The sequence below is a fragment of the Podarcis bocagei genome, assembly GCF_964188305.1.
Source record: "Podarcis bocagei genome assembly, chromosome: 5".
NCBI classification, from domain to species: Eukaryota; Metazoa; Chordata; class Lepidosauria; order Squamata; family Lacertidae; genus Podarcis; species Podarcis bocagei.
In genome coordinates this window covers 91,347,265-91,907,871 of record NC_138129.1, presented here as the reverse complement: position 1 = coordinate 91,907,871, position 560,607 = coordinate 91,347,265, and the positions used below count along the sequence as shown (strand labels likewise).

At 45.6% G+C, this 560,607-nt stretch overlaps 2 protein-coding genes and 2 long non-coding RNA genes across 8 annotated transcripts; 2 read left to right on the top strand and 2 right to left on the bottom strand.

Moving 5' to 3' along the window:
* Window positions 1–3,497: 3,497 nt before the first annotated feature.
* On the bottom strand, window positions 3,498–33,832 carry IVNS1ABP (influenza virus NS1A binding protein). Its single transcript, XM_081194408.1, has 15 exons — window positions 33,450–33,832; window positions 23,409–23,613; window positions 21,578–21,705; window positions 20,826–20,995; window positions 20,653–20,728; window positions 19,682–19,855; window positions 15,780–15,905; window positions 14,328–14,435; window positions 10,847–10,973; window positions 9,968–10,192; window positions 8,097–8,218; window positions 6,906–7,032; window positions 6,673–6,804; window positions 5,580–5,753; window positions 3,498–4,726 (listed from the first exon to the last, which is right to left on the bottom strand). The coding sequence occupies exons 3-15, from the start codon at window positions 21,686–21,688 to the stop codon at window positions 4,473–4,475; spliced, it is 1,926 nt and encodes a 641-aa protein (XP_081050534.1). The 5' UTR covers window positions 21,689–21,705; window positions 23,409–23,613; window positions 33,450–33,832; the 3' UTR covers window positions 3,498–4,472.
* A 51,765-nt stretch (window positions 33,833–85,597) lies between these two features.
* Window positions 85,598–107,204, top strand: LOC308587195. The gene is made up of 2 exons (XR_014008286.1): window positions 85,598–85,676; window positions 106,294–107,204. It is a non-coding gene; the product is annotated as an uncharacterized lncRNA (long non-coding RNA).
* A 53,025-nt stretch (window positions 107,205–160,229) lies between these two features.
* LOC308587882 lies at window positions 160,230–161,766 on the bottom strand. Of its 2 annotated transcripts, none has more exons than XR_014008553.1 (4): window positions 161,683–161,766; window positions 160,998–161,185; window positions 160,535–160,737; window positions 160,230–160,304 (listed from the first exon to the last, which is right to left on the bottom strand). It is a non-coding gene; the product is annotated as an uncharacterized lncRNA (long non-coding RNA). The 2 variants fall into 2 exon arrangements; XR_014008554.1 differs by having other exon boundaries at window positions 161,589–161,700.
* A 43,130-nt stretch (window positions 161,767–204,896) lies between these two features.
* Window positions 204,897–534,290, top strand: HMCN1 (hemicentin 1). Of its 4 annotated transcripts, XM_081194242.1 has the most exons (107): window positions 204,897–205,608; window positions 252,863–252,933; window positions 257,047–257,205; window positions 261,283–261,405; window positions 285,088–285,259; window positions 287,174–287,280; window positions 296,105–296,225; window positions 297,886–298,149; window positions 298,525–298,669; window positions 303,212–303,333; window positions 307,146–307,421; window positions 315,332–315,473; window positions 317,359–317,486; window positions 319,035–319,148; window positions 320,118–320,276; window positions 321,469–321,663; window positions 325,152–325,250; window positions 327,445–327,572; window positions 334,090–334,234; window positions 338,603–338,715; window positions 341,241–341,400; window positions 342,647–342,821; window positions 347,597–347,724; window positions 349,463–349,735; window positions 351,478–351,573; window positions 352,324–352,518; window positions 353,941–354,071; window positions 357,176–357,323; window positions 358,621–358,747; window positions 363,523–363,677; window positions 368,414–368,692; window positions 376,479–376,760; window positions 378,797–378,905; window positions 383,155–383,324; window positions 384,005–384,159; window positions 386,890–387,013; window positions 389,028–389,129; window positions 392,726–392,902; window positions 395,119–395,270; window positions 397,893–398,016; window positions 399,971–400,146; window positions 403,779–403,875; window positions 406,361–406,483; window positions 407,993–408,154; window positions 409,439–409,720; window positions 413,719–413,886; window positions 415,350–415,463; window positions 417,708–417,794; window positions 420,867–421,058; window positions 423,781–423,954; window positions 425,296–425,409; window positions 427,985–428,130; window positions 430,305–430,455; window positions 430,688–430,888; window positions 432,239–432,352; window positions 434,685–434,872; window positions 436,085–436,181; window positions 438,903–439,064; window positions 440,838–440,951; window positions 441,763–441,965; window positions 443,647–443,728; window positions 449,427–449,558; window positions 450,602–450,751; window positions 451,785–451,944; window positions 455,076–455,200; window positions 459,496–459,679; window positions 460,729–460,826; window positions 463,920–464,198; window positions 464,979–465,175; window positions 465,570–465,651; window positions 467,552–467,688; window positions 469,466–469,607; window positions 470,738–470,882; window positions 471,844–471,971; window positions 472,778–472,934; window positions 475,292–475,413; window positions 477,337–477,501; window positions 479,551–479,658; window positions 482,347–482,484; window positions 483,387–483,521; window positions 484,967–485,236; window positions 486,506–486,696; window positions 488,637–488,850; window positions 490,782–490,916; window positions 491,337–491,527; window positions 495,478–495,559; window positions 497,663–497,932; window positions 498,691–498,861; window positions 500,221–500,391; window positions 501,703–501,873; window positions 503,035–503,205; window positions 505,114–505,284; window positions 506,425–506,595; window positions 511,902–512,051; window positions 512,879–513,016; window positions 513,403–513,524; window positions 514,464–514,701; window positions 515,739–515,801; window positions 517,660–517,779; window positions 518,305–518,439; window positions 519,880–519,993; window positions 522,110–522,235; window positions 523,819–523,947; window positions 527,337–527,687; window positions 529,347–529,466; window positions 529,961–530,087; window positions 531,917–534,290. In XM_081194242.1, exons 1-107 carry the CDS (start codon window positions 205,260–205,262, stop codon window positions 532,281–532,283), a joined length of 17,004 nt encoding a protein of 5,667 aa, XP_081050368.1. In that variant the 5' UTR covers window positions 204,897–205,259; the 3' UTR covers window positions 532,284–534,290. The 4 variants fall into 4 exon arrangements, 3 of the variants coding, with proteins under 3 accessions (XP_081050368.1, XP_081050369.1, XP_081050370.1); XM_081194243.1 differs by lacking the exon at window positions 527,337–527,687; XM_081194244.1 differs by lacking the exons at window positions 204,897–205,608; window positions 252,863–252,933 and adding an exon at window positions 258,970–259,037 and having other exon boundaries at window positions 257,159–257,205.
* Window positions 534,291–560,607: the final 26,317 nt, after the last annotated feature.

The window sequence follows — 560,607 nt, the reverse complement described above, 5'->3', positions numbered from 1 at the left end:
ACACACGGTGTGCTTCTAATTCCTCCGAGGAATATGATGGGGACTCCCCATCCCCCAGGACTTTGCTACAGAAAAGTTCCAGATAGGATGTCTTTCCTTCTCTCAAAGAAAGAAGATGAGAAGTGGAGAGACGCCATTTGCAGTAAGTAATGAATACTCACATTTTTTCTGCTTTACGCTGGCCTAGTCATGGCAACACGGGACTTGTGAACTGTTAAAAGTGTATTGTGAGTTCCCTATGCTGGCACAGTATGGAACTACCTTGACAAACTTGACTTTTCACCCAGTCAATTTAACTCAAGGCTACGATTGCAATCCTATGCATATTTGTTTGGGAGTTAAGTCCACTTTTGAGTGAAGGAGCCTAGGATTGCATTGGGCAGCTTCATTTGTTTAGAAGGATACTACACAAGCATTTTTGCGTCGCTATTTCGGAAGGCTTGCCTTGAGGAATTTGCTCAAATAATTTCTGCAAGCAGCTGTTTTGATAAACAAAAGGCGGCACAAGGTGTGTTCAGTCTTTCTCCATCGTGGCACATGGAGGAGGGAGCAGGACTACAACCCCAATGTGATTGTGCAAATGTGTGCAAATGCAATTTTGTGAGTGCAGCGATGGGCAAAAGATTCCTGCCTTGCAAGGGGTTGGACTAGATGACCCTCGTGGTCCCTTCCATCTCTACAATTCTATGATTCCAAGTCGATTATGGCGAGATGCAAACAGTAAAAGGCTAATTTTAGGGCTGATATCTCTGACTTTGAGGGGCCAGGAACAAGCAGCAGACCAGAGACCTAGAGAAGTCTCACTAAACTTAAAGGGATTTCACTAATTGTATAAAGATACTGACTGTGGCTATGCATATTTTGGGGTTCAGAAGAATATAGTGTTATATTCAATGACACATGGAACCACTGCTTTTGTTTTGCTTCTAATTGATTATGGATAAGCAATGTCTCAGCTGCAGTCACTGTATGCAAGCTACTGCAGAGGAGAGTTTTTTTTTAATTTATTGTCAATAAATACTGTATTTTGTCTTATCTACCTGTGCTGGTCACATGGTTAGTTTCTGCTGAATGTTGGCAAATGAAAACAGGGACTTTGGGGGGGGGAATGGAATAGGTCTTGAAGTGAGAGCCAAAATTAGTTGTCTTATATCATGTCCAAAGCTCATATAAATTAGCAATACTCTCACATACCTAAAGCATATTTTTTTCAGCCCAGTTTATAGCTGTTACCTAAACAGCAGCCAACTTTTCATTGTATTAACATGTACTGAAGTAAAATTTGGTATTATTTTTATTCTGATATTCTTTTTAAAAATTGTTAAGATCTTAATAATTTGAGCTATTCTTTTATTAAATTGCAGTTCTCTGCTGAATTGTCTTCTCTTTGTTACCTGTACGTTTGTCGGTCAACTAAACCGGGGGTTGCAAAGCTTTTTGGACAGCTTGAATTTTGAGGGAGTACTGGGGTCACTAAATGGCTGCCATAGGACATGGCATAATTCAGAATTAGAGAAAGTACAATCATGCTGAAGTTTTTCCCATAATTGGTATTTCCAAGCTAGGAAAGGCTTCAGCCTGAATTTTTGCCTGCCATAGAGCTGTTAAGAGCATATGAAGCCTTCTCTCAAGCAAAGTCTGCCATCCTGTACCCCTTTTACCTGGGAGTAAGCCCTATTAAAGAGGGACACGGGTGGCGCTGTGGGTTAAACCACCGAGCCTAGGACTTGCCGATCAGAAGGTCGGCGGTTCGAATCCCTGCGACGGAGCGAGCTCCTGTTGTTCGGTCCCTGCTTCTGCCAACCTAGCAGTTCGAAAGCACATCAAAGTGCAAGTAGATAAATAGGTACCGCTCTGGCAGGAAGGTAAACGGCATTTCTGTGCGCTGCTCTGGTTCGCCAGAAGCGGCTTAGTCATGCTGGCCACATGACCCGGAAGCTGTCTGCAGACAAACGCCAGCTCCCTCGGCCTATAGAGCAAGATGAGCGCCGCAACCCCAGAGTCGTCCATGACTGGACCTAATGGTCAGGGGTTCCTTTACTTTTTAAGCCCTATTAAGCATAATGAGACTTAACTTACATGCTACATGTCTATTCAGATGCGGCTATGCAGTGAATTCTTAATGAGTTTCTGGTCTTTAGCTCTGGCATACCAGGGAACATGGCTAAAGCCTCTTAAAAGTTTTCAGGTTTGCATTTTTTGGGGAAGAGGGGATTCTTTAACATAACTTACTAGGAACTACCCGATCTCAGACACATATACTGGAAGATAGATGCATTCTGGTTGCAAGGGGGAAAAGGAAGGGCAAGCTTCCATGGACTAGGAAATAAGGACAGGAGCAAGAGTACACTATAATGGAATTAGGGGGAGAAACAGCTCTTTAAAACCCCAAGACTTTCGATTGCTTGGTACTCAAACAACCCCCTTTTCACTCACAGGTCCGACTTCACTCATTGGCTAAAAACACTGCAATAAAACATACTTGACCCTATAGGTAGCAATTGTTTTTCATAATTGTTTTCACAAAATGTAAACGGCCCTGTCTCAAACCATAATACGTGAATGTGACAGAAATAAGGAAATGGCTTTGTCACTTAATGTAAAGCGATCTGTTATAGTATGTAGGAAACATGTTAAACTTAGGAAGTGAGACTCTGTTTACAACTTCAGTTTCAATCTTTGGTTGACTATAAAGTAAGTTGCTCAAATTCCTTTTAATATGTGTATAAACAAAATCCTTTTTAAAAACAAAAAAACCCAACTCAGTCTTTGGTTTCTACACCCTAAAAAGTGTTCTGCTTCTTTCATAAAGTCCAGGGAAAGCCCAACTTGCTTTTTAGTGTATTTTCCTAATTGTGTTAATTTTCTAAAAGATGGGAGTATAAATCCATAGAATAATCTTGAGTGGCTTATGTATTCTTAGATGTTTATTTTTTATATTTAGCCAGGAGGAGCTTAATTTTTGGCATTGCTAGCATTGGAGAAGTGTAATAATCTAGGAACAACATAAATCAATAATCCTGCAAAGTTAAATATGTACAGGCACCAAACAGAAAGAATCTCATTTTTCTTTTCCTGGTGAAGCTGACAACCAGTTTTCTCCTGCAAAATGAACTAAAGTTAGACACGTCCTGGTTTGATTCTTGTCCCAACGAGGGGGGAACTACATGCATATATTTAAAATAAAAAAATTCCTTCCAGTAGCACCTTAAAGACCAACTAAGTTAGTTCTTGGTATGAGCTTTCGTGTGCATGTGTATCTGAAGAAGTGTGCATGCACACGAAAGCTCATACCAAGAACTAACTTAGTTGGTCTTTAAGGTGCTACTGGAAGGAATTTTTTTATTTTGACTATGGCAGACCAACACGGCTACCTATCTGTAACTGGATGCATATATTTGTTAAGCTGAAAAATGATGATAGGGATGTCCCTATCAAGAGCACTGGGCAAACTAGACCATTAGGAGAAAACACGATGCAAGGATAGTAAACAGCCATTGTTAAACAAATGAAGCACAGTTTTTAATTATAGCATGTTTTTTTAGGTTGCAGTAGAAAGATACAAACTTATACAATAATTTTCAGATAGGTAACTTTGCTAACACACCACACAATTTTAGCGTTTTGCAGCTTTGCATGTTTATTACAACTGCTTAACCTAACAACCATACAGAAAAAGCACCCCCTCTAAATCAGCTGAATTTCAGAACCAGATTCCCCGCCCCCCCTTCCTTACACTATGGCCACGTTCAGAAACTCCACTCAAAGGCAATGAAAATCAATATTGCATACTTGGATTTCATACAATGTAGCAGGAAAACAAAAATGAAAGGCTCTCACACATGAAGAAATGACATGTTTCACTTCAGTTTATGAACTTTTGAGATTTTACTCAGTTTTTTGTTTCAACATATTATTTCATGTCACTTCAGAATATAACAACTGGCTATGACTATATTTATATATAAAAAGTTATAAAAGGCAGTCAAATTGGCAGGTGTGTCAGCTTTCTTTTATATAAAGCCAAAATCTATTTAAATAAGGCTTATTAGATTTCCCCAGTTAAGATTAAACAAAAAACCCGAACAAGGCCTAAAAAGCATTGCTCACATTGAAGACTCGCTATATTTCCTGCTTGTACCAGAAACAAATTCTAAGATTAAAGTATTTGTGTGTGCAAATTGGCAAAACAAACATTGGGGGAAGCTCTTGAAATGATATGCCATCAGCTTTCATTCTAATTCTCTCAGAATTATCAACTTCCAGCCTAAAGTAACAAATCCTAAAACAAAGAACACCCTGCACGTCTTCTAAAATAAAAATATGTACAGCATATTAATAGTATGCAATATGCAAAAAGCTTTTGTGTTGCTGATGGCAACTTAACACCCCCCGCCCCCTATTCACATGTGTACCTCTACTGACAATTACATCACTAAGCCTGTTAGTTTTAAAGACACTCCTCCTGTCCATCAGAATTTGTAGATCTTTGTGTATGGGCTCCACTCATTTGACTCTGGGTTGTAGACTTCGACTGTGTTCAGAAATTCATTGCCATCAAAGCCGCCCACTGCATAGATGGTGTTGGCCACGGCTGCAAAACCGGCATTGCTTCTTGGGATGGTCATGCTGCCCATCATCTTCCACTCGTTCTTGGCAGGGTCATACATCTCCACGCAGCTGACAGCACGTGAACCATCGAAGCCGCCACCAACGAAGAGTTTTCCTGTAGAGTGGATAGCAGTCAATCTTCAGTAAAGTGTAGAGGGAAAAACCATGTTCCGGGCACAAAAGCTATACCTGAAAGGTTAACTGCGTACCGAGCAAGGTTAAACATAATGCTTGAGCTTTCAAAAAATTAATGAATTATGATCATAGAATCATAGAGTTGGAAAAGACCACAAGGGCCATCGAGTCCAACCCCTTGCCAAGCAATAAAATTCTACTTCAACTTTCCAGCTCTTCTGAATACAGCGGTACCTCCGGTTACGAAAACTTTGGGATGCGTAAGCGGCAAACGCGGAAGTATTTTTCCGGGTTTTTGCCGTGCGCACATGCGCAGAAGCACTCTACTGCTGCATGCGCAGAAGCAGTCTCTCCGGTTGCAAAAACCTTGGGATCTGGCCAGACCTCCGGAACAGATTCCGTCCGCAACCAGAGGTGGCACTGTACCTTCGTAACGCTCAGCCGGGTTTTTTGTACATACTGGACTTGGTGGTGAACCGGAAAGTTACATTTTTATTATATTCTGTCCCGATGTTGATTTTGACATTATGAAAAGTGGTATCTAATTTTTGAGAAGTAGTTCTAGTAAATAACTTTGCAATTGTTACTATACGGCCTATTACGTTTTGGATTTGCGTAATATAGGCATTCTGGTGGTTTATGGTTCACAATCAGTCTCTAGACATCTTCAGCCAGTATAATTGAGCTTGCAAACATCGAGAGAGCCATTACCCCTCTTGCTCTGTCATGTATTCTGATTTGCTGTGCCCCATTTCTTGGCCACAAGGTCTATATCCTCCCCCCACCAAAAGGGGGTTACTCTGAATTGCGGAGCTCCACTCACACAAACTTACCATCAAGTACGGCAACACCTGCACCACGCCTAGCCACGTTCATAGGTGCAATCAGGGTCCAGGTATTGTTTTCTGGGTTGTAACGCTCCACGCTGTTAAGGCAGTTCCAAGATTCAGCTCCTCCGATGATGTACAAATGTCCGCCGAGCTCACATACAGCAGACTGGTGTCTTCCTATAAACGAAAAGCCAACAGAAGCTTGCAAATCGGGGGAGGGGGTTTTAAGCTGCTCTCTAATGGCAGCAGCATCACAAAAAACTGTAGGGGACATTTTTCACGCCAGCCAGGAGTCAACTGCCAATAAGTCAGTCCAAAAGGTCCCAGAAAGTGATTCCACTTGTTGCCACTCTCGCTAATGCAGTCTGCGAAAAACATCAACCCTCAATACTAAATACTGCTGCAGCAAAGGATGCCACTTCTCTCTCAAAATCATAGAATTATAGAGATAGAAGGGACCACAAGGGCCATCTAGTCCCAACCCCTTGCAATGCAGGAATCTTTTGCCCAACGTGGGGCTCTAACCCACAACCCTGAGATTAATGAGTCTCATGCTCTACCAACTGTCAGGGGGTTGATTCTCACCAAATTTCATTTAAAAACTAGCAGTAGCAGACCTCTAACAGTGGCACACTGCAGCTGAAGCTGCCCTAAGAAATTTTTGTCTCCTAAAAAGCTTGAATTCTTAAAGCCATCCCAACCTCTAAAGGTTAAAGGGAAAGGGAAAGGACCCCTGGACCGTTAAGTCCAGTCAAAGGCGACTATGGGGTTGCGGCGCTCATCTTGCTTTCAGGCTGAGGGAGCCAGCATTTGTCCACAGACAGCTTTCCGGGTCGTGTGGCCAGCAGGACTAAGCTGCTTCTGGCACAATGGGACACCATGACAGAAACCAGAGCGCAAGGAAGTGCAGTTTACCTTCCCGCCACAGTGGTACCTATTTATCTACTTGCGCTGGTGTGTTTTCAAACTTGCTAGGTTGGCAGGATCTGGGACAGAGCAACAGGAGCTCACCCCGCCTTGCAGATTTGAACTGCCGACCTGTTATTTAGACCGCAGCGCCACCCTTCCAACTTGAAAAATCAAAGCACGGACTTACGGATGTTAAGTGAAGCACAGCTTGTCCAGGATTTTGCTATGGGATCGAAGACATCACAGTTTTTCAATCCTTTCTGACCGTAAGGATCCGAGCCGCCAACAATATACAGCTTTCCATTCAGGGCACAAACACCTGTTAATCCATGGTGGGGAGATAGAAAGGAACGAAACAACTTAATTGCCTGAATGCTTAAAAAGAAATCATAACCTTCATAGGGCATTGTAGACTCTTACCTGCGTTGCAACGGTTGGTTCGCAGCTCTGGAACGGGAGTCCAATCATCAATCTCCGGGTCATACATTTCTCCGCAGCTCAAGTCATCTGAATGGCCATTCGACCCACCAACAACATACAGCTGCCCCTAAGTTGAAGAAGCAATAAATATTACAGCAAAGATCCATTACATTGTTTTGGTTAAACATGCATGCCTGGGCCTGGTGTGTTAGTAGCAAATAGTTTCTAAATCAGACAAGGAAAGCCTCCAAGAAAAGGAATTGTCACGTCATTACAGGCAACTATGAACCTAGGTGTGTCCTTTCAGAAAGTGCAGAGGAACAAATGACCATCACCTTTGTGCTGAACTGCTACAAATTTTAAATCGGGGAAATCAGATTCTTGGGTTGCTCTGTACGATGAGCTCTTCTGGCAGGAACAGGAAGTGTGTGGTCCTGTTGATTCTCCGTGATCACTTGGCAGCTTTTGACATCCTCGGCCATGGTATCAGGGATTGGGCGTCTCTGTTTTGCAATGGTTCTGATCCTACTTGGGAGGACTGTCATCAAGAGAGTGGCACTATGGGGGTGCTGTTTGGCCTTGCACAAACTTCAAGGTGAAGTTCCATGGGGTCAATTTTTTCTCGTGTGTGCCTCACCTGCGCTCTGCAGGGAAACTCACTGGAATCGTCACAGTCCATGTTATCAGGTGCCAAAAATACATTTTTATTTATCCTTGCTTTGGGCATTTAAGTTTTTGAGATCATACGGCAGCATTACAGTGGAGGGTAACATCAGACTCATCTATTAGTGTTTGCGTGTGTAGGATTTCTTTTTATTACAGTGGTACCTCGGGTTACATACGCTTCAGGTTACAGACTCCGCTAACAGAAATAGTACTCGGGTTAAGAACTTTGCTTCAGGATGAGAACAGAAATTGTGCTCCAGCAGCGCTGCAGCACCGGGAGGCCCCATTAGCTAAAGTGGTGCTTCAGGTTAAGAACAGTTTCAGGTTAAGAATGGACCTCCGGAACGAATTAAGTACTTAACCCGAGGTACCACTGTATATTGTTGGATGAGCACTTTGGCAAATGTTGAACTTTCCGCACTCTTCTTCTTTTAAAAATCTGGTTTTTAACCAAATTTACTTGAATTTGGCATGTAATCAAGAGCTTCTGGTGCCAGAGGGCATGGCTGTTCACCACACACATACCATTAAAACTGCCATCTGGAACCGGGCTCTTGGTGTCCTCATCGGTGCAACGAAAGTCCAGCAATCCTTTCGGGGGTCGTAACATTCTACGGTGCGCAAACATTCTTCTCTGTTATAGCCACCTAGCAGGAATGCAAAGTACGCAAGAGGTATTTAAGATAACAGAATCTCCTCGTGAAACCAATTTTAGCAAGCAATTACTCCGCAAAACACTTCACATGGCAGTTTGCCCAAGTATGAGAAAATGCAGAGGCCCACATTGCTTGAAGCGCTAGTACAGTGGTGCCTCGCAAGACGAAATTAATTCGTTCCGCAAGTCTCTTCGTCTTGCGGTTTTTTCGTCTTGCGATGCACGGTTTCCCATAGGAATGCATTGAAAATCAATTAATGCGTTCCTAGGGAAACCGCCTTCCGACCAGGTCCGGGGACAGTCTGTCCCCGGACCTCTTCTGAAGGCTGGGGGGGGGGGGTGACAAGGGCTTTTCTTCTCACCCCCAGCATTTTAAAAAACCCTGGGACAGCGGAGGACTTCTCCGCTGTCCGGGCGATCTTAAAATGCTGGCGGGCGGCATTTTAAAATCGCCCCGGACAGCGGAGGACTTCTCCGCTGTCCGGGGCGATTTAAAAGCCCCTGGGAAGGCAGGCAGGGGGGACAAAGACTTTTGCCCCCCGCCCGCCTTCAGAAGGTGTTCCCACCCCCCCCGCCCAGCTTCGCAGCAGCGCTACGAAGCCCGGCGGCTGGGGCAGGTGCTCCCGCCCCCCCACCCCGCTTCGGAGCAGCGTTCCGAAGCGGGGTGCCTGGGGCAGGTGTTCCCACCCCCCCGCCTTCGCAGCAGCGCTACGAAGCCCGGCGGCTGGGGCAGGTGCTCCTGCCCCCCCCACCCCGCTTCGGAGCAGCGTTCCGAAGCGGGGTGGCTGGGGCAGGTGTTCCCACCCCCCCGCCCGGCTTCGGAGCACGGGGAGATCGCTTCTCCCCACCGCCCCTTGCTTCAAAAGAGGTCCGGGGGCAGCGGGAAGCGCTCCCGCTGCCCCCGGACCTCTTTTGAAGCAAGGGGCGGTGGGGAGAAGCGATCTCCCCGCAGCCGCTTGCTTCAAAAGAGGTCCGGGACCTCTTTTGAAGCAAGCGGCTGCGGGGAGAAGCGCAGCCGCTTGCTTCAAAAGAGGTCCGGGGGCAGCGGGAGCGCTTCCCGCTGCCCCCGGACCTCTTTTGAAGCAAGGGGCTGTGGGGAGAAGCGATCTCCCGGCCGCCCCTTGCTTCAAAAGAGAAGACCCGCTGTCCCCGGGGCAAGCTTCGTTTTGCGAAGCAAGCCCATAGGGAAATTCGTCTTGCGAGGCAACTCGAAAACGAAAAAACCTTTCGTTTTGCGAGTTTTTCGTCTCGCGAGGCGTTCGTCTTGCGGGGTACCACTGTAGTACGTTTCCCAGTACGTTTCCAAGCACAATTCAAAGTATTGGTGCTGACCTTTAAAGCCCTAAATGGCCTCGGTCCTGTATACTTGAAGGAGCGTCTCCACCCCCATCGTTCTACCCGGACACTGAGGTCCAGCTCCGAGGGCCTTCTGGCAGTTCCCTCACTGCGAGAAGCAAAGCTACAGGGAACCAGGCAAAGGGCCTTCTTGGTGGTGGCGCCCTCCCTGTGGAACGCCCTCCCACCAGATGTCAAAGAGAACAACAACTACCAGACTTTTAGAAGACATCTGAAGGCAGCCCTCTTCAGGGAAGCTTTTAATGTTTGATATATTAGAGTATTTTAATATTTTGGGGGGGAAGCCGCCCAGAGTGGCTGGGGAAGCCCAGCCAGATGGGCGGGGTACAAATAATAAATTATTATTATTATTGTTGTTGTTGTTGTTGTTGTAGGCTTTCCTTACCTGCGGCTATGAGCTTGTTGCCAAGCTCTGCCGTTCCCAATCCAGATCTAGCATATTGCATTGGAGACATGGGCTTTTCAATAAGGTCGCCTGGCTGGATCTCGAAACTCAAGCTTTTCATCAACCGTGGAGTGCTGGTCGGAGAGCTCTGGGGACTGTTACGCCCGTGAAGGAAAATCACACAAAACACGCCATCCAGAACAGCGAGACACAGGTAGGTATTATCTGGGGGGGGGGGCAAGGGGAGGGAAAGAGTACATTTAATTCCAAAATATGAACACATTTTCTTCCACTAAAGCTGGCTTCTTCAACCTCGGCCCTCCAGATGTTTTGAGACTACGGTTCCCAGCATCCCTGACCACTGGTCCTGCTAGCTAGGGATCATGGGAGTTGTAGGCCAAAAGCACCTGTGGGGCCGAGGTTCAGGAAGCCTGCACTAAAGCCATACCGTTACCCTCTAGGTAGGCTGGAATTTCAGCTTTCCCCCAATATTTGAAGGCGAGAAAAGAAGACTGCATTTAGAAGAAGAAGAGTTTGGATTTGATATCTCGCCTTTCACTCCCTTTAAGGAGTCTCAAAGCGGCTAACAATCTCCTTTCCCTTCCTCCCCCACAACAAACACTCTGTGAGGTGAGTGGGGCTGAGAGACTTCAGAGAAGTGTGACTGGCCCAAGGTCATCCAGCAGCTGCATGTGGAGGAGCAGGGAATCAAACCCGGTTCCCCAGATTACGAGTCCACCGCTCTTAACCGCTACAGCACACTGGCTCTCATTATTTACGTAATTGCAAAAAATGGCACTGCCTCCCGCAACCTCTATATTTAAGCATGGGTGCACAGTGGTTTAAAAATAACATCCCCAGGAACAAAGTTATGCTTACTTGAGGTCTTTTCTGAAGCAACAATTTTCCACTCGTGTTTAGGACTCTGCACTGCTGCGTTTGGAGAAAGACTTCCAGAGGAACTGCTATTTATCTGCTTGAGATCATTCTCACGGGGGGTCTTTTTCTGCAAAATCAAAAGCCAGCTACAGAAACCCGGCCACAGAGCGTACCCTGATCTGCCTTTGTTTCAGAACTATTTTCTATTTTTACCTCTGTGCAGCCTCATTTATAAGAACATCTGCACAGCCAACTTGACGAATCAAAATCTCAGCAACGTGATGGAGCACGTAATGCCCCGCTTACTCGCAAAAACCATTTCATCCCAATACTCAACTCACAGTCCTTAGCTTCTGAATCAAATGAATGACCTAGCTTCACGTAAGCTATGCTTTCTAATGGGACAATCTTCACTTTGTTTCAAAGTACCTATTATCCATGGGACGCGGGTGGCGCTGTGGGTAAAACCTCAGCGCCTAGGGCTTGCCGATCGCATGGTCGGCGGTTCGAATCCCCGCGGCGGGGTGAGCTCCCGTCGTTCGGTCCCAGCTCCTGCCCACCTAGCAGTTCGAAAGCACCCCTAAGTGCAAGTAGATAAATAGGTACCGCTTTATAGCGGGAAGGTAAAACGGCGTTTCCGTGTGCTGCGCTGGTGCCGGCTCGCCGGAGCAGCTTCGTCACGCTGGCCACATGACCCGGAAGTGTCTCCGGACAGCGCTGGCCCCCAGCCTCTTAAGTGAGATGGGCGCACAACCTTAGTCGGACACGACTGGCCCGTAAGGGGTACCTTTACCTATTATTACTACGCAAGTTTCAAGGGTGCATAGCCTACACAGCAAAACTCTGAAGACTTATTGTATAAATCCAAGGTATTACATAAGGTTTTCTACCAAATCACATATACGTTGTCTACTTTTTTCAGCACCATTTTTCCTATCTGTACCAAACCATCATCTTTAATTTGCAGGTGCCTTATGGTTTAAGGAGTGGGGTGGATGCAATTCAAGCTTGCTGGAGCTATTTGTTTTTACTAGAACCCCAAAATCTACATATGGCTAGTTGTTTTTTTAAAAAAGAAATTGTGCCTGGTCTTGAGGACATTCCGAGCCTAGAAATTAGTAAACAAAGCCGTATCCTTTCACGCAAAAATCCACTTCCGCTTAAGCTTTCTTCATTTGAACTTCCTTGAAATTGGAAGGGTTTTGTTATTGCTATTGTTAAAACAATTAAAGACAGAAAGCTCTGCCAATCTCCTGCAGATCACCCAGAGATCTACGAGAAGATCCCAATCTACCTTCTGCCCACCTCGGGTCTATGAAACCCATCTCTGTTGTTTCAGAATAATTACACGTTTCCTCTATTGAAGCCATTTCCCCTTTTGTCTAAGATACTTCATTTCCACTCTCCTCTCTCTCCCAAATGGGCTTTAGACACCTCCCTTGGTGTCCCTGCTCCTCTGAATGTTTTTATTTTAATTCATTTGTTTCCTTTGGGAGTTAAGACTCCGCCATCTTTTCTTCTTTTTCTTCTCAGAATGTTTCTGGATCCCACACGGTCTCAGAGGCATTCTCAGAGAAGGAAAGCATAACTACTTTGCAGTTGGCGTTTTTGCTTTCCAGTGAACCCAGTCGAAACTGCCTGCTGCTTCTTTAAACAAAAATGGGGAGAGAAAAGAAGACTGATTGCTGCCTTATAAGCTTGTAGGGTTTTGGGGGAAGGCAGTGAGTTACATCTGAAAAAGGATCCCCATGTTTTCAGGATGTGGTTTTGTCATTTTTTAAGTGAGGTGCAAGTTCTGTCTGCAACACATGCTTTGGGGGTGTTCCTTCTGGGAAATGGGCATTTTGCAGTTATTTAGGAATCAAGTATGGGGTTTGACATTTGGGCTTAGGCTCAGCCTCTGCCTTGCACTTAAGCAACCTACTTGTCTACTGTAACTAGCCAGACCCCCCCCCCCAATGGCTGCCATTTGAACACTTTGGGTTTAAAGGGACAAATCATTTAATTGAAGTCTGAGAATTCTTGCTCACCCCTGAAAGTCTGATTTGCGTCTAGGTTCTACCAACACCTGTACAGACTTTTTTTTAAACAGCTCCCAAGTATTAGGAGATTTAAACTTCTTCAAATCTCAACTCCTGCTAAGAAACCTATTAAATGAGCAGCTGAGAGAAGGCTAATATTACCACCTCTCTGTTTTTTGCAACTCCAGATGCCACCACCTAATTACAATTAAGTTGCAAAATGAACTGAACTCTGCTTCATCACAGATTCGTTTCTAGTTCAAATATCTTGACTCATTTAGGCTGCTGAAACTCAAATCTCCCATTTGAAAATGTGCTTTGAAATTGAATTATGGCAACAGTGGCAGTTATCACATCCAGAAAGTGAGTAAAATTTTCACCAAGTTACTAATGCAGTGCGCTACAGTATTCAAAATGTTCCCGCGGTTTGCAGGCTACCTGAAGTATGCCATTATTCTTGCAAAGACAAATTGGTTCTGCTCAGTTCAGACCTGTGCCCTGTATGGCAGGTTTCCCAAAGGAAATCTCCAGGGCTACTTCATGACGTGCTACTCCTAGTCACGTGCTGGATAACCTGCTGCGACTGAACGCCTGCACTTCTATGCTACGAAGCTCTTGCTTCCAGAAACTTATTCAGCGCTCCTTGTTTGCCTCGGATCGCTTAAGCTCTATCTGCAAGCTCCTGCAATCTTTAGCACTCCCTTCTCAACATTCTAGAAGCTTTAAGATGAAATTCCATTAACTGCTCTTGTTCATTAGGCCGTGCTTTCAGTACTAAAACATATTTACAGTCGTACTTTGGAGGTCGAACGGAATCTGTCCGACTTCCAAAACTTTCAGAAACCAAAGCGTGTCTTTCAATTTGCTGCAGGAGTGTTTGGCTTCCGAAAACCGTTCAAAAACCGAAACACTCACTTCCAGTTACAGATAGGTAGCCGTGTTGGTCTGTCATAGTCAAAATAAAAAAAATCCTTCCAGTAGCACCTTAAAGACCAACTAAGTTAGTTCTTGGTATGAGCTTTCGTGTGCATGCACACTGAGTGTAACTGAAGAAGTATGCATGCACACGAAAGCTCATACCAAGAACTAACTTAGTTGGTCTTTAAGGTGCTACTGGAAGGAACTCACTTCCAGGTTTTGATCGTTTGGGAGCCGATTTGTTGGGGAGCCAAGGTACGACTGTATTACGTTACAGCTTGAAGGAACTAAATTGGGGGTGGCTAACCTGTGACCCTACAGATGTTGCTGCGCTATAACTCCCACCGTCCCTGCCCACTGCCCACGCTAGCATGGGCTGGGGGCAGCTGCATTTGGCAACATCTGGAAGGCCATGTTTGCCACTCGTGAACTAGACCACACGAGCCATCTAAGGCAGCTACTGTTCTGAGACTGTTATTTCTTCCTTTTACTACTCTAACCAGTTTTACCTGAGGTTACCTCAGACCATGTGCAATTTGTACCTGCACAAACTGAATGTGGTCATCATCACTGCCATACACCTCAGCCTGTCCTTCTAGCAGGTTTCCATCAAGCAGCTTGTGATCGGCTGAGTAGTACAACGTTTGAACCTGAAAAACAACAGAACAGCCATGTGGCTACAGTCTCCATTGCCTAATTCAACTATTGGTACATAGAACACAAGACTCCGCAAGGGCTCCACGTCTCGGTCAGGTTCTCTTCTTTCCATCTAGCAGAATGGCAAAAAAAATAAAAAATAAAAAAGAAGTTGCTCTCATGATGACAGATCTTCCAGCATGACGGATCCCCGCTTCCACAGCTCAAAAGAAATCTTCAGCTGCCTTGGCTTCCCTGCGCCGTAACATTAACATGTGTGACGGTGGACATTATCTTGCAGAATAAACTGTACAGGTTGACAATCTCAAACACACACAAAAGCTGTTGCTGCAACCCACATTTTTCTTATTTGCAAAATACAAACATTTTCTCCTTGTCCAGTTATGTGAATAAAGCATGTAAACCAAGCACAATTGGATTATATAAGAGTTCATCCTAAAGATGAGCTGTATCCGGCTAAGTTGTACTTTTGAGTAGCCCAGCTCACAATGTCACCTAGCTGGGTACGACCCAGTGAGGCTGATTTTCCATTTAGGAAAGTCTACTGCCCATTACTAAATACGAGAACTTTAAGGGGAATCTAAGACTCTTTGACTGGGCTTCTAAGGAAGGGCAGAATAAAGCAAACATAACCATTCTCAAAGGTTGCTCGTTTGATGGCAAGCTAGGTTATATTTTTGCAAACAATTCAAAATTTATATTATCTCCAGCAGCGATTCTCAAGACGCTGGTATTTCTGATTGAGACTACACTGACTGCTGGGTATGTGAGAAAGGCTATTTAATTACACAAGTTTTGTCAAAAGTTAAGATATCCTGTAAAGAAGTAAACACCATTAATCATCATCATCGTTTTTTGCCCACAGCGGATTTTCTTAGGAGAACTGGGGCACGACTGCTGCTTCTTTACACTTGAAGTTTCTTCTATGTTTCTTCAGCGCTGAGTATCCTAGTTTTGTTAATAAACCTATGGGGAGATAAATCAATGGGGAGGAACAACCATTAGAAGCTTTTACCTACTGTCTCTCTTTAAGCAAAAACCCTGCAAAAAGGAGCACATTAAGGACATACAGTGAGCCTTAAAACCACCTCCCCGTTTCCACCAGAGTGAAGTTGTTAAAAGAGTAAAAAACAGAAACAGAAAAACCAGATCAAACAGTTTATGCAGCTCACCTGGAAACCCCCCTAAGTTTCTCAGCTTAGGGACACCTACAGTAAGATTTAAATTTTTCAAATAGGTTTTTTTTTAAAGAAAAAAAGAAAAGAAAAAGGATCATCCTTAATTTCAGAAAAGCTTAATTGTTAAAGGCTGCCGAAGCTCGTTTTTAAAAGACTAACCTCTTCCATCAGATCTCCCAGACTGTCTCCGTTCTCCCAGATGCTTCGCTGCACCCAGTTGATTACCTTTGTGTATAATTTGCCATTGCTGGGCAAGCTAACATTGTCTTCAAGCATGACCTCCAGCTGGAATAAAAAACAAAAGGGTTTAGCGGCTAAGAGAGATAAAAGACCTAAAAGGCTTGCCTACACAAGATTAAATAAAATCTCAAACATCATTATACCAACATAGAACTTTCCAGAGGTATAATTAATGCAAACTGCTTTGACAGTTTGTTTTGGCTTTATGAATGACATTAATAATAATAACAACAATATATAACAACAACAAATCCAGAATGGAGGATGTAAAATATCAAGGTGTAACAAACAAACAGAATCTCCTGCTTGGGGCTACGCAGACAGGAGCAGTCTCGACTGCCAGTGGTTCCCATTAAGTTCTATGGCAGTATTTCTCAAACCGTGGGTTCACCAGAGGGCCTTGTGACACTTCCAGGTGCATCTCAGTGCCACAACCTGCCCAGTACCTCCTCCTCATCCTCTAGCTCAGGCATAGGCAAACTCCGGCCCTCCGGATGTCTGGGACTACAATTCCCATCATTCCTAGCTAACAGGACCAGTGGTCAGGGATGATGGGAATTGTAGTCTCAAAAACAAACAAACAAACAAAAAACATCCAGAGGGCCGGAGTTTGCCTATGCATGCTCTAGCTGCCCATGGCATTTTGGCTGAACCCATGCCAGGACCAGCAACTCCATTCGTGTTAAGCGAAAGTGGCCAGGAGACAGAGGTCTGGCGGGGCGAGCGCAGGCAAGGTCAAAGGGCCAGAGGTGGTATTGAAGGAAACCAGAAAGCGAGATAAAAGGTTCATGGTAATTCATTGGGAACAGAAAGGGAGAGAGAGGAAAGCTACTATAGGAGGGGGGAAAGAGCGTAAAACTAAGGTGGAGGGATGGAAAAAAGTGGGGTAGGGTAAGTTTAGGGGTAGGGAATATCTTCTCCTTCTTTGACGATCACTTGTAGCAGAATAAGATTGTCTCCCGTGAACATGGTTTCAACCATGAGTCCATAAGTGATTGTGGAAGACAATTCTGGATCCACATGTCCTTCCACAGTGGGGACATAGATTTCCGGGCAGGAGTTGATCACGGTGAGGGTTTGCCAAACGTGCCTTCCTCTTAGCACATTTCTCCCTTTCGTCCTGAGTTTGTGCTTCTTCGAAGTCCACGACATCTTTGGTAAAGGCTGTCTTCAACTGGAGCACTCACGGGCCAGTGTTTCCCTGTTATCAGTGATTATATGACATTTCTAAAAGATTTGCCTTGGGAGCGTCTCTAAACCTCTTTTGTTGACCACCAGTATTTCGCTTTCCATTCTTAAACTGGGAATAGAGAAGTTGCTTTGGAAGACGATCATCAGGCATCCGAACAACATGACCAGTCCAACGAAGTTGATGTTGAAGAATCACTGCTTCGACACTGGGGATCTTTGCTTCTTCCAGTACACTGGCATTAGTACACCTGTCTTCCCAAATGATGCGTAAAAATTTTCGGAGACACCGTTGATGGAATCTCTCAAGGATTTGGATATAGTTTATAAGTGGCCCATGTTTCACAAGCGTTCTGTAAAGTTGGTAGTATAATAGCTTTGTAAACGAAGATTTTGCTTTCCCTGTGAATCTCCTAGTCCTCAAACTCTTGGCACTTCAGTTGGGAGAAAGCAGCACTTGCAGAGCTCAAGCGATGCTGGATTTTCAGAAGATAGTCCACAGGGCAGTGTCAAAGACCTCAGGTCAATAAACACCATACACAGGGTTTGGTTTTGCTCTCTGCATTTTTCTTAAAGTTGTTGAGCAGTCAAAATCATATCCACTGTCCCCTAGAAAGTCGAAAATACTTTTGGGATTCAGGAAGGATATCCTCTGATATAATTAGGAGAAGGTTTGCTAAAATCCTTGCAAGAATTTTGCCGGCCACAGCTAATAAAGAGATGTCTCGATAATTTCTGCAGTCCGTTCTATCACCATTTTAAAAAAAAGGGGGGGGGGATTGATGATTTTGGCATCCCTGAAGTCTGCTGGAATCTCCTATCTCTCCCAGATTTTTTTGTCAAGCTTGTGACATTGTTGTGTATGTTCAATTCTGCCCACTTGGAAGACTTCAGCAGGTATCCCATCAGGTCCGCTGGTTTGTTTTTTTGTTTGGTCACAAGGATCACAGGAATGTGCAGGCCCACTCACCACAAGGTGATGATCCGGCAAATGAGGGTAGGGAATATGGTACAAGCTGAGGGTGGAAGAATGGGAGGTGGGAAGGGGGAAATGTTACAGAAAAAAGCCTTCTCCACTTTTAAGAGCTGCCAGGTCAACTAATTCTGTCACAGGACCTCCAGAGCAAACATCTACACCAGGGGTAGGCAACCTAAGGCCCGGGGGCCTGATGCGGCCCGATTGCCTTCTCAATCCGGTCCGCGGACAGTCCGGGAATCAGCGTGTTTTTACATGAGTAGAATGTGTCCTTTTATTTAAAATAACCTCTGGGTTATTTGTGGGGCCTGCCTGGTGTTTTTACATGAGTAGAATGTGTGCTTTTACAGTGGTACCTTGGGTTAAGTACTTAATTCGTTCCAGAGGTCTGTTCTTAACCTGAAACTGTTCTTAACGTGAAGCACCACTTTAGCTAATGGGGCCTCCTGCTGCTGCCGCACCGCCGGAGCACGATTTCTGTTCTCATCCTGAAGCAAAGTTCTTAACCTGAAGCACTATTTCTGGGTTAGCTGAGGCAGTAACTTGAAGCATATTTAACCTGAAGCGTATGTAACCAGAGGTACCACTGTATTTGAAATGCATCTCTGGGTGATTTGTGGGGCATAGGAATTCATTCACCCACACCCCCAATACAGTCCGGCCCACCACATGGTCTGAGGGACGGTGGACCGACCCCTGGCTGAAAAAAGGTTGCTGACCCCTGGTCTACACTTTGCTTTGGGAAAGCTGAGCTAAGGAACTCCTTGCCACAAGGAAAACGCTGTGGTAAAAGAACGCAGCAATTCCCCAAGATTGATTAGGTATCTCTAGAAGATGTCAGTGCTTGCCAGCTGACTGCAACAAACACTGCCTCCACCCACTGCCATTTTTTGACTGATGGGCTTTGATAATTTTCAGCCATCTCAAGTGGGTGCTGGGAGTAGAAAACTTGAGAATCCCTCCTCTATGGAACGAAGTAAAAGGGCTGCAATTCTGGACACAACTGAGAGGGGGCTTGGAATGGGGCGAGGGGAGGAATTACCGTATTTTTCGCTCTATAGGAAGCACTTTCCCCCCTCCAAAAATTAAGGGGAAATGTGTGTGTGTCCTATAGAGCGAATGCAGGCTAAGCCCAAAGCCAGAACAGGGAGACGGAGCGCTGCGCAGCACTCTGTCTCGCTGTTCTAGCTTGGGAATGGCTGCGCAAAGCCTCCGCAGGGCAGCGGGGTGCCTTCACCCCACTGCTCTGCGGAGGCTTCAAAGGCTGCGCTCCCGGGGCTTCAGGCAACTATCTGCAAGCCTTCGGAGTGCAGTAGACATTCCCGCTGCGCTTGGAAGGCTTGCGGATAGCTGCCTGTTCTGGGGGCTGGGGGAAGCTCGGGCTTCCCCTGCCCCAGCCTCGCAGCTAAAAACGTAGCCAAGACAGCAAGCGGGATCCATTCTGCCAAAGCCGCGCACAGCCTCTCCCGGCTGGAGAGGCTGCGCGCGGCTAAAGAGGAAGCCAAGACAATCAGCAGGATGGAAGATTTTTTTTCTTGATTTCCCCCCCTAAAAACTAGGTGCGCCCTATGGAGCAAAAAATACAGTAAATTAAAAATGTGACAGGACTAACTTCAATTTTTTACTGTGAAACAGAAAGGAGCATAAGATTGCTCACCTTTAAACGTGGCAGTTTGAGAAATTCCTCCTGGTCAGAGATCTGTAACAAGTGCTCCTGAAGGTAACTATCAATCTTGCTCAGTAAACGCGAATCGCCCATGGTGCTTGCAAAGTTCCGATAGGAGATGCAGCTTTCGACGCTCATTCTGGAGAGCAAATAATCTCCACAAACCTTTTAGAAAGGCATACAATTATGTTATTTTTTTAAAAAAGAGGTTCAGTACACTTCTGGGGCACTTTCTGTTTCTCACTTCTTATACCCCACCAACCTGCCATGGCACCCATTTCAGCAAATCAATTTTACATCTTCTCTTGCCTTTAACGTATTGCTGCTCTTAATTTAAGACAAACGGCATTACTGTTAATCAGACTTTTCTCAAATGCCTTTGCTGGTACTATCCAGCAGCGATAATGCTAAACTGAGCTGCAGAAATGGGAGTGGCGCTGCCTGTTTTTTCTTCTAGGAAAACGGGACCAAATATAATCAGCCTTTTATTTTATATTTTGCTGTAAATATTTTAAATAAGCCAGGATATGCATTATCTGCAAGCATCACGGCTTTGCTGCCGTTTATGCAAAAGCAGCACGCCGTCACTGTCTGCTACAATTAAAGGAACTGAGGCCATCTATATTTGATTGCTCGCTTCACACATTAATCTGTGCAAGTGCACTGCCAGAACTGCCGACATCAGCAAACAAATGTATTTTACGAAACTGTCCCCAAATCCATATAGCGGACCAACAATTAATCAAATGAAATCCTTAGGCTCTATTTCATCATCATCATTGATCCTAATCAATAAATGAAATGTTTTCAAGATGAACATGGCTTTTTTGTGGTAAAAATGCAGGCGTATTAATCAATATGCCTATTCAAATCCTTGAGTTGCTCATTAAGATTAACGATAGAGCTCTTCCTCCAACTAGGGTCACAGAAACTTTGGTTTCTTAAGTGTCCAAAATTTATACCTGCTTGACTCTCTCCATCTTCAGTTTCTTGGCTGCAGAGTAGACATCTTTGACCAGTTCTTTATCAGCTTTCAATCTATTAAAGTTATATGGTTATTTTAGAATTTGTTCTTAACAGAGAGCGTAAGATAAAAATGCCTATCATCTGTAGAACAATAAACCAAGTCACTTACTGGGCAGTGTAGGCATAGTTTAACAGGACTTCAACAGCTTCTGGATGAAGATCGTCAAACTTTACATGGGAAACTCCGTGAGAGTCGCTGTCGCTATTGAAGATTTCAAACAGGTAAGGACTGCAGCAAGCTAGAACCGCTCTGTGTGCCAACATCTCATACCCACAGACCTGTATTAAAATAAGAGAAAGACTTGTGTTAAACCTAAATAGTTCAGCCTAACAGATGATATGCAATGTTACATCTTACAGAATAGAAAACCACTGAAAATCAGTGGATTTATTGCAGTGGCTCCCAATTAGCTAAGTACTTCAGACCCCGTTTTTCAAAAAACAAGCCATGGACCACCTTTTTTTTTGAAAGTTTTTGTTATGTGAATGGTGCCACAGATCCCTTGGGGGGGTCAATCAATCGGGAACCAATAATTGAATGGATTTCAGAGCTGTAATGATTAACTACAGATGGCCTCTTTTTACCAACTGCTTTTGCTCATGACCCAGTTTCTAGTCTCGTGGATTTAAATAAGGTAAGCACATTTCTACCACTGATTTCAGTTAGAATGCTTAGTTTTGGCTGGATCAGGCTCATAATTTTAAAAGGAGACTTCAAAAGAATTCCATCTAATGGTGTAATGAGTTTTCAGAATGTGTAGGGCGGAGAAATTAATTGAGAAATTAATTAACACCATCAATCCCCCTTCCCCCAATTCCAAACTCAAAACATAACACCCAGTTGTCACGCTGTTAAGTTACCTGGAGTCTAACATCACAGAACTGGCCACTTTTTCGCAAAGCATTTAGCTTGGCAACGGACGACTCGATGAAGTTTTCATCTTCGAACATCAAGTAGCCATTAGGAATCATTTTTGCTGTTTCTGTGGCTGAAGAGGAGAATTTGCAATTGTAAGTGGAACCAAGTGTAATATTACTTGATGCAAAGCCTTTTTGAGGTTGTAATCCTATACAAACAACAACCCCATGCTGCTACCCTATGCGTACTACCTGCGAGTAAGCATCTGTGAAAGCAGACACACATGCACAAGGCTGCAAATAAACTGGAGGAATTCAATGTGCTATTACGACCATCCCGTCGGTACGTCAATTCTGCCTTCCAGACGGAATCATCTCCCCAGTTGCAGCAATAGGGGTGTTCTCCAGAGACACACACCAAACCAATCCGCAGGGGACTTGGGGTTAAAGTGATAACAATTAAGTGGACCCTCTGGATACGAATTAAATTCGTTCCAGGGGTCCGTACTTAACCTGAAAGGTCTGTAACTGGAGGCGCCGCTTCTGCGCATGTGCGATAAGAGCGTTTCTGCGCATGTGGCGAAACCCGGAAGTATACACTTCCGGGTTTGCAGTGTTCGCAACCCGAAAGTTACATATCCAGAGCGCTTTGTAACTCAAGGGTTCACCGTACAGTGGTACCTCGCTTCAGGTTACAGACTCCACTAACCCAGAAATAGTGCTTCAGGTTAAGAACAGAAATTGGGCTCCGGCGGCGCGGCAGCAGCAGCAGGAGGCCCCATTAGCTAAAGCGATGCTTCAGGTTAAGAACAGTTTCAGGTTAAGAACGGACCTCCAGAACGAATAAAGTACTTAACCTGAGGTAGTAAAGGGACCCCTGACCATTAGGTCCAATCGTGACCGACTCTGGGGTTGCGGCGCTCATCTCGCTTTATTGGCCGAGGGAGCCGGCATACAGCTTCCGGGTCATGTGGCCAGCATGACTAAGCCGCTTCTGGCGAACCAGAGCAGCGCACGGAAACGCCATTTACCTTCCCGCCAGAGCGGTACCTATTTATCTACTTGCACTTTGATGTGCTTTTGAACTGCTAGGTTGGCAGGAGTAGGGACCGAGCAACGGGAGCTCACCCAATCGCGGGGATTCGAACCGCCAACCTTCTGATCAGCAAGCCCTAGGCTCTGTGGTTTAACCCACAGCACCACCCGCGTCCCTTAGTGGTACAATTAGTACCACTGTACTAATTTCACTTGCTACTGAAATGGTAAAGTTTAGTGAGAGCACCCAAGGCATTGTGCACTCTCAACCATGAGCAGTGCTGGCAGAAAGACTGCCAGAGTTATCAGCCACTGTAACACTGCAGGTCTGTAATAATAATAATAATAATTTTTATTTATTTATACCCCGCCCTTCCCGGTTTAAAAACCGGGCTCAGGGTGGCTAACAGCAAATATAAAACCTTGATTAAAATGCGACTTAAAAACAACATAAAATGCAGCATCAATAGCAATAAAATTCAAAAATTCAGGGGTCATTTTGGGGGAAAAGGGGGGGGGAAGGCAAGAGGGGAGTCACCAGTTTGTTTGAAGGCAATTTTTAATCAGTTTTCCAATTAAGCAGCTTATATCAAAAAGTGATTATGTAATTGCTATCGGGTGCCAGTTTGCATGACTCTCTGTTTTTTATTTGGGCTTACGGTATCAAAATCAGATCAAAGTCTATCGTACTGTACAGCTGACTAATCAATACACTCCACGTCACAAGAAATGACATTATATATGCGTCGACCTGAGTAAAAACGTATCAAATAAATTTATGTTGTGGTAACTAGGAGACCTTGAATAATCCGAGGTTTTCTTGTGTGTTAATATGAGAGCACGTCAATTTATATTCCTCCTAAGATTAACAGCAGCTTGGAATAATGCAGGCAGTTGCGTCTTCTAAACGGATGACTCCAAAACTACCAGGCTTTAAAACGATGTAATCAAGTCCTTAAAAGCTATAGATACGAATTTCTTCTGTGGTAGTCGTGCATCATACTCTGCAATAGAAAACAAAAAATAATCTGATTAATTTGGGATTTCTGCATGTTTAGAATCCGTTTAGGACTTGATTCTATGCCAACTGTGAACTGCCTGAAAGGCTATGAAAACAAAGGCCAACATTTTCTAAAATTAAAAGGTGTTAATGGAAGCCTGTCGCTATTAAGGAAATCAGGACAATTTTGCACGAAATATTATTTACCCCCAAATCAGTAAATGGTACATAAAGACTGCATCCTCTTTAGATCTGTTTCAATCACTCAGCTATATCCTACAGTAATTCAGTTACAGCACATTTGTATTACTGTAGTTGACCCAGCAAACAGAGATTGAGTCTGGGCAAAGTCTACATACGGCAGCTTTTATTGGATAGACCTACATCTTAAAGCAACTCTTCTTTAAAAAGTCTCAGAGCCCTTAAGTAACCTGTAACACCCACACTGTAATATAACAACCGGGGGGGGGGTATTTCTTATAAAATGTAAACCCCACTATGATTCAAGATCTATTCTATTTCCAGAACATTATCTCTTACAACTGTTTGCAAATATTCCTCACTGATGGGCTTTGAAGGTTTTTAAATATTTCGGCGTTACCGTATTTTTCTGTCCATAGGACGTCCCCATGTATTTTGGGGGACTCAGATTTAAGAAAATGGGGGGAGATGGCCCCATGTATAAGACACCCCCTAATTTTTGACATTATTTTTAAGGAAAAAACCCTAGTCTTATACATGAAAAAATGCGGTAATTACTTTTTATATAATATGTAAACATGCAACCAAGTTGTAATCCTTGGGTGGTACCACATTTTCAAAACAATCTGGGAAACTACTTATTTTCTACTCACACGGAAACAGCAGTATTCCCCCCAACGGGTATTCCTAATATACGTGAGCACGATCACAAAAGAAAGCTTCATGTGAAAGTGTCTCATCCTGTAACTACACACGTAGCAAACAAAGCAGAAGAAATAGATGTAAGATGGGAAACGACGGAATCTTTTGACTATAAAATTTGATGTAAGCAAATGCTAGGGACTTCGTATCTGTACTTGTGTAATATGGCTAAAGGGTTGGGATTAACAAAAATGGAGAGATGTGATGTCATGGGCCTAGCAGCTGGAGAGGTGAGACATGGAAGGCAGGGGTGAAAGAAGTATCTGCTAGATGTTGTTGTTGTTTAGTCGTTTAGTCGTGTCCGACTCTTCATGACCCCATGGACCAGAACACGCCAGGCACTCCTGTCTTCCACTGCCTCCTGCAGTTTGGTCAAACTCATGCTGGTAACTTCGAGAACACTGTCCAACCATCTCATCCTCTGTCGTCCCCTTCTCCTTGTGCTCTCCATCTTTCCCAACATCAGGGTCTTTTCCAGGGAGTCTTCTCTTCTCATGAGGTGGCCAAAGTATTGGAGCCTCAGCTTCAGGATCTGTCCTTCCAGTGAGCACTCAGGGCTGATTTCCTTCAGAATGGACATGTTTGAATGGACATCTTCTTGCAGTCCATGGGACTCTCAAGAGTCTCCTCCAGCACCATAATTCAAAAGCAGCAATAGATCAACCTAAATCCTTCCAGAAATGTTGTTTCCAAACTGGTTTTGGAACTAAATCTATCTTAGTTTTACGATCCTGCTCAGTAGCCAAACTGAAAACTACACAATTTGCACCAGTATTATTTAAAAGGAGAAGTTTTGATTTCAAATTTACTGTTAATTGCTTTGATTATTTTTTTTTGGGGGGGGGGAATATAATTTATTTAGGAGGCCACCCTAAGCAGATGAAAACATTAGCAGGATTTTAATAACACTTGTAGCAGTAGGAAGACAGGAGTGCCTGGCGTGCTCTGGTCCATAGGGTCATGAAGAGTCGGACACGACTAAACGACTACAACAATGCAGCAAATAATATCGATAGATTCATAAAATGGATTATGAAATACGCAGTTGAAAAGGTTGCAAGAGGACCCACGGAGGGGATGGTGCGAAGTCTCAAGATTCAGAGAAATCTCTAAATATGGATATCTATTTTGTATTGTTATAACGCTACACTTGTAAAAGCAAATAAAAATTATTTCCAAATAATAATAATTGTTTTGATTTTTCTTTGTGGAACAGCTTAATTTGCATCAATATTTAAGTGGTCTCTCCCCCAATTAGAAGACCATTTACACAAGTCATGCCTCCATAGGAGGTTTGAAGATACTTTAAGGTGTCCTGCTGTCCATAAAGTACAGTTGCTTGTTTTAACTCCAGCTTTTCAAGGGTTACTACACAAAAGGTAAAAGTCACACCTTGTTGCTCCAGGAAAGTCAAGGAGGCTGAGAGGGGCATCTTGTCTCTGGGCAGCTGAAGACCTCCATATACATTGCCCTTGCTTGCTCCCCTGGGAAGTCACTTCAGTGCTGCTAATGCAAGTGGCTTGACTTGAACCCCAGAGGCGCATACTCCATTGTCTCTCAAGACAGATGGAAAACAACAACAATTTATTATTTATACCCTGCCAATCTGGCTGGGTTTCCCCAGCCACTCTGGGCGCCTTCCAACAAAACACTAAAATACAATAACCTATTAAACATTAAGGGGGCTTGCCAATCAGAAGGTCAGCGGTTCGAATCCCCGCGATGGGGTGAGCTCCCGTTGCTCGGTCCCTGCTCCTGCCAACCTAGCAGTTCAAAAGCACATCAAAGTGCAAGTAGATAAATAGGTACCGCTCCGGCGGGAAGGTAAACGGTGGTTCCGTGCGCTGCTCTGGTTCGCCAGAAGCGGCTTAGTCCTGCTGGCCACATGACCCGGAAGCTGTACGCCGGCTCCCTCGGCTAATAAAGCGAGATGAGCGCCGCAACCCCAGAGTCGGTCACGACTGGACCTAATGGTCAGGGGTCCCTTTACCTATTAAACATTAAAAGCTTCCCTAAACACAGGGCTGCCTTCAGATGTCTTCTAAAAGTCTGGTAGTAATTTTTCTCTTTGACATCTGGTGGGAGGGCGTTCCACAGGGCGGGTGCCACTACCGAGAAGGCCCTCTGCCTGGTTCCCTGTAACTTGGCTTCTCGTGGCAACAAGAAGGACGTGGCCCCAGAAAGTTGCTCCCAAGGGAAGGCAAGCTTTAGGCAGACCTTTAAAGCCCTACGTGGCCTAGGACCCTCGTACCTACGGGACCGCTTCTCCTGGCATGCCCCGCGGAGGACCTTAAGGTCCACAAACGACAACACTTTGGAGGTCCCAAGTCGCAAGGTGGTTAGATTGGTCTCAACTAGGGCCAGGGCCTTTTCAGTACTGGCCCCGACTTGGTAGAACGCTCTGTCCCAAGAGACTAGGGCCCTGCGGGACTTGACATCTTTCCGCAGGGCCTGCAAGACAGAGCTGTTCCGCCTGGCCTTTGGTTTGGACTCAGTCTGACCCTTATGTTTCCCTCCCCTTATGGTTTTGATCTATGGGCTACTTTTAAAATGAGGCTGCATTTTAAATTGCATTTTAAATTGGGTTTCCCCCCCCTATTGTTATTATTCCCTATTTCCCTAAATAAAATTGATTATTATTATTATTAAAAGATTCTATGCACTTTATCTAAATTCTATTCAATCTCTTGCCCGAGGACAATCCACCTCCATCTAATCTCAGAGTGGCTAGATTTCACATTTTGGATTTCTTTTCTCCCCACCTTTCTAAAGAAGCTCAGCTGAAACTTCACAAAAAATGGATCTGTTTTTTCTAAACCACCTCAACAGGATTCAATACAGTGGTACCTTGGTTTAATAACAGCTTAGTTTATGAAAAACTTGGGTTAAGAACGCTGCAAACCAGGAAGTAGGTGTTTCGGTTTGTGAACTTTGCCTTGGAAGGAGAACGTGTTTTGCTTTCTGTTGAGTGTGTTCCATTTGTAAATTGAGTCCCCCGCTGCTATGGGAAAGCATGCCTTGGTTTAAGAATGGACTTCCGGAACGGATTTAGTTCATAAACCAAGGTACCACTGTACTCTGAAATTAAGCAGATATTTCTCCACAGAAATTCTCGGTAAAACTTCTGAAGGTTGGGCCACACAAGACTGAAATTAAAGGTTCCATAATACACGCATAACTTCCCTTTAAAATTATTTTTTATTGGTTTCATATGAACACACTTACACTACACTACACTACGAACACTGTTTCCAGAGACAAATGGGCACATCATTAATTAAATATCCTGCCCATCATCAGTTCATTTGGATTTCTTCCTAAATCTATTTCCACTATTTCTGACTCGGCTGAATGCTCTGCAGGTTCTGAAGATTAGCTTTGTCATCCTAGGGAGTTCTGTCACTGTTCCTCTTGTTAACAAACATGATAAAAATCAAACTACAGTAAGTACTCTGAACAAATTCGTCCTTTATAATTCCCCTTTCCCTCCTCTGTTGGTATGTTTCTCCACTAGTGCAATACTCCAATTTTGGGAGTTTTAGTGAGGTGTAGCACCATCTATATGTCGCCTTTAATATATAGGTGGTGCTAAAGTTCTGTTGGGGTTACATTCCAGGGACAGCGTGTAAAGCCAAAACACACCGTATTTTTCGCTCTATAAGACGCACCAAGCTTTTGGAGGAGGAAAACAAGGAAAAAAAAAATTCTGAATCTCAGAAGCCAGAACAGCAAGAGGGATCGCTGCGCAGTGAAAGCAGCAATCCCTCTTGCTGTTCTGGCTTCTGGGATAGCTGCACAGCCTGCATTCGCGCCATAAGACGCACACACATTTCCCCTTACTTTTTAGGAGGGAAAAAATGAGTCTTTTCACCCCAAACACCTGCCCCCGCCTTTCCAATTAAAAAAGAAAACCCAAGTGCATAAAGCTTGAATAATTGCAGGTTGCTAGTTATCTGTGGCTTCTTTAAACTGTGTGGAAACTGATTTAAGGCCAGCCATTCCCACCGCGAATGCAGGTGGCCTCTTCTATTTCTCTACCTCAATCCATTTCCCATTATTCCCTGGGACTCTCTTGTTGTACCTCTATCTAGATCTAACAACATACTGCAGGTGAGACCAAACTCCTTTCACTAAATGCATAGCTGTCCAACGAACAGCCAAGAAGCAGTTAAGGGACGTAGGGATTGCGCTGTCACCTTTTGTCTGAAAAGATAGAACATGGAGTTTTTGCATCCAGGACGGGTTAGTTCGTCACATTCCTTTTCCGTTAAGGAGCAATGCACTGTAGGCACCAGGCAAAAGCGGTCCTTTTTAACCAGGCCTTTTGGTTAACATCCAATATCCTTTTAAAATGTAGCTCTTTTTTTGGGGGGGGTACTATTGGGTTATTGCTTTTATTTTTATTTTATATACTGTGATATTTTTATGTGAACTGCCCTGAGACCTCCAGGTATAGGGCGGTATATAAATTCAATAAATAATAAATAATAATATTAATAAAGGAATTTAAGCTTAGGGTATTCCTTTCTCCAGGGAATGCGGGTGTTGCTGTGGGTAAACCACAGAGCCTAGGACTTGCTGATCAGAAGGTCAGCAGTTTGAATCCCTGCAACGGGGTGAGCTCCGGTTGCTCGGTCCCTGCTCCTGCCAACCTAGCAGTCCGAAAGCACGAAGTGCAAGTAGATAAATAGGTACCATTCCGGCGGAAGGTAAACGGTGTTTCCTTGTGCTGCTCTGGTTCACCAGAAGCGGCTTAGTCACGCTGGCCACATGACTCGGAAAAACTATCGGCTCCCTCGGCCAATAAAGCGAGATGAGCGCTGCAACCCCAGAGTCGGTCACGACTGGACCTAATGGTCAGGGGTCCATTTACCTTTTTATTCCTTTCTCCATAATACCCCCCAAATTGCAATGCCTGTCCTCTCACCCACGCTTCCACTGGCCTCCTGCCCTGAGTTCAAGTTTTCGTTCCTGCTTTTCAAAATTTTCAGCACAGACATAAACTGACTGACAAACAGATCTATAGTTGATTTGTTTTATATATGGCACTCCCATACCCAAGACCTGCTTTATTTGAGTATGGTTGCAGAGTGAGTCATTGTTTCTTCAGCGTAAGTACAAGTCTTAATTGCTTGGCCTCCTATAACTTTAAAAAAAAAATGCTTATGATGCATACCTTTCCAAGAGTGTCAGGCTAGACGTAGATTTAAAAAGCTGGAAAACCAGAAAGCTGTTGCCCCAAACCGTACTGATGTTCAAAGTGCTTGTTTTACAGCTTAAACACAAAGTCATTCTTAGTGACAGGCACATAAGAAAGAGCAATGCGGTCACCATCCGTCAAGAGGGGCAAAGAAAACCACCCTGCAAAGTTCACAGCATGAACTAAATCCAATTACATCCGGACACTGGTAAACTACAGCAATTCTCTTGCACCTTTCCTGGAACACAGCTCATCTACCTTGCCCCATACGTGAATAAAAGTTTAGCCATCATGAGCTGATAATGAATCAGACCCAAAACAATACATGACGCATGAGAGAGATTGCTCTACAACCTTTGAAGCAGATTTTGATCAAAAGCAACACTCCGGGAGGGCTGCTTACCCTCCTTTCCAACCTTGCACAATGTTTCCCAGATCTAAATAACCTCCCTGAAGCTGTTCTTAGATTGGAGGTTTGGGGGGGGGAAGAATGCAGGTGCCGTACCTTAAAAAACCGTACAGGTACTGTACCTGCATTTCCACCTTCCAAGGTGAACAGCAGAGTTGTCCGCAGACTCACATGAGATTTAAGATGGGAAAGATGGAGTCCCTTACAGCTGCTAGCTGCTTTAAAATAAGAAAAAAATGTATACAGTGGTACCTCAGGTTAAGTACTTAATTCGTTCATGAGGTCTGTTCTTACCTGAAACTGTTCTTAACCTGAAGCACCACTTTAGCTAATGGGGCCTCCTGCTGCCGCTGCACAATTTCTGTTCTCATCCTGAAGCAAAGTTCTTAACCTGAGGTAATATTTCTGGGTTAGCAGAGTCTGTAACCTGAAGCGTATGTAACCTGAAGCGTATGTAACCTGAGGTACCACTGTATAGACCTCAGAGCTCCCACATCACATCCTAGTTTGAGTCTCAGAAAAATGTTTTGCTTGTTTGTACTACTACTAACTAAACATGATACTGCTAAGCGTATCTTTTGGGGGGGGACTACACAGTGCACGCTAATCGGTGCTATAAACTTCCACGAGACACTGCAATTTTAAGTAAAACTGGCCGGGTATTTTGTCTTTCCCCGCTGGCTGCTTTCTCATTTAAGAGTCCCACAAACACAGTTCCAGATATGTAATTTACTTTTACAGACAATTCATCAGGAATCTCAAAGGGTGGAAGGAAGCAGTTGGCAGCGGCCAGGAGGATTTTGAGCATAAAAAAGGCTGATGGATTAGAAGTTAAGCTTGTTTCTCTCACTCCTACCCCTCCTCAACATAGCCTAAAGGGGCTTCTAAACACACATTTTACATGTAATGTGTAATTTGCCCCCTCCCTAGTGTGTTTACATATGATTCTGCTACTATTTTAACTTGAGCAGGTCCATTTGGAGTAGTAGATGTTATAGCAGGGGTCAGCAAACTTTTTCAACAGGGGGCCGGTCCACTGTCCTTCAGACCTTGTAGGGGGCCGGACTTTATTTTCGGGGGGGAAAATATGTATTCCTATGCCCCACAAATAACCCAGAGATGCATTTGAAATAAAAGCACACATTCTACTCATGTAAAAACACACTGATTCCCGGACCGTCCGTGGGCCGGATTTAGAAGGCGATTCGGCCGGATCTAGCCCCCAGGCCTTAGTTCGCCTACCCATGTTATTTAGAGGCTAGCTGTCCCCTTCACCACCAGCAGCCAACAACTTTATTGTATAGCACTAGAACTTCACATCCTGAAATCACAACACAAACAATTTCCCCAATATGATTTTTATATATAGCTATATGTGACCGTCCAACTGAAGGGCTGGATTAAGATAAATGCACAGTTGTCTAGAAGACATTATGGTCCTTGACATATAGCTGACTGCCTCTGTAGGCAGGCCAAGAGCAAAATCCCAGACATTTATTTAATGTGTGATGCAAAATATGGGTTTCTCCCACTGAAGCAAACGGAAAAAACAGAAACATAATCCAGAGAACTGCTCAGGCCTTGCCTAATTATAACACAGAGAAACCATATCTGCCTCTGGATTGGCCAGCGTGGCTTTTCCTCCCCACCCAATCACGCCTTCAACTGCAGCAAGCATTTTGGAACAGATGCTTTTCAGTTCCATGTGCTTGGCAACAGGACCGGGCAACGTGGAGATAGAACAAAGGCAAAGAAGGAGAAAGGAAAACCTCTCCTCAAATAACGAAAACCCTTCGAAACTTGCGGTAATCTCCTAGCTGCTTCTTAAGAGATTGTAGCAAGGTAATAGGCAAAATGCTTCCTCGCCCCAGACAAAAACAAAAAGGAACATGCACTGGCTTCCTGTCAGGTCACCCTTCTCAGAAACAGCCATCAAAATGGGGGTGGGAGGAAATGCACTATGGGGCAGATGTGCCGTAAACCTTTGAAGCGGCTGGGATTAGTTAGAACTCTCCAACCTCGCTTTCTTTTTTTCCAAAAATTTTATTAGCTTTCACAATACTATAAACAAACAAACAAACACACAAGACAAACAAACATAAATCATAGCCTTATTGAAAATTACAGTTATTAACTTTGTTAAGTGACTTCCTCACTTCCCCTTGGTTGAATTTCATTGCATGTCCTTTTAACGGTTTTCCAAATCCCAATTTTTATGAAATTTAACTTAAACATTAACATCCTTAGATCTTCACCTTATTTATGTTAAGTGATGAATTAATATGTTTAATTCCAACCTCGCTTTCAAGGCTGCCCCGCCTGGCAGACCATCCAGAATCATTTGACAAGGAGAATCTAGCTTATTTTCTTTTACACAGGTTCTCACCTTCTAAATCCCTGGTGGACTTTCCTTCCTTGGAAGAGGCTAGATGGGCCACCTGTCAGGGATTCTGTAGATGAGATTCCTGCACTGCAAGGGATTGGACTAGATAAGCCTCAGACACCTTTCCTAACTCTATTTGCTGGCACAGCGGAGCCAGCACAATAAACCACACCAAAGTGAAGGGGGTGGGCACCCCATAACCAACATGAAGCCCCCATCTACTTCCCGGTGTCGTTTACCCATGACGCCACGAAACATCGCCAGCCACTACTGCGAATAGGGTCACGCCCACCACTGCAATAACCCACCTAAAAAAATCGAGGGCAGCATGGCACAGTCACGGTTCCCTTTCTCTCTGGGGAAAAAAAGTACGCAAGCCTGCGCACACCTCAAAATAAAACAAGGTATAACCTCAATTCCAAACGCACTTGGAGGGTGCGCGAGGATCATCCGTCTGCGGAAATAACAGCAGAAATTAACAACGACGAGAGACAGGGCGCGCAAATCCTCCTTCTCCAGACATCCCTTCCGCCATTTGCGGGAAAAACCGGGTTGCTTCTAAAAGCACATTTTGCACACACTACAATGGGTCTATGGACCGCTCCTCCTACCCCAAAGTATTCCTCCTGCACCATTAAGTGACACCACCCAACGTTTCAAGTCAGCACCCCACGCGATCAAAGGAAAAGAGGTCTCGCCCCTCTTTTGACTTCCCCAGCCCTAAATCGCCTCGCCGCGCGGCAAGATCCTCCCGCCCCCGTTTACTCGGAGGTAAGCCCCACCGCGATCAAGGAATGGGACGGGCGGTTTCACAAGGTTGGGGGACAAAAAAATCCCGCGCGCGCCGTGCGCCTTTACGCACAAGGAAGCCCGATTCGAGTTCGACTGCGCCACGCGGTCCCTCGCTGGAAAGAGGCTCCGGTGGGCCTCGCAGCCCCTGCTTACCTGGTGTCTCTCGACGCAGGCGATGCCGCTCATATTGAGAACGTCCAGGCCGCTGATGGGGAGAAGGAGAAGCTTTGCGCTCCGGCTGTGCGCGCAGCGCGTCGAAGGCGGGGACGCTTGGGGAGGCGGCGGCCACCAAGGGCGCGACGACGCCAGCCGCGGCGAAGGGAAGGGAGCTTTCTGGGGGAGCTCGGCTGGCTCCGGGCCTGGGCGGAGAGAAGGAGAAAAAGGAAAAAAAAGGAGAAAAGGAGACGCTTGGCGCGCAGGCAACAATAGCCGAGAAGGGCGCCGAGTGGCACGGGGAAGACAGACGCAGAGGCCTCCACACCCTCCTCCTCCAGCGACGACTACCCGCCTTCTGCGGCTACCGCAGCTCGGGCTGGAAGGAGGCGGGTAGGGGAGGACGTTCCTGCCGCCGCCACTCCTCCTCCCTCCCCCTCGAGGGGACTCTTCGCGAACCAGTAGCCTTCCGCCTCTCTAAAACTCAGCGCGTTTGGAGAGGGGGGGAGCTGCGCGAGGAGAACGCGGATTGCTGCGCTGGCCGCGGGGGAGGGAGGGCGGAAAAGGAGTCCCGCCGCGTGCGAAGCTGCAGAAGCGCCTCTTGCGCCTCCCCCTCTATTTTTCCTTCTTCCTTGCATCTCCTCCCGCTTGCTGCAAAGTGGGTCAGGAGAAGGCGGCGGCGGCGATGGGGGGAGAAGGGAGTTGCTGTTCCTTTGCTGCTAAGGATTGTTGTTATATTTCTTGGCGTCCTTTTTTTCAGGGGGGTGGGGAAGAGAGGGCGTCGCTGCCAACCTGTTGTGCGTTTTCTTGCGCAGCAAACCGGAGGAATTCATTGCGCTGTCATTTGCAGCCGTCGTGTATTTTTTGTTCCCCTTCGGCAACGGGAAAGAGGAAAAGAAACCGATATAACCATTTATTATTATTATTATTATTATTATTATTATTATTATTATTGATCTTACTTGATTTTTCTGCAATTCCTAAACCTGCCCGGCTGCGTTCTTGTTCGGTTGCAGAGGGTGGACTGTTTATATTACTGTATTCCAAGTTGAGTGGCGAGTCTGTACGCAGCTTACTCGGGAGTAGCAAGCCCCGGTGCAAGCGGCGCAAAAACACCCGTGCATTGAGGCAGTGCGCAAAAGTGCGCTTCATTTTGCAGGGACGCAAGGTGTTTTTGCGGCGCTTATAAGCACGCTTCACCTTCAAAACAACCTTGTCAGGCTGGCGTGGCAGGCGTCCTTTGTGACTTTAGCAGTAGTTACGCGGCGATTTTTTTTTAAAAAAAACCTACATCTCCAGCTCCACAGTAAATAAACCTCCGTCCTTTTCTAGACTCTAGGCACGCCATGGCCGCCCAACGCACATTTGGGAGCGCAAGGCCAATTGGACTTGCTTAGGAATAAAAACGAACATTTAGAGAGTAACGCATTTATTCTGGCATGCACTTTCTGTCTTCTCTCTGTTACTGACCATGCCTGGTAGCCGTCGTTGAACAAAGGAGCTTAAAAGGTGAAACTGCTGAACAAGTCCAGTATTGATTGGTTTACCATGGTGCTGGGATGTCTGTTTATCAGCTCAACTAGTCTTTATTTCTTGTGAATGGCCACTGCTAAATATATTATCATCACCCCGATACTTTTCTGCGTTTTCTTTCCTCCTTTACAGTTTCTACACCTGCCCCAACCCCAACTATGTATACTGTACTGTACATGCAACTCTGGGTGTATCTGAAGAAGCAGACTGTAATCCTTTAAAGCTTGTGCCATAAGACTCTGTTGTTTTTACTACAAGAGACTAACAGAATTATGCCTCTGAAAGAGATTAGCAGTGCATACAAATTACAATCCTGTGACTTTCTGTCTTTTCTTCCCTCCCTCCCTCCCTCCAGGCAGTAGGTACCTAGTAAGTCGACTGTCAGATAGGAGCCACTAAATTGCCAGACCTCAGTATACCAGGTTTTTTTTTTTTATTCCAGTGAAATATAGGCTGTTTTATCTATTGGATCAGGAACAATTTGCTTTAGACTTATTTGCAGTCTATCTTACAACAGCTTCTCCCTGATAGACATGGAAATATGCCCATAACATTTTTTCTTTCTTTAGAAATGTCAGCCTTTATGATTGGAAACCAGAGCTATACATAAAAGGTAAAGGGACCCCTGACCATAAGTAGGTCCAGTCGTGACCGACTTTGGGGTTGCAGCGCTCATCTCACTTTACTGGCCGAGGGAGCTGGCATACAGCTTCCGGGTCATGTGGCCAGCATGACTAAGCCGCTTCTGGCAAACCAGAGCAGCGCACGGAAACGCCGTTTACCTTCCCGCCGGAGCGGGACCTATTTATCTACTTGCACTTTGACGTGCTTTTGAACTGCTAGGTTGGCAGGAGCAGGGACTGAGCAACGGGAGCTCACCCCGTCGCGGGGATTCGAACTGCCGACCTTCTGATCGGCAAGCCCTAGGCTCTGTGGTTTAACCCACAGCGCCACCCGCATCCTTATTATATACATATTGCTCAGCATTACAAGCACTATAATCCAGTTGACCAGCCAGCGTCCTTTGTCCTCAGAGCAAAAAGGTAATGATAGATGCATGAGAACTCAATATGTAACCAAATGATCTATTTATTTCTGTTTGGCCATTAGCAGAAATGGCTGACAGAAGAATCTCTGAACATTTTATAACCTGCAAAAATTAGGAGGTCGCTTAAACTATGCGATAGTTTTCGCTTTAGAGATAAAAATGTTTGCTACTAACTCTGTGGGCTTTGCACACAAGCACATGCACGGTTGTAATGAGTGATAAGAAGAGAAGAATTTGCAAAACAAAGTTGGGACTCCAGCTTTTGTCACAGGCTAGAGCACAGATCACAGTAGGCGAATTGCAGGATTTCAAAGAAGTTGCTTTTAAAATAACCACATGAATACGCCCACAACAAAGCTAGCTCCCCCTCCGGACGCTCTCAAATACCTTCCACGCTCCTTGCCAATGTTTAGATGATGCCGCCACGCCTTCGCTTCTGCAATTTTTCTCCCTTTCTCCTGCTCTGATGTTCTTTTGAAGTTTCAAATAGGTGCATCAGGCACCTTGAAATAAAACAAGAACAGACTGGGAATATCAAGATTGCAAGGGGGGCGGGAATTCTGAGTGCTAGGCGTTGGTTAGCAATTTCAAGGTGGTGCTTGCTAGACACTTTCCTCGGTTTCAGCATAGTACCTTATACTAAGGTACTAAGTTAGTTCTTGGTTGTGAGGCCAGATTCATACTTCATGGTAATCCACTTTGAGGAGCAGATGTGGGGGCCTGGCACACATTTTTCCTCTCCAAGGGGGCATCCAGTAAAACCAGTTCCCGAGGTCTTCTCCTTTTCAAAAAAATAGTTTTTATTGGCTTTTAAAAGTATAGAGTTATAACAGTACAAAGTAAAAAGGTAAAGGACCCCTGACAGTTAAGTCCAGTTGCGAAAGACTCTGGGGTTGCGGCGCTCATCTCGCTTTACTGGCTGACAGTTTGTCCGCAGACAGTTTTTCTGGGTCATGTGGCTAGCATGACTAAGCCGCTTCTGGCGAAACCAGAGCAGCGCACGGAAACGCTGCTTACCTTCCCGCTGGAGTGGTACCTATTTATCTACTTGCACTTTTTGGCGTGCTTTCGAACTGCTAGGTTGACAGGAGCAGGGACCGAGCAATGGGAGCTCACCCCGTCGCGGGGATTCAAACCGCCAACCTTCTGATCGGCAAGCCCAAGAGGCTCAGTGGTTTAACCCACAGCGCCACCCGCGTCCCTTTAAATAGTTTGCACCAATAAAACCTGTAAAAGACAGGTTGGAGTCCTGCCTGGTTACTCACAAGCAACCACCACCAGCACCTGACAGCAACCTTACAAGTTGTGACGATTTTGCTATGCAGAAGGCAAAAAACCAAATGGCACCGGCCAATCAGCCAAATGTTAAAATTCCTAGCAGGTCCCTGCCCCAAAAGCAGACAACCCCATGACAGGCATAGCAAGGTCAGCGCGAGCAAAACCTAAATAAAGGGAGGGTGGGCGGGTAATCCGATGCGTGCTCAATGCTGCACACAGGGAATAAATAGCACCCCCATCAATCAAACCATTTTGCAACATTCAAAGTGCTGGTGCTGACCTTTAAAGCCCTAAACGGCCTCGGCCCAGTATACCTGAAGGAGTGTCTCCACCCCCATCGATTTATCTGAATCTCTGGACTTCCCACCTTCCCCTCCATGGGTCCTATTGTCAACCTTGTCGACTGCCTATCAGTCCATAGTCCATATTTTATGCCATTCATTTTGTCCATAGTGTTTGCTAGATTACAAGTGTTATTGCAATCCTGTTAATGTTTTCATCTGCTTACAATGGTCTCCCAAGTAAGTTATAAATTTTCCCCATTCTTTATTGAAGATTTGGTCTTCTTGGTTCCTCAGCTTTCCAGGCAGTTTTGCCAATTCAGCATAATCCAACAGCTTAATTTGCCATTCTTCTCTGGTAGGGACTTTGTCGTTTTTCATCTCTGGGCTAGTAGCATCCATGCGGCTGTCATCGCATACATAAAAATTCTTTTCTGCTCCTTTGGAATATTGGTACCTAAAATTCCTAATAAAAAAGGTTTCTGGTTTTTTAAATAAGTTATTTTAAACTTTTTTCCAGTTCATTATATATCACTTCCCAGAATGCTTTTATTACTTTGCATGTCTTACTTTTTCTTTACATTTCCAGTAGGTATTTGTGCTTATCCTATACATTTTTTCTAACCTACCTGGAGTCAAATACCACCGGTACATCATTTTCATATAATTTTCTTTCAACGTACAACATGCTGAGAATTTCAAATCCTTTTTCCATAACCTTTCCCAGTCTGAAAATTGAATATTATGTCCCAAATTACCTTGAGGTCTACTCCTGTACCATTACTTGCTGTCATTGTTCGCTGGTCCTTTTCATCAAACCGCTTTGGGGCTTTCCAAGGTCCAGGTATATAGATTTTCTCTTGGCACTACTTTTTCATCAAAGAAAAAAACCCAGATTGGCTCAAGATGTTGCTTTGACAGCAGACTTAAGCATTCAAATTGTCAGTGGGAAAATACCCCCAGTTAGCCAGGTCTTTCAATACCCAGTAGGGAAAGCTATTTTTAATGAAAGTTATCTCACAATTCAATAGTGTTTACCTGACTAATTGCTACATCCGCTGATGCAAAACTCATACATGGGGGAAATCGCCGGTGAGGGGTGGATGTGGCAGTTCATGTTTCCAAATTTAACAGGCTGTAGGCATTGCTGTGCAAGAGGTGCTGGCATGTTTGCCCAGCTGGCAGGGAGAGGAACAACTCACATATCCCGCTTCCCCCATGAAGGAATCACCGCTGGGTGTGGAGCAAACTTCCACCCGCAGACAAAGCCACAGCTGTCTGAACATCATGCCTTCTATCTAACTTTTGGCTTTCTCAGTGGTCTGCCGTGCCCTGTCCATGACCTTTGTGTCCTTTGTCATACATTGTGCAAGGGGAAAGTGGCGCGGTGGAAACAGGTGCCAAAATAACTTTGTACCACCCCACGATTGCGTGGTTGGAAGATGTAAAGGGCACAGTCCAAAATGTATCTGACTGGTCTTGCATATAGTGCTAATAAAAAGAGCCTCAGTAGAGCTGGCTGGCAGCTTGCTTATGCACAGCTCACCTGCGTTACCAACTCCTGCCTCATGCCTCCCCATTAGCTAAAGTGGTGCTTCAGGTTAAGAACAGTTTCAGGTTAAGTACGGACCTCCGGAACGAATTAAGTACTTAACCCGAGGTACCACTGTATTATTTTAAAGCATTAGAAAACAGGTGTATAAGCATGATATTGTAACACACCTCAACACTTGTGCAGCAAATAATAACGACAAATTAAATATCCATCATCCATCTAAAGGAACTCAAGTTTTGAGTGACATATCACAATGCTATTTTTGATTTTTTTCCCTTTCTATACTTAATTTGGATAAGACAGTGTATTTGTGAGCTTTTTTCCATTTAAAAGCATAGGGAACTCACAGTATCTTCCACCATTTGGCACGGCAACAAATCATGTGATATTATCTCGTAATATTGAGTTGGTACATAAAAACTCATTTGTTAACATTAATTACTATGATTAATGTTGGTGTCCTATCCTCCTGCCCTGCCGCCCATAACCACATTATCTGTTTTCTTTTGAGTCCGGTCTGATGATACAACAAGGAAATAGATATTTATTACCATATATTGTTCAATTCTAATAATGGGACTGTGAGGTATAGATGGAGATACACTACCAGGAATTACCATATTTTTCGCTCTATAGGACACACTTTTCCCCCTCCAAAAATTAAGGGGAAATGTGTGTGCGTCCTATGGAGTGAATGCAGGCTCCTTGACTTCAGCGATAGCAACACGAAGCCTCCAAAGCGCAGAGGGATCGCTCCCTCCACGCTCCGGAGGCTACGCGTTGCTTTCGCTGAAGCCTGGAGAGCGAGAGGGGTCGCTGCACACCGACCCCTCTCACTCTCCAGGCTTCAGGTATAGCCGCCTGAAGCCTTTGGAGTGCAGTGGGAACTCGCGCTGCGCTCCAAAGGTTTCGCAACCTTGCCGCCGCTCCCGGACCTGTTCTGGGGGCTGGAGTTGGGGGAAGCTCGGGCCTCCCCCACCCCAACCCCGCGGCTAAAATTGAAGCCAAGACAGCGAGCGGGATCCATCCTGCTTGCTGTCTTGGCTTCTGCCAAAGCCGCGCGCAGCCTCTCCCGGCTGGAGAGGTTGAGCGCAGCTAAAGAGGAAGCCAAGACAGCCAGTGGGATGGATCCCGCTCACTGTCTTGGCTTCTTTGCTCTTTGGGGCTGGGGGGGGGGAGATAAGATTTTTTTCTTCTTGATTTCCCCCCCTAAAAACTAGGTGCGCCTTATGGCCTTATGGAGCGAAAAATACGGTAAATACAGACTTATGCCCCACACCTTTCTCCTCTTCAGTTGAAAGGGAAAAATGTTGCAGAAGTATAGAGAAAGGCTGTTGAACAAGCTTTTTATTGTTTTGACCACTTCACAAACGATTCATCTCTGAAATTAAATGCAAAATGCTGTACACAAGAAGTAGCATGAAGAAATCCAACCTGCCACGGTCATGAGTTTAAAAAGCAACAACAACCACCCTGTAGCAGTGCAGAAATAGGCAGCAACAGGAAGCGTATTTTGGTCATAGCTTATTACCTGCTTCCCCACCTGTCTATGGTAATATTGTAAAAGTTTCTCAATGTGCTTCGTAGGAATCACTCAAGTTTTAATCCTAATGAGTGCAAACCTAAGCATATACTTGGAGTCAGGCCACGTTGAACTTATCGACACTGACTTCCAAGTAAAAACACGAGGAGGATTAGCCTCTAAGGTATACTTTCTTTTTTTTAAGGTCACATGAGATTACTTAACAGAGCCGATTCCCAGAATTAGCAGGCCACAGCCTACAGATAACGGAGGCCTTGTTAACCTTAGATACTGGCAAGTATTTCAGTGGTAAGGAGTAGAGGAGGCCTGGTGGCCAACTGCCAAATGAAACACGAAAATCACAATGCTGGAGAAATTGCAATGTTTACAATATTCTGTTATTCGGGGCTGTTCAGCTGTGGAACTTAAAGCAGCCTCTTTGTCCGTCTAACATCTTTGCAATCCAACAGACCGTTCAGACAGTTGCAGGAACAGGCAAAATCGTGGTGCAAATAGTTTGGCCGTTTTGCAAATAGGCTGCAGTGCTCAAGGGGCAGACTTGACATGGCTTGTGGTTCTGCCTGTAGGGCTGACTCAATTTCATGACGTGTTCCGATTACCATTCCGCACAATGCACTGAAATAATGGGGTTTTTTTGGGGGGGGGGGTGTCACAGGATTGCACAGGGCTATCCCTGTTTGCCAACACCATGTACCCCACCATCTGTGTGTTGGGCTGGAATGTGAAATAGATTTACAGTGGTACCTTGGTTCTCAAACTTAATCTGTTCCGGATGTCTGTTCCAAAAGCAAAGCATTCCAAAACCAAGGCGTGCTTTCCCATAGAAAGTAATGCAAAACGGATTAATCCGTTCCAGCCTTTTAAAAACAACCTCTAAAACAGCAATTTAACATGAATTTTATCATCTAACGCAGGCAAGGCCAAACTTGGCTCTCCAGATGTTTTGGGACTACAATTCCCACCATCCCTGACCACTGGTCCTGTTACCTAGGGATGATGGGAGTTGTAGTCCCAAAACATCTGGAGGGCCAAGTTTGGCCATGCCTGATCTGATGAGACCATTGATCCATAAAATGAAAGCAATAAACAATGTACTGCAGTCACACAATCAGTAGGTGAACTGGGTTCCACACAGTCACAAAAACAAAGAAGTGCAAAATAAATAGCAAAAACAGACTGCAGCGTAACACTCAAAACAGAAGCGTAACACTCAAAACTCAGCATGTTCGGCTTCCGAAAAATATTCGCAAACCGGAACACTTCTGGGTTTGCAGTGTTTGGGTTCCAAGTTGTTTGAGTACCAAGGTGTTTGAGAACCAAGGTACCGCTGTACACACAAACCAGTGAACCAGCATGGAACTTCTTGGCATGAGGACCACATCTGTACACGGAACGTATTTACATGCATTCATCCCCTTCCTTGCATTATTCAGCAGAACTGCATGCTTAGCTACAGGGTGAGTTTCCTGTTTCGTATTTGAGCCAGGAAATGCCACTGCAGGTGTTCATGGCTAACATCATAAAACAAATACCTTTACCCCACCATTTTCCCGAGGCAACGCAATCTACAAAGCTTACAGTGATGTAGACTTTTTGTGCTGGTCCCGGGGGCTAACCGAGAGGTGAGGTCCGAGTCCAGTCCGAGGTTGATGGTGTGGTATGGAGGCTGTCCATCAAAGCTGTAGCTGGGTCCAAGGCGGGGAGTCGGGTGGGGTCAGGAACTCTGGCAGTAGAACAGGACAGGGTGCAGGCAAGAACAGGCTAGCAACAACGTTGCTCCCGCAACCTGGGACTGGGGCTGACTGGATTTTATCTGTCCCGAGGTATAGGGCGGCCCCGGTCCACAGGTGACTCGCCTCTCCTGGCCTGGAGGCAAGCGCTCCTCCTGCAGGAACTTAGTTCCCTCCGCCTCTCTGCCCTGAGCCTCTGTAGCTCCAGAGAGGCTGGAGGGTTACCGGACCCAGAGGCAACCTCAGCTTCCTCTGATGGGGCTGAGAGTGGAGCACCTGCAGGCAATGGGTCCTCCATCATCTCAGGAGCCAGAGCAGACGCAGCTGGTGCCTGCACCTGAGGATCCAGCACAGGTGAGGACCCTTCAGGCTCAAGCCCCAGCCCCGGCTCAACTGGTTCTGGAGGCGGGGACTCCTGTGCAGGCTGGGATTCCTCAGGTTCAGCCTCTGAGTCCGAATCCCAGGCCATCACACTTGTAGACAGATGCTCTGGGTAATGTGCATCAAAAGTTTGGTTAGGAAACCCGTATTGAAATCCTGTCTCTGCCTTGCAGAAACAAAACAGGTGCTTTCAACTTTGCAATCTTTTAAAAAAGCATTTCCCCCCTCACAGAATATTTATCCTGCGACATTTGTTTCTCCGAAAAACAGAAAATAGACTACACTTTCCAAATGTGAAGTCAGAGATTATTCTTGGCAGCTGTTTTCTGTTTCGCTGAATATTTTTAGCTGTCTTGTTGACCGTATCTTGAAGGTCTGAAAACAACTCGCCACCCTCTTCGTCAAAGATAACATGCATTTTATTTACTATAGGGCGACACGGTTTTTCCTTACACACTCAGTGCAGCACATAAAAGAGAGAGTTAATAGCAAACTATAAAATCCAGCTGGAACAGGGAGAACTGATAGTTCAAAGTGCTTCGTGCAGATTCTCATTAGCACGTACCACAAGGTGCTTTTTATTGCCATTTTGCAGACGTGTCGGGCCAAGCCTGCGCTATGCTTTCCCTGTTTCAAGGTCACAGTGCTGTCTTATAGCAGACACGATATTTGAAGCAGAGCTTTCCTGGGCCTCTCATACGGTACACCTACACTGCTGTTTGCACTGCACCTTCGCTTGCTTGTACATTTTATGTTTATTTCAATGTGGGTTTATATTTGCTCTCTGTCCTTTCTTGGAAGAAGAAGAAGAGCTTGGATTTGATATCCCGCTTTATCACTACCCGCAGGAGTCTCAAAGCGGCTAACATTCTCTCTCTTTTTTTTAAAAAAAAATAATATTTATTAGTTTTCCAACAAATTAAACACAACACTACAAAACACCAAAAAAGAAAAAACATACAATACAATACAATACAAAATAAAAGAAACAAACAAAACAAAACAAAACAAAAACCATTTAAAACACAATCCAATTTCAATATCTTATCTTTCTTTCCCTTATTTCCTCGACCTCCTCACACCTCCCTTTTTGTATTCCACTTCTGTTAATTGTTTCAGCAATTCCTTTCCATCTTCCTCTGTTTTCTATGCTATAATTGTCTTAACACATTCTAACCATATTTTTCCCTTTAAAGCTCTATTAATCTATTTATACTTAATTCCTTATAGCATTTCTACTAAAGCCATATAACTTCATTCCAACATTTTTCTAACATTCATTAATTTTACAGTATTTCTGTAAATAGTCTTTAAACTTTTTCCAGTCTTCTTCCACCGACTCTTCCCCCTGGTCTCGGATTCTGCCAGTCATTTCTGCCAATTCCATGTAGTCCATCAAAAAGCGGCTAACATTCTCCTTTCCCTTCCTCCCCCACAACAAACACTCTGTGAGGTGAGTGGGGCTGAGAGACTTCAGAGAAGTGTGACTAGCCCAAGGTCACCCAGCAGCTGCATGTGGAGGAGCGGAGACGCGAACCCGGTTCACCAGATTACGAGTTCACTGCTCTTAACCACTACACTACACTGGCTCCGTAACAGACTGACATTCTGTCTACAGCACATTAGAAATATCTGGGTATAATCTGAATATGAGAAACATAGGAGCTAACTCCTAGGGGCACCCAAAGTTGATGGGCATTGCCAGTCAAATGCTGTCCATGCACAGTGTCGTGATTGATTATGCAGGGCGGGACTTACCTGCCCCCCACAATATATTTTATTCAAGTTGGCACCCCTGATTAGAAATACAGTGGTACCTCGGGTTACATACGCTTCAGGTTACAGACTCTGCTAACCCAGAAATAGTGCTTCAGGTTAAGAACTTTGCTTCAGGATAAGAACAGAAATCGGGCTCCAGCGGCACAGTGGCAGTGGGAGGCCCCATTAGCTAAAGTGGTGCTTCAGGTTAAGAACAGGTTCAGGTTAAGAACGGACCTCCAGAACGAATTAAGTACTTAACCACTGTATCTGGGCATGATTCGAATATTGTCATCCTTCCAGGTCCTTTCCTTCTTTTTGTTCCTGTTTCTCATGAGTAGAGCAACATGGTTTGCATGTACAGTGGACGCTCGGGTTGCGAACGTGATCCGTGCGGGAGGCACATTCGCAACCTGCAGCGCCGCGTCTGCACACGTGCGGGTCGCGATTCGGTGCTTCTGCGCATACGCAAAGCGCGATTTAGTGCTTCTGTGCATGCGCGAGCTCCGAAACCCGGAAGTACCGGAACAGGTTTCAGCGCATCCATAACCCGAAAATGTGCAACCTGAAGCGTCTGTAACCCAAGGTATGACTGTATAAGGTCCCAGGTTCCAGTCTCCACCATTTCCAGTTACAAATCACATATGCTCCCATATTTCTCCAATGAAAATGTCCTATTCTATAATAATAACATTAGTAATTTTATTATTTATACCCCTCCCATCTGACTGGCTTGCCCCAGCCACTCTGAGCAGCTTCCAACATATATAAAAACATAATAAAACATTAAACTTTTTTTAAAGAAAAACCCTATACAGGGCTGCCTTCAGATGTCTTCTTCATCCCAGCTGTTCCTTCGCATGACCAGGTTCAGCGTTTCCCATAATGTCTCAACCAGGAAGTTGTGGTTAAGGACTCCCCTCAAACTAGGATATGACCTAATATCAAACTAGGATCTGATATTAAAATAGCTTCACTTAAGCTGAGCACACAAGGAGAGGAACACGAGCCACAGTTTCTTCCTGTGCCAGTAAACCATGTTTTATTGCAGGAATGGGGAGCCGATGGCCCTTCATATATTGCTAAGCTCCAGCTCAAGCTCTGGAGAGCTAAAAGTTCCCTAGACCAGTCCTATAATATATAGAGTGCAATAGATTCCCAGTTCCTGGTTTATCGGATCAAGAGGATCAAGTCTGACCTGCCGGGCCAGCCCAAGACATTTTAGTACCTAAGGCGAACCACAAAATGGCGCCCCCAGCCCAGCCCAGGGAAGAAGGGCTGAGCCAGGCATAGGCAAACTCCAGCCCTCCAGGTGTTTGGGACTACAATTCCCATCATCCCTGACCACTGGTCTTGTTAGCTAGGGATGATGGGAATTGTAGTCCCAAACATCTGGAGGGCCGGAGTTTGCCTATGCCTGGGCTAGGTGAATAACTACATTGGGAGCAAGGATGGGAGGAGACCAGCAGCACCTCATATTCGCCAAAAGGTCGCTGTAGAAGCTGTATTGGGGTAGAGGGTTGTTGAGGACACCCGAGATCCAGCCTCCAAGGAGCACTCTGCAGCTGTTGCAGCAGGCGCAGCAGCTGGCAATACATTCCTTGGAGGGCAGATCTGCCACTGTGGATCTTGCTGCCTGAGGCGGCCGACTCACTCTGCCTTATGGTTGGGCCAGGCCTGCTGAACTAGACCCTAGACTTGGACCAGAAACACCTGAGACTGAATTCCAGCTCAGCTGTGAAGTTCACTATACTAGATGAAACTTGGGCAAGTCTGTCTCTTGGTGTTTGTTGTTGTTGTTTAGTCGTTTAGTCGTGTCCGACTCTTCATGATCCCATGGACCAGAGCACTCCAGGCACTCCTGTCTTCCACTGCCTCCCGCAGTTTGGTAAAACTTATGCTGGTAGCTTCGAGAACACTGTCCAACCATCTCATCCTCTGTCGTCCCCTTCTCCCTGTGCCCTCCATCTTTCCCAACTTCAGGGTCTTTTCCAGGGAATCTTCTCTTCCCATGAAGTGGCCAAAGTATTGGAGCCTCAGCTTCAGGATCTGTCCTTCCAGTGAGCACTCAGGGCTGATTTCGTTCAGAATGGCTAGGTTTGATCTTCTTGCAGTCCATGGGACTCTCAAGAATCTCCTCCAGCACCATAATTCAAAAACATCAATTCTTCGGCGATCAGCCTTCTTGATGGTCCAGCTCTCACTTCCATACATCACTACTGGGAAAACCATAGCTTTAACTACACAGACCTTTGTCGGCAAGGTGATGTCTCTGCTTTTTAAGATGCTGTCTAGGTTTGTCATTGCTTTCCTCCCAAGAAGCAGGCGTCTTTTAATTTCGTGGCTGCTGTCACCATCTGCAGTGATCATGGAGCCCAAGAAAGTAAAATCTCTCACTGCCTCCATTTCTTCCCCTTCTATTTGCCAGGAGGTGATGGGACCAGTGGCCATGATCTTGGTTTTTTTGATGTTGAGCTTCAGACCATTTTTTGCGCTCTCCTCTTTCACCGTCATTAAAAAGTTCTTTAAATCCTTCTTACTTTCTGGCATCAAGGTTGTGTCATCTGCATATCTGAGGTTGTTGATATTTCTTCCAGCAATCTTAATTCCAGTTTGGGATTCATCCAGCCCAGCCTTTCGCATGATGAATTCTGCATATAAGTTAAATAAGCAGGGAGACAATATACAGCCTTGTCGTGTCTCTTGGTGTTACCTACCATTATTAGGATAATAATCGTATTTAGGAGTTCAGGGATATTTTTTTTTTTGAAAAAACAGTTTTATAATTTGTGTGTCCTTGTTTCTCAGTTTGATCCTTTAACATGGTTTTTTATGTTTTCTATGTCTTTTATGCATTGTGATTTGCTGTTATTTTTACTGATTATAGATTGGTAATTCTTTATTGTGGTTGATAAGTGTAAATTGTTTAATTATTTGCTTATGTTTAATTTTACTGTTTACTATTCGAGTCTGATGGATTGTTGAATGTTGCTTTGTTTGATGTTAAGTTCTTTATTGTAAAGTTATTGTGACTTTTTATATTAGATCAGTATTAATATTAGTACGTATTAATGTTTTATGTTTTATTATGTTTTTATATGTGTTGGAAGCCACTCAGAATGGCTAGGGCCACCCAGACGAAATGTAATGTGAAAAAAGAGACATTATTTGTAAACCAAGAAATCTATAATAAAAACATGTTTTTTTAAAAAAAAATACTGTTATTAGGATAAGTGGATAACCTTATGTGTTCTTCCATAATCTCCTAAGAAGGAAGGACAGAACAGAAACATGATAAATTAAAAAGCACAATCTTTTATAATACAATATTCACACTTTCTCCTTGTTGGGGCCTCTGTCTTGCAAGAGCCTCGGATGGGCACGCTATCAGTATTGACCAGGTTGACCTAAAAACCACCAAAACGGAGTGTTTTCTCCACCCACTCACATTTGTTCTGTAAGCGTCAACTCTTGAGAAATCCTTGCCTAGTTCATAACATTTAAGCGAAGCTGACAAAATGCTGGTTTTTGACTCTTCCCCTTGCGTTGTGCAAGGTGTTTAAGTTGAGATTGTTCAGCAGGCTAAGCGCTGGTGTAGCAGAACTAAAGCAGCATTTAGCAAGGAGTGAGAAATGAAGAAAGGAATTGGAAATCCCCATTTCAATCGGCTACTATTCCTGTGTGTGTGTTTTCTAGTCATGAGAGAAAACACCAGGGAAAACTGGTTTGAGGGAGTGGAGGGGCTGGGGCAGGAAGCACATCTCTGGGCCTGTTTCCAGTTCCTTAACTGTGCACCAGATCTCGCTCTGCGTGAGTCCCTTCCTGTGATAAGGAAAATACACATGCTTGCTTTGGAGGGCTGTTGGGATGCTTAAAATAGTTAATGTGAAGGGGTTTGAGAACTTGAAATGGGATATAAGTGCTTGGTATTTTATCTTCACTACAGTCAGGAGCTGCCATCCCAGCACCATCACTACCAGCAACAGTGATGTTGTCTCAGTTTCCTCAACATCTAAACTACAAAGCTCTCTCTCTCTCTCTCTCTCTCTCTCTCTCTCTCTCTCTCTCTCTCTCTCACACACACACACACACACACACACACACAATTTCTGGTTTACGATTTAGAATATTCATTTAAACAACCTTAAGATATCAGTGAAGGGACGCGGGCGGCGTTGTGGGTTAAACCACAGAGCCTAGGACTTTCCAATCAGAAGGTCTGCGGTTTGAATCCCCACGGCGGGGTGAGCTCCCGTTGCTCTGTCCCAGCTCCTGCCAACCTAGCAGTTCAAAAGCACGTCAAAGTGTAAGTAGATAAATAGATACTGCTCCGGCGGGAAGGTAAACGGTGTTTTCGTGCACTGCTCTGGTTCCCCAGAAGCGGCTTAGTTATGCTGGCCACATGACCCGGAAGCTGCCTGCGGACAAACGCTGGCTCCCTCGGCCAATAAAGCGAGATGAGCACTGCAACCCCAGAGTCGGTCACTACTGGACCTAATGGTCAGGGATCCCTTTACCTTTACCTTTAAGATATCAATGACTTCCCTTCTTCTCCTTTTATGGTTCATTTTGCATAACGTAAATCCCTGCATATTTTATATAAACCAAACCATTCAGTATTCCATTCTTACATCCACCAAAACTTAGTCACACTGTTGAATTTATTTGGATGCTGCCAACCTTTTCAAGAGTACACCCCCCATATATTCAATAAACATTTTCCAATCTTCTCTAAACCTATGTTCTTCTTGTTCTCTTATTCTATATGTTAGGTCCACAAGCTGTGCATATTCCATCAGTTCAAGTTGTCAATCTTCTTTAGTTGGGACCTCGCTCGTTTTCCATTTCAGAGCTAACAAAACATAGGCTGCAGTTGTTGCATACATAAATAACCTTTTTTGACACCTGGGAATTTCAGTCTGAATTATCCCCAACGAAAAGGACTCTGGTTTCTTTGGAAAAGTGCTTTTAAGCATTTCTTTCAATTCATTATACAGTGGTGCCCCGCAAGACGAATGCCTCGCAAGACGGAAAACTCGCTAGACGAAAGAGTTTTCCGTTTTGGAGGTGCTTCGCAAAACGAATTTCCTATGGGCTTGCTTCGCAAGACGACAATGTCTTGCGAGTTCCTGCTGGTTTCCCCCCCTCCCCCCTTTTTTCTAAGCCACTAAGCCGCTTATCAGCTGATCCGATCAGCAGATAAGCCGCTAAAAGCCGCTAATAGCGCTAATAGCGCTAATCCTTCAATGGGCTTGCTTCGCAAGACGAAAAAACCTCTAGACAAAGAGAATCACAGAACGGATTCTTTTCGTCTTGCGAGGCACCACTGTAAATTATTTCCCAATACTCTTTTACCCTTTTACAGGTCCACCACATATGAAAGAATGTGCCCACGACCTCATTGCATCTCCAGCACTTGTCTGATTCAGTCTTATACATCTTAGCAAGCCTACGTGGAGTTAGGTACCATCTGTAAATCATTTTCAAGTAGCTGAGCTACAACTCTTGATCCCCGATTCTTCTCTGTAGCTTTATATCCCACAAATCTAAGCTGCTGCCTGGGGACTCCCATTTGCCTCCATCTGACGAGACATGCAGTTGCTGAGAGCAGTGCAGGGACTAGGACCCTTGGTGGGCTGGCAGGATTGGAACACCTGCTCCCCAGCTAGGTTTGCACCAGCTAATGGGGCAGCTCTATCAAGGCTGCCTGGCCTGGGGGTGAGGCTGCCTATGGCAGGATGACACCCTTTGGGGGTAGAACAGGGGCTTGGGCCAGCCGCCACCCCCATGGTAAGAAGTGTGCATGCACACGAAAGCTCATACCTTAGGTGTGCTGTTCCCAGGGGGTTACTGTGTGGCGTGGTCCAAGTCTAGTCCAAGGTCGATGGTGAGGTATGGAGGCTGTCCATCAAGACTGAAGCAGGGTCCAAGGCAAGGAGTCGGGTGAGATCAGGAACTCTGGCAGAAGAGCAGGACAGGGTGCCGGCAGGAACAGGTTACCAATACTGTTCCTCCCGCAACCTGGGACTGGGGTCGGCTGACTTTTATCTGCCCCGAGGCATAGGGCAGTCCCGGTCCACAGGTGACTCGCCTCTCCTGGCCTGGAGGCAAGCACTCCTCCTGTGAGAACTTAGTTCCCTCCGCCTTTCTGCCCTGAGCCTCTGTAGCTCAGGAGAGGCTGGAGGGTTACCGGACCCAGAGGCAACCTCAGCTTCCCCTGATGGGGCTGAGAGTGGAGCACCTGCAGGCAAGATTCAGCTGGTGCCTGTACCTGAGGATCCAGCACAGGTGAGGACCCTTCAGGTTCAAGCCCCAGCCCCAGCTCAGCTGGTCCTGGAGGCAGGGACTCCTGTGCAGGCTGGGATTCCTCAGGTTCAGCCTCTGAATCTGATTCCCAGGCCATCACATTAGGTTACAGACACTTCAAGTTGTGCGTTTTCAGGTTGCGCACCATGCCGAACCCGGAAGTACTGGAATGGGTTATTTCCGGGTTTCGGCGCTTGTGCATGTGCACAAGCACTAAATCGCTCTTTGCGCATGCGCAGAAGCGCCGAATCGCGACCCGCGTGTGTGCGGACGCGGCGCTGCAGGTTGCGAACGTGCCTCCCACACGGATCACGTTCGCAACCCTAGCATCCACTGTACAGTGGTACCTCAGGTTAAGAACTTAATGTGTTCTGGAGGTCCGTTCTTAACCTGAAATTGCTCTTAACCTGAGGTACCACTTTAGCTAGTGGGGCCACCCGCTGCTGCCGTGAGATTTCTGTTCTCATCCTGAAGCAAAGTTCTTAACCTGAGGTACTATTTCAGGGTTAGCGGAGTCTGTAACCTGAAGTGTTTGTAACCTGAAGCATCTGTAACCTGAGATACCACTGTACCCAGAACAAACTTAGTTGGTCTCTAAGGTGCTACTGGGCAATTTTTTTAATTTTTTAATTTATTTCAACTGCGTCAGACCAACACGGCTACCTACCTGAATCTAGACTCTAAGATGACCTGCTAAACTTAAGACCTGAGCTGAGATTTTAGTGCACGTTCTCCTAGTTTGAGCCCAAGGCTCTATCTGCTGTATCAAACGGCTCTTTCGGGTAACTTTTGCAACAGTTCACATGAATACATTAATAGGCCTTTTCGGTGAGCAGCCTTGTTGCTTAGCAACCAGCATTCCCACAGCCCCCAAATTGTCCCTATGGCACCGGCAGGCAGATGCCACACTGAGACCCTTTGTGAACAAGTTGCTGGAAAGACTCAAAGGTCAACGTCAACTAACTCCCTACCCTTAAACTGGACTCTCCTACACATCATATCCATGCATATTAGCCCATATAATCCAGTTGATGTTGAGCTACAAGCAGACGATGGATGTAAGTCTCTCTCCAGCATCCTCTCAGCTGGTAAAAAAATTTCCATGGGAGCAGGCCACAGGAAATAAATACTGACTCACAGGAAATCCTAAGCCACCGTGGAAAAAACAATAAGAAAAGCAACGTCTCCGGAATATATGAAAATGAATCCATTCATGTAACCAGCTAGCATTTTGAAACGAGACTGCTTCCTTTTCTCTACAGAAAGTAGCCCTAGCGCTGAGCGCGAACGAATGTTTTTAAAGACTTTTTTTTTAATAATTTGGATCCTGCCACGAACTGGGATGCTGAAACGATAACAAAGTTTCAGGTCTACTTAAGATGAAAACAGCATGAGGCAGCGCTGAAAAGCACCTAGGGACATAAGCTCTGCGTGGTTTATTTGTTTGTTAGGTTTGGGGTTTTTTTTGTTTTGTTTTGCACCTGTCCATCAGCTTACAGAGGCAACCTGCAACAAATAGGTTTAAAACAATAGAGAAACATAACGTGGGGCAAAAGGTGCCTCTCTCGTGGTCCTTTCCAACTTTATAATTCTATGATTCTATGTAATGTATTGATTGGAAATGCTATTTTAGAAGACATCGGAAGGCAGCTCTGTTTAGGGCAGTTTTTAATGTTTGATGTTTTATCGTCCAGCGTGGCTGGGGAAACTCAGCCAGATGGGTGAGGTATAAATAAATTGTTGTTGTTGTTGTTGTTGTTGTTGTTGTTGTTGTTGTTGTTGTTGTTGTTGTTGTTGTTGTTAGACCAGGGCCCTGCAGGATCTGATTTCTTTCCGCAGGGCCTGTAAGACAGAGTTGTTCCGCCTGGCCTTTGGCTTGGAGCCAATTTGATTCCCTCCCTCTCTTTCTTTTTTCTTTTCCTTCTCCTCCTGCGATGAGGCTACGTTTTTAATATTTTAATGGTTCAATATTTTAATGTTGTATTTTAATGTTGTTTTTAAGTTGTAATCATTCAACTTGTTTTTATTATTGCTTGTAAGCCGCCCTGAGCCCGGCCTTGGCTAGGGAGGGCGGGGTATAAATAAAAAAATATTATTATTATTATTATTATTATTATTATTATTATTATTATTATTATTATTATTATTATTCCAGGCAGCAAGTGGGGGAATCAAATGTTTCAAAGCTTCCCCACAGTAGATGAGTTATTGCTTTATCGGAGCAAAGGCACTGTGGCCAATATTATGCCTGAAGGCCAGTGATTCGCCAAATCCCACCACCACCATTTGAAATTTGCTGATGATGATCTTGGTGGAGAACTGTTCTAGAAGCTATAGGATTTTTTAAAATTGCATTTTTAATTGCTTGTTTCATTTCTGATATTGCATTTTATTGCATTACAGTTTGCATTCCGTACATCATTTACAACACACCCCAACAAGGCAGGCAAATGTTTTCATCCTCATGTTGCAAATGGGAGCTGAGGCTGAAATAATAGTGTCTGGGTTTGGAGGGACGCGAGTGGCGCTGTGGTCTAAACCATTGAACCTCTTGGGCTTGCTGATCGGAAGGTCGGCGGTTCGAATCCCGGCAACGGAGTGAGCTCCCGTTGCTCTGTCCCAGCTCCTGCCAACCTAGCAGTTTGAAAGCACACCAGTGCAAGTAGATAAATAGGTACCACTGTGGCGGGAAAGGTAAATGGTGTTTTCGTGCGCTCTGGTTTCCGTCACGGTGTCCCGTTGCACCAGAAACGGTTTAGTCCTGCTGGCCACATGACCCGGAAAATTGTCTGTGGACAAACGCCGGCTCCCTTGTCCTGAAAGCGAGATGAGCGCAGCAACCCCGTAGTCACCTTTGACTGGACTTAACCATTTTTTTTTACCTTTTTAGTGTCTGGGTTTAGATCACCCAGTGAGGTCACGGCTAAAGCAATGAACTGTGGATGTCCCAGCCATTAATTTCCTCCAGCTTTCACCAGCAACGTTGTTCCTCAGACTTTCCTCAAGTCTTGCAGTCTCCCCAGAAAGCATCCTTTTACCCCGCCCCAATTTAGAGGACCTGTCTTCAGATATAACCTTGCTAAGGAGCATTAACCGCCCTGAGAAACCAACATTAGCCTAAACTGACATGCCATTTCATTTTCCTTGCATTTATTTTTAGTGAAGGATTATTAAGCTGCACAGGCTTAACGGTTTGGCATCAGCAGCTGTCTTTGCATAAGCTGATGTTGCCATGTTTGCTAAGCCTTGGAAAACTCTGGGAGAAGAAATGGCCCCATGGAAAAGGAATGGCAGCACTTTGCCATTGGGGCTCTGAACTTACTTTCACAGCGCAATCCCAACCCTGTCTACTCAGAAGTAAGTGCTATTGAATTCAGTGGGGCTTGCTTCCAGGGAAGTAGGGTTGCAGACTCCATTTTTTAAATGTGGGCAATGCATAGGGCTGTCTAGGGGAGAAATAATTGCACGGAATCCAAGAGCATTTGCAAGTTTCTGAGGAAACTTAGGCTTGAATGCTGGTGCTTAGGAGAAGAAAGCTTTCAAGCTGTTATGTACTGAGTTGAATAGGATCCAAAAGGCAGCAGTCTGATTGGTCCTATAACAATAGGATCCAAAATGCAGCAGTCTGACTGGTCCTAGAACAATAGGATCCAAAATGCAGCAGTCTGACTGGTCCTAGAACAATAGGATTCAGAATGCCGCAGTCTGATTGGTCCTAGAACAATGCAGCAGTCTGATTGGTCCGTAGGAGCCACCCAATCCAGCTCCAGGTGGAAGTGAATCCACAACCTGATTGGCCTACAGGAGAATCCCGGAATTAGCCAATCACGTGCGGCCCATTGTGTAAATAATGTATATAAAGCAGATATTTTGGGGAAGCTTTCATTCCTCGCTACTATGAGTTGAATAAAGAGCATGAAATCCACACTCGACTCCGAGTATATTTTACAAGCTAAGGGTGTAGACTTGTCTACCATCATCTTCAGTACCCTTTATAGTGCCATCAATATGCATGATACAGAAAAGCATTAACCGAAATGGAAAAGCTTAAACAAAAAGACAGACCCCTGCCCCAAGGATCTTACAATCTAAACAAAATGTTGACAGTGGAAAGACAAGCAGAGGAGAGCGAAGCAAGGGTAACAAGGCATCACAGCTCACATTAATCCCTTGTCATTCCTCTTTTTTCCCCCATGTGCAGATTTGTTCCAGCCACCGAATCCCTATAAAAGTGGGATGATAATAATAATAATAATAATAATAATAATAATAATAATAATAATAATAATTTTTATTTATACCCCGCCCTCCCCAGCCAAGGCCAGGCTCAGGGCGGCTAACAAGCAATAATAAAAACAAGTTGAATGAATACAACTTAAAAACAAGATTAAAATACAACATTAAAATATTAAAATGCAGCCTCATCACAGGAGGAGAAAGGAAAATGAAATGGGGTGCTATTTCAAGCCCTTCATGAGTTTGAGAGCAGAGCCTAATCTTTGGTGCTCCTCCCAGAACCAGCATTTCAGCTCTTTTCATTCCTCTGGGAGAAAAAGATGGATTGAGGTGGAAAAGCACAAGGGAGGGAAGGCTTCCGTTCGTACCTGCCCATCCTGCACTTTAAACGAATCCCAGCCCACTTTATGGGGAATCTGTGGAGCAGGAGCAGGGTTGGGTCAAGCATGCCATGTCACATCCAGTTACGCCCTGATATGTTGTTTCAGTTGGGAATGGATTTAAGGCAGTGGTTTTCAAACCGGTGCGCAGCCTGGGAGTCATTTTGGACTCACAGCTGTCCATGGAGGCACAGGTCAATTCTGTGTCCAGGGCAGCTGTTTATCAGCTCCATATGGTACGCAGGCTGAGACCCTACCTGCCCGCGGACTGTCTCGCCAGAGTGGTGCATGCTCCAGTTATCTTCCGCTTGGATTACTGCAATGCGCTCTATGTGGGGCTACCTTTGAAGGTGACCCGGAAACTACAGCTAATCCAGAATGCGGCAGCTAGACTAGTGACTGGGAGTGGTCCTGAAAGATCTTCATTCGCTCCCAGTATGTTTCTAAGCACAATTCAAAGTGTTGGTGCTGACCTTTAAAGCCCTAAACGGCCTCGGTCCTGTATAGCTGAAGGAGCGTCTCCACCCCCATTGTTCAGCCCAGACACTGAGGTCCAGCGCCGAGGGCCTTCTGGCGGTTCCCTCCCAGCGAGAAATGAGCTTACAGGGAACCAGGCAGAGGGCCTTCTTGGTAGTGGTGCCTGCCCTGTGGAATGCCCTCCGAGCAGATGACAAGGCAATAAGCAACTATTTTGCTTTTAAAAGACAACTGAAGGTGGCCCTGTTTAGGGAAATTTTTAATGTTTGATGCTGTATTGTTTTTAATATTCAGTTGGAAGCTGCCCAGAGTGGCTGGGAAAACCCAGCCAGATGGGCGGGGTATAAATAATAAATTTATTATTATTATTATTATTATTATTATTATTATTATTTAACCAGTGTGCCGTGGCACCCTGGGGTGCCTTGAATGATGGTCAGGGGTGTCGGCAGGCAACACTGGACTCTGTCCCTCTTTCTTTCCTTCCCTCCCTCCTCAGATGCTCGGAGTCGAGTGTGGATTTCATGCTCTTTATTCAGCTCATAGTAGCGAGGAATGAAAGTTCCCCCAAAGTATCTGCTTTATATACATTCTTTACACAATGGGCCCCACGTAATTCCGGGATTCTTCTGTAGGCCAATCAGGTTGCGGATTCACTTCCACCTGGAGCTGGATTGGGTGGCTCCTGTGGACCAATCATACTGCTGCATTGTTCTAGGGCCAATCAGACTGCTGCATTCTGGATCCTATTGTTCTAGGACCAATCAGACTGCTGCATTTTTGATCTTATTGTTCTAGGACCAATCAGACTGCTGCATTTTGGATCCTATTCAACTCAGTACATAACAGATGCCCTCTCACATCTCTGCCTCCCAAAGGCTTGCACAGCTGTTTGTTGCAGCAGCCCTGGCTACAAGCTCCTCAGGCGAATGGAGCCTCTGGGACACACCTCTCTTTGGGGCAGTGAGGGGCAGCTCAGAGACCAGGGATGGCAGCAGCTGCTGCCCATAGGACTCCCAAGGAGAGGGGAGAGGAGAGAAGGCTGAGGGAACACCCCACAAGGGATGGTGTTTGAAAAAAGGGCGAGAGGCTTCCAGCTCTGCAGGCAAGGGGGGACATAACTGGGCTCCTGAGCCCCACAGGGGTGCCGCAGAAAGAATGGAGTTGGTCAAGGGAGCCGTGGACTCAAAAAGGTTGAAAACCCCTGGTTTAAAGAGTTAAGCCACTGAAGTGTGCTTTGAAAGAGAGGTGATAGGATGTGGATGTTCTGAAAGGAAGGAGCTTCTGGCAAAGGAGAAAGGGCGGCGTCTTTTAAGAGAGCTGGAGAACTTTGAACCACTGGGGATGATAGTGCAATTGCGTATGTTGTCCATGGGATTAAAAATGCTATAGGAAGTTAGACAGTTTGCATAATAAGAGGCTGAGAGCTCAGAAGGCAGGTTTCGCTGACATAACATTTACTTATTTGGGGCACAGTATGAATACATAATCAGCGGGGCTGTTTTTCCGACTAAAAATGTCCTTGATTCTCCCGCTCGAGACATGTCATGTTGTGTATTGAGTCCCTATCCCTACATATTCAAGTATAGGAATGCAGCTTTGCATGACTAAAGCACTGTGCCTTGTAATGGACTGGGAGAACAAAGCAAGTCCTGTCCCACATTGTTGTAGCAATGCCAGTAAATAGCACCAAGCAACTGTGGGCTTTTGTAAATGGGTAGAAAAGTCCAGAACAAGCAGGGCAACACAATGTTGTGCTCATATGCAGAAGACACTGAGTTAACAAGCACAACCATTACATAATGTGCTTCAATGGGGGAGCCAGTGTGGTGTAGTGGTTAAGAGCGGTGGACTCATAATCTGGTGAACTGCGTTCGATTCCCCGCTCCTCCACATGCAGCTGCTGGGTGACCTTGGGCTAGTCATACTTCTTTGAAGTCTCTCAGCCCCACTCACCTCACAGAGTGTTTGTTGTGGGGGAGGAAGGGAAAGGAGATTGTTAGCCGCTTTGAGACTCCGTAGGGTAGTGATAAAGCGGGATATCAAATCCAAACTACTACTACTACTCCTCCTCCTCTTCTTCTTCTTCTTCTTCTTCTTCTTCTTCTTCTTCTTCTTCTTCTTCTTCTTCTTCTTCTTCTTCACAGTGCAGTCACATATGAGCAAGAAATGGGGGCCAGTTTCCAGCAATCACTCAGATGAACCTTTTTTTCTGGGCTACACCATTTTTTGGCTAGAGGAAGAGTGGGGAAGAATCGGAATCTTGTGCAGTGTAGCATCAGTGGCAAACATGAGTTTGCTACCCTATGCAATCGGTAATCCATTAACCCCCTCCCCACAATATTTGCAGATGGGCTGCTGCTTTGACATTCCTCAATAGGCCAATGTGGACCATCATATATTTAAAAACTTGACTTTTGGCAGTTCTGTGTAAGCAGCCTGCTGCAAGCCAGAAATGCCATGGTTTGTAACTTTGATATTTGGTAACTTTAACTCTTATCTTTATCTACTTGTGTGAAAGGTTTCTCTGCTCCGCTCCCAGCAATTTAACATTAGGCTGCTACTTGCATGGAATTCAGTGACTCGACACAACAATGCATTAAAATTGGTATTAAGAATTTAGTTTTTTCAAGTAGTGCTTTCTGTTCGTGACAGAACATATTCCCAGCATGAACCACAGTATTTTGCCACTGGGAAAACGCAATTAACACATTTATTCCTGCTGCAAATATTGCTTTGAATATGGTTGAATTAATGTGTCAGTACTGCCCAGCAAACGAGACTACAGTTCTCAGCAAAACTGCACCCCAAGGGAGGATGGGGTATGGGCCTAGATCAGGGGTCAGCAAACTTTTTCAGCAGGGGGCCAGTCCCCTGTCCCTCAGACATTGTAGGGGGCCAGACTATATTTTTGAGGGGAGGGGGAGAAAAAAAGAACGAATTCCTATGCTCCACAAATAACCCAGAGATGCATTTTAAATAAAAGCACACATTCTAATCATGTAAAAACACCAGGCAGGCCCCACAAATAACCCAGAGGTGCATTTTAAATAAAAGGACACATTCTACTCATGTAAAAACACGCTGATTCCCGGACCGTCCGTGGGCTGGATTGAGAAGGCAATTGGATCGCATCCGGCCCACGGGCCTTAGGTTGCTTACCCCTGGTGTGGACGTTTGCCCTGGAGGTCCTGTGACAGAATTAGTTGACCTGGCAGCTCTTAAAAGTGGAGAAGGCTTTTTTCTGTTACATTTCCCCCTTCCCACCTCCCATTCTTCCACCCTCAGCTTGTACCATATTCCCTACCCTCGTTTGGTGGGTCATCACCTTGTTGTGGTGAGTGGGCTTGCACGTTCCTGTGATCCTTGTGACCAAACAAAAAAACAAACCAGCGGACCTGATGGGATACCTGCTGAAGTCTTCCAAGTGGGCAGAATTGAACATACACAACGACGTCACAAGCACAAAAAATTCTGGGAGAGGTAGGATTTCCCAGCAGTCTTCAGGGATGCTAAAATTAGTTTGTCTACCCATGGCCTATATTCTCCAGCTGGGTCTGGTCTGATTTTAGGAAATCTGTACCTAAACTTAGAACAGAATGGTCAATCTGGAGGCACATTCATTCAGAAACCATGTCCAAATTGTGGCATTTGTTCACAGGAGACTGCAGGAGGGATGGAAGAAGAAGAAGAAGAGAAGAAGAAGAGGAGTTTGGATTTGATATCCCGCTTTATCACTACCCTAAGGAGTCTCAAAGCGGCTAACACTCTCCTTTCCCTTCCTCCCGCATAACAAACACTCTGTGAGGTGAGTGAGGCTGAGAGACTTCAGAGAAGTGTGACTGGCCCAAGGTCACCCAGCAGTTGCATGTGGAGGAGCGGAGACGTGAACCCGGTTCCCCAGATTACGAGTCCACCACTCTTAACCACTACACCACACTGGCAGGCAAAGAATGGCAGGCAAAGAAAGAGATTAGGGAGCCGTGTAGATAAAGCCACAGTCTGCCTGTTGCATAAGCAATGATCCAAGAGTGACCTGGAAATACTTACAACTTGTCCTTGTCAGGGAGATGCAACAGGCTGATTGAAGGTGGAGTCACACTGATGTCTAGGAAGGATAATTCTTTCTTTCTATTGTGCAGCCTTGAATGACTCATTAGAGTGAACTGGAGGGCACAAACTGAAGGAATGTAGTTCAAGTTGTAGCAAATCCTGACATAATATCGTAATATCAATGGGCCTATGGACCATTTCTACTGACATACACACTAACTCCTCTCGTTGTGGCTACAGTGGTACCTCAGGTTAAGTACTTAATTCGTTCTGGAGGTCCGTACTTAACCTGAAACTGTTCTCAACCTGAAGCGCCACTTTAGCTAATGGGGCCTCCTGTTGCTGCTGCGCCGCGGGAGCACGATTTCTGTTCTCATCCTGAAGCAAAGTTCTTAACCTGAAGCACTATTTCTGGGTTAGCGGAGTCTGTAACCTGAAGCGTATGTAACCTGAAGCATATGTAACCCGAGGTACCACTGTATTTCCACACCATGCTTGCAGCCTTTTAACATACTTAAAAAATAAAATAAAATAGTTTTGCTGCATGAAGATATATGTGCTTTCATCTTTCTCCCACCTCCCATGACATTTGAACTTGACCACCTTCCAAAACAATGCGGTCTCATCTCACTAATTAAGCTTTATTTCCTTTTCTCCTTTACTCCCTTGTCTTCTTACCCAGACTGCACAACATGGATACTCATCTATTTCAGACTATATTGTTTTGCTATAGTCTGGGGTGGCTATTATCCCACTCATACGACAGCGTCCGAAGCCAGACAACTTCAATTATGTAGCGATGCCTGTAAATCTAGACAGAGCGGAAAACTTTAGAGACCAAGGGAGAAAAGGCCCTCGCAGCAGAAATTCTTAAGCCACAATCCTGTGGTACACATAATGACTGCAACTGGCAAGTGTTGAAATGACTGAAGGGAGAACATTATGTAAGTGGGATAATTAAATATTCCATCAAAACAAACTAGGATAGTCTGAAAGTCATTAGAAGTTGACTCCCAAGTAAAGAGACAAGACAGTCCAACTCTATGCACTTTTATCCAGAATTTTTACAGGAATGCAACCTTATTTTAAAAACCATCAAAAGGTAAAGGACCCCTGGATGGTTAAGTCCAGTCAAAGTCGACTATGGGGTTGTGGTGCTCATCTCGCTTTCAGGCCAAGGGAGCCAGCGTTTGTCCACAGACAGCTTTCCGGGTCATGTGCCCAGCAGAACTAAACCGCTTCTGGCGGAAGCACTGTTTACCTTCCCGCCGCAGCGGTACCTATTTATCTACTTGCACTGGTGTGCTTTCAAACTGCTAGGTTGGCAGGAGCTGGGACAGAGCAACGGGAGCTCACTCCGTTGCCGGGATTCGAACTGCCGACCTTCCGATCAGCAAGCCCAAGAGGCCCAGTGGTTTAGACCACAGCACCACACACATCTCATATCTTAAACACCTATGGCAAAGGAACCAATGCAATAAGAAGAAATGCATAAAAGCAGCCATTTTTATGCCACTTACTGTGCATACAGCCAAAACTGTGTGCACATTCAAGTTTACTCTGGTTATAGTATAATGGTGTTTGAAGATGACTACGCATGATGTTAGCCACAATCCACATGCATCGTTTAGTTTCGTAATACTGCTTTTGCATGCATTTTCCCTCAAACCAGCTTCCATTTTATTCCATTTTATTTGAAAATGTAAGTAGCGGTTGAGCTGAGGTGTGTATATTTCACACATCTGTTTCATATGCACAGATGACAACTTAATTGAATAGGACTTGGGGAGGCTGCAGGGACAGGCAAACAGATCAGGTAATGCGCAGGAAAGTAAATCAGGGTAATGGTGTGTACAGCAACATAAAACGTCACTTGCAACGGGGCAAAAGGGTCTCGCTGCATTTTCAGCTGCTAATGCGTACATGCCTCAAGGCCTTTCAATTTAGGTTGAAGCTGGTGGGGGAGGCACATTAAAATAAAATAAAAATAGGATATGCATGGATTGTGGCCCATGCTGTGGGAACACTTCTTCGCAAACTGGTGGTGGGATCACGGCGCATACAGAGTAAACAGGAGTGTGTACACAGCCAGATGTTCAGCGGGAAATTCCTTGCACATCATTTTACCAAGTTTTCTACTCTAATAAAACTAAAACAGACATAAAATCAAAAGAACAACAGAGTTTGAGGAATAAATAGCCATGCTAATACTGGCAGGAAGGGACGCGGGTGGCGCTGTAGGTTAAACCACAGAGCCTAGGATTTGCCGATCAGAAGGTCGGCGGTTCTAATCTCCGCGACGGGGTGAGCTCCCGTTGCTCGGTCCCTGCTCCTGCCAACCTAGCAGTTCGAAAGCATGTCAAAGTGCAAGTAGATAAATAGGTACCACTCCAGTGGAAAGGTAAACGCCGTTTCCGCGTGCGCTGCTCTGGTTCGCCAAAAGCGGCTCAATCATGCTGGCCACATGACCCGGAAGCTGTACCCCAGCTCCATCGGCCAATAAAGCGAGATGAGCACCGCAACCCCAGGGTTGGTCACGACTGGACCTAACGGTCAGGGGTCCCTTTACCTTTACCTTTAATAGTGGCAGGAAATACATATGGCATTGGTGTTCAGCTCTCGTTTGTTAATAGCAGTGCATGCCTCCCAAATTCCAAAAAAACGGATGTTGACATTCCATTTCTGTCTCTGATTCAGCCATGCTCAACCTTTGGAAATAACTTGATTTCGCTTACAAGTTAAACTACAGATCAACATCTTTGATTGCAATTTGATTAGCTAGTTGGTGTGTCGGATGCCAGCTGGCTGCCCCTGATGCCGAATTATCCCTTTAAAGAGATGCATGAAAGAAACCCAAAGGCACAGTGTATTCTGGAGGGGGCACCTGCCATGCTTCAAGGCTCATAACTGTTCGTCACCCGTATCCTTCCATTTACTCACCCAAACAAGGCTCACAAAATATTTATCCAGCAATACTGTTAAATATATTCCCGGAGACTTCTGGGGTGGCGCCATCGGCAATGGTGGACTCCCTCTGAACCGGAGGGACCAGCTCCGCGCGAAACGGGTCTTTTCCGCTGCGGCGAAGCGGGGACCCTTTTAGAAATCACAGGCGGATGAAGCCTGTGACCGTGGGACTCGGCGGGCACCCTTAGCGCCCCCCCAACCCGGAAAGGAACCCACTAACGGGCTCCGAAGCGAAGAGGGGGAAGTGGCGCGGTGCTGTGAGTCAATTGCTTTTTCCGTGGAGCGAAGCCGCATAGCTGTTGCCGGAGAGCGCTGCCTTTTTCCTGGGACAATTTGGCATCTAAAATAATCACCCGTGAGTACTTAAACATTGAACAATTGGACTTCAAATAAGAACTGGTGATTAGAAAGGAATTGGACTTAAAAATTCACCTTAATTTGGTACTGAAACGGGAAGGTCTAAACAGGAAGTCAGCCTTCCGTTTCTTTGTAGTCAGAAGAAAGCAAAGACAACGTAAACTAGAGCTTAGAAAATCACTTTCAAAGGATTGGTTTTCACCATTTAAAATCGTTGAACCCCCCTTCGGTAGCAGGAGAAGAAGGGGGACCTTTTTTTTGGACTGTTTAAACCTGCAGAAGTGAGATTAAAGTAAAGTAACTTTCCACCGTCCCGATCCTGGAGCGGGGTGTCAGAATTGACGTTTGAGCTCATTGACCAGAGACAAATGTTTTTGACAGACAGTTAAAAGAAGAGCAACATTGTGATTCCACTGTTTCCTTTCACATTTTAAAGGAACAAATATTGACAAAATATCTTAAAAAAGAAACTTTGTTGATATTGTCCTTAAAAGAAAGAACAACCAGAAGTTTTCCCCCTAGAGGGGGACTGTGAAACTGTAACTAATTCTAGGAAGCTTGCAGCTGCCAGATTACAACTGTGGGAAAGGACTTGTGACCTTGCAGGACAATGTTTTCAGAAGCACTGTTGGGTGCTTTCTGTAAAATAAATGCCCTATTGGATCAGTTAAGTCAGAAGACGGATTTGATGACTAATGCGGCCAGAAAATTTGAACAGGTAGTGGGAAACTATATGGAGCCCACCCAGGAACTCAAACAGGAGTGTGCCATGACAGAACAGTTGAGAGAAGAGGATGTTGCTGAATATTGGGTGCCAGAAGGGGAGGAACTTTTGGCCCTGCAGGAAAATGAGCCTTTGGATTTGACAAATGAACTTGGAAAAAAACAGATTTGGAAAGATAAAGTTTGGATTGATTTGGAAATGGGGGGTTGGACTGACCCCCCCTATGCAGAGACATTTGGACTTTCCGAGTCTGGCAATGGGCCGTCAGATGTTTGGAGCTGTGGGGGCTCCTAATTTTGGAGGGAATTTGAAACATGTCTTAAAATACCACATGGAGTCTAGTCTGGACTATGGGAAAGGGGCTGATTTGTTGAAAAGGGTCAAAAACACTATCAAGCTGGAGTTCCCACGAGTGAAAGGAAAATATGAAGAAGAGCTACGGAAGGGACATGGAAGAGACTTGAAGGCCTCGGATATAAGATCACCAGGTTAATGTGCCAGACTAATGGGATAAAAAGGACTGACAAACCCGGGACCAGGAGGAAGGGACGCTGGAAGAAGATTGGATTGTTCTTATTTTTTTTATCATTAGGAATGTTTTATAAAATTGATGAATGTTAGAAAAATGTTGAAATGAAATTATTTGGCTCTTGTAAAAATGCTTAAAGAATTAGGTAAAAAGGTAATGGTTACGAGAAGTTGGTAAAAATAAGATTTAAGTTTTAAGCTTTAAGGTTTTTTTATAAGATAAGATGAAAATAGAGTAAGGTAATGTAATGACATAATACTATGAATTATGGAAAGGATTTGCTGTGACAACTATTAATCAAGATACAAGAAAAGGGAGGAGGAGGAGGTCATAGAAAGAAGGTAATGAAAGTGGAGAATTTGAATGAAAGATTGAATTGTTTTTAACTCTTTTTATTTTGTATTTTTCTTTTTTCTTTTTCTTTTTTGTAATACTTTGAAAACTTTAATAAATATCTTTAAATATATCCCCGTAACATGCTGTCAAAGCCTTCTGCCGGATAAAAAGAAACAGAGATCAGGCGGAAAGTCAGCCGCTTAGTAGGTTTGAAAACACCCACAATCTTGTATGCGCAAACCACACAGTGCAGCCTCAAAACAAAATAAAAGTGCAACGTACGAATGAATGCCCCGCTTCATTCTTTATCCTACAAACATGTTTTCAAAGGTGGGTACATCTTGCACTTTTATGGATGGCCGAAGTTCAGGCTGAGACAGGTTTTGAACTGTCTCGAAACAATCATTTACCACAGACAGCTTGAAAATTAACCACCGATATATATGGAATTAATTTTGTGTTGCTTTCAGAAGGGAAAGCTCAAGCCCAAACTAATTTCATAGTTTGAGAGTTTAATAATAAATGATACTAGTCTGGCCTGCAGCAAAATGTGGCTGTATTCCACCCTCCTAATAGCAGGCTAAAGGGACGCGGGTGGCGCTGAGGTCTAAACCACAGAGCCTAGGACTTGCCGATCAGAAGGTCGGCAGTTCGAATCCCTGTGACGGGGTGAGCTCCCGTTGCTCATCGAAAGCAGGTCAAAGTGCAAGTAGATAAATAGGTACCGCTCTGGCGGGAAGGTAAACGGCGTTTCCGTGCGCTGCTCTGGTTCGCCAGAAGCAGCTTAGTCATGCTGGCCACATGACCCGGAAGCTGTACGCCGGCTCCCTCGGCCAGTAAAGCGAGATGAGCGCCGCAACCCCAGAGTCGGCCATGACTGGACCTAACTGTCAGGGGTCCCTTTACCTTTAATAGCAGGCTTAGGATTCCAGCCAACTGTGTTTCCCAAGTACAGCATTCTGCACACTTTGTTTTCCAACTGATACTCAATATACGGTAGCTACATAGCAAGTCACATCCCCTCCCCTTCTTGGAGAGTATTGTTCTATTTAAGGTGTTGGTGGGGAGCTACAGGTTTGAATACTGTCTCATGAAAATGAAATTTAAAAAATTCATTGCTGGAAAAATAAAAATAGCATATCTGGGAAAAGGCTTAGAGGAACTCAACCCCCATGAAATGTTATTTTTTTACATACAGATGAATCTTTTTTTCCACAGAAGTGGAAGCTTTTCCACAGAGGAATCTCCAAGCATCCAATTCTCCATGTTCAGCCTGAACAAAATGAAACAAGCAACCAGTTTGCTTGTGAACTGGATCCTGCCTGAAAGCATTTAAACTAGTGCTGTTGTATTTGCCCTTCCCATATGTATAACCATCTCTCTCTCTCTCTCTCTCTCTCTCTCTCTCTCTCTCTCTCTCTCTCTCATTTCCTGTAAACTAAAGTCGGTTTACATACTGGTAACCAATGCATGATAAACATCTTCACACAAAACTGGCTTTTTCTTCAAGCCAAACACTTTTGAAACATGTTTGAATCAGTCCATTTCAGCAGAGGGGAAAAGTAATGGCCAGGATATCAATAATGGCATCAGAACATACACCAAAGGCAAGTGCCTCAGGATAGTGTATGGTCTATCCAGTGTCTCTGGCACATGTTCTTCTAGCTAACTCCAAGACTGGTTACATTCCTAAACGTGCCTCTCCCTCACATCTTGCTGAACTGGTTCAGTTCAAGCATAGGTGCTCTGGATAGCTCAGTTGGTTAGAGCATGGTGCTGATGACACCAAGGTTGCAGGTTCAGTCCCCATCTGGGACATCTTACTATCCCTGCATTGCAGAGGGGTGAACTTAGATGATCCTCAGGGTCCCTTTCAACTCTATGATTCTATCTCTCAGTGTTTGGCTAGAAGAAAACACCGGTTGTAGTAAGGGATGGATAACCATTCAGCATGTAAGTAGACATTAAAAAGGTAAAGGGACCCCTGACCATTAGGTCCAGTCGTGGCCGACTCTGGGGTTGCGGTGCTCATCTCGCTTTATTGGCCAAGGGAGCCGACGTACAGCTTCCGGGTCATGTGGCCAGCATGACTAAGCCGCTTCTGGCGAACCAGAGCAGCACACAGAAACACCATTTACCTTTCCGCCGGAGTGGTGCCTATTTATCTACTTGCACTTTGACGTGCTTTCGAACTGCTAGGTTGGCAGGAGCTGGGACTGAGCAACAGGAGCTCACCCCGTCGTGGGGATTCGAACTGCCGACCTTCTGATCGGCAAGTCCTAGGCTCTGTGGTTTAACCCACAGCGCCACCCGCGTCCCTGCGCCACCCGCGCAGGTAGACATTAGTTTACAGCAAATGTTTAAAAACAGAGAAGTATGCATCAAGAAAAGGAAAGTACTGCAACGTCACAGCAAGAGGAATTGTGGTTCGATTATGCTATCAGAAGCCTTTTTTGCTCAAAGCCAATGGAATTACCTTCTGCACGCTGTTCAGAAATACCTTGCCTTAAATTTGTCTTGTCTGTTCTTGTCTTGCTGGGATGCGCCTCTCCTTTTGTTCTTTGGCCTTGCCATTTCTGTTTCCTCCTCTGCCCTGCCCTGCCCGCTCAGCTCGCTTTCTTGGAACTGACCTTGGCTTGGCTTCCTGATTATACTTCCATCTTTCAACCCTGACTTAGATGCCTCACTTTGGCTCCTTCTTTTGGAAAGGTTCACACAGCCAGTGCCGCCTACCCTACCACCTCATTTCATAGGCCAGTATTTATAGATTTGCTTCATCAGATTTCCTTCCACATACAGTGGTACCTCGGGTTACATACGCTTCAGGTTACATACACTTCAGGTTACATACGCTTCAGGTTACAGACTCCGCTAACCCAGAAATAGTACCTCGGGTTAAGAACTTTGCTTCAGGATGAGAACAGAAATCGTGCTCCGGCGGTGCGGCGGCAGCAGGAGGCCCCATTAGCTAAAGTGGTGCTTCAGGTTAAGAACAGTTTGAGGTTAAGTACGGACCTCCGGAACGAATTAAGTACTTAACCTGAGGTACCACTGTAGTTAGAAATCCTCTTTCTAGAATAAAAATTCCCTTCAGATGCGCATTACATACGATTATTTGGAAGTATCTTTTTATTTCTTCTTATTTTTTTAAAGAAACTTTGCTTTCTTTTCCCCCATTCTCCTTTATGTTCATTCCTCACCCTTAGCAGAAAATCCCAAGCCAAAAATCTAGGCCATCTTGCTCAAGGGAAAATTAAATACCCTGTGGCTATAAGTCATAAAGGTAAAAAAAGGTAAAGGACCCCTGGACTGTTAAATCCAGTCAAAGGTGACTATGGGGTTGCGGCGCTCATCAAGTTTTCAGGCCGAGGGAGACGGTGTTTGTCCACAGACAGCTTTCCGGGTCATGTGGCCAGCATGACTAAACCACTTGTGGTGCAACAGAACACCGTGACAGAAACCAGAGTGCACAGAAACACTTCCTGTCACATTGATACCTTTTTATCTACTTGCACTGGCATGCTTTCGAACTGCTAGGTTGGCAGGAGCTGGGACAGAGCAACCGGAGCTCACCCCATCGCAGGGATTTGAACCACCGACCTTCCGATCGGCAAGCCCAAGAGGCTCGGTGGTTTAGACCACAGCGCCACACGCGTCCCATACATCATAAAAAATATGTGGAGATGCAACATTATATGGCACTAGAAAAATGCCCATCTAAAGCTATGAAACTGCTGTGCTAATTTCTTTCTATGCCCACGTACAGCCTATATTGACCATTTGTTTCCAGATCTGTTAAGCATAGCAGTCTTTGCTCCTTACTGTGGCACAAGGTGTGCTGTCGCTAAGCAGCTAACCAGTTCTGTAATAAGTCTAATTGGGATTGGAGTAATTGCTGCTGAGGTCCTGATGTTTTCCTGAGGGGGGAAACATTGCTCTTTCACTTGGAAGTTCCCAGCAACTCATAGGGGGACATATCAGGGTGTGTGTGTGTGGGGGGTCTGCCTCTCATCCCAAGCTCCCAGAGTAGAATCCCTTTTCCACTCATTAAAGCATATTACCCCCCCCCCAAAAAAAAAATCCTGGGAACTGTAGCTTTGTGAGGGTGGGAAGCCATGAGATTTAAATGTATGGTGTGTTCGTAGCCCCCGACTCACTGTCGTCATGATACAAGATTCCATTTTTCAACATAGTACTAGATATGAGGAAAATAGGGACAAAGGTCCGTATAGTTAAAGCTATGGTTTTCCCACTAGTGATGTATGGAAGTGAGAGCTGGACCATAAAGAAGGCTGATCGCCGAAGAATTGATGCTTTTGAATTATGGTGCTGGAGGAGACTCTTGAGAGTTCCATGGACTGCAAGAAGATCAAACTTCTCCATTCTGAAGGAAATCAGCCTTGAGTGCTCACTGGAAGGACAGATCCTGAAGCTGAGGCTCCAATACTTTGGCTACCTCATGAGAAGAGAAGACTCCCTGGAAAAGACCCTGATGTTGGGTAAGATTGAGGGCACAAGGAGAAGGGGACGACAGAGAATGAGATGGTTGGATAGTGTTCTCGAAGCTACCAGCATGAGTTTGACCAAACTGCGGGAGGCAGTGGAAGACAGGAGTGCCTGGCGTGCTCTGGTCCAGGGGGTCACAAAGAGTCGGACACGACTAAACGACTAAACAACAACAACATGAGGGAAATATAGGGAAGAGAGCAATAGAGAAACCCACAGCCTTCTGAAAGGAGAAAGGCTTTCATTTCTGAATCTCTTCTTCCGGGAGTTTTGCCTAAAGCAAGTTGGCACTTTGCCATACCCTCCGCCAGTTAACTGGCCCCAGTAGTCAGTGCCACTGGCTAAAGTTTCTAGGTAAAGAAGAACTTGCTTGCGGATCAAAGAACTTGTGCCTATATTCACTTTCTATACCACGGCTGAATGATTCACCAGCTTATTCAAATAAATACCGGTCAGAACTGGAATACTGTGTGTGTTACATAACCGGACAAGTACTGTAAATCAAAAGGACATACGGGGCAACCATATGTCGTCATGTTACCTAGCAATCGCAGCAGCAATAATGTGACACCACACCTAGGTGGTTTTCTTAGTACGGACACGGCATATTACCACACAAATTATGCCAGTGCTATGGGATGTGCACTGGAAGTACATTAACAGAAGGAGAAGAAGGATTATTATCTGCATTCTGACTGTAAGCTGAAAAACAAAATTAAGTCAGTACCTAACATGGCACTTAAACTTTAACTTCTATCAAATGAAAATGCAAGGATATTAATAATATAATTATTATTTATACCAGTTTCCCGAGCCACTCTGGGTGGCTCCCAGCAGAATATTAATATTATTAATAATAAAAACGATAAAACATCAAACCTTAAAAACTTCCCTAAGCAGGGCTGCCTTCAGATGTCTTCTAAAAGTCAGGTAGTTGTTTATTTTCTTGACATCTGATGGGAGGGAATTCCACAGGGCATGCGCCATTACCGAGAAGGCCCTCTGCCTGGTTCCCTGTAACTTCACTTCTCACAGTGAAGGAACTGCCAGAAGGCCCTTGGAGCTGGACCTCGGTGTCCGGGCAGAACGATGGGGGTGGAGATGCTCCTTCAGGTATACAGTGATACCTCAGGTTAAGAACTTAATTCATTCTAGTGGTCCGTTCTTAACCTGAAACTGTTCTTAACCTGAGGTACCACTTTAGCTAATGGGGCCTCCCGCTGCTGCCGCACGATTTTTGTTCTCATCCTGAAGCAAAGTTCTTAACCCGAGGTACTATTTCAGGGTTAGCGGAGTCTGTGACCTGAAGCATCTGTAAGCGGAGGTACCACTGTACTAGATAGGATAGGATGAAGAACTCAAGTCCTGAGCAATTTTAGGCACTCTGGCACTGAACTAATTCTTGTCCCAGTCTGGAAACCTTAAGAACATCTAATTCCACATACGAGCCCCAGGATGGGTCTGTTTTTTTTGGGAAGAAGAGATTTAACCCTTTATTGCAAAGCTGTCCACGTGAGTAATGTGTGAAAGACTTCTCTCTCTCTCTACTAGCAGTCTGCTGCTATTCCTGGCATTTCCCGTACAAATACACATTCTCTATTCTAGAGAATCTAAGCTCGTACCTCACTGTTCAGAATATTGCTTGTTTTGATATAACACTGCTTCTGGCTAGTCCCAGGAAATCTCACAGGAACTCATGAACAGAACCTGTGAACCTCAGAACTTCAGCCTTCAATCTTCCTCATGGAAATGGATTTGGAGCCCTGACTAGGCTGCCTTGTTCCTCCATGTACAGTAAAGGTAAAAAGGTAAAGGACCCCTGGACCGTTAAGTCCAGTCAAAGGCGACTATGGGGTTGCGGCGCTCATCTTGCTTTCAGGCCGAGGGAGCTGGCGTTTGTCCACAGACAGCTTTCCAGGTCATGTGGCCAGCAGGACTAAACCGCTTCTGGCGCAACGGAACATCGTGACGGACACCAGAGCACATGGAAAAGCCATTTACCTTCCCGCCGCAGTGGTACCTATTTATCTACTTGCACTGACATGCTTTTGAACTGCTTTTTTGAAATCATTTTTCTTCATTTTATAAATGCAAAGTACAAATAAACAAAGTATAGAAAAAATATATATAAAGAGATTCTCCAAATCTTGGGACTTCCCCCCATCCCCTCCATGGGGTCTCATTTTAAACATCTACTACTGCATATTCATCCATACTCCAATTTTTATATCAAACCATATTATGCATGGTAATTTTTACACTACAAGTGAAATCAAAATCCTGCTTTTGTTTCCATCTACTTACAGTGGTCTCCCAAGTAACATAAATTTTCCCATTCTTTTATCGTTTTTATCCTCTTGGTTTCTGAGTTTTCCAGTCAGTTTTGCCAACTCAGCAGAGTCTATCAGCTTGATTTGCCATTCTTCTCTGGTAGGGACTCTCCATCCCATATTTTTCACTAACCCATGTTCCCCATGATTTTTAAGTCACAAGTGTTATTGAGTTTTTGCGTAGCTACCTTCAGGCACCAGGCCTGTCGGCAGGCCAACTCTCTTAGAAAGATGTCTGAAACGGTAAACGTCACATGAAGGCTGGCAACATCAACCCCACCATGTGGGAATCCCTTGGTAGTGCCTGGAGAAAATCAGGTTGTGCATCTATAGCAGCGACCAGAGAAGGAATGACCACTAGGAGGAGTGCAAAGATGGATAGATGCCTTCATCTGCCCCGGCTGCAACAAAACATGTATTTCCTGTGTCAGTCTCTACAGCCACACCACCCACTGCAATCTTCCAACAGTTTGAGTTTTGACTTCACCCCCAAAGGCACACTCTTCCATCGTCTCCCGAGGCAGATGGGTCCCAACAACCGTTTGCGTGGATTACATTTTGTACTTGTGCAATCCTGGGTTAGTTGTACTTTACTGGATCAAGAAGCAATTTCATCAGTTTTAAATTTTGTGATAAGCAATTTCATTAGATAACTGACAAGCCACAGGGTGAGGAACAGCCATGTTATCTATATTTTGTTACCGATAATTTTATTAAGTCAATTTGTTTCTAAAGTCTGTTGATTTTGTCAGTATAGTCTTAGGTATTTTATAGCACTTTATGCAAGCTGCTTTGAGGGTGTGTGCATGTGTATGTTTACTAAGCAGTCTACACATTTTTATAAATAAAACAAGCTTATGCCGTCATTTAATTCCAAAAGGTGATTTTTAGAATTGGAATTTGACACTTTTGAGGACGAGGCCAGCAACAGCTCCAACCCCAAGAGGAAAGCAAAGCTATTTGAGGATGACAGCAGTACAAGAACAAAAAACAAAGGACGTGTATTGCAACATGTTTGTTGGATAAATACATTTGTTTCCCCTTTATATTCTTGCTTCAGAGCTGTACAGCATTCCCATTAGAACTGCTCAAATCTGGCTTATACTCACACATTTATTTCGTGTAGAACCACACATCAGAAAGGGAAAAAAGTAAAAACAGGCCTGAGTAAGGCAGCATTTATGGGCTTAATTGAGGAACTTCATCCTTGTTTCAGTGCCTTATTTAGACCTTCCTCTTTTTCCAGATGTTTTGTGGATTTTGATGGGTTACATGCTGCTGCTTTGCTGCTGGTGTCACTGAAGTGATTCTTGAGCTTGTTGCTTTGTTAGTGACCTGATAACTGTTGTTTTTAACTCTGCATTGTTATTCTAAGTTTGTAAGGAGCTGCCGGGGAGGCCCTGCCTGCGGACAGGTGTTTTATTGCGGGCATATTCTGCAATATTTTCTTAACGCAGTAATAGCGCAACAGTGGTGGATTTATTCTGCAATCCTTCCCCAGTGCTATTCACACTGGCTGCAGTGGAAGAAGAGAAAAGAGTTTGGATTTGATATCACTACCCAAAGGAGTCTCAAAGCGGCTAACATCCTCCTTTCCCTTCCTCCCCCACAACAAACACTCTGTGAGGTGAGTGGGGCTGAGAGACTTCAGAGAAGTGTGACTGGCCCAAGGTCACCCAGCAGCTGCATGTGGAGGAGCGGGGAATCGAACCCAGTTCACCAGATTATGAGTCCACCGCTCTTAACCATTACACCACACTGGCTCAGTGTGGTGTAACACTCACAAATAAACGTGAGTGTTTGTGTTATAAAAATTTATGGGGTTACAGGAAGAAGTTACAGGACATGCACTGGTTGGTCACAGCAGTGTGACAGCCCCAAAACCTTTGCAGGCGCAAGCAGTAATGAACATGCAATTAAAAAAAGATGTCTGGGGGGGCCATGCAGATTACTTTTGTATTAAAGGTTAAGGGACCCCTGACCATTAGGTCCAGTTGTGGCCAACTCTGGGGTTGTGGCACTCATCTCACTTTATTGGCCAAGGGAGCCGGTGTACAACTTCCGTGTCATGTGGCCAGCATGACTAAGCTGCTTCTGGCAAACCAGAGGAGCGCATGGAAATGCCGTTTACCTTCCCGCCAGTGCGGTACCTATTTATCTACTTACACTTTGACGTGCTTTCAAACTGCTAGGTTGGCAGGAGCAGGGACCGAGCAACGGGAGCTCACCACGTCGCGGGGATTCGAACCGCCGACCTTCTGTTTTTGTTTTAAAATATTTATTGCAAATTTTAAACAAAAGAGAAGCCGACAAACATGTACAATACCATCACCATACAACAAAACAAAGAAAGACAGAAGAAGTTTAGAAAGTAAACATAGAATGAAAGGAAAGAAAAAAGTACATAAAAATCAATTTATCCATAAATCATATTTCCGTAATCTTTGGACTTCCTCACATCACCCTTTCCTGCGTTCTCGAACCGCCGACCTTCTGATCACAAGTCCTAGGCTCTGTGGTTTAACCCACAGCGCCACCCGCGTCCCTTGCAATCAACCCTGTAACGGGTGCTATTTTTTCTAGAAAAAGAGGGGCCGGAGCTCACCAGGAACGCCTCCCTTGTTTTCTTACAGCTGCGATAGCGCCCATTTGAGAGGACCTGGAACCAAGTTCCAGATGGAAAAAGGAGAAGCTATGACAGGAACAACCCCTCCACATTTAGTGGCTCTGCTCTCTTTCAGCCCAGTTAAGCCCTCCGAAAGCAGCATTCCTCACAAATTCCCATCCTGGCATTAGTGCCATGATATCATTCCTAGCTAGGCTCGTATGACCTAGTTTCACCTCGCAGATTATTAAAATTAAGCTGATGAGAGCAGCAAAGTGTTTGGCGACTAAATCCAGATTTATTTTTTTACAGTCAGCCCCACCCCTCGTTGGCAGGTCACCGTTTTGATCCCTCGCGGAAGCTCCTTGCTCCGAGGAGATGGGAGAGGTAGTGGTTGTGGCGTGGTGAACCTCACCACCTTCTGGCTCCCAGTGGCAGCCAGCCCTCCATCTTCAGCATAAACAGCTGCTAGTCTTTTCCCCCCAATGAGCTGCATGCTTTTCAATGGCGCTCAACGTTTTAATGACTTCACGTAAACCACTTTGTGAGGTCACCTTAAAAAAGCAGTATGGAAAGAAGATAAAAGGCCCAGCAAGAGAAGAATGGCAGATCAAGTTGATGGATTATGCCGAAATGGCTAAAATGGCTAAAACCGGAAGAATCAGAAATCAGGAAGGCCAAAATTGTAATAAGGAATGGGGAAAATGTATAACTTATTTTAAAGACCATTGTAAACAGTTAAAACCGTTAGCAGGATTGGAGTATCACTTGTGGTTCAATGCGAATTTTGGATACAATGGAGAGATGAAAGATTTGGATTATTATAAAAGGCGCAGGGGGGAATGATTAACAATAGGACCCACAAAGGGGAGGAGGGAAGTCTGATTCCTTGGAATCTTGTTTTTATGTTGTATTTTTTAAGTTGGATAGATGCCTTCATCTGCCCCAGCTGCAACAAAAACATGTACAGTGGTACCTCGGGTTACATTCGCTTCAGGTTACATACGCTTCAGGTTACAGACTCTGCTAACCCAGAAATAGTGCTTCAGGTTAAGAACTTTGCTTCAGGATAAGAACAGAAATCGTGCTCTGGCGGCGCGGCAGCAGCAGGAGGCCCCATTAGCTAAAGTGGTGCTTCAGGTTAAGAACAGTTTCAGGTTAAGTACGGACCTCCGGAACGAATTAAGTACTTAACCCGAGGTACCACTGTATTTGCTGTTGTTTACACGGTGAGTCAGATTGGCATTGCCTAGGTGGTCAATTTTCAACAATGAAAACTGCAGTGGGTCGATTGTGTGGTTTCGAGGTTGCTAGTGTAATAATAAAATTTAAGGTCTTATATATATAATAAATGTTCATAAATGTACCAAACAAGCACATACGTAGATCAGCACAGGAAGACCGACCTGAAACCATTTTAACTCCTAAACCGACCAAATGTTTTCTCTGCAAGGAGGGAGGGCAGGAAGTGGGTAATCACCATTTCAAAGGAATGGGCAGACTACCAGGAAAGGCAATCAGATAAGGCATTATCAGATAACCTGGCAGACAGGAAAAGCAACAACATTCAAATTTCTGTTGTAGACCACCTTTTCTGTGATGTAGGTCTGATGTTGTGGGGGGTGGTCTTGGGTTACACCCCTTCTGTGATGTATGTATGATGTATGCAGGGGTTGTCCAGGGCAGGGAATTTAAAATGTCTATATAAGGGCGGGCACACCTTTGTTCGGGGTCCTCCCCCTTTCCTGTGTGTGAGGGGAGCAGCCTGTTGCAACAGATCAATAAAGATCAGGCTTACTAGCCACTTTGCTTCTCAATATTCTCTGGTTGACCTCTGTTATTTTCTCCTAACAATAGGGAACCTATGTAAGGACTCTATATGGGCTCTTGGATACCCCATAAGGGAAAAAGGGCAGATTTTGTTTACAACACTAGAATGGAGGCCGTCATTGGAGCCCATGAGCCTGGGGGCCAGAGACTCTGAGCACTAAAGAAAAAAATTAAAAATAAAACAAGTCTTTAGCCTTTCTAGAAAGCAAGTTACAATTTTTAATGTGCAGTTAAGCAATTTCTCTTTAAATCATCCCACCTGTTATGTGTTTTTAAGCCAATGAGCGAAGTCAGAGCTGTGATTGGTAAAGGCCCTCTCCTGGCTGTTCAGAGACAGCAGAAGCTGACATATGCAAACTCTGTGGGGGAAAATAAAATGCATTAATGCAAATATGGGAACAGGAAGAGAGCAGGGCCGAAAGGTCAGCAGAGTCCAGCAACGTAACCCTGGAGAGAAGAGGTTGCCTTTCTTTTGCAGATTTGCCCCACCTTCCAGGTACGTGGAGGATCATGATGCAGTTCTCTATCAGATTACACCTGCAGGAAGCAAAGGACACCCAGAGCAGAAAGAAAACTACAGAGGAGACATGAATCGCGGAGAATTTGAGCAATGCCAGGCTGCTAATGCTTAGCCAATGACAATTGTAGGGATTTGAGTCAAATCTGTTTAAGCCTTCCTTAGTTAGACTAAGCCATCTGGTGGGGGGAGGGGGAGGGGGAGAAGTGGGATAGATCACTAAGAGGAAATACCGTATTTTTTGCTCTATAAGACAGACTTTTTCCCTCCTAAAAAGTAAGGGGAAATGTGTTTTTTTTTCTTGTTTTCCTCCTCCAAAAACTAGGTGCGTCTTATGGTCTGGTGCGTCTTATAGAGCGAAAAATACGGTGCTGTCTAAAGTAGGAAAGTGGCAAAAATAAATCTCTTTCCTCTCATTTGAAGGAATTCTAACTAGATGTAGTAAGCAAATACCATTACAGTAGAATGGTGGGTTTGTGCATGCAACCAGGGGGAAAAATATATATATTTATATGTGTGTGAAAGCCAAGCTCTATTGAGGGAGATTTTGTGGGGGGTGGGGGGCGCTTGGTCATGCCGCCTCTCAAAAATGCACCTGGCCCAATGCCCCCCCCCCACTCTATACCCCTGGCTCCTGCTGTTTTGTTTTGTTTTGTTTTTTTGCTCTAAGCTTCCTGTTCTCCATGCTATCCCATTTTCGAATAATCTTTGGCCCTCGCATGCACGGCGGATACCGTTGTTGTAAACAAAAATCTGCCCTTTTCCCCCTTATGGGGTACCCAAGGGCCCATATAGAGTCCTTATGTAGGTTCCCTATCGGTAGGAGAAAATAACAGAGGCCAACCAGAGAATATTGAGACGCAAAGCAGCTAGTAAGCCTGATCTTTATTGATCTGTTGCAACAGGGTCCTCACTCACCACATCGCAGAAGGGAGGAGGAACCCAGAACAAAGGTGTGCCTGCCCTTATACAGTGCAGTGGTACCTCTGGTTACGCACTTAATTTGTTCTGGAGGTCATTCTTAACCTGAAACTGTTCTTAACCTGAAGCACCACTTTAGTTAATGGGGCCTCGCGCCACTGCCGCACGATTTCTGTTCTCATCCTGAAGCAAAGTTCTTAGCCTGAAGCACTATTTCTGGGTTAGCAGAGTCTGTAACCTGAAGCGTATGTAACCCGAGGTACCACTGTACATGTAGGGGGCTAAAGTGGCCCTCCAGACCCCTTGGGACCTTCCCCAAAGCGCACCCTCTCCCCAACTACAGTGGTACCTTGGGTTAAGTACTTAATTCGTTCCGGAGGTCCGAACTTAACCTGAAACTGTTCTTAACCTGAAGCACCACTTTAGCTAATGGGGCCTCGCGCCACCGCCGCACGATTTCTGTTCTCATCCTGAAGCAAAGTTCTTAACCCGAGGTACTGTTTCTGGGTTAGCGGAGTCTGTAACCTGAAGCGTATGTAACCAGAGGTACCACTGTATAGACATTTTAATTTCCCTGCCCTGGAGCTCAAGACCACCCCTCCATACATCATATCTACATCACAGAAGGGGTGTAACCTAAGACCACCCCCCACATACCTACATCACAGAAAAGGTGATCTACAACAGAAATTTGAATGTTGTTTTTCCTGTCTGCCAGGTTATCTGTTTAATGGTCACTTGTTTGGATTGCCTGGGGAGCCTGGCCAGTCTTTTGTAATGATAAATACTTAGTTCCTGGGCCAGGTCACAGGCTCACACCCTATTCATATCTTAAATGTGCCCTTAAGACAGGATTTGTGAAGGAAAAGACAATGGGGAGGCTTTTCCATGTTCCTTTGACCTTGCAGAGAAAACACTTGGTCAGTTTGGGAATCAAAAACGGTTTCAGGTTGGTTTTCCCGTGCTGATCTATGTACGTGCTTGGTTGGTACACTTATGAACATTTAACATATATCTAAGACCTCAAAATTCCTATCACAATATCTACCACCGAAAACAGCAGCTCCATGCCCTTATCTGGATGTGGAAAATCTGTAATGTGATTTCAGCACAGGGTTTGAGTTTCCTCAACCCCACAAGTGCCGTCAACTGATGCAAAGTAGGTTTGTAGAAAGTTGTGATGTGGTGATATCAGCCTGTGTGTTTTTGTGGCATTAGAGTATCAGGGAACAGAAGATGCCAGATTGGTCTTTTCTGCGGCAGCCTCGTGCCTCGCTTTTTTTGCCAGGCTCTTTAGTCACTCCCGGTGTTTCTGAGTGCCTTTTGGTGTTCTGTGTTGCTCCCAGCACAACAACAACAACAACAACAACAACAACAACAACAACAACAACAATAATAATTTATTATTTATACCCCGCCCATCTGGCTGGGCCTCCCCAGCCACTCTGGGCGGCTTCCATAAAAACCAAAAATACAGTAAAATATCACACGTTAAAAACTTCCCTGAACAGGGCTGCCTTAAGATGTCTTCTGAATGTCAGGTAGTTGTTTATCGCTTTGACATCTGCTGGAAGGGCGTTCCACAGGGAGGGCGCCACTACCGAGAAGGCCCTCTGCCTGGTTCCCTGTAGCTTTGCTTCTCGCAATGAGGGAACCGCCAGAAGGCCCTCGGCGCTGGACCTCAGCGTCCGGGCAGAATGATGGGGGTGGAGACGCTCCTTCAGGTATACTGGGCCAAGGCCGTTTAGGGCTTTAAAGGTCAGCACCAACACTTTGAATTGTGCTCGGAAACGTACTGGGAGCCAATGTAGGTCTTTCAAGACCGGTGTTATATGGTCTCGGCGGCCGCCCCCAGTCACCAGTCTAGCTGCCGCATTCTGGATTAGTTGTAGTTTCCGAGTCACCTTCAAAGGTAGCCCCACGTAGAGTGCATTGCAGTAGTCCAAGCGGGAGATAACCAGAGCATGCACCACTCTGGCGAGACAGTCCGCAGGCAGATAGGGTCTCAGCCTACGTACCACAAAATACACAAAATAGCGGCCAATGTTTTAGCAAGGATGTCTGGAACCTGTTACTCGCTTCTCTGCCCTCCCACTTTGAGAAGGGACCGTGAATCGCCATTCTGAGGACACATCTCGTCTAGCGAATTATCCCTGAGAGAACAGCTGGTGTCTAGCTGACAGGATGAGTAATGCCGATGACTCATAAGGTTGAGATCGTAGGTCTGCAGCAATTTTTTTTTTTTAAAGCCGTTGGAAAATGAAATAATGAAGGAATAGGAGGAAAAGAAACAAGTGATGATATTGCACTTCACCCATTCATTCATGAAGCTTCGTCGGTGCTGTAGTGAACAGTGAGGAAGCAGGGGATTAGGAGTAAAGTTATGGTAGGTCAGCGGATATCTTCTGCTGCTAAAAGGGTTTGTTCTGAAACTTAAAATGCTTATTTCACAGTTGGCAAACTAAGCAGAGAGCTTCGGTTGTTCAGCGGGAGACAACCAGGGCTGGCCCTCCTTAAGACAAAAAGGCCAGACTGCAGGCATAGGCAAACTCCAGCCCTCCAGATGTTTGGGACTACAATTCCCATCATCCCTAGCTAACAGGACCAGTGGTCAGGGATGGCACCTTAAACCTTGGTTATGGGTGCAACAATGGAATGTCTAGGCGCTTTCTTTTTTTATAACCAGAATAGGTAAAGGTAAAGGTACCCCTGCCCGTACGGGCCAGTCGTGTCCGACTCTGGGGTTGTGCGCCCATCTCGCTTAAGAGGCCGGGGGCCAGCGCTGTCTGAGGACACTTCCGGGTCACGTGGCCAGCGTGACGAAGCTGCTCTGGCAAGCCAGCACCAGCGCAGCGCACGGAAACGCCGTTCACCTTCCCGCTATAAATAGATACCTATTTATCTACTTGCACTTAAGGGTGCTTTCGAACTGCTAGGTGGGCAGGAGCTGGGACCGAACGACGGGAGCTCACCCCGCCGCGGGGATTAGAACCGCCGACCATGCGATCAGCAAGTCCTAGGCGCTGAGGTTTTACCCACAGCGCCACCCGTGCCCCAGAATAGAAAGCTGAAAATGAATGCACTGCAGCTAAAATATTATGTTCATTTTTCACATGGTCTAATCCTTAACCTGCCCACCCCCTAATATTCTTAAGAGGGTCTCTTCTCCAGTCTTCAGAGAGTAGCTGGAAGTGGGGAGGCAGAAAAGGGTCCTCTTTTCCTTCCAGCAGTGGCAGTTTTAATCTGAAATTTTCAGCGTATTACTGCACCCAGAACTCAGAAACGGCTCGTGCTAATGAAATTCCCTGTCGCAAAATGTGCCTAGAACAATGGGAGCTTTGAATACTGGCCTCAGGTGGTCAGTCGGGGGGGGCAGAATGGGGCTCCAAAGACTGTCCCCCGATGTCTCCAGACTCCCACAGAGACCCCAACCACTGTTCTGCTCATTCCCCCTTTATCTATCGTCACACTGCTATTTTTCTAGAAAAAGAGGCGCTGGAACATACCATGAACGCCACCCTTGTTCTCTTAGAATGGCAATGGCTCCCACCTGAGAGGTGCCAGAATTAAGTTCTGGTGAGTTCCGGCCAGTGTGTTTTTTTCTAGGGGAATGCAGCTGTACGCATACCCCTAAACATTTTGTCAATCTAAGTTTGGCCTCATTGAGGGGCAGTATTTCAATATGAGTAGGAAAATGAGAGTACCCCTAAACATTTTTTTAAGGTGGGAAAGCACTGGTTCTGGCTGAAAAAAGCCCTGTATACATGACCCTGCCATATTCTTCTGACTAATTTCCTTTAAGCTGTTTTTAATCTTCTATTTTTAAACTGCTGTAACCCTCCACCGGACCTTATGGTGAAGGGTGGATAAGGAATTGAAATAATAACCATAATAAATAATGGCTTCTCATCAAATGTTACTTCTAGCCAACCTGCTTTTTAAGCGTTCATCCTGAGGTGTTTGCGCCGTTTATGGGGATGGCGCTGGCTGTTTACTAAGCAATCAGTCCCTCACACTTTGCAGTGCATTGCATCACCACTTTCTTCATTGCAAAAAGTCTGTTTTTTGGGGGGAAGTGGGTTAGTTGTGCAAGAGAGCCGATTCAGTTTTCATTGTGCAACCTGGATTTGCGGGTGGTGATTCAATCCCAGAGGAAAATAGCAATTTTTTGACCTCACTGCAGCCCTGCTAAGTGATAGAGTGATTGGGCAACCTTATTTTGTTAGGGAGAATGGGTTTTCAATTGTCCAGGATGGCTAGGGGAATGTTGAGAGCTCATTTGTTTGAAAATGGCTTTGATACAGAGCTTCCTTTGGAATGCTTGGAATTTCGGCAGTCCTCAGATTCTGATGAAGATGTGTGTGTATGTAAGTGAAGAAACTGGCTATTTTGGAGATAGAGGCAGAAGGTTAGCAAAAAAAGGCTTGGAACATCTTTGGTGCATAATGTCTCTGGGGATATGTGAGAGATTGCAGGCCTCTGCTTGGATGAAGTGCATATTTTGCTGGCCTTCATCGTCACCTGTGTTGTACTAAACCAAATACAGTCGTACCTTGGAAGTCCAACGGAATCCGTTCCGGAAGTCTGTTTGACTCCAAAACGTTCAAAAACCAAAGCGTGGCTTCTGATTGGCTGCAAGAAGCTCCTGTAGCCAATTGGAAGCCCTGTCGCACGTTTGGCTTCCAAAATAATGTTTGAAAACCGGAACACTCACTTCCGGGTTTCGATCGTTCAGGAGCCAAAACGTTCGAGAACTAGGCTCTTCAAAAACCAAGGTACAACTGTATAAGAAAAACGCTATCGTATATTCAACATGATACCTATATGCAAATATATATTATGCCATGTAGTCCGTTTTTCATGTCTCTGCAGAGTGTGTCAGGGAGCATAACAACACAAAACTCCTGTTTTCCTATCTTTGTTATGCATTCTTGAGTCATGGGCTTGTCTTTTTTGCTTATGCTATAAAGTACCATTGATGTCACTGATGATATGAAAGTAAAATATTTATCAGCCTGATAGTGTAATAGGGTGACAGAGAGACGTATTCTAGCCTTCAGCAAACTGTAGCCCTGATTCAATCTGCACTATACAGTGGTGCCTCGCAAGACGAAATTAATCCGTTCCGCGAGTCTCTTCGTCTAGCGGTTTTTTCGTCTTGCGAAGCAACCCTATTAGCGGCTTAGCGGCTTAGCGCTATTAGCGGTTTAGCAGCTATTAAAGGCTTAGCGGCTTAGCGGCTTAGAAAAAGGGGCAAAAAAGCGAAAAAAATCGCAAGACTCGCAAGACTTTTTCGTTTTGCGAAGCAAGCCCATAGGGAAATTCGTCTTGCGAAGCGCATCGAAAAACAGAAAACCCTTTCGTCTAGCGGGTTTTTCGTCTTGCGAGGCATTCGTCTTGCGGGGCACCACTGTACATTTAAGGCAATACCAAATAGTCACAGCACTTTAAATCTAATTCTCCAAAGAATTTTGGAACTGTGGTTTGTTAAGGGTGTTGCAGGTTGTTTAGATACCCCCTTTCCCTTCAGAGAGCTATAATCCCTGGAGTTTGCTTCCTTAGCAAAATAAAATTCCTCAAGATTATTTGGGTGAAGCCACAACTGTTTAAAGTGTTATGACACTGCTTTAAATGTATAGTGCAGATGAGGCCCATATTAGTGTGCAAAGGAAGGGGAGCTGTAAACCTATTTTCCATGGCTCCCATCTGTTATGGAAATTACCGGGGGGCGGGGGGGGGTCACATCTTTAAAGTTGTTAACAGTTACAAATATTATGCCTGAATGTATCCTTTCGACTTGACAGCTCAGGGAATATACCTAGCTTTATGAATCATATAAAATCAACACCTTTGCCAAGTTCCTCCATTCCAACACCATTTTGCCCTTGGAAAAAGGACTTTTCCCCCTGCCACCTCCCCAAGCTTGAAGACATGTATACACTCCAGGAAATGCCCAGAGGCGACAATTGCTGGGCTCGCTGTTCTCCAAGGGAATCCAGAGCTCATCACCAGACTTGCCAAGGGGTCCAGACATGTAAAGGAAGTTCTATGCTACAGTACTTTGGGTGGTGGGACTTCAGAGGTGTTTGCCTATGCTAATCTTATACCTGGGTCTTGCCCTGACATGTCTGCTTATGCTAATCTCGTACCAAGGACTTGTCTGGACACATTTGCCAAGGTTGAACTAGCGTAACCCCTGTCTACCCCTCCCCTTTTGTGACATTTCAGTGATGTAGCAATGATGTATCAATGATGCTGTACAAACTGTGTTCTGGGATATGGTGGGAAAGTTTTAAAAGTCATTGTCACCCCATCCTCAGGGTTCAAAATTCCCCTTTGAACCTATTGCGCAATAAACTTTGATCTACAGCTATTTGCTCCGGTTGGTGGCTGGACTCCTCCCTTTATTCCGCAGCGACCCACGGGCTCTACTGGGTGACTGAGCAGCCTCACACCTAGATTTTTCCGTAACACATCTGATACACGTTTTTGCCCTTTGTGTTTCGGTAAATGTCCCATGTTCCACGTGGAGGGTTATGGTCTGTCTCCATGCGCCTGGATGGGACAGTGGGTGTGCAGAAAGCCACTAAAACACAAAACAAAATGTGACAGATATCCACTCCACTGTTAAAAAACGAACTGCATATGACGTCACTTTCCAGCCATTTTATTTGGAAAAATACTAGGAAAGCTCTTGCGAAAAGAAAGGCAATGCCACAGGTGGCAGACTCCCAGGAAGAAGAACACTGCAGTAAAATGCATGCTTACTTGGGCATGTTATGTTAACGTTGTGGGCATGGGCCATAGCTGTCAACCGTCCCTTATTTGGCGGGAAAGTCCCTTATCCCAGCACTGTGTCCTGCTGCTGTCCCTTATTGATGATGTCCCTTAAATTTCCTGGGTTTCAAAGGAAGCAGCTGCTCTCCCTCCCTGCCAGCCAGGGAGGAGGGAGGCTCCAACTGTGTTGCTTGGCTGCGTTGCTCACCCAATAAGGAGTCTAAGAACGACTGAGGGGTGGAGCTTGCATGCCTTGTGCCGATCAAATCGACCGCGTTGCCTGGGGACTCGCCTTTGCTCAGCGCTTCCCAGCAGAGAGGTAACGGTGGTTTTCCTTGCTTCATTCCCTTTGCCGGGCTGCTGCACTGTGGGAACCACCGCTTGAGGCTTCGTTTGGCTGCTGGCTGGGCTTTCTGCCTTTGGCTCGGAGGGGCTCAGATGTTGAACATACCTGTGTTCGGAAAATCCCTTATTTTTGAGGCTGCTGGTCCCTTATTTTCAAATCTGTAAGTTGACAGCTATGGCATGGGCAAATTCCCAACAAGCCAGTTGTTGAGCCGGTACAGATGTGAAGTATGCACTGAGCATGTGGACCATGGATTCATATACAAATATGTAGTATTCACTGGGCAGGATTCCTGAGGACCATGTGGTTTCTATGTCTATTATCCCAACCATTGATTGGACCCCCAAGTCTGGGTGGGGTTTACTCTTAGGAGTAAACATGCCTAGGATAAGATTGGACACCAACAGTATTTATGCTCAGAGAGACCTGGGTTACTTACCTCACCCAGAGTGGCTGAGGTAACCCAGTCAGATGGGTGGGGTACAAATAATAAAATTATTGTTATTATTACTCCTAAAGCGTGCCACCCACTGCTTTGTTCTCGAGTGCATGTTTGCTGTACTTAACAAAGAGGGTAATCTTATTTGCCTTCTTTGCTGAAATTACATAACCACCCTTACCCAAGAGCATGTCTCCTTGAGTTTTTTATGATACCTTAGTCCTAGAGGGCATAATGTCCTAGCTATAATCACTACCTTTGTCCGCTCTTCTCAGTCCACCAAATGTAATAATGCCCACAAATAATTATGTCACCACATGACTTCTGCCCTCCTCGTTATTTATATAATATTTTTGTATTATATAATACAATTGTATTATTACATAATGCAATCTTCTGTTGCAGATGCTGCTTTCACCTGAATACTGAATTCCGTGCTTCACAAGTCAGTATCAGATTGGATTGCAGAAAGCTTTGCCTTCAGGTACTTCTAACCGTTTGCGATGAAGACTAGCCTGAGAGACCAATGTAGGAAACACTCACCCCTCAGTGAGCAAGGTTATATAGGAATTTGGGACGCTCTGGTCCAAAGGAATGACACTGCAGTAGTGTCAGCCCATGGGATGCGGGTGGCTCTGTGGGTTAAACTACAGAGCCTAGGACTTGCTCATCAGAAGGTCGGCGGTTCGAATCCCCGCGATGGGGTGAGCTCCCATTTCTCGGTCCCTGCTCCTGCCAACCTAGCAGTTCAAAAGCACGTCAAAGTCCAAGTAGATAAATAGGTACCGCTCCAGCGGGAAGGTAAACGGCATTTCCGTGTGCTGCTCTGGTTCACCAGAAGCGGCTTAGTCATGCTGGCCACATGACCCGGAAGCTGTACGCCGGCTCCCTCGGCCGATAAAGCGAGATGAGCGCTGCAACCCCAGAGTCGGTCACGACTGGACCTAATGGTCAGGGGTCCCTTTACCTTTACCTTTAGTGTCAGCCCAGCACTTCATGACCTTAAAAAGTGGCTTCTTTCGGTTAGAAATATTGAAGCATTGCCCCATTAAAGTGCTACTGGTAACTTGGCAGGGTTCTTCAGCCTAACTCACCTCTTTCAGCATTTGGGCTTATCCATATTTCCTCTTGTACCACTGGTTTCCCCCAGGGAAAACTGCTCTTTAGCGCTCATTCAGAGCAAATGGCAATTCAGGTTTCCCACAGATTGCTGTTTGCACCGATTCAGAGGCAAAGACAATGTTTCCCCTGGGAAAGGAGAGCAAGGGGAAGACTGCCCAACGCTGAGATATGGAAATGATAATTTGATAATATGTGCTTAGGACGCGATTTTGCATTTCGGCTTCAACCACCTGCTCAGCCTCCACATCTGGTTTCAGAGTGGCAGGGGACAGAGGAAAAAATTCAAAACACATCACGGCGCAATCTCTCGTCTGAGACGGTGCATGTTCAGAATAATGTTCTGCCAATAACTGCCACCGGCGATGCTCCGTTCCTTTTAATGCTAAGCACTGTTTTCAAGTTGCAGGACCTATTTGTTGCACTTCACATGAACAACTGGCTGATTAAACTAATTGTATGGAAATTACTGTATTCCAGCCAGTAAGGGGCACCATGATATGGCGCTGCTGGAACTGACTTGTGGTGAATTGCAACGCTTTGCCTCATTAGCATACGAGCCCTGCCTCTCCTGAGTTTTATTGCAGCGTTTGCTCCCTGAACCACAACGGTGACTTCTCTTTGATTGCTTGGCTAAGTATTAAACCCATCGGGCAACATAAACACAGGTTTCATATCTGCGCATTTCTGCTTCGCCATTAGATTTCCATTACCCTTGAGACGCAAGGATATCTGGAAGAGTGGCAGTCATGTTTGAAATACGTATTTGCTAATGCTGGTGCAGCCCCATTACAGATAAACTGATGTGATCAAACTGCAGGTTGGTCCCCCGCCCCCCCCCCGCCTGTCCTATGTACCGTATTTTTCGCTCTATAACACGCACCTGACCATAACACGCACATAGATTTAGAGGAGGAAAACAAGGGAAAAAATATTCTAAACGAAACAGTGGATGTATGATTTTTGTGGTTCATGCTGTGGCCACAGACATGTGATCTGATGGTGAGTTTGGGGTAGCCCAATGCAAAAATCCTGAGGATCCATGTGGATCCATGCTTTGTAACCATGTTTTTGCACCACTGCGGCCCCAGGCAACAGTAGATGCGTGATTTTTTTGGTGCAAGCTGTAGCCATGGACATGCTATGTGATCTGATGGTGATTTTGGGGTGACCCAGTGCAAAAATCCTGAGGATCCATGTGGATCCGTGCTTTGTAACCAGGCTCTTTGTCCCTCTCTTTTCTCCACTCAGTGGCTCTTCTCCCGCTTTGCTGTTTCAAAGCGAGCAAAGCGAGCCACAGAGGAGGGAAGGAAGGGGAACCATGGATCCTCTGCTCACGACTGCAGCAGATCCCCCTGCCATCCGTAGGCATTCCCTCCATAACACGCACAGACATTTCCCCTTACTTTCTAGGAGGAAAAAAGTGAGTGTTATGGACCAAAAAATACGGTAATACTTTAACAAAAAGAAAGAACTGGGCTTCGAAAGCCAGGTGGATCTGAGTTCTAAAATACAGGCAAGAACTGGAGGGTGCCTCCTGACTGTCAAGACGTGGTTGGGCAGGGAATGCTCAGAGTGAGGAATTAAGTCTTTCCATTTCTTTTGAAATCATTTTTATTTGATTTTACAAGCATAAAATTATAACAATCCCAATGTGTATCCATATATAGAGATTACTCTGAATCTTGAGACTTTCCCCCACCCCCTCCATGGATCCTATTGTCAACGTTTACAACTGCATATTATTCCATAATCTGTATTTTATACCAATCCATATTTTATTTGTTACATTACAGGTGAGATTAAAATCCTGCTAATGTTTCCATCTGCTTGCAGTGGTCTCCTAAATAACTTACAATTTTTTCCCATCCTTTTAAAAAGTTTTTGTCCTCTTGGTTCCTGAGTTTTCCAGTCATCTTTGCCATTTTGGTGTAGTCCATCAGCTTAGCTTGCCATTCTTCTCTGGTAGGGACTCTTTCTTCTTCCCATCCCTGGGCTAGTAGCATCCGTGCGGCTATCGTCGCATACATAACAAGTCTCTTTTGATCCTTCGGAACGTCTGAATCTATAATTCCTAATAGAAAAGCTTCTGGTTTTTTAACAAAAGTTATTTTAAACACTTTCGTCATTTCATTATATATCATCTCCCAGAAAGCTTTTATTACCTTACATGACCACCACATGTGATAAAAGGTACCTTCGTTTTCTTTACATTTCCAGCAGGTCTTGGTACTTGTTCTATACATTTTTGCTAATTTACTAGGAGTCAAATACCACCGGTACATCATTTTCATACAATTTGCTTTCAGCGTGCAAATTTCAAATCTGTTTCCATAACCTTTCCCGGTCTGCCATCTGAATATTATGTCCCAGATCCTTTGCCCAGTGTATCATTACAGATTTGACCTGTTCATCTTTTGTATGCCAGGAATTCACTCTTGATTGTCAAAGGCACGCTTACAAGTTAGGAAAAGGCATGCCCATCATTTCCACATCTTTCAGCTACTCTTGTGTGGGCAGCTAATGGGGCTGTTTCTGCAACCGAGAGGCCCCTGACCTCAACTTTTATATCTCCCCCACCTGAGTTGTGTGGAAGCAGGCGAAGACTATGCCCACATGTACCCCTGCTTCTGCTCCTCCTGCTTCAGTCCTCTCCTGGTCCTGGGAGACAGTGGAGCAGGGGAGGTTTTGGCCGGAGGAAGAGGCAGGGAAGCCCTTGATTCCACACCAGCCTGACCCATCTCTCCCTCCTCTTGCACATGTTCTTCTCCTGCCTCTGCCTCTCGTCTCCTGGCTGTGACAAGCTCCCCCAGGTGACGGATCCCTTCTTCCAAGTCAGTCTCCAACCCTCCTCCTCCCCCCGATGTCCACTCCTCAGTAACCAGCCACCACTCTTCCGTGTCCAGCCAGTCCCTGGCACTAATCCTATGCCTCTGAATATGGTTGCGGCAGAACCCAAGGGTGCTATTGAAGAGCCACTTGGTTCATTGCTAGCCTCTTCTGTAGGGTGCTGCTAGGTATTTAAAGGACTCAGAACAAAGGCCCATGGTGCAAGTTTGCATCTACCTACCTACCTAATTGGGACGCAGGTGGTCTAAACCACAGAGCCTAGGGCTTGCCGATCGGAAGGTTGGCGGTTCGAATCCCCGCAACGGGATGAGCTCCCATTACTCAGTCCCTGCTCCTGCCAACCTAGCAGTTTGAAAGCACGTCAAAGTGCAAGTAGATAAATAGGTACCGCTCTGGCAGGAAGGTAAAACGGCATTTCCGTGCTCTGCTCTGGTTCGCCAGAAGCGGCTTAGTCATGCTGGCCACATGACCCGGAAGTTGTCTGCAGACAAACGCCGGCTCCCTTGGCCTATAGAGCGAGATGAGCGCACAACCCCAGAGTTGTCCGCGACTGGACGAGGTGGAGATGGGGGGTGGTCTTGGGCTACACCCCTTCTGTGATGTATGTATATATGTTTCTGGGGGTGGTCTTGGACTCCATGGCGGGCAATTTAAAATGTCTATATAAGGGCGGGCACACCTTGGTTCGGGGTCCTCCTCCTCCTGCATGAGAGGGGCGCACCCTGTTGCAACAGTTAATAAAGATCAGTCTTACTAGCTGCTTTGCTTCTCAATATTCTCTGGTTGGCCTCTGTTATTTTCTCCTACTGATAGAGAACCTACAAAAGGACTCTATATGGGCTCTTGGGTACCCCATAAGGGCATAGCTGTCAACTTACACATTTGAAAATAAGGGACCAGCAGCCTTGAAAATAAGGGATCAGCAGCCAAAATAAGGGATTTTCCAAACACAGATATGCTCAGCTTTTGAGCCCCTCCGAGCCAAAGGCAGAAAGCCCAGCCAGCAGCCAAATGAAGCCTCAAGCGGTGGTTCCCACAGCGCAGCAACCCAGCAAAGGGGTGCAGCAAGGGAAACCACTGTCACCTCTCCGCTGGGAAGCGCTGAGCAAAGGCAAGTCCCCAGGCAACGCGGCCGATTTGATTGGCACAAGGCATGCAAGCTCCACCCCCCAGTCGTTCTTAGACTCCTTATTGGGTGAGCAACGCAGCCAAGCAACACAGTTGGAGCCTCCCTCCTCCCTGGCCGGCAGGGAAGGAGGGAGAGGAACTGCTTCCTTTGAAACCCAGGAAATTTAAGAGACATCATCAATAAGGGACAGCAGCGGGACACAGCGCTGGGATAAGGGACTTTCCCACCAAATAAGGCACGGTTGACAGCTATGCATAAGGGGAAAGGATTAGTTTTTTTTTTTTACTTTTATCAGCTGGGCTCAGTGTTGTGGCACAGGGTGGGAGGGGAAAGCCACATAGGAAGGACTACCCAGGTATAGGTTGCTGCTAGTTTTATCAGAAGCCATGCTTATGGAGTGTTTTCAAAAAGACACATTGCAGCAATTCTTGTGCGACTTCCTGAAAGTCATTCTGCATTCAGATAACTGCTGTGGTTAATCTGTGCTCGTGCTCTTCCCCTGTCGAAATATTTTGTATGCCTCTAGAGCAAGAAGAATTCTAGCACATTTTCCGCCACCCCCACCGCCGCCCCCTGGTCACTTCTGGTTATTTTCCGTGGAAGAAACTTGTGTACCAAAGGGACTTAGCAGCAAGGATGACTTAAAACTTCCTCTCTGAGTCAATAATGTATTCATAAAATGTTCCACCTCCGGAATGTTTCTTCTTCTTTCAGTGGTTGAATTTTGTGACTTTGTAGAGGAAAGCAAAGCAAAAAATAAACAGACTGGCCTTGGTTCACGCTATTTGTTAAGAGCAGGAGTTGGCAATTTTTTTTAGCAGCAGGCTGGTCCACTGTCCCACAGACCTTGTGGTGGGCCGGAGAAGGGCTGCTTAAAATGGTGCTCAGCCAGCACAACCCAGCCCCCTTCCTCCTCTAGGCAGGGCAGGGAGAAGCTGGGAGGAGGGAGGGAGAGGCCTCGGCGTCGCGGTGTGTGAGAGGGAGGGGGGAATGGAATGGCGCAGGGGGGGAATGGCGCAGCCCGAACAAACAAAATCCCCACACCGATCCACGGACAGTCCGCGGGCCGGATCCTGAAGGCAATTGGGCCTGATCCGGCCTGCGACCCTTAGTTTGCCGACCCCTGCTTAAGAGTACAGTGGCACCTTGGGTTACAGACGCTTCAGGTTACAGACTCTGCTAACCCAGAAATAGTACCTCGAGTTAAGAACTTTGCTTCAGGATGAGAACAGAAATCGCGCAACGTCAGCGTCGCGGCAGTGGGAGACCCCATTAGCTAAAGTGGTGCTTCAGGTTAAGAACAGTTTCAGGTTAAGTATGGACCTCCGGAACGAATTAAGTTCTTAACCCGAGGTACCACTGTATCGAAAAGCACGGAGAAACAAATGTACGTAGGTGAGATTTGCTCTCTGAGATTTGCTTTATACTTCCTGAGTGAGATAGATAAGTGTTAAGAGCGGTGGCACACTTTCCACTTTCTCTGACTGCTCCTTTTCCTAAAGCGAAGCAAGTAGTTTTATTCCTGATTCCTAATCTGCTTGTTTCTTGTTGTTGCTGGAATGTGGCTCTTGCCTAAGTCCATGTGGTGAGTTATTGGGATAGGTGACATCTGAACTGCAGGGATAGCTCCTGCTCTCAGTCACAACACCACACCAGTGTGCCCTGTGAGAAACCTCTCAATGATGGTGGATCGGGGAGAACCAGCGCTATTTTTCTAGAAAAAAGAGGTGCCGGAACTTATCATGAATGCCTGTCTTGTTTTCTTATATAGTGGTGCCTCGCAAGACGAAAAAAATCCGTTCTGTGATTCTCTTTGTCTAGCGGTTTTTTCCGTCTTGCGAAGCAAGCCCATTGAAGGATTAGCGGCTTAGCGCTATTAGCGGCTTTTAGCGGCTTTTAGCGGCTTAGAAAAAGGGGGTGGAAGGGGGGGAAAACCAGCAGGAACTCGCAAGACATTGTCGTCTTGCGAAGCAAGCCCATAGGAGATTCGTTTTGTGAAGCACCTCCAAAACGGAAAACTCTTTCGTCTAGCGAGTTTTCCGTCTTGCGAGGCATTCGTCTTGCGGGGCACTACTGTAATGGTGGTGGAGCCCACCTGAGAATTGCTGGAACTGAGTTCCAGTGAGTTTATTTAATCAAAATATAAAACCACAATATAATCAAAATACAAACAACCCCCCCAAAAAAGAACCACATTTTAAAAGGGCACAGGATGCTTTGCTTTGCCAAGTTAACTGCATTGAGTTCCAGCTGGAAAAACGCACACCAGGGGGAGAACATCAATTTAGTTCACTTTTATTTTTATTTTTAACATTTTATTTATAATTTTCATTTTACAATAAACAAACACAACATTTTCCACAATGTCTTATTTTGACCTCCTTCCCCCTCGTTCCGCGGTTGCTTATGTTTACAATACTTTTACTGCTTTTCCAAGTCAAACCTAATTATTATTTATCTCCTTTAATTCAATATTTATTATGTTACTGCACGTCTTTACAGTCCTGCTAATGATTAAATCTGTTTACAATAATTCTGAAAATGTACAACATATGATTTCCACTCTGTATTAAAGACTATAGCGTCTTAATTATTTAGTTCACATTTAAAGGCCATTTGGTTTGCATTTTCCCAAACTGTATGCTAACTGAAACAAGGCCATTCTTCCAAATTTGTCCTTCCTCCGAGTTTTGCAATATAGCAGTGTGCACCAAAAAAATTTGCACATACAGTGGTACCTCGCAAGACGAATGCCTCGCAAGACAAAAAACTCGCTAGACGAAAGGTTTTTCCGTTTTCGATTTGCCTCGCAAGACGAAATTTCCCTATGGGCTTTCTTCGCAAGACGAAAACGTCTCGCGGCTTTGTTTCCTTTGTCTAAAAACAAAGACATGTTTTGTTTATAAAGTTAATTTATTTTCCCTTCAGTTTTTGAACTGCTCTTTACAGTATGTGTGACTTTAAAGAGCAGTTAATAAACAGTTGTTGTACCAAATTTGGCTTTGTTTGGACTTTTTTTGACCATAGGAACGCATTAATTGATTTTCAATGCATTCCTATGGGATTTCGTGATTCGCAAGACGAAAAATTCGCTAGACGACAAAAATTGCGGAACGAATTAATTTCGTCTTGCGGGGCACCACTGTACTGGGGCAAAGTGAAAATTAGTGAAAATAGCATAGAAAAAAACACATGCAGGAAAATTGATTTGCAATGTTCATATTAGGCAACATTACACACATAGGAGAAAATTGCACTAAAATGCAGATATTCACAAGGACTTTTGGAAAAAGTAGAATCACAAACTTATGTGGAGAACTGAGCTTCAGATTGGAAAAATGAGAAAAACCAAAATGGACAGATTCACCCACCCTGAATTCCTGTCTCCCTGGTCCTTTGCTGTGGGAGTACATAGACTTCTTTCTGGACATATAATGTGAGTTTTGCTTTCTGATTACAGTGAACGGATTGGAGCCATGAACTTGGCAAAAGTACTGTTCCTTTTATGGCTGTGGAAGTATCCTGCATGGGTAATTCCACCAGCTGGGGGTAAGTATTGGTAGCTATTGCTCTGCAGGAGGTGCGGAAAAGAGCAATTATTTGTTAGGTTGGGTTACATATGCTTCAGGTTACATACACTTCAGGTTACAGACTCCGCTAACCCAGAAATAGTGCTTCAGGTTAAGAACTTTGCTTCAGGATGAGAACAGAAATCGTGCTCCGGCGGCGCGGCGGCAGGAGGCCCCATTAGCTAAAGTGGTGCTTCAGGTTAAGAACAGTTTCAGGTTAAGTTCGGACCTCCGGAACAAATTAAGTACTTAACCCGAGGTACCACTGTAGCACCTCCTAGCATCTTAAAAAGCAGAGACATCACCTTGCCAACAAAGGACCCTATAGTTAAAGCTATGGTTTTCCCAGTAGTGATGTATGGAAGTGGGAGCTGGACCATAAAGAAGGCTGATCGCCAAAGAATTGATGCTTTTGAATTATGGTGCTGGAGGAGACTCTTGAGAGTCCCATGGACTGCAAGGAGATCAAACCTCTCCATTCTGAAGGAAATCAGCCCGGAGTGCTCACTGGAAGGACAGATCCTGAAGCTGAGGCTCCAATACTTTGGCCACCTCATGAGAAGAGAAGACTCCCTGGAAAAGACCCTGATGTTGGGAAAGATTGAGGGCAGTAGGAGAAGGGGACGACAGAGGACGAGATGGTTGGATAGTGTTCTCGAAGCTACCAGCATGAGTTTGACCAAACTGCAGGAGGCAGTGGAAGACAGGAGTGCCTGGCGTGCTCTGGTCCATGGGGTCACGAAGAGTCGGACACGAATAAATGACTAAACAACAACAAGAATGTGTGCTTTTATTTAAAATGCATCTCTGGGTTATTTGTGGGGTATAGGAATTCGTTCATTCCCCCCCCCCCAAAAAAATAGTCTGGCCCACCACATGGTCTGAGGGAGGGCCCACGGCTGAAAAAGGTTGCTTACCCCTGGCATAAAGTTTCATGGACTAGAGTCTACTTTATCGGATGCAGCATAACTTGTTGTGCGGCAGGGCTGAGATTAGGTGACTGGCCCATAGCTGTCAACCGTCCCTTATCTGGCGGGAAAGTCCCTTATCCCAGCGCCGTGTCCTGCTGCTGTCCCTTATTGATGATGTCCCTTAAATTTCCTGGGTTTCAAAGGAAGCAGCTCCTCTCCCTCCCTCCCTGCCGGCCAGGGAGGAGGGAGGCTCCAACTGTGTTGCTTGGCTGCGTTGCTCACCCAATAAGGAGTCTAAGGACGACGGGGAGGTGGAGCTTGCATGCCTTGTGCCGATCAAATTGGCCGCGTTGCCTGGGGACTCGCCTTTTCTCAGCACTTCCCAGCGGAGAGGTGACGGTGGTTTTCCTTGCTGCATCCCCTTTGCCGGGTTGCTGCGCTGTGGGAACCACCTCTTGAGGCTTTGCTTGGCTGCTGGCTGGGCTTTCTGCCTTTGGCTCGGAGGGGCTCAGAAGCTGAGCATACCTGGGTTTGGAAAATCCCTTATTTTGGCTGCTGATCCCTTATTTTCAAGGCTGCCAGTCCCTTATTTTCAAATCTGTAAATTGACAACTATGGCCTGGCCCCACATCTGGGATGGGATGTCACATGCTTGCAGTCCACGGGAATAAATCAGAGACAATTCCAGCAGAACAGGAAGAAAGCTTTTCTGTCCATGGATAAATAGAATGCCAGTTTCTTTGAAAATGCATAAACCTCCCATTGCCTATATATAGCCAGCCTCATCTGTGCCACTTGATTCTAGCAACGTAGCAAATGGAGTGGTTTCAAAGGTGCCACGTGGGAAGGAACGGATAGGGATTATTAATATCCGTTCTTTTGTAGGGCTGCCGAAGTTGGCATTGAGTGAAAGCGATCTCTGCCAACAGCAGGAGGGTGGAAGACCTCAGCCAAAGCCACTGTTCACTTCGGGTTGTAGAAACATTCATTTCCAGAAGAAAGGGCTGACTTGTTTTCACATGTGGGCTACCTGATGGCTAGCTTTGGTATGAATTAAAGCCAGAGTGTTCTTTTTTTAAAAAAAGAACAAACCAGCATTCTTGCAAAAACTACCGTATTTTTTGCTCCATAAGACACACCTGACCATAAGACGCACCTAGTTTTTAGAGGAGGAAAACAAGAAAAAAAATATTCTGAATGAAACAGTGGATGTATGATTTTTGCGGTTCATACTGTGACCACAGACATGTGATCTGATGGTGAATTTGGGGTGACCCAATGTAAAAATCCTGAGGATCCATGGGCTTTTACCTCCTGCCTCCCAGGCAGCCTCCACCAGGTCCCTTATCTCTCTTCTGATCCCACTGATCAGCTGTTTCCTTTCAACACACTCTCCCCTTTTGTTTGCCTTAGTGTGGTATCTTTTCCTTAGCTGGAACAGTTTTTTGCTCCTCATTTTCTTCTAATTTCTCTCCTTATTGCTTTAGTCTTCCTGTCCCCCCCCTTTGCAAGTTTGCTGTCTTTACCTCCCCCCTCCCAGGCAGCCTCCTTTATCTCTAGTGTCCCTTATCTCACTCCCTGATCGCAAACGATCAGCAGCTATGTTTCAACACCCACTTCCCTCTTTCAAAAAAAAAGCAAAAAAGCATGATCTTCTTTTTGCCCCTGGGCAATTCGGCTCCAGGGACCACACATTCACTCCATAAGACGCACAAGCATTTCCCCTTACTTTTTAGGAAGAAAAAAGTGCGTCTTATGGAGCGAAAAATACGGTAACTGAAATTCTATGATCTCTATAAATTATACAAACTTGCATGTTTTGTCAAAAAATTCTGCAGTTAACTCTAGTTCTGAGCTATGCAAAGCTGTTGGGGCACCATTAACACACAGGCAACGACCCTGGAAGTGGCCGGAAAAGGGAGTGGAACAGAGTGGAGCAAGGGCAGGGACATGGGTCAGAAACACAACCCACACTCAAAATGGTCATTGCTCCATGCCACCCCTATCTCCATGAGTGTTGCAAGATTCCAGGGGCTGCAGGTAAACTTACCAGGGTCTTTGTTCCTTTGGGGAACCATGAGGCACAGTGGAGACTGTGGTGTCTTTATGATATATGGTTTATTTACGCACATATATAACCTGAACCTAGATGAAGGAATTGCAGAGCGTTCACACTCCAAGCAGGCCCGGCTTCCTCCATAAACACAGCATTGGATTCAAAGGACAGCAAAAAGCCATGTTCTATGTCCCTCTTTGTTACATCTGTTCTCAGTAACGTAGCATGGGAGGGACGGGACACAGGGGACGGTCGCCCAAAGTGCAAAATTGTTAGGGGTGCAAAATTTCAACATCCGGTACTGCCTCAGTACAGCTGTGTGCTTCCGTCGCTGTGCTCCGTTGAAAACGCCTTCTCTATGCGAGCCAGGAAGTGACCTCTCCAAAAAACGCAATGGCTCTTCTTATCACTGCAGCTGTCATCTCCTGGGTGACACAGATGTCATTAGACAGTTGAATGTGCATGTGTACTCTGTTCGTTTCCCTCCCTCCCACTCCAGCCATCCATGCGGCCCCGGGCACTGGCAACCTGCGCTATGCCACTGGGTGTCCCCAGCCAGCCCACATCATGGCCTGCCCCCTATTATCTGCTTGCTAAACTGACACCTTTTTCCTGTTTGCTTATGTCATACACACACACCCTGAAATCCTACACCCCTTTGGTCTCTGTCCACGAATGCACAGCTGGAGGAGAGGCCACTCCCCTCGTCGTCTGGTTTTTGCTGTGTCTTTTTGCTGTGTTTGCTGTGTCTTTATGGTTTCTTTGATGGGCGATCAAGCAATCTTTGTGCCTTTCTTGATGGCTTACACCCAGCTAGCTCTGCTAGGCTAGCCGGGGTTGTTAACGTAAGCTTGACTTTCCTTGTTTGGCACAATTTAATCAAACCTTGATTAAATTCTTTTAAAAAAAAAATTAAGTTTTCCATTTTAAAAATCCAATCAGATCACATTAATTATTTCAAATTATACAAATACATATAATATAATCCAAATATTCTGCCAAATTATAATTTTTTTTTATTGGGGCTTCCCATGCTTCAAGTTCGGTGGGGCTCTAATAATCTTATGTCTTTAGTGCCTTGAGTTTCCAATAGTTCCTTCTTTAAATCTTCCTCTTGTTATCCTTCGTTCTTTCATGGCCTCTGAGTTAAATTCTTGATTAAATTCTAAGAATTCTAAGAATTGTGGGTGACTTGCACCCACAAACCACAGCACCCAATGATTGCTATAGACATCTTTCTTTCTTTCTTTCTTTCTTTCTTTCTTTCTTTCTTTCTTTCTTTCTTTCTTTCTTTCTCTCTCTCTCTCTCTCTCTCTCTCTCTCTCTCTCTCTCTCTCTCACAAAACTCAGAGCCAGGACTGGGACACCTCATTAGTAGTTCTGTGAACTGGTCTCATCCCTCCACTAGATACAAAACAAATGAGGAGGGGATGCTTGTACAGTGGTACCTCGCAAGACGAATGCCTCGCAAGACGAAAAACGCGCAAGACGAAAGAGTTTTCCGTTTTTTGAGTCGTTCCGCAAGACGAATTTCCCTATGGGCTTGCTTCGCAAGACGAAACGTCTTGCGAGTTCTTGCGAGTTTGTTTCCTTTTTCTTAAAGCCGCTAAGCCGTTAATAGCCGTGCTTCGCAAGACAAAAAAACCACAAGACGAAGAGACTCGCGGAACGGATTAATTTCGTCTTGCGAGGCACCACTGTATACTTCGGCTCGCTTTGAAGAGGATATTCAGAGTGCAGATTTCCAGCCAACATCTGAAGCAATGTGCTCTGACAGTAAGGAAGGGGAAAGGAATGGAAAGAAAGGAATAGAAGCATTGTAAGAATTGTTCCCACCTTATTTGTGAGCAGCTGGGAATGCTTTGCATGTTTAAAAAGCCGCAATTAAGTCGGGTGGACTCAGTTGGACCTTACAGCGAGCTGAACAAAGGCCTAATTACCACAAGCTTGTTTTGCACCCAAGGGAGAAATATTACAGTCTGGAGGAGTTGCTATGGGAGCAGCAGCAGTTGTGTTTTAAGTGCCACAGTGAGTGTGAGGCCGTTCTGTCTCTCCCCTTCTCCAAGGAAATTGTTTCTCTGTGTTTTTCCATTTGCAGAGGGGGAAAGGTATTTAGAATTGCTTTAGCAGGCCATGTTAACTGATGTTTGTAAATTGCCTCTTACCACGGGAGCCTGGAGAATTATTCTGATCTAAAGTAGATAATTTTAAACAGGCCACAAATTATTCTGGTTCCTCAATCTCAGTAGGTTTTGGGGTCAAGCAAGGGGCAGACTTCACAATTTGCAAAGCCCCCGTCCCAAGTGCACACATTGCACTCCCTCATAGATCAGTTTGAGAAGCTCATTCATAGGAGAGCAAAGTAATTTCCCCTTTTGTGGCTGCTCAGTGACCACCCACGCCTGGCAAAACCCACCTTGCTGACTGACAGGAACATGAGGACTAGTCTCCTGTTGTTCTGGAAATACTCAACAGAAGTATCCAACAGCAATAAAATATACAGTCATACCTCGGGTTAAATATGCTTCGAGTTGAGCGCGTTCGAGTTGCACTCCTCGGCAACCCGGAAGTAACAGTACTTCCGGGTATTGCCACTTGCGCATGCGCAGACGCTCAAAATGACATCACACGCATGCGCAGAAGCGGTGAAAAGTGACGCGTGTGTGCGCAGACGCCCCGTTGCTAGTTACGTTTATGTCTAGATGCGAATGGGGCTCCGGAACAGATCCCGTTCGTATCTAGAGGTACTACTGTATCCTCCAATGGTCTTTCTTTGGCAGGGAGCAACCTTGTTTTCTGTTACAGTCATACCTTGTATTGCATTCTGCTCTTGTTATGGACTTTCAGTTTATGAACATGGCAAACCCGGAAGTGTTTACTTCTGGGTTCGCTGCCCGTGCATGTGCAGAAACAATCTGCGTGCTTTGTGCATGCGCAGAAGCGATCTGCGCACTGCACATATGCAGAAGCAATCAGCATGCTTTGCGCATGCGCAGAAGTGCTCGATCGCACCGCACACATGAGCAGAAGAGGCGCTCTAGTTGCAGACATTTCGGGGTGCGAACGGCACCCCAAAATGGATTAAGTTCGCAACTAGAGGTACCACTGTATCTCAGTCTAGGAAGCCACTGTCACTGTTTGAAATCTGTTTTGCTTGTTAGGCAGATAAAGTTAGGGTCTTTTGTGGGGAAATGTGTCACCAAAAGAGAGATAGAAATTGGCATAAAAATGTGCATATGTATACGTGCAAATTTATAAATAATTATTGTGGGAGAAATTGGAATACAGTGGTACCTCAGGTTAAGTACTTAATTCGTTCTGGAGGTCTGTACTTAACCTGAAACTGTTCTTAACCTGAAGCACCACTTTAGCTAATGGGGCCTCCCGTTGCTGCCGCGTCGCCGGAGCACGATTTCTGTTCTCATCCTGAAGCAGAGCTCTTAACCCGAGGTATTATTTCTGGGTTAGCGGAGTCTGTAACCTGAAGCGTATGTAACCTGAAGTGTATGTAACCCGAGGTACCACTGTACATGCAAATTTAGAAATAATTGCTATGGGAGAAATTGGAATACAGTTCATTTCTCCACAGTGTGGGAACAGTGAGACTGCTTAGTCTGTTGCCCAGGTGCGAACTGTGGATGTGTAGCACCCTGCTTGTGGTTAACGCTTAGCTGGAATGAAATATTCAACGCAGCAATAGAGAAATTAAAATAATTATTTATTTGTCAGACAAATAAATGAGAGGCACAGTGGTATATGGTTACCAAGCTCTGGCCTGGCCTCCTGCCATTATGGCCAGCACTTATATTCCCTTAATCCAGCCCCCTTTGCTCCTCCTGTGGCTGCCTCTGTTCAATCAGCCTGGTTGAATTTCCTATTGGCTGATTGCTATAACCAATTCTAAAAGATACACCCATATCCTCCTGTCCTTATATGGAACACAAAGAGCTATATATTGTTACATCTATAAATGACAAATAAGTAGTAATATATCTTACATGTGTCTCAACAAGAAATCTTAATTACCAGCTCACCTCTTGCCCTCCTTGCCCTATTGCCTTCTAAAACAAATGGTTAATCTTAAATTTTTATCTTAAACATATGTCAAGGATCTTGAGTTTCACATCAACATTGAAAGATCTCCTTCATTTGAAGGTTTCTAAACAAATGTCTGACAACTAATATATCAGGACTGCTTGGATGGCGTCTCTTGTCTGGCAGGGGGGCTAGACTGGTGGCTGACTTAATTTCAAAATACAACTCTTACAACTATATGAAATAAGAATCTAGCATTTGTTAAATCCTTTGCATAATTACATCTATGCCAATACACTTAATACACAACACAGGTAGCCTCTTAAAAGGAATAAGGTCTTTGTAAAGTAGAAAAGGGAACTCAGTAAAAAAAAGCAGTTTCAAAAGAAGCCTCTTCCCCTGTTTACACTCCCCCCCTTCTCCAGCCAGTTGCTTTCTTTTCCATGTGCTCTTGGCCTTTTGTCCTGTGGCTCAAGTTTAACGGTTTTATTTTACTATTTACCCATTCCTAATTATGTTGGGTCTATGTAACCTTGCTCTTCAGCCTGTAATTCCAGCTTTTACGACTTTGAGAATTGTTTTCTGCTATAAATCAAGGGGCCCCCTTGTCTAGGAGGAAAACATTGCCAGTGTTTTCTTAAGCAGCTGGTCTGCCTGGCATGAAACTTTTGAAAATCTTTAAGCTCTCTCTTTAATATAGGAACCTGATCAAGATATAAGCCAATATATGCCTTGATTAAAAATGCAGTCTATATTCAGATGCCACATTCCCCCCTTTCAAGCTCAAGGACCTTGGTACCAAGTGTCCTTGATAGCTTGATCTTCATCATATTCCTGAGGTAAGGCTCTATATAGTGCCATGATATGAGGTAGAGTTTCATTCGAAATCATCTTGCTAATTGTACTTCTAAAACATGAAATGATACATGGCATCATACATAAAACCATCACTACTACTGTCAAGAAAAACAAGCAAGACAATAATATCCCTTTGAGTCCCGCAACATTGGGTAACCAATTGGTTAGCCATCCCATATCCCATCCTTCCCATGTTTGTACTGGGACATGTGCTATACTCTCCATCTTTGTGGCCAACACACGGATTGCCTCACCATTATCAGAAATGTTAAAGCAACAGGCATTCCCTGTCAAGTTCAAGACTCCACATAGGCCTCCCTGCTTGGCAAGTACATAATCCATTCCCATTTTCAGCTGCAAAATGGCGGCTCTACTTTCATCCAGCTGTTGTGCAATAAGTCTCAAACTCTGGGCCGTTGCATTGGTTACAAGTTCCACTACTGCTTGCAATCGAATTATTCTGTTTAGATTATAAATAGGATCCCGTGCCCCTTGTATGAGCTCACCAGGATTCCAGGAGGCAGGATCATAATAGGCTATAATGCGCTCTGGTGGCCAATCATCAGTACCGCTCCAACTTTGGGTACTTCCTCCTGCTATATGAGAAATATCAGCGTTTCTTCGTGTACGCTTGGCCAAATTAGTGGGCATAATCCACATTGGTGGTAATACCCATCCCAGGAAACAAGTCCCACTCCATTTGGAAGGGAGTTTCTTGTATGCCCATTCTCCACATATCCACCACAACCATCGGGTCTGAGGTTTTTGGTACGTGGAGTACAGAAGGCGAAATATCAAAAGAGGCAGAGAGTTCACAGTGCAGTATGTTAGATTGCCTTTTTCTGTCACAGTTATGTTCCATACCACTTTCCATGCATGAATAAAAGGAGGTGCACAGGGCAAGGTATTCCGAGTTCGATAGGTAGTATCGTGTGCCCAGGTATTCTTAATATTATCCCAAGTATAGTGACAATGAGAAGAGCCTATCATGGTAGAATCAGCTGCATCTGATGATTTATGTACACAGAATTCCCCTTGTACAGGTATAACTCGTAATGGTTTAGTTGAGTTCCATCCGGGGAAATTCTGTATTTCTGTTTGGTGTGGTATTTCGCTTACCATACCAATGGCATCTAATGGTATCGGTAATAAGGGCATACCTCCCTCTGAATCATCTGGCCCAAGAGAGCAAACAAGGCAATTGGTCCTATTTGCAACATTGGCTACCATTTCAGCTAAACCTACCCACATATTGTGGTCATGGCGGAATCCATATTTAGTCAATTTGGTCAGATTCAAGGACCCTTCCCCTTCCCAAGGGATCAGGATTAATAATAAAATCATGTTGATGTCTAGCATATGCATTCCTTCCACAAAAGATTACCTTATTGTGATAGCAAATAAATATTAGTCCCAATATAATTCCCCCAGTGACAGAAATGGGGAACCACCAAGACCAAAACATATATCCCAAGGATCCCCAATGTGTAATATCTCTGATAATTGTTCCACAAGGGGGCAGCACCACACAGGCCCCACCCTATTTGAGACCATGCAGACCCTTTTATTAAAGTCATAATATGTGGTGGGGTGCAAAGTGGTGAAACAGTTCTGGATTATGATACATGAAAAGCTTAAAAAGATATTTAGGAGTTCAGTCTTTAAAAAACCAGTGGCATTTTTGCTGGGTTTAGTACCGAGTGACATCCCTAAGGATAAAAGGAATGTATTCCTTTACGCAACTGCGGCAGCCAGAATCGTAGTGGCAAAAAATTGGAACACTGATAAAATACCAGAATTATTAGAATGGAGAACCAAATTTCTTGGAATTCGCGGAGATGGCAAAATCAACAGCATCAGTTAGAGGCTACTCTAATCAAAAATTAATAAAGAGTGGGAACGTGTTAAGGAATACATGAAAAAAGTCCGTGCTGGAGATTAAAAATTAATATGCAAAAGTTTAAAAGGTGCAAGGAGATAGGATAATAAAATATTAAGGATGGAATAACAAATAAAGTGACTAACGTATGGGTGGAGGGAAGTATTGGGCTGTGGGGGAGGGAGGTGAAGGGATTAATTAAAATTGTTAAAGATAGGTATAGTATTTAAGAGATTTAAATTTTCATAAAGATTCTATAAGGAAAGCAGAAATCAGCAAGAAATATCAAGTAAAGGTATCAGAGAGGAGATCAGTGTAAATCAATCATGAGACTTATGGTTTGGTTACATATGATTTTATTTTGGAGTTGTCTGTTTATTTTGGAGTTGTTTGTTGTAAAGAATGTATATTATGTGAATAAAAGAATAAAGGATTTGGATATTATTTTTTTAAAGTCATAATTTGGCCATAATTCAGGAGGAAGCGACTGGTTTATAAGCGGCAGAAGGGAAAGACTGCATTGAGCAGGTGGCAAGTGGCAGCTTGGAGGAGGGGTGTCTTGTGACCCAGAAAAGAGATGATCAGAAAACACAGATGAGCTTTTTGTCAGCACGGAGAGAGCAAGGAGGTAGATATAAAGTGGGATGCAGGAACTACTGGAGAAGTACCGTATTTTTCGCTCTATAGGACACAACGGACCATAGGACGCACCTTGTTTTAGAGGGGGAGAACAGGGGGGGGAATTCTCCCCCTCTCTGCACAGCGCCCCTTCAGCGCTTTTCTTATAATGGCAGTGGAGCCCCTTCCATTTCTCCTCCCGCTTCGCTGAAGGGGCGCTGTGCAGAGAGGGGAAACTGTGCAGCGCCTCTCCAGCGAAGCGAAGCCTGGAGAGCAAGAGGGATTGGTGTGCACTGACCCCTCTTGCTCTTCAGGCTTCAGGCGCTATCCGCAAGCCTTCCGAGCGCAGCGGGAACTCCTGCTGCGCTCCGAAGGCTTGCGGATAGCTGCCTGAAGCCCCCGGAGCGCAGCGGGAGTTCCCGCTGCGCTCCGGGGGCTTCAGGCGGCTTCAGCGAAAGCAACACGAAGCCTCTGGAGTGCGGGGGGAGCTATCCCTCTGCACTTTGGAGGCTTCGCATTGCTATCACTGAAGCCAAGGAGCCTGCATTTGCTCCATAAGACACACACACATTTCCCCTTAATTTTTGAAGGGGGAAAAGTGCTTCTCATAGAGCGAAAAATACGGTAGCTGTCTTTGCATGCTCCCTTGCTCTGTGGAACAGAGAAGCCAAAGACTCTGGAGAGGACCTGAAGCTTATGGACCTGTGGGAGACAGTTGTCTCTCCAACTATGACAGGGCTGGGGGACAGAGACAATAAGAACTGGCTTGATGGATCAGATTGGCCAACGTTTTCTTTTCAACAGCAGTCAGCCAGATGCCTTCAGAAGCCATTTAGCTTCCATGCCTAAGAGTTGTTGATAGAACAACTCTGAATGAATTTGCTTCGTTCATGTATTACAGCAGGAAGCTGAGAAACGCAGTCTTTGACATCCCAGGCAGTGGGCTACCCAGGAGGACATGACAGCGAGGCTATCAGAGGGGGGCTATCAACTGCTCCCAGTAACATCGAACAGTGGATATTTCCTAAGTGATGGCTTGTAATTTTTATGGTGTGGCAGTGGGGTGTATGGGGTGTTAGGGAAGGGATAGAACCTCTGGTGGGGGTGCTCCTTCTGGGGTACCTTGTCCATCTTTGATCCCCACCTTGCAGTCAGCTCTCACCTGTGGCTCTTAGAAGCTACAGTATACCTGTATACCTGAAGGAGCATCTCCACCCCCATCATTCAACCCTGACACTGAAGTCCAGCTCCGAGGGCCTTCTGGGAGTTCCCTCACCGCGAGAAGCGAAGTTACGAGGAACCAGGCAGAGGGCCTTCTCGGTAGTGGCACCTGCCCTGTGGCACGCCCTCCCACCAGATGTCAAAGAAATAAACAACTATCGGACGTTTAGAAGACATCTGAAGGCAGCCCTGTTTAGGGAAGTAATTAATGATTGATGTTTAAATGTCTTTTTAATCTTTTGTTGGAAGCCACCCAGAATGGCTAGGGAAACCCAGCCAGATGGGTGGGGTATAAATAATAAATTATTATTAGTATTAGTATTAGCATGCAACAGTGACATACCCCAGGAATGGCTTTGACTGGCTGGCTAAACTAAGTGAGGGTAGCTGATGGGACTCAGCGCCTCGTTGAATTAGGGACTTCCCCCTGCATGCGAAGACAGGTTCTGGCAGATTGAGCAGACGAAACCAATACAGTGGTACCTCGGGTTACAGATGCTTCAGGTTATAGACGCTTCAGGTTACAGACTCGGCTAACCCGGAGGTAGTACCTTGGGTTAAGAACTTTGCTTCAGGATGAGAACAGAAATCGTGCAGTGGTGGTGCAGCGGCAGTGGGAGGCCCCATTAGCTAAAATGGTACCTCAGGTTAAGAACAGTTTCAGGTTAAGAACGGACCTCCGGAACGAATTAAGTACTTAACCCGAGGTACCACTGGGTCCAACTCCAATGGTCAAGAAGGAGGTTTCTGCACGTGCTGTAGAGGAAAGCAAGGGGCAGATGGGGCACGTCAACCTGGGAAGGTAGCCCCTCTAGGAGAAGGAAAACTTTGATCCTAAATCTCTGTGGCCTTGCAGGATATCTTTGGGAGAAGAGAAGGCTAAGGAGTAAACCCTAAGAAGAAGAAGAAGAGTTTGGATTTGATATCCCGCCTTATCACTACCCGAAGGAGTCTCAAAGCGGCTAACATTCTCCTTTCCCTTCCTCCCCCACAACAAACACTCTGTGAGGTGAGTGGGGCTGAGAGACTTCAGAGAAGTGTGACTAGCCCAAGGTCACCCACCAGCTGCATGTGGAGGAGCGGAGACGCGAACCCGGTTCCCCAGATTACGAGTCCACCGCTCCTAACCACTACACCACACTGGCTCCCTACACAAGATGGAGTCCCTAAGACGGTTGGATGGGGCCTTGTAACTCCTGAAGCCAAGCCGGTGCCAAACATATTGCTCTGCTTTCCTTTGGACCACATCAGTGAGGCTGATGGCGGTTCTTGTCATCTGGGCATCCCAGAACCTCCATATACAAGGCCCAGACTTGCATCCCAGGGAGGTAACTTCAGTGCAATGCAGCAGTTTGACTTCACCTCTCAGGACAGATGGATGCCAACGACAAGGTGAACCCAAGCAGGGGACGCCATTTTTTGCAGCCTCCCTATGGCATGAGTAATATGTTTGTTGTTGGCCGTTGCCTCCTGGACCTAAAGGACTTGAACAGTGAGAAGCTGGGTAGATAAATAGACTTGAAAGTCATTTAGCATATTCAGTAGTTAGTCTTCTGCATTGTTTCCCATTTGAAAAGCTTTGGCTTGCTTGCTTAATGTGATTTAATTCTGAATCAGTTGTTGGCAGCAGTGTTGGAATTCACATTGACAAAGGTTAAACAGTATATTTCTGTTCTCATGCTGAACGGAGCCTATTAATAAATAAACTGAGCTGTGACCGGACTTCAAACATGCCAGAGGAAGTCAGCAATAAAGCAGTCGATAATGTGCTTTTGTCATGCTGCCCAGTATGTTATATAGGTCACATGTCTTGGGCTAGATAAGACACTGAAACTAATTGTACAAGGCAGGCTTGGAAACCTTATTGGAGCCTCTTGTACTTAGGGAGACCATAAGGGAAACTAAATTGAACTGGAGAGCAAGGAATATAAATAAGATTTGGTGGAAACGCGGGTGGCGCTGTGGGTTAAACCTCAGAGCATAGGAATCAGAAGGTTGGCGGTTCGAATCCCTGCAACGGGGTGAGCTCCCGTTGATCAGCTCCTGCTCCTGCCAACCTAGCAGTTTGAAAGCACGTCAAAGTGCAAGTAGATAAATAGGTACCGTTCCGGCGGGAAGGTAAACGGCGTTTCTGTGCGCTGCTCTGGTTCGCCAGAAGTGGCTTAGTCATGCTGGCCACATGACCCGGAAGCTGTACTCTGGCTCCCTCGGCCAGTAAAGCGAGATGAGTGCCACAACCCCAGAGTCATCCACGACTGGACCTAATGGTCAGGGGTCCCTTTAACCTTTACCTTACATATCCCAGACAGCTGAAACAGAAAGTAATTGGCCCACCTCTGTATCTCTTGCGTGTTGAGGCCCCCAGGACACCCCCAAATAAAGACACAGTTCACACAACATTTTTGTTTTGGTTTTTGGCATAATTTTGGCCACAACTTTATTGAATGACAGCATGTGAGTGGTTGCTTAGGCGACTGTCTGTTCCCACGTAGAGGTAGGAGCTTCCGGGTCATGTGGCCAGCATGACTAAGCCTCTTCTGGTGAAACCAGAGCAGCGCACGGAAATGCCGTTTACCTTCCCGCCAGAGTGGTACCTATTTATCTACTTGCACTTTGATGTGCTTTCGAACTGCTAGGTTGGCAGGAGCAGGGACCAAGCAACGGGAGCTCACCCCGTCGTGGGGATTCAAACCACTAACCTGATCAGCAAGTCCTAGGCTCTGTGGTTTAACCCACAGCGCCACCCGTGTCCCTTTAAATAGTTTGCACCAATAAAACCTGTAAAAGACAGGTCGGAGTCCTGCCTGGTTACTCACGAGCAACCACCACCAGCAACTGACAGCTACCTTATAAGTTGTGACGATTTTGCTACGCAGTAGGCAAAAAACCAAATGGCACCGGCCAATCAGCCAAATGGTAAAATTCCTAGCAGGTCCCTGCTCCGAAGTAGATGACCCCATGAGAGGCATAGCAAGGTCAGCGCGAGTAAAGCCTAAATAAAGGGAGGGTCGGCGGGTAATCCGATGCGTGCTCAACGCTACGCTCAGGGAATAAATAGCACCCCCATCAATCAAACCATTTTGCAACATTCAAAGTGCTGGTGTTGACCTTTAAAGCCCTAAACGGCCTCGGCCCAGTATACCTGAAGGAGCATCTCCACCCCCATCGTTCTGCCCGGACGCTGAGGTCCAGCTCCGAGGGCCTTCTGGCGGTTCCCTCATTGCGAGAAGCAAAGCTACAGGGAACCAGGCAGAGGGCCTTCTCAGTAGTGGCACCCGCCCTGTGGAACGCCCTCCCATCAGATGTCAAAGTGATATATAACTACCTGACATTTAGAAGACGTCTTAAGGCAGCCCTATTCAGGGAAGTTTTTAATCTGTGATATTTTACTGTATTTTTGGTTTCTATGGAAGCAGCCCAGAGTGGCTGGGGAAACCCAGCCAGATGGGCGGGGTACAAATAAAAAATTATTATTATTATTATTAAATTCTCCCCAGCAACAATTGGAGGTGCCCTTTCAAATTCGTGGCCATCCATACTAACCCGCCCAGCAACAGGGGATGCCTTGGTTGCCCCCACTGCAACACGTGCTCTCCATGAAGGAGAACCCGCTTTGTGTGAATAACCCATTTCTGGTGGAAAATGACTAAGGGGAATTGTGGCTAGCACTGAAAATCATGATGAGATGCAGGAGGCAGCTGTGTCCTGTGGGTGTCTACTTTTCTGCAAAGTAATTAAAGAAGTCTCATGGCATGCTAACGTTTTTCTCAAAGCACAGTGTTGTGCCCTGGAATTTATACAGCATGGGAATTACAGGTCCAGGATAGAAGTATGTGAAAGTGAATGAATTAAACCTTAATGTAATTGCTTTAAAACTGATTAAGATTTTTTTTAAAAAATATAATTCATCCCCCTATCACCACAAGTATTCATATTATTATTATTTTTTGTGGTGATTTGAGACTGTCTCTCAGACTTAGGGTACTTTTTAAATGAAGTACGCTGCAAATTTGAAAGATAGCAGGCCAGATATGGAACAGGTTGGTTTCATTCCTCTCTGCAGTAAAAATACTACAAATAATTGCCTCCGTGTAGGAAGTTCTTGTTGTTGTGTTTCTTTTTGTTTTGCCTCTTGTGATGTCCTTGAGGAAGGAACAAATAGTTCTAGTTCACACAGAAGCTAAATAAGATGTTTGTAACTTTATGAAGGGGGGGGGGAATAGCCCATGCATACACATTCCAAAGCTACCTATATCAACAGCAGTAAAAGCTTTCATAAAAGCAAACATTTCCTTTGTTATGCTAATGCGGATGTTTGTCAGAAGCAAAAAACAAACTTTGCTTGAACGCTGCGGCATTCTTTCTAGAATAAAGCAAGGCTCAAGGCGCCGGTGGGATTTTGAATGACATGTTTTTGCAGTTTTGGAAGAATCTGACTTGAACTTTTCCTCACATGAAAGGAGTCGGATCTGCTTGTCATAGTGGAGGCATTAGGGATGGGGAATAAATTTGGTTCTGTCGGCAAGTGAACCTACCTAATTCTCATTTCCTGGGGGCGGCGGCGGAATGCATGATCCAAAGCACAGCTATCCTTCAAAATTAAGAAAAGTACTATTCTCCAAACAAAGCACGTGAAAATGCATATGAGGGGAAGTTTTCATAAAAACACACAGGGAGGGAGCCGGCGTTTGTCCACAGACAGCTTTCCGGGTCATGTGGCCAGCAGGACTAAACCACTTCTGTTCGCAATGGAAACACCACGACGGAAACCAGAGCGTACAGAGACACTATTTAACTTCCCGCTGCAGCAATACCTATTGATATACTTGCACTGGGGTGCTTTCAAATTGCTAGGTTGGCAGGAGCTGGGACAGAGCAACACTTCTGACTAAGCCGCTTCTGGCGAACCAGAGCAGCACACGGAAATGCCATTTACCTTCCCGCCAGAGCGGTTTAGACCACAGCGCCACCTGTGTCCTTTTATGCACCATGTACAACAACTATGGGACACGGGTGGCGCTGTGGGTTAAACTACAGAGCCTAGTACTTGCTGATCAGAAGGTCGGCAGTTTGAATCCCCGTGACAGGGTGAGCTCCCGTTGCTCGGTCCCTGCTCCTGCCCACCTAGCAGTTCGAAAGCATGTCAAAGTGCAAGTAGATCAATAGGTACTGCTCCGGTGGGAATGTAAACGGTGTTTCCGTGTGCTGCTCTGGTTTGCCAGAAGCGGCTTAGTCATGCTGGCCCCATGACCCGGAAGCTGTACGCCGGCTCCCTCGGCCAATAAAGCGAGATGAGCGTTGCAACCCCAGAGTTGTCCGCAACTGGACCTAACAGTCAGGGGTCCCTTTACCTTTACCTTACAACAGCTGTGCTTGCTCCTGCCATGTCTAGCTTAGTGCTGAACAGCTTCACCGTTCATATGTTTTGTACTTGGGATTAAATGTACAACTGGGACTAATCTACTAAATGAGTGTTCTTGAAGACGCTTATCAGGACAGAAGAATTAAACTGCTGGCAGTTGGAGTCATAGGGTTTCTAGAGAGGTTGCTTCATTTTAATTACAGGCTCACGCATTCTTTCCCCTGCATTTCCACAGACCTCAACCCCCTGTTTTCAATGTTTTCTATTTACACAGCAAAGATCCTAACCATTCAGTCAGTGCAATGAAGGTCAAATAGCTACCCACAGCCCACATGGCTGAAGGATGCTGCGTAGGCCTGAAAAGGCACCACAAAAATATCTCCGTTGGCAGAGATGTCAACAGCAATTCTGCGCCACGTTTATCTCTCAGCACCACACAAGACTGAGCCTCAGAGCTGCATCAACAAAGCTTTAATTTTAAAAAATCCCATCTGTTTAGTAGCATGAGGGGGTAGTTAGTCTCAGTTGCTTTGAAGCCGGCCTCCTTCAAATATATATGATGATTTTAAACTGCTTCCCAGCCATGCTTGTTGGCTATACAAAGTGAGGCGTTTAGTTTAACCACATTTCTGTTTGTTTGTAGTTTATGGACATTGGATATAAGAGGTGAGAAAGTCATGGTGCACCTGTAACAGCGAAACCGGACGCCTTCATCTGCCCCAGCTGCAATAAAACATGTCTCTCCCATATTGGTCTCTACAGCCACAGCAGGCACTGTAACTCTCCGGTGGTTTGACTTGACAGAGTCAAATATTCCGTGCCATTTTTAACAACTTACATTGCTGTAAAGGTCGGTAAAAATGGCGTGAAAAATTTGACTTTCTTCCAATCAAATGTGATATGTTCTTCCACCAAATAGGAAGAGGTTACTCTTCAAATATGTTAATAATTCTGCCATTTTTATACTTTCATAGGAAGGGTATATTGATGGTGAATGCATTCTTCCCTTGTTAATCTCAGTACAGTGGTACCTCGGGTTAAGTACTTAATTCGTTCCAGAGGTCCGTACGTAACCTGAAACTGTTCTTAACCTGAAGCACCACTTTAGCTAAGGGAGCCTTCCACTGCTGCCGCACGATTTCTGTTCTCATCCTGAAGCAAAGTTCTTAACCTGAAGCACTATTTCTGGGTTAGCGGAGTCTGTAACCTGAAGCGTATGTAACCTGAAGTGTATGTAACCCGAGGTACCACTGTAATCTTAAATGTATTCTATTTGACATTATCGCCCTCTTCTTAGATGCCTTCTAGAGCATTAACAAGGGCAAAGTAATAGTTATTAAACTATTACACCAAGCATTAAGGGCAAATGAGGGTAGGTTGGTTTGCTTTTAATCCAGTTTGAATAACTTGACACATGCTCTTTATATTTCACAAGAATGAGATAACTGGATATATGCTACGGATATGTATCATGAGCTATATAGGACCCACCAGCCCATTGATAACTATTGTGCACTGATACCTTGGTTAGAGGGTGATCAAACAATGAATAAACAGAATGAGTAACTGATAACAGCATCTTAGTTATGTTTTAGATTTGTAGGAATAGAGAAACAACCCTATTGTTCCAGAAAAAGAAGACTCAAGCCATTTTGTTTGTTTGTTTCAAAGGGGATAATCCTTTTTTTTTGGTATATAATTTTTATTAAATTTTCTGTTTTACAATTTAAAGTAGTCATCTTTACATCCTTAAGATATCAGTGACTTCCTTTCTTCCCTTTCCGTGGCTCATTTTACATATAATAAATCCCTGCATATTTTACCAAAACTATACCGTTTAGTATTCCATTATTGTATCCATCAAAACTTACTTACACTGTTGAATTTATCTTAATGCTGCCAGCGTTTTCAGCTGTACACAATTATTTTCCATATATTCAAATAAACGTTTTCCAATCTTCTCTAAACGTACGTTCTTCTTGTTCTCTTATTCTATATGTTAAGTCTGCAAGCTGATGTTTCAAAGTACTTTCCCCCAAAAACCAGAGTCTTTTCTGTTGGGGATTAATTCAGACTGAAAGTCCCAGGTGTCAAAAAAGGTTATTTATGTATGTCACTACTGCGGCCCGTGTTTTGTTAGCCCCAAAATGGAAAACGAGTGAGGTCCCAAAGAAGAATGACAACTTAAATTGACAGAAAATGCGCCGGTTGCAGACTCAGGCCATTTTTTAATGAGTGTGCTATGTAGATGCTACAGACTAATTACAACAAACAGGGATGTATCTTGAAGACTTTCTAAAATAGGTTAATCTAATCATGGAAAGAGTTTTGCTGAACAGGTAATCCTTACTCGAACCATTCATACCGCTGACGTCAATGGAACTCTTTTCAGCAGATGGGATTATTTGTGTGACGAAAAGTTTGTGTCTGGCTGCAGCCTTTGTGCTGACCTTAATCTGTTATATCTGTGACATTCTCCGTCCTCGGTCTACCTACTTCTTCCCTGTTCTCGAACTAGGAGTTAGGTCTGTTAGTCATAAGCAACGGTCGTGATCATGCTTAGCATTTGGAAAGAGATATTATTTCATATAGCGTGCCTGCATTATCTCAGGAAACCTTCAAACTGCTGTTCTTACTTATCCTCATATTGCAAATTCCCGTCCTGCAAACTGAGACTAAAAGATAAAAGTAGCCGCTCAAGTGAGTTCATGGTTGGTGTGAGATTTATTAATTAGCTAATTAGTTTATTAGTTCATGCTCCAACCTGCCACGCTATATTTAGCTGATACGGTAAGAAGACTTGCAAAAGTGTCCCGATGTGTTTGAAAGGTAACATGAGAAATTACCCTGAATGGCTTGTTCAAAACATATCTAGCTGGAGGTTTAAAAGTATGGAAAGTCAGAGGTGATGGTCCTCATTTGTCTTTTGTTCAGAGAACAATACTGCAAACTCACAATCTGCTTCTCAAGAACCGTTCGTTCCCTAAGTCTGTGTTTCTCAAACACAAAATTGAATTGCCCCTCTTATTTACTAAACTTGCTGCACCTTCTGGGTCCCCACCAAGGGTACAGGTTCAGTTTACATTGTGAGCAAGACCTCAAGGGACTGGTGCTTGATTTGCACGAAGCTGGTCGCCATGAGCTGGGGGGAAACGTGCATTTTGAATCAAATAAATATTAATGTTGTAATAAACAAAAATCTGCCCTTATTCCCTTATGGGGGACACAAGAGCCCTTATAGAGTCCTTTGCAGGTTCACCATCGGCCGGAGAAAATAACAGAGGCCAACCAGAGAATATTGAGAAGCAAAGCAACTAGTAAGCCTGATCTTTATCAAACCGTTGCAACAGGGTGCCCCCTTCACACGCAGAAAAGGAGGAGGACCCAGAACCAAGGTGTGCCCTTATATAGACATTTTAAATTGCCCGCCCTGGAGTCCAAGACCACCCCCCAGACACATCATACCTACACCACAGAAAGGGCGGTCTACAACAGAAATCTGAGTGTGTTTACCTCCTACCTGGCAGGTTACCTGTTAATGCTCACTTGATTGGATACCCTGGGGAGCCTGGCCAGTCTTCTGTAATGATAAATACTTAGTTCCTGAGCCAGGTCACAGGCTCACCCTATTCATACACAGACATACCCTTAAGACAGGATTTGTGAATGAAAAGACAATGGGGAGGCCTTTCCATTTTCCTTGACCTTGCAAAGAAATCATTTGTTCAGTTTGGGAGTCAAAATGGTTTCAGGGCTGTTTTCCTGTGCTGCTTCAGACATGTGGTTTATATATTTATGTATGTGTTTGCTTGATACATTTATGAACATTTATTATATATATATATAAGACCTTAATTTTTTTATTTCAATGTAAATCTGTTTATTGTGGGTTGAAAAATAGTCACGGCATCTAAGTGTAAATGTGCTGCTCATCTGAAAGGCAGTTTTTTGGAAAGTTTAATCCACAGGAGGAAGGAGCCATCATTTGTTCTGAAAATGCTATCTTTAGCATTAAATTCCCAATTCTTAAATAAGGCTTGGCGCAAAGCTTAGCAGCCAAATGCAGAATCTGAAAGCTCACGTAGCTAGGAATAAAGGCCTGCAGCTCAACACTGACGGCTGAGATGGCACAGGGCTAAAACTTTGCCAAATGGATACAATGGGTTCTTATTGGTTTGGAAAACCATAAACTGCACCTGGAAATTCTGATAAAAGAGAAGATGGGCAGTTTCTAAAAACAGTCCCTTGCAAACAGACCCCTCCCAAATTGGCAAGCTGCTCTCCGGAGTGCCTCCCACTCTTTTAAAAAAGGTGTTTGGGTTCAGACAAGCTGAGATAAGGAAAGGAAGTCCATGCCAGCTGTGGGGATAGATGAGGAAGTGTTCAAGAGGTTGTCCAGGAGTTGGAAAAAGGAGAGTTGCCTAAGGGTAGGTGGGCAGCTGGAGAGTGGGCTGGGTGATATACAGTATCAGTATATCATCCCAAACCAGTTTGAAGTCCATATCATGATACTCAGTCAGTCAGTTTTATTGCACATAGCCAAAGGCTGCCGCAATGTACACAGAATCATTCAACAATGAACAGAAAATATACTAGATTGATACCAAAAACTTAAAACATTTATATTGTCAAGACATTACCTACTCTAAACAGAGCTATAAAAGTACTTTAATGTACAAGTTAAGACAAAAACAATAAAATTTATAAGCTAAAATTATCACATGGCCACTAATATATTAAAAAGCAATGTTAATTAATACAATGTGCAATTATATTTGGAGTTTGGTGATAAAGATAGAATATAGCTTGATGTAAAGGTAAAGGGACCCCTGACCATTAGGTCCAGTCGCGGACGACTCTGGGGTTGCGGCGCTCATCTCGCTTTACTGGCCGAGGGAGCTGGCGTACAGCTTCCGGGTCATGTGGCCAACATGACTAAGCCGCTTCTGGCAAACCAGAGCAGCGCACAGAAACGGCGTTTATCTTCCCTTTGGAGTGGTACCTATTTATCTACTTGCACTTTGAGGTGCTTTCGAACTGCTAGGTTGGCAGGAACATAGCTTGATGTAGATAGGGTGAAATAAATTCATCTCTTTTACAGTTGGTGGCTACCTTGCCTATATAATTTGCTCTAATTTTCCTAGCGATATCATGATACTGGTTTAATAATTTTGGACCTGGCAATATATCGCGAATCGTGATGAATTTGTGTGTGTGCTTTGCAAAAATCGCAATGTGGGGAAACCAGTGAAGCCAGCCAATGCTTCTTTCGCTTCCTGCAGCCCCTGTTAAATTTGCCGGCTGAAATGTCCCCTACCAGTTGCAGCTACCTCAAGGTTTTGGAATGTTTTTGGCCTTTTGTACAGAGAGCTCTGGTTCACCTGTTAACAAGACTCCACCTGGGGAGAGGCTTCCAGGTGACTCCAATGATTGCAGCTGCTTACTACTCCGGTTTTCCAACACTCATTGTTGCTGCTTGCCCATCTTGGCTGTGAGTCCTGGAAGACCTTCTTCTTGGCTTGCAGGCTCCCCCCGTAACCTGGCCTTGGATAGGGGGGACCTGACTGACCCCTGCACAAAAACTGAAGCTGCTCAAGAGGCTAGAGACCATATTGACAGTAAGTGCTAAAACCCTGCTCCCTGCCTTGCAAGCCTTTTCCAAAAACTGAAGCCCTTAGGCTAGGGTGCTGTTGGTGTTTTTTTTTTTTGGGGGGGTGTTGTTGCTGTTGGTCTTTTGAATATTTTAGATCTTGTGATTTATATGGAAATGGTTCAGCTTGGTTGTACATTTTTTAAACGTTTTATTTACTGCTTATGAATACTTTGGTTATGTTGTGGGGGTTTTTCATGTTACAAGCTGCGTTGAGCATGGTTTGAACGGTGGAAAGGTGGCCTGAAAATTAAATTATGTATTTAGGCATGCACATACAGTGGTACCTCGGGTTAAGTACTTAATTCGTTCCGGAGGTCCGTACTTAACCTGAAACTGTTCTCTCTTTTTTGTATAATATTTATTAATTTTCCAACAATTTAAACGCAACACTACAAAAGAAAAAACATTTAAAAAAAATAAAAAATAACAAAGCAATGCAATACAATACAAAAACACTACAAAACACTAACACATAAGACTAATAAAACAAAAACAAAACCATTTCATTGTCTTATCTTTCGTTCACTTGTTTCCACAACCTCCTCACACCTCCCTTTTTGTATTCCACTTCTGTTAATTGTTTCAGGAATTCCTTTCCATCTTCCTCTGTTTTCTATCCTATAATTATCTTAACACATTCTAACCTTATTTTTCCCTTTAATGCTCTATTAATCTATTTATACTTAATTCCTTATAACATTTCTACTAAAGCCATATAACTTCATTCCAACATTTTTCTAACATTCAATAATTTTACAGTATTTCTGTAAATAATCTTTAAACTTTTTCCAGTCTTCTTCCACCGATTCTTCTCCCTGGTCTCGGATTCTGCCAGTCATTTCCGCCAATTCCATATAGTCCATCAACTTCATCTGCCATTCTTCCCGGGTGGGTAAATCTTGTGTTTTCCAATACTTCGCAATAAGTATTCTTGCTGCTGTTGTTGCATACTAACCTGAAACTGTTCTTAACCTGAAGCACCACTTTAACTAATGGGGCCTCCTGCTGCTGCCGCGCCGCCGGAGCCAAATTTCTGTTCTTATCCTGAAGCAAAGTTCTTAACCTGAAGCATTATTTCTGGCTTAGTGGAGTGTGTAAGCTGGAGCGTATGTAACCTGAAGCATCTGTAACCCGAGGTACCACTGTACAGTGGTGCCTCGCAAGACGAAATTAATTCGTTCCGCAAGTCTCTTCGTCTTGCGGTTTTTTCGTCTTGCGATGCACGGTTTCCCATAGGAATGCATTGAAAATCAATTAATGCGTTCCTAGGGAAACCGCCTTCAGACCAGGTCCGGGGACAGTCTGTCCCCGGACCTCTTCTGAAGGCTGGGGGGGGGGACAAGGGCTTTTCTTCTCACCCCCAGCATTTTAAAAAACCTTGGGACAGCGGAGGACTTCTCCGCTGTCCGGGCGATCTTAAAATGCTGGCGGGCGGCATTTTAAAATCGCCCCGGACAGCGGAGGACTTCTCCGCTGTCCGGGGCGATTTAAAAGCCCCTGGGAAGGCAGGCGGGGGGGGGACAAAGACTTTTGCCCCCCGCCCGCCTTCAGAAGGTGTTCCCACCCCCCCGCCCGGCTTCGCAGCAGCGCTACGAAGCCCGGCGGCTGGGGCAGGTGCTCCCGCCCCCCCCGCCCCGCTTCGGAGCAGCGTTCCGAAGCGGGGTGGCTGGGGCAGGTGTTCCCACCCCCCGCCTGGCTTCGCAGCAGCGCTACGAAGCCGGGCGGCTGGGGCAGGTGCTCCCGCCCCCCCACCCCGCTTCGGAGCAGCGTTCCAAAGCGGGGTGGCTGGGGCAGGTGTTCTCACCCCCCGCCCGGCTTCGCAGCAGCGCTACGAAGCCGGGCGGCTGGGGCAGGTGCTCCCGCCCCCCCACCCCGCTTCGGAGCAGCGTTCCGAAGCGGGGTGGCTGGGGCAGGTGTTCCCACCCCCCACCCGGCTTCGCAGCAGCGCTACGAAGCCGGGCGGCTGGGGCAGGTGCTCCCGCCCCCCCCCGCTTCGGAGCAGCGTTCCGAAGCGGGGTGGCTGGGGCAGGTGTTCCCACCCCCCGCCCGGCTTCGCAGCAGTGCTACGAAGCCCGGCGGCTGGGGCAGGTGCTCCCGCCCCCCCACCCTGCTTCGGAGCAGCGTTCCGAAGCGGGGTGGCTGGGGCAGGTGTTCCCACCCACCCCCGCCCGGCTTCGGAGCACGGGGAGATCGCTTCTCCCCACCGCCCCTTGCTTCAAAAGAGGTCCAGGGGCAGCGGGCGCTCATCTCGCTTTACTGGCCGAGGGAGCTGGCGTACAGCTTCCGGGTCATGTGGCCAACATGACTAAGCCGCTTCTGGCAAACCAGAGCAGCGCACAGAAACGGCGTTTATCTTCCCTTTGGAGTGGTACCTATTTATCTACTTGCACTTTGAGGTGCTTTCGAACTGCTAGGTTGGCAGGAACATAGCTTGATGTAGATAGGGTGAAATAAATTCATCTCTTTTACAGTTGGTGGCTACCTTGCCTATATAATTTGCTCTAATTTTCCTAGCGATATCATGATACTGGTTTAATAATTTTGGACCTGGCAATATATCGCGAATCGTGATGAATTTGTGTGTGTGCTTTGCAAAAATCGCAATGTGGGGAAACCAGTGAAGCCAGCCAATGCTTCTTTCGCTTCCTGCAGCCCCTGTTAAATTTGCCGGCTGAAATGTCCCCTACCAGTTGCAGCTACCTCAAGGTTTTGGAATGTTTTTGGCCTTTTGTACAGAGAGCTCTGGTTCACCTGTTAACAAGACTCCACCTGGGGAGAGGCTTCCAGGTGACTCCAATGATTGCAGCTGCTTACTACTCCGGTTTTCCAACACTCATTGTTGCTGCTTGCCCATCTTGGCTGTGAGTCCTGGAAGACCTTCTTCTTGGCTTGCAGGCTCCCCCCGTAACCTGGCCTTGGATAGGGGGGACCTGACTGACCCCTGCACAAAAACTGAAGCTGCTCAAGAGGCTAGAGACCATATTGACAGTAAGTGCTAAAACCCTGCTCCCTGCCTTGCAAGCCTTTTCCAAAAACTGAAGCCCTTAGGCTAGGGTGCTGTTGGTGTTTTTTTTTTTGGGGGGGGGGTGTTGTTGCTGTTGGTCTTTTGAATATTTTAGATCTTGTGATTTATATGGAAATGGTTCAGCTTGGTTGTACATTTTTTAAACGTTTTATTTACTGCTTATGAATACTTTGGTTATGTTGTGGGGGTTTTTCATGTTACAAGCTGCGTTGAGCATGGTTTGAACGGTGGAAAGGTGGCCTGAAAATTAAATTATGTATTTAGGCATGCACATACAGTGGTACCTCGGGTTAAGTACTTAATTCGTTCCGGAGGTCCGTACTTAACCTGAAACTGTTCTCTTTTTTTTGTATAATATTTATTAATTTTCCAACAATTTAAACGCAACACTACAAAAGAAAAAACATTTAAAAAAATAAAAAATAACAAAGCAATGCAATACAATACAAAAACACTACAAAACACTAACACATAAGACTAATAAAACAAAAACAAAACCATTTCATTGTCTTATCTTTCGTTCACTTGTTTCCACAACCTCCTCACACCTCCCTTTTTGTATTCCACTTCTGTTAATTGTTTCAGGAATTCCTTTCCATCTTCCTCTGTTTTCTATCCTATAATTATCTTAACACATTCTAACCTTATTTTTCCCTTTAATGCTCTATTAATCTATTTATACTTAATTCCTTATAACATTTCTACTAAAGCCATATAACTTCATTCCAACATTTTTCTAACATTCAATAATTTTACAGTATTTCTGTAAATAATCTTTAAACTTTTTCCAGTCTTCTTCCACCGATTCTTCTCCCTGGTCTCGGATTCTGCCAGTCATTTCCGCCAATTCCATATAGTCCATCAACTTCATCTGCCATTCTTCCCGGGTGGGTAAATCTTGTGTTTTCCAATACTTCGCAATAAGTATTCTTGCTGCTGTTGTTGCATACTAACCTGAAACTGTTCTTAACCTGAAGCACCACTTTAACTAATGGGGCCTCCTGCTGCTGCCGCGCCGCCGGAGCCAAATTTCTGTTCTTATCCTGAAGCAAAGTTCTTAACCTGAAGCATTATTTCTGGCTTAGTGGAGTGTGTAAGCTGGAGCGTATGTAACCTGAAGCATCTGTAACCCGAGGTACCACTGTACAGTGGTGCCTCGCAAGACGAAATTAATTCGTTCCGCAAGTCTCTTCGTCTTGCGGTTTTTTCGTCTTGCGATGCACGGTTTCCCATAGGAATGCATTGAAAATCAATTAATGCGTTCCTAGGGAAACCGCCTTCAGACCAGGTCCGGGGACAGTCTGTCCCCGGACCTCTTCTGAAGGCTGGGGGGGGGGGGACAAGGGCTTTTCTTCTCACCCCCAGCATTTTAAAAAACCTTGGGACAGCGGAGGACTTCTCCGCTGTCCGGGCGATCTTAAAATGCTGGCGGGCGGCATTTTAAAATCGCCCCGGACAGCGGAGGACTTCTCCGCTGTCCGGGGCGATTTAAAAGCCCCTGGGAAGGCAGGCGGGGGGGGACACAAAGACTTTCGCCCCCCGCCCGCCTTCAGAAGGTGTTCCCACCCCCCCGCCCGGCTTCGCAGCAGCGCTACGAAGCCCGGTGGCTGGGGCAGGTGCTCCCGCCCCCCCACCCCGCTTCGGAGCAGCGTTCCGAAGCGGGGTGGCTGGGGCAGGTGTTCCCACCCCCCGCCTGGCTTCGCAGCAGCGCTACGAAGCCGGGCGGCTGGGGCAGGTGCTCCCGCCCCCCCACCCCGCTTCGGAGCAGCGTTCCGAAGCGGGGTGGCTGGGGCAGGTGTTCTCACCCCCCGCCCGGCTTCGCAGCAGCGCTACGAAGCCGGGCGGCTGGGGCAGGTGCTCCCGCCCCCCCACCCCGCTTCGGAGCAGCGTTCCGAAGCGGGGTGGCTGGGGCAGGTGTTCCCACCCCCCGCCCGGCTTCGCAGCAGCGCTACGAAGCCGGGCGGCTGGGGCAGGTGCTCCCGCCCCCCCCCGCTTCGGAGCAGCGTTCCCAAGCGGGGTGGCTGGGGCAGGTGTTCCCACCCCCCGCCCGGCTTCGCAGCAGTGCTACGAAGCCCGGCGGCTGGGGCAGGTGCTCCCGCCCCCCCACCCTGCTTCGGAGCAGCGTTCCGAAGCGGGGTGGCTGGGGCAGGTGTTCCCACCCACCCCCGCCCGGCTTCGGAGCACGGGGAGATCGCTTCTCCCCACCGCCCCTTGCTTCAAAAGAGGTCCAGGGGCAGCGGGAAGCGCTCCCGCTGCCCCCGGACCTCTTTTGAAGCAAGGGGCGGTGGGGAGAAGCGATCTCCCCGCAGCCGCTTGCTTCAAAAGAGGTCCGGGACCTCTTTTGAAGCAAGCGGCTGCGGGGAGAAGCGCAGCCGCTTGCTTCAAAAGAGGTCCGGGGGCAGCGGGAGCGCTTCCCGCTGCCCCCGGACCTCTTTTGAAGCAAGGGGCGGTGGGGAGAAGCGATCTCCCGGCCGCCCCTTGCTTCAAAAGAGAAGACCCGCTGTCCCCGGGGCAAGCTTCGTTTTGCGAAGCAAGCCCATAGGGAAATTCGTCTTGCGAGGCAACTCGAAAACGAAAAAACCTTTCATTTTGCGAGTTTTTCGTCTCGCGAGGCGTTCGTCTTGCGGGGTACCACTGTACTTGCTTGCTCACCTTTCCTCCAGCTGCATGTGTCCTCTTCTCCTCTGACTCCCCCCAAAATGCAAGGGACTTTGGGAGGGAAGGCAAGTGACTGAGTTGGAGTAGCAATAAGAGAAGGTTGGTTAAACTGCCAAAGTCACCTGGAGAAGGCTTCTCGTGTCATTTACAGGCTCCGATGCAGAGAATGCAAACTATGCATAAGAACTTTGGTGTGGAGGATGTGTAAGAGTCCGCTTGGGGGAACATAGATTCTGTAATGCTCTGATTCAACATTCCCAACAATGTGTGATTTTTGCCATGAGATCATTTACAAGTAACTGTTTAATAGGGTTTCCTGGCATTTTGTTTTTGCGATTTTTCATTATTATTTGCTATACAAGTTACTACCAGCCATGAATTTTACTGGAAAGGGGCACAATTTCTGGGCTTGCTTTTAATCCTTGTGCAGCAGCTATCTCCTGTACTACCAGTAAATAGTTCTTGCATGCATGCTTTGAGGCTGTGCTTTACGAAGACTCCTCTTGGCCTGTGTACCATTTGAAGAGTTGCCCAGAAAACGCAGAAGGAAATTCACCCTGGTAAAGTTCTGTTATTACCGTCCTAGAACATTTTCTCTTGCGCTCTGTTCTCTTTGGAGGCAGAGTCATTAGAAAATAAGAGTTCTGCATGACCAGGCAAAGGAGCCGTTGATTTATTTTTTTCATAAAATTTATATGCTGCGTGACCGTAAAAGAAAAAGGGGAAAAAACCAACAAACTCGAAGTGGTTTAGAAACAACAACAACAATAAAGAAAAAATTACAGCACTTGAGAACATAAAAAGTTAAAATACTAAAAACAGATTAAAATTCACACCAGCTTTCTATTGTTTGTCAGTGTTTGATGACTTTCCCCCATTGTCATTATTTGGAGTGGCAAGAACAGCAACAAACAAAGCAAACTGATAAATAAAACCGTATATTTTGTAAGACCGTAATTATTTCTTCTATAAACGATGCCAACACTGAAGTTCCAACCATTTCCTGGGGGCCAAGAAAACTGCAAACGTCAATTATATTTTCACTAATATGATAGGGCAGAACCAGAGTTGCTTGCAGAGGCGTATCTGGGGGAACAATTTTCAGAGGAGCATCTTAACCCTTTCTCTGCCTTCCATTTCCTCCATGATATATTGAACGCACGCCTGAGAACACCAGCTAAGGAAGAGGGGCTGCAGAAAGTGAAAGGGGAAATAAACACTCCTTAGCTGCAAACCTCAGCTACCCACACCCACTTTGAATAGTTTAGTGAGGAGAGTTCCCAGATTTCTGCATGCTGACAGTATCTAGTTTGATCCTAAACCTTCAGTCAGATTCAGTCTGCTCCACATGGTTCCATATTTACCTGAAGCTGTCTGGCATCCATCCCTATGAAATCATTGTGCATGTTCTGGAGAGATTTGCAGGGTTACTTTTTGAAAGTGCTATAACCGTCTTCTACATAAGCTGTCATCTCTCCCCTTCTACCTCCCTTTCCCATTTCTTTAGAAATTAAATCTGTGGACAGACGGGGAGTTGTATCTTGCCTCTAGTGGAGATGCGTGTCAATCTGTGCATTTGACAACTGTGGTTCCATCTTAGCATAGCTGTCAACTGTCCCTTATTTGGCGGGAAAGTCCCCTATCCCAACGCTGTGTCCCGCTGCTGTCCCTTATTGATGATGTCCCTTAAATTTCCCAGGTTTCAAAGGAAGCAGCTCCTCTCCCTTCCTCCCTCCCTGCCGGCCAGGGAGGAGGGAGGCTCCAACTGTGTTGCTTGGCTGCGTTGCTCACCCAATAAGGAGTCTAAGAATGACTGGGGGGTGGAGCTTGCATGCCTTGTGCCAATCAAATCGGCTGCATTGCCTGGGGACTCGCCTTTGCTCAGCACTTCCCAGCGGAGAGGTGACGGTGGTTTTCCTTGCTGCATCCCCTTTGCCGGGTTGCTGCACTGTGGGAACCACCGCTTGAGGCTTCGTTTGGCTGCTTGCTGGACTTTCTGCCTTTGGCTTGGAGGGGCTCAGAAGTTGAACATACCTGTGCTTGGAAAATCCCTTATTTTGGCTGCTGGTCCCTTATTTTTGAGGCTGCTGGTCCCTTATTTTCAAATCTGTAAGATGACATCTATGCGTCTTAGTGTGATGCTATTTCACATGCTGCTGCTGGTGAAGTTTATTTTCAAGTGTCAGTAACCTATTATAGCAGGTATCTTCTGTTGGTTGCAAGGGAGAAAGTAGGTATAAGAAAAAGAATTACCTGGATGCCAAGATCCCAAGTACCCCAGCAGAGATTTAAAATCACAAAATATGTAGCAAAGTATGGAAATATAGACCTTTAAAATATGCCTTTGTGAGTCCCAAAACTTCCCTCTTCCTCCAGCATAGGTGAAGGCCACACGTTTGGCAAGTTTAAAATTGGTTTATTTACAAACTCTTCAAAGGTCTGGTTCATGTGCTTTTCCATACGGTATTCAGAAAAGGTTGCACATGCAGTAGAACTTGGCTTAGTTCCAATGGTGAAAGTTCCTAAACTATTGATATACGAACTTAAGAGCCATGTGGTCTGAACTGCAACAACCAGCTCAGACCTCCTCACACTTGGAGATTATCAGGTAGACTGAAGGGGTGTGTGTGTGTGTGTGTGTGTGTGTGTGTGTGTGTGAAAAGGCTTTTAAAAAAACCATATATTTGTATGGCAGGTGGTGCTGTGGGTTAAACCACAGAGCCTAGGACTTGCCGATCAGAAGATCAGCGGTTCGAATCCCCGCGACGGGATGAGCTCCTGTTGCTCGGTCCCTGCTCCTGCCAACCTAGCAGTTCGAAAGCATGCAGTGCAAGTAGATAAATAGGTACCACTCCAGCGGGAAGGTAAATGGTGTTTCCGTGCACCTCTCTGGTTCACCAGAAGCGACTTAGTCATGCTGGCCACATGACCCAGAAGCTGTACGCCGGCTCCCTCGGCCAATAAAGCGAGATGAGCGCCGCAACCCCAGAGTCGGTCACGACTGGACCTAATGGTCAGGGGTCCCTTTACCTTTACTGCTCCTGTTGCAGCCTAGTCACCAATTGTGCACCAGTGCATTATATGATACTAGTGTATGTTGGCTGCATACTTTTAAACAGAGGACACATTCCTTTGTTGACTTTTTCTAAAGCTTAGCCTCCGGCGCAGCCCTTAGAGCTGGAGTGAACAATTGGGGTCTACGTTCTCACGGGGTCCTTGCCACGGGATCACATTCAGCCAGTGCTTTACCAGCTGCACTGGCTCCCAGTGGAGTACAGGGTCAGGTTTAAGGTGCTGGTTTTGACCTTTAAAGCCCTATGCGGCCTAGGACCCTCGTACCTACGGGACCACCTCTCCTGGTATGCCCCATGGAGGACCTTAAGGTCCACAAATGACAACACTTTGGAGGTCCCAAGCCGCAAGGTAGTTAGATTGGTCTCAACTAGGGCCAGGGTCTTTTCAGTACTGGCCCCGACTTGGTGGAATGCTCTGTCACAAGAGACTAGGGCCCTATGGGCCTTGACATCTTTCTGCAGGGCCTGCAAGACAGAGCTGTTCCGCCTGGCCTTTGGTTTGGACTCAGTCTGACCCTTATGTTTCCCTCCTCTTGTGGTTTTGATCTATCGGCTACTTTTAAAATGAGGCTGCATTTTAAATTGCATTTTAACCTGTATTTTAAATTGTTCCCTCCCTTATGTTTTTATTGTAATTTTACTGGTGTTAGTCACCCTGAGCCTGGCTGTGGCTGGGGAGGGCGGGTTATAAATAAAATTTATTATTATTATTATTTATTTATTACCTGGGGCATCAGGCTTGCAGTTGTTGGGGAGGGAATGCAGGGCTTGGGGAACATTTAATCACATACAGTGGTGCCCCGCAAGACGAATGCCTCGCAAGACGGAAAACCCGCTAGACGAAAGAGTTTTCTGTTTTGGAGGTGCTTCGCAAAACGAATTTCCTATGGGCTTGCTTCGCAAGACGAAAATGTCTTGCGAGTTCCTGCTGGTTTTTTCCCCTCCCCCCTTTTTCTAAGCCGCTAAGCCGCTTATCAGCTGATCCGATCAGCAGATAAGCCGCTAAAAGCCGCTAATAGCGCTAATCCGCTAATCCGTCAATGGGCTTGCTTCGCAAGACGAAAAAACCGCTAGACGAAGAGAATCACAGAACGGATTCTTTTCGTCTTGCGAGGCACCACTGTATATACTATATACTTCACAGCATGAAACATATATTTGGACTATATACTTCACAGCATGGAACATGCAACAACCGGTCCATTCATAGGCCCAAATACAGATTTCCAGGTCTTAGTGTGCTAATATTGATATTTGGGGAAATATCATGCATGCAGTTGTGCATCAAAGTGTAATGTGCTATCAATGCAACAAAAATTAAGGCGTGCAAATGTGGAACAAATGGATGAGGGTACTAAAAAATGTTCCTTGCTTGGGAACCTTTTGCTGTTGGACTGATTCTATTCTGAATTGTAGAATCCACTATTGACATCCTGGGTCATGGCAGATAACCCTTTTGGCACTGTCCGGCCAGCTGTCTCGCTAAATCTGGAAATAAAAGCAGGGCTGAGACCCTAACACCTCTGTTAGGGAAACCACGCTGGACTTTGACCTTTTTTGCTTTTGGAGCTGCAGACATCTGTTAAGGGCTTTTACATTCTGGACGCATTTCAAATTAATACGAGCCGGAAGGCAGATAGGAATGGCCTTTGGATCACATGCTGGATGGAATGGCATCATGTGGGATAGGAAGTCTCTTCCCTCTGTGGAATTCATAAGCCGGATTCCAGTAGAGATCAGCCCATGAGATCTGGAATGTGCTATCTAAGCAGCCTTCCAGGCAATGAATTCCCCTCCAGATTTCAATAGTTCAGCAAAACAAGGGAGGGAGAGAGTTACTGATGGAGCATTTGAAAATAGATGCGATCACCCATCCTTCAGTTGTGTGCAGTATGGTAATCCTATAAATCCCAAATCTGGCACTAGATCTATTATTGCTTAGCGCTTCAGTTGTCTTATTTCTGTGGATGGATTCAGTCAATGGGGAGTTCTTTAAATCTCCTGTTAAAATACCATTGTAAACTCAATTTACCCACTGTTTGATTCTAAACCCCCACCCCACCCCACCCCGAGATCTGTCTTACCATCCTAATTGGTCAAGGGATGTTTCTTTAGGAATCATTGTCTGAGCCTTCAGTTATTCCTGCTATTGATGCGAGGCAGTTTCTGAAACTTGGTCAGCTGCATAAATAACACTTTGGTTCAGCCACAGCATTTTCACTGCCCGAGAAAAAAGTTACTTCACTTTTGTCCCTTTGCACATGCACAACTTGTTGGTGGCTTTTCTTTTCTTTTTTTTTTAAAAAAATTGATTTTACAAATATGGAATTATAACAATCCAAATTACATATCCATATTTAGAGATTTATCCAAATCTCTGGACTTCCCACCTTCCCCTCTATGGGTCCTGTTGTACACCTTCTCAAATGCATAGTATTTCATAATCTATATTTTATATCTCTCCATATTGTCCATAATATTTGCTATTTGTTGTTAGAATCCTGCTGATGTTTTCATCTGCTTACAGTGGTCTCCTAGGTAAATTGTAATTTTTCCCCATTCTTTGTCGAAGTTTTGATCTTCTTGGTTCCTGAGCTTTCCGGTCAGTTTTGCCATTTCGACATAGTCCACCAGCTTAGTTTGACATTCCTCTCTGACAGGGACTTCGTCTCCTTTCCATCTCTGGGCTCATAGCATCCGTGCAGCTGTCATCGCATACATAAAAAGTCTTTTCTGCTCCCTTGGGATATCTGCACCTACAATTCCTAATAGAAAAGCCTCTGGGGTTTTCTTAAAATAAAAGTTAATTCATTATACAGTGGTACCTCGGTTTAAAAACAGTCCGGTTTAAGAATGATTTGGTTTACAAGCTCCACAAAACCGGAAATAGTGTCTTGGTTTGAGAACTTTATCTCAGTCTAAGAACGGAAGCCAAACGTTGGAAGGGCACCGGTGGCGGGAGGCCTCATTAGGGAAAGCACGTCTCGGTTTAAGAATGGTTTCGGTTTAAGAATGGACTTCCGGAATGGATTAAGTTAATAAACCAAGGTACCACTGTATATCATTTCCCAGAATGCTTTTACTACCTTACAAGACCACCACATATGATAAAAGAGTCCTTTTTTCTTTACATTTCCAGCAGTGCAATGGACTTCCACTTACTGGAATCTGTGCCGGTGCAAAATGATTCTGATGAAGGGCCTGGCCTGCTCATGATGTCATGCACAGTGATGTCACTTAATATGTGCATAGGGTAATAAAGGCCCTAGCAGGGTCAAGACTTAACAGTGGGGATCATGCACCCCTTGCATGACCCTGCAGGCAACAAGGAGTTCCTTAAGCCTGCTGTTCAATGCTTCGGGTGTGCTTCTGGGCATGCTTAACAACAACAACAAGAACAAGAACTTATTTATACCCTGCTCATCTGGCTGGGTTTCCCCAGCCACTCTGGGCGGCTTCCAACAGAATATTAAAATACAATAGTCTATTAAGCATTAAAAGCTTCCCTAAACAGGGCTGCCTTCAGATGTCTTCTAAAAGTCTGGTAGTTGTTTTTCTCTTTGACATTTGCTGGGAGAGCGTTCCACAGGGCAGGTGCCACTACCGAGAAGGCCCTCTGCTTGGTTCCCTGTAACTTGGCTTCTTGCAGCAAGGGAACCGCCAGAAGGCCCTCGGCGCTGGACCTCAGTGTCCAGGCAGAACGATGGGGGTGGAGACGCTCCTTCAGGTATACTGGACCAAGGCTGTTTAGGGCTTTAAAGGTCAGCACCAACACTTTGAATTGTGCTCGGAAATGTACTGTGAGCCAATGTAGGTCTTTCAAGACTGGTGTTATGTGGTTTCGGTGGCCGCTTCCAGTCACCAGTCTAGCTGCCACATTCTGGATTAGTTGTAGTTTCCGGGTCACCTTCAAAGGTACCCCCACGTAGAGCGCATTGCAGTAGTCCAAGCGAGAGATAACTAGAGCAGTGTTTCCCAACCTTGGGCCTCCAGCTGTTTTTGGACTACAACTCCCATCATCCCTAGCTAGCAAGACCAGTGGTCAGGGATGATGGGAATTGTAGTTCAAAAACAGCTGGAGGCCCAAGGTTGGGAAACACTGAACTAGAGCATGCACCACTCTGGTGAGACAGTCCATGGGCAGGTAGGGTCTCAGCCTGCGTACCAGATGAAGCTGGTAGACAGCCACCCTGGACACGGAATTGATCTGTGCCTCCATGGACAGCTGTGAGTCTAAAATGACTCCCAGGCTGCGCACCTGGTCCTTCAGGGGCACAGTTACCCCATTCAGGACCAGGGAGTCCTCCACACCTGCCCACCTCCTGTCCCCCCAAAACAGTACTTTTGTCTTGTCAGGATTCAACCTCAATCTGTTAGTCGCCATGCATCCTCCATCCGCCTCAAGACATTCACACAGGACCTTCACCGCCTTCACTGGTTCTGATTTGAAAGAGAGGTAGAGCTGGGTATCATCCGCATAGTGATGAACACCCAGCCCAAACCCCCTGAAGATCTCTCCCAGCGGCTGCATGTAGATGTTGAAAAGCATGGGGGAGAGGACAGAACCCTGAGGCACCCCACAAGTCAGAGCCCTCGGTCTGATGTTGGCATCACTGCAGATGGGAACTGTGCTCTGGTCTAAACAACAGTAATGGCGGCTGTCTCCCCCATTATGTGTTCTGGTACTATAAAGAAATCTGTGGTGGAAAAGAATGGTAGGGAAGACCCAATCCCTATTGGACATCAGAGCTTGGACTCTTTCTGGCATCCCCTCTTATTCTTGACTGATGAGTAAGTACGGTGGTGGAGGGAACCAAGGCTGCGTACTAGGAACAGGTACCAAAAAATAGGGACCATTTCTGATAAATAGGGAAAATATGAGATTTTTTTCCAAGTTCAGATGAAGATTTCCGGCTCTTGTAGGAGGCAGGATTAAAATAACTTGTGTTCTGGTTCTGAGCCAGAATCCTGAATTAGATCTTCTAAAAACAGATGCCATGATTTATTGCCTGTTTTCTCTCAAAGGGTGGTTATCTTTATTCTTTTACTTAGTACCTTGGCAAATTTAATTTTATCCACATAAGTCTTAGTAGAAATCCAACAGAGCATAGCAGAGTCCAAGTTGAACAGCCTACTTTATATGCAGAAATTTTCAAACCCACTCACTTTAGCTTTATCATCCAAAATATGTCACCTAAACTTAGATAACAAGGTATAAACAAATAAATACAATAACCAACAGCAGCTGGCTGAGGCTGCAATCCTAACCATACTTTGGCTGTATGTAGACTCCATACGTTTAAAGTATGGTATAGCAACTCAAGAGTGGCTTGTGGTTGCCATATGGTCTGAGCTGAAGTCTCTAATCTCTTTATGCACTGAGCTTCTCAGGTAGACTGGTGGTTGAACAATAGGCTTGATTTCCTATTTCTTCCCAAGGTAAGGAAAGTGGACATAGTTAAGCCTGGCAGGACAGCTTACTCTATAGTCTTAACCCCTTAGTGCATGTTAGTTATATAAGGCTGGTTATCCCACAAATCCAGGGACGCGGGTGGCACTGTGGGTTAAACCACAGAGCCTAGGACTTGCCAATCAGAAGGTCGGCGGTTCGAATCCCCACGATGGGGTGAGCTCCCGTTGCTCAGTCTCTGCTCCTCCCAACCTAGGTAAACGGCTTTTCCGTGCACTGCTCTGGTTCGCCAGAAGCGGCTTAGTCAAAGTTATTGAGCTTTTTTGGGGGGGAGGGCGATCGACCAGGATCACATGATCCACCAGGATTGACCACAGATGCCCGAGATTGACCGGTAGATTGCGAATGACCTGTTGCACTTCCCAGTTTTAGACCATTAATGCTAGAGCTGGCCTTAGTGCTAACCTTTTCTCTCTCTTTTCTTTTAAAAGTTATGCACACTTATGAACTCTTGGCTGTCGTCGTTGCTGTGCTCATGTGTATGTGCATGGTTGTTTTGTCATCTTAAAGATCTACTTATTAAATGACTAGGGAGTTATTCATGGTTGTGGGGGTGGGGCAGGTAGGAATCATGGGCTCCCAGTGTTAATTCTCTTTTTTCCCCCACATGGCTGGTGCATAGACATTTATAGCATACGATTCTGTCCCTCATGAGTCACACTCTGCTTCTTGAATCTTCATTTCTTATCAGTTCCTTAATGCAATGTAATTGATTAGCTTATCTCTGGGCAACAGCTGTAACGATGGCATCAGATTCTGAAAAAGGTGACGCCCTCATCCTGCTGGTTTAGACTGCAATTCCGACCCATTAAAATTAATGGGGCTGTTGCGAATGGTATTAAGAGAAGTATCTTCATTCAGTAGAATTCAGCCACGTTAAGGTTCATTAAGGTTCATTAATTTACGGTGAGAAAAGTGTGAACAGAAAGGGTTCTGCCAGCCCTCTCTGTGGCACTTTGGGCTAATTCACAGAGCCTAGGACTTGCTGATCAGAAGGTCGGCGGTTTGAATCCCTGCGGCGGGGTGAGCTCCCGTTGCTTGGTCCCTGCTCCTGCCAACCTAGCAGTTCGAAAGCATGCCAGTGCAAGTAGATAAATAGGTACTGCTCTGGCGGGAAGGTAAACGGCATTTCTGTGCGCTGCTCTGGTTCGCCAGAAGCGGCTTAGTCATGCTGGCCACATGACCCGGAAGCTGTACACCGGCTCCCTCAGCCAATAAAGCGAGATGAGCGCCACAACCCCAGAGTCGGCCACGACTGGACCTAATAGTCAGGGGTCCCTTTACCTATGTTAAAGGACAACATATGTTCAAGGACAGCACATTCAAAACAATTTACAACCATTTAAACGCACAGGAGAAGAAACTATACAATACCCATCATTAAAAGACCCTACTGCAACAGCCAGTTTGTGGCCAAAGGCGTGTCTAAACAAAAAAAAGTCTTTGCCTGCTGGTGAAAGCAAAGCAAAAGAGGAGGCTGGGCTAGCTTCCTGTGGAAGAGAGTTCCACAGTCACAGACCCTCCAAGTGTCCCTATTTTCCAGGGGCAATCTTGGATTTACAGAAGCCGTCCCAGTTTCTGATTTGATCCCAGAATGTCCCGCTTTTCCTTAGGACGTCCCTATTTTCATCCAAGACATATTGGAGAGTATGTAGGCATGGCCAACTTGGTCCTCCAGCTGTTTTGGGACTACAGCTCCCATCATCCCTAGCTAACAGGACCAGTGGTCTGGGATGATGGGAATTGTAGTCCCAAAACAGCTGGAGGGTGATGCCTGGATGGAGTTATCTGACCCCTTAGCCATCTGAAGGCAGCCCTGTATAGGGAAGTTTTAAAAATGTTTAATGCTTTAATATATGCTGGAAGCTGCCCAGGGTGACTAGGGAAACCCAGTCAAATGGGTGGGCTATAAATAGTAAAATAATACTAATAATAATTAACTAGGGTGTTCCTATTTTCATCAGAGAAATGTTGGAGGGTGTGCAATCAGGGATCAGTCGAGGAAGCCCTCTCTTAAATCTTCACCAAACTTGCCTGTGAGGGTGGCAAGATCTCCTCTTAAGATCTCAAAACCCAGGCCAGCTGTAGGAAACTAACACAGCTGCCACTCTGAAAACAGAAGATTCTGCAAAATACTTCTCCATCTGTCTCTTCTGGAGCTGGGTCTGTATGAACAGCTCACTTTGCAAAATGTTGCATGAGCCTAATAGCCTCCAGCAGAGCTTGCAACATCCATGGTGATGGGCTTGCAGCCCAGGTCAGACTCACTTTGGCTCTCTTAGGCCAGGGAAAACTGCCCTCTTATTCTCTACCCCACCACGTTCCGACCTTGGCTGCACACCAGTTTGTATCCTTTTACACTGTGCTTTTTTTCTTTTAAAAAAAATGTTTAGGGGTACTCTCATTTTGACTCAAGAAAATCACCATTTTGTAGATCAAATCAGGAAAAATAAAAACAGTAAATGGACAGAAGTACAAAGTGTTATGTACTGAGTTGAATAGGATTCAAAATGCAGCAGTCTGATTGGTCCTAGAACAATAGGATCCAGAATGCAGCAGTCTGGTCCTAGAACAATAGGATTCAGAATGCAGCAGTCTGATTGGTCCTAGAACAACAGGATCCAGAATGCAGCAGTCTGATTGGTCCACAGGAGCCACCCAATCCAGCTCCAGGTGGAAGTGAATCTGTAACCTGGTTGGCCTACAGGAGAATCCCAGAATTAGCCAATCACGTGGGGCCCATTAGGTAAATAATGTATATAAAGCAGACATTCTGGGGGAACTTCCATTCTTTCTCACCACTATGTGCTGAATAAAGAGCATGAAATCCACTCTCAACTCTGAGTATATTTCACAAAGATTCATAGCGTATGGTTACCCGTATGTACCCCCAGAAAAAGCACTGCTTTTACATCTACCCACACAGACTTCCTTCACCCTCTGCTCTATATTTTTGCCTTGTTTTCCCCCCACCCCATTTTCTGTTCCTTATCTCACATGCCTTCCTCTTTCTGCTCCTTTGCAGTGCTCCTTGCCTTTTCATAGTATTCAAGTCTTCTCTCTTTGTAAGTGAAATGCGGGGGGGGGGGGGGAGAGGCGAAACCCAGCGTGTTTATGCAAGTTCAGCAGAGCTTGCCAGGCCACTTCCCATATTCAGAAGCCAGCAAGTGACCGATTTCAGCAGGGGTTTTTATTTTCCCCAAGTTCTGAGAAAAGTGCGACAAAACAAATGAGTACTGAAGCATCTGGGAGGTGATGGACAGTTTGGAAAGGCAAGATCTGTACACACCATGAACTTCCTTTTATCTAGAGCAGAGGTGGGGAATCATAGATCTACAAACCAAATTTCAGACCCTCCAAGTGTTCCGATTTTTCAGGATCAGTCCCAGAATTACAGAAGCCGTCCCGCTTTCTGATTTGGTCTCAGAAGACCCTACTTTTTGATGTCCCTATTTTCACGAGAGAAATGTTGGAGGGTATGGAATAGGATGCCCCTTTTTTCACCTGAGAAATGTTGGAGGGTATGGAATGTGGACCTCCAGGCTTCTCATCAGCCCTGGCTCCCTGAGACGTTTCCCTTGCTGCATTCCCATTCCGTACACATCCAAAGTACAGTGGTACCTTGGTTCTCAAGCTTAATCTGTTCTAGAAGTCCGTTCCGAAACCAAAGCGTTCCAAAACCCAAGGCACGCTTTCCCATAGAAAGGAATGCAGAACGGATTAATCTGTTCCAGACTTTTAAAAAACAAACCCTAAAGCAGCAATTTAACATGAATTTTGCTATCTAACGAGACCATTGATCCATAAAAGGAAAGCAATAATCAATGTACAGTGGTACCTCGGGTTACATACGCTTCAGGTTACAGACTCTGCTAACCCAGAAATATTACCTCGGGTTAAGAACTTTGCTTCAGGATGAGAACAGAAATCGTGCTCTGGCGGCACAGTGGCAGCGGGAGGCCCCATTAGCTAAAGTGGTGCTTCAGGTTAAGAACAGTTTCAGGTTAAGAACGGACCTCCAGAACGAATTAAGTACATAACCAGAGGTACCATTGTACTGTACTATAATATAAGTAAGACAGTATTGTAGATGCTAAAAATTAAAATTATTCTTTTTTCTTCCCTGCACTGGTGATAGTCATTGTTTGGATGGGGGGCTTTTATCCATTCAATCAACCAGTAGCTGAACTGGGTTCCACATAGTCACAAAAACAAATTAACCGAAAAAGCCTTAAAAACAAAAACGCAAAATAAATAGCAGAAACAAAAGTGACAAACTTAATCCATTCTGAAAGTCCATTTGACTTCTGAAATGTTCAAAAACCAAGGCGCAGCTTCTGATTGGTGCAGGCACCCCGGAAACAATAGCTGACAGCCGCATCAGATGTTCAGCTTTCGAAAAACATTCAAAAACAGGTTTTTGGCTTTTGAGAACCAAGGCGTTTGAGAACCACGGTACCACTGTAAATGATACAGTCAAGTATCATGCAAGTTTGTACAATAATTGATTATAGGAACCAGAATGTTTTATTGACCCATAACTATGCCTCTTGCATCTGTGGAAGAGGGTGGAAGAGTTTTACAGGTTTCTTTCTGATTTTCCTCTGATTTCTTTCATGGCTAGAATGTAGCCTACTGCAGAATGGCAAGAATAAAATTTTTGCTCCATCCACATTTTCCTCTTGCACTGCTGGCATGTGCCCCCAGAAGATTGCCCACGAGCCAATGTGGCCCTCAGACTGAAAAAGCCTCCTCTTTCCGTGAACTGCAAAATTACTTTGGCAGGCCACAGTTTTTTAGCACATGCATACACATATATAGAATTTGTTGTTGTTGTTTAGTCGTTCAGTCGTGTCCGCCTCTTCGTGACCCCCTGGACAAGAGCACGCCAGGCACTTCTGTCTTCCACTGCCTCCCGCAGTTTGGTCAGACTCATGCTGGTAGCTTCGAGAACGCTGTCCAACCATCTCGTCCTCTGTCGTCCCCTTCTCCTTGTGCCCTCCATCTTTCCCAACATCAGGGTCTTTTCCAGCGAGTCTTCTCTTCTCATGAGGTGGCCAAAGTATTGGAGCCTCGGCTTCAGGATCTGTCCTTCCAGTGAGCACTCAGGGCTGATTTCCTTCAGAATGGAGAGGTTTGATCTTCTTGCAGTCCATGGGACTCTCAAGAGTCTCCTCCAGCACCATAATTCAAAAGCATCAATTCTTCTTTATGGTCAGCCTTCTTTATGGTCCAGGTCTCACTTCCATACATCACTACTGGGAAAACCATAGCTTTAACTATACGGACCTTTGTTGGCAAGGTGATGTCTCTGCTTTTTAAGATGCTGTCTAGGTTTGTCATTGCTTTCCTCCCAAGAAGCAGGCGTCTTTTAATTTCGTGGCTGCTGTCACCATCTGCAGTGATCATGAAGCCCAAGAAAGTAAAATCTCTCACTGCCTCCATTACTTCCCCTTCTGTTTGCCAGGGAGTGATGGGACCAGTGGCCATGATCTTTGTTTTTTTGATGTTGAGCTTCAGTCCATATTTTGCGCTCTCCTCTTTCACCCTCATTAAAAGGTTCTTTAATTCCTCCTCACTTTCTGCCATCAAGGTTGTGTCATCTGCATATCTGAGGTTGTTGATATTTGTACAAATGTTTGCGAGGGTACAGATATTAAATATGTGTCTCTTTTATACATATTTAATATTTGTCCTTGAAGCTAAGCAAACCCAGTTCCTCCTGATAATTCCTGCTTGTGACCGCCTCTGGCTGTTTTCACTGTTGTGGCAGCTTTTGGCAGTATCTACGCTGCAGGCATCTTCTGCAAAGTAAAAGGCAGCGCACAGAAGGCCAAGGAATGCTGGCTGTTGTCCACTGGAAGAACACCAGTTATTCATGCGGACCTGTAGCCTTGTCTTTTATTATCAGTGCATACTTTTCACCGCCTGCATTTCTACAGTGATGGAGACACAAAAAAGGCAAATACAGCAATAGATAAATGTAAGCAAATGCAGTTTCACGAATTTAGCACCAAACTAGATGAGGCATGAAACGTGAACTAATTCCTCTTTCTGTAGAAATAAATAGCTGTTCTGGAGAGGATTGCAATTGGGGCTGTGCTTTACAAGAAGGCTGTTGCGTGTCGAGGTCCCCAGGGCCACCCCAAATAACTCACACATCACACAGAATTTTTGTTTAAGATTTTTGGCATAATTTTGGCCACAACTTTATTAAAATAAAAATTTGTGAGTGGTTGCTTAGGCATTGGTTGCGACTATCTGCCCCCACCATGGGGGACACACTGACATTCCGCACGATGCGAAAGTCAGAATAGGGAAATACACTTGGGGGTAGAATCCTGATCACCACTCATCCATGGTTGCTATTAAAAAATATTTAAAATGTGAAATGCATGAATACATTTATTCTTTGTCTAGTGTTTCGTCCTTTGTTTCACTTGGAGACGATGACTTCTGGTGGGATGACCTACACCATGGGTAGGCAAACTAAGGCCTGGAGGCTGGATCTGGCCCAATCGCCTTCTCAATCCAGCCTGTGGATGGTCTGGGAATCAGCGTGTTTTTACATGAGTAGAATGTGTCCTTTTATTTAAACTGCATCTCTGGGTTATTTGTGGGGCATAGGAATTCGTTCATTCCCCCCCCCAAAAAAATAGTCCGGCCCCCCACAAGATCTGAGGGACAGTGCAGAAAAAGTTTGCTGACCCCTGACCTACACAATGGACCGACCCATATCTGTCCCAGCCAGCATGGATGATGAGCAGGGCAAATAGCAGCTGGTGGGGTGCAAAATTTTAATCAGGGCTGCAGCAAAGGATGTAAGCACTTAACACGAAGCAGTCCAAAATCCCAACTGCTCAGCAGTTCAGCAGCATCTGGAGGGGCCACTGATTCCCAAGGGTCCAATGCAGACTGGTTTGTTTTTGTTTCGTTATGTATTTTGTGTTCCCATTTTGCAATTTTATGTTGTGAACTGCCCTGTGATCTTCGGATGAATAGCAGTGTACAAATTAAATTAATAAATAAGCAAAGTGTGGCCAAATAAAACTGAAGCAGGGCTAAACAAAAGAGCAAAAACACGTGAGCTGCAGGCAGCGCTCGGTTTACAATACCACTTGCAGCCTTTGAAAAAGCATGTGGCCTCATTCATGCCCCCCCGACCCCCCATCTGCATGCTGAGAGCAGGTCTGAGAGCTGCTCCAACTGGGAACCAAGGAGACTTGCCCTCCATCTCCTCCTCCCCACTCTCAACTTGCTGCCATGGTAGCCGTTTGCTATAGATGCTTGCAACAGACCTGACACCCATTTGTTTGGGTTGTTTTTTGGGGGGGTTGGTTTAAGAACGAGAAAAAGAAAACCCTTTTCAGCAAGAGATTAATTGCGGCAGAGAATCGGCAGCCAGGGTAGCGGTGGTGTTGGTGGTGGAACAGAAGATACTCTCCCCTTTTCTGTCCACAGTTTCTCTCCTCCGAACTTCCTGTTCCCGAGGGCTTTTCTTTCTGCTGGGTTCCAAATGTATGCTCCCCTTCACAAAGACTTACTTGGAATTGTGTGTGTGCGACATGAAAGGTTAAACACCCCCCTCCCTACACAGATTCTCCACTCTTAACGTTTCCTCCCAAACAAACAGCCATCACCTTATTAATTGCCAAAAGAGGGGGGAAAGCTTTAGAGAAAAGAAAGCATCGAATTTCTCTAGGGATTGAACCAAGGTTTCTTGTTGACATCACCGAAAGGTAGTTATGCATAGTCAGTCACGTTCTGCTGTGAGCTTGCAGCTCCCCTTACGCACTACCCTGAGTTCAGTTCTGGAAAGGAACAGGTATGTTTGGATCAAATCCCCCGAGGGTGTTTCTAAATCAGCGTCCGTGATCTATTCACGTTTTGTTTCCCTTCTCCCATAACTGTGCATAACGGAGGATTGGAGCGCAGCCAGTGTCATGAGAACAATAGATCATAACGTGCCCTTTTTACACATGCAGGGACTTCATAACTTTTGCTAGGGCTTTGTTTTCTTCAGAGCAGGAAATAATTTCCCAGTATATATTTACACGTTGTTATTTGCAGCCTGCTAGGAACCGGAAGTGACTCTTTCACTTCCTTTTGGCAGAGTGGTGAGAACGATTGGGAAGCTGCTGTCGGTGCAGCCGGAATTGCCACTGCGTTGGAGGAATTTAGCTGCCATGGTTTGTTGCGGCCAGCCCCTCAGAAAGAGGTGCAGCAGTTACAATTCTGCAGCATTCGCTAGCATGTTGCTTGTTCATGGCCAGCCAAGACTTCTAACTCGCAGCGGCATGAGAATGAGACTACTGCTTAGACATGGGTGGCGCTGTGGTCTAAACCACTGAGCCTCTTGGGCTTGCTGATCAAAAGGTCGGCGGTTCGAATCCCCACGACCCGGTGAGCTCCCGTTGCTCTGTCTCAGCTCCTGCCAACCTAGCAGTTTGAAAGCACACCAGTGCAAGCAGATAAATAGGTACTGCTGCGGCAGGAAGGTAAACGGCGTTTCCACGTGCACTGGTTTCTGTCACGGTGTCCCGTTGCACCACAAGCGGTTTAGTCCTGCTGGCCACATGACCTGGAAAGCTGTCTGTGGACAAATGCCGGCTTCCTCAGCCTGAAAGCAAGATGAGCGCCACAACCACATAGTCGCCTTTGACTGGATTTAACCATCCAGGGTCCTGTACTGCTTAGACAGGTCTGTCCACCAATACATAAAGAATGCTACCGTAAATGCATACTGGTTTGACTGTACAAACAAGGCAATGCTTACGTTACTAGGGGGGAAACTCCTAATATGTAATTACATGAGTGCTTTAGAAGATCCTTTCATCTCGTCTCAGTTTAGCCCTGGGCCAGGGTGATGGTCTGAAAGCAACACAATTGACTAACCCTGCTGAAGCTCTGGGTTGGAGGGAGCACAGAGGGAGAGCTAGAAATATAATAATTAATAACATGTCCCGGGCTCCAGGGGTTGAACTGGGAACATCACAGCCCAAGGCTGGGACTTTGAGTTACCTGGAACAGTGTGTGTTCAAATCACAGAGCCCATTGCAAGATCAGAAGGGAACGGGAGTAGGAAGCTTCAACCCACTTATTACTGACAGGCCATATGAAGCCTTTGAATATATGGTATTTCTCTTTCTTCGGGAAACCTGAAGAAAGTTTCTTAACAGAACAGTCTGTGCAACTCAAAAGCTCCCTGCACACTTAGTCCAATAAAAGGTATAATCCCAAATACATTTCTTATCCTCCTGAAATATGCGAGTACTTTGTTCTGGGAATTTGTATGTGTAGATGAGCAAGTTCACTGTGACTCATGCTAGAGTGGCTCAGAAATAAGGTAAGATGCTTTCTGGAAAAACATAGAGTAACTTGGATTATTATTCATGAGCTGACCCAAATTCACTGAAGCCTCCATTGAATTTAATATAGACTTTTAAAGAGCCTACAACCCCGAAAACTGTTTGTTGGAAACAAGCAGTAGCCCCTACACATTCCATCCTTTCTCTCTAGTGGTATATAAGAGCACTTGGCAATTTCTAAACTTTTGTTAAGTGGAACAATTAAAAACAAGGGGTTTGCGGTACCCCTTGGGTGTGGTGCAAACTGGGAGGAGAAATCAGAATCTCAGCAACAGGGAAAAGTAAACTCCAGCTTCTTAGGTAAAGGTAAAGGTACCCCTGCCTGTCCGGGCCAGTCTTGACAGACTCTAGGGTTGTGCGCTCATCTCACTCTAGAGGCCGGGAGCCGGCGCTGTCCGCAGACACTTCCGGGTCACGTGGCCAGCGTGACAAGCTGCATCTGGCGAGCCAGCGCAGCACACACGGAACGCCGTTTACCTTCCCGCTGGTAAGCAGTCCCTATTTATCTACTTGCACCCGGGGGTGCTTTCGAACTGCTAGGTTGGCAGGCGCTGGGACCGAACGACGGGAGCGCACCCCGCCGCGGGGATTCGAACCGCCGACCATGCAATCGGCAAGTCCTTGGCGCTGGGGTTTTACCCACAGCGCCACCCGCGTCCAGCTTCTTTCATGCAAAATAAATGCCCATTACCTAACATATTATTGCAGTGCTTGTTGCAATTTTTACTGAATTTCTCCTTCTGTTTGTCAGTGCGGGTGGAGAAGCACCTACAATGGGCACTTCAGCCTTCTTTGTGGCCTCTGAGATTACAGTATAGTTTTCAAGTATGCCTTCATTCATATGTTATCTGCACCTGATCCGTGGTTCTCAGGCTCATTGAACACAATGGGACTCGCTTCTAATTAAACATGCATAGTATTGCACAGCCGGTGGTACATTTTTTTTGTGTACTTCTGTGAAATTGCAATGCAAATGTGACCTAGTTGAAAAGCACCCTTTCGACCCTTTTCCTTTGCCACCCATTACTCCCTATAAGCGCCAGATTTGTTACATTCAGATGGCTGCAAATAAGACAGCCCCCCCCCCCAAGCTGAATGTTTATGCAGCTCTGCGTCGTCTGTGACTTGGTTTGGGATTTATTCACTCCCAGAACCATTAAAAATAAAGAGAGAGTAATGAAGCCACTAGTATCTCGCAGCAGACCTGGCTTGTTTGTGTACACTTTTATGGGGCTTAGCAGCCTGTTCGCAAAGTTAATGTTTGTGTATACTAATCAGTCCCCTGGAGAAATGCAGTCTCATGAAGAAATACATGTTGCGATGCAGCCAGCTGAAGATACTGCCAGCCAAGCAGCAACCCACAAACATTGCTACCAGCCATGTCTGTTATAGCCAGTTCATGCACTGCTGTCATCAATGTGCTCTTTAATTGGCCAAAATGACATCTTGGGTCTTGCTTTATGGCTTTGACTGTGCATTAGATCATGCCTTCTAGATTAGTCCATCTCCCCAGCATGAGATAAGGGCAATATCTTTCCCCCCACTGTAGATCCCTGGTAGTATTCAGAAGCATGTTGCGTCCGATCTTGGGGGTAACATTGTGCTTTCATGATAACTAGAAGCCATTAATAGGCTTATTGAAATATACTCGGAGTAGAGAGTGGATTTCATGCTCTTTATTCAGCTCATAATGGTGAGGAGGAATGGAAGTTCCCCTAGAATGTCTGCTTTATATACATAATTTACACAATGGGCCCCACATGATTGGCTAATTCTGGGATTCTCATGTAGGCCAATCAGGTTGCGGATTCACTTCCACCTGGAGCTGGATTGGGTGGCTCCTGTGGACCAATCAGGCTGCTGCATTCTGAATTCTATTGTTCAAGGCCAATCAGACTGCTGCATTCTGAATCCTATTGTTCTAGGACCAATCAGACGACTGCATTTTGGATCCTATTGTTCTAGGACCAATCAGACTGCTGCATTCTGAATCCTATTGTTCTAGGACCAATCAGACTGCTGCATTCTGAATCCTATTCAACTCGTACATAACACTTATGCCTCATTAATTTGTCTAATTTGAGGCAACCTTGACAAGCCCAAAGGTGCTGTTATTAGGGGATTCCCATGCTTGGAAAGTGGAGAGGTAGCCAGTTCTAGATGAGACGCATCATTTGGGGTGTTCTGGATTCCGCCATTGTTGCTGGAGGCAACAGTGCTGCTTCCAACTACAGCCGGTTCACCAGCTATGTCCATTTTGGGGCTGTGATAGACTTACCACGTTGAAGCTATGGTTTTCCCAGTAGTGATGTATGGAAGTGAGAGCTGGACCAGAAAGAAGGCTGATCGCCGAAGAATTGATGCTTTTGAATTATGATGCTGGAGGAGACTGCAAGAAGATCAAACCTATTCATTCTGAAGGAAATCAGCCCTGAGTGCTCACTGGAAGGACAGATTCTGAAGCTGAGGCTCCAATACTTTGGCCACCTCATGAGAAGAGATTTAATCTGATGGTATTAAATACCATCTCCAAACTAATTTATAATAATTTTCTTTTATTCTTAAAGACAACAATTTCAACATACGTTTCTCCCATATTTCCCCCCAGCTTTGAGTATGCCCTGTTGTCTCGTTTCCCCACACCTCTTTTAACTGCTCTTCTTGAACCTCCATTTCTACTAGTATTTTATAAATTTCACTGGTTTTCCCTTTTATAACTGCATTTTCTTCTTCATCTCCCACAGGGGATATCTTGATGGTTGCAATGGCACTGTTTTGTATTACGTTGCAATTTATTGTAAGCTGTGCTGTGGTCTTTCGATGTAAGGCAAGTCTGTGAATGAGTTAAGCAAATAAAGAAAGAACCGCCTTTTCAAGCAGTGTACATGCTATGAGCTTAAAGCACAGCTCGGTTGTTTACTCAACTTGGATCAAAGCAGGTTTGGGGGTGGGGAATGCATCAAAATGCAGTATTTCATCAGAACAAAAGGAGAGATGTGGAGCATGGCTAATGTCACAAGTACACGGCTTCTCAAGCCAGTGGTGGCCAGCGCTTCATTTTGTGACAGTGAATTAGAGTTCAACGGTGCGCTATGTGAAGGTGTGGCTGGCTGGTGGCAACTCAAAGGCCACTAGAGTTTATGTCACACATCTGCATTGGGACCAGAACATAGCTGTCAGCTTACAGATTTGAAAATAAGGGACCAGCAGCCTCAAAAATAAGGGGTCAGCAGCTAAAATAAGGGATTTTCCGAACACAGATATGTTCAACTGCTGAGCCCCTCCGAGCCAAAGGCAGAAAGCCCAGCTAGCAGCCAAACGAAGCCTCAAGCCTCAAGGAAAACCACTGTCACTTCTCTGCTGGGAAGCGCTGAGCAAAGGCGAGTCCCCAGGCAACGCAGCTGATTTGATCAGCACAAGGCATGCAAGCTCCACCCCCCAGTTGTTCTTAGACTTCTTATTGGGCGAGCGACACAGCCAAGCAACACAGTTGGAGCCTCCCTCCTCCCTGGCCGGCAGGGAGGGAGGGAGAGGAGCTGCTTCCTTTGAAACCCGGGAAATTTAAGGGACATCATCAATCCGGGACAGCAGCGGGACATGGCGCTGGGATAAGGGACTGTCCTGCCAAATAAGGGACGCTTGACAGCTATGGACCAGAATTAACCATGATCCGTTTGAAGGCAGTCAAGAGAAAAGCAGCCTGAGTTTGAAGTTTGCCTGAAATAGTTGCTAGGGGGTTTTGAGGTGCAGAAATAGCTCCTAGGATTTGGGAACGAAGGTTGTTTCAGAAATAGTGCTGCTGCTTTTGACAACCATCAGCTCAACACAGCACATTTGTAAGCAAGTAGTTAATTACATAATATGCCAGAAGCCTCCAGTTCTCTTTTCTTGCAAGGAAACTGACCTTGAAGAAGAATGCCCCTGGCATTTCCTACTGCCCTGGGAACAAGAGACTGCAAAAACAATACATTTCTCCCTGACTCCCTGACCAGGCAGGCTGGATCAAGATACGAACACGAAAGAAAGCGTCTTGTAAACTCTGTGCGATAAGTGTGTTGATGTACAAAGGATTTATACGTGAGTGCATATGGGAGCAGCAGTCTTTGCAGAAACCGGAGTGAAGAAAATTCCTTCCCAAACCTGCTTGCGTTTTTCCTTGGCATCAGGTGCCATAAATATGAGCCAACAGGAAGAAATAAATACGTCAACTGGCGTGTGAGGCTCAGGCAAGCCAGAACTGTAACCTTCCTTTCTTTGTTCCCAGGCTCATGAGATGATGCTGACTTGAGAAATCTCTCTCAGATGGAGAACAAAAGGACCTTTGAGTCTATATATCTGTTATCACAATGCGCCAACACTAGCCCGTGCCGTCTAACAGATGGTGTTTTCAGATGGGGAATTAAATATTGTAAGTTATTTGTTCAGATATCGCAAAGGGGTGATTTGCAAACAGAGTGGTGGTGGTGTTTAAAAAAGCGTATCTGATTTTTTACCGGAAAAGTTTGTAAATCTGGGTTAAATAGGGGGAATATATGGCATTGTCGTGGTGGCTATAGCAGCAAAAGTGGCATGCTTGAAGCATCTGGAAACAGGCTGAGCAGGCTGTGTGAGAGAACCTTCAAATCCCTGGATCCAGCAAGTGGATCCAGACTAGCTTCCTGATGAGGTAATTGTCTGGGTCAGGGGTCAGCAACCTTTTTCAGCCGTGGGCCGGTCCACCATCTCTCAGACCATGTGGTGGGCCGGACTATATTTTGAAATATATATATAAATGAACGAATTCCTATGCCCCACAAATAACCCAGAGATGCATTTTAAATAAAAGGACACATTCTACTCATGGTAAAAGCACGCTGATTCCCGAACCGTCCATAGGCCGGATTGAGAAGGCGATTGGGCTGCACCCACGGGCCTTAGGCTGCCTACTCCTGGTCTGGGTGAGGGGCCTTTAAAGGGAACAAAGGAAAGGGGCTCTGTGCAAGATGGCAAATGGGTGCCCCCCCCAACTCATGTGTAGTAAGAGAGACAAAGCCAAATTTGGAACAGAGTTTGAAGTCTGTAAGCTAGAAGCTGGGGAAGAAGCAGGCAGAAGCCAGAAAGAGAGAGAGAGAGAGAGAGAGAGAGAGAGAGAGAGAGAGAGAGAGATCTGAGGTTGTGCCTATGGCTGATGCCAGGTCCTCCTGGAGTCGGTCTTCTTCTTCTTCTTCTTCTTCTTCTTCTTCTTCTTCTTTGTTGACCACTTGTAGCCGAGTAAAATTGTCTTCCATGACCACGGTCTTAACAGTGAGTCCGTAAGTGACTGTGGAGGCCAATTCTGGATCCACACGTCCTTCCATGGTGAAGACATAGGTTTCTGGGCGGGAGTTGATCACGGTGAGGGTTTGCCAAGCGTGCCTTCCTCTTAGCGCGTTTCTCCCTTGCATCCTGAGTTCGAGTGTCTTCCGAGCCCATGACACCTTTGGTAAAGACTGTTCTCCAACTGGAGCGCTCGCAGGCCAGTGTTTCCCAGTTGTCGGTGTTTATACTACATTTTTTTAGATTTGCCTTGAGAGAGTCTTTCAACCTCTTTTGTTGACCACCAGCATTACGCTTTCCATTTTTAAGTTCGGAATAGAATACAGTGGTACCTTGGTTTACGAACTTAATCCGTTCCGGAAGTCCGTTCTTAAACCAAAGTGTTCTTAAACGTTCTTAAAGCAGCGGGGGACTCAATTTACAAATGGAACACACTCAACAGGAAGTGAAGCATGTTCTTATTCCAAGGCAAAGTTCACAAACCAAAACACCTATTTCTGGGTTTGCAGCGTTCTTAATCCAAGTTGTTCATAAATTAAGCTGTTCTTAAACCAAGGTACCACTGTAGTTGCTTTGGAAGACGATCATCAGGCATCCGTACAACATGACCAGTCCAATGAAGTTGATGTTGAAGAATCATTGCTTCGACACTGGTGATCTTTGGTTTTTCCAGTACAGTGGTACCTCGGGTTAAGTACTTAATTCGTTCTGGAGGTCTGTTCTTAACCTGAAACTGTTCTTACCCTGAACCACGACTTTAGCTAATGGGGGCTCCTGCTGTTGCCGCGCCACAGGAGCACGATTTCTGTTCTCATCCTGAAGCAAAGTTCTTAACCCAAGGTACTATTTCTGGGTTACCGGAGTCTGTAACCTGAAGCGTCTGTAACCTGAAGCATCTGTAACCCGTGGTACCACTGTACACTGGTATTAGTTCGCCTGTCTTCCCAAGGGATGTGTAAAAATTTTCAGAGACACTGAAAAATGTTGTGCAAAGTTCCCAATCTTCCTTGAAATCACAATTGTCCTTCTCACTTTTTACAAACTACTTAAAAAACCAAAATGATTTGGACTCCTTGGCAGGTTTTGAATAAACATCCACAAATTTATTAATAGAATATATGACAGATAAGGTAATGATATGTACAACTTATAACATCCAGAGAATAATATGTGCAAACAAATCAGAGAGGGGAGCTGAGGGAAGTCTTTGGTGGGGGGGAGAGGGAGGGATTGGGAGGGGGGATAAAAAGGGGGGAAATAATGTAATTGATTATTTGGATTGATAATTTGATTTGTTGAAATAGTCTAATTAAAATATATTTTTAAAAAGGGGGAAAAAAGAAAAATGCTGTGCAGGCTCAGGTTGTGTGTATCATAAAGACACTCTTAGTCTCTGCTGTACCTCATTCCAAAGCAAACATGAACCCCCTGGGTAAGTGCCAGGTACCCCTGGAATTTGAAGTTCCAAACTTGGAAATTGGGGTGGTGTGCAACACACAAGATAATTGCAGGCAACGACAAATTTAAGGTGCATCTGAAAGATTTGTGATCACGCCAAACCTGGAAGTGACTGAAAACATCACAAAATACATCACTAAAAGGGTGCAATGGGGCAGGGCACACTTTTACACACTCCGCTGACATGCACAACGGCTGGGAACAGAACCCCCGCACAAAGTGGTTGTCAACTGTAAAACTTTCAAAAGCTACAAAAGTCACCGTTAAAAATGAGTCCTGTTGACGAATATGTAAAATAAAATAATTTTTGAGGCTTTTGAAAACATTTTGTATTTTCAGGAACCGTGGAGGCTATGAGAAAGTGGGGAATTTTGATATTATAAACCTTTTGAAAATGTCTAACCTTCTGAAAATTAGTGAAATCCTAACCATTCAAGCTTCATAAAATTGCAAAAGGTTTGCAATGTTCCTCAAACTTTTGGCAGTCTTGGGACTCAGCTGCACTGGCAAAGATAAAGCGCTTTATATGCGTTATAGGTGCATTATAACAGTGTGGCACCAGATGGTGCTGTTTTTGCCAACCCAGATTTCTCATACAGTGGTGCCTCGCAAGAAGAAATTAATTCGTTCCGCGAGTTTTTTCGTCTTGCGGTTTTTTTCGTCTTGAGAAGCATGGTGTCGGAAAAGTTTTGGAAAAGCTTCAAAAATCACCAAAGTCTTCAAAAACCTCAAAAAAGGCTACCACACCGCGTGCTATGAGTTGCTCCTCGAAGTCAAGTCGCAACTGTATTAATGGTTTTAAGAAAAAGGAAACAAACTTGCAAGATGTTTCCGTCTTGCGAAGCAAGCCCATAGGGAAAATCGTCTTGCGAAGCAACTCAAAAAACCAAAAACCCTTTCGTTTTGCGAGTTTTCCGTCTTGCGAGGCATTCGTCTTGCGAGGTACCACTGTACAATGTGTTTAACTGCAACGCTTCTTTGATGATCCAGCCTTGGTCGGATTTATTTATCTTCTTTCTCTGTTGTGGAATCCAAAGGACCCAAGTGATCTTACTGAAGGTAGCCATTTCCCACAATTTAATGGACCATTCTCTTCACCCTCCTCCATTATTTTGCATATTGCATTCTTGCTCCTGATACCACCATAGGAGCCAACTCTTAGGATCTGAGGTCCCTTCGCCCCCCCATGAAATATTTGAGGCGATTGGGACCCCCAAAGTTGATGGACATTGCCATTCAAATGGGGTGTGCGCACCGTGTCATGTCATCAATTAAGCAGGGTGGGGCGTACCTGGCCCCCCCAATATTTTTTATCAAGTTGCCCCTCCCCGGACACCACTGATACGAAGGGATTTATTTTATTTTATTTTAACTCTCAATTGTTGGGACAACAAGGTGGCAAACTTTTCATTATGATCGGTCAGGCCGCTGGCAGAATGAGTTTGATATCAAAGGCCTTAATGGCATGACAAATAATCTTGGGTGTTTCATTTCCTAATTTCCGTTGTTTTAAATTATTAAACACGGGGGAATTTGAGCAATCAGAAGCGAGGGAACTTAGCCGAGTTGACAAGTGGCACAAATTAGTGGCTGCCTCGTTAGCGCTGGCACTGAGGTTTTATCAGTCTGTTGGAATGAGAGGGAGCAAAGATGTAGCCTTCCCTAATCACCGTGTGGTATGCCAAGAATTAGAATGTTGTGTAATTTGCTTTTTGTAGCGACTAAGGTGGATTTTGTACGGAATCCAGGAGAGCTTTTATGGATTTAGCAGCCTCTGTGCGCAGTGATGTGTGGTTCAAATGGCAAAGCAGAAGAAACAAAAGAGAGATTGATAATCAGTTATTAAAGTTGGAACAATGGAACTGCACCACCTCGATTTCAGCCACGCAGCAGATTTGATATGATGGCAAACTCGAGCATTTGTAGACTCTGTGTTGCATAAGGGATGTGTTCTGGTAACTTGCACAGGGATTGCATAGCACGCTAATTATTTATACATAATATGTGGCTCCATGAATGCCCAGAGCAAAAATTGGGCTGATCTGTTGCGTTGTTTCACCCTGTTAATACTTGTGTTCCGGGGGATAAGCAGTGGGGAGGAGTTTTAACACAACAGAATTTGGAAACGTACAATGCGTGCCATGCTTTTTTGGACAGTGGTGAATGTGAGTTGAATGGCAAATGTGCATAAAGTCCAGCAACAGCGCACAGACATTGTTAAGAACGTGAACAAATGAATGGCTGGCTAGATGAGGAAAATTGGTGGGTGCCGACTGCTCAAGAGCCCTACACCCCAGGGAGGACTCGGAATAAGAAGATTTAGACCCTGGATTTCTACCATTGTAGTAATAATAATAATAATAATAATAATAATAATAATAATAATAATAATTTATTATTTATACCCCACCCATCTGGCTGAGTTTCCCCAGCCACTCTGGGTGGGTCCCAATCAAGTGTTAAAAACATACAGCATTAAATATTAAAAACTTCCCTGAACAGGGCTGCCTTCAGATGTCTTTTGAAGATAGGCTAGCTGCTTATTTTCTTCACATCTGAAGGGAGGGTGTTCCACAGGGTGGGCGCCACTACCGAGAAGGCCCTCTGTCTGGTTCCCTGTAAGCTCACTACTCGCAGTGAGGAAACCGCCAAAAGCCCTCAGCGCTGGATCTCAGTGAACGATGGGGGTGGAGACGCTCCTTCAGGTATACTGGACCAAGGCTGTTTAGGGCTTTAAAGTTCAGCACCAGCACTTTGAATTGTGCTCGGAAACGTACTGGGAGCCAATGCAGATCTCTCAGGACCGGTGTTATGTGGTCCCAGCGACCACTCCCAGTCACCAGTCTAGCTGCCGCATTCTGGATTAATTGCAGTTTCTGGGTCACCTTCAAAGGTAGCCCCACATAGAGTGCATTGCAGTAGTCCAAGCGTGAGATAACTAGAGCATGCACCACTCTGGCGAGACAGTTCGCGGGCAGGTAGGGTCTCAGCCGGCGTACCAGATGGAGCTGGTAGACAGCCGCCCTGGACACAGAATTGACCTGCGCCTCCATGGACAGCTTTGAGTCCAAACTGACTCCCAGGCTGCGCACCTGGTCCTTCAGGGGCACAGTTATCCCATTCAGGACCAGGGAATCCCTCACACCTGCCCACCTCCTGTCCCCCCAAAACAGTACTTCTGTCTTGTCAGGATTCAATCTCAATCTGTTAGCCGCCATCCATCCTCCAACCGCCTCCAGGCACTTACATAGGACCTTCACTGCCTTTGCTGGCTCTGATTTAAAGGAGAGGTAGAGCTGGGTGTCATCTGCATACTGATGAACACCCAGCCCAAACCCCCTGATGATCACTCCCAGCGGCTGCATATAGATGTTGAAAAACATGGGGGAGAGCCCAGAGGTCTGAACACTCATCCCCCATCACCACTTTCTGGACTTGTAACGGTTGTGGTTTGTGTGGCATAAGAAGTTCTGCCATACTAGTTAAAGGCACACCTCCGAGCAGACTTACAGCAGCACGCGCATAGTTTTCCATGCTTGTTTGTCAAGTTGACAGTGTAAAAACCAGAGAACCGCCAGTCCACACATTTCTCTGTGAGTTAATAAGAACAAAAAAAACAAAAAAAAAAAAAAAGAGAGAGAGAGAATTTTAGGATTAGTTTCATGGTTGCAAATTGGGTTAATTCTGTCCTTGGGAGAGCTACTAAAAATGTGCTTGGAGTGTGTGTGTAGTACAGTGGTGCCCCGCAAGACGAATGCCTCGCAAGACGGAAAACCCGCTAGACAGGTTTATTAATATTACTATTATTAAAAGTACAGTGGTGCCTCGCAAGACGAAAAGAATCCGTTCTGTGATTCTCTTCATCTAGTGGTTTTTCCGTCTTGCGAAGCAAGCCCATTGGCGGATTAGCGGATTAGCGCTATTAGCACTATTAGCGGCTTTTAGCGGCTTATCGGATCAGCTGATAAGCGGCTTAGCGGCTTAGAAAAAGGGGGGAGGGGAAAAAACCGCAGGAACTCGCAAGACATTTTCGTCTTGCGAAGCAAGCCCATAGGAGATTCGTTTTGTGAAGCACCTCCAAAACGGAAAACTCTTTCGCCTAGCGAGTTTTCCGTCTTGCGAGGCATTCGTCTTGCGGGGCACCACTGTATGTATCTGTTTGGGCAAATCAGCCGGTATGTGATCAATGGCTGGTTTTGTTCCACCCACACCCCTTTCTTTGTGATCCAAGTATATCTCAAAGGCCCTCTCTAAAGACACAGAACTCGCCCTAGGATAGTATTGTTTATGGAATAGCACTTGAGATTGCAGGTGGGGAATTGCAGAATTATAAGCTCCCCCCTAAGAAGTTCCTTGCATACATCCATAATAATAAACGATCCTGATACACACTGTTCTCTGTGCAATGGTTCTATAATATCACCTGCTCCCCAAGTAGGGAAACTTCAAACCCACAATCTGAAGTAAGCTTGGTTTTGTTCTTGTTTTCAAGATAATGATGATAAGCTAGTTGGCAAGATCTTCTTAGGATGACTTCTAGAGGTTTCAGAAACCAGAGGGTTTTTTTCCTCGTTATGAGTTATTTCTCATTAGCATTCTCCTCGCTGCAAAAGATCTTGTAGAAACATTGCCATGATTCAGAATGTAACAGACAAAATGAGCAAATAAGCACATGAACAAGGATTCAATTAAGGATTTGCTTAATTTTTTAAAGCCCATCAGCATTGCAAGGCCCTAATGCATGGCCCAGAGAGTCTTTTGAATCATTTACAGAATTTGCAACTTGTTGTGATGCCCACAACACTAGGACTATGATAAAATTCAAGGTCTAAGGTCAAATTCCTGCCTCACAGTTGCAATGGCAGCTTACATTGGAAAGGCCACTTGGGCAAGGTTTGAAAGCCATACTTGTTAAAAGTTGTGAACTCGAATCAGTTCACTGAGCAGATTAATCATCAAACTTTGCCTGATTAAACTGGTGATAATCAATTTGAGACTTCGTGCTTTAAGGCTGTTTTGGTTTTAGTGTGTTCATTTTGTAGGCAATGAAAATTACCATAGTGAAGATGTTGCTCTGATAGTGGAACCCTTCTATCATTGCACTCTGACCACAGATAGCTTCTTCGAGCTGGTGAACCACCTCACTGGTGGCTACTGCTTACATTTCGGTTTTTAGAAATGCTAAAACTTATCTGAAAACAGATAATCCACTGGCAGATCTTGAACTGGTTGTCAGATCAAATGCTTCTGTGCAAAACAAAACACAAACTTTGAAAAAAGCCAGCTCCTTCACTCGTGCCAAGAGGTAGCTCAGATTTATGTCCCTGATCTTGCATCTATTTGAGAAAGAGAGGAGAAGAAACCACATTAAGTGCCAATCAACAGTGTATTTATTGACCTATAAAATATACAGCTACAAGTATGCAAAAGCTGACTGAAGGCAGTTGCTCAAGAATATCAAAGCAAAGCAAGCCACAAAGCCTATGGAAAAATACAAGGTGCAGACAATAACTGTGCAACCATCTTGAAACAGAAGATGGGATGTTTGGGGTTTTCTTGCATTTTAAAAAGAATGTTTATTAAAGATTTTCTTGGGTTACAAAAGTGGATGGTTTTGCCATTGAGAAAATGTCTCAGGGGCAGTTGGCTCTATTTCAGCCCCAGTTTTAGATGCCGGAGGACTCTTGCGTGACATTTAGGTAAAAGGTAAAGGGACCCCTGACCATTAGGTCCAGTCGTGGCCGACTCTGGGGTTGTGGCGCTCATCTCGCTTTATTGGCCGAGGGAGCCGGCATACAGCTTCCGGGTCATGTGGCCAGCATGACTAAGCCACTTCTGGTGGACCAGAGCAGCACACGGAAACGCCATTTACCTTCCCGCCGGAGTGGTACCTATTTATCTACTTGCACTTTGACATGCTTTCGAACTGCTAGGTTGGCAGGAGCAGGGACCGAGAAATGGGAGCTCACCCCGTCGTGGGGATTTGAACCCCTGACTTTCTGATTGGCAAGTCCTAGGCTCTGTGGTTTAACCAATCCGCAACCATTTCAAATGGGGCTTCTGTTCCTGGCCCCCACAAGTGTTGTCAGAATGTGTATAAGCGCCCCGCCCTGTTATGCCCCATTAGGCCCCGCCCCCATCCCTCCCTTTTAGTGATTTGTTTAGTGACGTTTTCGGGTCATTTCTGGGCTCGTCGTGCGTACGCAACCACACATCATTTGGGCGCACGTTAATCGGTCGTTGCCTGTACATAATCACGGAGGAAAAGGTGTGTGAAGACCATAGGCGTGTTTAGTTTAGCATGTGCGCACGCTTTGAAATGCCATAATCGGGAGCAGTTTGGAAGGCGTTGCAGAGAATGCCGGTGCCGGGAATTTTAGCACCACTGCAGGGGTCAGGCTTCTCTATGTAGCTGCAAGCAGCGCTTTCGTTTCCGGGGGGACGCAGGGGGACGCATACCCCTAAATGTTTTGTGAATCGAAGTGTGGCCTCATTGAGGAGCTGTATTTCAATAAGAGCAGGAAAATGAGAGCACCCCTAAACATTTTTAGGGGGGGAAAGCACTGGCTGCAAGTGAATCAGAAGTGCAGATCTTCCACAAGATGGATTTAGAGTCCTGCTCCTTGGAATCAGTGCATCTCTTTGGAAAACCATGGGCCTTGCCAGTGGCTGAAAAGCCATAGATGGGCAGAGGGCAGCACTTTTGGTTTCCTGCAGGCGTTTGTTTGGCCACTTTGAGAACAGGATGCTGGAGTAGATGGCCTTATCCACAGGCTCTTATGTTCTGACGTAACTGTACTGGGTGTATCCTTTCCAAAATACAGTGGTACCTCGGGTTAGATACGCTTCAGGTTACATATGCTTCAGGTTACAGACTCCGCTAACTTTGCTTCAGGATGAGAACAGAAATCGTGCTCTGGCGGCGCAGCAGCAGCAGGAGGCCCCATTACCTAAAGTGGTTGTAATAGGTATGAGTTACTCGTGCGTAAACTGGTGCCTTTCTCGGTTAATTTGCCTTGTTAAACCTTTCTGACTGCACAGCCTTTCTCATCGTGGCTGCCTCAGTCACTGGCAGTATCCGTCAGTGGGCGTTTCTTGAACCTCTTCCAGCATAAAAGTTGTTTGACACCCAGTCTCCTCCTCCTCTCACTGCGCAGGAGTCTTCTGCGCAGGGAAGGCGTGGGTAGCGGAGGACCTGGGCTCTCCTCACTGATGTCCAGTGAAGAGTCCTGGAGCCCTCTCTCCAATTCCCCCGTCTGCCCCCCTTTATCCCTGGTGTTGCGCTGATTGGCTTCCCCCTCTACTGAGCTGTTTCTTCCCCTGCTGCTGGGTCCTTCGCCAGCATCATCTGGGAGCCTCCCCTTCGCCTCTCGCTCCGATGTCAGTTCCCTGACAGTGGTGCTTCTGGTTAAGAACAGTTTCAGGTTAAGAACGGACCTCTGGAACGAATTACCATATTTTTCGCTCCACAAGACGCACATTTTTCTTCCTAAAAAGTAAGGGGAAATGTCTGTGCATCTTATGGGGTGAATGCGTGGTCCCTGGAGCCAAATTGCCCAGTGGCAAAAAGCAGATCATCCTTTTTTTTTTGAAAGAGGGAAGTGGGTGTTGAAACAAAGCCGCTGATCGTTTGCCGATCGGGGAGTGAGATAAGGGCCGCTAGAGATAAAGGAGGCTGCCTGGGAGGGGGGAGGTAAAGACAGCGAACATGCAAAGGGGGGAAACAGGAAGACTAAAGCAATAAGGAGAGAAATTAGAAGAAAAGGAGCAAAAACTTTTCCAGCTAAGGAAAAGACACTAAGGCAAACAAGAGGGAAGGGAGTGTGAAAGGAAACAGCTGATTGGTGGGATCAGGAGAGAGATAAGGGACACTAGCTGAGGCTGCGGGGGGGGGGAGGTAAAAGCCCATGGATCCTCAGGATTTTTACATTGGGTCACCCCAAATTCACCATCAGATCACATAGCATGTCCATTGGCTACAGCCTGCAGCAAAAAAATCATGCACCCACTGTTGCCTGGGGCCGCAATGGTGCAAAACCGTGGTTACAAAGCACGGATCCACATGGATCCTCAGGATTTTTGCATTGGGCTACCCCAAACTCACCATCAGATCACATGTCCGTGACCACAGGATGAACCACAAAAATCATACATCCACTGTTTCGTTCAGAATATTTTTTTTCTTGTTTTCCTGCTCTAAAAACTAGGTGCGTCTTATGGTCAGGTGCGTCTTATGGAGTGAAAAATACGGTAGGTACTTAACCTGAGGTACCACCGTATGACGGGTTCCCTGCCCTTTTCTGTTCTGTTGTTGGGCATGCAAGAAACCTTGTACGCATGCTAAAGTCACGATCCATCCTGCAGCATGCGAAACCTTTTTGCCTTCTGTTAGGGGAGGAAAAGCAAAGTGGGAGGTCGACCCACTGCCGTTGCAGTGACCTTTCTGAAATGCCAGTGGCCAAAAATCAAATGGCGCCGAGAAACGGAAAACACTTCCCTGTGCTTGAAAGAGATGCATCCCGATTTCATCTGCGAGTCAGAGAATGGGGTCGTTTTGTTCAAACTTAATAGGCATGACTTACTTTTAAGCCAAGGAAATCCAGTGCTTTGGAATAAATCCGACCTCACTCCTTTCCGATGCGGAAACTGTGAAACGGCCACAGAGCCAAGATGGTCCAGCAGCTCCACATATAGGACTCCCTTTTCCTGCATTGTGGGCCGCATTTGTAATAGGAGTCGAAGGCACAGGTTTTGCACAGCAAAGTTGTCAATTAAATTAGTTTGCTATTCTCTAGTTATGCAACTTTATCAGGAGGGCGAATTAAAAATAATCCACCATGCTTGAATGAAGCAGCAACAATATGCTGCCGGGCACAAATTTGATTAATGTTTGTCCTGTTGGGAGTACAATAATCAATCCTAGTACTGCAACATGACCTCTTTTATTTAAATCTGACATTGGGGCTGAGGGGGATTTCCAGTCTACCAAAAATGTGGCTTACGTCTTTCACTTGGATAAAACACTGCTAGATGTATTTATAGTTTATATTTGTATGCTGCCATTCTTCCTGAGGGGTGTGTGGTATATTTCATCCACAAGAATCACGTGGGACTGGTGTGAGCCATGGAAGTTGGCCATTTTGTCGCCAGACGGCTTTCTCTCTCTGATTAAGCTCAGTGGAACTGGTGGGTGACCATTTCAATGACACCCCCCACCCCCAAAAAACCTATTACTTCTGATTTTGCCAACCATTAATTGATTTTCATTTTTGCTAGATTTGTAGAATCACAGAATTGTAGAAATGTAGAGTTGGAAGAGACCTCCATCGGTAGAAAAAGCACCCTCTAGGATAAAAGCATGATCAAAGACTATCATGTTTGAAAATGAACTTTATTAGAATAACAATAAAAAATATTTATCAATTTATTTTTCTAACTGGGTTTCTGCGGAAGGGGAACTGGGCAAAGGCAGGGGGTGAGCTGTATTGGAGCTGCTGGCCTCACTGCTATCGTTGCCTGGAAGAGAAAAGATTCTTAATTTTCCCATTTATTATTATGTTCATAACCCATCTTTCCTGCAAGGATCTCCAGGTGGCTTATGCTATTCTCCCTCCCTCCCTCATCCCATCCCCACAACAGCTCTGTGAGGTAGATCAAGAGGCAGTGAGTACCCAAGGCCACTCATTAAGTTCCATGGATGAGGTGGGATTTGAACCCACGTCCCCAAGTCCTAGTCCAGTGGTCTAACTTGGGTTGCCAACCCTTTGAACCCATGGGCACACCTGCAAACCTGAGAGACTGCAGCGGGCACTACACCATAATGAAAAAGCACAGAAGTAAAGAGAAATCGTTCTCTCTCTTTAAAAGGGATGTCCCTGAATTCTTCTTGAATCAGGAAGCTGCCTCCCCACCCCACCGTTATCCAGATTCTTTCTGGCCTCTCTGTTCCTGATGAACAAAGATCAACACTCACCATCCATATTGGCATCCGCGGCATCCATCCCCTGGTCCCACTGTTTTACGTAAAAAGTTCTTATCTTCATTAACTCTTCTGATCTTTCATAACATTAACTTCGTCATCCCATCGATCTTCCAATATCTCTTCCTCCTCGCAGACCAGGGGATGGATTTTGGGGGCACGACAGCAGGAGGCCAGCAGCTCGCCAGGCCTGCACAGATTTCAAAACCTAGGGAAGAAGAGGGAAAACAGATGGTCAGGAACTGGATTCAGGTTCCTTCCTTGATACTCTCTATCTCTGCGCTGAATTCAGGGCACCTAGCAGTTGAACTTGCTTTCAGAAACCCCTCATGGAGAGTGCAGCAAGCAGTTGAACCCACTGAGGAGGGCATCTTGTCCAAGGACCCTCCAAAACTGGGAGATGCCCTTCTTGTGATGATGACCACAAGGGAGAAGGCAAGCCATTTCCCTCAAAGCATCTAAGGGGGCCCTGAGGACAATCTTTAAAAATTAATCTAACCATGACCTGGTTCCCTATGTTTCTAAATCTTAAGGGATAGCAAAAGAAACAGACTGTGGAAAGAATAAGAGATCCTACCTGCAAGCGAGATGAAGAAATCTTCATTTTTTTCCAGCAAACAAAATTCACACCAACCACTACTTTTCTGCCAACCATCCTCAAATAGTTGCTCTTCCCAAAGTCCTCAGCCAAGTCACTCAGCAGGCGGACGTGTCACAATGGAGGACATGACACTGTTAACTTTAGCTCCCTTGCTTAACAATGGGCATTGTTCCCCTTAATATTCATTTTTCAAATATATCTTTCAGTGGGCTAAGTGGTTTTATTCAATTTATTTAGCAAAGATCTAGAGCTTGCTTCATCTAACATGGCTTATTTTCGGGAAGGACAGGAAATACCACACAAACACACACACTTTTCAACATGGCGGGGTCACCAAGGGAAAACACTTCTGGCCTTGACTATGGCTGCTGTTTCTCACTTAACAGTTAAAAATAACCTTTCTCAACACCCTGTAGTAATCTGTCCAGTATTATGATGGACAGGAGCAGGACTTCACCCTTAAACCTCCTCATCCCCTTGTTTATTTCAGTTTCTGCCCAGTGTCTTCAACCAAGAAGCAAACAGCTTCCCTTAGGCTGCAATGAAGTGAAATGTTATGAGTTTTTGGGTGCCAGGAATTGAGCCCTTGGATTCAGCCAATGTCTTTATTTCCAAGAGATCCAAGATTTGGGAGCAGGAGGTCATGCAAGTTCAGTTCTTTGTATACAGTATGCCCAGCAAAACATGTTGAATCTTTGAGAATATTCTGGGGTTTAATATTTAATTTCCTGGACGGAATACAAGAAAAGTAGTCTGCTAGATTACTTTCACAAAGCTGATATTGGCTGGCAAAAGCAAAGCTAATTTTAAAGCAGATAATGGTGAAAATAACAGATCTGTGCAACTGCCTCTCAGAAATTGCCTAAATGCTGTCTTATTCTGTTTTAACCTGCCCCACATTCTCATTCTCTCTCTCTCTCTCTCTCTCTCTCTCTCTCTCTCTCTCTCTCTCTCTCTCTCTCTCTCACACACACACACACACACACACACACACCACCATTATAGTCCTTGTGAAATATATCCTTATCTAGTGAGGGGAAAAATTAACTCCCTTAAGAGAGTTCCCGGATTTTCCCTTTCTCAACGTACTTCATCGTATTGTTGTGCACAATATCTCACCACATCCACCTGTAACCGTAGCAACACGTGTTAATCTACAGGGAAATGTAATTCTGCGAAGTCCTGTTTACATTTGTACAACTCCTTCATTCAGGCTCTTGCAGCGCACAACTGGCCCAATGCTACCTTCAGAAAGACAGCCTTCTAGCTAAAGCAGGTTTCTATTTTAAGGACTGTCCAGCCCAAACCCAACTGAAAGATAAAGAACTAGGAGCAGAGGCACTGAATTTGAGGATCCGCAATAAGCACAGTGGTTCTTAAGCTTCTTCCCCTGGGCGACACTTTCAAAGTGCTCAAATGTCCTGATTTCATCGGGACATCACGAATCAGCCTCTATTCCCAGAATCGACTGCCCCAATTTTGCTCCCCTGCGCTGGTTGTGCCAGAATGAGGGACCCAAAAACAGACATTGGGAGACTTGGCACTGGCTGGAGTGGCCTTCAGGCAGACCATACCAGTGGAGGGAGGGAGGGGTCAGTGGGCAGGCAAGGAAGGAGGGAGTGATGGGGTCAGTGGGGTGTGTGTGTGTGCCCCTAATTGCCCTCCCAAAATGTTGGGGTGTATGCACTTTCAGAATAAACATTTGCTTGTGCCACACCAAATTTTTAATTGATAAGAAATACTTTTGGAAAACAAAAAAAGCAACTCCTGTCAGTGCTTGATTTATAACATAGAACAAAACTGCTTGATAATGTGATCATGTGGAACCATGACTCATAGCTATCCTCATATTGTCAGCCAACTTTCTTTTTTGGAGATTTCCTTAGACCTCCTAAGGTAAAGGTAAAGGGACCCCTGACCGTTAGGTCCGGTCATGGACGACTCTGGAGTTGCGGCGCTCATCTCGCTTTATTGGCCGAGGGAGCCGGCGTACAGCTTCTGGGTCATGTGGCCAGCATGACTAAGCCGCTTCTGGCGAACCAGAGCAGCGCACGGAAACGCCGTTTACCTTCCCGCTGGAGCGGTACCTATTTATCTACTTGCACTTTGACGTGCTTTCGAACTGCTAGGTTGGTAGGAGCAGGGACCGAGCAACGGGAGCTCACCCTGTCACGGGGATTTGAACTGCCGGCCTTCTGATCGGCAAGCCCAAGGCTCTGTGGTTTAGACCACAGCGCCGCCTGCATCCCTTTTTGGACCTGCTACTGGTGTTGAATTAAACAAGTCTTCTCCAACGCTCTGTTCGAAAGGAGATTCTGGATCACAACGGGGTTGTCCTCGGTATCACTTGATGCTCTTCCTCTCATTTTGAGAAGATACCTACAAGGGTCTTTATTTCTGTAGATAATTCATATACCATTTTAGTGTGGTTCTGGAGATCTTTCCCCATTTCCATCAATGGACCATCAAGGTCCATTTTTGGCTTACCCTCCTGAAGGGAGCCCTTCCATGCGTGGTCAGGTGTCTGTATCAGATTCTTCTTCTTCTGCGAGGGCAGGCACCACGATTCCTAATCCTACATAAGGTGCCGAAACAGCAGCATGGAATCACAGAATTGTAAAGTTGGAAAAGACCCCAAGGGTCATGTAGCCCAACCCCCTGCTATACAGGAATTTCAGCGAAAGCATCCATCTAGTAGCATCCACAAAGGAAGGAGCCAAAGTGTAGACACCGGCCCACGCTCACAACTGTTGGAAAAAAGTACCCCCAAGGATTAAATCATGATCGAAGACTATCGTGTTTGAAAATGAACTTTATTAGAATAACCGTAAAAATATATATTTATTAATTTTCTGGGGAAGGGGAACTGGGCAAAGGCAGGGAGAGAGCTGTATCGGAGCTGCTGGCCTCACTGCTGTCGCTGCCTGGAAGAGAAAAGAAGAGAAATGATTCTTAATATTTACATTTATTACTATGTTGATAACCCATCTTTCCTGCAAGGATCTCTAGGTGGCTTATGCTATTCTCCCTTCCTCCCTTCTTCACCCCATCCCTGAACTCTTCTTGAATCAGGGAGCTGCCTCTCTCCCCCCCCCCCAGTGATCCAGATTCACCCTGGCCTCCCTGTTCCTCATGAACAAAGATCAGCACTCACCATCCATGTTGGTATCGGTGGCATCCAACCCCTGAACTCATGGTCTGACAAAGATTCTTCTTATTTTCACTTTCTCCACCTTCCCATTTTTTATTACGTTCACCTCTTCATCCCATTCATCCTCCTCACAGACCAGGGGATGGATCTTAGTGACACGACAGCAGGAGACCACCAGCCCACGGAGCCTTCTGAGACTTTGAAACCTAGGGAAGAAGAGGGAAAATAATCAGAAAATGGGTTCTAGATTGGGTTCTAGAAATGGGTTCTTGATACTCTCTTTATCTAACAGCTAAACTTGGTTTCAGAAACCTCTATTGGAGAGCAAATAGTTGCTCTTCCCAAAGTCCTCATCCCATCCCCGAACTCTTCTTGAATCAGGGAGCTGTCTCCCCTCCTGCCCCCCCTCAGTGACCCAGATTCTCTCTGGCCTTCCTGTTCCTGATGAACAAAGATCAGCACTCACCATTCATGTTGTCATTGGTGGCATCCACCCCCTGGTCGCATGGTCTGACAAAGATTCTTCTGATTTTCATCAATTCCACCTTTCATCACATAGACTTCCATTCATCCTCCTCACAGACCAGGGGGTGTATCTTCAGCATGAGACAGCAGGAGACCATCAGCCCATGGAGCCTTTGGAGACTTTGTAATCTAGGGAAGAAAAGGGAAACTGATAAAGAAATGGGTTCTAGATACTTTCTTGATACTCTATATCTCTGTGCTAAATTTGGGGCACCGGGCAGCTAAGCCTACTTTCAGAAACCTCTATTGGAGAACCCACTGAGGAGGGCATCTTGTCAAAGGACCCTCCAAAACTGGGAGATGCCCTTCTTGTGATGATGACCACAAGGGGGAAGGCAAGCCATTTCCCTCAAAGCAGCTAAGGGGGCCCTGAGGACACTCTTTAAAAATTAATCTAACCATGACCTGGTTCCCTATGTTTCTAAATCCTAAGGGACAGCAAAAGAAACAGACTATGGAAAGAATAAGAGATATACTTACAGGTGAGATGAAGAAATCTTCATTTTCGCTAAACACAGTTCACGCACACAACCTCTTTTCTTTGAACTATCCATAAATAGTTGCTCCTCCCAAAATCCTCAGCCAAGTGACTCAGCTGGGGGACGTGTCAAAAGATCCACAGTCACCATCCATATCAGCAGTGGTGGCCTCCATCCCCTGGTCGCTTGGTTGAACATATAGTGATCTCATCTTCACTAATGTGTCCTTCTTATTCTTCATGACCATCACTCCATCCTCCAATTTCTCCCTCTCAGCAGATAAGCCTCTAAAAGCCTCTAAAAGCCGCTAATAGCGCTAATCCGCTAATCCTTCAATGGGCTTGCTTCGCAAGACGAAAAAAAAACGCTAGACGAAGAGAATCACAGAACGGATTCTTTTCGTCTTGCGAGGCACCACTGTACTATTAAGCTATAAACACTATAAAGTTCTAAACATAACTATATAGCATAACACTTAACTCTATATTCTTTTACATCTATAGATAGGTGTTGCACTTTAAAAATTACAGGATCCAAATACATTTTAACCATTTTTAAGTTTGCATTTTAACTAATTGCATTTCAAACAATTACATCTCATCAAACAAGCATTTACACAGCATGATTGCCCCTGTACTTATCTAAGTGTTTCGTGACACGGCATCTGCAATCACATTATCCTTCCCTCTGATGTGGGAGACGTCAAAATTGTAGTCTGGCCATTGCAAACTCCACCTTATTAGTTGGCTATTGGCACCTTTCACTTGGTTTAACCATTTCAGAGGGGAATGGTCAGTACGAAGGGTAAATGTTCTCCCCCACAGTTATGGCTTTAACTTGCCAGTAGCCCACACCAGTGTTTTTCAACCACTGTTCCGCGGCACACTAGTGTGCCGCGAGATGTTGCCTGGTGTGCCGCGAGATGTTGCCTGGAGGGAGGCGGGCGAGTCGGGCGGCGAGAGGCGGGGCGGCGGCGGCGAGGAGAGGCCGCCCAGCGCGGGGCTCTCGCCGTCTGCCTGCCTGGCTGCCTGCGAGCTCGGCGGGCAGCGCCTCCGTCCGCAGCGCCCGCTTCGAGGCTCTCATTCCCTGCCCCTGCCAAAGCTCACCCAGCCAAAGCTCTCCTTCCTGCCTCGCTTTGCTGCCTCCTCCCCCCACCCCCAAAGCTTGGAGGTTCCCCGGCAAGGGGGAGGGAAAAAAATTGAAACTTACACTTTCGTGCGTCCCTCCCGGCGTGACGCTGCGCGCTGACGTCACGGGTCTGTAATGGTGGTGTGCCTCGAGATTTTTTTCATCAAACAAGTGTGCCTTTGCCCAAAAAAGGTTGGGAAACACTGGCCCACACAATGGCTAAACATTCCCGTTCAATGACAGAAAGGTGTTGTTTCTTCCCCAAGAGTTTCCTACTTAAGTATAGGACAGGGTGCAGTTGTCTCTTATCCCCTTTCTGGCAAAGAGTTGCCCCAACTCCTATATTGGAGGTGTTGTAAACAAAAATTGCCCTTTTCCCTTATGGGGTATCCAAGAGCCCATATAGAGTCCTTACATAGGTTCCCTATTGGCAGGAGAGAATAACAGAGGCCAACCAGAGAATATTGAGAAGCAAAGCAGCTTGTAAGCTTGATCTTTATTGATCTGTTGCAACAGGGTGCTTCCCTCACACGCAGGACAGGAGGAGGAACCCAGAAAAATGGCGTGCAAGGCCTTATAAAGACTTTTGAAATTGCCACCCTGTAGATCAAGACCACCCCCAGAAACATCATAGATACATCACAGGAGGGGTGTAACCTAAGACCACCCCCCAGATACATCACACCTACATCACAGAAAAGGCGGTCTTAAAACATAAATTTGAATGTTGTTTTTCTCCTGTTGTTGATCTCCTGTCTGGCAGGTTACTTGATTGGATTGCCTGGGGAGCCTGGCCAGTCTTTTGTAATGATAAATACTTAGTTCCTGGGCCAGGTAACAGGCTCACACCCTATTCATACACAGACATATCCTTAAGACAGTATTTGTGAAGGAAAAGACAATGGGGAGGCTTTTCCATTTTCCTTTGACCTTGCAGAGAAAACATTTGGTCAGTTTGGGAATCAAAATGGTTCCAGGTCGGTCTTCCTGTGCTGATCTATGTACGTGCTTGGTTGGTACACTTATGAACATTACCATATATCTAAGACCATAAAATTCCTATCACAAAGGCATCCGTGAAAAGGGTAAAGGGTTGTAGGAAAGAGGGAGCTCTCAAAATAGGCTCCGTTGTTAAGGCTGATTTTAAACGCCCAAATTCTGCTTGCCACTGGGCTGTCCACATTACCTAATCTGTGTTGTCTTTCTTTACACAGTCATGTAAAGGAGCAGCATGGGGGCTAAAATCAGGAATAAATTGGTGATAATATCCTACCACCCCCAGAAAAGCTCCCATTTGTTTTGTTTTTTTGTAGAGGGCCTAGGCCACACACTCTCTCTCTTTTAATGTGTTTTTATTAAAGATTTCTTGGTTTACAAACATATGTGCAATGTTTCTTTTTTCAAGTTACATTTTCTACAGGTCAGCTTCATTTGTTGGAGACATTAGTGTGACATTAGGGGGGGAAAGTGGGGAAGAGGTGGAAGGGGCCGTGGTGGGTGGGGTTGGGTGGCAATGTATCTGTTCTACTTAATGTACGTGTGGGGTTTTGTGTCAGCGTTGTTTGTGCGGGTTCTCTTTGCTATTTGCTTGTGTGCCTTCTCGGTAGTGGCGCCCTCCCTGTGGAATGCCCTCCCACCAGATGTCAAAGAGAACAACAACTACCAGACTTTTAGAAGACATCTGAAGGCAGCCCTGTTTAGGGAAGCTTTTAATGTTTGATGTATTACAGTATTTTAATTTTTTTTGGAAGCCGCCCAGAGTGGCTGGGGAAGCCCAGCGAGATGGGCGGGGTATAAATAATAAAATTATTATTATTATTATTATTGGTGGTGCGAGAAGTTGGGGTTGGCCTAGGGTGTGGTTGCTTGTTTGTGATTGGCTGTGGTGAACTTCGTTTTCATGTGTGAGTGGGGGTGTGTTTGTGTGTGTGTGTGTGTGTTTTTGAATCAGGTTAGCCAGATTGATTCATATGCTGTTGGCGGATTCTTGTTGTTGTCTTGTTGGGTTGTGTATGTGATAAAGGAGATCCATACTGGGGTGAAGGCATCTTCTTCTATTTGTCCCCGTGTCAGTTTCAATTTATGGGTTAATTTTTCTAGTAAGGCTGTTTCCCATACTATTTGGTACCATTGGTCCATGTTCGCTTCTGACAGGGCTAGGCCACTCTTGAATGACCTTTATTATGCTCCAATCAAGTTGTATCTTACCCACCCCCTAGGATGTGACCTAAATACTTTACCTGCTTCAAAGCAAACTGCCATTTAGAAGCTTTGACAGTTGATTTTTTCTGTTGGAACACGACGGCTATAGGTGCTGTAGATGTTCCTTCCAGGTCTGGCTGAAGATGGCTACATCATCAGTATCAGCGAGGGCAAAATCTTTTAACCCCACCAGCATCTTATCAATTAAACGCTGAAAGGTGGCTGGAGCATTCCTTAACCCAAAAGCTAAAACAGCGAACTCAAATAACCCATTTCAAGTTCTAAAAGCGGTTTTGGGTTGATTTTTAGGATCCATCACCACCTGCCAATATCCTTTGGTTAAGTCTATAGTAGAAATGAAATGGACAGCCCCAATTGTCTCTACCAACTCATCTACCCTTGTTATTGCATAGATGTCAGGCACGGTATTGGATAGATGTCATTTGGTTTAAATGCCTGTAGCCCACACAAAATTTGTGACAACAGCCACGAAATTAAAAGATGCCTGCTTCTTGGGAGAAAAGCAATGACAAACCTGGACAGCATCTTAAAAAGCAGAGACATCACCTTGCCACAAAGGTCTGTATAGTTAAAGCTATGGTTTTCCCAGTAGCGATGTATAGAAGTGAGAGCTGGACAATAAAGAAGGCTGATCGCCAAAGAATCAATGCTTTTGAATTATGGTGCTGGAGGAGACTCTTGAGAGTCCCGTGGACTGCAAGAAGATCAAACCTATCCATTCTGAAGGAAATCAGCCCTGGGTGCTCACTGGAAGGACAGATCCTGAAGCTGAGGCTCCAGTACTTTGGCCACCTCATGAGAAGAGAAGACTCCCTGGAAAAGACCCTGATGTTGGGAAAGATGGAGGGCACAAGGAGAAGGGGACAACAGAGGACGAGATGGTTGGGTAGTGTTCTCGAAGCTGCCAGCATGAGTTTGACCAAACTGCGGGAGGCAGTGGAAGACAGGAGTGCCTGGCGTGCTCTGGTCCATGGGGTCAAGAAGAGTCGGACACGACTAAACGACTAAACAACAACAGCCCACACAAAAGCGAACAGTCTGGTCTGGTTTAGGAACCAGAATAGCCGGGGAAGCCCAAGGGCTGTCTGATGGGACTATTAAACCCAGGTCCAACATCTCCCAAATCTCAGTGGAGATGATGTCAGCTTGAGGACCTGTTACCCAATATGGAGGCAAAGCTATGGGTCTAGCCTCTCTGGTCTCAATTTTGAGCAGAGCTGAAATAGTCTTCCCAGGAAAATGTGAGAAGATTTTGTGGTATTCTGTAAGAACAGCTTTAACTTGCCATTCCTGTTCTTCTGTTAAATCAGGGGACAGTATCACCTCTTGTGGGGTGCTTCCATGATTTAACCTCCCCCAGCCTGTCGAACTGACACATGGCTTTATTTCCCACACAATTTTTTGATTTTTGACGTCACCCCGGAAGGCGCACTCCACTTCTTCACGAGACAGACAAATGCCAACATCAAAAGCTATTTGAAACAATTTTATTTCATTCACAAGAGAAAATCTGACATGTGATTATGATGATTAAGGTATTCAGACAACAGGTGATACGTTTATTGATCCAATTTTGAAGTTCTTATTTGTCCACTTTAATGTTTTATTATATATACTATCTATAGCTTAGAGTAATCAATAAGGGGTGGGAAGCAACTTTGATTGTGGAACTAGTGGGTGGGTGCTGTGAATATGGATCAATTTCCACAAGTGGGATCTTGTGCTTGTGATGGAGATTTATGTTGAGAGGCTGACCTTGTTTTTCTGACAGAGGGACAGAGAGAGATGGTGGCCCTGCTACTAACCCATGACAAAAACTATCTACAAGACAAAGGGGTCACTGAGGAGCCAGTTGCCAGGGCAATGTGGGTGTGATGTCACACTGGGGAAGAAAGTTGTCCTTGAACACAGGTTTTTTGGGCAAGGTGTTATGGGAACAAGGAGGCGGAACAAGGGAGCAAGGAGGCGGAAATTAGAAGACCTCCATATGGGGGCTGAAGGGCAGAAGTACCTTGGCAGGCTGGCCAAAGGAAGGCTGGGACAAAGGCATGGAGATGTCTTGGAGCCCAGTGCTGCTTTGCTGTAGGGAGATGTAATGCCCCCCACCATCCAAGAGCCAAGCTGTATATATGTGTGAAAAAAACATACATCCAAAAGACACTGCAGTCTCTGTTGTGCCTCATTCCAAGGAAGCACAAAGCCTGGTTAAGTGCCAGGCTCCTAGAACCTCGCACCCCTCAACAGACGTTGGAGTGAGCTATCACAATATTGTCCTAGGATGTTCCTATGGGTTTCCTTTAGAATGCACAAACTAGATGGAATTTCTCCCCTGCCCTCCCCAGTCTGTGTCCTGTCTTCTTCACACATGCACATCTAGGAGCAACAACAAGGGAAAGGAGCCAAACTGTAGACTCCTGCAGTGAGACCCCAGATTCCCACCCATGCCCACCCACAACTGTTGGGCAAAGCACCCCCAAGGGTAAAAGGGTGATCAAGGACTAGCATGTTTGTAATACAATCTTTATTAGAATAAAAGAAAATTTGTTTGTCTATTTGGGTTTGTAGGGAAGGGGGAACTGGGCCTTTGGGGGAGGGGAGCTATCTTGTTATCTTGATTTCTTATATTTCCGGTAAGATTTGCCATTTCTGCATATTCCATAAGTTTTTGTATCCATTCTTTTTTTGCTGGGACTTTTTCATCTTTCCATTTTTGGACAAGAAACGTTCTTGCGGCTATAGATGCACCCATACTGTTGGGGGAAAGAACCGCCAGGGATTAAAAAATGACCAAAGGCTAGCATATTTGCAATAAAAATCTTTATTAGAATAAAAAAAATTGATTGGGGAAGGGGGAAACTGGGCCTTGCTTGTGACAGCTGCTGGCCTGACTGTTGCCGCTGCCTGGAAAGGAAAAGAACAGAAAAGATTCTTAATATTTCCATTGATTATTACTGCAAGGATCTCCAAGTGGCCCGCATTATTCTCCCTTCCTCATCCAATCCCTAAACTCTTCTTAAATCAAGGAGCTGCCTCCCCCCACCCAGCCAGCCAGATTCTCTCTGGCCTCCCTGTTCTTCGTGAACAAAGCTCAACACTCACCACTGGTGGAATCACTGCTGGCATCCATCCCCTGGTCCCTCGGTCTCACATAAATCGTATGAACTCTGATCTTCTTTCTGTTAATCTCCATGGTGTCTTCGTCCAGGGGATGGATTTTTATAGAGCGGCAACAGGAGCCCAGCAGCTCTCTCATCCTGTGCAGACAGCGGGATCTAGGGAAGAAAAGGAAGAAGGTCACGAAACAGATTCTAGTTATTTCCTCGATACTCTCTATCCCTGCACTGCAAGCCATTTCCCTCAAAGCAGCTAAGGGGCCCTGAGGACAATCTTTAAAAATTAATCTAGCCATGACCTGGTTCCCTATGTGTCTAAATCTTAAGGAATAGCTAAAGAAATAGGGGGAAGAATAAGAGATTCTACTTACAAGCGAGACGACTGAACCTTCATTATCTCCAGAAATACACTGATTAAATTCACTGATGAAATTCAAATAGTTGCTCTGCCCAAAGTTCTCAGCCAAGTCACTCAGCAGGGGGACATGTCACAATGGAGGGCATGACATCATCACTTTAGCTACCTTGCCTAACAATGGGCATCACTCCTTTTAATATTATTTTTTCAAATGTATCAAATGGGTGAAGTGGTTTTATTCAATTTATTTAGAAAAGATCTAGAGCTGGCTTCATCCAGCATGGTTCATTTCTGGGCAGGACAGGAAACACCTTGCAAACACACACACTTTTCAACATGGCGGAGTCACCAAGGGAAAACACTTCTGGCCTTGACTGTGGCTGCTGTTTCTCACTTAATAGTTATTTTTTGATATTTTTTGTGTTATTGTGTGGAAAATACTAATAAAATTCTTTTAAAAAAAAAAAAGTTAAAAATAACCCCACTCAATTTGTATTTAAGGTACAAATAATTGACAAAAACTACTTTAAATTTAGAAATATAACATTTGAAAAGTACAAAACAAGGTATGAAATAAGGTAATAATTTGCTGGTTTCTTTTTATTACAAAGAACGCAGGGTAAGGGAGATGTGAGGAAGTCCAGTTAGTTATATAAAAAAATGTTTTGAACAGTTGTGTTTTTTATTTTTTTCTTCTTTATATTGTTTGTTGGTATATTTGTATTTGTTTTTCTGTTTGTTATCCTTTTGGTGAAGGGATTTTGTGTGTTTGTTTTTTGCTTTGTGTTTGGAAACTTAATAAAATATTTTTAAAAATATAGTTATTTTTTGATATCTTTTGTGTTATTGTGTGGAAAATACTAATAAAATTCCTTTTTTTTAAAAAAAAGTTAAAAATAACCCCTCTCAACACCCTGTAGTAATCTGTCAAGTGTTACGATGAACAGGAGCAGGACTTCACCTTTAGACCTCCTCATCCCCCTGTTTCTTTCAGTTTCTGCCCAGTGTCTTCTGCCAATAAACAGCTTTCCTTAGGCTGCAAGGAAGTGAAATGTCATGAGTTTGTGGGTGCCAGGCTCCCCTTTGCCATGAGTTTCTGGGTGCCAGGCACTGAACCCCTGGACACTGAACATCTGGGGAGTTGATCTAAGCCTTGTTTAAATGTACCAGCCAAAATTATTTTTAGCTATTAAAAACTGGTTGAAGGCATTTTATTTCATTCACAAAAGAAAATCTGACGTGATTATGATAAAGGTTTATAAAATAAAGGTGACACGTTTATTGCTCCTTTTTGTAAGTTGTTATTTGTCTACTTTAATGTGTTCGTTATATATGGTAATCAGTAATGGGGTGGGGTGGGAAGCAGTTTTGAATATGAAACTGGTGGATGGCTGTCATTAATCCAGATCGTATTCATAGAATCTTAGAGTTGGAAGGGACCAGGGGTCATCTAGTCCAGTGTTTCCCAACCGGTGTTCCGCGGCACACTAGTGTGCCGCGAGACGTTGACTGGTGTGCCGTGGGAGGGAGGCGGGTGAGTCGGGCGGCGAGAGGCGGGGCGGCGGCGGCGAGCACACGCGGGGCGGCGAGCGAGCTCCCTCCCACATCCCATCGCCGCCCGCTTCGGCCGGCCTACTGGAGGAAGGCGCGAAAACCTCGCGCGTGCGCAGGCCTTCCGCCTGCGACAGCCCAGTAGGCCGGCCGAAGCGAGGGGCGATGGGATGTGGGAGGGAGGGAGCTCGCCGCCCCGCGTGTGCTCGCCGCCCGACTCGCCCGCCTCCCTCCCACGGCACACCAGCCTACCTCCCTGCTTTTTCCAATTAAGGCAACCTCCACTCTCCTGCCCCTCCGCGTTTCTCACCCCAAAGCCTTGTGGGCAGCAGGAAGTGGGGCCGTCCTGCCTCTACCCCACGCCGGGTGGCTGCTGACACGTCCCTTGGGCAGGAGAGGCATCCGGCTGGATGAAGGCAGCGACGCCGGGGGAACGAAACAGCACGGCAGGTCTGAGCTGGCGCCTGGAAGGACACAGATTGCTTCATGTCGCTGCATTCCACAGCTCCGAGGCTGGCAGGTGAATGCGTGCACTTCTCTCTCTCGTTTTATTTAATGTGCATTTTAGAAGCATGTGGAAATATCCTGCGTCATCAACCACTTTGGGGAAAGTGTGCGTGTGTGTGTTTGGGGCTAGATTTCATGCATGCCTTTTTTTTAAGTTCTCTTCCTGCTTCATCCACATTCACCCCCCAAAAGGCCATTTTCTGCGTGCTGAATAAATTCTGCAACTTACTATTTCATAATAAAGTAATTATAAAATACTTTCTTTGTGTTTATTTGATTCCTATTAAAGAGAGTTACTTTATATATAGTCAATATAGGCACAGAGTTAATTTTTTAAACATTTTCTAATGGTGGTGTGCCGCGAGATTTTTTTCATGAAACAAGTGTGCCTTTGCCCAAAAAAGGTTGGGAAACACTGATCTAGTCTAACCCTCTGCAATGGAGGAATCTCAGCGAAAGCATCCATAGCAGATGGCCATCCTAGCTCTGCTTAAAAACCTCCATGGAAGAAGAGTCCACCACCTCTCGTGGGAGTCTGTTCCACTGCCAAACAGCCCTTATGGTCAGAAAGTTTTTACGAACGTTTAGTCAGAATCTCTTTTCTTGTAACTTGAAGCCATGGGTTTGAGTCCTACCCTCCAAAGCAGGAGAAAACAAGCTTATTCCCTCTTCCATGTGACAGCCCTTAAGATATTTGAAGATGGCTATCAGATCTCCTCTCAGTCTCCTCTTTTCCAGGCTAAATGTGCCCAGCTCCTTCAAGCGTTCCTCATAAGGCTTAGTTTCCAGACCCTTGATCATCTTGGTTGCCCTCCTTTGCACATGTTCCAGCTTGTCAACATCCTTCTTAAATGGTGGTGCCCAGAACTGGACACAGGACTCCAGGTGTGGTCTGACCAAGGCAGGAGAGAGCAGGACTATGACTTCCCTTGATCAGGATCCTGTTGATGCAGCCTAGAAAAAGCGTTAGCATTTTTCTGCTGCTGCACATTCCTTGTGGCCGAGAGTCAGAGTAACACTGGGATCCTTCAGTTCATGGTGTCAACATGACTGTCATTAACTCCAAGCCTCATGGCCATGTCTCTGAAAACACAAACCATCCCAGCTTTTCAGAGCCGGCTATCATGGCTTCTTTAATCTTTGTGTATTCCTCCACCTTGTGGCTGAATCATATAAGGCACTGACTTTTATATATTTGTTTACATCTAATTGCAAGAAGGTTTCATTGACTTGGATTATAATCTTTATAAATTGGAGCTGTGGAGTAGTTCCTGGAGAGTTGTTCCTCTGACATACAACACTTCCAGGTTGGATGTCATTATTTGTTCCCTATATGTCAATGGAAGGAGGTAATCAGGTTACAGTCAGAAGCATCATTTGAGAACCTAATTCTTTTGTTGTACAGACTAAACAAACCTGTGACTAGCTAGTTGACTTCTCTGGAACAGAATATTTATTTTCTTCTACTGCCGTTTTAGTCATTTGCACTGGGAAATCAGTTTCAGTGAGTTTAACAGGCCTTAGGTACCCCTGCCCGTACGGGCCAGACGTGTCCGACTCTAGGGTTGTGCGCCCACTTAAGAGGCCAGGGGCCAGCGCTGTCTGGAGACACTTCCAGGTCACGTGGCCAGCGTGACGAAGCTGCAGCTGGCGAGCCAGCACCAGCGCAGCACACGGAAACGCCGTTTACCTTCCCGCTATAAAGCGGTACCTATTTATCTACTTGCACTTAGGGGTGCTTTCGAACTGCTAGGTGGGCAGGAGCTGGGACCGAAAGACGGGAGCTCACCCCGCTGCGGGGATTCGAACCGCCGACCATGCGATCAGCAAGTCCTAGGCGCTGAGGTTTTACCCACAGCGCCACCCGCGTCAGGTCTTACTTCCTAGTAATTCATTACTTAGGATTGCAGTGTATGCCTGCCAAACTTACATACACTTACTCAGAAGTAAGGCTCTCTGTATTCAAAGTATGGGTTAGCTGAATAATCAGCATCAAAGTAAATTTGTACAGGATTACAGTTTTTGGATGCTTCCAAAATGTCACTATTTTCAGGTGGGATTCAGGAAATTCAGGTCTCACAAAGCTGATTTGGAGGTTTTGTACTACAAGCCCACTTCCCAAAAGATCTGACTTTTTTGGGATAAAGTTACAGAAAAATGCGCCCCAAAGCATTGGTGCAACAATGGTTAATCTTTTTGCTAACAAATCAGAGTGACTGCGTGTTTAATAGCCAACATAATCTAATTTCTCTGCAAGCAAATCTAACTGAATGTTCAATAAACAAGTAATCTGTAAATTTTAACTTTTTTTTTTTAAGGGAGGGTGTATATACAGTACTGCTTTAAGGCTTAGTCATTTTTATTCCACCTGTCAGTCACAAACAATAGGCCTCCGATTTAGCTAATAACCATTTACACAAATTTCAGTTTGGTTCAACTGTCACTTAAACTGTTTGAAACAGTCAAACTTTAAAATGGTAAAGGGACCCCTGACCATTAAGTCCAGTCACGAATGACTCTGGGGTTGTGGCGCTCATCTAGCTTTACTGGCCAAGGGAGCCGGCATTTGTCCGCAGTTTTTCCAGGTCATGTGGCCAGCATGACTAAGCCGCTTCTGGCGAACCAGAGCAGCGCATGGAAACGCCGTTTACCTTCCCGCCGGAGCAATACCTATTTATCTACTTGCACTGGTGTGCTTTTGAACTGCTAGGGTGGCAGGAGCAGAGACTGAGCAACAGGAGCTCACCCTGTTGCGGGGATTTGAACCGCCAACCTTCTGATCTGCAAACCTGAAATATACTCAGAGTCGCAAAGTGATTTCATGCTCTTTATTCAGCTCATAGTGGTGAGGAGGGATGAATGAAAGTCCCCTCACAGTATCTGCTTTATATACATTATTTACACAATGGGCTGCACATGATTGGCTAATTCCGGAATTCTACTGTAAGCCAATCAGGTTGTGGATTCACTTCTATCTGGAGCAGGATTGGGTGGTTCCTGCCAACCAATCATACTGCTGCATTGTTCTAGGACCAATCAGACTGCTGCATTCTGAATCCTATTGTTCTAGGACTAATCAGACTGCTGCAATTTGGATCCTATTGTTCTAGGACCAATCAGACTGCTTCAGTTTGGATCCTATTCAACTCAGTACATAACACCCCTCCCCTCTAAGTTCCAGTCCTGCCCGGGAGGTCGCATTCATAGTCCTCGAGGTACGCCGGCGGCCTACGTGTGCGTTGCGGCCTGGGGTGTTCCCTGGTCCGGGCTCCAGGTTCTGGCTCGTGTTCCAAGGATGCTGGCTGTGATGGGGTTGTTTGGTCTGGTGCAACCGGCTCGCTCAGTCGTGGTTCTGGTTCTGGTGTCCTTTCGGCCTCACGGGTCCTCTCTGTATTTACTGATTCTGCCTCTCCTACTGGCCCCTCCTGCTCTATGGGCCTCACTGCCCCGCTGTTCCCTTGGGACTCCTCTGACCTGTCCTCCTCCTGGGTTTCTCCCGGGAATCGTCGCCGTATCTGGTCGCAGTGGCGGCGCCAGCATTGCCCCCCATCCGTTAGCACCTCGTATGACACTGGGCCAGTGACCCTGGTGACTGTGGCGGGTACCCATGCTGGGCCTGCCCCAAAATTCTTTGCGTACACTGGGTCCTGGGCCTCGAAGTTCCGGGGGTTCCTGCCTTCCCCCACCACTACCTCATCCTGAGCTCTATCGGGGTGAAGGCGGTCCAATCTGATTGCAAGGCGCCGACCCATTAGTAGTTCAGCGGGGCTCCGGCCAGTCGTTGAGCTGGGGGTGCTGTGCTGTGCTAGAAGGAATGTGGCAAGGCGGTACTCCCAGTCCCCTTGCGTCATGCGGCGAAGGGTGTCCTTGGTGGTCCGCACCATGCGTTCTGCTTGGCCATTGGTGGCAGGGTGGAACGGCGCCGAACGGATGTGGCGGATGGCGTTCTGTGCTGTGAAGGTTTGGAATTCTCCTGACGTAAATGCAGTCCCGTTGTCTGAGACGAGAGTGTCAGGGAGCCCGTGGGTTGCAAACAGCCTGCGTAATACCCGGATGGCTGCGGACGTGGAAGTGGACGGTACCAGTGCGACTTCCAGCCATTTGGTGTAGGAGTCCACCACTATGAAGAATGTTTTCCCCTGAAAGGGGCCAGCGAAATCCACATGCAGGCGTGACCATGGTGCTCGGGCGGACTCCCAGGACTGGACTGGGGCCCTTGGGGGATCTGGGCGGGATTCTTGGCAGGCCTGGCAGTGTTTGACCCAGGCCTCTATCTCTCCATCGATCCCCGGCCACCACACATAACTCCTGGCAAGGGCCTTCATTCTTACTACCCCTGGATGTGTCTCGTGTAGGGCTGTGAGGACCCTTTTGTGGAGGGGCTGGGGAACAACGACTCTGCTTCCCCATAACAGGCACCCCTTGTGGGCCGACAGTTCATGTTTGCGGGTTGTGTAGCCGGCGAATTCTGGCCCGGGGCTGCTGCTGGGCCATCCCCTCCACACCCAGTCCAGGACCCGGGAGATGATCCTATCTTTCTTGGAATGGTGTGCAACTTCTTGTGCCTGAATGGGGCGGTCGGGAAGCAGCTCCAGGCTCATAACCTCTTGTGCAGGTGCTGGGTCAGGGCCTGTTTCCGGTAGTGGTAGCCTGCTGAGGGCGTCCGCATGGCCCATCGCCTTCCCAGGTCGGTGAATCAGTGCATACTGGTAGCTGGCAAGGAAAATTGACCACCTGAGGACGCGAGGAGACAGCACTTGGGGGGTCTGCTTTTCGGGGGCAAACAAGCCAAGCAACGGCTTGTGGTCAGTCACCACGGTGAAGGGCCGCCCGTACAAGAAATCATGGAATTTTTTTACTCCCTTCACGATTGCCAGACCCTCCTTGTCAATTTGCGAGTAGTTCCGCTCGGTTGCGTTGAGTGTCTGGGAAAAGTACGCCACCGGTACCTCTCTTCCATCCGGGAGTTGGTGCCCCAGGACAGCGCCAATGCCATAGGGTGAGGCGTCGCATGCTAGCACCACCGGCAGCCTCTCGTCGAAGTGTGTCAAGACAGAGTTTGAGACAAGCAAGTCCTTGACTGCCTGGAATGCGGCCTCCTGGCGCTGGCCCCACACCCAAGGGGCCCGCTTGTCCAGGAGTCTGTGTAGGGGCTCCGCTACCGCCGCCTTGTGGGGAAGGAAGGAATGGTAAAAGTTCAATAGTCCCAAGAAGGCCTGAAGTTCAGTCTTGCTCTTGGGCGCTGGGGCATCACAAATGGCCCGTACCTTGTCCCCAGTCGGGTGGACCCCTTCTGCGTCCACCATAAATCCCAGAAAGTCCACCTGAGGCACTCCTAGTAGACATTTTTCCCGCTTCACCTTGAGACCCGCCGTCTGGAAACGGTGCAGAACGGTGCGGAGGCGGTCCTCAAACTCCTCTGGTGTGGGCCCGGCAATCAACACATCATCGAAGAAGGGGGTGACACCAGGAATCCCTTTGAGGAGAGAGTCCATTAGATTCTGGAATATGCCTGGTGCCACGCTGACCCCGAATTGCAGCCGCTTTACCCTGAACGCTCCTCTGTGCGTCACAATCGTCTGTGCCTCTGCTGTGGCCTCATCTACTGGCAGCTGTTGATATGCTTGGGCCAAGTCCAGCTTGCCAAAAATTTTCGACCCAGCCAGGGTGGCAAGGACATGGCTGACCACTGGCACTGGGTATGCGTGGGCCGTGAGGGCCTTGTTTATGGTACATTTGTAGTCCGCGCAGATGCGGACCGAACCATTAGGCTTGACGGGTGTGACGATTGGAGTTTCCCAGGGGGCATTAGGCACCGGCTCCAGCACTCCTTGCTCCACGAGTCGGTCCAATTCCTCGTCTATACGGGGTTTCAAGGCGAACGGGACCCGGCGGGCCTTGAGCCTGACCGGTCGTACTGCGGGGTCAAGCTGTAGCGCAATGGGGGGCCCCGTATACTGTCCCAATTTCCCGTCGAAAACCCCTGGAAATTCCTTGCATATGGCGTCCACGTCCACTTGTAAGGTAGTGTGGTTCACCCCGGTGACAGCTAGCCCCAGTGGTCCAAACCATGCCAATCCCAGTAAGCTAATGTAGGGGCCCTTGACCACGAGCAAGTCCAGTTGCCGCGTCCGCCCTCGGTATTGCACCCTGAAGGTCCCCACCCCCATTGTGGGGACCTTACGTTTCTGGAAGTCCCGGAGGGTGAATGGGGCCGGCCTGAGTTTGGGACCCCCAGTAGGACACAGTTTCCTTAAGGTCCTTGCCGAGATTATGGATAGAGTTGAACCCGTGTCAAGCTCCATGCGGCATGGGGCCCCCTCTATCTGTACCTCTACATAAATTTTCTCTACGTTGGGGTGGGGCAACTGGTATACCTGGCAGTCCGTGAGCTCCGTCGAGTTGCCTTGGTGCGTTGGGCCCTGGGACCTGGGGCTCTTGGGTTGGTCATCTGATGCCTGGTGTCGGGTGGGCCGAGCCCGACACACCCGGGCGATGTGTCCCAATTTTCTGCACTGCCTGCACTCTGCGTTGCGGAAACGGCAGGTCCTCCTCTCGTGACTCTCCCCGCAGCTTGCGCAGTTTCCTCCTTCTCGTCGAGGCAGCTGTGGTCTGTGCGCTGCTTGAGTGCGCTGCTGTACTCGGTGCACCTCCTCCCTGTCGGATCCTGAGTCGTCGGTGAGGTCTTCATGGTGGACCCTCGGTTGGGATGGCAGGCTCGGCCATGCCTCTTGTGTTGACCTCTCGGCAGCTTCCGTTGCCAGGGCCTCCTCTAGAGCGACCTGGAACGTTAGGTCCTTCTTGGCGTAGAGGCGTCGTTGCAGCTTCTCATCCTTCAGGCCACCGATGAGGCGGTCACGAAGCATGTTCTCCAGCTCTGAGAAGTTGCAGAGCCGGGCGGCTTGGCGGAGAGAGGTCACAAACCCAGTTATGGTTTCCCCAGGGGCTTGTCGCTTTGCGTAGAAGGCATTTCGACGAGCCACCACTGAGGGCTGCGGCGAAAAGTGCCCCTTCAGCTGTTCCATTATTGTTTTGTATGGAACAGTAGCGACGTCTTCAGGCGCAAGGAGAGCCCGGGCGATTTCAAACGTCTCCTCTCCGCAGACGCTGAAGAATATCGCCCTCTTCTTGGCGTCTTCTTCGTCGGTGACCCCTTTGGCTTCTAGGAGGAAGGTGAAACGGGAGGCGTACACTTCCCAGTCTCCAGATGCTGGGTTGAATGGCGAGAAGCTGCTGTCGGTTGCCATTCTGAGTTCCTTGTGTCCCGGAGCTGAAGCCTGGATACACGGTGCGAGGCAGCGGTGCGGCAGGTGGCGGTGCTGCGGTGCTGTGTGTGGCAGTCAGCTCAGCGGGATCCCACCTTCGTCGCCAGTGAAATATACTCAGAGTCGCAAAGTGATTTCATGCTCTTTATTCAGCTCATAGTGGTGAGGAGGGATGAATGAAAGTCCCCTCACAGTATCTGCTTTATATACAGTGGTACCCCGCAAGACGAATGCCTCGCAAGACGGAAAACCCGCAAGACGAAAGGGTTTTCTGTTTTGGAGGCGCTTCGCAAGACGAATTTCCCTATGGGCTTGCATCGCAAGACGAAAGCCCATAGGGAAATGCTGGCGGTCGGGAGCAAAGACTTTCGCCCACAGCCGGCCTTCAGAAGAGGACCTCTTCTGAAGGCCGGCGGGGGGCAAAAGTCTTTGCTCCCCCCCGCCTGCCTTCCCCCCACCTGCCCCGGGCGATCTTAAAATGCTGGCGGGCGGGAGCGAAGCGTTCGCTGCCGACCCCCAGCATTTTAAAATCTCCAAGGGACAGCAGAGAAGTCTCTGTCCCGGGGAGGTTTTAAAATGCTGGGGGTCGGGAGCGTTCGCTGCCGACCCCCAGCATTTTAAAACGATGTTCCGAAGTGGGGAGGTGGGGCGGGAACATCTACCCCAGCCGCCCCACTTCGGAACGATGTTCCGAAGGGGGGAGGGGGGGCGGGAACAGCTGCCCCATCCGCCCCACTTCGGAACGATGTTCGAAGGGGGGAGGGGGGCGGGAACAGCTGCCCCAGCCGCCCCACTTCGGAACGATGTTCCGAAGTGGGGGGGTGGGGCGGGAACAGCTGCCCCAGCCGCCCCTCTTCGGAACGATGTTCCGAAGGGGGGAGGTGGGGCGGGAACATCTGCCCCATCCGCCCCACTTCGGAACGATGTTCCGAAGGGGGAGGGGGGGCGGGAACATCTGCCCCATCCGCCCCACTTCGGAACGATGTTCCGAAGGGGGGAGGGGGGCGGGAACAGCTGCCCCAGCCGCCCCACTTCGGAACGATGTTCCGAAGGGGGGAGGTGGGGCGGGAACAGCTGCCCCATCCGCCCCACTTCGGAACGCTGTTCCGAAGTGGGGAGGTGGGGCGGGAACAGCTGCCCCAGCCGCCCCACTTCGGAACGATGTTCCGAAGGGGGGAGGTGGGGCGGGAACAGCTGCCCCATCCGCCCCACTTCGGAACGCTGTTCCGAAGGGGGGAGGTGGGGCGGGAACAGCTGCCCCATCCGCCCCACTTCGGAACGCTGTTCCGAAGTGGGGAGGTGGGGCGGGAACAGCTGCCCCAGCCGCCCCACTTCGGAATGATGTTCCGAAGTGGGGAGGTGGGGCGGGAACAGCTGCCCCAGCCGCCCCACTTCGGAACGATGTTCCGAAGGGGGGAGGTGGGGCGGGAACAGCTGCCCCAGCCGCCCCACTTCGGAATGATGTTCCGAAGGGGGGAGGTGGGGCGGGAACAGCTGCCCCAGCCGCCCCACTTCGGAATGATGTTCCGAAGGGGGGAGGTGGGGCGGGAACAGCTGCCCCAGCCGCCCCACTTCGGAACGATGTTCCGAAGGGGGAGGGGGGGCGGGAACATCTGCCCCATCCGCCCCACTTCGGAACGATGTTCCGAAGGGGGGAGGGGGGCGGGAACAGCTGCCCCAGCCGCCCCACTTCGGAACGATGTTCCGAAGGGGGGAGGTGGGGCGGGAACAGCTGCCCCATCCGCCCCACTTCCGAACTCTGTTCCGAAGTGGGGAGGTGGGGCGGGAACAGCTGCCCCAGCCGCCCCACTTCGGAACGATGTTCCGAAGGGGGGAGGGGGGTGGGAACAGCTGCCCCAGCTGCCGGGCTTCGTAGCGCTGCTGCGAAGCCGGGCGGGGGGGTGGGAACACCTTCTGAAGGCGGGCAGGGGGCGAAAGTCTTTGCTCCCCCCTGCCTGCCTTCCCAGGGGCTTTTAAATCGCCCCGGACAGCGGAGAAGTCCTCCGCTGTCCGGGGCGATTTTAAAATGCCGCCCGCCAGCATTTTAAGATCCCCCGGACAGCGGAGAAGTCCTCCGCTGTCCCAGGGTTTTTTAAAATGCTGGGGGTGGGAAGAAAAGCCCTTGTCCCCCCCCTCAGCCTTCAGAAGAGGTCCGGGGACAGACTGTCCCCGGACCTGGCCTGAAGGTGGTTTCCCTAGGAACGCATTAATTGATTTTCAATGCATTCCTATGGGAAACCGTGCATCGCAAGACGAAAAACCCGCAAGACGAAGAGAATTGCGGAACGAATTAATTTCGTCTTGCGAGGCACCACTGTACATTATTTACACAATGGGCTGCACATGATTGGCTAATTCCGGAATTCTACTGTAAGCCAATCAGGTTGTGGATTCACTTCTATCTGGAGCAGGATTGGGTGGTTCCTGCCAACCAATCATACTGCTGCATTGTTCTAGGACCAATCAGACTGCTGCATTCTGAATCCTATTGTTCTAGGACTAATCAGACTGCTGCAATTTGGATCCTATTGTTCTAGGACCAATCAGACTGCTTCAGTTTGGATCCTATTCAACTCAGTACATAACAAAACCCGTGTCCCATGGTCAAACATTAGGGCATCACTAAGATCAGCACACTAATTGCACTAACCCTGATCGATCGAACATCTTCTAAAATGAGCAGGCCTTCACTGTTTCCTAAAAGGTGCCAGAGCTTCCTGTGGGCATATATCTCACAAGGAAGTTGCTGTGAATGGAGAAAAGCACTGTAATCAACCAAAATCTGCCCTTATTCCCTTATGGGGAACACAAGAGCCCTTATAGAGTCCTTTGTAGGTTCTCTGTCAGTCGGAGGAAATAACAGAGGCCAACCAGAGAATATTGAGAAGCAAAGCAGCTAGTAAGCCTGATCTTTATTGAACTGTTGCAACAGGGTGCCCCCTTCACACACAGGAAAAGGACCCCGAACAAAGGCGTGCCCGCCCTTATATAGACATTTTAAATTGCCCGCCCTGGAGTCCAAGACCACCCCCAGAAACATCATACATACATCACAAAGGCATGTAGCTCAAGACCACCCGCCAGATACATCATACCTGCATCACAGAAAGGGCGGTCTACAACAGAAATCTGAGTGCATTGTTTGCCTCCTATCTGGCAGACCTGTTAATGGTGACTTGATTGGATAACCTGGGGAGCCTGGCCAGTCTTCTGTAATGATAAATACTTAGTTCCTGAGCCAGGTCACAGGCTCACCCTATTCATACACAGACATACCCTTAAGACAGGATTTGTGAATGAAAAGACAATGGGGAGGCTTTTCCATTTTCCTTCAACCTTGCAGAGAAATCATTTGGTCAGTTTGGGAGTCAAAATGGTTTCAGGGCTGTTTTCCTGTGCTGCTTCAGACATGTGGTTTATATATTTATGTACATGTTTGCTTGGTACATTTATGAACATTTATTATATATATAAGACCTTAATTTTTTTTATTTCAGCACCCAACGTCATTAGCTGTCACCCACAGAACTTTTCTGGGAAGAGGCGCTTTGAAGTAGGGCTCTTAAGAGCATGAGGGTGACACTTACAGGAAGTGTCATACAGAAAAAGGTGCCTTCCTTTCATCCACAAGCTCCTCTGCAACAAACTACGCATTTAGTCTTTTGTAAAGCTGATGGAAAAAACCCATAAATGATAGTGACATAGAAGCAGTGCTTTTCCCCCCTTAAAAAAAGTGTTTAGGGGTACTCTCATTTTGACTCAAAAAAATCACCATTTTATAGTTCAAACAGGGAAAAATAAAAAGAGTAAATGGAAAAAATTGCAAAGATTCACAAAATGCTTAGGGGTATGCGTACCCCTGCGTACCCCCCAGAAAAAAAAGCACTGCATAGAAGGAACCGGTTCTTCACTTGCTGTTCTGAAATTGCTTAGCATTTCCCTGCACTAATAATTGACCCAATATTATACCGTAAAGCATTGCCTCTAATTGGTTCAGCTGTGGTACAGCACGGAAGGAACAAGATTGACTAATCTGGAGCCTAGAGGATAATTTTTTTTTTAATGCTATTTGTTAGTTGAATATTGTCTCAACTACAGTGGTACCTCAGGTTACAGACGCTTCAGGTTACAGACTCCGCCAACCCAGAAATAGTACCTGGGGTTAAGATCTTTGCTTCAGGATGAGAACAGAAATCGTGCGGCGGTGGCAGTGGCAGCAGCAGGAAGCCCCATTAGCTAAAGTGGTACCTCAGGTTAAGAACAGTTTCAGGTTAAGAACGGACCTCCGGAATGAATTAAGTACTTAACCCGAGATACCACAGTATATGCAGACTTGTAACTCCACAAATGTTACTAGGTCACTAACACAACCCTGTCTGTCTGTGTCATACTTTGATTTCTCATTTGTGGCCCCTTGAAAGCCTGAAATGCAAGAAACAAGAACTACTCTCTTACAGTTTACAAAAGCTTCATTGTCATGGTCACACATGCCTATAGAAAATGCACATTGTGATCAGCTTCTTATTTTATTTAAGTGCCACAGGTTTCTTCTTGAGGAGTTTGCATCACTAAATAACAATTCTTTGGCAGAAAAAAGTCTGTAACACTAACAAATGAGTGTGTTGCAAAAGGGCTCTTTGTTGGGATGTCTGAAATGGTGTTTCTGGGAGATTATTCCAGAGTTACAGTGTTACCTGCTGAAATATACTCGGAGTCCTGTAATGATTTCATTCTCCACATGCAGCTGCTGGGTGACCTTGGGCCAGTCACACTTCTTTGAAGTCTCTCAGCCTCACTCACCTCACAGAGTGTTTGTTGTGGGGGAGGAAGGGAAAGGAGATTGTTAGCCGCTTTGAGACTCCTGAAGGGGAGTGAAAGGCGGGATATCAAATCCAAACTCTTCTTCTTCTTCTTCTCTTTATTGCAGCTTGTAAAACAGTGATTGAATTGCCCCCCAAACCTCAGGCTTTTATATACATTATTTACACAATGAGTCCCGTCTGATTGGCTGATTCTGCTTCCCTCCTTGAGCCTGATTGGTCTTTTCCTGCAGGCCAATCAGTTGTTGCATTCTACGATCCTACTTGCCTATTGTTCTAGGATCCAAGCTTAGTACATAGCATCTGCCTTTGTATTTCTGTGTAGCCTATTTGGGATTGTTGTTGTTGTTTAGTTGTTTAGTCGTGTCCGACTCTTCGTGACCCCATGAACCAGAGCACGCCAGGCACTTCTGTCTTCCACTGCCTCCCGCAGTTTGGCCAAACTCATGCTGGTAGCTTCAAGAACACTGTCCAACCATCTCGTCCTCTGTCATCCCCTTCTCCTTGTGCCCTCCATCTTTCCCAACATGCCTTTTTCCTACATTGAGCAGTAGTAAACAGTGGCAGAGTAACTGTCTGAGTTTTGTCTGGGCAGACTGTTGCACCTGGAGAAGGGGCAGGGAGTAATCCATTCTAAATGTGGGGGGAGTTTTATGTTAGCTGGTGTCAAATATGATGGCGTGCTTGGGGAAAATGTTTAGCTTCCAAAAGGATACTGTGCAATGGACTTTACACGATTGAAATCGCAAGCGAATACTGGACTCATTTTTTTTCTTGCTCTACCAGCAAAACGGAAATGTCAGATCAGGAACAAAAACATATCCATGAGAATCCATGGCAGAATATAAGCAAGGCCCCTGGGTTCTACAACCAAAATTCAGTGCCAAGAAATGTTAAACTTTATTTCAGCTAACCCACAGGTTTTACAAAAAGAGAGAGAGAGTAGATTTTGAGGAAGAATGGAAAGGAAGGAGGTGATGCTCTCTGGATATTCCGACCTAGATTCTGGACCCGCAGGAGTTGGAGCCAGGGCAATGAATCCTGATAGGGCAACAGCTTTCCCTTCTCTCCTCCCTTCGCCATGCCCTCTGTGTCCCTAAATTGGCGCTGTGAGGGATTCCAGGCTTACAGGCAGGGCTGGCCCACCCATGAGGCAACGTGAGGCGACTGCCTCAGGTGGCAAGATCCACAAAATGGCAGATCCAGCCTTCAAGGAATGCATCGCCTTCTGTTGCCGGTGGTGCCCTTGTTCCCAATGTACAACTTCGCCTCTGCTTTGTTGCTGATTTAAATCTTTCTTTTTTCCTCCCCCCTTGTTACTGATGGAGATCTTCACTCACCTCTTCTTCCCTGGGAGGAAGAGAAGGTGTCATTTTGTGGCTCACCCTAGGTGCCAAAATGTCTTGCGCCAAGCCTGCATACAGGATGGCAAGAATTTGTTTAAGAAGTGTGGTAAAGCCCAGGATGCAAGAGAGGGCAAACTTCCATTGCTTGATCCAAGTGATTTCTTGAAGCAAATAATTTACAGTGGTGCCTCGCAAGACGAAATTAATTCGTTCCGCAAGTTTTTTCTTCTTGCGAGTTTTTCGTCTTGCGAAGCACGGTTTCCCATAGGAATGCATTGAAAATCAATTAATGCGTTCCTATGGAAACCGCTTGCCAGGCTGGCGGTGTGGGGAAGGGCTTTTCTCCCCACCGCAAGCCTTCAGGACAGGTACGGGAACAGAGGGGAAGGGGCGCAGCGCTTCTCCTCTGTTCCCGGGGCTTGCGGTGGGAGGAGGGTTTTTCCTCCCCACCGCCAACATTCAGAACAGCATTCTGAATGTTGGCGGTGGGAAGGAAAACCTTCCTCCCACCGCAAGTCTTTAGGACAGCCATCCGAAGGCTGGCGTGGGGAGAAGGGCTTTCCGCCCCACCGCCAGCCTTTGGAGCAGCCTTCTGAAGGCTGGCGCGGGGAGAAGGGCTTTTCTCCCCACCGCCAGCCTTCGGAGGAGCCATCCAAAGGCTGGCGCGGGGAGAAGGGCTTTCCGCCCCACCGCCAGCCTTCGGAGGAGCCTTCCGAAGGCTGGCGCAGGGAGAAGGGCTTTCCGCCCCACCGCCAGCCTTCGGAGGAGCCATCCGAAGGCTGGCGCGGGGAGAAGGGCTTTTCTCCCGACCGCCAGCCTTCGGAGGAGCCTTCCGAAGGCTGGCGCGGGGAGAAGGGCTTTCCGCCCCACCGCCAGCCTTTGGAGGAGCCTTCCAAAGGCTGGCGCGGGGAGAAGGGCTTTCCGCCCCACCGCCAGCCTTCGGAGGAGGTCCGAGGACAGTGGGGAAGAAGCGCTGCACTTCCCCGCTGTCCCGGAGATTTCCCTATGGGCTTTCGTCTTGCGAAGGAAGCCCATAGGGAAATTCGTTTTGCGAAGTGCCTCCAAAATGGAAAACCCTTTCGTCTAGCGGGTTTTCCGTCTTGCGAGGCGTTCGTCTTGCGGGGCACCACTGTATTTATTTTTTACCTATGCAAGTTTACTTGAAAGTTAATTTATTTAAAATCAATACATTTAAAACAGCAACGTTGTACTGAAATAAATTGTTATTCCTGTTTCAGAAATATAATTTGTGGAGGGGAAGCTCCCCTTGCCCTCAGCAACACACTTTTCTTCTGTGATTCTATATTTTGTTTTGGTTGTGTGACAGAGCAGAGGATTTTGGAGAAGAAAGCAGGTTATCTGTTACACAAATCAAGAAAACTTGCACATTCTGGTTGCACAACTTACTGTGTTTCAGCAATCCAACGTTGGTGTCGTATCTCAATGTAATTGTATAAAATACATACGCTCAGACAATATTTATATCCTGCAAAGCGGATGTAGGCAATGAAATTACATAAAACACAGCAAGTACAACTTGGCAACGGCAGAATGCAATTACAAGTATAGCCAATGTTATGTACTGAGTTGAATAGGATTCAGAATGCAGCAGTCTGATTGGTCCTAGAACAATAGGGTTCAGAATGCAGCAGTCTGATTGGTCCACAGGAGCCACCCAATCCAGCTCCAGGTGGAAGTGAATCCGCAACCTGATTGGCCTACAGGAGAATCCCGGAATTAGCCAATCACGTGGGGCCCATTGTGTAAATAATGTATATAAAGCAGACATTCTGGGGAACTTCCATTCCTCCTCACTACTATGAGCTGAATAAAGAGCATGAAATCCACTCTCGACTCCGAGTATATTTCAGCCAAGGTACACCGAGGTTGTAATTTGTAGAAAAGAAGGCAAGAAGCTTGAATCTGTTGTTCATGTTAAATTGTGGGTGAACATATCAGACGACACAGCGATTCTTCAAACAGCTCTTGTTTATTCACAGGCCAGGACAGAACTGAACTGAAGGGTTCAGTCAGCCTGCTTATATAGAGCTCCAGTACAATGTAACTGTAACAATTTTCTAAAACTATCCAATCACTGAACATAACTTTCATTCCCTTATTTGCATAACTATCTACAGTATCCCCCTGATGGCCCAGGGTGAGAACTTCAGTACATAACAGTTCAGGTGAAGCGTGGAGAGATCGTTCTGGAGTTCTTCGTAATCTCTTTTTATTTCAACTCTTGCATTTGGAATACTGTGTACAGTTATGCTCACCTCACCTCCAAAAGGATATTGTAGATTTGGAAAAGGTTCAGAAAAGAGGAACCAAAATCATCAAGGCGGTGGAACAACTACCCTGTGAGGAAAGTTTGCAACACTAAGTACAATTCACACCTGTCAATATTATGCTACTATTTAAAAAAACAGTGCGAGAAATGAATGTTCGCAACCAAGATGATAAAGACTCTAGAAACCCTAAATCACCCAGGATGCTGTAGTTTGAGATTCCTGATGTATTTTCGGCAGGCTGCTTTGGGTGCAGTGGGATTTAAGTTGCGCAGGTATGCTTTGTTGAAGCTACAATAGCTTTGCGCTGTAAAATTAATGCCATTGATTTGTGTGAAATATCTGTACAGGAAGACATTGAAGTTTGGCTATCAGGATTAATGCAATGGCCTGTCACGTCCGTGTGCCAAGGGTTGTATGTGCTTGATCTCCTTGAGTCTCAAAAAGCAGAGCGGTAATTTGCAGTAACATTTCCCAGCCCCTTGCTGTGCTTATATTATGTAGCACCGCCATTTTGGTTTGCCCGTCAGATTGTTTAAAGGTCAGAATGATATTTTTTTGACCAACTGAGAGGACTAACTGAGCAGAAAACAAACTCAAAATATACCTTTACTAAAGCACCCTTTCGTGTACAGTGGTACCTCAGGTTACATACACTTCAGCTTACATACGCTTCAGGTTACCGACTCCGCTAACCCAGAAATAGTGCTTCAGGTTAAGAACTTTGCTTCAGGATGGGAACAGAAATTGTGCTCCGGCGGCACGGCAGCAGCAGGAGGCCCCATTAGCTAAAGTGGTGCTTCAGGTTAAGAACAGTTTCAGGTTAAATACTGACCTCCAGAACGAATTAAGTACTTAACCCGAGGTACCACTGTATTTCTGAATTGTTAGGTTGGATGTATTGTGAAGTGTCCTTCTTGTCAGAGGGGACTGCAGTGGACCGGAATGAGTTGACTTCCTGCTGAAATGAGTTCTTCAACATCCCGGAGAGGAAGTTCCCTGCTCCAGTCTTATAACTGATGGAGCAAGGATGAGTGAGACCAAAAGCTTATACACCAAAAGAACAGTAATAATTAGAGAAAGTCAACGAGCGCAGTAATGGAAGTGGTAATGGGAAGAGCTAACTCTTTTAGTTCAAATTACAAAAAGTTTTCCCCTGTCAGGGCCGCTCCTCCTATTGCGCAGAGCAAGGCAGTTGCGTGTTGAGGACCCCCAAGACACCCCTGAATAAAAAAACGTTCACACATAATTTTTGTTTTGGTTTTTGGCATAATTTTGGCCACAACTTCCTTGAATTACAGTATGTGAGTGGTTGCTTAGGCCAGTGTTTCCCAACCGGTGTTCCGCGGCACACTAGTGTGCCGTGAGATGTTGGCTGGTGTGCCGCGAGATGTTGCGTGGAGGGAGGCGGGCGAGGGCGTTTGCTTCCCGGAGGACTTGTGGGAAGCCGCCCCTTCCCTGGGCGACGCGCCGCCTCGCGACTCCGGAGTCAGTCCCGAGGGCTCTCGGAGGGACTCGCGAGCGACGGCGCGGCGGCTCCGGGGCGCGCTCAGCCGGGCCGCCGCGCGCCCCCGCTGCAGCTGCCCGGCGTGGAGCGCGACGCGGAGCCGGCCGGGCTTGGAGGCGCCCAGGTAGGGCCGAGCCGGGCGGGGGCGGGGAGGTCTCGGTCTGCTGCGGGCGCAGGAGGGCGAGCGGGAGAGGGAGAGCCGTCGGGTCTCCTGGAAGGAAGCGAGGCGGCGGCTGAGGGGGATGCAGCCCCGTCCCCAGCAACAGGCGCTCCTCGAAGTGAGGCCACAAGTCGGGGCTCGGACAGGGCCTGGAAGCAGCGGCTCCGGCTCTTGGGAGCGGAGAAGGGGACTTCGAAAGCGGCCTGGAGGAGAAAAGCCCCGATGCAGCGAGAGCGGGGAGCGTGCTGCCTTGTCCAGGCCTCCTCGCTTTGTGCCATCCGCTGCCGGGAGCAGGACACGGGGGCTCCTCGTTCGCATGCTTTCCCGGGTGATCGGTGAGGGTTAGGGTTAGGGTCCCTCAGTCCCTCGCTTTGCTGCCTCCTCCCCCCCCACCCCCAAAGCTTGGAGGTTCCCCGGCAAGGGGGAGGGGAAAAAATTGAAAACTTTCACTTTCGTGCGTCCCTCCCGGCGTGACGCTGCGCGCTGACGTCACGGGGCTGTAATGGTGGTGTGCCGCGAGATTTTTTTCATCAAACAAGTGTGCCTTTGCCCAAAAAAGGTTGGGAAACACTGGCTTAGGCATTGGTTAGCGACTATCTGTTCCCACTTGGAGGTAGGAACAGAACTGACAACCACATCCCTGCGGAAGTCTGAAAGGGTAAGCAATTTTGGAGAGAGAATAAACTGGGTGCCAGGCTCACATCTCTCCCCAAATGCTCCCAGGGGCTCTTGCGTGGCCCTAGTCCCTTGCCAGGGGTTCAGACAAGAGCATGGCGAGCCCCTGGATTCCTTTAACGAAATATCCTTGCAGCAGCAGCATTGGAGGGGCAGGCACAGCCAACCACATCCCCTCTACCAACCAAAAATGCCTAACCGCAACTTACAAGTTGTGACGATTTGCTACGCAGTAGGCAAAACCCAAATGGCACCAGCCAATCAGCCAAATGGAGAAATTCCTACCAGGCCCCTGCTCCAAAGCAGACAACCCCATGACAGGCATAGCAAGGTCAGCGCAAACGAACCCTAAATAAAGGGAGGGTGGGAGGGTGATCCGATGGGCGCAGCGAAAAGAAGAAGCTCAACGCTACACACAGGGAACATATATAGCACCCCCATCAATCAAATAAAATTGCAACAGTCAGTTTTCCCCAGCAACGTTGGAGCTGCCCCGTCAAATCCGTGGCCATCCAAACTAACCCACCCAGCAACAGGGGATGTCATGGTTGCTCGCACCGCAACACGTGCTCTCCATGAAGGAAAACCCGCTTTGCCACAAGCAGCTGATTTGGGGTATCCTGAAAGGACAACAAATTGTTACATTATTTATTATCAATTGAGTCTGATTCCCAGGGAGAGATGCTTGTTGGATTTTTCTGCCTCGGAAGTTAAAGTAACTTGGTCAGGTTTTGGTGCTTGATTTTGATGTGTGCGCATGCGTGAGTGGCATTTGCTGTTGCATCTCAGGTAGAACAATGTATTGGCCCTGAGCCCTGGAGAGAATTCTTACACACTAAAGGTGGCCAGGCAAGTGGATATTTGCTGGTCTGTTTTAAATTTTGTCACCAGGGGGTGGGAAGCGAAAAATCTTGAACCTCAATACTGTACTGAATAAAAAAACCTAGATCTGTTTCTTAGTCTGCATTGATCCATAAGTATCCTAGTTGAGAAGTAGTCTAAAAAGATTACAGTGGTACCTCGGGTTACATACGCTTCAGGTTACATACACTTCAGGTTACACACTCCTCTAACCCAGAATTAGTGCTTCAGGTTAAGAACTTTGCTTCAGGTTAAGAACGGAAATCGGGCTCTGGCAGCGCGGCGGCAGCGGGAGGCCCCATTAGCTAAAGTGGTGCTTCAGATTAAGAACAGTTTCAGGTTAAGTATGGACCTCCGGAATGAATTAAGTTCTTAACCCGAGGTTCCACTGTACAGAGTCAGTGCAGAAAATATTCAGAGAGACACAGTTCTGTTTTTTGTTCCTCTTCATTAAAGTTAAGAGTGCATATAGTAGAAGGGGTCTTATGTTGGTAATACAGTTTTATTTCTCCACCCAATGTGTCCTTTTTGGAAAATTAAACTGGGGCATAAAGTGCTAACTAATAGCCTCACAGAACTTCAAAGCTAACACTGAGGCTTAATGGAAAATGCATACTTTGAAAAGCCCCCTTTTCAAGAAGTCTGTAATATAAGCTCCAAACTTCTTCTTTTTTTAAAGGTAGTGAGGAACATTTTAATGTCGGTTATTTAACACTGCACCGGTGAGCAGGTTTAAATCATTTTTTTTAAAGTGGAATTTTTATTTTTATTTTAAATAGCAAAGCCAGCCAATTCCAGAGAGACTTGTAGGAGGCAGGCAAGTTCCTGTGTTCTATTTGAGAGCAGGGCTATAGGCCAAATATTTCAGAGAGACGTTCCATAGTTTCAGTAGGGGCTGCAGGAAATGGCTCCATATGACAAGGATTTGGGGAGCACAGTGTTTTGTTTTGTTTTCGTATGCTTTGGTATGAACTTTGCTGGGTCATTTTACAAGAGAGAAAGAAATATCTGGCTTGTTATCCTTTCCAAAATTAAGGGTAGCGTATTCTGCTGTGGGGGACGGGAAGAAAGGGAAGAGAAAGGCGATAGAATAGGTATGTGCTTGTGGTGCAAATTTATATAAATAGGAAAGAGTTCTTGTCTGGGAATTAGGTTTTCATGTCAACCGTAACTATAGAAAAGTTGTACCCTTATCTGAGGTTATCTGGTGGTGTCCACTGTTATTTATATAGGACTACCAGTGTCCATGGCGTTCTTCACAGTAACCCCCAAAATGGATCCCTCTCTGAAGCGATTCATAATTTCAAGGAAGATGCACAAAAACACATCACCTTGCCAACAAAGGTCCGTATAGTAAAAGCTGTGGTTTTCCCAGTAGTGATGTATGGAAGTGAGAGCTGGACCATAAAGAAGGCTGATCGCCGAAGAATTGATGCTTTTGAATTCTGGTGCTGGAGGAGACTCTTGAGAGTCCAGTGGACTACAAGAAGATCAAACCTCTCCATTCTGAAGGAAATCAGCCCTGAGTGCTCACTGGAAGGACAGATCCTGAAGCTGAGACTTCCAATCCTTTGGCCACCTCATGAGAAGAGAAGACTCCCTGGAAAAGACCCTGATGTTGGGAAAGATGGAGGGCACAAGGAGAAGGGGACGACAGAGGACGAGATGGTTGGATAGTGTTCTCGAAGCTACCAGCATGAGTTTGACCAAACTGCGGGAGGCAGTGGAAGACAGGAGTGCCTGGTGTGCTCTGGTCCATGGGGTCACGAAGAGTCGGACACGACTAAACGACTAAACAACAACAACAAATAATCACCAAGAACTGGTGCTAGATGCAGGTTTTTGTGGACTGCCCAACCAAAGTCAATCTGTGGTTCCTGAATTGCCTTCATCCAAAAGGAAAACAAACAAACCACTGGCTGAAAAAAACAACAAAAAACCAGTGCCTGCTAACTCGGCCACAGGGCAGATTGTGTGGCACACAATCTGTCCTCCATCTTGCAATTCCGCCTGGTTTTTCAGAATCTGCCGCCTGAGGTGGCCGCCTCATTCTGGCTCATGGTAGGGTTGCCCCCCGCTGCCCACCTTAACATCTCATTTTGCAATCAATGAGACTGAAAAGTTCTTAATGTTTGTCCCTGGATTGTGCCCTTTGTGTGAAGAGATTTCGTCTAATATACCAGTAGAGGGTGATAGTGGCTTTTACATCCCTTGTTAAACCTACTGGATTTTTGAAATAAAAAAATGTAGGCAAAGATTTTGAGAGGAACGTGAGAAGCTTAGCCCTCTTTTCCGTGTTAATAAATAATTCTGTAGCAACCCAGCATTAAATAACAGTACATTTTCAAAGTCAGATTAATAGTATACAGCATTTTTGTGTTGTCAGATGGCTTGGATGGATAGAATTGAAAGCTACCTTCTGGGTCATCAAAATTCCCATGCTAAGTCAGTCATTATGGATACCCTGACAATAGATCCTATATACTTGAGCTCTTGAAATAATTCTGTGCCATACGTTGAACAGATGTGCATTCTTCAGTGGCACAAATGATATTTTGAGCATCTGCAGCATAATGCTGATGTTTCAAGGCAAGGAAAAGTCTTTAGACTCTCTTCCCCCTTCCACCCAAACCAGTGTTTTCATGAGGAACTGTCACAGCAAAATACAAATTATTCCTCTTTACCAGAAACCATGCAAAGCCGAGAGTGGGGCTTTAAATCTAGTCTGTGAAGCGTTCAAAACACTTTAAAGTGTGAAGACTTGTTTGTAGAGGCTTGGGAGAAGGAAGAAACAATCCAGTCCTGAGGGCTATATATAATCGAGGACCTTTCCATCCTGTGCCTATTAGGGTTATAACTTTTTGACTTCAAAAAACAAACAAACAAAAACGATTTCCTGTATCCTAAAGGGATGAACTCTTGCTTAGAAATACTGAAAAAGGGACTACCGTAATTCTTCTCAGTTGTGAAAAATGGTCAGCCCCAAATGAAGCTGGAATCGCCATATATATAACGTTTCTACTCATAAGTATTAGCACTTTAAAAAAACCACCTTTATGGAACTGTTTAGAACTTTTTACAGCTGTCAGGAACTTCCTAAAACTGTATTGGAGAATCACTGTAAACAGGAGCCACTCCAGATACCAAGAACTGCCGGTAATCGGTGCGCAGAACGTGCATTCAAAGTGATATGGGAACTTCATGGTTCTTGCGGCAGAAACAGAGACAAACTGCAACCTTGATTTATTCTGAGCAATAAGAAGGGATGTGTGTCGTACATTGTATAAAACATTGTACAAGTATTGGAAAATTTGCAAGCTCTGTTTTTCCTGCATTATAATACATGCTATGCATATTGCATATTATACAGTTCCATATACAAAAATTGATTTATTGATTTCGGGGTGATGTCCCCCCCAAAAAAGATTTTGAAATCATGGTTCATTCCTTTGTTTTTAGCCAAAAGTTCATCTAACTACAAGCTACAGAAACATGAAGTTGTAAACAGTTATAATCCTGGCGCCTAATGTGCTGTAAACTGCTTTGAGATTTTTTCTTAAAAATATAAAGCGGTATAGAAATGAAATGAAAAATAATAATAACAGCAATAATAACCTATATACCAACAGCAAGCTCAGTATCAGAGTGCGAATGGTTATGTGGCTAAAATGGCGCCACCGCCATTTTGTTGTTGAGTTAGCGACCCATCAGTGAACCTTAGCAAAGGATCGATGGGAAACACGGCAGACAAGCTGAAGAAGGGATCGCTAACTTTTTTGGCCCCATTTGCAAACTGGAGAAACTTGTGGGTGCCACGCAGACACACTGCAACCAAGTGCACACCACAGTGCATTGTGTTTGCTACAGCAGAATGCTTCATTTCAGTATGGGAAGGGACCTTATGGATGCCAGGGAAGGCCTTTATGGGAGTTCATGGGCACCACACTGGGAACCCCTGAGCCAAGGTTATGGTTCCCCTGAGGCAGCTTCTTCTCTTCAAGCCCCATCTCACTTCAGTTCTTCTCCTCTCTTCCTTCTTCCCTCTCCCACACTCTTATTAGTCACCAGGCTCATCTCCTCTCCCTCTCCCAGCCCCTCCTCCTCCTCCTCCTCCTCCTCCTCCTCCTTCTTCTTCTAGAGCAAGTGTGGTGTAGTGGTTAAGAGCGGTAGACTCGTAATCTGGGGAACCGGGTTCGCGTCTCCGCTCCTCCACATGCAGCTGCTGGGTGACCTTGGGCCAGTCACACTTCTCTGAAGTCTCTCAGCCCCACTCACCTCACAGAGTGTTTGTTGTGGGGGAGGAAGGGAAAGGAGATTGTTAGCCACTTTGAGACTCCTTCGGGTAGTGATAAAGCAGGATATCAAATCCAAACTCCTCCTCCTCCTCCTCCTCCTCCTCCTCCTCCTCCTCCTCCTCCTCTTCTTCTTCTTCTTCTTCTTCTTCTTCTTCTTCTTCTTCTTCTTCTTCTTCTTCTTCTTCGAATTTATATACCGCCCTATACCTGGAGGTCTCAGGGCGGTTCACAGAAAAGATCAACATAAAAACCACAATATATATAATCAAAATAAAAACAACAACCCTATAACGCCCCTCTTAAAAAGAGCCACATTTTAAAAGGGTATAGGATAGGCTTCCTCAACCTCGGCCCTCCAGATTTTTTTGGCCTACAACTCCCATGATCCCTAGCTAGCAGGACCAGTGGTCAGGGATGGTGGGAATTGTAGTCCCAAAACATCTGGAGGGCCGAGGTTGAAGAAGCCTGGTATAGGATGTCAATCAGGTCAACCAAAAGCCTGGTTAAAAAGGAATGTTTTTGCCTGGCACCTAAAGGTGTATAATGAAGGTCCTCTTAGCCACCATGCTGAGTCCACATTGCTGAAGGAGTGCAAGTCTCCCTCTCGCTGCTCTGACCTTCTCGGTTGCCCGGAGCCAAACTAAAATTGGTAAAGCATGAGTCATGGGTTCGAGCAAAAAACAACAACACCCCACATTGCAGGGAGTTGGACTAGATGACCCTCATGGTCCCTTCCAACTCTCTGATTCTAAAAGTCCCTCCCAAGAATCCTGTACATTAGGGAGGACTTGGGGAAGATGGTATTTATGGAAGGCTTCTGGGAAGCTTGGGAAGCACCACAAGATGTTCACCTGTTGCTCTGGCCTTGCCAGAAGCCCAGGGCAAAGTGAGTCTTCTGGCCCTGCCATTATCTGCCCATTACGGGGGTGTGGGGGCAGGGAGACAAGATCCCTTGGGGTCCCTTCCAACTCTACCACTCTGTGTTTGTACGATCCTGGCTTCCTTGCTCAGAACTGGAGTTGCAAAAGTCTCTCTGGCTTCTTTGATGGCCCAGAGTGCTGTGACAGCATCCTGCCCCAGCCTTCATATTTTACAAATTTCAGCACCCACATTCGGAACAGAAAATAGCCCCGATGTTCTGAGACGCATCACAGATCGGCGTCCTTTTAGGTGCAAAGAATCAATTCCATCCTGGAAAACAGCAACACGCAATTAATCAAAGCCCCATGTGCTGGAAAGCTATGCGCCTATAAAAGGTGGATTGACATTCAGGATAATCTACTTTGAACAATGCGCTGCCTTTCTTTTATACCACATGCGGTTATATTTCCCAAGCTCTTCAGCTGTGAATCACAATGACACTTATATGAAATTTCTGTGGGGCAAAGAAGAGAGGAAGTGGAAAACAGTAAAAATAAATCCATGTGATTCTTGGGCCACTGCAGCATGGAATATTTTGCCACGAGAAAAGGTCTAATTTTTCTTTTTATGGCGTACTTCAGAGGATACGGTGATGGTTTTTCAAGATGGGCTTTTAGGAAGCTGTTCTGACGGAGGCTCAGCGAGTCGAGCACTATGTAGTCTTCCTACAGTACTAATGCTGTGATTGCCAAACATGTGAAGTAGTGCCGAGGCCTCTGGCTTTTTTGAACTCATAGTTCAAGCAAGCTCTAGGAAGGAATCACTGTTGTTCCAAACTGCAGGAAGGAGTGATTCAAAGCCCAGAACCACAGAATTGAAAAGCACCCTCAAGAGTCTAATAGTTCAACTTCCTTGTATTGAGGCAAAATACATTATACCTAAACCACCCCAACAGATGTTTATCGGGTCTCCGAAAAACTGCAGGAATTTCCTCGATTCCCTCCCTCCCTTTCTTTACTTTCAACATTAAATGTATGAATGCTTTGCTGAGATGTGCACCGCGCGATTAACACTCGATACTTGCCTTCAGGAATAGCAAAGGACTTGGGTACCTGGGAAAAGTAAAGGCTATTTATTTCATTGATCAATTGCTTTTGACAGCAAAGGATTTCAGAGCGGCTTGGCAATAAAATGCAGCGTACACAAACAATTTAAGAACAGGGAAATGCAAAGTGGAAATGTATATGCTTATGACATCTTTGCTGAATGAACTATCAGTGCTGATCATAAGGTTTTTAAATTAAAGCAACAGCTTTAGCTCATCACATCTTTAGTGATTAATGAAAGGGGGGGTGATTTGCATTTTTTTTTTTTAATCGACTGTTATCCTTGCATTGTGTCCCCTGAGTGGGATGATTGCTAACAACTGGTCTGAGGATACAAGATGCAGCAACTGTGCTGCAGCTAAGCTGGTATGGATCTGATCGGTACCCGGAGACTACACAGAAGCTTTAATCATCCTTGGTTGCCAAGATGCTGTTGAACTACCACTGCCACTGACTATTGGCCATGCTGGCCAGTGTTGTAAACAAAAATTGCCCCTTGCCCTTATTGGGTATCCAAGAGCCCATATAGAGTCCTTACATAGGTTCCCTATTGGTAGGAGAGAATAACAGAGGCCAACTAGAGAATATTGAGAAGGAAAGCAGCTCGTAAGCTTGATCTTTATTGATCTGTTGCAACAGGGTGCTTCCCTCACCCGCAGGAGAGGAGGAGGGACAATGAAAAATGGCATGCAAGGCCTTATAAAGACTTTTGAAATTGCCACCCTGTAGATCAAGACCACCCCCAGAAACATCATACATACATCACAGAAGGGGTGTAACCTAAGACCACCCCTCAGATACATCACACCTACATCACAGAAAAGGCGGTCTAAAACAGAACATTTGAATGTTGTTTATCTCCTGTCTGGCAGGTTACTTGATTGGATTGCCTGGGGAGCCTGGTCATTCTTTTGTAGTGATAAATACTTAGTTCCTGGGCCAGGTCACAGGCTCACACCCTATTCAAACACAGGCATACCCTTAAGACAGGATTTGTGAAGGAAAAGGCAATGGGGAGGCTTTTCCACTTTGACCATGCAAAGAAAACATTTGCTCAGTTTAGGAATCAAAATGGTTCCAGGTTGGTCTTCCTGTGCTGATCTATGTACGTGCTTGGTTGGTATACTTATGAACATTACCATATATCTAAGACCATAAAATTCCTATCACACCAGGAGTGACAGAAGTTAAGAGTCCAACAATATCCAGAGGGAAATCTGCCCTATGGAACACCGCCTTGTGTTCTGTGTTGCAAGAAGGCGGGATATAAATTTCATTGCAGAAGAAAATTAGAATTGAACCAAACGGAGGGGGATCTATTAAATTTCCACTCATTTCTGAAATGAACACAGAGTATGAATTGGGACTCTCCTTGTTTCAAGTATTGGCCTGAGGCATGGGTTCGATGAAACAAGGTCCTTTATTAAACATGTCTGCTTCAAAGTTCACACTCTGAGGGCAGATCCAGATTTAAAGAACATGGCGTCCCCCCAAAAAAGGATTATGGGAAGTGTAGTTTCCCATGCACACGGCTACAATGCCCAGCACCCATAGGAAACTACAATTCCCAGGATTTCTCAAAGGGAAACTAGGTGCTTTAAATGTATGCTGTGGATCTGCCCTAAGTGTTTCTCTGATTTATCCATGTGCTGTTTGGCCGAGTTACTTCCTGATAAACATTTTGCGCCTCCTCTGGGTTGCTCACCTTGTCTGCTGTCCTGGCTCTGCTCTTTAGTTCCATTCACTCTGAGACAATTGTATAATTTGTATAATTTTAATAGAGAGAACCACTAGACTCATTGGTTGCCCATTAGTGCCGTTTGGAGTGGCGTGGAAATTACCTTTCTTCAGCAGCAGCAGCAGCGAAGTTACCGCATTTTTCGCTCCATAAGATGCACCTTTTCCCTCCTAAAAAGTAAGGGGAAATGTGTGTGCGTCTTATGGAGCGAATGCAGGGGGGAGGCAGGCAGGAAAAGCCCCCAAGCTCCGCACAGCTCTTGCAAGCTTTTCCCCAGGAGGGAGAAGGGACTGACGCGGCCAGTCAGTCCCTTCTCCCTCCTCATAGAAAAGCCCGCAGGAGCCGCGCGCTCCTTAAAGGGTGCGCGGCTCCTGTGGGCTTTTGCGGGAGGTGGGGTATTGCCATAGCCGCCCGCAGCCCCTCCGGCCGGGAGAAGCTGCGCGCGGCTATGGCAGAAGCCAATACAGCAAGCAGGATGGATTCCGCTCACTGTCTTTGCTTCTTTGCTCTTTGGGGCTGGGGGGGGGGGACCTGGGCTTCCCCTGCATCCCCAGAAGCTCTGGGAGAAGTGGACAGGCTGCGCTAGGTGCGCCCTATGGTCTGGTGCGCCTTATGGAGTGAAAAATACGGTAATTTCTTGCAAGCCACAATTTGTGTTTTGGATATTTGCATTGTATTCTGGAACATTCTAGTAAAAAAGCAGCGAACCCCCCTCACCTCTTTCTGAAAAGGGTGCTTTATTCAATGGAAGCCCTTTCAACAAAAGGCAAAGAAACCCAAGGTTGATAGCAAAGCGGGAGAGGCAGATGGAAACATCAACATAGTAAATGGTACGATAAAAGTTTAATCTGGTTTTTTTATTTTAAAAAACGGTGTTGATATTGATCGTCCTGCTCAAGGAAGAAGGGATCGTTGAGGTGTGAGGGGAAAGCTGAGTGTTTATGAGAAGGGAAATGGTTTGAATATCTGTGGTTGCAAGTATGTGGTATACGTGCGGAGATTGCGTTACCACAACAGAAGCTTTGTGAGAAAGGAGTGTTTGGGGATGACCCCTGCTGTGCGCTAGCCCATGTCATCTGAAGGAAAGATAGCATCGCAATACTGTGCCTGCAGGGTTGTGGAAAGAAGATTTTGCATCCCAACCCCCAGCTCCTGTATACTTCCATCCGCTGTATTCCTTTAAGTGAACTCCAACTTCTGCCTGACTTTTTGTTTGGGGATTTGCTTATTCTTTTGGTTAGGCATGTTGGACCACACTGATTTCCTGGATGCTGAGTTAATTTAGGCCAGGTTTCTGGCCCACCCGATGGGTCTGTTTCAGCAAAAGAAGTGCTGGACTTGAGGAAGGAGGGGGGGGGGCTGGACATTCTGTTCTCTCTGGAACAAGGACCCTCTTGGAAGCCCTATGGCTTTATCCTGGATTCTGTTACCAACCGGGTACTCTCCAGTTCTTTAGAACGACAGATCCCATTATACCTGATCACTGGTCATGTGGTTGGGGCTGTGGGGGGGGGAGTCTAGAGTGCGCTAGGTTGGGCAATGCATCATGGGATTGGGGGTCCTACTTCTTTTTCCTGCAAAAATGCGAAGAGCCGGCATTGCTGAGGGGATGGCTTATAAATGTGTCAGCAATAAACATAACAATCTTGCAAGAAGTGTGGGCTAACATCCAGAGTCCAAAGACGTACATTCTTGATTTTAAAAAATGTATACAGAGTGGGAGCGCGGCCTTGGGGATCTTCACTCCCCAAGTTATGTGAAGGTTTCAGTGAACCTGAGCTGAATTTTCTAGCGGCAAGGATTTGTAGAGGAGGGTAGTTTTCAATGGTTTGGGGTTTTTACTGTGTACATTTTGCATGGCTCTGGTTAAATACTTGCTTCTCATGATGTCATTGGTGAAACAGGAGGAAAACAGAATGTAAACATCTGTTTTTTATAAACCAATCCCAAGCTTTATAACTTGATCAGAATAAAAGGGAGATTTCTTCATGATTAATTTTCCAGTCACAAAGTGATGAGGCTTGGAGTGCTGGAGATAATTACTTGTTTTAAGGCATGTAAAGCAGAGGACTGAAAATCAATTATAATGAATTCTTTTTCAGAAAAGGAACAAAAACAACCCCCCAACCAAAATCTCACAATGCTATCCGATGAATGTAATGCCACAGCCCTCTTGCTGCATCCATAATTTGATGGGGAAACATTTGTGCTTCCTGTCTGACTACTGAATTCAGCTTTGAAACATGAAAAATGGCTGATTTAAAAACATGAGTTTTAATTTAAAAACATGAGTTTTAATTTAAAAACATGAGTTTTAATTTAAAAACATGGGTTTTAAATCAAGCCATGGAGGACCCATGTGACCTCTGTCACATGGGTCCTTAGCTTTAAAGGAGACGAGTTCAAAGTATGAGCCAGTTCCACTCTAGGACTGACTATAGGACCCCTCCTTGTCTCTGGTCTTCTGAGTTTTGGTGCATGCAATACTCAGCACTGAAGAGTCAGGAGCTACTCTCTCTCTGGATAACCTGTGGCTCCCCCATCATCTCTGCCTGTTGGCCATGTTGTCTGGGGCTGATGGGAATTACAATCTGATGATACCTGGAGTGCCATATATTACATCTACATATGAGTAAACATCTAGAGGGCCACAGGCCCTCCACTGATTTCCAGAAGCACGTGTGAAACAGAAAATGAATATTGTTCCACACGGTTGTCTGTGCTGCTTCAACAAAAGTGGTCTCTTTTGGAATGCCTGAAAAAAAAACCTGGTCTGGGAAGCATCTTAGGGAGACACCAGCTCCCCTTTCCACTCCTTGCATCTCCTTACGGAAGAGTGCCAAGTCTGAAAACCATAGACAACAAAGTTAGGCACCTTTTACATCCATTAATTTAAGTGGGAGCTTAAACACATGCTTAAAGGTAAAGGTACCCCTGCCCGTTTGGGCCAGTCTTGCCAGACTCTAGGGTTGTGCGCTCATCTCACTCTATAGGCCGGGAGCCAGCGCTGTCCGCAGACACTTCCGGGTCACATGGCCAGCGTGACAAGCTGCATCTGGCGAGCCAGCGCAGCACACGGAACGCTGCTTACCTTCCTGCTGGTAAGCGGTCCCTATTTTTCTACTTGCACCCGGGAGTGCTTTCGAACTGCTAGGTTGGCAGGCGCTGGGACCGAGCAACGGGAGTGCACCCCGCTGCGGGGATTCGAACCGCCGACCATGAGATCGGCAAGTACTAGGCGCTGAGGTCTTACCCACAGCGCCACCCGCATCCCTAAAACACATGCTTATCCTTTTCTTATTGAAAGCATTATAAGAACAGTGTTAATGAAGTGTAGGTGGGTTCCACAAGGCAAGACACAGTGATAATAGCAAGGACTTTTATTGAACTAACTGAACTGGACAATAGGGGCAAAGCAACTGCTTATATACATTTCTGAAGGCCTGGGCCACTCCCAACGTGATTGGCTGTCTATACTTCCAAGCTGCGAATCATAACTCGGAGTTTAAGGGCCAATGGTGGAGGCCCAAATCCTGAAATGCTCTGCGATTGGCTACCATGAATCAAATCAGAACACAGGGGCTCAGAATCCAGACTCAAGCTCAGGCAAACATAAACCACTGAATACATAACAGTTAAATTTTGGGCTGTAACATGCTCCCTCGTTCTATATGGAGTCTGTACAGTACTAGTGTTTTGTCACCTGCTTTACCACGTATCTGTTGCTCATATTTTTACCGCTTGGCAAGATTAATGATGCAATGTTGCTTTATGAAATGCGTAAGCCCGATGCACACATTACCTGTGTCGAGGGCTATGCTGTGTCCATCGAGGAGCGGGCGCTTTTAGCCCTGCCCCCTGATGTCATGGTCTCTGCTTCTAGCAACCGCACATTGTGCGTGGCTCTCTGTAAGGTGATTCCCCACAGGTGAGCTTTCGCTTGCCCATGAGGGTTCTGCTCAGTTGGGACACCTGCACAGAAAGCCACACGCAACTCATGGTTGTTGCATGAGACAAATGTGACATGGAAGGTGGGCTAAAAATGTGATCTTGCTCCCCAATGCCAGTGAGCCTGGCATTGCCCATGTGTGAGTAATGGGCACAGGGTTATGCCCCTTTCCCATGCTATGTGACAATTCTTGGCCTTGCATTATCTGAGGGGGGCATGGAAGTTCTCAACTCCAGGGTTCTTGATAATATTTTGGTGAGAGAATGATTGTTTGGACAGGGTTAGACTCTGAAGTGTTGCCAAGTTCGTTATTGGATGTGGATGGGAAGGAGCCTTCCACCGAGGATGGCATGAGGGAATTGTATAATTCACGTATAATTTGGCTATAACTTTTATTTAATATATTTGAATTTCTAGCTAATCTGACATCTCTGCTTCCAAGGACTCAGGGTGGCAACCGCTACCTTGGTGTAGGCAACAACATTAGTATCCAAATTGGATCAGACCCACAAATGTAGTGCCAGGATTGTATCATCCCATTCCTGCTGAATAGCATGAAAATCTAGTTCAAATAAAGATGTCTTCTGCAATATGTTCAGCCTTGAAATCTGGCGGGCTTCCAGGGACATTCTTCAGCAGGCAAGTCTGGCACATGAGATACCTTCAGCATGGAACTCCATAGACCACAGCCACTTTGCCACCTCAGCCAGGCCTTGGCAGATGCTGGGCTGTGTCAGAATCAACTGAGTAAGCTCTGGATACTTCATCCAGCCAGCTCTTGGCCATGCTAATAATAAGAAGTTCCATCATTTATAAAAGCATAAATATGTGATGTTTCGTTTACTGCACTTGCAAACCTGACGCACGTTGGAAAAATGCTCCTCGCCACTTGGCAGATGATACAAATGACTGGCTACCCAAGCGGTTATTACATGTACACTGCGGCACGTTACCACTTTGTGGGTCCTGCACCAAACCACCAAATATCCTTAGAACAGGAGACGATAAGAACAGCATCTTTCCCCTCTGAAGTATTGGGTTCCGGTTCATATTGGGTCTAAGAATTGTCATAACTTCATGGTAAGAGGGTTAGAGGCCAGTGCTTTCTAGACCAGGGTTGAGGAGACTGTGGTAACCCAACAATGTACAGTGGTACCTCAGGTTAGAGACGCTTCAGGTTACAGACTCCGCTAACCCAGAAATAGTACCTTGGGTTAAGAACTTTGCTTCAGGATGAGAACAGAAATCGCGCAGCAGCGGCGTGGCGACAGCTGGAGGCCCCATTAGCTAAAGTGGTGCTTCAGGTTAAGAACAGTTTCAGGTTAAGAACGGACCTCCAGAACGAATTAAGTTCTTAACCTGAAGTACCACTGTACGTGGGGGAACTCCAATCCTTCCTGAGGACTGGTCATGCTGTCTGGGGCGGATGGGAAATAAAGTCCAGGAAGATCTTGACAAGTTCACCACCCATGGGGACTATACAATACTGGTCTACATGGATCATTGACTTGATGCAAGGAATATTCCTATGTTCCGCAGCAGGGGAAATGTTTAGTATGGCTGCAGAGAATAAGGAGGGAACAACGCTTGGACGCTCCCGCTTGGACTACTGCAATGCGCTCTACGTGGGGCTACCTTTGAAGGTGACTCGGAAACTACAGCTAATCCAGAATGCGGCAGCTAGACTGGTGACTGGGGGCAGCCGCCAAGACCACATAACACCGGTCTTGAAAGACCTACATTGGCTCCCAGTACGTTTCCGAGCACAATTCAAAGTGCTGGTGTTGACCTTTAAAGCCCTAAACGGCCTCGGCCCAGTATACCTGAAGGAGCGTCTCCACCCCCATCGTTCTGCCCGGACACTGAGGTCAAACGTCGAGGGTCTTCTGGCGGTTCCCTCATTGCGAGAAGCAGAACTACAGGGAACCAGGCAGAGGGCCTTTTCGGTAGTGGCGCCCGCCCTGTGGAACGCCCTCCCATCAGATGTCAAAACGATAAACAACTACCTGACATTCAGAAGACATCTTAAGGCAGTGTTTCCCAACCTTTTTTGGGCAAAGGCACACTTGTTTGATGAAAAAAATCTCGCGGCACACCACCATTACAGCCCCGTGACGTCAGCGCGCAGCGTCACGCCGGGAGGGACGCACGAAAGTGAAAGTTTTCAATTTTTTCCCCTCCGCCTTGCCGGGGAACCTCCAAGCTTTGGGGGTGGGGGGAGAGGAGGCAGCAAAGCGAGGGACTGAGGGACAGCGGCAGCTGAGGCGGCGGCGGCTGTTGTGGTGGTGGCAGCGATAGCGGGCGGAGGAGGGGGCGGCGGCGGGGCCGAGGTGGCCGGCGGCGGGGGAGGCGGCGGCGGGTGGAGCAGGAGGGCGGCCGAGGCCGGTGAGGGAGTAGGGTTGCCCGGGGCTTGAGGAGCCGTCGCCGGGAGTTGCTGCTGCTGTTGTTGTTGCTGCTGCCCGGACATGCCGGCCTCCTCCTCGTCCGCTGTCTCACGCTCCTCCCTTTTGCACGCGCTGCCCCGCCGCCGCCCCATTGGCTGGGTCCTGTCAGCTGATCCTGTGTTATTTCCTGTGTGTGTGTGTGAGGGGAGAATGGAGAGAGAAACCTCGGCACCACCACCGCGGAGCCGCCCCCGGCTCGACGCGGATCCTCGCCGCCGCCGCCTCTCACCGCCCGACTCGCCCGCCTCCCTCCCACGGCACACCAGCCAACGTCTCACGGCACACTAGTGTGCCGCGGAACACCGGTTGGGAAACACTGTCTTAAGGCAGCCCTGTTCAGGGAAGTTTTTAATGTATGATATTTTAGTGTTTTTTTGGTTTCTATGGAAGCCGCCCAGAGTGGCTGGGGAAACCCAGCCAGATGGGCGGGGTACAAATAATAAATTATTATTATTATTATTATAACGTACCTTCTGATTAAAAATCGAATTTCCAAAAATACCCCCAACCCAAAATGGATTTATAAATGCCAAATGCATTTTGCAAAGCGGAAGAAGGCTTGCGGGCTCCAAACTGCCATTTGTAGCAGCGAGTACAAATACAGTCAGTGCTCACCATGTCCTCCGATCTCAGCCAAAACTTCTCTTGCTGCGAAATATCACAATATAGGCAGCGGCAAGGGAACCCACCATATGCCTTTTGGAGTGTGATTTTCTCTACCAAAGAATCTATGCCTGGTTGAGCTCAAATTACTGGAGGCGGGAAGGGGGGGGGGACAGACTCTCTAGTGGCGAAAAGGATACCCATTGCTTTAAGTGTATTTAAACAATCTCTGATAAAAGGAAGCAGGAGAAAGGTGGCTCCTTCCCCGCCCCCCTGCAAATATTTCCTCCATAACTGAATCACAACTGTCCCTTGTGTTTTCATTACTGCATATGAAAGAGATTTGCCTTGAGTGCTTTTGCGGCACTCGTGTGACCCTAAATACCATTTTCAACAAGTCACCCTAAAAGGGGGCCTAGGAGGCAAAGGTGGGGAAGTGGGGCAGACCAATGAGAAGGCGAGCTGGGCTGAGCATCCGCTCCTTGTTGCCTCAGCAGCAGCAACAGCAGCAGCAGCAGCAGCAGCAGCAGCAGCAGCAGCAGCAGGGAGAAGCCTCAACAGCAGCCGAACTTTTGGAGAGCCTCTGCCTCTTGCCAAAGAATCCAGAGGCGGCAGCGGCAGAAGTAGCAGCAGCTGCACAGGGGACATGAATTGGACTCTCTCTCCCTTCGCTTGGCCAGAGGCTGCCAAAACTCTTGCAGACAAGTAGACTGGGGAAGGGAAGAAGAACCAGCAACTTGCTAGCAAAAAAGGAAAAAGGACTGCCTCATTCCCCTTGCCTCTTTCTCTCTCTACCTCCCTTGAGTCTGTGAAAAGTGCTTTGTGCAAGATAAAAAACCCAAGAAAAGAAAAGGAGGGAAAGGACTTTTTGACTCTGCTGCTTTGCAAAAGGAAAGACCAAATGCAACCAGACGGGATCCTTTGTGATGCTTAGTGTGGAGGAACTGAGCGCATTGCTTAGGTACCCTGGAGGAGGAGGAGGAGGAAGAAAAATGAATTCCCATCACAATGTCCCCCTGAGGGCATCACTAGCTGTTGCTCTCCTTTTTTCTCTTTGCTGCACACAAGATGTTGTGGTAGAACTGGAGCCTCAGACCACGGATGAAGAGATCCCGGAGGGAGCGTCTACCTTGGCTTTTGTGTTTGACGTGACTGGCTCGATGTATGATGACTTAGTTCAGGTGATTGAGGGAGCGTCCAAAATTCTGGAGACCTCTTTGAAGAGACCCAAGAGACCGCTTTACAACTTTGCACTGGTCCCTTTCCACGATCCAGGTAAGACGATGCTTTTGAGCCTCCTTAAATTGGGCGCTGCATGCAAACACACACACACACACACACACACACACACACACACACACACACACGTGTGTGTACATACTGAGGTGTATTCAAGTCTAAGGGGGAAATTTTCTGGGATTGCCTAGCAACTTTGACTTAAAATGGCATGAACCAATACCACATTTCCCACACCTAAATTAAAATTGTGGGTTTGGGGGACGCTTGACTTGTCTACCCAGAGAGACCGAAAAGAGCAGGGACACAAGTGGAATCGTCTGAGGATACATAATTTTGGAAGGTCTCTATCAGATGCGATTGGGGCTGCAGTCCTGTACATGCTTACTTAGGAGTGAGTCCCATTGAGCTCAGTGGACTTCTGAGTAGACATGCGTACGTTCACACTGCGGATCACTTCTAAGGTAGAGATGGTCAATGGATTGCTTGCTCTGAAACACAGGCTGATTGAAAGGAGCCTTTCTTATTTAATTAACGCATTTCTTTCAGCGCACTTGTGTTCCTAAGCACACCGCTGCTGCACACACAAATGATTGCTGTAGAGAGCAACAAACTATAAAAAATTAGTTTCTTGAATATCTGCCGCTCCATTTCCATTGAATTTTCTGCTGGAATAAAGGGCGAGTCTCATGCTGTGCCTTATTGAACCAGCCCAGTATGTGGAGGTGTTAACTGCAAGCTGTGTCTATGGAGAATGAATGGCATTCATGAACTGCTTATAAAGCATGAGGCACGTTTTTCATGAGTTTCTAAAGTTCTGATTTATCCTTGAAAACCGGATGTACATTCCTCTATACAAAAGGTAATAACCCTGGGCCCTGCAGGGGACCTATGCGCACACCCTCCCCAAACCCTGACCTTTGACCCTCCATGCTTGCTGTGTTGTTGCATTTCAAATAAAATGTTTGTAGGGTGCAATGCAGATTTTATTGCGGCATGCATGCTTCAGTTGCGCTGCTCCTCCTCCTCGTCCCCCCCCCTCTGCATTCCTCATCCTCTCTGCTGTTTATATACATATTCTTCCTGTTTCCTCTCCCACTCCGAAGCATCTGTTTTCTATCCCCTTTCTTGGGGCTTTCTCCTCTTCCATTGTCAAAAGTCTCCTGGTGACCCCACAAGGAAATAGAAACCTGGATCCCTTAGCCTGGGGCATGTGGCTATTCAAAGCACAGAGATCACTTCAAGCCAAACACTTTTTAAGTGTTTAAAAATCTGACATAGCTGCTTCTCGTTTCACCTGAGGCAACACTCCTCCTCAATGCAAACATCTGAAAATGGTTGGGGCATTGAGGAATCCAGTTGTTCCCAGCTATTATTGCTGCTTTTGTTTTTAAATCGTTAAGGAATTTTTTTATTATTAAAAAAAAAAGCCTAGGAAAATGCTTATCTGTGATTGGGGTGATCATTAACAGTCATACAATTGCAAACATTTCCTGTCCACCCCCCTTAAATAAATAAATAAACCCCCCAAACGGTTTGCAAAGCCATTCCTCGCCCATAGGGGGCATGGCACAAAAGGAGCATGGCTTGATGTGGGCACATTGTCCTTCTGTTGCTTCATGAAAGGCATCAACATATTTAAAGGCAAGAAACTGCCACTGCAGTGCCGCACATTCCATCAGAGGGTTTGAAAAGGTGGGAGACTTTGACAGCAGGATCCTAGGCACGTTTACTCAGAAGTAAGTCCCATTGTCTTCATGGGGCTTACGGTCAGGCAAGGATGCAGCCTGACACTCGAACTGTGTCAGTTTAGGTCACTGGCTATTTTAATTTTATTTGTGTCGCTGTATATTTATTAGCTTTGCCAACCAATCTCAGGATGCTTAGGTGATTAGCCACCAGACTTTTAACTAGGGTAACTAACAACAGTGAAAGTACTCTGCTTGTCGCCCAAATTTCATTGTGCCTTTTTGTGGCACCAAAGTGAGGTCATGTTCAATTTGTTAAACCAAATCCACCACTCATAGTCTGAAGTAGAGGTCATCATCGATACATTTCCACCCCCACCTCCCACCCAAATCCAAAATAGCTTAAACAATAAACATGTGTGCCTTTAATACTCAAACTGACACGAATTCGCTAGCAAGCACATGCCCAGCGCTGGCCACGATGTGTGCCCACCCAGAATTTTTGCTGGCTAGCATGAGAATGACCAATGTCGCACAACATGATTCATCAACAAGATGTTTTAATCTGCATCAATGATGTTTTCCCAGCATTTAGACTTCATTGCAATAAATTTCAAATATTAGAAAGAGTCTTGCGGCACCTTAAAAGCTAGCGATTTTTTGCGGCATAAATTTTCTGGAGGCATAAATGTGTTAACCTTTAAGATGCCACAAGACTCTTTGTGACCCCCCCTCCCTTTCTACAATACAGACACTGACATTTACTATGGGAAGAATTTGTTGTAGGCCTGTGTGTGTGTGTGGGGGTCATTTTGTCAGCTTAAATGTTTCAGTTGGGACAACCCACCCTCTCCTCCCTCTGCACACTGTTCTGTGGGTTCTCCTAGGTCCATCGGGGTCCATCTGGGGGTGGGACATGGGTGATGCATGGGCAGAGCAGTGGCGGAGCGAGCCGTCCATAGGGGCAGGGCGAGGGTGGGACACACCACAGGGCCTCCAGAGTCTGCCTGCCTCCTCCCACTCAGCCGCCCTGCAGCTGGGGGAGAGGCAGTGGGCGGATCATTTGGGCAGAGCAGAGCCTGTAGTGTGCCCAAGCCACCGCGTCTCTCCAGGAGAGAGCCAGTGTGGTGTAGTGGTTAAGAGCGGTAGTCTTGCAATCTGGGGAACCGGGTTCGCGTCTCCGCTCCTCCACATGCAGCTGCTGGGTGACCTTGGGCCAGTCACACTTCTCTGAAGTCTCTCAGCCCCACTCATCACCTCACTGAGTGTTTGTTGTGGGGGAGGAAGGGAAAGGAGAATGTTAGCCGCTTTGAGACTCCTTAGGGTAGTGATAAAGTGGGATATCAAATCCAAACTCCTCAGGGGCGCTGCAGGCCCTGCGGTGAGTGCCGCTCGGCCTTTTGTCACCCCCCTCAGTTGTGACACCTGAGACAGACCGCACTCATTCCTCCATTCCTCTGCCCCTGGGGCAGAGGAGAATGGGGGAAGCCCCACTGCACTAGTGGAAGTCCTTGCACAGTCTTCTGCTGGACAGACTTGTTGGTTGAATCTGGCCCTAGGTGCTTGCAGCGGTTTGCATTTCCGTGTAATTTGCGTAGTCTGCATGATACGATCCCCAAACAACAGCATTCTCAATGCTTTCCCCCTATAAATCTGGGTTTGCAGGATATGGGGATAATCCACCTCGCTGGGGTTAAATCGGGATCCAAACAGTGGCCTGTGGTCAGTGGACTTAGGGCGACTAGGATAGTCCACTAAATGTTCCTGGTAAATTAGATGATTGAGGTAAAGGTAAAGGACTCCTGGACGGTGAAGTCCAGTCAAAGGCAATTTTGGGGTTGCGGCGCTCATCTCGTTTTTAGGCCGAGGGAGCTGGCGTTTGTCCACAGACAGCTTTCCGGGTCGTGTGGCCAGCAGGACTAAACCGCTTCTGGCGCAACAGGACACCGTGACGGAAACCAGAGTGCACGGAAACGCCGTTTACCTTCCCGCCACAGTGGTACCTATTTATCTACTTGCACTGGTGTGTTTTTGAACTGCTAGGTTGGCAGGAGCTGGGACAGAGCAACGGGAGCTCACTCTGTCACGGGGATTTGAACTGCTGGCCTTCTGATTAGCAAGCCCAAGAGGCTCTGTGGTTTAGACCACAGCACCACCCGCATCCCACTAATATTAAAGTATTAAAGCTTGCTGCCTCCTTCCCAAAGCCCAGGAAGTTTCTGCTTGGCTGAGGGAGGTGTGATGCTCTTGTGGTTCCAAGAGTCCTTCCACAACCTTCCCAAAGCCCTCCCAGCCCAGGAAGCTTCTGCCCACCTTGGGGAGGAAGGTATGGCGTCAGGATGTCAGGACATCAGCACTCCTACAGTCACCCTTGCAAGCTGATGCCCCTAGCCCTAACTGTTCCCCTACAAAAAATTTCACTGGATCCAAACCACACCACTTGGGAGTGCAGATGGTGTGTTTGGGTGGGTGAATCAATTCTCACTTTCTGCTCCTCCCCTTTCCACACACACCCCTTCCGCAGTGCTTTCGTTTCCTTTCTAACCATGCTCATAACTATTTATGGTGTACCCCTGAACGGAGGGATACATCCCCCCCCCTTTGGATCCCTCCAATTTGCACAAAACCAGAACGCTACACAACCAGAACACTGACTTTGCGCTTTTGCACATTTCTGGGGCAGGAAGGGTGCCCGTAGCTATCAACATTTGCGACCTATTTAATCTGCATAATGGAATCAGTGAATTAGGCAGGGACAAACACAAACAGCAACGCCTACTACTGGTGTAAATGAGAAATGCCAAAGTTGTTCTCCATATACAGATTCAGATATGTGTGGGTCTGGTGTAATCTGAATATGGAAAAAGTGGGTTAACAGTTACCACTTTGGAAATGTTCAGTCTTAGGTGTGCCAGGCATTTTGAACCAGCAACCTGAGGGATTGGAACTTAGCCTAAGGACTGAAATTGAGTGAGCTTCAGAGGTCTCTTCAGAGACAAGCTGGAATATGAGTGTGCAGTAGGGCTGCCAACTCATCTCTGGATAAATGCTTTCATTCTTTTGTTTGCTTGCGGACCAAGGACATTTTCCCTTTTTTAGCTGCCCACCTGGGAATAAATGGCTTTTGTATATTGCTCCAACTGACAAAAACTGTTGGGCTCCGCTCTCAGACCTGCTCTGTATTATCCGATTTGCTTGTGCGCCAGGGCGCATGCCTGCGGACTTGAATCTTACATGTTGTATTTATAGAAATACAAATCTAGGGGGAATTAGCAATGTGGGTTCAGTAGCAGAGCACATGCGGTTCACGCAAAAGGTTCCAGGTTCAGTTGTCAGCATTCTTCAAGTAGGACCGGGAAAGATCCATATGAGGAACCCCAGAAAGCTGCTGCCAACCCGTGTAGACATTACTGAGCTACATGGAACAATGGTCTGACTCGGTGTCAGGTGGTTTCTTATGAACCTATCAACTGATCTTTACCGGAGATGGTTGCATGTCTTAGATGTTGTTACAATGGACAAAGCTGCCTACTTTACATTGGGGAATGTAGCAACACAATTGTTAGATTTAGAAAAACAACATTGTAGCTCATTGGCTCCAATTCTATGGGGCTGAGGACATCTCACCCCACTATATATTGGGATGGGCTGAGCCCCCCATATTGGGGGAGGCAGGCTTTGTTGGGCCTTGCTGCAGTGGGCCCTGTTGGGCCACACTGGGCCTCCCCATGGCTGTGGTGGACCTCCTAGCCATGTGACATCACAAGTGTGCACTGTATGCATGACATCATGTGCACATGACGGCCCTGCCCCCAGAGTTGGGCGGAACCTGGCGCCATTCTTGCAGCTTGAAGTGCTAATAAAGAAGTACGGAAGAGCAAAATCATTGTAATATATCATGCAGGTGGTTCTTCTTCTTTGGCAGTTACTTGTAGCCAAGTAAGATTGTCTTCCATGAACACAGTTTTAACAGTGAGTCCATAAGTGACTGTGGAGGCCAATTCTGGATCGACACACCCTTCCACAGTGGGGACATAGGTGTCTGGGCGGGAGTTGATCATGGTGAGGGTTTGCCAAGTGTGCCTTCTTCTTAGCACGTTTCTCCATTTCATCTTGACTTTGAGTATTTTCAAAGCCCATGGCACCTTTGGTAAAGGATGTTCTCCAGTTGGAGCACTCGCAGGCCAGTGTTTCCCAGTTGTCTGTGTTTATACTACATTTTTAAAGATTTGCTTTGAGAGCGTCTTTGAACCTCTTTTGTTGACCCACCAGCATTACGCCTTCCATTTTTAAGTTCGAAATAGAGTAGTTGCTTTGGAAGACGATAATTAGGCATCCACACAACATGACCAGTCCAACGAAGTTGATGTTGACGAATCATTACTTTGACACTGGGGATCTTCGCTTCTTCCAGTACACTGACATTAGTTCGCCTGTCTTCCCAAGTGATATGTAAAAAATTTCAGAGACACCGTTGATGGAATCTTTCAAGGAGTTGGAGATGGCATTTATAAGTGATATACGCTTCACAAGCATACAGTAAGGATGGTAGTACAATAGCTTTATAAACAAGCATTTTGGTTTCCCTGCGAATGTCCCAGTCCTTAAACACTGCACTTCAATTGGGAGAAAGCTGCACTTGTAGAGCTCAGGCGATGCTGGATTTTGGCATCAACGTTGGCCCTTGTGGAAAGATAACTGCCCAGGTAGGAGAAGTGATCAACATTTTCCAACGTTACACCACTGAGTTGAATTTGGAGAATGGCCATGTATATGAATACGAGGCAAAGTCTTGAAGACCAGTTTAGCAGTGGACAAACTGAAAGAAGCGAGAGAGTTGAAACACAAAATTACTGTCCTGCTGTTGAATGAACACAGGAGAACTGAGAAACTGTCACATGTTGGTACTTCTCTATGAATGGGTGAGAGTCTGCATCTAAGGGTCAGTTGCAATTCTTTGGGGATGTTGGGAGAGGTGAAACTCAGGGTCCCACTACCCAGAGACAGTGATTGCCTTGAACTTTTGAGAGGCTGAGGTGCTTCTTCCAGTCTCCTTTAAATCATCTTTCACTTTTAGATTTTATTTTGGGTTCTAGTGAAAGAAGCAAGGAAAACAAACACACTGGCTGGTGCCTCTCCACAGTGGAGACCTGGCTAATCGCCTCCCAAAGAAAATAACAAACATGGTGCAAAGGCTAGGGACCAAGAATCAGGATGCAACAAAGAGATCTAGGGTTAAAGAAGCTGAGCTCTTCCAACAAAGTAAAAGTGCTGGAATGCTGGAGGCATCTGCTTATAGGAATGGGTTATTGGTGGACATTGGCCTAAATTTGAAAAGGAACTTCTACTGAGGTCTGAGAAAGGGTTCAAGGGTACGTACTTAAGAGAAGGGCACAGGTAATAGATGATCATGGGTTGTTGTGGAGCCACCTCTGTTAAATTTCCCACCAGAGGAATAAGGCAAAGTCTCATGAGCATCTTGTTTTAATAAGGTGATCTGGCCCTTGCTGAAAGGGACAGGCTTAGATTTCTCAAGAAATGCAAAAGAGGGTATTTGTTTTAATCAAGGCAAGATATGCTCCCCAGAGGGAATTCATTTGCCTGCAGAAGACGATTAACGGCTGAATTGTGAGTTATGTTTTCATTAGATACGGTACTGGGTTCCAGAAATCTCAATGGGCATATGTGACCAGCTCCTTATTATGGCTGGCAACCTACTAGCATCAACAAAGGGCCCTTTCAGTGTTGGCTCCGGCACAAGGACAAACAGCACTCATGCTGATTCCTCAGAGCAGAGCCAAATTTCGCATATAGTTCTGGGCATGTACAGAGCTCCAGCTGAACCGAGCTCCTTGGTAACGTATTCCTGGTACTGATGGTATATCGCTGCAGCAACAGGAGGAGGAGATCAGTGTATGAGGGTGGTGTGGGGGTACAACAGCAATGTATGGGGCAGCAGTGACCATCTGAGGTCTGGGGATGCCTTGTGGCAGACTTGGGCATAGTGAATAGACCAGAGTGAGCTAGCTTAAAATTTACACTCATTCAGGAAGTGTGACGTTGTTTGTGTTACACTTGCTTCTTCATTCCTTTCTCTGTTACCTTCGCCATTGTCACCCTTTAGATTGCAGACTCCACAGGCAGAGATCTGCTTCATTGCTGTTCAACAACAACAACAACAACAACAACAATTGATTACTTACACCCTGCCCGTCTGGCTAGGTTTCCCCAGCCACTCTGGGTGGCTCCCAACAGAATATATAAAAAAGATAAAACATCAAACATTAAAAACTTCCCTAAACAAGGCTGCCTTCAGATGTCTTCTACAAGTCAGATAGTTGTTTATTTATTTGACATCTGATGGGAGGGCGTTCCACAGGGCAGGCTCCACTACCGAGAAGGCCCTCTGCCTGGTTCCCTGTAAATTCACTTCTTGCACTAAGGGAACCACCAGAAGGCCCTCAGAGCTGGACCTCAGTGTCCGGTCTGAACGATGGGAGTGGAGACGCTCCTTCATGTTGTGTATACTGGGCCGAGGCCGTTTAGGGCTTTAAAGGTCAGCGCCAACGCTTTGAACTGTGCTTGGAAACGTTTTACTTACATTATTCTGCAAATATATGTGTAACCTTAATTGTGGCCACAAAGTCCTCACGAATACCTGTGGCCCTCCAGATGTTGTTGTACAGAATGATGGGAGATGTAGTCTGGGAACGCCCAGAGGGCCAGAGGTGTTCTCTGCCGTAAAGTGAGAATAGCTTCCAGCTGGTGGGGACGGGTGTTACTTAAGGACAAAGATGTTCCTTGCAAGATGTTCACGTCTCGCCGAAAATTAACGAGCGCTGGCAAAGGGAAACTTTGCATCACAACAAAATTTCCAGAGATGAAAGGCTGCTGTTGCTTGGATTTTGTTTTGGTTGTGACTTTGCATTCTGACCTCCCACTAATTTAGCCAACATTTGTGTCAGTGGGAGGAAGAATTATGCAGAGGGCGTTAAAGTATCGGCAGCCCACTCTCCCAAGTTGCTGTTATGCCTGTTGCAGTGTGACTTTCTCAAGGCGGAAACCGCCTGGAAATAACGTCAGCTGCGCTGCTCAGCATCACGAAAGAAAAGCGACCGTTTCCAAACTTTGTCAGTTATTATTCTTCATTTAAAGTATTTTTTTATCGCACTCTGCAGCCACATAAAAGGCTCAGAGAGCAGCTTTTAATCACAACGCAGATAAAGTCTTTCACGATTATGCCTATATTGCAGGGAGCAGGGCAGTGAAAGGATGCGGGCTGCACCAGCCCTTTGAAGCAGCTCATTTTTTTGCGGAAGGTAGGGGGGCAGTTAGTGTGTGATAACCCTGAAGTGCCATCCATTGTTGTGAACCTCCCCTATCCTCCATGGGGAGAAGAGACGGGACGACACCAAAAGAGATTTAAAGAAATGCTATAGGGACGCGGGTGGCACTGTGGGTTAAACCACAGAGCCTAGGACTAGCCGATCAAAAGGTGGGTGGTTCGAATCCCCGTGACGGGGTGAGCTCCTGTTGCTGGGTCCCTGCTCCTGCCAACCTAGCAGTTCGAAAGCACGTCAAAGGGCAAGTAGATAAATAGGTACCGCTCCGGCGGGAAGGTAAACGGCGTTTCCGTGCGCTGCTCTGGTTCACCAGAAGCGGCTTAGTCATGCTGGCCACATGACCCGGAAGCTGTACGCCGGCTCCCTCGGCCAATAAAGTGAGATGAGCGCCGCAACCCCAGTGTCAGCTACGACTGGGCCTAACGGTCAGGGGTCCCTTTACCTTTTTATATGTGACCAGAACGGTGTTCGCACAACCCACCCATATACAGCGAATGATGTGTGCATGAGGAAGTAGGGTTGTGGCAGCAGCAACTGCCCCGTGTGTGGGTTGTGCATACTGTTGTAAACAAAATCTGCCCTTTTTCCCTTACGGGGTATCCAAGAGCCCGTATAGAGTCCTTAAGTGGATTCCCTATTGGTAGAAGAAAATAACAGAGGCCAACCAGAGTATATTGAGAAGCAAAGCAGCTAGTAAGCCTGATCTTTATTAAAGCTGTTGTAACAGGGTGCTCCTCTCACACGCAGAAGGACGGAGGAAGATACCAAACAAAGGTGTGCCTGCCCTTATATAGACATTTTAAATTCCCTGCCCTGGAGCTCAAGACCACCCCTTCATACATCATACCTACATCACAGAAAAGGTGGTCTACAACAGAAATTTGAATGTTGTTGTTTTTCCTGTCTGCCAGGTTATCTGATAATGCCTTATCTGATTGCCTTTCCTGGTAGCCTGCCCATTCCTTTGAAATGGTGATTACCCAATTCCTGCCCTCCCTCCTTGCAGAGAAAACATTTGGTCAGTTTGGGAGTCAAAATGGTTTCAGGACGGCCTTCCTGTGCTGCTCCAGACATGTGGTCCACATATCTATGTTTGTGCTTGGTTGGTGCATTTATGAACATTTATTATATATATATAATATGCTTATATTACATGCTTTTATTACAATACTAGGTCAGGGGCCAGACCCTGAAAAACCAAACTCAGTGACCACATGAGCATTATAGGGCATGTTATAGGACGCGGGTGGCACTGTGGTCTAAACCACTGAGCCTCTTGGGCTTGCCGTTCAGAAGGTTGGCAGTTTGAATCCCTGTGGTGGGGTGAGCTCCTGTTGTTCTGTCCCAGCTCCTGCCAACCTAGCAGTTTGAAAGCACGCCAGTGCAAGTAGATGAATAGGTACCTCTGTGGCAGGAAGGTATACGGTGTTTCTATGTGCTCTGGTTTCTGTCACTGTGTCCCGTTGTGCCCGAAGCAGTTTAGTCCTGCTGGCCACTCGACCCAGAAAGACAAACGCCAGCTCCCTTAGTCTGAAAGCGAGATGAGCGCCACAACCCCATAGTCACCTTTGACTGGACTTAAACGTCCCAGGGTCCTTTCCCTTTTACTATAGGGCGTGTTGAATTTTTCAACTTTCAGATTTCCCAAATGAGGGGTGCTAAATAGTTATAACAGCACCTGGGGATTCAAAAAGTATTTGGGTTAAATTAACATAATTTAGTTTTGCTTGGTAAGCAAAATGGGTGTGCAATCGCACAGAAAGAATTAAAAATGATTGCCAAGTACAGTGGTACCTCTGGTTACGAACTGAATTCATTGCAGAGGTCTGTTCTTAACCTGAAACCGTTCTTAACCTGAGGTACCACTTTAGCTAATGAGGCCTCCTGCCGCTGCTGCGCGATTTCTGTTCTCATCCTGAGGTAAAGTTCTCAACCTGAGGTACTACTTCTGGGTTAGCGGAGTCTGTAACCCGAAGTGTTTGTAACCCGAGGTGTCTGTAACCCGAGGTACCACTGTACTTACGGTTATATTATATATTATTATTAATTATTTAGCATTACCTGACATTTTTAGAAGGCAAAATTAAAATTCTTTGGTTTTCCCCAAGCATAGTTTATGTGCTTCTTCGTCAGACCTCTAGACCTGGCATGCTAAATGTTGTCCAATCGCAACAATCATGGCACATTGGAATTCCTCACACCCAAAAACATATTTTAAAGACTGGAGAAATTTGCAAAAAGTAAGTTTCACCCTCTAAAGTGACACCCCCTAGTGGGCCAGCAGACATACATTCACATGCCCACGGAGTTGTGTGCAGGCAGGGAACGTCTGTGGCTTGGGGCATACAACTTTTAACAATAAAATATACAAATATAAGCCATATAGAACAGTTGCAGCCACTGTGGCAGCAGAGAGTGAGTGAGGCACCTGGGCTTGGCTGCCAGGTTTTCTGGTTCCAGGAACTACGGAGAACATGGAAGGTTAAATCGTAACTTTGTGTGTGTGTGTCTGTTGTGTTGATGTGCCACCCGAAGAATGTCATATATGTGTGTGTGGAGACTTGCAGCCAGGGGAAGAGGAAGGGGGGGGGAAAGGAGAGCTCAGAGGTCAACTGGTATACATTTTCCAATCAAGGCTTTGGTATTGGCAAGCATGAAGTGTTTTGGTTTTGAAGGAGACGTATTCACGAGAGGAAATATTGGGAACACATGTTTATTAGAGCCCAAATGGTAAAGGCTGCAGTTGTTGAAAGAGGACTATAGTGTTACTTGAGCCTCCCCGGCATGCTTTGATAATTGGCAATATTCTCCGCGAGACTTGTGTGCAGACTGGAGCTCTGTGATTTCTCCTTTTGATTTGGTCTGACTCCTCTGCCGATTTGCCTCGCAGAAGACGATGCCTCTTATCCCTGACTTTACAATCCCGTGTAAGGTTAATTGACAGCTGGTGGTAGTGGCTGGAATTTCCTGTTTAAATTTATTGTTGTTTAATTTAGCTGATTATATAGAGGTTTTTTTTTACAAAAACAGATTTGACGTTGGCTGTCTGCTAGCGTAGTTATTCGATAACTAAGTTTGTCAGTCGCTTGTCCAAAATCTGGATTTTGTAATTGCAGAAAACTTCTATTGCTGCATCCTCCCCTCTCTCTCTTTAAATGTTCATAGGACTGTTCTCCTAAACGACTTTGAACCTTTCACACATTATGCAGCGGCAAACCTGGGTTGGAAATAGATTTGAATGGGAGCCCCGGCTAATCCCAGCTCTCAGATGTGTCTAACAAAGCCTCAATTTTATTTTTTAATCAAAAGCAGCCTTCAGAGGTTGCAATCTTCAGCCTAGCGGTAGGAGAAGGAGAGAAAAATGGATTGCTTAACTCTTTCTGCACTGGCTGTTTTCCTTCTGGTCAGTTCCCCACAAATCGCTGAAAGAACCCAAGGAATTTTTTGCCATTGCAAATTTGAGCCCTGTGAGGTTGAGGGAAGTGAGAAACATGCTTTCTTTCTTTCTTTCTTTCTTTCCTTCCTTCCTTCCTTCCTTCCTTCCTTCCTTCCTTCCTTCCTCTCAAACAAGAAGTCTCCCCCCCCCGCTGTTCTTCATTTGTTTAAAAAGCCTTGTGTGTAATGTTTTCAGGTGTTTTCAGATGTTCTTCCTATATTTAAACGCTTTAAATATAATTTCATTTCATTTTTAATTATATTGTTTTGTCTCTCGGTTGTTTGCTGCTCTGGGCTCCTTTGGGAGAAAGGGAATTAAATAAATAAATCAACAATTTACTGTGAAACAAACAAACAAACAAACAAAGTGCCATTTCCCCTCTGCCAGGGATGAGGAACCCGTGATCCTCAGAATGTTTTTCGACTCCAGCTCCCATCATGGCAGGGGTGCCATCTTGAATAAAATATTCCAGGGGCCCAGATAAGCCCTGCCCCACATAATGGATTGCAAGACACAGCGCGCACACACCCTTTGAATGGCAATGCCCATCAACTTGGTGGGACGGCCCCCTCAATTATTATTTTTTTTGGGGGGGGGGTGAGGGGACTTCAGCCCCTAAGAGTTGGCTCCTATGCCTCATGTCTGCTCTAAGTCTATGATAAGTATTCTGACAAACATAAGCTTGTCCCAACTTCTTGCTCAAATTTTGCATTTTCGGGTCTGCAATGAAATAATAATAATAATAATAATAATAATAATAATAATAATAATAATAATAATAATAATAATACTTTATTTATATGCCAACCATCTGACTGGGTTCCTCTTCACTCAGTTTGGATTTCTGCTGTTCCTTCCTACAGGATTACTGTAGGAGAAGGCATATTTAACATATTGCTGAGGTTCTGTCAAAGTTCAAGTTGGTTGAGAAAGCAGGATACTGGAAGCCAACAGCTAGCTATGTAGTTGAGTCATATCAGGGAAGTTTGGGACCAACACAACCAAAATGAAGGAGAAGGGGTGCGCCTCATGAGGACTGGGGAGACTCCTTTTCAAGAGGGCTTTTTGAACTAAATCCTGTGAGGGAAGGAGGCAAAAGCCCAGAGCTGAGCCCAAGTATTAGGGACAAAAAATGTATCTGGCAAAGGAGGAAGGTGCAGGCAGTGGATTGTCCAGTCATTAGCAGGGAAACTGGAAAGGTGACACAAGGAGTATGGGAATGGCCTTGCAATCTTAATATGGGAAGGTAAGTACGCACTGATAGATATAATTGAGACCTGATAGAATGATAGTCATGATTGGAATATAGCGATTTACAGTGGTACCTCAGGTTAAGTACTTAATTCGTTCCGGAAGTCTGTTCTTAACCTGAAACTGTTCTTAACCTGAAGTACCACTTTAGCTAATGGGGCCTCCTGCTGCTGCCGCGCTGCCGGAGCACAATTTCTGTTCTCATCCTGAAGCAAAATTCTTAACCTGAGGTAATATTTCTGGGTTAGTGGAGTCTGTAACCTGAAGCGTATGTAACCCGAGGTACCACTGTATTGGAATATTTGGGACACGCTATGGTGCTATGGTCTAAACCACTGAGCCTCTTGGGCTTGCCGATCAGAAGGTCGGCGGGTCAAATCCCCACAGTGGGATAAGCTCCCATTGCTCTGTCTCGGCTCCTGACAACCTAGCAGTTTGAAAGCATACCAGCACAAGTAGAGAAATAGGTATCACTGCGGCGGGAAGGTAAATGGCGTTTCCGTGCACTCTGGTTTCCATCACGGTGTCCCGTTGCTCCAGAAGCAGTTTAGTCCTGCTGGCCACATGACCCGGACAGCTGTCTGTGGACAAATGCCGGCTCCCTTGGCCTGAAAGCGAGATGAGCGCCACAACCCCATAGTCGCCTTTGACTGGACTCAACCGTCCAGGGGTCCTTTACCTTTACCTTTACCTTTACCCATAGCAATTTAAGTGTATACATTTTTCAAAAAGCAATAAACCCAGCAAAAAGAGAAGGGAGTAGTGTTATATGCATGCATGTGGATATTCATGAATGTGAAAGTGTTGAAAGAATCTGGGGATGAGTAGAAAGAGAGAGAAACAGCTGTGACATTGTTGTGGCAGTATACAGCATACAGGCTGCCCAGCCACTTGGAAGACAGGGATGATGCTGAGACAGATTACAAAACTGTCACAGATTTGAGCCATAGTAGGAATGGACGATTTCAACTAGAAGCCTAATTCTGCTCAGAATAGAATGATCAATGCATTCTTGCCATACTTTGCTGAAAACCTTGGATGGTGGATGGTGGAGGAACGAACAAAATCTGCTATCCTGGACTTCATCCTGACCGACTGTTTGAGTGAACCTTGGGAGAACGTGACCAGGGGTGCTTCCAGACTGTCGCTATTTTGGGGTGAGAGTCAGCCACATGCCAGCAAATTAAAGTAGTGCAATTGTAGTTGATAGGAGGTCTTGCTCAACAAACTCACTTCCCCCAAAGACCATTTTTGTGTGTGTGATAAGGAAAGTGCGCAGGGAAGTGTGGGATAACACTTGGCTTTGACACAGCATTAGATAGATAGATAGATAGATAGATAGATAGATAGATAGATAATTTATTACGGTCAGAGACCAGCTTATAAAACACACTTGGGGGTACATTCCCAGAAAGAAAACAAACAGTTAAAACAATGTACAACAATAAATTTTAAATTTATAAATGCGATAAGCATATAGAAACTTTAAGATAAGCTACCGCATAGATATGACCCAGAGTCACCCATGGAACCGAGTTTGGGGATTTTGTTCACGAACTAGTTTGAGTTGGGGGATGGTCTGCGCCTACAGATCTGTACACAGGCGCAAAGTCTCTGAGCATATGGGACTTTTTTAAAAGCTTCTTCCAGGATCAGCGAGGGCAGAGCCGAGCTTCTGGCAAGTGTAAAGGCCCTTCTAGCATTTTTGGATACGAGAAAGAAGAAATATGCTGCCTGTGCGGCTATATATCTCTCAATTTCTCCAGTTTTATAGTCGGGGCACCTTGAGCAGTCATGTTGTCTCTCGGTGTCTATGATTCTTTGCCTGACCGTAGCATTTGCCTGGCCCAACCCCGGACTTAGAAGGGCTTGAGGGGCAAAACCCAGTTTCTGAAGGGTCTTCAGGACTGCTGCCTGCCAGCCTGACTGGAACTGGTCGCAGAGGATCAGTGGGGCTATTCCTTGGGGGACCAGATTCAATGTCAGCCATTTTTAAATTGATGTTAGGCAGATATAAGCCTCCACTCTCATCATCCCCATTTCTAGTCTAACCCAATGTGTTTGAAACGCATCTGGGGACTTGTAGGAGAGCTCTAAGGAGTTTAGATTGAACTCTCGACACAGCATTATCTAACCTCCGCAGAAACAAATCAGAACAAATGCTTATTCCATAGGCAGCATGAATGGCCAGGGAAGATGGTAGTTGTAGTTCGAAACAGCTGGAAGGCACCAGGTAGGGGAAGGCTGACGTCATGTAATAAGGCAGTATGGAATCCATTTGTCATTTGATCTTTCCTTTAATGGCTTAGGTGTTGGCATTGCATTGATGGATAGTGCTTAAAACTGCCTGGTCTCCTTAAAAGTTCTTCTCTATGTCATTCTATCTTTTTAAACTGGTGCTGGCAGCATTCCAGGAAGTAGTTTGAAACCAGAGCTGAAGTCAAGGAATATGGCACTGGCACTTGAAATCCTTAGTTGTTGTTGTCATTTTAGTACATGAAACCGTTCTTTTAGGCACTAGTTTCCTACAATGGGGGAAGCATTTGGGGGAAGAGGCCTTGAGCTCTGTTTAAAATGCTTTTTCGGGCGAGAGCGTGGCAGCCATTTTGGCTGCTGTACTTTTGCGAGGGGAAAAAATGGGTTGTCCCATTTTCCCCCCAGGGCGGTTGATGGGTATGAAGTTGGGAGTTGTAGTCCACAATTTCTAGAGGGCATCATATTGGCTAGCCTTAATTTAGACGCCGAAGAATTGATGCTTCTGAATTATGGTGCTGGAGGAGACTCTTGAGAGTCCCATGGACTGCAAGAAAATAAAACCTATCCATTCTTAAGGAAATCAGCCCCGCGTGCTCACTGGAAGCACAGATCCTGAAGCTGAGGCTCCAATACTTTGGCCACCTCATGAGAAGAGAAGACTCCCTGCAAAAGAACCTGATGTTGGGAAAGATGGAGGGCACAAGGAGAAGGGGACAACAGAGGACGAGATGGTGGGACAGTGTCCTTGAAGCTACCAGCATGAGTTTGACCAAACTGTGGGAGGCAGTGGAAGATAGGAGTGCCTGGCGTGCTCTGGTCCATGGGGTCATGAAGAGTCGGACATGACTAAACTACTAAACAACAACAACAACAAATTTAGATAGTAAAGCAAAACCGTTTCCTTCTGTAGGGAAGGTTAGATTTCTTAGCCATCATGAGGAGTAGAATGTTGTTTGAAATGTGGAGGATTTTCAAGGACTAGAGAAACAAAAGGCCATTTTAATATTCTATCTATGGTATGCTGTTGTCATGGGCCAGGGGTGAGGTGGGGGCTACCACCAACTTGGATTTCTGCCATGCATACCTGTGTTAACATCTGCATATGCAAATACAGGCGTGACACATAAAAATATGGGCCATGTATCCTTTCAAAGTCCCATGGACTGCAAGGAGCTCAAACCTCTCCATTCTTAAGGAAATCAGCCCTGAGTGCTCACTGGAAGGACAGATCGTGAAGCTGAGGCTCCAATACTTTGGCCACCGCATGAGAAGAGAAGACTCCCTGGAAAAGACCCTGATGTTGGGAAAGATGGAGGGCACAAGGAGAAGGGGACGACAGAGGACGAGATGGTGGGACAGTGTTCTCGAAGCTACCAGCGTGAGTTTGACCAAACTGCGGGAGGCAGTGGAAGACAGGAGGGCCTGGTGTGCTCTGGTCCATGGGGTCACGAAGAGTCGGACACGACTAAACGACTAAACAACAACAACCCTTTAAAAAAAAGGACTGGGCAGTCTATCAATCAGTATTAGCCATGGTTGCGAAATGGGAACAGAGACAGCATACGATGTCAGATGCTTTTGATGTGTACAGTGGCTTTAAAATTGGATGGAGGCTTTAGGTATGTGGCTGACTCATTTAGTCCTGTCTTTGTGTGTGAAGGATGGCTGTAAGGAAAGCACAGCTTATGGGTAAAAGAAATGTGGAGCCCCTCACCCTTCTCTCTCTCTCTCTCTCTCTCTCTCTCTCTCTCTCTCTCTCTCTCTCTCTCTCTCTCTCTCCCCCCCCCCAACTGCACCTTTAGTTTGGCCTTCCCTGGGAGAGAAACTTCGCAACTGGAATCCTGCCATACTGTTCAAATTAGAGTCTTGGAGGGCCAGGGGGAGGGTTAAATGTAAGCAGGAAGCCCATTGTAATTTTCATGCCTCGGACATTAGTCCATTTTCATGAGCTGCAGTTTCAAAGTGTCCCTGGAGACGCTGAATATCACTGAAACATTTCCTGAGTTCTCTTAAGCCGCACAATGGTATGTCGAAAATTGTTTTTGCAAGAGAATTCTGCTCTCTTGTATAGTTTGCTAGGTTGTAATGCAGTTCACTCGGTGCGCTATTAATTGTTTTTGGAAAAGGAAGGGGGAAAGAAGTCATTTGGGGAGAGTGAACTGGTCTCTTGTTTCACAACACTCGGGCCAAACAGAGCTTAGAAGCTGCTTTATTCATTAAAAGACACATTTCTAAATAGATGGTGGCTTTTTCGCAGCCAGTTTGCACATGCAGGTTTCCCAGATCTGTTTCTCATTGTTTGATGACTTGACCTTTGAGGAGGACTCTCATGAAAAGCCTTTTGTTTTGAGAGAGATGCGAAAATCCTATAGGTGGTGTTAGGTCTGTGGCAACTCACTCACACATGCAAAAAGCTACCTGGTGCTGTCATAAAACCTTCAAGGGAGCCTGCATAGGTGAACCAGGTTGGTCACCCCAGACTAGAGGTACCGAATGAGGTGAGGAAGGCTTAGGATGGCTCTCAGGAAAAGGAGAATCGGGAGCAGAACAACTACTGTCTGTTATAAGAAAAAAATCTGCTCCTTTTCACTTATGGGGTACCCAAGAGCCCATATAGAGTCCTTTTTTAGGTTCTCTATTGGTAGGAGAAAATAACAGAGGCAAACCAGAGAATATTGAGAAGCAAAGCAGCTAGTAAGCCTGATCTTTATTGATCTGTTGCAACAGGTTACCCTCCCCCCCACGCAGGAGGCAGGAAGAGGACCCAGGACAAAGGTGTGCAAGCCCTTATATAGACTTTTGAACTGCCCACCCTGGAGCCCAAGACCGCCCCTCCATACATCATACATACATCACAGAAGGGGTGTAGCCCAAGACCACCACCCCAATACAGTGGTACCTCAGGTTAAATACTTAATTCATTCTGGAGGTCTGTTCTTAACCTGAAACTGTTCTTAACCTGAAGCACCACTTTAGCTAATGGGGCCTCCTGCCGCCGCCACGCCGCCAGAGCCCGATTTCTGTTCTCATCCTGAAGCATATCTCTCTCTCTATATATATATATGGGATGCAGATGGCGCTGTGGTCTAAACCACAGAGCCTAGGGCTTGCCAATCAGAAGCTTGGCAGATCAAATTCCTGCGACGGAGTGAGCTTCCGTTGCTCGGTCCCTGCTCCTGCCAACCTAGCAGTTTGAAAGCACATCCCTGCGACGGGGTGAGCTCCCGTTGCTCATCGAAAGCAGGTCAAAGTGCAAGTAGATAAATAGGTACCACTCCGGTGGGAAGGTAAACAGCATTTCCGTGCGCTGCTCTGGTTCGCCAGAAGCGGCTTAGTCATGCTGGCCACATGACCCGGAAGCTGTACGCCGGCTCCCTCGGCCAATAAAGTGAGCGCCGCAACCCCAGAGTCGTCTGTGACTAGACCTAACAGTTAGGAGTCCTTTTACCTTTACCTATACAGTGGTACCTTGGGTTACAGATGCTTCAGGTTACAGACTCCGCTAACCCAGAAATATTACCTCGGGTTAAGAACTTTGCTTCAGGATGAGAACAGAGATCGTGTGGCGGCAGCGGCAGCAGCGGGAGGCCCCATTAGCTAAAGCGATGTTGTCTACTGCCAGGCTATTGATAGCAAAACATGGCTGACAATAGACAAGTGTTTTGATTTTCCAAAAGTGTGTTTTTCCTTATCTTAATTTTTTAACGTAGTTTTTCATGTTTTTATATATTTTAATGTAAACTGCTGCATGAAGCTTTCCTTGAAAGCAGTGTATAAATACCTACAATAAACATATAATGAAAAAAAGGATCATAATGTGAATAGATGATTTACATCAGTGACATCTTTATGGCATGATGAAGGCAAGCCGTTGGCCCAAATGTAGAGAAAACTTGAAAACCAGAGAGCAGTGACGCCACAAATAAACCTGTGTTTTCCCATTTCTGCCCTGCGCTCTCTTACTAAAACCTCTGCCATCGCAGTTATATTACCCTATAGCACCTAGAGAACAAAGCTACACCCTGGTGCAGCTGCTTCAGGTTTAGCTGAAGTTATGAAGTTCAGTTAAACTTCATTTCTTTGGGCCTTTCTTATGTCTCGGTTTTATGTCTATTAAAAATGTGTGCATTTAAAATATGAGGTGTTTATGGTCAGGGTTATTGGCCAAATATAATTTACATTAGTCATCTTTCAAAGAAACACTCTAGCTGTAGTCGGGAACAAAAATCGCAAAGGGAATAACACCTTTGAGGCATCAAAGTTGAAGCGTTTCCTTGGAGTAAATTGCCTGAAGGAAGGGGCTATATAACTGCCACTCCCCAATAGCTGTGAGGGCCCAAGGGGTTAATGTATTTTTTCTGCTATTATCTTAGGTTTGGAGAACTAGCCTGCGTCGCAGGATGTCTTCACTAAACATGTGCAGGGAACATCTGGAATCTCACCCAAACGTGTTTTCGTAGCCACAGTGGATTTATTAGTAATATTAGTATTGGCATTAATCTAGCGCCTGGAGGCTCCAGCTACAATTAACATCTTTTCTTTTCTCTTTGGTATCGTACATACACAGTGATGAGGCAATTGCTTTTCATTGGTGAGATTTATTGGGCAAATGCACACGTTTGGATCCGAAAGTTCCTTAACAGCCCAGGCTGGGACTTAACGGCATATCAAAGAACTGAGACTCGCCGTAAATATTGGGCTTACATAATCGCGCGCAAAATTCATTTTTGAATAAAGATGGGTTTTTTGTTTTAAAAAATAATTTTAATTGGAATTTTATTTACAACATAACATAACCCCCCACCCCCCATACACAATCCACCCTCATTAAACGTGAACATAACATACAGTGAGCATAACATACAATACAAACAACGAAATAAAAGACTTCCTTTATCCTCCTCATTTACTTCTTATAAACTGTTACCTTTATGAATAATTATTAAGATTTTTCTAATTATAACTTAAATATCCATGAAGTCTCCTGCAGACATTAATTGAAACAAGTCCAGGTATGTATTTTAGGGCACTGTTTTGTGAAGTATTCTCTGCATTTCCCCCATGCTTTTTGAAACTCTTGTCTAGTGTGATCTCTAATTGCCTCTCTTAATCTAGCCAGTTCAATATACAGTGGTGCCTTGCAAGACGAAATTAATTCGTTCTGCGAGTTTTTTCGTCTTGCGAATTTTTCGTCTTGCGAAGCACGGTCAAGTCGCAACTGCACCTCTTCAAGCGGTTTTAAGAAAAAGGAAACAAACTTGCAAGACGTTTTCGTCTTGCAAAGCAAGCCCATAGGGAAATTCGTCTTGCGAAGCAACTCAAAAAACGAAAAACTCTTTTGTCTTGCGAGTTTTTCGTCTTGCGAGGCATTCGTCTTGCGAGGTACCACTGTACTCTAACAGTTTATCTCGCCATTCCTTTTTTGTTGGCACAGTTTCTTTTTTGCAATTAGCAATTAGGATTCTTGCTGCTCCTGTGGCATAGAGGAATATTTTCTGATCTTCTCGTGCTATACCTGTGTCTGTTATCCTAAAGATGGTTTTTTTATTCCATCGCTGAAAGATGCTCAGGTAACAGGGCAATTGTGCCAGATGTGATGAAGGACAGCAAGAGTGAAGAGCACATTGGCACAATGGCTGCCAAAAGGTTTTCTTACTTTTGATGTAAGCATATGGGTTAAAAGCCTCTAGATCAGTGTTTCCCAAACTTTTTTGGGCAAAGGCACACTTGTTTGATGAAAAAAATCTCGAGGCACACCACCATTACAGCCCCGTGACGTCAGCGCACAGCGTCACGCCGGGAGGGATGCACGAAAGTGTAAGTTTCAATTTTTTTCCCTCCCCCTTGCCGGGGAACCTCCAAGCTTTGGGGGTGGGGGGGGGAGGAGGCAGCAAAGCGAGGCAGGAAGGAGAGCGCGGCTTGGCTGGGTGAGCTTTGGCAGGGGCAGGGAATGAGAGCCGCGAGGCGGGCGCTGCGGACGGAGGCGCTGCCCGCCGAGCTCACAGGCAGCCAGGCAGGCAGGCCTCTCCTCGCCGCCCTGCCTCTCGCCGCCCGACTCGCCCGCCTCCCTCCAGGCAACATCTCGCGGCACACCAGGCAACATCTCGCGGCACACTAGTGTGCCGCGGAACAGTGGTTGGGAAACACTGCTCTAGATACAGGATTAGAGTTCAAGAATTTATCACAGAACAATCAGAATACAGTGGTACCTCGGGTTACATACGCTTCAGGTTACATACGCTTCAGGTTACAGACTCTGCTAACCCAGAAATAGTGCTTCAGGTTAAGAACTTTGCTTCAGGATGAGAACAGAAATTGTGCTGCGGTGGCGCGGTGGCAGCGGGAGGCCCCGTTAGCTAAAGTGGTGCTTCAGATTAAGAACAGTTTCAGGTTAAGAATGGACCTCCGGAATGAATTAAGTACTTAACCCGAGGTACCACTGTACTGGAGACTTTCACTCAATAAGAATTACTGAGAAGAGGTAAAACCAGCTTATGTTTCATTCAATTCTGTGGGAGTTACATGTTTCACTTCATACTGAAGTGTCCTTAGCTGAGGAGTAATGTCAACATACAATGGGACACTGTGATCTTAGACCCTTCCCCTGGCATCCAAGCTCATGTGGAGTTTGAGAAATATCTGCCATGTGTGCACAATCTGCCTCCTTCTCCCTGTTTTGGAGGGTTAAAATATTGCAACATTGGTTGCATGGTTGTGGGGTCTTCACGATGACACACTGCATCGACTAGCAGGTACATGAAGGTCACTCATAGGACTCAGCTGCAAATGAAACGTTTTAAATGTGTTGTAAAGTGCAATATACAAATGTGACACTAGATGGTGACAGTGAGCTATGCAAAATTCAATGTATTTTTCAAAACTTTTTTTAAGGCATTTCCACAGCATTTTTAATATGTGTGTAGATTCCACCTATGCGAGGTTATCCTTAGGCCTAGTCCAGAATTTCCAGTTGGTGCAAAATGCTGTGGCCAAATCTTGGTGGGTGACTACCACATAACTTTTGTACTTAAAAAGACAACTTCAATGCTCTTTTATTAATTTACAAGCCCCTTAACAATTTGGGTCATGCCTGACCCATGCCTGATCACTGAGGCCTTGTGGGAAGTCACTGTTAGTAGCTGTTATCTGGTAGAAGCCATACATTCAATATTGTCGGTGTTGATCTATGGCATTCCCTTTTGGCTGAGATCAGAGAGGCCCCCAACTCTGTTGAACTCCTCCTATTAGCTGGTGACGACTTTGTATTTCAGCTGGCATCGTATGTGACTTTTCCTGATTTTGAGGGTTAAATTTGGGCAGGTTTTATGCTCTTGCCCTATTGCATGGTATGGTATATAAATTAAAGGTAAAGGGACCCCTGACCATTAGGTCCAGTCATGACTGACTCTGGGGTTGCGGCGCTCATCTCTCTTTATTGGCCGAGGGAGCCGGCGTACAGCTTCCGGGTCATGTGGCCAGCATGACTAAGCCGCTTCTGGTGAACCAGAGCAGTGCACGGAAATGCCGTTTACCTTCCCGCCAGAGCGGTACCTATTTATCTACTTGCACTTTGACGTGCTTTTGAACTGCTAGGTTGGCAGGAGTAGGGACCGAGCAACGGAGCTCACCCCGTCACGGGGATTCGAACCGCCGACCTTCTGATCGGCAAGTCCTAGGCTCTGTGGTTTAACCCACAGCGCCACCCGCTGAAATTACTGAAATATAAATAAAAAACAGCAGGGCAGGTAGCCCCGAGGGCAGCATAAGCACAAGTCATGTGTGTCTCGACTTTGCCAGATGTGTTCATAGACCTACTGCTTTCAGTGGAACTAGAGTTCCTAATCCTTTCTGGATTTCACCAACACCTTAGACCATGGGTAGGCAAACTAAGGCCCAGGGACCAGATCCGGCCCTATCGACTTCTAATTCCGGCCCACGGATCGTCCGGGAATCAGCATGTTTTTACAGGAGTAGAATGTGTATTTTTATTTAAAATGCATCTCTGGGTTATTTGTGGGGCCTGCCTGGTGTTTGTACATGAGCAGAATGTGTGCTTTTATAGTCATACCTCATGTTACGTTTGCTTCATGTTACGTTCTTTCAGGTTATGTCCCATGGCGACCCGGAAGTACTGGAAAGGGTTACTTTCGGGTTTTGCCACTCGCGCATGCACAGAAGCGCCAAATCACGCTTCGTGCATGCGCATAAGCACCAAATCGCGCCGTGCACCTGCGCAGATATGGAGGTTCAGGTTACGCTCTTTTCATGTTGTGAATGGGCCTCCGGAACGGATCCTGTTCACAACCAGAGGTATCACTGTATTTAAAATGCATCTCTGGGTTATTTGTGGGGCATAGGAATTTGTTCATTGTTGTTGTTTTTTGAAAATACAGTGGTACCTCGGGTTACATACGCTTCAGGTTACAGACTCCGCTAACCCAGAAATAGTGCTTTAGGTTAAGAACTTTGCTTCAGGATGAGAACAGAAATCGTGTGGAGGCGTGGTGGCAGCAGGAGGCCCCATTAGCTAAAGTGGTGCTTCAGGTTAAAAACAGACCTCCAGAACGAATTAAGTTCTTAACCTAAGGTACCACTGTATAGTTATTTCCTACCCAGCTTTCTAGGTGATTTCTCAAGTTTTGATTTGCGCAGTGGGATGGCGTTCAGAGTATCTGAGCAATGGTTGGAGCTGAGCAGCGTTTAGACTCATAGAATCATAGAGTTGGAAGAGACCACAAGGGCCATCGAGTCCAACCCCCTGCCAAGCAGGAAACACCATCAGAGCACTCCTGACATATGGTTGCCAAGCCTCTGCTTAAAGACCTCCAAGAAGGAGACTCCACCACACTCCGTGGCAGCAAATTCCACTGTCGAACAGCTCTTACTGTCAGGAAGTTCTTCCTAATGTTTAGGTGGAATCTTCTTTCTTGTAGTTTGGATCCATTGCTCCATGTCCGCTTCTCTGGAGCAGCAGAAAACAACCTTTCTCCCTCCTCTATGTGACATCCTTTTATATATTTGAACATGGCTATCATATCACCCCTTAACCTCCTCTTCTCCAGGCTAAACATGCCCAGCTCCCTTAGCCGTTCCTCATAAGGCATCGTTTCCAGGCCTTTGACCATTTTGGTTGCCTTCCTCTGGACACGTTCCAGTTTGTCAGTGTCCTTCTTGAACTGTGGTGCCCAGAACTGGACACAGTACTCCAGGTGAGGTCTGACCAGAGCAGTTTCTCCCCTTTCTCCACCTTTCCACAAAATAATCTCAAAATAATCTGATGGTCTAGAACAGCTTCTTTCCCCCACACCTCTCCCTTCCTGAGAAGGGAAGAAGTGGAGCTTTTTAAGCAGCTGCACCTTTTTGGACTTGGTGAAGGGAAGTATGATGTCATGGAGACTCTAATGCACATCAGTTCCCTTGCTACTCTAACATAAGATTCCACACCCAGTGTCTTATGTGTTACACAATGTAATTGCTGGCCCCTATAGAGATGTGAATATTAATTATCCAAGGTTGGGAAGAATAAAGGACAACTTCCCACACACCATACGCCGTATTTTTATGGAGTGCAAGGATTCTCTGGTTGACGGAGTGAGAGCAATATTGCTTGCATACTTTCTATCTCATTGGAAAGGATTTTAATCGGAACAATATTCCAGGGCAGTTACATCGAAACATTCCATTTTCAAGATTTTAATGGCTGTGACATTTGCAAATGGGATCTCTTCATGTAAGCGATCTGGATTATCACTAAATGAAAGCCTTTCCAACGAGAGAAAGGAAAGCGAAACGCACCTTTCCCCGGGAGGGTTAGAAATTAAACTGTTAAATAACAGAAATGTTTGTTTGTTTGTATATGATTGTGCCAGGTCTCGTCTACTTTTAAGGGGAACATTTGCATGTGGCTCCTCCTTGTCAGTCTTTATTCCAGCCCAGGCACAAAATGTGGCCTGCCTAGGACAATCCCAGTTTTGTGGTTCCACATATGGAACCATTGCTAAATCAGGATATGTTCTTCCACCCATTCCCCGGTTTCCTGTAAATATACAGCTAAGTCTTTCTTTCACTTCAGTCTGGTGTTAACTGAAGCTACTCTGCCTGGATTCCACATGACATCTTCTGTTAAGAGGGTAGAGAGAGAAATGTTGATGCTGACTCAAAACTCTAGTGCCTTTTATTATACACTTCCTAGTCACCTAAGGGGGACGTGGGTGGCACTGTGGGTTAAACCACAGAGCCTAGGACTTGCCGATCAGAAGGTCGGTGGTTCGAATCCCCATGACAGGGTGAGCTCCTGTTGCTCGGTCCCTGCTCCTGCCAACCTAGCAGTTCGAAAGCACGTCAAAGTGCAAGTAGATAAATAGGTACCGCTCCGGCGGGAAGGTAAATGGCATTTCCGTGTGCTGCTCTGGTTCGCCAGAAGCGGCTTAGTCATGCTGGCCACATGACCTGGAAGCTGTACGCCGGCTCCCTCGGCCAATAAAGCGAGATGAGTGCCGCAACCCCAGAGTCGGTCACGACTGGACCTAATGGTCAGGGGTCCCTTTACCTTTAGTCACCTAAGGTACAACTTGCCGGGCTTATAATATCAGCCAGGGCAAGTATATGAAGCTAGAACTTAAACCAAACTCTTTAAAAATATCTCCTTGACTGCCATTTTCTCTGTGTTAATAAACCTAATGCCTTGTTTTTCTAGAATGTAACCAATATAGTAATTGTTTATGGTGTGTGTTTATTCCTTAGAGCAGTGGTTTTCAACCAGTGTGCCGTGGCACCCTGGGGTGCCTTGAATGATGGTCGGGGTGCTGGCCTCTGCCCCTCTTTCCTTCCCTCCTTCCTCTGTTGCCCTCTCACATCTCTGCCTCCCAAAGGCTTGCCCAGATGTTTGTTGTAGCATATGGTTACGAGATGTCCCCGTTTCCCGGGGACAGTCCCCGGATTTACAAATCTGTCCCGGGACAAAATCCGTCCCCAGGATGTCCCTGGATTTATATTTTAAGTGTTATAGATTTATTAGTAGGGAATGAATGTTACGTGATTGGTTCAATGGCACAAGACACATCATATGGGGACTTCCGGCGAGGCAAAATGGCGGGCGCCATGGCAGTGAGCAGCTCCTGAAGGCAGCCAGAGCCAACTGCACTACCAGGCTGGCTCCGGGCTGCTGAGACTGCTGCTGCCACTGCTACTGCCGAGGGGGAACCGGGGACACACGGTGCATCAACTGGGGGAACCGCTGACCCCCCCCAACCCAAATTGAGCCAGGAGCGAGAGCGCCTGGCCACCTGGCCGACGGTCCAGTGGCACTCCGGGGCCAAGAAAACCCTGGAGCCGACACAGTGAGAAGGAAGACAGGAGAAGGAGAAGGAAGAGAGTGAAAGAGGAAGGAGAAAAAAGAGGGGAGCCCTGACCTTGCTGCGCTGCCCCCGCCCCCGCTGTGGAGGAGAGGTAGGAGAGCACCAGGAGGCAAGGACAAGTGGCCGAGCCCAGGCCTGAGCCAAGCCTACTCCACGGTGGCTAGCACTCCAAGAGAGTAGGCTGGGACCCAGAGGAAGGTCACGTGACAGAGGAGACCACAGAAGAGAAGATACTACTTCTTTTTTAAAAAACTTTTTAAAAAATAACACTCCCCCCCTATTTTTAAAGTGTCCCTGGATTCTTTGAAAACAATCTGGTAACCTTATTGTAGCAGCCCCGGCTACAAGCTCCGCAGGCGAATGGTGCTTCTGGAGCTGGCCAGGGGGTTCAGGTTGCCAGGAGCTCAGGTGGCCTCGGAGTAAGCAAGCAAGCAGATGAGGGAGCCCAGCCCTTGCTGTTCGGAATGGATGGGCAAGTGAGAGGCCAGGCAACAGGCCAGGCAACAGGCCAGGCAGGCAAGGCCTGCCTGGGAGCTGAGTGCCCGGTGCTGAAGGGGAGTCTTTCCACCATGCAGGCCCAGCAGCGCCTGCCGCCGCCTCCCCAGATCAGGAGGCTGGGGGCATCCTCTTCAGGAGGCTGGGGGCATCCTCTTCCCAGGCCCATGCGGGGGCCGTGTGAGGAGGCACCTCTCTTTGGGGCAGGGGCAACTCAAAGATCAGAGGTGGCGGCAGCAGCTGCCCAGAGGACTCCCAAGGAGAGGAGAGAAGGCTGAGGGAACACTCCATGAAGGAGGGTGTTTGAAAAAAGGGTGAGAGGCTGTCAGCTCTGCAGCCAAGGGGGGACATAACTGGGCTCCTGAGCCCCACAGGGGTGCAGTTGGTCAAGGGAGCCGTGGACTCTGAAAGGTTGAAAACCTCTGCCTTAGATGAAGGCAACATGCTTAAGTGGATAGAATGATGCACCACTTTGCAGCCCAGCCCAGCTATATTTACAGTGGTTCATGCATGGTAAGAACACAGCTGAGCATTTGAATGATCATTGACTGAGATGTTTTTAGCTGGACATGCTAAGGATTAGACATGGAGTCTTTTGCAAATGAAGCCCACTCTCAACACGAAGCTATAAATTGCAGGGCCTTTTCCAGTTTGTTTGTCTCCTTTTGTGCAAAGTAAGCTTGTGTCTGTGGAGTCCCAGTTTTCTTTGTCTGCCAGCTTTCAATTTCTTCTTTTCCCAAGAACTTGTCATCTTTTCAGCCTCTTGAATTCTTGTCCAGCACAGAAACCCCTTATGCAATGGGCAAGGATATCCTACTCACCTATTACTGCATAATACTGGTTGCAGCAGGAGGGGAGGACTCCCTGGATAAGAATCTGCCTCATTTCTGTCTCCTCTTCCCTTGCCTCTGAGTCTGGACTGCTCTCTGCCATAGCCTCTTCCTGCTCACTAAAGCCGGTTGCCTCTTCAGTTTCCAACACCTCCTCCTCCCAGGCTGCTCCCTCTTCTTCCTCTCTGACCATGCGTCATCGTCCCACAACCAGTCCCCTGACTCTGAGCCTCCTCCCCTGGGGATTCCCCAGCTTGTGACTCCCACCTTTTCTTTGCATCCAGCCATTCCATGATAAGTCCCTTGTACCACGTGTTCCCCCTAACTTCAAGGAACATGTAAAGAGGGGCATGTCTCCCTTCAGTTTAACATGAAGAGGGTGGTGCTTCGAATACTGTCTGTTCTTTTTGTGTTCTGATTATCGAGAAATCCTTTATCCCGAGGTTGCGGTGGAAAAGAGGAGACGCAAGCCAACAAATATTGCCTTTATTGAACAGATATCCCTGGGAATCTTTAGGTTGGTTTCAAACTAAATGCAAAACATTAACAAAATGCTGTATTCATAATGACAGGCTCTCCCCAAACCCAGGCTCAAGAAGAACATCAAGTTTATGACACAATGAGGTGATGAATTATGGAGATCTGGGATTTATAACTTACCTTATGTTGGGTTGCTAAAGAAGCTGATTTCATCAACCGATCACTGGTAGAAACATGGAAATTTCCATGATGGAAAATGTAGTACACCCCCTTCCCGTTTGTGGTTATTTCTTTGGCAACCTTTTTATTCTTTGTATAGTTTTACGATATATACATGGTTTTACAATACAATAAACTTCTGCCTCCTGAATCTGACTTGTTCCGTCATCTAGCCCAGTACTCTGATGGTCTGCAGGCTTTGCTCCAGGGTCTCAGGCTATAATTGTTGGGCCCTCAGCAGCTGAGCATATGTGGAGCTGAAGAGTGGTTTTTGGCGCGGTTAGCTCTGGGCTTAAACAGAAAATGGGGCAGACCCACCCCATGCTTAGTCCAAAGACAAGAGTTGTGTGTAAGCCTGGTGTGAGGCAAGAAGTCTATAGGAAGGGGGGGGGGAGAAGGATTGGGATGTAGTGGGAATCAGGGCAAGCAAGCAGGGCTGGCAGAAACAGGATGAAACAGGGAAGCAGAGGAAGACCAGGCTGGAAGAGACGCCAGGGACCAAGGAGAAAGGTGTGCGGTCAAGACCAGAGCCTGGCTATTGCTCAGGCATGAAAGCATGTATAGTTTTTTGTTGTTGTTGTTTAGTCGTTTAGTCGTGTCCGACTCTTCGTGACCCCGTGGACCAGAGCACGCCAGGCACTTCTGTCTTCCACTGCTTCCCGCAGTTTGGTCAAACTCATGCTGGTAGCTTCGAGAACACTGTCCCACCATCTCGTCCTCTGTCGTCCCCTTCTCCTTGTGCCCTCCATCTTTCCCAACATCAGGGTCTTTTCCAGGGAGTCTTCTCTTCTCATGGGGTGGCCAAAGTATTGGAGTCTCAGCTTCAGGATCTGTCCTTCCAGTGAGCACTCAGGGCTGATTTCCTTCAGAATGGAGAGGTTTGATCTTCTTGCAGTCCATGGGACTGTCAAGAGTCTCCTCCAGCACCATAATTCAAAAGCATCAATTCTTTGGCGATCAGCCTTCTTTATGATCCTGCTTTCACTTCCATACATCACTACTGGGAAAACCATAGCTTTTACTATACAGACCTTTGTTGGCAAGGTGATGTCTCTATTTTTTAAGATGCTGTCTAGGTTTGTCATTGCTCTTCTCCCAAGAAGCAGGCGTCTTTTAATTTTGTGGCTGCTGTCACCATCTGCAGTGATCATGGAGCCCAAGAAAGTAAAATCTCTCACTGCCTCCATTTCTTCCCCTTCTATGTATAGTTAAGGCCCACCAAATGTAGCTAACAAGCTGGCTAAGGGATGGAGCTGTGTTGAATCCTAGAAGGGGAATATTTTCCCTTCTTCCTCAGCTTGGGAACCTTGGGTACCACAAAGTTGCCACAAGGGGCACCAGTTCACAAATAATAAAAATACAAAAGCGTATAAACATGTTCCTGCACAGATCAGGAGGGTCTTGGCTTGAGTCCCAACAGATCCTGATGCAGGCAGAAATCTTTCCTACCTTAATAACCAGCTTCTAGTATTCTGAGAAAGGGAGAAAAAGCTTTTCCCACCCACATTCTTCACGCATCATGCATAAATTTATACACTCTGTTATGCCCCCTTTACTCACCTTTTTCTAAACTAAGACACTCCAAATGTTGTAACCTTTTATCGTTGGAGTGTTGCTCCCACCTTGTAGTGGTTGGGAGTTACTCGTGCGTAAACTTTCCCGTTTGGAAGCTTGGTTGCATAGGTTAAACCGTCTTGACTGCACAGCCCATCTCAGCGTGGCTGCCTCAGTCGCTAGCAGAATCTGTCTGTGGGCGTTTCTTAAACCTTTGCCAGCATAAAAGCTGTTTGACACCCAATCGTCTCTGCCTCTCATTGCGCGGAAGTCTTCTGCGCAGGGAGGGCGTGGGTAGTGGAGGACCAGTGCTCTCCTCACTGACTTCTAAGGAAGAATCCCGGAGCCCTTCCACCTCCTCTGCCATTTGCTCTCCTGGATCCTTGGTGTTACGCTGATTTCCTTCCCCCTCTATCAAGCTACGTCTCCCCTTGTGCTGGTACCTTCCCCTGCAGAATCGGAGAGCCTCTCCTTCTCCTGTTGCTCTGATGTCAGTTCCCTGACACACCTGTTGATCATTTGGGGGGCCCCTCTGGAATGGACCCACTATTGCTTTCATCTCAATCTGCTGGAGCATGCAGGGGAAGTCCTTAACTCACCAAAGGTTTGAGACCTATTAACTACCTGCACCTGGTTTCGCCAGCTAGTCGATGCTGTTCTGAGGATTGTCAAATGCTGACAGCTTCTTCTTCTTTTTATATAATTTTTACTCAGTTTTCTGTTTTACAATTTAAAGCACTCATTTATACATCCTTAAGATATCAGTGACTTCCCTCCTTCTCTTTCCATGGTTCATTTTACATATCATAAATCCCTGCATATTTTACAGAAACTGTATACCACTCAGTATTCCATTATTACATCCATCATAACTTATTTACACTGTTGAATTTTATCTTAATGCTGCCAGCGTTTTCAGCTGTGCACAGTTATTTCCCATATATTCAATAAACCTTTTCGAATCTTCTCTGAACGTATGTTCTTCTTGTTCTCTTATTCTGTATGTTAAGTCCAAAAGCTGCGCATATTCAGTCAACTTAAGTTGCCACTCTTCTTTAGTTGGGACCTCGCTTGTTTTCCATTTTTTGGACTAACAAAAGATGGGCCACAGTAAAGGTAAAGGGACCCCTGACCATTAGGTCCAGTCGTGGATGACTCTGGGGTTGTGGCACTCATTTCGCTTTATTGGCTGAGGGAGCCGGCATACAGCTTCTGGGTCATGTGGCCAGCATGACTAAGCCGCTTCTGGTGAACCAGAGCAGCGCATGGGAATGCCGTTTACCTTCCCACCGGAACAGCACCTATTTATCTATTTGCACTTTGACATGCTTTGAGCTGCTAGCTTGGCAGGAGCTGAGACTGAACAACGGACGCTCACCCCGTTGCGGGGATTCGAACCGCTAACCTTCTGATCAGTAAGCCCTAGGTTCTGTGGTTTAACCCACAGCGCCACCTGTGTCCCTTTATGAGCCGCAGTAGTTTGTCCACCTTTGGTCCCCCACCCTGCACTCAGCTTTCACCTGTGGCTCCTAGAAGCTGTCAGACTGAAATTCCCAGGTGTCAGGAAAGGTTATAAGGTTATAAGGGTGGGGATCAAAGGTGGACAAACTACAGTACCTCAGAAGAAGCACAATGTGGTGTTGGACCCAAGAGATGTTCTGGCCACTATACTGATATTAACTTAGAGTAGTGGTGTCCACATATTTCTACCTTCAGAGACCCCTTAAGATCAACATGTCTGCTGAGGAACTCCCATATCGAATTCCTCATAGGACCCAGGACATTGCTGAGTATTCCGGTGTTGCAGAGTACAGATTCCAGGGTATACGGTTCTTGCTTGCTGGGTCTCGCAGCAGCGTTTGAGGCAGAAAGGTTGGTGGGGTCAGCGCAGCATACCTTCTCCTTCTTTTGAAATGGTCAGCACTCGTAAGATTTCAGCCTAAGCTTTTATTGTCAGAATGAAGCAAAGCTGGGGATGTGTGTTTTAGTTCTATTTGCCTTCTCTGGTGCACGCTGTTTCTCTCCTTTCTTTAAAAAATAGTATAATTAAACCCAGCTTCAGACTTGGAGCCAAAAACATCTGAATAATCATAATGTTATGTAGGAAGAAATTTAATAGCTTATGACACATTTCTAACTCTGAACCACTTGGCAGCAAGGGCCTGATCCAGGTCAATTGATGCTATTTAACCTTTAATGAGCTTTGAGCAAACTTCAGAGAAAACTACTTTTAAGAAGAGCTTCAGCATTATCTATTTTTGTTCCTTCAGTTACTGTATGGCACTTCTAAATCTCATTTGTCCTTAAAACTCTTGTGTGGTTTGTTGTTGTGGGTAAAGTTGTCTAGAGAGCCAGAAAGACACAGCCAGGGCTGGATACTTGGTACAGATCTTTGTTTTTAATGGAAAGCTCTCCCGCATATCATGGGGCTGGAGCAGTTGCTGGAGTTCCTGAAGGAATACGGATCTAGATCCATTTCAATCTGAGTTCAGGTACCATTTTGGGACTGAATCAGCCTTGTGCACCCTGATGGATGAGCCATATTGGGGGCAGGACAGGGGAAGTGTGATTCCCCTCCTGCTTCTTGATCTCTTGGTGGCTTTTGATACCATTGGCCATGGTATTCTCATGGACCAGCTCTGTGGGATGTGTATTGGGACCACTGTTATAAGATGGTTCCACTCCTACCTACAGGTCCAGATATTAGCGTTCAGAGACAGTGTTTCGACTCCATGGTCTTTGTCTTAACATTGTACCGCAGGGTGCAATCTTGTCCCCAATGCTGTTTGACATATATGAAACACTGGGTGCAGTGCTTTGGAACCTGGGGGCGAAGTGTTATCACCAATAACTCCCAGTACTGGGAGCCAATGTAGGTCTTTCAGGACCTGTGTTATATGGTCTCAGCGGCCACTCCCAGTCACCAGTCTAGCTGCCGCATTCTGGATTAGCTGTAGTTTCCAGGTCACCTTCAAAGGTGGCCCCATGTAGAGCGCATTACAGTAGTCCAAGCAGGAGATAACCAGAGCATGCACAACTCTTGTGAGACAGTCCGCGGGCAGGTAGGGTCTCAGCCTGCATACCAGATGGAGCTGGTAGACAGCTGTCCTGGACACAGAATTGACCTGCGCCTCCATGAACAGCTGTGAGTCCAAAATGACTCCCAGGCTGCGCACCTGGTCTTTCAGGGGCACAGTTACCCCATTCAGGACCAGGGAGTCCTCCACACCCGCCCTCCCCCGTCCCCCCAAAACAGTACTTCTGTCTTGTCAGGATTCAACCTCAATCTGTTAGCCGCCATCCATCCTCCAACCGCCTCCAGACACTCACACAGGACCTTCACCGCCTTCACTGCTTCCGATTTAAAAGAGAGGTAGAGCTGGGTATCATCCACATACTGATGAACACCCAGCCCAAACCTCCTGATGATCTCTCCCAGCGGCTGCATGTAGATGTTGAAAAGCATGGGGGAGAGGACAGAACCCTGAGGCACCCCACAAGTGAGAGCCCAGGTGTCTGAACACTCATCCCCCAACACCACTTTCTGGACATGGCCCAGGAGGAAGGAGTGGAACCACTGTATAACAGTGACCCCAGCTCCCAGCCACTCAGGACCTGATTACTGCAATATTCTGTGTGACAAAATATTGCCAGCACATAACTCTGGTGCTCAGAAGCTTATACTGGCTGCTCATACGCTACCCTGCCAGGTTCAATTTGTATTAATTTACAAGGCCCTTAACAACCTGGGACCAGGATACTTCATCCCTGCTCAATCACAGAGATCTTGTGGGTAGTCTCTGTAAGTAGTGCCACCTGACTCAGATGTGCTGTTCATATCCACAAAGAACCATGAGTTCAGTATACTGGATCCAATTTTGTGGAATTCCCTTCCAGTTGAGGTTAGACAAGCCCTCTCCCTGTTGAACTTTAAGTGCTTACTGAAGACCCCCCACTCCCCCAAAAAGCAGGCTTTTGAATTGAATTCAACTCATGTTGACGCATGTTTAGTCTTATTGTATTGTCTCCTATACAGTCATACCTCACCTTACGTTTGCTTCATGTTACGTTTTTTCAGGTTGCGTCCCGCGGCCACCCGGAAGTACTGGAAAGGGTTACTTCTGGGTTTCGCCACTCGCACATGTGCAGTAGCGCTAAATCACGCTTCACGCATGCTCACAAGCGCCAAATCACACCGCGCACCTGCGCAGACACGACGCTTCAGGTTGTGGGCTTTTCACGTTGCGAACGGGCCTCCGGAACGGATCCCGTTCGCAACCAGAGGTACCACTGTATAACACACAGAAATGATTATGATTAAGCCGTATAAAATGGTTGAAATGAATAACTAATAAAAAAACATTGTGCCAACAAAATGATTCTGTAGCATGTACGAATTGCAGCCATCAGTTACATTCAGATGTGCATACTTTAATTTATTATGCATTTTCAAGTTTAAAAAAAGATATGTTAAGCATTTTAAGACAGTTTCTAGGATTTGGGCATCTTGGCCAAAAAAGATTTTTTTTCAACTGACTGGTCAAATATTGTCAATAATGGCTATGACTAGTATCCAGAGTAGTGCTAAGTAATTGTCTTGCCAGTGCAAGGATTTACACTTGTGCAATGGGACTTTCCCCCTGTGTGTTGTCTCGCACCTTTTCCAAATATGTTCTTGAGGGTTGGGAAAATCCCCAGAACAGACTTAGGGGGTGCATGTGGGGGAGAGAGAGGAAAATCCTCTTGCACAAGGCCAGATCCTTACACTGATGACAGTTAGTTACTTGGTGCTACATTGGACACAAGCCTAAGTATTTTTAAGACATTAATTTCATTAGAACAACAAAACAATTAATGTTAATCAGCAACAGGTTTCTACTTAGTCAATTGCAAAAAAACCCCCAAATTAGCCAAGTGTTGCTGTGAAACAAAACAATTTTTAGGAAACAATGATGGATTACAATTATCAACAATGTTAAATAAGGTTTTTATAAATGTGAATCATTTACACAGCTGTTCTCTGCGGTTTTATTCTGGAACATCAGGACAGCCTTTAGCTTGAAGAGCTTTTAAAGGAATTTAAAGCAAATGAAGTATCAGCAGCTTTGAAAAGTTTAAATGCAGTTATAAATATTAATTCACACCTACACAGTGGATGGGTTTAAATGCTCAACCTTAGTTTAGTAGCTGCAGTAAGCAATCAGACTGGACCTCTCTCCTTAAATCATTGTTTAATTGAAGTAGCAGTTAACTATTATTTCCAAAACAGTTATGCGATTTAATGCCACTTTACTAACCAGGTGAAATGTACGAGTCATGAAGCAGGGGCTTTCCTGCTGACTTCTTTCCCTCAGCATCCCCCCTCTGTGTTCTTTCTTCCCCAGTTAGCTCCTGAGGTCTGGGAAGCCTTTAGGATGGAGTGAGGCAGTTGCAGATGGAGAAGGAGCTAGCAACTGCTCTGCCTTACGTGAAAAAGGGACTGCCTGTCTGTCTGTCTATCTATCTATCTATCTATCTATCTATCTATCTATCTATCTATCCATCTATCATCTGTCTGTCTGTCTGTCTGTCTGTCTGTCTATTTATTTCATACCCTGCCCAAGGGAGCCCAAGACGGCAAACAACAAGAGACAAAAGAGTTGTATTAGATTCCAAATTCCCTGTCTACCTCTGTACTGGAATTCCAGTACAGTGGTACCTCGGGTTACATATGCTTCAGGTTACAGATTCCCCTAACCCAGAAATAGTACCTTGGGTTAAGAACTTTGCTTCAGGATGAGAACAGAAATCGTGCAGCGGCAGCGGGAGGCCCCATTAGCTAAAGTGGTGCTTCAGGTTAAGAACAGTTTCAGGTTAAGAACAGACTTCCAGAACGAATTAAGTTCTTAACCTGAGTTACCACTGTACAGAGGTGGACAGGGAATTTAGAATCTAAACCAGGGGTCAGCAAACTTTTTCAGACAGTCCACTGTCCCTCAGACCTTGTGGGGGGCCGGACTATATTTTGAAAATACAGTGGTGCCTCGCAAGACGAAAAGAATCCATTCTGTGATTCTCTTCGTCTAGCGGTTTTTTCGTCTTGTGAAGCAAGCCCATTGACGGATTAGCGGATTAGCGCTATTAGCAGCTTTTAGCGGCTTATCTGCTGATCGGATCAGCTGATAAGCGGCTTAGCGGCTTAGAAAAAGGGGGGGGAAGGGAAAAAAAACCCGCAGGAACTCGCAAGGCATTGTCGTCTTGCGAAGCAAGCCCATAGGAAATTCGTTTTGCGAAGCACCTCCAAAACGGAAAACCCTTTCGTCTAGCGGGTTTTCCGTCTTGCGAGGCATTCGTTGTGCGGGGCACCACTGTAAAATAAAATGAACCAATTCCTATGCCCCACAAATAACCCAGAGATGCATTTTAAATAAAAGGACACATTCTACTCATGTAAAAATATGCTGATTCCTGGACCGTCTGCGGGCCGGATTCAGAAGGCGATTGGGCCGGATCCAGCCCCCGGGCTTAGTTTGCCTACCCATGATCTAAACCTTGGTAAAAATCCCCCAGTTGTGACCACCTGATGGTTGTCGCCTCAGACCAAAAAGAAAAAAAGTGGCAGCGGCTCTGAAGCCTTGGGGTGTCCTTAGGGAAGCAAAGTCAAAACGAAAAGCGTAGAAGCAGCCAGGATGGTGCGTAGTGGTTGCTAATCCCAGGAGCTGCTTGAGAGGGGAGCAGGCAAGTGAGAAGCCTTGACGAGGGAGGAGGAAATGGTGTATTTTGATATTTTGCAATGGGTGCCGAAAGGGGCGGGGCTCAGCTGCATCTCTGATAGGCGAATAACCTTCTGACACAATGCCGTGGAACTTATGGAGGAGACACGTAAGTGCAGAATGGTGACGAGGTGGTTATGCATGGTCTCCAGAGTTGCAAACCTTCGACTTTGCAAGTAGTGGCCTGGTGTTTGTGAGGGTTCTGCCGGTGAGAGGTGGACCTTGTTGGTTTTGATTCCGTTGCGTGTCGAGGTCCCCAAGCCACCCCAAATTAACTCACACGTCACACAGAAATTTTTGTTTAAGGTTTCTGGCAGAATTTTGGCCACAACTTTATTTAAATACACAAACGTGAGTGGTTGCTTAGGCATTGGTTACGACTATCTGTCCATGCCCCAGGGACAGAACTGACTTCCGGATTCCAGCGGAAGCCAGTCAGGGAAAACAATATTGGGCATCAGTGAAGCTGGGTAACAGACCCTCACCTCTCCCCGCATGCTCCCAGGGCTTGCGTGGCCCAAACCCAATGCCAGGGAATTGGACGAAGGTATGGCAAGCCCCCGGATTCCTTTAACAGAATTCCCTTGTAGCACCAGCATTGGAGGGGTAGGCACTTACCCCTCCACCAACCGATTTTTCAACCAATGCCTAACTGCAAACCTTACAAGTTGTGACGATTTGCTACGCAGTAGGCAAAACCCTCATTTCAGGGAGGGTGGGCGGGTGACCCGGTGTACGCAGCAAAAGAGAAAGTCCAAAGCTGTGTGACCTGTATTTAAAACCTTTGTGTTGTTGTAAACAAAAATTGCCCTTTTCCCTTATGGGGTATCCAAGAACCCATATAGAGTCCTTACATAGGTTCCCTGTTGGTAGGAGAGAATAACAGAGGCCAACCAGAGAATATTGAGAAGCAAAGCAGCTCGTAAGCTTGATCTTTACTGATCTGTTGCAACAGGGTGCTCCCCTCACACGCAGGAGAGAGGAGGACCCAGAAAAATGGTGTGCAAGGCCTTATAAAGACTTTTTAAATTCCCATCCTGTAGATCAAGAGCACCCCCAGAAACATCATAGATACATCACAGAAGGGGTGTAACCTAAGACCACCCCTCAGATACATCACACCTACATCACAGAAAAGGCGGTCTAAAACAGAAATTTGAATATTGTTTTCTCCTGTCGTTGTTGATCTCCTGTCTGGCAGGCTACTTGATTGGATTGCCTGGGGAGCCTGGCCATTATTTTGTAGTGATAAATACTTCGTTCCTGGGCCAGGTCACAGGCTCACACCCTATTCATACACAGACATACCCTTAAGACAGGATTTGTGAAGGAAAAGACAATGGGGAGGCTTTTCCACTTTGACCATGCAGAGAAAACATTTGCTCAGTTTAGGAATCAAAATGGCTTCAGGTCGGTCTTCCTGTGCTGTCTATGTATGTGCGGTTATGAACATAGCCATATATCTAAGACCTCAAAATTCCTATCACAGTGTCCCACCTCCAAATTGGCAACATGAAAATCTCCCCAGAAACTCAACTGCCCAATGACTGCCTGTGGCCATCCAAACAGATCCGCCCAGCAACAGTGGGGTGGCCTGCTAGATCCCACCGAGCACGTGCTCTCTATTAGGGAGAACACGCTTTAGTGTTTCTGATCTTGGTGATCTACCACTTGTGGTTTTTTTTTGTGGTGGCCCTGGTTAATTACAAACTTTTAGGAAACAGCAGAAGGGAGCCTGGACTTGCTGAGATGTTTGGGAGTGGTGTTAGAAAACCACGAGGGGGCAAAGGAGAGGTTGCAGGGGCTGAGCTGGGGTTTTCTCCCACTGAATTAGAGTTGTTATGCCTCTGCAGCTTAGTTACAATCTCTTGGGACGCTGGTGGTTTTTCATGGCATTTGCTGCAGAGCATGTTGATGATGTAATCAGCCAAAAATGTGAAGCAGAGTTTATTTCCCCCCTGAAGTGGTCTGTTAAGGAATACTGAATTCCTTGCTTTGGAACGTTAAGGTTTGCCTTATATACGCAGTAAAATCTATAAGTATTGGTAGATGTGTCGTTTTACATTTATACCAAAAGCAAGTGAGACTTGCAGCTCTGTTCTCTCCTGTAACCTCTAAAACGGAATTTCTATTCATTGTCGCAACCAACCAGTCGTGGCCTTCCCCCTGGATAATTAAAAGCGATAAGGGACTCAGTCAGGCAATTCCATTTTATTTTCCGAGTTACAATATTCCATAGCTCTTGGAAGCCACTGACAATGCCCAGTGCTCATCAAGCTGCTTTTTCTAGGATGTTTATATTAATGTTAATAATAATAATAAATTTATTATTTATACCCCGCCCCCCAACCATAGCTGTCAACCGTCCCTTATTTGGTGGGAAAGTCCCTTATCCCAGCGCCGTGTCCCGCTGCTGTCCCTTATTGATGACGTCCCTTAAATTTCCCAGGTTTCAAAGGAAGCAGCTGCTCTCCCTCCCTCCCTGCCAACCAGGGAGGAGGGAGGCTCCAACTGTGTAGCTTGGCTGTGTTGCTCACCCAATAAGAAGTCTAAGAACGACTGGGGGGGTGGAGCTTGCATGCCTTGTGCCAGTCAAATCGGCCGCGTTGTCTGGGGACTCGCCTTTGCTCAGCGCTTCCCAGTGGAGAGGTGACGGTGGTTTTCCTTGCTGCATCCCCTTTGCCGGGTTGCTGCGCTGTGGGAAACACCGCTTGAGGCTTTGTTTGGCCGCTGGCTGGGCTTTCTGCCTTTGGCTCGGAGGGGCTCAGAAGCTGAACATACCTGTGCTCTGAAAATCCCTTATTTTGGCTGCTGATCCCTTATTTTCAAATCTGTAAGTTGACAGCGATGCCCCCAACTGGCTGGGTTTCCCCAGCCACTCTGGGCGGCTCCCAAAAGAATAGTAAAAACACAATAAAACTTCAAACATCAAAAACTTCCCAAAACAGGGCTGCCTGCAGATGTCTTCTAAAAGTCATATTCTTGTTCCTCTTAAGTATATATATATTAATTGTCCTTCTGCAAACCTTGGGGTTTCTCAATCATGGGGATCCCTTCTTCTTGTTTCGCAGTGGCTCCAGTCCTGTTAACATGGGCTCCCAGTGTAAGAGGACTGACAAACTTGCAAAATGTTGTGATATATCTGTGGGTGTGCATGCATTAACAGAAGCTCTGTCTGGAAGTAGTTTAAGCGTCCCTCCCCAAATGCTAACATCTGTGATCAGAGACCATGCTGATAAGGCAAGGTTGGAGAACCTTTGGTCCTCCAGATGTTGTCGGACTCTAGTTTCCATCTCTTCAAGGCAGCATAGTAGTCAGTGGTTAAGGATGATGGGAGTTGTAGTCCAGAAACATCTGAAGAACCAAATGTTCTTTGGCTCTTCTGTAAATCATTACTTCATGCGCAAAAAGTAAAACAATAATCTCCTCTGACTAGTTCTGGAACATTTAAAGCAATTTAGAGCAGTTTCTCAGTTCGACCCCTTCCCACTGGGTTGTCATTTTCTTTCTCTCACTTCCTCAACATCCCATCTTATTGGGTGGTTATTTGGGGAGTGGGTTACTTATGATGTGTACACATCTTTAGATACTCTGTGTGTATATTTAGGGTTCTAAATGGTAAATACCATATTTTTCGCTCTATAAGACGCACCAGACCACAAGACGCACCTAGTTTTTGGAGGAGGAAAACAAGAAAAAAAATATTCTGAATCTCAGAAGCCAGAACAGCAAGAGGGATTGCTGCGCAGCGAAAGCAGTGATCCCTCTTGCTGTTCTGGCTTCTGGGATAGCTGCGCAGCCTGCATTCGCTCCATAACACACACACACACATTTCCCCTTACTTTTTAGGAGGAAAAAAGTGAGTCTTATAGAGCAAAAAATACGGTACTTCAAAATGGGGTTGTGTGTTCAGTAAGGTATGCTAAAAAAATCTAATTTGTGAATGCTTACAATATCAGATGGAATTTTATGAATGCTCAAATATGTGTGTGAGAGAGAATGTATTTGTTAACAGTGTGTTCTACTAGATGCAGTATTACTCAGAAGTAAGACTCACTGTCTTCAATGGACCTTACACCCTAGTGTGTTTAGGATTGCAGCCTAAATTTGGAAGATTCGCTGTGATGTGAATTTGGGCACCAGTTACTGATTAGGCAGGGTGGCACTGTGGGTTAAACCACTGTGCCACTTGGGCTTGCTGATCGAAAGGTTGGTGGTTCGAATCCCTGCGACGGGGTGAGCTCCCGTTGTTTGGTCCCAGCTCCTGCCAACTTAGCAGTTCGAAAGCACGTCAGAGTGCAAGTAGATAAATAGGTACCGCTCCAGCAGGAAGATAAAAGGCGTTTCCATGCGCTGCTCTGGTTTTGCCAGAAGTGGCTTAGTCATGCTGGCCACATGACCCGGAAAAAATGTCTGCGGAAGCGGACAAACGCCAGCTCTCTCGGCCTGTAAAGCGAGATGAGCGCCACAACCCCAGAATCGTCCGCGACTGGACTTAATTGTCAGGGGTCCCTTTACCTTTACTGATGGAGGCATTCACCAGGGTTAGGCTGATACCTTATTGTTATGCTTTATGCTTTAGTCTGAAGGATTTCGTGCTGAGTGACAAAGGTTGGGCTGAAATAGCTGTGTTTCTTACAAATATTCTCCACCCCCCACCCTGCTGCGAAAATGGAGCTGATCTTTTGCTGCTTAACCTTGCGTGCATGGGAGGGGATTTCTCCAAAAGGTTTGGGAGGAGGTTTCCACGCATCTTACTGGGTCTCAGCAGGAAGTGTGGCTTATGGGATACTGTGGAGAGAGCCACATACTGCTTCCTGCCGGCCCCACTTCCCGGAATGCCTTGGGAGCGATGCGATGCTTAATGATATGGTGTCACTCGCAAGGAATTTGAGGAAACACAGCCAGCAGGAAACTTCGGAGAGAGCCTTGTGCTGTTGCAAATGGTGTGGGGATTTTTAAGTTGAAAAAGCAAGTGGGAGAGGAAGGAGGAACCCTTGGCCACCTTATATGGTTAAGTATGAACCCCAAAACTTTGGATATTTTCTCCTCCTCTATGTTTTTTTGGGGGGCATGTTGTGCTTCCCACCCACCCAGCAAATGGCTCCAAAATAAAATCCACAAGGAAAAGACAGTTGGTGTATCTTCTCTTTCCACCTGCTTTGAGCTAACACTTTTCAAATGCTGCTGTTTAGGCATTGCAAGTGCCTTGAAGGGATGAACAGATGTCTCATTCCGTGTATTTGGAAAAGTTATAGTTCATTTACTTTCCAGTGAACGCAAGGCAGCTAGAAAGTCCCAACACAAAACAATATTTCAAAATATAAAATCATCATCAAGTTAAAACCCCAGAATAAACGCCAAGGAAACCACAGTCATATTGTTGTGTTAGTTCCTTAAATCTTCCACTTCATGTGAAATTTATTTTTGTTGATGTCTTGTGCATCGTTATGTTTATTAGCAAAGAGTCGTTTCCAAACACTCGCAAATGCCACAACAGCATTTGTGAGCTACATTATGAAGTCACAATTAAAAAACAAACGAAAAACAGGATAATTACTGTCAAACTGTTGTGGAAACTTTCATCTACACAAAATGTACTGAGATGCTTCAAAGTGTGCGTTATTGTTGTCAGTTTACTGAGATATAGATTTATTTATTCAGATTATTTCCTGTTTGTTTATTACGGAGGGGTGTTGGTTTCAAATTTATTTTTGGGTGGGAGGTATCAACATTCTTATGGCCTGTCAAATCTGTTGGCAGAGAGTTTTGTGTTGTAGTGTTTGGTCAGTTGCTTAGGGACCGGCCTAAACACCATCTTGGTTGTGTTAACTACAATTTTGTGGTTTTCCAGTTTAGGAAGACACGGCCTTGTTCAGTAACATGCAAGCATGGCTTAGGGAAAAAAAATCCTTTCCATATGTCATCAATTCAATGTGCTTTCAAAGTAGTTTTGAAAATTCCAGAGCTAAGTTTGATATTTGTTCTTTTGTGCTGAAACTATATAATAAGTGTGATACTTCTGACTCGTAGTTGTACCATGTTTCATGATATATTGTAATCATGTATGGAAAGAAAGGTCTTTAGTAAATTCACTGGTCACTTCAGCCTAACTTTTCATTTTATGCTGTAGGGTCTCAGAAATGTTTATCTGTAATTTAGATGTTTCTCCACAACTTCTTATGATACAGTATATGTGTCATCTATTTCATTAGTGCTTTCCAACTTTTTCTTTTTTAACCCCCCCCCGCAAGCAGAAAATTAGAAAAGGATAGGTCTAGAATATTTCTCCCTGATGCGCTAGCTTTCTACTTCAAGGGAGATTTTTTGTGGTATTTCCTGCCTGCAATCTGAAATGATAGTCAGTCCTACCACCCCTTTCTGTTGCGTTAGACTGGTGCCACAGGGACAATGTTACCACAACACTGAATATTACTCACTCCTGCTGCCCCTTTAATTCAGGGCTTGAGGTGTTTGGAAGAGACACCAGTGATGTTTTTAAAAGAAAAAGGCAGTTACCCCTAGTATATGAGATTGGGGTTTGATAGAAACTCAAGGAAGACAAACCAAACATGGCAAATGTTACCAGTGGTTCTGGTCTTTCTCGATGTATCGGTGTTCACCATATTTTGCAAAATGTTTACACATGTGGCATGCTTTTCTCTATTGCGAAATTTGCATCTCAGGACCCCTTCTTATACGGTGCTTGGGTATGTGAGTTGTATAGTTTGATATAGTTTACGTGTCGAGGTCCCCAAGCCACTCCTAAATAAATTCACACTTCACACCACAATTTTGTTTAAGATTTTTGGCATAATTTTGGCCACAACTTTATTAAAATGCAAACAATGTGAGTGGTTGCTTAGACATTGGTTGTGACTATCTGTCCCCGCCCAGGGACAGAACCGACATCCGCAAGCCTGCAAAGTCTGTAAGGGAAAACATTTTATGGGGAGTAAATGGAGCTGGGTACCAGACCCTCACCTCTCCCCAAATGCTCCCAGGGGCTCTTGCGTGGCCCTAGCCCCCTTGCCAGGGGTGCAGACAAAAGTATGGTGAGCCCCTGGATTCCTTTAATGGAATACCCTTGCAGCAGCAGCATTGGAGGGGCAGGCACAGCCAATCCATGCCCCTCCACCAACCAATTTTCTAAAACCAATGCCTAACCGCAACTTACAAGTTGTGACGATTTGCTACGCAGTAGGCAAAACCCAAATGGCACCAGCCAGTCAGTCAAATGGACAAAATTCCTACCAGGCCCCTGCCCCAAAAGCAGACGACCCCATGACAGGCATAGCAAGGTCAAACGCAAAAAACACCCTAAAATTAGTGAGGGTGGGCAGGTGATCCGATGTGCGGGGCGAAAAGAGGAGGCTCAATGCTGCACGCAGGGAATATATGCAACCAAGGCTGTCAATCAAAATTGGCAACATCAAACTCTCCCCAACAACCAAGGGAGCCCAATCACACTGTGCGCCATCCAACCAACTGCCCAGCAACAGAGGGGTGTCTGGTTAATCCCCCCACAACCCGTGCTCTCCATGAAGGAGAAGCCGGGATGTGGTGCAATAATGTTGGACTAGGAGTGGAGAGACCTAAACTGAAATCTCTGCTAACTCCTGAAACTTACTGAGTGACCTTGGTCCAACTATTATCCCTTGGCTTAATCTAACCTACCTCCTAGGGTTGTTGTGAAACTAAATATGTAGAAGGAGTGAACCATGCTGCAATATACCATATATATAAATATTGAGTCTGAATACAGTGGTGCCTCGCAAGACGAAAAGAATCCGTTCTGTGATTCTCTTCGTCTAGCGGTTTTTTCGTCTTGCGAAGCAAGCCCATTGACGGATTAGCGGATTAGCGCAATTAGCGGCTTTTAGCGGCTTATCTGCTGATCGGATCAGCTGATAAGCGGCTTAGCGGCTTAGAAAAAGGGGGGGGAGGGAAAAAACCAGCAGGAACTTGCAAGACATTGTCGTCTTGCGAAGCAAGCCCATAGGAAATTTGTTTTGCGAAGCACCTCCAAAACGGAAAACTCTTTCGTCTAGCGAGTCTTCTGTCTTGCGAGGCATTCGTCTTGCGGGGCACCACTGTAGTGAATTTGAATCCAAGTCTGCTCAGAGCAGATCCACTGAAATTACTGAACCTTTGATAGTCATGACCAGTGTTTTTTCCCCTGGGGGGACGCAGCTGTACGCATACCCCTAAACATTTTGTGAATCTAAGTTTGGCCTCCTTGAGGGGCAGTGTTTCAACATGAGTAGGAAAATGAGAGTACCCCTAAACATTTTTTAAGAAAAAAAGGACTGGTCATGATAATTAACTTCAGTGAGTCTACTCTGAGTAGGATTAGGGCCTTCTGGCGGTTCCCTCACTGCGAGAAGTGAGGTTACAGGGAACCAGGCAGAGGGCCTTCTTGGTAGTGGCACCCACCCTGTGGAACGCCCTCCCTTCAGATGTCAAGGAAATAAACAACTCTCTGACTTTTAGAAGACATCTGAAGGCAGCCCTGTTTAGGGAAGCCTTTAATGTTTGATGTTTTACCGTGTTTTTAATATTCTGTTGGGTGGCTGGGGAAACCCAGCCAGAGGGGAGGGGTATAAATAAATAATTATTATTATTATTATTATTAGCGACATCCCAAAAGCATTCAGTGTTTGAATCCTTTTCCTTATGCAGCCCAAACAAGGGGGGAATTATCAGCAGACTTAGGTGGATTGAACTGTTCAGCTTAAGAAGGACTGAGGTGGCTGTTTTCTGAAGCGCTGAATCGTATGAACCAAATCTTGTCAGGACACAAATACTAAATACAAGCCATTCATTTTTAAATACTTCTAATCACAGAAGCAGCTCTTTTCCTTACTATAGTCCTTACCACCCCGACCCCCCCATTTCCGTTGTAAATATATAAGAAAAAACCTGGTCAAAACAGGCACTTAGTGGTTCCTTATCTGAATTAATTTCCCTGGGAAACTGTATGTCTGAACCCAGAAATCCACTTACTTAACAGTAAATAGACCAATACTTGAATACTTCCTTTTAACTAGCAGAAATCGTCCAAACCCCAACAATATCATTGTTTTCTTTGTCAGAGTTAATTCAAGTCCTACTGATCCATGTTTTAACTGTAGTTTTTTGTTTTAAAAAAACTGTTTCCCACAAACCTCCATCCAAACAGAGAATTCTTGACCTTATGGGATCTTTGCCAGCTATTTCTTAGAGGGTCATGGTGTAGCCTGAGGTATCTGAGGCCGCTTCTAAGCAAAATAAGTGATTGTGGGGAACGGTGTTTTGCTTTTCAGGGATTTGGCTGGGCGAAAGGAAGTAGTGTTTGTGTGTATGTGTATGTGTGGAACGTGTGTGTGTGTGTGTGTGTGTAACTTGTAGTACTGTTTGTACATATTTTCTCACAGTTGGGGGAATGTTCTTGCAGAGCTGCCCAAAAGGAACAGCATTTCACAAAGAGAATGTTTGGCATGTTGTCATTCAAAAATCAATCAGTCAATCAATCAATCAATCAATCAATCTGTAAATGACCTTGTTTCTCATGTCAGATCCCGCAATTGCAAAGCTGTTGATTCCCTGTAAAATGCAATTCGCTTTTTTTCTTTTTTCTTTTCCCCTTTCAGAAATTGGTCCCGTAACAATTACCACGGATCCCAAGAAATTTCAATATGAACTCAGGGAGCTATACGTTCAGGTGAGTGTCTGTCTCCTTGCCACAATTGCTTTGGATGGAAAACAAAGCTAAGCCCACTCAGAATCAGTGGCGTAGCGTGGGGGGTGCAGGGGGGGCCGGCCGCACCGGGCGCAACATCTGGGGGTTAGGGTTAGGGGGCGCAAATCCACGGGTTAGGGGGCGCAAATTACTTGCCTTGCCCCGGGTGCTGACAACCCACGCTACGCCACTGCTCAGAATCATAGAATTGTAGAAGTGGAAGGGTTCAACTCTGGTTCAGTTCCCCTGCAACTCTATCCCAGCCCCAAAACAATAACTGGGGGTTTAATTACAGATTGGTCGCAATACCAGCAGGTAAATGATGTGTTTAAGGAGGTTAAAGAGAATACAGTGGTGCCCCGCAAGACGAATGCCTCGCAAGACGGAAAACTCGCTAGACGAAAGAGTTTTCCGTTTTGGAGGTGCTTCGCAAAACAAATTTCCTATGGGCTTGCTTCGCAAGACGACAATGTCTTGCGAGTTCCTGCTGGTTCCCCCCTTTTTCTAAGCCGCTAAGCCGCTTATCAGCTGATCCGATCAGCAGATAAGCCGCTAAAAGCCGCTAATAGCGCTAATCTGCTAATCCGTCAATGGGCTTGCTTCGCAAGATGAAAAAACCGCTAGACGAAGAGAATCACAGAACGGATTCTTTTCGTCTTGCGAGGCACCACTGTATGGGCTTTGAAACGAGAAGATCCAAGCTGGAGATAGAGTTGCTGGATGATAAGAGGAAAATATTATCGAAAATGTATAAATTACTATTAGAATGGCATACTAAAGTTAAAGTGGTTATGTTACAATGGGCTAAAGATTTTGGTTATAATATTCAATTAAAAACATGGGAAAGGTTATGGAATGAAGGAATTAAATTCACTGCCAGTAGTGCATTAAAAGAAAATGTGATGAAAATGATGTATAGATGGTATCTGACACCAACTAAGCTTGCTAAAATGTGTAAGACAAAAAATAAGGGATGTTGGAAATGCAAAGGAAAAGGGGGGGGATTTCTATCATATGTGGTGGACATGCAGTGAGGTAAAAGCTTTCTGGGAAATGATATATAATGAATTTAAGAAAATGTATAAAAATACATTTGTTAAAAAACCAGAAGCATTCCTATTGGGTATCGTAGGTGAGGAAATTCCAAAGAAAGACCAAAAATTGTTTATGGTATGCAACAACGGCAGCAAGGACTCTTTCAGCCCAAGCAAAGCTTGGGTATTAATTCAATGTATCTGGAAAAGTGAATTTCCACATAGCGAGCATTAGGAAAGTGGGACGTTGCATGTAATTTAATTATTGCTATTGACATTCCATTTAGCCACACTGATAAATTATAAAATGAAGCTTAAGGCGTTTTCAGTTTGTTGCTGTTTTCGGTTGGGATTCAATCACATACCAGCAAATTCAGGTTGTACAATTACAGTAGATTTTGTGCTCATACATTATACACACACACCCCGACTTTTTGCAGGAAGGGAAGTGATGGGGAAATGGACTGGAAGATGTGGGATAGCAATTACTTGAATAAATGAATGTTCAATAAACAACTGCTGTTGTCTAACTTCCTCACAAACTTTGTGCAAACAAATCACTAGGGATGAACAAGTTGTCTGCAGGCAACCTTTGAGAAGTCATGCAGATCTTTTCTCAGAGGTATGGGAAGTTGAGGTGGAAGAGAACAAAAGAAAAACATAGCTTAAAATAAAAGCACAACAGCAGAACTTTCATGGCGACGAGACAGATTTCTCCCACAGGAAAGGGGGGTGGAGTGAACATGCTTTTCATTAGCTAAAGAGAAGAAGAATTAATGCCATAATTTAATATTGTAAGAACACCGAAGCAGTGGAACAAATTTCCAAAGGCGGTTTTTGAATGATCTTTGCTGCAGAAGTCAAAGTGACTGAATTTGACAGACCTGTTGAATAGGGTCCTTTAGGGATAACACGCACTAAGAAAACATGTACTCTGTGTGTCAGGGTGGGGAGGAGAGCTGAGGAGATCATGGCAGAAATCTAGCGTTCCGAAAACCCTGTTTGAGAAAGAGAAGAATATACACAAGCCAGTTTGGGATTCCAGATGAACATGCACTGAATGGGCACACCTGCTCTATAGATGTAAGTCAGTTTGGAGTTCAGATTAGGGCATTCTCCTCTGCAGCCCCTGAAAAGCTGCTCTAGGGACATTGGGGGCAGGGACTTTCATGAGCGGAGGGGGCTGTGTTGCAAGGGACCTCAGTAGAAATTGGGCGGTGACCTTGTTAAAGCAGATCTCCTCCGCCACAAAGTTTCTTCACCAGGTTTCAAACAATTCCCCATCCTACTGCTGCCCTCATAGCAGGGGCGGAGGAAGGGGGCGGGGGCAGCCCGCCTTGAGTGTCATCAGTGAGGGGGGGTGAAATTCGCCACGTCGCCCACCCAACCTAGTACTCTGAAAACACACTAGTACTCTGAAAGCACACCAGTGCAAGTAGATAAATAGGTACCACTGCGGCGGGAAGGTAAATGGTGTTTCCGTGCGCTGCTCTGGTTTCGCCAGAAGCGGCTTAGTCATGCTTACCACATGACCCGGAAAAACTGTCTGTGGACAAACACCGGCTCCCTCGGCCTGTAAAGCGAGATGAGCACGCAACCCCAGAGTCGTTCGCGGCTGGACTTAACTGTCAGGGGTCCTTTACCTTTATCTTTTTAATTATGTGCAAGGTGCAGTTTTGCTATACTAAATAGGTCAATGTGAATAAGTTTATAACTGTTAGTCTTAAGTTCTTTTGTCTGTACTTTTTATATACCCTTTTTCGGGGTAACCAGAAAGAGGACACAGCAAAAGGAGGCTTCTCAGAAATAAAACATGATATTGTATACAACAGCCAAATTCATGGCAGCACAGTGACTTTTCCAAGGCAATGTTTACATACAGCAACAGGAGACGGATGGACAACAACGCTATTCTGATTTGTCCCCAAAGACAAACAAATACTGCCAGTTCATATGAATTACAGGTTTTGTTTTCCTTTTAAAACGCTCTTTCTTCATTTTCTTTCCATTTGATCTTTTTTCCCTGCTTGGTCAGAAGCTTCATTTTTAAAGAGACTAATTAGCAGATCAGTGCTCTCGGAACAAGTATTTTATGTTTAGCTAACAACTAGTTTTCATAGAGTGTTCAAATTTATTCCTGCTTTTCTAACTCCTCTTCAAGGCAGCTTTAAATAATATTTAAAGGACGTAAAACAAAAGAACCAACAGAAAACAAAACACAGTGGCTTTTAATCATAAATTAAAAGTGCTTTTGTAATATAACTGGCCAAAGAGTTGAGAAAACAGAATGGCATTTACCTGGTCCCTAAATCATAAAGATGTAGACACCTGGGGAATATACTTAGTTTTTTTTAATATAATTTTTTCTTAAATTTTCTGTTTTTACAATTTAGAATATTCATTTCAACAACCTTAAAATATCAACGACTTCTCTTCTACTCCTTCCATGGTTCATTTTGCATAACATAAATCCCTGAATATTTTACATAAACTAAACCATGCACTATTCCATTATTACATCCATCAAAACTTATTTACACTGTTGAACTTATCTTAATGCTGCCAACGTTTCCAAGTGTACACAATTTCCTGCCTATATATTCAATAAACATTTTCCAATCTTCTCTGAACGTATGGTCTTCTTGTTCTCTTATTCTCTATGTTAGGTCCACAAACTGTGCATATTCCATCAGCTTAAGTTGCCATTCTTTAGTTAGGACCTCGCTCGTTTTCCATTTTGGGGCTAATGAAATACGGGCTACAGTTGTTGCATACATAAATAACCTTCTTTGACACCTGGGAATTGCCATCTGAATTATCTCCAACAAAAAGGACTCTGGTTTCTTTTTATTACATTCATCAAGATTTGCTTACACCTTTGAATGGCTACTTAAGGAGATACTTCACAAAAGCAGTAACATTTTTCATGGTTGACCCCCTATAACTACAAATGGGGAGGTTAAATGAATTCAGAATTTTTGTGACTTTTTAAACTTTAGCACTGTTTTTGTTTTTTGTTTTTTAAACTTACATTATTTCCCTGTTTCCTGATTATAAACAGGGGGGCGGTGACTGTCCAGAGATGAGCATTGGCGCAATCAAGATTGCTCTAGAAATTTCTCTCCCAGGTTCATTCATCTATGTTTTTACTGATGCGCGATCCAAAGACTACAAGCTGACCCATGAGGTCTTGCAACTGATTCAGCAAAAGCAGTCACAGGTAGGAAACAAATTCCAATTCTGATTATTTCAAAACCGCCATTTTTAATTATTGTTGTTATTATTTTAAGTCTCTTTTTAAAAAAAAAATGAAATGTGTTCCTATTGATTACGGTCAAATACCATCTTGGATAAAATATGTAAATAACAGTTTGATCCCATGTGGAAGTCAGTTTTGTTAGATTCAGCGGGACTTACTTTTAGGTATGGGATGCGGGTGGCGCTGTGGTCTAAACCACTGAGCTTCTTGGGCTTGCCGATCAGAAGGTTGGTGGTTCGAATTCCCATGATGGGGTGAGCTCCCGTTGCGCTGTCCCAACTCCTGCCAACCTAGCAGTTCAAAAGCACACCAGCGCAAGTAGATAAATAGATACCACTGCAGCGGGAAGGTAAACGGCTTTTCTGTGCGTTCTGGTTTCCATCATGGTGTCCTGTTGCACCAGAAATAGTTTAGTCATGCTGGCCACATGACCTGGAAAGCTGTCTGTGGACAAACGCTGGCTCCCTTGGCCCGAAAGCAAGATGAATGTCACAACCCCATAGACACCTTTGACTGGACTTAACCGTCCCGGGGTCCTTTACCTTTACCTTTTACTTTTAGGTAATTGTGTTTAGGATTGAATTATACAAGTTGGAGGCGACCAGTTTCAACAAATAATAAGCAGGTCCATACAATATTGAGATGGGTAGAAGAAACTATCTCATCACAGGTCATACACAGTTTTATTAATGTGTATGATACTCTAGACAGGTATTAGCAAAATATCAGCTTTCCCCACTGTCAGGTGCTGATGTGGTTGCTCGGGAGCAAACAGGCAAGACTCCAACCTGTCTTTTCCAGGCTTTATTATATGTACAAACTATTTACAGTGCAGAGCGTCGCAAGTCCATGTCTGCTCAGTCGCTAGCAGAATCTGGGAGTGGGCGGTCCTTATACCTTCCCCAGCATAACAGCCGTGTGACCCCCAACCTTCTCCTCCCCTCTCTGCGCCAAAGACTACTGCGCAGAATGGGCTCTGGCAAAGGGGGACTCGCCTCCTCTCCGCTTTGCTCAGGCTCGGTGTTGAGGCTCCCCCTAGCCTCTTCTGATCCTTGCACCCCCTCCCCACTGGAGGTGTGGCTTCCCTCCTCGCCAGAGGAAGAACTACTTTGCAAGATCTTTGGAGGCTCCCTATAACACAACTGCCCTTCCACCTCTCGCCTCTGAGCTGATGGCAGTTCCCTCCGTTTCCGATGTTCAGGTGTGAATGCCAATGGTTATGTCGCCTACAGGGCATGTTCTCAACTCCTGGTGCCTTGAAACAGAACCTTATTTGAAATCCTTGAGAGCCACTGTCAATCACTGTCAATCAGGATAGACAATGCTGAACTTAATGAGCCCCTGGTCTGATTCAGATCAACGCCGGTTCCTATGTTCCTATGAGGGTCAACAGGTGCAACAGAGCACAGAAGCTTGCAGAAGGGCAGACAATCTGGTGGCAAAACCCCCCAAACTCTAAAGGGACAGGGAGGGGATCTCTGAAACAAACCTGAGGAAGACTGATCAGAAAACCACTGATAACCGGCAGTGCTGGATTTACGTATGAGCTAAACAAAAAAAACCCTGGATGTACATTTCCAAAATATAAGATAAGAAACAAATAAAATAAAACCTGCATACAGCAACGGTGTTTTGTGTTGTGTAGGCTCCTGTGATGTAAGTAATGGGCCCCGTCTACTAGCCTGCTCCCTAAAATATCACTGGTTTCCTCTTTTCTATATATAGGGTGCCTACATTATGCATGGACTGGTTGCATGGCAACATATGCAAATGGTTTTAGATACCTATTAAAGGTAAAGGGACCCCTGACCATTAGGACCAGTCGTGGCCGATTCTGGGGTTGCGGCGCTCATCTTGCTTTATTGGCCGAGGGAGCCGGCATACAGCCTCCGGGTCATGTGGCCAGCATGACTAAGCTGCTTCTGGCGAACCAGAGCAGCGCACGGAAACGCCATTTGCCTTCCCGCCAGAGCGGTACCTATTTATCTACCGTATTTTTCGCACTATAGGACGCACTTTTTCCCCTCCAAAACTGAAGGGGAAATGTGTGTGCGTCCTATGGTGCGAATGCAGGCTTTCGCTGAAGCCTGGAGAGCGAGAGGGGTCGGTGCGCACTGACCCCTCTCGCTCTCCAGGCTTCAGGAGAGCCCCACCGCCAGCCCCACAAGCTCGGGGGACAGCGGGAGAGGCGCAGCGCGCCCTTCCCGCTGTCCCCCGACTTGGTTAGAAGGCTGGCGGGGGGAGAAGCCTGCTCCTCCCCGTCGCCAGCCCCGCAAACTCGGGAGACAGCGGGAGAGGCGCAGTGCGCCCTTCCCGCTGTCCCCCGACTTGGTTAGAAGGCTGGCGGGGGGGGGGAGCCTGGTTTTGCGGGAGGCGGGGGAATCCCCCCGCCTCCCAGGAAAGCCAGGAGAAGCCGTGCAGCCCTTTTAAAAGGCGTGCGGCTTCTGCCGGTTTCGCGGGAGGTGGGGGAATCCCCCCGCCTCCCAGGAAATCCAGGAGAAGCCGTGCAGCCCTTTTAAAAGGCGCGCGGCTTCTGCCGGTTTCGCCGGGAGGTGGGGGAATCCCCCCGCCTCCCAGGAAAGCCAGGAGAAGCCGTGCAGCCCTTTTAAAAGGCGCGCGGCTTCTGCCGGTTTTGCGGGAGGCGGGGGAATCCCCCTGCCTCCCAGGAAAGCCAGGAGAAGCCGCGATCTCTTTAAAGGGTTTGCACGGCTTCTGCGGGCTTTTGGGAGAGGTGAGGGAATCCCCCCACCTCCCAGTAAAGCCAGGAAAGCCCTGTGCAGCCCCTCCGCCAAGGAGAGGCTGCACGGGGCTAAAGGGGAAGCCAAAACAGCGAGCGGGATCCATCCCGCTCGCTGCCTTGGCTTCCTCCATAGCTGCGCGCAACACCTCTGCCAAGGAGAGGCTGCATGGGGCTATGGATTCTTTAGCCCCACGCAGCCTCTCCCGGGATCCCGCTCGCTGCCTTGGCTTGATCCATAGCTGCACGCAACCCCTCCGGCAGGGAGAGGTTGTGTGCAGCCTGTACGCTGCTCTTTGGGGCTGCGGGGGGGGGGGAAGATTTTTTTTCTTGAATTCCCCCCCTAAAAACTGGGTGCACCCTATGGTCCGGTGCGCCCTATGGTGCGAAAAATACGGTACTTGCACTTTGATGTGCTTTCAAACTGCTAGGTTGGCATGAGCTGGGACCGAGGAACGGGAGCTCACCCCGTCGCGGGGATTCGAACTGCTGACCTTCTGATTGGCAAGCCCTAGGCTCTGTGGTTTAACCCACAGCGCCTAATAGATACCTATTAGGTCCATAAATTACCATATAGCATATATTCAACAGCAACAATTTGTTGACAAAGGACAGCTAGACATATAAAGGGCCCCATCACGTTCAGTAGCTTAGGGCCTCATCAAACTTAAATCTGGCTCTGATAACCGGGTTGGGTGGGGAATGTAATGGAGTATCCTGCAGGAGGCACAGCTGACTGGAATACTAAACAGGAACGCTCCGCAAGGTAAAATTTTACTGCAGGTCCCAGTTGCCCCAAAGGGCTAAAGTTCTTGCCTGGTCCCCATCAGCTTGTCCCACCAGCTGTTCCGGTTATTGAGCAGGGACAAAACTGCCACTGGAAGGCCTGCAGAACTGATGTCTGCAGTCGGGTAGGAGAGAAAAAAGCAAATAAGTAACAGCTTCCAAGTTTCTACCTCTCTATTTAACTGGAATTTGGCACGTTCAGCAGCTATTTTTGCTTTTTTGTTTTTATAAAAAAGTTATGCTACGACTAATAAAAACTTGTAATTACCCGAGGCACTAATGAATGTTATGAAATAATGTGGCCTATCATTCCTGCTTGCCAATATGGTATTGTTCTTCTGAAAGTTATTACGCTAATTACTTAAGACTGAAAATATTAAATAAAGCGTATCCCTTTAATGACATAATGTATATTTCCTTCACTAATTGATTTCTGATGCTTTCCTTTTTCCATTCTTTTGTGTACGAGGGCTATTTAAATATCCTTGTTTCTCCCCCCCCCCCAAACCATATAGGTTGTGTTTGTTCTAACAGGAGACTGTGATGATAGAGGACATATTGGTTACAAGGTCTATGAAGAAATTGCATCAACAAGTTCTGGCCAGGTTTTTCACTTGGACAAAAAGCAAGTTAATGAGGTAGGAATGAGTGGAGTTTAATTTTCATGGCAGTCCTATATGGGTATTGATAGAATGTGAACTTTTATCTAGCGGCCTTAGTTTTGAACTGAACATTTCCTGCTAAATGTTTCATCGATGAAGCTGACCCTAAAGATGAAAATTGTGGGAGAAGAAACTCAATATTTCTATTCATGTTTTCATTACATTTGTATCCTGTCCTTCCTTCAGTGAGTTTGGGTAACTTAGATGGAGCTATTCCATTTTATCTTTACAACAACACTATGAGGTAAGTTAGATGTAGAGATTTGCTCAAGGCCGTCCAGTCAGTTTCATTAGTGAGCAGAGATTTGAACTCAAGTCTTCTTGGCTCAGCTCCCAACACTCTATTTACTGGCTCACTGCAGAAATCTTTTTTTAAAAAATAATTTTTATTAACCGACCAATCAAATCAAATCAAATCACATCACATAAATTCCGAATTACAAAGCCGAATTTTAAATTTTTGTTGGGGGTAGCTATATTTCAAGTTCCGAAGGGGATTCCAATCATCTTCTTGCTGCTGCGTTAATGTCCACAAATCTGTCCAAATAATGTTCACAATTCTAACTAGTCCTGTCTTGCTGTTTCCACATCTCATCTTGTTATTTTCATATATTTTTCTTTTTTCTTTGTGATCTCTTCTGATAATCTCCTTAAGCAGGTAAACACAAATTGTAATCCTGTGTGAATTTTTCCGTTCATCCAATAACCATATCGAGATGGTTTCCATGTATCATCACTTCCATAAATAAAAGCACTCTTTCCATCATTAATCTTCATAAATCTGTCACCTTCTTTAGTCCTCTGAGGACGTTCGCCCGCTGTATGAAAACAAATGCATTCCTCCTCCCAGACATAAGTCTTTCGACAGAACTTGCCAAAATGGCGACGCTATTTTTTACTGCGTCATCCCAAAGCTCTTGTACTTTCCACGATCTCCTTAAAACATGCTTTTGGTTAGAAATTATCTCCACACAGTCTTAAATCATCCCATCCAGTTTAGGTCATTTAAGCGGCCTTTCTGACTTGTGGGTGGGGGGGATTATTGGTTAATCACATAGAAGAAAGGAAAGTCCCCCCCCCATCCAGTCCCGTTGCCGACATACCGAGCCTTGATGTGTCTTCTCATGATATATTCCTGTTTATCCGACCCATCTTCTTTCTCAGAGATTCCTTCAATTAGCAGTCTTTACTTCCCATTCTTCCTTGAAATATGTGCATTTGCTTCTTTCTAATTGTTTCTTTTGAAGTTGCTGCAGCTAGTGGCGCGAATCAGAGACAGCGTCCAGGAGAGCCGAAGTCCACACAAGGGCTTTCTGCCTAGTGCCCCCACCCCCTCTAGTTCGGGGGTGGTATATGGGCACAGCAGGCAAGGGCAGTCCCCCCCATTTCCTTGGGGGGGGGCAGGGAGGCTGCATACTCCCATCACAGCCTTTTAATTACCTCGTGTGGGTCGGAGAGATGTTATTGTCAGCCATCTTCCAATGCGCCCCTAGTGGCCCCCCTGCTCACTACAGAAATCTGGATAGATTTTTAGATACAGCTTCCTTCCAGCCACGGGCAAGCATGGCATCTGAACTAGCGTCCCATGTCACAAACGGTTGCTTAAGAAGTGTCCCTTTATTTAGTTTCTGTTCAAAGAGAGTTTGTTAGCTCTGCGAAGCCCAATGGAACAGAGACATACTGTTCTTCAAAAATACCGATGTTGCACAATGCCCAGCTATAGTATTGCTTGAGGCCAAAGTAAATGCTGCATGAATAACTCTCCAGTGACTTTAATCAAAACCTTGCAAATAGTAGCTCTGGTGGTGTGGGTAACTGGAGCTGTAGCATGGACAGAGAAGGGGTTTAATCCTCTCAGTCATACCTCGGATCTCAAATTCCTTGGCTCCTGAACAAACCGGCTCCCGAACAATTGAAACCCAGAAGTGAGTGTTCTGGTTTTCAAATGATTTTCGGAAGCAGAACATCTGGCGCAGCTTCCGATTGGCTGCAGGACACTCCTGCAGCCAATCGGAAGCTGTGCCTTGGTTTTCGAACGGTTCCAGGAGTCAGCTGGACTCCCGGAATGCATTCCGTTCGAGAACCAAGGTCAGACTGTACTTTGATTCTTAGCTTCATTATACACTGAAAATACCATTTATTTACTTATTGGATTTATATACCGCCCTATACCTGGAGGCCTCAGGGCGGTTCACACAAAAGATCAACATAAAAACTGCAATATATACATATACAGTGGTACCTCGGGTTACAGACGTTTCAGGTTACACACTCTGCTAACCCAGAAATAGTGCTTCAGGTTAAGAGCTTTGCTTCAGGATAAGAACAGAAATCGGGCTCCAGTGGCGCAGCCGCAGCAGGAGGCCCCAATAGCTAAAGTGATGCTTCAGGTTAAGAACAGTTTCAGGTTAAGAACGGACCTCCGGAACGAATTAAGTACTTAACCTGAGGTACCACGGTAATCAAACAATCCAATAACCCCCCCCCCCAAGAGCCACATTTTAAAAGGGCATAGGATGTAAATTAGATCAACCAAAGGCCTGGTGAAAAAGGAACATTTTTGCCTGGTGCCTAAAGGTGTATAATGAAGGCACCAGGCGAACTTTCTTGGGGAGTGCATTCCACAGACAGGGAGCCACTGCAGAGAAGGCCCCGTTCTCGTGTTGCCACCCTCCGGACCTCTTGAGAAGGAGGCACATGAAGGAGGGCCTCAGAAGATGATCTCGGGGTCTGGGTAGGTTCATATGGACAGAGGCAGTCCCTGATGGTTACTCAGTTCAGAAAAGTCTACATGCAGAGATGCAGTGGTCAGCCTCCAATGTGGAAGGGGTGTTTCTGGTTCACATTTAGCTAACCAGCTTCTCATGGAACTCTAGCAGTTCTTTCCTGGCACAGCAACATGCCTGAAACACCGTTTGGGGATTTCTGAATTAGCTCTGCTGATTTGCTTACTCTGAGCAATTGCATTCACAATTGGGCACCGTTCCACCACTTGGGCGGAAGACACAGTTTCATTTTGGGTTTCCTGTATCAAAGCCATGCCTAAGAAAAGCATGACAAAGGTGTTATGAAGGGACTGTAAACTTGGAACATTTTGGGGGACTTTCAGGTTCCACGTTGTCGCTGTGGACAATAGCTATTTCGCAAGCTCTCATGACTGAATTTGCTGAATCAAAAAAGTCACATGTTGTTAATTTTGGTAATCTAAATCATCTGCCCTAGTCGTAAACATTCCCTTGGACTTCCCAATATACACAGTATTCCATCAGCTGCCTTGCGGTATGACTCAGAAAAAAATATGAATATTGTGGGTTTTTTAAAATGGAATTTTGGTTTATGCAGTCAGAGTTTGACTGCTTTATTGTCCCACATATGTGAACTTTTCGGACATCTTGATCATGAGCTTTTGGATTGCTATTTGTTTTTCTAGTTGTAGATCTGGATATGTTGTACTTGGAAGCATTGTGCCTGTTACAGCAAGTTTTTGTTAAATAAATTGAAACAGGGAATTTACATGACTTGGCCTTCAAGAGGAAGCGTATCTGTATGTGGTAGGTAGGGACTTATAGAGCTTTCTTATTCTGCAGAACATTGACTTTAATATACTTCTAAAAATAGATTCTAATAAATGTTTTTCTCACACAGTGAAGCCATTACATCCCTCTCGTTAATCAAGTCACAATTGTGTTCAAACACACTGGGTGCTTTGAGGGGTTCGGCAAATCATGGATCTGGAGGTCTAGTGCCAGCTAACCACAAAAACCAAATTGTAGGTGTTATGTACTGAAGTTCTCACCCTGGGCCAGCAGGGGGATACTGTAGATAGTTTTCACTCAGGTCCGCATATGCAAATAAGGAATTGAAAGTGACGCTCAGTGATTGGATAGTTACAGAAAGTTGTTACTGTTGTGTTGTAGTTGAGCTCTATATAAGCAGGTTGGCTGAACCCTTCAGTTCAGTTCTGTTCTGGCCTGTGAATAAACAAGAGCTGTTTGAAGAATCACTGTGTCGTCTCATACGTTCACCCACAACTTAACAGTAACCTCATGATGTCCCAGCGTAAAATGGTCAACGCAACCCATCTTTATATGACATTACCGCAGCAAGAGGGAAAACTGTCTCAATGAGCAGATGAATTCACTCTGTATACAATAGATGGAATTCACGATGCTATTTAGGAGTGATTTCAGGATTCTCAGAGGGCATGCCCATTCTACACACTTAAACTGATTTAATAGTCATTTCCTCTTCCCAAGGCACCCTGGGATTGGTAGTTTGGCGTGATGGGGGTTGGTGACACTAGCTGCCATCTGTAGCATGCATTGACATGTGCTTAGGAGTTTGAATAACTTATTTACAATTACACAGCACATTTCTCGGGTGCCGGATAGCTTTGGGAACAGCACAGAGAGCAAGTCAAGCCCACGCATCATTGTTAGCTCGGTTGGAGCATTGTGCTGATAACGCTAAAGTTGTAGGTTCAATCACCACATGGGATATCTGCATATTCCTGCATTCCGGGGGGTTGGACTAGATGTTTCCTGCTTGGCAGGGGGTTGGACTTGATGGCCCTTGTGGTCTATTCCAACTCTATGATTCTATGATCCTCAGGGTCCCTTCCAACTCTGCAGTTCTATAAGTCTGTGGTTCTGTGTGTCTCTTCCCATCCCAGCTCCAAACGAGACTGGCCCCATGTCTATTGTTCTCTTACAACATCATCTCTACCTGGGGAGGCCTGTATTTGTTAGCACACCTTCAGGAAGCATTTCCAGCTAATAGTTTCCATGACAAAAAATCATCTGTACTCTTTAGTCATGTACAGAGGCAGAGGGCCTTCTCGGTAACGGTGCCCGCCCCGTGGAAAACCCTCCCATCAGATGTCAAGGAAATAAACAACTACCTGACTACTAGAAGACACCTGAAGGCAGCCCTGTTTAGGGAAGCTTTTAATGTTTGATGTTTTATCGTGTTTTTAATATTCTGTTGGGAGCCGCCCAGTGTGGCTGGTGAGACTATAAATAATAAGAATTATTATTATTATTATTATTATTATTATTATTATTATTATTATTTGACAAACTTGGCTACAGCCATTAACTAAGAGTTGTCAGTGAGGAGAGACAGTGCTGTGTACTTGACTTTCTGGCAGCGAAGTCTGGATTATTAAACTCGGAAGTATTCTTGAATAGGTTTTTATTCAGTCTGATTCTGTTCAAAATTAACAATGCAAAATTAACAATGGCGCATCATTTGTTATGTCATATCCGACGCTATGCCATATATAATGTTGGCAGCATGGCTGCTGTTCAACCTTCAAGTCCTGGCAAAGTATTAGGATTGTATATAATGTTGCATGATTACTTAGGTCCACTAGTTTTAATGGTTTCACTCTGAGTAGAACTTAGTTAGATGCACCCCTTAGGAACAACTACAGTGGTACAATGGTTATCGAACGGCTTAGTTGTCAAACAAATTGGCTCCCAAGTAAGTGCTCTGGTTTTTGAATGTTTTTTGGAAACCGAATGTCTGACGCAGCTTCCGTTTGAGTGCAGGAAGGTCTGGAAGCCAACCGGAAGCCACACTTTGGTTTTTGAATGGTTTTGGGAGTCAAACAGACTCCCGGAACAGATTAAGTTTGAGAACCAAGGCACCACTGTCATATGTAAGTTAGCTGTGTTTACTATTAATCATTTTCCAATTCTGGTTGGACACTAGCAATAGTTGCAAGGTAGTAACATGGATTGTGCAAATATCCCCCCTTTTCAAAATCTCTTCAGCTCAGTTGTTTCCCTTTGCAACATTATTTGATGATCCAGTCCAATAAAGTCATGTAGTTAATGGGATGACATCACGAGGCTGCATTTAACAGAATGGCATCGTCAGTAAATGCAGTCACAATCAATCACATTTCTTTGTGAGGAGAACGGTGGGTGAGGGCAACATAAAATAAGTAAAAATGACTTTTTGAAAAATGGGGGAAGCATTTTTTTGGCCCTGCCATTTGTTGGTGAAACAGGGTTGTTTTTTAGCTTTTAATGTGATTGAACAGAAACCATAGTAAGAGCAAAGAAAGAAAGAAAAGAGCACCAGTGGTTCTTTTACACTGACTTCAATCTTCAGATACACCAAATAAGGGCTCGTCCACACTTTCTCTCCCCCCGCTGCTTCTCCCTATGAAAAACTGCTCTTTAGTGCTCAATTGGAGCAAATGGCAACTTGGGTTTTCTCCAGATTGATGCTTGCTTTGATTTAGCACTAAAGAGTGGGTTTTCCCTGGGAAAGGAGCAGGGAAGGTGTTTTCTAGGCACTGGACAAGCAGAAGTGTGAACAAGCCTTGAGTAATGCTTATCTGGTCTATTATTGGTTCCCTACGGGTTTTCAAGCACTAGTTTATGTGATAAATAACACAGAGATGCAGGCTGAAATCCAGAGGAGTGTGTGCATGAAATTTATGCACCTGGATATTCCCCCAGAGTTTCCTTTTCAGAATGCGCTCCTCCCTAGAACTCTTTAAACCGTTCTGTAAATCTCCCTGAATCCAAAAAGCATTTTAGGAATAAGACAGAAGACTTGCATGAAAGCGGCATGGTAGTTTTCCCCCCTCGAGAAAGCTCTTGTGTGTAATTCCCAAACCCTTTTCCGATTTGAAGGAACTAAAGAGCAGCTTGGAAGTTTCTGGAGTTGGGAATGTGTAAAAAGTGCCTTTTGAAAGAAACACCTGGCTAGGGGTGGGAACATGCACACACCCCTGGATTCCAGCCATATTTTATGGTGTTGTGTCAAGACTGTCCTGCGCCGATTATTGCAAATACATTAACATTGCAGTCATTTTTGTCGTCACATTAAGGCTGCCAAGCTCTGGCCTGTAAAGTAATAAAGGCCTAATTATTCTAGTCTACTTCCTTTAGCTTGTCAAAGGGTAAAGATTGTTCCACCAGGGAAAGGAGATTTGAAAATTCCACCTAAACATTTCTTGCTTGCATTCTGAAGTTAGCATTTGTTCTGGCTAAAAGCCACTTTGTTTTATTTTGGTTAAAGCAAGCAATCCCATCAATACTAACTGAACCCAGGCCCTTGCACCTGAAATTCTGAACCGTTTTGGATAAGCACCATGCAGATACAGATAGTTTTAAATAAACACTAATTCTAAATGAGGTTCTGTAGCACTTGTAAGCCTAGGGTACAGAGGACTCCTTGCTGGGGGCACTGTACATTCTCTCAGCTATTCACAGATGTAAAAAAATAGCACATAGCATGCATGTTTCCGTGGAACTGATGAAATTTCACACCTTTGCTGAAGGCTACGCAAATATTTTGTTCATGAACTCGAGAATGCAAGCATGTTATTTGTTAAAACAGAGCGGTTTTTCCTCTGTGCCAGTCATATTCTTATATATTAACACAGGTCCAGTTATTTCCTTTTGGTCACCATGATCCCAATAACGTAGAATAATGGACTTTAGGGCTAGTTTCAAATTCCAACATATCCCCCCAAAATTGCAGGGCAAAACATCAAACATTAAAAACTTCCTTAAACAGGGTTGCCTTCAGATGTCTTCTGAAAGTCAGATAGTTGTTTATTTTTTTTTTTGAGGTCGGATGGGAGGGCGTTCCACAGAGCGGTGGCCACTACCAAGAAGGCCCTCTGCCTGGTTCCCTGTAACCTCACTTCTTGCAGAGAGGGAACCGCCAGAAGACCCTCGGAGCTGGATCTCAGTGTCCGGGCTGAACAATGGGGGTGGAGACGCTTCTTCAGGTATACTGGGTTGAGGCCATTTAGGGCTTTAAAAGTAAGCACCAACACTTTGAATTGTGCTCAAAGGTAGCCCCACATGGAGCGCATTACAGTAGTCCAAGCAGGAGATAACCAGAGCACGCACCACTCCAGCGAGACAGTCTGTGGGCAGGTAGGGTCTCAGCCTGCATACCAGATGGAGCTGGTAGACAGCTGCCCTGCAGACAGAATTAACTTGCGCCTCCATTGACAGCTGTGGGTCCAAAATGACTCCCAGGTTGCGCACCTGGTCCTGTACCTAAGTGTCTGGGCAGAACGATGGGGGTGGAGACGCTCCTTCAGGTATAGTGGACCAAGGCCATTTAGGGCTTTAAAGGTTAGTGCCAACACTTTGAATTGTGCTCGGAAATGTACTGGGAGCCAATGTAGGTCTTTCAGGACCGGTGTTCTATGGTCTTGGCAACCATGCCCAATCACCAGTCTTTCTGCCACATTCTGGATTAATTGTAGTTTCTGGGTCACCTTCAAAGGTAGCCCCACGTAGAGCACTTTGTAGTAGTCCAAGCGGGAGATAACCAGAGCATGCACCACTCCGGCAAGACAGTCTGTGGGCAGGTAGAGTTTCAGCCTGTGTACCAGATGGAGCTGAGAGACAGCTGCCCTTCAGGTACCGTATTTTTCGCCCCATAAGACGCACTTTTCCCCCTCCAAAAATGAAGGGGAAATCGGGGTGCGTCTTATGGGGCGAATGCCTGCAGGAGGTCCGACCGGGTGCGCGAGGCTTGGGGCGGCAGCCTGTCGCCCGAAGCACGGGGAGCCCTCTGGAGGGCTCCCCCTGCTTCGGGCGAGTGTCTGCAAGCCTCGCGCACCCGGCAGGAGGTCCCGCTGGGTGCGCGAGGCTTGGGGCGGCAGCGGACTGCTTGCGTGCACCGAGAAGCTTGGGGCCAGCTGAGCTCAGCACGCCCAAAGCTTCTAGGTGCGCGCAAGCAGTCCGCTGCCGCCCCAAGCCTTGCGCACCCGGCGGGACCTCCTGCCGGGTGCGGGAGGCTTGGGGCGGCAGCGGACTGCTTGCCGGCACGCAGAAGCTTGGGGCGTGCTGAGCTCAGCACGCCCCAAGCTTCTAGGTGCGCGCAAGCAGTCCGCTGCCGCCCCAAGCCTTGCGCACCCGGCGGGACCTCCTGCCGGGTGCGGGAGGCTTGGGGCGGCAGCGGACTGCTTGCCAGCATGCAGAAGCTTGGGGCGTGCTGAGCTCAGCACGCCCCAAGCTTCTAGGTGCGCGCAAGCAGTCCGCTGCCGCCCCAAGCCTTGCGCACCCAGCGGGACCTCCTGCCGGGTGCGGGAGGCTTGGGGCGGCAGCGGACTGCTTGCCGGCACGCAGAAGCTTGGGGCGCGCTGACCTCAGCTTGCCCCAAGCTTCTGGATTAGCGCAGCGCACCTGGGGGGAAAATAAATTTTTTTTCCTTTATTTCCCCCCCTAAAATCTAGGTGCGTCTTATGGGCCGGTGCGTCTTATGGGGCGAAAAATACGGTAATCTTTGGGAGGAACATCTGAAAATTAAACAATAGATCAGAATCCCATGTGAGAATTTAATGGGTGTTTAATTTGGAAAGTTGACCATTGTAAATTTCCCAGCTGGCTGCAGGGCAGGATAGCCTGCCAAAACTGAAGTTTAAAATGCCCAGTCATGGGCAGCCAATGGAGTGGAGCTTGGTCAGAGGACCTGAACAAGGAAGTTAACGTTCTCGTCCACCAACTGAGGATAAAATCCGGTTTCAGCACAGTTGGCTGAAGAGCAAATTGAGAGAGCAGATTGTCAACATTAAATAGAAGGTTATGATGAGTATGTATGTATGTATGTATGTGTAACACACATTGCCACAGGCACAAACTTGCATGAGCCTTTGGAAAATGTAAATGACATTTTCCTGCCAGATTTCTTCTTTTGCCTCTGCATTGTTTGTCTCTAGGCAGGACTGCAAACTTGCTAATTTGCCCTTTGCCTTTATAAACTGGTGTCCTGAGTAGACTACATGCTAACACAGCTGGCTTTGACTTGATAATAAAATGTGTCAAGCCAAGTTGGAGTGTTTATTTTGAAATTAAAATTCTCAAATGTGTTCTGAATTTTCGCTGTTTCTTTTTTTTTTAAGAGAACCTCTCAGCGCACAATATAAAGTGGTTTTTAGTTGATTCATACGCATTTTTATCATGTTTACAGCTGGTTAACGCCTTTTGATATCAACATTACGTAAGCTTCTAACCTTTGGCTTGAACTGATGCTGTCGATGGATCTTCCCCATGATCTAGCAAGGGAAATCTTGCCTTAAACATTATGATCTTCATCAGAGTCCCTCCTTAGGGATCCATTTTCTGAGTTAAGAAAATGTGCAAATGAAGAGAAAGCCTGTTCAGTTTGGGTGCCCTGCATGTAGATTTTTTTTTTTTTTTTTTTTAGCACCAAGCAATTACCCTATTTTCCCAGGCCTTCTAGCAAGTTACCCATCTGGTTTTCAATCTGCTAGAGGGTTTTCTAATTGTTTGCCACTTGTTTTTATTTGTTTGGCACTGTTATAAATACAACTTTAATTTTTGTTGTGTTACAGCTATTGTGAGCACTGCCCTGGGGGTTTTTGAATTGAAGAGCAGCATGGAAATGTTTCAGATAAATAAATATAGCATGCCACTCGGTTTCTTGACATACTTATTGTAATGGGATGATTAGCTGCTTGTGCGTAAAATCGTGCTCCCTCAGAGTTTGTGCGGCTCCACAAACCTCTGTGTGTGACAGAGCTCCTCAAACATGTCTGCTCTTAGTCACTCGTAGAGTCTGACAGTGGCTGTCTGCGGAAGCGCTTCCAGCAAAGAAGCTCCTTAACGGAAACGCGTCTCCTGGACTCACGGCGTGACAGTTTCCGGCGAGGTGTGGGTCTCCCTATGGGAGACTCAGATACCTCCCCACTGTTCTCGCTGGAAGCGTCTCTGAGCCCTCCCTCCTGCTCGCATTCCCTCAGAGATCCACTCCTCCCCCTGCTGGTTCCTGCTTCAGCTGTTGAGTCTCTTTCTTCCTCCCTGAGCCCCTTCACCACCTGATGCTCCGATGGCAGTTCCCTGACATCCACCTCCCCTCCAGGGCCCCCCTCACCCCCTCCCATTTCCTCTCCTCTGGGAGGTGAAGGGTTAAAACCCCGAAAAGAATCTTCTTCATCTTCAGACGTCTCGAACAATTCCCTCCATCGATCGCCGTCCTGGCTCGCTGAATCCTCCTCCTCTTCGGAATCTGTGAACCCCTCCAACTCCTCTTCTTCGTCGGTGGTGGCAAAGTATTCCCTCCGGAACCTCGCTACAGGCTGAGGTTTACGTGGGAACCTCTGATGAAAAGTTTCTATTAAAACTTCGTCATTGACATCCTCTGCCCTAACCCAGGTGTTTTCCGACTCCGGTTCCCCTTCCCACATTACCAAATACTCTACTTGATCTCCCTTCCACCTGGAATCGAGGATCTCCGCTACATGGTAGCTGTGTTCCTTCTCCTCCATTGCTGGCCCCCTAGTGACCCTCCCTTCTCTGTCCCCTTTATACGGTGACAGCAACGACCTGTGGAAAACTGGGTGCAGCTTCATGTGGTTCGGTAACCGGAGTCTGAAAGCCACTGGGTTGACCTGCTGCATGACTTCAAATGGGCCCAGCCTTTTGGGTCTTAACTTCTTACAACCCCCTTTGAATGGCAACCCTTGGGTTGACAGCCACACCTGGTCCCCCACCCTAATGCTTTCACCTTCCCTTCTGTTTTTGTCTGCCTGCCTCTTATATTCCTCCTTAGCCCTGTTTAAGTTGAGTTGGAGCTGGCGATGTATCGCTTCCATTTCTTCAACGAACTGTTCTGCAGCTGGAACGCTCCAGTTCTCCCCTTCCCCCCCTGGGAAGGCTCTGGGATGGCACCCGTGATTAGCCAAAAAGGGGCTCATTCCCGTGGACACGTTCTCTGCATTGTTGTAGGCAAATTCTGCCAACGCCAGCTTCTCCACCCAATCATTCTCTCTGTCATTCACATAACACCTCAAATATTGCTGGAGAACACCATTAGCTCTTTCCGCCTGCCCGTTGGTTTCTGGATGACGGGCCGTTGAGAAATTAACCTCTACATGCAGTAAGCTCATGAGCTTCCTCCAGAACCTGGAAGTAAATTGTTTCCCTCGGTCTGAAACCACCCTCAAGGGGGCGCCATGCAACCTAAACACATTTTCTACAAACAATTTAGCTGTTTCTTCTGCTGTGACCGCATGTGAGCAGGCTATAAAGTGGGCCATTTTAGTTAACAGGTCTACCACAACCATGATGGCTGTTTTCCCTCTAGACCTTGGCAGATCAGTCATGAAATCTATTGCCACTGCTTCCCATGGTCTTTCAGGTGTGGGTAGTGGTTCTAATAAACCTGCCGGTGCCCGCCTCTCCCCCTTGGCTCGTTGGCATTGGTCACACCCTCTCACATACTCCCGCACATCTTCCCTGACCTTGGGCCACCAAAATTCCCTGGTAACCAGCCACATGGTTTTGTGTTGCCCAAAATGCCCTGCTGTGGGGCTATCGTGCAGTTGCTTGAGTACCTTCTCCCTCAATTCCCCTTCGGGTATATATAACGCTCCCTTGTAGTACAATGCCCCGTTTCTCTCCTCAAAACCCCCGGGTTTGTCTCCCTCCCTCCTGAGACCCCTGAGTTTGTCCTGGGCGTATTCATCATGCACCGTTCCCTCTACCAATTCCCTTTGCCCCACCAATGCCGCCCCACACACCCAGCGGTCCTCTGGAATGACATGGGTCTCTTCGGGTGCTCCCTCCCCCTCCAAATATTCAGGTTTGCGTGAGAGAGCGTCCGCCCTAACGTTCTCTGGGCCTGGCACGTAACAAATCTCAAAGTTAAACTTGGAGAACTCCTGGGCCCATCTCAACTGCCGTTGGTTGAGCACTCGCGCAGTTCTCCAATACTCTAGATTCTTATGATCCGTGCACACTTGCACCTTATGTTGTGCACTAATTAGCAGGAGCCTCCATTTCCGGAAAGCCTCATGAATAGCAAGAAGTTCCCGGTCGTACACCGTGTAGTTCCTCTCGGATTTGTTCAGCTTTCGCGAAAAGAAGGCACACGGTCGCCACTCTGCCTCCTCCTTTCCCGGCTGCAGAAGAAGCACCGCCCCTATGGCTCTGTCAGATGCGTCTGTTTCGACCCTCAGCTTCCTTTGTAAATCCACATGCAGAAGTTGTTCTTCTGAGGCGAAGGCCCTTTTCAGTTCCTCAAACGCTCGCTCCGCCTCCGCCGTCCATACAAACTTCTTTTTACTGCTGAGACAGTCCGTAATGGGCGCTGTCAGGTGGGCGAAGTTTCGGATGAACTTACGATAAAAGTTTCCAAACCCTAGGAACCTCTGCACATCCTTCTTGGTTTTGGGTGTTTTCCATTCCAGCACTGCCTGCACCTTGCCGGGATCCATGGCCAATCCCTTGTCTGACAGGCGGTACCCCAGGAATTCCACCTCCTTGGTATGAAACTGACACTTCTCCAGTTTCACCCACAGCCTGTTGGCTTGCAGCCTGCTCAACACTTCTCTGACGTCTCTCACATGTTGCTCCTCATTCTCCGAATACACCAATACATCATCTAGGAAGGCCACGCAATTCTTGTAGAGCAAAGGACCCAGTACGTGGTTCATAAAAGATTGAAAGCATGCTGAGCCTGCTTGTAATCCAAAAGGCATAACGAGATATTCAAATGCCCCCAAAGGGGTAAACATGGTGGTTTTCCATTCATCCCCTTTCCTTATACGTATCAAGTTGTACGCCCCCCTTAGATCCAGCTTTGTAAAAATCTTTCCCTTCCGCACCCTGGTCAAAATATCATCAATCCTGGGCATAGGGAAAGCCACTGGTTCTGTCACTGCATTTAACCGCCTGAAATCACATACAAGTCTCGGCTTGTCCGTGTGCTTTTTATCCACAAAAAACACTGGGCTACCCCCCGCTGCTTTGGACTCTCTGATGAAGCCTCTCTTCAGGTTCTTGTCAATGAACTCTTGCAACTCCTGCATTTCTCTGTCTGACATGGCATACAACTTGCCTACAGGAAGCTGTGCTCCAGGGAGTAAATTGATCTGGCAATCAAAGGGCCTATGCGGGGGTAGTTGGTCAGCTTCCTTCTCGCTGAACACGTCGCTGAGATCTGCATACTGTGGTGGTACCTTCACCTTCTCCATTACTTCCGTCCCTGCTAGGGTGGCGTGGGCCCCTGCTGAACCCTTTTCCCCTTTGCAGTGTTCTAAGCAATGTGCTGAACCAAAGGAAACCACTCTTTGATGCCAGCCCACCAGCGGATCATGTAGCGCTAGCCAGCTCATTCCCAAAATAATGGGAGCGCCTCCCAAGGTGGCCACATTAAACGCTATCAGTTCTGTGTGCCTTGCCACCCTCATTATCATTGGGACGGTCTGCAAGCTGACTCCTCCTCCCAACAACTCCCTGCCATCGATCGTGGTCACCTGCAGGGGGTTGCTTAAAGGGGTCGTCTGTATCTGGTGTTCAGCAGCAAACTCCTTGCTCATAAAATTGCAGGAGCTGCCTGAGTCCAACAGCGCCTTTATTTTTAGGGGGTGTCCATTTTGCAGCTCTAGCGATACTTCAATCACTAGAGCAGGTTGAGGAGCGTCTGGCACGGGCACTTTCACTGCTCTTTGGCCTGGCTGCAGTGCCCCGACTGTGGCAACCAGGCGTTGGCTTTTACCTGCTCTGTTTCTCCCTGCTCTCCTCCCTCAACAGCTCCCACCATCCCTTGCCATTCCTTCCTCTGGGGGCAGACTCTGGCAAAGTGGCCTGGCTGTTGGCAGAGATAGCATTTCCGGGCGCCCTTTCCCTCCTTCTTAGCCCCCTCACTGGGTTTTGAAAATGCGCGCGCGCGCGCTGTTCCGATTTCCATCGGCTCTGCCGGCGGGAAAGCTGGCTCAGGAATGTCTGGAATGCGGAACTCCTTCCAACGTTCCCCTCTCCCTTCCCGCCTTTCCAAGGCTCTTGCCTCCTGACGCGCTCCTATGGTCAGCGCAGATTTGGTCAGCTGATCCATAGACACCACCCTGGGGCTCCGGGACAGCTCGTCTTTCACAGCCGAAGAAAGACCTTCTTCAAATAGCATCTGAATGGGTGCCGTCGATAAATCCCAACCCAATCTGTGAACCAGCATGGTAAACTCAGTCCAGTACTCACGGACAGATCGGCTTCCCTGCTTGCAAGCCATTAGCTGTCTGCGCACCACCCCTTCCTCAATATCGCTGGAAAACATGATATCCATTGCACGAAAGAACTTCATCGTGTCCTTTAGGACGTCATTGTGCGTTGCCATTAGGGGTCGAACCCAGTCCCGCGCCCCTTTCTCAAGATGCCCAATTACGAAAGCAACTCGCGATTCCTCATCAGGGAACTCATCAAACTGCACATTAATGGCATATTGCATCTCTGTCCTAAAGGCATGGTAATCCTTGGGGTCCCCCCCAAACTTCTGCACCAATCCTGGTACCTTTCTGGGGAATTGAGTGGCTCTCCCCTTCTTGTCTGCATCCTGAGCCCTTCTCTCCTCAAGCCTCGCCGTCTGCAGCGCAAGTTGGACTTCCAACGCTCGGTATCTTTCTTCCAAGCTTGGACCAGCTCCAACCCCTGCTCCTCCGGTTCCGGCTGGGTCGCTCATGATGCTTTCTCCTGCACAGGCAGCGTACAGAGACTGTCAGACTGCTGTAATGGGATGATTAGCTGCTTGTGCGTAAAATCGTGCTCCCTCAGAGTTTGTGCGGCTCCACAAACCTCTGTGTGTGACAGAGCTCCTCAAACATGTCTGCTCTTAGTCACTCGTAGAGTCTGACAGTGGCTGTCTGCGGAAGCGCTTCCAGCAAAGAAGCTCCTTAACGGAAACGCGTCTCCTGGACTCACGGCGTGACAGTTTCCGGCGAGGTGTGGGTCTCCCTATGGGAGACTCAGATACCTCCCCACTGTTCTCGCTGGAAGCGTCTCTGAGCCCTCCCTCCTGCTCGCATTCCCTCAGAGATCCACTCCTCCCCCTGCTGGTTCCTGCTTCAGCTGTTGAGTCTCTTTCTTCCTCCCTGAGCCCCTTCACCACCTGATGCTCCGATGGCAGTTCCCTGACACTTATCTATAAAATGAGCTAGTACAAAGCAATGGTCTGTGGTGGATCTACCATGTCTGAATCCTGTTTGCTCTTCATCAATAATAGCTCCATTGGTTATCCAGTCAACTAGCTTATTTTAAATATAGGACCTAGGACCTATAGGTTATTTTATTTTACCTTATTTTAAATATAGGACCTAGGACCCTCGTACCTACGGGATGCCTCTCCCGGTATGCCACATGGAGAGCCTCAAGGTCCATAAGTTGCAACACCCTAGTGATCCTGGGCCCTAAGGAAGTTAGATTGGCTTCAACCAGAGCCAGGGCCTTTTCAACATTGGCTCCAGCCTGGTGGAACGCTCTGCCTCATGAGACCAGGGCCCTGCGGGATCTGATTTCTTTCCGCAGGGCCTGTAAGACAGAGTTGTTCCGCCTGGCCTTTGGCTTGGAGCTAATTTGATTCCCTCCCCCCTCCCCCTCTTTCTTTTTTCTTTTTCCTTTCTCCTCCTGTGATGAGGCTGCATTTTAATATTTTAATGTTTCAATATTTTAATGTTGTATTTTAATCTTGTTTTTAAGTTGTATTCATTCAGCTTGTTTTTATTATTGCTTGTTAGCCGCCCTGAGCCTGGCCTTGGCTGGGGAGGGCAGGGTATAAATAAAAATTATTATTATATTTATTTATTTATTTATTTATTTAAGAGATGCTTTGCTAATTACAGATAGCAAACTGGTTGATAACTAACAAGGATTGGATGTGAGGCCCTTTTTGAATATAGGGATGACTACCGCTGTGGCCCAAACTTTAGGGAATAACCCGGATGAATCCATAAATGAGAATATTACTCCCAGCAGGGAGGCCCACCAGTCGATGTTAGATTTCAACAGTTCTGGGGGCAAATAGTGTGGGCCTGTACTTTTTAACTGCAAAACACGGTTCTTGGCCTCACTTCAGGGTACTGGAGGTCAGTCTGGTAAGCTTTCCAGAGATTCCGTTATTTGGTTGACCTCATCATCGTGACCATGATAGAGTGAATGATAATAATATTGCATCCATTCATTGGGTCCGATAGTGCACACTGGAACGTTAGGAGCATTTATCCAGCAGGCCTGATATTCTACGCCAAGAGAGGCGGATGTCCTTATCGTGAGAGGCCTTTCTTAGAATATGCCAAGCGTATTCTCGGCCTCACTGATGTGGTCTGAAGGAAAGCAGCTTGCCTGCAGGAGTTGCCAGAAGGAGGCATGCAAGGCGCCTTCAGATTCAAATGAATGGCAAGTAATAATAGCAATAATGTACCCCCCCCTGCAGCTGTTTCAAACTTTAAATGTTAATATGAGCACTTGGAATCAGGTCTGGAAATGGACTGAAAGCCAGCGCAGAAGGGAGACTGGCATAATATGCTCTTACCTACCAGTCTCCATCAGTAATGTTGCCTTTCCCAGTGGAAATTTTGGGTGGACTGTCTTCGACAGTAGCCCCTCATATAACACATCCCTGTATTCCAGCCAGGAAGCTTAAAACTTCTCCTTTTTTCCCTTTGAAATTACGCTCTTCAGCCATGTTGAAAACTGTGACGTTTTCCTTAATTGACACCGGTGCTAATTAATTCACCATTTATTGCATGGAAAGACAGCTTTGTTGGATGAAATTTGCTCCCTCGTGTAAGTCGTATAATAAATCCCTCTTTCTCCCCTGTCCTTTTTAACTCTGCAAGTTGAATGTAAATGTAGTCCATTTAGTATGGGGGCCGGGAGAAATGAGCAAAATTTGTCACAGACTCTTAAACTCAAAACATATGTCAAGTACATTTTAGATTCCATACTTCAGTATCGCATGTTTGTTTAAGTCTAGAAATAATTCGCCGCAGACCACTTCAATTTTCAGGACTTCTCATTGATTTCTAATTAAAGTTCCCTTCTCCAACTTGATGTTAACCTCATCATCTGCCTCCTTGCAGCCTCTTTGACTGTCATGGAAAATACTTTGGGTGTTTGCAAGAGAAGTGTGTGATGCACGGTTAGACTTTTGCAGTCATTATGTTCCCCTGCCCCATTCCCTCCAGTAGGATAAGGCCACTTCTGCCTTAAGGAGGAGGTGGGGTTGCGGGCGTCACAGCCCCTCTACGTGCACGGAGGGGTGGGAGGCTAACCCCGTGTGATTGGGGGATTCCCGGCTGCGTCACCCCCTAGCCGGCCAATTGGGTTGGTCCGGGGGTGTGGCCTGCCCCATAAAGGCAGGACGCAGCCGGGGATCTCCCTCTTTGTCCGCCCACCAGCTGCTCCTGTTTTCCCACCCTCCCACCCCAAGAAGGTTTTCCTTCTTGGACCTTGCTATGGACCTCGGTTGGTCGCCGTTGAGGGGCCTGGTAGGAATTTTTCCACTTGGCAAATTGGCACCAGCCACTTGGTTTTTGCCTACCTCATAGCAAATTGTCACAACTTTCTGGGTACTGGCGGTTAGGCATTAGAATAGTTCTGTAGATGGAAAGAGGGGAGGTAGCGCCATCACGTGCCCCAAATATTGAAGGGTAGTCCGTTAAAGGATTCCGGGGGGCGTGGCCCTGTCCGAAGCCTAGGGAGGTTAGGGCCTAAGGCACGCCCCCTATCAGTGATCCCGGGAGAGTTCCTAGTTGGTGTGCATCAGCAGGACTCCCCCTATTGGTGGTTAACCCTTCCCAGATGTCGAGCGGACGGGCTGAAGTCAGATATACCGTGTTTTTCACTCTATAACACGCACCCGACCATAACACGCACGTAGTTTTTAGAGGAGGAAAATCCGTATGCATGCCACCTGTGGGCATTCCCTCCATAACACGCACAGACATTCCCCCTTAATTTTTAGGAGGAAAAAAGTGAGTGTTATGGTGCAAAAAATACGGTAGTTGGTTAGGTCCAATGCCTAAGCCAATACCGCTCATCACCTGTAACCAATAAAGTTGTGGCCTTTTTTAGCCCATTAACCTTAATAATTCTGTCATGTGTCATTATTTTCCAACTGAGGGGGTCGGGAACTCACCATTAACTACTTTTCCAACTAAGGGGGTTGGGAACTCCCCCCAGAGAAGGCACTTTTCCCAGGGCCTTCTCAAACCTAGAGCCTGTTCTGTTTTACAGTAGTACCTCGGATTAATAACTTTCTTTGTTCCAGAAGTCCGTTCTTAATCTGAAACTGTTCTAAACCTGAGGTACCACTTTAGCTAATGGGGCCTCCCGCTGCCGCCGCACAATTTCTGTTCTCATCCTGAGGTAAAGTTCTTAACCTGAGGTACTATTTTTGGGTTAGCAGAGTCTGTAACCTGAAGCGTCTGTAACCCGAGGTACCGCTGTATTCATTTCAACACCACCTTCACCCGTGGCAGCAACTAATAACATCAAATTCATCTAAAGCAATGTGAGGAAGGGCTTCTCTTCTCTTTGCTTTCTATTACATGTGCTAAGACCTGTCCAAAAAAACAAAGAAACCTAAAGCCGCATGTAACATGCCAAAGTTTATGAACTTGAATTCCAGTCTATTTTTAAAGGTTTGGGGCTAGCGTGGTTTTTTTTGACTTCACATCCAGGGAGCTTGGTGGAGCTTTTTATCCTTCAAGCTTTGCATTGCGAACCCAGGGGATGTGAACCCAAACTGAAAAAACAGTTTGTACAAAGCTCTGCGCGCTGGGACCTGCCAACTTTTGCACAGACTTTTTAGCAATGAGTGCATTGGCAGCTGCAGGGAAAATATAAAACCATGAACTGGACTGTAAAAATGCTGGCTTCCTGAGCTGCGCCAAGGCTTGGATCCAGTACAGGAAGCACCAAGGCAGGTTTGGGCAAAGCATGGGAAGTCCCAAGGTGAAACTTAGAGGAATCTGATACGTTGGAGGGACAGAACCAGACAGTTTGGACCGTGGGTAGGCAAACTAAGGGCCAGGGGCTGGATCTGGCCCAATAGCCTTCTAAATCTGGCCCGTGGACGGTCCGGGAATCAGCGTGTTTTTATATGAGTAGAATGTGTGCTTTTATTTAAAATGCATCTCTGGGTTATTTGTGGTGCATAGGAATTCGTTCATTATTATTTTTTAAATAGTCCGGGCCCCCACAATGTCTGAGGGACAGTGGACTGGCCCCCTGCTGAAAAAGTTTGCTGACCCCTGGTTTGGACATATGTTTTGAGCGCTAACTGTCCAAGGTCGACTCAAGGTAGAGCTTGGAATATTCCAGAATGTATTGGCTTTTGAGGCCTTAAGTCCTCTACCCTATGCACACTTACCTGGGAGTAAGCGCCATTGACCATAGTGTAGGACATGCTTCTGAGTATGGCTACATAGGATTGCATTGCACTGGTGGTATAGGGAAGTTTTTAATGTTCAATGTTTTACAGTGGTACCTTGGGTTACATATGCTTCAGGTTACATACGCTTCGGGTTACAGACTCCGCTAACCCAGAAATAGTACCTCGGGTTAAGAATTTTGCTTCAGGATGAGAACAGAAATCATGCTTCGGTGGCGTGGTGGCAGCAGGAGGCCCCATTAGCTAAAGTGGTGCTTCAGGTTAAGAACAGTTTCAGGTTAAGTACGGACCTCTGGAACGAATTAAGTACTTAACCCGAGGTACCACTGTATTGTGTTTTTAATGTTCTGTTGGGAGCTGCCCAGAGTGGCTGGGGAAACCCAGGGGCAGATGGGCAGGGTATAAATAATAAAATAATAATAATAATAATCATTTATCAGATAGGAAATGACCGGCCAGTAGCCATAGGAGTAGATGATTGAACAGCCTGCCTCTTTGTCAATAAATACGAGGAAAGAGTTTAGCTTACAACAGCCACAAACTTCCTATGAAATTTACGGCATGTAATGCCTTGAAAGAAAACATTATGAAAATGATATACAGGTGGTACATGACCCCAGTCAAGCTTGCTAAGATATATCATCTGTCTGATAATAAATGTTGGAAATGTAAGGAGGCTGAAGGGACATTCTTTCACCTCTGGTGGACTTGTTCAAAAGTGAAGGTCTTCTGGGAAATGATCTACAATGAGTTAAAAAAGGTGTTTAAGTACACCTTCCCTAAGAAACCAGAGGCCTTCCTCCTGGGCATTGTTGGCCAGAAGGTGTTAAAGAAGGATAGAACTTTTTTTATGTACGCAACTACAGCAGCAAGAATTCTCATCGCAAAACACTGGAAGACACAAGATTTACCCACACTGGAAGAGTGGCAGACGCAATTGATGGACTATATGGAACTGGCTGAAATGACTGGCAGGATCCGAGACTTGGAAGAAGAAACAATGGAGGAGGACTGGAAAAAATTCAAAGACTACTTACAAAAATTTTATAAGTTATATGAATGTTAAGAACTCGCATGATTTGGAAAAGTTAGCTCCAGCAATAAGATTTGATGGTATGAGAAATTAAGTTAGATTAATGAAAGGACTAAGGTTTAAAATAACATTACATCTGCACTTCGAGTAAATGGATAATAAGTAATTTAAACTTAAAATATAACTATTTGAAAGAACAAAAGAATGCATGAAACAAGGTTATAATTTGCTGATGTTTTTATTGTCAAGAATGCACGGTGAGGGAGACGTGGGGAAGTCCGGTTAGTTGTGGAAAAAAGTTTTGAAAAGATGATTTTTTCTTTCTTTCTCTTTTCTTTTCTGTAATTTCTTTGTATATCCGACTTTGTAACCCTATCTGGAAAAATACAATAAAAATATTTTTTTTTAAAAAAAAAAACAACAGCCACAAACTTCCAACCTCCCCAGGAAACTGCCTTGTGCATATAAATTAATTGTTTTAATTCAAGACTTCTTGTGCTTTTAAGGGATTGATGCGATGCAGCGAATGTGTCTCTTGATTGTTTCAAATATGGCAACTCTGCGACAAAACCCGTCAAAGTGAATTTGGGTTAGGAAGATGGGTTCTGAGCACTTGCTGGGGAAATTTGGTTGTACAAATGGCAACGTACAATGAATAAATCAGTCCGAGGAACCAAGCACTGCATTTGTTCATGGGGAAGCTGCCAAGGGCCAAGGGTGGATGGCAAAAAGGCAAATGTGGGCAGAATACCAATAGTATTTGCTGGATTAATTTCCATTCTGCACAGAGTATGAATAAGTGAACATTTTTGCTCCTACTTCTGTAGGAAGTTCTTCAGCATCCCCAACCTGAGTTTGACAATTCCTGGAACAAATCATGGCGGGTGAAGGAGGTGGTGTAGAGGGGCGAGACCCTGATCTCCTCTGTCCTGCCTGCGTGGTTATTTTTGCCAGATTCCCCTCCAAGCTGACTTTTGAGAGACAATTATTTTTTTTTTGGGGGGGGGTCTAGTGCTTGCCACTTTCACTGCCTGCCAGCCCCAGAAATCCCTCCATCTGTGTGGAAGTGGTCTGTACGACCAAGTGGCCCTGCGTTCGGCTGGAAGGAAGTTACCGTATTTTTCGCCCTATTGGATGCACCGGCCCATAGGACGCACCTAGTTTTTTTGAGGGGGGGAATAAAGAAATTTTTTTATCCCCCCCCCCGAAGCGCAGGGCGCGCTCCGTGCAGCAGGCTGCTATCCGCAGCCTAGGGAGCCCTGCGGGAACTCCCGCGGGCTCCCCAGGCTTGCTGATAGCTTCCTGAAGCCTGGAGAGCGAGAGGCGCGGTGCGCACCGACCCCTCTCGCTCTCCAAGCTTCAGCGAAAGCCTGCATTCGCCCCATAGGACGCACACAGATTTCCCCTTCATTTTTGGAGGGGGGAAAGTGCGTCCTATAGGGCGAAAAATATGGTAAGTGGCTTTGAATAGGATATGGGTGGTACTTGTAATTGCTTTGAGCCTATAAGCCTATCAGTGTGTTGAGGGCTGCTGCCTGTTGGATGACTACAAAGAAGCTGTATTATGGCTTCATAGTGTTTGTTGTTGTTTAGTCGTGTCCGACTCTTCGTGACCCCATGGACCAGAGCAGGCCAGGCACTCTTGTCTTCCACTGCCTCCCGCAGTTTGGTCAAACTCATGCTGGTAGCTTCAAGAACACTGTCCAACCATCTCGTCCTCTGTCGTCCCCTTCTCCTTGTGCCCTCCATCTTTCCCAACATCAGGGTCTTTTCCAGGGAGTCTTCTCTTCTCATGAGGTGGCCAAAGTATTGGAGCCTCAGCTTCAGGATCTGTCCTTCCAGTGAACACTCAGGGCTGATTTCCTTCAGAATGGATAGGTTTGATCTTCTTGCAGTCTATGGGACTCACAAGAGTCTCCTCCAGCACCATAATTCAAAAGCATAAATTCTTCGGCGACCAGCCTTCTTTATGGTCCAGCTTTCACTTCCATATATCACTATTGGGAAAACCACAGCTTTAACTATACGGACCTTTGTTGGCAAGGTGATGTCTCTGCTTTTTAAGATGCTATCTAGGTTTGTCATTGCTTTTCTCCCAAGAAGCAGGCGTCTTTTAATTCCGTGGCTGCTGTCACCATCTGCAGTGATCATGGAGCGCAAGAAAGTAAAATCTCTCACTGCCTCCATTTCTTCCCCTTCTATTTGCCAGGAGGTGATGGGACCAGTGGCCATGATCTTCGTTTTTTTGATGTTGAGCTTCAGACCATATTTTGCGCTCTCCTCTTTCACCCTCATTAAAAGGTTCTTTAATTCCTCCTCACTTTCTGCCATCAAGGTTGTGTCATCTGCATCTCTGAGGTTGTTGATATTTCATAGTGTTACTGGTCTGCAAGGCAAGGCATGCATCCAGTGGACTATAATATGGAAGCTGTTCCTGGCATTATCTTCTCTTGCAGGTGTTGAAATGGGTCGAAGAAGCCGTGCAAGCTTCCAAAGTCCATCTCTTATCGACAGACCACCTGACTTCATCTGTAAATGCTTGGCAAATCCCTTTTGATCCTAGTCTGAAAGAGGTTACAGTGTCCCTGAGTGGTCCTTCTCCAGTTATTGAAGTCCACGATCCTTTAGGTGAGTTATTAATGTCCCACTTTCTCAAAGTGTTATGTACTGAGTTGAATAGGATCCAAACTGCAGCAGTCTGATTGGTCCTAGAACAATAGGATTCAGAATGCAGCAGTCTGATTGGTCCTAGAACAATAGGATTCAGAATGCAGCAGTCTGATTGGTCCTAGAACAATGCAGCAGTATGATTGGTTGGCAGGAACCACCCAATCCTGCTCCAGATAGAAGTGAATCCACAACCTGATTGGCTTACAGTAGAATTCCGGAATTAGCCAATCACGTGCAGCCCATTGTGTAAATAATGTATATAAAGCAGATACTGTGAGGGGACTTTCATTCATTCCTCCTCACCACTATGAAATGAATAAAGAGCATGAAATCACTTTGCGACTCTGAGTATATTTCACAAAGGAAGAGCAGTGGTGGGTCTGTATTCTCCACACTTTAACAAACTGCAATTCCCAGGATTATCCCGGGGAATAAGTGACAAGAAAACAATTCACATTTGTAGAGTAGGTAGGTCTTTAAAGTGTTTGGGGCTCGCACAGCCACTGTACAGTTCTGGCCTTTACATTGAGACACTCTAGGTGACAAACTCTTAGGAAGCAATGCATGGGGCCAGAGCACAAATGTGTTGGGATATTCTAGAAAGAAGTTGAGAATTGGTCTTGAACAGGTTGGTAGGCAACAGAAAAATCTACCCAGCAACAGGAGCCTTTATAAAGGACATGTGATCAACAAGGGTCAGTGTAAAGTGTCAGTGTGTAAATGAGCATGAGTCAGCATTAATCTCTGGCCGGGTAGCTGGAAGAGGAAAGGACTATGTTCTTTTATTTGTATTTGACCAATGTAGATTTTTGTAAATAATAAAAATCCTCAATAAAATAGGAAACTGCTGCAAGTCTATTAAAAGCCCCTCTTCAGACAGAGAGTACAAGATTTACTAACTCTAGTGTGGATTGAAATGAGGCAGCAATAGCAGAGTCCCCACCCCCTGTCCTTCTCAAACTACATGTTCCATTAACCATGTGGGAAGCAGCCATATCATTGGCATTGTGGCTTGGGTAGAGAGGTCTCTCAACCCTTGTTCACTTCAAAAACTCAGACTTAGGTCAATACAAGGGGATGTGTTCCTTTGTGGGTAGGCAACTGTTAACTGCTACACATGCAAAAAGTAAGCATTTTGAGTGAAAGTGCGTGTGAGGCGATTGCGGTTGAAAAGTTGGATAGTTGTTTATTTCCTTGACATCTGAAAGCATGAGGAAGTCCATTACAAAGGAGATATAGACAGGGTAAAGAGGTACAGAGGAGTTAGGGAACAAAGGAGGAAGGCTGCCCTAACGCGAGAAAGGCTGAGAAATCAGGAAGATAGAAAGGGAAGAAAGAGAGAAAGGTCTAGGCCAGCTATTAACCCCAGTTGCAAGCCAGGAGAAGAGAAAGGGGAAGGAAGAACTACGGATTACAGGAAGACTGTATGTTTACTTTAGAACGAGTTCCTTTGATGATACAGGGTAAGTCTGAACAAGGTCTCCAACCCAGAATTTCATGCCTGTTTTATGCAATTTTCTCTTCCTGCCTGTCATTTTTGGGAGATTCACCGATTTGTAGGAATTTAGTCTAAAGCAAGATGGTTCAATGTGAAACCTATAAGAGTTGACAGAATCAGCTTTCGTGCGATTCCGGGTTTTGCCAGAATGTTTAGAAAACTGGGGCAAAGCCAAAATAGCCAGATTGGTTTGGCTTGTGGTGTACTGAATATCTCTGCACTGATCATTGACAAGAATCTCACGCTATTAAGTACCAGGTTTTCAAGGCATGTGGATGTGGGGGGGGGGGGGGACGACGACAAGGAGTTAAGTCTGAGCATTGCTGAGATGACTTAAAAATAAAATGCTTATTCCTTCTTTGCCTGTGTTGCAGGTAAGCCCGTAAAGAAAGGATCTGGCTTGAATGAGTTGCTGAATATTGAAAATTCTGCAACAGTAGTGAACATAAAAGAACCAGCGCCCGGAACGTGGACAATTAAGGTGATTTTCCTGAAGAAAAGATGCAGTCAATTTCCTTCATGCATGATGCATTTTTTAATACAAAAGCTGTGTTAACAGGGTTCCTGCAGTAACATTTGATCACACACAATCCTTATAATTTTGGATGAGGTCCTCTTTCTTCTCTCCCACCATGGTTTGGGGCCTTATGCTAAAATTGGCTCTTTATAACTGTTGGTTTTGGGGATTCAGTGTCCCCCTAAGTCCATTATTGGTAAGAGAAAATTGAGTGGAGGCAGGATCCAGTGAAAGCAAGGAAGATCTTACCTGGCCAGTATGTCCATTCCTTTGAGATGATACATACCTTAGTTCTTGAATCCAGGTCACAGGCATACCCTATTCATACACGAAATATGCCCTTTAAGACAGGATTTGTAGGTGAAAATAACTACTGGGAAAGGTTTCTCCAAGGTATTTCCTTCTGCTGAGGAAATACTTGGGGTCATCAAGAGTCAAGATGGCTTCAGGATTGCTCTCCTGTACTATTTCAGATGTGTGGGTTTATATACTTAAGTATGTGTGCTTACCTTGTGCACTTACAAACATTTTGTTCTATATTTGAGCCCTTAGAATTTTTATACAGTGGTGTCCCGCAAGACGAATGCCTCGCAAGACGGAAAACTCGCTAGACGAAAGAGTTTTCCGTTTTGGAGGTCCTTCGCAAAACGAATTTCCTATGGGCTTGCTTCGCAAGACGACAATGTCTTGCGAGTTCCTGTTGGTTTTTTTCCCTCCCCCCCCTTTTCTAAGCTGCTAAGCCGCTTATCAGCTGATCCGATCAGCAGATAAGCCGCTAAAAGCCGCTAATAGCGCTAAAAGCCGCTAATAGCGCTAATCCGCTGATCCTTCAATGGGCTTGCTTCGCAAGACGAAAAAACCGCTAGACGAAGAGAATCACAGAATGGATTCTTTTCGTCTTGCGAGGCACCACTGTAACAGTAATGAGAGGACATTTAACCCCTCATTTTGGAAATGCTGTGACCATCGTAATGAGATGCTCTAGCATCTAGGATTGCTTTCATCTGATTTTTGAACCTTTGCACAGCTAAAGTCAAGATGGCCTGGCTCTAAAGAGTAGTAGCCAGCCCACAGTTGGCTGCTTTCTTTACAGAAAGGGGCTAAAAACCCCACAGTGGTTGGGATCAAAGCTGTCACGACACTCGCATGTCTGGCAAGGAAAACAGGAGATTAAATTTAAGGAAATGAAGCCCTAAGTTGGGAATTTTGATTCTGTGCCTTGTAGCTTCTTTGGGATGGAGGTGGAAGCGTAAGTGTGGCCTGTCACCACCCCAAGGAAGCAGAAGATATGTTGTTGATGTGCATATTAAGCAAATCCTCGTATAACTTGCAAATGTGATGTCCTCTGCTGTGTACTTCTGAACAGCAGGAAGTCCTCTCCAGACGATAATTGTGGCCAGTGCTGAGGTTCCAAAAGGGAGGTACAAGCATGACAGAATTATTCCACACGCCATGGCTGCCTTGTGCTCTTAGGATTGCACAGGTTCCCAAGCCAACTCTTCTAAGCTATAATTACTTAAAGGCTTCTGTTGGTGAGCTAGGCCTCCTAACATCCCCCTCTTCCCACATACATCAGTCTTCCTGTAGGAAACACTCCTTTAAACATCACAGCCAGCTCTGCAATACAATAAATGGTGGATCTGGAGGATCTCAAACGTTTGGGTTTCTCAGAAGGGAAGGGGGGGAATTGAGCTTCTCTGGAGTAAATGAAAATGCAGCACAGATGGGCAGCCAGGTTGATGAGGATTTGCTGTCCCCGCCGTGAATCTGGAAGACAAGTATGGGCTACATGTTTGCATATCCTGCCCTCCCACCTTAACTGTGGCCAGATGTCAGCACCAGCACTAAACACAGTTAAGTCTAACCTGGTTCCTCGTATGTAGCAGATTTAGAATCCTGGTTAAGTGAGAAATATAATTAGCTATGTTAAAGCGGTGCACATGTACCTCTAAAGTATAGATAAGGTCAGATAGCGTGATGGGTTGTAATTGACTCGCCTCCGCTGAGCATCAAGGTGAAAGTGGATCCACGCTCTTACCTGGGAGGGTTGCAAGATGGCAGTAGGGATGTGGGTGGTGCTGTGGTCTAAACCACTGAGCCTCTTGGGCTTGCCAATCGGAAGGTCAGTGGTTTGAATCCCCGCAACGGGGTGAGCTCCCCTTGCTCTGTCCCAGCTTCTGCCAACCTAGCAGTTCAAAAGGCAGTGCAAGTAGATAAATAGGTACCACTGTGGCGGGAAGGTAAATGGCATTTCCGTGCGCTCTGGCTTCTGTCACAGTGTCCCGTTGCGCCAGAAGCGGTTTAGTCCTGCTGGCCACATGACCCTGAAAGCTGTCTGTGGTCAAACGCCGGCTCCCTTGGCCTGAAAGCCAGGTAAGCGCCACAACCCTATAGTCTCCTTTGACTGGCCAGGAATCCTTTACTTAACTTTTTTAGAGGCAGGAGATAACTGTGCTGGCATCCATCTGTCTCAGGACAACAGAGGAGTGTTTCCTGGAAGGGAGAATTTGCCATGGAAATGAGAGGAATCTCATGATCTCACAACCCATTATCAGCCAGTTAATCATAGTTAGGAAGACACTGATTCTACATCGGCTCCAAAAAGAAAGAAAGAGGAGAGCAAGATAAATCAGACTTGTAATCTGTATAAAATCAGCATCAAAAGATGCTTGGCAACAGTTATTCAAAAGCTTGGGATGATTTAAGAGAGCATTGGTACCCTCTGCTAGCTGCACTCCAGCTGTTGACCTCAGGAACCCTGGGATGGAGAATAGTGAGTCTGTACAGCAGCCTCACTGTAGCTGGTGTCACTGATCCTGTAGCTGGAGTCAGTCAGCATAACGCCCTCCCAGGCCAGGTGGAAAAAGGCCTGCAAGGCAAGGAACAGGTCTTCCAGGACTCACAGCCAAGATGACAAAATTTCCAAAAGTCTGATTCCTGTGCTTCAGAAAGTCGCACAAGCAGTAAAGCTTGACTTAGTGAAATTCCTAAATTATTGGTGTAGGAACAGAAGAATGAGATGTGAGAGCCATGTAGCTAAGATGGAACCACCAATTAAAACCTTTTCGCACGCAAAGTTTGTTGCTCTAAGTTCAGACGGCATGACTCTCACAAGTCTTTACTGAGTTCCTATACCAATATTAGGAACTTTCACCACTGTAACAAAGCCAGGTTTCACTGCCTGTGCTTTCTGATTGATGTATGGAACAGCACATGAATCTGACCTTTGAAGAGTTTGTAAGTAAGCCATTTTTAACTTACCAAATGTGTGGTCTTTGGACTAAGAGAAGAAGGAAGTTTTGGAAGGAACTCACAAGGGCATATTTTAAAGGTCTATCAAACTACTTGGATGCATATTTTGTGATTTTAAATCTCTGCTGGGGTTCTTTCACCAAGGAGAGCTTGCCTGAGACCTGGATTTTGGCATCAAGGAATTATCCTTTTATATTTTTAATTTTTGCTTGCCACCAACAGGGAAAAGATGCAATTGCATATGAACTCAAAGGGCAAACAAAGCAAAACATAAAGGCCTTACTGTCTTCTTGTTGGAAGAAACCTTCAGGCCAGTCAGGTTTAAATGGACCATTTGTTTAAGGATAGAAAGAAATGGGGGGGGGGGGGAGAACTGAATCTGAAATAAACAGGAAGTATTTGCAGTTATTGGCTACAGTCCCACACATAATAATGTGGCTAAATCTCCCACTGATTTGAGTGAGAGGGATGCAGTTGTAACTGTGTGCAGGATTTCAACCATTGTGAATAATTCAGTTCTCTGCTGAATGTTGTATTTATTCAGAAGGTGACTGTGATAGTGATTCTTGCTATTCACACACAGCTTCCCAAGCAAATTTCATCCGATTAAGTGAAAAGCCATGATAATACAAGACAGAATCAACCCAGCTTAATGAGTTACACCCTTTGAAGCCTCCACGAAATATAAAGCCATCTGTAGCTATAGTAACTTATAAACAAAATATAATACTTTCTTAAAACTAAACAGCACACTAAGCCAGACTGCGGTTTCATATATTACAAAAATGCATGAAATCCAGTGTATATGAGACCTTTTAATTTAATTTTTGGAAGAATAAAATTCCTATGACTTTAATTGCTTCTTGTACATTAATTGAAAGAGTTTTTCTTTCGTTATAAGGGGTGGGTGGGTGTTGCTTATTCGTAAAAATGCTGACCAGCGTTTTTAGGCCTTGTGGATAGAAATCTGAATGGTTATAGTTTTAAACTCTCTTGTCTGTTGCAATCAAGTTCATGCTAAACCAAAATTAGCATGAGGTAAGGTAACCTAACATTGCTCACATGAGGTTTGAATAGCTCAAACCTGTATCCAGTGTTTCAACATTGCCTCAATTCCGTCACCACACAAGCCGTGGTTTAAAAAAAGCTCAACTGTGGTTTGGTGTGACATCAACAAGCCATAATTGTTGTTGTTGTTTAGTTGTTTAGTTGTGTCCGACTCTTTGTGACCCCCTGCACCAGAGCACGCCAGGCACTCCTGTCTTCCACTGCCTCCCGCAGTTTGGTCAAACTCAGACTGGTAGCTTCGAGAACACTATCCAACCATCTCGTCCTCTGTCGTCCCCTTCTCCTTGTGCCCTCCATCTTTCCCAACATCAGGGTCTTTTCCAGGGAGTCTTCTCTTCTCATGAGGGGGCCAAAGTATTGGAGTCTCAGCTTCAGGATATGTCCTTCCAGTGAGCACTCAGGGCTGATTTCCTTCAGAATGGAGAGGTTTGATCTTCTTGCAGTCCATGGGACTCTCAAGAGTCTCCTCCAACACCTGGAGCAGGAACCGGCAAGCCACTCTAGTATCCCTGCCCAAGAAAACCATGATTAGAGCTGCATTTAATATGAGGTCTCCCATTTTAGGTAGCACAGTTTCGTTTACCATCTCAAAGATTCTGCTAATTTCTATCTCCTACTGCTACCCTGTACTAGGGATGCTTAAGTTTGTAACATAGGAGTATTGGCCAGGATTCAAGCACTTGGGAATGCCTAGTGAGTTTTCAATATTGCCACTCAAACTGCCGACCATACTTCCCCTCCTCAGTTTTGTATCACAAACTGCTTTTGAGAGGACTCCCTGTATCAAAAGTGGCTTTTAGAAAATGAAGGTTAAAAGTCCCCACACACCCCACCCTACCAGGCATGTGGAAAAACTTGTGTAGTTCTTTGGGATCCCAGCAATTACACAGAGCACGTTAATTCCCCTGTTAAGTTTGCATTAAAGCTCTGAAATCAACTGATGAAGAAGAAAAGGAAATTTACTTAAAACGTTTAATCCCATTATAAATTTCCTATGCAGATGTTGTATAAAACTGCAAAAAGAGATCTGTTGTCACTGCTGCCTTTGCCCAACTAACACTTAACAGCTAATTATCACATGATAACAGGAGTCCTTTTGGCCCTCTCTTAAAAAAAAGAAAATAAAAGAAATAATGTTCTTTAATCCATTGATCTCGACAGCAGCTGGCCTATGCCAGAAAACCCTCTGGGTGGTGATTTTACAGAGGTGAAAGGCTAAGCAATAGAAATAAATATGGCCTTTCCAATAAAGACAGACTGATTTGTCAGGGTGCCTAGAGGGAGTGAATTGCCTAAGCAGTAGTTTTATGGAAAACAACTGTTTCTTTTCATATTTGCTGAGCATCGTTTTTGCTAGACAAAACAACTGAACATATTAATTTCTTTTTCTAACTTGATGTGATTTAATAATGCAGTGATCAGGGCTTCTTCCGCATGTTAGGACTAGATCGGGATTTGAGGCTTCAAAATTAATCCTAGTATAGCCAGGAGTCCTTCTCTTGCAGTTAGTGGATGGCCTGGTTTATAAGTCATGGTAAGCCAAACCATGACTTAGCATGAGTGTGCAAGTAATCCGGCTCCTTGGACAGAGATTGTGTCTGTTCTGCACCTCTCTGTTTGTTTTGCTGCTGAGCCATGCTGAGCTGAGGTGTGGCTCCGTTTCAAGTGCTGTACGAACCCAGCCTTGTGGTTCAGCTCTCTCCAGACTAGCCACACATGGTCAACCAAGCTTTGCTAAGCCAAGCCATGGTTTAGTTCAGCATAATCCCAAACCGGAATCAAGATTGCCGGAAGAAATATCAACAACCTCAGATATGCAGATGACACAACCTTGATGGCAGAAAGTGAGGAGGAATTAAAGAACCTTTTAATGAGGGTGAAAGAGGAGAGCGCAAAATATGGTCTGAAACTCAACATCAAAAAAACGAAGATCATGGCCACTGGTCCCATCACCTCCTGGCAAATAGAAGGGGAAGAAATGGAGGCAGTGAGAGATTTTACTTTCTTGGGCTCCATGATCACTGCAGATGGTGACAGCAGTCACGAAATTAAAAGACGCCTGCTCCTTGGGAGAAAGGCGATGGCAAACCTAGACAATGTCTTAAAAAGCAGAGACATCACCCTGCCAACAAAGGTCCAAATAGTAATTGCTATAGTTTTCCCATTAGTGATGTATGGAAGTGAGAGCTGGACCATAAAGAAGGCTGATCGCCGAAGAATTGATGCATTTGAATTATGGTGCTGGAGGAGACTCTTGAGAGTCCCATGGATTGCAAGAAGATCAAACCTATCCATTCTGAAGGAAATCAGCCCTGAATGCTCACTGGAAGGACAGATCCTGAAGCTGAGGCTCCAATACTTTGGCCACCTCATGAGAAGAGAAGACTCCCTGGAAAAGACCCTGATGTTGGGAAAGATGGAGGGCACAAGGAGAAGGGGACGACAGAGGACAAGATGGCTGGACAGTGTACTCGAAGCTACCAGCATGAGTCTGACCAAGCTGTGGGAGGCAGTGGAAGACAGGAGTGCCTGGCGTGTTCTGGTCCAGGGGGTCATGAAAAGTTGGACACGACTAAACAAAATTTAGCAGCAAAACAACGCGAGAGGAGTGGTTGTGATCTCCCACCTGGGAGCTTGCAATATATATGCTAAGCTCTTGTTTGCCTCAGCATGATGTGAGAGGCAGGCCAAGACGTGTGACTTTCCCCTTACTCCCTTATAGGAAGGAAGTTGAGCAGCTGGGGGAGTGGTGTAGGAAAAACAACTTACTCCTTAACTTAAAGAAAACCAAAGAGATCATTGTGGACTTTAGGAAATGTAAACTGAATATTCAGCCACTTATTATTGAGGGGAAGTGCGTGGAACAGGTCTCGGTGTTTCGATTTCTGGGAATGGAGTTGAGAGATGACCTAAATTGGGGAGAAAACAGCAAAGACCTGGTGAAGAGAGCACAGCAGAGGTTATATTTTCTGAGAATCCTCCGGAAAAACAATCTCTCAAAGGACCTGTTGATGGCATTTTACCATTGTACTGTGGAGAGTGTATTAACTTGTGGTCTGTGTGTGTGTAGTTTGGGAGCTGCATGGCCATGGAAAAAACAATGCTATCCAGGGTTGTAAAGACTGTGGAGAGAATAATTGGGTGCACTCTTCCCACCTTGGATCAAATCTATGCTTCCAGGTACCATAAGAAAGCTGCAGAGATGACATTAGGAAGAACTTCCTGACAGTAAGAGCTGTTCGACAGTGGAATTTGCTGCCAAGGAGTGTGGTGGAGTCTCCTTCTTTGGAGGTCTTTAAGCAGAGGCTTGACAACCATATGTCAGGAGTGCTCTGATGGTGTTTCCTGCTTGGCAGGGGGTTGGACTCGATGGCCCTTGTGGTCTCTTCCAACTCTATGATTCTATGATTCTATGATCTCTTTCAGCTTCTGCCTTCTGGAAGAAGGTACTGGGTTATAAAGACTAGGAGTAGCCGCCTCAGAAACAGTTTCTATCCAAATGTGATTTTGGTTTTAAACGCAGTGTAAGGAGTCTCTATGGGAGTATATTGTATTTGAAAATGGGGTATCAGAGTTTTTAGGGGGCTTACCAGGTTGGGATAGCTGGGATAGCAGGCTTGTTGGTTTTGAATGTCTTATAGATTTTTTTTCAATTTTGTTGTTCTGTATGGGACAATGACAATAAAGATTATCGTATCGTACCGTACCGTATCATGTGTGCTTAAACTTTGCCCACAAACAGGTCAGGCGCTGGCTGAAGGGACTAGGAGCTTAGCCCCTCACCAGCCCAATGCAGCCATGTCACCACTGCCCATCCTTGTCACTGAGCCCCTGGGCTGCTCCTTTTGAATGGGAACCAATCTTTGTTCCCATCCACAGTGTGAGACCACCATCTTTTTACTCAAAATGCAGTGTCCCTGGCCTGTAGATCTGAAAACAAAACAAAAAACCAAGCTATAAGCCTATGATATGTATAGAACTATAAAATCTATAGATTTCATAGATCTATAGGCTGGGGCATTGCGTTTTGGCCGTTGCAAATATAAGCTGATCTTGGGAGGGCGATAAGTGGTTTTGCTGCTGTCACTGGGCTGCAGCAGCAGAAAAACTACTTCATGGTAACAGAGCGCTCTCTCTCTCTCTCTCTCTCTCTCTGTGTGTGTGTGTGTGTGTGTGTGTGTGTTTGGTACCGTAAGTAGCATCATGTTGAGGACCTGATGGTCAGGCCCTGGTAACCAATACACTTTGAATTCCCGATAGCCTTTAGTCTTTTATTTTTCATGTATGTTTCTTGCAGTCCTGCACTCACCTTGTTAACACAGAAATTGTCTCCATTATTTCACGGAGACATTGATTGCACAGTAGGATCGCAGCCCTAACACAAAACAGATTCAACGAATACCAGCTCTTGGGGACTGAAAAACTTCGCATGCTGATCACAATGAAATGTTTTGCAATATTTTCTCAGACATCAAGTAGCGGGCGGCATTCTGTTCGTATCACCGGTCTCAGTACTATTGACTTCCGGGCTGGGTTTTCTAGAAGTCCAACATTAGATTTCAAAATGACTTCCAGCAGACCAGTGCAAGGTTAGTAGTTCACATTTGAATCCTATTTACCTTTTCGGAGTCGTCTCCTGTCTAAAGGATAATTAAACAATATCCTCCCTGCCTCTCCCCCACTTGTGTAAAACACTCAGCGCCTAAATGATGCTGACTTCTGCTAATATGTGCTTGGTCCCTGTTTTTCCCCCAAAGGTTGTTATGCTGTTTCTGATTGTAATTTGTATGTAGTCAAGGTACCGTATTTTTCGCTCTATAACACGCACCTGACCATAACACGCACATCGTTTTTAGAGGAGGAAAACAAGGGAAAAAATATTCTGAATGAAACAGTGGACGTATCATTTTTGTGCTTCATGCTGTGGCCACAGACATGTGATCTGATGGTGAATTTGGGGTGACCCAATGCAAAAATCCTGAGAATCCCTGTGGATCCATGCTTTGTAACCACGTTTTTGCACCATTGCAGCCCCAGGCAACAGTGGGTGCGTGATTTTTTTTTTGGGGGGGGGGACAGGCTGTAGCCATGGACATGCTATGTGCTCTGATGGTGAATTTTGGCTGACCCAATGCAAAGATCCTGAGGATCCATGTGGATCCATGCTTTGTAACCACGTTTTTGCACCATTGCAGCCCCAGGCAACAATGGGTGTGTGATTTTGGGGGGGCAGGCTGTAGCCATGGACATGCTGTGTGCTCTGATGGTGAATTTGGGGTGACCCAATGCAAAGATCCTGAGGATCCATGTGGATCCATGCTTTGTAACCACATTTTAAGTGGGGAGGGAAGGAAAAACACAGAAGGCTAAGAATGCAGGAGAGGGCTATAACGTGAGGAAAGGAAGGCAAAAGTTTCCCCCCATCCACCCACCCAAGCCAGCCAGCGTGCGCTCTCTCTCTCTCTCTCTCCCTCCCACCAGCATGACAGAAGAAAGCATTTTAACTGCATTAAGAACTATTTAGCAGCGAAACCTAAGCTTTGCCATCCCTTAAGAGGTACAGACACTGTAATCTTCCAGATCGCATGAATTTACAGGCAAAACACTGTTTAAGGATTTCATCCTTTTAAATGGAAGAAAGCATATTTGAATGCTGTGTGTCTCCAAAAACAAAAAGCAGGAAGTCAAATCAGAATTTTAAGCCGAACCTGTAATCTCTCTTCCCTTCACAAACATTGTTCCCTCCGGAGCAGGGAGAGGATAGAGCGACGCTCTGCTCTCCTCTCTACTTGCCTGGAGGGGAGGGGCTTTCCCTGCTCTTTGTTTGGACGCTCTGCTCTCCTCTCTACTTGCCTGGAGGGGAGGGGCTTTCCCTGCTCTTTGTTCCGTTTGAGCAAACACAGCAACGAAACAGAGCAGGGTGGGCAGTAAGACCCTGAGGCAGAATGAAGGAAAGCAGCTTCCTGTCTCACGGAGCTCCCTTCTCCCTGAAGCGCGGTTTGATTTTTGCCTCATTTTTCGGCTCCAGGGACACACATTCGCTCCATAACACGCACAGACATTTCCCCTTCCTTTTTAGGAGCAAAAATCTGCGTGTTATAGAGCGAAAAATACGGTACTTGCTCTCTAGCTGCTATATGCTGCCCTGGGATCTAGTGAAGGGCGGCCGATAAATCCCCTTCAAAAAATCAACACAACTGAGTAAATGCGAACGATATTGGAATGTTTGTATTTGCATTTTGTCCATAGGGATACCTACCTACATTCTGCTAAATACTACCGGGATCCATATTCCTGCTAGAGTGGACCGACTAGAATTGCTAAGCATCACTGGAGAACTTCTGAAGACCGTTCCGGTGAAATATTTCCCTGACAGGAAACCTTATGGAATCTGGAACATTTCTGAGTTTATTCCACCGAACGAAGCCTTTTTTCTTAAAATTACTGGTTATGACAAAGACGATTACCTTTTCCAGAGAGTCTCAAGTGTTTCGTTTTCTAACATTATTCCTGGTAATTATATATATATATTTTAAAAAGTTTTGCTCGCTATTTGAATCATCTTTCTCTATTTAGGGGATGATTTGGGTGGGGCGAGGTTGTCCAATGCCCATCCATACACCTAGTCCCCATGACACACAAAAGTGCTGTTTTAGCAGTCATTTTAGGGTGGGGTGTAGCAGTGCCCTCAACATGTGAGAGCACCTCACATTTGTGGACATAGTTGCAGGGTCACTGGTGATTACCCACAATTTCCCCAACCTCACCAGCACCTCTTTCCACCTCATCCCCATCCTTCTGCGTTCTGCCCCAACCCCCAACCCCCATGATCTGCTGTTGTCTGTTATATTTGCAAGAATTGTATTTTTTTTTTTGCTTTTGTTCTAGATGCTCCCAGAGTAAGCATGCCCAAGAAAACCCCAGGCTATTACCTGCAGCCAGGTCACATTCCTTGCCATGTAGCCAGCCTCATACCATTTACTGTGTATTTTAGCAGAAATGGGATCAAGCTGGGAATGGAACGGTTTTTCAAGTAAGTAGCCATTTCTCAATTTCGTTGTGCAACAACGGGGTTTCATCCAAATAAATTATAATAATAATAAAATATTTATATACCACTCTGTTATAAAGATATATCACAGTGGTTTTACAACAATATAAAAACATAAAACCAAACATGAAATCCTACAAGTTAAAAACAAATTAAAAGCAGAGTGAAATTAAAACCAAACATCAATAGACCACTGAGGGGGGATGTATACACTTGTTGGGGCAGAAGGATTTTCAGCAGGCATTTAAAAGTTGACACAGAGGGACCCTACAGCTAGACATTTTGAAAACCTGTGGGGTAATATATTTCTTTAAAAGCTAGTGTGTGCTTTGAGTAACAGTGATGGTGGTGATGGTGATGGTGATTGAAATTTCAATAGGGTAATGATTGAATTTCAGTAGGGACAAACATAAGATTCTATAACTTAAAAGGTAATGGGACCCCTGACCACTAGGTCCAGTCATGACCGACTCTGGGGTTGTGGCGCTCATCTGGCTTTATTGACCGAGAGAGCCAGTGTACAGCTTCCGGGTCATGTGGCCAGCATGACTAAGCCGCTTCTGGTGAACCATAGCAGTGCACGGAAACGCCGTTTACCTTACCGCTGGAGTGGTACCTATTTATCTACTTGCACTTTGACGTGCTTTCGAACTGCTAGGTTGGCAGGAGCAGGGACCGAACAACGGGAGCTCCCCCCGTCGCAGGGATTCGAACTGTCGACCTTCTGATCGGCAAGTCCTAGGCTCTGTGGTTTAACCCACAGCACCAACTTAGGCAGCAATAATAACAAGCTGCACAAACACAAGATGGGGGATGCCTTGGTTGCCAGTAGTACATGTGAAAAGGATCTAGGGGTCTTAGTAGACCACAAGCTGAATATGAGTCAACAGTGTGATGTAGCAGCAAAAAAAAGCTAATTCTATTCTAGGCTGCATCAACAGAAGATGAAGAAATGTAATAGTACCACTTGATTCTGCCTTGGTCAGACCACACCTGCAGTACTGTGTCCAGTTCTGGGCACCACAATTTAAGAAGGATATTGACAAGCTGGAACATGTGCAGAGGAGGGCAACCAAACAGAAGAATAGCAGGAATGAAAACCTGTTTGTGTAGTAGTTTTTTCTACTTCCAAAATGTAGAAAGTGTGTGGCCCACATTCTTTTGAGGGTATCATTCTGTTTGGCAAGCTGACATGCTTGTGCAGAGGGAACATTTGTAATAGTGTGACATAGAATTCCACCCTATATAATTAATCAATTAGCAGGCTGCGTTCCTGTAATGCTGTCCTGTAAACTGCTGTCAGTTTTATCACATAATCTTTTTCATGAAGTTCCATTAAGTCATTGCAAGCACATACTTCACCAGTTCAGTAATTCGGGTCTCAAACTTTAATGACCAAATTGCTTGTTTTTTCTCTTAATTTCCCCCATATCTTGTTACATGACTGTGGAACAGAGCAGAATATGTTGATGCATTCACAAAATAATCTTCAAGCCAAGGGTTACTGACTAAGAGCTGCATCTTAAGTAATGAGATTTACATTGGCTTTTTTCCTGTTGCATGGAGAGCTTGCAGTTACGTATGCGTTTTAAAAGGATTGATCAAGTTCCATAGTATACTAGTCTCCCTTGATTTAGGATGAAGGCAGACATAACATTTTAATAGTGTGGGCACAGTGAGCCCTTTACAAACTTTATAACACATATAAAATACTGCGGGCAGCGGTTAGATATACTGTAGTAACCATGTAATGTTGTGCTGGATATTAAATTTAGCATGACTGAGCTTTACTTTCGCAGTGCCCCAAAGCAGGTTTGCTTGATAATATTTAAATGATGTCTTCAAATTTTGGCAATGGCTTCTCAGCTAGCATCAATGTAGCCGTAACACTGCAGTGGTACCTCAGTTTACGAACTTAATCCTTTCCGGAAGTCTGTTCTTAAACTGAAATCATTCTTAAACCGAGACACACTTTTCCTAATGCGGCCTCCCACCGCTGGTGCCCTTCCACCGTTCGGATTCTGTTCTTAGACTGAGGTAAAGTTTGTAAACCAGGACACTAGTTCCAGTTTTGTGGAGCTTGTAAACCGAATTGTTCGTAAACCGAGGTACCACTGTAGATTGAAAACTTCAAAAAGTTTTCAGCTGGAGCAGAATAAATGCCATGCATGACAGCTAGCCAGTGTGCCAGTGTGGTGTAGTGGTTAAGAGCGGTGGACTTGTAATCTGGGGAACCGGGTTTGCGTCTCCGCTCCTCCACATGCAGCTGCTGGGTGACCTTGGGCTAGTCACACTTCTTTGAAGTCTCTCAGCCCCACTCACCTCACAGAGTGTTTGTTGTGGGGGAGGAAGGGAAAGGTGAATGTTAGCCGCTTTGAGACTCCTTCGGGTAGTGATAAAGCGGGATATCAAATCCAAACTTCTAACCAGTGTTTTAGTGCAAATGATTAGCACAGCATCAGATGATCACACTATGTATTGGTATAATTATATATTACCTGTGCTGCAAACTGAGTGCATTGTAATGCCATCATCATTTCTTTAATTTGGTTTTCCTTCTTTGCATTGTAACCCAAACTGTTTTATTCTGTGAAGGAAGCTTTGCATTTTTCTCTCTGTGCAGTTCTCATGGGTCATTTTGTGACAGGGTTTAACTGTGGGTGGAAGCTTAGGACTATGGTTCAGGGATGCCTTCAGGATTTCCTCATGTATGTGGATTGGGGACCATGCATGAGAGCGTGCATACAATTTATTGGCAGAAACTGATTATTCACACAAATTTTGGGGCATGGGCATTCAGATTTTGGCTTATATCTTTTGATGCTTTTTTTTTAAAAAAACTGGAAGCTAAGAGTTCGGGTCCCCAGCTGGCCTTGCTCCGCTTCCCAAGCCAACCTTTTCTCCCCATCAGTTGGCAACAGAGGTGCAGTGTTTCTCAAACATGGGTTCCCAGCTGTTGCTAGCCTACAGCTCCCACCATCCCCAGCTAGCAGAACCCAGTGGTCTGGGATTATGGGAGTTACAGTCCAACAACAGCTGGGAACCCAATTTGGAGAAATATTGGCAGTGTAATAATAATATTAGAATATATAATAATTTGGGAAGCGGGTGGCGCTGTGGGTTAAACCACAGAGCCTAGGACTTGCCGATCAGAAGGTCGGCAGTTTGAATCCCTGCAATGGTGTGAGCTCCCGTTTCTCGGTCCCTGCTCCTGCCAACCTAGCAGTTTGAAAGCATACCAGTGCAAGTAGATAAATAGGTACCGCTCCGGCGGGAAGGTAAACGGCGTTTCCGTGTGCTGCTTTGGTTCACCAGAAGCGGCTTAGTCATGCTGGCCACATGACCTGGAAGCTGTACGCCGGCTCCCTTGGCCTATAGAGTGAGATGAGCGCACAACCCCAGAGTCAGTCACGACTGGACCTAATGGTCAGGGGTACCTTTACCTATATAATAATTTATTATTTGTATCCCACCCATCTGGCTGGGTTTCCCCAGGCACTCTGGGCGGCTTCCAACAAAGATTAAAAATACGTCATGTAGAACTGGCAAACAGGATGGAGCCACTGGGCTGTCCTAAGCCTTGAGTATAAATACCAGGATCTGGTCTCTAGAGCAGAAACTCTACTTGTATCTGGTCTATAGAGCAGTAGCTTCTCCTGTTGTTCTCTGGCTTCAGTCTCCAGTTCCTCCTGGACTAGTTTAGGGTACAGATACCCACAGCCACAGCTCAACATTGTAACTGCAGTGGGGAAGGGATGGAGGTTTACAAACTACAGCCTAACTTCTTTATCCTTCATTGCAAATCATTTATACGGGATGGAATTCGATATCGTGCTGTGATGAACAAGAATGTCAGTTTGCCAGACAGAACCATCCCCACTGTAATGATCTCTGGCAGGCAAGCAAACCCCAATAAGAATGTCTCTCTGGCAGTTTTATGTATGTTTATTTACAAAAAAAAACACATCCAGAGCACGGCTTCTTGCCTGTTCACATTTATGATAGTTGGTCAGTCTGAATCTTCACCCTCCCGCAGCAGGAAGGATGCCAAACTCCCACCTTTCCCCTCTTGCCCTTCCATTGCCCTCTGATCTTATCTAGTCACCTAGAATGGGAACTGAGACCTCTGCTTATCTACTGATTGTCTAGCAACTCTCTGGCTGTCTTCCAACTCTTCCTCTCCTTGAGATCTAACTGAGTCTTCCCCAGAAAGGGGGGTTGAACTGTCCTTTATTGACTCTGTCAGTCAGCTCTCATCTGCAGAGTCAGTCCCTCGGTCACTTAGTTCAATTTCTGAGTCTAACTCTTCCCCTGTGCTCTGGGGGGCCACATTCTTGACACCCACTCATCTCCCTCTGTGCTGGTCTGGGATTCTCCCAACCTTGCAAAGAATATTTCAAGGGGGAGGTGAGAGGAGGAGGGGAAGTCCCATTGCCTGCGTGGAAGACCCTACACTGGGCTTCCACTGACAGGGCTTATTAGGTGAATCCCAGTGTTGTTTATTATTATTATTATTTATTACAGAGACTCTGCTAATGTGAACTGGGAGATCGCTAAGGTGTCTCTGCCGGATGAAGGTTACTACGAATGTATTGCCAGCAGCAGTGCAGGAACTGGCCGTGCACAGACATTTCTAGACGTGTCAGGTTAGTGACGTTTACTATCTCATTTCCAGAGGGATCCATTTCACTCCCAATTTGTGGAGATTTGATTCTGCAAAACAAACCTGATGACATTTTAATGAATTCCAGGTTGTGTAGCGAATATGCAACCCAACAAAAGATAAAGGACTGCTTGGACGACTGCGTAATTAACTTAATGAAATTCACTACTGCGGGATGCAGCCATGGCCACTGTCTTAGACAGCCTTTGAAAAATAGAATTAGGCGAATTATAAGAACACAAGGAGATCCCTGCTGGATCAGGCCAGGAGGCAGAACTGTGGGGGGAGGTCTCCAGCTAATTAATTCCCACCCCCTGATATAAAACTCAGCCAGTTCCTTCAGGATCCTGCTAATATATTAATATATATATACACACACACACACACACACACACACACACACACACACACACACACAGTGGTACCTTGGTTTACAAACTTAATCCGTACCGGAAGTCCGTTCTTAAACTGAAACCGTTCTTAAACCAAGGCGTGCTTTCCCCAATGAGGCTTCCTGCCGCCGGTACCCTTCCACTGTTCAGCTTCCGTTCTTAGACCGAGGTAAAGTTCGCAAACTGGGACACTACTTCTGGTTTTGCGGACTTCATAAACCGAATCGTTCATAAAGGGAGCTGTTCTTAAACCGAGGTACCACTGTACAGTGGTACCTCGGGTTACAGACGCTTCAGGTTACAGACTCCGCTAACCCAGAAATAGTAGCTCGGGTTAAGAACTTTGCTTCAGGATGAGAACAGAAATTGTGCAGCGGTGGTGTGGTGGCAGCAGGAGGCCCCATTAGCTAAAGTGGTGCTTCAGGTTAAGAACAGTTTCAGGTTAAGAACGGACCTCCAGAATGAATTAAGTTCTTAATCTGAGGTACCACTGTATTTACATTTAGCCTCTCTGCTGCAGGAGCACTATCCGTGGTCCTGAAACCCACACCTTAATCTCTCTCCAAGGTGCTGACATTTATTTATTGCCTCCCTTTGCTTGAGCAATCACCTCTCCTAGGTGGTGGGCATCTCTGCAGATCACAACATAAATTGATCGTTATGAAAACTTCACCCCCCACAGGAACTTGCAAATGCAATAGCTATTAGCTCTGTTAGCTGAACTTCCCTCCATATGTTCAGAGGCGTTATGCTTCTGAACACCGGTTGTTGAGGACCTAAGGTATACTTATTTTAGATGGCTGTTTCAGATCACATGTGATAATTCCTCCAGAGCAGCTGTTTCTTTGGCCACCTTAACCGGGATCCTTGTCTGGGATGAAGTTGAAGTCTTCATGTAAGGAGTGACATCAATGGGTGCCTGTCCTGCCACATGCATTATACTCATTGACAGGAAATAGGTTCAGAAGCCATTTCTTGGCTCACTAAAATCTGGTTCTCCTGCTCGACTTCTTTGGTATGGTAACTTCCCTGTTTGAGAACCAGAACCTGCCTGTTTGCTGGAAGGTACAGTAAGTGTTTGCAGGAATATCCACTCAGTCAACATCCAGAAGTTTAACCACTTCAGTGAACCATATATCGATGAAGGCTATTTTTTTATCCTTGCATATAATTCCAAATACATTAAATGAATATCACTATAAATAAGGATGCTGTCTAGACAGCATCTTAAAAAGCAGAGACATCACCTTGCCAACAAAGGTCCGTATAGTTAAAGCTATGGTTTTCCCAGTAGTGATGTATGGAAGTGAGAGCTGGACCATAAAGAAGGCTGATCGCCGAAGAATTGATGCTTTTGAATTATGGTGCTGGAGGAGACTCTTGAGAGTCCCATGGACTGCAAGAAGATCAAACCTATCCATTCTTAAGGAAATCAGCCCTGAGTGCTCACTGGAAGGACAGATCCTGAAGCTGAGACTCCAATACTTTGGCCCCCTCATGAGAAGAGAAGACTCCCTGGAAAAGACCCTGATGTTGGGAAAGATGGAGGGCACAAGGAGAAGGGGACAACAGAGGATGAGATGGTTGGACAGTGTTCTCGAAGCTACCAGCATGAGTTTGACCAAACTGCGGGAGGCAGTGGAAGACAGGAGTGCCTGGCGTGCTCTGGTCCATAGGGTCACGAAGAGTTGGACACGACTAAACGACTAAATAACAACAACAAATAAATAAGGAGGTGTTCTGAAAGCAACCATAGGATTGAGGCTTTCATTATATGATATACGATTTCTCAACCGACAAAGAAAATAAGTTTAACAGTTAAAAAAAACCACATTGACTCCAAATATAATAGTCAAAGAGGCAAGGTCAGCTCAATATTGTTCAACGGGAGTTTTAACATATGGTCGAAATGTCTATAAATGTCTCAGAAGAATTCAGAGTCAAAGGAACTCTGTTATGCAAAGATAAATGTGGACTTGTAAATCAGTGCTGGCATGAACATTCCTGTGTCCTTACAGGGTCTGTTTAGTTTTAGGAACTGTAAATCTTTCTAAAGGCAACTCATAAGAAAGAATGAATGTGAAATAATAAAGTTTTTACAGATTTTTTTTTGTTTTCATAACTAAAACTAGAAACCAAGAGCTAGATATATACCCTTGCCACTCTCCCAGGATAATCTTTCTTCCCAACTTACATTTTACATTTTATTAGACTCTCTGACACAGTGGATCAGAAATTATTCTTGCCCTTAATTATATGAAATGGCTGAAATCTGGTCAACATTCTTCCATGGCAGAAACAACAAACATTTGAAGCATTTATTCCCCAACCCTTGCAATATTAAAGCTGAAAATGTCATATGGCTTGTTAACTCATGTACTTTTACTACCTCAGCGTGCTCTGAGTGTGAGGAAGATTTGCCTGGAAGTAAACCAGCTGTTAGTCTTTGCTATTCATAAAAATGTAAAGGGTAGTTGAAAATGATTTCCAAATCGTGCTCTGAGGAAATATAAAACTGTGTCAAGAATGCTGGCTCTGGTCTCAAAATAATGTATGCCCATTGATAAAGCACATATTTTGTAAGGGAAATGCTGTTTTATTTGCACAGCATGTTAAGAGTTTTTCTAACATTCCTAATTTGAGGGTTGGGAATGAGAAGAATTAGTTGTTGTCTTCATCCAACCCTCCTTCCCCCAACATCAGTAGAGGAATAGGACTAAAAATCTAAGATATGAAACCTTCATCCATCATTAAATCCAGGATGTGGGGATGTGGAGCTCATATTCTGACATTTTTAAAGATGCATGGCAAGAAACATGTTTTCCCTTTCAAGGGAATAACAAATAAGAGAAACACTTGCAAAAATCCTTTTCTGCACAAGGGCTTGGTTTTTATTCCATGTGGATTACCAACAAAATGAAGATCTGTTCTCAGACAATTATACTCTCGCTGGATCCATTTGCGTGGAGCCCTGTTCCATGGCATGCTTAGTCTCCTTTGTAATCCATCCTTAAGAACTGCACCAATAATAATAATAATAATAATAATAATAGTAATAATAATAATAATTTATTACCCACCCATCTGGCTGGGTTTCCCCAGCCACATGAACATGTTGGGATGAAACATAATCCTGTTTCCCCCTGAACAAGTAATTACCGTATTTTTCTGTGTATAACACGCCCCCATGTATAAGACACCCCCTATATTGGGGGACTCAAAATTAAGAAAATGGGGGGAGATTGCCCCCGTATATAAGACTCCCCCCTTTTAACATTATTTTAAAGTAAAAAAAACCCTAATCTTATACACGGAAAAGTATGCTAATCACTGCTTTGCCTTCTCTTTCCTGGTGTATTGAACTTGTGAAAAAAATTCCCTATTCTTGTTTTACTCTCTGCAGAACCTCCACCTATCGTACAGGTTCCTAATAACGTCACCGTCACTCCTGGCAATCGAGCCGTGTTGACATGCTTAACCGTGAGCACAGTGCGCTACAATCTCACTTGGCACAGAAACAACAGAGACGTCAAGCTGTTTGAGCCCTCCAGGGTCCGAATGATGAGCAACCTCTCACTGGAAGTCAAGGCAGTCAAACTCTCGGATGCCGGCGAGTACAGTTGCTTGGCTTCCAACGAAGGTGGCTCCACTGTGGCTTCTGTCTTCCTTACAGTGCAAGGTAACAGGAAAATGTTCTCCTCTCCCCCCATTTTTGGAAAAAAAGACAACATGCTACATATTTTCCTGATTGTGGAATGCTCTCCCCAGAGAAGTTCACCTGGTGCCATCATGACATGCCTTTAGACCCCAGGCAAAAACATTCCTCTTTACCCAGGCCTATGGTTGTTAATTAGGACACGGGTGGCGCTGTGGTCTAAACCACTGAGCCTCTTGGACTTGCCGATCAGAAGGTCGGCGGTTGCCGATCAGAAGGTCGGCCTGTGAAAGTGTAGGGAAGAACGCTGTTATTAACTATTTTATTACTTGACTGTCTGTCAGTATTTGTATTTTTATTATTATGTTTTTCTTATTGATGTTTTGCAATGTGTTTCTAATGCCCTGAGATCTTTTGATAAAGAGTGGCATATAAATCAAATTAATAATAATTATTTCCCCACTTTCTTTTGATGTCTTCTTTTCTGCCTCCGCGGCACTGCGGCTTTTTGTGTGATTTGATAAGCTCAGATAGTGTTTTTCTGCATTCCTCCAACTTATATGTGCGATTTAAAAACTCTTATGTATATTCTATGTTTCTACTTTTCCCCCAAGCGATGATGGCGATATTCCTCCACATTCAGCTGCTGGGTGACCTTGGGCTAGTCACACTTCTCTGAAGTCTCTCAGCCCCACTCACCTCACAGAGTGTTTGTTGTGGGGGAGGAAGGGAAAGGAGATTGTTAGCCGCTTTGAGACTCCATAGGGTAGTGATAAAGCGGGATATCAAATCCAAACTCTTTTTCTTCTTCTTCAAAGTATAGGCATTCACAGCTTTCTCTTTTAAAAATATAAAGTAGTTGTGATTTAGATGTGATTCCTGTATGGCAGGGGGGTTGGACTAGATGATCCTATAAGTCTTTTCGAACTCTATAATTCTATGATTCTGTAAAATGGAGGCTCACATTCACTGCCTTCCATTCTCTTGAGGTGATTATGTAGGATTCATTGGGGGTAGCTTTTAAAAATATGATGGATCGTAGGACAATCTTTGTAATTCAGTTCTGTCCCCCCCCCCCATTTACCGCGCGTGCATTCTGCCCTTGCTCCAAGAAGTTGTCTGCTTTTATCAGTTTTGTTTTAACAAAATGAAAAGGCTCAGAAATCAAAATAGGACACAGCTGCCTTTTTCAGTGGGAAGCTTGAAAGGAATTTTAAAAGAATAATATTTGGCTATGAAAAGGGACGAGCTTGACAGCAGAGCCCTTCTTATTAACTGAAAGGGAGTTCGTCAGGGGAGAAGCGAATATTTTGCCAAGACTGCGTACTTTACAGCTTTTTGTTCAATACCTGCATTTTCCTTTCCTTTCGTGTTCTCCTCCTTTATAGGAACAGGAAATGCTCTCAGAGCAGCCCTTACTTATTTAAAAGCTGCTATCCTGAAATACAAACCCACTCCTAAATTAGTGGATCTACAAAGATGTCTGGAGGCCCTGTGGTTGCTAATTATTGTTCACAGCAGGCTTCAATGGTGATCATTAAGTGCCTTTTTGAAGTTTGCCTCTTCCACAGGAAATGCGGGATTGCGGAGGAAGAGGCAAAGACGAAGGGGTATTTCTAATCCTTCTAGTAAACATTCTCTTCTGGGATCAATTACTTACCTATGTGAAAGAGCAAGGAAAAAACCTAAACAAAATATATACCCACTGTTAAAACAGCTAGTTGTGGGTGTCATTTGGAGAGAGGGATGGAGGGACACCAGCCATCCTGCTATTATTTCAGGCCATACATAATTATGCTTCATGAGCACCTACATCTCTGGCCAGTTGTGTACGCTAAGTGTCTAGTGCAGATGTTTTCAACCTTTTTGAGTCCAGGGCTCCCTTGACTAACTACATTCTGTTGTAAACAAAAATCACCCTTTTCCCTTATGGGGTATCCAAGAGCCCATATAGAGTCCTTACATTAGGTTCCCTATTGGTAGGAGAAAATAACAGAGGCCAACCAGAGAATATTGAGAAGCAAAGCAGCTAGTAAGCTTGATCTTTATTGATCTGTTGCAACAGGGTGCTTCCCTCACCCACAGGAGAGGAGGAGGAACCCAGAAAAATGGCGCACAATGCCTTATAAAGACTTTTGAAATTGCCACCCTGTAGATCAAGACCACCCCCAGAAACATCATACATACATCACAGAAGGGGTGTAACGTAAGACCACCCCCCAGATACATCATACCTACATCACAGAAAGGCGGTCTAAAACAGAAATTTTGAGTGTTGTTTTTCTCCTATTGTTGTTTATCTCCTGTCTGGCAGGTTACTTGATTGGATTTCCTGGGGAGCCTGGCTAGTCTTTTGTAATGATAAATACTTAGTTCCTGGGCCAGGTCACAGGCTCACACCCAATTCATATCTTAAATGTGCCCTTAAGACAGGATTTGTGAGGAAAGAGACAATGGGAGGTTTCCCACTTTGACCTTACAGAGAAGACATTTGCTCAGTTTAGGAATGAAAATGGATCCAGGTCAGTCTTCCTGTGTTGATCTATGTACATGCTTGGTTGGTACACTTATGAACATTACCATATATCTAAGAGCAGAAAATTCCTATCACAGTTCTTTCTGCAGCACCCCTGCGGGGCTCAGGAGCCCAGTTATGTCACCCTTGCCTGCAGAGCTGGCAGCCTCTCGGCCTTTTTCAAACACCCTCCCTCCTGAAGTGTTCACTCAGCCCCCTCTTCTCTCCCCTCTCCTTGGGAGTCCTCTGGGCAGCCGTAGCTTCTGCCCCAGTTTCTGAGCTGCCACTCTGCCCCACAGAGAGGTGCCTTCTCACATTGCCCCACAGGGGCCTGGGAAGCACTCCCTGGCCAGCCCCAAAGGCACCATTCGCCTGGGGAGCCTATAGCCAGGGCTGCTGTAACAAACAGCTGTGCAGGCTCTTGGGAAGCAGAGGTGAGAGAGGGAAGGAAAGAGGGACAGAGGCCGGGAAGAAGAAGAAGAAGAGTTTGGATTTGATATCCCACTTTATCACTACCTTAAGGAGTCTCAGAGGGACGCGGGTGGCGCTGTGGGTTAAACCACAGAGCCTAGGACTTGCCGATCAGAAGGTCGGCGGTTCGAATCCCCGCGATGGGGTGAGCTCCCGATGCTCGGTCCCTGCTCCTGCCAAGCTAGCAGTTCCAAAGCACATCAAAGTGCAAGTAGATAAATAGGTACCGCTCCGGCGGGAAGGTAAACGGCGTTTCCGTGCACTGCTCTGGTTCGCCAGAAGCAGCTTAGTCATGCTGGCCACATGACCCGGAAGCTGTACGCTGGCTCCCTCGGCCAATAAAGCAAGATGAGCGCCGCAACCCCAGAGTCGGTCACGACTGGACTTAATGGTCAGGGGTCCCTTTACCTTTACCTAAGGAGTCTCAGAGCGGCTAACATTCTCCTTTCCCTTCCTCCCCCACAACAAACACTCTGTGAGGTGAGTGGGGCTGAGAGACTTCAAAGAAGCGTGCCTGGCCCAAGGTCACCCAGCAGCTGCATGTGGAGGAGCGGGGATGCGAACCCGGTTCACCAGATTATGAGTCTATCGCTCTTAAACCACACTGGCTCTCTCCTGCAGCACTCCTGACCATCATTCAAGGCACCCCAGGTTGAAAACCACTGGTCTAGTGGGATCTGTAACCAAATGGATTTCTGTGCTGCATATGCAAAATCATAAAACCCCATTACTTCATGAAGGGTACATTTTGCCTGGTGATGACATGAAAAGTGTGCAAGTTACAGGAAACCAGGCAGAGGGCCTTCTCGGTAGTGGCACCCGCCCTGTGGAACGCCCTCCCACCAGATGTCAAAGAAATAAACAACTACCAAACTTTTAGAAGACATCTGAAGGCAGGCCTGTTTAGGGAAACTTTTAATGTTTGATGCATTACTGGATTTTAATATTTTGTTGGAAGCCCCCCAGAGTGGCTGGGGAAGCCCAGCCAGAAGGGCGGGGTATAAATAATAAATTATTATTATATTATTATTATAGTTGTAAGATAGGAAATCACAACAAATGATCTTAAATAGCGGGACAAAGAGCAGGAGGGGCACAGCAGCGAGGCTGACGCAGTGCAAACACGCAGGTGGAGCCAATTTGGTGCGGCTGTCGCCTTTGCACCATGCTGACCTTGCTGCCACATCCCTCCTCTCTTTATCCCAGTGCTGACTTCACCTTTAATGGAACTTACAGTGCAATGCTATGTATTCAGAAGTGAGTCCCACTGAGTTCAGTGAGATAAGCATACATAGGATTCCAGCCCTTAGTGTGGTTAAGCATTATTAAACTGAACAGAAGTGTAACATGCAATTAGACCTCACTTGAACTCCTGACTGTAAATTCTGCTTTAACTGTACTGCGCCTGGAATCTTTCTAAATGTGTTTGCCTTGCTTCTGCTAACGAATGAAGCTTGAATATTGCAACAAAACACTTAACACTGAGCTACAGAAAATCCAGTACATATTGATGAAGTATGAACCAAGGTAATATGTGCCAGACAACGTTTTCGCGTTGGAAAATGTACTGCATGTGTTTATGTAAATACCCGTTTTTCCTAGGAATTGGTTCAACAAGGTTCCATTCCAGGAACAAAGCAGAAATAAATAAGGAGGGAATGTATTGTATCTGCCTAATTCTGCCCTTTTGGATCTCCTTCAAGCAAGCAGTGGAATTTAAAAAACCACACAAATCAAAATGAAAATTCTGTGTTGATCTTCTTGTAATTCTTGTACTATATGCAGTCCTAGTGCTAAATGTATCATGGATTTCAGTTTTAACTATCGGTTTTCAGGGAACAAAATGGATGATAAATAACTTTTACTAATCACATATCTCAAGGCCTCACAAGATATCAGAACCGTTAGTCTATGCCAAAGTTCTGCTCCAAAACAATTTCATTTTTATCAGGGTGGACCTTATGCTCCAAATGGGTACATTCCATTCTCAAGTAGTACATAGAGTGTGCTTAACCTTCATCCAAAATTGGGGAAAAAATAACACTAACATTTTTTGGGGGGTGTTTTATACCCCAACAAGATCTCAAATGTAATGGGGTGGTGGGTTTAGAATAATATACCGTATTTTTTGCACCATAACACTCACTTTTTTCCTCCTAAAAAGTAAGGGGAAATGTCTGTGAGTGTTATGGAGGGAATACCTACGGGTGGCATGCCTACGGATTTTCCTCCTCTAAAAACTACGTGCGTGTTATGGTCGGGTGCGTGTTATAGAGCGAAAAATACGGTAGATAATATTTGTGTCAGATGATATGTGCTTGACAATACCCAAGCACCCAGAGCCAGAAAACACTTATTCAGAGGAGGTAGAATTTGTGCAGAAAACATTTGCACCTGCATATTGAGTAAATGCCACAATTTATGTTCCTTTAATAAGCTATGATTTTTCCCCACAATTACAAACAACAAAAACTATCTTTTAGTCAACTTTGGGCAAATCCTTCCAAATGAGGCCTGCTCAGATGATACCAGAGGCAGGTGGCGCTGTGGTCTAAACCACTGAGCCTCTTGGGCTAGCCAATTAGGAGGTCAGCGGTTCGAATCCGGTTTGAACCTAGCAGTTGAAAAGCACGCCAGTGCAAGTAGATAAATAGGTACCGCTGCGGCGGGAAGGCAAACGGCATTCCCATGCTCTCTGGTTTCTGCCACGGTGTCCCGTTGCACCAGAAGCAGTTCAGTCCTGCTGGCCACATTTCCTGGAAAGCTGTCTGTGGACAAACTCTGGCTCGCTCGGCCTGAAAGTGAGATGAGCGCCGCAACCCCATAGTCACCTTTGACTGGACTTAACCGTCCAGGGGTCCTTTACCTTTTCTGAAAGCAGGAACTACACGGCGCTTATCCTTGTGGGAAGCACTTTCTGTGAGGCAATAGCAATGGCCATTTGAGACTGTCGATTTACCCTTTGAGAACTTTCAAATTACGACATGAGTGCTACTTCATGCAAACAGATCCCCACACCTTTCCTGTTTGCTTTTTGTTTCTGAGGTACTAAAAGCCCAAATGTCTTTTTTAAACTTTGGCAAGGCAAGTTTGCTTCAAGGGGGAAAGCACAGGGCAGCTATAACTTTGGTTCCACTATCTCCCTCTCCGGGATCATCAAGAACAAAATGGAGGCCATTTTTACTCTCTCTTTGTGTTTGTGTGTAAACCCCCCAAAATCAAAATATTTCGGGTGAAAGATTACCCCAGAGGCACGCTGGGCATTTGGGAAAAGGTGGCAATGTTGTTCGTGGAATGTGAGGCGTTTTCCACCCTTCATGAAGAAAGCAAACTTTCCATGAGAGAAAAACATCCCCATTGAGTCTTTGTCCTTGTTGTGTCACTGGCTACTGCTGGGACAGAAAACAAAGCTGGTAATTGCTGCCAGATGTCATCTTGCAGCATGCTTTGTTGACTTACCACGGGACAAACCCCTATAATGTGCAAAATGTGTTTCTTAATCCATTATTTCTGAGTACCTCCTTCACTACGTAATAGAATAACAGGGTATTGTCAGAAGTGGTGATTTTCAGGCACAGTGTGTCCTCCCATTTGAGCCAATCTCAGTTTCCTAAAGTCAACAAAAGAGTAGATCTTCTTCAAACCTGCAAAGCTTTTAAAGCATCCTCCAGTCTGTTTTGGCAACATTTAAAATGTTTTAAAAATAGCCCCGGCAGCTTTCCACATGGCAAAACATCTCAAAACAGTTCTGCCATATACATGGAATATATAAACTCTCTGGATTTGATTCCAGTCCAACTTGATTAGTCTGTCAGTTATGTCTTTCCTCTCACCATTTGTAGAGCAATTTAAAACTGCTTTGTGCTTTACACAGCATGCAAATCACGTTTACTGTAGCTTTTTAAAAACAACAACACATTTTGTTAATTTTCACAAATTTCACATAAAATTCCGATACATAATAAATTTTCCTTTCATTTTATTGACTTCCCATCCCATTTTCCATGGTGACTTTTTTATTCTACCCCCTTGCTGCACTCTTTTCTATAATAAACATAGTGAAATAATCTCTAATTCTTTCTGTTATTCACAGTTCAAATCCTGCTCACGAATCGATCATATTATAACAATTTTCTAAATAGTGCAAAAAAGACTTCCATTCTTTCCTAAACATTGTTAAATTTGCTTATTTTAGCCATTAGCTTTGCTGATTCAGCATAGCCCATCACTTCGCTTATCAGTTCTTTGCTATTTTTATGATACGCTGATGTTTCCTGCAGCAAGCACATAAAACTAGTCTATTAAAGCACCAGAAGCAAGCCTTTGCATTTATGCGCCAATGGTTTTGCAATATCGCCATACCAATGTCCTTGTTTAGAAAGAAAAGATAACAATCTGCTGAAATGTGAAAAGAAATGGTGGAAAGCTGATACTCTGAGGTCTTTATTGTATGTTCCCAATGGAAAAGCCATTTGGAATTTAGGAAGCAGAATTCTTCCCTAAAAACTTGTTTCTTTTGGCATTAGCGCCAACTAATTGTGGAGGGGACTCTCAGCTGAATCTCAAGTTGCAAAGAATAGCTCAAGAAACAAATCGCAATAATCCCATTGTGTTGTGTTTATGTGTTGGAGTTTTCAAGATGATGGTCCAGCAGATAATGCCAATGTTGCAACGCTAGAGGACATGTTTATACGTGTAAAAGCCTAGGCTCAACACCTGCAAATCATGCAGCACTGTTTGCTCTTTGGCCGATAAGGAGAATTTATTGAGTTAGCTTGACTACTGATCTGACTCAGAGCTACTAATATGATAAAGCTATTCCTGGATTTGTACCACTTCAGAATGTTGATGAGGGGGGAGTCATGTAAAAGCTCCCTGTCTACAGATGTCCGGTAGTAAGATAATGTTTGAAAAGCCATAATAATTTGTGTTTCATTTTATGTAACAGAACCACCCAAGGCTGTTGTCTCGCCCAAGAACCAGTCATTTACTGAAGGATCTGAGGTCTCCATTGGTTGTTCTGCAACTGGCTATCCAAAGCCAACAGTCGTGTGGACACACAATGATATGTTTCTCATGGGCTCCCACAGGTGTGTGCATATCTTTTTACCCATATCCTTGTCTTCAGAGGGTGTGTGTGTGTGTGTGTGTGTGTGTGTGTGTGTGTAGGGGGTGATCATGAAACATCCTTGACAGAAAATGTTGCATTGTGAAATCTGATGAACGAAGGCCCTTGTTTGATCCTGCAGCCATCTTCTGAGGCCCTTATTTGTGCGCCTCCTCCCCAGGAGTTTCAGAGGTTGCCAACATGAGTTTAGGCTTTTTCAATGGCAGCCCCCACTTACGGAATGCTCTCTCATCTTGCAACATCTTTAATTTGAAGGGTGTTATTGTGGCCTCTTTTACTGTTCAGTTGGGCTGTGCCTTTTTTAACGATTCGTTTATCATGACTACTTCTGTCATGTTGCATTTATGTGTTCTTTTCATGTTGCAAGCCACCTTGAGAGCATGGCTTAAACTGTGGAAAGGCATTGCATACAAATAAAATTATGTAGTTAGTGAGGTGGGATCTGTAAGTCCTGGCTTTTATCTTTATACCGTAGCTGTATTTTTAGGTTTATTTTATTGGGCATTCTTAATCATTCTTAAAGTGGCATTGGTACACTCTGTGAGCAATTAGCAAATATAACAAATAAATAAATTCCCCTATTTCAGATAATGCTGGCTTGCCAAAAAGCACTGAATTACAGGAAGGGTGCTACCTGAATTCCATGAAGGGTTATACCAGACGTAGGCAACCTAAGGCCCATGGGCCACACGGGGGTCGTTTAACTGGCCCACAAGCTGCCCCCGAATCGAGCCGCCCACTCAGCGTGTCCCAACGCACTGCGCTAAAGCAGCGCAGCATGGGGACTCACTTCCGCTGTGCCGGAAATTGCGTCTGCGCAGACACCGAAAATCGCCTCTGTTCAGAAGCAGACGCCGGAAATTGTGGGTGCGCACGTGATGCAATCCACAGAGTGATCTTTGCTGGAGTGAACTGGCCCAGGCGAGGTAAACCTTGCCGACTGGTGGGTTATACTGATCACCTCTCTCTCCTTGCATACTAGTGTTCCACTGGCACAAATAGAGAGTACTATGGAGATTTTCCGGGAGGGACGCGGGTGGTGCTGTGGGTTAAACCACAGAGCCTAGGACTTGCCGATCAGAAGGTTGGTGGTTTGAATCCCCGTGACGGGGTGAGCTCCCGTTGCTCAGTCCCTGCTCCTGACAACCTAGCAGTTCGAAAACACGTCAAAGTGCAAGTAGATAAATAGGTACCGCTCCGGCAACAAGGTAAATGGCGTTTCTGTGCGCTGCTCTGGTTCACCAGAAGCAGCTTGGTCATGCGGGCCACATGACCCGGAAGCTGTACGCCGGCTCCCTCGGCCAATAAAACGAGATGAGCGCCGCAACCCCAGAGTCGGTCACGGCTGGACCTAATGGTCAGGGGTCCCTTTACCTTTATGGGGATTTTCCAGAGACAGGGAAGCAGTTTAAATTATCCCCATGTTAATAGAAGTGTTATTGTTTTTCTTTTTGTCTGTGCAGTAGGCTACCAGGTGATAGAGTGCTGTTGAAATAGGTCCTGTTCTGGTTTTTCTGAGGCCTGGGCAAAAAGGATACAAGAGACAGATTCAGAGGCTCCTTGTGGAGTCAATGTCTTCTTTTGTTAGCTGTGAAATGATGGTGGTGGTAGTTAACTAAATAGCAAATACGCTTAGCTTCCCCTCCAGAATGATTTTATATTTTCTGAAGTGGCCTATTATAAAAGTAATCATATTTAGAATGAGAATATGAGGGGCACATGTTCTTTACCCATAGAACATCTGTGGAAGTCCTCTCTTGCCATGATGCCCCAATGTTTTCACTTTTGTAATATCACAGTTGTCATAGTCACTTCCCGTTTCTGTGGATGCTTTTTTACTCCTGCAGGTATAGGTTAAATCCTGAAGGCACCTTAACTATAAAAAAGGCAATCCAAAAAGACGCAGGACTGTATGGCTGTTTGGCTAGTAATGCTGCTGGAACGGCCAAGGAGACGTCTATCCTCACTTACATTGGCAAGTATCATAAGAAATAAAATGTAGCTGGCTGCTTTCTGTGGGAATGTTGAGGGTGGCAGGAGAGGATATATTGTTTATTAATATCCTTCCTAACTTGCACTGGCAAGTTTCTTCACTTAGCAGAGTACATTCCCCTTCTTACACAGCAGAAAGCTGCTTGCAAACTCGTGTGAGTTTCTTATGACAATAAGCAATTCAATCTGGTGTGTCCAGATTGAGATATATTCTAATACAGTGGTACCTCAGGTTAAGTACTTAATTCGTTACGGAGGTCCATTCTTAACCTGAAACTGTTCTTAACCTGAAGCACCACTTTAGCTAATGGGGCCTCCTGCTGCTGCCACTGCCGGAGCCCGATTTCTGTTCTTATCCTGAAGCAAAGTTCTTAACCTGAAGCATTATTTCTGGGTTAGTGGAGTGTGTAACCTGAAGCGTTATGTAACCTGAGGTACCACTGTATTCCTGATAAGACCCCTTTTGAATCCCTCCTAAAAGAAGAAAGACTCCACAGTCTTATTCATAAGTAACAAAAAGTAGTTTTATGTATGATCAGGCAGAACACAGTGTGATGCCTGAACTTTAGACTTAAAGTTACAAACATGTACAAACAGGTTTACCCTGTTTGGGAGATGACCCGGGGAACTGCTATGGCAGCCAGCGGTACAGTCCAGGTGATGCAGGAAGCAGGCAGGACGAACAGAAAGGTTGAAAGAGAGAGAGAGAGAGAGAGAGTGAGTGAGAGAGAGAGAGAGAGAGAGAAACAGTGTGACTTGGCCTTTTACCAGGTCTGGAAAGATCACACCCACCCACTAGTCACATGCAAGAAAGGATGCTTCAGGCCAGGAGGAACAGGAAGTTTCGACTGGCTGGACCAAACATTCCCTTGCATGTCCACTCTAGCAAAACAAGGAATGTTGTACTTGACTGCTCTCGGTGGATTACATCCCACACTTTCTTTAATAGTTGCTAATCACAATTAATCAGAAAGTTGAAAGTGTGTGAATGTTGAAGATAGGTTTGTGAATAATTGAACATAAAAATAAGCCTATATGGAGTCAGATTACTGGTCTCCTATTGTTCATTTTGAGCGCCAATGTCTCTTCAAGACTGAGGTCTTTCCCAGTTTGGTTACCTGAGAACTCTTTTAAACAACAGCTAGAGATGCCATGGGTCAGAACTGCAACCTCCTGTATTGTTTACTGAGCCATTGCTCCTGACCATTCATTCCTTTGTGAACACACACATATAACAATTCCATTAAACATTTTGGATTCAGGTTAGATTCTACTGCCAAATAAGTGGAATGTGTGGACAAAAAAGAAAAAGAAAAAAGGCAACTCCATCCAGTGTATAATTATTATGAAATAGTTTAGTATCATATTTGAGACAGTTGACCCTCCCTCAGTTTGATATATTGTCTAGACATTAGAACGACTTCGTTTTTGGAATAGTATTGCTAAGAATCAGGATATACCTTGCCCAGTTTGCCAAAGAAGTTGACAAATAGTTTCATATTTTAGTGTCTCTCATCTTGTTCCCTTGCAGAAGTTCCTAAACTGACGGTAGTCCAAAGTGAACTGCTTATTGCTCTTGGAGACACCACTGTAATGGAATGCAAAAGTACAGGAGTCCCACCTCCACAGGTTAAATGGTTTAAAGGTACTTCTCCCAAACTGATCTTGTTTGGCCTAGCTTCTTTAAAATAAGTATATCTGAAGGAGCATCTCCACCCCCATCACCCAGCCCAGACACTGAGGTCCGGCTCCAAGGGCCTTCTGGCGGGTCCCTCACTTCGAGAAGTGAGGTTACAGGGAACCAGGCAGAGGGCCTTCTCGGTAGTGGCGCCCACCCTGTGGAACGCCCTCACATCAGATGTCAAGCAAATAAACAACTATCTGACTTGTAGAAGACATCTGAAGGCAGCCTGATTTAGGGAAGTTTTTAATGTTTGATGTTTTATCGTGTTTTTAAAATTCTGTTGGGAGCCGCCCAGTGTGGCCGGAGAAACCCAGCCAGATGGGTGAGGTATAAATAATGAATAATAAATTCTTCTTCTTCTTCTTCTTCTTCTTCTTCTTCTTCTTCTTCTTCCTCTTCCTCTTCCTCTTCCTCTTCCTCTTCCTCTTCCTCTTCCTCTTCTTGAGTTAGGGTATTTCTGTACTTTCGCCAACCTTGTGATATTCCTATATACAGTTTTGTTATCTGATTGTGCAGCTAATTTTCCCCATGAGGTAAAACTGTAGCACTTAAGGACAGCTTGAAATGGATATCACAGACTTGCTAACATGGATAGGCCATCTTACAGTGAATGAAGTGTGTCATGAATTGAGGGCGAGAAGCGAATCTAATGAAATTGCCACTCAGCTGCTTATGGGGACAGACCCAAATTCAGAAGTTGTAAATGTTGTAGTTAACGTTAGAAAACTACAGTTGCATCAAATAGTACTCCAGTGGTACACAACTCCTTGTTCTGTTCTATGTTCTCGCCATTATATTCATCTGGATGCTTGTAGTGGAGCAGTGACATTTTGCTGTTTCAAAAAGAAATGAAAAAGCTGTTTTGACTTATTGAATAAACAAGTCTAGGTTTTTAACTTCCCGCTCTTGTTCCTTTTTGCCTGGATGTAGGCGATTTAGAGTTGAGGGCATCCGACTTTCTTATTATTGACTTCCACCAGGGAGTCCTGAAGATTCAGGAAACGCAGGACTTGGATGCTGGCGACTATATGTGTGTCGCAACCAATATTGCAGGAAGCGCATCTGGCAAGATAACCCTGGATGTTGGATGTAAGCATATTGGCTTCAGAACAGACACATGCAAACTGTGCAAGATGATCTAAAATAAACTCATGAATATTGTTGATTAGTATCATTCACATTGTTTGGGGCCCAATGAGATATGTGTGCGAGTGGAATGGGGTTTCCCAATCTTGGGTGGGTGGTGGCTTCTAGTTTCTAAGTTTATTAGTATGACATACTATCAGTTATACCAAGAGCATGGGACATTTATGGCTCCACAGGACAGATCCTAATCAGGAGCAGCTTTGTGGTCTGAATTTGACAGGTGGTTGGGGCAGTTCAGCTGCCAGTCGCCTGTCATCGCAATCACATCAGGTGCAATTTCATGCGGTACTTCAAGCATGCAAAAAGTACCGTGTTTTCCGCTCTATAGGACGCACTTTTCCCCCTCCAAAAATGAAGGGGAAATGTGTGTGCGTCCTATGGAGCGAATGCAGGCTCCTTGGCTTCAGCGATAGCAACGCAAACTTCCGAAGCGCAGAGGGAGAGCTCCTCCCGCGCTCTGGAGGCTTTGCGTTGCTTTCGCTGAAGCTGCCTGAAGCCCCTGGAGTGCAGGGAACTCCCGCTGCGCTCCGGGGACTTCAGGCAGCTATCCGCAAGCCTTCGGAGCTATCCGCAAGCCTTGCGGATGGCCGGCTGAAGCCTGGAGAGCGAGAGGGGTCGGTACACACCGATCCCTCTTGCTCTCCAGGCTTCGCTTCACTGGAGAGGCGCTGCACAGTTTTCCCTCTCTGCGCAGTGCCCCTTCAGCGAAGCGGGAGGAGAAATGGAAGGGGTTCCGTTTCTCGGGGCGCTGAGCAGAGAGGGGAAGAATCCCCCCCCCGTTCTCCCCCTCCTGTGGTCCGGTGCGTCCTATAGAGCGAAAAATACGGTACTTTAGTTAAAATGCTTGTCCTCTCTGCTGCTCTGTTGACCCTGCTAACCTATAGGGGGATTTGACCCGAGAGCTATTCAGGACTATCCAACAAGTTCATGACCAAGCATGGTTTTGAATCAGGGTCTTTCCTGTCCAGTAACATCTCATTCATAGGATCCCACTGAATGGCCCAGCTGTCGCATGTTACGAGATATCAAAGTGGACTGCTTGGGTCACTCAGCTGTCATTTCAAAATAAATATCGAAGCTATATGACCGTTACTGATTCTCTGGTGTTTATTTCCCTGTATACCCCCCTTCACAGCTCCCCCAGTTTTCACACAGGAGCCCAGTGATGAATCTGTGGATATTGGCTCAAATGTGACATTGGCTTGCTATGTTCATGGCTACCCGGAACCAAAGGTGAAGTGGCAAAGACTGGATGGCACACCGCTATTCTCAAGGCATCTTGCAGTTAGTTCCATCAGTCAACTCAGAACAGGCGGACTTTCTTTTAACAGTAGGTAGACATATACCTGTATATACATATACCTGTGTGTGTAAAAGGCAAAGAAAAAATAATGCGTAATACGTAAATTGTTATTTAAGGTAGTGTGCTTCCACGTGGCGCTTCCACACAGCAGTTTATGGTGGGCTTGGTCACAGTGTCAGCGCGATATTGTCCTCGTCAAGAATGCCATCTCATATTATTTTTCCATGTAATCTGGATTCACAGTTTCCGTGGGAAATCCAACGTTGTTTAGTCGTTTAGTCGTGTCCAACTCTTCGTGACCCCCTGGACCAGAGCACGCCAGGCACTTCTGTCTTCCACTGTCTCCCGCAGTTTGGTCAAACTCATGCTGGTAGCTTCGAGAACACTATCCAACCATCTCGTCCTCTGTCGTCCCCTTCTCCTTGTGCCCTCCATCTTTACCAACATCAGGGTCTTCTCCAGGGAGTCTTCTCTTCTCATGAGGTGGCCAAAGTATTGGAGCCTCAGCTTCAGGATCTGTCCTTCCAGTGAGCACTCAGGGCTGATTTCCTTAAGAATGGAGAGGTTTGATCTTCTTGCAGTCCATGGGACTCTCAAGAGTCTCCTCCAGCACCATAATTCAAAAGCATCAATTCTTCAGCGATCAGCCTTCTTTATGGTCCAGCTCTCACTTCCATACATCACTACTGGGAAAACCATAGCTTTAACTATACGGACCTTTGGGAAATCCAATAAGTAACACCATAAAACTCAGAAACATTGCATCTGGATTAAATTCAGAAATGAATATGGGTTAGCATATTCACCATGAAGTTGTTACAGCAAGTGCCACATTTATTATTATTATTTTTAAAAAGGTGCAGGTACTTAGTACCCTTGCGTACCTGTAGAAAGAAATACTGCCCAAGCAATGTGCAGTGGCCTTCGCTGTTTCGTGGCAACCTCCACCTCTCACTTTATGGCGTGTGGGCTTTAACTACCGTATTTTTCCGTGTATAAGACGACCCCTATTTTGGGGGACTCCAAATTAAGGAAATGGGGGGAGATTGCCCAGAGTTGTTAAGCTTTTTTGGGGGGGGGGGTTGCCCACAGTTGTTGAGTTTCGGGGGGGGGATTGTCAACAATCGCTCACACACCTGACCGCCACTGCCAATCGCATGCCTCACCAAAGTAATCAACCATCTGCCCGCTTGCCACAAGCAGCTGCCAATCACAAGCCCAATAGATGCAGTACCAGCCAATCGCCAGCAGGCCTTGCCGCAGCCACCAATCACCCGCCCAATTGCCGCTCACAGTCTCCTGCTTGCGGCTGCCACCAATTGCCCATCCCCCCTCTGCACTATCCATGTATAAGACGAACCCCAATTTTTAGCATTTACTCATAATAAAAAAGCTCATACACGGAAAAATACGGTAGTTGCTCTTTGAAGGGACTGAGTAGAATTTGGGTGGGTGGATGGAATCCCCTCGTTTCCCCACCGGGACTAATTCAATTGGCACTTGGAGGAGTGGCTGTCAGGGACTGGACTGAAGAGGAATTGTGGAGACTGTCCCCCTCCTCCAGAGCCAGTGTGGTGTAGTGGTTAAGAGCAGTGGACTCATAATCTGGTGAACCGGGTTCACTTCCCCGCTCCTCCACTTGCAGCTGCTGGGTGACCTTGGGCTAGTCACACTTCTCTGAAGTCTCTCAGCCCCACTCACCTCACAGAGTGTTTGTTGTGGGGGAGGAAGGGAAAGGAGAATGTTAGCCGCTTTGAGACTCCTTAGGGTAGTGATAAAGCGGGATATCAAATCCAAACTACTCTTCTTCTTCTGCACTTCCCATAGAAGAGGGAAACAGTATAGATTTAGAACAGTGGTTTGCAGAATGTCATATTTCAGAGGCCGCAGAGGGCAGAAGCTGGGAAATATTGGGAGGGGAGCAGGAGGAAGAAGACGCACCACCAAGGGAGAGACACCTGACTCTCTTTGGAAAGCTTACCAGACCCCCCCTCCAGGACCAGGCGTGCATTGAGAGTAGTTGAACAGAAAGCTCAGAGGCAGAAAGCACAGATCAGCTGGCGCAAGGCTGTCATAGAATAGGAAGGACGGAGGGGATGGGACTTTACTTGAAGCAACGCCATTATCTAAGAGAGACCGCATTCCTTACTCTCTCTGTGAATATTGAATAAACTACTTGGTAAGAACTCTTCTTGTTTATCTGCTTCTTGGCATCCCACCGTGGGAGGTACAGTGGTGCCCCGCAAGACGAATGCCTCGCAAGACGAAAAACTCGCTAGACGAAAGAGTTTTCCATTTTGGAGGTGCTTCGCAAAACGAATTTCCTATGGGCTTGCTTCGCAAGACGACAATGTCTTGCGAGTTCCTGCTGGTTTTTTCCCCTCCCCCCTTTTTCTAAGATGCTAAGCCGCTTATCAGCTGATCCAATCAGCAGATAAGCCGCTAAAAGCCGCTAATAGCGCTAATAGCGCTAATCCGTCAATGGGCTTGCTTCGCAAGACGAAAAAACCGCTAGACGAAGAGAATCACAGAACGGATTCTTTTCGTCTTGCGAGGCACCACTGTATAGGGTTCCCTGAAGCCTGACATTGGCTGGGATTCACTGCTTGTGGAGCATTGAGTCTGGGCAGGTGAGGAAGTGAGGGAGAAAAAACTATAGACATAATGAGGCATTATTGGGTGAAGGGCACCCTTCAGGATCTGCCAGTGCTTTGTGTGTTTTTTTGGGGGGGTGACTTGGGGGTGTCCTTTAGGCCTGGCATGCACATATTGGGTGAACAGTAGATAGTGGGGTCTCAATGCATGTGATGGATTTATACCCAAGGCTCACCTAACAAGGAGGGGGTCGTTTCTTCTTTTCCCCTTTTCTGGAGACACGCAGACTGCCCAGGGGACTGGAGGGATGGTTCCTTAACCAGAGTTAGAAAAAAAAAAACCCTCAGTTGTCTGTACTCTTGAATTTGGTTTCTTTGGTTCAGGGGTAGGCAACCTAAGGCCCAGGGGCCAGATCTGGCCCAATCGCCTTCTAAATCCGGCCCGCGGACGGTCTGGGAATCAGTGTGTTTTTACATGAGTAGAACGTGTCCTTTTTAAAAAAATGCATTTCTGGGTTATTTGTGGGGCCTGCCTTGTGTTTTTACATGAGTAGAATGTGTGCTTTTATTTAAAATGCATCTCTGGGTTATTTGTGTGGCATAGGAATTCGTTCATTTTTTCCCCTTCAACATATAGTCCTGCCCACCACATGGTCTAAGGGACAGTGGACTGGCCCACAGCTAAAAAATGTTGCTGACTCCTGTTTGGTTAGAGTTCCACCATCCTGTTACATTTTTAATAAATATAACCTTTATCCCAAAGTTTGGTCTCCTAAGTCTATATTGTGGATGTAGAGAAAATACAATACTTATGATACATTTGAACTTACTTATGTTTGTATATGACTACATTGGGTTTTTCCTGGAAAGTGAAGTGCTAATTCTGTTTTTTGTTTTTTTAAACCTTTCATATAATTCTAGATTTGTGGGTCAGTGATGAGGGGACCTACATCTGTGAAGCTGAAAACCAGTTCGGGAAGATTGTCTCACGGCCAGCTACACTTACTGTCACCGGACTTGGTAATTAACTGAAAATAGGGGATTTGTTATGGTTGGTTTACCTGACTTCAGTCCAACTCTCTTACTGTATCCAAAACAGAATAATATTTTTCTCCTGGGCCTTCTACATATAGGCTAGGTTCGCATGCAATGCTAAGCTTTGGTTAACGTAAGCCGTGGTTTAAATACCAGTCACCAATCATAGCTTGGAAGTGTGGTTTGTTTGTATGTAACAAGCCACGGTGCAGCCCCACTGGGCTGTGTTCAGACTATCAAGTAAACAATGGTTTAATAAACTGTGGTTTAACATTACATGCAAACCAGGCCATTGTGGGTTGAATGATGGCTCTGAAACAGCGCACATGCTACAATCCACATTTGTGTTAAATCCAAATCAGATTTTACTTCTTAGTGATGAGTCGTTGGGAGAGCAGAGCAAAAATAGTGTCCTGTCTAGATTTCTCTCCTGTCATCTCTCTAATGTTGAGGCACTTAACCAGAAAATTCCTGCAAATGTTTGTTTTTTTAAATAAACCCTCCCACACTTAGATTCAAGTATAGCTTAAATAAAATATCAAGATTAAACAAATAGTAATTACTCAGTCTGTTTGCAGGAAAGTTTGGTACAGATGTAGTTGAGCAATCCTTTTTGTTCTTAATAATTACACACACACACACACACACACACACACACACACACACACACACAGTGGTACCTTGGTTCCCAAACTTAATCCGTTCCAGAAGTCCGTTCCAAAACCAAAGCGTTCCAAAACCAAGGTGCATTTTCCCATAGAAAGTAATGCAGAACGGATTGATACATTCCAGACTATTAAAAACAACCTCTAAAACAGCAATTTAACATGAATTTTACTATCTAACAAAACCATTTATCCATAAAATGAAAGCAATAATCAATGTACTGTCCTATAAAATAAAAAAGACAGTATTGTAGATGATTAAAATTAAAAAAAATTCTTACCTGCATTGATGATAGTCATTGTTTGGATGGGGGGCTTTTATCCATTTCCAGTCAGACAATCAGTCAGTCAATCAGTCAATCAATCAATCAATCAATCAATTGGTAGCTGAACTGGGTTCCAGACACAAAAACAAGTCACAAAACCGAAGTCACAAGTCAGAGTCGCATAAAAGGAAGAGCAAACCACAGTCACAAAAATGAAAAAGCCACACACAAAAAAACCCACAAAAATAGCAAAAACAAAAGCACCAAATATCACCTCAGAACACTGCAATTGGAAACAGAAGGCTTCAATTACTATGAGGGGGGCGGGACACGCAAATTAGCAGTACAACAGTACAAACGGAAGGCGGGAAGGTTTAATTACAATGGAGGGATGCAAATTAGCAGCGCAACAGTAGAAATAGAAGCTCAGGAGCATGTTCGGCTTCTGAAGCAAAGTTCGCAAACCGAACACTGACTTCTGGGTTTGCCGTGTTCAATTTCCAAGTTGTTCAGGAACTGAACTGTTCAAAAACACACGCACACACACACACACGTGTGTGTGTGTGTGTGTGTGTGTGTGTGTACTATTTATGCCCTACCTCAGGGGTCTACAACCCGCGGCTCTGGAGCCACATGTGGCTCTTTTACACCTTTGCTGTGGCTCCGGGGTGGATACTAGCGAGGGGAGGAGGCGCATTGTGCGCCCTGACACTCCCCACTGTGGCGAGCGCTGTACTGGCTGTGACGTCGCATGGGGGCGGTGCGTGCGTTAGTCATGCACCGTCCCAACGTCACCTTCCCGCCCGCTGTCAGATCGGAGGGCAGCGGCGCGCATGCTTTAAATGTCGCAATGGTTTTGCGGCTCCCGGGTTGTTTTTTCTTCGGAAACGGGTCCAAGTGGCTCTTTTTGTCTTAAAGGTTGCAGACCCCTGCCCTACCTACTAACTGAGGATCGTGAGGCGTCTTACAATATGGAATAAAAATGAAAGATACCACAACACATTACTGCCAACCTTATCTTGGAATTCGTTATTCCAATATATTACGAACATAATAATAAAAGTTTCAAGTTGTTTGTGATCCAGAATAGTTCTTCTTAAAATTAACTAATTTTGAGATAAGTGCTATAGACCAGGATTCTTCTTAAAACACGGTTGGGATTCCTGCCCCATCTGCAGCAGAGCATTCTTCTTGCATTTTCATGGGAATGTGCACAATTATTGTTTCTTTTTTAAATCTTTGGTACAGTTGCACCTCTAATTGGAATGAGCCCAGCGGCAGCTAATGTTATCGAAGGCCAGCAGCTTACTCTGTCATGTGTGCTGTTGGCAGGCAACCCTATACCAGAGCGAAAGTGGATTAAAAATAGTATGGCGGTAAGAGCTTCTTTTATTACTAGTTGTTTGCTTACGGGGGCAGAGGGACCATCTCAAAAGGCATAAAATTATAGCAGATTGCGAACTACGGCAACTTCACTTCTGCAGCCAGCTAGGAAAGTCGCTGGAAGAGTTCAGATGATTTGCATCATGGTTTAACAGATGGTTAACAGCTTTGAAACAAACCAGGATATTAGGCCAAAGTCGTTCCAAGATCCATTTAACCATTCTTTCCCAGTTCAGAGGAAGGGAAAACTATAGTTCATGGAAGACTTCCTGGCTTGTTTGCTGACTCACACAAAGGGAAAAGTGAAGGAACCTGCATGCACAACCAAAAAGTCTCTTCATATTGTTACATGCCACCCCAGTCTGTGAGCGGTGCGAGATTGCAAGGGTTCCATGTGTTTGTGTTTCCTTTTGGGAATGAGTCACAGCGGAGACTGTGATGTCCTTATTAACATATTTTTCGCTCTATAGGACGTACTTTTTCCCCTCCAAAAATGAAGGGGAAATGTGTGTGCGTCCTATGGAGCGAATGCAGGCTCCTTGGCTTCAGCGATAGCAACGCGAAGCCCCCGAAGCGCAGAGGGAGCGCTCCCTCCCCGCTCCGGAGGCTTCGCGTTGCTTTTGCTGAAGCCTGCAGAACGAGAGGGGTCAGTGCGCACCAACCCCTCTCACTCTCCAGGCTTCAGGGATAGCCGCCTGAAGCCTTCGGAGTGCAGCGCGAATTCCCACTGTGCTCTGCAGGCTTCAGGTTCCTTTCGCTGAAGCCAGGAGAGCAAGACTCTCCTGGCTTCAGCAGAGAGGAGAGCTGCGCAGCGCCCCTTCAGCCAAGCGGGAGGAGAAATGGAAGGGGCTCCGTTTCTCCTGCCGCTTCGCTGAAGGGGTGCTGAGCAGAGAGGGGGAGATTTTTTCCCCCTTGTTCTCCCTCTCTAAAACAAGGTGTGTCCTATGGTCCGGTGTGTCCTATAAAGTGAAAAATACGGCATATATGGTTTATTTACACAACATTTATACAATGTTATATATATATACAATGTTGTATATATTTATTCAATATTGTATATACAACACGGGTGGCGCTGTGGTCTAAACCACTTGAGCCTCTTGGGCTTGTCGATCAGAAGGTCGGCAGTTCAAATCCTCGTGAGGGAGTGAACTCCTGCTGCTATGTCCCAGCTCCTGCCAACCTAGCAGTTCGAAAGCACACCGCTGCAAGTAGATAAATAGGTACCGCTCCGGCGGGAAGGTAAACGGCGTTTCTGTGCGCTCTGGTTTCTGTCACAGTGTCCCATTGCGCCAGAAGCAGTTTAGTCCTGCTGGCCACATGACCCGGAAAGCTGTCTGTGGACAAACGCCGGCTGCTTCGGCCTGAAAGCGAGATGAGTGCCGCAACCTCAAAGTCGCCTTTGTCTGGACTTAACCATCCAGGGGTCCTTTAGCTTTTACCTTTTTTGTGTTTCCTTTTGGGAATGAGTCACAGTGGAGACTGTGATGTCCTTATTATATATGGGTTATTTACACTTATATACAACCTGAGCCTGCGATGGAGGGACTCACAGCATCAACACCTCAAGTGGGTCTTGTTTCTCCCATAGCCACAGTCTTGGATTCAAGCAGAAATAAAACATAGCTCTCAAACACTGCTCTGATTCTCTCTCCAGCTTGCTGCTTTACCCCCTGGGTCACATCCCTGCCACTTCCAACTAAAAACCCTGGCTTTTATCCTCCTTACTATCTGCGATTTTGCCATCTCCCACATAGCCCCTTCTTCTGTTTCATTTTCTTTTTTTTGTCCTTACACTTCACCAAGATTTTAACACTTGCTGGATCCAGGGACTAGAGGAGTCTGGCACACAGCTTAACACCCAAAACTCTTAACACTGTCACTGAAATATTATCATTCGAATGTAATTGCTATGGCACAGCCCAACCCGCCCTCACAGGGCTCTTTGCAAGGATGCAATGGGATGCCTCCAGAATTGCCGCCTTGAGCAACTAGAGCAGATGTGGTCAAGGGGGAAGATGGGATTCAATTGTGATTTTCAAATGTAAAGGGGGGGGGGGAACATTTGTGGGAGGTGAGGCTCAGTTGGTACCTGTTTCCACTGTTCAGCCACTCCAGGCAGAAGTTGTTATAAGAATTTTAAGGTCTCAAATATAGAATAAATATTCATAAATGCACACATATCTAAATACCGTATTTTTCACTCCATAGGACGTACATTTCCCCCTCCAAAAATGAAGGGGGAAGTGTGTGCGTCCTATGGAGCGAATGCAGGCTTTCGCTGAAGCCTGGATAGCGAGAGGGGTCGGTGCGCACCGACCCCTCTCGTGTTCCAGGCTTCAGGAAGCTATCCGCAAGCCTGCGGAGCCCGGCGGGAGTTCCCGCCAGGCTCCGCAGGCTTGCGCACAGCTGCCTGCAGCCCGAAGCCCGGGGAGCTCGGTGCTGTGCACCCCGGGCTTCGGGCAGCTCTCTCCAAGCCTTCAGAGCCCGGGAGGATTCCCGCCAGGCTCCCAAGGCTTGCGGATAGCAGCCTGCTGTCCCCGAAGCCAAAACAGCGAGACGGGGCGCTGTGCAGCCCTCCGTCTCGCTGTTCCAGCTTCGGGATGGCTGCGCAAAGCCTTCGCAGGGCAGCGGGGTGAAGGCACCCCGCCGCCCTGCGGAGGCTACAAAGGATGTCCCCGAAGCCTCAAGCCTTTGGAGTGCAGCTGCGCTCCAAAGGCTTCAGGGATCTTTGGTGCTTCCCCCCACTGCCAGCCCCACAAGCTCGGGGGGCAGCGGCGAGGCCTGCTATTGAACGCACCTTGAACGCACCTTGTTTTTGAGGGGGAGAACAAGAAAAAACCTTTCCCCCCCATTCTCCCCCTCCTATGGTCCGGTGCGTCCAATAGAGTGAAAAATACGGTATATGAACCATGTGCCTGAAATAGTATGGGAGAGCAATCCTGAAGCCATTTTGACTCTCCCAATGACCTCAAATATTCATCTGCAGTAAGGGAGGCAAATGGGGAAAGCCTTGCCATTGCCTTTTTGCTTGCAAATCCTGTCTTAAGGGCGTGTTTGTGTATGAATAGGGTGAGCCTGTGACCTGGATTCAGGAACTAAAGTATTAACCATCACCAAAGAATGGCCAGGCTGCCCAGATAATGCAACCAGTGACCATTATCAGGTATTCTGGTAGACAGGATTTCTGCTGTAGACCGCCTCCTTCTGTGATGTATGTATGATGTTTTGGGGGGTGGTCTTGGGCTACAGGGTGGGCAATTTCAAGAATCTATAAGGACTTGTGCACCATTGTTCAGGGTTTCCCTCCCTCCTGCGTGCAGCGAGTGGAGACCCTGTTGCAACAGTTCTTGAATAAAGATAAGGCCACTTTGCTGCTTAATATACTCTGGTTGGCCTCCGTTGTTTTCTCTTACCGATAGGAAACCCACTTAAAGACTCCGAAATACCCCATAAGTGAAAGGGAGCAGGTTTTCTTATAACAAAGTAAACATGGGCAGGCTGGAAGCAGTGCAGTGAAAGACGGACATCTGCCATTCTCCACAGCTGCATAAACAGTAGAGAAGTTCAGCTAGGAGGGGTGGCAGCAAAAAGGATGGCAAAGTTGGGTTTAGTGGAGACAGCAGGAAAGATGGAGGGGAAACTTCAGGAGCTCTCCTGTAGAAAATGTCCATATTTGTCAGAGTTCTCTCTCTCTCTCTCTCTCTCTCTCTCTCTCTCTCTCTCTCTCTCACACACACACACACACACACACACACACACACTCACTCACTCACATACATACACAGACAGACACACACACACACACACACACACACACACACACACACACACGGTGAGTGGACCACAGAGATCTGGGATCAGAAAGCCCAGTGACAAGCAGGGGGGGGAAGGATAGTTGCACTGGAGAATGGCAGTCAAAATTTAGCTGTGCAGAAAGCACAGGTGAGATTAGATCAGACTAATGCAAGAATTAGCAAACTGGATTTCTTGGTTCTGCTTTAAAGAGTGTTGTAAACAAAAATTGCCCTTTTCCCTTATGGGGTATCCAAGAGCCCGTATAGAGTCCTTACATAGGTTCCCTATTGGTAGGAGAGAATAACAGAGGCCAACCAGAGAATATTGAGAAGCAAAGCAGCTAGTAAGCTTGATCTTTATTGGTCTGTTGCAACAGAGTGCTCCCCTCACACGCAGGAAAGGAGGAGGACCCAGAAAAATGGCATGCAAGGCCTTATAAAGACTTTTGAAATTCCCATCCTGTAGATCAAGACCACCCCCAGAAACATCATACATACATCACAGAAGGGGTGTAACCTAAGACCACCCCTCAGATACATCACACCTACATCACAGAAAAGGCGGTCTAAAACAGAACATTTGAATGTTGTTTATCTCCTGTCTGGCAGGCTACTTGATTGGATTGCCTGGGGATCCTGGTCATTCTTTTGTAGTGATTAATACTTAGTTCCTGGGCCATGTCACCGGCTCACACCTTATTCAAACATAGACATACCCTTAAGACAGGATTTGGGAAGGAAAAGACAATGGAGAGGCTTTTCCACTTTGACCTTGCAGAGAAAACATTTCTCAGTTTAGGAATCAAAATGGCTTCAGGTCGGTCTTCCTGTGCTGATCTATGTACGTGTGGTTATGAACATTACCATATATCTAAGACCTCAAAATTCCTATCACAAGAGCAAGAAGTCCTTCCTTCCTCTGGCGTACGAGTTAAGAAGTGTGGCTCTGGCGAATACGTTTGCTACACCGGAGGATGTACAGTGGTGCCTTGCAAGACGAAAAGAATCCGTTCTGTGATTCTCCTCGTCTAGCGGTTTTTTCGTCTTGCGAAGCAAGCCCATTGAAGGATTAGCGGATTAGCGCTATTAGCGGCTTTTAGCGGCTTATCTGCTGATCGGATCAGCTGATAAGCGGTTTAGCGGCTTAGGGAAAAGGGGGGAAAGGGGGGGGGACCGCAGGAACTCGCAAGACATTTGTTGTTAGCCGTCCTGAGCCTGGTTTTCTGAACCGGGAAGGACGGGGTATTATTATTATTAATAATAATAATAATAATAATAATTACATGTGTGTATGTAACAGGCTGGGACGCGGGTGGTGCTGTGAGTTAAACCACAGAGCCTAAGGCTTAATAATTGAATAAATGCTGTCAGACTGTGGCTTCGAATTGTTTGGGCACATCTACATAACAAATAAAGGGACGCAGGTGGTGCTGCGGGTTAAACCACAGGGCCTAGGACTTGCCGATCAGAAGGTCAGCGGTTCGAATTCCCATAACGGGGTGAGCTCCCATTGCTCGGTCCCTGCTCCTGCCAACCTAGCAGTTCAAAAGCACGTCGAAGTGCAAGTAGATCAATAGGTACCGCTCCGGCGGGAAGGTAAACGGTGTTTCCGTGTGCTGCTCTGCTTCGCCAGAAGCGGCTTAGTCCTGCTGGCCACATGACCCAGAAGCTGTACGCCGGCTCCCTTGGCCAATAAAGGAAGATGAGCGCTGCAACCTCAGAGTCGGCCATGACTGGGCCTAACGGTCAGGGGTCCCTTTACCTTTATGTAACAGGCTGTTGGTGTCCCTTGAGAGCGAAGTGCTGCAAAGAATAGCTATGTACAGGATTTTCGGCCGCTGTTGTTCTCTTTGGCATGTGTTGCTAATCTGTTTCCCATGCCCATGCCTTGCCCTAGCAGCATAGCTTCTTCCCCTCCCCTCCATGTTTCTCAGAGAGAAGTGTTAATCCCCTTGGAAGGCAGAACTTAACCTCCTCTAGTTAGTAAGTAAGTGACAAATTCTGCACTCCAAGGGAAAAGCTCACAGAGGATTCTATTTAGGTGGAATTTGAAAATGCTGGAGAGAATAAAGTCTGCTGGGGCCGACTTGCATTTCCCTCCCGCTTTGAGGTCTTGCACTGTGACTTGAGATATTCCCTATTGTCTCCATTGCAGCAAATAAAAAATATGATGCATTTTTTCCAGACCACACTCAGGGACACCATTTATGGTTGCAAGGATACGTTTGAAAGTATGGGAGGAATGCTTGGTTGAAATCTCAGAGGATAGTCAAGTAGTGGAGCTTGCCTTTGCCTCTCCCCATCACTAGCGAAATCAAAATACAGTGGTACCTCGGGTTAAGAACTTAATTCGTTCCAGAGGTCCGTTCTTAACCTGAAACGATTCTTAACCTGAGATACCGATTTAGCTAATGGGGCCTCCCACTGCCGCTGCGCCTTGCACGCGATTTCTGTTCTTATCCTGGGGCAATGTTCTTAGCCTGGAGCAACCACTTCCTGGTTAGCAGAGTTGTAACCTGAAACATCTGTAACCTGAAGAACCACTGTAATGCAAAAATCGCTGCCCGTGTCGTGGAATTCGGGATGCTTTGAGGCAGTATTTTGATTTTATTCCCATTTTTTAAACAAAACTTGGGATTTATTCCCAAGCTAAAATCTAGAAGATTTGGTCTTTTGGTCCAGAATAAAATCTGGTCTGATTTCCCCTTCCCAGGTGGTCCAGAATCCCTATATCAGTGTTCGTAGTGATGGGAGTCTTCACCTTGAAAGGGTTCGGCCGCAGGATGCTGGAGATTACACCTGTATGGCAAGCAACGTGGCTGGGACAAACAACAAAACAACTGCTGTCAGCGTCTTTGGTGAGAAAAATGTCCAGCGTTTCCCTAGGCTTTTAATGCCCTAGAAAATTTTGAGCACGCAATTGCGTTGCACATAAATACATATACGGGTCATCATAACCCACCTAGTAATTTTCTTTTTCCAAACCCATTAATGTCAAGGGGGCTTGCATGCTCTCTTCTCTAAATGCTGTGTTAGTAAGCGGCATAAAAATAGGGGCTGGGTGCCTCTTTGTTTGCAAAATCCCCCCTTTACCCAACTCTGGACTTTCGTTCCCTCAGTTGCATCTCTCTCTGCTTGCAGTTCTTCTTGTTTTCTTGCATTGTATGAAGAGACAAATTGATCTCAAAATGACAAGAGGTTTGGGAGTGAGGGAAAAGGTACCACTTTGCTTCCCTGCCCCCCCTATAAAATTGTAGCTCGCCCTTTTGTGGAAAACACTGCGTTGAAGCAAATGCTGTTTTGGGTGAAAAGCTGCCTCTGCTTCCAACACTAGGTGTTGTGGCTACATCTTACCTCAGGAGGCCTCAATACATGTCTGCGTGCATAGATCATGCTAAGATGTGTTGTACAAGGCCACCACTTTTATGCCTCTCTGTCATAATTATGGAAAAATTGCTTAATTATTAAAAAATCAACTGCATATTCTGTGTACTCTGAACACTTCCAAGTAGGTCCAATTAGTATCTCTTACATGCTCAACATTTTGTGGGTCCGTATGGCTAAGGAGGGGACGTGGGTGGCGCTGTGGGTTAAACCACAGAGCCTAGGACTTGCCGATCAGAAGGACGGCGGTTTGAATCCCCGCGACGGGGTGAGCTCCCGTTGCTCGGTCCCTGCTCCTGCCAACCTAGCAGTTCAAAAGCACGTCAAAGTGCAAGTAGATAAACAGGTACCGCTCCGGTGGGAAGGTAAACGGCATTTCCGTGCACTGCTCTGGTTCGCCAGAAGTGGCTTAATCATGCTGGCCACATGACCCGGAAGCTGTATGCCGGCTCCCTTGGCCAATAAAGCGAGATGAGCGCCGCAACCCCAGAGTCGTCCGTGACTGGACCTAATGGTCAGGGGTCCCTTTACCTTTACCTATGGCTAAGGAACCCTGCTGTAGTATTCTGAAGATAACAGCCAGATTCCAGGGGATCACAAGGGGAATAAAATTCACCATTCATGCAGATGTACATGTAGATATGTAAACCTTCATGACTCGTGCTAATAAGTCAAAGAAGCCTCCCATATACAGAAGAGACCATCTCTTGCAGTTTGCATTTTCCTATCCTAGAATCCATTGTGTGTACGTGCTTGTGCAAGGAGAGCAGCTGTTTGACCTGTGGAAGAGGATCTCTGGATCCCAGCCAAAATCTATTGGGAGATTTGAAAGACGGTCCAATTATATGTCTGGGCAACAGAACATGTGAACAAAACTGACATGCCTTTTTAAGGAACCTGTATAAAAACCATCACTACCACCGCACGGCATCCAAAAAGTATATCTTTTTTCACTGCACAAATGTTTTCAAGCAATGATGGTTTTTGCAGACTCGCTTGCTTTATGAACAAACCAGAGACGTAAGTGGGAGTTCTCCAAATGTTGTCTAAGAGGCTACATAATGGATAAAAACATGCAGTATCCAGAGGGAGCTGGCATTTGGTAGAAATTATGCATTTGGAAAAAGAACTATGTATCTCGTTTTTTAATGCTACCAAGAGGAACATGCCTGTTTGCAGAAGACAAGACAGAGGATTTGTTTTGTAAGAATCCTTCTGTGTCTCAGTGGCTTCAACTTTGTGTGAGGTCGTGGCTGTTGTATTCTTCATGAGCTGAAACTTCTTTTCCATGTGCAGTTAACAGAGAGAGGCATGCTTTAAGCTTTTATTCTGCTTTAGGAAAGAGGCCTTGTGCAAGTTAGTATTCATTATTGCATTTTGCAAGTGAAGGTTATCTCTTCAGTAGCACTTTGAGGTTTTATCACATTGTGAAGAACTAATGTTACTCATCGAGAAGAACTGAGGAAAGTAAAGGCTCTGGTAGCCACTGAAATGATCAAAGACTTACAGTGGTACCTCAGGTTACATACGCTTCAGGTTACATACGCTTCAGGTTACAGACTCCACTAACCCAGAAATAGTCCCTCGGGTTAAGAACTTTGCTTCAGGATGAGAACAGAAATCGTGAGAGTAAGTGTAACCTCAACAAAAATGTGCATCATTTTGCCTCTTAGAGGATTTTGGCAGAGATCCGTTTGCTTTCAAAGAACGTTGGCCTGTTGTGTTGCACGGACCAGGAATCCTGACTTAAAACAAGCTCTGTTAAAAAAAGCCAGTTTCATTATCCATGATCTGAAGTTGGGAGTGTTTGGAAATGTTCTGTTGTTTGCTGTAAACCAGAAATCCTGGTTGGTATGACTTGACAAACTAAGATTCATTGCAAGTCAAACTGATCTCAAAACTACCCCCTTTCTAGTGCAAGAGGCAGAGAGGATGAGAGAGCAATGGTTTTGTGTTATGTGCAAATCTGTTCTTTAGGTATGTGGTTTGGGGTCAGATTAACTGATCAAAGTTTAGTCCTATCCAGGCAGCAAGCCTTGCTCACACGGTAATGCAGACAGCGATTGATGTGCAGGCTTGGTTTTACTGTTCACTTCTGTAAAGCAGCAATGCTCTACTTTAATATTCAGATTTTTCACAGCTTATGTGGAACATTTCCCTTTTGTAAGATGATAATGGGGTGCCCAGCATGCAGCTGGTGAATTAGCGTAGATCAGGGTTTCCCTTGGAGGTCTTTTTTCTTCAGCTGTTTTTGGACTACAACTCCCATGATCCCTAGCTAGTTGGACCATAGAATCATAGAATCCTAGAGTTGGAAGAGACCACAAGGGCCATCGAGTCCAACCCCCTGCCAAGCAGGAAACACCATCAGAGCACTCCTGACATATGGTTGTCAAGCCTCTGCTTAAAGACCTCCGAAGTAGGAGACTCCACCACACTCCTTGGCAGCAAATTCCACTGTTGAACAGCTCTTACTGTCAGGAAGTTCTTCCTAATGTTTAGGTGGAATCTTCTTTCTTGTAGTTTGGATCCATTGCTCCGTGTCCGCTTCTCTGGAGCAGCAGAAAACAACCTTTCTCCCTCCTCTATGTGACATCCTTTTATATATTTGAACATGGCTAACATATCACCCCTTAACCTCCTCTTCTCCAGGCTAAACATGCCCAGCTCCCTTAGCCGTTCCTCACCAGTGGTCAGGGATGATGGGAATTGTAGTAAAAAACACACCAGCTTGAGACCCTGGTGTAGATAGGTAGGGGTTAGGAAGCCACATGTTCCAAACTCACCCCAGATGTAGATTCGCTGGGAGGAGTTGGGCAAGTGGCTTTTTTCTCACCTTCTTCATTTGCAATACAATTTTATCTACAGTTAATGCAAAAATGTTTAAGGAAAGAGCTATATGAATAATCTTGTTCTTTTTGGAGGTATCTAGCCTAGCGTATGTTTTAAAATCTGTTCACAGAACCATTTCATTATTTTTACCCATCGTACATTTTAACAAGCCCATGTTATAAAAGTATTCTGTTGATGGTAAAAGTCTGCAAAAAATAAATTACACTTTAAAAAGATTTGGAGGACCTAATTTAAAAGGATATTCCCTCCCCAAGCCTAATTGTTGGGTGGGTGGGGGCTTCATGGGTCTCAATCAGATACAGTGGTACCTCGCAAGACTAATGCCTCGCAAGACAAAAAACTCGCTAGACGAAAGGTTTTTCCGTTTTCGATTTGCCTCGCAAGACGAATTTCCCTATGGGCTTGCTTTGCAAGACGAAAACGTCTCGCGACTTTGTTTCCTTTGTCTAAAAACAAAGACATGTTTTGTTTATAAAGTTAATTTATTTTCCCTTCAATTTTTGAACTGCTCTTTACAGTATGTGTGACTTTAAAGAGCAGTTAATAAACTGTTGTTGTACCAAATTTGGCTTTGTTTGGACTTTTTTTGACCATAGGAACGCATTAATTGAATTTCAATGCATTCCTATGGGATTTCGTGATTCGCAAGACGAAAAATTCGCTAGACGACAAAACTTGCGGAACGAATTAATTTCGTCTTGCGGGGCACCACTGTACACTATCCCTCCCCAGCTGCAATCTCCACACAGGAGATTTTTTCAAAGCTTAAAACCTTCAAAGGAGCTGGCAAAGGGGGGGGGCATTGATGGAGAAGCTGCTGGATCACTACCATAATGTCTACCTCCTAAACTGTAACGTAGGAGGGGCTTAAGTATGTAATCACAAGACCTGTTCTCGATAGGTTGTAAGTTTTTATACGTGCAAAGGAAAACATGATGTTAAAAATGAGCAGTGAATTGCAAAATGCCTGTGTGTGTTTGTGTTTTCAGTTCTACCCATAATTCAGCATGGACAGCAGATATTCAGTACCATAGAAGGCATCCCAGTTACAATGCCCTGCAAATCCAGTGGAGTACCCAAGCCATCTATAGTCTGGTCCAAGGTAACTGCAAAGTCTTGAGTGGCTTATAGTGAAAAATTAGCTGGACATGTAGCAATGAATGAATCAATGAATCAGTCTTCCCTCGGTAGAAATACGGATTTGACGCAGGACATTCAACTTCTGGCTCCGCCTAAATTCAAATCCTCCTGGTCTAATATCCCTAGTGCAACAAGACTGTCACAAGAGTACCTGGTCGAAAATTGTCAACCCCAAACTTCACTCTTGTGGTTTATTCCCACAACAGCTACTCACCGTGGGTTATAGCAAAGCAAACAGTCTAATTTGCCAATGCCTAAATGATACTGAGGGGGACGCGGGTAGCGCTGTGGGTTAAACCACAGAGCCTAGGACTTGCTGATCAGAAGGTCGGCGGTTCAAATCCCCGCGACGGGGTGAGCTCCCGTTGTTCGGTCCCAGCTTCTGCCAGCCTAGCAGTTCGAAAGCACAAAGTGCAAGTAGATAAATAGGTACCGCTCCAGCAGGAAGGTAAACAGCGTTTCCGTGTGCTGCTCTGGTTTGCCAGAAGCGGCTTAGTCATGCTGGCCACATGACCCGGAAGCTGTACGCCAGCTCCCTTGGCCAATAAAGCGAGATGAGCGCTGCAACCCCAGAGTCGGTCACGACTGGACCTAATGGTCAGGGGTCCCTTTACCTTTACTAAATGATACTGAGCATCAGAGCAACTTGGCCACAATAAGGAAATTTTGCCCGTGGTATGACCATTTTCCATCCTTCCAATTTGACTCTCTGGCACCCTATTTATATAACCTAGCAATTCCAAAATATAGACGCGCCTTCACCCTCGCAAGACTGAATGTACTGCCCTCAGCTGTTCTTGAGGGACTATTCCAACAGATTCCATACGAAAAATGCTTATGTCCCTGTGGAGATGGTAGCACCAAATCAGTGGCACACGCCCTCCTTGCGTGCACTTTTTACAAAGACCTGAGGAACGAGATTATTACGCCTCTTTTATTGACCATTCTGGGTCGCACAACCACTGCCACAGTGTCGTTTCTCCTGTCAGGTAAAGAGGAGCAGATGACTGCAAAGGTTGCAAGGTTTCTAGCTGGGGCAGTCAGAATAAGGTCCACTATTTGACTGCTGATTCAGGACCCTAAACAGTGTTTTATATAACCGACTTTTATTTTGTTCAGTGTATATTGCAATGCTTTTTGTTGCTATGGCCAACGGCTGATGCAAATAAAGTTTCATTCATTCATTCAGTATGCATATTACCAAAATCTCGAGAGCGTTCATTGCTAGAAGGAAATGCCATCTTAAAAAAATAAATAAATAAATCCTAGAATAATAGCAAGCCAACATCAAGCCAGCCTAAGAAATAAGCAAGGTTTGCCTTTCTTTTCCCTCACCCTTACTCATTCACGTTGTCCCCATTAACTAGTCTACCAAAACTACCAAGTAACGCTTGGCAATCCTCATGGCTTCAATAAATACATAGGTTTAGTTACTTAAAATATTTATATCCTGCCTTCCAGTCTTAGTTCCCAAGGTGTATTGCCACAAGTCCATAGAATAAATAAAAGCGACGTAGCTAAAACAGCAGTGAAATAAATCAATAAAAGCATCTTCGTAGACATCTTCAAAGGCATGCATCAAAAGCTTAACTATAAATAAGAACATGTCTGCAAGGTAATGGAGTAAACAGTACTGTTTTTAATTGATGCCTACGGAGCATAAAGCACTGAGTGAATGGATGAGGTGTGTGTGTTGGTGTGTGTGTGTGTGTTTCACAATCAGAGCCCCACAGCCAACAAAGCCCTACCTTTTGGTAGAATTTTGAGCAGGGCCTCCAATGAAGACCTTTGAAGTTGGGTGAGCTTGTATGGCAGGCACAGGCAAACTCGGCCCTCCAGATGTTTTGGGACTACAGTTCCCATCATCCCTGACCACTGGTCCTGTTGGCTAGGGATGATGGGAGTTGTAGTCCCAAAACACCTGGAGGGCCAAGTTTGCCTATCCCTGTTGCATGGGAATATGTGGTTCTTTAGTTACCGATCCATCTTGAAACAGACTCAGCTGCTTGAAGTAGAACCTCAGGGGCCAGTCCATATGGAACGGATATTGATGATCCTACCCGCTTATGAATGTCCCTTTGTAGGTCCCCCCCCCATTAAAAATATTTATGTCCTAACTAAACGGCCCTAAACGGCCTTGGTCCAGTGTACCTGAAGGAGTGTCTCCACCTCCATCGTTCTGCCCGGACACTGAGGTCCAGCGCCGAGGGCCTTCTGGTGGTTCCCTCACTACGAGAAGCCAAGTTACAGGGAACCAGGCAGAGGGCCTTCTCAGTAGTGGCACCCACCCTGTGGAATGCCCTCCCACCAGATGTCAAAGCGATAAACAACTACCTGACATTCAGAAGACATCTTAAGGCAGCCCTGTTCAGGGAAGTTTTTAATGTGTGACATTTTAGTGTATTTTTGGTCTCTGTGGAAGCCGCCCAGAGTGGCTGGGTACAAATAATAAATTATTATTATTATTATTTTCTCTGTCTTCCCCAGAAAGGAGAGGTTATTTCTCCCAGCAATCTGAAATTTTCTGTGGGGTCTGATGGGAGTCTCTACGTAGTTTCTCCAGGAGGCGAGGAGTCTGGGGAATACATCTGCACTGCAACCAATGCGGCAGGCTATGCAACACGCAAAGTTCAGCTGACTGTCTATGGTAAGTAAAGCCTTTAGCAAGCCTGCGTATTCAGATCATGTTTACAGTGGAACCTCGGGTTGTGGATGTGATTCGTGCGGGAGGCATGTTCAAAACCACAGTCACTTATGGACTCAGTTTTAAAACCATGTTTATGGGAGGCAATCTTACTTGGCTACGAGTGATTGCCAAGGAAAGGAAAGGAGAAAGGGAAGGGAAGGAGAAAGGAAAGGAAAGGTCCACCCCACTATGTGGTTCACTACTGCATTTATCAAGATGTAACTGACACCTGAATATTCATGCCTGGTAAGATAGCCCACATGGGGTGCTTGAGAAGTCCAGAGGATAGACTGTTGGATGACCTGAATTGAAATCCAGCCTTGGGTTAGGATTCAGCAGGGAGCGGGATAGTGATTATCCCTTTGCCTCTATCCTCCAGTTCCAGTGTTTTGACTATAAGCATTTTTGGCAGTTGTGAATGGAGCATGCAGCAGATCCAGAATGCAGCACACATTAAACCATAGCTGTCAACCGTCCCTTATTTGGTGGGAAAGTCCCTTATCCCAGCGCTGTGTTCTGCTGCTGTCCCTTATTGATGATGTCCCTTAAATTTCCCGGGTTTCAAAGGAAGCAGCTTCTCTGCCTGCCTGCCTGCCTGCTGGCCAGGGAGGAGGGAGGCTCCAACTGTGTTGCTTGGCTGCGTTGCTCACCCAATAAGGAGTCTAAGCACAACTGGGTGGTGGAGCTTGCATGCCTTGTGCTGATCAAATCGGCTGCGTTGCCTGGGGACTCGCCTTTGCTCAGCGCTTCCCAGCAAAGAGGTGACGGTGGTTTTCCTTGCTGCATCCCCTTTGCCGGGTTGCTGCGCTGTGGGAACCACCACTTGAGGCTTCGTTTGGCTGCTGGCTGGGCTTTCTGCCTTTGGCTTGGAGGGGCTCAGAAGTTGAACATAGCTGTGTTTGGAAAATCCCTTATTTTGGCTGCTGATCCCTTATTTTCGAGGCTTCTGGTCCCTTATTTTCAAATCTGTAAGTTGACAGCTGTGCATTAAACTGAAGTGAAATGCTTTTGTATATAATAAGCTTTGGTGCCTGGGTGAGTGCGTGTGCAATAACAGCAACAGCAATAGCAAAACAGAACCAAATATAATAACAGATGCCAAATAAAACAAAATCGGAATGAAAGGGTAAAAGGGGATTTCCCAGGGTGAAACATATAAGAACAGAATACCTAGATATGCTTTGATTATATGAATATTCTATTGCAGTGAAACCTAGAGTGTCCAGACCTGGAGATCTGCAAGGATTTTCGCGGGACAATCCAATAGAGATTTCAGTGACCGCAGGGGAAGAGGTCACACTTCCCTGTGAGGTGAAAAGTTTGCCGCCACCTATAATAACCTGGGCTAAAGAAATGCAGCTTATCTCTCCATACTCTCCAAGGTAAGAGTTCTATTTGTCACCTGTAGAGCATACTCAAAATAAAAACATCCAGGGCTTGCTAGATACTCTCTTGTGTTTATAAAGATCTACAAAGTTATATTTAAGGTATCCAGAAGTAGTGTTTCACCCTACTTTTTTATTTCCGTTCACCAGGAACGGGAGTTCTGTAGTGCAATGTGCCTTTTTTCTTGTTTTTAATTAATTTCCTTTTTATAGGGAATCCAAGGAAATGTAGTTCTGTGGGGGAGGAGGCAGGCGATCTTTCTCAGCAACCTCACCAATTTATAAGTAGTAGGGTTCTCTGAGGGGAAGCCATGGTGTTAAATGATATAAAACTCATAAATAAGTTTGTGGCACAGATAAGCTCTGCCTGAGGTTCACCGTTGTGAATTTGCCTTGTTGATTGTTCGCATATTTGCATGGCTGCCTGATTTTTCATTCAGTAAAACGCACAAATGTACCAAAAAAAAAAAAATATCTTTCTGGTGTGGTCTTTTAATACAGTTTCCTGGGCCGTGCCAGAAATGTTAGCTTTATCTCAGTTCTCTAGGGTCCAAAATTTTGATTCCAGTTTCTCTGGTCTGTTTGCTGAAATCCTTAAGTTGACCCTGGAGGGTTTGCATCAGAATCAACGAATTCTTCCAAATCCCACTGTGCTTTTTGTGGTTTTCCACGCTGAGTACAAGGCAGTATTGTGAATTTGTATTGCAAAATACACTTTGTTCAAATTAGACAATCTAATAGGATTTTACAATGCAGTTTCCACACTTTCTGGCCGCTCGTATTGCTGATGTATTAGTACTGTAATGCTATGTGCCCTCCTCTAATATGTGGTTACAAGAACAAAACAAGTTTCAAACTTTCTGAAATGCTTCATTTTTTCAGGCCAGGGGTAGCTTTACAGAACATTGTTTGACATAAGAATAGCAACAAGAAAATGCCAACTCATCCATATAGCCTTGAAACGTTTCCGAGCAGAAAAGTCTTGTGAAATTAATCCACCCACCCCCAATAACTGAAGCATGGAAGCCACATTGCAAGAACTCAATGCTGAGTCTCAAACTCATACAGTGGTGCCTCACAAGACGAAAAGAATCCGTTCTGTGATTCTCTTCGTCTAGCGGTTTTTTTTGTCTTGCAAAGCAAGCCCATTGAAGGATTAGCGGATTAGCGCTATTAGCGGCTTTTAGAGGCTTTTAGTGGCTTATCTGCTGATCGGATCAGCTGGGCTTTTAGCGGCTTATCTGCTGATCGGATCAGCTGATAAGCGGCTTAGCGCTATTAGCGCTATTAGTGGCTTTTAGCGGCTTATCTGCTGATCGGATCAGCTGATAAGCGGCTTAGCGGCTTAGAAAAAGGGGGGAAGGGAAAAAAAAACAGCAGGAACTCGCAAGACATTGTCATCTTGCGAAGCAAGCCCATAGGAAATTCGTTTTGCGAAGCACCTCCAAAACAGAAAACTCTTTCGTCTAGCGAGTTTTCCGTCTTGCGAGGCATTCGTCTTGCGGGGCACCACTGTATTGGGCCGCAGTAAGACAACATATTGTAGACGTATCAGTGCCGTACCTTTGACTATCAGATTCCCAATATGGGCCTGATTCCAATAGCGCTGCTGCTTAGCTGTGTGCTGCTCTTGTGCATTGGATCGGGGCCATCATGTATAGACAGCGTTGTCTGCGACGACACAGTAGTTTGCAGAATAAATTGCAACGTTGTAGTCTCTCCATTTTAAGAGATCCACACCTTTTGGTTTTGAACCCAGAGTAAAAACACGTGTTCAAAGCAGTCAGGTGGTGTAGGCTTACCATTTCAGATGGCATGTGGGGAGTTATATTTTTGAATGTTCCCCACCCCCAGATGATATAAGAAGAGTAAGTCTATAGGGGGATCTGTCTAGGTTTTGGCTGGAACAGAGGCGCAAAAATACCACATTTTTTTTTTTAAAATACATTGAGTAAAGTTTTCTTTTTGTTTCAGAATAATTCCAATTGGTTTTAGGATGGTAGATAAAAAGCAAGGTATTAGCTTGCTCAGAAGCTTTTTAATATGATTATTAGTTTTCCAATTTTTTACAAATCAAATTAAGAGACGGCTGCACCTTCAAGCCCTCTGTTCCTTTGCTGGTGCAGTTTGATTTCAAACCACAAAGGTGAACACTTAGCTTCATGTCAGATGGTTCTCAGGTGGTGGGTGGGGGTCTCGTTGGCCTGCAGGGGCTGGGAGTGGTCAGGATCTGGCCCATGGGGCAGATCCAGTTTCCCATTCCTGGCTGAGAACTTTCTTCATGAAATGCTATTATTGGTTTTTTTAAAAAAAAACAAACGTGGGGCTGCCTTGATGTACAGTTGGAAGTGGGTATTTTGCAGCAATGGATATCATGCGCAGTTGCTGATTGCGTAGTGTCGTTCTTGGTCTTGCGTCAGGTTCTGCTCCTGTCTCCCAGCTTTTTCTTGTTTCCAAATCTCATTCCTATCATGGCTTTGTCTATCTGCTGTTTAGCTTGGCTTCACTGTCTCCCTGCCCCTCATTTTCCGTTCCTCACCTGACTGGGATTACATGGCTCAGACATAGCGTCAGAATATACACTTGGGAACGAAATCATAGCTCTGTTTTGAGCTGCACTTCATTTTGGCATGGATACCTATTTCTTTTTCTTCTTTAAAAATAAATTTTATCAATACTAGGTTGTGACGGTGTGGGATGAAAGCCATTATACATTGAGCTGCTTTGCTTCTCAAGAAGTGCAAGAAGAAAAAAAGACAAGAAAATAAATAAATGAAAAATAGGAAAAACAAACAACCATAGCAACAAGGAAATGACATATGAAGAGGGGAGAGAGACAATATAACCAAAACTCTATAATACCATGAATAAATTAAAGGGGGAAATATAATCATTTATTTCATCATTCCAGAAATGGAAAAACAAGACCCACCTTTCAATTCGTTTGTTTCCTTGATTATTAAGTATTGTGTTTTTCCTCACATGTATGTTTTATCACTAATATAGTTTGCCATGTTTTTCTTAATCAAGTTATGGTAGGAAGATTTCTGTTTTTCCATTTTTTCCCTGCAGTGCACTGCTTTGCTGTTAGTAGCAGTATAGTAATTTGTTGTAAATCAGCATTAATGACTTTAGGATGAAGTAGAAGCATGGAGACTATTACTAACACAGAGAATCCCTCCTTTTCAAATAATACATTGAATATATGGTCTGTCACTTCTTCTGACCAGGGATGGGGGAGAAATTTGGTTCAGTTTACATTTTAACGTGAGCCTATGTAATTTGCGGGTGGCACTGTGGTCTAAACCACAGAGCCTAGGGCTTGCTGATCGGAAGGTTGGCAGTTTGAATCCCCACGACGGAGTGAGCTCCTGTTGTTTGGTCCCAGCTCCTGCCAACCTAGCAGTTCAAAAGCATGCCAGTGCAAGTAGATAAATAGGTACCGCTCCGGCGGGAACGTAAACAGCGTTTCTGTGCACTGCTCTGACTAAGAAGCGGCTTAGTCATGCTGGCTACATGACCCGGAAAAACTGTCTGTGGACAAAACGTTGGCTCCCTTGGCTAGTAAAGCGAGATGAGCCTCAACCCCAGAGTTGTTTACGACTGGACTTAACTGTCAGGGGTCCTTTACCTTTACCTTTATGTAATTTGTGTTTCCCAAAACAATACGTGAGCCAAAATACAGATATTGTTAGAAATGTGCTTTTCTCCAAAGATTTTATAGGTCTTGTGCATGCTTGTTGTGCACTCAGCAGTAATATCAAACTACTCTTGGAAAGGTTATACAGTTCCCTTCAGCTGCCCACAAACAGGAGTGGGGAACATTGGGGTTTTTATGGTCAGTGGGGCCCTGTGCCCAGCCATTTTGGTACACCTCCTTCAGTGGCTAACACCCAAAGGGACCTGTTTCTGGACTGGTAAAGTTTTACTTCCGATGGAGGTCCCTCAATTCCTGTTTTCTTTTTTTTAAAAAAAAAGATATTTATTAAAGTTTTTTTAAAATATAACAATGAAAATGAAAAATAAAAAAAACAAAATACAACATAAAAACAGTTAAAAAACAAATAATTTTCCCTAACATATATTCCATACACTTATTTCCCCAGACCTCCTCAAACCTCCCTTCTTTGTATTCCACTTCAATTTGTTAGTTCAGCAAATCCTTACCATTAAGCTTTTACCCATTTGTAAACCTTTCCCCCCCCCCCCGTATCTCCTAGAGCATTACAGCTGGAAACCCCTTAGTTTCTATCCAACATCCTTCTAGCATTCATTAATTTTACAATATTTCTGTAAATAGTCTTTAAATTTCTTCCAGTCTTCTTTCACCATCTCTTCTCCCTGGTCTCGGATTCTGCCAGTCATTTCTGCCAATTCCATGTAGTCAATCACCTTCATCTCCTCAATTCCTGTTTTCAGTGAACACGCCATGCGATGATATATGGGCTGGGCTGGGGGACACTTCCTCAAGTGTAGAAGCACGATAGAAAAATCCACTAATTTCTCCATAGATTGGATGGCATGGCATATTTAAAAGGGGAATTTTTTGGGGGGGTTGTTCTCAGTCTCTTACTTCATTCGCGAGATATGTAGAAGGAAGACGTAAGACACATCACAAGCACAGTTAGATGAAAACCAAGCCAATCTGAGCAAAAAATAATACTGAACAGATGCCGTTTAGCGTGTGGTATTCATTACTAATATCTCAGCAACGTGCATTCCCCCTCATGGTAAATATTTATATAGTCATATCTGTTTCCTGCTTTTTCCAGGCACACCTTCCTCCCTTCAGGGTCAATGAAGATCACAGAGACACGGGTTTCAGACAGTGGCACGTATCTCTGTGTAGCCACAAACATTGCTGGGAATGCGACTCAGTCAGTGAAGCTCAATGTACATGGTAAGCTGTTTAGAGTGCAGTAAGAGTCCTTTCTGAGTTAGTGGGGGGGGGAGTCTAGACATACATGCAGAGGTACTATTTCAGTTGCTGGCACCAGAATCTTCCCATATTTTTTAGGAGGGATGCCTGGGTCTTGACACTCCAAGGCTTCTTGGGCACAGTCTGTTGGAATGTCCTCTTCCACAAATCCTGTCTTAATGGAAAGAAAGTGCAGTGTAGCAGGCATCTTTAACAGCTTTTCCAGGCGCCAAAGAAACCCACAAAATCTGTAATCAACAAATTACGCTAGTAGGACTGCAAGAAGTTTTGTAAGGAGAAATATACGAAGTGTTACAAAGTAGAAGAAGATAGAGATATTGGTTATGAGTTTGAAATGTAACGGGGAAGATAAGAAATGCATACTGAGAGGTTAGATTGGAAAATTTTCAGACAGGATTGATGGAAGTCAAAAATTTGAATAAGATGTAAAAGTATGTTTAATTACTGTTGAAAATGATATGTTAAAAAAAACCCTAATAAAAATTATATTAAAAAAAAAAGAAACCCACAAAATCACAGACCCGCCAACATACCTCGGGGGGGAAATAGGGACATTTCTCACTCCTCTCCAACTGACCCTCCTCAACTCCCTTTTTTTCTTGTTCTCCTGCCCACAGGTCATTTGCACCAACGGGACACAGCATACAAGCCCTCCACTATCCTGAGAAAACCCCTTAATCCCATTTTTTTAAAATTATTATTATTCTTTGGTAGATTTACAAAAAATAAAAACACACACCAATAAATAAATTGGAGAAAGGGGTAAGATTAGACATGCATGCAAAAAGCATTTTTAAAATAATAATAAAAATGAAGACTCCTTGCGTTCTGCTCTGCTCCCCCATTCTTCCCGCCCAGGGCGGATTTCTGCTCTCTGCAGTTCAGAGCTAGCACATCACAAGGACTGGGCCTTGGCGGCTGCATCCTCTCCCCCTCCTCTATATTCAAGGGGAGGAGAGGGGAGATGGTTCTGTTTGGGAAGCTGGAATGCCTGCGCTGATGAAACAATGTTAAAAACACAACATTGAATTCTGCCCTAAATAAACTCAACATATGGCTCTTTGTGGACGCGGGTGGCGCTGTGGGTTAAACCACAGAGCCTAGGACTTGCCGATCAGAAGGTCGGCGGTTCGAATCCCCACGACGGGGTGAGCTCCCGTTGCTCGGTCCCAGCTCCTGCCAACCTAGCAATTCGAAAGCACGTCAAAGTGCAAGTAGATAAATAGGTACCACTCTGGTGGGAAGGTAAACGGCATTTCGATGCGCTGCTCTGGTTCACCAGAAGCGGCTTAGTCATGCTGGCCGCATGACCCGGAAGCTGTACGCCGTCTCCCTTGGCCAGTAAAGTGAGATGAGCATCGCAGCCCCAGAGTTGGTCACGACTGGACCTAATAGTCAGGGGTCCCTTTACCTTTACCTTTTTATGCTTCTTTATGTGCTTTAGCAATTGGAATTTGCTCCACAATCAGTATGGTTAAGAGCAGGGATGGGTAACCTATGGCTCCCTAGATGTTTCTGGACCACCGCTTTGACCATAGGCCATTCTAGCTGGGGTTGATAGTTAAGAGGGTGCTCTACGTTGATTTTCAAAGTCGTTAAGCCATGTAGAGGCCAAGTGCTGCACTCCCATCGATCATATCTTACTGAATGATCTGATAAAACCTTTCTGTTTCAGCACTAACTAACTCACTTTGCCTAGTTCCTCCAAAGATACAACGTGGGCCTCGAGTGATGAAAGCAAAAGCTGGTTCCAGAATCGATATACCTTGCAACGCACATGGGATCCCACCTCCAACGATCACTTGGCTTAAAGACCAAAATCCCATTTTGGTAGACAACAGGCAATATGGTGCCTCTTCAGACGGGTCTCTCAGAATCAGCAAAGTCTTGATATCCGACTTGGGAATCTACAAATGTGTGGCAAGTAACATTGCCGGCCGCGATGAAGCTGAGATAATGGTCCACGTTCAAGGTACTATAGCGTTGGAGCCAAAAATGTTAGCACAGTAATGGATTGTCCCTTTAATTTTTAGTACGCTATAGCACAAAACAAGAAGCATGTGAGGAAAAAATATGTATTTCGTCTGAGTAGGATTCAACTTTTTAACATGAGATGAGACACTCAGGTATCTTGTTCAAGCTTTCCGTTTCAACATTATCATTTTCTCTCTTAGTGAAGTGATAGGGAGCTTGTTTGGCCACTATGTATATGACAGGAGTCTTGCAGACTTCCACTTTCTCTGGATAATTCTTTTAGCTACAAGGACACATGCGGCAGTCTTCAGATTTACACCAGTAAAGAATGTATGAGAGATTGGCCTGAAGCTTCTGACATCTCCAATGTAGTTAATGTATGCTGCCAGCAAAGCCTTAAACAAGCTTTCAATGATGCATTTTAAAATTCTCTTCTCTATATCCTCAGTAGTGCAATTGTCACACTCTCTGTAACATCAGACGCAGGCAATTTCACCTTGGTTTGCAAACACTGGCTACTTTCTGGAGGTTACTTTGTGTGTTTTTAGTTATTTAGATATCCCACTCTCTTCCTTAAGGGTAGATATCTTAAAGCAGCATAAGAGTCAAATAAATAGTCAAATAAGTCCACGTCCAATTCATATCTGACCAGAGGCAAGATGGGCTATAGTTGGGCTGTCCAGAATCTGACCTGGCCCACAGGTGCCAGTGTTGCTTCTCCCCTCGACCATTTGCTAATAGACACAAAGGTGCGTTTCAAGCCTCAGGTAGAAAGCCAGGCTTGCGGACACATGTGGTTTGCATTCAGAGAATGTGGCATTCGGAGAATGGGTGGCGCTGTGGTCTAAACCACTGAGCCTCTTGGGCCTACCGATTGGAAGGTCGGCGGGTTGAATCCCCGAGACGGAGTGAGCTCCCATTGCTCTGTCCCAGCTCCTGCTAACCTAGCATTTCGAAAGCACGCCAGTGCAAGTAGATAAATAGATACCACTGCGGCGGGAAGGTAAATGGCGTTTCCGTGCGCTCTGGTTTCTGTGACGGTGTCCCGTTGCGCCAGAAGCAGTTTAGTCCTGCTGGCCAACATGACCCGGAAAGCTGTCTTTGGACAAACACCTGCTCCCTCGGCCTGAAAGCGAGATGAGCGCCACAACCCCATGGTCGCCTTTGACTGGACTTAACTGTCCTAGAGTCTTTTACCTTTACCTTTGCCTATTTCAAGCCTCGGGTAAAAAGCCAGGCTTGCGGACACATGTGGTTTGCATTCAGAGAATGTGTGGCTTTTTTCCACTGAAAAGTTCCAGTGCACCCCTAGTCGCCATGTGAAGTGAAATGAGGAACCAAATGTGCTACCCAGAGAATGAAATCAAACCTTCATATTTTTTAAAGTGTTTTAAAAAGTAGGAATGAAACTATGTAATTTGAATACAGTGGTACCTCGGTTTTTGAACATAATCCATACTGGAAGACAGTTTGAGTTCTGAAACGTTCGCAAACCAAAAACTCAATAGCTCATGTTTCATGTTCAACTTCTGAGGCGTGTTCAAAAACTGAAGCATTTACTTCCGGGTTTGAAGCGTTTGAAAACCGAAACGTTTGTCAACAGAGATGATCCAAAACTGAGGTGCCACTGTATCAGATTAATTCGTATTTCTGAGTTTTAAAACAGAATTTTGAGAAACTTACACGTTTTGGGAAATCAAGCGACGCAATATTTAATTTCTGTTCCTTCCCTCACTTTAGAACCTCCTACTGTAGGTGCGCTTGATCCGCCGTACAACACTCCACTGCAGGAAAGAGTAGCAAAGGAACGAATTGCCTTCCCATGTCCAGCCAAAGGTATGGAATGCAATGTTATTCATGTACGTACCTAGAATCTCCTGCAATTGTTCTTGGAAACCTGAGGCATCTTCTCTGCCACATTGCCAGTAGCTACTCCTGGTAGAGTGGAAGAAAACCCAGTTAATTGTTTTAAAAATTCACTGGGTGTGCTGACATAGTTCAATTTGAGTGCATTGTGGGTCCCAATTAAAGAAGAATGAGAACTTAAGTTGACATAATATGCACAACTTGCAGACTTAACATATAGAATAAGAGAACAAGAAAACATATGTTTAAAGAAGATTGGGAAATGTTTATTGAATATATGGGAAATAATTGTGTACAGATGAAAATGCTGGCAGCATTAAGATAAATTCAACAGTGTAAACAAGTTTTGATGGATGCAATAATGGAATACTGAATGGTATAGGGTTTTTTTTTTTGGTAAAATATGCAGGGATTTGTGATATGCAAAATGAACCATGGAAAGAGAAGAAGGGAAGTCATTGATATCTTAAGGATGTAAAAATGAGTATTTTAAATTGTAAAGCAGAAAATTTAATTAAAATTATATACAATCTAAGTGCATTGTTAGACAATCTAGTGCTTTGTTCTTGGGTTGTTGTTGTTTCCATACAGGGCTTGTGTCAGTTAAATTACTGGCCTGTGTTTCATTGAAGACTCCCAAAAACCTTATTATTAAAGTATTTCCTTTTTTTAAGCGAAATTTCATAAACCACGTATAGCACGCTCTGTCCTTCTCTGCAGGTACCCCAAAGCCTGTGATAAAATGGTTGCATAATAACAAGGAGCTAACTGGAAATGAACCTGGCATTTCAATCTTGGAAGATGGCACCCTGCTGGTTATTGATTCAGTCACACCTTATGACAATGGAGAATACGTCTGCGTTGCGGTCAATGAAGCTGGAAGCACAGAAAAAACTTACAACCTGAAAGTTCATGGTAAACAAGCACCAAATATCTTTCTAATGCTATCGGGACGCAGGTGGCGCTGTGGTCTGGACCACTGAGCCTCTTAGGCTTGCCGATCGGAAGGTCGGCAGTTCGAATCCCCACGACGGGGTGAGCTCCCGTTGCTCTGTCCCAGCTCCTGCCAACCTAGCAGTTCAGAAGTACACCAGTGCAAGTAGATAAATAGGTACCACTGTGGCGGGAAGGTAAATGGCGTTTCTGTGTGCTCTGGTTTCTGCCACGGTGTCCCATTGCACCAGAACCGGTTTAGTCATGCTGGCCACATGACCCAGAAAGCTGTCTGTGGACAAACGCCGGCTCCCGTAGCCTGAAAGCGAGATGAGCGCTGCACCCCATAGTCTCCTTTGGCTGGACTTAACCATCCAGGGGTCCTTTACCTTTACCTTTTTACCTAATGCTATATTTACAAATGTTGTTTGTTTTATTCTTTCAATCGACTTCAAAATTGATTTTTTTTTAAAAAAACAACAAGGCTCTGCTTGCAAATTGACTAGGTTTTCGGTATTAGTTGAATAAATGTCAACCCCAGGGGTGGGGGCACACTTCACTGTGAGTGGAAGCTAAATAATAAAAAAGACAAGAATGCCCGCTTCGATCAGTGGAATTGGCACTGCTGCAGGTGCCACATAATATCTGTTCTGCATTTGTAAGAACTCAGTTGTTTGGTGTGGCAGCGTCTGCCCTTTGGAACTCTCTGCCTAGTGAGATCAGGCAGGCATCTTCACTGTAGCCTTCTCAGTTCCTGCTAAAAATGTTCCTGTTTAGACAAGCCTACCCAGATGCTTAAGGGACGCAGGTGGCGCTGTGGGTTAAACCACAGAGCCTAGGACTTGCTGATCAGAAGGTCGGCGGTTCGAATCCCCGTGACGGGGTGAGCTCCTGTTGCCCTGTCCCTGCTCCTGCCAACCTAGCAGTTCGAAAGCACACCAGTGCAAGTAGATAAATAGGTACTGCGGGAAGGTAAACGGCATTTCCGTGCGCTGCTCTGGTTCGCCAGAAGCAGCTTAGTCATGCTGGCCACATGACCCGGAAGCTGTACTCCGGCTCCCTTGGCCAATAAAGCAAGATGAGCGCCGCAACCCCAGAGTCGGTCACAACTGGGCCTAATGGTCAGGGGTCCCTTTACCTTTACGCAGATACTTAGTAAGTTGAGGTAATTTTAATCTGTTTTAGTATTTTTACTCTTGTTTGCTTCGAAGCAGGGTTGTAAATCTTTCTTGATTTTGCAGTGTTATATTTTGTAAAAACCGCTTTGAGGGTGTGTTTTTGCAATTTAGCAGTTTATAAATTTTATGAAATGAATAAATAGTTAATAAAATAATATGTTTTTAAAAAGCAAAACCAAGCACCCAAATGTTCACATAAGTATTTATTCAGCTTCTTTGATTGCAGTTCCACCTGAAATCAGAGATCAGGACAAGGTAACAAATGCATCTGTGACTATTAATCAGCCCCTAAGTCTGTTCTGTGAGGTATCTGGCAACCCATTTCCCATCATCACTTGGTACAAAGCTGATGTTCAGGTATGTATAGGTGTGGTCGATTCTCCCCCGCCCTACAAGTAAAATAAATAAAACCCAACAAAGTTAATTCCTCTTCCCCAGTAAAAGCTTCCTGAAAGCTTTCAGGAAGAACTCTGTAATTTTTTTGCTAACTGCTCTTTGGTGATGGTTGTGTCCTTCGGATAGATTTTGACTGAGTGCTGCATATATTTAAGCAGTGTTTATACTTCAAATGGTAGGTTGCTGTGTGGTTTAATGATTACAATGGACATTCCATGTAATCCCTTGCAAAGAACTGTACTTTGGTGAAAACAATCATTTGTTAATTAAGAAGTATAATTCTAGTGGCTCAGAGTGTTCCCTGAATTCTCCCCCCTGCTGCCCTGTCTTTTACTCTACCTACCTATGTTTCTGCTGTTATTTCTATGCTGGCCCAATGTCCTCATTTACCTGGAAGCCTGAGACTTGGAGACAGGTTGAGTAATGCGTTTGTGTGTAAATACGAATGCAAATTTAGCTCATTGGCATGTTTTATTCTGCAAGTTGAAGCTATAGCTCCTTACTCTTGGATTTTGATTTTTCTTTGGGTATAGACTACCCATGCCCTTGCGTACAACTGACCACCAAGCAGCAAATTTGTCCCGTTGTGGACAAATTTAAGTAGACTGTAGGTATTCAAATCCATATATATTTTTGTCAGGTGACAAACAGGGTCATTAATTGGCCCTGTGAGGATGTCTTAAGACAGATGTCATGGTGTTTAGGTGCAGGATGTTAGCAAGATGCCTGGCAGTTGAGTATGTTCTCTTCAGAATGTTGTAAAACAAATAATGTCCTACATCCAACTTTGCTCTTTCCTCATTACTGTGTCTTTATTGAGTTGCTGGTAAAATCCCACCATTACAATAATAGAATGCATATTGAAGGCTTTTGGCTTCAGAAATCATATATTTTTTATTGCGCTAGCCATAGGCCATGGCATACTTTTGGCTTCAGTGGACTATAGCTGTCTGTTTGAGCCTGGGGCTAGAACCTATAGCCCTTCTGGTGTTGTTATACTCCAATTCCCATCATCTCCAGCCAGCATAGCCATAGGGAAGAAGGCTAGTCTTCTTCTTCTATGGTGATCACTTGTAGCCAAGTAAGATTGTTTTTCATGAACACAGTTTTAATAGTGAGTCCGTGAGTGACTGTGGAGGCCAATTCTGGATCCACACGTCCTTCCACAGTGGGGACATTGGTTTCCGGGTGGGAGTTGATCACGGTGAGGGTTTGCCAAGCGTGCCTTCCTCTTAGCACATTTCTCCCTTTTGTCCTGAGTTTGAGCATCTTCAAAGCCCACGACACCTTTGGGAAAGGCTGTTCTCCAACTGGAGCGCTCGCAAGGCCAGTGTTTCCCAGTTGTCCGTGTTTATACTACATTTTTTTAGATTTGCCTTGAGAGAGTCTTTGAACCTCTTCTGTTGACCACCGGCATTACGCTTTCCATTTTTAAGTTTGGAATAGAGTAGTTGCTTTGGAAGATGATAATCAGGCATCCGCACAACATGACCAGTCCAACGAAGTCGGTGTTGAAGAATCATTGCTTCAACACTGGTGATCTTTGCTTCTTCCAGTACACTGGCATTAGTTTGCCTTTCTTGGCATGGTTTACCTTCACCTGTGTCCAGCTTTTATATTTGTAAATAAACTCAAATATACCCACCTAAGAGAAGGAAAGCTGTGATCCTAAATCTCCACTGCTTTGTGTGATATCTCCAGGAGAATGAAAGGCTAAGGGGTAAAACGCATCTGAAGTCCGTAAGATGGTTGGGTGATACCTTGTACTCCTCCTTTTGGCAACCCGTGCAGCCAAGCTGGTTCCATATACATTGCTCTGCTTTCTTTTGGTCCACTCAGCCAAGAGAGTGAATCTTGTCATCTGGGCAGCCGAGGACCTCTGTACACAAGGCCCAGGCTTGTGCCCCAGGGAGGTTCTTTCGGTGCTGCTAATGCAGCGGCTTGACTTCACCCCCAGAGGCGTACTCCATTGTCTCTTGAGACAGACAGGTGCTAACAAGTCAAATATTGCAAAAACACTAGTAAGTCTCCAGTGACGTCCTTCCAAAGCAAAGCAAACCTGGATAAACTCCGTGACCCTGAAACTTTTCAATGTTTGGAGAAGTAGGTATTGAGCAATATACCATATTTTTCGCTCCATAAGGCGCACCTGGCCATAAGGAGCACCTAGTTTTTAGAGGAGGAAAGCAAGAAAAAATAATATCCGGAACGAAATAGTGGATGTATGATTTTTGTGGTTCATGCTTGTGGCCACAGACATGTGATCTAATGGTGAATTTGGGGTGACCCAATGCAAAACTCCTGAGGATCCACGTGGACCCATGCTTTGTAACCACATTTTTGCACCATTGCAGCCCCAGGAAACAGTAGATGTGTGATTTTTTTGGGTGCAGGCTGTAGCCATGGACATGCTATGTGATCTGATGGTGAATTTGGGGTGACCCAATGTAAAAATCCTGAGGATCCATGGGCTTTTACCTCCCCCCTCCCAGGCAGCCTACTGTATCTCTAGCGGCCCTTATCTCTTTCCCTGATCAGCAAACGATCAGCGGCTTTGTTTCAACACCCCCTTCCCTCTTTCAAAAAAAAGGAAAGAAAGCATGATCTGCTTTTTGCCCCTGGGCAATTCAGCTCCAGGGACCATGCATTCGCTCCATAAGACGCACAGACATTTCCCCTTACTTTTTAGGAAGAAAAAAGTGCGTCTTATGGAGCAAAAAATACGGTAAATCAGTTATTCACTTGTGCTCCTGATGGGTTATTATAGCTCTGGGCTATAGTGATTTTTCCAGTCCTGCTGCCTGTATCCTTGCCCTAGTAGAAAACTAGTTAAGGAAACAACTGCCTCTTCAGATTTGGAAGATCATAGTGATAATTTATTGCCATCTGTAAAATTATTTAGCCTCTGCCATGACTCCTAATTGCAGATCATGCTTTATAACTTTCAGGAATACTGTTAAAGTATGACTGGCCTAATTAGGCCCAGGAAATGGTGTGGGTAAGTTAGATTATTCAGATGCTAGATTTGGCAGGTGTTGAATTAGTTGCTCTTGGATTGTTTTCAGGTGGTGGAGAGCAGCACTCTGCAGATTTTGAACAATGGGAAGCTGTTGAAACTTCTTAAAGCTGCAACTGACGATGCTGGACTGTATTCGTGTAAAGCCACCAACATAGCAGGAAGCTCAGAGAAATTCTTCAGTGTAGATGTGCGAGGTTGGTATTGTCAAAGATAGTAATCTTGAAAAAGTAGCCTTTAGCATTTCAAGTATACCTCACATTTAATATAAGCGTAAGTTATAGAACAGTGGTGGGGCACCTAATTCCAACTCAGGATTTCTTGCATATTTTTACAATATCATCTAAGTGCCCTGCAGCCCTTATTAATTTTGTTTGTTTATACTTTTCAAGTTTATACATTTCACTAATTTTACAATCATTTTGACATTTCAAAACTTGACTTCCTTCCCCCTCTTTCTGCGGTTCCTTAAATTTGTTTTTGATATCTTCTTTTCATATCCAAATTAACGTAATTTGCTCCTTTATTCGTTTTCTTTAAATATATGCTGCAGATTGTTACAGTAATCCTGCCAATGTTTTGATCTATTTGCAATTTATCTGTAAAGATTCGATAAACCATTTCCATTCTTTTTAAAAACTTATCTTGGTTTCTTAATTCTTCCGGTAAGTTTCATCATTTCTGCATATTCCATAAGTTTTTGTATCCATTCTTCCTTTGCTAGGACTTCTGCTTCTTTCCATTTTTGGGCAAGTCACATTCTTGCCGCTGTAGTAGCATACATGAATAAATTTCTATACATTGTAGGTAGTTCTCTCCCTATAATTCCTAAAAGAACAGCTTCTGTTTTTATTGGGTTGCTTTTCTTTTTACAAAGGTTATTTTAAACATCCTTTTCATTTCATTATATATCATTTCCCAGTAAGCTTTAAGCTTGGCCCTTACTAATTTTGGTTGCTTCTTCTTTCAGTGTGATCTAGCCCCATCTATAAGAGTCAGGGAGCATGATACATTTTGTTGTTGTTTTTTTAACATATTTATTAAATTTTCACAAATTATAAAAACACATACAATACACACAAAACACATTACACAAATATACATACAAAAACAAACAAACACATATAATTTCAGCTCCTTTTTTTCCCTTAAACTTACTTCATCGACTTCCCCATACCTCCCCTTTCTGCATTCCAATTCCCAAAATTATTTCAGTAAATCCTTCCCCTTAATTTTATCCATTTTTTCCTTTTCTTTTACTTAATCTTTAACAGCTGTAATCCCTTACTTTATATAACCACAACATTTTAACATTCATTAATTTTACAACATTTCTTAAGATAGATTTTAAATTTCTTCCAATCTTCTTCCGCCGTCTCTTTCCCCTGGTCTCGGATTCTGTCAGTCATTTCAGCCAGTCCATGATACATTTTGTTTAACCACTCTCCTCCTCCTGTTTGACTAGTGATTCTCATTGTTTCCTTTCCCACCAAGTCCCACCCACCATAAGAGGGGCCGACACATCTAGCGAAGTTTCCGTCGTCCTCAACCACGATGCCACCTTGGAATGCAGAGTCAATGGTACTCCTCTCCCAACCATCCAGTGGTTCAAAGATGGAAAGTAAGTATCTCATTCTTACATTGATGCAAGATAGTAAAGAGAGATGAGGAACTGTTGTCTTCCTGTTGATATATCGGTAAAAGTAAACGTAAAGGACCCCTGGGAGGTTAATAATAATAATAAATAACAAATTTTTATTTATACCCAGCCCTTCCCTGTTCAGAAAACTGGGCTCAGGGCGGCTAACAACAAATTTAAAACACTTAATTGATGCTACAAAAAAACAGCATAAAATACAGTATAAAACGTGAATAACAATAAAATCAAAAATCAATTTAGGGGGGAAAATCCATCCAATAAACATTAGATGATCACCAGGGCTAGCTGGCTAAATTAGACCTATTTGGGCCAGCGAGGAGACCAGGGGAGAATTAGCTGTGGGATTCCAGAGCGGGTAATCTTCATAAAAAGGGGAGGGGGAGGGAAGGAAGGGGAATAAAAGATCAGGCTAAGTTCAAATTGAAAGCCAGTTGGAATATTTCTGTCTTACAGGCCCTGCGGAGGGAAGTTAAATCCCGCAGGGCCCTGGTCTCATGGGACAGAGCATTCCACCAGGTCGGAGCCATCACTGAGAAGGCCCTGGCCCTGGTGGAGGATACTCTAACGTCCTGGTTAAGTCCATTCAAAGGCGACTATGGGGTTGCAGCGCCCATCTCGCTTTCAGGCCGAGGGAGCTGGTTTTTTGTCCGCAGACAGCTTTCTGGCTCATGTGGCCAGCAGGACTAAACTGCTTCTGGCGCAACGGGACACCGTCACAGAAACCAGAGCCCACGGAAACGCTGTTTACCTTCCCGCCACAGTGGTACCTATTTATCTACTTGCACTGGTGTGCTTTCGGACTGGTAGGTTGGCAGGAGCTGGGACAGAGCAATGGGAGCTCACTCCATCGCAGGGATTCGACCCGCCGACCTTCTGATCGGCAAGCCCAAGAGGCCCAGTGGTCTAGACCACAACGCCACCCAATTGGGTGCACACAGCTACAGTTGTCCTCTTTTTTTCCTTTCTTTGCTGGAACTCATAGAAACTCAGTTCTGGCACCCCTCAGGTGGGCACCGTTGCCATTTCATCAGAACAAGGGAGCCATTTGTGGTGAGTTCCAGCACCCCTTTTTTCCTAGGAAAAAACAGCACCGGTTCTTTTTAATACAGCTGTTTTGTGCAAGAGCCGTTCTGTGCAAAAGAGCTCCCATAAAATAAATGAAGAAAGAAAAAATGTGAACGTGGTTGGGAAAAGGCAGGCGGCGTCCTTTCCTTTGGGCCGATGGAAGCAAAACGAAGTAGGGAGTGTGGTGACAGACTGCAGCACATGAAAAGCAAAACAAAGATACAACCTCCAGACAATGTGCTTCAGTGTGTTCACAGTCGAGTAACACACAGTTTTATATTGGAAATTCTTCTTTTATGGGATTGCTTGGGGAAATCTAAATTTAGCGGGGGGAGGGGGGTTGCAGGTTGCCACTTGAAAGGGATTTCCCCCCTAGGAAAAAGTAGAGACATAATCACCTTTAAATTCACATAAACTGATTGGCAAGCCCAGATAAAAGTTAAAGCTGCTCATATGCCCAGTTCAGTAAGTGTGCATGCACATGAAAGCTCATACCAATAACAAACTTGGTATGGGACGCAGGTAGTGCTGTGGGTTAAACCACAGAGCCTAGGGCTTGCCAATCAGAAGGTCGGCGATTCGAATCCCCGTGACGGGGTGAGCTTCCATTGCTCGGTCCCTGCTCCTGCCAACCTAGCAGTTCGAAAGCATGTCAAAGTGCAAGTACATAAATAGGTACTGCTCCGGCGGGAAGATAAACGGCGTTTCTGTGCGCTGCTCTGGTTCACCAGAAGCGGCTTAGTCATGCTGGCCACATGACCCGGAAGCTGTACACCGGCTCTCTCGGCCAGTAAAGTGAGATGAGCGCCGCAACCCCAGAGTCATCCGCGATCAGGGTCAGGGGTCCCTTTACCGTTTTAAGGTGCTACTGGAAGGAATTTTTTTATTTTGTAGCAAAAGGTTACTCATCCTCCCCCAAAATGTAATCACAAAGCCCAGGGAAGCTCCTCTTCTACCTGTCATCTACTGATTTGGCAGACACGCTGACATATGCTAAAACATTATTTTCAGCCATTCAGCTTTAGTAAATGAACACCACCGTGGCTTTTAGGAATGTAAAAACCTGCTGAAAACTGGTACTAGACCATACCTTCTTGTGACGTTTGTAGTCCCAGGGTGAAACAAGGCTTTGTGTGAACTGAGACAGCAGGTTCTCAGGGCTTTAAGATCAATCTGCAGATGTCATTTTCATATCTTTTCAAAAAGCAGCCGCATGAACAGCGGTGTATTGGAAACTTGTGAATGGAAGCCTTAATGAAATGAATGTGAGTGACCCCAGGAGACATGGCAAGTGGATCAAGCCTATTATTTTATTTGTTCGGCAGAATAGAGAAGAAGGTGAAATGTTTTTACAGATGCGCAGAGTTACATTCCAGCACAGTATACTGCAGAGTTGAGATTTTGAGCCTCTGAACTACACATCTTCCAGGAAAAGCCCATTAAGGGGATTGAACTTGGCAGTACAAATGTTAGTTGGACAACAAAAATGAGTATATAAATATTCTTGGACAAATAGCATTAGCGTTTCGTAATGCAGGCCAGCGGCCAAAGTGGATATTCTAATGGCAACTGCAACTTGGAAATCTGTACAGTGTAGAACACTGCCGGTAGCTGTTACCTGATGCTTTATCTTTGGGTATTTTGGAACCACTTTGGGCTGATTTGCACACAGGTTCAGATGGTTAAGATTGAGGAAGGGAAACATTTGGCCCTCCAGATGTTGTGAAATCACAACTCCAATCAGCTTTGACTATTGGCCATGCCGGCTGGAGCTGATGGGAAATGTGGTTCAGGAGCATCTGGGGGGGGGGGTTTCAAAGATTTTCCCATTATAGAATCTAGTCCAACCCCCTGCAATGCAGGAAATTCAGCTAAAGCATCCATGACAGATGACCATCCAATCTCTGCTTCAAACCCCCCAAGGAAGGAGATCCTAAGTTAAGAAGTTTAATAATTGAATAAATGCTGTCAGACTGTGGCTTCGAATTGTTTGGGCACATCTATATAACAAATAAAGGGACGCAGGTGGTGCTTTGGGTTAAACCACAGGCCCTAGGACTTGCCGATCAGAAGGTCGGCGGTTCGAATCCCCGTGACAGGGTGAGCTCCCGTTGCTTGGTCCCAGCTCCTGCCAACCTAGCAGTTCAAAAGCACGTCAAAGTGCAAGTAGATAAATAGGTACCGCTCCGGTAGGAAGGTAAACGGCGTTTCAGTACGCTGCTCTGGTTCGCCAGAAGTGGCTTAGTCATGTTGGCCACATGACCCGGAAGCTGTATGCCAGCTCCCTCGGCCAATAAAGCGAGATGAGCGCCGCAACCCCAGAGTCGGCCATGACTGGACCTAATGGTCAGGGGTCCCTTTACCTTTACATAACAAATGTAAACTGTTAGGAGCCAGGTTTAAATGTTGGAACAACGTGATTTTGTTCAGTGAAACCCTAAGGGTGACTGCTTGCTGAACCCTAGCTTCCTTCTTAGAACTGCAGCTTCCACAGTTCCTTAGTTTGTTGACGCTGTGACAATTCAGTAGATTTTTACATTGATTTGAATTTTGTAATGCAGACACACCATTTATGTGCAGCAGGTTGACCTAGTAGGGTTATGTCTGGACATGCATGAGGAACAGATTTCAGTAGGAACTGTGACTTGATCCATACCTCTCGGACTAAAATACAGACATTGAACTTAGATATTCACTAGTTTTCATATTTCCTAAAATGTTCTGGTGCAGTCCTCTGCTCCGTAAACATATCAAACTGCATTTAGAAATGTGCATTTGGAATGAAAATGCCTAACCTCCTCACAAACTTGGTGCAACCAAAGGGGAATTAAAGGGTAAAGGGACCCCTGACCATTAGGTCCAGTCGTGGCCGACTGGGGTTGCGGCGCTCATCTTGCTTTATTGGCCGAGGGAGCCGGTGTACAGCATACAGTGGCCAGCATGACTAAGCTGCTTCTGGCGAACCAGAGCAGGGCACGGAAACGCCGTTTACCTTCCCGCTGGAGTGGTACCTATTTATCTACTTGCACTTTGACATGCTTTCGAACTGCTAGGTTGGCAGGTGCAGGGACTGAGCAACGGGAGCTCACCCCATCGCGGGGACTCGAACCGCCGACGTTCTGATCGGCAAGTCCTAGGCTCTGTGGTTTTACCCACAGCACCAATTAGTGCTCAATAAAAAGGTCATCTGGAAGTGACATTGTAGTATATCTTAATAGGTATATCATTTAAATTTTGATATTATGCCAATAAAGGCTGAATGAATGAATGAATGAATGAATGAATGAATGAATGAATGACGGTGTTGCTTGGCAATTTCCCCTCGCCCTTGCATCTCCCCTGAATAATCTGATTTAGAAGATGTGGCGACCTTTCAGAACAGCAATGGAGATGGTAGTGGAGGAATGGAGGGGGAGGGGGAACTGCTAAATATTTCTATGATCCCCATTTCATTGGTGGGAGACTCATTTTGCCATCAGTTTGGGGATCCCAGCTGGATACACCCGTTTGGTTACAATAACCCAATACTGATGAGTTGAAGGAGTGGTGTATTCCACATAGTGAAATCCTAGGCATGTTTATGCAGAAATAAGTTCCAGGTTACTCATTGTGGCTTGTGTGCACCCACAGTATCACAGAAGTGGTGGTGTGTTTTTTTTTGTTTCCTCCAGGCCCCTCTTCTTAGAGGATCCTAATATTGAGGTTTTGGATGAAGGCCAGATCCTGCACATTAAGAGTGCTCGGAGAATAGACAAAGGGCGCTATCAGTGCAGTGCAGCCAATTCTGCTGGCAAACAGTTTAAGGAACTCAAACTCACAATCCACGGTAAGTAACTTACATATGCATGATCTTAGCAAATATTTTCTGTTTGTTTTGGTAAGGAAAACAGTGGAAGCGCTTGATAATCCTGGCTAACACACACACACACACACACACACACACACACACACACACACACCTACACACACCTCTCAGTGCAAATGCATTTTAGTTTATATCATTTATTCCCAGGCACATAGAGCAATATCCCAACTGCAACAGAGAGAATTAACAAATTTAAAGTTTTCTTATTCATTGCTCCCAAGATTCCAAAAAAACCCCTGCCCCCTCTCCAGCTTTTGAACCAGCAGAAACCCCTTATTCTTTATTGGGCATTTGCTTTGAGATGCTTCATAGGAAGTCATTCGTAAATGAAATAAGCCGACAACATATGTTTAAAAAAAAGTTGTTAAAAGTGCCTGAAGACTGCCAGATTGGTGAGGTGATTCTTTTTGCTGAACCCGTTTATCTCGGAAGGAGTTGATGGGGGATCTTTGTCAGGAAAGCTTGACCTCACTTCTTAGTTAATTTCAGCGTAAGTAGAGAATTTGCAGACATTCTCCAGGGCATAGATTGTGAGCAGAACCGAAGGAAGGAAGGAAGGAAGGCTGGCAGAAAAAACGTAGCAGAGATTTATGTGGGGGTTGTAATTATTGTCTAGCCCTGACAGAAGCCAGGCAGAACAACTTGAATCTCATGTAATAATTGAGACAGGAAACTTGTGATAGACTGCCAGAATGCTTTAAGAGGAGGTCATTAGCGATCTTGCACATCAAGGCTGCATTGGAGTGCAGAGAGAACAAAAACAGACAGGAGACCGAAAAGGAGGAAAAAAGGGAATAATCTGTGTGGGGTGTGGGGGCAGTCTGTGCAATGCAAACTGACCACATGTTCTGAGCCTTCAAAATAGAACAGGGCAGATGGTGTAGGTTTGAATGGGACAGTATATCCAATTACCTTTCCTAGACTCTTTGACCCCAACTGCAGACAGTCCTTCAGAGGGTGGGTGTGAGACCTAGACAAGAAATGTTAATATTTAATCAGTTGTTTACTTGTCTGCCTTCTAAGAGGATAGTAAGTGAAAAAGAGAGACAATCTGAAATCACCTCTTCCACTGGATTTGTTTCATTTCTGTTTAAATTGAAGGGACGTTTTTAACCCCCCTCTCCTTTGCCTTTGGCTCTGTAGTTGCTCCCACGTCCTCTGGGTACATGTAAAATGTCTGCCTACATGGTTCAATCTGAGGGTATGTTTTTGATGCAATAATCCAGCTCCCAAGGGACTGAGCACAAAAGGATAAACATTGACAGAGGCTTTTTACGTGGTCTCAAACCAACATGGCAGCGATGACAAAACCAGCTAACAGATACACGCTAAGGGAGGGTCAGAGCCCTCTAAGCTGCCTTTAACTTTTTAACTCTGTCTTATGCCGCAAGTTACAGTGAACAGGTTTTTTAAAACGTTAAAAAGGTTGTGGTCCTAAATGCTGTTGTTCACTCTATGGGCAGTCAAGACTTGGTATTCATGTTGTAGCCCAGGCATAGGCAAACTCGGCCCTCCAGGTGTTTTGGGACTACATCTCCCATCATCATCCCTAGCTAACAGGACCAGTGGTCAGGGATGATGGGATATGGGGCTGGTTCTACTAGAGGTTACCGCCCACACACTTCTGCTGCGCTTCCTGCTTGTGTGGTGGCACCTCGGTAAAACCACTTCTTACTGGTTGTAGCAGAGTTTTCCCCGGAGGCAGAGGACAAGAACAGGAGTCATACTCAAATTCACAGTCAAGAGCTTCTTTATTGCTTGACTGGTTGCACAAGCATTTATGTTACTATGATATACAGTGGTGCCCTGCAAGACGAATGCCTCGCAAGACGGAAAACTCGCTAGACGAAAGAGTTTTCCGTTTTGGAGGTGCTTCGCAAAACGAATCTCCTATAGGCTTGCTTCGCAAGACGACAATGTCTTGCGAGTTCCTGCTGGGTTTTTTCCCCCTTCCCCCCTTTTTCTAAGCCGCTAAGCCGCTTATCAGCTGATCCGATCAGCAGATAAGCCGCTAAAAGCCTCTAAAAGCCGCTAATAGCGCTAATCCGCTAATCCTTCAATGGGCTTGCTTCACAAGACGAAAAAAACGGCTAGACGAAGAGAATCACAGAACGGATTCTTTTCGTTTTGCGAGGCACCACTGTACAAGTCATTTACATTCCTTCTTTATCTATCCAGCACGTTATAATCTCAGTCCAGTAATTAACAATCCTGACACAGCAAAAATCAGTATCGGCAGCACACGTTGTCTTACTTCCAAACTTGTCAGTGTGCGTGCTGACAGTGTGTTTGTGTGTGTGTGCTTTCCTTGTGCGGAAATTGCAGCCTGCAACTTCCTCCCTTTATTTGCACCTCTGGCTGACACCAATCAAGCCTAGAGTACCACACCTACACACTAAAGAAAATTCTGGAACCCTCTTTAAAGCTTCCAGGAACTTTTATCTGTTTCTTAAAGAATGTTTTCCTAACAGGTTCACATTAAAATGCAAACGGAGCCAAATTCCTCCCATATCTCTGGATCTGGCGCAGTGAAGGGCTCCTCTTTGCGTAGAAACTAAATCAATCCTGTCTGTCTGTGTTGATAACAGGTTCAAAGAGACCCCAGGACAGCTTTTCTCAACCTGTGGGTCCCCAGATGTTGTTGAACTACAACTCCCATCACCCCTAGCTAGCAAGGCCAGAGCTCAGGGATGATGGGAGTTGTAATCCAACAACATCTGGGGACCCACAGATTGAGAACCTCTGCCCCAGTATCTCCTTAGGTGCAGATACTGGCATCAAAATGATGGACAGGTCAGATGAGCCCATTTTGTAACAGGTGGGAAAATGTTTGCCTGAAGAGATCTTAGACGGGAGGTCACCCGTCATTCATGCAACATCCCTGCCCCAGCAATGTTTGTTTTATTAGGCCTTTCGCATCTTTAAAGTGCCATTTTGAATGATATATTGGAACCTGGGGTGTTGGCAGGTTGCAATCAACCGACTTGTTTGGCAGCGTGGGGCTTACATTGGCAGGCAAACATTACCTCCACCAGCAGTCAAGCTACTCATTGAGGGTTTGGCTTGTGCGCGCAGTGGATGTCGCTCGCAGTGTCTCGCAGGAGCATCTGCAAATGATTAGTTTACATACATTGTTTTTGGCTAGGAATCCACATAAGCTGTTGCCTCCAGAGGACGGGGAATTATTCTGGGTTTCAAGGAATGCTGAAACCAGCGCAGTGTTGAAGTGTTACTTGTGGTTCTCAAAATATGAGTCGGGTCTCCTGAGGGAAGGCAGAAAGGGTGTCTAGGGTGAAACTTAAGGCTCTCCTTAGCCAATCTGAGCCCCATATTATTTTGCTTTTTTGATGTGCTGAGCTGACTTGACAATGGCTGGCTGAGTGTCAGTGAAGCAATCCGTTCATTTTATTATTGATTTACATGGATGTTTTTTCTTCAACTCCGGAACCCTCCTCTGTTTGAATTAGGCTGCAGGATCCACATGGTTCAGCAAGCTCCCTTTTCACCATTCTTTTACCCAGGGCGAAATAAAATGGAACGGTGCCTGTATGCCCAGGAAGGCATCTGTTGTGTTTGGGCAGATGGCTTCACCAGGATAATGTGCAAGAATCTCTGTCCTGAATGTGCACGCAGTCTCTTTAAAATATTTGGGACATGTTTTCTCCTTTTGTTTTTCTCTCACACACCCAAACATGGATCAAAGGGCCTTTGGGAAGGAATCTTGTAGGATATGACAGATATTAAAAAAGTAAAGGGACCCCTGACCATTAGGTCCAGTCGTGACCGACTCTGGGGTTGTGGCGCTCATCTTGCTTTATTGGCCGAGGGAGCCGGTGTACAGCTTCCGGGTCATGTGGCCAGCATGACTAAGCCACTTCTGGCGAACCAGAACACCGCACAGAAATGCCCTTTAACTTCCTGCCGGAGTGGTACCTATTTATCTACTTGCACTTTGACGTGCTCTCGAACTGCTAGGTTGGCAGGAGCTGGGACCGAGGAACGGGAGCTCACCCTGTCGCGGGCATTCGAACCGCCGACCTTCTGATCGGAAAGTCCTAGGCTCTGTGGTTTAACCCACAGCGCCACCTGCGTCCCTTATGACAGACATTAGCGCTATGCAATTCAGAGAAACGCTCAATGTAGGTTTGAAAGCAAATTCAAAGTTATTATACAGGTTGCTATCTAAACATCAAAGTCACCCCCATTTATTGACTGTGAGATGCTTTAAGTACTTTGCAATAGTGGATTATATTTTGTAATAGTTAACAGTTTATATATTTTGAAGTGTATGCCATGCTTTAGTCTAAACCTTGTTTCAACACTTAACACAATGAGCAAATAAGAGTGTTCACAAACAGTGCATATCTGAGTTTATATTTTGAAGACGGTTCCAATTAGATTTTTCTTGTCTCTTGCTAGTTTCTCCCATTAGGAGCCTGTTTAACCAACAAAAACTATTGTGGTAAATCTGTTCCCAGATGCTGCTGCTACAGATGGCGGGTGGAGGAAACTACATCACCCTGTTTTTTGTTTTGTTTTTTGCTGTTGTGGGGTGGGGAAAACAATTTGTCCACTGAAAGCCCTTTAGAAACCAAGTCATAATTAAGCTCTGGCCTCCTTTGTGTTCTAAGACTCTTCCTTTTCTTTGCATCTTGATTTTTACTGTTTTTCTCCCCCTTTTCCTTCCCTGAAAACAGTCCCACCTGCAATCAAAGGCGGAAACATTACCACTGAAGTGTCAACGTTGCTGAACAGTGTGCTAAAGCTGGAATGCGAGACAAGAGGAATCCCAGCTCCTACCATAACGTGGTATAAAGATGGGCGCCCTATTGCGTCGAGCCCAGAAGCTCTTTACCTGGACAGGGGGCAATTCCTTCAGATTCCTCGTGTGCAAGTTTCTGACTCTGCAAAGTACAGCTGCCAGGCAACCAACGTAGCTGGGACTGCTGAAAAAACATTCCTAGTGGATGTCTACGGTAGGAAGGAGACGAGAAAGAACAGACTTATTTGTTCAGCGTGCAGTCAGAAAACTGGAATTTGATCTGTCCAGCCGATCTGGGCCTCCCCTTGACTCTTCTTGGCTTGTTATTGACTGCTCTTAGACTCAGGTTTTCAGTTGGTTGAGGGTTGAGCCAAATTGATATAGGAAGCTTTAGAGGGTGGCAGACTTATTTTAAGCATAATATGGGTGATAAGGAGAGGTGGGGGGAGCTGGAGCCTGTCCCATTCCCTGCCTGCACATCCCCTCTGAAACTTCTCCTTGGTCAGTTTTCTCCCGGTGCAGATTACATCTAGTCTCAAGGAACACCAGTGGGTGGCTCCATCTCCTCCCTCCTCACCCATGTTGTGCTTTAGATGCATTCCCTTTTTATAAAGGCAAACCCATAGAGGATAAGGATATCAGTGGCTTCTAGCCATCATGATGGCTTAATAATATAAATAAATAAATAAAACCCAGCCACTCTGGGCGGCTCCCAACAGAATATTAAAAACACCATAAAACATCAAACATTAAATACTTTCTGTGAGGGTTTGATTAGCTGCTTGTGCGTGAAAACGTGCTCCCTCAGAGTTTGTGCGCCCCCACAAACCTCCGTGTGTGACGGAGCTCCTCAGACATGTCTGCTCTAGTCACTAGTAGAGTCCGACAGTGGCTGTCTGCGGAAGCGTTTCCAGCAAAGAAGTTCCTTAACGGAAACGCGTCTCCTGGACTCACGGCGTGACAGTTTCCTGCGAGGTATGGGTCTCCCTATGGGAGACTCCGATACCTCCCCACTGTTCTCGCTGGAAGCCTCCCTGAGCCCTCCCTCCTGCTCGCATTCCCTCAGAGACCCACTCCTCCCCCTGCTGGTCCCTGCTTCAGCAGTTGAGTCTCTTTCATCCTGCCTGAGTCCCTCCACCACCTGATGCTCTGATGGCAGTTCCCTGACATCCACCTCCCCTCCAGGGCCCCCCTCACCCCCTCCCAATTCCTCCCCCCTGGGAGGTGAAGGGCTAAAACCCCGAAACGAATCTTCCTCATCTTCTGACGTCTCGAACAATTCTCTCCATCGATCGTCGTCCTGGCCAGCTGAATCCTCCTCCTCTTCAGAATCTGGGAACCCCTCCAACTCCTCTTCCTCGTCGGTGGTGGCAAAGTATTCCCTTCGGAACCTCGCTACAGGCTGAGGTTTACGTGGGAACCTCTGATGAAAAGTCTCTATTAAAACCTCGTCATTGACATCCTCTGCCCTAACCCAGGTGTTTTCCGACTCCGGTTCCCCTTCCCACATTACCAAATACTCTACTTGATCTCCCTTCCACCTGGAATCGAGGATCTCCGCTACATGGTAGCTGTGTTCCTTCTCCTCCATTGCTGGTCCCCTAGTGACCCTCCCCTCACTGTCTCCTCTATACGGTGACAGCAACGACCTGTGAAAAACTGGGTGCAGCTTCATGTGGTTCGGTAACCGGAGCCTGAAAGCCACTGGATTGACCTGCTGTATGACTTCAAACGGACCCAGCCTTTTGGGTCTTAATTTCTTACAACCTCCTTTGAATGGCAACCCTTGGGTTGACAGCCACACCTGGTCCCCCACCCTGATGCTTTCACCTTCCCTTCTGTTTTTGTCTGCTTGCCTCTTATATTCCTCCTTAGCCCTGTTTAAGTTGAGTTGGAGCTGGCGATGGATCGCTTCCATTTCTTCCACGAACTGTTCTGCAGCTGGAACGCTCCAGTTCTCCCCCTCCCCCCCTGGGAAGGCTCTGGGATGGCACCCGTGATTAGCCAAAAAGGGGCTCATCCCCGTGGACACGTTCTCTGCATTGTTGTAGGCAAATTCTGCCAACGCCAGCTTCTCCACCCAATCATTCTCTCTGTCATTAACATAACACCTCAAATATTGTTGGAGAACCCCATTTGCTCTTTCCGCCTGCCCGTTGGTTTCAGGATGACGGGCCGTCGAGAAATTAACCTCTACATGCAGTAAGCTCATGAGCTTCCTCCAGAACCTGGAAGTAAATTGTTTCCCTCGGTCTGAAACCACCCTCAAGGGGGCGCCATGCAACCTAAACACATTCTCTACAAACAATTTGGCGGTTTCTTCTGCTGTAACCGCATGTGAGCAGGCTATGAAGTGGGCCATTTTAGTTAACAGGTCTACTACAACCATGATGGCTGTTTTCCCTCTAGACCTTGGCAGATCAGTCATGAAATCTATTGCCACTGCTTCCCACGGTCTCTCAGGTGTGGGCAGTGGTTCTAATAAACCAGCCGGCGCCTGCCTCTCCCCCTTGGCTCTTTGGCATTGTTCACACCCTCTCACATACTCCCGCACATCTTCCCTGACCTTGGGCCACCAAAATTCCCTGGTAACCAGCCACATGGTTTTGTGTTGCCCAAAGTGCCCTGCTGTGGGGCTATCGTGCAGCTGCTTGAGTACTTTCTCCCTCAATTCCCCTTCAGGTATATATAACGCTCCCTTATAATACAATGCCCCATTTCTCTCCTCAAAACCACCGGGTTTGTCTTCCTCCCCTCTGAGATCCCTGAGTTTCCCCTGGGCGTATGCATCCTGCACCGTACCCTCTACCAATTCCCTTTGCCCCACCAAAGTCGCCCCACACACCCAGCGGTCCTCTGGAATGATATGGGTTTCTTCGGGTGCTCCCTCCCCCTCCAAATATTCAGGCTTGCGTGAGAGAGCGTCCGCCCTAACATTCTCTGGGCCTGGCACATAACAAATCTCAAAGTTAAATTTGGAGAACTCTTGGGCCCATCTCAACTGCCTTTGGTTGAGCACTCGCGCCGTTCTCCAGTACTCTAGATTTTTATGGTCCGTGCACACTTGCACTTTATGTTGTGCACCAACTAGCAGATGCCTCCATCTCCGGAACGCCTCATGAATAGCAAGCAGTTCTCGGTCGTACACCGTGTAGTTCCTCTCGGATTTGTTCAGCTTCCGCGAGAAGAAGGCACACGGACGCCACTCCGACTCCTCCTTCCCCGGCTGCAGAAGAAGCACCGCCCCTATGGCTCTGTCAGATGCGTCTGTTTCAACCCTTAGCTTCTTTCGTAAATCCACATGCAGAAGTTGTTCTTCAGAGGCGAAGGCCCTTTTCAGTTCCTCAAACGCTCGCCCCGCCTCCGCCGTCCATACAAACTTCTTCTTACTGCTGAGACAGTCAGTGATGGGCGCCGTCAGATGGGCGAAGTTGCGGATGAACTTACGATAAAAGTTTCCAAACCCTAGGAACCTCTGCACATCCTTCTTGGTTTTGGGTGTTTTCCATTCCAGCACTGCCTGTACCTTGCCGGGATCCATGGCCAATCCCTTGTCTGACAGGCGGTACCCCAGGAATTCCACCTCCTTGGTATGGAACCGACACTTCTCCAGTTTGACCCACAGCCTGTTGGCTTGCAGTCTGCTCAACACTTCTCTGACGTCTCTCACATGTTGCTCCTCATTCTCAGAATACACCAACACATCATCTAGAAAGGCAACGCAATTCTTGTAGAGCAAAGGGCCCAGCACGTGGTTCATAAAAGATTGAAAACACGCGGAACCTGCTTGTAATCCAAATGGCATAACGAGGTATTCAAACGCCCCCAAAGGGGTAAACATGGTGGTTTTCCATTCATCCCCTTTCCTTATGCGTATCAGGTTGTACGCCCCCCTTAGATCCAGCTTTGTGAAAATCTTTCCCTTCCTCACCATGGTCAAAATATCATCAATTCTGGGCATAGGGAACGCCACCGGTTCAGTCACTGCATTCAGCCGCCTAAAATCACATACAAGTCTCGGCTTGTCTGCATTTTTTTGTCCACAAAGAACACTGGGCTCCCCCCTGCTGCTTTGGACTCTCTGATGAAGCCTCTCTTCAGGTTCTTGTCAATGAACCCTCGCAACTCCTGCATTTCCCTGTCTGACATGGCATACAACTTGCCCACGGGAAGCTGTGCTCCAGGGAGTAAATTGATCTGACAATCAAAGGGTCTATGAGGTGGTAGTTGGTCAGCTTCCTTCTCGCTGAACACGTCGCTGAGATCTGCATACTGTGGTGGTACCTTCACCTTCCCCATTACTTCAGTCCCTGCTAGGGTGGCTGGGGCCCCTACTGAACCCTTCTCCCCTTTGCAGTGTTCTAGGCAATGTGCTGAACCAAAGGACACCACTCTTTGATGCCAGCCAACCAGCGGATCATGTAGAGCTAGCCAGCTCATTCCCAAAATAATGGGAGCGCCTCCCAGGGTGGCCACATTAAACGCTATCAGTTCTGTGTGCCTTGCCACCCTCATTATCATTGGGACAGTCTGCAAGCGGACTCCTCCTCCCAACAACTCCCTGCCATCAATCGTGGTCACCTGCAGGGGGTTGCTTAAAGGGATGGTCTGTATCTGGTGTTCAGCAACAAACTCCTTGCTCATAAAATTGCAGGAGCTGCCTGAGTCCAATAGCGCCTTTATTTTTAGGGGGTGCCCATTCTGCAGCTCTAGCGACACTTCAATCACCAGAGCAGGTCGAGGAGCTTCTGGCACGGGCACTTTCACTGCTCTTTGGCCTGGCTGCAGTGCCCCAATTGTGGCAACCAGGCGTTGGCTTTTACCTGCTCCGCTCCCCCTTCTTCTCCCCCCTCAACAGCTCCCACCATCCCTTGCCATTCCTTCCTCTGGGGGCAGACTCTGGCAAAGTGGCCTGGCTGTTGGCAGAGATAGCATTTCCGGGGGCCCTTTCCCTCCTTCTTAGCTCCCTCGCTGGTTTTTGAAAATGCGCGCGCGCGCGCTGTTCCGATTTCCATCGGCTCTGCCGGCGGGAAAGCTGGCTCAGGAATGTCTGGAATGCGGAACTCCTTCCAACGTTCCCCTCTCCCTTCCCGCCTCTCCAAGGCTCTTGCCTCCTGCCGCGCTCCTATGGTCAGCGCAGATTTGGTCAGCTGATCCATAGACTCCGCCCTGGGGCTCCGTGCCAGCTCGTCTTTCACCCCCGAAGAAAGACCTTCTTCAAATAGCATTTGAACGGGTGCCGCCGATAAATCCCAACTCAGTCTGTGAATCAGCATGGTAAACTCAGTCCAATATTCACGGACAGATCGACTCCCCTGCTTACAAGCCATTAGCTGTCTGCGCACCACCCCTTCCTCAATATCGCTGGAAAACATGATATCCATTGCACGAAAGAACTTCATTGTGTCCTTTAGTATGTCATTGTGCGTTGCCATTAGGGGTCGCACCCAGTCTCTAGCCCCTTTCTCAAGATGCCCAATTACAAAAGCAACTCGCGATTCCTCATCAGGGAACTCATCGAACTGCACATTAAGGGCATATTGCATCTCTGTCCTAAAAGCATGGTAGTCCTTGGGGTCCCCCCCAAATTTCTGCACCAATCCTGGTACCTTTCTGGGGAATTGAGTGGCTCTCCCCTTCTTGTCTGCATCCTGAGCCCTTCTCTCCTCCAGCCTCGCCGTCTGCAGGGCCAATTGAACCTCCAACGCTCGGTATCTATCTTCCAAGCTTGGACCAGCTCCAGCCCCTGCTCCTCCGGTTCCGGTTGGTTCGCTCATGATGCCTTCTCTTGCACAGGCAGCGTACAAAGACTGTCGGACTGCTGTGAGGGTTTGATTAGCTGCTTGTGCGTGAAAACGTGCTCCCTCAGAGTTTGTGCGCCCCCACAAACCTCCGTGTGTGACGGAGCTCCTCAGACATGTCTGCTCTAGTCACTAGTAGAGTCCGACAGTGGCTGTCTGCGGAAGCGTTTCCAGCAAAGAAGTTCCTTAACGGAAACGCGTCTCCTGGACTCACGGCGTGACAGTTTCCTGCGAGGTATGGGTCTCCCTATGGGAGACTCCGATACCTCCCCACTGTTCTCGCTGGAAGCCTCCCTGAGCCCTCCCTCCTGCTCGCATTCCCTCAGAGACCCACTCCTCCCCCTGCTGGTCCCTGCTTCAGCAGTTGAGTCTCTTTCATCCTGCCTGAGTCCCTCCACCACCTGATGCTCTGATGGCAGTTCCCTGACACTTTCCTAAACAGGGTTGCCTTCAGATGTCTTCTAAAAGTCAGAGAGTTGTTTATTTCCTTGACATCGGATGGGAGGGCATTCCACAGGGCGGGCACCACTACCGAGAAGGCCCTGTACCTGGTTCCCTGTAACCTCACTTCTTGCAGTGAGGGAACCGCCAGAAGGCCCTCAGAGCCGGACCTCAGTGTCCGGGCTGAACGATGGGGGTGGAGACGCTCCTTCAGGGATACAGGTATATATTACCTCTGGTATCACAAAAGCAGTAGGTATCTGTTGCTGGGGAACACAAGTGGTGCTGTCCAGAGGTTCTGTTTATGGGGTTCTCTAACCCGTCTGGTTGACCACCATGAGGGTGGGATGGTGTTTGAGGAAATAGGCCTCTGGTCTGACCCAGTGGGCTCTTAATGAGTTCTTATGTTTTAATTTGGCGACAACCCAGTTCTTACACATTATAGGTCCACCACAATGTTGAGACTGCCGATCAACAATCACTACCCCCAGGCATTATTCAGGGAAAAGTCACAAGTCGAGAAGCAGCTCAGAGTGATTCAGCTGTTGAGCTTTCTCACTGGAAATTACTTATTTTGCTTCTCATGAGGAAATCCAGCAACATATGACAGCTTTGAATTTAAAAAATGGCTTTCCCTACAAAAAGCCAGTTTCACCAATGGGTGTCCTCACTTACCGTATTTTTCGCTCCATAAGACACACCTGACCATAAGACGCACCTAGTTTTTAGAGGAGGAAAACAAGAAACAGTGGATGTATTATTTTTGTGCTTCATGCTGTGGCCACAGACATTATATGCGATTTGACGGTGAGTTTGGGGTAGCCCAATGCAAAAATCCTGAGGATCCATGTGGACCTGTGCTTTGTAACCACATTTTTGCACCATTGCCACGAAACAATGGATGTGTGGTTTTTTGGTGCAGGCTGTAGCCATGGACATGCTATGTGCTCTGATGGTGAATTTGGGTGACCCAAAGCAAAAATCCTGAGGATCCATGGGCTTTTACCTCCCCCTTCCCAGGCAGCCTCCTTTATCTCCAGAGTCCCTTATCTCCCTGCCGATCCCTTGCCGATCAGCTGCTCAGCGGCTTTGTTTCAACACCCCCTTCCCTATTGTTTGCCTTAGTATCTTTTCCTTAGCTGGAGCAGTTTTTTGCTCCTCCTTTTCTTCTAATTTCTCTCCTCATTGCTTTAATCTTCCTGTCTCCTCTCCTTGCAAGCTCGCTGTCTTTACCTCCCCCCTCCCAGGCAGCCTCCTTTATGGCTAGAGTCCCTTATCTCCCCTCCCGATAGCTTGCTGATCAGCTGCTCAGCGGCTTTGTTTCAATACCCACTTCCCTCTTTCTAAAAAAAGAACATGCTGTGTGATCTGATGGTGAATCTGGGGTGACCCAATGCAAAAATCCTGAGGATCCTGACGATCTGCTTTTTGCCCCTGGGCAATTTGGCTCCAGGGACCATGCATTCGCTCCATAAGACTCACAGACATTTCCCCTTACTTTTTAGGAGGAAAAAAGTGCATCTTATGGAGCAAAAAATACGGCACTTTGTGGCATTGACCAGCCTGAAAATACTGTCCGGGTTGAAATGCCTCTTGATAACCATGGTTTTGCCATTCAAGATAATTCCTTGGAGGCTGGGTTACCTGGGATGAAACCAAACCAGTTGATTTGATAGTGCCTTGGATTTCTGAGTGGTCACAGAAAATAATGGCTTGGATTTTTGAGTGGTCACCCTTTTCCTCTCCATTTCCTTCCAGTTCCTCCAGTTATTGAGGGCGACTCAGAAGCAATCCAGAACAAGCAGGTGGTTTCTGGCAGTTCCCTGGTGCTGGAGTGCAATGCTGCTGGCAACCCACCTCCCCTGTTGACTTGGCTGAAGGATGGGGTTCCTGTGAAAGTGAGCGACAACCTGCACATTGTGTCTGGTGGAAGGAAGCTGGAAATCATGAATGCTGGAGAGGCTGATGATGGCCAGTATGTCTGTGTGGCTACCAGCATCGCAGGAGAGAAGGAAATCAAATATGATGTGGAAATCCTAGGTGTGTAAAAACAGAAATTAAGCTTTTTATTTAACCTGCGCTGTCAAACAGGTATTTCCACAAGTTTCACTTACGTCAACCTTCCCCAACCTGCTGTTTTCCAGATGTTGGTGTCCAGCCTCAGCCAGTGTAGCAAATGGTCAGGGATAATGATAGTTGTGATCCAAAACATCTGGATGGCACCAGGATAGGACTGTTTTTTATTTTCTTTATGTGATTTATTATTATTACTATTATTTATTACTTATATTACTTAAATTATTATTATTATTAGTATTAGCATGCAACAGTGACATAACCCAGGAATGGCTTTGACTGGCTGGCTAAACTGGACAAACAGGCCAAACCTTACGCCAAAGAATAAACGGACATAAATCTGACATCAAGAATCACAAAACAGAGAAACCAGTAGGAGAACACTTCAATCTCTCAGGACATTCTATACAAGACCTCAAAGTAGCTATTTTACTACAAAGGAATTTCAGAAATAGACTGGAAAGAGAAGCTGCTGAATTGCAACTCATTACCAAACTTAAAACCATGGAGAGACCTGGTCTGAACAGAGACATTGGATTCTTATCTCATTATACATGACTAAGCCATTTCTCACCTTCTCACCCCTTGCCTTTTCCTGTAAGACCTATTACAGTCGTTAAGAGTCGTCAACAGGCTCATCTCAGCTATCTGCCAATCTCCCATTCCCACCACCCTTCTGAGTAATACCCCTCCCCACCTTCTCACTATATAGAAGGATCTGGCAACTTCTGTTTCAGTGTATCTGAAGAAGTGTGCATGCACACGAAAGCTCATACCAAGAACTAACTTAGTTGGTCTTTAAGGTGCTACTGGAAGGAATTTTTTAATTTTGAGAATAAATAGGCCAGTGCGATCTTGTCACCATTTCAACAGTACAGTCATTTGCCAAAGGGAAGAAGAGGCGAGCAATCTATTTCATCTTTTTGGGTCTCCAGCAAGGGCAAGATCCTGTAGTGTACATCGGCGACAAAAAATCAAATAGAGGAACTTAGCTCTGTCTTGGTGAGCTCCTGGTCTCTCCCCTGTAATAAGATGCGTATAACCTCAGTGTCTGGTTTCCATGTTGGAATACATAGATGGTCTAAAAATTGTTTGCGGAGATCATCATACCTTTTACATTTAAGGGCCATGTGAGCTAGAGTTTCCACCAGGTGGGCATCACATGGGCAGATCCTATCTCCTTCTGCCATACCCGCAAACCTACCCCTCTTGGGCTTGCCGATCGGAAGGTTGGCAGTTCGAATCCGCACAACAGGGTGAGCTCCCGTTGCTCTGTCCCAGCTCCTGCCAACCTAGCAGTTCGAAAGCACACCAGTGCAAGTAGATAGATAGGTACCGCTCTGGCAGGAAGGTAAATGGCGTTTCTATGCACTCTGGTTTCTATCATGGTGTCCTGTTGCACCAGAAGCAGTTTAGTCCTGCTGGCCACATGACCTGGAAAGCTGTCTGTGGACAAATGCCGGCTCCCTCGACCTGAAAGCAAAATGAGCGCCGCAACCCCATAGTTGCCTTTGACTGGACTTAACCATCCAGGGGTCCTTTACCTTTACCTATATAGGCTCTATATTAAATTTGTAATGGACTGTTCCTCTCCATTTGTGTGACATATGGATTTTGTTGTTGATGGGGAACAATAGACAGTACTGGGAGATTTAGCAACTCCTCATTAACATGTTTCTTTAAACCAAACCTTCATTTAACAATGGTTTCGTTGTCTAAAGTTCAGTGGCATGTTTCATTCCATCACTATGCACCACTTGCAATGTTTGGGGTTGGTGGACTGATGCTTGGAAATTTGTGCTGATTTTTATGATTCTGTGCTAGCAGTTCAACCTGTAAATAAATTGCTGCAAAAAGTATAAGCTCTAAACCATCTCTTGTCCAATGAAATTTTGAATCGTCCAAGAAAGGACGGACCATGAAATAGCATTTTAAATCATTTGCTTTTTAAAATTCTGACAGTAATCTTATTTGTGCCTCTGGGTTTGCTGTCTTTCCAGTGCCACCAAGTATGGAAGGGGAGAATGAATCTACAGATTATATTGTGATTCTCCACAGCTCCCTGGAGCTGGACTGCCCGGTAACAGGAACGCCTCCGCCGACCATCACGTAAGAAGCTGTTGTTCAATGTAAAAAGAGAGACAAAAGAACAGAAAAAGAAATCCATGACTTGTGTCAGATTTTGGTTGGAAGTGCAAAGAAAATGAAGTAATTTAGCAAAGGTTAACAAAGTTCTAGAAAAAGAAGTAGAAGAACTTTTTTTTAAAAAAGTAATATTTATTAGAGTTTCGAATAATACAGAAAACGAAAAGAAAAAGAATTCATTCTTTACAGTCCCATTTTCAATAACTTTTTTCCGCAACTTCCCCTCACCTCCCCTTCTTGTACTCCAAGTCCAAATATTTATCCAACAAGTTCTTATCTCTAATTTCTTAACCTTAATTTGTTATTATGTTTATTTATATTAAATTTTTAACCTTGATTCATTATTATATTTAATTCAATTTATATATCAACTTTTAACTTATGTACCTCAATCATTTATAGAAAACTTTTTCTAAGGTCGACCCTATTTCCCTTCCCCGAATTCCCCATTCTTATACTGATAGCAACACAGAATTAAACACAGAATAAAAAAAAAATCAAGCCCCCTTTGGATTTCCAAACCTCACCCTCCCTTCCCCGGTTTCGATCCCAAAACCGTAGTCCATTAGTCCATCTATTATTAGCCTGGCAACCTCACGTCCGGGGCTCTTAAATCTCTCTCAGTCCCTTTTTGCCGCCTTCTTTGAAAGTCCCTTGTATTTAACACCCAGTCACGAAGGGGCACTCGAAGTAGAAGAACTTTATTACCATATTTTTCGCTCCATAGGGTGCACCGGACTATAGGGCACACCTAGTTTTTAGGGGGAGAAATAAAGGGGAAAAAATTATTCCCCCCCCCCGAGCCCCAAAGAGCAAAGAAGCCAAGACAGCCAGCGGGATGGATCCCGCTGGCTGTCTTGGCTTTGTTTTTAGCTGCGGGGCTGGGGCGGGGGAAGCCCGAGCTTCCCCCGACCCCAGCCCCCAGAACAGGTCCGGGAGCTTGCGGGGATGGGGGCGCGCTCCGAAGGCTTGCGGATAGCTGCCTGAAGTCTGGGGAGTGCAGTGGGAGTTGGCGCTACGCTCCCCGGGCTTCAGGCTTCAGGCTGCTATCCGCAAGCCTTCACAGTGCGGGGGGAGTGCTCCCTCTGCGCTCCGAAGGCTTCCCGTTTCTATCGCTGAAGCCAAGGAGCCTGCATTCGCTCCATAGGATGCACACACATTTCCCCTTCATTTTTGGAGGGGGAAAAGTGCATCCTATAGAACGAAAAATATGATTACTCATTTTGCGCACAACTGGGCTGGCTAAGATAAATCTATCCATCCATAATTTCAGGAGTCAAGTCGCAGATCCTTAGACTCCTAAAACCTCAGATTATCCAGGATGCCATGTTTTCTGTAGTTGCTCTGTTGTTTCTTTTGCCTGCCAGGACATTTTTCTAGCTTTTGTGAAGCTGGAGAATATCTTGGGCACCTCTGCTTTTTAAAAAGTTTGATCTTTCATTCCTAGTTCCCACCCCCCGTCATTTTTTTCATGGCCTAGAAAGCAAACAGGTGAAAGAGAGATTAGGGTTAACATGCAGAAAGAAAACAAAACAAAGCCTTGTTGTTGTTGTTTAGTTGTTTAGTCGTGTCTGACTCTTCGTGACCCCCTGGACCAGAGCACGCCAGGCACTCCTGTCTTCCACTGCCTCCCGCAGTTTGGTCAAACTCATGCTGGTAGCTTCGAGAACACTGTCCAACCATCTCGTCCTCTGTCGTCCCCTTCTCCTTGTGCCCTCAATCTTACCCAACATCAGGGTCTTTTCCAGGGAGTCTTCTCTTCTCATGAGGTGGCCAAAGTATTGGAGCCTCAGCTTCAAGATCTGTCCTTCCAGTGACCACTCAGGGCTGATTTCCTTGAATGAATAGGCTTGATCTTCTTGCAGTTCACGGGACTCTCAAGAGTCTCCTCCAGCACCATAATTCAAAAGCATCAATTCTTTGGCAATCAGCCTTCTTGATGGTCCAGCTCTCACTTCCATACATCACTACTGGGAAAACCAAAGCTTTTACTATACGGACCTTTGTTGGCAAGGTGATGTCTCTGGATTATTTGCTAATCCAAAGCATTGTTTTGTCTATAACCATGAGGCAGAGGTCTGCGGAGTCTTTGGTCAGGTGCCAATTACTTATGGAATGTTTCAGGGACCATTGGGAATGGCTCTTTGGGCACGAATGTCATAGAATCATAGAATGGTAGAGTTGGAAGGGACCACAAGGGTCATCTAGTCCAACCCCCTGCCAAGCAGGAATCTTTGTGCCCAATGTAGGACTCGAATCCACAACCCTGCAATTAAGAGTCTTATGTTCTACCGATGTGGTTCACACTGAACCTTTAGAGTATCATTCATTCCCAAGATTCCAGTGTCCACTCACTGTTTTCTTCCCTTCCATTGTTTACCTTCCGACAAGAATCCACTTTCCTTCTTTTTCTCTGTTCCTGGTTTCCCATGAATGTAATGGTTTCCCATGCTTTACCTTGTGTTAGGGTAAGGAAGAGAAGCTAATATATGTTCGCATCAAGAGCAAACCCGTACTATGGATGGCCATATATACATTTCGAAATGGAGAGCATTCTCTCTAGTTCAGGGTATTTGAGGTCAGTGGCCAAGATGGAAGCTGGAGAACTTGGCAAATCTGGAACCCAGAGCTTGGAGTTCACTGGGCAAGTCAGAGAGCAGACTCCTTCCACTTCTACAGGCTTGGTCAATGCAGAAATTCTTCACAGAACTGTAGCCCAATGGTTGCCATTAATTTGATTCCAACTGATTTTATAATGAATTGATTTTAGAATGCTGTATTACTTTACTGTTGTTAGCCGCTCTGAGCCGGGCTTCGGCTGGGGAGGGCGGGATATAAATTTGTTGTTGTTGTTGTTGTTGTTTAGTCGTGTCCGACTCTTCGTGACCCCATGGACCAGAGCATGCCAGGCACTCCTGTCCCTGTCTTCCACTGCCTCCCGCAGTCTGCTCAAACTCATGCTGGTAGCTTCGAGAACATTGTCCAACCATCTCATCCTCTGTCGTCCCCTTCTCCTTGTGCCCTCCATCTTTCCCAACATCAGGGTCTTTTCCAGGGAGTCTTCTCTTCTCATGAGGTGGCCAAAGTATTGGAGCCTCAGCTTCATGATCTGTCCTTTCAGTGAGCACTCAGGGATATAAATAAATAAATAAATAATTATAATTATAATTATAATTATCTGGTTATCTCCCGCTTGGACTACTGCAATGCACTCTACGTGGGGCTACCTTTGAAGGTGACTCGGAAACTACAACTAATCCAGAATGCGGCAGCTAGACTGGTGACTGGGAGCGGCCGCCGAGACCATATAACACCGGTCTTGAAAGACCTGCATTGGCTCCCAGTACGTTTCCGAGCACAATTCAAAGTGTTGGTGCTGACCTTTAAAGCCCTAAACAGCCTCGGTCCAGTATACCTGAAGGAGCGTCTCCACCCCCATCATTCTGCCCGGACGCTGAGGTCCAGCGCCGAGGGCCTTTTGGCGGTTCCCTCATTGCGAGAAGCAAAGCTACAGGGAACCAGGCAGTGGGCCTTCTCGGTAGTGGCGCCCGCCCTGTGGAATGCCCTTCCAGCAGATGTCAAAGCGATAAACAACTACCTGACATTCAGGAGACATCTTAAGGCAGCCCTGTTCAGGGAAGTTTTTAACGTGTGATATTTTATTGTATTTTTGGTTTTTGGGCGGGGTATAAATGATAAATTATTATTATTATTATTATTATTATTATTATTATTATTATTATTATTATTATTATTATTTGCCAGTCTCAAAGACGGAGGTAGCATGCCCATACAGTGGTACCTCGGGTTACATACACTTCAGGTTACATACGCTAAGGTTACACACTCCTCTAACGCAGAAATAGTGCTTCAGGTTAAGAACTTTGCTTCAGGATAAGAACAGAAATAGTGCTGTGGTGGCACAGCAGCAGCAGGAGGCCCCATTAGCTAAAGTGGTTCTTCAGGTTAAGAACAGTTAAGTACGGACCTCCGGAACGAATTAAGTACTTAACCCGAGGTACCACTGTATTCTCTTAGGCAGCTGGAGGGTTGGGAGACCTGAACAAACACAATCCACAGTAGTTCGCTGGGCAAAGTGTCAGACTCTGAATGAAGCTCAGCCTCTGTAGCCTGTGTTAGTTTGTGAATACTTTCGCAGGTATCTTACAATCCCCTATCTTATACAAATGAGACCTGCTTTTTAATCCACCAGGTGGTTGAAAAATGGCCAGCCTATCGAAGGGGGAATCGGATATAAGATCTTACTAAATGGACGCAAGCTTCTCATCTCGCGGACTGAAGTCTCGGATACTGGCCATTACCAGTGCGTAGCAACAAACAAGGCAGGCGAAAACAAAAAGGAATTTGATGTGACGGTGCATGGTGCGTTGTTTCTCCAGGAAAGAAAATTGGGGGTGGGGGTGGGGAGAGGGAATGTCTCTGAATATATTTCCTTTTCTAACAGCCTTAAATGCGTTACGGTTTTGCTCAATGTATAGCACCAGAATTTCAGGATTCTAAATTGCCCTATGCTGATCACAAAAGAAGTACAGTGGTACCTCAGGTTACATACGCTTCAGGTTACATACGCTTCAGGTTACATACGCTTCAGGTTACATATGCTAACCCAGAAATAGTGCTTCAGGTTAAGAACTTTGCTTCAGGATAAGAACAGAAATTGGGCTCCGGCGGCGTAGCATTAGCTAAAGTGGTGTTTCAGGTTAAGAACAGTTTCAGGTTAAGAACGGACCTCCAGAACAAATTAAATACTTAACCTGAGGTACCACTGTACAGGGGAAAGCATTCACTTTTGTAGCAGTCTTTGTTTACCTATCTTGCTCCAAGTCTTGCTCTAGATCTTATGGAATGGGATGGTGAGAATCAACACCTTTTTAGCAGGGGAATTAAATAACCAACCGCCATTTTCAGTGGTAGCTGAATGTTTTAACATACTGTAAGAATTTGAAAGAGATCCTTTCCTACTGTCTTGATAACGGTGTGCAGGTTTATAGCAGCTGGATTGTGTTGCTTCTGCATAACACTCAGTGTTGATTTTTTTGTAGTTCCTCCAACAATAAAATCGACTGGGCTCCCTGAGAGATCTGTAGTGATACACAAACCAGTAACCTTGCAGTGCATTGCCAATGGCATACCCATCCCTTCAATCACTTGGTTGAAAGACAGTAGGCCTGTAAATACAGCGAGAGCAAATATCCGGGTACGTATCACGATTTCAGTAATCCACAGCATTAAATGATTGCCACGCCAGTTTCCAGGGGAACAGAGGCACCCAGCGAGCAAGGTGGTTGCACATAATTTTGTTGGTGCAGGAACGTATAAACATTAGAGTTGCACAATCATCGTTCAGCCCGGACACTGAGGTCCAGCTCCGAGGGCCTTCTGGTGGTTCCCTCACTGCGAGAAGTGAGGTTACAGGGAACCAGACAGAGGGCCTTCTCAGTAGTGGCACCCACCCCGTGGAACGCCTTCCCGTCAGATGTCAAGGAAATAGGCAGCTATCTTATTTTTAAAAGGCATCTGAAGGCAGCCCTGTTTAGGGAAGTTTTTAATATTTATTGCTGTATTGTTTTTAACACTTGATTGGGAGCTGCCCAGAGTGGCTGGGGAACTCAGCCAGATGGGCGGGGTATAAATAAATTATTATTATTATTATTATTATTATTATTATTATTATTATTATTATTATTATTATACAGTGGTACCTCGCAAGACGAATGCCTCGCAAGATGAAAAATGCGCAAGACGAAAGAGTTTTCCGTTCCGCAAGACGAATCCGCAAGACGAATTTCCCTATGGGCTTGCTTTGCAAGACGAAACGTCTTGCGAGTTCTTGCGAGTTTGTTTCCTTTTTCTTAAAGCCGCTAAGCCATTAATAGCCGCTAAGCCGCTAATAGCCGTGCTTCGCAAGACGAAAAAACCGCAAGACGAAGAGACTCGCGGAACGGATTAATTTCGTCTTGCGAGGCACCACTGTATATGGGATTCTTCAGCAGAACGGTGTAGGGGGTGGAGAATATTGTTCTGATATTGTGCTGCTTTATCAGCCCAAGTGTTTTAGACCCTTCAAATTCACAGTTTCCCATTTGCCCTCCCACCTCCTGGCCTTTCCAGAGGCTTAAAAATGGAACATCATTAACAGTAGCAGCCCATGTGGTGGGGCAGATCCATGGAGCCATCAGCCCATCACCAGGGTTACTGCCTGGGCAGAGACAGGGCAAAGCAGCAGCAGGTTCACGGGACTTCACAGGCGCACTAACAGGAATGCCAGGTTGGCCAGAAGCGTTTCTGTGCAGCCCTGAACTTGCCACGGTAGCAGGAACCCCATTGACAAGAGAGCGACTCAAGATAAAGTCCCTACCGGAAAAGAATGGCAGATGAAGTTGATGGACTGTGCTGAAATGGCTAAACTGACCGGAAGAGTCAGAGATCAGGAAGGCCAACATTTTAACAAGGAATGGGGGAAATTTATAACCTACCTTAAAGACCATTGTAAAAGGTTAAAATCGTTAGTAGGGTTGGAATAACATTAGTAGTTTAATGGTGAATTTTGGACACAGTGGAGAGGTAAAATATTTGGATTATCATTAAAGATGCAGGAGGAAAGGATTAACAATAGGACCCACAAAGGGGAGGATGGAAATCCAGGAGAGTCCTTGTAATCTTGTTTTTATGATTTATGTTTGATATACCTCCGTAAAATTTTAATTTGAAAAACCAAATAAATAGATTTTGTGATTGGCAAGAGAGCGACTCTGTTGTGCCACACACACTGCTACTGCTCATTGCTATAATTTAAACATAAAACCTGCTTCCCAGTGTACCAGTGTGCCAATAGCTTAAAACTCCCAGGCTTTTTTTGTAGGTCAATTGAAATGCAGGGAGGGGAAGCAGAGCTCTACAGTGGATAAGAAAGAATCACAAAGTGGAATGTTGTCTTTGATAATCCTCATAATGGGATGCAGGTGGCGCTGTGGGTTAAACCACAGAGCCTAGGACTTGCCGATCAGAAGGTCGGCAGTTCGAATCCCCGTGACAGGGTGAGCTCCCGTTGCTCGGTCCCTGCTCCTCCCAACCTAGCAGTTCGAAAGCACGTCAAAGTGCAAGTAGATAAATAGGTACCGCTCCAACGGGAAGGTATATGGCGTTTCTGTGCTCTGCTCTGGTTCTCCAGAAGTGGCTTAGTCATGCTGGCCACATGACCTGGAAGCTGTACGCCGGCTCCCTCCGCCAGTAAAGCGAGATGAGCACCGCAACCCCAGAGTCGGTCACGACTGGACCTAATGTTCCAGGGTCCCTTTAAAGGTAAAGGTACCCCTGCCCGTACGAGCCAGTCGTGACTGACTCTAGGGTTGCGCGCTCACCTCGCTCTATAGGCCGGGAGCCGGCACTGTCCGAAGACCCTTCCGGGTCACGTGGCCAGCGTGACGAAGCTGCATCTGGCGAGCCAGCACCAGCGCAACACACGGAAACGCCGTTTACCTTCCCGCTATAAAGTGGTCCCTATTTATCTACTTGCACTTAGGGGTGCTTTCGAACTGCTAGGTGGGCAGGAGCTGGGACCGAATAGCGGAAACTCACCCCGCCGCGGGGATTCGAACCGCCGACCTTACGATCAGCAAGTCCTAGGCACTGAGGTTTTACCCACAGCACCACCCGCGTCCCTTTCCAGGGTCTCTTTACCTTTACCTAATCCTCATAACGGGCCTAAGACCAAGCATGCTAATGAACTGCATTTATTCTTTATGCATGATTTATTCCAGCTGCTGAACTGGAATTTTAGCAGTAGGATTTTGGATTTTTAAAGCCAAAAATCCAGAAAGTAAGCACCCTGAATATAATTGTCATTTGGAAGGAGAGCTGATAATATGCATATCCTGTTGGAAATCTCTATGGATGCTTGTTTTTTCTTTTTCCCGTTCCGGAACAGCTGGAGTCCTCCGGACGCATCCTGCAGATCGCCAGGGCTTTGATGGAAGATGCTGGGAGATACACCTGTGTGGCAACAAATGCAGCTGGCGAAGCCCAGCAACATGTCCGACTGCATGTGTATGGTAATGGTTTTCCCGACATGGAACGTAGCCTATTGGTTATACTAGGTCCACACATGCATGCTCCACATACATTCTCCTGCTCAGCTCTTGTTCTTTCGCAAACATTTTAGGTGTTTGTGATAGCATCTAGCAGCTCCCATCATTTTTACAACATGCCTTTTCCTTCTTGTTATCTTTGCAAGCGTTCGTTTTTCAGAGGAGTCCCCAGTATTGTGATTTGAGGACTTGTCCCCCACTTGGGAATAATAAAAACACGTGGACACGACATATTAGGTCGTGGGCAAGAAAAGGCCACAACTTTATTGATTACAGCATGTGAGAGGTATTGGCTTAGGCATTGGACAACAGCAAATATTGACTCCACCCACTAGGAGAGGGGTCAGTCAGACGGGGGTTAACCACTAGTAGGGGGAGCCTGTTGATGCAAATACAACTATAAACTCTCCCCTGATGTCACAGGGGGTCGTGCCATGGCCCCCAGCCACACAGGGCATCAGACAGGATCCACGACTGCCGGATTCCTTTAACGGAATACCCAAAAGTGAAGGGGTAGGCGATGGCCACACCTTGCCCTTCCACACACCAACACATTCCAATGCCTAACCGCCAAATACCGAGAAAGTTGTGACGATTGCTACGAGGTAGGCGGAAAAAACCCAAGAGGCTGGTGCCAATTTGCCAGTTGGAAAAAACTCCTACCAGGCTCCCTGGGCAACCAGGGCAACCAACCATAGGTCCATAGCAAGGTCAAGCGAACACCTATGCACTAAAGGGAGTGGTGGGTGGGTGACGCGAGGAAAATGGCAGCGGAATGGGGAGAAGAGCTGGCGCGGCCGCATTTAAGTGGCTAAACCACGCCCCCTGAGCGGCCACCTGATTGGGCGCCCTTCTGGGAGGCGTGGCGCGCCAGCATCAATGGGAGGGCAGGGGCCGGAACGCCCCCTGCGTAGCGCGGGAATCGGTTCCCGCTCACAATCCCTCCCCTCTGGAAGGAGGAGAGGCTTTGTGGAGGAAATGATTGGTCGCATGTGAGTCTGGTGATTCGGGGCCAGCTTTGATGAGAAGATTTCTGCACACAGCATTGCGGCAAGGGAGTTTTACCCGTCACCAGGGGTGACTTCCACAGATACCCTCAAATGGGGTGCCAGGACATTAATGACTGTGCACTGGGGAAGGCAGGCTGGGGACTAACTCAGGAGAGGGGCCTGTGATTTGTAGGGAACTGTAACATCCAGGAGGCAAGAGTCGGAGGCAGTGGAAGCTTCAGAGCTGGAGGGTGGAGCGCAGGATGGGTTGGCAGAAGAGGAGGCAGGTCAGGCAAGTGAAGTGAAGGGACAGCTGCTTCCCCACCTTCTCCTGCATCACTGTCTCCCAGAACCAGGAGGGGGCTGAAAAGGGATGAGCAGAGGACGTTCCCATTGAGGCATAGTCTCCAGTCTCAAGTGCACAGCCCATTGGGGGAAGGTACATAAATTGGTGGTCTCCAGAGAGCATGGACCTGGTGCTAGTTTGGTGTGTGTAGCTATCAAGAGCTGTAGAAGCTACCGTAAGTGGTATCTTTAACAATAAACAGTTTATCTGCCGTGTGCATTCCCTTGACATGGGAACAGATGTGCTTAGGGATGGCAGAAGGGAATTATAAATATCACACATCCTTTCCATTCTCACATTATCTACATTCCTTGACCTGTGCACCCTCTGTTTGTGTGGTGTGAGGTACAACACCTGAAACATCCCAGAGAAGAAGGGAAAAGCCAATTGGGTCTCTCCATGTTCTGGTTTAAGAAATATGTGTGCCTCTTCTACATGAGGCCCGGAGGGTGTCAGCCCGAGAACGGGCCTTCTCTGTATTGCCTCCCCAATTGTGGAATGATCTCCCCATGGAGCTTTGCCTGGAGCCTTCATTATATATGTGTTGATAATGTCACAGAAACTGGATAAGCACAGAAGAAAGCCTTCATATATGTGAGGTTGAACAACCAAGATGATAATCTTTTCATCCTTTTCTTCCCAGAACCACCCAGTTTGAAGGATGCAGGAAAGATGATAAACGAGACTGTGGTTTTGAACAATCCAATACAGCTGGAGTGCAAAGCATCTGGAAATCCTTTGCCAGGTAGTTACACACTCAGAAGTTATTGCTCGTAATTAAAAAAATAAATAAATTGGGTGAGCGGGAGGAGAGTTGCCGTATTTCAAGATTCACCTTACCCTAAAGTAGCTCCATGAAACATAATGGGATTTCTCTTCCAGTAGATGTTTTGTGTAGCTCATGTGCTGCAAACCCATCTTTGTTGTCCTGGGTGGGATTCGACTAAGTTGTTGCAGGCACAAATCAAGGTCCATTTGTGCAACAAACGCCCTTCCCCGCATCCTCTAAGTCTGCTCTGCAGGACTAGGGAAACCCCAGAACAGTTTAAGGGGGCAGGGTGGAACGGGGAAATCCCCTTGCACGAGTGGCCCTTGCATCCTGCATTCATACCCCTCTTAGCGCAATGTTGAATCCCATCAAGTGTTTGTTGCGGCAACATTTCTGGTACTGGTTTGGCTGAGTTGCCAGGAATGTACAGAATGTTCACAAACACTCGTGCTTGGAAAGCAAAGGGTTTGCCATTCAACGTTCCTCAGAAAATGGGCAGAAGTAGTTTTGCGAGGCAGCCGGAGGGCTGGGAAGGGTGCAGATATTGCGTGTTGCATTAAGTATGCTGCATCGACTGAGGTGTTTCGGCCATGCATGGACAGATGGTGCAGTCGGCTTCCCCTCAGAGCATCCTCGTTGCTACGAATTGGGGATGGGTCTCGCTCATTATCCGCTCATTATTCTTTTAAAGTTACTGTCTACTTCTCTGCGACAAAAAGAGCCTTCGGGGTGGATTTGCTGACTAACCACATGACATGTACAAGGCTGCTTCTGACATTGCGAAATCGGATGCAGAGACTCCAGGAGTGAGGCTGAAGAAAGAAATTGGCTGCTTTTGAAGCAGCTCCCTTGATTGCCTTGGCAGAGGCGACATTCTAAACTCTTGGACTGGACTACATTTGCATTGGGGCTGGCTCTGCTTTTGCTGGCTCCTGCTTCCTTTATCATTCCTTCTCACCCCGTAAATGTAGAAACAGATTTTCAGGATGAGCTTGTTTACATATGTATGCGTGTCGCTGGATCACTCAACACTTGGCCATTTGTGAACTGGCCTTGGGCCCATCCGGACTGATGCTTTCTTGCGGGTACGTGCAGGCGCATGTCGTTGATACATTAATAGTGTATTTGAAGTGGGTTTATACTGGATTGTCCACACGGCACCCCGTTTGTTGTGGGAGATTGCATCCACATTTTAATTCCACCCATTCCATTGTCTGTGCTCCTATTGTTTTTAAGTCCCCCACTTCTCTTTGCAATGACAAACCTAGACAAAAGCAGAGGCATCACCTTGCCAACAAAGGTCCGTATAGTTAAAGCTACGGTTTTCCCAGTAGTGATGTATGGAAGTGAGAGCTGGACCATCAAGAAGGCTGATCGCCGAAGAATTGATGCTTTTGAATTATGGTGCTGGAGGAGACTCTCGAGAGTCCCATGGACTGCAAGAAGAGCAAACCTATCCATTCAAGGAAATCAGCCCTGAGTGCTCACTGGAAGGACAGATCCTGAAGCTGAGGCTCCAAGACTTTGGCCACCTCATGAGAAGAGAAGACTCCCTGGAAAAGACCCTGATGTTGGGAAAGATGGAGGGCACAAGGAGAAGGGGGCGACAGAGGACAAGATGGTTGGACAGTGTTCTTGAAGCTACGAACATGAGTTTGACCAAACTGCGGGAAGCAGTGGAAGACAGGAGTGCCTGGCATGCTCTAGTCCATGGGGTCACAAAGATTCGGACACGACTAAACGACTAAACAACAACAACAACTTCTGTTTGAGCAAAACTTAGATGTGCTTTGATGCCATGCCACCATATTTTCATGTGTACATTTTTATGTTTAGTATTTATAAAATTTCAGGTGCTTTATATCTGTCAAATAAAAAATCCTAAGTCGTGTGGGCTGTTGTAGGGATGTTATTCCAAAGCATATTGTTATGAGGGTGGGGGATAAGCAAGTGACCAGTGAGGGGAACAATAACAGGCCACAGAGACTGCTTGAATATGCAACCTGATGGGCAGTTATTGGGCAGTATCCCTCTAACTCATCCTTTTAGCTCAAGGGTTTCTGCTGGGGTGCAACAGGACTTTCTTCCCTTTCTTTTGCCCTGCACCCTCTCCAAATCTGTTCCAGAGGGTTGGAAGGACCCCCTATAATAGATTTAGGGGCGCATTGGGGGGGGGGGAGTTCCATTGCACAAGTAGAAATCCTAGTGTTGATGGGACCATGACTTACTGTTGCTTCGGATGTAGCACTGTGTTCTAATTAGGGCTGGGTTTTCAACACTGTGCTATATATCACCACCTAAGCCTTCTGATATGCCAATATATTACGATGTCTGAAATAAGGATGGAGCTAGGTAGAGGCGTTGGCTGACTTCGCGATTTTTCCTGCATTGCGATTTTTGCCGGCGCCTGCTCTCGTAATTCTCGAGAGCCGAGACAACAGAGTTAACAGGAGCTGCAGGAATCGAGAGAAGTGTTGGCTGGCTTGACCAGTTTTCCAAAGTTGGGATTTTTACATAGCATGCAGTCACACGCACATTATTAAACCAATATCACAATATGGACTTCAAACTGGTCGATATATTGCCCAGCCCTAATCCTAACACTGAGCTTCTTTGCATTTCAAAAGTGAGAAGGAATTCCTTAATTTTTTCCCCACCCGCCCACTGCCTTTGCTTTTCCGCATTTGCCATCCGAGACGGAGGCACTCAAAGCCTCTGTTTTACTTTTGTGCATGAGTGACATTTGAACATAACAGGCTTGACACCTGGCTTGAGAGCAGTACATGTGAAAAGGATCTAGGAGTCTTGGTTGACCACAAACTTGACATGAGCCAACAGTGTGACGCGGCAGCTAAAAAAGCCAATGCAATTCTGGGCTGCATCAATAGGAGCATAGCATCTAGATCAAGGGAAGTAATAGTGCCACTGTATTCTGCTCTGGTCAGACCTCACCTGGAGTACTGTGTCCAGTTCTGGGCACCACAGTTCAAGGACACTGACAAACTGGAACGTGTCCAGAGGAGGGCAACCAAAATGGTCAAAGGCCTGGAAACGATGCCTTATGAGGAACGGCTAAGGGAGCTGGGCATGTTTAGCCTGGAGAAGAGGAGGTTAAGGGGTGATATGATAGCCATGTTCAAATATATAAAAGGATGTTACATAGAGGAGGGAGAAAGGTTATTTTCTGCTGCTCCAGAGAAGCGGACACGGAGCAATGGATCCAAACTACAAGAAAGAAGATTCCACCTAAACATTAGGAAGAACTTCCTGACAGTAAGAGCTGTTTGACAGTGGAATTTGCTGCCAAGGAGTGTGGTGGAGTCTCCTACTTTGGAGGTCTTTAAGCAGAGGCTTGACAACCATATGTCAGGAGTGCTCTGATGGTGTTTCCTGCTTGGCAGGGGGTTGGACTCGATGGCCCTTGTGGTCTCTTCCAACTCTGATTCTATGATTCTATGATTCTAGGTAGGCCTTTCCTCGCCCTTCCAAGGAGGTTTGGAGTTTTAGATAAATTCAGAGCAGCGAGTTGTAGACCCCTCTCACCAGCCTCTTTTACTTAATTCCCTCTGCAGTCATCACGTGGTACAAAGATAACCACCCTCTCACCAACACTGCCAGCGTCAGCTTCCTGAACAGAGGGCAGGTTTTGCAGATTGATGGCGCCCACATCTCCGACACTGGCATTTATAAATGTGTTGTGGCGAATGCAGCAGGAATAGCCGAGCTGTTCTTCAGCCTCCAGGTTCACGGTAAATATTTCTTCTCATAAAAAAATGACTGCTCGAGGGGGGAAACACCTCTCCGCATTTCATCTGTTCTTTTCATGTTTTATTTTGCGCACTTAATAGCTTCCAGGTACTCGTTAAAATCGTTTCCCAGGAGAAAACTCGGGGAAGATTTAGTCCAGAGCTCAGTTCTGTAGCACCGGCAAAACTTAAAAATGGGAGAACACTCCGTTCTGAAGTGTTTCCTTGACAGAACTGTGCAGTGTAGTCGTGTCTGGAAGACAGATTTTAATGTTGCCTTTCCAGCAAACTGAAGTGTTTATTTCGTTGTTGCTAGTCTTGCACTTAAGTAGCCGTCAACCTTTTCGGACCCTTGAGACACCTTTAACCACTTCCAACAGCAATGTTGTTGTTGTTTTTAAATCCATTGTTTTCTTATAGTCTGGCCAAATTAGATGCAACTACAGAACACAGGTTTTTACTTGGGTGCAAAAAATTCATACAGATTTAAATGCACAAGCCAAGATGTTCTTCCCTTTGTGTGCTAAGAGAGAGAATTTAAATTTATGTTCTCCTTGGTTTCCTTGCCACAATCTTTGTGTGTCTGTGGAATACAAACCCTGGTTTGTCTTGGCAATTGTTCAGCCCCTTTACGCTTGTTATCAAGCCTCTTTCTTTACCAAAAATGTACCACAGACGTACCTTGGAAGTCAACGGAATCTGTTCCAGAAGTCCGTTCAACTTTCAAAATGTTCGACTTCCAAGGCACAGCTTCCGATTGGCTGCAGGAACATCCTGCTGCCAATCGGAAGCCGCGCCAGACATTCGGCTTCTGAAAATCATTCGAAAACCGGAACAATCACTTCCAGTTTTTGATCGTTCGGGAGCCGAAACATTCAAGTTTACAGGCGTTTGGCTTCTGAGGTTCCACTGTAATTTGCAGCACTTGTTACTTTATCATGCAAAAATATTGCACAATCATGAAGAAACATTTATGACGAGGATGATTATTACTACTGCTACTAGTAGACATGTCTGTCCTGTCCTCCAATGCCCATGAATCAGGTTGGCATACAACACTTTTAATATCAGAAAATCATATTGATATCAGAAAATGAAAGCTTGGATTAAAGTTCAATAGCAGTGCAGCAGCAGAGGACGAGACCACAGAGAATATGTGCCTATTAACATCATCAGACACTTAGCAAGGCAAAAGACCACCAGAGCAAAAAATGTCTTCACCTGTCAGCAAAAGCTAGGAAGAAAGTTTTTTTTAAATACAAAAAACCCAAACTGATTAGCTGTCAATCAAATGAGTAATGCTTGTACAGTAATAATGACAACAATCATTTATTACTTATACTCCGCCCATTCAACTGGTTAGACCCAGCAACTCTGGGCAGCTTCCAACTTAATATAAAAACACAGTAAGACACACATTAAAAGCTTCCTAATACAGGGCTGCCTTCAAAAGTTGTCAGCTACTATGCTGCTTCTGCAGGATTAGTGCTATATCATTCTTGTTGTTGTTATTTCTTTGCTCCTAAAGCACTAATGGAAAGTCGCTCTTTAAAAAGCCCCATTAGACAGCTATTCTTGCATATGTTTGATTGGTTGTTTGAGAGATGGGCTTGCAAGTGCACTGCTAAAATGTGGCATGCTGGCTTGTGGAGTCAGATTCTCCCTCTGAGCTAAACAGAAACTGTGTTCAGTTGCTTTTAATATTAATTGATTTATAATGACTTGGGAGCAGCACATTTCCTTTTCAGCTGCTGTGGCCCAAGACACAGCCAACAGCCGTTAACTCCACCCAACTATTAATTGCAAGAAATGTTTGGCGCCAGGGATATTATATAGCAGTGGTGTCCAAACTTTCTTCAGAGAGGGCCAGATTTGATGAAGTGAAGGGCCATGAGGGCCGACCAAAGTTGTTTACCTTTTCTTAGGATTGAAGTTATTGAGCTTCACTTTACCCCAGGATTTTACCCCAGGAAATAAACTACCACAGGGGCCATATTAAACTGACTGGCAAGGCCAGATTAGGCCCCCGAAACTGACTTTGGACATGCATGTTATATACCATTCTAAGCCCAAACTTGGGGAGAGGGCGGGGAGACAGATGGAAAAAGGCTGAGGAACCACCAAAGTTTAATTCCATTCAGAAAACACAGACTCACACGCATCTGAATAGATGGGACTTTCGAATACTTAATTATTCTTCTTCTTCCTCCTCTTGTCAGTTTCACCCTCCATTTCTGGCAACAACGAAATGGTAACTGTTGTGGTTAATAATCCGGTTCGACTGGAATGTGAAGCTCGTGGGATCCCTGTTCCCATTCTGACCTGGCTGAAAGATGGTAGCCCTGTTTCTAGTTTCTCAAATGGACTCCAGGTACTTTGATGCTACTCTTGAGGGTTCCAGGACTATTTAAACTAGCTTATTTAATGAAATCGGTGGCCTGAGCTTTTCGGTGGCAGTCAAGGGGCTTCCCCACATCCCACCCTGGAAGTGACCCTGTGATTACTGCGTAGCATGGTCTGTTTGTAGCGTTCTCCACTTTTCTGCACCTTCGTTTGCTGCACCAGAAATGAGTGCTCTGTGGGAAGCCACATTGCAGCCAATGAGAGGCGAATGGCTCAGGACTGCAATACCTCAAGGACCGCCTCTTTCCATATGAACCTACCCAGACCCTGAGATCATTTTCTGGGGCCCTTCTTTGTATGTCTTCTCCTCAAGAGGCCTGGAAGGTGGCAACACGAGAACGGGGCCTTCTCTGCAGTGGCTCCCTGTATGTGGAATGCTCTCCCCAAGGAAGTTCACCTGGTGCCTTCATTGCAACCTTTAGGCGCCAGGCAAAAACATTCCCTTTTAACCAGGCCTTTGGTTGATCAGATTTACATCCTATACCCTCTTAAAATGTTTGTGTGGGGTTTTTTTGGAGGGGGGCTGTTGGGTTGGGCTGTTGGGCTGGAAAATAAATTCAAAATAATAATAATGGGAAATTGTTCCATGCTTCCATGTTAAAGGTAAAGGGAGCCCTGACCATTAGGTCCAGTCGTGACCGACTCTGGGGTTGCGGTGCTCATCTCGCTTTATTGGCCGAGGGAACCCACGTGCAGCTTCCGGGTCATGTGGCCAGCATGACTAAGCCGCTTCTGGTGAACCAGAGCAGCCCATGGAAACGCCGTTTACCTTCCCGCCGGAGTGGTACCTATTTATCTACTTGCACTTTGACATGATTTCGAACTGCTAGGTTGGCAGGAGCAGGGACTGAGCAACAGGAGCTCACCCCGTCGTGGGGATTCGAACCGCCGATCTTCTGATTGGCAAGTCCTAGGCTCTGTGGTTTAACCCACAGTGCCACCTGCGCCCCTTTGCTTCCATGTTAGGGCTTGGTTAAAGCATGACAGAGTGTGACTCATGCAAACCAGGCCAGCTCTCAGGGATTGCCATTTCAAGGAGTGTTTTGGCCTTAGTCCCCACACCTGGGAATCCAGACTGGAGCACCTCCTTTTAACAGGATACCCATATTCCCACGGAGAGGCAGGTAGAGATTTACAACCTCCCCTGCAGCCATGCCTAGGTTATATCCGATGCCTTACCTTCCAAAGTAGCGATGATTGCTATGAGGAAGGCGAAAACCTCCCAGGTTAGCCAATTTACCTGGCAGGGGGGAAATTCCTCCCCGGCCAGCCAACTTAGTCCATAGCAAGGTCAGATTACCCCATGTTACCTACAAAGCTGGTAGAAGCTAGCACAATGATAGGGAGGGTGGGAGCAAGATGCAAAAAATAAATAAAAAGTGTTTGCAGTGAGCCAGGTGCCTGTTTTTATCCCTGGGGAATAGCTCTGAGTGGAGTCCTCTGTAGACCCAGTCAGGACTGCGCCCCAGAGTGAGCTCTACTCGAGTCTACATGGTCCAATCTGGCAGGCAAGCTAACTCAATTTATCTAGCCAGAGGCCAGGAACACCTCCCTCCGCCAGGAAACGTCCCAGTGCTTTGGCTGCTATGGCAGAGGGCAGGTCCTGACCGTTGCCCACTCTGGCTGGGATTGTTGGAACTTGGAAGTCCAGTGCCTGGTTCGAAATATTCTAGTTATGACACACATACCACATATGAGCCAAAGATTTTTCTCCCTCTGCCATTCCTTAGTAGTGGAGACACGCTGGTGCCTGGGTCACTGTCATAGTAGGTTTCCAAACACCAGGAATGGAAGGAGATTACGTTCTCGCTTGTTGCAGCCAGCTAATGTGGTTCCATTCTTGTAATAATAACCAGGGGTGCGGGTGGCGCTGTGGGTTAAACCACAGAGCCTAGGATTTGCTGATCAGAAGGTTGGCAGTTTGGATCCCCGCGACGGGGTGAGCTCCCGTTACTTGATCCCTGCTCCTGCCAACCTAGCAGTTTGAAAGCACAAAGTGCAAATAGATAAATAGGTACCGCTCCAACGGGAAGGTAAATGGCGTTTCCGTGTGCTGCTCTGGTTCGCCAGAAGCGGCTTAGTCATGCTGGCAACATGACCCGGAAGCTGTACGCCGGCTCCTTCGGCCAATAAAGCGAGATGAGCGCTGCAACCCCAGAGTCATCCACGACTGGACCTAATGGTCAGGGGTCCCTATGCTTGGGTGACATGATGGCGGAGCTCACAAGGTAGTTTTGGGGGAGAGTTTATGATCCCGTCGCACTTCATTTTTCTTTATTTGGTGGGAAATAATGAGGAACACGAAGACACCTGATTTTGAATTGCAATCAGGATTGTAATTCGATATGAAGATAATCAAATCCCTTGGCTAGTCGCTAAGAAATGAATAAATTGATATTAATAAGTGCAAAGTAGTAAGACAGGAACAGATATAGTAGAGATCTGTGGATGTATTGTGAAGATAAAACCAAACAGGATAGGAAAATTGCATTGTGTGATTGATGCAACTTGATATATAATTATGTTTGTCAATTACATGCCACGATCCATGTCACTTTTTGACAATTTCACCTCTTTTTTTTTTTTTTAGATTCTTTCTGGAGGTCGTATCCTGGCACTGACGAGCGCACAGATCAGTGACTCGGGAAGGTACACATGTGTTGCGGTTAACGCTGCAGGGGAGAAACAGAGGGATATTGATCTCAAAGTTCATGGTGAGGACTCCACTTTCCCAAGCATAAACATTGAAAGAACTGCCAGGGACTGAAACAACATATCTCTTAATGAATTAGAACAGGGATGATCACTCTGGGGCCTATGGACAACACAGTGCCCTCAGACACCTCTCTTGGTGCCCACCAAAACCTTCTGCCACTCCCATTTTTTATTTTTAAAAACTAGGAGTGCTTGGCTTGTTGGGGAAGTTGCCTGAGTTTTTATGGGGTGTGGTGTTTCATTCAAATACACTGGTGCCCATAGAACAGACATTTATAAATATATTGTGGCAATTTGTTAATCAACCATTCATGTGAGAAGCAGAGAGGAACATAGCTGTCAACCGTCCCTTATTTGGCGGGAAAGTCCCTTATCCCAGCGCTGTGTCCTGCTGCTGTCCCTTATTGATGATGTCCCTTAAATTTCCCAGGTTTCAAAGGAAGCAGCTCCTCTCCCTCCCTCCCTGCCGGCCAGGGAGGAGGGAGGCTCCAACTGTGTTGCTTGGCTGCGTTGCTCACCCAATAAGGAGTCTAAGAACGACGGGGGTGGAGCTTGCATGCCTTGTGCTGATCAAATTAGCCACGTTGCCTGGGGGCTCGCCTTTGTTCAGCGCTTCCCAGCGGAGAGGTGACGGTGGTTTTCCTTGCTGCATCCCCTTTGCTGCGTTTCTGGGCTTTCTGCCTTTGTCTCGGAGGGCCTCAGCAGTTGAATATACCTGTGCCCTGAAAATCCCTTATTTTGGCTGCTGATCCCTTATTTTCGAGGCTGCTGGTCCCTTATTTTCAAATCTGTAAGTTGACAGCTTTGGAGAGGAAGGACCAAAAATATTTTTCACCCAAGATGGAGAGGTTAGAGAAACAAATTGGGGGATGGGCGTGATTTGTCTACTTGGTCTTACAAAACGATTTTGATTACTGTTTAAAAGAAATAGCATTGTTGATCTACACCATTCTACAAAATGGAGCCACTTTAATCTTCTGTTTCTTGGTTAACTAAATATTTGTCTCTGGGAAAATGCTGCACGCTTTGAATGTAAACCAGTCCTGTTGTCGCCTGTTTCCATCTTCCATTTGCTCACAGTTAAGGACACGCACGGTTAATTTCAAAAACTCGTGTTTCTGGATGAACAGTTCAAGGGCGATGCCACCAATTTACAGGGTAGTTCAAAAAGAGGGAGCTAAGAGTGGCACGGACACTTTCTTTCTTTAACAAAAGAATAATAACTTCACACTAACTGGTTAATGAATGCTCTCAGTTGATGAAAGAAACATCCAGATTTGCATTAAAGTCAAATTCATGATTACGTAAGAATAAGTAAAGTAACTGATTGTAGCACAATTATAGTTCTAAATCATGTGTGTAACCTCCATGAGCCAATTTGGATATTAGCTGTTTTAGATTAATCATTAGAAACACCAGTGTTTGGGAGAATTTTTTGGGGGGTGAGGGAATCAGAATGGCCTACATTTAGAGGTTCTTTATCAGAGACTGAGAGTCAAGCTTTCAGAGTTCTAGCCAGTGCTAGATTTATGTATAAGTTAAACAAGCTATAGCTTAGGACTCCACTCTCTTGGGGGCCCCAAAAAAATTTAAAGGAAAAAACAACTTAATGTACACTTCCAAGATATAAGATAAAAAACAAATAAAATAAAATGTACATACAACAACAGTGTTTCTAAATGGCTTTAGATACCTATTAGGTCTATAAACTATAAATTAGCATATATTCAACACAAAAAACTGTGACAATTTGTTGTTGAAAAAGGACAGCTGGACATATAAAGGGCCCCATTACCTTCAGTAGCTTAGGGCCTCACCAAACCTTAATCCAGCCCTGGTTCTTGCCTATCCTTTGGTTCTATGACTAGGGACACCAGCTCGCTGTTTTGGGAGAGAGACTAGTTTCCTTTGCTACAGCAAAAAGAGATGACATTAAATCTTAACATGCTTCAGTTCCACCAAACATTATGGGAGAGGAACAGAATGTCTCTGTGGTTATGGGCGAAGATCTGGAGCTCCACTGCCAGAGCAATGCTATTCCCCCACCAACCTTAGAGTGGCTGAAGGATGGCCAGCCATTGCTGAAGAAACTGGGTCTCAGCATCACAGAAGGTGGAAGTGTATTGAAGGTAAGTTAAAAATAAAAGTTTTCCCCTCTCAAGTCTTTCATCCTTATGACCCCTGACACTAATGATACACAAGGCTCCACTGGCACTGTGATTCTTGACACAGAAGCTGTGCGCACATTTCTTTTTATTTGCGCTTGAAGCTGAGCACATGTGAAGCTAGCCACAATCCATAAGTATCCTGCAGTTTCTTGAGAAAGACTGCTGCTTTCCCTCAAACCAGTTCCCGTCCAATTTGAAAATGAAAGCTGCACCTGAGCTGGGGTGTGTACGCTAGAAACCTCTGTTGCACATGTGCAGTTGACAACATGTCCAATATGAAAATGAAAGCTGCAGCTGATCTGGGGTGTGTACACTAGAAACCTCTGTTGCACGTGTGCAGTTGACAACATGGGTGCAAATGATAGATTTGTTGAATAGGCATTTAGGGGGTGGGGTTTGGGGTGTGGGAAAACAAATCAGGCAGTGCTTGTTGGGTGAAGACATCTTTGCCTCCTCCCTGGTATGTTTGGCAATTGGAACATGGTGCAGAAAAATGACCTTGTTGTGTTTTAAGCAGCTAATGTATAAATAGAGTAAAGGTACCTCCAGACTGACAGGACGCGGGTGGCGATGTGGGTTAAACCACAGAGCCTAGGATTTGCCATTCAGAAGGTCGGCGGTTTGAATCCCCATGACGGGGTGAGCTCCCGTTGCTCAGTCCCTGTTACTGCCAACCTAGCAGTTCGAAAGCACGTCAAAGTGCAAGTAGATAAATAGGTACCGTTCCGGCGGGAAGGTAAACGGCGTTTCCGTGCGCTGCTCTGGTTCGCTAGAAGCGGCTTAGTCATGCTCGCCACATGACCCAGAAGCTGTACACCGGCTCCCTCGGCCTATAGAGTGAGATGAGCGCACAACCCCAGAGTCGGTCACGACTGGACCTAATGGTCAGGGGTACCTTTACCTTTACCTTTACCTCCAGACTGGGTGCAGGGGGGATTTCAAGCCCACACCAGGAAATTTAGGTTTGTGCAATTAAAATGGATTAAGGCACTCTGTCACTCTAGTTCTGATATAGCGGACCTTTCTCAGGGAACTGGCACCCTAGGTTCTGTGACTATTGGGGAGAAGCGAGACAGGCAAAAACCTCCTGTGGAATTTTGCCAACTTACTGAATTAGTTGACTTCCTGTAGAATTACTGCAGAGGTTTAGCCTCATTAGGAGATTCTGAGCTTGCACTGAATTTTGCTCAAGGTCAAGATTCACTGACAACTTATAGATGCTTGAACCCCGCTTGAAGAACAATTCTAGTCTTACTGAACAATTTTGCTTCCTTCAATATTTTTCCACCTATGTCCACGTACATAGTATACGTTTCCCTTCACTGGTTCCCTTATTGTTTCATATCAAGTTTAATCTTCTTTTTAATCTTTAAATTTCTCCATGGTCTTGGCCACTCCTGCCTGTCTTTGTTATGCCCTCTCCCCCTTCCTCTCATTTCCTCCATTCCTTAAACACTAATCTTCTTATTAAATCTCCACTCTTGGGCTGCTTCTCATTTCCATTCCTGCTTTGTGATCCCTTCTGCGTGGTACTGTCTCCCTCTGAATATTTGGCTGCTCACATCTTAGTCTCACTTTAATAAATTTTTAAGACCTCATATTTCATCTCTCATATTTCTCTTTGATGGCATATTTTATTTTTCAAGAGATCCTTTCCTGCTTCTAGAGTGTTGTCAGAGCTGGCCCTACCATTAGGTAGAGCGAGGTGGCAGCACAGGGCAGCTGATTGTGGGTGCCCTGAAAAGGCAGAAAATTGTTTATTTAATTTATTGTACTTTTACAGCCAGGGAGTGGGAGAAGCATTGTAGGATTTTCTGCCTCAGATGCTGAAATAACTTGACTGGTCTTCTGTACTTTGTGACCCTTGAATGGATGAAGAGGGAAGGGTATCATTTGCTGCCCCCCCCCCCAAACAGCAGAATGCATCGGATCAGCTCTCTTTATTGTATTCAGATGCTTCTACAAATAATAAGTGTTGGTGGTGATGTTTTCGCTGGAGCTGAACTCTCGAAATATGCTTGTGATTTTGCTCTAATAATGCCAGGCCAAGTTCTAAGACAAGAGGGTGGCCCTCGTTTTGGCACAAGCAAACGAGGATCAAAATGGCCACGGGCAAATCACACGACTGAAGGCAGGCTGTTGGCCGGGTTCAAAATCAAGCATAAATGGAGGGCAAAGAAAGAGAGTCTGCATGGCTGCCTTATGGGGTTGCTCAGAGTGGGGAGTGCTCTTTGGCGCAAAGGATTTGTAAGGACTGCTGTTTGATTGCAAGGTAGACGACAGGGTTCCCTTGATCCAGAGCTTAATGTACCCAGTTTACGTGAAGACCAGAGCAGGACGTAGCTTGGTAGAGGAGGTAAAGTGCTGGAGACCGGCTGCTGAGGAGCTTACAGAGCCTAGGACTTGCTGATCAGAAGGTCGGTGGTTCAAATCCCCGCGACAGGGTGAGCTCCCGTTGCTCGGTCCCTGCTCCTGCCAACCTAGCAGTTTGAAAGCACATCAAAGTGCAAGTAGATAAATAGGCACCGCTCCAGCAGGAAGGTAAACAGCGTTTCCGTGTGCTGCTCTGGTTCGCCAGAAGCGGCTTAGTCATGCTGGCCACATGACCCGGAAGCTGTATGCTGGCTCCCTTGGCCAATAAAGCGAGATGAGCGCCACAACCCCAGAGTCGGCCACGACTGGACCTAATGGTCAGGGGTCCCTTTACCTTTACTACCTCAGTGAACTTTTGATGGTTCAAAGCACTTCACATATAACGGCTTATTATAATCCTTAACAACAACCCTGTTAGGTAAGCTTAGTATTATTCTCCTGTATAAACTGGGGACTGAGACTAAGTAGCCTAAAGTTAGTGGGTTTATGGTAGAGGGGAGATTTAAACCAGGAACTTCATGGTTCATAGCTTAGTCTAGCGCTGGCGTATGATGGGGCAGGGTGATGCTGTTGCCTCAGGTGGCAGGTGCTGAGGTGCGGGGAGGGGACAGAGCTGTGAGTGCCCTGTGGCCTGACCTGTACCCCCGGGCACTAGTCTGCTGCCCTCAAATTTCACTAGTATTGGTGTACAATTCAACTACCAGTCAAATTGGCTTCTGCGTGTGCCTTGGAAGAGGACGCCATCTTGTCCATTGCATCAGGCAGCAAAATATCCTGAGCCGGCCCTGGCTTAGGCTCCTAGCTGTTACACTGTGTCAGCTTCTAGGTTTGATTCAGGCAAAACCTGGTGGCAAGTGTAATCAGGAGAATTTATTTCCAGCTGATGAACCATCACCAGCTCTTACTGTAATGTAAGGGTAGAGAGAGAATACTTTTTATCTACTGAGGTAGGAAAACAACGCTTTTCAATCAGTCTTCCCACTCAGTAGTTGACCAATAATCTATTAAGCCCGTGAGTAAATTTGCAAGTAAGGTTATACTATGTTTAGGGAAGCTTTTAATGTTTGATGGACTATTGTATTTTGATATTTTGTTGGAAGCAGCCCAGAGTGGGCAGGGTATAAATAAAATTATTATTATTTATTATTTTTATTACATTGTGATGCATTCATAACTGATTGCTGGAATATTTCATGTGTGGTTTTTTAAAAAATTGCTAGATTAAAGAAGTGCAAACTCAGGATACTGGACGTTACACTTGTGAAGCCACAAATGTGGCTGGAAAAACGGAAAAGAACTACAACGTCAATGTATGGGGTAAGATATGCAGCTTTTGCAATCACTTTCATAAAGAACGGAACTCTATTAGTGAATGAAATGTGTGTTCCTGGAAAACCTAGGTGCATACAGTCGTGCCTTGGCTCCCGAATGCCTTGGGCGTTGAACATTCCGGCTCCCGAACGATCAAAAATCGGAAGTGAGTGTTCCAGAAGCCGAACATCCAACGGGCTTCCGCAGCTTCCAGTTGGCCACAGGAGCTTCCTGCAGCCAATTAGAAGCCACGCTTTGGAAGTCAAACGTTTCGGAAGCCAAATGGACTTCCGAAACAGATTCTGTTTGATTTCCAAGGTATGACACTATTAGGGAAGGGGTATGAGAAATTTGCACAATTGTGCTGCAGTTCAGGAGATTTGTTTTTCTGATATTCACTCTTGTATCTGTAGTTTACAATCCTGGGAATCTTACTATGTTATTTTAATACAAGCTCATTTTGAGACCTCTTGGACACAGGATAAAAAAGTGAGAAAGTGTGAGAAATTCATTTTCAAACCCCTGATACTAGGATGAGTATGGGTAATTTTGCCAAGGAACTAGAGTGGAATGGATCTGAAAATATTGGTTTGTTTTTCATTCTTCCAGTTTCTGCATCAGTTCCTGGTTTTTTTTAAAAAAGAGTACGCAAAGATTTATACATATTATTGTTCACATTTCTTCTAACATATGCCTTTTGGTATGCAGTTTTCCCTGATGTATGGATTTTTGGAAGCATCTCCCCTGAGTGTAGTTCACCATAGTGTGCATATTTTTGTGTGCACTTTCCCCTAATAAATGCATTTTTGTATGCTCTTTGGGCTGGAGAACTGCATTACAATATTCATAGAAGCATTCTTTCTCCAAAGATGGATTGCAAATTTCTCTCACAGTTTTTTCTCACTTCCCTATTTATGCTATGCAACCCCCCAGAATAAGTTAAAGCAATCTCTGATTGCCTGAAGATTGAAACATTACGCACTGGACTGGTGGTGGCATCTAGTGGTTGATCCCAAGCTTCACTTTTTATGTCAGTTTGGATTTTCCAGTTGCCTAGGGTTTGCCAGTGTGCCAGAACATACGGTTAGGAAAAACTCAAACTTTCCCTTGTCATCTTTCATGGCAGCTATGCAAATAAATCTTTACACAAGTTGCACTGACTCTTAAGATCTATCAATTCTGTGTCCAGGGCAGCTGTCTACCAGCTCCATCTGGTACGCAGGCTGAGACCCTACCTGCCCACAGACTGTCTTGCCAGAGTGGTGCATGCTCTAGTTATCTCCTGCTTGGATTATTGCAATGCTCTCTATGTGGGGCTACCTTTGAAGGTGACCCAGAAACTACAATTAATCCAGAATGCAGCAGCTAGACTGGTAACAGGGTGTGGTCGCCAAGATCATATAACACCAGTCCTGAAAGACCTACATTGGCTCCCAGTACGTTTCCAAACACAATTCAAAGTGTTGGTGCTGACCTTTAAAACCCTAAACGGCTTCGACCCAGTATACCTGAAGGAGTGTCTCCACCCCCATCATTCAGCCCAGATGCTGAGGTCCAGCTCCGAGGGCCTTCTGGCAGTTCCCTCCCTGCGAGAAGTGAGGTTACAGGGAACCAGGCAGAGGGCCTTCTTGGTAGTGGCGCCCATCAGATGTCAAGGAAATAAACAACTATCTGACTTTTAGAAGACATCTGAAGGCAGCCCTGTTTAGGGATTTTTTTAAATGTTTGCTGTTTTATTGTGTTTTTTATAGTCTGTTGTTTTATTGTGTTTTTATATTCTATTATTATTGTCCAGCATCACTGAGAGGGCACCAGGTTAGCTACACCCCTGATCTAGATGTTCTTACAAGCTAAATCCTCTTCCTTCAAAATCATTATACCATAGACCTGCCTGTGAAAACCATCTGTAAGTGATGGTTTAGAAACATATTCTTTGCTTGCACGCAGGATCCAGAAGCAACGTTGGACAGCCTTTTGGTGTTGCAAATCCAGGAAATTTGTGCGTCTCATTTAATATTGGCCCATTTCCTCAGAGCTATCTCCCTTTCCAAAACTGGCAGAATTCAGCCGGATGGGTTTAAGGCTTTGCTTCTGGGAGACTTAGGGGTATTACAGTACTGGTTTGAAGTACGAGAAACTGAAATAAGAAGTAGAAATTGGTGCGATGCAAGGAAGGCTTTAACTGCTGCCAGCACTGAAGCTTTTAATTCTCTTTACTATTTCAAACTCCGAAAGAGTTGAAGAGGTTCAAACAGAAATGTTTCGTTCCTGTTTTGTACGTTCTCAGGAATAGTTTGAGCAAACGGAAGGTATTCAGTTGTGTGTCCTGTTCTCCCCATGAGGAATTCAGTACTTGAAAGAAGTGTCTGTGTGGGTCTGACTTTGCTTCTTCTGTTGGTTCCTCAAGTGGCCCAGTGTTAGGTGCCATTTATTACTTGATAATTTTATAAGTTACAGATCACCAGCTATTTCTGACATTTCCCCACTTTAGTGCCAGCCAGTATTTATAGTTCAGACACGCTTACTCGTCTGACAGTAATTGAAGGAAACCTCATCAGTATGATATGCGAGTCCAGTGGAATTCCACCCCCGGCCCTCAGCTGGAGAAAGAATGGTAAGCAACTGCTATGGGTGAGGGCTTTCCTTAGGAGCTAGCTGTTCCCTACGCCAGTGTGGTGTAGTGGTTAAGAGCGGTAGTCTCGTAATCTGGGGAACCGGGTTCGCGTCTCCGCTCCTCCACATGCAGCTGCTGGGTGACCTTGGGCCAGTCACACTTCTCTGAAGTCTCTCAGCCCCACTCACCTCACAGAGTGTTTGTTGTGGGGGAGGAAGGGAAAGGAGATTGTTAGCCGCTTTGAGACTCCATAAAGGGAGTGAAAGGCGAGATATCAAATCCAAACTACTACTACTACTACTACTACTACTACTACTACTACTACTACTACTACTCTTCTTCTTCTTCTTCTTCTTCTTCTTCTTCTTCTTCTTCTTCTTCTTCTTCTTCTCTTTTTCTCATTGGTTTGCAAAGCTTTCCCTGCAACCCTCCCCTCTTCACCTAGCCCCCTACATGTGCATAGTCACACCCACCCAGTGGCGTAGCGTGGGTTGTCAGCACCCGGGGCAAGGCAAGTAATTTGCGCCCCCTAACCCGTGGATTTGCGCCCCCTAACCATAACCCCCAGATGTTGCGCCCGGTGCGGCCGGCCCCCCTGCACCCCCCACGCTATGCCACTGCACCCACCCCATACATTGAAAGCATGTGGCTCCCCCAAATAGTCCTGGGAACTGCAGCTCATTGAGGGTGTGGGAAATCGTAGCTCTGTAAGAGGCAAACAGGATTCTTTGTGGGGAGCCATGCTCTTTAAATGTGTTTTAAGTGCGTGGGCTGAATGTGACGAGTACGGTCTGTATAGCCAGCAGCGGTTGATACAGATTTGAACGTTTGCTTCTAAAACCTCATTTGCTTCTGTTAAAGGTGCTTTCAAATCAAATTGTTCTTTCTTTGTTTAAGATGAGTTAGGCTGAGGCACGGAATCCTTGGACCCATTAATGTAATGGACCCTGCCCTTACCTGCTCTCTTTCTCCCTTTGTCTGCTTTCCTCCTCCAGTCCTAGTAGGACAGAAGACAAGCTTGATACAGTACAATGATGCTGACTTCTAACCCTTGACTTCTTCCTACTTGACCTCTGACCACAAGGACCGATTTTTATGGAGGCAAAATTTCAAGACTGTAGACCTAAATCCACAGTGAAATGGAGGTGAATGATACCACTTAGGCCCTCCAGCTGTCTTGGGACTACAACTCCCATCATCCCTAGCTAACAGGACCAGTGGTCAGGGATGATGGGAATTGTAGTCCCAAAGCAGCTGGACTGGAGGGCCAAGTTTGGCCATCACTGACTTAGGCAGAACGCCTGTTGATTTCTATAAACATAGTGACACCTGTGCCCAGCACTCATTGGCTATATGGGAGTAGGGTTCAATGTTTGTGACCGTGTTGGATTATGGCTGACCTAGCCCAGCAGGAAATATGACTGGAATACAATCCGTGTCAAAGAACCCTTAACCATGTGCCTCATCCTATGCTCTGTATTTTTATCTGAAATAATGTTTCTCTTGTAGGTTCTCCACTGCTGGCTGACCCTACAGGTAGGGTCAGAGTGTTATCTGGAGGAAGGCAGTTGCAAATTTCCATTGCTGAGAAATCAGACGCCGCTTCCTATGCGTGTATGGCTTCAAATGTTGCCGGAATAGCAAAGAAGGAATATAACTTGGTGGTATATGGTAGGTCAACATGTCAAATTGCTTGTGGCCGTTCATTGGTTTGGAAATGATTACCGTTGATGAGTAAAGCAGGGCTTGCAATCAAAGAACAAGAATGGAACAGGCGATTATCTAGTTCAACCCTCTGTTCTGCAGCAAGACCACAAAGTGGTCTCTGGAGTCTCCACTTGTAAATATCAGTTTACCTTATCCACATTAGATTAATAAGAAGCCTTGGTGGTTTTGCCAAAACTTTGGGGCCAAGCTAAACATACTGTGGGAGTCTCTTGCAGAAAACAGCAGCAGAGGGGGTTTGGTTTGGGCTTGCAGGGGGAGAGTTTTTACTCTTGGCTCCAGTACTGCAGCCATGATTGGTTCTGAGCTGTGATTAGCTGTGGGATCAGTAGTGGAGAGGGGGTTGTGGGGGCGGCACTGACCTGACCTCCCAGCACCAGAGTCGCTACTGCTTACTGGGACACAATGCGGGTGGTGCTGTGGTCTAAACCACTGAACCTCTTGGGTTTGCCAATTGGAATGTTGGCAGTTTGAATCCCCACAACGGAGTGAGCTCCTGCTGCTCTGTCCCAGCTTCTGCCAACCTAGCAGTTTGAAAGCACACCAGTGCAAGTAGATCAATAGGTACTGCTGCGGCGGAAAGGTAAACGGCGTTTCTGTGCGCTCTGGTTTCCCTTGCGCCAGAAGTGGTTTAGTTCTGCTGGCCACATGACCTGGAAAGCTGTCTGCGGACAAACGCCGGCTCCCTCGGCCTGAAAGCAAGATGAGCGCCGCGACCCCATAGTCGCCTTTGACTGGACTTCACCGTCCAGGGGTCCTTTGCCTTTTACCTTTTACTGAGAGGGGCAAGGCAATGGGGAGGTCCACCTTGTGCAATTAATTTGGCAGGTGCATTAGCTCCACCTATGCATTTGAATTAGTGCTGACCTCCGCAGTGCCCTGACCCTCCGATTCTCTCTTTCCCAGGGAGCACTACCACCCTAGCTTGCAATCTCATCCTGCCACCCACCGCTGCATGGGGTGGAGGCACAAGATGAGTACATGTGAGCACATCTTGCAGTTAATAGTAGCCTGGAGGGTAGGATTGGCATGGGGTAAAGGCTTAAGGCTTCCTTTCCCTATGCAATGCCCCTACACAGGAATCCACCCCCTGCCCTCTCTGCATTCTGCAAAAGAAAACAAGACATTGGGCGGTTACAGTCACAGATTTTTTGCGTCGCATTTAGCTTTGTTCTCGGAAGCTGAACTCTTTGTGCTAAGTCTGGAATGTTGTTTTGTTTCTCCGAATAGTTCGTCCAACTATATTGGGAAGCGAAAGCCAGCAGTCGGATGTAACTGTGACTCGAGGGAATGATATTTCATTAGAATGCAAGGCAGAAGGTATTCCGGTGCCAGCTGTCACCTGGATGAAGGATGGCCGTCCATTGGTCAGTGGAAGAGGAGTGGAAATACTGAACGAAGGACATCGTCTGTGGCTTAAAAACTCTCAGGTGTCAGACACTGGCCGCTATGTGTGCATTGCTGTGAATGTGGCAGGACTGACTGACAAGAAATATGACTTAAGCATTCACGGTGAGCAAGGGAAATGTGTGCAACAGAAGAGATGCATGTTTGGGGCCAAATCAACAATTCCACTCTGTTTTACAGCGCTGGCCCAACATTGCACAGTGGAACCTTGGTTCTCAAACCTCTCAGTTGACGAACATTTCAGAACCTGAATGCCGAAAACCCAGAAATAAATGCTTCCATTTTGGAACGCGCCTTGGAAGTCAAACGTCTTCCACTGCGTGTTTTTCAATTTTCTCAATTGAATTTGTTGACAGCCCTTTCCGCCTCAGTTTTTGAATGTTTCGGAAGTCAAACGGTCTTCTGGAATGGCTTACATTCAAAAACCAAGGTTCCACTGTACTGTAAATTAACTGATAATTCCCCAATCTTGAAAATTTCCCCCAAGTGCTCCTCATACTGGCCTCCTGCTAAAAGTATGAGCACCTCAGATTGTCTCTTCCTTAGCCATAAAACGGGAGGTCCATGTTGTTCTCCTTAGAACTGCTTCTAATGTTACAAGGAAATTGTGTCAAGAGGAAATGTTGGGTGACTTGTGCTTCTTTCCCCCACACTTCTGGGTCCCTTTCAAAGGGGATGTGTGTATATTCCCACTAAGACATCTGTGTTGTGTCCTCATAGAAGGAAGGCATGTTTGTTCCCTTTTCCCCGCCTCCCTTCCAGCTATCCTTGTGTCAAGAGAGACAAGAAAGTTCCTTGTCTCTCCCTGAGAAAGAAGGGAAACTGCTGTGAGCTCATCCAAGTCCCCAGATTTGGGGCATGCATATTATGAGCATATTGCCCCACTGAAGAAATTTCTGAGCACTAGCCGCCAAAAGCATTCTGTTAACCTATTGTTAAGGAAAAATCTGGGTGTGAAGCTGCTCAGTCACCCAGCTGTCGGGCAGAGCCCATGGGTCCCTGCGGAATAAAGGAAGGAGTCCAGCCAAATAGTTGTAGACCAAAGTTTATAGCGCAATAGGTTCAAAGAGCAAATTTTGAACCCTGAGGATGGGGTGACAAAGACTTTTAAAACTTTCCCACTACATCTCAGAATACAGTTCGAAGGGGGGGGTTAACCTTGGCAAACATGTCCAGACAAGTCCTTGGTACAAGATTAGCATAAGCAGACATGGGAGGGCAAGACTCAGGTATAAGATTAGCATAGACAAATATGTCTTAAGTACCCACCACCCAAAAGTACAATAGAAGTTCCTTTGCATGTCTGGAGCCTGAGGCGAGTCAGGTGATGAGATTTGGCTTCCTTTGGCTAACAATGAGCCCAGCAATTTTCACCTCTGAGAACTTCCTGGAGTCCTTTTGCAAGGGGAAAATAGCTTTGGAATGGGGGGAACTGGGAAACGAGATGATTTTATATTATTTTTAAAGTTAGGTGATTTCCCTGAGCTGTCAAGTTGGAAGGATATATTCAGGCATAATATTTGTAATATTTAACTTTAAAGATGTGCCCCCCCCCTGTGATTTCCGTAACACCTATTAACCTATCACTGGCCTTGCAGACAACTTCATTGTCCAGAAAGTGGGAGAAGCAACAAGAGGAACAGCCATTTTAGATCTGGTCCTAACCAATGTTGATGACCTGGTTAGTGGGGTAGATGTGGAAGGATCATTAGGTGCGAGTGATCATGCTCTTCTGAAGTTTACTATACAGCGGAAAGGAGCAGCCAAGCATACTAGGACTCAATTTCTTGACTTTAAGAAAGCCGACTTCATAAAACTTAGGGAAGTGCTGGGTGAGATCCCATGGACAGCAATACTAAAAGGAAAGGGAGTTCATGATGGCTGGGAGTTTGTTAAGAGGGAGATAGTAAAAGCACAACATCAGGCAATACCAATGAGACGGAAACATGGAAGGTGCCTAAAGAAGCCAGGGTGGCTATCTAAAGAACTTTTAACTGAATTAAGATTAAAAAAGGATGTGTACAAAAAATGGAAAAGGGGGGATACCACCAAAGAGGAATTCAAACAAATAGCCAGCACGTGTAGACACAAAGTCAGAAAAGCTAAAGCACAGAATGAACTCAGGCTTGCTAGAGAGGTTAAAAGCAACAAAAAAGGCTTTTATGGGTATGTTCGTAGCAAAAGGAAGAACAAAGAAACAGTGGGGTCACTCAGAGGAGAAGATGGTGAAATGCAAACAGGGGACACAGAAAGGGCTGAACTCCTCAATGCCTTCTTTGCCTCAGTCTTCTCCGATAAAGAAAACAATGCCCGACCTGAAGAATTTGGAGCAAATGATTCAGCAAAGCAAACACAGCCCAGAATAACTAAGGAGATAGTACAAGAATATTTGGCTAGTCTAGATGTATTCAAGTCTCCAGGGCCAGATGAACTGCATCCAAGAGTATTAAAAGAACTGGCAGATGTGATCTCAGAACCACTGGCAGTCATCTTTGAGAATTCCTGGAGAACAGGCGAAGTCCCGGCAGACTGGAGGAGGGCAAATGTTGTCCCTATTTTCAAAAAGGGGAAAAGAGAGGACCCAAATAATTACCGCCCAGTCAGTCTGACATCAATACCAGGGAAGATTCTGGAGCAGATCATTAAGCAAACAGTCTGTGAGCACCTAGAAAGGAATGCTGTGATCACCAATAGTCAGCATGGATTTCTGAAAAATAAGTCATGTCAGACTAACCTGATCTCGTTTTTTGACAGAATTACAAGCCTGGTAGATGAAGGGAACGCAGTGGATGTAGCCTACCTAGATTTCAGCAAGGCATTTGACAAGGTGCCCCATGATATTCTTGTAAAGAAGCTGGTAAAATGCGGTCTTGACTATGCTACCACTCAGTGGATTTGTAACTGGCTGACTGACCGAACCCAAAGGGTGCTCATCAATGGTTCCTCTTCATCCTGGAGAAGAGTGACTAGTGGGGTGCCACAGGGTTCTGTCTTGGGCCCGGTCTTATTCAACATCTTTATCAATGACTTGGATGATGGACTCAAGGGCATCCTGATCAAATTTGCAGATGACACCAAACTGGGAGGGGTGGCTAACACCCCAGAGGACAGGATCACACTTCAAAACGACCTTGACAGATTAGAGAACTGGGCAAAAACAAACAAGATGAATTTTAACAGGGAGAAATGTAAAGTATTGCACTTGGGCAAAAAAAATGAGAGGCACAAATACAAGATGGGTGACACCTGGCTTGAGAGCAGTACATGTGAAAAGGATCTAGGAGTCTTGGTTGACCACAAACTTGACATGAGCCAACAGTGTGACGCGGCAGCTAAAAAAGCCAATGCAATACTGGGCTGCATCAATAGGAGTATAGCATCTAGATCAAGGGAAGTAATAGTGCCACTGTATTCTGCTCTGGTCAGACCACACCTGGAGTACTGTGTCCAGTTCTGGGCACCACAATTCAAGAAGGACACTGACAAACTGGAACGTGTCCAGAGGAGGGCAACCAAAATGGTCAAAGGCCTGGAAACGATGCCTTATGAGGAACGGCTAAGGGAGCTGGGCATGTTTAGCCTGGAGAAGAGGAGGTTAAGGGGTGATATGATAGCCATGTTCAAATATATAAAAGGATGTCACATAGAGGAGGGAGAAAGGTTGTTTTCTGCTGCTCCAGAGAAGCGGACACGGAGCAATGGATCCAAACTACAAGAAAGAAGATTCCACCTAAACATTAGGAAGAACTTCCTGACAGTAAGAGCTGTTTGACAGTGGAATTTGCTGCCAAGGAGTGTGGTGGAGTCTCCTACTTTGGAGGTCTTTAAGCAGAGGCTTGACAACCATATGTCAGGAGTGCTCTGATGGTGTTTCCTGCTTGGCAGGGGGTTGGACTCGATGGCCCTTGTGGTCTCTTCCAACTCTATGATTCTATGATTCTATGATTCTATGATTCTATGATTCTATGATTCTATGATTCTATGATTCTATTCTTCATTTGTGGGTTATTTTATGGAACAGACGGCTTTGGCTGTCCATTATGGAATTATGTTTTCTTATATGCCTTGCTTCTGTGGTTTTTTTGTGTGTGGTTTTTTTGCAGTCCCTCCAAGCATTGCAGGTGACCTGACTGTGCCTGAAAACATCAGCGTAGTCGAGAAAAACCCTGTCACGCTGATTTGTGAAGCTTCGGGAATTCCCCACCCATCAATAACATGGCTGAAGTATGGGCAGCCTGTCTCTTTGAGTAGCTCTGTAAGAATCCTATCAGGTAAGCCGGGGTTATTGAAGTGGAAGAAGTTACTTTAAAAAAAAAAAAGATAAAATGAGCACCTTGTGCAGCAGAGTTAGAGTCAAATTAAGTAGAAGCCTGTGGAAAGAAGAAACGAAATATGAGCTAGTTTACGACACCAGCAGTAATACATAGCAATACTTTTCCTGGATTATACCCTGTCTGATTAGAGGTGGGATAATGAGGCAGCAGGGACGTGAGTGGCGCTGTGGTTTAAACCACACAGCCTAGGGCTTGCCAATCGGAAGGTCGGTGGTTCGAATCCCCGCAACAGGGTGAGCTCCCGTTGCTCTGTCCCAGCTCCTGCCAGCCTAGCAGTTCAAAAGCACGTCGAAGTGCAAGTAGATAAATAGGTACCACTCTGGCGGGGAAGGTAAACAGTGTTTCCGTGCGCTGCTCTGGTTTCGCCAGAAGCGGCTTAGTCATGCTGGCCACATGACCCGGAAAAACTGTCTGCGGACAAATGTCGGCTCCCTCGGCCAGTAAAGCGAGATGAGCGCCACAACCCCAGAGTCCTTTGTGACTGGACTTAGCTGTCAAGGGTCCCTTACCTTTTTTAATGAGGCAGTAGGAGAATCCTCGATATTCAGAACTTACCTCTTTCTCAGCAACTCATGGAGGTACGAGGAGGAAGTGTGATTGAGGGAGAAATCCACTCTGTTCACATTTTAATGCGCAGAAATGTTAAGGTATTGTTGTAATAAAAACTGCTCCTCTTTTCTTCATGGGGTATCCAGGAGCCTGTATAGAGTCCTTAAGTGGGTTACCTATTGGTAGGAGGAAACAACAGAGGCCAACCAGAGTATATTGAGAAGCAAAGCGGCTAGTCAGCCTGATCTTTATTCAAAAAACTGTTGCAACACGGTCCCCACTCACCACACGCAGGAGGGAGGAGAACCCTGAACAAGCCCTTATATAGACTTTTCAAATTGCCCACCCTGTAGCCCAAGACCTCTCCCCAAAACATCGTGCATACATCACAGAAGGAGGCTGTCTACAGCAGAAATCCTGTCTACCAGGATACCTGAAGATGGTCACTGATTTCATTATCTGGGCAGCCTGGCCATTCTTTAGTGATGGTTAAAACTTTATAGTTCCTGAATCCAGGTCACAGGCTCACGCTATTCAAACACAAATACGCCCTTAAGACAGGATTTGCAAGCAAAAATACAATGGGAAGGCTTTCCCCATTTGCCTCCCTTACTTCAGAGGAATATTTGAGGTCACTGGGAGAGTCAAAATGGCTTCAGGATTGCTCTCCCATACTTTTTCAGACACATGGTTCACATATTTAGATATGTGTGCATTTATGAATATTCCATATCTGAGGCCTTAAAATTCTCATGACAGTGTCCTGGGACCAATATGGGCACTATATATTGTCAGGCTATATTTGACAGTCAGTTTTCATTATAACATGTGAATGTATGACTCCTCTTCAGGTGGCAGGATGTTGCGCTTGATGCAGGTGAATATGAAGGATGCTGGTCGCTACACCTGTGTGGTGACTAACGTTGCAGGAGAGGAGAGGAAGAACTATGAACTCTCTGTTTTAGGTGAGCATGCGACAGATGTCAGGAGGGTTAAATAACTTTTGGGTTTTTGCTCCTGATATTCATGAATAGTTCCATGGCTTTAAAATCTAGCCAACTGAAAAACTGGTGTCTTTAAGAAGTTAAGAGATCAAGAATACCAAAAATGTAACAATAACTGGAATATTGTAAAAAAAAAAAAATCTGAAAGATTATTGTGGCGATTTAAATTTTTTGACTGGGCTAGAATTACTCTTCTAAAGATAACTAGTAGAAACAGTGGAAACGTCGGTAAATAGAAGATTGGGCACAATTGGAAAGGCTTACAACATAGAATTCTATGGAACCAAGTAAGAGGTGGAGGAAAATCCGGTGCAAACAGAGTAACAACATAATAAGTAGTTAAGTAACATAATTTTTATTTTATTTTTTATTCATTCATACATGTTCAATAACAGAATCTTAAGAGATCTCACTTGTTTATTATTATTATTATGAATGTTGACATGTATGAAAAAGATATCTGTGAATCAATTTAAAAACCAATAAATATGTTTAATCGGAAAAAACTGGTGTTGGCATTTAGCAGCACTTGGGGGTGGGGGAGAATCTGGCAGGCGGGAATTCCGCTTAATGTGCACAGAGATGCCACCGCTCAGAGCGCCTTTGAAGGAAATGTGAGAAATGGGAAAGCATATTCTCTCTTCCTGCAAATTCTAAAAGCTTGTAAAAACCAAACACCACCTTTGAAACAAAAACTGTTTGACACCAAAAAAACCTGCATCCCATTCAAACTTGTATCATCCAGGCACCTTGGGGGAATGTAAAATAAAGTGATATTTTTATAGCCTTTTTCTTCTTTGCCAAACTTTTATTAGGCATTACAAGTATAGGCCATCATAAAACATCCGTTTATAAAAATGTAAAATATATACAAATAAACAGCAACGTAAAATATATAATAACGAGGATTTTCATGGGGGTTTCTTCCCGCTAAATAGTGCCGTTCACCACTCTAAGAGGTACTACTGCCAGAAACTTTTTTGAAAAATAATGACATCGCTATGGGCTTGTCAGCACTTAATCATCATCATCATCATCATTTTATTTGTATGTCGCCTTTCCATAGTTAAAACTATGCTTAAGGCGGCTTACATGATTTACATAATTACCAACATAACAAAAGTCATAAGCAATAAATAAAACACATCCAAAAACTACACAACCAAATGGAAAACAATTTCTGCTTGTCCCATGTCTAGATAGCATGAGTCAAGTGATTTTCTGCTTGTCTCGTGCTTTCTGGGTACAGGCTTGGGTGGTTTTTCCTTTGCCCCTTTGCTTTCCCTCAGAAAACCCGTTCTTTAGCACTAAATCGAAGCAAATGTCAATCTGGAGAAAACCTGATTGACATTTGCTCTGATTCAGGGTGAAAGATGGGTTTTTCCTGGGACAGGGGTCTGCAACCCGCGGCTCCAGAGCTGCATGTGGCTCTTTTACACCTTTGCCGCAGCTCCGGGGCAGATACTAGCGAGGGGAGGAGGCGCATTGTGCGCCCTGACACTCCCCACTGTGGCGGGCGCTGTACTGGCTGTGACGTCGCATGGGGGCGGTGCGTGCGTTAGTCACGCACCGTCCCGACGTCACCTTCCCGCCCGCTACATTGTAAGGGGCATGTACGCTGGTCACTGCATTGAAAGGGGGCATGTACTCTGGTCACTGTTTTGAAGGGGAGTGAAGAACACACACCAAAAAAAAGGTAACTTGTTAATTTAACGTTTATTTCTATGAGGAGGAGTAATTCTGAGGGGTCAAACAAAGAAATAATTTTAAAAAGTGACAAAAAAGTTATTTTTATAATGACGAGTTTTGCGGCTCCCAGTTTTTTTTTCTTCGGAAACGGGTCCAAGTGGCTCTTTTTGTCTTAAAGGTTGCAGACCCCTGTCCTGGGAGGAAAGGGTGGGGTAAACAGAAGTGTGGATGAGCCTTGTGACTTTTATCACATCCAAATGACCTGAGAAGATAATAGGATGAATGCACAGTACATGAATTTCCATTGAAAGTCTCAGGAAAAACCCCTGCTCCCAACGTAAATGAGTGTATTTAAGGTTTCATCATATACTTGACAAGGTGCAAGATTTCTCACCTTTCAGCATGTTTTGAGAATATGGTTGCTGACCATGGAGCAGCATTTATGGTTTCTAATGTGAGCTAACTAGATGTCCTCATGCATATGCCTTTCTCGGTTTGTTTTTAACCATGTAAAAGTTCCTCCGGGCATTGTGGGAGAAAACAACCTGGAAGATGTGAAAGTGAAAGAGAGGCAGAGCCTCATGCTGACCTGTGAAGTAACAGGTAAGGCAAGGTTTATCTTAATTACAGGTGACTTGGCCATTTGTTGGGGCCAGATTAGATGTGATGTGGACAGCCACATTCCTATCTCTGTGTCTGCCCTGTTTATATATAGAAGTGAGCCAAGCCAGCGGGGAAAGTGAATAAAGTAAGTCAATTTGGGAAGTTGAGGTCTTTCTCTGTTCAGCTGCCCTCCAACCTTCCAGTTTATCCATTGAACAGGTGAACAAAGGCAGCCTCCTGTTATGTCCACTTTTGACACTTCTGTTATGTGCAGACTAAGCAAAGTGTTTAGTGGGAATGATTTCTCCCTTGGGCCATTTGTTCCTGAACAATATGCCCAAAACTAACAGACAGACAGATAACAGTCACTCTGTTCTAAAGGGCCATCGATAGGTTAAATTCAAAGTGTGAAGGAAACAAGCAAGAAAGGATTGTGCTTCTATGCCGGTCATAATGGTCAATTGCAGGCAAAATACTGACTCTTGCATACCATGGTTTGCAAATGGGGAAGAAGATTCAGGAATTCACACTCCTAGAATTGTAGAGCTTGAAGGACCGTGAAGGTCATGAAGTCCAGGAATCTTTTTGCCCAGCGTGGGGCTTGAACCCACAACCTTTAGACTAAGAGTCTCCTGCTGTGTTGACTGAGCTATCCCTCCTCTCCAGTGTGGTGTAGTGGTTAAGAGCGGTAGACTCGTAATCTGGGGAACCGGGTTCGCGTCTCCGCTCCTCCACATGCAGCTGCTGGGTGACCTTAGGCCAGTCACACTTCTCTGAAGTCTCTCAGCCCCACTCACCTCACAGAGTCCTCCTCCTCCTCCTCCTCTTCTTCTTCTTCTTCTTCTTCTTGTCTTGAATGATCCTCTCCCTTCATTGTTTAACTTCATAATTTAATATCATTTAGTATAGGGGCAGGGAATTGCTTTCAGTCTGAGGGGCAGCTTCAAACTTGGCCAACCTTTCAGTGGCCATATTCCACTAGTGGGCAGGGCAAAAAACCCAAACCCAATGAAGAATGAACATGGCCTCCAACCATCTATTCCATACACAAACACACAAGTTCTAGACAAAGCAACACTATGATCAAAGACCAAAGACGTAAGTTTCCCCTTTTGTATCAAAGAGGGGCTCATCTTTCCTTCTGCACTGTTACTGAGATTGGAGTTGGCAGATGAAGAAGGAACTGGGAGCAGGAACACAGCTTTCGAATGCTGCAAGCCGAAGGCATTTCAGGTCATTAGCAGCGTCCTTAGAAACAGCAACTTCTCGCTGCTTCCTAGACTGTGCCAAATTCGAATGCGATTCAACATTTTATGGCATAAGATTCCTTAGTTAAGCCAGGGAGTGATTCTTAAGCCATGGCTTGCGTAACTGTGCTGTACAAAGCCATGGAAAGTTCAGCTTTGCACAAAAGGGTCCCAAATGTGCTGCGGTAACTGCAGGTTTTATGTTGCATGTTCTCTGTCAGTTGTTGTTGTTGCTGTTGTTGTTTAGTTGTTTAGTTGTGTCCGACTCTTCGTGACCCCATGGACCAGCGCACACCAGACATTCCTGTCTTCCACTGCCTCCCGCAGTTTGGTCAAACTCATGCTGGTAGCTTCAAGAACACTGTCCAACCATCTTGTCCTCTGTCGTCCCCTTCTTCTTGTGCCCTCAATCTTTCCCAACATCAGGGTCTTTTCCAGGGAGTCTTCTCTTCTCATGAGGTGGCCAAAGTACTGGAGCCTCAGCTTCAGGATCTGTCCTTCCAGTGAGCACTCAGGGCTGATTTCCTTCAGAATGGATAGGTTTGATCTTTTTGCAGTCCATGGGACTCTCAAGAGTCTCCTCCAGCACCATAATTCAAAAGCATAGATTCTTCGGTGACCAGCCTTCTTTATGGTCCAGCTTTCACTTCCATACATCACTACTGGGAGAACCACAGCTTTAACTATACGGACCTTTGTCGGCAAGGTGATGTCTCTGCTTTTTAGGATGCTGTCTAGGTTTGTCGCTGCTAGTAATCAAGGTTAATGCTGGCACAGTTTCCTCTTGACAAAGTTTCCCAAGGCTGTTTCATTCTCTGGTTACAAGGGCAGCCCTGGTTGACATTAACCTTGGTTTAGCATTGATGCGCATATAATGTTGGGCCATGGTTAAGACAGATAAAGAGAGCGAGAGGGCATTTGCAATGAAGGTGGAAGGAAGGAATGGAAGGGAGCTTGGTTCCAGAATTGCAAAGCATGGTTTGGTGGGAACCAGTGTTACATCTGCACCGGACCGTTGCCAAGATATATTTTGTAAATACAGCCCACTGTGATTTTTCTCCACCACAGAATTACTGTAAACTTTTACTTTATGGTAGGAAAATGTGTTGTGTATACAGAGGCAAACTTGGCTGTAGGAAGGTGGGCTAGTGGTCAACACAATATGAAGTAACTCAGGTATAAAATAATTCTGCCCTTAAGACAAATGCCTATCACGTTTGCTTTGCAAATGTCCACAGCAAATGTATATCATCTTAGACCAAATTCAAACCGGTGATTAAAAAACAACAACTATTGAATTTCACAGAGCTGTTCTGAAGTTATCTACTAATGTTCTATTCCCACTCAGAGTAGACCCATTAAAATTAATGAACATGACTAATTTAGGTCCATTAATTTCAATTTCTCAGCTCTGAGTAAAACTTAGTTGGAGTCAATCCATGACTTTTTTTGCATTTGATGTTGGGCTCACATCTAACTGCCTCTGCAGACATGTACATAATAGCTCTCTGAAGAAGTGTTCTGTGATTTTTTTTTTAAAAAAATACCCTTACCTACCAACAAAAAATAGTCTGTACCTGTATGCATTATACCTATACTGTTCCTCAAATCTATATCTATATCTATATCTATATCTATATCTATATCTATATCTATATCTATATCATCTATATCTATATCTATATCATCTATATCTGTATCTTTTTCTGATATATAGTTTTCACTTTCTATTTCAATTTTAAAGTTTCCTGAACAATGAAGTGTTAGAAGTCATTAACAGTTACAAATATATGTTGCTGTTTTTCTTTTCTTTTCTTTAAAAAAGGGAACCCTATCCCAGAGATCACATGGTTAAAAGATGGGCAACCTTTCCTAGAGGATGACAGCCATCAGTTAATATCCAACGGGCGCTTTCTTCAAGTTACAAATACGCAAGTATCTGACACGGGGAGATACACGTGCATTGCATCCAATACAGCTGGAGACAAGAGCAAAACCTTCAGTGTTAATGTACTTGGTAAGATTCCTTTGTGTTTTCCATAGAAGAAGGCAGATCTGTTTCGACGGAATATGTCAGTAAAATATTTTGCATGCAATTTCCCCTAACGTGTTGCACATCTCTATGCCATTCTTAGTGATATATCCACTTTTATACACACCTTTCTATTATATGCATTTTTGTATACATTGGTCAGAGAACTGAATTGCAAAATTTGGAGAAATCTGAAGCTTGGAGGATGGCTGCATTTTGGTTCACATATTGGACTCTTCCATACTTCTGCTTGTCCTGTGCCTAGAAAGCACGAGTCTGAGAAGTTTTGCCCTTGCCCTTCACTTTCCCATGGGAACCCAGCTCTTTAGCGCTAAATCAACCCAACTGCTGTTTTTTTGTTTTCTGATTCAGTGCTAATGAACGGGTTTCCCCTTGGGAAATTAGCTGGGCAATGGAGGTGATTCTAAGCCCACTGTTTCAGAATGTGTGAGTCTGACTGAACCAAATTTCTTTCCCATCACAACATATAGCAGTAAAAATGTGAATGCATTTATATAGCAGAGGAAATTCTTAATAATAACAACAACAGCAACAATAACAATAATAATTATTTATTTATACCCTACCCTTCTGGCTGGGTTTCCCCAGCCACTCTGGGTGGCTCCCAACAGAATTAATGATAATGATAATAATAATAATAATAATAATAATAATAATAATAATAATGCTGCGATAAAACATCAGACATTAAAAACATACCTGAACAGGGCTGCCTTCAGATGTCTTCTAAAAGTCAGATAGTTTATTTCCTTGACATCTGATGGGAGGGCGTTCCACAGGGCGGGTGCCACTACTGAGAAGGCCCTCTGCCTGGTTCCCTGTAACCTCGCAGTGAGGGAACCGCCAGAAGGCTCTCGACGCTGGAGCTCAGTGTTGGGGCAGAACGATGGGGTGGAGACGCTCCTTTAGGTATACAGGGGCGATGCCATTTAGGGCTTTAAAGGTCAGAATTAATGATAATAATAATAATAATAATAATAATAATAATAATAATAATAATAATAATAATAATGCTGCGATAAAACATCAGACATTAAAAACATACCTGAACAGGGCTGCCTTCAGATGTCTTCTAAAAGTCAGATAGTTTATTTCCTTGACATCTGATGGGAGGGCGTTCCACAGGGCGGGTGCCACTACTGAGAAGGCCCTCTGCCTGGTTCCCTGTAACCTCGCAGTGAGGGAACCGCCAGAAGGCTCTCGACGCTGGAGCTCAGTGTTGGGGCAGAACGATGGGGTGGAGACGCTCCTTTAGGTATACAGGGGCGATGCCATTTAGGGCTTTAAAGGTCAGCACCAACACTTTGAATTGTGTTCAGAAACATACTGGGAACCAATGTAGGTCTTTCAGGACCGGTGTTATGATCTCGGCAGATGGATTTTCATGCGAATTTTTAAAACACAACCCAAATTATTAGAGAAATGTGAGGAACCGAATTTAAGATTGGAAAAATGAGGAAAATGAGAGAATGAAAATGGCGGGTCCGTCCATCCCTAGCTATGTGCAAAGCTGCTCTCCAGGCTTTTGGTGCTTGGTTTAAATATAAATAGTTCTTGTCCCAGGAATCTTTGGAAATTGTAGATTGGTGGTGGTGGTGAGGATTTTGTTACAGATCCTTGGGCTTCCTACAAAAGTACGACTCTCAGAATTTCTTGGTAGTTGGGATGTTACCCTCGGGGTGTGCCCAGATGCACCCTAATGTTTAAAAAAATGGGATTGTGGTGAGGGAAGCAGCGGTTGGGGAGAGAAAAGGCAGAAGGGAGAAAGAGGACACAGAGATGCAGGCAAAATAAAAAGGCTGGAATGTCTCATGGTTCTGTTTCCACCCAGGCTCCACTCTTCACCTTTTGCTCACACCAGGACAGGAAGATGCAGAAACCTTAATGTGTTTTGGTCAAATCGGGTCAGCTCATTATCTGGTTAAATACAATGATCATGAAAATTGACTGTATCTTTGTTATAAACCTGGTTATCACAACAGCAAGAAAATAATAATGGTTTTTTGTGTCTCATTTTTTAAAGTATTTTCAAGGTGAAGTTTATATGTTAATTTAAACAAAAATAGTTTAGTTAAGTTTTAATTTCTTTGATGATAAAAATAAATCCCTTTATAGCAGAGTATGTATTCAATCGTTGCTCGGTCCCTGCTCCTGCCAACCTAGCAGTTCGAAAGCACCTCAAAGTGCAAGTAGATAAATAGGTACCACTCCGGCGGGAAGGTAAGCGGCGTTTCCATGAGCTGCTCTGGTTCGCCAGAAGCAGCTTAGTCATGCTGGCTACATGACCCGGAAGCTGTACGCCGGCTCCCTCGGCCAATAAAGCGAGATGAGCACCGCAACCCCAGAGTCAGCCACGACTAGACCTAATGGTCAGGGGTCCCTTTAACCTTTATGTATTCAATAAAGGTTTGTCTGTAAAATAAAAGTAAAAAAATCCCTAGGTGCACACCCTAATGAAATTTGATGTATATTCCTATGGATGTAACTGGATATGCCCTTAGATTTAGTAGCAGATATACCAGATGTTTTCTGCTGGGGCAAATGTACACACTTCCTTACCATCACCATCCAAGGTTCAAATGTGGTCACTGTGTTGAATATGCAGCTGGAATCCACAGGAACCGGTTGCTCTACTTTTCTCTCACGCATCTCCTTCCCACCCTCCCCACCCCTGGTTCTTGTTCAGTGTCTCCATCTATTGTGGGTGCAGATAATGACGGGGGCACCGAAGAAGTCACAGTTATTTTGAATAACCCCACATCACTGGTTTGCGAGGCTTATTCCTATCCCCCGGCTACAATCACCTGGCTAAAAGATGGAGCTCCCATAGAATCAAATAGGAATATCAGGATTTTGCCAGGTAATACATTTTTGTTTCTTTATATTATTTGGATTGCAGTTTTTGTCACTGTATTACTCAGAGAAGTCTAGGTGGGGCGGAAAGTGATGGGCAAGTTTTAGTCAATCGCTGCTCTTTAAGCGGGCAGAATTTACCGTATTTTTCACTCTATAGGACACACTTTTCCCCCTCCCAAAATTAAGGGGAAATGTGTGTGCGTCCTATGGAGCGAATGCAGGCTCCTTGGCTTCAGCGCTAGCAACGCGAAGCCTCCAAAGCACCGAAGAGGGAACGCTCCCTCCGTGCTCCGGAGGCTTCGCGTTGCTTTCGCTGAAGCCTGGAGAGCGAGAGGGGTCGGTGAACACCAACCCCTCTCACTCTCCAGGCTTCAGGGATAGCTGCTTGAAGCCTGCGGAGCGCAGCGCGAGTTCCCGCTGTGCTCCACAGGCTTCAGGTTCCTTTCGCTGAAGCCAGGAGAGCAAGACTCTCCTGGCTTCAGCAGAGAGGGAGAGCTGCGCAGCGCCCCTTCAGCCAAGTGGGAGGAGAAATGGAAGGGGCTCCGTTTCTCCTGCTGCTTCGCTGAAGGGGTGCTGAGCAGAGAGGGGGAGAATTATTTTCTCTTGTTCTCCCTCTCTAGAACAAGGTCCGTCCTATGGTCGGGTGCGTCCTATAGAGCGAAAAATACGGTAATGTGTTCTTCATCTTGTACAGCTATATTCTGGTAGGACGATTGCAGTTTTTTTTTAATTAAAAAAAATGTTTTACCACTTCACTTATCCCAAAAGCATTAGGAGCAATCAGATTGACTAAACATCTGAATATTCCCTCTACATAAGAATGAACACATGAGGGAGAAGACTAGGTCAGAACCTTTCTTCCTGGCATTTTGTTTCCATATGGAGGGAATGTTTTTTTGGAGGAACGTTGACTTACATGAGCTTCATTCTCATTACAAGAGAGAGAACCTTTTAATCTATTTTAACTGTGTAAACCTGAAGTTCTGGTTTATCCTTGAATCCCACACGCAAAAATAGTGACAGTCTAGAGCAGTCTTTCTGACTCTTGGGGCCCCAGGTGAACTACAACTCCCATCATCCCTGCCTAGCAGGGCCAGTCGTCAGGAATGGTGGGAATTGTTGCTCAACAATATCTGGAGACCCAAGGCTGGTCCAGAATCACTCTAGCTGGAGCCCAGCTCCCAAGAATTCCTTTAGTTCTTCAGCTTTAGCATGTAATGAAGTAAGCATGGTTTCATTTTATTTCATTGACATTGTTAGCCAACCTTGATTCATGCAGAGTCCCTGCCTGTTTCAGAGGAAAGCATACAAGCATTAATTTAAAACAAACCATATTGTTTCACAGGTGGTCGAACCCTACAGATTCTGAATGCCCAGGAAGACAACACTGGCAGATACACTTGCATAGCTACAAATGAAGCGGGGGAAATGTTAAAACACTATGAAGTCAAAGTCTACAGTAAGCACACTAACAATCTTGCTGTAATCCCTACATTTTCTTGCCCCAAGTTTTCTTTCCGTTGCTGCTTGGGATTTAAAATGCAACCTCATTCAATAACTGAATTATTCACTGTCAGGGAACTGCCATCGGAGCTAGAGGTGGAGGGAAGGCTCCAGAGGGATGCCGGAGAGGGTCCCAGTAGGGAGAGAGGCAGCCCATCTGCTGGGGAAGGAAATCAGCGTAACACCAGTGCAGAAGGGGGGCAGATGGGGGGATCGGAGAGGAGGCTCCAAGACTCCTCGCTGGAGACCAGCGGAGAGAGTACGGGTACTCCGCTGCCCACACCCTCCCTGCGCAGAAGACTTCCGCGCAGGGAGAGTAGGAGGAGACTTGGCGTCAAACAACTTTTATGCTGGAAAAGGTTCAAGAAACGCCCACTGACGGATTCTGCCAGCAACTGAGGCAGCCACGAAGTGAAGGACTGTCCAGACAGAAAGGGTTTAACCAGGTAACCTTGCCAGCAGTGGCGGCAACTTACGCACGAGCAACCCCTAAATCCATTACATTCACCTATGAACCAAAGTGAAGCCGTATGCCTACATTTTGTTTTGCTTCGTTTCTCCCTTGGCATGCTAGCGCCAAGCGAGGCAGCAGGAAAAAGACTTGGAGCAGGGAGCATATATGTCTGAGGTAAAGGAGCAGCCTTCCAGGTTAGTAGTGGAAGAGAGGCTGCTTAACTTTTTCTCTTCCATCCGTTTCCCCCATTCAAAATAGCTTCCAGCACCTGTTGTTGCAGCTGCTGTAGAAAAGAACTTTCTGCCTACAGGCAAAAAAAGCAACTTGAAGTGTGGATATTTTTGAGTGGAAGGGAAAAAAGACTAGAGAAGAAACAGTTAAGCAGCCTTTGCCATGCTTCCTCTCAAGACTGCAGACACCCATAGCTGCATTTCATTAAAAAATAAAGAAGGCATCTGTTTCATGTGTATGCCATGTCTTCTATTGTCTTAGATTTTTCAGCTGGAACGCCCATCAAAACAAAAACATCCAGTTGTTAGAGGAAAGGGCAAATGGTGGCCTCTTGTTGAACCTCAACAGGAATACTGTTCTACACAATAGGGGCAGCCGCACAGAAAGCCCTGCTCTGAGTTACTGTGGCACAGGCTTCTGCAATCTTTGGGACTTTCAGGAGAAACTAACTCTCCTGCAGACAGCAAGAATCTACTGGATGTATAAGGGATGCGGGTGGCACTGTGGTCTAAACCACTGAGCCTCTTGGGCTTGCCAATCGGAAGGTCAGCGGTTCAAATCCCCGTTGCTGAGCTCCCGTTGCTCTGTCCCAGCTCCTGCCAACCTAGCAGTTTGAAACCACGCCAGTGCAAGTAGATAAATAGGTACTGCTGTGGCAGGAAGGTCAACAGCTTTTCCATGCGCTCTGGTTTCTGTCACTGTGTTCCGTTGCGCCAGAAGTGGTTTAGTCCTGCTGGGTCCATGACCCAGAAAGCTGTCTGTGAACAAACGCCGGCTCCCTTGGCCTGAAAGTGAGATGAGCACTGCAACCCCATAGTCGCCTTTGACTGGACTTAACTGTCTAGGGGTCCTATAAGGGATAAGGTGGTCCCTGAAACAACCTGCTGCTGAACTGTTTATGACCCTGTCTGTTACCACCACAACACCTTGAGCTGGACCTGGTAGCAGATCAGTAGCTAGTGCACATCCTGAAAGCAGGTTGTTAAATGCTGGTGGTACAAGCAACCTATTAGGGACATGGGTGGCGCTGTAGGTTAAAGTACAGAGCCTAGGGCTTGCCGATCAGAAGGCCGGCGGTTCAAATCCCTGCGATGGGGTGAGCTCCCATTGCTCAATCCCTGCTCCTGCCAACCTAGCAGTTCGAAAGCACAGCAAAGTGCAAGTAGATAAATAGGTACCGCTCCGGCAGGAAGGTAAACGGCGTTTCCGTGCGCTGCTCTGGTTCGCCAGAAGCGGCTTAGTCATGCTGGCCACATGACCCGGAAGCTGTACGCTGGCTCCCTCGGCCAATAAAGTGAGATGAGCGCCGCAACCCCAGAGTCGGTCACGACTGGACCTAATGGTCAGGGGTGCCTTTACCTTTTACAAACAATCTAGCTGCTGCCTTCTGAGCCAGCCTGCAAATCAATCCCAAAGGTAGCCCCACATACAGCACATTGTAGTAATCCAGTTACCCTGAACGACTAATTGCTGATGTGGGCATTCATGTGGTGCAAATCACCCAGCTCTGCATCACTCTTACCCATGCACACTCCCTTTCTGATAATGCAGTGGATATTGAAGTGAGAAGTAAAGGTAAAGGGACCCCTGACCATTAGGTCCAGTTGTGGCCGACTCTGGGGTTACGGCGCTCATCTTGCTTTATTGGCCGAGGGAGCCGGCGTACAGCTTCCGGGTCATGTGGCCAGCATGACTAAGCTGCTTCTGGCGAACCGTCACGGGGATTCGAACCACTGACCTTCTGATCGACAAGTCCTGGGCTCCGTGGTTTAACCCACAGCGCCACCCCCGTCCCATTGAAGTGAGAAACTATATTTCAATTAATGGGGTCTTTCTTTCTGTGCAGTCCCTCCTACCATAAACAGAGGGGACCTGTCAGGAGTGGGTTTATCTCCTAAAGAAGTGAAGATCAGAGTGAACAACAGCCTTACACTGGAGTGTGAAGCACATGCAATTCCTGCTGCGGGCATCAGATGGTACAAGGATGGACAGGCCAGTCACCAGATTATTTCCTTTCAACAAGCAGTTTTAGAAACAAAGTTTTCTACAGCACTGTCTTCTTTCCCTCTATCCCATCTCACAAAAACATAGTACTGTATTTTTTGCTCTATAAGACTCACTTTTCCCCTCCTAAAAAGTAAGGGGAAATGTGTGTGTGTCTTCTGGAGCGGATGCAGGCTGCGCAGCTATCCCAGAAGCCAGAACAGCAAGAGGGATTGCTGCTTTCACTGCGCAGCGATCCCTCTTGCTGTTCTGGCTTCTGAGATTCAGAATATTTATTTTCTTGTTTTCCTCCTCCAAAAACTAGGTGCGTCTTGTGGTCTGGTGCGTCTTACAGAGCGAAAAATACGGTAATTCAGCACCCTGGGAAGTTCTCTTTTCTTTCCATGGAATGCAGAAAGCTGTGAATACCACGCCATCTCAGAACCACAGGATGGCATATGAGGAAATGCCTCCTGCACTGTGCCTTTTTGCAATTCCATAGTGCTCCTCCTTAGTCTTCCTTTTTAGCACTCTGTGCTTAGAATCGGTCCCATATTTTGCTTTCACTGGCATGTGGATTATTGCTCTTGGCTCCTAGAATTTTATAGGTACTGACATAAGAGTAAATCCAATCAACTGAGAACTGGATGCTCTAAGTTTTTCCAGAGCTGGTCTTTTGGCAAGAGTTAATATGAGGAAGCATATTAATAGAAATATTATTCTTGTTTCTGTTGGCAAAGCAGAAGGGACCAGCATTCGGTCCCTTTTAAAACGACTCTCTTCTTAATAATTTGCAAGTAAACAAATTGGAAATAATAATAGCTCCAACACTGGGATGGAAATACTAGGAAAAATGGACTGTTAGATCATGACTTATTTCAGGACTGCACAACTTGCAGCCGAAGTGCATGTGAGGTCTTTAGGTTAACCTCCTGTTTTTTCTGCCTCCCCAGAACCACAAGAACAGAAAGGTCCAATATCAAACACTGGGCAGAGGGGAAATGGGGAACAGGTTCCTGGGTGCACAAAGGCATGAGGTTGTTGTTAATGCTACTCAGAGTAGACCCATTGACTTCAATGGATATGACTCATACATTCAGTTCAAGAGCTCTACTCTGTGTAGAAGTTAGTTGGATACAACCCAATGGGGGCCAGGTTGAAGTAAGATGTTATATTAGCATAAGCCAGTGCAACAAGTCCTACTAGTGCAGTGGACTCCCCCCCCCCCAGTACAGACCCTGCACCCCCACCAAAGGCTCTCCCTTCTCCCCCCCCCCCCATGCAACAGTTAAAAGAAAAAACCGCTCCCTTTCCCTTATGGTGTATCTCAGAGCCCGTAGAGAGTCCTTAGGTGTGTTCCGTATCAGTAGCAGAAAATAACAGAGGCCAACCAGAGTATATTGAGAAGCAAAGTGGCTAGTAAGCCTGATCTTTATTCAAGGAACTGTTGCAACAGGGTCCCCACTCACCACACGCAGGAGGGAGGGGAACCCTGAACAAGCCCTTATATAGACTTTTGAAATTGCCCACCCTGTAGCCCAAGACCTCTCCCCAAAACATCATGCATACATCACAGAAGGAGGCTGTCTACAGCAGAAATCCTGTCTGCCAGGATACCTGAAGATGGTCACTGATTACATTATCTGGGCAGCCTGGCCATTCTTTAGTGATGGTTAATACTTCAGTTGCTGAATCCAGGTCACAGGCTCACACTATTCAAACACAAATACGCCCTTAAGACAAGATTTGCAAGCAAAAAGACAATGGGAAGGCTTTCCCCATTTGCCTCCCTTACTGCAGAGGAATATTTGAGGTTACTGGGAGAGTCAAAATGGCTTCAGGATTGCTCTCCCGTACTATTTCAGACACTTGGTTCAGATATATGTGCAATGATCTCCTTTGAGTGATGCTTAATTCTACCCATAGTAATTGAGACCAACATGTTTTCAATTACCTTCCCCATAGTGATTCTTAGGCACTAGCCAGCCACTTGAATCTTGAGCTCTCTAAGTCCAGTGCAAAGCCTTGCAGGCTGGGTTTTGCAGTTCCAGTGCAAAAACCACGTCACTGGTTTGTCTTTGTGGGTCACAAAATATGGGCACGTTTTATGCATGTAACACTTAACGGGCATTTAAAAATAATGATGAAATTCTCATGTACGCTTCTTGATAATTAAATCACAGCCTATTGCATCAGATGACCACATAACAATCCAAACCAGTGGGCGCGTTCTACAAATCAAGTCAGCTCAGATATCTGACACTGGCCGTTACAGTTGTATAGCCTCAAATATCGCCGGAGAGGATGAGCTGGAGTTTGATGTCAACATCCAAGGTAAAAAGGGTCTTGATTTCCACCTGCCTATCCATCTCTTTGGGTGATAAGAAAACCCCCAAATATGCCTCTGTTTACTTAATATGTTAAGAGCAATTGCTTGTACTATTTATTAGCAAAATGGGTGGCTAGCATGCAGTTAGGTATATTGGGAGCAAAAATTGAAGGGGATAGGAAAGATTAAATGTCTTGCTCTTTTCTACTTTCCTGTGGCCCGTGTCATCTATCACAGTTCCCCCTAATTTCCGAAAACCGCCTGGAAGCTGGGAAGATGGTGACGTGCTGGATGGCCAGGGAGGAGGAGCGAAAGATGTGATCATGAATAATCCTCTTTCTTTGTACTGTGAGACGAATGCTGTTCCCCCTCCGGTACTCACATGGTATAAAGACGGTTACCCTCTGAGTTCCAGTGATAAAGTATTGATCCTGCCAGGTCTGTATTAAACAGATGAGCAATTATGAATTAAGATAACCAGCCAATGTCCACTCAACTGTCTTAAGAAAAGCATTTCTTCAAGGGCATTTTATATTAAGGTTATGGTTTGAAATAATTTGGGTAAACCTATGAATGCTGCGGACGCGGGTGGCGCTGTGGGTTTAACCACAGAGCCTAGGACTTGCCGATCAGAAGGTCGGCGGTTTGAATCCCCGCAACGGGGTGAGCTCCCGTTGCTTGGTCCCTGCTCCTGCCAACCTAGCAGTTCGAAAGCACATTAAAGTGCAAGTAGATAAATAGGTACCGCTCCGGCGGGAAGGTAAACGGCGTTTCCGTGCACTGCTCTGGTTCACCAGAAGCAGCTTAGTCATGCTGGCCACATGACCCGGAAGCTGTACGCTGGCTCCCTCTGCTTATAGAGCGAGATGAGCGCTGCAACCCCAGAGTCGGTCCTAACTGGACCTAATGGTCAGGGATCCCTTTACCTTTACCTTTATGAATGCTGCAGGATGCTGAGATGCCCTGCACTTTCACTTTTTCCTTTCATATTTATTTTTGTTACAATAATTAAATTAGCTACCCCACCCCACCCCAGTATCATTGGCTTCATGTGCCGTCACCACTCTGAGTTGTAGTAGAGAAATTTATGTGTGAGCTAATAAGAGATAATATGCTTCCAATTCACACACATGAACACTGGCAACCACAAAACTAAGAATTGCAATACATAGGGTCTTTTGTAGAGAGTTTAATTCACGGAAGGGCATTCAAAGTAATTTGCTAGTATTAAAACGCTCTACTAATTTTTTTTGCGGGGGAGCAATACCTTTGAGATCAGTTCCTCCCTTACTTTTGTGTTTTTCCTGTACCATCTGCATGCCAAGTCCAAACATATAGAGATGATTTGAGTGGCTGTTGTACAGCCTTGAAGCTTCCTTGCCCCAGACACATCGCAGAATCTGAGTCTGAGCATTTCGCGGGTCTGCCATAAGACTTTTGCGTGTGTGGCCGGCTCTTGCGTACTTTTTATATCGGCAATACGCATTATACGAAAGCACCTTTTCTCATTGTTTTCTTTGGTTTCAAAGCATTGTGATCTTTCCTTAAAAACCCCCCAAAATGAGTTAGGTCCAAAATGTAAATAAAACTTAATTTTGGAGGAAGACACGGATGAAGGTTCAACTATCTCTGCAAACAGATGCTTGCTTTTGCGGATGGAATTGGGTGCATCCTTTATTTTAGGATAGGCCGTGGGTGGAGGGGATGCACAAGTATATCTATTCATTCAGGTCTTGGGAGAGATTTGTGTTTAGAATGCCGGAAAGTTCATGTTTGTGTTCTTTCTAGGAGGTCGTGTACTGCAGATTCCACGGGCGCAGAGTGAAGATGCTGGACGATACACGTGTGTGGCTGTAAATGAAGCCGGGGAGGATTCCATCCAGTATGATGTCCGCGTGCTTCGTGAGCTCACCTTACTTTGTTCGATTTTAGCCATCCTCTTGGCGCTGTGGTTAAAAGCCTCAGCGCCTAGGGCTTGCTGATCGAAAGGTCGGCGGTTCGAATCCCCGCGGCGGGGTGCGCTCCCGTCGCTCGGTCCCAGCGCCTGCCAACCTAGCAGTTCGAAAGCACCCCTGGGTGCAAGTAGATAAATAGGGACCGCTTACTGGCGGGAAGGTAAACGGCGTTTCCGTGTGCTGCGCTGGCTCACCAGATGCAGCTTTGTCACGCTGGCCACGTGACCCGGAAGTGTCTGCGGACAGCGCTGGCCCCCGGCCTCTTGAGTGAGATGGGCGCACAACCCTAGAGTCTGGCAAGACTGGTCCGTATGGGCAGGGGTACCTTTTAGCCTTTTTAATGTGGGGAAAGGGACATGGTAAAAAACCTTTAAGAGTCTTAGAGTTGTAAGGGATCCTGAGCGTCAGTGCAGAAACGGAACAGGCTTTCTAACTGAAGGGTCTGTTGCGTCTCGAGGCCCCAAGACCCACCCCCAAAATAAATACACACAGATACTTATATTAGTTTAAGTTTTTGGGCAAATTTTGGCCACAGCTTTATTGAAATACAATCACATGAGCGGTATTGGCTTAGGCATTTGCTCTCCCCCCCCCATTTTAACCCTGTCAGGTGAGCTCTTGGGTCCCGAGCGCAACCAGGACCCTCTGTTGTGAGGATCCCATTTGTGCAAACAGAACTCCTAGGCAAGCAAGAGCTTCATCCGCCACCCTTTTTTATATCTCAAAATTGTTGAAGTTATCTCTATCCCACCTCACCGTTGCAAAAAAGCATCTCCCAAGGCAGTTAACAAATAAGCCATAAAACCTAGCAAACTAACATTGTACAGTGAAACTGCCATTCTAAATACGTTTTGTGGACCGTGTGTGCTTTTTTTTTTTTTTTGTCTGTGCATCACAAGGTTTTCTTTTGCGAAGCAGGCATTTTGTGGTGCTTACGACAGTATCTTCGATTTCCAAATACGCCTGCAGCCTGTTCAAGGTTGGGAAACCCTGAGTCATCAGCATAATCATTCCCCCTGCCCCTGCCCCCCCCCCCCAATCCTAGGCAGTTCCATGTAATCATCCAGAGAGAATGAAGCAAATGTTAATCTAACAATTCGAACTGCAAAGTTACAAAGTTGGAGAGGCTGGCCCATTAGAGTGAATGGGGGACACTGCCCCATAACCTCAGGCTGCCTTCAGATGACTATCAGCTTCCTCCTCAGTCCCAGCAGAATGGGGACAAAACTAGAATTACTTGGCTCCGCCTTTCATTGGCTCTTGCGCCACCTAGTGTTGGGCTCCCTGTCTTCTATCCTACCAGTCAAAATGGGCACCAGTCATCACTTTCTCAGTGACAAGCATGGCGTTCAGTAAGACCCCCAAATGTGCCTGAACGAAACTGAAATGGAAGGCTGGGGCTTGCGGTTCTTCCGAATGTGCAGGTCCAGCTCTCAGTCTGCAGAAATGACTCTGGTGTGAGATCCCAGTGTGCCATGGCTGAGGCAAAAACTGTAGATGAGCTTATTTTTCCGTTGTTTGCTTCCACATTTGTGACACAAACATGCTGCTGTTTAGTTCATCTACTGGGATATCTGATTGGCTTGTGAGAGAATTGTTGAAAATTGATTTCGCTTTTTCACAAAGCCCTATGCCTTTGGAGTCATTACTGACCTCACAGGGATTTTTAAAACACGCAAACCTATGCCTCCTGTTCTAGACCACGTAACATTCTCTGTATCTACTAGTAATAAAAGAGTTGTGTTTCAGTGTGTGTGTGTGTGTTTTAATTAGGCCTTCATTAACAGCAAGGCCTAGGGCTGCTGTGTTTCCCTGATAAATGTGTTAGATTAATCACTGAAAAGGTGCCCCTCTGTTGAATTCTTTTATTTAATATGCAGCCGGTTTTTTTCTGCAATATATTTAAATCTAAAATACACTAATTTAAGGGTTTTTTAGTCCTGATCAGTGTTTATGAATGGTGGCTTTAAGCACAGTAAGACTATTCAGCATCTTGGGGTATTAATTGGAAATCCAGATTCTATTTCACTCTCAATCCGCTTTGGCCAGGCTTCAGCGGAGCTAAAATGGCTCCAGTCCAAGTGCTACATTATAACTCACTGTGGGTTATACATGTCAAAGCCATGGCTGTAATATGACTGGATTGCCCACTATAGTTTGCCATTATTGGCTTCTCCTCAGGCTGCATTCAAATGTGCAAATATGTGAGACGCTTGACATGATGGTTAGAAATTTCATGAAGAAAACGGTTCCTCCTTGACGTTTTCCATCGATTCTAGTGCCACCATCCATTCATGGAGCCAATGGGGACATGCCTGAAGAGATCACTGTGCTGATAAGCAACATGGCAGTGATGGAATGTGTGGCCAATGGCAGCCCTAATCCAAGCATAACCTGGCAGAAAGATGGGCAGCTCTTGGTTGAAGACTCCCAACACAAATTCTTAGCCAATGGAAGAACACTTCAGGTAAGTGGAGACACTTCAGTTAAAAGAGGAATGACCAAATGGTAGCCAGTGGTCAGAAGCAATTTGCTTTGTATAGAGCACCTTCCCTTTTCAAGTAGTGATTCTTGGATTTCCGTTTATGGATAGCAACTCCTGAGTAGGCCTACCCTACTGTAAGATAGAATTCCTTAATACAGTGGTGCCTCGAAAGACGAAATTAATTCGTTCCGCAAGTTTTTTCTTCTTGCGAGTTTTTCGTCTTGCGAAGCATGGTTTCCCATAGGAATGCATTGAAAATCAATCAATGCGTTCCTATGGAGACCGTCCGGGGACAGAGGGGAAGTGCTGCGCGCCTTCCCCTCTGTCCCCGGACCTCTTTTGAAGCAAGGGGCGGCGGGGAGAAGATTGCTTCTCCCCGTTGCCTGCCCCGCAATCTCCGGGGACAGAGGGGAAGGCACGCGCCTTCCCCTCTGTCCCCTCTTTTGAAGCAAGGGGCGGAGGGGAGAAGATCGCTTCTCCCCGTTGCCGCCCCTTGGTTCAAAAGGGGTCCGGGGAGAGAGGGGAAGGTGCGCACGCCTTCCCCTCTGTCCCCTCTTTTGAAGCAAGGGGCGGAGGGGAGAAGGTCGCTTCTCCCTGTTGCCGCCCCTTGGTTCAAAAGGGGTCCGGGGTGCGGGGGCAAGCTTCGTTTTGCGAAGCAAGCCCATAGGGAAATTCGTCTTGCGAAGCGGCTAAGAAAACAAAAAACTCCTTCGTCTAGCGAGTTTTTCGTCTTCTGAGTCGTTCGTCTTGCGGGGCACCACTGTATTCTTAGGCACTCCTTATATAAATGGTGTTTGATTCCTATGGGCAGTTGCTGTTGCCTTTCACCGTACTTAACTCAGTGCTATTACATCTTTTCAGAGATGGTATGATTTCCCTCAGCAAATAGCCTCTGAATTATATTCATCCTTCTTTCATAGCTCCTCCTTCTGTCTGTGTACATTTTAATAAGCCTGTGCATCCTAGAATATACCTGGAATATAGCATCTACAAACGCAGCTTACTAAGTGGTGACAACTTACCACAGCGGGCAAATGACCATTTGATGAGGATAAATTTACTAGGCATAGTAGTAATAGCTATAACCAATACTGATCATTTAGCTGGGTTGCATGAGCCAGCATAGATATTTGACTAGACATTATTAATTTAGAATAAATGTCTTGTTTCGATGTCTTTATCTTTTCCCTCTAGATCCTCAGTTCCCAAATAACAGACACGGGCAGGTATGTCTGTACTGTGGAGAACACTGCAGGAAGTGCCAAAAAATATTTTAATCTTAACGTTCATGGTAAGATAGCTATTTTCTAAGATGCTGGCTGATTATATTCATATAAAGAACAGTTGCAAAAAAAATCTGTTCCTATGTTTTATTGACTGTGTTTGGATGTCATGATAAACTATGGTTTTATTGTGGCGGGAAAGCCTCGGGTGTGCATATTCCTCTCCCTGCTCTGCTCTAGCTGTATGGCTCACAGGAAAAGTTTGGAAAAACTCACTTTCTATTTCAGTTTACCACAGCTTAGTGTTGTGCCTAAATCCTAAACTGTGATTAATCTAGATTAACTGTGGTTTGTTTGAAATAATATTTATTTATACATACATACATACATACCCTGCCCATCCAGCTGAGTTTCCCCAGCCACTCTGGGCAGATCCTAACAGAATATTAAAAACATAATAAAACATCAAACATTAAAAACTTCCCTAAACAGGGCTGCCTTCAGATGTCTTCTAGAAGTCAGATAGTTCTCTATTTCCTTGACATCTGATGGGAGGGTGTTCCACAGGGCGGGCGCCACTACCGAGAAGGCCCTCTGCCTGGTTCCCTGAAACCTCACTTCTCACAGGGAGGGAACCGCCAGAAGGCCCTCGGAGCTGGACCTCAGTGTCTGGGCTGAACGATGGGGGTGGAGACACTCCTTCAGGTATACTGGGCCAAAGTCGTTTAGGGCTTTAAAGGTCAGCACCAACACTTTGAATTGTGCCCGGAAACGTACTGGGAACCAATGTAGGTCTTTCAGGACTGGTGTTTTGTGGTCTTGGCAGCCACTCCCAGTCACCAATCTAGCTGCCGCATTCTGGATTAGTTGTAGTTTCTGGGTCACCTTTAAAGGCAGCCCCATGTAGAGCGCATTGCAGTGGTCCAAGCGGGAGATAACCAGAGCATGCACCACTCTGGCGAGGCAGTCCGCAGGCAGATAGGGTCTCAGCCTGCGTACCAGATGGAGCTGGTAAACAGCTGCCCTGGATACAGATTTGACCTGTGCCTCCATGGACAGCTGTGAGTCCAAAATGACTCCCAGGCTGCGCACCTGGTCCTTCAGGGGCAGATAACCAGAGCATGCACCACTCTGGCAAGACAGTCTGCGGGCAGGCTAGTGTACTAGATGGCGCTGGTAGACTGCTGCCCTGGACATAGAATTGACCTGAGCCTCCATGGACAATTAGCCAACTTCATAAACCACAGTTAGAATTTGAGTTGTTTCAAGCAAGCCATAGTTGAACTTTGTTGGGTTTGGACAACATAACAAGCTTCGGTTTATTAGAAACGGAAGCAAAAGCTTCCCAGCTTCTCCTCATGGCTGCACAGGAGGAGGAGAAGGGGAAGGGGAAGTAAAATTATGCATTTAACACAACATCTGGTTTGCCCTTAATGTTTCTTGTCAACTGTGAACTCCATGTTGTTGTTTTTTAAAAGGCCTGTCTATCATTTCAAATGAAGCGATCCATTTAGTTTAGCTCCATCTTTCTCTTAAAAACCTATGTAGGAAATTAATCCTTGGCTGGGACTTCCCTTGCAAAACAGTGCTGGGGATCTTTATGAGAAGGGCCACCCAGTTTGTGCTGTTTTCTGATGCAAAAAACATAGACCTTCACTAGCATGAGTTATTTCCCTTCAGCGCCAAGATGTGAAGCATTTCCTGCCATTTCTTCCTGCTTTTAAAAACAATGGCTGCTTTCCTAATATTAAATGAGGGATAAAGCAAGGCAACATTGCTTGAGACTTAAAGCAGAATACATGCTGTGTTCAGAAAACTGCAGTGCATTTCCAAGGCTCTGTGGGTTTGGTTGTTGATTTCCTTATATTTTCTGTCTACACCTCCTCTTAGTTACCTTATTTAACCTCATCAGTTCCCATTCCTTTCAGTACCTAATATATTTTGATGATCCGCAGCTATATCTCTCTACCCAAGATCTTTCCCCCTCCGTCCAGTTCCACATCTCTGCTTGTCTGCCTGATTTATCCATTTGGTTGTCTCATCACCATCTCAAATTCAACATGTCAAAGACTGAACTCTTTAACTTTGCTCTCAAACCTTCCACTCTTTGATCCCTCTCCATATCCATTGACAAGCTTACTGCCCCTGGCTTTCTCTTCGACTCTTTATTTTGCTCTCTGCTCTCAGTCAGTACCAAAGTATGTTTTTTTCTCCGTGTACAAAATAGCAAAAAAAAAAAAAAAAAAAAAAAATCATCTGTTGGAAACTCTGGCTCATGTTCTGTTCTTCTTGTGCTTTCACTATCCTAATCCTTGCTAGGCCTCCTAATTCCCTGAGCGGCCACAAAAGCTGCTTACCGTTGCAGCCACTTCTGGTGTTGCAGATGTGAGTGTGTGGGCATAGCCAGGGCTGGCCCAAGACATTGTGGCACCTGAGGCGAATCACAAAATGGCACCCACCTCCCCACCAAGGAAGAAGGGGTGAATGAAAAACTGTGTCAGAAACAATGGGGAATAAAGATCTAAATGGGAATTTTCCACCTTTGTGGATTCTGCTGCCTGAGGCAGTTGCCCCACCTTGCCTCATGGGTGGGCCGGCACTGGACATATTTCCCTTGGTAAACAAGCAAACAAAGGAAAACATTTCTGGGCTTTCCTCCTGCATAAGATGGTTTCCAGCATTATGGTAGGAAAGACCCTGTCAATATTTTACTTTCCAGTCGCTTAGTGAAACTTAGTGTGGTTTTCCTGGCAAGTGTATAAAATTTGGGCTTGTGTATCTTTTGACAGTTCCTCCGAGTGTTGTTGGCACGAACCCTGAGAATTTGACTGTTGTGGTGAATAACTTCATCTCCTTGACCTGTGAGGTCACTGGCTTCCCACCCCCTGATCTCAGTTGGCTGAAGAATGGAAAACCCATCAGCTTGAACACAAACGCTCTTATAGTGCCAGGTGAGCAAACTCTGCTATGGTGGATATTTCCCCCCATCAAGTGATTCCACTTCTTTTCCCAGGACCTTGTCAAAACTGACAAGGAAAGTTGATAGGCCAAATTTATGTTCACTGTGTTTTTCTTCATCGGTCCCTGCAGTGCCAGTAATACATTTGGCATAACATATGTATGATATCATTTGAAGAAAAGCACAGATACCTAAAACCTTTCAAGGAACTGGAAGGAAATGTTATAATTATTTGGAAGAGTCAATTGATGAGTTAGCATTGCTTTCTTGTTACTTGGTTCTTTTATTAGAACAGAGTCTGCCCTCTATCCCAGTAACACAACAAGGAAGTCACTGGTGGCCATTGGTGGGCATGTGACAATTTTTAGGGTTGTTTTTCTCACTTATTATTGGAAATCTTGACATTCTTCACTGTTACAGTGCTTTTTTCTGGAAGTGCGTGACTGTAGTCAGTACTGGTGCCATAGCTGTCAACCGTCCCTTATTTGGTGGGAAAGTCCCTTATCCCAGCGCCATGTCCCGCTGCTGTCCCTTATTGATGATGTCCCTTAAATTTCCCGGGTTTCAAAGGAAGCAGCTCCTCTCCCTCCCTCCCTCCCTGTTGGCCAGGGAGGAAGGAAGCTCCAACTGTGTTGCTTGGCTGCGTTGCTCACTCAATAAGGAGTCTAAGAACGACTGGGGGGGGGGTGGAGCTTGCATGCCTTGTGCCGATCAAATTGGCCGCATTGCCTGGGGACTCGCCATTGCTCAGCGCTTCCCAGCGGAGAGGTGACGGTGGTTTTCCTTGCTGCATCCCCTTTGCCGGGTTGCTGCGCTGTGGGAACCACCGCTTGAGGCTTCGTTTGGCTGCTGGCTGGGCTTTCTGCCTTTGGCTCGGAGGGGCCCAGAAGTTGAACATACGAAATCCCTTATTTTGGCTGCTGACTCCTTGTTTTCGAGGCTACCGGTCCCTTACTTTCAAATCTGTAAGTTGACAGCTATGACTGGTGCCCCCCTTCAAATCTTGCAATGCCCACAACAGGGCGAGGCATCGGAGGCGCCCATGACACAGTTGCCTGGCTGTCTCAAACACACACTGCCTTCCCACCCTTTCGCTGCTGCCATAGGGCAGGGCCCGAAGCTTTTCGTGGGCATGGAAGGAGGGGGAAAGAAGAGGCCTGGGGTGCAGAAATGTACGGATGTGGTCTCTGCAAGCCCACGCATCCGTGTCTGAGTGGTAGTTCAGGCACCGTGTGGCCTGGCCACTGTCAGGGAATAGGATAAGGGCTGCGTGTCTGGCTCATTGGGTGGTGGTCCAAGCCTGTGAACTAAAAAAACACACTAAGATCAGTGTGTATCACATGCGCAGCAATGACATCTGTCATGAATCTCTCTCCATCTCTCTTTTAAAAACATACCCCCCTCTTTTTGCCCCTGTTGCATTTCAACATGAAACTTTTGTAAAATTCTGTTCAAGCAGTGGTGATCTGATAACCCGTCTGAACAGCTCTGTCAACTTTGACAGAGCCAGTGTGGTGTAGTGGTTAAGAGCTGTAGTCTCGTAATCTGGTGAACCGGGTTCGCGTCTCCGCTCCTCCACATGCAGCTGCTGGGTGACCTTGGGCCAGGCACGCTTCTCTGAAGTCTCTCAGCCCCACTCACCTCACAGAGTGTTTGTTGTGGGGGAGGGAGGGAAAGGAGAATGTGAGCCGCTTGGAGACTCCTTCGGGTAGTGATAAAGCGGGATATCAAATCCAAACTCCTCTTCTCTTCTTCTTCATTTCAGGGGGCCGCACGCTGCAGATTCCTAGGGCCCGTCTGTCCGATGGTGGAGAATATGTCTGCATAGCCAGAAACAGCGCTGGAGAAAGCAGGAGAAAGAGCTTCCTTACTGTTTATGGTGTGTTTCTGCAGCTTTAAAATGAAATAATATTGAAAGTGGGGGAAATGTTAATGTCTAATCATTCTGAGTACGTTTCCGGGCACAATTCAAAGTGTTGGTGCTGTCCTTTAAAGCCCTAAACGGCCTCGGCCCAGTATACCTGAAGGAGCGTCTCCACCCCCATCATTCAGCCCGGACACTGAGGTCCAGCGCCGAGGGCCTTCTGGCGGTTCCCTCACTGCAATAAGTGAGGTTACAGGGAACCCGGGAGAGGGCCTTCTCGGTAGTGGCACCCGCCTTGTGGAATGCCCTCCCATCAGATGTCAAGGAAATAAACAACTACAGTGGTACCTTGGTTTATGAATTTAATCCGTTCCGGAAGTCCGTTCTTAAACCAAAGCATTCTTAAACCAAGGCGTGCTTTCCCATAGCAGCGGGGGATTCAATTTACACTCAACAGGAAGCGAAACATGTTCTGCTTCCAAGGCAAAATTCACAAACCAAAGCACCTACTTCCGGGTTTACATAGTTCTTAATCCAAGTTGTTCATAAACTAAGCTGCTCTTAAACCAAGGTACCACAGTATATGACTTTTAGAAGAATCTGAAGGCAGCCATGTTTAGGGAAGTTTTTAATGTTTGATTCTATTTTTAATATTCTGTTGGGAGCCGCCCAGAGTGGCTGGGGAAACCCAGACAGATGGGCGGGGTATGAATAAATTATTATTATTATTAATTATTATTATTATTATTATTCCTTTTTAAGGTAGCGATTCTTCCTTCTGGTGAAAGCCAAGGAAATAACATTGCTTATATTCCCTCCCACTAAGTCCCTCCCAGCATAAAAGACCACAGCGGAGCAGCGCTTTCCGTCGTGAATGTGCGAGTGGGAACTCCGGTGACATTAGTGTGCGAATCCAATGCTGTTCCACCTCCTGTCATCAGCTGGTACAAGAACGGGCGGATGGTTGCAGCCTCATCTAACATGGGGATCGTAGCTGATGGGCAGATGCTTCATATTACAGCTGCTGAGGTTTGCTATTCTGCTTTTTAAAAAAACTTGCAGCCCATTTTTTGTAACATGAATTAGGTCTTCGTCTTGCCAAAGGCAAGGTGGTTCTTTTAAAATGAGAGATTCAGAAGCAATACAAAATACACAAGTGAGTGAGAAGATCAAAGGTTTTATTTTAAGACAGCAAGCAATGTATACATACCAAGCAAGCACTTCAATCTGTGACTTGGAAGCCCTCAAGAAGTGGCAAAATGACTCCCCCAGGTAACCTCAATTTGCACAGCCCTGCAGCCGATCAGTCTGTGAGCTACAGAGAAACTCTGTCAAACTTGTCCGGTTTTATAGATAGCCTGTGTAGCTTGCCAGACTGGCTACATGCAGATCACTAACTGCTTGAAATACATTTTGCCTTGCGGATGCATTTCCCGTAGAGTCTTCAATTGACATATGCTAAATGCAAAAAAAACCCACCAAAAATCCCGCGGGTGGCGCTGTGATCTAAACCGCTGAGCCTAGGGCTTGCCGATCGGAAGGTCAGCGGTTCGAATCCCCGCGATGGGGTGAGCTCCCGTTGCTCTCTCCCAGCTCCTGCCAACCTAGCAGTTCGAAAGCACACCAGTGCAAGTAGATAAATAGGTACCGCTCCGGCGGGAAGGTAAACGGAGTTTCCGTACGCTGCTCTGGTTTCGCCAGAAGCGTCTTAGTCATGCTGGCCACATGACCCGGAAAAACTGTCTGCAAACGCCAGCTCCCTCGGCCTGTAAAGCAAGATGAGCGCAGCAACCCCAGAGTTGTTCACAACTGGACCTACTTGTCAGGGGTCCTTTACCTTTACCTTTTTAAATGCAAAAATAGCAATACATTGGAGCAGAGTGATAAAGGAAGAGGTGATTGGGGGGGGGGGAACCAATCATCTAGCCTCAAAGCCCTTTCTATAGTTTGAGGGTTATAAGCAGAGCCTCATTTACATACTCAGTTATTGGCAGACCACAGAAGATAGTTTTCATTCCCTTCCCCACTGCATGTATTGATTTTTTTGCATGGCCAGTTGCATATTTGAATAAATTGTCATGATCAGTAGTCATGGACATACATGGGAAATGTAAGTAGCTCATTTTACTCATATTTCACCTTGGTATGCCAGCCAATTTTTGTAGCCGGTTTGCTTTCCTATTCAGAAACAAGAGCATGGATTGAAAAAAGAAGTGTTCGCCTTTTTGCCTTAAAATCAAACAAGAAAATAAAGCTTTAAAGGGAACTCGTCTATTTATAAAACGTTTGCAACCGAATCAGCACATCAGAACAATATTTTTTAAAGAAAATCTGCAAGAGAATATCTTTATTAGGACCAACTAAAAAATTACAAAATAGTCAGTGTGGGGTCATGGTAAAAAAGCCTTAGTGTGTGCCATGGTGTGATTTCAGAAACATAGAAAATGTGAGTTCAGAATTAAAATTGAAAATGTTCTCATGGTGCCTGAGATAGTATGCTTAGGATGAGATCATAGTATGTGTTTTTGAATGGCCCATGTTACAAGACTGTATCCCCCCCACCCCACCCAAAGATAATGCGTGAGCACTGTATCCACTATGGTGGTTGTTATTACAGTATCCTGTTAGCAAGATTTTTTTTTTAATAAAAAAAATGAAGCTGTTAATTAGGAAAGTGGCTTGCATATCCTTTTCCTTCTTGTATTCTCAGGTGTCTGATACAGGCCAGTATGTATGTAAAGCCATAAATATTGCGGGACGAGATGATAAAAATTTCCATCTTAACGTTCATGGTAAGCTTATACTATGTTAACCTTTAGCACATGGGTCGGCAAACTAAGGCCCGGGTGCCGGACCTGGCCCATGGACGCTCTGGGAATTGCCGCATGGATTGGCACGGGGATTGTGATCGTTTGGGCTGCGCCAATTTCCCCCCTCTCCCTCATTCACACCGCGGTGGCGCCTCTTCCCTCCCTCCTCCTGGCTTCTCCCTGCCCTGCCTAGAGGAGGAAGGGGGCTGGGCTTTGTTGAGCCACAGTTGGCAGAGCACCATTTTAAGCAGCACCTCTCCGGAGCGAGCCCTTTTGCACCGCTCATCGTTCCTCTCTGTTACCAGCCCCTGCTGCTCGCAAGGCACAGGTAAGCAGCCACCATGGCTTGTCCACTGCTGTGGAGAAGGGGGGGAAGTCGTGGGGGGGATTCCCCCCCTAAATATAGTCCGGCCCCCCACAAGGTCTGAGGGACAGTGGACCAACCTCCTGCAAAAAAAGTTTGCTGACCCCTACTTTAGCGACTTGCGTGCCAAGGCACCCAAGCCCCAAAGTTCCCAGGACAACAATAAAACACACTGACACAGAGTATTTTGGTTTATGGGTTCAAATAGGCACAACGTTATTGGTTATGGATGTGAGTGGTTTGGCTTAGGCATTGGGGTGAAGTCAGGCTATATCTTGATCCCTGCCCATCTGCAGGGAGTCAACGGAAGGGTAAACCACTGATAGGGGGCGCCCTATGACTTACATCAGATAGTACACAAAACAAATGAAATACCGTGAAAATCCCTGAAACAAAAAGTAATCGACTAGAAATATTATCTTATAGAAATAAAACTAAATAATAAAAATCAAAAAGTTTAAGGTAAAAATTAGAAAAACCTAGAATTGAACAAAGCCTTAACTGGATGCCGGCTACAAACTTCGTTTCACTGAACTATTCAGTTTCCTCAGAAGGAAATAGAGAAATCATAAACCTTAAATGACCAAATTCAAAGGGGGTAAAACTCCCAAAAATTCTGAAGTATTATAATCCTAGCTCGACCTAGGTGAAGCAAAGCGCAGTAATAAAGGATTAAGGACTCAAAGGTACAGTTTCTAAAACTGAGTTTACAAAAAAGGTTTGAAAACCTAAATGGCAAGTTTTATTTTTTTTTTATAAAGATTTTTTATTGCGTTTCTTTTCATAGATTTACAAATTTGTTTACATGGCAACATACAAAAAACATTTTTTATATATATATATAAGGAAAAATAAAAACAAGAAAAAATGTTATGAAACTTTCCTTAACATCTTTCAGCAATTCACTTTTGGACCTCCTCGCATCCTCTCAGCATTGCATTCATTGTTCTAGCCAGTTCAGCAATTTGTTATCTTATTTCCCATCTTATTATACCTTTAAATGTATTATGTTACCAATTTCAAAAAATTGTAATTTAGTTTTGACATTCTTAATAAACATAATAATTTGTTTCAAATATTTCTCGTTTTTTCTATCAATACTTACTTTATCATTTCTTAAAATAAATTGCGGAAATATAACATTTCTTAATCGTGCGCTATCTTAACATTCCAACAACTTATAATGTTTTTGCAAATAGTCCTTAAATTTTTTCCAGTCCTCCTCCATAGTTTCTTCGCTCAGATCTCGGATTCTGCCAGTCATTTCTGCCAACTCCATGTAGTCCATCAACTGCGTCTGCCAGTCCTCCAGTGTGGGTAAATCTGGTGTTTTCCAGAACTTAGCGATAAGAATCCTAGCTGCTGTGGTTGCATACATAAACAAGGTTCTGTCCTTCTTTGGCACCTTCCGGTCCACCATGCCCAAGAGAAAGGCCTCTGGTTTCTTAGAGAAGGTATATCTAAATACCTTTTTCAGCTCATTATGTATGATTTCCCAGAAGGTCTTTACTTTCGGGCAGGTCCACCAGAGGTGAAAGAATGTCCCTTCTGCCTCCTTGCATTTCCAACACTTATTATCAGAAAGATGATATATTTTAGCCAACTTGACTGGAGTCATGTACCACCGGTATACCATTTTCATAATGTTCTCTTTCAAGGCACTACATGCCGTGAATTTCATACCGGTGTTCCATAACCTTTCCCAGTCTTCAGACATAATGTTGTGTCCCACATCCTGTGCCCATTTTATCATAGCAGATTTAACTGTCTCATCCTGTGTGTTCCATTTAAGCAGCAAGTCATACATCCTCGAAAGTACCTTAGTCTTTGGTTCTAGCAGCTCCGTCTCCAGTTTCGATTTCTCCAACTGGAAACCCACTTTTCTGTCCATTTTAAATACCTCTTGAATTTGAGCATAATGTAACCAATCTCGCACCTTACCTTTTAATTTGTCCTGGCTTTGGAGCTTCCAGTTATCTCCAACTCTTTCAATCAGTTCCCAATACTTTGGCCAGTAGGCCTCCATATTGGGCTTTTTTTTAGAAATCTTGGCTTCCACAGGTGATAGCCACCTCGGGGTCTTGCTTTCTAATAAATCCTTGTACTTCATCCAGACGGCAAAAATTGATTTTCTGACAATATGATTTTTAAACAATTTATGAACCTTCGCCTTGTCATACCACAAGTATGCATGCCAACCATACACATTATCAAACCCTTCCAGATCTAGGACATCAGTGTTTTCCAACAGAAACCAATCCTTCAACCAGCAGAAGGCTGCAGCTTCATAGTACAACCTTAGGTCCGGCAGGGCAAACCCCCCTCTTTCTTTTGAGTCGGTTAGTATTTTAAATTTTATTCGGGGCTTTTTGCCCTGCCAGACAAACTTAGAAATATCCTTCTGCCATTTTCCAAAACATTCCATTCTGTCCACGACCTGAAGGGTCTGAAATAAAAATAGCATTTTAGGCAAAACACACATCTTTATAGCTGCGATTCGGCCTGACAAGGTAAGTTTCAATCTTGACCAAATATCCAAGTCTTTTTTAATTTCCAACCAACATTTTTCATAGTTATCTTTAAAAAGGTTTAAATTTTTGGTGGACAAGTATACCCCCAGGTATTTCACTTTTTTAACCACACTTAGCTCTGTCTCTTTCTGATACTCCTCTATCTCTGTAGGTGTCAGATTTTTGACCAAAACCTTAGTTTTTTGTTTGTTTAGCTTAAATCCCGCCACCCGACCAAACTCCAAAATAAGTTCCAAAACTCTTTTTGTACTAGATACTGGCTCCTGTACTGTCAAGACTAGGTCATCTGCAAAGGCTTTCAGTTTGTATTGTTTCGCTCCGACCTCTATACCTTGCACCAGCTGGTCCTCCCTAATCATATTCAGCAAAACCTCCAGAACAGAAATAAATAGCAGAGGGGATAAAGGGCACCCCTGTCGTGTCCCTTTTTCAATTCGAAGTTCCTCCGATACCACATTGTTCACTATCAGTTTAGCTTTTTGTTCTGAATAGATTGCTTCTAATCCATTTTCAAACCCCCGTCCCACTCCCATCCCTTTCAAGTTCTTCTTCATAAACATCCAAGAAATGTTGTCAAATGCTTTCTCCGCATCAATAAAGATTAAAGCAGCCCTTGTATTTTTAATTCGCAACAGCTCCAAAATATCAATAATGTTCCTGGTATTGTCCGACATGTGTCTACCAGGGAGAAAGCCTGCTTGGTCCTTGTGAATTACTTCGTTTAATACATTTTTAAGTCTACTTGCTAAAATGTCTGCAAAAATTTTGTAATCCACATTCAGGAGTGAGATGGGACGGTAGTTCTTAAGCTGAGTCTTTTCCCTTTCTGACTTGGGAATCAATGTGATAAATGCTTCTTTCCACGTTTCCGGTGCCTTCCTCCCCTCCATGATCTGGTTACAAACCTCCAACAACGGTTGTATCAAGAAATCCTTCAAAGTTTTGTAATATTTGGAGGTGAGTCCATCCGGGCCTGGAGATTTGCCCAGCTGCATGTTTTGGATGGCACCTTCAATTTCCTGTTGAGTTATTTTGCTGTTAAGAATTGATCTTTTATCTTGACTTATTTTAGGTAGTCCATTTGTTTCCAAAAATTGGTCCATTTCCGATTCTTTCTGAGGCCCCTGTGCGTAGAGCTCTTTGAAATATCTGTGGAAGCACTTTCTTATTTCTTCTGGTTTCTGAACTATTTTTCCTTGAATCTCCAGATTTGTAACCGTATTTAACTTTTGTCTTTTTTTCAGCTGCTAAATGGCAAGTTTTAGACACAGCCCAACTTGAAGAAAGCCAAGCACAGTAATAAAGAGTTGAGGGCTCAGCTGTGAAAATTTTAGTATTGCCTTTACAAAAAGGTTTAAAAAACCTAAATGGCACAAATTCAAAGAAAGGAATACAAGATAAGCTGTTTTAGATTTTAAACAAACTCCCATGGTCTAGATATTCCTTCTGATGTTAAAGACTGATACAGGGTGTTTCCAGTCACAGGTTTATATACTATAGGGGCTGTGACATGGCCCTAGCCCACGTCCAGGCTTTTGACAGAATTCACACCCTGGATCCCTTTAACAGGATACTCTTACTGGGGAGGGGCTGGCGAAGGCAACAACCTCCCCTCCAACCAAACAAAGGCTTACCCAATGCCTAAGCTCACAAAAGTTGTGACGATTGATACTAGGTAGGCGAAAACCAAATGGCCGGTGCCAAGTGGAAAAAATTCCTACCTGGCCCCAACAACATGGCGACCAACAATTGTCCATAGCAAGGCCATATCCGAGCAAAGCATGAAAAGAGGGCGGGTGGTTTGGGCGATCCAACAAAGAGGCTAGGAAGAGGGGGCTGGCCGGCTAGCCGTGCAGCGATTAAATTGCCCGTGGCCACACCCACCCTGCCAGCTGATTGGCTGGGGCCGTCTTCCAGCACAGATGACGCGGGCGGCTGTGACATAGTGGGGAAGGCAGCATTTCCTTTCCACCCTACGCCGGAAAACTGTTGAGGCTCGGCTTCAGCCCCCGCGATACCAGGGAATCCTCGGATACATCATATCCTGAGCCAGCCAATCAGCTGGCTCGGGGGGCATGGCCTTGGCTATTTGAGGCTGGCACTGCCAAGGGTCTCCCTCTTTCCTGCGCCGCAGCTGGCCTGGTCTATTTTATTGTTATGTAGATGAAGTGGGGGGGAGGTAGCGCCATCACCTTCCCCCAAATCAAAGGGTAGTCTGGTAAAGGATTCCGGGGGCGTGGCCTTGTCATAAGCTTATGGAGGTGTGGGCCCATGGCACGCCACTGCGTGGTGACCCCGGGGGGAGGTCCTAGTTGACGTGCCTTAGCAGGACTCCCCCTACGGGTGGTTAACCCTCACCGGCCTTCAAGCAGGCAGGCTGAAGCCGGTTAGTTGTTAGAACCAATGCCTAAGCCAATACCGCTCAATTCCTGTAATCAATAAAGTTGTTGCCAAATTTGACCCATTAACTCGAATTCTTGTGTCTCGTGTCTTTATTTTGGAGGGGGGAGGCGGGAACTCTCCATGCAACACCGGCCACCAGGTAAAAGGTCAGCAGACCTAACCAACAGACTGACCCATATAGTTAATTGACCTACTTTGCTGTGCATGGGGTGCGTCTTAATTATGTTTGTGCTTATGATGATTGCATAACAGGAAGCTGTGGCTGGCTGGAGAGAGAGAAAAGGGGGCAGAGTGTGGGGTCTCCAGTCAGAGCATCTCCTTCTCCCAGATGAGCCTTTTGGGTTATTATGTGCATGTGTCTTACCACTGTTCTCATTCACAGTGCCCCCCAGCATTGAAGGCCCTGACCTGGAGTGGATCAGTGAAACCATCAGTAACCCTGTGACCTTTTCGTGTGACGCTACTGGAATTCCTCCACCAACGATAACGTGGCTTAAGGACGGGAAGCCCCTCGGTAATACGTTCTGCAGCTTCCATAGCCATTAGTCATTTTAAATGGTCAGACAAGATGTGAAATGGAAAGTAAAGCGGGTTGTGTTTGGCTACAGTGGAGGTGATCCTCAGGGTTCTTGAATATGGCTTCCAGAGATGACACTGTTTCTTACTGAGCTACAGTCAGCAAAAGAGACAGGAAGACAGGCAATTGGGGGGGGGTGTCTTTCACTGCTCTAGCCTCTAGATTCTATGGTTTTTCTCGTAGTATGAAACTCCTCTTCTGTTTTAAAGTAATCACTATTGCAAGTAATCAGAACTTGTTCAAAAGCTGGATTTCTCAAATGGTGGAAATGGGTGCCATTTTGTGACATGGCAAAGAGAGCAAAGAACGGATTAAAAGGTAAAGGGACCCCTGACCATTAGGTCCAGTCGTGGCCGACTCTGGGGTTGCGGCACTCATCTCGCTTTATTGGCCGAGGGAGCCGGCGTACAGCTTCCGGATCATGTGGCGAGCATGACTAAGCCGCTTCTGGCGAACCAGAGCAGTGCAAGGAAACGCCGTTTACCTTCCCGCCAGAGCGGTACCTATTTATCTACTTGCAATTTGATGTGCTTTCGAACTGCTAGGTTGGCAGGAACAGGGACCAAGCAACGGGAGCTCACCCCATTGTGGGGATTCGAACTGCTGACCTTCTGTTCAGCAAGTCCTAGGCTCAGGGACCCTGAGTCAGCAGTGTTCAGTTAAGTGTCAGAGTCTGAAAGTCAGTTGACTCACCTACACCAAGTCTAGTGAAAGGACCATAGACTGTAGGGGCTCTCCCCAGCCTGTCATTCCAAGACTGGGGACTCACCCGCTGGGCTGTTGTGCCAAGATTAACAGGGCTGGGTGGGAAGGAAAGCAGGGTGAATCAAATGGGACATATAGGCCTTTTGTTCCCATTCCCTAATTAAGCTGGTTGTTTATTTTTTAGAAATAGCTTACATGTTTGAGGTGAGAATGATCCGGTTTGTAACAAACCGAAACTTCTGCGGTCTGATTTCTTCTTGTTTCCCTGCTTTTAGAAAACTCTGCGTCCCTCGAAATGCACATTTTGTCAGGCGGCAGCAAGCTGCAAATTGCCAGGTCTCAGCATTCGGATAACGGGAACTATTCCTGCATCGCTTCAAATGTGGAAGGCAAAGCTCAGAAATTTTACGTTCTTTCTGTTCAAGGTATGTTTGTGTATACTCTCCTATTGGCTTGTGTCCAACGTAGCACTTAGTGAATGTTCCATATGCACGAGGAATGCTCTACCTCTCATGTGACCCCTAAACGTGTTCGTAGAATACCACCCATGGTACAACTTCGCTGTACCCTGATACCATGACATTTCACATTCTTCCCCTCCAGCAGCAACTGGCAATTTTGAGCAGGTTGGAAAAAGCAGAATGACATGGTGGTTAACGGTGTTGATATGTTCTACTAGACTTTAGTACTTGTACAAACATTGGCAGACCTTTAGGGTGTGAAATATACTCAGAGTCCTGTAGTGATTTCATGCTCCTCATTGCAGCTTGTAAAACAGTGATTGAATTGCCCCCCAAACCTCAGGCTTTTATATACATATTTACACAATGAGTCCTGTCTGATTGGCTGATTCTGCTTCCCTCCTGGAGCCTGATTGGTCTTTTCCTGCAGGCCAATCAGTTGTTCCATTCTACAATCCTACCACCCTAATAGGCTGATTAACTTTCTCCTGGAGCCTGATTGGTCTTCTCCTGCAAGCCAATCAGTTGTTGCATTCAGGATCCTACTTGCCTATTGTTCTAGGATACAAGCTTAGTACAGTGGTACCTCAGGTTAAGTACTTAATTCATTCTGGAGTTCCGTTCTTAATCTGAAACTTTTTCTTAACCTGAAGCACCACTTTAGCTAATGGGGCCTCTTGCTGCTGCCGCACCGCCGGAGCACAATTTCTGTTCTCATCCTGAAGCAAAGTTCTTAACTTGAAGCACTATTTTTGGGTTAGCAGAGTCTGTAACCTGAAGCGTATGTAACCCGAGGTACCACTGTACATACATAACAGGGTGGCAGATGTGCTTAACCCAGGGGTTGCCAATGTTTGTGCTCTCCAGGTATTGTTCAACTACAGCTCCCATCATCCCATGCTGTCCATGCCCACAGGGGCAGATGAGAGTTGAAGTCCATCAACACCTGGACTCACCTGGACTCACATTACTAATACACATTTCCACCATCTTAAAGTTCCTCCAGATATTGCCGGCTCGGAAATGCCAAGTGACGTCAGCGTCATCCTTGGGGAAAACATCCAGCTTTCGTGTAAGGCCCATGGAATTCCGGCGCCTGCAATTCAGTGGCTGAAAGATGGAAAACCAATTAGTGGCGGTGAATCTCCGCGGATAAGGTTAAGTGTTGCATTTTCTCGTTCTAAAGCAAGCCAGAGTCTGAGCAGGAGTTAAAACAGAGAAGAGGAATAGAGGCGAGGAAGCATAGAAGGGAAGATATATGGGGGAATGCCAGGATAGTGGGAATACCACTGCTTTTTCTGGGGGTACTCAAAAGTACGCAGTACCAGCACCATTTTTTCTAAAACAAAAGCACTGCTTTTTGCCCCAAAGAGCCCATCTCATCACAAGGTGGTATTAAAATCGGCTTATTTTGTTCCAACTCCCTTTTGCAAACCAACTAACCTGTCTTACATTATTCTTTCTTTGATGCTTCTCTTCTGCTTTTGTTGTTGTTGTTTGGTCATTTAGTCGTGTCCGACTCTTCGTGACCCCATGGATCAGAGCACGCCAGGCAATCCTGTCTTCCACTGCCTCCCGCAGTTTGGTCAAACTCACGCTGATAGCTTTGAGAACACTGTCCAACCATCTCGTCCTCTGTCGTCCCCTTCTCCTTGTGCCCTCAATCTTCCCCAGCATCAGGGTCTTTTCCAGGGAGTCTTCTCTTCTCATGAGGTGGCCAAAGTACTGGAGTCTCAGCTTCAGGATCTGCCCTTCCAGTGAGAACTCAGGGCTGATTTCCTTAAGAATGGATAAGTTTGATCTTCTTGCAGTCCATGGGACTCTCAAGAGTCTCCTCCAGCACCATAATTCAAAAGCATCAATTCTTCGGCGATCAGCCTTCTTTATGGTCCAGCTTTCACTTCCATACATCACTACTGGGAAAACCATAGCTTTAACTATACAGACCATTGTCTTTGCCCATGGAGTTTTCTTGGCAGGGATACTGGAGTGGCTTGCCGGTTCCTGCTCCAGGTGGATCATGTTTGGTCCAAACTCTCCACTATGACCTGTCCATCTTGGGTGCCCTGCTCGGCATAGTTCATAGCTTCTCTGAGTTATTCAAGCCCCTTCGCCACGGTAAGGCAGTGATCCATGAAGGGCATCACTTTTATTTTGGCACAGTCTTCCTTTCTTTGGTCTCCCTTTCTCTCTCTCTCTTTTTTGGTATATAATTTTAGTAAATTTTCTGTTTTACAATTTAAAACACTCGTTTTACATCCTTAATCAAAATAAAAAAATTCCTTCCAGTAGCACCTTAAAGACCAACTAAGTTATACACCCGGACAACACCATTACTGGCCCCAACAACATCACACATACCATCTCGGGACTATTTAATTGCTCATCGTCTAACATTGTGTATGCCATCAAACGCCAACAGTGTCCTTCAGCTCTCTATATTGGACAAACAGGCCAAACCTTACGCCAAAGAATAAACGGACATAAATCTGACATCAAGAATCACAAAACAGAGAAACCAGTAGGAGAACACTTCAATCTCCCAGGACATTCTATACAAGATCTCAAAGTAGCTGTTTTACTACAAAGGAATTTCAGAAATAGACTGGAAAGAGAAGCTGCTGAATTGCAACTCATTACCAAACTTAAAACCATGGAGAGACCTGGTCTGAACAAAGACATTGGATTCTTATCTCATTATACATGACTAAGCCATTTCTCACCTTCTCACCCCTTGCCTTTTCCTGTAAGACCTGTTACAGTCGTTAAGAGTCGTCAACAGGCTCATCTCAGCTATCTGCCAATCTCCCATTCCCACCACTCTTCTGAGTAATACCCCTCCCCACCTTCTCACTATATAGAAGGATCTGGCAACTTCTGTTTCAGTGTATCTGAAGAAGTGTGCATGCACACAAAAGCTCATACCAAGAACTAACTTAGTTGGTCTTTAAGGTGCTACTGGAAGGAATTTTTTTATTTTGACTATGGCAGACCAACACGGCTACCTATCTGTAACTTTACATCCTTAAGATATGAATGGCTTCCCTTCTTCTCTTTCAGTGGTTCATTTTACATACCATAAATCCCTGCATATTTTGCAAAAACTATACCATTCAGTATTCCATTTTTGCATCCATCAGAACTTGTTCACACTATTGAATTTATCTTACTGCTGCCGGTGTTTTCAGCCGCACACAATTATTTCCCATATGTGCAGTAAACGTTTTCCAATCTTCTCTCAAGGTATGTTCTTCTTGTTCTCTTATTCTGTAGGTTAAGTCTGCGAGTTGTGCATATTATGTTACCTTAAGCTTGTCACTCTTCTTTAGTTGGGACCTCACTCGTTTTCCATTTTTGGGCTAACAAACCCTCTCTCCCCTTCTCAGCTTCTCTACTTCTTATATCTCTGTTTCTCACACTTAATTCTGATAACTAGCATGAACAGGAGGACAAACTGGCTCACTGCTATAAGGATGGTTAAGGTAATTTATAGGTGGGGAATTTTGAACACTTCAAGCTGGGTGTGTTTAGCCTGGAAAAGAGGAGAGGCAGAGGAGATAGGATTGTCATTTTCACATGGATTCGAGTTACAAGAAAGGAGTTTCCGACTTAACATCAGGAAGAACTTTCTGACAGTAAGAACTGTCAGTAGAATGGATTCCTTTGGGAGGTTGTAGACACTCTTTCACTGGAGGTTTTTAAGCAGAGCTTGGATGGCCATCTGTGATGGATGCTTTAGCTGAGATTCCTGTATTGCAGTGGTTTGGACTAGATGACTCTCAAGGGCCCTTCCAACTCAACAGCTCTATGATTCTAAGATGCAATGTGGTCACTAGGCATTGTTATACTCCAGGGGTTGGCAAGGTTTACTGGCCCTCCCATGGAGATCGTCTGTGGGCCGGACTGGTGCAGTGCAATGCCAGAAATCGCATCTGCGCATGCCCAGACAATGGAAATCGCACCTGTGAAGAAGTGATTTTCGGTGTCTGGACATGCGCAGACAGATGCGATTTTCGGCACTGCTCGATGAGTCTCTGCGCTGTGCCGTGCTGGTTTAGTGCAGCGCAGGGGACTCACTGTGGGGGAGGCTCGTGGGCTGGTAAAACGGTCTTCGTGGGCTGCATCCAGCCCATGGGCTCCATGTTGCTGACCCCCTTATACTCGGTTTACCACAAATTACGGTATATAATTATAAATCTTGATTCAAGCTTATTTCTCTCAGTCTTGAGATTAACACCCTAACTCAGCCGCTTCCAATTATTCCATTTTCTGTGATTCCTTCTTTTAGCTTGGCTCCAGATGGCAGCTTGCTCAGTATTGCTGGAGCCCTCACAAGTGATGTAGGGAAATATACTTGTGTTGCTAGCAACCCTGCGGGGGAAGAAGACCGAATTTTCAATGTCAATGTATATGGTGAGTATTGTTATTAAGTGGTTGGTTTTTTTTAGCATGATAAGGTTAGAAGCACCTGTCTTATGATTCTCTGAATGAGAAACACAAGTTTTCTTTTTTAACCAACCATGATTTGCCAATGCTTTTATGTTGATTTTATTCTTCACCTTGAAATATTTTTTTTATAAAGGCGCAGATTATAAACAAACAAATAAAGATCAAATCTGCAGTGTAAAGGAAGAAGAGCTCATGGAAACAGTTATTTTGCTAATAATAACGTTAACTAAACAGGCTTGGGGAATTAAGCATTATGGCTGGCTAATGTAAAGATCTCTGGGGCTTAAAACTATGAAGCATTTCATGTAGCTCATAGGTGGTTCAGGTGTAGGGCAGGTGGGTATGGCTTGTCCGAAATTGCTTCACAGGTCAAACAGTGAAATCTGGACAGACCAAGTTTGGCCCATGGGCTGTAGGAGATTATTCACCCCCTGCTGTAAGAGGACAAGCCCAGGAAAAATGTAGGCTCAGTTACACAACTATGCAATCCCATTCAACCTTAAAGGTAGGTGTGTGTTCGCGTGTCCAATTGCCTGGAAATTCGATGGAAGCTTTAAAATTACTAAACGTTTTCAGTCTCAGAAGACTCATTAAAATATTTGTTAGGGAAACACAAAACAATCATTTTTGTACAGTCATAGTTTTATCCTCCCAACTTATAATATATTTTCCAGTTTGATTCTTGAGACTTCTGGAAGTTCACCTATGGTGAGAGAAAGCATCAAATAAATTTTAATAATAATTAATGATGATGATGATGATGATGATGATGATGATAATAATAATAATAATAATAATAATAATAATAATAATAATAATAAATAAATATACCATATTTTTCGCCCTATAGGGCACACCGGCCCATAGGGCACACCTAGTTTTCAGCGGGGGGAAATCAAGGAAAAAAATATGATCCCCCCTGCCGGTTTTGCGAGAGGTGAGGGAATCCCCCCACCTCCCAGAAAAGCCAGGAGAAGCCGCGCGCTCTTTAAAGGGGTTGCGCGGCTTCTGCGGACTTTTGCGAGAGGTGAGGGAATCCCCCCACCTCCCAGAAAAGCCAGCAGAAGCTGCGCAGCCGCTTTAAAGAGCGCGCGGCTTTTGCCTGCTTTTGCGGGAGGTGGGGGAATTCCCCCATCTCCCGCAAAAGCCCACAGGAGGGAGAAGGGACGGACTCGGCCAGTCAGTCCCTTCTCCCTCCTTGGGGAAAAGCCCCCAAGAGCGGCACGCTCTTTAAAGGCTGTGTGGCTCTTGCGGGCTTTTCTATGAGGTGGGGGAATTCCCCCAGCTCATAGAAAAGCCCGCAGAAGCCGCACACCCTTTAAAGAGCGCGCGGCTCCTGCGGGCTTTTAGACCCAGCTTGTGGGGCTGGCGGTGGGGGGAAGCGCTGCTTTCCCCCACTGCCAGCCTCAAAGCTGGGTTGGAGAGTAGCGGGAAGGCATCGCGCGCCTTCCCGCTGCCCCCCGATCCTCTGAGGCTGGCGATGGGGGGAAGCGCTGCTTTCCCCCACCGCCAGCCTCAAAGAGCAGACTCTTCTGGCTTCAGCGAAAGCAACGCGAAGCCTCCAGAGTGCAGGCTTCCTAGGCTTTGCGTTGCTATCGCCGAAGCCAAGGAGTCTGCATTCGCCCCATAGGATGCACGCACATTTCCCCTTCATTTTTGGAGGGAAAAAAGCACGTCCTATAGGGCAAAAAATACGGTAAGTTGCCAACTTCCACTGCAGGGTATTCTACAGGAAGTCAAAGTAACTGATGCTTTTCTGATCCAGGCTTTTCAAAAGAAAAGCCGTTTCCTGACATTACATTAATATTCATTTAATTGTATTTATAGGTCAGGCTGAGCAGACTATTTTCCAATGAACATTTTCTGGGAGAGGCGTGAGAAAAAGTTTCCTAAAAGATCCTAGCAGCTTGTCATTCTGCACCAGTTTGCTGCTGTTCTCAGTCTCAGAAATGCCATCTCTTCCTAGTAGTGCTGGCATCAACACAGCCAACTCTATGATGAGTGAGGGCAAAGGAAGCTAATTCATAGTGAGGGTAGATCTTCTTGAATAGGCTTTGTTGGAATGTTCAGTGGGGAGCATTCAGTGCAGCTGCCAAAGCAAATTAGCCCCTGGTAGTGTGGGTTAAACCACAGAGCCTAGGACTTGCCAATCAGAAGGTCGGCAGTTCGAATCCCCATGACGGGGTGAGCTCCCGTTGCTCAGTCTCTGATCCTGCCAACCTAGCAGTTCGAAAGCATGTCAAAGTGCAAGTAGATAAATAGGTACCGCTCTGGCGGGAAGGTAAATGCATTTCCGTGCGCTGCTCTGGTTCGCCAGAAGCGGCTCAATCATGCTGGCCACATGACCCGGAAGCTGTACGCCGGCTCCCTCGGCCAATAAAGCGAGATGAGCGCCGCAACCCCAGGGTTGGTCACGACTGGACCTAATGGCCAGGGGTCCCTTTACCTTTACCTTTTAGTGCTGCCAAAAGTGTTTTTGAGCGATAAGAAACAAGTATGATGCATTAAACATTTTCTGGGTTCTCTATATCTCTCTGTGGATCATATACAGTGGTACCTCGGGTTAAGCACTTAATTCGTTCTGGAGGTCTGTTCTTAACCTGAAACTGTTCTTAACCTGAAGCACCACTTTAGCTAATGGGGCCTCCTGCTGCTGCCGCACCGCCGGAGCACGATTTCTGTTCTCAACCTGAAGCAAAGTTCTTAACCTGAAGCACTATTTCTGGGTTAGCGGAGTCTGTAACCTGAAGCGTATGTAACCCGAGGTACCACTGTATGTAACATATAAATGTACCTATTCCTATTTAACACTGTGCGTAAACACATATGCTGGATAACCGTGACTCTTAAGATGGTGCCAATTTGTTATGGAAACTGGCTAGTCTTGGCTCATTCTCTAGAGAGCAGAGTAGTCTCCAAGTACATTCCTCTATTTAGCCCCTTTCCTCCCAGCCTCACTTCTCCCTTTCCTGGTGCCTTGGGACTGGACCAAGAACGGACTGCCTATGAGTCAGCGTCCATGCATTTCCGAGAAGTGTGTGAATTGCGGTTTCCAAAAAAGCAGAACTCAATGGGCTACGGTTGCACCGTGCAACTGCAGGGTCCAGTTGACTAACGTCAAGACACAGTAGCTATCATTTGTGCTTCCTTTGATGGCCGAAGCAAGATCTGTTTCTGGCCACAGGCACAATTATGTGAAGTTATGTGAAAGATTTATAAAGAAATTCAACATGACGGTTATCTGGCTAAAGGAATAGCATCCTCAAGCATCCTGACTTTCAATAGTGTTTGGTTTGGAACACTGTGGGGAATGTCTCCTTGGATTAGGAAAGTGTTATTACTTCAATCTTGGGGTTCAGCATAAGGTGAGCTTCATCAGGATTTTTTTTTAGCATCTACCGTTTAACGTATAAGCCTGGCCAATACAGTGGTACCTTGGTTCTCAAACTTAATCTGTTCCGGAAGTCAGTTCCATAACCAAAGCGTTCCAAAAGCAAGGCACGCTTTCCCACAGAAAGTAATGCAAAATGGATCAATCCGTTCCAGACTTTTAAAAAACAACCCCTGAAACAGCAATTTAACATGGATTTTACTATCTAACGAGACCATTGATCCATAAAATGAAAGCAATAAACGATGTACTGCAGTCACACAGTCAGTCCATCAGTAGCCGAACTGGGTTCCACACAGTCACAAAAGCAAAGCAAAAAAGCCCCCAAAACAAAAAACACAAAATAAATAGCAAAAGCAGACAGACCTCAGCGTAACACTCAAAACGGAAATGTGGCACTCAAATTGGAAACGTAACACTCAAAACAGACCACATTTGGCTTCTGAAAAAAGTTATCAAACCAGAACACTTACTTCCGGGTTTGCAGTGTTTGGGTTCCAAGTTGTTTGAGTACCAAAGCGTTTGAGAACCAAGGCACCACTGTACCTCTGTTCATATTCTGAAGCCTCCATCCTCTTCCCTTCACCAGAGGTACCCAGTTCCAGATGTGGTACCCAAGACCGGTATAAGCTTTTAACAGAAGTCCCACATGACCCCATTCTTAAGCTGTTTTCTATGTTGCTCCTGTCACTAAATGGCTTTCCCCCCCTATAATACTTTTTTTAAAAGATAGTTACATAGTTTTACTGATATTACTCTGTACTGTTTTAATTTGAGTATAAAATTTGTTAGAGGCAAGGTGAAACTACTGGGGAAAAAATAAGTTGTTTTTTTGTTTGTTTTTGCTGCATTTGGTTACAAAATTTAGTTCCACCCACTATAACTAACAATAAAGACGAACCTGAGGCTCTAACTGTGCTGCTGGAGACTTCAATAAACATTGAATGCCAGGCTGTGGGAACTCCACCACCGCAGATCAATTGGCTGAAGAATGGGCTGCCTCTCTCTATCTCCACACACATCAGGTTGCTTTCAGCTGGACAGATTCTCAGGTAAGGTACCAGTTCTTTCAGTCCACTTTTGCACATTTTATGTAAGAAGATCTTACATAAAAGTAGGCAGCTGAAAGTTAAATCAATACAATTGTTATTTTGTGGCACTTGCTTTCTGCATTTCATTCAATCCAGATCATGGGTAGGCAAACTAAGGCCCAGGGGCCGGATCCGGCCCGCGGATGGTCTGGGAATCAGCGTGTTTTTACATGAGTAGAATGTGTCCTTTTATTTAAAATGCATGCCTGGGTTATTTGTGGGCCTGCCTGGTGTTTTTACATGAGTAGAATGTGTGCTTTTATTTAAAAGGACATCTCCGGGTCATTTGTGGGGCATAGGAATTCGTTCATCCCCCCCCAAAAAAAAAAATAGTCTGGCCCCCCACAAGGTCTGAGGGACAGTGGACCGGCCCCCTGCTGAAAAAGTTTGCTGCCTTGTTGCCCAACCAGCATCAGACCTATTTAGTTCAGTGATGGAACTACATGTTATTCCTTCAGTTCTTCCTCCTGGTATCTATTTTAGAAGTCCTGAAAAACTCGCAGGGCGAGTGTAAGGAGTGAATTTCATGCTTAACTGGCTCTCTAAGAATATTTTTTTATTAACCGACCAATCACATCAAATCAAACCAAATTACATAAATTCCAAATTACACAGCTGAATTTTAAATTTTTGTTGGGGGTACCCATATTTCAAGTTCCGAAGGGGATCCAATCAACTTCTTGCTTCTAACTGCTGTTTTAATGTCCACAAATCTAACCTTATGATGTTCACAGTACTCTCCAGTCCTTTCTTATTGTTTTTCCACTCTCTTGTTGTTATTTTCATATATTTTCCCTTTCCCTTTGTGACCTCTGATAGTCTCCACAAGCTGGTTAGAACAGTTTATAATTCTGCGTGGATATTATTTTTTTTATCCAGTAGCCATATCCAGACGTTTTCCATATAACATCACTTCCATACATCAAAACAGTCTTAGAGTCATTAATCTTCACCAATCTGCCTCCTTTCTCAAACCATTTGAAAAATGACTTTGGTTGTGTCCCTTCCAGAATTGTAAGAGCACAGATAGCTGATGTTGGCATGTACACATGTGTCGCCTCCAACAGAGCTGGTGTGGACAACAAGCACCATAGTCTTCAAGTTTATGGTAAGCCTCATTCTGTGTTGCAAAGGTAAATTGTAAACATGAATTTCAAGTCCTATGTACATGTGTACTACTTAAGATTTCTGTTCTGGACCTGAATCAATTGCACCACGAAAGTGCCTCACAACTTCTATATTGTCTTCCTTCTCAGAACCTCTTGTTTTCTTTATCGGTTTCAAGCTTTAAGGTCTAAGGATTTCACTTAAAATTTCAGTCCCCTTCTCAGGGTCTCTGGAGGAAAGAGATGAAAAAGCAGACACGCTAAGGAGGTGTGCTATTTTCACCCCCATCCTTCTCCCACATAATATTTTAGTATAATTTTTAATTGAAGGGCTTTTCATATTACATTTTAGCAATCATGTTACAGACATAAAGTTTAAAAGCAGTTACCTCTTCAGCATATTCTTCCTGTTCAGTGTCTTCTCTTCCTGTTGGCCCTTCAGAACAACAGGGTTTTGGCCCTTCAGAACAATTTGCTGAATACTTTAGCGCTGAGCGGGGACTGTGTACCTTGTTAAACATTGCTTTCACTGTTGAAAAGCAGCTCTCATGTGTCTTGTGAACACACTTCTTTTGTTGGAATTTTCATTTCCGTCTGTTCCTCGTGTTCTGCAGCTCATTTGTCCACCTTGCTATTGTGGTGACCCATGCTATGTTGACATGGCTGCTCCAGATTTTGAGGGGCCCTTGGGCAAGATACCTTTAATGGGCTCCCTCCCTCGGGTAATCTGCCCCCTCAGCTCCCCACACCAGAGCCCACCCCATTCAGGAGGGTTCCCTTACCTTTGAGAGAGCTTTTGTTTATTTGTTTTTTAAGATTATATTTAATGGGAATTTAAAGTTAAACAATACAAATCAGTAAAAAGAGAATAAAAAGTACAAAACATACACTACACTAAAAACAAAAACAAGAGCAAAAGAATAAATTTAAAAACAAATCCAATATTCCCATATCCTTATCTTCATTAACTTGTTTCATCGACCTCCTCACACCTCCCTTTTTTGTATTCTAATTATTAATTATATCAGCAAATCCTTTCCATCTTTCACTGTATTCTGTCCTTTAGTTGTCTTAATTTATTTTAGCCTTATCTTACCATAAAAAAGAAATAACCTTAGAACTTAAAAACTTATTTATACATAACTCCTTATAACATTTCTACTAAAGCCTAATAGTTTCATTCCAAGATTTTCCCAACAGTCATTAATTTTGCAATATTTCTCTAAATGAATTTTTAAACTTTCTGCCAATCTTCATCCACCGTCTCTTCTTCCTGGTCTCGGGTTCTGTCAGTCCTTTCTATCTGTTCCATCTAGTCCATCAACCTGGTGATCTTATGTCCGAGGCTCTTAACTCTTTTCCATGTCCCTTCTGCAGATCTTCTTCATAATTGTACCTGCACTTTACTTTGTCTACTGCTGGTCTTGTACTTACTTTCCTTCCTTTGTCTCTGAGGAGTAGATCTCGGGGGAACAACCTAAGAATGTCTTTATCCCTTCTCAACCGGTCAGCCCGTTCTCCATGGTTAGCACTAAAATCCAAAAAATATTCCAAAGCATACTTCAATGTCCCTCCAAAGTTGAGGGCCTCGACCACTCCAATCTCCTCCTGGCCCAAAACCAAATCCCAAAAGTCAGGACATCCCTGCATAGGAGGATATGACCAACTTGCCATCTCCAGTCCCGACAGGACTCCGTCTCTCCAAGTCTGACTCACTCCAGATTCAGTCATCAGAAACGACAGCTTATGTTCCTGCAAGGCCACATCTCTCTCAACTTGTATTACTTGAGGTTCAACAACCACCTCCTTTGTCTTCTCCGCGGCTTGCCCTGTCAGGGCAGATTCCTGGGTCAATTCTTGAGCAGGTTCTATATCAGTGTTCACTGTTTGACCGAAATTATCAATTGCAGTAGTCATCAAATCCATCTTCGCATGAAGCTGCTCCAACAAAGCACTTGTCCTGCACAAAGCAGACACTAAGGCTTCCTGTGTCAACATTCTTGTCCAAGGTCAATGTCTGTTTCTCACGATCCTTAATCTCTACAGCTGTAGAGTTCCCCAGGTCCACTCCAACAACAGTTCAAAAGCTCCCTCTAGAGGAAACAATTTCTATTTGTATCCATCCTTTTACAAGCAGATCCAGCAACAAAATTGCTTTCGTTTTTCAAATCTTTGTTCCTTTTTAGTGCAAAAGGAAACATTGGAGTCAATATGTTTCTCTTATTTGACTATCTGTCAACATACGTTATTATTCACAGTCAATGAACTTTCCCAAAACGTCTATCTTTGACAGCCCGTTCCCAGGTTCAAGACGATAGAAATTTGTCTTTCTTTACTCCCTCTCCTGCAGGCTTGAACAATTTAAGATTTCCCCCCTCTTCTCCTGCTTCCAAGGGTTTTTTTTGTAATTTTAACCGATGGAAATTTAGTCCTTTACAGATAACTTTCCAGACTTTAGCTTTGGATGTCTTTGCTTCAAGCTATTTACAAAAGCGGAAGGCGGACTTCCTGTTTAGACCTTCCCGCTCCGGTGCCAAATTACGAAGTTTAATAATCCAATTTTCCGTTCTACTCACGGGTACTTGTTTAGAGTCCAATTGTCCACAGGAAAAAAGTCAGCGCTCTCCGACAACAGCAATGCGGCTTCAATCCGTGAAAAGAGCAATCGATTCAAAGCATTGCGCCGCTCACCCCACGTCGCTCTGGATCCCCGTAGCCAGGTTTCCCCGCGAGTAGGGGAGGTGCAAAAGGTGCCAGCCGAATCCCAGGTCCACAGGCTTCTCCCGCCTGTGGTTTTTGATGGGTCCTCGTCTCGCCGTGGTGGTCCAGACCCTGATTTTTACGGAGCGGATTCCTCCAGATCAGAGGAAATCCGCCATTGCCGGTGGCGCTAATCCGGAAGTCCCTTTGAGAGAGCTTTTGAAAGGGGGTGCTGGGGGAGGAGGAGGCAGGAAAGTCACCCAACTCTTCCACTGGTGGCTCTTAGGATCCATGCCAAAAAAAATCAGTTTAGTTGACTAAAGTTTTGTCTTGAAATATATGCATATTTATATTCACTGAATACCACTGAAAACCATTGTGTTTTCTCAATGCAGTATCACCAAGCATAGACAGTGGTGGAGGAACAGAAGAAGTAACGGTTGTAAAAGGGAACCCAGTCTCTTTGGTGTGTTCGGCTGATGGAACACCAACCCCTAATATGTCGTGGCTTAAAGATGGCCAGCCTTTAAACCTTGGTTTCCACATGTCTCTGGAAAACCAAGGAATGGGTCTTCATATAGCAAAGTCCGAGACTGATGACACAGGCAGATACACCTGCATAGCATTTAATGAAGCTGGGGAAGCCAACAAGCATTTCGCTCTTAAAGTGCTGGGTAAGTATTCTTAACTCTTTTTTTGTAATTCAGTCTGACTAGGGAGTAATAATAATAATAATAATAATAATAATAATAATAATAATAATAATAATAATAATAATTTATTATTTGTACCCCGCCCATCTGGCTGGGTTTCCCCAGCCACTCTGGGCGGCTTCCATAGAAACCAAAAAACACTAAAATATCATACATTAAAAACTTCCCTGAACAGGGCTGCCTTAAGATGTCTTCTGAATGTAAGGTAGTTGTTTATCCTTTTGACATCTGATGCGAGGGTGTTCCACAGGGCGGGCGCCACTACCGAAAAGGCCCTCTGTCTGGTTCCCTGTGACTTTGCTTCTCGCAATGAGGGAACCGCCAGAAGGCCCTCGGCGCTGGACCTCAGCGTCCGGGCAGAACGGTGGGGGTGGAGACGCTCCTTCAGGTATACTGGGCCGAAGCCGTTTAGGGCTTTAAAGGTCAACACCAGCACTTTGAATTGTGCTTGGAAACGTACTGGGAGCCAATGTAGGTCTTTCAAGACCGGTGTTATGTGGTCTCGGCGGCCGCCCCCAGTCACCAGTCTAGCTGCCGCTAGGTAAAGGTAAAGAGACCCGCTTTAATGTTGAATCGGAACAAACTGCCATTTGGGCTTGCCATTCTTAGGTCCAGTCTTAGGAGTGATTCACACAACCGCAGTGTCAGAATTGCTTCTTCCCGTCTTCTTCCCACACCGCTCCATTAACGTTTGGATACATTCCTTTTGAGTAAAATTTATGAAAGTTTCTTCTTCCGCAGAACCCCCTCAAATTAATGGATCAGGTCATCCTGAAGAAATTTCTATAGTAGTAAACAAACCACTGGAGCTCTTCTGTATTTCTGATGGCATTCCTATCCCCAAAATCACATGGATGAAGGATGGGCGGCCAGTCCCCCAGACTGATGATATTCGTATCCTGAGAGGGGGAGAGGTCCTTCGGATATCTAGTGCTCAGGTAACTATAATACAACCATTCAGTTGTGGCCAATCTGTTCCCCCCCCCCTCCATTATTTCAATAAGTCTCAAATCATCTCAAATGCAATTCAGTCAAATGTTTGAACCTCACTGAAATCCAGGAAGAGTGTCCAGAATCCTTTTAATCTTCCAGTTTATCTTCCTTACTGTATTCTGACATTTCGTTTGTTGTCAGTTCTGCTTGTCTTCTCCCTCCTTCCCTTTCTGCCAGACATAAAGGTAGACACACACTCTTTCTTCTTCCATCCATGCAACTGTATTGGTGCAGCACTGATTAATGGGTGATGTAGCCAAATGGTTTTCCAACTACTGCCATTATTTGTGTTTAATTTGAATGTTATCCCTAACTGAGCCTGTCTGGGTGTTCCTGCAGGTGGAAGACACTGGAAGATACACATGTTTGGCTTCAAGTCCTGCAGGAGACGATGACAAAGAATTTTTAGTAAGAGTACATGGTAAGGTTAACTGAAGTCAAAGAGTACAGTAGTGGGGGAGAAATCTCTAAATGCTTCTATTGCATTGCTCAGTTTTCACCCACCTGTTTCTAAGGCTAGATATTGTGAAACATAACAGCCCTGGAAAAGGCAGAAGAACACAGAATACCACTTCCAACTGGGATTTCTTGCTTTCTGCTGAAATTGATTTCTGCCTCTTCAGAAGAGAGCAATAAAATAGCCTAACTTACCTGTATTCAGTAACTAAGGTCAGAAACATCAGCCAACAGAAAATGTGCTGACACAGCTTGTGAAGGTTAGGAATGCTCCACAGTGCACAAATATCAAATTCATGTCAGTCTGACCCATAGACTGCACTCTAGAGCTCTTTTTATGTGACCGCCATGCAAATATCCAAAGTGTCTGTGTTTTTCAGAAGCCCTTTCTTTCTTAACCTGCCTGAAGCATCCCTGGTGGTGGTGGTGGTGGTTTGGTTATGAGTTTGAATGGACTATGCATTACAGTGTCTGCTGAAACAGGATCACAAGGCCTTTAGACTTCCCTCCTCAACCTGGTTGCCTGCCACTCGTCTCTGAAATACAATACCCATCAGCCCCAGTTAGCAGGTCCAATGGTCAGGGGTGGGAGATGATGGGAAATGTACAGTGGTACCTCTGGTTAAGAACTTAATTCGTTCCGGAGGTCCGTTCTTAAGCTGAAACTGTTCTTGACCTGAGGTACCACTTTAGCCAATGGGGCCTCCCGCTGCCACCGCACCGCCACCGTGCAATTTCTGTTCTCATCCTGAGGTAAAGTTCTTAACCCGAGGTACTACTTCCTGGTTAGCGGAGTCTGTAACCTGAAGTGTTTGTAACCTGAAGCGTTTGTAACCCGAGATACCACTGTAATCCAAAGCATCTGGAGGGCACAGGGTTGGGGAAGGTTGCTTTAGAGCAAACAATTATACAGTGGTACCTCGGGTTACATACGCTTCGGGTTACAGACTCCACTAACCCAGAAATAGTGCTTCAGGTTAAGAACTTTGCTTCAGGTTAAGAACAGAAATCGTGCTCCAGCAGCACGGCAGCAGCAGGAGGCCCCATTAGCTAAAGTGGTGCTTCAGGTTAAGAACAGTTTCAGGTTGAGAACGAACCTCCGGAACGAATTAAGTTCTTAACCAGAGGTACCACTGTACATTTCCCATCATCTCCCACCCCTGACCATTGGTCATGCTAGCTGGGGCTGATGGGTATTGTATTTCAGAGACGAGTGGTACTTAAGTAGTTAACCCGAGGTACCACTGTAAAGGGAACCATTATACAGATCAAATTATCTTGGCTGAGAACATGCTGGCGAGGTAACCAACATTTGTCAATGGGAGGTTCGCCGATCAATTAAAGCTGTTCTACATGAACATCATGTGACAGTTGTATGGGCTGAATTGGTTCATGTTGGGAGAATCAGGCCTTGGGGTATGAACCTGAGCTGAACCAGGCTATAGAGATCTAAACTAGAACTTTGAATTAGCCTGGAAACTTAATTGGTAGCCCGTGCAGTTGTGTCAGAATTAGTATTATATATTTGGACTGTTCTACCCCAGTCAACAATTTGGCCACTGAATTCTACACTAGCTGAAGTTTCAAAACCATTTTCAGAGGCAGCCACATGTAGAACACATTGCTAAAACCCAACATAGTTATCAGAGTATAGGCAACCAAAGTTAGCCACAGAATACATGTAATAGCACATGCCTCTTGTACAAAGCATGACCTTCATTTTGAGAATTGCCTATAGGAAGCGTAAATTACCTTGAGGTATGCAAAATTTCATAGCAGGTAGAGGTTCGTCAACTTTTGGCAACTTCCTGCTAAGTAAATTAAGTTTTCGTTTACCATTATTTGCTATGATTTTTCTCTGACAGTTCCCCCTAATATTGCTGGCACAAGCAATCCTCACAATCTCAGTGTGCTGCAGAACAGGCAGATTATACTGGAGTGCAAATCAGATGCAGTGCCGCCTCCTACAATCACATGGCTCAAAAATGGGGAAATTATGCAGGTATGTGTTTTTCCCTTAAGAGTTGTTGTTCTCAGTCTGCCCCCAAACTTTTCGCAGATGCTCAAACTGCATGCATAGTTGTGACTGAGGTTTCGTAGAACCATAGAATCATAGAATCATAGAGTTGGAAGAGACCACAAGGGCCATCGAGTCCAACCCCCTGCCAAGCAGGAAACACCATCAGAGCACTCCTGACATATGGTTGTCAAGCCTCTGCTTAAAGACCTCCAAAGAAGGAGACTCCACCACACTCCTTGGCAGCAAATTCCACTGTCGAACAGCTCTTACTGTCAGGAAGTTCTTCCTAATGTTTAGGTGGAATCTTCTTTCTTGTAGCTTGGATCCATTGCTCCGTGTCCGCTTCTCTGGAGCAGCAGAAAACAACCTTTCTCCCTCCTCTATGTGACATCCTTTTATATTTGAACCAGCCAAAAGTGTTCCTGCTTCCCAGTTGCAGATATTTTATTTTATTTTATTTATATCCTGCCCATCTGGCTGGATTTCCCCAGCCACTCTGGGCAGCTCCCAACAGAATATTAAAAATAGAGTCAAACATTAAAAACTTTCCTAAACAGAGCTGCTTTCAGATGTCTTCTAAAAGTCATATAGTTGTTTATTTCCTTGACATCTGATGGGAGGGCGTTCCACAGGGCGGGTGCCACTACCAAGAAGGCCCTCTGTCTGGTTCCCTGTAACCTCACTTCTCGCAGGGAGGGAACCGCCAGAAGGCCCTTGGAGCTGGACTGGGCAGAATGATGGAGGTGGAGACACTCCTTCAGGTATATTATTTATGTTTGCCTGGGGACCCACAGACAGGGAGCCGTGTGCATGTAGGTCTGATCCCTACAGTTTGTACATCTCAATTTTATGGTGCATATTCTGCGTGAATAGTCCATGTGCATTGGGCTTTACATATGGAGATCCCATCAAAGTGAAGCATATGATCTACGTTCCCATCCCACCCCAGTCTGAAACCAGGGCATGGTGTTGGGGGAATCTGACGAAGCAACCTTTCTGAAGCTTAGCAAACCTTGGTCTTGTCAGTGCCTGGATGGCTGACCTTTGGGATCTCATGTAAGTCCTCTTGAGTTTCATGATGCAAGAAAGGCAGACTCATAGCTGTCAACTTATAGATTTGAAAATAAGGGACCAGCAGCCTCGAAAATAAGGGACCAGCAGCCAAAATAAGGGATTTTCAGAGCACAGCTATGCTGAGCCCCTCCCAGCCAAAGGCAGAAAGCCCAGCCAGCAGCCAAGCAAAGCCTCAAGCCGTGGTTCCCACAGCGCAGCAACCCGGCAAAGGGGATACAGCAAGGGAAACCACCGTCACCTCTCCGCTGGGAAGCGCTGAGCAAAGGCGAGTCCCCAGGCAACGCGGCCGATTTGATCGGCGCAAGGCTGCAAGCTCTACCCCCCAGTAGTTCTTAGACTTCTTATTGGGTGAGCAACGCAGCCAAGCAACACAGTTGGAGCCTCCCTCCTCCCTGGCAGGCAGGGAGGGAGGGAGGGAGAGGAGCTGCTTCCTTTGAAACCCGGGAAATTTAAGGGACATCATCAATAAGGGACAGCAGCGGGACACAGCGCTGGGATAAGGGACTTTCCTGTCAAATAAGGGACGGTTGACAGCTATGGGCGGACTACAAAAATACCTGTGCGCTGTTCCTCACCATTACCACTAGATTCTCACCGTATTGCTTCCCATCTTGTGAGCAGGTACATTGTTGATTCTGTACCTTGGGGAAAAAATAATTTCAGCTTGTGGAAACTCTGTTACCAGGCAACGGCCCGGGTTCGCATCTTGTCTAGTGGGAGATACCTTCAGATCAATAACGCTGACCTAAGTGATGCAGCAAGCTACACCTGTGTGGCAAGTAATGTCGCAGGCCAAACTACAAGAGAATTCGTATTAGCTGTAAATGGTAAGAAAAGGAAACATATTCCTACGCAAGCTTTGCATGGTTGATAACGTGAGAGAATGCCAAGCGCATAAGTAAACATTGCATTGGGACACAGTAACCGTTTTATTTCATGGTGGAAATTATCTTTACACACAAGCCATTTTTGACCACACGTGCATGTGGCGACAGGTATATATGCACAATACAGTTTTGTGACTCTGAGATTGTTCCTTTATTCCTTGAATGAAAGAAAAGTGACGGCGTTTTCGTTGGACTCCATCGCTTTCTACGACAAGTGAGGGACTACACGTATGAATTTATTTATTGCATTTATATATGGCCTTTCTGCAGAGGCAGCCAAGGCCGTTTAGCAATTTTAAAATTTAGAATAAACAAAGGCTACAAACTATTCTTAGACCAACTTCAATTTGAAAACTCTCCTGTTCCTCCAGGGCTATGCAGGCAATTAAGAGTACACCCCAGCAATGGTCTGTTGATGTTTGCTTTTAATTTCTGTTTGCTTTTAACTTTTTATGATTTTATGTTTTTATGTTGTTGTAAACCACTCTGATAGTCTTTTATTTTATTTTTTGTAAAAATATTTTATTCATTTTTCCAACAAATACTTTTTTACTCAACAAATAACTTTTTATAGAGACTAGAAAGAGTTTCCAGTCTTCTTTAAAAGATTCTAAATTTGTATATTTTATGACTGTTGTCAGTTTTGCCATCTTTGCATATTCCAAGGTGTTTATCAACCATTCTTTGAGGGTGTTCTCTCCTCCTACTATTTCTGTGCATAAAGAATCCTTGCTGCTGTAGTCCCATACATAAATACCATTGAGGCTTCCTTTGGTAATATTCTTTTATGAAAAAGCGGTATATAAACATGTTTATAAATAAGCTCCCTGACCCGTACCTATTTGCTTCTGCCTTCCCTTAAATTTAGTCACTGATTGTCTCCAGGGATAGAAGGTAGGGTTAAATTAACCATGCAATAGAGGCCTAATATCAAATTCTATTAAATGAAGCAGAGTTTTAGAAGATGATTTTACATCCAACCCCATATGTTCAGGAATGGCAGAAAACCCCATGTTTAATGGAAGGCAAGCAGTTCTTCTGATGCTTCCTGGAATTCTCCTTTTATACAGTTGCTCCTACAATCAAGGGTGGCCCTCAGACCGTGACAGTGAATATTAATATGTCTGCTGTTTTGGAGTGCACTGCGGAAGGCATACCAGCCCCAAGGGTTTCATGGAGAAAGGATGGAACCCTTTTTGCAGAAAACAATGCAAGGTAATAATGAGTTGGCGAAACAGACAGAATCTGTGTGTACACACCATGTTTTGAAGCACCACTCTCCCCAGGTGCTGGGAACTAGCGCTGAGAGGGGTAAACTACAATAAACATGATTCTTTGGGGCGGAAGCTGTCAGTTTGCATTTCTTGGCGCAGAAAGTATTGATCTGATGTGTAGAGATCTTTCTCATTCTACTGAATTCAAGAGGGTTCTGGAAGTTTCTGTGTGTGAAAGAAATAAGCAGAAGGTTCGTGATGTTTGGGTTATTCCTTCAGAGAAGCTGAGTAAATTGTCTCTGTTATCTCTTCTGTCAAGGTCATGCTGACTATTATAAGAGGCCAGAAGAAGCCTGGGTTTCACTTTCTCTTTGTATCTCACTTCCTTCTGGCGTGGTATTCTTTATATAGTGTAAAGTTTTAGCCTTATTATAAGTTACTATACGTTTAAGTTGTCTGCTGCAACTGGATTTCTTAGGGACAGTGCCAATCCTGAATGTTCTGGATTTGTGACCATTTGCCTTCAGTAGCAGTAAAGATCTCCTGGATGACATTTTAATTGCCTCTGGTCTATTTGGGGGGGATCCTGCAACGTGTTTACGTTTTTACTCTGCTAACTATACGTCAGAGATCTGCTCTTGATCAATACTGAGTAGAATTCTATGACTTTAAATTCTGTGCTTTAAATTCCACATGCTGGTGACAAATAGGGAACAGAGGGGTAATGAGAGCTGGGAGTCCCTCGAATCTGGTGGTCATCATGTTGCCTACCCCTGCAGAAGCACTTGTGGTCTAATCTGATTTCAGCGTACATCTTGACGCAAGGACTCAGTTCAAAGAAGGGGCCTTTTTCCTGCACCTTCCAAATCGCTCCTTTCGGCATCTGTTAGAAATAGATCCTGTGAATGGGGAGATTATTGTTGCGCATGTCTGTGTTTTGAATCTTCTGTGTCTTGTTTTAGATATTCCGTGTCAGACAACGGATCTCTTCATATACATTCAGCACACGTTACCGACACGGGGCGCTATCTTTGTATGGCAACCAATGTGGCTGGCACTGAGCGCAAGCGAATTGACCTGCACGTCCATGGTAACTATGCACTTCTACAGATAAGCATACGAAAGAAGAGTATATGTGTTAACAGTCTCATTTCCCTTTATCTGAATAAATGAGATTCCTGGTCTTTGTGTTTGTTTGCTCTTTTCCCCAATACTATTTCCCAGATAAAATATGTCATCTGTATCATGAGCATGTCAGTTTGCTTTTCTTAGTGCAGAAAGTATTTATCTGATGTGTAGAGATCTTTCCTATTCTAATTAATTCAAAAGGGTTCTGGAAGCTTCTCTGTGTGAAAGAAACAAGCAGAAGGTTCCTGTTGTTTGGGTTATTCCTTCAGAGAAGCCGAGTACAGCTGGTTTAAACTGGCTCTGTTATCTCTTTCTATCAAGGTCATGTTGACTACAAAAGTAGGGCCAGAAGGAACCTGGGTTTTACTCTTTTCTATCTCTCTTTCCAAGTCTGTGGTGTTCTGTATAAAGTATACTTAGTGTTAAGGTTCAGTTTTATTATAAGTTATTGTAAGTTTAAGTTAAGTCTGCTGCAAGTGGATTTCTTACGGACAGTGCCAATCCTGAATGTATTGGATTTGTGACCATTATGCTCATTTGCCTTCAGTGGCAGTAAAGCTCTGCTGGATGAAATATAATTGCCCCTGGTCTATTTTTTGGGAATCCTGCAATGTGTTTAAAGTTTTTGCTCTGCTGACTATACATTGGAGTTCTGCTCTGGATCAATATTGAGTAGAATTCCATGACAGAACATTCCCTGCATTCAGATTGTTCCTTATCAGAACCTTGATAAAGACTGATGTGTGTGCATGCGCTTTTCTCCACTAGTTCCTCCATCTGTTGCTCCTGGTCCTGGCAACATTACAGTAACTGTGAATGTCCAGACCACCCTGCCATGTGAGACCACAGGGATCCCTAAGCCAGCAGTAATATGGAAGAAGAACGGACACCTCCTTAATGTGGATCAGAATCAGAGCACATTCAGGTGAAATATGCTATCTCTGTTGTTTGTGTCAAGCCATTAGCGCATGGGTAGGCAAACGAAGGCCCGGGGGATGGATCCGGCCCAATCACCTTTTAAATCCGGCCCGCAGACGGTCAGGGAATCAGCATGTTTTTACATGAGTAGAATATGTCCTTTTATTTAAAATGCATCTCTGGGTTATTTGTGGGGCATAGGAATTCCTACATTTCCCCCCAAAAATAAAGTCTGGTCCCCCACAAGGTCTGAGGGACAGTGGACCGATCCCCTGCTGAAAAAGTTTGCTGACCCCTGCATTAGTGCATACACTGCACTTTGTAGCGAGAAAACCAAAAAGTGCTCATTCAGTATGGATTTTGGCAATGGGGAATTTATATTTTCCCATTTATCTTGTATTTGAGAATTGCCTAGACTCAACCCAAACAATTGCAACAAACCCTTCATAAAAGGTATTTCGAAGCAATTGGTCACAGTCTTTGGCAATGCTTTGTGTCTCTTACTCTTATTAGACAGCTTAATAAAAACTGCCTTGTCAAATTGCTTAGAATTCCTGCAGCAACTTTCATTCAGAAACTTCATTATGAAAGTGCATTTTACACCTCGGCAATGTTAGATGGCAGCTGCAAAACCCACAGGCTGCTTCTGGTTTCTGAATTATTTGGGGGATGCTTTTGCCTCACATGATGCCAAAGAGCCTGATTCTAAATTCCAGGCAAGGTACTCATGCCTAGGTAGATAAAGAGAAGCGTAGACTCTTTTTTATAAGTTTGTTTTTCTTAAAGACTGGAAAGGAATTTGTTGGGATATTTTAGGAGGTATAGGATAGCCCCTCTGAAAATCCAAGCCAAAAATAATTTTGGATTCCAATCTATGTTCTAATGGTTATTTTTAGGTCTGCTTTGCAGCTAATCCAAGGACCTGTAAACCAACCACTGTGTTGCAATATAGACAAGCTGAACAGAATAACATAACATGATGGCCAATAACAATGGCACTAAACACTATATTAGACTAATACAAATGATCAGAAATTGCAAGCAAAGTCTCTAAATCTTTTTCACCAGTCGCGGTAGAATAATTCAAAAGTTCAATATATACATAATCTGTCACCAAATGTCGCCGGAACAGAGTTTCCGGATAACCAGTCTGTTTCGTTCAATGCTTCATCAGCCAATCTTGATCAATTCTTCATCAGCCAGACTTGTAAGAATTAATCTGAGAAGGATGCAGTTCAATTTCTTAACAAGCCAATCTTACATGTAAGTAGATATAAATGCTGTAGAAAATATCCTCTGGATCAGTTCTGATGTGATACTGTAGTCACTGATCACATGAGCACTTGATCAAGATTAGCTGATGAAGCATTGAACAAAACAGATTGGTTATCCGGAAACTTTGTTCCGGTGACATTTGGTGACAGATTATGCATATATTGAACTTTTGAATTATTTTGAATTATTCTGCTGCGACTGGTGAAGAAGATTTAGAGACTTTGGTTGCAATTTCTGATTGTTTGTATTAGTCTAACATAGTGTTTAGTGCCATTGTTATTGGCGATCGTGTTGTGTTATTTTGTTCAGCTAATCCAAGGACCTTAGCAGATCAAAGGATTCCCAGAGGCCACTGATGTCATCATTCTTTTGCATTGATCATGATCAATCTTCATCCCACAAATTGGGCCCGATTCCCACTTCCCTATATCATGACTTCCTACAGCAGGGATGGGCAAACCCCAGCCTGCAGATGTATCTTTGCCATTGCAGGGGGTTGGACTAGATGACCCTTGCGGTTCCCTTCCAACTCTACAATTATATGATTTTAGGCCGATCTTGATAAGGAGCTGGCCGATGGGGCCAAAAAAGGTTCCTCGCTCCTGTTCAAGGGCCAAGTTATTGGCATGAAGTTGGCAAGGGCCAAATCCAGATCAATTGGACATAAGACTGTGAATATTCTGGAGCTCAATCCGAAATCAATCCTTGGGAACCACGTCTCTAAATCTTTCAACAGAATCTGAATTATTGTGGGATTTGGTAACGCCTGCCCCCTAGGCCAGGGTTTCCCAAACTTGGGTCCCCAGCTGTTGTGACACTACAACTCCCATCATCCGTGACCACTGGTCCTGCTACCTAAGGATGATGGGAGTTGTAGTTCAAGAACAGCTGCAGACCCCAGTTTGAGGAACATGGCAGTCGAAAATGTCTTGGCGTTGGTGCATGAAACGCTTTGCAGCTTAGTGTCGCTACAGTTCGCTTTCACTTTTGAATGTCAGCATTGGGGTAGTATTTATTTCAGTAACTTTAGGGACTGTAGCATTTCTACTCAAACACAGCAATGAGTTTAACCCCTTGCTCTTTTTGCAGGCTTCTGTCTTCGGGGTCACTGGTAATAATTTCTCCCATCGTAGATGACACTGCGCTCTATGAATGTATGGTATCAAATGAAGCAGGCGAGGATCAAAGAGGAATTGCTCTCATCGTACAAGGTACAGTATTGCGGCACCGTCAAAACGTCTTCATGGGAGCTCTTGAAACTCTGAGACCATTGCTGTGCGGAGAGACTGTGTGTTGAGGAAGGGCTAGGAAGGGAGCTTTCAGTTTTCAGCTCTGGGCCCTTCTGATCCATTCAGTTACAAAACCTTTCCGCCTTTCTGCACAAAATAAAGGTCTGTGACGTTAACATATGAGAGTGCTGGAGGTGAAATAGTTAAACAGGTTACCCAATCAGAACCCAGGGGGGTGGAGTCAGACGGACTATAAAACCAGCTCTGGGAGGGAGAAGGGGGGAGTTTGTTGGGAGTTGGGTGGTTGGTTGGAGTGGGAGTGCATTGGGATAGAGTCTGTGGGTAGGTTGAGTTAGTGTAGCAAAATAAGTTGAGTCAGGAACAGTTAGGACCTAGGAAGACAAGTAAATATCTGAGAGGTGGTTTAGTGAGTGAGAGCAGGTAGCGGAAGTTATAGGTCTGGATAGGCAACCCCATGATTGTAAATGACCGATACAGTTTATGAAACCACACACTTGTTAAACTGCAATAAATAAACAGAAGTTTATGATCTAATTTAACCCTGACTGGACACAGTATTGTACCAGGTAGAGCCTGGGTGGTGGCAGAATAAAGTGGTGGCACAGGGATCAATAGACAATGAAACATCCAGGGACCCTATGTGATCGCCACAGGGTCAAATGACAAGTGTGTCATAAATCTCAGCCCCTTCGGCACAGGGTGGTGTGCATGTGTTTTGCAAATAGTGTAGCGCTCCCAATTCAAATTGGGACACTAGTTTGGGTTGAGGTAGAAGTTCTTTAAGCCATTACTTCTGGGCCATGCCTACAGTTTCCATTGCCAACATGTGTCCCACTGAAATGAATTCACTAGTTTTTTAGCAATACAAGTTGAAGGTGAGGAACCCCAGATCTGACTTGGACTTATTGTCTAAGCCAGGGGTCGGCAAGGCTTATCTTGCCTGGGCTGGTTCACTGCCACGGAGCCCCCTCCGTGGGTTGGATTGTGGGTGCGCATGAATGTGCACGGCCACAATTTCTGGTGCCTGCATCTGTGCCGATGTGCTTTCCAGCACCACGAAAGCGAGTCCCCATGCTGCACCGGTTTAGCACAGTGCACGGGGACTCACCGAGCGGGCGGCTCAGTTCAGGGGCGGCTTAGGGGCTGGTAAAATAATAATAATAATAATAATAATAATAATAATAATAATAATAATAATAATAATAATAATTTATTATTTATACCCCGCCCATCTGGCTGGGCCTCCCCAGCCACTCTGGGCGGCTTCCATAAAAAACAGAAATACAGTAAAATATCACACGTTAAAAACTTCCCTGAACAGGGCTGCCTTAAGATGTCTTCTGAATGTCAGGTAGTTGTTTATCGCTTTGACATCTGCTGGAAGGGCGTTCCACAGGGCGGGCACCACTACCGAGAAGGCCCTCTGCCTGGTTCCCTGTAGCTTTGCTTCTCGCAATGAGGGAACCGCCAGAAAGCCCTCGGCGCTGGACCTCAGCGGCCGGGCAGAATGATGGGGGTGGAGACGCTCCTTCAGGTATACTGGACCGAGGCCGTTTAGGGCCTCTGAACCCCTCCAGGAATTTTAAAATGACCCCCGTGGCCTGCTTGTGGCCCATGGGCCTTAGGTTGCCGACCCCTGGTCTAAGCACAGGGTTAAAGACTCCCTGCTCCCTCCACTAGGGTTCTAATTTAGCTTGAGAGCCTGTTGTTTATAGCTATGAAACAGACTCTTGTATGACATGCATTGTATTATATTGTATTGTACATTTTATGTCCCTCAATTTGTTCTTATTCAGCTGGCCATTTACGGCAGTTCATCCAAGATAACATCACAACAATGTGAATGATCAGCAGTTTTATTTTCCTTTATTTTCCTTACTTCAGTGCCTCCATCCTTGGCAGACGAAGCTGCAGATCTATTGGTAACCAAGTCATCTCCAGTCATGATTCCCTGCAGTGCCTCGGGTGTTCCTTCGCCCACAATCTACTGGACCAAGAATGGAATAAGGCTTCTTCCTCGGGGAGATGGCTACAGAATTCTGTCTTCAGGTTTACAATGATTCTGAACCCCTCCAGGAATTTTATATTCATGTATTTAGGCGTGTTCATGACAACGGGTGGTATTAAACAAGTCGATCGGCTAGTGCAAGGATTTCTGCTTGTGTAATGGGAGTTTCCTTTCCCTTTCCCCTTCTTGTGCCCTCCCCAGATCTGCTCTGAAGGATTAGGGGCATGGGGAAGGGGTGCAGTGAGAAGAGAGGGATGGGAAGTTCTGTTGTGCAGCCCAAATTCCTTACAGTAGTGGATCTGCTTCAATGAATACTGCTTGCTTTCATTTTCAATTTCTTAAAGGATGCCATCATTTCTGTTTGGGCCACAGCCTTTGGCTGAGACTGCACATTTTTGTGTCGCGTAATTTCCATTTCCAAATACTGGGCTGCAATTTCTCCACTGGAAAGAGGCATCAAGAGGGTGCGATTTGCATAAGAAAAAATAACTGACAGGAGGGAACGGGGTGCTTAATCTGTCCCAGGCCCAGCTATCATGTCTCTGTTGGTCTTCCTCCCACAGCTGATTTTTCTTCCATCCAGCTTCCAGAACCATTTTTGTGTGCGATGGGAACCCAATTGTGGAATCCTGCCATGAGAAAAAATGGAGGGGTGGTGAGGTGAATTTGCCGGGGGGAAGTGGGGTTCAGGATAAAGCATCTCTGCCCCCGGCTATCCAAATGAGAAGTGACAGCCAGGCCCTTTAGATATGCAAGTTTATTAGTAACACATCGTTCTAGCCAAGGACTCCAGACATAAACCGAAATATTCACATGCCTAAGAGCTGCACACTGCATTTTAAACTCCATATCTATATATTTTTGTTGCTTCCTTTCCATCAGTGCTCTAGTGAACTTTGCTGCCTTAGTCTTGGAATGTAGCTGTGTCCCAAAAGGAAAGAGGAAAGAAGAACCTCTTTCTATTACACTGAGCCTTTTCGTTAAAGGAGCCAACGTTAAGGAAGGCACCCATGAAAATGCTTTTGCTCCACTCCCAGTGACCAGTGTCCACTAGCTGGTGTGCCAACTTTCTCAAAGTGCCTGGGAACTGAACTTGAACTGTCTGAGAACTGCAAGGGCCCCCCTAATCACTGTTGAGCTACTGTATTTTTATGTGTATTGGACGAGGTTTTTTGACTCAAAAATCACGTCAAAAAAATTGGGGTCGTCCAATACATGGATAGGGACATGGTGGCGCTGTGGGTTAAACCACAGAGCCTAGGACTTGCTGATCAGAAGGTTGGCGGTTCAAATCCCCGCGACAGGGTGAGCTCCCTTTGTTCAGTCCCTGCTCCTGCCAACCCAGCAGTTCAAAAGTGCAAGTAGATAAATAGGGACCGCTCTGGTGGGAAGGTAAACGGCGTTTCCGTGCGCTGCTCTGGTTTGCCAGAAGTGGCTTAGTCATGCTGGCCACATGACCCGGAAGCTGTACACCGGCTCCCTCAGCCAATAAAGCCAGATGAGCGCCGCAACCCCAGAGTCGGTCACGACTGGACCTAATAGTCAGGGGTCCCTTTACCTTTACTTTAATACATGGAATGGCGGGGGGGGGGGAGAGAAGTGGTATGCTGCCAGCCATTCGGTTGGCGGGAGTGTGGCTTCCCCTGATGCTGCAGTGAGTAGGGAGCAATCTGAGGGGTGCTTCTTGCCCACAGCGGTGGGGGGGGGGGAGAAGCTATGCGCCGCCAGCCAGCTCTTTGATGGGAGTGCAAATTCACCCGATGCCGCTGTGCATGGGAAGCACTCCCTGGATTGTTTCCCATGCGCGGAAGGCATGAAGGAAGATTGCGCTCCTTCAAACCAAATGGCTGGAGGGAGCGCAAATTCACCCGATGCCGCTGCGCATGGGAAATGAACTAGGGAGTGTTTCCTGGCCACAGCTGCGTGGGGAGAGAGGCTCCACAACTTTGGGCAATCTCCCCTCGTTTTCTTAAAAATTAGTCCCCCAAAATGGGGGGAAAGGTCATATACAAGGGGGCGTCTTATAGACAGAAAAGTACGGTATTCCTGCTGCAGCATGCATCTTTAAACTTTCCCACCTATTCCTGCAGGTACTATTGAAATTGCTGCTGCCCAACTGGACCACGCGGGGAAGTACACTTGCACTGCGCGGAATGCTGCTGGCTCTGCCCACAGACACGTGACTCTTCATGTACAGGGTGAGGTGGGAACTTGTATATTTCTTGCCTATCTGAAAGTGAACTATCGCCCCAGCTAGGGCTGGAATAAAGCATGCCACTGTTTGAGGCAAACAAGCAAAAGACGCCCGCATTCTCCACCAGGCCCTAGCTCAACACGGCCACTGCCCATCGTACCCCCAGCCACTTGCCTGCTCGCTTTCCCTGCCCAGCAAGCACTTTTCCCAGTCTCAGCGCCACCATGCCATTTTGTAAATTTGGGGAGCTGAGCAGCAACTTGGTTCCTGTTAATTCACAGTTTATTACGGTCAGAGACCAGCTCGAAAAGCGCAACTGGGACAGCTTTCACAAGAATAAAATATACGTGTAAAGCAGTGTACAACAGCAGCTTAAAGATTAAAATCTAAGATGAGCGTATGTACACGTAAAGACCTAAAAATTTGGGCTACAAATTGTCCCTGACACCCTGGAGGCCGACTTTGACTGTTTTCCTAGCGAACTAATTTATTTCGGGGGTGGGTGGGGTGGGTCCGGTTTTAAACAGTCATGTTTCCACTTCTGGGACTTCATCTTTTGGCAGCACTGACCAAAGGCCTGGCCTTAGGGCTTCCCTTCAGGGGCTGCTGCTACTGTAGCTACCACCACCAGTATCAGTCAGTTGCAGCCCACTCCCTTTCCTCTTGCCTAATAGGCAGTTTATCTAGCACCACAAGTGAATTGGAGGTGTCTCCTAATAATAATAATAATAATAATAATAATAATAATAATAATAATAATAATAAAAAATTTTTGTACCCTGCCCATCCGACTGGGTTGCCCCAGCCACTCTGGGCAGCTTCCAACAAATATAAAAGCAAAATATAATATCAAACATTAAAAACTTCCCTATACAGGGCTGCCTTCAGATGTCTGCTAAACGTTGTGTAGTTATTTATCTCCTTGACATCTGACAGGATCTTAGCTCCTGCTCAGTCCCCCCAAAGCATATCAACATCACATCAGGCATTACATCTGTGGAGATTTATGGACCCGATTTGACTAAAGCCACTTCCGAGCTGGAGAGGAGGTGGGGTTGCGGGCCCACCCCCTCCCACACACGCGGGGGCTGGCTCCTAGCCCCCACAAGAGCAGGGGAATCCTCGGGCGCATCAACGACCCGGCCCTCCAATCGGCGGGCCGGGGAGGCGTGGCCTAGCGCATTTAAGGCCGGCGTGCCCGAGGACCGCCCTCTTTGCCCCGTTCCAGCTGCTCTGGTTTCCCATCCCACCCACCCTTAGGTTTAGCTAGCCTTGACCTTGCTATGGACTCCGGTTGGTCTCCGCAAGGGGCCTGGTAGGAATTTTTCCACTTGGCAATTTTCCAGCCATTTGGTTTTTTTCGCCTACCTCGTAGCAAACGTCACAACTTCCTCGGTATTGGCGGTTAGGCATTGACAGGGGTTATTGTTATGCAAATGAAGAGGGGGAAGGAAGCGCCATCACCTTCCCCCAAGGAAAAGGGTAGTCCAGTAGAGCAGTGTTCCCCAACCTTGGGCCTCCAGCTGTTTTTGGACTACAACTCCCATCATCCCTCGCTAGCAAGACCAGTGGTCAAGGATGATGGGAATTGTAGTCCAAAAACAGCTGGAGGCCCAAGGTTGGGGAACACTGCGGTAGAGGACTCCGGGGGGCGTTGCCTTGTCCGAAACCTAGGGAGGTGAGGGCCTACGGCACGCTCCCAAGTGGTGACACCCAGGGGATCCTAGTTGGCGTACTTCAGCAGGACTCCCCCGGCTGCTGGTTAACCCTTCCCGGTCTCCATGCCGGGTAGTCGATAGGAGCCAATGCCTAAGGCCAATACCTTTCAATTCCTGTAATCAATAAAGTTGTGGCCTTTTACACCCATTAACCTTATATAATGTGTCCTGTGTCTTGATTTCACACGGGGGGAGGGGACTTGCCACGCAAACAGATGCGTTAGCAGAAGCCAGTGCAAGGACTCTTGCTAACACAACTTGGACTCTCTTCTCTCCTTCTCTCCACGCACCCCTGCCCCCCCCCAATCCATCTGGAGGGTCTGTGGAACCTTAGAACAGCATTGCTGGAAAACAGAGGGGATTGTTCCATCTGGCAAGCAAAAATGCTTTTGCTGACAGAACAGTTGCCTTAGTGTGATGTTGGACTCCACTCTGTGTTAGAATCCTGTAAAATGGGCTTGTTTTGAAATGAGTCATTCTGGGCTGGACTGGGCTTGGAGACAGAGAGAGCAATGTTTGATATTATATTTTTCTATACAGTGGTACCTCTGGTTAAGACCTTTATTCGTTGCGGAGGTCCGTTCTTAACCTGAAACTGTTCTTAACCTGACACACCACTTTAGCCAATTGGGCCTCCTGCTGCTGCCGCCGTGCGATTTCTGTTCTCATCCTGCGGTAAAGTTCTCAACCCGAAGTACTACTTCTGGGTTAGCGGAGTCTGTAACCCGAAGTGTTTGTAACCCGAGGTGTTTGTAACCCGAGGTACCACTGATTGGCAATGGTTGATCCAACATTAATTAATACATCTACGTATTATAACATGGCTTCCAGTATCTGTGTTTATTCATAACATAGTTTGTGAAATGGGGATATTTTTCTTGTGGTAGGCAACCTGGTAGGGGTATGTAATAATTATTGTAAACAGCTGGGTGGATCAGTAATCAGAGCTTTTTTTGTGCTCCTCTGAATCTTAGAACCACCAGCTATAAAAGTCCAACCTGGAACGCTTGACGTCATTCTCAACAGCCCAATTCTCCTACCATGTGAAGCGGTAGGCTCACCACGTCCTAAAATAATGTGGCAGAAGGAAGGGGTCAGTGTTAACACCACAGGTATCTTGTTTTGCTTTATAATTTCCCGTTCTCCTAAGAGCATTTAGCTACATACAGTTGAAAGGGAATTTGTGCTGCAGTTCTGTATCCTAAGAAAGGATATACTTTGAAACATCTCCTAGAGTTTATTCACACATGCGTGGTCATCACTGTGTGGTTTCAGTATCAAGCAGTGCATTCATGTGAAATCTTTCATCTTTATCATTTGCAAAACTTACAAAATTTTGAGCGAGTAGTTTCCAAGCAGAGTGTGGTTAAAATTATAAATGTGGCTGAAATCTATAAAACAATTTAAATCAGATATACATATAGCCATCATCACCTCACCAAAAACAAAAATAAAATCAATAAAACTTTTTTTTTAAAAAAGGTAACTAAATCATGTGTCTGAATAGTTTACTGAAACAGAGGTTTTGCTGCAGGTAACTAAAATAATATAGTGAGTGTACCTGCCCAATGTCTTTACGCCAACGAGTTGCTGTCACTCCAAAGGAACAATTCCTCACAAATGCAGTGCCAGTTTCACAGATCAAAGTGATTGAATAGTCACATTATGAGGCAAGGTGATTCCTTAAGTAAACTGGTCCCAAGCCATTACGGGCTTTGAACTTGGCCCGGTAACCAGTCAGAAGCCAGTGCAGATCTTTGGACACAATTCTTTTCAGTCAAATCAATCTGCACATTTGCCTACCAGTTACCAAATGTACATATGCTTATATGGAAACCTGTTCTAAGATATGCCTGTTGCACCTCTTAAAAAAAACAAACTGAACGAACGGAGAGTTCACAACCTTTCTAGTAAACCTATTTCTCCAGCAAACTATTTTTATAGAATCTATAGCAGTCCTAATGTTTCTCTACTACTGTGGTCTTCTTTAATACATAATGTGCATGTGTTCCAGGGGATAGTTATACCATTCTCCCCAGTGGCAGTTTGCAGATTGCAAAAGCTGCTGCTGAAGACGCTGGAACTTACATTTGCGTGGCTCAGAATCCAGCCGGTACTGCCCTTGGGAAGATCAAACTGAAGATCCAAGGTAAGTTTTGCAGTGAGCTGCAGCTTGTTAATAATATCTGGTGTTATCTTGGAACGTATCTGATGTGCCTCTAGAATAGAGGAGAGCAACTTTTTCTTTCTGTTGGGGGCTGCGTTCCCTCTGGGGTCACACACGGCCTAGTTAAGCATTGAATTTGCTCCCACGAGTGGTTGTGATGGCCACCGACTTGGATGCCTTTAGGCAAATTCGTGGAGGGATAAGGCTATCAGCCATGATTATTAATTAATTATACCCCACCCTTCTGAGTTTCTCCAGCCACTCTGGGCAGCTCCCAATCAAGTGTTAAAAACAATACACCATTAAATAGTAAAAACTTCCCTAAACAGGGCTGCCTTCAGATGTCTTTTAAAAATAGGATAGCTGCTGATTTCCTTGACATCTGATGGGAGGGCATTCCACAGGGTGGGCGCCACTACCAAGAAGGCCCTCTGCCTGGTTCCCTGCAACTTGGCTTCTCGCAGCAAGGGAACCGCCAGAAGGCCCTCAGCGCTGGATCTCAGTGTCCGGGCTGAACAATGGGGGTGGAGACGCTCCTTCAGGTATACAGGACTGAGGCAATGGCTGTATTCCACCTCCACCGTTGGAGGGGAGAGTGATACTGCACTCAGGCTGTGGTTGTGAGCTAGCCATGAGCATCTGGTTCACCACAATGAGAGCAGAGTGCGGGACTAGATTTCTGGCTCAATCCCGCAGGGCTCTTGTTATGTAATTTGTCAGGGTCAGGAGTCCAAAAGGGAGGCATGGATAGGGGAGGCCACCTGCTTTTCTCTTTCTGCTACCTCCTCTCCCATTTCCCTCCTTCTTGCCGGGAGCTGCATGAAACTTGTGAAGTGACCTTTATCTTCTTAACCTTCCCTAGGAAGTACATCATTAGAGCCTCAACAAGGGGGGAAAAGAGAACAACCAGGAATACAGTGGATGCTCGGGTTGCGAATGTGATCCGTGCGGGAGGCACGTTTGGAACCCGCAGTGCCACGTCTGCGCACCGCACAGGTTGCGATTCGCCGCTTCCGTGCATGCACAAAACGTGATTTAGCGCTTCTGCGCATGGGTTGCGATTCGGCGCTTCTGCGCATGCACAAAGCACCATTTAGTGCTTCTGCGCATGCGCGACCGCCGAAACCCGGAAGTAACCCATTCTCGTACTTCCGGGTTTCGGCACGTCCGTAACCCGAAAAAACGCAACCTGAAGTGTCTGTAACCCAAGGTATGACTGTATAGCTCTCCAGACAATTCCTGCTTTTGTCCCCTGCCCTTGAGAAAAAGAGATGAACTGAAAAATCTGGTGCCTGGTGCACAGTGATCAATAGGGTTAGAAGATGGAGACAGCTTGGGGAAGCAACAGTTTGTGGAGTAGTATAGGGAATGTTGTCCAACTGTCTTCTAGCACTGCCGATTAAAACAACTGATTCATTGTCCACCAGTTCCTCCAGCTATCAGATCTCACCCGGAAGAATACGTGGTGGTTTTGGATAAGCCTGCCACACTGTTGTGTGAAGCAGATGGCTATCCGGCTCCTGAGATCGTGTGGCATAAAGATGGACAACAGGTCACAGAGTCCATGAGGCAGAGAATCCTCAGCATGGGGTCTTTGCAGATTGCCTTTGCTCATCCGAGCGACACCGGCCGTTACACATGCACGGCTACCAACGTGGCTGGAGCAAGCAGCTCGAGCATGGAGCTCACCGTGCTTGGTAAGCAGAGCCGGAAATGGGGAACATGCATTGGCTATTAATCATGGTGGAAGCAAGTATGATGGATGGAACCAGGTTTGGTTGTTCTTCACAGTTTTAATTAGCTGGGCCATGATAAAGAGGCTTAGTGGTTTTTAATGGTAGGTGATGTTGCTGTGTTGTATTATATTATCCTTGTACAGTGGTGCCTCGCAAGACGAAATTAATTCGTTCCGCAAGTTTTTTCTTCTTGCGAGTTTTTTGTCTTGCGAAGCACGGTTTCCCATAGGAATGCATTGAAAATCAATCAATGTGTTCCTATGGAGACCGTCCGGGGACAGAGGGGAAGCGCCGCGCGCCTTCCCCTCTGTCCCCTCTTTTGAAGCAAGGGGTGGAGGGGAGAAGATCGCTTCTCCCCATTGCAGCCCCTTGGTTCAAAAGGGGTCCGGGGACAGAGGGGAATGGCCGCGCGCCTTCCCCTCTGTCCCCGGAGATTGTGGGGCAAGCTTCATTTTGCGAAGCAAGCCCATAGGGAAATTCGTCTTGCGAAGCAACTCGAAAACGAAAAAGCCTTTCGTCTTGCGAGTTTTTCGTCTCACGAGGTGTTCGTCTTGCGGGGCACCACTGTACATCGAACCATTTCTTGGAGTTAAGAATAGGACTAGGATAAATTGTGTTCGCTGAGCCCGTATTTTATACAGTCTGTATATTATGTTTGTTTGTCAATGAGTGGTGTGTTATGCCTAATAAAGGATTTTGAATTTGAATTTGAATTAGCTGTTCCCCATATCCTCATACAGCTTAAGTTGCCATTCTTCTTTGGTTGGGACTTCGCTTGTTTTCCATTTTTGAGCTAACAAAACATGGGTCACAGTAGTGGCATACGTAAATAACCTTTTTGACACCTGGGAATTTCAGTGTGAATTATCCCCAGCAGAAAGGACTCTGGTTTGGGAGCAAAAGTACTTTTAAACATTTCCCCCCAATTCATTATGGATCATTTCCCAATACTCTTTTACCCTTTTGCAAGTCCACCACATAGGAAAGAACATACCCTCCACCTCTTTGCATCTTCAGCACTTATCTGATTCAGTCTTATACTACATCTTAGCAAGCCTACTCAGAGTTAAATACCATCTGTAAATCAGTTTCAAATAGTTCTCCTTCAAAGAATAACATGCTGTGAACTTCAGATCACTTTTCCAGAGTTTTTCCCACCCAACTCTGTAGATTCCTAAGGACACTTGTAATTAATTGTTTTCTTTCTTTTCTTAAAAAATCTCCCTACAGTTCCACCTAAGATACGCAGTACAGAAGCCCATTACACAGTTGCAGAAAATGCACAAGTGGTTCTGCCGTGTGTTGCTGATGGAATGCCAACGCCATCCATGAATTGGAAGAAAGAGGGCCAACTTTTAATGAGCATGGTGGGAAAATACACTGCTCTGTCATATGGAGATCTCATTGTGGATAATGCTGTGGTAAGCATTTGACTGAGCAGCGTACTCAAGGTAGCCACAAGGCTGATAGACATGCAACTTGCCCAACCTGAAAGTGTGTGATTTGTAGGTTTCTTGAGCCAAAGATACCCTGCTATGTTTAGCTGTAGGTAGTCCATGAGTATGGACCCAATGGTAGCATTGTGATATACCGTATTTTTTCCACCATAACACTCACTTTTTTCCTCCTAGAAAGTAAGGGGAAATGTCTGTGCGTGTTATGGAGGGAATGCGTACGGGTGGCATGCCTACAGATTTTCCTCCTCTAAAAACTACGTGCGTGTTATGGTCGGGTGCGTGTTATAGAGCGAAAAATACGGTAATAATAATAATAATAAAATTTATTTATATCCCGCCCTCCCCAGCTGAAGCCGGGCTCAGGGCGGCTAACAACAATCAAATAATCAAACAGTCAAATAGTCACACAATCTAAAAATATTTTATTATAAAAATTAATTAAATCAAATTGATGGCAACCAATTAAGCAAAATTCTGTGCAGGTTGCCAGAGGAGGTAGTCAGGCTGCGCCCTGACCAAAGGCCTGGTGGAACAACTCTGTCTTGCAGGCTAATACTGTATTCATTATAGATACAGTGGTACCTTGGGTTACATACACTTCAGGTTACATACGCTCCATTGCAGGTGTGTGTGTGTGTGTGTGTGTGTGTGTGTGTGTGTGTGTTAATGACTCTGGAAAGGAGGAAGACAGCACAAGCCACACCCTTATGGCTATGGGACAGAAGAAAAAAGAGGCTGGGTTGTTAGCTGACAGCTCTACTACTAGGAGGATACAGTGGTACCTCAGGTTACAGAGGCTTTAGGTTACAGACTCCGCTAACCCAGAAATAGTACCTCGGGTTAAGAACTTTGCTTCAGGATGAGAACAGAAATTGTGCAGTGGTGGCACAGCGGCAGCAGGAGGCCCCATTAGTTTCAGGTTAAGTGGTGCTTCAGGTTAAGAACAGTTTCAGGTTAAGAACGGACCTCCGGAACGAATTAAGTACTTAACCCGAGGGACCACTGTACATGGTTATGCTTTGCCATGGGACCTTATCCCCTGTTTAAACAGCATCACTCGGAACCTGGCAATGCATTATGTCAAAAAAGAAAGAAATACAGTGGTACCTCGGGTTACATCCGCTTTAGGTTACAGACTCTGTTAACCCAGAAATAGTACCTCAGGTTAAGAACTTTGCTTAAAATCGTGCTCTGGCGGCGCGGCGACAGCGGGAGGCCCCATTAGCTATAGTGGTGCTTCAGGTTAAGAACAGTTTCAGGTTAAGAACAGACCTCCAGAATGAATTAAGCTCTTAACCCGAGGTACCACTGTAGCAGGATTCAATTCAGTTGTTGCACTAGTGGAAGAATGAGGTCCACTCACACAGCAGGACTTTTCCACATCCCCACTCCCACCTGGTGTGCTCCTCTAAATCTGCTCTGGGGGATTGCAAGTTGCTTTGCAACATTTTTGTAGAAAGCAATGAATAAATGCAATCAATCAATCAATCAATCAATCAATCAATCAATGCAGCATTTGAAAGCAGAGACCCAATGATGGAGTGATTCAAATCCCTATACAGTGGTACCTCGGGTTAAGAACTTAATTCGTTCTAGAGGTCTGTTCTTAACCTGAAACTGTTCTTAACCTGAAGCACCACTTTAGCTAATGGGGCCTCCCGCTGCTGCCGCACAATTTCTGTTCTCATCCTGAAGCAAAGTTCTTAACCCGAGGTAATATTTCTGGGTTAGCGGAGTCTGTAACCTGAAGTGTATGTAACCTGAAGTGCATGTAACCCGAGGTACCACTGTACAATCTTCAGTCAAATGCTTTCTTTCTGAGATGCCTCCTATGTCCAAATGACCATTATCTTTATTACAGGATATTCCCCCCCCCATTAAATGTTTTTATTTCCTTCCTACAGCCTGAAGATTCTGGCAGCTACACTTGCATTGCCAGTAATGTTGCTGGTGAAGATACCCACACCGTCAACTTAACCGTCCATGTACTGCCAACCTTTACTGAGCTCCCTGGAGATTTAGCTTTAAATAAAGGAGAACGACTTCAGCTAACTTGCAAAGCAGTTGGAGTTCCTGTGCCACAAATCTCATGGACTTTTAACAATAATATCATCCCAGGTTAGTACATCAAAGGACTGGATTGTACCTAGAAAACACAGGTTTTGTTGTTCTTTAGTCATGTCCGACTCTTCGTGACCCCATGGACCAGAGCACGCCAGGCACTCCTGTCTTCCACTGCATCCCGCAGTTTGGCAAAACTCATTATAGTAGCTTCGAGAACACTGTCCAACCATCTCGTCCTCTGTCGTCCCCTTCTCCTTGGGCCCTCCATCTTTCCCAACATCAGGGTCTTTTCCAGGGAGTCTTCTCTTCTCATGAGGTGGCCAAAGTACTGGAGCCTCAGCTTCAGGATCTGTCCTTCCAGTGAACACTCAGGGCTGATTTCCTTCAGAATGGATAGGTTTGATCTTCTTGCAGTCCATGGGACTCTCAAGAGTCTCCTCCAGCACCATAATTCAAAAGCATCCATTCTTCAGCGATCAGCCTTCTTTATGGTCCAGCCCTCACTTCCATACATCACTACTGGGAAAACCATAGCTTTAACTATACGGACCTTTGTCGGCAAGGTGATGTCTCTGCTTTTTAAGATGCTGTCTAGGTTTGTCATCGCTTTTTGAACTTTCACAAAAATTGAATTCCTGACATGGAATAAGCATGTGCACGAGATACCTGATACAGTGTGTTGCTCTCCTAACACGAAATGAGTTAGGTGATGGTTTCTTTTCATATCAGCTTGTGTAGGTTAAAAAAAAAAAAGTAGGTATCTTTTCGAATTACAAAAAAACACTTTATAAGACAGAATGGAATCAAGACAACATGGCAATTGGAAAGAATAAAGTGTGGCTCAGTGTGTAGAAGTTATATTGTAAGGAATGGTTGAGGGAGCTGGGTTTGTTTAGCCTGCGACAAAGGAGACTGAGAGGAGATATGATAGCCATCATCAAATTTTTAAAGGGATGCCACATAGAAGATGGAGCAAGCTGCTCTGGGTAGGGCCTGAACCAATGGCTTCAAGCTGCAAGGAAGGAGATTATGAGTAAACATCAGGAAGAACTTCCTGGTCGTGAGAGCTGTCAGTGGAACGATCTCCCTCGGGAGCTGGTAGATGCTCCTTCCTTGGAGGTTTTTAAACAGAGATTGGATGGTGGTCTGTCATGGATGCTTTAGTTGAGATCCCTGCATTGCAGGGGGTTGGATTAGATGACCCACAGGATCCCTTCCAACTCTCCAATTCTATGTAAGGAACGTAGGGTGAATCCAGCCCCACTGCACCAGACCCAACTGGGTGCCCCGGGAAACCCACTAGGAGGAAATGAGCACAACAGCAAAAGATCGGCATGCTTAGGTATCTCTTTATTGCAGAGGAGTTATGTAATTTCAAAGCAACCTGAAAACTCCTAAGCAACCTCAACATTCCAGTAGAATTGCAGGCAGAAAGAAGGCATGGTTAACAAGTACCGTATTGGCCCGAATACAAGCCGCAACTGAATATAAGCTGCACCTTTAAAATTGGAGGGGGGGGGAGAAAAAATACCCGTATATAAGCCATTCCCTTCCTCGCTGCTCCTGGCTGCATCTTGGGGGAGCCATGCTGTGTTGCCAGCAACCCTCCCCCTTTCTCTTTCTCTTTCTCTTTCTCTTACTCTTTCCCTTCCCAGCCTTGGGGGAGAGACGGGGGGGGGAACTATGTGCTTTGCTGTGCTCCTGGCGCTGTTTGCCCTGCGCTCCTGGCTGCATACCGTAAGGTCGCGAATATAAGCTGCACTTTAACTTTTCATGGTCAGATTTTTTGGGGGGCGGGGGGAAGCGAGGCTTATATTCAGGCCAATACGGTATCTCCACCTGCTGTCTTTTTCCATAAAGCTGTATCTACTAGCATATTGGGATACTGAACACCCCCAAGCTATGCATGTAAAATGTGTGTTCTGTTGAGCCTTTAGATTTTGTTGGTTTTCTTTTTCTTTGTTGTTCTCCTCTTGTTCCGCTAGCACAATACGATGGTGTGAATGGACTTAGCCAGCTTGTCATTGAAAGAGTGTCCAAAGAGGACTCGGGAACCTATGTGTGTACGGCGGAAAATGTAGTTGGTTCTATCAAGGCTCTTGGATTTGTGTACGTTAAAGGTATGTATTACTGGTAAGTTTGGGAATCGTTTCACACTCCATCTAAAAGCAGCATCATGGGTGGTCAGGGGAATGAATGGACATGGCCTGTCTAACTTATGAAAATAAAAAGTGCCTGACTCGTATCAAACGAGTATGCAGACGAAACCTCTTTCTAATTTAGAGCTGAATCTGGATTAAGAATTCATTTTAAACTAGGTGAATTTTCTGCAATCAAAATTACTGAACTCAAAAACAGCTGAAGGGGCTCCACATTCACAAAACTAGATTCAGATTCATTCCATTTTCACTGTATTTTGAAGTTTTAACATCTGCATTTTTGCTGCTTTAAATTCATGTTGAGTTCCCTCAATATACTGGCTTCGGTTCTCATTTCCACACTTATTTTATACATCATTAACTTTTGAACTATTTTTCCAGAACCACCAGTCTTCATGGGAGATTATCATTCCAGTCGGATTGAGCCCTTGGGTGGCAATGCTATCCTCAACTGTGAAGTCAGAGGAGATCCACCTCCAGTGATCCAGTGGAGCAAAAAAGGAGCTGGCATTCAGATCAGCAACCGGATCAGACAACTCAGCAACGGATCCCTTGCTATCTATGGCACAGTTGTAAGTCTTTACTGAGACCTCTTCTGCTGATTAGTTGTACAGGCTTTGTCAGTCGTGTTAATGTCTCACCCTTCTTTCATTTTTTAAAAAAACATTTTTATTAAAGTTTCACAAATTTTAAACAGACACAAAAACACAAACAAACACAACACAAACAACAGGTATAGTTTCAAATCATTATTTTCTTAACATCTTTCCCTGACTTCCCCACACCTCCCCTTCTTGTATTCCAATTCCAATAGTTAGCTCAGCAAGTTCTTGTCCCCAGCTATTACCTTATTATTATTATACTTAATTCATCTTAATTAACCAAATTTTAACTTATAGACCTCAATTTAAACAACAATACTCATTCTTTACACCCTTTTCTAAGGTCGACCCAAGTTCCCTTCCATGAATTTCCCAATTTTTATAATAATTGCAAAACAAAATAACAAAAAACAACAACAACAACATATAATTATACACCCTTTGGATTCCAAAACTCTCACCCCCCCTTTCCCAGTTTCGATCCCCCAAAAATGTCCATCAGTCCATCAACTCTCAGCCTGGAGATCTCATGTCCGAGGCCCTCAAATCTCTCTCAGTCCCTCTCTGCCGGTTTTTTTTGATAGTCCTTTATATTAGTCATCAGGTCTCGGAGAAGCTCTGTCCCGATAGGGTCTATGTTTCTTCCAACCAGACCTCCATGTTCAAAAGTGGAGCCCAAATCTTGTTTCTTGTTGCTTTCAAGTCCAAATGTCTCAAAAGCTCCAACTTTCGCCTTGATCAGATTTGTAATCCACAGGTCTTCAGATCTCCCCATAGGGAGATCCCTCCATTCTTCATTCTCTAATTCAAACCAAGCTCTCATCATCCAGATCTTGTTTTTCTTGGCATCTATCTTAACAGGCCTCTGGCTCTCCTTTATCGTCTGCAACATTTCAGCTCCTCCTTCCCACTCCTCTGAAACAGCACGTATCTCTTCTTGTTCAGCTGCATAGGTTTCTTGAGTCACGTCCTTGACACATTCAGCAAGTTTGTTTACTTTTAAATTCAAAGTTGTAGCATTTGTAGCCAGGACTTCACTCTGACCTTGTAACTTTCCCAAGAGAAAAAACATTCTATCCAGCTCAGCTTGTATTTTTCCACCTGCAGCCATTGTAATGTCTCAGAACCCCCTCTAGATGGATTCTAGTTACTTAATATTCCTTCCAACTCCAATCTAACGTTCAAGTTAATTTGTTTCTATTCTTCTTTACTTTCCACAGTTTAAAGTCAAATTATAACAAAAATAACCAGCAAAGATAACAAAAAACAAAATTTTTCCTTTCCAACTTTGACAGCTAATTTGACAGCTGCCAAACTCTTTATATCTCCTCAGCAGGCTCTCTCGTGGATCACTCCCGGGTCCCGGGGGGTTGCACTTTAGCTCTTAAAATCAGTTCTTATCCTCCAGCAAAGTTACTTACATTGTCAAATCGTGGAATTAGTAGCTTTTGTCCCATAAAGAGAAGGATGTTCTCTCAACCTTAGTTGTCAATTCTTGCTTTAATTTATCTACAGGAGGGGGAGACGGACTTCCTTTTTGCACCTCCCCCGATTGTGCCGAATTCAAAGAAAAAGATTTTTAGTTCCAATTTCCGTACTACTCACGGGTTGTTACTTTTAAAGTCCAAATGTTCAAAGAAAGAAGTCAGCGCTCTCTGGCCATGGCTTGCTGCTTCGCTCCGTAGAAGAAGCGGTCTACTCTCAGCACCATGCCACTCTCCGTCCCCCGCTCCGAAGCCTTTAAAAAGGCTTCTTCGCGGGTCGGGGAGGGCGCAAATGGTGCCCGCCGAGTCACCAAGTCCACAGGCTTCAGCGCCTGTGGTTTCTGAGGGTCCCCGCGTCGCCGCGGCGGCAAGACCCGTCTTCCACAGAGCCGATTCCCTCCGGAGCTCGGAGGGAATCCGCCATTAACCTTTCCGCTAACCCGGAAGCTTTCAAAGAGATCTGATTTATCTTCATTACCAACCCAAGAGGCTGTGAATTAAACACAGACTGCAGGTCTGTTCTTAATAACTGATACAAATCTCTTTTCTGCATTACATATAGTTGCAGTGCATTTTTATATGTGTATGTGGCCGTGCACTACTCTGCTGAAAAGGGAATCTTATTGTTTCCATTCTAACCTCTCAGGCTGCCTCCTGAGCTATTGTTATATCATGGCACCACACAACACAACTTGTGCAATTCACTCCTTTATTTAAGGAATTTATATGCCATCCTTCAAGGCAAAAACCTCCCAGGGTGACTTAGAAACACTAGATAAAATACCAGTTAAAACTCTGTATGTCACAGATGTAACATTGCAGATAAAAGTTTTCAAATTGCCTTTTCAGTTGAGTCAGTCCACAAGTCCAGCTGTCACCAGGGGACTCAGATGTCACCCCCGACACATTAAGTCAACACACTTAATGCACATGCATTTCCTAACATACTGCTGCCATTAGAGCCTTTCTCAGGAATTTGGCATAAAAAGGTCAATGCACTTGTGATCCAGCCATAAGGCACACAGCACTGGGGGGGGGGGAGGGTTCCCTTCTTTTTGCCAATAGAAATCTGAACAGGCCACCCTCCTTGCCACAGAAGATATAGGACAGGGGTCAGCAAACGTTTTCAGCAGGGGGCCAGTCCACTGTCCCTCAGACCTCGTGAGGGGCCGGACTATATTTTGAAAAAAAATAATGAACGAATTCCTATGCCCCACAAACAACCCAGAGATGCATTTTAAATAAAAGCACACATTCCACTCATGTAAAAACACGCTGATACCTGGACTGTCCATGGGCCGGATTGAGAAGGCGTTTGGGCCGGATTCGGCCCCTGGGCCTTAGTTTGCCTACCCATGATATAGGGTGTTGCCAAGGCCAGGCAAAGGGTGGCACAGTTTACTGGTCACAGGCTTGATGCCAGCAGAGTACCTGCAGTTGGCGAACTTCCCAGTGCTTCTGCTTAATTGTGCTTAATTATGCAGCCCCCTTCCACCCTACACACAGAAGACGGCACTGCCACTACCGGGACGCAGGAGGCACTGTGGTCTAAACCACTAAGCCTCTTGGGCTTGCCGATCGGAAGGTCAGCGGTTCGAATCTGTGCAACAGGATGAGCTCCCATTGCTCTGTCCCAATTCCTGCCAACCTAGCAGTTCGAAAGCACACCAGTGCAAGTAGATAAATAGGTACCGCTCCGGCGGGGCAGTAAACGGTTTCTGTGCGCTCTGGTTTCCGTCACAGTGTTCCATTGCGCCAGAAGCACTTTAGTCCTGCTGGCCACATGACCTGGAAAGCTGTCTGTGGACAAACGCCAGTACCTTCGGCCTGAAAGCAAGATGAGCGCCGCAACCCCATAGTCTTTTTTGACTGGACTTAACCTTCCAGGGTGCCTTTACCGTTACCTTTTACTGTCACTACCACCGCCACTAACGTACATCCTACTGAATCCCTGCTGGTTTCTGTATACAGTGGTGCCCCGCAAGAGGAATGCCTCGCAAGACGGAAAACCCGCTAGACAAAAGGGTTTTCCGTTTTTGAGCTGCTTCGCAAGACGATTTTCCCTATGGGCTTGCTTTGCAAGACGAAAACGTCTTGCGAGTGTTCCGATTTTTTCCGCTCCCCCCCCTTTTTCTAAACCGCTAAGCCGCTAATAGCCTTTTAGCCGCTAATCTGCTAAGCCTTTAATAGCCGCTAAGCCTTTAATAGCCGCTAAACCGCTAATAGCACTAATCCGCTAAGCCGCTAATAGGGTTGCTTCGCAAGACGAAAAAACCGCTAGACGAAGAGACTCGCGGAACGGATTAATTTTGTCTTGCGAGGTACCACTGTATATTATACAATTTCTAAGCCATTGCTGGGTTTAATGTACTGCAAATCAACACAGAATAAAAATTATTGGATTGCTCATTTGTCAACATGCTGACTTCTTTTCAGAATGAAGATGCTGCGGAATATGCATGTGTAGCTACAAACGATGCTGGCGTTGTCGAACACCGCGTAACCCTGACATTGCACAGTAAGCCACACAAGAATATTCACACTATATGTGTTGAGAGTTCTAAATTTTACACTTGGACGTACCTACTGCATGAGTTAAAACTAGGCTTATTTATTTGACCCATGGACCTCTCTATCTTTGCCTTAGTCAATACAGTGTTATAGGGCCAAACGGCATATTCTTCTTTTTCCCCTAAGTCTCATTGGTAAAGGAGGCAGGTATGATTCAGTGGTGCTGCACAGTGCAAGAGGGATAATTCTCCTTGGTCCGCATAATAATAATAATAATAATAATAATAATAATAATAATAATAATTTATTATTTGTACCCCGCCCATCTGGCTGGGTTTCCCCAGCCACTCTGGGCGGCTTCCAACAAAGATGAAAGATACACTAAAATGTCACATATTAAAAACTTCCCTGAACAGGGCTGCCTTCAGATGTCTTCTGAATGTCAGGTAGATGTTTATCGCTTTGACATCTGATGGGAGGGCGTTCCACAGGGCAGGCGCCACTACGGAGAAGGCCCTCTGCCTGGTTCCCTGTAACTTGGCCTCTCGCAGTGAGGGAACCGCCAGAAGGCCCTCGGCGCTGGACCTCAGTGTCCGGGCAGAACGATGGGGGAGGAGACGCTCCTTCAGATATACTGGACCAAGGCCGTTTGTGGCTTTAAAGGTCAGCACCAACACTTTGAATTGTGCTCAGAAACGTACTGGGAGCCAATGTAGATCTTTCAAGACCGGAGTTATAATAATCAGGGTTCCCCTTCAGCTGCAATTAAAGAAAAATAAGTGCTTTTTTGCTGCACACTACTAAGTGTAGGGACGCAGGTGGCACTGTGGGTTAAACCACAGAGCCTAGGACTTGCCGATCAGAAGGTCGGCAGTTCGAATCCCCACGACGGGGTGAGCTCCCATTGTTCGGTCCCTGCTCCTGCCAACCTAGCAGCTCGAAAGCACATCAAAGTGCAAGTAGATAAATAGGTACCGCTCCGGCGGGAAGGTAAACGGCATTTCCGTGCGCTGCTCTGGTTTGCCAGAAGTGGCTTAGTCATGCTGGCCACATGACCCGGAAGCTGTATGCCGCCTCCCTTGGCCAATAAAGCAAGATGAGCGCTGGAACCCCAGAGTCGGCCACGACTGGACCTAATGGTCAGGGGTCCCTTTACCTTTTTACTAAGTGTAAGATTGGCCTGTAGTCTCTTCGCAATGAAACTGGTTAGCCTGGTTAGTCACTTGCCATGGTAAACTAGTGAGCTTAATAAATGAAGTTGGATCTACATGTTCTTTGCCTCAAGTTTGTTCTCACCATTCTCTCATTCTCTCATTCTCACCCAGTTCTCTCATTCGTGGGGAAAATGGTACCTTGACAAGGGAGGCCAAGGTAACAGGTGGGGGAAGGCCTCCATCAAAGATAGGGGACCCTGACAGGGTCTCTTTTCCTTAACAAATGACCAAGCTGTAAAGAAAAAGAAAAAAGGATGTTGTCGACATAGTGGGAGTGGCAGCATCTTTTCCCACCAAGGATCACGGGAGCTGAGTTACAAACCCCATGATTCCTGATGGAAAGTGAAGTCACCAGGGTCAGTATGGTGGCTATATGTTTTTCTTGCTGCCTGGCCACTGGTCAGGATAGACAATGTAGGCACCCCACTATCTTTGACCGATGACAGATCCTGCAAGTTACCACTTACATACTGCAGAGAGGTGGGAACAGGGGAAGTAATAATAATAATAATTTATTATTTATACCCCGCCCATCTGGCTGGGTTTTCCCAGCCACTCTGGGCGGCTTCCAACAAAATATTAAAAACTTGATAAAGCATCAAACATTAAAAACTTCCTGATACAGATGTCAGATGTCTTCTAAAAGTTAGTTGTTTATTTCCTCAACACCTGGTGGGAGGGCGTTCCACAGGGCGGGCGCCACTACCGAGAAGGCCCTCTGCCTGGTTCCCTGTAAGCTCACTTCTCACAGTGAGGGAACCGCCAGAAGGCCCTCGGAGCTGGACCTCAGTGTCTGGGCTGGACGATGGGGGTGGAGATGCTCCTTCAGGTCCTTGATTTGTCAGTGATTTGTTGCTGAAATCAGCAAACCCGGAAGCATTCTGTTTTTATCTTAGGTGCACCTGTTATTACAATTGAGCCAGTAGAGACGATTGTTGATGCTGGAACCACAGTGATGCTGAACTGCCAAGCAGAAGGAGAACCTCCTCCGACCATCGAATGGTCTCGTCAAGGCCGGCCTCTCCTTAGTCAGGACCGAATGACCGTCTTGACTAATGGCTCCTTGCTTATTGCAGTCGCACACAAGAAGGATACTTCGGAATACGAGTGCGTAGCTAGGAACCTCATGGGATCTGTTCTGGTCAAAGTTCCACTCATTGTCCAAGGTGGGTGCGACGTCTAGGCTAGCTTTTCGTTCTCCCCGGTGAGGAGCTCTACGGGATTCAGAACTTTGTATGCTCTTTAGCAAAGAAGCTAAGAGAGGGAACAACTTTTCTATTTGCATCTTCTTCATTCTGTACAATAATGCTATCCGAATGCATGTTGGGTTTTGCTAGGGGACCACTGAGAAGCATTGTCCTAGAAGGTACAATATCGGGACACTACTTAGGCCATTGGTCTTCCTTATTTTCATATGCTGGGCCTATTATTATGAACCTACTTGGCTTTGCAGAATGAATGGTCTTAGGCATTTGCAAGCCATTAACCCTTCCTTCCTTCCTTCCTTCCTTCCTTCCTTCCTTCCTTCCTTCCTTCCTTCCTTTCTCTTTCTTTCTTTCTTTCTTTCTCGTTCGTTCTTTCTTTCTTTCCCTAACATATCTTTCTATTTCTCTTCCTCCTTTGAGAAAAAAAATACAAAGAAACAGCAATAATTCACAGTTGTAATTCTCCTTATGTGAAGTCCATCTCCAGTTGTGGGGCAGGGCCTACCAACTGAAGACCAATGACTGAGGCAACTATAATCATCATCTGAGTTTTTAGGGGGTTTTAAGATTCAGAAAGCAATAAAATATACTTGTCTGATGGTGAGAGGAATATCGACTAAGATATTTTTCTGTGAACCGCCCTGAAACCTTCGGGTATAGGGCGATATATAAATTCTAATTCTAACGATAATGATATACATGAAATTGTTTTATTCCAGTGCATGGAGGATTTTCTGACTGGCTTGACTGGCAGCCGTGCAGTGTAACATGTGGTCAAGGTGTTCAGAAGAGGATACGCCTGTGTAACAATCCGCTCCCCGCAAATGGCGGACGACGCTGCATGGAGCCCGATCACGAAATGCGCAGCTGTCAGAACAAACTGTGCCCAGGTAAATTTGGATTTCAACCAAGGGCCTCATGGAAGTCAGTAGTCATGGACCAACATGGTTCCTCTTCCCTAGTTCGAAGTGAAGTGAATCTTTATTGCTAAAAGCTACGGTCACAATGCGTAGGATACAAATCATTGATTTAAAACTGTACAACAACAGCAAAACATACACAAATGCAAAAATCACTCTTGCATAAGTTAAGCACTCCACGTCTCACACTCCCCCTTATGATACTTGTCTTGCTGCCTAGCTCTCAACTTACTTGCAGACAAAGCAAATTTTGCAACCTGTGCGGTAATAAATGTATTTTTGCCAGCCAGTAAAATAGAGATTTGCTCAGGGGGAGTTCAGCTGGAAAGAGAGCAGAGGATGTAACTGAGGAATTTTTGTCTAGGGGGTGTATATAAAGGGCATTGTAACAAATACGTAGTGTTGAATGTCCTCCACGTCTCTTCCCTGGTTTAATTTAATTCTTTCATTACAATACTCACAACTGCTGGCTGCCTTGTTTTTGTTGCTGTGTTGTCTTTGGCAGCACTTGGCAATAATCATTAATCATCATCAGTTGAAGGCATCACAAGCTGCTAAGTTGTAATGCTGTTAAGTAATCTATGGCCTGTTAAATGTATGTGGAGGGCTGTTGTTATGATTATTTTATCATTACACTGTGTATAAATTTTTTTTTGATTATGCTGCATAAATTATGTTCTTAACGATGTACACTGCCCTGGGATCTTTGGATGAAGGGCAGTGTATAAATTGAATAAATAAGAATACATAAAAATAATATTAATAGTATACTTGGAAACAGCAGAAAGAAAGAAAGAAAAGGGGAAGGAAGAATGAGGCACTTCAGGAGTGTGTGTGTTAAGAAGCCCCCAGTAGATTTAAAAGCATGGAAAATTACCCAAGAGCACTTAGGAATGTCCAAGAAAGGTAAATAATCACAGAGAAAGTGCCGGGGGGGGGGCGGGGAAGTAATGGATCAATAAATTACTTTTAAAAGGCACAGAATTACCACACAATTTTTGGGGGGCAGTCCCTGTGAGCCACAAAAAACCTCTACAGGGTTGCCACTTCTGCTGCACATGATTACTTGGAATTAAGTCTCATTTGTGTTGGTGGAATCTACTTCCAAATTAGCAAATTTAACAGCCTTAGTAACATTACATACTGTTTATTTTAACATAAGGGAGTTCTTGAGAAAATGAATAGCATGCAGTTTTGCCAGATACCAGGGCTCCAGTTTAAGCAGGCAGCATTGTGTGTCAGATGAGGTTTTCTCATCCTAGAAATCCAAGGTCTAAAGCATTTCCCAACATCTGTTAACAAGTCACATGCAATATATATTCTTTTTAGTGGATGGCAACTGGTCGGAATGGGGCTCTTGGGAAGAATGCTCTAAAACCTGTGGGCAAGGCAACAAGACCAGAACCAGAACTTGCAGCAACCCTCCTGCCCAACATGGTGGAAGGCCTTGTGATGGCAGCGCTGTTGAGCCAATCATGTGCAACATTAGGCCGTGCCCAGGTGAGAATACAGAGAGGCTGTTAAAAGTGGCACACATGAACCAAACTTCAAATGAATTCCCCTTCTCTTTTTTTCCTGCCAATTTTTTTTATTGATTTTCCAAATTTATAACAAACATAACAACAATAGGGACAGTAGGGACGCGGGTGGCGCTGTGGTCTAAACCACAGAGCCTAGGACTTGCCGATCAGAAGGTCGGTGGTTCGAATCCCCGCGACGGGGTGAGCTCCCGTTGCTCTGTCCCTGCTCCTGCCAACCTAGCAGTTCGAAAGCATGTCAAACGTGCAAGTAGATAAATAGGTACCGCTCTGGCGGGAAGGTAAACGGCATTTCCATGCGCTGCTCTGGTTCACCAGAAGCGGCTTAGTCATGCTAGCCACATGACCTAGAAGCTGTACGCCGGCTCCCTCGGCCAGTAAAGCAAGATGAGCGCCACAACCCGAGTCGGCAACGACTGGACCTAATGGTCAGGGGTCCCTTTACCTTTTTAACAACAATAAAAAAACATTTCAATATAAAACAAACAAACAAACAAACAAACATTAATCCTAACTGTTATAGTCCCACTTTTGTTACCATTGTTGAGTGACTTCCTCAAATCCCCCTAGCTGAGTTTCCATGTAGCTCATTATAGCAGTTTTCCAACACTATTTTCCAATAAAATTTACTTGGACAATTAACGTCTTTCTTCCTTTTCATATTGACTTCTATCAATCGTATTAGGCAATTTAACATATTTAACTCCTAGGCCTGTTACTCACAAGGGATTCTAATTATGTTATCTTAACATATTTAACTAAATAATCCTTAAATTTCTTCCATTCATCTTGATACTCCTCCTCCTCCTGGTCACGAATTCTTCCGGTCAGGTCAGCCGGCTCCAAAAAGTCCATCATCTGCCATTCCTCCACTGTTGGTATTTCTTGTAATTTCCAATTTTTGGCTAACAAAATTCTAGCTGCGGTTGTGGCATACAAAAACAATCTAACGTCTTTCTTGGGCAATTCCAAACCCACTATTCCAAGTAGAAAGGCTTCTGGTTTCTTAATAAATGTATATTTCAACATTTTTTTCATTATATATCTTTTCCCAGAAGTCTTTCACCTTTGGACACGTCCACCAGAATTCCCCTTTCTTCTCTATCGTGTTGCTGTTCCGTCCTTTTTTGAATTAGGATGGAGGGGAGAGGAAAGATCAGTTGTTCAGGTGGCCTTCAACTCAGGCAACCTTTGGCTCCAACCCAATTGTGGTGGTGTTGTTGAATTAGAAAATGAAGTTCCAGCTTGGATTGTAACCCTTCCTGTTTTCTAGTTAATGGTGCCTGGGGTTCTTGGCTACCATGGGGGACCTGCAGTGAGACATGTGGCAAAGGGACCCACACCAGATTACGGCTATGCAATAACCCTCCTCCATCGTTCGATGGAACCTACTGTGAAGGACCTGATGCACAGATGCAGGTCTGCAGCAAGAGAGACTGTCCAGGTAAGTTAAATATGGAATGAATTGTCGTTTTCTGGGTCTCATAAAAATGTAAAGAGAAAGGTAGTTTTTAGAAAGCGTGTTCTCCTTCATGGAGAGCACGTGTTGCGGTGGGGTCGAACAGGACACCCCCTCTTGGTTACTGGGCAGGACCATTTGGATGGCCATGACTGTGATTGGGCCAATTTGGGTTGTTGGGGAGAATTTGATGTTACCATTTAGAGGGTTGGCCCGAAGGTTATATATTCTTGGCATGCAGTTTTTTTCAGTCTCTTCTGCTGCGTGCATCGGATCGCCCGCCCACCCTCCCTAATTTAGGGCTGTTGCATTTGACATTGCTATGCCTGTCATGGGGTCGTCTGCCATTGGGGCAGGGGCCCGGTAGGAATTTTGTCCATTTGGCTGATTGGCTGATGCCATTTGGTTTTTGCCTACTGCGTAGCAAATCGTCACAACTTGTAAGGTTGTGGTTAGGCATTGGTTAATTTTTGGTTGGTGGAAGGGATGTGGTTGGCAGTGCCTGCCCCTCCAATGCTGCTGCTGCTGCAAGGGAATTCTGTTAAAGGAATCCAGGGGTTTGCTATACATTTGTCCCTATCCCCGGCAAGGGGCTAGGGCCGTGCACCCCCTGGGAGCATGCGGGGAGAGGTGAGGGCCTGTGGCTCAGCTCCATTTCTCCCCAATATTGTTTTCCCTTACTGGTTTTCGCTGGAATCTGGAAGTCGGTTCTTTCCCCGGGTGGGGGAACAGATAGTCCTAACCAATGCCTAAGCAACCACTCACATCCATGTATGTTAATAAAGTTGTGGCCAAAATTATGCCCAAAACCGTAAACAAAAATTCTGTGTGAATTGTGATTTATTTAGGGGGTGGCTCGGGGACCTCTACACACAATAGGGAAGGGTTCAGCTCTCCTTTCCCTGGCCCTCCTTTCCCTGTTAAAGACATATGCATGCGCACACAAATACCTGCTTTACAGGTGAACCTGCAAACAACATTCCTGCCACCTGTAGCTTGGATTTTTCTCTTTCACATTGAGATTCTGCTCTGCCTTGCATCATTCTTCCATGCCTGTGTTGTTGTTTGGATACAGAACTCGTATTTCCGTGCTGTGTTTGAAAGTGTGCTTAAAAAAATAATAAAACTTTTTCTTCTTCAAACCAGTGAATGGAAAGTGGGCTTCCTGGTCCAGCTGGAGTGCTTGCACCATGTCTTGTGGAGGTGGTACTCGACAAAGAACCAGAGACTGCTCAGACCCACCCCCACAGTACGGCGGACACAAGTGTGAAGGAAATGACATGCAGGTTGATTTTTGCAACAGTGACCCTTGTCCCAGTAAGTGCCTTTTGGGATTGGAACAGCGGGGCAAACTTGGGGTTACGAGAGAGCTTTTCTCCTACAGAGTCCAGAGCAAGTTATAGTTCTTGGTAGTTATAATGCTTTCCTGTGGGGAGACACGGGTGGCTCTTGGGCTTGCCGATCAGAAGGTCGGCAGTTCGAATCCCACGATGGGGTGAGCTCCCATTGTTCTGTCCCAGCTCCTGCCAACCTAGCAGTTCAAAAGCACACCAGTGCAAGTAGATAAATAGGTAGCATTGCGGCAGGAAGATAAACGGCATTTCCGTCACAGTGTTTGGTTGTGCAGAACTTGTGTAGAAGGGGGAGGGGGGAAACCCAAAACTGTATACTTTACAAGGTTGTTATTGTACTTCACCAGATCTTACCCTATTACAGTATTTGTAAGAATGGATTGCAAATATCATTGAATTTGTCCATGGCAAGTCTGCGTTTATATGCAAGCTCTGTTGCACTTCCCTGAATACGCTGTTCACATTGGAAAGTACTTTCCCACTGGCCTCCACGAGGTTTCAAATTCCAGCTTCAGAGGAGGGTTTTCCTTTGCAGCAGGGAAGGGAAGGAAAATTCCACCTCCATGCCTGGTGTGATCCCATTAATTATCGCACCCAGGGCCCCCTCCATTAAGTCCAAAGATGCATTTAACATCATGTATTGCTTGTCCCTTGGCCAGTTATCCTCCTTATGTTGCGTGGGTGGCTCTGTGGTCTAAACCACTGAGCCTCTTGGGCTTGCCAATCAGAAGGTCAGCGGTTCGAATCCCCGTGATGGAGTGAGCTCTCATTGCTCTCTCCCAGCTCCTGCCAACCTAGCAGTTCGAAAGCATGCCAGTGCAAGTAGATAAATAGGTACCGCTGCTGCGGGAAGGTAAACAGCGTTTCCGTGCGCTCTAGTTTCCGTCACAGTGTCCCGTTGCACCAGAAACGGTTTAGTCATGCTGACTGCATGACCCGGAAAGCTATCTGTGGACAAATGCTGGCTCCTTCGGCCTAAAAGCGAGATGAGTGCCACAACCCCATAGCCGCCTTTGACTAGACTTAACTGTCCAGGAGTCCTTTACTTTGTTTCTTACCAAAATCTCTGCTGCCTACATCCACTACTTTAACCCACCAGGAAAATGTGACTGAAATGGTTTTCCATCGCTTTAATTAAATGTACTCGTGAGCTGGATTATATGATGCATTTTAAAGACCGGGATGGTGCATTGGAAGAAAGGCTTTATGCAGCTGTCAGGAGCAAGAAGCTAGTTGATATAGGCATTTGCTTCCCAGAACCCAGGTTGCTGTAGTTGCTATCAGTTCATGGAACTCTGTCCATTTCTCAACAGTGCAATTTATCCACGCTGTAGGCCTGTTCAGGTGTACCTTAATAGGATATCCCAATTTGCATAGGGAGCATGTGGTTGGCTTGCACCAGCCCTGCCCCCATGCTCCTGTACACACCCACTCAATCCTGGACTTTCCTATATTGAGTGGGAAGATCTAAAGGGGGGATTCTAAACATGTTCAGATGAACATGCTTACAAGCCTCCCTGTAATGAGCAGACATGCATTATCAGGGCTCCTGAAGGCATGTTACAATATCCCCAGATTGAGAGGAGGCAAATAGTGATACAGCTAGACACGCAAAGCATACATAGAGTTGGTGGCAGCAGCCAGATCACAATACACAAGGGATGAAAGGTGGGCCACATGCAGAATAAATGAAAGCATAAATCTCCCAGCCTTTGATGCAAGGGGGCTCCTGAAAGAGCTCTTCTCTACTATTCTAGAGACAGTGTAAATTTTAGAAACACATAAACTTTTCTCCAGCGTCGACTAAAATTATTATTTTGGACCGGACGATGGCTTTCAGTATTGCTGTTTCAAAAATGTTTTGTTTCTGCAGTGCATGGTAACTGGGGCCCTTGGAGCAACTGGGGCACTTGCAGCCGAACGTGTAACAGTGGCCAGTTGAGAAGGTACCGGAGTTGCGACAACCCTCGTCCGCTCAACGGGGGAAGAGCCTGCGCCGGTGCTGATACCCAGATACAGAGGTGTAATATAGAGCTTTGTCCTGGTGAGTTACCTTAGCATGTACATGGTTATTACCATGTTTTTTTGTTTATATGACAAGGTTATTTCATTAAGGAATTATGCTAAAAATGTGGGGTTGTCTTATACACAAATAGTGGAAAGATTGGATGGGTGATTGGTGGCTGCCGCGAGCCGGTGATTGTCAACGGCGTTTTTGCTGGTGATTGGTGGGTGAGTCAAGGTCCGCTGGCAATTGGCTGCTGTGGCAATTTGGCGGGTGATTGGCCCTTGCTTTCTGAGAGCATGCAGATGATTGGTGGCTTCGTCGATGTGCGTGCGACTGGCTGTGGTGGTCCTGTGGGTGAGCGTTTTTCGGCAACCGCCCCCGAAGAAAAGCTCAGCAAATGTGGGCAACGCCCCCCCTGTGTTATACACAGAAAAATACGGTACATACATATGCAAAGCAACAATCCCGATTTCAATAGCTCACTTGGTTAGAGTGTGGTGCTGATAACGCCGAGATTGCAGGTTTAATTAGAGAATCTTCAGGGACCCTTCCGACTCTATGATTCTCTACTTCTCTCTGCTGAAGTAACAAAGAATGCATTATGCCTATGCTGTTGTTATTAAAAATACCCCAAAGACATTGGGAAGAAAGGCTTGCTAAGATGTATAAGACTGAATCAGATAAGTGCTTGGAGATGCAAAGAGGTGGAGGGAATGTTCTTTCATATGTGGTGGACATGTAAAAGGGTAAAAGAGTATTGGGAAATGATCTATAATGAATTGAAAAAAAATGTTTAAAAGTACTTTCCAAAAAGAAAACCCCAGAGTCCTTTCTGCTGGGGATAATTCAGACTGAAATTCCCATGTGTCAAAAAAGGTTATTTATGTATGCAACAACTTTAATGTACTGGTAATAAAGAGTACCTTTTTGGGTGGGAGGGAATGGTCTGTGACTAGTTTCTATGATTCTTCCCTGGTTTGTGTGTAGCTGTTGTACCATTCACCCCATTTCTCAACCTCTTCCCCCTTCCTACCCCCTTCCCTGGACTCCTGTTGCAAGCAGCACTCCTGTTTTATCCTATGGTTGCTTGCATTTGAGTTAGCACATAAAGTTTGTGCACACACAAGAAGCTTTACCGAAACAGTATTAATTCTTGTCTTCTGCATTGGTTTACAGTGGATGGAAACTGGGGCCCATGGCAGCCTTGGAGTGCGTGTTCTGCTTCTTGCGGAGGAGGAGAGCAGACCCGATCACGGCTGTGCAATAATCCACCCCCATCTAACAGTGGGCGACCTTGTCCCGGAGACGACTCTCAGATTTCCAGGTGTAATGTTCAAGCTTGTCCAGGTAAGTAGGCAGACTCAAGAGTGTGTCTCAGATGCTTAGAAACAACCAACCAACCAAACAAACAAACAAACACTAACATTCTGGACATTGGGCACTTTATTTTCTGCCTGAGCAAAACTGTTTTCAGAATCCCAGTACACAAGAAATGAAACTTCCAAAAAGGTTCTACATCAGTTTTTGTTCTAGGCTAAGGGCCAAACTGAACATGATGTTAAATGAGTTTGCATGTAATGGGCAAGTTTGTTTGTTTGTTTAAATGATACTGTCAGTGAGCAGGAGTTGCTGATCATGTTGAGGAATCACAGCAGCGACGCAGGAGATTCCCCTGAAACCAGATTTTGAACTAGGAGGTATCCTCACGGGAACAAATGGAGGGTTGCCTTCAAAGGGAGGGATTCTCCTCTGGATCACAGTGAGGGAGGAAAAGATTAAGTTCTACCTCCGTGCCTGCTATTTCGCAGTTTTATCACTCCCCTGTCCAGCCCCATTGAAACAAATTTAATTTGGCCCTGTGTTAGAAATTTGTTCAACATTCTCCTGTGTCTTACGTTGCATGTGTTCTTTGACATAATAATAGTGCATTGGGTGGGGGGATTTATTCTGCTTTAGTTTGTTCCACCATGCTTCCCCAGTGCTGGCCACATTCTTGCTGCCCAGGGTTGGCACAGCAATAACAGAATGAAAATAACCCAGAACTTTTGAAATTTGTGGTATGAAAAGATAGGGGATTTCAGCAGGAAGTTACAGGTTGGAAATGAAACAGTGTGACCACCCCAAAACACTTTCAGGCACAAACAGTGCTGAAAGCAGGTTCTCGTGTGATCACCCCAATGAGCTCAAAGCGTCATTTAATGTGCAATAAACAGGTGTCTGGAAGGGATCCTAGAAGAGCTCGAATTCCCCCCACAAAAAATTCTCAGTAACATTGAGGGCATTTCAGCAGTAGTCCAGCACCTCCTGGTATTACAAGCATTTGAACTTTTATTCCTGATCTTCACCCCCTTTTTGGTGGGGGGGGGGGAGAGAAGTAGTGGAATATTGGAAGGATTCAGTTAGTTGCTTCTCTTAGCTCACAACTTGGAGAGTTGCCACCTGTCACTGGGCCTAATGAACCAACGTTCTGACTTAATATATGTTCAGATAGACTCGGGGAACAATTTGAAAATTGTCTGCTCAAACTACCAGACCAATATTTGCAAAGGAATCCAACCGTTTCTTATTACTGCTTCACTGAAAGGAACCTAAAAAAGTTGGACGGTTGCTCAGAATGCTGCGTAATCCGAGGGAAGTTACGAGTACTTGTCTTGTTTCCCTACCTGAAAGTGCGCACACATGTAGAAAAGGGGTAGAAATGTTTTGAAAAACAAACTTTTACAAACACAGGTGTCTCTCTTATTAGCAGCACTTTGTATATATATATATATATATATATATATATATATATATATATATATATGTATATATATATATATATATATATATATATATATATATATATATATGCTTTCGTAGATTTTCACGGGTACAAGAATGCAGGTTTTGGTGTCTTCGGGTGTCTTCCCGTGTAAGAGTTGGGGTGTCTAGGCGACGTTTCGACGAGGTCTCACTCGTCATCTTCAGGCTGGTGCTTTCGGCTTCTTGTTACTGGAACAGAGCAGGATCTCAGTGTTTGAGTTCCTATAAATACTGTTGAGGGGGTGTGGTGTATAGCCTCCAACGTTCTGGGCAGAGAGGAAGTTCCCAGGTTAGTGTGTCTTTTCTTCTTTTGTTCATTAATTACTTGAGGGATATCTTGAGTGATTTCTTGAGTGATATTCTGAGTACCACTTAGGAGGGTCATTAGGTGTGGATTAGTTGCTAAAGCTTTCGTGTCTTGACCTCTTGACCTTGTGAAGAGTTTTTTCTGAGAAGATGGCTGTACTGCACTTAGTTGTGCTCTGGCTTGGCTTCGTGTATAGGGGCGAGCTGTGGTTTTGTGCCCTGTGCCAGCCAGATCTGAGATAGAGAAACACCCTCACAACATGAACAAGCGTGACGATACGTCCCGCCTGCCAGACATCTGGAAAATAGCCCTCCCCACAAAAACCGACACCAGAACCAGAGGCACACAGAACGCCATCTCCAATCAACCACACCAGACCCAAACCCAGACCCTCTCCACAGATAAATTACAGAGTCCTCACATAAGACAGACACACACACCAACAAACTCCACAAACTCCACAAACTAGAGAAACGCCAGAAGCCCAGCCACCCTCCACAACAACCCATGAAACAAACAGTACATAACATATCAGACAGGATCCTCACCTCAACTGAAACCAAAGTACTCTCCAAAGGCTTCAACTTTGCAGTCGCCCCGAGACGCATCCCCACGGAAAACATCATATGCGGAGTCGAAGCTAGCCTAACCAAAATCAACCCAGATGAAGCCAATAAAATCAGACTCGAAGTCACCAACATCCTCTGCTCCAGCAAACCACCCAGAAGCAATTTACACAAAGAAGAACAAAAAGCACTCACCAACCTGAGGAAAGACAACAACATAATCATTCTCCCAGCAGACAAAGGTAATGCCACTGTTGTGATGAACACATCGGACTACCAAGCAAAACTATCAAATCTACTCCAAGACCCTACCTACCAACCTATAAAAACAGATCCCACCACCTATCTGGAAAAAACCACCAAATCCAAAATAAAAGCCTCTCCTATCAGTGAAGAAATCCAGCTAAGAATCATCCCCAGAGAAAAATCATCCAGATGCCCCAAACTCTACGGTCTCCCCAAGATACACAAAGAAGGAACACCACTCAGACCAATAGTCAGCTCCATAGGCTCACCTCTACAAAATCTCGCTAAATTCCTCGCTAAGCAACTTCAGCCCTATGCAGAATCTATCGCTTCACACGTTACAAACTCCTTCCAGTTCATAGAAACAATAAAGAAGCAAAACCTACATCCCGATGACCTACTTGTGAGCTTCGATGTTGTATCTCTCTTCACACAAGTGCCCATTAATGAAGCCTTGACAGCCATTCAAAACAAATACAATCCCCCCGAATACATCCTGGACCTGACCAACCACTGCCTAACCAACACGTACTTCATCCACAATGGACAAAGATACAAACAGATAGAAGGAGCACCTATGGGATCACCCCTCTCACCGGTCATCGCAAATCTGTACATGGAACACTTTGAAACCAATGCTTTAGACAAGTCAGAACACAAACCCAAACTTTGGCTCAGATATGTTGACGACACCTTTGTAATTTGGCCACACGGGAAGGAAAAACTAGATAGCTTCCTCACACATCTCAACAGCCTACACCCCAAAATACAATTCACTATGGAAATAGAAGCCAACAACCAACTTCCCTTCCTTGACGTCCTAATCTACAAAAAACCTGATGGCTCCCTAGGACACACTATCTACCGGAAAAAAACACACACCAACCGCTACTTACATGCACAATCACACCACCACCCTGCACAAATAAACTCCGTAGCCAAGACTCTCATCTCCAGAACCAAACGCCTGGCTGACAAAGACCACTTGACAACTGAGTTACAGAATCTCTCAAATGTGTTAATCGCCAACGGATACCAGCAAAACAGGGTTACGAAGCTAATCCAAAAAGAAACACCCCCCAAAAACCAAGACACAGAAGAAAACAATGGCATGGCCCTCCTTCCTTATATCAAGGGCACTACAGATAAAATTAGCAAAATCCTCCATAAACACAATATCAAAACAGCCTTTTGCACCAACCAAAAAATAGCCAATATCCTCAGAAACCCAAAAGATAAAATCCAGTTAGAAAACCAAGGGGTCTATGAATTACCCTGCAAAGTCTGCCCGGCCACGTACATTGGACAAACAAACAGACGAATAAATGCACGTATCGCAGAACACAAGAATGCCGTCAAAAAAGAAGAAAAAACTTCCTCTCTTTACCAACACATGAAAGAAACAGGACACGAAATTAATTTTGCAGATTCCAAATTGCTCTTTAACATGGAACATCACCACAAGAGAATAATCATGGAAGCCATCGAGATAGAGAAACACCCTCACAACATGAACAAGCGTGACGACACGTCCCGCCTGCCAGACATCTGGAAATTAGCCCTCCCCACAAAAACCGACACCAGAACCAGAGGCACACAGAACGCCATCTCCAATCAACCACACCAGACCCAAACCCAGACCCTCTCCACAGATAAATTACAGACACCATCCAGTAGCCAAACCATAGTGGCACCTCCGGATGCTGCACCCCCCTGCAATCCCAACACAGATCTGGCTGGCACAGGGCACAAAACCACAGCTCGCCCCTATACACGAAGCCAAGCCAGAGCACAACTAAGTGCAGTACAGCCATCTTCTCAGAAAAACTCTTTACAAGCTCAAGAGGTCAAGACACGAAAGCTTTAGCAACTAATCCACACCTAATGACCCTCCTAAGTGGTACTCAGAATATCACTCAAGAAATCACTCAAGATATCCCTCAAGTAATTAATGAACAAAAGAAGAAAAGGCACAATAACCTGGGAACTTCCTCTCTGCCCAGAACGTTGGAGGCTATACACCACACCTCCTCAACAGTATTTATAGGAACTCAAACACTGAGATCCTGCTCTGTTCTAGTAACAAGAAGCCGAAAGCACCAGCCTGAAGATGACGAGTGAGACCTCGTCGAAACGTCGCCTAGACACCCCAACTCTTACACGGGAAGATACCCGAAGACACCAAAACCTGCATATATATATATATATATATATATATATATATATATATATATATATATATATATATTCAGTTGTTGTTTCCTTGAAATGCGGCACCAGTTCACAGAGAAGTTTTACATGTCAGTAAGATTAATATACTTTGGTGTTCTGGCCCAAGTCCTAACCAAATAATTTCGCAGAGCCTGCCTGAATTCCTGCAGTTTATTCTGTTTCCTTTCCTGCCATACTTTGTTGTGTTGCCATTGGCATGCAGTGCTAAACAACAGTTGCCTTTTCCTCTGAGGACTCGATGTCTCATGAAAAGCCCCTGGCTTTTCCTCCGGGGATATGTAGCCTGGTAGATGTCTACTAACATCATTATTTAGTTGTGCTGTTCCATTTTATGTCTTCATTATTTTTTTTCCAAAACAGAGGGGGCAGTGTGGCTCAACATCAGCACTTGGATAATAATACTCACATTTGATTTGATTTTTTTGAAACGTTACAAAGTAATAGATGTTACAGATGGCCATTCTCCCTCTCCCCCCAACTTTTGACTTCCTTGGCAATAGGTGGACCTCCACGGGCTAGAGGAAGTGTCATTGGAAATATTAATGATGTTGAGTTTGGAATCGCTTTCCTGAATGCCACTATAATCGATAGCCCAGATCTGGACACTAGACGAATACAAGCCAAGATTACGAATATCCCACGGAGTCTCGGTACGTACATCTGTTTCTTTAATACTTAAGAAATGTTCCTTAGGCTTATCAAACTTAATACAGTTTTTATTCTGTTGAAATACCGGCTGACCCATGCCTAGGAGACAACATTGGGGTGCTTGTTTGTTTGCTTTTGTTTGTTTTGCTTTGCTACCTCTGAACGTCACATATTTTGTTCAACTTTTCCTTTGACATAGGCTTACAAGCCCCTTCCGTCTCTGTACATTCCATGGGAAAAGTACCATGTGAATGAGGAGGCATGTAACTTACTCCAGAGAGGAGAGCAATGAACCTATGAGCTTGCACACCATTTCAAAGAGGATTGTGGCTAGAAAGTGCCTCCAGGTCTTTTAGAACTGGCAAGCAGTTTGAGGCTGCTGTGCTTTTTCTGTCAAGCTCTTTGCAGATTCCAATACAGTCATACCCCTGGTTGCATCTGCTTCATGTTGTGGATTTTTGGGTTGCGAATGCGGCAAACCTGGAAGTGTATACTTCTGGGTTTTGCCGCACGTGCACGTGCAGAAGCGATCTGTGCACTTCGCACATGCACAGAAACGCTTTGTCACACTTTGCGCATGCGCAGCAGCAGCGCTCTACTTACGGACTTTTCAGGATGCAAACGGCACCCTGAAATGGATCGCGTTCGTAAGTAGCGGTACCATTGTATATGCTTATTTGCTCTGCTATTTTCATAAAATATTTAATGCAATCAGTAACAAGAGAATTTATTAAAGGTCAGGTGATATTGTAAGTAATACAAAATGCAAAGAAACCAACCCACAAATGTTGCTGTATATATGACAATGCTTCCCCCCCCCCCTCTAAAGGTCCAGCAATGAGAGCGCTAGTTTCTATTCTGAGTCCCATTTATTGGACAACAGCCAAAGAAAATGGAGGAGCAGTGAATGGCTTTTCACTCACCAATGCAGTTTTCAAGAGAGAGACACAAGTGGAATTTGCTACCGGTTAGTTAAAAATGGGACAACAGCTTTCTATTTTGCATAACTTCCAAAGCTTCTGTTTAGAACAATTTGCCATAGTTGGATTTTCAGTATTTTGGCCTCCTGGTTCAAACTGAAGGAGCTGCAGGAAGACGTTTTTGTCTGTCTCTTACTTTGAGAACCATATATTTGGCCTTTAAAGGTGTGAGTACTGAATGATAAATAGGAGGTTTAAAAATTATGCAAGCCTTCTAATGATCACTGTCAACGGTCCCCTTTAAAGTTGGCTTTAAGATAGTTAATGCAAATTTAAATGGTTCTTTGTTAATTAATTTTTGACTTGAGATTTCTTATGAGGGCAGACACCCCCTCCAGTGTTCACTCATTTGAACTCTTACTAAAATTCACAGGGGAGATCTTACGAATGACTCACGTCGCCCGTGGTTTGGACTCAGATGGATCTTTACTCTTGGATGTTGTCATCAGTGGCCACATGCTGCAGTTACAATCATCACCTGATGTTAATGTAAAGGTAAATCATCACTATACACTACTGAAACTACCTGTCTGTAGGTTTCCCCAGTACACTCAGCCATCATAATGTTAGCGTGTCAGTTGACACCACTATCATCCTCGTATCATCCTGTGGTTGTAGGCAATACTATTTGATCATTGTCCCCAGAAGTTCTTTTGATTACTATTTTGCACTATATTGTTAGTTTTAATTTTGCTATGGATAGGCATCCATCCACAGATGTGATGAGATACGGGTTGCGCTATGTTCTAAACCACTGAGCCTCTTGGGCTTGCCAGTCGGAAGGTTAGCAGTTCGAATCCCTGCAACAAAGTGAGCTCCCGTTGCTCTGTCCCGGCTCCTGCCAACCTAGCAGTTTGAAAGCACACTAGTACAAGTAGATAAATAGGTACCACTGTGATGGGAAGGTAGACGGCGTTTCAGTGCGCTCTGACTTCCATCACAGTGTCCCATTGTGCCAGAAGCGGTTTAGTCCTGCTGGCCACATGACCTGCAAAGCTGTCTGTGGACAAACGCCCACTCCCTCGGCCTGAAAGCGAGATGAGCTCCGCAACCCCATAGTCGCCTTTGATTGGGCTTAACCGTCCGGGGTCCTTACCTTTTACCTTCAATCCTTTCTCCTACATGGGACACACAAGAGCAGCTCTTAGCAGTCTGTCCTCTGGTGGTGGTTGCATGAGCACTAAGCAACAGCTCAAATATAAAATATTTCAGTTCCTTATTGTAGTCCTTGTATTTTCTTCCAGTCTGGGTTCCACTTGTGCTCCTTTCAAGCTGGAGGAATGGAAGGGAAATGTACTTCCATTATAGCAATCTAGGGTTTTTCAAAACTGTGGATGATTGTGTCCATTCCTGAATGTTCGCTATGGCCATGGAGAATGGCAAAGTGTCTCCTTAATGTCTCCTTAATCTGGAGTTGTGTGGTATTCGTTTCAGGATTATACAGAAGATTATATTCAGACAGGCCCTGGTCAGCTCTATGCTTACTCTACACGACTCTTCACCATAGATGGAGTTAGTGTACCATACACTTGGAACCATACCATTACCTACGACCCGAATCGCGGAAGAATGCCCTTCCTGGTGGAAACCCTCCAGGCCGCCTCTGTTGAAACAGAATACAATGCACTCGAAGAAGCTCTAACTTTTAAAATCCGTGCTTCCATCACAAAAGGTATTGTTGCGGGGAATGGTACACGCAGGGTTTGGTAGAAATGAAAGGCCTTTTAAGTAAAGGATGGCCTTTATCGAAGGCCAGTTACATCTGATGCTGTTAAATGTTTTAGAAGGAATATGGTAAAAACATGCCCTATTCTAAGTAGTTTAAATTGGATTGAAGACCTTGTACATACTATTATATGTAATGCATTGTATAATGCACTGATAGAACAATACTTGGGACAAATTTAGGGAGAAATAGGTAGAGGTCTAATCAAGTCTGTAATTTATCTACTGGGTGAACAAGATAAAAATGCAACTGTGAAGAGTGCACAATTACTGTCTGCAATAACTGATGAGACAGGAAATTCCTTAGAGAGAGAATGCTGCATCTTATCTGGGTGATTCATAATTTAAAGTTTTATTAATTTTTTCCCCTTTAGTTTTTACATAAATTTATTCAGATGTACAGTACATACATTCTTTTTTAAAATATTTGTTAAAACAGGGACATCTTTTGAAAGGGGACTTGTGAGTTGCCAGGAAAATGTGGCATTTTAGCTTTGTTTATGTAGTTTCATTTGGGTCCGTTAACTTTGATTAGTCTCCCCCTCCCCAGTTATTTTGATGGTCTGATGACTATATACAAATAAATGAATCTGAGATGTTTTGCCTTTCCTGAAGTGGATTATGCTTTAGAAAGGAATGATATTTACTTTGGTTCTTTCCTTACTGTCATCTTGAATGCAATTTTTTATTTTAGATGGATTTCCCCCCGATTGTTGTACATAAAAGCAACATAATCTTATTGAGGGCGGTACATTTCTGCATAAACATTTATTCAGTTTTGAATATTCATCTACTTATGTCATTTATAGACCTCCCTATCAATTAAATAAACAAAATTACAATGAACAGAAAACTTTCCAACCAAAGTACCCAGTGAACCTTTGAAGAACTTTGGAAAAGAAAAATCTGATGTCCTTAGTTTTTGTTGTTGTTGTTGTTGTTGTTTTTGTCGGTCTGTAATCCTTTTGCTTCCTTCATCCACAGGAGACCAAAGCAACCAATGTCCTAATGGGTTTGGCTTAGACTCTGCTGGGCCATATTGTACAGGTAAGAATATGGCTAATAATGTGACTGAATATAGAACACTCAGATTGCTGCCTTGGCTCCTTGCTTTGCAGCCCTCTTGCCTGCCCAGCCCCTTTGAAGCACACATTCCCTTTACAGGCTCCTAGGATGCCTCCTCCAGACTTCACTTTAGGTAAATTAGAGCTAAAGTTGCTGAACATGTTGCTTATTCAGAAACTGTTATTCTCAAGGAGGGATGGGTGACCCTGTCTATTTAGGTTTCTCACTTTTCCAATCTTAATAGTGAGTTCTTCTTTTCTGCAGCAATTTGTGGGTTGTTTGTTTTTTTTTAAAAAAAATCTTCATGAAAATTTGTTAGCTTTTTAGCGAGAATTTCTCATATATTTTTGTTTGTTGCTCTGACTAATATACACATTTTGTCAAGCAGTTTTTCCTAATGCATTTGTATGTTATTTTCACTAATAATACAGTGGTACCTCGGGTTACATACGCTTCAGGTTACAGACTCTGCTATCCCAGAAATATTGCTTCAGCTTAAGAACTTTGCTTCAGGATGAGAACAGAAATCGCGCGGTGGCGATGCGGCAGCAGCAGGAGGCCCCATTAGCTAAAGTGGTGCTTCAGGTTAAGATCAGTTTCAGGTTAAGAACGGACCTCCAGAACGAATTAAGTACTTAACCCGAGGTACCACTGTATGCCTTTTTAAGTACCGTATTTTTCGCCCTATAGGACGCACTGGCCCATAGGACGCACCTAGTTTTCAGGGGGGAAAATCAAGGGGAAAAATATGATCCCCCCCCCCCGCAACTCTGGGAGCAGCGGACAGGCTGCACGCAGCCTGTGCGCTACTCCAAGACCTTCTCCCTGCTTTTGCGGGAGGTGGCGGAATTCCCCCACCTCCCGCAAAAGTCCACAGGAGCCCCACGTGACTCCTGCGGGCTTTTCGACCAGGAGGGAGAAGGGACTGAAACGGCCAGTCAGTCCCTTCTCCTTCCTCGGGGAAAAGCCCCCAAGAGCGGCGCGACGCTGCTTTCCCCACCGCCAGCCTCAAAGCCGGGTTGGAGAGTAGCGGCAAGGCGTCGCGCGCCTTCCTGCTGCCCCCCATCCTCTGGGATTGGTGATGGGGGAAGCGCTGCTTTCCCCCATCACCAGCCTCAAAGAGTAGACTCTCCTGGCTTCAGCAGAAGCAACGCGAAGCCTCCGGAGCGCAGGCTTCGGAGGCTTCGCGTTGCTATCGCTGAAGCCAAGGAGTCTGCATTCGCCCCATAAGACGCACACACATTTCCCCTTCATTTTTGGAGGGGGAAAAGTGCGTCTTATAGGGCGAAAAATACGGTACACTTTCCCTAATACATGCACCTTTGTCAAGGCAAGAGTGTCAAGGCAAGAATTCAGAGAACTGCGAATTTCAAAGAGCGGCTGTGTTTTGGTCCATGTATTGGTTTGAGAAGCTCAGGTTAGGTATTACCCATCCCTGCCCTTATCTGGGGGGGGGGGGAATCTGACTTTGCCCAATGGAAACATATTGACATATATTCACACAGATAGATTAAGAGTGGGTTAGAACTGAAACTGAATTTGGGGGTCCAGGCTTCCATTCTGATCTTTTAACACGATTGAATTTTCGTTTTGCTTCTCCGTGTTGCTAACCCTTTAGTACTTTTAGAATGTTCAAATTCCCGCTGTAGTGTGAGCAGGATTAACAATGTGGGAAGGGGGGGGCTGGGTCCTTCTCTTCCTCATTTTTGTTGTTAAAGATAACGGTAGTGAATCCCAGAAGCCTAGTTAGACCCTATAGACTTCCTGTTGCCAGTCTATATTCCTGTTTCTGAACTATACCGTACACCCTAGTTTTATGCGGTTTTTCTTTTATCATTAGATGAAGATGAGTGTACAGTTCGAAATCCATGTTCCCACACTTGCCACAACGCTATAGGAACCTATTATTGCTCGTGTCCCAAAGGCCTTACTATATCAGCAGATGGAAGAGCATGCCAAGGTAAGGTTTGCTTTTAGATGCCATGCACTGGCCACACTGTCTTTTTATGACAGTATTTAGAATACATGAGAGATGAATGTTATTTTATCTTTTATTCTTTGTATTTACATCCCATTTTTTCTTCTATGATGGAACTAAAGCTGATGTCCTATTCAGATACTGACCAGTACCTCCGGTTATGTAACCCTCTGGTTACATAAACTTTGGGATGCGAAAGCAGCAAACCCGCAAGTATTTTACTGGGTTTTGCTGCATGCGCAGAAGCAGTTAACCACTTTTGCGCATGTGCAGAAGTGGTCTACCGCCACGCACGCATGGGCAGAAGTGGTCCTCAGGTTGTGGAAACTTCGGGATCCAGCCAGACCTCCGGAATGGATCCCGTCCGCATCTGGATGTACCACCATATATGCCTTCAGATCAGGCCCTAAGATACTAACCTTGTTAGTATTCTCATGATAAAATAGACACTGTTTCTTCCATGATGGATTGATGTATGAGTGCACATATGGCTTGCCTTTATTGCAGATATTGATGAGTGTGCCTTAGGGAGGCATTCTTGCCATGCTGGCCAGGACTGTGAAAACATTATTGGCTCTTACCACTGTGTGGTTCGGTGTGGGATCGGCTTCAGAAGAACATCAGATGGACTAAATTGCCAAGGTATGGAGATAGGGTCATCTCATCTGCCAACAATTATTATTAAATCACATGAGACTCCGTTAAATAACGTTTTTTTTTATAAGGGCAGGATGGATCCTTGAACGCAGTAAGGATTTGATTAAAATGTTCTTTGAAATTTTGCCTTCACATTTTGTGATTATCTGATAATCTCTCTGCAGTTTCCAGAATACTCAACAGGCAAGACGTTTTTCATTAGTGCTCTTTCGCTCAGATCTGTGTAAACACAGGTCATTTGATGTTACTTTCCATTTCATGCTAGTATTTTGCATGGTTTAGAGCAATGATAGCTAACCGGCAGCCTGAGTTAGATCTGGGTCATTTAAGGCTGGCGCGGCCCCGGGATCTCCCCATTTTCGTCCGTGCTGCAGATTCGATTTCCCTCCCACCCTCCCTTTAGGTTTTCCTTCTGACATTGCTATGGACTTTGGTTGGTCGCTGTTAAGGGGCCTGGTAGGAATTTTTTCCACTTGGCGAATTGGCACTGGCCATTTGGTTTTTCGCCTACCTCGTAGCAAATCGTCACAACATCTCTTGGTTATGGCGGTTAGGCATTGGTAGGGGTATTTTTATGTAGATGTGTTGGGGGGGGAGCGCCATCACCTCCCCCAAATATTTAAGGGTAATCCGGTAAAGGATTCTGGGGGGTGTTGCCTTGTCTGAAACCTATGGAGGCCAGGGCCTAAAGCACGCCCCCGAGCGGTGACCCCTGGGGGAGTTCCTAGTGATGTGCATCCCAGGGCTCCCCCTGCTGGTGTTAACCCTTTCCAGTCTTCATGCTAACAGGCTGAAGCCAGATAGTCTGATAGGACCAATGCCTAAAGCCAATACTGCTCTTACCTGTAACCAATAAAGTTGTGGCCAATTTTTGCCCATTAACCTTAAACAATGATCCATCTGATGTCCTGTGTCTTTATTTATTCCAATTGGGGGGAGGCGGGAATTGCCACGCAAAAGGCTGGCAACCCCTGGGTTTTGCAACTAGTGAAACTGCATGAAATGTCACTGATGTTTCACCTAATGAACTCAAACTGTTAACCATTAATCTCATTATCTGCTGCTTCCAGTATAGTTTGTTAAGACCACAAAATGATCAGCCAGACTCCAGATGAATGATATTGCTCAGCTCCACTATTTGACAATGACCACTCCCCCCCTCAAATAGGGGTGTTATTTGTGGGGTCACACGCAGCCACCTGATCCTACACGATCCCCAGCACTTCAGCCTGGTTTCACCTCCCCAAGCTGTACAGAAACCTATTGGTTAGGCTGATGAAAAAACAATAGTCATGTGAAGAGTTAAGAAATTCCCTCATCTCACTGCCTCTGTTTGGTGACAAATGTCTGGCTTTGCCCTCTGACAACAATCACTCCAAGTCTGCAGGGTAAGAGAGGTTTAATCATGTCTATATTATTCAACAGATGTTAATGAGTGCCAAGAGTCGAACCCTTGTAATCAACGCTGCTTCAACACCATTGGAAGCTTCCACTGTGGATGTGAACCAGGATATCAGCTAAAAGGCAGAAAATGCATAGGTATGAAATAGACTTCAGGACAGTGGGGCCTATACACGTAGTTTATACAGGTTCTCTTGGAGAGCTGGACAAAGCCTATTAAGTCCTGCTGATAAAAAAATCCTCTGGAAATCTAATGACAATTTGCCTTTGAAATGTCTTGAGTAGGTTTGCTTTGAAATATAATCTAGAATGGGCAACATGTGGTCAATCAGATATTTCTGAAGAAACCTTAAGGCCTTGAAAGTCTCCAACCTATTCCTAGTATAAGGAACAATGAATGAACCAAGGTCTAGTGAACTTCAGGGCTGAGCACGATCTAAACCTGGATTTCCCCGCTCCTAATCCTCTTCTTTTCTTTGGTGATCACTCGAAACAGAGTAAGATTTTCTTCCATGAACACTGTTTAAACACTGAGACCGTAAGTGACTGGGGAGGCCAATTCTGGATCCACATGTCCTTCCACAGTGGGGGCATAGGTTTCTGGTGGGAGTTGATCACGGTGTGGATTTGCCAAGCGTGCCTTCCTCTTAGCATGTTTCTCCCTTTCGTCCTGAGTTTGAGCATCTTCAAAGCCCATGACACCTTTGGTAAGGCTGTTCTCCAATATTTTTGCTGACTCTAGGCCAGGGGTCAGCAAACTTACCGCGCCTCAGACTGGTGTCTCCAGCGCCAATCACACAGCGGGACGGAGGGCGAGGGAGCGCGTGCCCATATGCTTGCATACACACTATTTCCGGCGCACTTCCAGGTCAGAGGAGCACCGGAAATAGCTTGTGTGCATGTGCAAGGGCCTCCTCCACCCCAGATGTGCACCAGAAATAACACTTGCACATGCGCAAATAACGCTTGCGCACAAGCTATTTCTGGTGCTCCTCTGACCCAGAAGTGGGCAGCCACGCAGTGTAGTGCCGGTAAGAGCGGGCGGCGGCAGTGGGTGGCAGGGGTCGCCGTGGGCTGGATAAACGAGTCCCATGGGTCTTATATGGCCCGCAAGCCTTAGTTTGGGGACCCCTGCTCTAGGCACTACACTACACAGGGATTGGGCTCATAGGAAGTTCAATTCCTTCTCCACTCATGATAATTTCAGCTGCAAAGGCTAGATTCCACTGAAAGGATCTTTTTTGCTATGCTTTGTAAGACAGAAAGACTGAAAGTTCCTTACTTAGCAGTTCTTGGTGCTAGATGAGTGTTTCTTCTTCAGGCAGCTTAATTCCTCTGCCGCTTTTGGCCCAGGACTAGGGCCTGTGAGCTGCCCTCTGCTGACAGCGATACTCCCCCTGTGGCATGAGTGAAGTGCCCATACACAGCCCTTGCCCTGGGTTGTGGGGAGGATCAGCAGTGGTTGTGACTCCCTCCCCCTTACTAAGCTCTTTTCTGCAAGGGTAAGGGTTCACTACTTGCCCATAGAGGTTCTGCTCTACCTTGTGTGTCATTGTCTGCCTCCCCCATCAATAGGCACCAATTAGCACTTCTCTACGTAGCTGAGATTTAACTGTTGCTCAGATCTACCTATCTGGTCATGCTTTGTAAGCCAAACTCATGCCTTAACGACAGTTGCAGCACTACAATTGCAGATATAAGATATATTTTATGATGTGAAAAAGTAAGTTGATATACAACCTCGTCTCCCTGCCAAAAGCCGATCAGCGGTGCCTGCAACACCCTCTGTCTCTGCCCACATGGATTGATGTAAACCATGTGGGCAAAGGAAAATGGGCCAATTGTGATGTCAGGTGATTGACAGGCAGCAGCCCCACCCATGTGCCACAGTTGGCTAACGGGATATGGGGAAGGTAAGCATTTGACCCATTGGCCAGATCTAATTCTCCACCCTCGTCTTAAGGCAAAACATGTTTCTACAACACCCAGAAATGCAGCCCAAGTCAGATGTGACAGGGTGAACTTTTGCTGTACGTCTCTGTTAATATCTATTTCACTTGGCAATAGGAAAAGGTCAAATCATATGACCTTGGTGCCACATGCAAATTGTAAGCCGTTTTCTTCTGAGCAACTTAAAGATTTCTTCACGAAAGTATATGGGAGAGGGAGAAGTTACGTAAAACAAGGATTTTCACCCAAGAGGTGAAAGCATAATGCTATCAGTTTAGCTACTGATCCTTTTGTCTTCTTAAAGATGTGAATGAATGCAGACAAAATGTATGCAGACTTGATCAGCATTGCAAGAATACACGAGGTGGCTATAAATGCATTGATCTGTGTCCAAATGGAATGACCAAAGCAGAAAATGGAAGTTGTATAGGTATGTATGTTTCTTTTCTGCATTCTTGTCAGACTGTAGCAGAGAATCAGGAGATCTCTAGCTGCTTCTACCTCATCCCTCTCCTTCCACTATGTTTGTGAATGTCACTTGTGAACTACGCAATGGGTATCATATCCCAAAAAGCATGTGTTCTACTCTTGAACAACTACGTGAATCGGAAATTGGCACAACAACAACAACAAAATAATAATAATAATAATAATAATAATAATAATAATAATAATAATAATAATAATAAAAAATAAAAAAATAAATAAAAAATAAAATAAAATAAAATAAAATAAAATAAAATAAAATAAAATAAAATAAAATAAAATAAAATAAAATAAAATAAAATAAATAAATAATTTATTATTATTTGTACCCCACCCATCTGGCTGGGTTTCCCCAGCCACTCTGGGCGGCTTCCATAGAAACCAAAAATACACTAAAATATCACACATTAAAAACTTCCCTGAACAGGGCTGCCTTAAGATGTCTTCTGAATGTCAGGTAGTTATTTATCGCTTTGACATCTGATGGGAGCGCGCTCCACAGGGCGGGCGCCACTACCGAGAAGGCCCACACACACATGTAGAATACTTTTACTCTTCATTGGGTTTTTTAAAAAAATCTCCCTCATTCCTTCTCAGAAAAAATTGTGCTGTGTATTTTCATTTAAGAATAAGGGAAGATATGATAAAAATGAATAAAAAGGGGATACCTGAATTCCCATATACAGTGGTGTCCGTTCCAAAACCAAAGTGTTCCAAAACCAAGGTGCGCTTTCCCATAGAAAGTAATGCAAAACGGATTAATCTGTTCCAGACTTTTAAAAATGACCCTTAAAGCAGCAATTTGACATGAATTTTACTGTCTAACAAGACCATTCATCCATAAAATGAAAGCAATGATCAATGTACTGTACTATAAAATAAATAAGACAGTATTGTAGATTATTTTAAAAATAATAATTTTTCTTTTCTTACTTGCACTGATGATAGTCATTGTTTGGATGAGGGGCTTTTATCCATTTCCGCAGTCACACAGTCAATCCAACAGTAGCTGAACTGGGTTCCACACAGTCACAAAAACAAATTAGCCGAAAAAGCCTGAAAAACAAAAATGCAAAATAAATAGCAAAAACAAAATCGCCAAACTTAATCCATTCCGGAAGTCAAATGTTCAAAAACCAAGGCACAGCTTCTGATTGGTGCAGGTGCACCAGAAACAATAGCTGACAGCCGCATTGGATGCTCAGCTTCCGAAAAACGTTAGGAAACCAGAACACAGACTTCCGGGTTTTCGGCGTTTGAGAACCAAGGCGTTTAAAAGCTAAGGTACCACTGTATTAACATCCAAGACCCCAAGAGGAGGCTGAATTCTGGATAGCAAATACACTCTTATGACAGAAAAGTATCCATCTATGAAAATGGAGGAATTACAAAACGAACAAAATAAAATACAGTGGTGGGACAGCTTTGGGTAACCTTGTAGCTAACCTCTATGTGAATAATAAATATCTGCTATTAAATGTTTGTATACAAGTACAGTTACTTTTAAGATTTTGTGTTCCTTGTCAGATATCGATGAATGCAGAGATGGTACACATCAGTGCCGATACAACCAGATATGTGAAAACTCGCGAGGAAGCTACCGCTGTGTGTGCCCGAGAGGGTACAGATCCCATGGCATTGGAAGACCTTGTATGGGTAAGTTAGAAGCAGGGGTCGGATAAACATGAATGCTATTCTGGTACCCACCATCTGATTCTGGCTGCTGCTTACGCCTACCCACAAAAGGGTTTAACATGCTTTACTGCTTGAAATCAGCAGGCTTCAGCTACAACTAATTAGACCTCAAAGACCTCTTACTGGGGGGGGGGGGGAGAGTGGCTGATTTCAAGCACAAATGCATACAATTCCCAGGGAATGTGACTGTTTAAATCATACCAAGTAAAACTAAGCTTGCATGTATCATGGCTATGCATTCTATGGCATGCATGTTGGAAGATGAATTTGGGACGAATCTTAATTCTGCATGGTTCCTTGCTTTACTTTGCTTCTTAACAAGTGGCTAGTTCTCTGCACTGCATGTACTTGGTGCCAGACAATGTAGCTTATATCTGAGCTGCTGTTCTGCATATTATGACAAAACTTCCTTGTATATTAGTGCCCCCAGCCCCCGGCCATGTATTCAGTTGTAAATGTGAAAACAAGCAAAACAAGCAAGCAAAATCACATGTACTTTGAGCCGGGAGCAGGGATGCAGTACAGCTTGTTCTGCCTTGTCACAGTTCCTTTATCTCCCTTTTGTGACTCCAAATAAACTTCAGTCCTCCAGGTCCCACCCACATCTTACACTTGGCCCTGGGCTCAGTGGGCTCCTTGTTTTAGTCTTCCCACTGGCTTTGTAACTTCAAGGCACCACGGAAGGCTGTTGGTCAGAGCCTTCCAACATTTTTATCCTGATGCAAATTGGCTAGCACTCTCCTTTACACACAAGTTGGGCTCCACATCAATCATCTTCTCCCAGAAAGCACAGAGCAGGGATTTAAGGAGGCTCACTCAGCAGAGGTGTTGTTTAACTTCCCCAGGATAAACAAAGACAAAAGCAAAGACGATCAGCTCAGTGGCATAAGGATGCTCCGTCAGGTATATAGAGCAGTCAAAATTCATCCCAAAAGCATGAAGTTTACTGGGGAAAATTTCAGGAAGTAAGCAAGGAAAAGGGTATTTGTAACTCCTAACTTTATAAACAAGAATTGTTGTTTGAAAATACCATATTTTTTGCTCCATAAGACGCACCTGACCATAAGACGCACCTAGTTTTTAAAGGAGGAAAGCATGAAAAAAAATATTCTGCGCAGAGCATGTAAGCGGCTCTCGCTTTTCTTGCTTTAAAGCAAGCAAAGCGAGAGCTGCTTACATGGCTTCTCTCCCGCTTTGCGTAGCTCTCACTTTGGTTGCCCATCCCTCCTCCCGCCTCGCTGTAAAAGAGGAGGAGGAGACACCGGGACAGGTACCTTGCTTGCTTTACAGCGAGGTGGGAGGAGGGATGGGCAAGCAAAGTGAGAGCTGCGCAAAGCGGGAGAGAAGCCATGTGAGCTGCTCTCGCTTTGCTTGCTCCCGTCCGTTGTCCCTCCTCCCGCTTCGCTGAGAAGCCAGCAGAGCAAGAGCGATAGCTGCGCAGCGGCTCTTGTTCTGCTGGCTTCCCAGCAAAGCGGGATTTGAAGAGAGAGCGGCTCTTGCTGGCTTTTCTGGGAGGTGGGGAAGGGGTGGAGGGCAGCCTGTCAGTCCCTTCTCCCACCTCGCGGAAAAGCCACACATGCTCAGCGCAGCTCTTTAAAGAGAGCAGAGCCTCCTGCCTGCATTCACTCCATAAGACGCACACACATTTCCCCTTACTGTTTAGGAGGAAAAAAGTGTGTCTTATGGAGTGAAAAATACGGTAAATATTAACAAGCAGCAGACTGATTCGCCCTGTAACAAACTGGATCTCGCCGAGCAGGCTTTCAAGCATCAAAACCCATTGAGAAGGTGGGTCTTTATTCAGTAAGGCAAAATAAGACATAGCAAGTGTCAGCACTGTCAGCAACCTCTTACAACTGGGATTGTGGCAAGTTAACTGCAACTCTCATCGCTCCTGATAGGTAGTGGCATTGGTTGGAGATGAGAGAAGTTGTGCTTAAACCCTGCTGGCTGCATCTCCATTTGAAAGAAGCAAGTCGGAAGGAGGGTCCATCTTGCCTCTTTCATTTAAGGGGCAAGTGAGTTCTGCCTACCTGATAAAGGTTATCTTGAGTGCCGCATGGGGGTGGCGAGCAGGCCTGGGCAGCTCCCTTTCATTCTCCTACAAATCAAGCAGGGAAATTAGAATTTTGAGGGCTCCTATCTGATTTCTCGTAACATCGCTAGCTGAAAATAACTTGAGAATCCATCACTAATTAGGTAACATGCCATTGTTGGTGCTGTATCATTTCCAAATAAAATTTACGTGTCTGGCACGAAAAGCAGCTACGATAACAGAAAGCAAACCTGAATTTCCAAACAAACTGTTTTTAAGGATGCTGCAAAATGTGCTTCGTTTGTTTTTAAAAGAAGGGATATTCACTAACAAACGTTTTAGCATGATATCCATTACGTAGCAATTGTGTTCCTTTAGCTTCTTTCAAGGTTCTGCTACTGACTAAACTGCTGCTTGTCTTAAAACCAGCTTGCTGCACCTCTCTGCTCCTTTCCGCTTATTTTTCATTGTTATTTCTTTGTTGATGTTTGCAAGACCCTACAGTTTCTTAGATGGCAGGGAAGGGAAGAAATTTACACTGCAACCCTGTGCATGCATGCTAAAAGTGCCCTATTTTTCGCTCTATAAGACGCACCAGACCATAAGACGCACCTAGTTTTTGGAGGAGGGAAACAAAAAAAAATATATTCTGAATCTCAGAAGCCAGAACAGCAAGAGGGATCGCTGCGCAGCGAAAGCAGCGATCCCTCTTGCTGTTCTGGCTTCTGGGATAGCTGCGCAGCCTGCATTCGCCCCATAAGACGAACACACATTTCCCCTTACTTTTTAGGAGGGGAAAAGTGAGTTTTATAGAGCAAAAAATACGGTAAGTGCCACTGTCCTCAGTGTGGCTACTCCTGTGTGCATAGGATTGAAGCCTCTGTCTTAGGTTAAAGAGTACTCTCTTTGCAGAACACGTGTTTGCAGATCTTAACATGTTCAGAACACCCCCTTAGGAAATGGACCTGACACACTTAGGAGCTTTGTCTTTGCTGGGGGGGGGGTAGAGCAATGAGAAGCTCACCCACGCCTCTATTTTACTCAATATTTATTGCCTTTTACAGGTCACACAGCATTTGTGTTACTAAGCTTGTCAAGGGCAGGTTTGGGCAGCCAAGTTAATGACATGATGTTTGTGAACAGGAAGACCAGTACATGCATTGTGTGTAGCTCGGGGGGCGGGGAGAGCTTTGTGAGGTCAGGATCACATTTGTAATTTCAGATTGTTCCGCAGACTGATGTGCTTTTTAACGTTTTGTGTTGTCTCCCCCCCATCCCTCCCCACGTCACATGGTTTGTTGCGTCCCATGAGCAGACATAAATGAATGCGAACAAGTGCCTAGACCTTGTGCGTATCAATGTGCCAACATCCCCGGCAGCTTCAAGTGTATCTGTCCCCCCGGACAACATTTATTAGGCGATGGCAAATCTTGCGCTGGATTGGAGAGGTTGCCAGATTATGGCAGCTATTACAATAGCCATAACTATGCACAGTTCTCCCCCGTGAGAGACAACTACCGACCTCAGCAATATGTCAGGCACTCATCCAATCTCTACAGCTCCTACTCAGAGTATAGGAACAGCAGAGGTCCCATCTCCAGGACTAAAAGGAATTTTAGAGAGACTTGCCCTGAAGGCTATGAGGCAAGAAGTAACAAATGTATAGGTAAATGTCAAGTGTATGTGTGTATAGAGATATATGTATACATAATATGCATATTCCATAAAGATGTTCATTCAGCTTATTGTTAGGTTGCTTTTGCACACAGATATGATATAGATGCTCTATAATAAGATTTTACCAATACAGTGGTACCTCAGTTTTCAAACGTAATCCGTTCCGGAAGACCGTTCGACTTCCAAAACGTTCAAAAACCGAAGCATGCATTTCCAGAAGCATTTACTCACGGAAAACTCAAAACGGAAGCCACGTGGCATGTTCGGCTTCCGAAAAGCATTCAAAAACCAAAGCACTTACTTCTGGGTTTTCGGCATTCGAAAATCCAAACATTTGACTTATGAGAACTGAGGTACGCTGTATATGTAACTTTCACTTTCTCCCCAAACAACTGAAAAGATATTTTGGCAGAGCAGAGCATATTCATCCCATTTAGTCTCCCCCTGTCCCTTTCTGGGTATTTCAGCCGCCTTTTTCCCCCTCTTGGGGTAAGAATAAATTCCATCATTGACTGCAGATAGCTTTGCATGCACCCAACTGCTCTTCACCTCAATGGAAATGGGCCTAAAGTGAGGGAATGCCCAGGTGTGGTCCAATCAAAACATTATCTTGGACACAAAATAAGGTCTGTTTTGGGTTGAAATGGTTGAAAAAAGTTTTTATAAAGCTTGTCAGGGTGCTGCCACCTTGTGCTTTGCATACTGATGGGCAGATTTATGTATTTTCACATTTTAGAGTTTTGACCCATGTGCCCGGTGATTGGGGGAAAGTTCAAAGTGCATGGAATGAGAACTTGTCTCAGGGGCATTTGTGGAAACTCTCTTGAGAAGCTAGACTGAGGTCCAGAGCGTGGCTTCAAAATTGGCTGGTGTCAACTTAAGGGCTAGAGGAGCACAACGCTCACCCCCCCACAAATCACTTTTTAAAACATGTGTAGGTGCCGCAACACCTGCATTGATGTTCCAAAATGCATATCCTCGCTCAAACCAAAGCCCTAACTTTTCTAATAAAAGGTTTTAGCTGTCTCCTAGCTTCTAATTTCCAACATCTTGACTTCATGAGTTGAATTCTGCTGCTTTACTATGGTGGCTACTCCCCCCCCCCCCCAAAGTTGCCAAATTCAGCAATAGTGTTGTCTAATTTTCTGGGTGTAAGAAGCTGAGTTCATTGAGGGTGTGAGGGAGGCAGTTGTGCCCAGTGAGAGATTTGCCTCTGGGGAGCCATAAATTAATTAGCTCAGTGGCTTCCAGAAGACATGCGTGACTTTTGACTTTGCTCATTCAAAGCCTTGCCAGCCTTCAGAGCATCAGCCACTGACTAACTTTTCCAGTCATCCAAAGATTCATTGTCTAACAGTTTAGAGCTCTTGAAAACTACATGTAACTTAAGGTCAAAAATCTTGATTGGGATAGCATTCTTCAAATTTGCTAAAATGCATAATCTAATAAAAATACATAAAGCGATGCATAGCCTTCATATGGTTCAGGGTATTATGTCTGCGTAAGAATTTAATTTCTGTAGATGTGCATCAAATATATTTTTCAAATCAAATATATTTTTCATTTTTATTAGTTTGTCCGTTGGCTTCAATATTGTATGTTTTCAACCACCCCCCCCCCCACTTTCCCCCTCTTTTTCTTTTTACAGATATTAATGAATGTGAGAACAGGGATGCTTGTCAGCATGATTGCAGGAATACCTTAGGAAGTTACCAGTGTTTCTGCCCAGCTGGCTATCAGGTTATGCCCAATGGCAAAACGTGCCAAGGTGAGAAAATAAAGGAAATATTATATGAGGAGTATAACATTTGCACCATCCAGCTCATAAATGCCTTTGCAGACAGAAGCCATGTAGCAGAAGTTAGATTAGCCTGCTGCAGCTGATGTTGAGACCACTGTAGGTAGAAACTATCTTAAGATATTAATTAATTAAATGGTGGTCCTTATTTATGCCTGTGGAATGTATCATTTCAGGGTTCTCTTTTGAGAAGGGCAGAACTGCCCTTCATTATAATAAGCAAGTGGTATTGTATGCCAGATTTGCATAGCAAAAAGCCCCTTATTTATTTCTATGCTTTATTTCCTAAAGCTCTGTCCATCCCTATGTACAGCCTTACGTTTTTATTATTGGTAAGAAACCTTTGCTTCCTATGGGCTGGGAGAGTTTTGAGTTTACTTGTTACTATGTGGGTGAAACATAACCTGAAATCAATGAGTTGCTTATCTGATGTTATCTGTTGTTTTCCTTTGATAACCCATCAGATATAGATGAGTGCCTTGAACAGAACATTCACTGTGGACCAAATCGTATGTGCTTTAACACGAGAGGAAGCTATCAGTGTATAGATACGCCTTGCCCGCCAAATTATCAACGAGATCCTCTTTCCGGGTATGTTTCCTATTCGGTCGTGTTAGTTTTTCCAGATTGCTTTTTTGATTGATCTCCTTAACGTTTGCATAAGAGGCTAGTCCATGCAATAGTCTTAGATACACTGCAGCTCTTCCTTCTGACCTCAGAAGAGCTCAAATTATGTGTTGGCTAAGTTTCTTCTATGCTTTCACCAGCACACACTGTGCCATGTGTTGCTCCAAAAGAACTCATTGACTCTTTTGGCATAGCCTCCTACAGATTAGGACAGGCATAGGCAAATTTGGCCCTCCATCTGTTTTGGGACTACAACTCCCATCATCCCTAGCTAACAGGACCAGTGGTCAGGGATGATGGGAATTGTAGATTTAAAACATCTGGAGGGCCGAGTTTGCCAATGCATGGATTAGGAGATGTGGAATCTGGATGTCGCTGGACTACAACTCCCATTATCCCTAACCCCTGGCCCCCAAGGGGGCTGTTAGAGACCTCTGGGCATAATTCAATGGACTGGGTTCTGCCAGTCCTCCAGGGGTCCTTCCTCTGTATCACACTCTGATCTCTATGACCAGCAGGAAAGCTGCCTTAATTTACCCATCCATACACCATATATGCATGTTGGTAACATTTTATGAATATATTTAAAATATCTGTGTGCCTTGCCTTTCCACCTCTTAACAAAGCTGGATCTTCAAGGAAACCTTTAAACAACCCCTAGAGAGGTTCTTTACTTCCCTATTGTCGGGAAACTCCATTAAGAAAAAGCCATTTAATTTACCTGATCTTTGGTGGCTAGGTCTTAGCTGGTAGAGGAAGAAATAATTCTTCAATTTCTGTTTGTCTTAATTGCCTTTTCATTTTCTTTGGCTGAAAGAAAGTGGATTTTTAAAATCTGCCCACACTTCTTTAGCTAAAGGGGTAATAGGCTCAAATTATAGGCTGTTGGGAGACATGTAGACACCTGACACACTTCTCACCGTTAGTATTTGATATATGTGACATCATGCTAGCTTTTGCCTTTACTTCTAAGCATTAGGTAACACAGTGGTGCAATATGCAGGAAGATGCTAATGTTGTCCCATCACATCATTCATTTTTCGATTACGTGTTATCACAGAGATGCAGGAAACACCCATTCATTTTCCCAGAACATGTAGTTTGAGCCTGGTTTCTGAAGAACAAAGGGCTTTTGTTTTGTTTTTACAAAAAAAGGCATATAAATTTTAAATAAATAAAATCACAGGCCTTTGGTTTTTATCTCTTACCTGAGAGTGGTGCTATATGAATTACCATATTTTTCGCTCTATAGGACGCACCGGACCATAGGAGGGGGAGAACAGAAAAAAAAAATCTCCCCCTCTCTGCTCAGCGCCCCGAGAAACGGAACCCCTTCCATTTCTCCTCCCGCTTCGCTGAAGGGGCGCTGCGCAGAGAGGGAAAACTGTGCAGCGCCTCTCCAGCGAAGTGAAGCCTGGAGAGCAAGAGTGATCGGTGTGCACCGACCCCTCTTGCTCTGCAGGCTTCAGGCGGTTATCCGCAAGCCTTCGGAGCGCAGCGGGAACTCCTGCTGCACTCCGAAGGCTTCAGGCGACTTCAGCGAAAGCAACGCGAAGCCTCCGGAGCGCGGGGGGAGTTCTCCCTCTGCGCTTCGGAGGCTTTGTGTTGCTATCGCTGAAGCCAAGGAGCCTGCATTCACTCCATAGGACGCACACACATTTCCCCTTCATTTTTGGAGGGGGGAAAGTGCATCCTATAGAGCAAAAAATACGGTAAAAGGCACAGTTGCTTCACTATATATTGCTGTTCTGATGCAATCATGGCCCAGGCCTTCATAGTTGTGTTTATTTTAGGTTCTGCCTCAAGAACTGCCCACCAAACGATCTGGAGTGTGCCTTGAGTCCTTACGCCTTGGAATACAAATTTATGTCCCTCCCGTTTGGCATTGCTGCCAATCAGGATTTAATCCGACTAGTTGCTTACACTGAAGACGGAGTGATGCACCCGAGGACAACGTTCCTCATGGTGAACGAGGATTTGACAATTCCTTTTGCACTCAGAGATGAGAACTTGAAAGGAGTGGTTTACACAACCAGGCCTCTGCGGGAACCAGAGACGTACAGGATGAGAGTCAGAGCTCTGTCTTACAGTGTGGACGGAGCCATTGAATATCAAACAACCTTCATCGTTTATATAGCCGTGTCTGCCTATCCATACTAGGAAAAGCACTGCTGACAGTAATCAAAGTATGTTAATCACATGCCTATGTGCCGCTGGGTGTCACCACTTCCAGAATCACTGTCCCTTATCTTAAAGCAGACCTTGCAACTTGTGGGGGGAGAATGGTGCTATGTTCTACCCTTATTTCCTTCCCTCTGGCTGCCAATCTGTTGCCATCATTCCATCTTGACAAAAATGACCATAATCCACGATTCCTTGGAATCTTAACCACTTGCTTTATTTATTACACTGGAGCAGTCACTTCTCAAAGATTGTTCTGCTGACTCAGAACTAGTTAGAAGTTCTAATTAGGTGGTAATTTGGTGGTCCCAAAGTGGTAGGCAAGTATCTCCTTGATATGCAAAGAGAACAAAAGTGCCACAAAGATTTTGAAAAACTTAATGCTGTCCTCGTTGTCTTTTCTTACCACAGTGAAAAACACAATTTTCTTGATATTCACAAACACTCAATTAAGACACTACTAGCAGGTATCTCCGCTGAGGGCTGTTGCTCACATTACACAGAAGCAAACTTTGCACAAAGCCCCAATTTGCAAATTGAAACTGGCAAGGTGGCCCCACAAACAAAGCTCCATTCTGCATCGGAAACAAAGCCATGCTTCAGTACCACCACCCCATAATATTATTATGTGGGGGCCCTTACCTAGTCTTCAGTGAGCAGCTAGAAGTGGGGAAGCAGAAATAACACCCTCCTTTTCCTTCTACAATCAAACCTTGGAACTCGAAACAGCTCCATTGCTGAATGTTTCAGTTCCCGAACGCCAAAAACCTGGAAGCAAGTGTTCCGGTTTTTGAACATTCCTCAGAACTCGAACGTCTGACGCGGCTTCCGCTTGAGTGCAAGAAGCTCTTGCAACCAATCGGAAGCCACGCCTCAGAACGTGAACGTTTTGGAAGTCGAACGGTCTTCCGGAACGGATTACGTTCGACAACCAAGGTTTGACTGTACTCTACAAAGGAAACAAGAAGTAGTTCTGGATTCCCCCCCTCCTTCCCTCAGATCACATAGACTTTTCTGGTGCCACCTTAACTGAAGAGGAATGCAAACTGCCTTCTTTTCACTGTCCCAGTAAGGGGAGGTTGTGTGTATTGTCATGTGAACAATACCCAGAATTGTTGGGCTCAATCAGCCTCAAACTCTTAGTTGAAGCCCAGTGTGGGCAAGCCCTTGGCCTGCCATCACAAGTACTCAGCAAGCAACTCCACCCATTTCCAGCTGTATGAGACTTGTACCTTTGTGACACGTGTGCCTTCAAACAACTGTCACTTAATCTTTTTAGATATATGCTTACAAAGAACCCTTTGTAGGGATGAACAGATACAAGCAGAATTCACGTTGGGGCCCGCTCTTGGCAGGCCTTTCTCGCAGCAATTCAAGAATAGTTGAGCCCATCTGCTTTGAATTCTTGTCCCCCACTTAGCCCTTAGTACCTTAGAAAATGATTGCATAGTAACATTCCTCTTACACAAACATTAAAACTGTTTAATGCAATACATTTGAGTTCTGCAGTAAGCTTTATAAGGTGCACAGTTTGGGAACACTAAAGCAGGGAATCCGTGGTGGACTGTGCATGCAAAGAAACACAGCTTTTTCCCCTTTAAAGGCAGACAGAAGAAATTTGATTTGATGGAATTTTTGCCTACCCCCAAAGAGGTTTCTTAAAAAGAAGAAAAGTCTAGCAAGTTTGGTCAAGCAACGTGTTAGGTGTCAATACACTGTATAAGGTGGTAACAAACTCTGGAAGTAATTTTTGCCAAGATGTATTCTATTTTTATGAAAGTATGTGTACATATATATATATAAAGTTTTGTTTGCTTGTGTGTATTTTCTATGCAATATTGAGAAGGGGTTTTTTCCAAAAAAAAGAGAAAAAAAGAAAAAATGTTTTTACCAAAGAGTGTTGTTTACACATGGAAATAACCAAAATAAATGTTCACATTCTTTTTTTAAATTAAATATGTCAAGACAGCTATGCTGTGTTTATTATTCAGAGTTTTCACACTACTCTTATTCAGGAGGGAAATGGAAAACAAGGGACTTATTTGTCATATAAATTCCTTAATCTGTGTCCCCCTCTGAATTCATTTACATTACCACTGAAGGCTAGAGTAAAAAGTGAAGGAACTATATCATGAAGAGTTATCTACATTACAAGTTCCCTACCATCTCATTTGGAATAAGTGATGGGGAAATTCAGCATATTTTCTATCTATCTATATGCATTTCTGTGCAGTAGAGATCAGCAAGGTTGCTGCAGACTCCCCACCTTATGTCCTGCACAATGCAACAATAAATGACTCCAAGCCCAAAAGCACCAAAATGGGGAGAGGGAGGCACGGAAGACTGCAAAAGGGACAGAAATATAAAAGATCTGCGTATCAGTTTAAAGACCTGTCAGCTGCATCAGTAAAACCTTATTCATTTGACAGGGATTCAACAATCCCTATTATCAGACACTTGGCTCCTGCCAGTTACTTTGCATAATGTGGAGGAACATCAGCAGAAAATATCTTAAGGTGGACTAAATTATATTTTTTTCAGACCAGCATGTTTTGATTACTTCTTCATTGGGGCACTGTAAAACAAAATAACACACTCTTTTCAGTGTGTTCTTTTTCAATTGTTGTTGAAATGCATTGTGCTGAATAAAGTATAATAATAATAATAATAATAATAATAATAATAATAATAATTTATTATTTATACCCCGCCCATCTGGCTGGGCCTCCCCAGCCACTCTAGGCGGCTTCCAAAAAAATATTAAAATACTGTAATACATCAAACATTAAAAGCTTCCCTGAACAGGGCTGCCTTCAGATGTCTTCTAAAAGTCTGGTAGTTGTTGTTCTCTTTGACATCTGGTGGGAGGGCGTTCCACAGGGAGGGCGCCACTACATAAAAATAATTTGGTGCAGCCTTGTAAATACACCGCCACCCCCTTACTTGCCTGGAAGAAAGAGTACTAGCCTACTTAGGGTGGGCAGAGGAAGAAGAAACAGCCCCCCCTCTCCTCCAGCATCCCTCTGGCCTTTAGTGGGATTTCCACCTTTGATAGCCCACACCATTTCTGCTGAGCACAGAGGAGACATGGAGCATCCGTCCTTTGCCAACGCTTCACATATTTGCATTAAGACAAAATACACTCATTTGCTTGGGTAGAATCCAGGGCCCTCGCCTGCGTACAATTCCTCATCACCTGTGGCCACCAGGTGAGCGCTCGAATACAGGACAGATTGAGTGTACATTTTTTATGCATTGGCGCCTTCCTCCTTTGCACAACATGCCTGAGCAACAGTCACTGTGATCGGCACACTATTTTGGGATGCTTACATCTCAATACAGTGGTACCTTGGTGCTCGAACGGCTTGGCTCCCAAACAAATCGGCTCCTGAACGCCGCAAACCCGGAAGCGAGTGTTCCGGTTTGCGAACGTTTTTTGGAAGCCGAACGTCCGGCGCGGCCTCTGCGGCTTCCGATTGAGTGCAGGAAGCTCCTGCAGCCGACCGGAAGCCGCGCCTTGGTTTTCAAATGTTTTCTGGAGTCAAACGGACTCCCGGAACAGATTAAGTTTGAGAACCAAGGTACCACTGTAGCTACTTCACTTCTCTTCATCAACTTTGGGACCCATTTTTAACACAAAAGCAAGAACGGTGAAGCGTATCTCCATGTAGTTATCTCCATGTAGTTACTCTTTAAATGAAAAGTCACGACCCTTATTTCTGACCCTCAGTAACCAATTACAAAAGGTGAGAGGGAAAAGCAAAGCTTTTGCTGCCAGAGCTTTTTTTTTTTTTTTTTTTTTGGCTCAAGTCTATATTGTGCCAAGCATGATACATCTCCTTTCCGGTTAGTTCCAGCCTATGCTGTGCTGACTCATCTTCACACCATGCAATACAGGCAAAGCCAGGACAAATAGTCCTGATTTAAGCACAGCTTTCATCAGCAAGCCTCCACCAATGTTATACAATGATGTCACAACACATCACAGGCAAGAGGGTACTAACATGAGCAAATGACCAATTTGGTTGCTGCCCGTGGCAGATCCAGAGCAGCTTTGGGCATTAAAGCACAAGAAACTGGAAATGTTTCATCATAACCTCACAGCCAGAGGGAAGGGTGCATGTTCCATGCGCAGAGACAAAGAATGTCTCCTGGTTGTAAACCGTCTCACATAGAGGCAGGTGGTATATAAATCCTGCTTGCAACTAAATACTTAAAAATATCTCTCCGTCAGGAAGGTGCAAGTGCATACACTGTTTTAGATGTTAAAAGAAACGCAAAACATAGATGTGCTGACACACAAGTCCCTTGCTTTTCCTGTTCCCCCAGTTTTCTGTTCCCACTGTTTCTTCATATCTTCTGACAATGCCCAAACTCTAAGGGGATGCCAGTCTACAGCTTATATAGCTATGAAGACAACTAAGGTGCAGCTTGTGGACTTCCTGTGTTGCATTCTACACACAAGCTGAAATACCCCAAGACAAAATGGGTGAAGGGTGTGCATGTGTGCAAATTGTTCTTTCCCCAGTCCAAACTCATGAACCTGGCAATGTGTAGTCTTCAACATTCCCAGAACCGGGAAAGACCTACTGATATTTCTCACCTGTCAGCTTCACTGCATGATTCACTGGTCTGACCTTGTCGCCTATCAGCCAGCCTCTGGGGATGGGTGATTCTGCTATATATTTCTACATCTGATGTGGTGGTTCGTTCATGCTCAGTGCAGAAGATACAGAGGAAGCTGAAAAAGATGCTGCCTTTTCTCCATATGTCTCCATTTAAGAAGGTCCCTAACCTTACCCCGCCTTTCCCCCCAAATGAGGATTGATGGCCCAAAGGAAGCATTTTGAAGGGTGTAAATCCCAGAAGCACCGGCCAAATCGATCTCGGGGCATGATTCCCTGGTGGAGCAGGAAATGGAATTTTGGCAAAGAAACAAGAACATGCTTTAAAATATGGGCATCTAGTTAATGTCATGAGCTCAAGGAGAGCTGCTGAAAGGCCCTTTCCTAGAAAATGTACGCCGTCCCCCCATACATTTTTTATACCTGCATCACCATGCTAGGAAAGCTATATTTGTTGAATATTTGGGCTATTTCTTATGGGGAAAGAATACATTTCCGACACCCTGGTAAGCATTAATGGCACTGCTCTCAGGAGGGTGACACCAGAGTTCTGCCCTACCACACAAGCCAGTATTGGTGGTGAGGAACCAGTGACCCTCTAGATCAGTGGTTCTCAACCTGTGGGTCCCCAGATGTTGTTGGACTGGAACTCCCATCATCCCTGAGCTCTGGCCTTGATAGCTAGGGGTGATGGGAGTTGTAGTTCAACAACATCTGGGGACCCACAGGTTGAGAAAGGCTGCTCTAGTTGTTGTTGCCCTGGGAGAGCTCACTTGGTAGAGCGTGAGACTCTGAATCTCAGGTTCGTGGGTTTCCACACCTTGGGCAAAAGTTTCCTGCGTTGCAGGGGAGGGACTACATGACCCCTGGCCTCCCTTCCAACTCTGCAGTTCTATGACTCTACGACAACGACAACATCAGGAGGGAGATTGGCTCCCCAGCCCTATTCTAAATGGGAGGTAGGGTGCAATACGTGTGTTTGCACGTAATGTGTGGTTCCAGGGAACCAGGCACAAGTTACAGGGAAGCAGGCAGAGGGCCTTCTCGGTAGTGGCACCCGCCCTGTGGAACGCCCTCCCACCAGATGTCAAAGAGAAAAACAACTACCAAACTTTTAAGAGACATCTGAAGGCAGCCCTGTTTAGGGAAGCTTTTAATGTTTAATAGATTATTGTATTTTAATATTCTGTTGGAAGCCGCCCAGAGTGGCTGAGGAAACCCAGCCAGATGGGTGGGGTATAAACAATAAATTATTATTATTATTATTATTATTATTATTATTATTATTATTATTATTGATCTGTAGCCTGCCACCCTACTCAACTCATGCTTATTTTGGGGGGGAAACTCCCATTGAATTCTGTTTTGAGTTGCTTCCAAGTAGGATTGGTCTGTTAAGTAGATGAATAATTGTTAAAGCTATCCATCCCTATGTAGCTATTAAGTGCTTGGGTTTAACGTGCCCTTGAAGGAATCTGAGAAGAGGTTTAGTAGCTTGAGGGTGACATCCTGTGGCATATGAAGTTCACTGGCTGGATCTGCATCTCCATGAATCAGCTCACAATTCCACAGACAAAGATTATGCAGTCTGTAAAGCAAATTCACATTCATTTCAGGCTCCTATGTAAGACAAGCTCATGCAGCTACGGCTTAGAGCTCCTCCATTCATTGCTCCTCTGAGTTCTGAGTTAATGATGTTACTGTTGTTATTCTTTTTATTTATTAAACGTACATACCACCCATCATCAAAAGGTCTCAGGACAGTTCATAGAATAAAATACAAAATAAAAACACAAGTAAATAGTTAAACCAAAACAACAAAACAATAGCCGGCCCCCATCCCATTTAAAATGCTGTGGGACAGGGGTGGGCAAACTAAGGCCCGGGGGCCGGATGCGGCCCAATCGCCTTCTCAATCCGGCCCGCGGGAGGTCCGGGCGTCAGCATGTTTTTACATGAGTAGGATGTGTCCTTTTATTTAAAATGCATCTCTGGGTTATTTGTGGGGCATAGGAATTCATTTGTGTGTGTTTTTTCAAAATATAGTCCTGTTCCCCCCACATGGTCTGAGGGACGGTGGACTGGCCCCCTGTTGAAAAAGGTTGCTGACCCCTGCTGTAGGATATTAATCCGCCACTGAGCTTTGTTGTATATGATGAGTAAAGTTGGTGGGGACCTGAGATAGGTAAAGATAAAGGGACCCCTGACCATTAGGCCCAGTCGTGACTGACTCTGGGGTTGCGGCACTCATCTCGCTTTACTGGCCGAGGGAGCCGGCGTACAGCTTCCGGGTCATGTGGCCAGCATGACTAAGCCGCTTCTGGCGAACCAGAGCAGCGCACGGAAACGCCGTTTACCTTCCCACCGGAGTGGTACCTATTTATCTACTTGCACTTTGATGTGCTTTCGAACTGCTAGGTTGGCAAGAGCAGGGACCGTCGCGAGGATTTGAGCCGCCAACCTTCTGATCGGCAAGTCCTAGGCTCTGTGGTTTAACCCACAGTGCCACCCGGACATAGTTAAATGAGAGTGACTTGGCCTATATGTTCAAGACCAACCATGAGTATCTGTAAGAACTTTTCCCTAGTCACTCCACTAGAACAGTTTGCTCAGAAAATATTGCAAAGCCTGAGAGACAACCTTGATGCAATGTTATTCCTGTTTATGACTGTTTATTATCAATATATTATCAGACGCAGATGATCAGAAGTAGCAAAAGATTCAAACCCCATTCACCAGACAATTATCCAGATCGGGCTCACAGATCCCCATGCCATTAATTAATTGAAACTTTAACAGCCATACAAAGGCTAAAGACACAAATACTTCTTTTCTATATATATGCTCTTTAAGAGTTCTGTGGATTTTAACTGTATTTTATCTCCAGTTTTATGATACACAAAACTTACAGAGCATTGTGATGAAGAGGTTTATCAAACTCCTTAAATAAACAAACAGACCTAGTTTGGCCATAAGCCTTCCAAAACTGCTTCAAGATCTCACTAGCTTGGCTGGTCTTGTTCCTAAAACATTACAGCTAGCTTTCCCCAACCCACATTGGGCAAAATTTGGTGGGATGTTAGTTCATGCTCCTCATCAGGCTTTATTCTCTACTTAACAGTTGCTTGCAATATGGTTGGAATCACAAGCAACCAGACCTTTGTAACAGGACAACTATAAACAAGACTGCAGCACGGTGGTCCTGTTAGCCTAAGAACCTTTCAGGTCTAGATTTGCCTCCTTGCTTCTAGCTGTTCAGCTCCAAGCCTTCTCCATTTAAAATGATTATTACTGCAAGGCTCTAATTCTAAGGCCAATTATCTTATGATCCTGGAATCCATGAGTCCACCCTCCAATTAAAACAGTGTGTGCCTCTTGCAGAGAAAACAGTATAACACAAGCAGGGCAATGCCAACTATGTGGCAACAGGATAAACACTAGACTGCTATTCATAGTGGGCTAGGTCACACACTAAGGCAGAGAAGGCCCTCTTACTAGACATTATTTTTTAAGCCGCTTGCCCAGTAGTCCTCAAACTTTTTTCTTTGGGCCACACTTGTAGAATAAAAATTTGTTTGCACCACACTGAATTTTTAATTGATAAGAAGAAGTTGGAAAGCAAAAAGGCACAACAACTAGCCGTGCTTGATTTATAACATATTATTATTATTATTAAGGGACGCGAGTGGTGCTGTGGTCTAAACCACAGAGCCTAGGGCTTGCCAATCAGAAGGTCGGTGGTTCGAATCCCCGCAACGGGGTGAGCTCCCGTTGTTCGGTCCCAGCTCCTGCCCACCTAGCAGTTTGAAAGCACATCAAAGTGCAAGTAGATAAATAGGTACTGCTCCGGCAGGAAGGTAAACAGCATTTCTGTGCGCTCCTCTGGTTCGCCAGAAGCGGCTTAGTCATGCTGGCCACATGACCCGGAAGCTGTACGCCGGCTCCCTCGGCCAATAAAGCGAGATGAGTGCCGCAACCCCAGAGTCAGTCACGACTGGACCTAATGGTCAGGGGTCCCTTTACCATTATTATTATTATTATTATTATTATTATTATTATTATTATTATTATTTGAATTTATATACCACCTTATACCTGAAGGTCTCAGGGCAGTTCACAGAACAATATCAGAATATAAAACCACAAAATATATAATCAAAATAAAAACAGCAACAACCCAATAACCCCCCAAACCACATTTTTAAAGGGCACAGGCTGTGAATCAAATCAACCAAAGGCCTGGTTAAAATGAACATTTTTGCCTGGCGCCTAGAGCATTCCACAGACGGGGAGCCACTGCAGAGAAGGCCTGTTCTCATGGACACAACTACTATACAATATGATCATGGAATACCCAGAAAGTATAAAACAATGCAGCTAACAGAAGAACACGAATTATTCCCAAAACAGAATTATAAATGAGTCTCTTACATATGTACCTTAAGTATGTCTACAAACTCAATGAGAGGTGTGAGCTTGCTTTTGCTGGGTAATCTCATTTATATTAGGTCTAATTTGATATAAATAAACTCTCGTCAACACAAAGAAGACTTTTTCTTTTCCGATCTTACGTATTTGTCAGAGTTGAAAATCCCTGCTCACAACAATATGTCGTGGGGAACTGTAGAAAAATAGCCAATGCTGTTGAAGAGAGGCGTAGACACAGTTTCTAGAGAGATATATATAATTACCGTATTTTTCGCACCATAGGACACACTTTTTCCCTCCTAAAAAGCAAGGGAAAATGTGTGTGTGTCCTATGGAGCGAATGCAGGGGGGAGGCAGGCGGGAAAAGCCCTCAAGAGCCGCACACAAGCTTTGTGCGCTCTTGCGGGCTTTTCTCCAGGAGGGAGAAGGGACTGACTGGCTGCAGCAGTCCCTTCTCCCTCCTGGGGGAAAAGCCCCCAAGAGCGGCACCCTCTTTAAAGGCTGTGCGGCTCCTGCAGGCTTTTCTACGAGGTGGGGGAATCCCCCCCACCTCCCAGAAAAGCCAGGAGAAGCCGCACAGCCCTTTTAAAGAGCGCGCGGCTTCTGCGGGAGGTAGGGGAAGCTGCAGCAGATTCCCTCCTCCCGGGCTTCCTTTGAAGCAGCAATGTGGGAGGGGAGCAGCTTACACTCATGTAAGCAGTTCCTCTCCCACTTTCCTGCTTCAAAGCAACTACGGAGGAGGGAAGGAAGGGGACCATGGATCCTCTGCTGGCAAATGCAGCAGATTCCCTCCTCCTGGGCTCCCTTTGAAGCGGCAATGTGGGAGGGGAGCAGCTTACACTCATGTAAGCAGCTCCTCTCCCAGTTTCCTGCTTCAAAGTGCAGTGGGGATCATGGCTCCGCTTCCTTCCCTCGAAGCAGGGTGCGGGGGTGCAGGAGGGAAAGAGGGCAGGAAATAGATGCTGGGCAGGAAGACACAACCACACTTTGACCACTGAAAGTCCACCCCAGCCTCCCCAGATTTCCACTGAGACGGCCAGGCTAATTTTGATGGCCATAAGTCAGGCTCAGCATTATTAACCGGACTTAGATAAGCCATGGTTCCCCTTCCTACCCTCCTCTGAGGCTCAGTTTAAAGCAGCAAAGCGGACAGGAGCCGCCTGCTTTGCTCTTTTAAATAGTTTAGTGCAACATTTGATTCAGAATATTTTTTTTCCGTATTTTCCTCCTCTAAAAACTAGGTGCGCCCTATGGTCAGGTGCGCCCTATGGAGCGAAAAATACGGTATACTATAAAGAAATGTTTAAATTTGTCTTTGATTTTCCTTGACTCTTCCTTGTCCACCTCTACTGCCACACCCTTTGAGAACCACAGCTCTCATCGCTGGTAGACTGAGCTTGCAGTCCAATAAGGCGGACATCACTTAAGTGGACTTATTCTAATTACCAGATACAACTGGGCAATGTGATACATCCCAGGGAAGCCCACCCATCCAGGAGCTGGTCATGGATATAGCAGCAAACCCTTTAAATCAAGGACCATCAACCATCAGGAACTAGGAGTCAAACTTCTCATGATGTTTATCACCTAGCCTGCAGCTACATATATACTTTTAAAAAAAAAAAACTGGAAGGAAAGTGGGATGGGTGTGACAGAGGGAGGGAGGAAAAAGACTGAATTACTCACACATCACTCCCTGATTCCCCCCCCCAAAAAAAACCTCTGCCCCCTCTCCTTTGCTGGTTGCTGGGAAACTCAAGAAGGGAGAGTGCAGTTGTACTCTTGAACTTAAAAACGGAAAGCTTTAAAGACTCTCTCAAGGCAAATATTTAAAAATGCAGTATAAACACAGACAACTGGGAAACACTGGCCTGCAAGCACTCCAATTGGAGAACAGCCATTACCCAAAGGTATCATGGGCTTTGAAGAACCAGGAACTCAGGACAAAAGGGAGAAACGAGCTACGAGGAAGGCACGCTTGGCAAACCCTCACCATGATCAGCTCCCTCCCAGAAACCTATGTCTCCACTGTGGAAGGATGTGTGGATCCAGAATTGGCCTCCACAGTCACTTATGGACTCACTGTTTAAACTGTGCTCATGGAAGAAAATCTTACTCTGTTTCAAGTGATCGCCAAAGAAAAGAAGAGGATTAGGAGCGGGGAAATCCAGGTTTAGATCGTGCTCAGCCCTGAAGTTCACTAGACCTTGGTTCATTCATTGTTCCTTATACTAGGAATAGGTTGGAGACTTTCAAGGCCTTAAGGTTTCTTCAGAAATATCTGATTGACTATATGTTGCCCATTCTAGATTATATTTCAAAACAAACCTACTCAAGACATTTTAGAGTGTTACATTGATAAAATTTGGAGAACAGCCTTTACCAAAGGTGTCATGGGCTTTGAAGATGCTCAAACTCAGGACGAAAGGGAGAAATGTGCTAAGAGGAAGGCACGCTTGGCAAACCCTCACCGTGATCAACTCCCGCCCAGAAACCTATGTCCCCACTGGGGAAGGATGTGTGGATCCAGAATTGGCCTCCACAGTCACTTACGGACTCACTGTTAAGACCGTGTTCATGGAAGACAATCTTACTTGGCTACAAGTGATCACCAAAGACCAAGAAGACTTGGGTCCTGTTTGCTGGCTTCCCAGAAACATCTGGCTGGCTGTTGGGTCATTGGCTTCCTCTTTTGTTCTTATGCTCTTGGATGGGAGCCAAAGCATGGAATTTTCTAAGGATCAAATCTACCATCTCTTGGCACTAAATCCCTACATTTTAGGCATGGAGACTGTGGAGGCGATAGGTAACAGATCTATATCCCCATCCTGAAAAAATGTGACGGCTGGAGTAATTTTAAATAATTATCCTGGCTGAGAATCAAAAAAGGAAAACACGGTGATGAAAACATTAGCTCAAACTGAACTCTACTGGATTCGGTGACAACTCTATTTGCTTCAGTGAATTGCACAACTATTTTTAATTTGGCATAATGTTTTCATAGCGGGGGGAAATGTGTTTTCTTTCTGGGTCTATATTGCAAAGTCACAGCATGCCTGGATGCTCTTGGTCACCCCTTTAAATTCATCAGTTGATTAAGCTCGAAGTGCAACACATTAAAATAATAATTACTATCTAAATTTATGAAGTGACAGTTCAAGATAATTCCAAAGATAATAATTTTTACTAATAACTCATAACTGCACTGGCAAGTAACCACACAGAGAAATTTCCCTGAGAGTAGCTGACCAACCAAGAATTTATACAGTTAGCAGTCAGCCTAGAGTTAACGCCGAGCACCAGAGTCTTGCACCAGGGGAATGCAATTTTCAATAAAATAGGGTGGGGGGGGGTACTGAGGCCTCATATCAGTGCATACTTTAACCTTGCGAATTATGAGCAACAATCCACCACACCAGTGGAGAAAAACTAGCAGGATATCAAAGGGCTTGCTTATTGATACCACTGTATAATAATTTCCACAAGGGTAGCCATGTTTGTTGTTTTCGCTGCAAGAAAAACTAAGCACCTTTTGGTACCTTAAAGACAAATTTTATTGTGGTAAAGACTTCCAGGAAGTGCATCATGAAGTATATATAAGATACCCCAAGATCCTTCGTTATTTTCACAGTGTACTTGTGTGTATCTTATAATCACTCCCTTTGTGGCTTAGGGCCCTCGTATTTACAGGATCGCCTCTCCTGGTATGCCCCACAGAGGACCTTAAGGTCCATGAGTAACCATAGTTTAGAGGTCCCGGACCCTAAGGAAGTCAGACTATCCTCCACCAGGGCCAGGGCCTTTTCAGTGATGGCTCCGACCTGGTGAAATGCCCTGTCCCAGGAGACTAGGGCCCTGCAGGATTTAACCTCCTTCCGTTGGGACTGTAAGACAGAGCTATTCTGCCTGGCCATTAATTTGAATTCAGCCTGATCTTTTATTTCCCTTCTCTTCCCTCCCCCTCCCCTTTTATGAAGATCACCCGTTCTGAGACCTCACAGCTAATTCTCCCCTGACTTCCTCACTGGCCCAAGTAGGACCAATTCAGCCAGCTAGCCCTGGGGATTATCTAATGCTTATTGGATGGATTTCCCCCAAATTGATTTTTGAACTTTGAATTTTATTGTTATTCATGTTTTTATACTATATTTTATGCTGCTTCTATGTTGTATTACAATTAAGTGTTTTAAAATTGTTGTTAGCCACCCTGAGCCCGGTTTTCTGAACCGGGAAGGGCGGGGTATAAATAAAAATGTATTATTATTATTTATTATTAATATTGGAGGGTTACGTAGTACAGTGGTACCTCAGGTTACGTACGCTTCAGGTTACAGACTCCGCTAACCCAGAAATAGTACCTCGGGTTAAGAACTTTGCTTCAGGATGAGAACAGAAATTGTGCGGTGGCGGCGTGGCGGCAGCGGGAGGCCCTATTAGCTTCAGTTTAAGAACAGTTTCAGGTTAAGAATGGACCTCCAGAACGAAATAAGTACTTAACCCGAGGTACCACTGTAATAGGATTGGGGCAATGAAAAACAAGAGGAAGGGAGCAGAGTTACTGACCGAGAGCTAGCTACAGACTGCAGAAGTACAAAGCACCAGGTGCATTATCTATGGGCGTCCGGGGGGGGGGCTGAGGCTCCTCCAAATTTTTCAATTAGGGGGCTGGGCCCCCTCAGTATTCTGCAGCCGGGTGGGCCCTGTCAGCCCCCCTGCAGCTGCGACAGGCTCCACTGGGCCCTCCTATAGCAGTGGTGTGGGGTCCATCAAACCTTTTGGAGGGCATGCCAGGCCCATCAGGCCTCTTCCCATCATGTGAGGTCACACACATGCGCCAGGCCTCCCCCCCTCCATGTTGGACGGAACCCGGCGCACCTGCAAAGCATGAAATGAAAACTCCCCCCACTTTGCACAAGAGGAGAGCGCGTGCTTGGCAGCCTTAAGGAACCACATAACGTTGAGAGTCATAGAGTGGAAAGGAAAGGAAAAAGAGAGAATGGGGCAGGGAATTGACCTGCTTGTGAACTGACCTGCTTGAAGAAGTACACAGAAGAAGAAAAAGAGTTTGGATTTGATATCCCGCTTTATCACTACCCAAAGGAGTCTCCAAGCGGCTAACATTCTCCTTTCCCTTCCTCCCCCACAACAAACACTCTGTGAGGTGAGTGGGGCTGAGAGACTTCAGAAAAGTATTACTAGCCCAAGGTCACCCAGCAGCTGCATGTGGAGGAGCGGGGAATCAAACCCGGTTCACCAGATTACAAGTCCACTGCTCTTAACCACTACACCACACTAGCTCTCTTGAGCTACAGCTTATAGGATTCTGGAAGATGACTTGGCTGGTTGACACACAAAGCATGAGCTGATAGTGGGTGCGGTTATACCGTACTGCAACATATTATTGCAGGTCCTACTTACATTATGCAATACAGTCGTACCTCTGTTTATGTAACCCTCTGGTTACGTAAACTTCGGGACGCGCATGCTGCAAACTCGGAAGTATTTTACCGGGTTTCACCGCGCATGCATTCGCAGATGCGGTCTGCACATGCACAGAAGCAGTCCTCAGGTTGCGGAAACCTCAGGATTTGACCGGACCTCTGGAACGGATCCCGACTGCAACCGGAGGTACCACTGTATAGTAAAAGAGAAGTAATTCCTCCAGACTCCCCCCCAACAGAACAAATATAAATGAACTGGCTCATGACAAGACGCAAAACATAAATTTCATCTGCTCCTGTTGGAAAGCGAAAGGAAATGATCTCTTCCATTGCCAGATGTCCCCAGAGGAAATTAATCCGTGTGTTTTCTTCCAAACTTGTTTGTGCAGCTTCACTCAGAACAATTATGCATTATCTAGCCTGATTGGTCAGAGAAGTGTCAAAATGTCCCCCTGGAGACATTTGGGGACTAAGAAGTGTTTGGTTAAGCATCTCAGTCATTGATTTGGCCTGAATGGTAGTTTTAAATGTACCACAACATTTAATCTTCCATTGAAAAAGGCATAAAGGCATTTGTCATGAAAATATCTGGGGAAATCCACAAATGTGCCCATATTTATGCTTTCAGAAATGCCTGGTTGATCTAAAAGCAAAAGTTAGTGGAAAGTGGATGATCTTTGCATGGCATTTCGACTTTAATCCATATGCGGGGACCATTAAGAATGTAAAAGTCTGAATAAGAAATGTATAGCCCTGTAATGATTATTCAATACACAGTTACAGAAAATGGCTGTAGGGTCTTACACCTCCCTGTAAATAGAGTCTGGCATGTACCGGTAGCTGTTAAGCTGAGCACACTATCAATATGCATAAGAGATTCAGGAACTAAGTATTTACCACCTCAAAGGAATGGCTGGGCTACCTAGAAAAGGCAATCAGATAAGGCATTACAGTGGTGCCTCGCAAGACGAAAAGAATCCGTTCTGTGATTCTCTTCGTCTAGCGGTTTTTTTGTCTTGCGAAGCAAGCCCATTGATGGATTAGAGGATTAGCGCTGTTATGTAGTGTAGTTTCACCCTGGGCCAACAGGGGGATACTGTATATAGTTTTCACTCAGGTCTGTAGATAGTTTTCACTCAGGTCCGCGGCAGTTAGTTTAGGCGGGAACTCTGAGCTGTTGTGGTTACAATGTTGGCAGCCGGCTGCCTATAAATACAGGCCGGCTGAGCTGTTCACAGTCAGTTCTATTCCAGCTTATCTTAATAAAGAGCTACTTGAAGAAATCGCTGTGCCGGCTGCTATGTCAACCCACTACTTAATACTGGCGACGAAGGTGGGATGGATGGACATCAGAGCACAGCCAGATGCGGCCAGCCTCTGAACTGAGCTGAATCACAGAGCGAAATCACTGAGCGAAATCACTGAGCGAAATCACTGGGCAGAACCAATTCAGAGCTGACTGTTCTGGCTAGAGCACTGTGTTCCATCCATCGCCCTTCACGCCGGCATCGGAATCATGGCTTCACTTGTGCCTCTACCGCCGTTTGCGCCAGCCTCTGAGTCATGGGACTCCTACCTCGCTCGGTTCGACTGCTACCTCCAAGCCAACGAGCTGACAGCAGTATCAGTGGATCGGAAGCGGGGCCTATTTCTCAGCCTCTGTGGGCCTGAGGTGTTTGAGACGGCCCGAGCATTGGTTGCGCCTGAAGCAGTCCAGGCAACACCATGGGACACGATCCAAGAGAAGCTCCGCAACCACTACGCACCAAAGCCGTCCAAGATTGCTGCCCGCCATGCATTCTACCACCGGAACCAGGCAGAGGGGGAGTCAATCAACAACTACGCCACCGCCCTGCGACAGGCTGCAATGCACTGTGAGTTCCGAGACTTAGACGATGCCCTGATGGATCGAATCGTCTGCGGAGTCCGGGACATCCATCTGCAACGGCGTCTCCTAGCCAAGCCAGACCTCACGCTACAGAAAGCCATTGAGGAGGCTGTGGCCTCAGAAGCTGCTGAACGCTCCGCCCAGGAGATCCGCAAGTCCAGCAGCCCGCGTCTTGCTAGGGGGCCAGTTCCGGTGCATCATGAAGAGGCCAGCTGTGATGAGGCATCCTCCAGTGAAGACGATGACGTGCACCAGACGAAGCGGGAGCGCCGGAAGCTCCAACAGAAGTCCAAGGGCCAACCGGAATGTGCTGGCTGCGGAGGCGACCATTCCCGTGCCAAGTGTCGATTCAGAGACGCCATCTGTAGGAGGTGTTCCAGAAGGGGCCACATCGCTAAGGTCTGCCGATCGGCTCCGTCTGACACCCCCCCTTCATCGACTCGCAAGTTCAAGTCTTCACTCCAGTCTGCCAAGGAAAGTTGTTTCGCTCTCACCAACTGCCGCTGCCCGTCTGGAACCACGATTGGCCAAACCGACTCGTCTACGCGACGCAAGCTGAACGTCACGGTGCTCATTGAAGGAGCTCCATGTGACATGGAGATCGACACCGGGTCTGCCCTGTCCGTCGTGTCATGGAGCACCATCAAAAGACTGGTACCCAGAGTATCCAAAAGGCAACTCGACTCTCACCGCGTACACCTGAGAGACTACCAGGGAAACGACATTCCCGTGGTAGGCGTTGGCCGGTTCCGGATCGCCTTCAAGGATTTTTCGGGCCTGCTCCGGTTGGTGGTGGTCGAAGGTCAGCGGCCAAGCCTCCTAGGGCTAGACTGGTTTGATGCCCTCGGCCTGGAAGTCACCGGCATCAACTGCATCTCTAACGCAGAGACTGAGGGTCTGGTCAAAGACTTTGCCGAGGTTTTTGACGGCACCTTAGGACAATATACTGGTACGCCCATCTCCTTTAGCCTTGATCCACAAGTCGCCCCCATCAAGCTTAAGCCACGCCGGGTTCCCTTTGCTCTCAAGGCTAAGGTGGACGAACAACTGGACAAACTGATCGGCCAAGGAGTTTTGGAGCCCGTTGACCACGCAAAGTGGGAAACCCCCATCGTCACGCCTGTCAAGCCAGATGGGTCGGTGAGAATCTGCGCTGACTACAAGTGCACAATCAACAAGGCACTTCAGCAGCACGCTTATCCGGTTCCTGTTGTCCAACACCTGCTGCATTCCCTGGGTGAGGGTAAGGTCTTCGCTAAGCTGGACCTTGCCCAAGCCTATCAACAACTGCCAGTCGATGATGCCACTGCTGAAGCCCAGACGATCGTCACCCACCGGGGGGCATTCCGTTGCCGCCGGTTGCAGTTCGGGGTGAGTGTGGCTCCTGGCATCTTCCAAAGCCTTATGGAGCGTCTCCTGCAAGGCCTTCCGGGCGTGGTACCATATTTTGATGACGTCTTGGTGTCTGCAGAATCACACCAGCAGCTGTTCGAGCGCCTCCGTGCCGTGCTGACCAGGTTCCAGGAGGCCGGGCTCAAGGTAAAGAGGGAGAAGTGCCTGATTGCCGTTCCACAGGTAGAGTTCCTGGGCTATCTTATCGATGCCTCCGGCCTTCATCCAACCACATCCAAGATCCGCGCTATCCAGCAGGCCCCCACCCCGAAGGACAAAACGGAGTTGCAGGCATTCCTGGGGCTGCTGAACTTTTATAACATGTTCCTGCCCCACAAAGCCATAGTGGCTGAGCCTCTTCACCGACTCCTTAGCACTAAGACGCCTTGGGCCTGGGGTCATCGAGAGGCGGCGGCCTTCAACGCGGTCAAGGCTCTCCTTTCTTCAGACAGTGTGCTGGTACAGTACAGTGAATCCAGACCGCTGGTCCTTGCCTGCGACGCCTCACCTTTTGGCATCGGTGCTGTCCTTAGTCACCGTTTTCCAGATGGAAGAGAAGCACCGCTCGCCTACTTTTCCAGGACACTATCTCCGGCGGAACGGAATTACAGCCAGCTCGACAAGGAGGCATTGGCACTTGTGGCTGGAGTGAAGAGGTTCCATGAATACCTCTATGGCAGGACTTTTGACCTCATCACTGACCACAAGCCACTCCTGGGCCTCCTCGCCGGTGATCGTCCAACTCCACCGGTCCTCTCACCACGTATGCTGCGATGGACTGCTTTCCTGGCTGCCTACCACTACCAGCTCATCCATCGCCCGGGGAAATCGATGGGCCATGCCGACGCCCTCAGCCGTTGCCCTCTTCCAGCATTTGTGGAAGACCCGGCTCCAGCTTCATCGCTCCTTCTGATTGAGGATCTTCCGGCAGCGCCTGTATCGGCTGCCACTGTGGCCTCCGTGTCTGCCCAGGATCGCACCATCAGCCGGGTGCTCAACTGGGTGTGGAGGGGGTGGCCACAAGGGCCTTTTGCATCGGAGCTCCAGCCCTTCGCAACCAGACAACATGAACTCTCAGCTCATCGCGGCTGTCTACTGTGGGGAGACCGCGTCGTGATTCCCCAGGGACTCCGTCAGCGCGTCCTGGAGGCTCTGCACGTTGGCCACCCGGGAATTGTCAAAATGAAGGCGTTGGCTCGATGTTACGTCTGGTGGCCTAATATGGACGATGCCATCACTGCCTGGGTATCCGCCTGTCAAGCGTGCCAAGAGTCGAGGCCTGCACCACCGGCAGCTAAGGGACACACCTGGGAGACGCCAAAGACACCCTGGTCGAGGGTGCACATCGATCTGGCTGGCCCCTTTCACGGCCGGACCTTTATGGTAGTGGTGGACGCCTATTCCAAATGGCTGGAGGTCGCCCTGATGCCCTCCACCACTACCGAAGCTGTCATCCGGGTGCTGCGAGGCCTGTTTGCAACGCATGGGTGTCCTGATGTCCTTGTCTCTGACAACGGACCGCAGTTCACGTCAGGCACGTTTGAGCGGTATCTTTTGGGACTGGGCATCCGCCATGCCCTAACGGCACCTTTTCATCCATCCAGCAACGGGCAAGCGGAAAGAATGGTGCGCTCGACAAAAGAGGCACTGGCGCGCCTGGACCGGGGAGACTGGCATGAGCGGGTCACCGAATACTTGTTCGTGCAGCACATCACTCCTCATGCGGCCACAGGGAGGAGTCCTGCTGAACTGCTTATGGGCCGCCGCCTCAGGTCACCGCTCGACCGGCTACACCCAGACTTTGCCGTGGCTGAACCCCCAGGCTGTGCCAACGCACCACGGTCATTTGTCCCAGGAAACCAGGTTTTTGCCCGGAACTATGTGGGGGACATTCCTTGGGTGCCAGCCACAGTAGTGGGAGTCACTGGACCTCGCTCGTACCAGGTGGCACTCGAAGACGGACGTTTGTGGCGACGGCACATAGACCAGCTTAGGCGCAGGGTTGGCGACTTAGACACTACCAAGGTGCCCCCAACTGCGCTTGCGGCTCCAGAAGAGACACGTACAGATGGCGAGGCCCCACCTACACCTCCCTCGCAAACTGCCAGCGTGGAGCCGAACCAAGCCGTCTCAGAACAGACTCAGACCACTCCACTTGCGGAGGCTCCACCCACAGCAGCGGATCCAGGGGAGTTGGTTCCAACGCCACCTAGGGTCGCACCACAGCCTCAGCGAGAACTGTGTGGCCCTCCGGACTTGGCTACCAGTCCCCGGCGGTCTGGCAGAGTTTCCAAGCGCCCAACTCATTTAAAGGACTACGTTGTTGGACAGGTATCACTGTTGGTCTAAGTATGGGAAATGTAACCGATATGCTTTTGTGCCTAATTGAACCATTACGCGTAGTGCTGTATATAAGGAAACCATTACGATTGTAACTAACGCCTTATCTCGGTGGGGAGGGGTGTTATGTAGTGTATTTTCACCCTGGGCCAACAGGGGGATACTGTATATAGTTTTCACTCAGGTCTGTAGATAGTTTTCACTCAGGTCCGCGGCAGTTAGTTTAGGCGGGAACTCTGAGCTGTTGTGGTTACAATGTTGGCAGCCGGCTGCCTATAAATACAGGCCGGCTGAGCTGTTCACAGTCAGTTCTATTCCAGCTTGTCTTAATAAAGAGCTACTTGAAGAAATCGCTGTGCCGGCTGCTATGTCAACCCACTACTTAATAAGCGCTATTAGCGGCTTTTAGCGGCTTATCTGCTGATCGGATCAGCTGATAAGCGGCTTAGTGGCTTAGAAAAAGGGGGGGAGGAAAAAATATCCGCAGGAACTCGCAAGACCTTTTCGTCTTGCGAAGCAAGCCCATAGGAGATTCGTTTTGCGAAGCACCTCCAAAACGGAAAACTCTTTCGTCTAGCGAGTTTTCCGTCTTGCGAGGCATTTGTCTTGCGGGGCACCACTGTATCAGGTATCCTGGCAGACAGGAGAGAAGCAACAGACTCAAATTTCTGCTGGGGACCACCTCTTTCTGTGATGTATGTATGAGATTATATATATATATATATATATATATATATATATATATATGCAGGTTTTGGTGTCTTCGGGTGTCTTCCCGTGTAAGAGTTGGGGTGTCTAGGCGACGTTTCGACGAGGTCTCACTCGTCATCTTCAGGCTGGTGCTTTCGGCTTCTTGTAACAAGAAGCCGAAAGCACCAGCCTGAAGATGACGAGTGAGACCTCGTCGAAACGTCGCCTAGACACCCCAACTCTTACACGGGAAGACACCCGAAGACACCAAAACCTGCATTCCTGTACCCGTGAAAACCTACGAAAGCAAATATATATATATATATATATATATATATATATATATATATATATATGGGGGTGGTGGTCTTGAGCTACAGGGTGGTCAACTTCAAAAGTCTATATAAGGGCTTGCACACCAATGTTCTGGGTTCCTCTCCTCCCTCCCTGCGTGGGGTCAGTGGGGGACCCTGTTGCAACAGTTTAATAAAGATCAGGCTTACTAGCTGCTTTGCTTCTTTATATTCTCTGGTTGGCCTCTGTTGTTTTCTCCTACTGATAGGAAACCTACATAAGGACTCTATACCGGCTCTTGGGTATAGAGATAAAGGATAAAGGATAAGGATAAAGGATAAGGGATAAAGGAACAGTTTTCTCTTCCAACATGTCCAAGTTTATGTTTTCAGAAAGGACTGACTGAGTTAAAAGCCATGAAAGCTCGCTTGGGTAACTTGAGGCTTTGAAGGATTAAATGGGGAAGAAGGAACCATGCTGTGAGCTTCTTTGGAGGAAAGGTGGGGTATAAATAAAGCCTGGTCCTGTATTCCAACGCTAAATACCATTAAACAAAACAATAAACTTGGAAGATATGGATTGACCTCCTCAAATGACCTGCTGGTTGGGGAAAAATATATATAGTACAAAAAAATGTAAAGCAATCACTTGGTCTGCATCAGTTACCTGAAACATTTAGTAGGTGGGTTAACAGGTTCTTATTGTTATTATTTTTCTTTTCAAAAATATAACATGAAAGGTACTTTGAAATCCAGCGTATGAAATACATGCTTGTATTTTGGAAAACCGTAACTAAACATTTGTTAAATGGGTCAGTGGAGAAATTCAGTTCAGTTCACCTGCCCTACAGCTCTTACATGTTCTGAAAACTGCAGCCCTTACAATTGTAGAGTTGGAAGAGACCCTGGGGGTCATCTAGTCCAACCCCCCCTCCAATGCAGGAATATGCAGCTTGTCTCATACAGGGATCGAACCTGCAACTTTGGTATTATCAGTACTACGCTCTAACCAACTGAGCTATCCTAATCTGCACTTTCTGGCGGGGCAGGCGGGGAAATGGACAAAGGCAAAACACAGCAGTCCTTCAAAATTCACAGTTCTCCAGCCAAGTAATTTCTACAAAAATGCATATAACAGTACAAAGGTTGCGTGTGCACAAAAACCGCAGATGTTAGAGAAAACGTAATAAAAGCATTATATTATGGAGAATTGCTTTGCAAAATGCACAGAAGGCAAAACGGAACAGAAACGGGTATATCTGTAGAAATCTGCTGATGGATTTTCAAGAGGACTTAAAAACACACAGAGAGAGAAGAAAACTGATGTGGAAATGTGGTAAACTGAACTTGAGGGGGGGGGGGATGAGTTCTGAAAGAAACCAACACCAACAATGTTAAGTTGTGGGTGAACATATCAGACGACACAGCGATTCTTCAAACAGCTCTTGTTTATTCACAGGCCAGAACAGAACTGAACTGAAGGGTTCAGCCAGCCTGCTTATATAGAGTTCCACTAGAACGCAACAGTAACCATTTTCTGTAACTATCCAATCACTGAACGTCACTTTTGATCCCTTATTTGCATATGTGGACCTGAACTATCTACCGTATCCCCCTGCTGGCCCAGCGTGAGAACTTCAGTACATAACAGACAGATTCACCCATCACTTGTTTCAATATATGGGTGACTCTCAATGTACATGGAGGTTACATTCCAGGGCTGGCATGTAAAGCCAAAGTCATGTACAGTGGTACCTGGGGTTAAGTACTTAATTCGTTCCGGAGGTCCGTTCTTAAGCTGAAGCACCACTTTAGCTAATGGGGCCTCCTGCTGCCGCTGCGCCGCTGGAGCACGATTTCTGTTCTCATCCTGAAGCAAAGTTCTTAACCCGAGGTACTATTTCTGGGTTAGTGGAGTTTGTAACCTGAAGCGTATGTAACCTGAAGTGTATGTAACCTGAGGTACCACTATATAGTCAAAACACTTTGGGTTTCATGGTGGGTGGGATTGCCAAAGTCTTTTCCCCCGGACACCTGCCCCCTTTCTAAATTTTTATTTTTTATTTTTTTTATTTGCCAAGTGTGTAAACCTGAATGCAAGCAAGTTCAATGTGCCTAAGTTGCAAGTTACCTACACTGTCACTTTATACAGTGGATTCCAGTTACAGGTAGGTAGCCGTGTTGGTCTGCTGTGGTTCAAACAAACAAACAAAAAATCCTTCCAGTAGCACCTTAAGGTAAAGGTAAAGGGACCCCTGACCATTAGGTCCAGTCGTGACCGACTCTGGGGTTGCGGTGCTCATCTCGCTTTATTGGCCGAGGGAGCCAGCGTACAGCTTCCGGGTCATGTGGCCAGCATGACTAAGCCGCTTCTGGCGAACCAGAGCAGCACACGGAAACGCCGTTTACCTTCCCGCCGGAGGGGTACCTATTTATCTACTTTCACTGGTGTGCTTTCGAACTGCTAGGTGGGCAGGAGCAGGGACCGAGCAACGGGAGCTCACCCAGTCGTGGGGATTCGAACCACCGACCTTCTGATAGGCAAGCCCTAGGCTCTGTGGTTTAATCCACAGCGCCACCCACGTCCACAGCGCCAGAGACCAAATAAGTTTGTTATTGGTATGAGCTTTCATGTGCATGCACACTTCTTCAAATACCAAGTGGATTCCAGTTTATCTTTAATCATGACACAGCATAAAAGGATTTTAGCTTCTTCAGAAGGAAAGAAGCAAAGGAAAGTGTTGCATGAACTAACTTCTGCTTGCCCAACAGGACCTAATCTTCCTCTCCTCCCTTCCTGTGCACTCCCCAAATCTGCTCTGAAGGTACTCCTCCAACCTTCCCAAATAAAGGATGTGTAAAAAGGTAAAGGACCCCTGGACGGTTAAGTCCAGTCAAAGGAGACTCTGGGGTTGTGGTGCTCATCTCGCTTTACAGGCCGAGGGAGCCGCCGTTTGTCTGCAGACAGTTTTTCTGGGTCATGCGGCCAGCATGACTAAGCCGCTTCTGGTGAAACCAGAGCAGCGCACGGAAACACCATTTACCTTCTCACCAAAGCGGTACCTATTTATCTACTTGCACTGGTGTGCTTTCAACCTGCTAGGTTGGCAGGAGTTGGGACCGAGCAACGGGAGCTCACCCCGTCACGGGGATTCGAACTGCCAACCTTCCGATCGACAAGCCCAAGAGGTTCAGTGGTTTAGACCACAGTGCCACCCATATTTACTGTTATTACCGGCCCCTTCACTCTTAAGGTCCTAGGATGGGTTACAATGGCACAAATAACACGGTTTAAAACCCAAACAAAACCAACTACAAAAACAATAAAAACTCAGTTCACAATTTTCAGGTAGATCGGGGGGCGGGGGAGTTCACAAAACATTTGCAGGTAGATCACATGGATGTGGCATGTTTTCAGTGCCATTAGTGGTGCAATGGTCGCTGCTTAGTTAAATGTTGTTGTTATTCGGTTTAAAATGCTTAATCACCAGGCAGTGGCGTAGCGTGGGTTGTCAGCACCTGGGGCAAGGCAAGTAATTTGTGCCCCCTAACCCGTGGATTTGCGCCCCCTAATCCGTGGATTTGCGCCCCCTAACCCTAACCCCCAGATGTTGCGCCCGGTGCGGCTGGCCCCCCCTGCACCCCCCACGCTACGCCACTGTCACCAGGGGCAGTTTTTGTACAGAACTATATTCACAAGTGCTTAAATTTCTTTTTACACAAATAGTATGGTGTCCTTTGCAAATGTAAAAAAAAAAAAGTTTCCTTTTATATCACTTCCTTGTTGGAGGAGTTACAATAAACTTGGTACATATTATCCTTTGTGGCAGGAATGTTGTTATAATTGCTCTCACTGTTTTATATACATTATAAAATGAAATAATACAGATATTTACAAAGAAATACTTATTTGTGTGTTTTTTAAAAATATGTTTCAGAAACAAAGAATGAAAAAATAAAATATTGAAGATGGCATCTCTAACAAGCAATGGCAGCTTCTATGTATTAAACTATAAATTTTCCCATATATCCTTCAATAATTATATTGCCACCTACTTTGAGGTTTTGGTTGTATGCAAACTTATTTAAATTCATTTGATTTTTCAATCAATTAATCAGCTAAAGAGAGATGTCGGATCACCTGAATTTATACTATTCTGCCCTGACTGCAGCAGTTCTATTCGTTTTTATAATTTTACATTATGTTGCAACACGCCCTGGGACATCATTGTGAAGGGCAGGTAAGAAATCTTATAAATCTAAAAATAATAATAATAAAACTTTCCTCAGTGGACAGCCCGAATTATTTCCCGATGGAGAGGTCCGACTTTGGTTTTCCACCTCACGTGCCAAAATGACATAGGGCAGGGGTTTGCAACCTTTAAGACAAAAAGAGCCACTTGGACCCGTTTCCGAAAAAACAACAACAACTGGGAGCCGCAAAAACATTGCAACATTTAAAACAAATATAACACTGCATATATTGTTTCTGGCCTTAATGCTATATATACAGGATCGTGCAGTCAGCTGTCAATCTCAAGAAAAAAGGACAAATTAATAGCTAATTAAAATATTTAATTTACAACCAGGTAACCAGGTTAATGGGACTTTTGCTCCTGAACCTCAGTGCTCAGTGTCTGCACATCAGGGCTGTAAGACGTCACCTTCATTTTCACACAGGCTTGCAAGCTGTCATCTGTGAGGCGTGATCGGTGTTTGTTTTTAATATAGTTCATGTTGGAGAAGACCTGCTCACATACATATGTGGAAGAGACCACAAGGGCCATCGAGTCCAACCCCCTGCCAAGCAGGAAACACCATCAGAGCACTCCTGACATATGGTTGTCAAGCCTCTGCTTAAAGACCTCCAAAGAAGGAGACTCCACCACACTCCTTGGCAGCAATTCACCAAACTTTCACCTGCTTAAGTTTAAAAAGGGGCTTCAAGCAACTAAAAAGGGGCTTCAGGCAACTAACTCCATGTGGAATTCCACGCGACCGCGACTGCATAATCAATGCCACAAAATGCCAAAGAAAATTAACCAGGGCCCCAGTGAACCATAAATCATAATCAGTGCCTGATGTAAATAATAATTAATAATGAGGGCCCAATGTCATCCTCGTCATTATAAAAATAATCCCTCTCTTCGTGCCGCCCAGCCTCCCAAGAAAAAAACCCCACTTCAAACGGTCACAAAGCACAAATTCCACGCGACCGCGACTTGCTATGCCCAATAATCAATGCCCCAAAATGCCATAGAAAATTAATCAGGGCCCCAGTGTACCATAAATCATAATCAGTGCCTGATGTAAATAATAATTAATAATGAGGCATTCGTCATTATAAAAATACCGTATTTTTCGCCCCATAGGACGCTCCGTCCCATAGGACGCACCTAGTTTTTTTGGGGGGGAAATAAAGGGGGGGAAATTCCCTTTATTTCCCCCCCAAAAGCAGGTCGGGGAAACCGAACCAGGTCGAGGAACAGCGGGATGGCGGCGCTGCGCCTCCCTGCTGTCCCCCGAGCTTGTGGGGCTGGCCGATGTCTGCCCTGCGCGAGGGGCGCTCTGCATCAGGGCGCCCCACCCGCCGGGCGGCAGGCTGCTATCCGCAGCGTCGGGAGCCTTGCCGGGAAGTCCGGCAAGGCTCCCCACGCTGCGGATGTCTGCCTGGCGAGGGGGGCGCTCTGCTTTAGGGCGCCCCGCCCGCCGGGCGGCAGGCTGCTATCCGCAGCATCGGGAGCCTTGCCGGGAAGTCCGGCAAGGCTCCCCACGCTGCGGATGTCTGCCTGGTGAGGGGGGCGCTCTGCTTTAGGGCGCCCCGCCCGCCGGGTGGCAGGCTGCTATCCGCAGCGTCGGGAGCCTTGCCGGGAAGTCCGGCAAGGCTCCCCACGCTGCGGATGTCTGCCTGGCGAGGGGGGCGCTCTGCTTTAGGGCGCTCCGCCCGCCAGGTGGCAGGCTGCTCACCTCCGCCCCTCGCCTCCTCCCCTCGCCTCCTCCCCTCGCCTCCTCCCCTCGCCACCGCCCCAGAGCCGCAGCAAAGGCTTTAAAGAGCCGCATGCGGCTCTGGAGCCGCAGGTTGCCGACCCCCGACATAGGGCATCCCCTGTGTCAGATTAAAGTATAGTGTTGAATAGAGATCTGAACTTGCGCCTGATGGGGCAAAGTCCAGTCCTCTGTCCCCCACAGTGGACTCACTATTTGACCGGCAAGGAGACTTGTAAGCTGGGAAATGACTGTGTTGTTGTCTCCCTGTGCTAATTATGTCATGGCAAAGTTTCATTGACTGCCCAACAACAAGACTCCTCAACAGATGTGCATGATCCTCATGATTTAGCAAGCGGAAACAAATTACGGCCTGATCCATTTCTAATGAGGTAACGTCTCCCAAGCAACTTGTCAGCACTCTACCTTGTTTTATTAAAGTTCTCGTAAAGACATGAAAGCTCAAAAAAGACCCGAGATTGTTATTATCTTTTAAAAGAGACGGCGAGGGGAGAAGAAACTGAATCTCATGCTCACATTTTTCTTGCAGTATGACAACTTAACTAGCGTAAGGGAATCTGGTAACCTGCCAGCAATAATAATCGCCACATTCTGACTTTAAGAACCAACCACCCATATGATAGACGCGCGAGTGAAAAAAGAATAACTTCGAAGAACTCCAACCTGCTGCCTCCAACTACATAACCGCCACCATTTCTCCAATGAAAATAGGGGTGTCCTAAACAATAACAAAAACAATAATAACAATAATATATTTTTTACTATTTATACCCCACCCCATCTGACTGTGTTGCCCCAGCCGCTCTGGGCAGCTTCCAACATATAGTGGTACCTCGGGTTACAAACACTTTGGGTTACAAACTCCGCTAACCCGGAAGTAGTACCTCGGGCTGAGAACTTTGGCCCAGGATGAGAACGGAAATTGTGCACTGGCGGCATGGCGGCAGTTGGAGGCCCCATTAGTGAAAGCTAGCCTCAGGTTAAGAACGGTTTCGGGTTAAGAAGCTGGGGCAGAGCAACAGGAGCTCACTCTGTCGCGGGGATTCGAACAGCCGACCTTCTGATCGGCAAGCCCAAGAGGCTCAGTCGTTTAGACCACAGCGCCACCCGCGCTACATAAGTAGGGTAACTGGGCAAAGGAACAAGAAATACATGATGCTAAATGCAACTTTGGACTGAATGGAGGGGGTCCTAATCATT

Bases quoted from the DNA above. Each gene is read 5' to 3' on its own strand.
- IVNS1ABP (XM_081194408.1), bottom strand. From the start codon at position 21,688: ATGATTCCTAATGGCTACTTGATGTTCGAAGATGAAAACTTCATCGAG. The intron at 19,856-20,652 runs GTATAAATTTTG...CCTTTCTAAAAG, and splicing joins AGATGGAGAGAGTCAAGCAG to GTTTGTGGAGATTATTTGCT. The intron at 7,033-8,096 runs GTATGTGTGTGG...TCTTCAACTTAG, and splicing joins TCCAGATGGCAGTTTTAATG to GGGCAGCTGTATGTTGTTGG.
- HMCN1 (XM_081194242.1), top strand. From the start codon at position 205,260: ATGCTTAGTGTGGAGGAACTGAGCGCATTGCTTAGGTACCCTGGAGGA. The intron at 400,147-403,778 runs GTAAGTTAAAAA...AAAAATTGCTAG, and splicing joins AAGGTGGAAGTGTATTGAAG to ATTAAAGAAGTGCAAACTCA. The intron at 417,795-420,866 runs GTAAGGCAAGGT...TCTTTAAAAAAG, and splicing joins GCTGACCTGTGAAGTAACAG to GGAACCCTATCCCAGAGATC.